Source organism: Rhinolophus ferrumequinum, chromosome 6 (genome assembly GCF_004115265.2).
Source record: "Rhinolophus ferrumequinum isolate MPI-CBG mRhiFer1 chromosome 6, mRhiFer1_v1.p, whole genome shotgun sequence".
NCBI lineage: Eukaryota > Metazoa > Chordata > Mammalia > Chiroptera > Rhinolophidae > Rhinolophus > Rhinolophus ferrumequinum.
In genome coordinates this window covers 38,252,257-38,828,972 of record NC_046289.1, presented here as the reverse complement: position 1 = coordinate 38,828,972, position 576,716 = coordinate 38,252,257, and the positions used below count along the sequence as shown (strand labels likewise).

The 576,716-nt window shown below is 40.2% G+C and overlaps 8 protein-coding genes and 1 pseudogene across 19 annotated transcripts; 5 read left to right on the top strand and 4 right to left on the bottom strand.

The window, feature by feature from the left end:
• Positions 1-57,862: 57,862 nt before the first annotated feature.
• LOC117023683 (40S ribosomal protein S4, X isoform-like) lies at positions 57,863-58,648 on the top strand (annotated as a pseudogene).
• A 22,957-nt stretch (positions 58,649-81,605) lies between these two features.
• Positions 81,606-96,097, top strand: CDKN3 (cyclin dependent kinase inhibitor 3). Of its 3 annotated transcripts, none has more exons than XM_033106869.1 (8): positions 81,606-81,727; positions 83,882-83,964; positions 85,277-85,332; positions 85,847-85,891; positions 88,287-88,509; positions 91,855-91,886; positions 93,531-93,634; positions 95,524-95,755. In XM_033106869.1, the coding sequence occupies exons 1-8, from the start codon at positions 81,719-81,721 to the stop codon at positions 95,608-95,610; spliced, it is 639 nt and encodes a 212-aa protein (XP_032962760.1). In that variant the 5' UTR covers positions 81,606-81,718; the 3' UTR covers positions 95,611-95,755. The 3 variants fall into 3 exon arrangements, with proteins under 3 accessions (XP_032962760.1, XP_032962762.1, XP_032962761.1); XM_033106871.1 differs by having other exon boundaries at positions 81,632-81,727; positions 93,567-93,634; positions 95,524-96,097; XM_033106870.1 differs by having other exon boundaries at positions 81,632-81,727; positions 93,534-93,634; positions 95,524-96,097.
• A 4,730-nt stretch (positions 96,098-100,827) lies between these two features.
• Positions 100,828-114,821, bottom strand: CNIH1 (cornichon family AMPA receptor auxiliary protein 1). The gene is made up of 5 exons (XM_033108662.1): positions 114,608-114,821; positions 110,245-110,313; positions 105,019-105,131; positions 103,795-103,938; positions 100,828-101,736 (listed from the first exon to the last, which is right to left on the bottom strand). The coding sequence occupies exons 1-5, from the start codon at positions 114,686-114,688 to the stop codon at positions 101,709-101,711; spliced, it is 435 nt and encodes a 144-aa protein (XP_032964553.1). The 5' UTR covers positions 114,689-114,821; the 3' UTR covers positions 100,828-101,708.
• A 9,209-nt stretch (positions 114,822-124,030) lies between these two features.
• On the bottom strand, positions 124,031-139,923 carry GMFB (glia maturation factor beta). 2 transcript variants are annotated; one of them, XM_033108768.1, is made up of 7 exons: positions 139,791-139,923; positions 133,909-134,005; positions 132,466-132,515; positions 131,743-131,792; positions 131,170-131,255; positions 130,117-130,190; positions 124,031-127,728 (listed from the first exon to the last, which is right to left on the bottom strand). In XM_033108768.1, the coding sequence occupies exons 1-7, from the start codon at positions 139,791-139,793 to the stop codon at positions 127,657-127,659; spliced, it is 432 nt and encodes a 143-aa protein (XP_032964659.1). In that variant the 5' UTR covers positions 139,794-139,923; the 3' UTR covers positions 124,031-127,656. The 2 variants fall into 2 exon arrangements, with proteins under 2 accessions (XP_032964659.1, XP_032964660.1); XM_033108769.1 differs by having other exon boundaries at positions 131,170-131,252.
• A 6,465-nt stretch (positions 139,924-146,388) lies between these two features.
• On the top strand, positions 146,389-178,570 carry CGRRF1 (cell growth regulator with ring finger domain 1). 2 transcript variants are annotated; one of them, XM_033109584.1, is made up of 6 exons: positions 146,389-146,432; positions 162,461-162,600; positions 167,833-168,010; positions 168,168-168,315; positions 176,729-176,836; positions 177,055-178,570. In XM_033109584.1, the coding sequence occupies exons 1-6, from the start codon at positions 146,419-146,421 to the stop codon at positions 177,373-177,375; spliced, it is 909 nt and encodes a 302-aa protein (XP_032965475.1). In that variant the 5' UTR covers positions 146,389-146,418; the 3' UTR covers positions 177,376-178,570. The 2 variants fall into 2 exon arrangements, with proteins under 2 accessions (XP_032965475.1, XP_032965474.1); XM_033109583.1 differs by lacking the exon at positions 146,389-146,432 and adding an exon at positions 147,205-147,428.
• A 14,987-nt stretch (positions 178,571-193,557) lies between these two features.
• SAMD4A (sterile alpha motif domain containing 4A) lies at positions 193,558-412,561 on the top strand. Of its 2 annotated transcripts, XM_033107809.1 has the most exons (13): positions 193,558-193,762; positions 193,903-194,527; positions 327,491-328,009; positions 360,408-360,671; positions 372,286-372,395; positions 374,652-374,738; positions 381,269-381,602; positions 383,881-383,966; positions 389,010-389,128; positions 393,448-393,649; positions 394,968-395,094; positions 403,051-403,134; positions 408,139-412,561. In XM_033107809.1, exons 2-13 carry the CDS (start codon positions 194,332-194,334, stop codon positions 408,165-408,167), a joined length of 2,157 nt encoding a protein of 718 aa, XP_032963700.1. In that variant the 5' UTR covers positions 193,558-193,762; positions 193,903-194,331; the 3' UTR covers positions 408,168-412,561. The 2 variants fall into 2 exon arrangements, with proteins under 2 accessions (XP_032963700.1, XP_032963701.1); XM_033107810.1 differs by lacking the exons at positions 193,558-193,762; positions 360,408-360,671 and having other exon boundaries at positions 194,023-194,527; positions 408,139-408,350.
• A 39,506-nt stretch (positions 412,562-452,067) lies between these two features.
• On the bottom strand, positions 452,068-488,965 carry GCH1 (GTP cyclohydrolase 1). 2 transcript variants are annotated; one of them, XM_033108284.1, is made up of 6 exons: positions 488,465-488,965; positions 468,896-469,005; positions 464,367-464,449; positions 454,383-454,414; positions 453,344-453,428; positions 452,068-452,406 (listed from the first exon to the last, which is right to left on the bottom strand). In XM_033108284.1, the coding sequence occupies exons 1-6, from the start codon at positions 488,802-488,804 to the stop codon at positions 452,280-452,282; spliced, it is 777 nt and encodes a 258-aa protein (XP_032964175.1). In that variant the 5' UTR covers positions 488,805-488,965; the 3' UTR covers positions 452,068-452,279. The 2 variants fall into 2 exon arrangements, with proteins under 2 accessions (XP_032964175.1, XP_032964176.1); XM_033108285.1 differs by having other exon boundaries at positions 464,367-464,422; positions 488,465-488,954.
• Positions 488,966-506,055: 17,090 nt separating this feature from the next.
• Positions 506,056-556,476, bottom strand: WDHD1 (WD repeat and HMG-box DNA binding protein 1). 6 transcript variants are annotated; one of them, XM_033109444.1, is made up of 26 exons: positions 556,346-556,476; positions 556,030-556,122; positions 548,576-548,687; positions 543,617-543,768; positions 542,815-542,926; positions 542,591-542,641; positions 541,615-541,710; positions 539,002-539,094; positions 538,114-538,220; positions 537,751-537,892; positions 534,343-534,547; positions 531,848-532,035; positions 530,221-530,405; positions 527,886-528,127; positions 525,704-525,841; positions 523,979-524,135; positions 523,653-523,767; positions 522,902-523,033; positions 519,984-520,204; positions 519,766-519,884; positions 518,406-518,462; positions 516,429-516,469; positions 515,863-516,027; positions 515,146-515,276; positions 513,351-513,489; positions 506,056-511,510 (listed from the first exon to the last, which is right to left on the bottom strand). In XM_033109444.1, the coding sequence occupies exons 2-26, from the start codon at positions 556,104-556,106 to the stop codon at positions 511,310-511,312; spliced, it is 3,378 nt and encodes a 1,125-aa protein (XP_032965335.1). In that variant the 5' UTR covers positions 556,107-556,122; positions 556,346-556,476; the 3' UTR covers positions 506,056-511,309. The 6 variants fall into 6 exon arrangements, with proteins under 6 accessions (XP_032965335.1, XP_032965336.1, XP_032965337.1 ...); XM_033109445.1 differs by having other exon boundaries at positions 516,429-516,466; XM_033109446.1 differs by having other exon boundaries at positions 516,429-516,472; positions 519,775-519,884.
• Positions 556,477-556,522: 46 nt separating this feature from the next.
• SOCS4 (suppressor of cytokine signaling 4) lies at positions 556,523-575,673 on the top strand. Its single transcript, XM_033108495.1, is given in 4 exon segments — positions 556,523-556,799; positions 566,165-566,230; positions 569,841-570,051; positions 570,053-575,673. Coding segments are annotated over 2 exon segments (1,323 nt in total). The 5' UTR covers positions 556,523-556,799; positions 566,165-566,230; positions 569,841-569,931; the 3' UTR covers positions 571,256-575,673.
• The last annotated feature ends 1,043 nt before the right edge of the window (positions 575,674-576,716 follow it).

Genomic DNA, 576,716 nt, shown 5'->3' with positions numbered 1-576,716 from the left:
AGATCATTAACTATAATAGCATAAACCGAGGCACAGAATTTTCACGTTGTCTCCATTTTGTTTTTGTCAGCAGGATTTCCAGGCCCAGAATCTGGTTGCAGCTCATGAGCTGTGCCCAAATGTGTGAGGCAACTTGAGGGCAAGAGGACAGCCCAGAGAAAATGACTCCGGACAAACAGAGTTTTCAGGTGCAGGATATTCTGTGATGTTTCAATTCAGGAATGATCACAGGAGTCTCAGCATGGAGAACATATCATCTGGGCTAGAAGCCTAAGTCCCTATCAGCCACTCATCTCAAATGACCAATCTCTCCTTGCTCCAGGTATGACTTTTCTGATATAAAGAAGCAACTTAGAGCAACAAGCTAGGTAGCTTATAGATTGGAACTACCCTCTGCCAGCTTTCAGTTCTGGCTCTTGTGCTCTCCTACAAGGAGATCAATTCACTAACTTTATCTCTAGTGCTTAGAACAGTGCCTGACACATACCCTGTTTCCCCGAAAATAAGACCTAGCTGGACATTCAGCTCTAATGCATCTTTTGGAACAAAAATTAATATGACCTGGTCTTATATTATATAATATAGACTCGGTCTTTTATATTACATTATATTATATCATATCATATCATATCATATTATATAAGATCGGGTCTTTATAGCAAAATAAGACCGGGTCTTATATTAATTTTTGCTCCAAAAGACGCATTAGAGCTGATTGTTCTGGTAGGTCTTATTTTCAGGGAAACACAGTAGTAAATGCCCAATATATATTTGGTGTTGCATGCATAGCTGGATGGATCAGCAAGCTAATGAAGGAATTAAACAAATCTCTATCGGCCTCAGGTTTCTCATCTGTGAAATGAGGCGGGTCAACAAGATCAGTGGTACTCAGCTCTGGTTGCACATTGGAATAAACTCGAACCACTTTACAAAAATACTAATACCCAGATCCTACTAAGTACCAAATAAGTCAGAATCTCTAGACATGGGGCTTGGGCATCAATAGTTTGAAAAACTCCTTAAGTGGTTCTAATGTACGCTAGATAATTCTAAACTTCCTTTCTGTGTTTAAAACTCTGTGGATTTTAACGAATTTGGGTCATGAAATTCAAGGCCTATAATTGGTCCTTCCCCAGCTCAGAGGGATAAAATGAGAGGAAGTCAAATGACATCAAGAAATTATATTTAGGAAAGAACGACCATTCATTGGACTTCTTAGCATCGAGCACTGTACACTGCATCTATTGGCTCCAATTCCTCTGACAGGTGGCATTATCCCATTATCCCTGTTTTTCCGAGGAGGAAGCTGGGGCTCAGAGAAGTTAAGTTATCCAAGGGATAGGAAATTACCCAGGGAAAGGCAGGACTCCTGAGCGCCATCGGATGCTGTTGGTCAACTCCTTTTCAGAACTAAATGGTGTTCAGCATCAGGCCAGGATTTTATGTTCAGACAGAGTGGAGCAAGAGAGAGAAGTGAGATCTTCAAGACACCACACAAAACTGTGAGATTTGGGGAGGAGGAATTCCCTCCCACCCTGCTCCTCTTCAACTTGAAAAAGGACAATCCTGCCTCTCCCCCAGGCCTGGGCCAGCTGTCAGAGATGAGCTCTGATAAAGACCCTGGGCCTCCTCCTTGAATTCCTTTGTTCCAGAACCCATCCCATTAGAAAAAGGTCACACATCTTTGGCCCCTTTTAATTTCAGGGGTGGAGAGGTAAAAGCCCAGTCAGGGAAACATGTGCAATTATGAGCAATTACTTAAACGGCTTTCAGACAAGCCTTGGCCCTCCACCAGCAGGCAGAGGGGCCGGCGTCTGGGTTTTGTAGGCGAGAAGGAGAGAGGGTGGGAAGGTGGGGGGGGGGGGGGGGGGGAGGGGAGACAGCAAAGCCTTTTGTCGCTGGGCTACAAAAAAAAAAAAAAAAACACCAAAAAAAAAAAAAAAACATCGGTATTTCCTGCCACTGGACTAGCTGACACTAACCAGCCCCACGCAGGGGAACTATTCACTTAAAAGTCATCGTTTCCTTTACTTATCTGCCTCTAAAGAAACAAATCTATTAGCAGCAAGAAATCACTCCAGCAGCTTTAACTAAGTGCTTCTCCTGCTGAAAATGCCAAAGCCTTGCCTTCAGCTCCCGCCCACCTTCCCCTGGCCTCACTCCTCTGGGCAGCAGCTCTGCGCTGGCCCGTGTCAGGGTGTCTCTGGCCACTACAGATAACAAGGGCCATTGCATTCCAAATCCTTCCCCAACCTCCTCCCCTCCCTTCCGCCAAAATCCCAAACCCAATTTCTCCTTGGCAGATCAAAGGCTGCCCAAGCTACAGGAGAGTTCACTCGATCAATAAACTCTTGACACGGGGATAAACAGAACAATCCAATATTTTCCTTCAGGATTTATTTGGCCCATGGAATAGCTGTGCATTGCGATGCCCTCCCTGTTGAGAACCATGGAAATGTGGTGTGGAGTTCAAAACAGTTTGATCTCTGAATTAAAAAACCAAAATGCCCAAATAGCCCCAAGAACACTTTTCTAGTCTTTGTCGGTCTTAAACACACAAACCATGTGGTGGTACAGTTGGATTTTTTGGATCTTCCAAAAGCAACTTTTCTTCCACTCCAACTAAGTTTGCAAGAGTTACTGAAGAGCTCCCGAAGCAAGTTGATGTAATTCTAAGAATTAACTTTGCAATTTAGGAAGTATAATAAAAATTAATAGGCTTCTCTTACCGTTTATCCTAAAGAATTCCAGAAGTATTTCACAGACAACGATTTGAAACTATGGATCAAAAAGTACAACAAACAAAAATAAAGTTAAATCCAGGAGGCTGTGAATTTGGGACATATCAGTTGTTTTTAAACCCACAAGAATAGTCATTTTAAAAATCAATTCTATTGATTCCTATATCACTGTCCTCTGATTGTGTCTTTGATTCCTAAATTTTTAATCCTTGAAATTGGGAGAGAAAGAGTACGGAGAGCTGAATTGCTAAAATAGTCCATGGGACACATTTGGAATAGAGCCATCTAGATTACCCCATTAACTACATACAATGTTAGCGTTACTTACACATGTCTTCATGTATATCACATATATATTACAATTTTAGCAACAAAGTCGTGCATCTTCCTCCTTAATAATATATATAAACATATATTTAGATCAATACGAGCTTTTCATTAGTAAGTATGCGAAATGCTTGACAAAGATCACTGAAGCATATTAAACTCCTCTGATTTAGGATCCAGATAAAAGAAAGCAAAATAGATCAATGACATAGGTCAGAAAATGAGGATGGTGTTCTTGTGAGACAATGAGAGTTATAGCTCAAGCCCAGAATATATACTACAGGAAGAATACAGACTCCTTGCCGAGCTCTCTGTATATTTTCTTCTAAAGCATGACTTAATATTGATAACTACCCTTTATTGAGAACTCACATTTACCAGGCATCGAGCAAAGCCCTTGACAAGCTTTACATTATTTCCTTTAGTTCTCACAACGGTCCCTATGAAATAGGTACCATTTAACAGATGAGGTAAGTGGTCCTAAAGCGGTTAATTGTCTTCCTCAAGGTCACATGGGAGTAATTGGAAATGCTGGGATTTGAACAGAGGCATCTGACTTCAGAGCCAGCCAAACTGAGACAAAAATGTCTGCAACTTCCCTACTAGCCCACCACTTAATTTCAACCAAGAGACAATAGACTCTCTTCTATAACATCTTTCCCCAGTCTTCTCCATCCACACTTTCATATGGCTTTAGCAATGTTTGTTTTATTCATGAGTATGTTTAAGTTGCCTAGCTTCAATTTTATTATTTTTCAAACACTTTCCCCTCATTCTTTTGCATTCTGTTAAGCCAGGAGAAAAATCAATATTTCGTAGAGGAGAACATGGACCACAAAGTGCATTGGTGGGGACTTAGAAACAGGTCCAAAAATTTGTGTGCCTTCCCACCTGAGTCTTGTGACCTTCAGGAAATACATCTTTTACGTTAATTTTCTTAGTGTTCAAGTGCAACAGTTTAAAGAAGGCGGCAGGATTTATTGACATCTGTGCCCCAGCAGGAATATATCCATTTTACTCATTTTCCTCTTCCTCCTCTTAGCACAGTGATTGGTGCTAATCCTTTAGTGGGGTGATGGGGAGGCTTTTTGTCCCATTATGGTAATGCGCAACTGTCTTCAGACCTTGTGTTTAATAACCACTTTGCCAGCCCTCTCAAGTAGTTCACCATGAAAGTCCAGGTTCAAACATCTGGATGCACATAGGTCATACCCTCAGCAAACTCACCTGGAATGGCCTACCTGCCTGAAGACGGAATTGGGCATCTTTGGCCTGAGATTGATCAGCAGCTCTGGTCCACCTTGTGGGAAAAAGCTCTCTGAGCCAAACTGCACAAAGCCAAAGTGGTGGAGGGAGAAAAGTCCAAAGGAGCTAAAAAGCAATTTTTTTCTCTGTATCAAGAAAATCAGCCAGGTGGGGCAGAAGTGAGGCCGTGGGGTAGGGGCAGGCAGCTCCAGTGGCAACCATGGTGAGTAATGGCTTCATGGTGCCTCTCATTGTGATGAGATGAGCGTGTTCTGGGTCTTCTCCTTGGTGCCCTGGTTCATCCCTAAGGAGTGACCATCACCATGTTAGTGATATGTTCAGTTTGCTCCTACTCTTTTGACTGATTGAAATTCTGGCCCAAGTCAACCCTCTCTTTGGACCACAGTTGAAAAATGAAACCATGTGGGGCCGGCCCGGTGGCTCAGGTGGTTAGAGCTCCGTGCTCCTAACTCCGAAGGCTGCCAGTTCGATTCCCACATGGGCCAGTGGGCTCTCAACCACAAGGTTGCCAGTTCAATTCCTCGAGCCCCGCAAAGGATAGTGGGCAACGCCCCCTGAAACTAAAATTGAACAGGGCACCTTGAGCTGAACTGCCGCTGAGCTCCCGGATGGCTCAGTTGGTTGGAGCGTGTCCTCTCAACCACAAGGTTGCCGGTTTGACTCCCTCAAGGGATGGCGGGCTGTGCCCCCTGCAACTAGAAAATGGCAACTGGACCTGGAGCTGAGCTGCGCCCTCCACAACTAAGACTGAAAGGGCAACAACTTGAAGCTGAACGGCGCCCTCCACAACTAAGACTGAAAGGACAACAACTTGACTTGGAAAATGGGCCTGGAAGTACACACTGTTCCCCAATAAAGTCCTGTTCCTCTTCCCCCAATTAAAAAAAAGAAAAATGAAACCATGTGAATTTCAAGCATCATTGGCCTTGAGGAAGAAGACCTGCTCACCCATGATCAGTCATTCAGGTCATGAACAGAATTCCTCTAGATGCACAATCACCTCCGTACCCCGACCACTTTCCTTGACCCACCTATTTCAGCCAGCAGCCGCCTTAAACATTCATACCACATGTAATTATCTATTCTATAATGCAGTATTCTTTCCCTATCACCTTTTTTACACTTTGATAAGTTATGGGCCTACTCAACCTAAACTGTGCCAACTCCATAAGATGCTTATGCACTCTTCTGAGACAGAAGATGCTATTCCTGTGAGAAATGTTCCTCTGTCCTTGGAATCTAGGGATTTGAGCTCGTGTCTACTCAGAACATGGGAATCAGCGAAGTGTTTAAAAACTGCTGCAAGACAAATTAAGACTTCAGTCGGATAGTCAATAGGAAAACACATTCAGAGGGGAGATCTGACACAACAGAATTACACCAAAGTATATTTTCAGGATGAATTTCTTATTTCTGCCATCTTTGGAACAAATTATTTGTCTGCTTTCTACGGAAAACAAACAAGAAAAGAGAAAATTAGTTCCCTCCCCTCAATAGTATATAACTTGAAGAAGGGCCAGTAATGTGCAGAGACTTATGTTAATAAGTAATCTAAATTGTTGAACAGAGTCAAGGAAATGGTAAATGAACAGAAGTGACTTAACAAACAGAGGGAGAACTAACTTGCCCAATGAGTGAGCGTCCATGAAGAGTAACATTTCCTAGAATATGCCTTTCCATGGCATTTCTCAAATATCAGAGGATTTTGTTGGCAAAGGAGAAGACTCACCTCAAAGTGTCCTTGTGGAGGCCACAGTGAGGCAATTCCCTGCTCTCCACAGGCCTGTGGCCACAATAAATCTGCCCCATCCACTCACACGCTGTCACCTGGGCTCCACGTGGCCAAAGGTACATGCGCCTAAACTGGCTAAATGAATTCTTGGCTTTGTAACAAAACAAGGATAACCAACCACTGGTGTTTGACCCCATGACCTTGCCTCATTAGCACCATGCCTTCTCCAACAGAGTTAAGGAGCTGTACGCGATGTGGTCATGTCACCTAGCGTGAACCCATCAAGCAGATGAGCCCTGGCTAGGCAGGAAAAGTCTGGGGAAATCAAGCCTGAAATACTGTCTACACATCTATTTCTAGGAAGTAGTATACTACATATGACACGTTCCTATTTTCAAAAATATCAGAATTGCTACAGAATAAAAATGGTAGCTTTTGAGCCTTTAATAGAAATGTAAGACTATACAAATAATAGATAGGTAGGTGGATATTTTAAATATACACATAATATATTATACATTATATTTATGTGTTAAATTATATATACATAATATAGAAATATATATTATAACATACTACAACATATAAAATATTATAACATATAACATATCCTAACATATAAAATATTAGAACCTTCTTGAGGAGAAATTGAAATTATATGTTTCAGAAGCTTTCCAGGGACTCCATCTCACTCAGGCCTACCAGGAAGACTAGAGAAATAAGGATTATTTTTTGTTTTCCAAAGTAAAATTACAACCAAAATTCTATGTTCCTTTCCCTGGCAAGTCCCCTTTTTACTTAACGTCCCAGTCTTTCTCTTTGTTGGGTGTCTTAGGGGCAAAGGGTCGGCCTACAGTGGAAGCCTCCACGGTGGGGACTTAAGTGGAGTCCAATTTTGGAGCATTCCTGCAGTGAACCCTCTTCCCCTTTCTAATCCTTTTACCCTTGTCTCTGTCTTCTACTGAGACCTCAGCTGGCACCTCTCTCCCTCTCCCTCACCATGTTCCCCACACGATGGCCTTCATTCACAAACACACCAAGCTCCCTCCTGCCCACAGGTGCTTACATTTGCTGTTTACTCTACTTGGAAGACTCTTGCCTGTGTCCTTCTCAGCTTTCATTTCCTACCTCAACAATCACCTGCTCAGAGACACTTCCTTGACCTCCCTACCTGAATCAGTGCTCCACCTCTCCCCAGGTACTCTCCCTTACAGCCCCCTGAGACTCTTCTTTGGAGTACTTCTCATCAAGAAATCTGTGTTTATTTATTTATTCATTGTTAGCTTTCGCCTCCTTCTAGTATATAAGTTCCATAAAATGGAAACTTCACCTATTTTTTGCACTCTCAAACACCAGGCACATAATAGGAGCTAAAGAAACAATCGATGAAGGAATGAGTGAATTGTCCAATGCTTCTCAGAGGAAAGCCACAGCTTCTCTAGAGAGACTGTTGAATACTGAATATCTTATTATATTTAGAGAGATCGAAGAGCATTAACAACTTCAAACACCCTGACACTCTGCTTAGTGTCCAGGTGCTGTGAGAACCTGCCTGAATTTGGAGAGAGCCTCCAGTTTCCAAACACAAAATTGCCTCCATATTAAAGTGCTTAGATATATTTAACATCTAGATAACAATAATAGTTACCATGTAGTGAGTGCCTTCCCTGCCAGGAATGTGTATAACACATTCTCTCATTAGTCTGCACCGCAACCCTATGAGGTGGGGGTATTATCTCTACTTTACAGATGAGGAGATTGAGTCTCAAGTGATTTGCAAAAACACATGGAAGAAATAAGTATTTAGAACTGGTATTTGAACCTTGTCTATCTCATCCATCTTGAAGGCTCATGCTTTTAACCACTTCTTTGTGTTGAGAAGCCAAAAACAGCAGTATAGTACACATACATATGGTATCTTTGCAAGGTTGGAAAGCATTTGTGTAATGTTATTTGTAGTAATAATTTTCCAACCCCTTCATACCCATTCCAGTCAAGAGCTTATTTGCAAGATAAGAGTACAAGTACTTCCGGTATTTTGTGAGTTTTTCTGCGTTTTCAAATACTGCTCCTGTCAACTCCAAAGAAAGAAAGCAGAATTACTTGAGGTTTAGCACCTGTAGGTACTGCTGCTCTTTGTTCCAAGTGACAAGCATCTTACATGTATAGAAGACATAAGCTGAATTCCTCCTTCTTTAGTAGTAAACGTCTACCAAAAGTAATGAGCAGGGCTGAAAAACTAATATTCCTAAGAATAAAATATACAGTTCCTGATTTTTCTATAATAGCTATATCATCAACACCATTCAGACAAAACTACAAAAACATTAGGATAATATTTCAGAAAACAACAGAGAATGAAATAATTTACTCTTCCAACCCTGTTATTTTTCTTTCATCCTGATACTTGAGTTTTCTTTCTTAATCTGTCCATTGCATAGATCATTCTCTCTGAATCTCTTTTTTTCTTTCTTCTTTCCTAGAGTTCATCACAAGAGTATCCTCCTATTAAGCTCTTCTCCCTTCCACCTGCCTTTTAATCTCCCCAATTCCTACATGAACTTTACCAACTCCTCCCTTAATTTTTTTCTTCTGTGAGATAAGCTTCCAAGTTCTTAGTCCTTTCTGCTTGACTTTGTATGAAAAGTCAAGTGTTCAAGATTTACAACTCTGCTTAGCAGGCTCTCTTGCTATCTATTCTGGGGATTGACTACTGAGCTAAAAAAATCTCCCCGCTGAAACAGCGACAGATGGAGGGTTTTGAAGACATATCCAAATTTCCCAGTTAACCAAACAAGTAACAGCTTTCAAACTTGTTACATTATCATGTGGAAGGAGTTTCCACAGTCTGGCCCATCTTTTTAAAAGGGTACTTCCAGCTGCCTCCATGGTGTACTTATTAGCCAAATGACTGAACTTTTTCACAATAGAGAGAGCGTATGTGTATGTGGACCTTCTCTCTCAGGCTATTTTAGACTAGCAAGTGTCCATGGCACAGGACATCTCCCCACCCCTGGGTTATAGAGCTAAGGGGTTAAAAAAAAAAAAAAAAAGGTCAGAGAAAATGGGAGAGCAGTGGGAAGTGGTATGGCGTGGTGGTTAAAAGCAAAGTACTTGGGATCCCGGTTTGGGCACAGAACAGTTTACCTGATCTTGGGCAAATTAACTTTTCTAAGCCTCATCTGTAAAATCGGGCTATTTGTAGTACCTAATTTGTCATTTTGCTGTGACAAGATAGTCATAATTTGACAAAAAGCACTTAATGCTCTTATGGTACCATGCTTGATAAGTGGTTCCTATCACTACTGTTATTTTCATTTGCTATAACATCATTGGACCAGGCAGTTTCTCATGATAACAAAGAAATTTAGGCCAACAGGTACATTGTCAGGTTCCCTCCTAGATAACCCAAATTTATACAGATTGAATTAAGTAGAAAAAAATAAACAAAGGCCCTTTTAAATGTGTTTCCAATATAAATGGTCTAGAAGCAAAAAAAGAGAAAATAAAAGGAAAAGGACAGACAAAACAGATAAAGCTTGCATCTCTCCCATAAACCATCATTTCAACATAAACCGTCATGGATTTGGAAAAGACCCATCCATTAGTTCCTCAAAGTTCTTTTCTCAAGAGAGAAGCATCTCCCCCAGAGAAGAAAGATGAGGACTAGCCTCACAAAACCAAGAGAAAGTTCACAACTCTGACCTTCGCACTGAGGTAGCCATGTCCAGCTCAGGGGCGTTTGGCCTGTCTGCCGAGTTCCTGCTAGTGGAGCCACAGAAAAAGGGACTCGGATGGGCCCACATACTTGCTTTCCATCCTGAATGTCTTCACATTGCAGGGAATGCACTAGAGAAGGGTGCCAACTTCATCTTCATTAGAAGTACCACCAACTTCATTAGAAGTACCACCAAACTGGTACTTCTAATGGCTGATACTCTGACTATCTGGCCACCAGCTGTCATAAGAGGGATGTCTCCGTTTCGGAGACTCAGAGTAACCTCACCAAAAGGTTGTTCAAAAGGCGTGCCGTTCAGAGCAGACAAAACAAATTCAGATGTGCAGTAGAACGGGGCCAATTCTGATGCTGAGACCAGAGTTAGGCAGCCTGCCACTTTGCTTATTTTAAACCTAGTTTATTGGGGCCAGAAAACTCAGCAGCTTCCACATCCTAAATCACAAGATGCCAGCAGTGTCCGATGTTCCTTAAAAGAGGCTTTTGTGTTGATTGTTTTTAGCTGGGGCTGAAAGGAGACGGTTGGACCCATGTAGGAATTGTCAGTGGTTCAAGTAGTAGGTAAATATTTCCTTAGAGTGCACTTTAAAATTTCACCTGTTTGAAAAAGGACACCAGCCTCATTTACCTAAAATGTGCCTCATTTACCTAAAATGCAAGCATTCTTCTCCCTACAGAAATTTAATTATTCTGCTTTATGACTAAATATGACTGTTTTATTTTTGTGGAGTATCTTTTTCACCAACAGTGATTTTCAAAGGCTTCAAAGATCTGAAATCATTGTCAGAGGTAAAAGTCTGATTTCACTGCTTTCCCCGACCCCCCCCCCCCCCTTTATAAAATAGCTACTTAAAAATACTAACAGAGTCCGAGCTCATTTACATTGCAAACAACATGAAACAAGTTCCTTGCTTCTTTCCCTCGCCTCATCGAGAGACCTGGTGCCTGGCAAACGTTTCTCCTTTTATAACTACTTGAGCGTGGCAGGCTCTTCCTATTAGCTACATTACATCATCATTATCAAAGACGAAAGGAAATTAATTTTGTTTTTCAAGGTCTTGGCAATAAGTCGGTTCTTTACTTCATCAGACATCTGCTGTTTTTCTACGTGTGTCATTTGCGAAGTTGAATTTTCCTTATGACTTTATTCTCATAACAATTTATCACGCAACCGTGTTTACCAGAGAGCTTGTGCCGACGGATTTTTCTCTCTCCAGGCAAAAAGTGTAACATGGACTTAAAGCCAATATCATCATCTATATTTCATTCTCAAATAGTTTTCTGGGCTTAAAAAAAATAAAAGCCAACAAGACTGTCAAGAAAAAATAACCACTTACGGTCTCTGGCTGAAATGTATTGCCAATGCAACTCCACTTTGTTTTAACAGATGGGCCTTTATCAGCTAATTATGTGGGCAGTTCACCAACTTCCCTTAGGAATGGAGGAGTGCTTCCATTTACTTGGGCTCTTATCTGTTCACTTAAAGCCACATTTGACCACAAAATTTTAGGTATTTTTTTTTCATATATTGATACAAAGGATAAACTACAGAGAATCTTCTGTTCTCCAATCATTAGTCATTCCTGGGCTGATTTGTAGGTCCTTAGCCTTATTTCACATTGGTGAAAGAAGAAAAAAAAAAAAAAGGTAGTTCACATAGACACCCTGGCTTCCCTAACATGCTCTGTGCTTATTCCTTTGCCTTGTGTAATAATGCCCTCTGAAAAAGCTCTTCACAATATTTATTTTGATGAATACTCTGCTGGGGGTTGACTCATTTTTCTTTTCTTTCTCCAATCTCTCACTATTTCTCTCACTTTCTCCAGCTACTGACTAACTCTGGTAGCCTTTACTCTGCTGGTAACCACAGGAGCAAAATTCACGTGAGGCTGTTGTTTCCAACAAGAGTCCACAGCTCTAGAATGGGGGGCCGGCGGGGCGGGGGGAGCGGGGGACAGAGAATCTGAAAACCGACTCTGAGGAATATGAGAGAAAACCTCTATTGGCCACATGCTTCATATATAGACCAGTGTTGTTCTGTTTATATTTTTTAAGGAGATTTGTGCCAAAATAAAAGATGAATGATGACTCTTAAAATTTTATTTTACCCTGAAATTACTTTCACCTTTCCTTGTTGCAATTTGCCATAATCATTTCCACAAGAATCAAATCCCTAGGCCTCAGTTTCTCTAAACCTATAAATTGAGAGGTTTGAACTAGACCCAAAGTTGAGTACTCATGAGAAACACCTGGGGAGCTAGTTTGATGTGCAGATTCCTGAGCGCCACTCCCAGCAATTCTGATTCAGGAGTGTTGAAGTGGGACCCGGGAATATTCCATTTTCAAGAGAGTCTAATGCAGAAGGTCCATGGACCATGCTTTGAGAATACTGCTCTGATGAATTCAGGTGCTTCCTCTTCCAATAGTCTGTAACTCGATTAAAAAAACCCCGATGGGACATGAGCTGAGTATCTGGGCAAATCCTACATTTTGTGACAAAACTATTTCCATTGGGCCCCTGCCTCGTTAGCATCTCTACTCCCTGTGTCTACTTTGCGAGCAGGGCAAGCCCAGCTTCAGCGTGGGTTTGAAGCTGAGCTGGGTGCAGGTGGCAGCCCTGCCCTCCAAGAACCGAGCCCATCAGCCCAGCCCAGCCCAGCCCAGCCCTGAGGGCTCCCCCCAGCCTCGGAGACACAGGGCTCTTCAAAATGCTACATCCCTTCCGTGTTCAAAGGGAGTTCAAAACAGCAGACACTTCCATTTTCAAGGTTAAGTGCAGAAACCTTTCATTTTAAAGGCAAGTAGTGACTTGGGGATCACCCATGATTTTTTATTGTATGACGTCTTCTCCATTAGCACAATGAGAGAATGTTGTCGAGATGAAGTTGGAAAACCGATTACGACCCACATGACAAATGAACCACAACTGAGTGTGGAACTTTTCAAAACCACTCATCTTAGTCTCAGGCCTCATAAATGAAAACCAGAGAAAGTGCATGGCTGGTATGACCCAGAGGCCCAGTGCTCCCACGCGCTGACAGCATTTCCAGGGTGCTCTGTGGAGAAGAGTCCAGCTTAGGAGCACATTGAAGTCAGAGACCAAGGCTTGATCACAACTCCCTTACTAACCATCGTGTGAGCGTGGCCACGTTACTTCACTTCTCTGAGCCTCAGCTTCCTGATGTATAAAATGGGGCCCACAGTTATAGTTGTTCTTCTCCCCTTAACCACAATTTCATTTTCCGTGGCTTTATTTTCTAGCAGGAAGCCTTGCTTGGAAAATATTTACTGGATAATTCCAGAAATAAAATATTCATAACTTTTAAATGGTGTACCATTTTGAGGAGGATGATGAAATCTCATGCTGTCCCACTCTGTCCCACCTACGACATGGATCACCCCTTATTCCAGCACACCCATGTGTTAGTATGCTACCCACGCATTAGGCATTTAGTAGCCACGTCAGTTACCAGATCAACCGTTTTGGTATTGCAGTGCTTGAGTTCAAGTAGCCCTTATTTTACTTAATCATGGCTCCAAAGCACAAGAGTAGTGAGGCTGGCAATTCAGATATGGAAAAGAGAAAACGTAAAGTGCTTCCTTTAAGTGAAAAGGTGAGTACACTACAATAAGGTATTTTGAGAGAGAGAGAGAGAGAGAGAGAGAGAGAGAGAGAGAGAGAGAAAGATCACATTCACATAACTTTTATTACAGTGTATTGTTATAATTGTTCTATTTTATTATTAATTATTCTTGTTAATCTCCTACTGTGTCTGATTTATAAATTAAACTTTATCATGGGTATGTGTGGATGACTAAGAAAAAACATAGTATATATAGAGTTCAGTATTATCTGTGGTTTCAGGAATCCACTGGGGATCTTAGAATGTATCACCCACAGATAAGTGGGGACTACTGTACCCAACAAATCTTTTCTAAATGGCTGGAATGGGCCAGTAACTATATAGTAAGATCAAGCAGTGAACAAAGCAGGCAAAAATCCCTGCCCTCAGGAGGAACACAGACAAAAGACAAAGAAATAAAAACCGCAGTGTTAGACAGTGGTCATTGATCCACGCTATCGTGAAAACAAAAGCAGGGTAAGGAGTTAGAGAGTAATGGACCATTTCAGATAAGGTGCTCAGGGAAGGCCTCTCTGAGGAGCAGGCATTTAAACAGAGGCCAGAAGAAAGTGAGGAAGGAGCCGTGTAATGTCTGGGCAAAGGCCACCATGGCAGAAGCCAGGGCAGATGCAAAGGCCTTGAGACCGGAGCATTTGAGGAATGGTCAGTGACAACAAAGAGGACAGTGTGGCTTAAGGAAAGGGAGAGGACAGTGGGAGGAAATGCCGTCAGAGAGGGGGCCCCATCAACAGCAGCCTGAAAGAGGGCACTTTTGGTCTCATTCCAGGTCGACGAGGAGTCATTAGATGTTCTGAGCAGCATAGACTGATTTATGTTTGAAAGGATCATTCCAGCTGCTGTTTGAAAATGTAACGGTAGTGGTGGTGGTGGTGGTGGTGGGGGGGGGTACAGCAGTCAGCATAGGCTAGATCATTCTTTCTGTTGTAATTTGACATAATCATTTCTATATGAATCAAATGCCCAGGCCTCCGTTTCTCTAAACTTATAAAATAAGAAGATAAACAACCACAAAATCTCAGTGGCTTATCAAAGCAAAGGTTACTTCTCAATCGCACTCCATGTCCACTGTACGCTAGCTGGGGTTCTGCTCCGCCTCTCCTGACTCTGGGACCTAGAGATGGAACAGCTTCTATTTGAATCACTGCAGATCATCGTGACAGAAGGAAAAGGGAGCATGACAACTCATGCACAAGCTCTCAAGCATCAACCTGGAAGTGACATACATCACTCCCACTCGTATGTCATTGGCCAGATTGTTTGATCACATCTAACTTCAAAGGCGGTGGCTACATACAATCCTACCATGTGCCTGCAAGATGGAATATTGGGTAAACAACACTACGAATACCACACAGCCCAGAAGGAAGCAAAGAGACCAATTAGGAGGCTCTATTACAGTAATCCAGGCAAGAAAGGAGAACAGCTCAGACCAGGCAGCTGCAAGAGAGGCGTTAAGAAACAGAGGCAGAAGATATTTTGAAGACAGAGATGACAAGAGTTGCTGATGGATGGATGTGGAATAATCATAACCACCTCGCAGTGAATTTATTTTGGTGCTGATTAAATGAGAGGATGCATATGGAGTTCTTGCACAGAGCTAGACACACTATAAGCTTCAACAATGGTGGCTATTATCGTTGTAGTTCTAGACTGAAGAGGTGCTTATGATAACAGAAGAGTTTAATTTTGGACCATCCTATTTTCGAAGACATATAGTTGCTTTACTCTCAAACACTACACTACACCACACACACACACACACACACACACACACACACACACACACAGAGTTTCCAAAAATAATATAGTAATTATCAACTTGACCTGAAATTTTCTAATAATTAATTGATTTTCCTAGTAACTGCAGAGAAGCTTTCACTCCTGTGGAGACATGTTTGGGACGCAGAAAGTAGCCTGCATAAAAGTCAGGAAGCCCTCAGTCTTTCTGCTCAGATGTTGTAGATTAATAGTCATTTGATTTGGGAATGTGAAATGAACTGATAAGAAAAGCTGTACGTACCAATGACATTCAGGAATGAAAACTGACAGATCACCTGCTTTAGAAGATTTGATTCTACAGATTTCACGAGGGGGGGTGGGGAAAGACCTTTAGTGACATTCGCTCTCTTATGGCTTACATTAAACAATTTAATATATAACATGAAGGAGAGAACATGATATAAACAATATATCCAGGAGGAAAAATAAATGATCTCAGTCCCAAGAGGCACCGCTATGCACTGGTACTATTCATGTACATTAGAAGGAATGATGTATCAGTTTTACTTCTAATCAGTATCTAAATATATCACCGTCGGTTCCTGGAGTGCATTACACTATCTCACAATGCATGCTCACATTTTACATTAATGTGGAAAGTATCCATCCGTTATCAGGCAGAACTTAATTCTATACTGAAAAATGAGGTGTCTGCTTGGTACACTTCTATTTTAAGGTTTAAAGTCATTGAGAAACCAAATCTAAAATAGAACTTTGGAACTAAACTATGCTGGTTTTTATGGCACAGATGTTGAGAGATCATGGTTTGTTGGGCCTCTGAGTCAGAAGCATCACCTGTGTCTTGGATGCCTCTGGTTTCCAACCCTGTTTGGGGGCATCTATCCCAATGGCACAGTGAAATTCTTAAAATATTATTAGAAGAGATTTTTAAATAAACATATAACACATGTGACTACTCCTGAGTGAATTGTCCCCATAAACAAGCAAAACATTCCAGAAAATGCCACAATTTTAGCCACATGCCCAGGCCTTTGTGGATGTTCCATAAAGTGGATCTGATAGATTTACTGCGCATCTTCTATGCGCCTAGGACATAAGTGCCATGTGAAATAACAAAATATGTGCACGTATCTCTGGTCTCAAACTTCTCAAAACAATTGAGGATTCAGTTGACCTCTGACCGGTACAAATGATGGAAACACAACTTGATCTAGCATAACGAAAACAGAAAAAGTGGAGGGAGGTAGAAATTGATTGGCTCACCCAACTAAACCATGGGGCAAATATAGATCTGTCCTTAGGGATGGAGGAATAAAATGATCAAGTGCTTTATTTCTATGTCTCGCTCCTGTGTATCTCTCTGTGCGTCAGCATCATTCTCTCACACTGGATTTTCCAGAAAACGCAACTCTGGCACCTCCAGATTCACATCTTTTACTTTTTTAATTGGGGAAGGGGAACAGGACTATATTGGGGAACAGTGTGTACTTCCAGGCCTTTTTTCCAAGTCAAGTTGTTGTCCTTTCAGTCTTAGTTGTGGAGGGCACAGCTCAGCTCCAGGTCCAGTTGCTGTTTTCTAGTTGCAGGGGGCGGAGCCCACCATCCCTTGTGGGACTCAAGGAGTTGAACCGGCAACCTTGTGGTTGAGAGCCCACTGGCCCATGTCGGAATCGAACCGGCAGCCTTCGGAGTTAGGAGCATGGAGCTCTAACCACCTGAGTCACCGGGCAGGCCCTCCAGATTCACATCTTGACAACTTAAGCACCAGAAAGAGAAAGAGCCTCCCCAGTGGTACAAGAAAGTGGTGCCGATTTCCATGGTGTAAGTACTCCCACCCTAGCCAATTTCAACCTACCACCCTGAGGTCGCTGAATGGGGAGTAAGAAAGAGATGCATAAAAAGGGCTGTCCTGAGCCTGGCTGAGCAGGTGCAAGGCGGCTCCAGCACACCACTGAGTGCGCTATACAGCATACCCTTCCACACACACCTACAAAACCTCAATTATACCTCTGCTTTCAAGGGATATTTCAGAGGAGACAGAGAAGGAAATAAATAATTACAACGCGGTGCGCTAGCTGCTATAATTCAGGCACACACAGAGGTGGCCCAAAGGTGGAGGCGATCCCCTTTGCCTGCGGTGGAGTTGGGTCCTTGGAGAAGGCTTTATAGAAGAGATGTCTTTATGCTTGAAAACATGTTCACCAGCCTTATACGTGCAGTGGGGGAAGGGCATGCAGAGGAAACACCATGCACAAAGACCCACAGGAATGCTGCAGGAGGACGCAAGGGTGAAAGAACTGTGAGGATGGCTGGAAGGAAGGTACAAGAAGCTGAGGGACACATGTGAGGCTTGGAGCTTAACTGGAGAGAGGTCATGAGGACTTAGGACGCCTTCTAAGCAATTTGGATTTTTAGCCTAGCAGCAAGGGGTTTTCAACCTGTTTTTAGTAGGAGGAACCCTTGGATTATGAAATGTCAGGTATGAGCTCAATTTAAAAAACAAATACACATCTTATGTCATTAGTGCCTACACACTGTATTAAAAATAAGGATGACTGTGTTACATTTGATGAGAACATGAGTTTGTGAGCTGGTGGTGTCCTGAGTGTTAAAACTTGGTGCATAGCACGTTGTATCACATATTCACAATGCTAGTTCTTAAATGATGTTTTTCTGAAATAATTTCAAACTTAAAGTTGCCCGCATAGTATATAGTACACGCATAGATACTGTACCCAGATTTGCCTAGTAGTAATATTTTGCTCTGTTTCCTTTATCATATGTTTTCTCATTCTTGTTCTTAAAAATATATATGCACATATGAATATATGTTTGTTTACAGAACTTGTTTTTCTGAACCATTTGAGAGTAAGTTACATACATCATAGCCATTTACCCCTAAACACCTCAGTGTATATTTCCTACGAATAGAAATATCCTTTCCTATAACTACAGTATAGTGATCAGTTTCAGTAAATCTAACATTTACAAAATACTTTACTTTTCCACTCTAATTCCAGTTTTGTCAATTATCCCAGAACTGTCATTTCTAGCATTCCCCTGTCCCCACCCTAGTCTAGGACCACATATTATATTTATTTGTGTTTTATCTACTCTTCTTAATCTAAAGCAGTTCCTTAGCCTTTCTTTGGCTTTTATAACATTGACATTTTTTGAATAATAGTCTGCTCACACTTTTTTATTTAATATAATGTTGCTCATTTTGGGTTGTCTGATGTTTCCTATTGATTAGATTCAGGTTATGCTTTCCCAGCAGGGATGATACACAAGTGACCCTGTGTCCTTCTCATATGTTCCGCTCTGGAAGTACACAATGTCCTTGTCTCCCTCTTTTGTGATATTAATTCTGATCTCCACTCAAAGTGTTTTCAATTTCTCCATTCTATGTAGTTGTTATTTTTTACTTGCTATTGATAAGCAATTTGAAAGGAGAAGTTTTAAGATCAGGTAAATATCCTGTTTGTCCTCAAAATTTCTCTCCTGGAGTTAGCATCTATTGATGATTCTTAACCTGAAGCAATTTTACTGTGACGTTTGCAAAATGATGATTTGCCAGCTTTAGCACTCCTTCCACATTTTGCAGCAGGAACTTGGCATTCCATTACAAGCAAGAGTCCTCCCTTCTCCTCCATTGATGTCTTTATTCATCTCCTTATTGGTATGGACTCATGGATTCTTTTTTCTTCAATGCTTTATACTTCATTGCTGCCTTTAATTTTAATGGTCAAGTCATTTCTGATTTTACTATTGAGAATCCCTTCAAACTGGCTTCTGTGCCTTATTGATATACCCCTTGGCTTTGTTTTGTTTTGTTTTTTAGCACTTTCTTACCTTCTGACATAAAAAGATATCCCAGGTTCATCTCATACAGACCTTGTCTTAGCCCTGGAATCAGCCACTTCTCCCAGGAGCCCTGGTTCCTTCTATTGGGGAATGGTGTTGGAGACCAACATCTCGGCTCTAGGTGTGCTCATTACTACTGGGGTGCCATTGCTTCTTGGCCTTTTCTGTGGACAAAGCCAGGAAACTACAATACCAGGGGTGCCAAAAAAATGTATACACATGACTTGTAGGCATCTTCTGTTATCAGTATATACTGAGCATTACAATTTTAATGCAGTTTTTTTCCTTTCTTAAAATGTGTATAATTTTTGGGGCACCCTCTGTATATGTATCCACACACAACACACACATACACACACACACACACACACACACACACACACACACACACTTCTACAATTCTGAGTCCACACCAATAGCTCTAATTCGAATCATCCATCCTCACAGGGTCCTTTCTTGACTTCCCTATTCCACATTTGTACCTCTCTTATTCTACTGTGACAACTCTTGTTTAGAAGGGCTTCTCCCAAAAGCAAACCTACTAGAAGGAATTCAATACTTGTTTGCTGTTCTCCCAATTCCCCAGCCTGCCAAGACTGTGTGTATATAGTCCAATACCATGTTCATAAATTACTCCGATCGGTTATTTCCCCCTTTCGTTGTGGTAATGTTATTCATTGAAATACAGCTGGGTTCATTTGCTTCAGTTTTCTTCTAATTTTAGGATGCTTTTTTACCTTCCCTCATTGCCGATTTTATTTCATTTTTTAAATATGTAGAATATTAATGTTTCTAAAAGTCAAAATGCTATTGAAAGGCATACTCACAGAAGTTTGCACTGTTTCATTCCTATCTTTAAATAAGTAGCATTTTTATTTTCTGTCATGAAATCATCAAATGGAGGAAAGAAGGAGAGAACGAATGCAACAGTCTAACGGTCATAGGGAACAGACAGGAGGAGGAGTTCCTGTAATTAGGAGTTGGTGCTAAACCAAACTCTATCATCACACAGTGGGGGAATAAGGATGTGGAAAAGGTGGGGCCAAGTCCCAGTTTTCAGGCTGGAGTTCCTGGTGGGATGAAGGTACAACTCTGCAGGACACAGCTCAGAGGGGAAGAAAATGGTTTGGACAGAAGACAATGAATTCTCTTTTCGACGTGTACTGCATTCTGGCCCAGCTTATCTTCTGGAAAGCCAGAAGAAGCAGGACTCAATGGGAGGGAAAAGGGAAAATAAAGCCTCAGGAAATTTGGGAAGGGCCAATGAAAGCTACACGGCAATGAACACTTGGGATTTGTCCTAAAACGATTTTGAAATTGCTTGCCTTTATTGACTCGTCCGTTACCATAGGCACAAACACACCATCCGCCCAAAGCCTGTGGTCCTTCCTCTTCATCAGCTCCTAGTAGGTCCTTTGCAGGAGCACAAGGCTTAGTGGCTTTGAAATCAGATATTACCCCAAATTCTAGCTCCACACCTTCATTGCTGGGTGACCTTGTACATATCAGCTCATCTTTCTAAGCCTCAGTTCCTCTTCTGTAAGATGGAGAGAATGACATGGCACCTACCTTGTAGTGCTGTTGTGGGGATTATGGGATAATATAAGGCAAGTACCCAGCACAATACCTGACTCAAAGAAGTCATTTTATCATTTGTCTGTTAACCTCAGGTAATCAAGACTCTGTCCCCTCACACTCTAACATAAGCTATACAATACCACAGCAGCTCTCAACATTGGCTACACTGACAATCACCCGTGGAGCTTTTAAAAAATACCAAGACTCAGGCCTCACTGCCCAGAGAGTCAGACTTCATTGGTCTGGGGTAAAACATTGGTATGTTTTTTTTTAAAAGCGCCAAGGTGATTTTAAGCAGAGTTCAGCACCGCTGCTCTCTTCACACACTAAATCTGTACAAGCCCTCCTAGGCTGTACTCCCTCTTGACCCTTCTGACAGCACTTCAGAGGAGAAATAGATTGCTTAAATTGGTCTTTTTATCCCAAACGTCCAAAGCATATAGCAATATGTTATTCTCCAGGAACATCTTTTCTGAGAAATATAAATACCACCTTCCCCACAGGAAGAAAGGAATGTTCCTCCCCACCCAAAAGAAACCTGCTCCTTTCTCACTCACCCTGGCAGGCTAAAAAGCAAAACAATTGGAGCTTGGTCAGCGCAAACTCAGCCCAGTGGAGTGGAGCCAATAAGGAGCGAGTCTTTCCGTGGGCACAATCCAAGCAATCTCAACCAGCTTAGGGACTCAGAAGTTGGGGGGCTTCCAGAGGGTGGCACCATTATTTGTTCATTGGACAAATCATATTTAATGGGTGTGGGTACTTTCTCAGGGAGCACATGAATGGCTACCCAGCACCAATACCACCCACAGCCACCAAACCAATGTGTCCACGTGCAAAAAGTCAATTCCTCAATCTACTCAGGGTCACTTCTAAAACTCTGGTCTGCCAGAGAAAAAAGAACAAGTTTCCATAAGCAAAAGTAGAATACTAACGAATGAGGGGAGTCTAAGAGCTGGGCCGGATGAACACTGTAGAGGAGGGGCTAAGTCGTTGCCTATCACCAGTTGCTTCCTTCAAAACCAGAAACCTTTCTGAGAACAAGGGGTAGCTTTCAGGTCAATTTATCTTGTCTTTTTTAATATCTAAACTAAAATGTTGGATTTCCATTGTTTACCAGTTTAGGAGTATTTTGATAAGGGGGGGGTTCTAGGATATACCTTCCCTGGGGCCTGAAATTCCATCTAGTAATGAGGTTTGCTACCTTAGGTCACCCAACTGCCCTCCAGCGACCCTGAAGCCTGTAGATCTTCAATATGAAACAGGCTGATGCATCTGCAATGGTGCTGGGCAGGACACCTCAAAAGACAGTGTTTAGAATATAGGTACCAATGCTATCCTTGGTTTTGAACTATACATTTTTTTTTTTAAATGATGGACTTTTGAGTTAGGGTAGCCCAGCCTCAGAGTGTCAAACCATTCTCAATGTGCTAGGCAGACTGGTCCAAATGTATCTCACAAAGGCAGGGGCCCACTGGCCAGATGTCCAACACAGATTGAGCCTTGAAACACCCACCGAGTTTGAGCCATGACTGCTGCACCTGGGCAACCTCCCGCAGTCATGGACCCAAACAGACCCCTTAGCAATCCAACGGAGGTTGGAACCTTTCCACCATCTCAACTCCTCCCTCCATTCTTCACCTCTTTTTCTAAACCCTGCTTGGACTGTTAGGAAACTATAATCTTTGGCTAAAGAACAATCTTTTATTCCCATCAGGTGTCAAAAAGACCCCAAGGCATTAAATGGAGAATGAGAGAGCAAGAAATAAATAAACATAAAAAAATGAACAGGAGACTAGTAGGTTCATGTCCATCCACATGAACAAGAAATGAAAGCCTTCCTGCAAACCTACCCTTATTTACCCTTGAGTACATTCTGCTTTAAGATACTTCAGCACATGCAAAGGGACAGTGTTTGGGTGTCTTGGTTTAAGCCAAAAGTCTGGGGCTGGACTGCCCAAGCTCAAGAAAGCATTTGACTCAAGAATGCACAAACCTGTAGTGGTTGGCTGGAATTCTTTTCAGGAAACCCATACTCCAGAGGCAGCTACTACAAATGCTTCAAATTTGTATCTCAATCAAATTCAAGGCTTTCAAATTAACATAATCAATGTCAGACCTGGGTTGTTGTTGCTTTTTTAAAACAAAAGTAGCAGTTTATTTACTAGGATAACAACTGTTAGAAATAGGTTCTCACTGGTGAATTTAGAAATATTTAGCATATGTGTATTGATGACAAATGTTATAAACACTTTCCACCCTTTCCTGAATTAGGTCTAAGATTACATGTCCAATCCACAGGAGAGGAGATTACACAAGGGTATAAATACCAGGGAGGGGGGCATCATTGGAGACCATGGCAAAGGCTGGCTGCCTTCTGTTTTTAGCTATGGATCCTGAAGGAGTCCGGATTCCCGACGCCAGTTATAAAGGTAAAGAAATCCTTCTTCTAGATTCTTGCCATTTGCCTCAAGTAACATTTCATGTAAGATGGTGGGCAGAGTGCCCTCCATAGAACGTCACCTAATCCTGAACCCCTTGGTCAGCTCCCCTTCTCCAGAATGTTCCTCTCTTCTCCAATATAAATGAACCAAGCCTGTGCCCTGGATCCTCAAACTCTTGATTATATTTGGCAAACGCACTTGACCTGAGGTATTCGTGTTAATGAGGCTTACAACACTATCCTTCACAGGAAACACATTTATATTTTAACTGAGGCCTCCAGTGATAGCACCTCCCCGGGAAGTTGTTTGGAAGACACTTTGGAACCCAGAACATTCATGCTGAAAAGGACCTTAAAGATCCCAGAGTCCAGTATCCTTGTTTTATATCAGAGAGGACAACCTAGGCCCAAGAGGGACGTGTGACCACAAACAGACCTTCCCAAGTTCACATAGCCAGATTTGCAGGGATATTTACAATCTTTCTCTCCCGTTCTCTCTCTCAAAATGAATAAAAGGAAGGCTTTTTGTCTCCCCAAACATGACTCTAAGGGTGGCAGTGTTAGAAAGGGGGGTCTTCAGCAGGAGACCCAGGGCTTAATGCTAATTACACGTTTGTTGGTTTGTCTTTCAACACCTACAGTCTTTCAGCATATTCTGGTAGTTCCAAAAGTTCCAAAGCCTGCAGCCACCTAACTCTTTTCTGTTCTCCTCCCCCACCACTGCATTCACTCTCTCCCCTTATGCCCCAGCCCACAGCAGTGCAAAGGGAGAGGCCACCACCACACCTACCCTAACAATGGCTGTCCTCTGAGGATAACATCCAGGGCTGAGAATGAGACCTGAGCACCGAGAGCCAGGGTGACCAACTATCTGGGACTGGCTCCACAAGATGCTGTGAATCAGACCACCCTTGGAAAGCAGGCTTCATCCCTTGACTTCACCTCTGTGTAAATGTCGTCATCGTTACTTGACATTTGGGCAAAACACAGGGACTCACATTATACAAGCTGATTAAGCAGCTTCATCATTAGAAAGAAACGAATCCCCAAGAGACCCCAGCAGAGGGCTTCGGTTCCATTGGAAAGCTAGTTCACCACTACTCAACGCGAGTGTAAAGAACTCACTTGTGGGCCTGTGTCCCACAAGACTTCTTGGTCTGTTTCACCAGGGCCAAGGGAAGTGCAGCTATCTTTAGAGACAAAGGAGTCACATCTTTGGAAATCTGGTTTCAAAAGGCACACATTTCTTGATATTGGACTGTTTGTTGAATTTGAGTTGTATAGTGTTTGGAGCCTTTGAAAAGGAAGCAAAATCCAACCTTTATGAATAGGACTGGGTCTACGTGTGAATGAATTTATGTTTGCACGTTCACCACCTGCAATCCTCTAATGGAAAATGACTTCAACAAGGCTTTTATGCGGCTTAACCCAGCTCTCAAACACTTGACACTTTTGGCTTCCTGACCAACGGTTTGACTAGAGGGTGCCTCAGACTGAAAGGAACTCCACCTCGGCTCAAGTTGGGGTGCTCTGCGTTGCTGCTAGCTCAGATCTGCCTCTCTTTGCAAGTCTGTATGCATGCCCCATCACACCTCTTGGAAGATGTCTGGCAGACTGAAAGTCAGTTGGCATGAACCAGTTCACAGTACCTTTTAATTTCCCTTTTGTGTTACCCAACAAGATGAGGTATTTCCTGCCTTGCCACAAGCCGTGCCCCTTGTAGGTCAAACATCTCTCACTCACACTTTACTCATCAAAGACCAAGAGAAAATGATTGGGTAGCATTTAGAGGTGACATCAAAGATACAGCTGAACTGGCCTAATGAAGGGCTCCAGGCACTGTGGAATAGAGGAAGAGCCCCAACAGGGAGGGCACCCTAAACCTGGGCTGCTCTCCCGCTACAAACGAGGAGTACCAACCATTGGCACAGGTGCCCCTAAGCCAGGTGGCGCACAGGAGACAGGGGCTCCCCTCCTAATGGTCTGACACAACAGTTTAGATAAGGAAAATCTCTGATAATAGAAATTTACCTAGAAAGCCTTCGGAACTTCCCTGGCATTTTTACAAACTAGCCTACCTGTCCCATGTAAAAGCTATGACCCAGTCTTCATTTAGTCAACAAATATTTATGAGTGCCAGATATAAGAAAACACCGAGTATTACGTAAGTATTATTTCACCTGTAGATAAACCACAGTGTAGACGTCAATCCAGGGATTATATGATAATGGTGATCATGGCGCAGAGCTATTAATACATTTTCCTTTTTTGTAAACTTTTCATTGAAGCTCAACATACAGTTCTAAAAGGGCACAAATCCTATATACGCAGCTTGAGGAATTTTCATAAACTCAATAGTTCCATGCAACCAACACTCAGATCAAGAAACAACACGTTACCAGCACCCCCAAAAACTGACTTTGCATATACCCCCTAGTCACTGCCCTTCATCAGAGATAGCCACTGTCCTGACTTCTAACATCATAGAGAAGTTTGCCTGTTTTCAAACATTATGTCAATGGAATCAGTGTATGCACTCTTTTGCATCTGACTTCCTGCATTAATATTTTCTTGGTGAGAGCCAACCGTGTTGTTTCATGTAGGTATGGTTTGCTCATTTTCGTTACTGTACATCCCACTATGTGATTATACCACTGCGTATTTATCCATCCTGCTGTTGTTGAGTATGTCCAGTGGGGGCTATCACCTATCATGCTGCTTTGGACATTCTTTTGTGCGTCTTCTGGGGAACACGTATATTCATCTTGGCCATATAGCTAGGAGGGGTGATATGTCCTTTTAAATAATAAGATCTGAAAAGGTTTTCAGAAGTACAATGTAAATCTGACTCTTGCTGCTGGTGGTACAAATGGCTCCACCTAGATCCAACCAATTTCTTCTCATCTCTTCCTTTCTAATTGTGTAACGTGATCTGCTTCTGGTACCTGGAGCAAGTTTGGGTGGTGACTTTTGTCCTGGCAGGGAAACTCACTCAAGATTCAGGCTGTGGCCAAAGTTCCTGAGCTGATCAGCAGCAGCAGGCAGCCTGGGAACCACAACATGCCCTGCGGCAAAGCTGACAGGTCTGCACAGGAAAGCAAGAAGCCATTCAATAGGGGCTTCTGAAATCACCGGCTAGGCACTCCAGACTGTCTCCAGGGCTGCCTGCTTTCTCTGATTTCAGACCCTCTTTGTGCCAGGGGTAAGTGTCTGGCTTGCTCTGGAAAGGCTGCCAGTGCTTTGTCGTGAGCCCCCGAGACCAACCACTGGCATCCTAAGCCAACCACTGGCACCACTGCTGCTTGGATGGCAGGATTCACCTGATGCCAATGGGCTGGGCCCAACACGGGCTTGGCATGTTCCAAAGGGTGAGGTCAACATGGTCACTCTGCCAGGACTCAGGCTGGCTCCCCACGCACCCCAGCCCCAGCACCACCTAGTAAGGTTTGGGATTTCTTGCACAGAATTGGGCAGAACTTCCAATAATTGAGCTCTCCTAAAGTTGTAGCCTCTGGATAGGTTTTTCCACTTGTGTTGTCTGGTCAAATAGTCACCTCCACTTCCTCTGCCTCAGTGTGGTAGGTATGATTCTAATTTACACGTGAGGAGATTGGAGGTTGCCGGAGGTTACACAATTGCCCAGTGTCATAAATCTAGAACACAGTAGAGCAAGGATTTCAACCTAGATGCAAACCTAGCTGTTTTTCCAGTACAACTAGAATCATATATGACTAAATGAAAGATAATCAGAAAATCAGGAAGGATAGTTAGTGAAAAGAACATGCAAATAAGAATTGGGAGATCTGGATACAAACTTCCATTTCAGTTTACCACCACCTAATTGGGTGATCCCAGGATGGTCAGGTACTTTCAGAGTAAGTGTCTTTAACTGAAAAGGAAAGCATTGTGCATTAATCACAGACCATACTTCTAAGAGGGCAGAGATCATGTCTTACTCTCCTTATTGCAATGTCCCCAGCACCTACCACAGTGCCTGGCCCATAGTACGTATTCAATAAATGTTTAATGAATGGAGGAATAAATGCACGGGACTATGTATCAGAATCTCTTAGAAGCTTTTCCAAAATAGACATGCCAAGGCGTCATCCCATAAACCCTGGTAGGTGGGGCTCAATCACATAAATTTTAAAAAAGAAAAATAAAACACCTCTGTAGGCAGTTCTGATTTACACATTTAGTATGAAATTACTTATAGCTGGTAAAAAGAAAAAAAAGTTACTTATAGCTCTAAAATTCTATTATTCTATTAAATTAGCTGTGTAAATAATCCACTAAACTCAACCACTAAACTCAACATAAATTTATTTATTCAATTTTATATAGTTCCCTCTTAATTATGATGAAAGGTAATATGTGCTCTAGATTCCTTCAAATCACTGAGAAGTTGGTCTAATTGCTTTCCCTATCTTCAGCTAACACAATCTTTTTTTTCCCTTCCCTGATATATTCTTCTCCCCATTATTTTTCAAAGTCTATTATTTTCCTTGAATTATACCAGTTGGATTAAGACCATAAAATCTAAAGATACAATCTCCAAATAAATTAGAAACCAAATAATTTCTTATTTTGATAGAATTCCTATGTGCTAGTCCACAAGTTATTTTTCTCATGCCTTCATCTAAAGTTCAGTTGGAAGGAATAACTGAGAAATTTGTTTTTCTTCAGCACTCAGTAGGTATGTCACATAAAAAAGAGGAAAAGGGAAGAAAAGCAAAATCGAATCAACCTCACAAAGAAGTCAGATAACCCAGAAGCCTACAAATAAATATTGCTGCCTCATTTTTGTCTTAGGAAGGATAAAGCTAACTAATACTAGTTTTCTTAAGTATTTTGCCCATATTCGCATTACTCTACCCAAGCACTATTTGCCAATAGGCTGGTGACACTGCAATAAGGAGAAAAAGCCATGGCCCCTGCCCTCTTAGAAAACATACTCACTTTAAATATGGACATGTTCAAATATCCACTGAACTTCTTTTTCAGACCTGCAGCTTAAGAAACTTCCCTCTCCTGCTTACCTGACAAACGTTGGCCACCCCTATTACAATGGGGGCCTACAATCCTGTAGCCTCATTGTCTGTTTTCTACACAAGTGCAAGCTACTCAGTTTTCTCCCTCGCCCTCCCTAGTCCGTGAGTCCTGTGTGGCTTTTCCACTTGGGTGTTATTAAAAAAGTGAAGAGGGCAAGAGAGAGAAAGTGTTTGCTGGCTCTTTTGCCAACCAGGCCCTTTCTTCCAAGTCCACATGGCTCTAGTTTCTTTGTTTCCTCTTATGTTTAATTTTCTTTGGCCCAGGCTTTCCTCAATAGTTTTCTTTTCGCATTTTATCACCATAAATTAATTAAAATGTTTCTGGCACTGCATTCACATCTGATCATCTTGGCAGGATCCCCTTACACAGATGGCGAGTAGATAAAGGGCGATCCAAGCATCCAAGTACAAGAACAGCCCACATAGGGAGCCGGCCTGAGAGACTGAGAGGAGAGGCCAGTGAAAAACAAATTGCCACCAGGCTGAATCTGCAAGTTGGACAGGGGGAGTGGAAGGCATAGGTTGGGGGGTGAGCATAGGATCTCTTAGAACTTCTTGTATTCCTCCATTCCTTCCCCAACTCCCTCTCCCCCCACCACTACCACCACCACACACACACACACACACACACACACACACACACACACACACACACACACACACCGGAAGAGAGCTTGTTACCCTAGTGGAAGAACTAGGTGTGGTTGTTCTATCTCTACTTCCTCTTCACCCTTCAAATTTGAGTGCTTCAGGTGGGCTACACAGGTGTTGGAAGATGGGGGTGGCACTTCAGAGGTTAAATGTGGCTACAAGGTCTGGGAAGAAGCCATGATCAACCTTGACTGAGAACCTAGTATAGGTCAGACCATGCTACACCCACACAGGCCATCTCCAGCTCTAGCTCCACCTGTAGCATCCCTCACTTTCCAGCCATCACTGGGGCATTTTTTCTTGACCACCTCAAAGGTTCTTCAGCATTTGCACACATGCATTCACGTTATCACAATGCTTCTCTGTCCACCTCCTCCTGTTGTCACCATTTACTGTGTGTCCAGGCCCTCCACCGACCTCTACCGCAAATACCTCTGACAAGACTGTCAGCTTCTTAGAAATGAGAACTGAGTTGTGTACTTATTTTTTTCTAGGCTCTTAGTAGGTGCTGGATACACACAGTAAGTTGAATTTTTAAATTACACCAAATAAATATCTCATTTCCAAATTGTCACACATTAACTGTTAAAGCATGATATTTTTTTAACCATCTAAATTTTATCTTGCAGATTTATTTTAGAAATCTTCAAAGAATGAGGGAGGAAGAGAGGTGGGAATGGGGAAGAAAGTCCTTAAATCCACTATTGTTCTTTACTAATATTTTCTTTATGATTCTAATGTGATAGCAAACTCTATCAGCGACTAATATAAGGTAAGTAAATATACATATGTTATATTTTATACACACACTGATTTCTTTGAAAAATTTTTCTGGATGAATTTTTTTCAAGAGTATAATGAGATACATTCTGAAAGGAGAACAAAAAATATTTAAAAAATTTAATGTTGCCAAGCATTCCTTGTTTTTCTGTTCTTTGTTTAAGTTCCTAGAGTCCTGTACCCTGCTCTCCCAGCATCACTGAATTCAGAGAAATACAAAACAGATTACACCATGAAACAACACATTAGAGAGCTCTGAGGCCCTGGAAACCTCAAAGATACAGGGTCAGGGGAGTGCTATTATTGTTATATTAGTTTACAAGTGTCTCTGATTTTGAAATAATTCTTAATGTTTTTGTCTTGTCCTTGCACTTGCACTTGGTCTCATGTGCAAGGCGCGGCTACAGTTACAAAGCAGAACCGGAGGGAGTTCTCGGTCAGAGACGTGGGGCCTGAGAAAAGGCCAGGTCTGGGAATCACTTATCTGGTGACACTGGCCTGGAGGTAGATTGAAACCCTTAGGGAAATTGGACTTTCACCTCTGACATTTGGGTCTAAGGAGAGCTCCTTCAAAACAGCGTGGAGCTCTGTGCTGGTAAAAGAACATTTTGCAGACACAGCTAACACTGCCCATCGACCGAGCGGGAGGTTAAATTGTGTACCTTTCTGATCATCAGCCTCAGGCACTCACTCTGGGTTTAGCGCCTTCTCTCCCATATGTCGCATTTCTTGTGTTTGACGGTTCAGGAAGTAAGATAAGAATGGGGCATGAAAAGATCTAGTTTAAAATAGATTTAAGTAAAAGCAACTTTAGTGTAAGATAATTAGCCATGCTGTTTCATTTAGGCATCACAAGAATCCTACAGGGTAAGCAATTAGTATTCTCTTGTGTAAATTAGGAAAAGGAAGCACAGGCAAGTTCATGATCTTGCCTTTAGTTTCCTGGACTGTTTACAGTTATAGCTTTGAACTTAGGCTGTACAACTCCCAAGCTAGCAAGATTTCCACTCTAACACACACCCGCTGCTTGAAGTATATACACCCAGACAAAATCTCAGTTTTAAAATGGGCAGGAAAGCTAAAGAGACTCATCCACAGCTTGTGAATATATGTTTAAAGAACGCAAGAAAAACTCAGAGTCCAAACCCAGGCCTGTCGAGTCTCCTTCTCCTCTCGACTCTCTCCCTGAGTATAGGCCCATCCTTTGTTTCATTAGACTCCATCCCAAATGCACAACGGATGTTCAAGTCATTTCAGACAACTCAACATCAAATTTCTTATCAAGGAGAAGAATATCAAGCAAGCCTGCATAGGAAATGAAACTCTACCAGGTAGTCATTTTCATTTTTTAATTTTGCTATAAATCTGGAGGCCATAATCCACTGTTGTTAAATTCTGCTGTGAGCCTGTGCTGGTTCTTTGCACTAAGTGAAGACAGAAAACTATCTTGCCACAGTTTATATAGAATAGTAGACATCTCTATTTCACACAAACAAAATTCTCTTTGGATGCAGTCCCCATCTGATGACATCAGATACATGCCAGGATCACTCCAGCAACTTATTTCCTCTCAAAAAAAAAAAAAAAAAAAAAAAAAACAATTTTTTTTTTTTTGTTCTCGTTAGGCAGATGGGGGTGAAAGGAGAATAGAAAACCAAACTACCAGTTCACATCTGGAAGCCAGGCCCCTGAACCAATTCAGCGCAGATAACTTGTCAACCGGTCCTAGTCTATGAGGTCAGAAACAATACCTTTCAACTAAAATATTTTTCTCAGGGTAAATTCTCGTGACAGTCCAAAGATATTGGAGTCAGGTTTGCAGTTGTAGTTAGGAAGAGAAGTATTAAAGCCGCCCATCTCCACTTCTCAGGGTCATGTGCCAGAAACAGTGTCTGGCATTTGCTCTGTGTACACTGATAAACATTAGTGACACCCCACTTTGGCTGGTGAGCCCTGCAGCCTCCCCATCAGGGAAGAGGCGGGCGTGGGGAAGCTCCTGCTCTTTGCAGTGTCCTGACAAAGTGCACGCTTCCCCCTCACCCAACAATAATGCACTTCCTCCCTGTGCCTCCCAAAAGAAAGGACAGGTCTCAGAACTTTGGATGCCCCACTTAACTGAAGTTCTGTAAGAGACGGGCTTCTACTCTGTACATCCACAGTGACCTGGGAACTGGGCACGAAGCCACTTGAAGGGGTAAAGAAAACACCTCCCCTCCACTCCCCATAAAGCTGTTTATAAAGAAAACAGAAGTAATTATGGGAAAAAATGCTTAAAAACCTAGAGGGCTCTATTAAAATGAACCTCACATGGATTCTAGTTTAAGTTTCCAAGATTCGGGCAAGAAATATTCATGTTTAAAGCCTTCCTTATCCAAAATACTTGGTATTGCCAGTATGGTTGTCCAGAAGCCTAAACAAGCTTCTCTAGATGACTAGTGGCTTCTCTTTATCTTTAATTTATTGCAAAAAAACGGCCTCAAAATAGCAACAAAGGAAATTAGAAGAGAGAAAAGTTCCCTCACTCCCACCGCAAACCATGAACTCGCTTTTAATCTCATCTTCCCCTTTCTATTCCTTGTCCACGGGCCAACATGATTTTTACATAGTAAATAAATATCCCTCTAATCTCATTGTTAAAAAATATTTTCCAAGTAACTTTGAATATATTAAAATATCACCGTAATCAATCTAGTCACATTTGAGCCACATCCCCTCCTGCCCCCTGCCAGTTAGATCTGTACTGAGCCAGTCGGTTTTTAGGCCTAAGGATTCCGTATTTGTGCTAATGCAAACCACTTCCAAGTAGGTGTGAATAGAATCCAATCTCCAATAAGATAGAGCTAGACCCTTAACCGCCCCCATCACAAACACCAGCCTTGCTGGGTGTCTGCCATTTGCCCCTCCAGACCCACCCTCCTCCACTCTGCTCTGCAGAGTGGCTGACCCATGTGGACTTGGCCTTGGGCTGCCTTGCCCTCTGGCTTCTAGTTGAGGTCAGCAATGAGAGGCACCAGCAGGAGATCAGAAGGCAAGAGGAGAGTGAGGTCAGGGTATTTATTCCCCCAGCTACTTTCTTGCTGGGTCTCCATGGATTGGCCATGTCCTTTACCTGAAGGCCACAGCTCCTGTCTACAGCGCAGCACTCCAGTTACATCTACACCTCTCAGGGCTCAGTAATGGCTCCCTCCTCTGGCTCCTGCAGGCTAAGGGTGGGTAGTAAGATTTCCCACTATTGCTGGTTCCCTTAACTGTACCGTAATTGCACCCAGAACTTTGTATTTGTCCCTTCTCTTGGGTCACCCTCTTGCGTGTGCCATTGGTCTCTACTGGGACTCTCACTAATACACCAGGCAATGCAGGAGGTGATTGGCTGAACACCAAGTCATGTTCCCATTTCGTCCTGTGTCTAAAGCCAGTGGAAGAGCAAAGAGCATCCTGTAATCCTACAGCAGGAGAACTAAGAACTCTGCTATACCCTGGACCTCAAGGCCACCCAGAGATGCCATGGGGCCACCCCTAGATTGAGGCATGACTGTCAGATATCTCTGTGCTCCACCTCAGGTCTTTTCAGCCCACCTTTCACTCCAGCTATTGCTGCAGCAACCAGCGGCACACAGGTGCCCCAGCAGCAACCTGGCCTCCAGTGCACCCAGGACCTCTCACATTCTGCCAGGGCTTCTCTGGCACCGTGGCAGCATGGGACACCTTGGCACTCACATGTGCACAAACCAGAAGTGTGTGGAAGTTAATCCCATCAGGAAACCCTTGATCTATGGAACACGGAAGCCAGTGGACAAATGCTCCCCTCTTCTGTCCCTTGGGCGGATAATTCTGAGATGTATTTTCCATGGCTCCTCCGAGGGTTCCTAGTGGGACTGAGTCCCAGTTGCCCATGTTGGTGACCAGTTCAATGATGCAACTTTCCCTTTTCCCTGGTTTCACTAGTCCCAGCACCCCCTACACATACACACACACACACACACACACACACCCCTATTCTTTTGGGATACGTCATGAAATAAACTACCTGTACACAATCCCTTCTCTCTGGCTCTGCTGGAGAAACCCTTAGCTAAGATAGGCAGTGAGAACCCTTCCTTGCTCCGTAACAGAAGAAAAGCTCAGAAAGAGGAGAAAAAACAATGAGGAAAACGCCTCCTTCTTATGTCTGTTTGAAACTCACCCCCAGGTGCTCAATGACCTGACCAGCAAATCCCAGGCTCTTCAAAACTTTCCCCAACCACATAAAAATGTGTCCAGGCAGAACCACACTCCATACCAGCTACAAAGTAGTTCTAGATGACCCAATACTTTACATTAGTCCCATATCTGCTCTCTGTCGGCAGGGAAAATAAACCAAGAGTGGACATACTAGGAAGTACCAAATCCCACCTCCCCGAGTGTGAAGGCAGTGTACCTCCAATGTCTTGAGGAAATGCATAAAACTTGATTTCTACAATTTATCTTCTGACTGCTCTATTTGCCTGATCCAGAAAGAATCATTTCCTCACACTTCAATTTTATTTTTTTTTAAGTTATCTATCAAGCCTGTTTCCAGAAATTCCCTCCAGTACAAATAATCTTTTTAAAAGAATGCTTTCTTTTTCCAAAAAGTCAAGAAATGACTCCTCCAGTAGCGTTTGGCTATGAAAGAAAATATATTGGTTTCTTATATCATTAGTCCAGGGTGGCAGGGGGAGGAGTGGAAACACTTGATGGAAACAGGTGAATTGGGGGAGTAAGACAAGTAGGGGAAAGTGCAGTGTAGTGGTGAGTGCTAAGGAAAAGGCTCCAGCACTCAGGAAGCTCTATTTCTAGAGACGTCAAATGGAATAACTTGAAGCAAGTCACTTCACATTCCTTTAAGTCGGTAAGGTTCTTTTCAGTTCATTCATCTGTTAAAATGAGAACAAATTCCACTTATCTGGGACAAAGATCAATGCCAGAAGACTTCACATATATGAAGATTCCCGGGACCACAAAAATGAAGCTAGAAATTCTGATCAGATGTTCTAGCAGCGGGATCTCACTAACCTAACATCTAGCTTCGAATTAAAGTATGCCGTTCGTTAGGGAGTTTTACAAATAAATGCCTGATAGAGGAGGTATGTATGGAGTTCAAATTCCTAATAATGCTCGTAGGTTATAATGAACAGAATTGCCACTTCTCGCGCATTGTCTTCTTTAATTTTTTAAGTCAGCCCCCCCGGGCATGCACGCAGTTCCCCCGTCTCCCCGCCTTTGTTACTTTATCCAGCAATAAAGCCCCATGCCCAGGGCCACACATGGGGCTGAGATGAACATCACAGGCCCTAACTCTGTGGAAAATGGTCTTTCAGCAGCAGCATCTGGCTTCTTGGCATGTTCCCCCAGCTGTTGCGCTGACAGCTCTGAAGTTGCTTTTTACTTTGTCATATGGTTTGGCTGCTAATGGGCTGTCTCTTCTTGCTTGTCCTCCTCTGGGTCATTTTTCCTTTCAAACTCACATTGAGTTCCAAGAAAATTGCACACCATGACTCCTCTACAGGAAAGCCGCCATCCCTAGTTGCCGTGGCATTCGGAGGGCTGGGCGTCCCCAGTGGGAGTAAGCAGTCCCAGTGCTTGAAGGGGAAACATCTCATTACACTGCCGGGTACATTTATTCCATGAGAAAGAGGCCAACGAAGGGGAGATTAGGTAATTTGACAGGCACAGGTGGTAGACTAATATAAAGCGTTATTTGTCTTTGTGTTTACACAGGACCGATCGCCATAGTACCCAGGGCTTTAAAAACGCACATAATTTTGACAAAAAGGCCACAACTACTCATAATTGGCAATGCTGTTGGATTCCAAGTATTTTCTCCTCTTGGTGCCAACCTGAATACCCAAATGTAAAATTTAGCACCTGCATGTGATTTCTTGGGCTCCTAGGTCTCACATCAGCAGTCTGTGGAGACTGCTTGGGCAGTAACAGACCAGACAAGGGCTGGATGTCCAAACACCAGCCTGCTTTCCTGAAACTCTATGAGTGGCTGAAGAAATCAGCATGCAATTAGCTTCCCATTCAACCCTTCTGGAGATACTCAGGGTCCAGATGCACCCACAATGACTTTCAAAATGACTGGAAATCAGCCAAATGTGCACCTGACTTTCATGGGTCCACAGGCAGGGCTGCCACATACTGTTGAGCAGGGTGAGCACTGCTCAACTCCAGAGAACGCCATCCATGCAGAATACTGGTGTCGTGGCCCTGGTGTTGTGTCACACAATGGCTCTGCCCCCGGTGAAGAGATAACTAGAGAATATAGGACAAGGACAGAAAAAGAAATACAAATTTAAATTGCCCGTAAATGACGACAGAAAGCTGTAAGAATATTTTAGAACATATAAAACACAAATCCCTGAAATAAGTACAAAGGAGTTTCTGGAGTGATAGAAGGAGTTGATTTAATCCTAAAAGGTGGAACAGTTTCTGGTAAAGTGAAAGAGAGTGACAAGAAAATGATTTGATGAAGAAGAAAGAGAAGACAATGAGACATGTTAGCAGCAAAGTAAAGCCTAAGGAAGAATTATGTAGGTGATGTTGAAGCTATTTCTTCAGAAGAAATTTGAGAGGCAGCTGAAGCATTGATTACGTGGCTAGAACCCAATTTTCTCTCAGCTACCTCATTCATCCATCTGTGACCTTCCAACCCCATTCATTCCTTCAGTGAATATTTGCGTTTCCCAGCTAGGCCCTAAGGAGAACTGAAATGTGAAAAAGACAAGATCCTTGTCTTCAGGAAATCAAAGTCTAATGAAGAAGTTAAAACAAATATATATGAAAGCAGAAGGCAACATGGGACCACTGCCTTACGTTGTATAAAATGCCACCAGCATCCTAAGTAAAGAGGTCCCTTCCAACAGGGGTGACCTATTGTTTTAGGTCAGTTTCAGGTGTCACCTCTTCCCTGAAACTGACCTAAAACAATAGTTAGGATGTCAGCAGGTATAAGGGATGGAGAGCACATTTCAGACAAATGTAAGACACAAATAAAGGCGCAGAGGTAAACGATAAGGCAACAGGAAGAGTTTGCTTGGAATACAGGATATGAGGAGGCAAAAAGGGATATGGAAAGTTGGGCGGAGAAATATCATTGAATGCTTTGAACGACAAACTATGGAGGCTGAATATTCTCTTGAGTCCATAGGAAGAAATCCATTGTTATAGTAAATGTTGAGCAGAGAGTGATGTAATCAGAGCTGGGCTTTAAAAGAGGCTTTACCTGACAGCAGAGTTTTCATCAATTGGAGATGGTGGAGACTAGTAGCCCAGGACAAATTAGCCAGTGAGAGGCAGCATGGTGCTGGACTGCAGCCATGGCAAGAGGGACGGAAAGTTTGGGTCAGATGCCAACAAGGCCAGGAAGCCTTCTGGATGTGATGAGCAAGAAGTGGGAATAAAAAAGAATAAGCTGAGGTTTTCAGCTTGAGAGAAGAGAAACTGGGATACTCACCGGAGCAGACAGAAGAGGCATGAATTTTACTTTTGTACATTAAATGTGAGGTGCTGGTAGGATATCCAGCTAGAGACGGCCAGTTGGAAGTTGGGAGAGTTCTGGCACTGGTGTGAGATTTTGGATTGGAACCCTGGCTCTACCTCTAGCATGTTCTATGTATGTGTTTTTGGGACAGGTTAGTAACCTCTCTAAGTCTCAGTTGTCTCATCTGTAAAGTGGGATAACAACAGTATTAACATCGCCAGCATTGTGGTGAAGATTAAATGAAAAAATAGATGTTAGCACAGTGCTGAGAACACAGTAAGCCTTCAATAAATACTGTCTATTGTTATTTTTCCTAGGGAGCCATTTCCTTCATTTCAATGATCAACACAGTTCTTAATACTGTACTACAAGTGTCCTCCTACTCTTTTGTCACTTGAGGCCCTTGTGTGGGTTGGTGTGTAGCCCTGTGCTTCACAGTTCCCTGGGGTCTGGGCCACCCTGGTTCTTTTTTGATCCACCCAACTCATGAGTCCCTAACACTTCCCTCCGATGTGCTCGAGCTTTGATCAATGCCATGTCCCCTAAATGTGACTTCCGTTACAGATCCTCACCCTGAATTCACCATCCACTGCTGCCCAACGTCCTGGTGGGATGATTTGTTTTCCAGTCTGCAGTCAAAATGCAGGGAAATGGGCCCGCATCTCAGCCAGAAGGATTTGACTTCAAGTCTTAGACAATGTATTTCCTTACTATAAAAGTTGTAAAACATTAGGATAATATTACGGTTTTACTACCCCTCCTTTGTGCTCCCATAGCACTCTGTCCATCTCTTAGTGACAGAATTTATCACATTGTGTTCGAGTTGGTTATGTGACTGTCTCCCCTGCTGGGCCATGGGCTCCTCCAGGGCACCGACCAAACCTTATTTGTCTTTGTTTCCCCAAGCCTCCCATAGGTGTTCAATGAACACTGAAACAGAGTTAACAACAGCTTATCTTTGTATAGGTCATTATGTTTTGCAAAGGCTACTGAGGGAGATGGTGGAATCTGGCTCTAGAGTGCTAAGCTTTCATTTTGCTTTTGTTCAATGCACCTTGAGTAAGTACAGCCATCAAAGTGGGAAGAATAACAGGACCATGTGCCATTTTTTAAAAGCAGCAATTCTAAGACTTTTGGATTTCACTAATCAGTTTTTTAAACAACCATTTAATTGGGGGTTAGAAACATGGTGTTTCCAACTACTTACTTTGCCAAGTAGGTACATTAAAGGAAAATCATCACCGTCAACTGCTACTCTCTTTGTTTCACAAACCAATTTTAAGCTCCCCAACTAAAAAAAAAAAAAAAAAAAGTGGCATACACATAAGCCTAGAATAAAGGAAAAGCTTTTAAATGGATAAACATAACTTTATGAAAACCTAGCACAATAGCCTGGCTTTTCCTCGTTTCACCAAGGACAGTGAACTGGCCCCAGGGCCCCAATTCAAGTTGGTCAACCATGGTCCAGAACGGTGTTTCTCAGACTGCAGTATTCTTGGGTGTCTGAAATTGCTCTGTTAGAATTTTTTAAGTGTAAAATATACATAACATAAAGTTTATCATTTTAGCTATTGCTTTCTTCTTTTTATTTTTTAATTCCATTTTAGCCATTGTAAGTGTATAGTTCAGTGGCATTAAGTATTATGTACATTCACATTGTTGCACAATCATCACCACCGCCCATCTCCAGAACTCTTTTCATCTTGCAAAACTGAAATTCTCTACCCATTAAACACTAACTTCTCATTCCTCTCTCCTTCCAACGCCTGGCAATCATCATTATACTTTCTGTCTCTATGAACTTGACTTTTCTAGGTACCTTATATAAGTGAAATCATACAGTATTTGTCCTTTTGTGACTGGCTTGTTTCACTTAGCATGATGTCTTCAAGGCTCGTCCATGTTGTAGCATGTGTCAGAATTTCCTTCCTTCTGAAAGCTGAACATATATACCACATTTTATTTATCCCTTCATCCATTGATGACACATGGGTTGTTTCCACCTTTTGGTTATGGTGCTCTATTAGAATGTTTAAATTCTTTCTTTCACATGATAATAGTCTCCAATATATAACATAAGCACATTCTGAATCACCTTGTGTGCCTTACAAGTGAACCCTGCTCTTTGATGACTAAGCCTGCTTCTGCCTTTCTACAGTATGCGATCCACAGGGGACAGTCTCGTGGTACTTCACATATAAAAATACTGGTGGAGGACCTGAGTCACCACAAGGCGCAGAGTAATATAGGCATATGATGCTCAAAGAACCTTTACATTAAGTCTGTATTCTGTTTATAATGTGAGCTAATGTGTTGGGTGGCCCCTTCCTTTACATCTGACTATTTCACCAGTTTGTTACCATAAGTATAGCCAATAACCAACAAAGAATATTTCCAGTTCCAATTCCAACAGTCACTGAATCAGACAGCCATTTGATACAAATTTCAATACACTGTAATGCGAATCTTACATTCTAGGGCAAAAAAATACCTTCACACAATTAACTGATGCCTCATTCAAATTGGAATTTGAAATTGATTTTCAGCAAGTCTTAGATTTAATATGAGATCTCACTTTCCTAAACCAACAAACAAAGCCAGAAGTTATTATTAATCTTTTGCCTCCAACTCACTTGTGTAGAAATCCTCTGAACTAGCACTACGGAAATTAAAAATACAAATTAAATATAGGACTGGATCTCAAGTTTGTGTTTCTACTATGAATCAGGGATTTGGGCTTTAGCAAAACGACACCATCCCCTCTTTTTGATTAATAGTACTGATATTTTGAATAGTATTGGTCTTGTAAGCATAAGGAACGTGTGTCCGACTTTATGTGTGTATTAAGTAGAACAATAAAAAGGACGTAAGTCAACATCAGGGGTGCATGCAGGCAATGTGGTCCCTTTAAAAGAAGTCTGTACATTTCTCAAGTTTGAGAGGCACAAGTTTCAAGCTCTATTCCTGGAATGTTCCCCTTCTTGTAAGAAGCAGTGGGGCAGGTCAAACCAATTAAGTGTTCCTAAAAACAGAGCTCACCAAATGCGTGGCTGCAGAATAACAACACCAAAAGCCAGCCAGCAGTTTAGAGTGGTGCACAGAGAGGAATGACCCTGGGGGACACCAAGTTAAAAGCTCGTATTTCACTTCCCTTATGCAGCACTTTCCTTTCAAGCTGCGACCTCTATCGCAGCCATTGAGAACCACATCGTTTCCCTGCTCCCTAGGAGGAGAACTCTCCTCCAGCTTCTGAACCATATTGCAGCCAAATGACCTGTCAGGCACTCCTGGGGGATAGTCAGACATTTGCCCTGGGATCTATAATACAATTTGACCTTCTTTATGCTGAGGTAAACACACCACCTGTCACCTCTGGAAACTCAGCCTTAGCGTCAAGCACATCTGGAATCTGCCTATAAACGTAGCCCCCAGATTAATGTTGAACAAGAAGGAAGGCTAAGGTATTCTGCCACTGATTTCCACTTACTGACAATTCCCACTCAGCAGCAATGTTCAGCTTCCACATGTGGACACCTGAACACCTCCCAGGCAGCAATGCTATGCTCAGATTGGCCAAAACCAAGCTTCGGAACACCTTGAAATACATCTCAGCTTCATTTGAATCCCCAGAATTTGGTTTCTCGTATCAGTGCCCTCCGTGGGCACAATCAGAAGTGAGAAAGCAGAGTCTCAACTGTTGGGCTGCACAGTGTGACAAGGTTCACTCACAGGACTGCCTCGGGCACATCTGGAGACTCTCCAATTTTCACCTCTTATCAATTATGGCCACGGTAGGAATTGGGGCCATAAACCGAAACCCTAGAAACTCATAAAGGCACAGGAAATGTTCAAAGTTGCCATCTTCCCCAGAAAGGTCACTTCCAACGAACCAAAAGGAGAAAGAGAAGAATGGAAACGTCTTATCTGGAAGCTCACTGAAGTATGTCTGTGTTTGATGAAAGGGTAAGGAATGCCATGTACAAACCCCTTTACAACAATGATCTACCTATCACCATATGGAAAGGAGCCTCACATGTTTGAGTCTTGAGTGCAAAATATGATTACCCGTCACTCTAGTTACACAGCTAATCTGTAGCTCAGGGGCGCTGACTACCCAAGTCAGATGTCCTGTAGAGTATGAGGAAGGCTGCTTCTCCTTAAACGAAATGTGTGTCATTTTGTGCCTACGCAGAATTTTGTAGGCCCCACATTTGCTGGATTATTTAAATACTGCCTGTTAGTCACGGCTCTTGTGCTGTGTGCCAGGATTTAGCGGCACAATGCGATTGTATGATAAACACTCTGACCCTCCTCACTTTACCCCTGAAACCCACTTTGGTGACTGACACTGCTTTTTTTGCAGCCTTATCGGCCTCTTCTCCCCTTCCGATGGTGGCTCTGATCTCCTTCCCAACATTCCTGTGCTGCTGTCTGGCTGAGGGCATTTCCCCTCCCTGCTTAACAAACAGGTTTCCGCAGCCTTTAGGCTTGTTTTCTGTTTGTTTCCAACACAAGTGCACCACTTTCTGGGAGGTTCTTAGTTGTTTCAGGGAGTTAAGCTTCCCGGTTTTTTTTCTAGGTAAGTGCTCCAAAGTTAATGTGAGATCAGCTGAATCATAAAAACAATTCCGCCTCCCTAGAGACACTGACTTTCAAAGAAAATTTTATTGCTTGCCTGTACATTTGATAAGAGTGAACAGGAAAGGAAAAACAAGTCCTCTGAGTCTTCTTCGTGCCATTTTTCATATTCTTGTTCCAACTTCAATCCATCAAAAGTAGTGCCAGTTAGTCTTCCATTAGCTGGCTCTTACTAATGTGCTCTTTTCACTAACAACTGTTAGAACTTCATTTACCTCAGTACCTGTAACTGAATATAAGATAGCAATCAGTCTTCCTATTGTAAGGGTTTTCTATTTTATTCTTTCCCTTTGGTCTTTACTCTTACACATGGAATTTTAATACGTGAACACAGATCCCTACACACCTCCCAAAGCCAGCTTTGCTTTATCATCTTCCTCCAAGAAGTGGAACGCTGTATTCCAGAAACAGGGCTGGTAAGGGCATATCTGAGCCAACCCTTTCTTTGGCTGCCTTTCAAAAAGTTGTTTAAAACAAGATATGCTCTTGAGTTGGAAAAAGGAATTACACATGATAACCTTAGACAGCAGCTACTTGCTTTGCCCAGCTAATATTACTGCACAACACTATGACTTCGTGTGGCGTGTTGTCTACAATTCCGGCCAGAACCATGCCACCAAAATGGCTGCATTGAGATGAAATTAATTTCAATGGGACATGACCGTATTGAAATGTCATACTGTATATCACTATATCGTTGGTATAATTATCGTATACTTAATAAGCGTAGGATGATTAGGAAAAAGATAAAGCAAAACTCTGTATTCTATGAAATGACAAGTGATTCCAGTTATTGGTCCTTAATCTCACCAACCGACTTCTAACAGTAGCACCTGCTCTGGGAACACCTTTCCAGTCTTAGTAAATGAACTGCCTTGACTCACTCACACCATTCATCCACTCCCCAGAACACTGACCATCTTTGTAAGAGAGTAGCCTGCACAATTGAAATATGTATTTTTCTCTAGGCAAAGCTAATTAGAACCATTAACCACTGACACCATAACACCAGATACCTAGCTAAAGCAGCTCAATCAGATTCTACCCCATCCCCCTCAACAAGCAGATGAAACCTACTCTACTTTCACAACCTGTTAAAACAGGCACATAAGCAAGTCCAGAATCAAGCCGATGGGAGAAAATATAGTCTGGGCCCCAATGGAGCAGGTCCACCCTGCCTAAGAGAAGATCAACACGACTCAAAGAACACATGCTGTATTTTGCCGTGTATAAGGCACGCCCATGTATAAAGCGCGCCCACATTTTTGGCCCTAACTTTCAGGGGGGAAAAGATCTTTTGTTTTAATTTTGTAATTCAAATTTTTATTTGTTTACATTTAGGTACTTGTTTTTTGTACTATAAAGGAATTTTAGCATTTATTTTTTAACATATTATGGGACAAGAAATTTTATGTAACAAATAAGTACAAAACACAAGAACAGATACAAGGTACAAGAAATGTTAGGGGTGGCTGGTTAGCTCAGTTGGTAGAGCGAGGTGCTGTTAACAACAAGGTTGCCGGTTCGATTCCCACATGGGCCACATGAGCTGCGCCCTCCGTAACTAGATTGAAACAACTACTTGACTCAGAGCTAATGGGTCCTGGAAAAACACACTTAAAATAAATAAAAGTTTTAAGAAAAAGACATTTTATGTACTGGTAACAAATTTATGATATTTACGCATCATAGAAGGCCAAGAATTCTTCATCGTTGCAAATTCAAGAAAACCGATTATCATGTTCCAGAGTATTATTTTGCATACAGATATTGTTATTGATTTCTAGACACTTTCTACTCACAAGCATAAATAAAAGAATCAAAAACATATAGATTTGGAATTATTACTACCCATGTATAATGCGCATCCTTATTTTTCCCTCACAAATTTGGTCAAAAACTGCACATTATACATGGCAAAATACGGTACTTCAAGAATTTCGTGAGCTGAAGTTTTTTAAGCTAACTACAAGGCTGCCAAAGGCTGTTATAGCAGAATTCATCTACTAGGAGTGTGGTGTTAACGTTACTGTGGAATCTAGGAGGGATGGATTCTGTTAACTACCCCCTCAAGCACTCCCACCATCACCAGATGTTAAGATAATGATCAGCACATCTTGTTCTCCAAGGCATAAGCCCCACCAAGATCAGAAAGAGGTTTCTCCCTTTTTCAAATGTGTTCAAATAGCATCATCAGAGAGGGGTTACCTGCTTTCTTCAGCCATTGTTGGTACACGTGCCTTCGTGGTGAGAAGTAACTGTGGTCTGAGGCTACAGTGAAAACTTGGCTCAGAGGAATTTCCCTGAGTAAAAGTGACTCTTCCTGTTATGGTTGCTCCTTGCCCAGTACCCCAGGTACTTGCAGCACCTTTTCTAATTCAGCTATCACCATGGACCCACCCTCTAACTGACACAAAACACTTGATTGCCTTGTGCCTATGTTCCCCACGTGCAATGTGCAGTAATGGTAATCCTTTCCAACTTTCCAGAACAAAGAAGAGCTACAGGCTATCTTTTTTCATAACAGAGTAATTATTTCAGTAATAAGGATTTCTCTTTTACTTTCATGTTTTTAAGTCATGAAACTCAAAATGCATAATGTACTTGAAATTAATAAATCCCCCAATATCTTTGGGAGACACAGAATTATTGTTCCATATAATTGGATGTTTATCTAGAAGAGAAGTAATTTATTCCATGACATGCAATGAAGCCATGGGGAACAACTTAAAATCTCTTTACCATTCATTTCTATCCTCCTTTCTAAGTATAGAATACCCACTGAGTTGAACAGGCAAGCATTTACTCCAGTGTTAGTCCTCTCCCTTATGAGTCTTCCACAAGTTTATCATAAAGAAACAAATTCCCAAAGCATGATTTGTATGCAGGTAGACTCAAACCCGAACTCCAAAACTGAAAATTTGTCTGATAGCCAAAAATCAAATTCAGTTTTATTTTTTTTTAAGACCTGCAAAATCGTCTTCCCCCTCCCTTAAGAAATTCAGTACCCAGTGCTTCCCTATAAATAGTTGTCAATAAACACAACTGCTGCAAATGTATTCAGTAAATGTTAAGGTCAAAGGCCTTCACTGTTTATTGCCTTGTAAACTCAAAGACAAGTGAATTTATTGCTTGAATGAGTTTCAGGGTATTGGCCTTCATAAAAGTTCTGAATCCCAGGTACAAAATGCTCCATCAACTCACACCAAAGCTATTCTGCACAGAACTTAAGAGACCGCCCACCATTGGATTCATAATTCAAACATGTCTTGGAAAGTGTATTGTTTGCCATGTTGCATAGATCCCCATGGATTAGTGCTGAACTGCGCCTGTCATTATTACAAGAACTTGCTTCAACCAAACTATAAATTGCTACTGCTTCTAAAACAATATCACATATTAGTCTGCCATTGTAAACTCTCCACAATATAATAGAAAAGATGTCAAGAATAGAAGAGTTTATAATTTTTCTCTAATCACATAAGGAAGACATCTATAATCTCCTTGATATAAAATTTGTCAAATTTAAAAGAAAAAAAACACATTTCACATCAGATCACATAGGAAAGTATGGACTACTTCAGATAATTAAATTTTTGTATTATTCAAAACCTAATTTTTCTATACTTTCTACCTGTGATTTGGCAACTTTACAAATCAATATGTCTAGTAGAGATAGCAAAAGAAGAGATCATAAGACAATTATTAAATATTGTCATTTTTAGAAATTTCTATAAAAGTGATGAGAGTTTACATTTATATTTTTAAGACAGTTGTATAATTATTTGTACATTTCACTGGTCTTTGTTAATATTTTCATTATGATATAGATATTTTAAAGTTAAATTTATTTCTATAAATAAAGCCAGAATCTGGGCTCCAGGACCACTGGGCTAACCATGTTGAGTACAAAAGCAATGAAATATACAAAGTCTGTGGTATTAATATCAGAAATGCAATATCCATCATGAAGTTGAATATAAAATATCAAACTTAAACCACTGATGGTAAAATAAAATTATCCTAGACTTCTGATACTCTTTCTCCCATGATGGCAATAGCCTCCAAAGAATGTTGCTAAAATCATACCTTGTATAAACCCAAATTAAAATAACAAATATCTTCCAACTCTCAAAATGTAGAGTATTTAAAAAATGTCACATATGTACTAATCCCACTACAAAATGCAGGTTTGGGCTTCACGTTGGATTACATCATTTTTTTTGACGTTACTCAGGGAAGAGCTGAATTCTTAATCTCTTTCCTCTCATGTGAAATGCTGGATTATATCACTTTTATCCTTAATAAATTCCTTTCATCCTAACAAACATTAAACCACTCTCCAATTTTCTCCAAATCATGGTGTTAATCGGGAGTTTCTTCTCTACGTAAGATCATAACAGCATAATTGGAAGATATTAAGGTACATTTTTGCTGTTTTTATCAAAATAGCTCTATGAAAATAAAACATATTAGATGACTTACAAACTGTCTTATGTAAAAAAAGAAATGCATTCTTTAAGGAACATTAATTAAATATCTACCCTGCCTTACTGAGATGATTAAGATAGAAGCCCAGCAGTCAAGGAATTGAGAGACCACCAGGGTGGGGAGTCTGGTGTGTAAACAGATGATTACAATGTAATATGGCAACAATAGAGATACTTCAAATGACTGGAAAATTTAGACGTGGGCAGGCAAAGCAGGAAGTGATAACTCTGCCTGTACATACTTTTTGGTTTGTTTTTTTTAAGTACTTATACTTCATCGCCCCATGAAATAGTCATATAATGAACTGAAATTCAAATTATTTTCATGCTGAAAGACTCTCTATTTATCTAGAGCAAGATGAAAATAATATATATGTCTACAAGACATGTTGACAAGTCTGGAGTCTCTACGCAAGCTGAAATGGATCATCTTTTAGAAGAATATATCTTTTGGAAGGCAGCATAAAAATTCTACGACTCTTATTACTCTTTAAAAAGTTATATGTAACGTAATCAATAATGTTGTAAAGTTTTTGTAGGGTATCCGATGGACACATGTCCCATTTGGGAGACCACCTCAGGGAAGACGTAGATGCCTGATCACTGCACTGTACACCAGAAGCTGATCAATAATGAATGCCAACTATAATATTATATATATGTATATCTATGTATGTATACACTTACAAGAGGCGGAGTACAGCATTAGGAATAGAGACAGTGGAAATGGGATGGCTTGGTGCGATGTCAGAGAGATAGTGGATGGGGGGAGGGGGGTCCACAGTGTGAGGGATACAAATGATAAACGTCTAAGTATTACTTTGTCTTGTGCACCTGAAACTAATTAAAAATATATATATTAAAATAATAATAATAATAATAATAATAATTAAGATGAGGGGAAAAAAAAGTTATATGTGTTGGGCATTTATTCCAGAAATACACAAACTTATCTTCACACAAAATCTGTTCATAGACTCTTTATCCAAAATAATCCCAAAACTAGAAATAACATAGGTGTCCTTCAAAGAGTGAATGCGTAAACAAACTGTGGTTCATGCATACCATGGAATACGACTCAGCAATAAAAAGAGATGAACTACTGAAACACACAACAACTCGAATAAATATCTAGGGAATTATGCTGAGTGGAAAAAAGCCATCATAAAAAGTGACATACTACTACATGATTCCATTTATTTAATATTTTTGAAATGACCAAATTTTAGAAATGGAGGACAGATTAGTGGTTGCCAGAGGCGGGAGGTGGGTGGTGTGGCTATATAAGAGTGACATGAGGATTCTCTTGGTGATGGAACTGTTCAGTGTCTTGATTGTGGTGCTGGATACTGAACCGACACAAGTAATATAACTGTACAGAACTAAATACATGCACACAAATGAGTACAAGCAAAACTAGGGAAATCTGAAAGAGATGGGTGGATTGTATCAATGTCAATATCCCGGTTGTGATATTAGGTTGGTGCAAAAGTAATTGCGGGTTTTGCAATTATTTTTAACCTTTTAAACCACAATGACTTCTGTACCAACTTAATATTACACTAGGGTTTTGCAAAAGGTTACATTGGGGGAAACTGCAAGGATCTCTCTGTACTATTTTTTACCACTTCATGTGAATGTACAATTATCTCAATAAAAACTTGGAACATTTTTAAATTTTTAAATTTTAAATTAAATGTCATGTTTGTGATATATTATCAAATGATATGGGCATGACGTGAGAGAATTCACTATCATGCACAGCGCTAACATAAACAGAAAAACATCAACTAAGATCTCTCTCATCTCCTCCAACACACCTTGCAGAAAGCTAAACTATTCAAGGGTACAAGAACCCTACCTTACGGTGCTCACAGACTATATCTGAATACCACTGGTAAATTGGATGATTTTTTTAAGCAGCCGCTGAAGGACTAGTCCTCATTCATGAGTCTTGCTGGAGGGTAAGGAAGATAAATTTAACTTTCAATCCATAGATAAAGAATCCTCATTAACTAATTTACTGCCTGGTACATTCTAGCTTTCAATTTTCAACATGACACTAAACCTAAGATATAGGCCTCAATTGAACTAAAGTGACCTGCATCTAGAAATATGTTAATTATCTGATGCTGAAAACACAAAAGGGATTAGAGGAATTCTGAGGCAGTTTCCTAAAACCTTCCTTCATGCCTAGTCCATGAAGGGGCAGAGCTCCTGATCACATTCTGACACAAACGAGTCAAGGCCTTCTCTCTCATCCCCTCAGGCTCTTAGGATCTAAGGCACTTTTGATAAAGATTGTCCGTATGATCAAGGCATTGATTACACCTGTGTCTTTCAGCACAGGTCGGAATGTATTTCAGATAAGACAATTCCACGTTTGAAAAGTGACCCATAGTCTTTCAAGTAAAAAATGTTTCTACAGAAACAATCTTTGGAATAAAGCACCCTAAGAAGTGGAAAGGCTTTTAAGGTATAGAGCCCCTTATTCAGCCTAAGTCCATGAGAACTCATGCTATGCTGACCATGTATTGACATAACCAAAAAGAGGTAGGTTTGTCTATGAACCCAAGGAGGAAAGATGGAACAAAAAAAAACAGCCATGAATAAAAGGCTACAATTCTAGTCTCACTACCATGACCTACGAGATGAACAATCCTTTGTTTGTATGTAGTGTGTGAGGAAGGGAAAAGCACAGTTTATAACCAGGGGAGTAAGTGGATTTGGGAGCATGACTCAACCTGAACTTGTTTCCTAAGCATCAAAATGGAAGTCACGATTCCTCCTTTACCAAATTCACCAGACTGTTAAAAAGAGAATCCAATGAAAAATATACACAAATACTTTATAGTTTTAAAGCACTATACAAAGTTAAGGGATTATTAGTAGTAATCTAAAGAGGAGTCTACCATTAAAAAGTCAGCAGAGAATACTCCCTAACTTAAATTCTGAAGGGTGCTTCTAAATCAAATCATTATCTGAATATTTGTTGATAAGAAGAAAAAAAAATGCAGAAAGACTATTTAACTGTTGAACCAATTTTCTTTGAGAATTCCTGATTAATCTAAAATTCTACCATGTACAATAGGTGATGGGGAGGGGGGAACTAGAATAACCGTGATATAAATTGATCTAATGAAAGTTAATAGCCAAAGTGAGATTTCTGAGAGGGTACCTTTATAATTCATTGATCAGCTTGTTCTTATCTGAGTGTATAGAAATCCCACCATTTGCTTTATTGTTTTAATTAAACTATGCAGTTGAGAGGGCTGATGGTCCCATTTTACATTTAAGAAAAGTGAAGACCAAAGGGAATGAAGTCCCACCACTTTAATACATACAGGCTGATTTCACATAATTAATGCCAGCACACCTGATGCGAGGAAACACCCAGCAGGGATGGCATATCCATGGGCAACCAGAGATCTTTGCCCAATTCGAAAAGAGGCAGACATAAATGCACTTCTTCGGGCTCATTTGAATTCCCTGCCAATTCAGGCCAAATCTTCAGATCCATCCAAACGGCTCTGCTGAACACAGTGACTAGGCAACACTGCCTTCCAGTGGCAACACTATGTTTTGAGAATCAAAAACCATAGAGTGTGTATAGTATGTCAGCTAGGTAGTGTCTGTTTGCCCTTAGGCTCAAGGAAACACAGAAAGATTATTTTCAAAGCTGTAGTGTAGTTACTAATTAAAATTCCACTATTAGTAAAACTCTTTCTCAGTACTTGTTGAAAAAATTCAGAGCAATAACCTCCCTTTTGTAGATAGGAATCCCACTCAGAGCAATTATGTTATTCAAATAACGTCACAGGATAACTCTGAACTGACTTCAGTGCCATAAACCTGCAACTCATCATCAAATGCATACTCGGTAGCCAATGGTTCCAGAGAAGGTAAAAACAAATTAGTGCTTTGCAAAGTGATTGTTCTTTGCAAACGTTGTTCTTATGATCTTATGAAAATTCTCACTTTTCCCTAATTAAAACCTATCCACGAATTCCTTTCTTATATTTCTCTTAAGTTTTCCAAAATGCCTTACCCAGTATTAAGAATATTCTGGATACCTGAGAAATAATTATTGTGTTGCATTTTTTTTTAACGTCTATGTTAAGTAGGAAATGTCATTCTCACCTTAACTCTCTTAGCCCAAAAATATCTTCTCTAGTTATCCTTCACTCTGAATTCTCCATTCCTGCTGGCCTGTCTGAAACCTCTCAGTGAGATGATAGGATTTATCCTCATTATTTTTATCTATGGCTTAATTGTCACCTTCCCGTCTGTCTCATGGCTTCATCTCTAGTGCTAGCATTCATTCTTCTTGAGCTGCTGTTGCCACAAAAACACCTTCAGAATTTGTTTCTAAGGGGTCTGAGCAAGTTATACCAAAAGAAAGTGGGACATCTCCCCAAAGGCCTGCTTGGTTGGGGGTAATTAGAATAGCGATGCCAATATTGGAAGGGTCTCATATATCTGAAGCTGTCAAGCACTTCTTGAAAGTTTTCTCACGGATAATCCCAACATCCTTGAGAAAGAGTTGAACAACCTAACGTCATATCAACTAGAGGGGACAACCAAGACATACAGAAGCCCCAGAAATGTCTCTTAGTAGGGGATTGGTCAGATGCAGTAACAAATCATTCTGTGGCATACTATGCAACCATTAAAATAATGGTTTGGATAAACGTTTATTGAGATAGAAAAATAGCAGCAATATATCATTAAGGAGACAAAAGGGCAAGTTACCAGACTCAACATACAATATGATGTTTTAGCAAATGTGTGTGTGTATGTGTGTGTACAGAGGCACCACCAATCTAAACCTACCCCACATGCACAAATAATACCTATGAATCTTGTCCCTCTCCTACGTCAGCTACTCCCAAATAAACAAAAAAATATATAAGTTAAATCAGTTTGGGGATTTTATTTTTTTAAAAGGATTTTATTTTATTTTTTTTTTTTTGTCCTCCCCCCACCCTCCCGCCCTCCCCGCTCTTTTAAAAGGATTTTAGACAAACTCTAACAACTGGTTCTTCAGAAGGAAAGGCCTGATTTGTGGCACTTGCCAATTTTCATAGTGAAAATACTCTCAACATAATCAGTTTTAAGCTACCAACTTGATGTTACCAAACATGGTGTTGGGAAGAGATGCTCACAATTGTCTCCACTGCTCTTGAAAACCCACGTGAACGAGCCTCAGCCTCCAACTGCCCAGCCCCCACCTGCAAACGCATTGGAATCTGTAGGCCACTCTTATATAGAATAAACAATAGAATGTATGTTCTAGGTGATTTTTATTTCTTTCATTTTGTTGATCTCTGTATCTAAGTTTCTACATTTTCAACATAAAACCATATGTGTCCTGCATTGTTTTTTACTTATTTAAATTTTAAAAGAAATTTTGTTTCTTTTATTACCTTGAAGTGGAGATCTTGGTAAGTGTGACACAAAACCTAGAAGCCATAAATCAATTTGATAAATTGAACAACATAAAAATTAAACTTTCTATGTGGCAAAAAAAAAAGTTCTCATAAGCAAAAGTGAAAAAAATATTACAAACTGGAGAAAAATGTGCAGTTTGTTTCTCAGAAACATCATCTACCCTAATATATAATTATTTCCCAACTGACAACCTGATAGAAAAATAAGTAATGACTTGAACAGACAGTTCAAAAAGGAAAGTAAAAAAGAGAAAGCTCAGAGATAGATCCCACTCACCCGTATAAGAGACATGTAACTTAAAATTTAACGTGGAGATACCATTTACCTAATCTATTAGATTGGTAAAGCTTCAAAAAATGTGAATGTACATTCTGTGAGTGAGGCTGTGATGAGAATTTAAATTGGTACAAATTCTCTGAATGTGGTAGTCTAAATAATGACCCCGCAAAGATGTCCACATGCTAACCAGGAACCTGTGAATCTGCAAAAGGGACTTTGCACATGTGATTAAAGTTATAGATCTTGAAATAGGGAGATTATCCTGAATTATCTGGGTGGGCTCTATATGATTCACAAAGGTCCTTATAAAAGGGAGGCAGGAGTGTCAGAGTCAGAGAAAATGTGATGATGGAAGCAGAGGCCACAGAGAGATTTAAAGATGCTTCTACTCTTGGCCTTAAAGATGGAGGAAGGGGTCACAAGCCAAGGAATACAGGCAGCCTCTAGAAGCTGGAAAAGGAAAGGGGTGGATTCTTCCATAGAGCCTCTAGAAGGAATGCAGCCCTGCCAATACCCAGATTTTAAGACTTCTCACCTCCAAAACTATAAGATAAATTTGTGTTGTTTTAAGTCACTAAGTTTGTGGTAATTTGTTACAGCAGCCATAGGAAACTAATAGAGAGAGCAATCAGGCTAACTATAAATGCATATACTCTTTGGCCCCAAAACTCCATATCTAGGAATTTAACCGAAGATATATTCACATACATGAAAAATTATGCATGTAATAGCAAACAATTGGAACCCATGTAAATAGCCATCAAAAAGAGGCTGATTAAATAATGATACATTCACATAATGTAATATTATGCAGCCATAAAAAAAAGTGAATATGAAAGTTCTTTAGGTCATGACATGACAAGATCGCCTAAAGTAAATGAAAAAAGGAAGATGTTTTTAGTATAAGTACAATGGACACAGTATGCTAAAAATTATATAAAAATGAGCAGGAGAGAAAACATGTGCAGTATATATTCATGTATATATGTGTAAATATCTCTGGAAGAATAAATAAACTAAAAGTATTTATTGCCTATGGGGAAGGGAATTGGATGGCTGGACACAAGGAAGGAAAGGCAGACTCCCTATACGATACCTCTTATATTTTGCTGAAATCAGTATATGTAATATGAATAGATTACCTATTCAAAAATTTAAATTAAAAAAAAAAAGATTATAAACTAAACGACAAAGAGATTACGCAGTCTGACTGGCGTCACCCAAGTCAGTAAAAATGCCGTCACCATCAGTCGGTCTCCACAGAACATTTCTTTTTTTGAGGTAGGCAGTGCCATAAATTCCAACCATTCTAGAACCATGGTGGTGAATTCATGGCATTCTACGTGACCTAAGGAGCAGAATGAAGGAGTGATTTCATAGTCAGGTGGGTTGTGAATGGAGGTGTGTGGTCAGCTAGATGAGAACTAACCTTACATTGTCTCCAAGTGAGAATTTATACTTGCTTTAAGTCACGGTGAGGATTCTTTAGAAGTCCTTGCAGAAACCTTGTCTAGTCTCAGACACCCCGTAAGTAGAATTGCCAGATTCAACAAATAAAACTACAGGATGCCCAGTTTAAATTTGAATTTCAGGTAAACAATGAATAATTAAAAATTAAGAAGTTTATAAACACAGCAAATGCTTTTCCATTATTTGTCACTTACGTGAAATTGAAAATTAACTGGGCATCCTGTATTTTATTTAACAACCCTACTTCTAAAGAACTCCCTAGAGGTCACGTGGCAGCTATGGAGCAGCAGGTGAGGACAGACGGGCCCATGCAGACCTGAGTGTGCCTCCACTCTCAGCCACCATCACTCTCCCTTTCATAAACACTGAACATACCCTTCTGACAGGAAAGACTAGAAAGCTGGACAGGTTTGCATGGCAAGGCACGACGCTGCCCAGGCAGCATCACTAGCCAAAGACAAAGATACATGGCTCTAAGTTAAAGTAACTCTCCAAGCTCACTTCTAGCCCTAGAGTTTCTCCTGTAGGTAATGTGTGGAATGCTTTAGAAGAATTTGGAATGGGGGTGGGAACTGTCGGGCAACCCAGAGAAATGTTCTCCCAACCCAGGTAATAAACGTATTCCTTTCCCTAAATACCGTTAAAGATTTTTTTTTTTTTAAATCTTAAAAAAAAAACCCTTTAAGCTGACCTCCTGCCAAAGTACACATCAATTATACAGCTTCAGTCAGGCGGATGCTCGAGGAAAGGGGGATAATGTTACACCCAGCTGGGCACTTTGTAGTTAGCACAAATGTAATATAAAGCACAGCAGAGTTCGTCAAGTGTCTGTCTGGATTTTCAGTTTTCATTAGCGCTATAATTAAAACCACATTTTCAGCTCTATTACCTGTAACAAGAAAGGAATGAGAAATGAGGTTGTCAAGGTCAGGCTTTTCCAGCTATTTATACTGAGTATCTGCAGGCCACAAGTTGTTGAATTTGGTGTAAACCAGAGCGATGGCTGAATGTCGCACAAGGACCCATCCTGTGTGGCTTGAAAGGCACACCTATGAGGTCACTTCCTTTGAATAGCCACTGGGCCATGTATGTCTACAGCACATGAGGACCAGGAAGGCAGGCAGTTGGGTAAATCTCCTCTCAGCTACAGTGACTGGTCCCAGGAGGAGCTTCTCTCCCATTACGACCAAGCTTGTCATACACCCTAAAACAGTCCCAAAGGCTGTCCTCAGATACACTTGTTGAGGACAAGAATCCTAAAAACCTAAAGGCCATCTTCTTCCTACCTTGACTGTAAATGTGCAGGAGAGGGCTGGCAGGGGATGTAAATGTCAAATCCCCCTGCAGCACTGCCTCACCCGCTCACACACTCCACAGAGGGCTCACTATGTGTGGCAAATCATGGGGGTCTGGCCTTCCAACCTAGAACTCCGCCACTTCTCACCACCATCTCGCTCCTGAATTCTGACAAGTCTCCTGGCTTCTACCTCATACTCCCTGCTCTAATCTGAATGGTAGTGTCCCCACAAAATTCGTATGTTGAAATGTTAACCCCCAATGTGATGATATTAGCAGGTGGAGATTTTGGGAGGTAATTAGGACCTGAGGGTGGAGCCTCATGAATGGGGTCAATGCCTTTAGAAAAGGGACCCCAGAGCGCTCCTTTGCCCCTTCCCCATGTGAAAATACAGTGAGAGGATGGCCGTCTATGAACCAGGAAGTGGGCCCTCACCGGACACCAAATCACCTGGTACCTTGAGCTTGGATTTCCCCACCTCCAGAACTGTGAGAAATACATTTCTGTTCTTTATCAGCCACCCAGCCTATGGTATTTTGGTACAGCATCCAAATGGACTAAGACACTCCTGCTCCAACACCCCTCACCCCCACCACACACACACACCCTAGTCTATTCTCAACAGTGCAGCCAGATCATGTCACCACTTCTCTATGCAAAGCATTCTGGTGGCTTCCAACTCTCTCAGAGTACAAGCAGGAGCCCTCACAACTCCTTCTAGCCTCACGGTACTTCTCTCATTGCACCTGCCACTATTCTCCGCCCACCTCTCTCCACTCCAGGCACACTCCTTGCTCAGGGACTTTGCACTTGCTGTCCCCTCTGCCTGGAGTTCTCTTTCTCCTGTCGTCTGCATGACTGGCTCTTCAAAAGGCACTTTTTTTTTTCCAGTAAGGCCTTCCCTGAGCGCTGTACTTCATAATGCAAACCATCAGCACCTCACCCATGCTGCCAACCATGGCATTCCCTATTTCCTTTCTCACTTATCACCATCTGCTCTATGATATAGCACTTACTTATTTATTTTCTTTACATGTCTGTCTCTCTTCACTTCCCATAATATAAGTTTCTTGAGAAAAGTACTTTTGTCAGTGTCTGTTCACTGTACTTATCCCTAGTATTTAGAAAGAGCCTGGCACATAATAGACATTCAACAAATATTGGTTGAATGAATGAATGAATGAAATCCAGAGATGGCTCAAGCCAGCATCAAGTGGGCCCTCTTTGAGCAAGTGATGACTAGGTCCCTGTGGCTCACCCAGCTGGAAAGTGCAGGAACCATCTGTTTAAGGACCTCCAACCCAAAGATGGGTCTCAGGCAAGTACTTGTTCTCTGGGCAAACTTCAAAGTAGCTGAGACACATCCTTACCCACAAGGACTGTCCTTGGAGAGCCGACTGATAGTACCGTGTTTCCCCGAAAATAAGACCTAAACGGACCATCAGCTCTAATGTGTCTTTTGGAGCAAAAATTAATATAAGACCCAGTCTTATTTTACTATACTATAAGACCTGGTCTTATATAATATAACATAACATAACATAATATAATATAATATAATATAATATAATATAATACCAGGTCTTATATTAATTTTTGCTCCAAAAGATGCATTAGAGCTGATGATCCGGCTAGGTCTTATTTTCGGGGAAACACAGTACCTCACAGTGGACTCCCCTCACCATGTGGGAGGTCGAACGTTCTCCAACAATACTGGCCCCCTTGCATTTCAGCCCAGGCCTTGGGCAGACTGAACCCAAGCACCAAGCACTTGGCTTTGATGGTTAATTTTATGTGACAATTTGGCTGGGCCACGGGGCTCAGGTATGTGGTCAGATATTATTCTGGATATTTCTGTGAGGGTATTTTGGGATGAGATTAACATTTAAATTGCTAGACTTTAGTAAAGCAGATTTCCCTCCCTAATGTAGGTGGGCCTCATTCAATCAGTTGAAGACCTGACTAGAACAAAAGACTGACCTACTCTGAGCAAGAGGAAATTTTGCAGCAGATAGCCTTTGAACCTGAACTGTAGCATTGCCTCTTGGCTAGGTCTCCAGCCTGTGAGCACCCCCTGAAGATTTTTGACTTGCCGGCCTTCCATAATCACATAAGTCAATTCCTTAAAATAAATATCTTTATATAGAGGTAGACATTGATATAGACATAGATAGTTATTACCTATTGGTCCTGTGTCTCTGGCGAACCCTAACTAATACATGACCTAAACCATTCAGAGGCAAGAAAATAACCTTCTTCCAAGTACCAACTGCTCTAGAAGTTTGAGCTTCTGTCACTGACAGGAATTCTTCCCTCCATCCATGCACAAATGATTACAAAGCCTCTAGGCATTCCAAAGGACACTAGCTGGACACTTCCCAAAGGGCAGCAGAGAATCCCATATTACAACGACTGATATTCTGGGGCTATACTAAAAACTGCCAGGAATATTTTTTTATTTATGTCATTGTTGTGAACAATTCTAACAGGTGCAATAATATTAATTCATATACTGCATGCAGACATTACAGCAGCACTTAGAACAAACATGTGGCTAAAACTAAGAAGCCAAATAAAAAATAGAGTGGTTAAGAAAATGGGCCCAAGGATTCTAGTCCCTACTCTACCACAAACTAGCTGAATAAAATGTGTCTGTTCCCTAAGCCTCAGTGCTCTCATCTCATGGGGTGATAATAGTAGGACCTATCTCACAAGGTTGTAATAAGACCTTGTAGTAAGTAAAAAAAAAAAATGCAAGTAACAAACACACATTCCCATGCCTTGCACATGGCCCATGTTCCATAAATGTTATTATTATTGCTACAGCATGATCCCAGCCCTAAAGAATCTTCTAGAAGCCCAATGCAGCACTTTGGTGCATGGGATTAAATCACTAAGCAAGTGAAGAACAGAAAATACATGGAGAAGACCTGGAATCCCAAAGAGCTGTTGCTGGAAATGTAATGAATGGGAAGCTGCTGCACTTGAATGTAGAAGCCTTGAATTGGAAGAGCTCTTAGAGGTCATCTTGCCCATAGAGGAGTCTCTGCTACAATAGTCTCTAAAGTGGTCACACCACCACATTGGTTCACTCCACAGTGACAGTGAGAGGCTGAGCTTGCTGCATTGCTAGGCAGATGGAACTGAGAAGAAACTCTAGCTCTTTCTGTGCCCAGTGCAGCCATGGCTTGTGGTCCCAAGAAGCATCTCAAGCACGTAGCAGCTACAAAGCATTAGATGCTGGATAAACTGAACAGTGTGTTTGCTCCTCGTCCATCTACCAGTCCCCATAAGCTGAGGGAATGTCTCCCTCTCATCACCTTCCTAAGGAACAGACTGAAGCCCTAATAAAAGATAAAGAAGATCTGCATGCAGCAGTTCATTAAGATTGATGGAAAGGTTCAAATTGATATAACCTCCCCTGCTGGTTTGAGGGATGTCATCAGTATTGGCAAGACCAGAGAGAATTTCCATCTGATCTACAATACCAAGGGTCGCTTTGCTGTTCATCGTATTACTCCTGAGAAGGCCAAGTACAAGTTGTGCAAAATGAGAAAGATCTCTGTGGGCACAAAAGGAATCCCTCATCTGGTCACCCATGATGCTCATACCATCCGCTACCATGATATCCTTATCAAGGTGAACAACACCATTCAAGTTGATTTAGAGACTGGCAAAATTACTGATTTCATCAAGTTTGACACTAGCAACCTGTGCATAGTGACTGGAGGTGCCAACCTGGGAAGAATTGGTGTGATTACCAACAGAGAGAGATACCCTGGTTCTTTTGTGTAGTTCATGTGCAAGATGCCAATGGCAACAACTTTGCCACCTGGCTCTCGAACATTTTTGTTATTGGCAAAAGCAACAAAACATGGATTTCTTTTCCCCATGTAAAGGGTATCTGCCTCACCATTGCTGAAGAGAGAAACAAGAGTACTTGCAGCCAAACAGAAGTGGGTAAAATGATCTCTAGGTGACATGATTGGAAGTCTTCATCCCTAATTAAAGATAATATAGTAAAAAGAAAGAAAGAAAGAAAGAGAGAGAGAGAGAGAGAGAGAGAGAGAGAGAGAGAGAGAGAGAGAGAGAGAGAGAGAGAGAAAGAAAGAAAGAAAGAAAGGAAGGAAGGAAGGAAGAAAGAAGGAAAAAAGAAAAGAAAAGAAAAGAAAAGAGAAGAAAAGAAAAGAAAAGAAAGAAAGGAAGAAAAGAAACTCTACAAGTTATTTAATAGAATAAATGTTGAAGTAAACACACAAATGCATATGTACCAGGAAGGAAATAAACAGGGTGCTTTAGTGGTTCAAAAGAGGTGGGTCTAAAACGTCCAGAATAGGTAAATCTATAGAGACCAAAGGTAGATCAGAGGATGCCACAGGCTGGGGAAAAATGAGGGGTGGAGAGTAACTTTTTAATGGTATGGGGTTTTTGGGGGGGGGGTTATGGAAATGTTCTGAAGTTAGGTAATGGTGATAATTGTACAATCTTGTCAATATATTAAAACCTACTGAACTGTACACTTTAAAATAGTGAATTCTATGCTATGTAAAATGTGAATCATAATGCAATTTAAATTTTTCTAATAAAAAAAAAAGCTGGGGTGGAGAGACCTGATTTAGCTATGGTAGACAAAGGAGAAAGCCACTCTGAGGAATTTATATGAGGCAAGGGACTTAGAAATGTGAAGGAGCCACCATGGGAAGATGCATGGACAGGCTTACCGAGTGATGGAGGGGAAAAATGCAGAGGGCACTGAATATGGACCAGCTCTGCACACTAGATAAACTATCCCAGATTTGGCTGGGTGGCAGGGAAGGAAGGGAGAAAAAGAAAGACAAAGAGAGACAAGTTTCCCAGGTCAAAGAGCCTATATCGTACAAGGCGTTGGTAGACACAGTAAGAAGGGGGGTGTTCATCCTAAATGAGGTCAAAACCCACCGAAGGTATGTAAGGGGCCATTTTCTAAATGGCCTTGCTCCGATTGCCATTTCAGAAGAATCACTTACAGCTCCCTGCACACAAAGCATCAGTTATCCAGTGGCAGGACCCACACAAGGTATAAAACATTAAAGAGGTTAATTCTCCCTGAGTGGGGCTTGCATACTTTTAATAAAAACGGTACCAAAGGAGGATTTCCTGTCAAGATGGTGGAGTAGGTAAATTCTGTGCTTACCTCCACTCAAGACCACATCAAAATTATACCTAAACTACAGAATAACCATCATTGAAAATCACCTGAAGTCTAGTTGAACTGAAGCCCTACAACTAAGGATATACAGAAACCACTTTGAGACTAGAAGGAGGGGAAGAGATGCAGAACAGGCTGGTCCCCCACCCGCATGTGACCATTAAAAACCAGGAGGAATATCATGGCTTTGGAGGATCCCCCTTAGAGGAGTGAGGGGGTCCAGGCCCCCACCAGACTCTCCAGCCCAGGATTCCAGTGCAGGGGAGAGAAGTCCCCATAACTTTTGGCTGTGAAAACCAGTGGAGATTGTGTCTGAGTGAGACGGAGGGCAGCTGCAATCCCAGGAACCCCTCTTAAAAGGCCCAAACAGAGATTTACTTGCTGACAGATTCACTCATTCTGAGCTCCAGCGCTGGGGCAGCAGCTCCAAAGGCCCAAGGGACATACGGGGAGGAACTAAGTTGTCTGGCTGCAGGACGAGGGCTAGAAGGGCAGCTTTATCCCAAACGGAGAAGCTGGAGGAAACCATTGTTTCTTGTTGAGCCCTGCCCCTTCCCCACGTGCAGACGCAGGTGGCCACCATTTCTCAGCCACCATCAACCCAGCTAACACCATTAGTCCTGCCCTGGAGATTCACAAAATCCAAACAAGCAGCATCTGGCTACAGCAAGCTCCATACCTCTGGCGGAGAAGCCCTAAGCCCAGTATTAGTGACAGCTGACCTCAGTTTGTGGCTTGGCCTCTTGAAGCACCTCCAAGCCTAGTGCAAGCGGCAGCCACCTGTGGATTGCTTTGTGGCTCATGCCAGGTGGTCCCCAGCAGAGAACAGACTGCAGCTGAATTTAGCCTGCAGTGGGTCCCCTCCCTGGAGGCCACCAAGCCAGCTTCTGACCAAGCAGGAGAATCACCCAGCCACCTCCAAGGACGACACACCCAAAGGGCAGACTGGGCAAGCACCAGAGCCCTGCTAAAGTGAACCCCGCTCTGTAGGGTCAGCTCCTGCACCACAGCTCCTCCACTGTAGTCATGGCCAGTCTTTACAACCAATCAGCCTCAAGGTCAATCCCTCCCACTGATGTTTAAACAGCAATCATGGCTCAACTACAACAGGAGGGTACACAAAACCCACACAAGGGACACACCTAGAACAATTAGCTCTGGTGACCAGAAAGACTGTGCCACTGATCCCACAGGACACCTATTATATAAGGCCATTTTACTAAGAGTGGAAATCAAAGCAGCCCTATCCAATACATAGAAACAAACACAGCAAGACAGCCAAAATTAGGACACAAAGAAACATGTCTCAAATGAAAGAACAGAACAAAGCTCCAGAAAAAGAACTAAACAAAATACAGACAACCAATCTACCAGACCCGAAGTTCAACACACTGGTTATAAGGATGCTCAGTGATCTCAGCGAGAACTTCAACAAAGAGACAGGAAACATAAAAATGGAGATAGAAAACATAAAAAAGAACCAGTCAGAAATAAAGAATACAATAACTGAAATGAAGACTACATTAGAGGGAATACAGTAAATTAGATGAAGCAGAGGACTGAATCGGCAATTTAGAAGATAAGGTAGCAGAAAACACCCAAGTAGAACAGCAAAAAGAATCCAAAACAATGAGGAGAGTTTAAGGGACAACATCAAGCATACCAACATTCGCATCATAGGGGTACCAGAAGGAAAAGAGAGAGAAAAAGAAATTGAAAACCTATTTGAAGAAATAATGATGGGAAACATCACTAAACTGGCGAAGGAAATAGACATACAAGCTCAGGAAGTGCAGAGAGTCCCAACCAAGATGAACCCAAAGAGGCCCACACATGGATACATCATAAGTAAAATGCTACAGGTTAAAGAAAAAGAAAGAATCTTAAAAGCAGCAAGAGAAAGGCAGTTCGTTACCTACAAGGGAGCTTCCACAAGACTGTCAGCTGATTTCTCAACAGAAACTTTGCAGGCCGGAAGGGATTGGCAGAAAATACTCAAGGTGATGTAGTCAAACAAAGACCTACAACCAATATGACTCTACCCAGCAAGGTTATCATTTAAAATCAAAGGACAGATAAAGAGCTTCCCAGACAAGAGAAATCTAAAGGAATTCATCACCACCACACCAGTATTACAAGGAATCTTAAAGGGACTTCTTTAAGATGGAAAAAAAGTTAAAAAAATGAACAATAAAATGTCAATAATTACATATCTATCAACGATTACTTTAAATGTAAATGGATTAAATGCTCCAATCAAAAGACATAGGGTGGCTGAATGGATAAGAAAACAAGACCCTTACCTATGCTACCTACAAGAGACTCACTTCAGATAAAAAAGACACACATAGACTATAAGTAAAAGATATTTCATGAAAATGGAAATGAAAAAAAAAAAGCTGTGTAGCAATATTTATACCAGATAAAATATTTGGTATATTTTATCAAATATTATTATAGCCTATAATAATATTTACTATAATAAGAGACAAAAAAGGACCCAGTAATCCCACTTCTGGATATTTATCCTAAGAAACTTAAAACACTACTTCAAGGGGACATGTGCATCTATATATTCACTGCAGCATGTTTACAATGGCCAATATGTGGAGGCAGCCTGGGTGTCTGTCAATGGATGAATGGATAAAGAGGAGGTGGTACATATACACAATGGAATATTGCTCAGCCATGGAAGGAAATGGGTTCTTGCCATCTGTTGTGGCATGGATGGACCTGGAGGGTGTGGTGCTGAGTGGAGTATGTCAGGCAAAGAAAGACAGATGCAATGTGATTTTTGCTTATATGTGGAATCTAAGGAATAAAATAAACAAAACAGAAACAAACTCATAGATATAGAGAATATTTTGATGATTGCCAGATGGGAGGAGGGTTAGGGGTGAGTGAAAAAGAGGAAGGGATAAAGAAGTACAAATTGGTTGTTGCACAGTAGTCATGGGGATGTAGGGTATAGCCTAAGGAATACAGTCAATAATATTGTAATAACTATGTATGGTGTCAGATGGGTACTAGATTTATCAGAGTGACAACTGGGAGGGGGTTGGGGACAGAATGAAATAGGTGATGGGATTAAGAAGTACAAATTGGTAGTTATAAGACAATCATGGGGATATAAAGTAAAGCATAGGGAATATAGTCAATAATATGGTAATAACTATGTATAGTAACAGGTGGGTGCCAGACTAGTCAGGAGGATCACTTCTTAAATTATACAAATGTCTAATCACTATGCTGTACACCTGACATTAATATAAAATAATATAGAATGTCCACTGTAATTGAAAGATTTAAAAAAGGGGGGAAAGGTGAAGGGGAATAAGAGGTTCAAATTTCCAAATATAAAACAAGTAAGTCATGGGGCTGTAATATACAGCAAAGGGAATATAGTCAATAATATTGTGATAGCACAGTACGGTGTCAGACGGTTGCTGGACTTATCATGGTGATCACTTCTTTAGGTATATAGATGTTGAATAACTATGGTGTATACCTGAAGCTAATATAATATTGTATGTTAACTGTATTTTAATAAAAATCTTTTTAAAAATGAACCAAAGGATACAAATTAGAAGATGAGTTTATTCATAAAAAACCATTATAAAAGGTAATATGAAAACAGTATGGATTTAGTGTCTATCCCAAAATACACTCTATCTCCTTTCCTATAAAATATCTAGTAATAAAAGGATACTTACTCTCGCTCCACTACCTGGCTTCTTTTTCTAGTGACAAGGCAATGCTATTATTAAGACACGAGTGCCCTCTACAGTTATGAGCCTAGATTGCGTCTTATTATTGAACCAAGTAAGCCTGGAAAAATGTCTACTTTTATTAATAGTATGAATGAAAATTACCATTCCCCCAAGCCCATGCCACCCATGAAAATCCACCTCCTACAAAACTTTCCTGAAAACCAGAGAAAAATATAAAAATGAAGTGAAATAGGCAGCTTTCTTGGACTATTGTAATGTAAACACCAAAATTCATGTTTTCCCTTTTGAGTAATATGCCCCCTCCATAGACCAAAAAGAAAGACCGTGTGTGTGTGCGTGTGCGTGTGTGTTGTGTGTGTACACATATATTCTCACTACTAACCAATATTCTATTTCATTGTATAATTCTAAGGATAGAACATGTATTTCAATGATCATCTCATGTACATCAAAATATTTGGTATCAAGTCAATGAAATGCATTTGCTATAAATTAATAGAGCAACGAGGTAAGGGACTGGCTTCCCCTGGCAAGTGACAGTGGCAGGAAGCCAGGTGGAGAACTGGAAACCACCAACTGAAAGACAATATTGACATGTTTGAAAATGTAATGAATGTATGGAAAGGTGGTCTTGAGTGAAAAAGTAAGGAGATGAATGGAAACATGAAAACCTGATGTGAGGTTGTGAAAAATAAGAACATACAAGGGAAAGACCAAAAGAGAATATCCAGAGAGAGGCACCTATGCCACAGATGGAACAGGGATATAGGAAGGCTATTTATTTGTCCATGAGATGAATGCTCTTCAGCCAGAGCCGAGCAGCCTGAAAAATGGGAAATCATAACTTGTCAAATGCTTTTATTGTTCCCTCCATGGTCTACTCCTCGCTCGCAATATTCTTAGGCAAAGTTTATTTGGAAAGGAGAGACAAAGGGGAAATGGACTGGGCATCTAAACCCAGCATTCAGGTTCAGAACCAGTCTCACTGTAAAACTTCCAGGCTACCTTAAGAACGGGGAAATGTCCCTGAGTGTCTCAAGAGGCATGGGGGAGGTAGTAGAAAAACAGATTCCATCCTGCAGTTCTGCTTTCCACTGACTAACACAGCCATTAAAAACTGAAATCTGTTCGCTAGACAAAATATGGTCAAACATTCCTGCGCGCTCCATCCTTTAAATGGATTTAAATATTGGCCTGTCTTCTCCGTGTTTGTTTTGGTTCCCTCGGCCCACATTGGAGTCCATGGGCTCTTTCACTCACTCATCATCTCGCCTCCCGCTGCTTCAGCCGAGAATGAAGTAATAATTCAGCAAGCTGTTCAGGGCTTCCCAAATCAGCTCGACTGCGAAGAGCCGTGTTTTCACAGCTCAGGCATTCCAGTGGCGGTGAACTCCACGGCCCAGCCAGCCACGGGTGGGACCCTGCTCACGTTGGCTCTCCTGCCTATATATGAAAGCAATATGGGAAGCAAAGTGAGGAAAGCACTAAAAATCACATTAATTTCTCCTCGTTGGTTCTCACATTTTCTTATGAAGCTGGACTGTTTGCAGCCATCACTTCAATTGCAGAGTGATGAGAGGTTTAGAAGTAGCTGAAAAGAAAAAGTGCAATTATATCTCAATAAAGCTGGGCGGAACGGGGTGGGGGTAGAAAAAGTGACTATCATGTAGAGGCTGGTTAATAGATTGCTGAAAAATAAATTACAGCTTCTCTTTTCCCTGAAAGCAAGCTTCTGTGGCCTTTGGAAAGCTTCTTTTGTGTCCTTGCTCTTCTTCCGTCTGAGCTAAAAGAGCCTGCTGGCGTCCCACTGTTTGTTTTATTACCTGGCTCATCCTTCTCCCTGGGAGGACAATTGAGGTGGCAGCCTGGTATTAATGCACACTGTAGGATGTGTTTGTACCCAGAGCTCTCCAGAATAAAAAGGTTTCCAAGTGCTTCACTACAATGATTCAGTCACCGACGAATTTTAGCATTTTTTTTTTAAATGAAGTTTTGGAAGAAAAAGCAATCTTTTCCCCCCTATTACAACAGAAAGAAGCTCTAGAAGATACTATCCCAAATCAAGGAAATACCATCTTAATAAGGGTCCAAAACAAGCTCAGTGGGGGCCCCAGACCTAGAGATTCCTGAAAAAGACTTGATATCAGAGAAAAAGATTTTCTCCCAATGTGATGTGGATTTTTAAAATGGACTTTATAGGTTTACTGTGTATTTGGCTTTGGTGCCAGAAAGTCAGACCAGGCACACAGCTCTTTTTACAGGACTAAGTTTTGAACTTTTGCATCATGAGTGCAAAATAAAAGAACCAGGACTGCTGAAAATGGTGACTAGGTTGATTCAGGTGCAGGGCTGCGGCCAGCAATCAGGAAGGTGGCCAATTTTCTGGAAAAGAATCCAACAATAACCAACAGGCTGAAAGCCAATAGTACAAGATTACAATAGACATCGATAGACACTAACCAGTAGTACAGAATGGTGAACGATGAACAAAAATAATATGGTTAACAAGCCTAAAACTGTTAGGATGAGCAAAGTAAGAATGAGCAAAGAAGCCACAAGGAAAACTACATCACGTATGTTATTTTGACTACTAATTCCTAGCAGTAACACGTATAATGATATGCTATTATCAAACTAACCAATACATCTTTTAAACTACTGAAGTATTGCACAGAAAATAATTTTATGTGTAATATATATAGAGAGAAACAGAGAGCACTCTGGGTAAATAGATAGAGCTAAGCCCATGAAGTTGAGGGCAAGATCCAAATAACTCCCTGGGAGCAGAGATCCTAAAAGCCATGCCTGAAATACCCAGGCAGCCTTATTGTTGTCATCTTAATTCACTTAGCATGCAGTCAATATTTATTGATATTTCAGCTCTAGAAACAACAGTAGAGATGGTCAGAAGTTTGATTATGTCTTAAATGGAAAGCCCCAGGGGCAGGAACTCTGGTTTCCTGGTTTACTTGTCCAATAGCAAAGAACCACAGCAGATAAGGTTTTCAAGCAATGTCTTTATTTTCCTATCACTTTCTGTTTTCAATTTGTTTGCTTGTGGTTTGTGTGCATGTATTTTGCAGATAGTGAGAGTTAACATTTAGTAACTGTTTGTTTTGTGCCAGGCACTGTCATAAATGCTGCGCACGTTAATTCATTTAACCTTTACACTTGCCCTATGAGGAGGTACTGAGGTTGCCCCCTCTTTGCCAGATGAAAAGACTGAGGCATAGAGAGGCTAGTAAGTCTACTATTCATATTCTTTATCTCAAGCTCCAATTCCACCTGCTGGCAGAAATTACACTCCAAGCTAATTCTAGGTATATTTAGTTATTTCTATTTTAAAACCAATTCTGGAGTTTTGGATCCGCTCTTCTTTCCCTGGGTGTTTTTCAAGCTGTTGGGGCTCATGCAGCCTCATGACATCTGGAGAAAGCTCCTTGTCCCTTGTTGCCATCATCTGCCCTACACTGGCTTCTGCTGAGATGTTCAGCCCCGTTTGGTTCTCAGCTCTGATGGATGACCCTCCAGGCCAGTATTTTCTGAGAGGGCGGGATTCACATCTTGTTCCTAGCCAGCCACTCAGTACCTACTCTCACCACAGATGGTCTCCCTACCAAACGACCCTTCAGGACCCACTGCTCTGGCTCTGCCTCTTGGCTAACTTCCAAGCACTGCGCGAGTGATGTGAAACCATTTAAGCTCTCCCAAGGTCAGCTCCTCCAGGAAACCAGGCGGGCTGTTGAGGCCCTCGCAGCACTGACAGAATCCGTTGCCTTACCTACACTTTTTCAGAGACACCAGTGAGGGCAGTAGGGAAGCTCCAGCATCTGCCTCGCTTTCCCAGACCCTCTCCCGGACATAATTACAAGCTCCCTTTGTCCTTATATCCCCCTGCCGATCTGAATGTCCTTGCATGCTGCCCCTGCCCCAATACTTGGTCTTCAGGAAGCAGGCGGGAGCAACAGCTGCTGCTTTCTCCGACAACACAGAAGCACCTCGTACTCTTACTTCTGTCTCTATCTCACCTCTGTAGCCCATAGTTTTTCTCTTCTGTGGCTCCTGGGGGTAAAAACTTGAGTCCTTACATATTCTTCACAAATCTTACTTACACCCATAAAATGGCTTTTGAATTTAAAGGGAAGAGTCAGACATTGTATTCTCTGATTTCACACCAACAACCTTTCCCTAAAGCGATGATGACTAATGTCACGTACCCAGGCTCTGGAAAGGGCCTCAAAGTAAAAAGGAGGAAGTTCAACAATGCACAGGGGAGAAGGATACACACAAGCTATGGCCCTAAAATATCATCCCCTCGCAGAATCATTAGGAAAAATGTTTAATAGTGACAGGGACCTTGGAAGGCACCATAAACTCTAAAAGCAAAGATCAAAACATGTCATTGGACTCAAAAGGCTACAGACTATATGATTTCATTTGTATGACATTCTTATAAAGGCAAAACTATAGAGACAAAAAGAGATCATATCCATACAATGGAATAGTACTCAGTCATAAAAAGGAATGAAGTACTAATACATGCTACAAACGGGATAAACCCCCAAAACATTTTGCGAAGTGAAATAAGCCAGACACAAAAAATCACATAATTATTGTATGATTCCATTTATGTGAAATATCTAGAACAGATAAATCCATAGAAACAGAATGTAGACTTGTAGGTGCCATGGGCTTGAGGGAGACGAGAATGGGAGAGAAAGCTATAAGGAGCTTTGCTTTGAAGTAATGGAAATGTTTTGGAACTAGACAGAGGTGGTGGCTGTGAATGTACTAAATGCCAATGAATTGTTCACTTTAAAATTATTACTTTTATGTTATATGAATTTCACTTTAATAAATTATTTTTAAAAAATATTGGTCAAGAAGGAGCCTTGACTACAAAGGGGCACAGGGGTATTTTGGGGGTGATGGAATTGTTCTGTGTCTTGAATGTGTTGGTAGTTACACAGCTGTCTATATTCGTCAAAACTTGCAGAACTATATACTAAAAAGGGTGAGTTGTACTGTATATAAATTATAGCATAATTATAAAATGGCTGAAAGAGAACTATCCAACATACAGGAGCTAAATGAATGTTATTGACTAAAACCTGCCATCGAGTATTATGACAGAATAACTGCTACATAGAAAGGACAATAGAAAATCTTTTCTACAACTTCATTCTAATGAAATGAAAAATGCACTGGCTATTAGAAGGTGGAATTTATACTGACAATTTTTCATCAAATTATTCACTGTGTAAGGATTTGATGCGTATGAACCTGTTAGAGAACTTAACTAAGATTTTTTGATAAAAATGAAAATGTGTCAGTAGCACATAACTCTAAATGAAGGAAATTGAACATTTAAAAACTCCCATTGCAGCGTGAGGTCAAGTAGGTTATTTGTGAAATAATGTAGCACAGAACTCCAAGGTCAATTATAGCAAGATAGTTTAAATTATTCTTTTTTTGACACTCAATATTATTTTATATTAGTTTCAGGTTAAACTATTCTTGACATAATAATTTCAAGCATAATATTTTATTCACTTCCAAGGTATTCTGGCTATCCATTGCTGCATAACAAAACTAATTAAATTAAAACTAATTAAATTAAAGGGTAATTTTATTATTATCCCAGTTTTGTGGCTTGAATGGGCTCAGCCAGATGATTTTCACTGGGCGTGTCAGGCAGTTGAAGTGCAAAGTTGGCTATGGTTTCAATCTGAAGGCTCAGTTGGACTGAATGTCCAATATGCCCCTCTTCCATGCTGGCAGTTGATGTTAGCTATTGGCTAGGAGCCCAGCAGGGGTCTATAAGTGGCCTACATGTGGTCTCTTCATGTGACTTGAGCTCCACAGAGCCTAGCAGCTGGGTTTTCAAGGTGTCCCAAGAGCAAGTATCCCAAGGAATTCAGGCAGAAGTGGTAAGACCTCTTATGACCCAGTCTTGTAAGTCATACAGTGTCCCTTCCACCTCATTTTTTGGTCAAAAAGCAAGTCTTAGGGCCAGCTCAGATTCTAGGGAAGGAGACCACACAAGAGTATGAATACTAGGAGGCATGATTCATTGAGGGCCATCTTCAGAGACTAGCTTCCAAAGGAGGCATCAATTTTTATTAGGATTTTGGAATGACATTAAGTTTTCAACTATAAAATAACATTTTGGTATTTTTGATAAATTTAAAGGGTCAATTTTAGAAAGTATACATCTTGGCAACTAACTGCTGTGTAGTTTATTCATTTCACAAATATTTATTAAGTGCCTACTATTTGCCAATCACTGTGATTGGCCCTGAGGATGCATGGATAAATTAGACATGGGACCTGTCCCCTTGGAGCTTAAAGTATAGCGATTGCATCATGGAAACAAATAAAAAAACAAAACAAAAAAATTCCATACAACCTATTGGAATGCAAATGTAGAAGAGTTGGGTCTTCCTAAAGTGGGGTGAAGGAATGTCAGGAAATACTTCAGAGAGAAAGGACTTATGAGGGGAGTTTTGACAAATAAGGATAAATTCCAAATTCTTTACCATTTATTTGGGGAAAGAGTGGGGGTGTGGTAGGAGGAGTGTGAAGAGAAAAGAGGGCATTCCAGAGTAAGACAGCAAAAACAAAGGTGCAGAGGCGTGCCACACGTTTGGGAACTGGAAGCCGTTCCATGTGGCTATAATGCAGAACTCCGGGGAAGCTGGTAGATACAGGCATCAATCCTGCACAATCTTACACAGATGTGTTTAATTTGGTCCACAGAGCATGGGTTTGTTTTCCTTTTCCACTTTCATAATGAACTACCACACAATGTTTTTTAATTTTTAAATTAGTTTCCAATATTTAATAAACAGAACTTTAACATAAAAAACCAGCTTCTCATGAAAAAAAAAATATATGGTTAATTTGGCTGTAGTACTGAGCCCAAATTCCCACCCAGCCAAAGAATGTCCCCTTTAGATGGGGTTATGAACTCTCCAATTCACAACCCCTTCTCCTGGTCTCCACTGTTCCCTCTGCTGTAGGCCTTTGAGTCTGAGTCCTCCAAGAAAGGAAGCAGGTGGAAAACTCAATATTCATGACGAGAATGAATAATGTCTGATCTGGAGCAGCGGCAGTGGAGATTAAGAGAAGGGGTCAAAAAAGTTTTTAAAAGTTAAAAAAGGCAATACTTAGTCACCAATTAAATTTGTGGGGGGTGCGACAGGAAGATACAGGATAACCCTCAGGTGTGGGGCTACAGTGATATGGAGGAAAAGCAAGTTTTAGGAGGGGATCATAATTCCAGCCTTGTACGTGTTGAGCTTTATTGCCTGAGGGCCATCAAGGTGGGAGACAGTTGTATGCATAGGTTTGGAACTCAAAAGAGAGATAAGAGCCAGAGGTGGAGATTAGGAATTCACCTACTTATTGGCGGTTGAAGCCACAAAATCAGTAAGACAGCCAAGGAAGAGTATGGGAAGTTAGAAGAGAGCCAAGGATTGTAATAACTATGTATGGTGTCAGATGGGTACTAGATTTATTGGTGCTATCACTTTATAAGTTATATAAATGTCTCATCACTATGCTGTACACCTAAAACTAATATAATATTGTATGGCAACTGTAATTAAAAAAATTAAAAACTTATTTTAAAAAAAGAGAGAGCCAAGGAAAGAACCCCAAGGAATGCCAAGTTTCCTGGACAGTCAGAGGAGGAGAATCGGACAACTACCGTGTTTCCCCGAAAATAAGACCTAGCCAGACAATCAGCTCTAATACATCTTTTGGAGCAAAAATTAATATAAGACCCAGTATTGTATTATATTATATTATATTATATTATATTATATTATATTATATTATATTATATTATATTATATTATGCCCAGTCATATTTTAGTAAAATAAAATAAAACGGGGTCCTATATTAATTTTTGCTTCAAAAGATGCATTAGAGCTGATTGTCCTGCTAGGCCTTATTTTCGGGGAAACAGTAGGAGAGCTCACTCCTTGAGAACTAAAGGAAGAGGGAATTTCAAGAAGGGCTCAGTCATCAAAATCAAGGATCCCAGAAATGTCACCTAAGATGTCCACTGCATGTGACAGGAGGATATCAGTAGAAGGTGACCTTTACAGAGCGTATAAAGAATACAGAGGAATTGCAGCAAAAAGAATAAAATACCTAGGAATAAACTTAACCAAGGATGTAAAAGACCTATATGCTGAAAACTATAAGGCATTTTTAAAAGAAATTGAAGAAGACACAAACATAATGGAAAGACATTCCATACTCATGGGATGGAAGAATCAACACAGTTAAAATGGCCATATTACCCAAAGCAATATACAAATGTAATACAATCCCCATCAAAATCCCACTGGCATTTTTTAAAGAAATAGAACAAAAAATCATCAGATTTGTTTGGAACCACAAAAGACCCCGAATAGCCAAAGCAATACTAAGAAAAAAGAACAATGCTGGAGGTATCACACTCCCTGACTTTAGCTTGTACCACAGAGCAACAATAATCAAAACAGCATGGTATTGGCAGAAAAACAGACACATAGACCAATGGAATAGAATTGAGAACCCAGAAATAAACCCACATAAATATGGACAGATAATTTTTGACAAAGAAGCGAAAAACATATGGAGAAAAACAATGGAGAAAAGACAGCCTCTTCAATAAATGGTGCTGGCAGAATTGGAAAGCCATGTGCAAAAGAATGAAACTGGACTGCTATCTGTCAACATTTACCAAAATTAATTCAAAATGGGTCAAAGACTTAAGCATAAGACCTGAAACAATAAACTGCATAGAAGAAAACATAGGTACTAAACTTACAGACCTTGGGTTCAAAGAGCCTTTTATGAATTTGACTCCAAAGGCAAGGGAAGTAAAAGCTGAAATAAATGAATGGGACTATATCAAACTTAAAAGCTTCTGCACAGCAAAAGAAACCATCAACAAAATAAAAAGGCAACCAACTGAATGGGAGAAGGTTTTTGCAAACAGTGCCTCCAATAAGGGGCTAATATCCAAAATATACAAAGAACTCATGCAACTCAACAACAAAAAAACAAAACAACCCAATTGAAAAATGGGCAGAGGACCGGAAGAGACATTTCTCCAAAGAGGACATACAAATGGCAAATAGACATATGAAAAAATGCTCAACATCTCTAATCATCAGAGAAATGCAAATAAAAACCACAATGAGATATCACCTCACCCCAGTTGGAATGGCTATCATCAATAAGACAAATAATAACAAAGTGTTGGAGAGGTTGTGGAGAAAAAGGAACCCTCATACACTGTTGGTGGGAATGCAGACTGGTGCAGCCGCTATGGAAGGCAGTGTGGAGGTTCCTCAAAAAAATTACGAATAGAATTACCATATGACTCAGCAATCCCTCTCCTGGGTATCTACCCAAAAAATCTAAAAACATTTATCCATAAAGACACGTGTGCTCCAATGTTCATTGCAGCTTTATTTACGGTGGCCAAGACATGGAAACAACCAAAATGTCCTTCGATAGATGGATGTCCTGCTGGTTCATTTACATCAACTGGTTCAATTTAAGAACCATCATTTATTTCACCTCGTCAGTCCATCAACCTTAAAACAAACTCCAGTATAAGGGGTCCAAATGAGGATTTCCTCTTGGATTATAAACAATTTTTACGATAAAAGATTGTTCTTGTAGTTTTCTCCTTTGTTGTCGAGATTTCACCAACAGAAAGTTCCATGATAAACTGCAATTTGATTTGGGATTTATGCTCTTATCCTAAGATATCTAGCTAGCAGAGAAGAAAAAAATCTATTCCTATTCTTAAAGGAGAGACAATTTCTGTTTTCATATTTTCCTTCTGAAAGAACTTTTTTCTTTTTGTAATTTTGCAAAGGATAACAGGATTAACAAGAAGTGAGAAAGTAGAATACAGACCTTCCTATTGAAAAACTAGGCTCTGAGGGTAAAAGTGAGATCTGGTTACTCTGGGGACGGGGGTTGCCTTCATACTGGAGAGACTTGAGCTCTTCTATGAGCTGTGAAGAAGCCAATAGTGAGGAGAAGGCAAAAAACAAACGAAAAAATTGATGCTACAAGATTCCACAGAAGGGAAGGAAACTGTCTTGTATAGAAGGGATGCTTCATTCCAACTAGAGGTAGAGAGGTGAGCATTGCTGTGGCCACATAATGTTATAGGTACAGACAAATTTTTCTCTATGAGGCAGGCCTGGCTAGGCCACAGGCTGAGCGAGGGGAAAGGAGACTACTTCTTGAGGAGAGTGGTGACGGTTAGGGGAGGAAGAAAGGCAGGAATAAGTGAAAAAGATTGACAAGTACACACAAGGCCCCCGTGAAAGCAGCCAAATGTACTTTCCATTTGCCCCATTCAGTAAAGAAATGCTTTTAACTGCATTCTGTCTAATTGAATAAAAACAAAGGGAGAAAAATAAAAGAGAGTAAGGAATGGACAAGATGATATTTATTGTGCAATTAAGAAGGGGTGGGCTTATAATTATTCATTCACTGATTTATTCATTCCACAAACACTTCGTGAGTGGCTATTATGGGCCAGATGCTTGTCTATATACTGTTAACAGTCACTAACAAGACAGACAAAAAGTCCTGCCTCATAGAGCACAAGTTCTCGTCCTCTCTGTACATGCCAAGATAGTCCTTGCTCATGTTCCCACAGTGTCTGGGTGTTTTTTTTTTTCTTTCTGCAGCTTCCCCTGCCATCCAGGACGTGCCAAAGCAACAGTCTCTCTTCCTAACAAAGGGCTGAAGCAAAAAGAACAAGTGTGAATCAGCTACATTTGAGGACAGGTTGGTTAATACCCATTCAAATGAAACTGGAAGGACATTTCAGAAAGAGAATGCCATAACTAAGTTTGGGATTTGGCCAGGTCTCCAGATTTAACAGTCTCTGAAAGGATCAGTGTTTTCTAATAATCCATCTGACATGTTATGTTCAGAATGTGATTTTCTGATTAAGGCACTAGGTGCGAAACTACTTCTTGACTAAGCGGCAGACAGACGCTGTAAAATCCATGCAAGGTCACCCAAGTGTTTGCTGCGGAAGCTGAAAGGGGCAAGGGATGTGGCCATATCCTTTCTGGTCACGTTTCAGAATAAACAGATTTAAAGGACAGAACTGCAACCAGGATTTGGCCACCCTGGGAAGGAACGCGGTGTTTGAAAAACATCCTTCCCAGACTGAAAGCCACTCAGACATGGGATCGTCATTCCAGGCATTTGGCACACTGGTTTACACTAGCGGCCAAGTGCATAATTGCCAGGAACTGGCCAAATCCACGGAGACATCAGTCACTTCTGAATGCTGAAAAATGTTTGTAATATACCGTAATAAATGTAAGCCTGACTCATTTAATCAGATCTGAGTCCCACACTGGGGATTTCTGCACAGGAGGGAGATGTTTACGGAATTACTACGTTTCTCCGCTGCCATCTCCCATTTCAGGAAGAACAGAACTATTATCTGGTTGGCCTTGCCAATTTCTGTTCTATATTTTAGGTCATTAATATGGATGCTTAGAACATACATGTTTCCAACTCATTCTGAATTCACTCCAGTACGAAGTGATGAAAATAGTGCTCTTTTTCCTTATTTTAGATTGAAAATGAGCTAAGTAATCCTGAAAGACAGAGATGTAAGAGTATCAGACTCTCCTCCATTCCCGACAAATTTCATAAATTGGTTTCTCCAAAACCAATGAGATGAGATGGGGAAAAGGTCTAGTTACACTTCCCTGTAAGAAGCTGTCTGGGGCTGCAGCAACTTGGATAGGCGAGTAGCCCAGCTTCAGGAGCTGGCCAAGCTTTCTCCTCACATGAAGGTAGAAAATCAAGCCAGCAGTTAAAGGCTCTGTTCCCCAGCTTCTTTGAAATATAATAGAACCTTGATTCCTCAAGTTCAGAAATCTCATTTTCCCAAAGATTGATCCAGCCGCAGGTCAATGATTCATAGCAAACAAACTCACTTGAAAATTCTCTGAGCTTAGAAGTCAGAGTCTTTTGACTTCAATCAGGTCTTTCGACTTCAATGCCCCTGCCTTTTCTGATGGGGTACCTCACCTTCCTAGTGGGAAACCACACGCAAGTGTAAGAAGAGGTTACAAATGCACTGATGGGGGCAGCAGGGCGGGCACCAGGGTGGGACAGGCTGCATGGAGCAAGCTGGCAGTGGACAGTAAGACCCATGTGACTGAGGCTCAGGAGCCAGCATCCAGCTCCAGGGCAGGCCAGGGATGGGGGAATGGCAAGAGATAATGAGGGCCCCACTGAAAACCAACATATGAATGAAACAGAAACTGCCTCAGTAAAACAGCAAAAGCCAGATTAGGAAAACCTGGGGCACAGGGCATGCCAGGGGGGCCCACCAGAAGCATTACCCTCCAAATGAGTTTCATAGCAGTCTATTCCAGCTATTTCCATCTAGACCAGAGCAGAGAAGAGCCTGTAGGTGGAGCCAAGCGGTTGCCAGCCTTGGGGCTAAGAGGAAACGCGGGGGCAGCGAACTAGGCAGGTCACTGCAATGCCAACACCAGATTTCAGAGTTCAAAATTCTTTTCTACATATTCTTTCTTGACTGTTCTAAAATGTGCTGTTGATTCTGTTCTACCTCTGGAAAACTTTCCTAGAGATGGCATGAGAGACGGTGGCCATATATCATTTACCAGCCAAACCTGGAAACTTGAAAGCAACAGAGCTGTTAATAATTATGCCAGTAGAACAGTCATAAACCAGGACTAACCCGGGCCAACCCAGACATGCAGTCACCCTCGCCTGAGACCAAGCACTCAGGACTCAGACATGCCTGTTTACAGCTTGTAGAGGGTGAGATAATCTTGCTAGGGTTGTTTACAGGATAGGCTAGGGGACTCCTGGGAAGGAACTCACCCTAAGGGAAAAGTCAAAGTACACAAACTGGATTCAGTGACATCAAGACAGAGCCAGAGGGGAGGGATGGTGTTGCCCAGTGTTGGCTGTACCCTACATCCTGTGACCCAGGTTCCATGGCTTTAAAAAGTCAGTGAAACTAAAAAGAGCTGTTTTATTAAAATTTCCGTGGGACATTGAAGATTTAAGAGTTAGCAAAATCCTGTGACAGCAATTTCAGCAGCCACAGAGAAGGTGCAGTTGGCACAGCAGTTGGGTGGGAAGTCAGTGGGTAGTCAGCTTGGCTGTTGTCAGGCGTGGGCAGTGATCTGTGACATTATTCCAGCAAGTGAGAGCTGGAGAGCCAAAGACAGTGGGTGCCTTTCTCTTGTATCATGGTCATCTGTGAGGACCCACTGAACTATTATAAAGAATAGAGAGGGGCTACAGTTCACATAGTGGACAGAGGAAGAACCAGGGAAATATCATTTCAAAGTATGGTTATTTTGACTTTAATTTTAGCCCCAAGCTGGTGATGACTGGGAAAGTTAAGAAATATTTCTTCCATCACAGTGTGAGGTTCACTGATGTTGTCTAAGTTTGGGAACCTTCTTAATTTGGGGCCCCTCAGTTCATATCAGTAGTTTTATGGTCTGCAGAAGGTATGAACCCTCAAAATATATACAGTCTATGATACTTGCATTTCAAAAATAATGTAGAAAAAATACTGACACATGATAATTAATACATAATATAGAAATATTTTCTAAAAATTCCTAAAAATTATAAACCTTTGCTACCTCTTAAAGAATGGCATCTACTGATTCTCTCTGATATCCAACTGATTAGTATTAGTCATTAACAATTTGAAATTAGATGCTACTTTGAAATAAAACGACTTACTCACCGAATGGCTAAAATGTAAAAGTCAGGCAATCTCAAATGTTGGCAAAGATGTTGGGCTAGAATTCTAACACAGTGCCAGTGGAAGTGTGAATTGCTATAACCTCTTTGGAAGACTGTCTGGCAGTATCTACTAAGGATGAACATATCTACTTCTTCTCTAGTATATACCCAACAGCAATGTATACATATGTTTACCAAAAGACATGGACAAGAATGTATAGTAGCACTATTCATAATAGCCAACACTGGAAACTACCCAATGTTTATCAACAGCAGATTGGAACAAAGTATAGTATATTCAAACAATGGAATACTGCCATGAGAATAAACAAACACAACTATACACAACAACAAGAATGAATCTCACAAACATAAAGCTGAGCTAAAGAAGCCAGACACGAAAGATTCCTTTTATATACAATTCCCAAACAAGCAAAATTAAGCTATGGTTTCAGAAGTCAAAACGAAGGTAACCTTGGGTCAGAATAGCAAATGGGAACACAAAGGAGACTTCTGGGAGCTGGGAATGTTCCATTTCTTGATCTGGTTGCTGGTTACATGGGTATGAAATTTTATCGAGCTTCTCATTTGTCACTTCTCCTACATCAAGCTAGACAGTAAGTCCAACTCATATTCAAGAGAAGTATTATGCTGCACCTTGTGATGGAGCCTGGCAAAGTCACATTGCAGAAAAACATGTGGGAGGAGTGAAATTGTTATAGAAAATACAACCTATTCCAGTGATAAAATGCAATGGCATTTTAAATTTTAAGTGATATTTTAAATAAACTTTACAATCAACTCCAATTATCCAGGGAAAATCAGAACTCAGCATCATTCTGGGATAAAGCAGAAATCTTAGGAAGGTAAAGAAGGAAATAAGAGCACCAGCAATCAAAGCATACAAGACCAGGAAGTATGCTCCAGTTTGGATCACATGTATTCCCTGGACTAATAAGTGTGACGGAAGGAATAGGTACATGTATGGGTGAGTCCCAGTCACACGCCTAACAAGACCACATGAAATGGGAAAGGGGAAATTCACCAAAGAGAGAAAAAATGGGAAAATAACACATGTCTACTGCAAATGTCATATACTATATCTGATGGTCATCCCAAGAGAAATTCTTAAACTTGTCAAGAATGAGGAAGTACATTCTTTCCAAGTTGTATTTAACTCTAAGATTCCAGTGTTCTCTCCCTAACACACATGTCAAGTCCATTAGTATTAATATTAAAATATTTTTAAAATACGGATCTAGTTGTAAAACATACATCAAGTGTAACTACAGATGGCAATCATGTTTCATTTCTCTTTGAGCATCTCTCAAAACACTCATCTGTCTATGAACATGTGTTAACACTTTTCTCTCTGGATAAATCTTCCACACTGTTTTGACCACATACATTTCTGTTAACAGCCATGAGTCACACACCAAAAAATTAACTGAAGACCACAGGTGTGGCAGGTTGAACTTAAGCCCCGACTCTTCCTCTCAGGGAAGAATCTTGGGAATTAGAGCGAAACCAAGTTATTATGATGCCACTTAACCAGCTGTCTCAGTCAGAAGCTTTGTCAGTTTATGTGGAACCCTCCATCATGAAGAAAGCAAGCCAAGCAGAGGAAAACATTTTAGCATGGTAAAGCCAGGAGTCTTAGTTTCCAAGAAGTAGACTTAAAGTCATGTTATTAGAAGAAATACATATTTCTCTCATTGACTATGTACCAGAGGTGGGCAAACTTTTTCTGTAAAGGGCCAGACAGTAAATATTTTAGGCTTTGCAGGCCATATGGACCCATTGCAACAATTCAACTCTACGTTAAAGCTCAGAAGCAGCCATAGACAATACTTAAACACATGAGTGTGGTTGTATTCCAATAAAACTTCACAAAAACAGGCCTGTGGGATTTGGTCCATAGGTCAAAGTTTGCCTGACCTAGACCAAAACAAACAAACAAACAAACAAAAACAAAACAAAAAACAAACAAAAAAAACACCTACAGAGGTGAGATGTGTTTGTCTTTGGCTAGTTAAAAAGAAAGCCTGGGCACAGCCCTGCTGGTGGAGGAAACAAACAGAAATTGAAATGCTCCAGTTTACCCTAGCCTTCCACTGCCTTCCTACCATAGGAACTCATCCTCTCCTCTCTGCAGAAACAGCAGGGCTAGAACAGGTTGAGACTGTGTTCATGTTCATTGGAGGCCAGAGGTGGCAGAAGTTGCACAACACAGAGGCTGGTTCTTCACTAACTCTGAGGGGGAAGGTATGTTCTGAGGAAATGGAAGGGAAGATTAAAGGGATCTGTGGAGACAACACGGGGAGAAGTGGCAAGAAGGCAAAAGTTAGGAAGTGAGGGAGTATCAACATTCTGAAGCCCACTCAGAGAGGACTTGTTCCCCTGTAATTCATAGAGATATGAATTACCTTACCCAGAGCCCAGGAACTAATCTTTCTTTGGAACCTCTCTAGAATCCTTCAGAAAAGAAGCTCTTACGCCTCCCACAAGGCACTGCTTCATTTCCTACCACTCTCCATCTCACTCAGTCAGCTTCTCCCACACTGGCCTCCTTGAGGTTCCATGAACACACCTAGTACATTCCCACCTCAGGGCCTTTGCACCTCCTTACTCTTCAGACAGATTGAAAGCTCTTCCCCTAAATATTCAAATGCTTCACTCTCTTCATTCTGGTGTTTCTCAAATGACGTCTCCTCAAAGATGCCTTCCTTGACTTTTCTGTCTAGAATAGCATCCTCATTAGGCTCCACTTGTTTTAATTTTTCTTCACAGCACAAATCACTATCTATCTCCCGCAACAGCATGTGAGTCTCATAAAGGCAGGGACTTTGTTTAGTTCATTCCAGTATTCCAAGCACTTTGAATAGTACCTAGGACACAGACAGTGCTCAATAAATATTTAGTGAATGAATGGATGAATCAAGTCCAGTGTGTCTATTATAGCTAATTTTATGTGACAACTTGGCTGGGCTATGGTGCCCAGATATTTTGTCAAACATTATTCTGGATGTTTCTCTGAGGGTGTTTTTGGATGGGATTAATATTTAAATTGGTGGACTTTGAGTAAAGTTGACTCCCCTCTACAATGTGGCTAAGCCTCATCCAATCAGTTGAAGGCCTGACTAGGACAAAAAGACAAGAGGGCATTTTGCATCAGACAGCCTTTGGACTTCATATGCAACATCAACCAGTCCTAGTTCTACTGCAGACTGCCTTTGAACTCCAACTGAAACTCTTTCCTGAGTCTTAAGCCCTCCAGCCTGCCTCATAGGATTTTGGACTCGCCACGCTTCCACAACTGTGGGAGTCAATTCCTTAAAATAAATCTCTTTATGTATCTATCCTATTGCTATCTTCCTTACTAAGGAATTATTCCTAATAGCTCTATTTTCACAATGTGAGTCAGGGAGCTGAAACTTCTGCATACTTTTGTCTGATCTGCAGGTAACATTGCACCAAGTGACTTCCTTCCCCACAGCCAGAGAAATGGGGACTGGAAAATAGGGAAGAAAATAATCAAACACATATTTTGAAGATTATAGCCAATTATGTAAGAAACACTGGCACTTGGAACCATCTGGACACTCTATCTTCCCTTCATACAATATTATTTCATTCATACTTGGTGAAGAGGAATGTTGATCTATACCTTAATCTGTCTAGATCCTGGAATGGTAAAGAACATAAACTATCAAATATACGAGGTAGATTTGTATTCTAGACTTTAGCCATTTCCATAGTATTTGTATGATTAGATATGACCATAATTATAAAGCCTATGGGATGTGGTGTGTTTTCATAAGATGCTCTTGGACAGTTCTCCTCCACCTCCTATCCACCATGCCCTCAAAACAAAACAAAAAATTTTAAAGAAAACAGACAGAATCCCCTACTCTGATGCCACTTGGAAGTCCTGCCATGAGGAAGCACCCCTTTCCAGCATCCGCAAAGCGCTGCGGCTGCGCTTAGACACTTTCGCTCCGCCCCGCTCCCCGCCCCCTCCACGATTCCAACTGGCGTGAGTTGGACGCCCTCTCGGCCAATCAAAATTCAACGGGGTTCTCCTCCCGCGCGTCTTTCAAAAGCCACCTAGGAACCAATGAGGGGTTAGAGGCCGAGCCAGGGCCTCCCGGGGCGGAGCACGAAACGGGGAGAGGGTGTGATTGGTTCCTAGAAGACGCCGCGCTCCACCTCACAGAGGGATGTGCCAATGAGCTGAGCCGAGGGACGGGCTCGGCGCGGGGCAGCTGAGACGGGGGTGCTGCCCCAGGGAGGCGGTGGCCGGTCGCGACGTGGGGAAACCAGCGATGAAGCCGGTGAGTTGGGTCGAGGCTTGGAGGAGAGAAGCTTCAGGGACGCGAGAGGTCCTAAGGCCATTTCTTGGGCCCGGGGACACAGGCCGGGCTTAGTCGCGGAATGCCTCTCTGAACAACCGTCTTGGCTAGGGGAGGTGGCGCTTCCTAGGACTGGAGAGAGCGATGGCTGTGAAAAAACGGGGTCGGTGGCGGACGAGGGGAAGATGGACATTTGCTGTGCGCCTGTTTTGGGCTATGTGCTGTCGCCTGCGGGGTCTCCTAAGCCTCACGACAGCCCTGCCAGTGAGGGCTGAGCCCCGTTTTACAGAGGAAACTGAGGCTTAGAGAGTTTGTTTCTGTGTATCAGTCTGCCTGATATCACAGCCTCAAAGGTTGTCCAGGGCTGCCCAGTGGACCCTGGGGAGGAGTCCTCACCATGGACGAGGAAAAATTCATGAAAGACGATTGCCAACCCCCGCTTATAGGTGTTGTCACCACTGTCATCCCCCCGCCCCCCAGGGCCAGAGGGCACTGTGCGCCTTTCCCTGGGGTTCAGAATCCCTGAACCCGGGAAAGCGAAAACGTCCAACTTAGGATTTGTAAACCTGGCTAAAACAGCCTGAGTGAGTGGGCCACACAAGTTGAAAATCTCGAATCATCAAAACTGCTTTAAAGAGAAAGAGAAAAAGAAAAAACAGATGCAAGGAGCTGAAATCCTACCTGACTCACATCACCCATCACCAAGGTTGACAACCTTATTGAAGGGCCTTCATTTGAGTTGAGTTAATAATAATAATACAGAGAGATCCAAAGCAACTCAAATCCGTAGCCTAATTTGGCTCTGTAATATGATCTTGTAATAACAAACAAAACAATTATAGAATATAGCTTCAGAACTAGAAGGGACATTAGGTGGTTACAATGAACTAATCCCCATGTTATCACATGGAGGGACACCAGTTGTTTTTCCCTCCTGACCTCTTTCTCTATTTGTACCCAGAAAGGGAAAAGTGAGTGATCTGATCCTCAAGTTTGGGAGGAGCTGAACACAAGTAGCTCCACCCTTTTTTCCCTGGTCTCTCTACATAGAGAGTACTTTCTGGAGTGCTCTCTGCCACACTGAGCTCTGGGTTGTCATTGGCTGCCTCTTAGTGGGTGGATAAATCCAATTCTAGAGTGACGAATTGAAAAGCCCACCGGACCACAGCTTTAAAGCCAGATCCTCCATTTGATACTCAGTAATAAAACTAATATATTGATCTCCGTTCGCATCTCTGGCATCTTATGTCTGTTGGTTCCAACTAGGGAGTAGAAGATGTGTTTTTTATTGCCTGCAGGATTGAGTTCCAACTCCTTAGATCAGCATAGAGTCCATCTCAATCTCTCTAATCCAATGATTCACAAAGTTGGGGCCAGGTTATTCCACCTATACTCCTTCCCTCCCCCAGCCAAACTATTAGGCTGTATGGGGCCATGTTTTGAGAAATGGGGTAGGCAAAACTACATCTCTAGCTTCATCTCTGCTCTAACACAGTTCCCAAATACACAAGCCCTTTCTCATTTTGCCTTAATTGCCTTAACTTCTTCCCTATCTGCCTAAAACCTCCTGCTTATTCTTCAAAACCCGGCGAATGCATCTTCTCCGTAAAGCTTTCTCTAGCACCCTTAGTCATTCCCTTTTCTGCTCAAAAATACATAGATTATGCTTCCATTTTAGCTCTTACAACTTTCTTCTTCAATCTGTGCACACATCTGTGTCTCCAACTATATGGAAGGTAGGCTATTTATTTTATGAATCTTCGCTCTCCAGACCTTGACAAATGAAGGTGTCCAAGAAATGTTTGTGAATGAATGAATAAACCTCCTCACTTTATAGTTGTGTACAACTGAGATCCAGACGAACTGCCATTGTTTGTTCAAGATTATACAGTAAGTGGCAGAACCAAGACCAGAAGCCCGGTTTCTTGATTTCCAATCCAACTCTCTTTCCACTATATAGTGCTGTAAGGTGGCAAATAGCAATAATTTACTATTGATATTGCTGATGTCTCTGATATTCCAGATTGAATAAATTGCAAATATGCATTTAGTGTGTGTGTAAGCAGAGATCAGCTATAATTAGACTATATGTAAATATTCTTTACATTTATTTAACATAACTGATTTCTTTTGAAGCCTGGTTCATTGCAAACAAGTGAGTTTGACTCCTCAGATGAAGAGCCTATTGAAGATGAGCAGACTCCAATTCAGATATCATGGTATGTTAACATTTCTGATCTTTGTAGTCCACATATTGAAAATATTTCATGATTTTCTTCCACTGATTGTATAATTCTAATCTTAAAGGATTATCTAACTCCATGATTTATTTACTATGTATGATAGAATTAGGCTTTTTGGAGGATGGGTCCTTCTTTATGCCCTGAGAAAACCATAGTAGAAACAAGTAAGGAGCTGAGATAGGAATGTAATGATCTCCCATTTAGTACCAAAACCTACTTATTCTTTTATGACAAAAGAATAGTGTATCAAACCTAGGATGAGATATTTAATTGTTTATCATTTAGTCAAATCTTAGAACTTGCCATAGTAATGTATTTATCAGCAGACACTGTTTAAGATAAAAGCCACATACCATAGATACAATAACAAAAACTAATGTTTCTATATAAAATTGGCTTCCAAATCTTGGCAGTGACTTATGGTTGGTTATACAAGAATCTCTACAACCAACAATCAAATGCTTTCTCTCATCCCTGTAAATGTAATAATCTAAGAAAGCACCGTTCCCTACTATAGGAAGAGAAAAAGAGTGTAAGTGTTGTTCCTGAAGGTTTTTGTTTTGCTATTAAATAACAATTATCTTTCATTGCCCTTTCTAACTCCCCTTTTAAACTCAAAACTCGTCTGACTTTCAAATTCTGGTGATATTTATATGCTGCCCCCTGTTTTCCTCTAAACTCATCTTCTGTCTTGCAGACAAGGTGAGCCTCTGCCTGCTTTGTCCCTGAGTACTGAAAACTGGGAATATGATTTCTTTAAATTATTTCATTTTTATTCAAATCCATTACAACAAAGATGGGTGGCCTGTGGTTTTTATCATATGAAATTATATCTGTTTAAGGAAGTTCTACAAAGAAATCTTAAAATAGTAATGTGGAATGAATGCTTGGGATGAAATTGTCATATGGTCATTTTCCAGTTCATTTCCTAAGGTTACTAAGACAAAAAAACCTCAGGTAACATTCCACAGGGTAACTTAAGTACACTGTATAATAGCTATAGGCAATCTAGGCATTATTATTTTTAAGGTAAATTTAAATTAACCTGCCACTTTTAAGACTTAAATTATAACACAGCAAATGATATGTCTGTTTCAAAACTTTCAGTCTTTTTAGGCCTTTTTGTAACCAACACATTGATATTTAACTATGAATCTTTGTTTTGTCACTACTATAAAACTTTAAAACACCCATGTTCAGTGGTAAGCAGACATATTTGTTAAATTGAATTTCCATTTATAACCTTTTAAAAACTGAACTAAACTTGATAAAGTTTTATTCTTTTCAGGCTACCCCTGTCACGAGTGAATTGTTCTCAGTTTCTCGGTTTATGTGCTCTTCCAGGTGGGTAACACTACAGTTGGCTTCTTATTAATGTATTTAAAGGTTTTGTAGTTGTTGTTTTGTCAGTTAACACATCATTCTGAGCAATAGGAGAATTTTCACAGACCATCAGCATGGGAAGCCCTCATGGTGGGTCATAGATAAAGGGAACTTAGATCAACTCTTCAAGCCTTCCAGATCCACATTCACAGTTCTACATTTCTGATTTACCTATCTTAATAAAATGTAAACACTGGGGTACAATGTGATGCTGAGGACTATAGCTGGGTAATTATTACAGAAAGGACACAGAATAAAAAAATCCTTGCATTAGGAGTTCCTTCAACTGGGATCTATAAATCCCTGGATTATATTCCTAAGAATATAAGAAATTGAAATTCACATTCAAAATGGAATTTAATCATATAAGTGATCATGTGGAATGACTTTCTAAAGTAGCTATATATGTATTTAGATATACTTGTTATATATGACCTAAAACTATCTTTTTCACTTTTCTTATTACTACTTATAGGTTGTAAATTTAAAGATATTAGAAGAAATAGCCAAAAAGATACAGGTAAGTATAGTATGAAACAACCGTATTAATAGGTTTTTTTTAATAACACTGAAAATCTCTGTCAAAAAGAACAAATTATAGTCTCTTCTCAATATACCAAATACATGTTTGATATTTTGTAAAATTTCAAACTATAGACTTGTTCTAATATGTGAAGAGGTATTTGTGAAGGGCACAGAGAACTCACCATTTACTAAACATGATGCTGCTTTTTGCTGATTGTTGTAGTTACATATAGAAACTGCATATGAGTTTAGAATGTATAAGTTGCAGAGAGAAAAGTTTGTAAATAGAAAACTTGTAAATAGACATTGCACTCCCCAAATCTTTGAACATGCTGTTCTTTACAGACTCGACTGTGGTAGCAGAAATTAAGCCTGAGCTGGGAACCCAGAGGTGGTAATGAAATTGTCCATCCTGGAGAGAAAAATTCCCCACCAGCATCTAGGTGGGGAAGACGGAGCGCTGTCTGATCTTTTCATGTCCAAGGGCATACCACTACAGCCTCAAGTCTAATAATTCCCAGAAACATCCTGATAATCTATCCCAATTTGGAATTTACATATTGCATGATACTAAAAAACTTGAATTTTCAAAATAGTTTATTCTGATTTGCCTGGAATATCTCAAAGCTAGTAGTCCTACCAATGTCCTTATAAAACATCAAGTAAAAATGTATATATTGCTTGATTCTGACTGGTATAAATTTTGTAAATCTTAAAATGTTTTCCTGGTTGTTTATGAATACCTATTTGCTGATGTACTTTCTCTAAAGTATTCCCTACCTAGCAACAAAGACTCAAAGAGGCTAATAGATGAGTTGACCCTTGTAGTATTTGTAAAGATTTTGTTATTTAGAGACACGTACCATGGAAGGAAATTTCCATGAGGAGAACATTTAAGTCATACACAAAATCTAATGCAAATCATTGGTTCAAAAACCAAGCTTGCACATTTTGGAAAGCCCTGTTCATTTAGTACCTTCTATAAAAGGGGTTTCCAATATTTTACGAAACCTCTTATTTTCCAATGAAATCTTAAATGGAATCCAATTCATAAAACAGGTGACAATGTTTGATGGACGAGACATGGAATCACCCTGAGCAGTTCCTGTGGTCCCTCTTCAGAGTCCTTTCTAGGGAAGTTTGAAAACTACTGTATAATAGAAATGATTCAACGTGTACAAGAGGCAAATAGAAAATTACCTGCTCTTCAAAACGGTTACGAATGTTAACAACAGGTCAAATCCTTTTAGAAATCCAAAAATATAATAGTATTATCTAGAGCAACACTGTCCAACAGAAATATAATGGGAGCCACTAATAGAAGCCATATGTATAACTTTACATTTTCTAGTTGCCACATAAAAAAAGTAAAAACAGGTGAAATTCATATTTTTTATTTAACCTAATATAGCCTAAAGACTATCATTTCAATGGGTTTTGATTAGAAAACAAGTTATTAATGAGATAGGGGATTTTTTTGTACTTAATCCTTGAAATCAGATATATATTTTATACTTAGAAAACATCTCAATTTGGCCTAGCCACATTTCAAGTGCAAATCTAGAGGTTCATGATCAAAGGCACTTTGTACTTAAATAGCTAATTGTCCTTGTGTTTAGGAGGCGGGGAGGGAAGAGGAGGCTCAGATCAACCAGAATTAGTTATTCATATGGACCAAATGCTCTGTAGTGAATATTGCCATGAGAAAGTTCCGGTGTATAGAATGGCCTATGGTACTATTGCTTGGTTCATATTCATTGTAGTGAAAGTAGCTCAGTTGCATAGCTCTAATACAATTAATGTTTTCCTTGAGACCTAGTACATAAATATGTGATGGTGTGGTATGGTAACAAATATAAGAGAGAATACAAGAGCTCTGATGGCCATGCTGGCAATGTTATATATTAATACAATGCTTAAGGTAAAACAAAACAACAGGGTGATGAAAGTAGCAAACATGGTTGATTATGTGAGAAGAAAACAGAAACAAAAAGTGATATCCCTCCTTAAGAGTTTATTCTGAAATATTAAATGTTTTCACATTTATTTTAAAGCAGCACTGTAAACATTTTTTTCCAAGAACAGCAATATAATTGACTCATCTTAAAATTCAGTATGAAGAATTTTGATTATAAAGTCAGGTTTAATTTTAATCACCTTTCAGTTCAGATGTTTCTAAATCCTATTTTGTGCTTAGTGACTTGGTTTTTACCCTAGTTTGAAGACAGATCAATATTTTTTTAGATTATCAATAAACACTCCAAATTTATAGATTATCATTTGTTACTTAGTATAGCTAAAGAAATTTAACTCCATGTTCTCCCTCTTGACCATATTTAAATTTGTGATGTTTTGTACATGTATGTCTGTGTATCTTGGTCTATTGGCAGAAGAACTAAAGAGCTATGGTATACAAGACATATTTGTTTTCTGCACCAGAGGGGAACTGTCAAAATATAGAGTCCCAAACCTTTTGACTCTCTACCAGCAGTATGGAATTATCACTCATCATTATCCAATCCCAGACGGAGGAACTCCTGACATAGCCAGCTGCTGTGAAATAATGGAAGAGCTTGCAATCTGCCTTAAAAATAATCGAAAAACCTTAATACAGTAAGTTCTCCTTTTTTCCTTATATTACATGAGAAATGTCCCAGTCAGAATGATTTCTCAAATTATTGCATCCTTATTCAATTATTACTTAGCTTATAGTTTGTTGCCAGGATTAAAAATAGATAATGCATGAAAAGTATTAGCACGATGCCTAGTACAGAGCAGGCACTCAGATATTTGCTGTTATTACTTTTGGAGAGTAAGGATAATAAATGAGTAGATTTGGAAATTTTTAGAATAGGATTACAGACTTTCATTTCTTTCCTTTTGTCTTAGACTTTTAGTTATAATTTTGGGACACCCCGTCCCCAAAAAAGGTGGGATATTATTCTCATGTTAACCTTACTTACTGGTCAGCCTTTCAGTTGCTTCCCACAGCAAGAAAGTCAATTTTTTAAACATTAGCAGTGAAGAAATCATCCCTGAGTAATAGAAATCTTAAAAATATGACTTGAAAATTACATTGGATGATATGAATTTGCTACCAGAATGAAAGAAGGACTCATCGTTTGTCAGTGGCAATACAGAAGCTGCTGGTAGGAAAGTTTAAAACAAAATAAAATGGGTTAAAAAAAAAATGAGGAGAGAAGAAAAATGTAGCTTGGAGAAAAGGAGAGTAACAACCAGTAGCAGAGAGTAGCAATGCAAAGACGAGAAATGTGCTGTGAGAAAGAACAACAGATGCTCTGCCAGAAGTAAGACACAGAGCAGAGGGCCAGCACAGGTAGCAAACTAGTCCTTCTCTGGGCTGATTGTACTTTTTGTATCCTAATAAGCTGCTTAGTCCTTTCTGGAACAAGATACAGTTCCTGGAACTAAATAGTTTGATACCTCAAAAGCCCTGAAGTCCCTGAAGTCATTGCGTTCAGCTAGAAAGTATGCAACTATACCAAATAACCAAGTCATCTGAGGGGTAAGGAAAGGGCACACCTAGTCAACTTCTCTCCTTCGAGCTAGAGCCCAGGGGCCTCGTGCTAATAGCTCCTATTCTGAAGGCAAACCAACCACCTGTTTGTGGCCAAACTCAACTCTGATATACAGAAAACTATAGCCTACAGAGTTGGGAATAAAGAACTACTGTGTTTCCCTGAAAATAAGACCTAACCGGAAAATAAGCCGTAGCATGCTTTTCCAGGATGCTGGTAATATAAAATAAGCCCAAATGCGTCTTTTGGAACAAAAAGTAATATAAGACCCGGTCTTATTTTCGGGGAAATATGGTCGGGCTTATTTTATATTACAAGAATCCTATATTACAAGCATGCTAGGGCTTATTTTCCAGTTAGGTCTCATTTTCAGGGAAACATGGCAGAAGCCATTCTACAGTCTACAGTTTCCAAACTTTCTCTAGAGAAAAGCAGTCTCTCACTGTAAGCAACTACTAATTGCTTTACTGATTGTAAAAGCCAAATTTTAGAATAAATAATTGTCTACTAAATGTTCTTATAAGTTTAAGTAAAATAGATAAAATTAAGATAATTAGATGTAGCTAGTGAAAAATATTTTCCAATTTTTGAACCCATTTTTCTAACCAGTTCTGTCTTTTCTGTGTGCAAGTGCTGTCTCTCACCGGTTCTCCCTGGACATTTTCTTTCCTTTATAAAAATCAGTGAACAGTTCTTACCTAATATATTACACCATTTCCTAGGGCTGTTGTAACAAAGCACCACATACTGGGTAGCATAAACAACAGAAATATATTTTCTCCCAGTTCTGGAAGCTAGAAACTCAAAATCAAAACCAACGGCCACACTCCCTCTGAGACTCTAGCCTGAGTATTTCCCTGCCTCTCCCCAGCTTGTCGTGGTGGTAGTAGATCCTTGGTGTTCCTTGGCTTGCAGCTGCATCATCCCAGTCTCTGCTTCTGTCAAAACATGATTCTCCCCATGTGTTTGTGTCTTCATGTGGTATTTCCTCTTATAAGGACACCTGTCATATTAGATTACGGCCCACCCTAATGACCTCATCTTAACTTGTTACATCTGCAAAGACTCTATTTCCGAATCAGGTCACATTCACAGTACCTGGGATTAGGATTCAACATTATCTTTTGGGGGACACAATTCAACCCGTAACACCTACTGTGTCCCAAACTGAGTACGAAACACACACACTGGGGCACAGCCCCCACCCTCTAACAACACTGCCACGTAAGTGCAATACTTGTACAAGGTGTGTTTAAGATGCAGCACACAGGATAGCGATGGCTTCTGTGCCGGCACAAAGGCATTTCCGTGAATGAAATTTGAGCTGGATTTTGAAGGAGGAGTAAGAATCAATCAAACAGACAGAGTAGGAAAAATAAGAGGTATATAGTATTAACCTTGCAGAAAGCCACTACAGTGCTTTCTCTCTACCTTTCTAAGGTAGGGCCTCATCTCTGAAACAGGTCCACATCTGGGACACTATACAGAAAGCAAGATCATGAATCTCGAGGTCATACCTGTTTGGTCCTCTGTCTCACATCCTATCACGAGACCTGTATTTACAGCTTCATCTACAGTCCGCTACAGTGACTGACGTTCATGTTAAGTCTTCAGCACCCCGTTAGGTTCAGTATACCCTCTGAGAACGTTAGCAAGTGCGTGATACATTGTTTAGGATCTTTGAAAATGATTAAAATGAATGGTTTTGTTGCTTTAGGGGTTAATCTTCATTTTTCTGAAAAACTCAGTTATGCAGAACTACTAATATCTTCACAATGCTAACATTCATTTGCTTCTTACTCTACGCCAAAGGTATCTAAGCCCTTTGCAAATGTTACCTCATTCAGTCCTCAGTATGGTCTAGGTACTATTGCTGTCAACATTTTATAGGTGAAAAGGCCGAGACCCAGAAGAGCGAAATACTTTCCTTAGGTGCACGCATCTAATGAGTGACAAATCCAGGATTCAGCCGGCCGTGGGTTGCTGGAGCCCATGCTCTAAATTTCTGTGACACGCTCCCTCTGTGCTCTTTAGATAAATGAAGAGTTACTATACGGACAGTACTTGGTCATAACCACTATTTCCGTTGTTCAGACAGAGGGAAATAATCCAAGGGGCAGTTTGTAAAATAGTCTGATTTCTACTTAGTAACACGTTCCACTGCTCAGCTGTGGGTCCCGGAGTTTAAAGAAGTCGCTAAAAGGGCCCTGCCTACCTTGACCCTTAGAGGGGCTCAGAACCTTAAATAAATAAGCACACTTTGCTCTTGACTAATTCAAAACTACTTAATAATCTCAGTGTGCAAGTCACTGTACGAGGTATTAGAGTTAGAAATAGAGGCAAAAAGAACAAGTCTTCAGTTGTAATTGTTGGGATGGAGTGAAAATGTACAAATTTCAAACCTATACTTCCCTTTCAGCTGTTACGGAGGAGTTGGGAGATCTTGTCTTGGTAAGAAGTATATTTTCATTATTCAGTTTTGTTTTGTTTTTTTAACTTCAAAGTAGGCCAACTCCCGTTTCTGGTCCATACACTCACTGTATGAAAATGAAGCAAAACACAGTAAGTCTGCTAAGACCCGAGGGATTATTTCAGTCCCTAAATTTGGTGTTCCTAGGAAGCTTGGGAGAGCAGTGGGTGGTGTTTTCAGCATTGTTTCTGAGGATTCTGCACAACAATTTACAAGTCTTAGCACCTGCATTCTTGTGTTTTGTTTTGTTTTCTACTGTTCTCCCTGTGCAGGTGTTATAATACTGACAGTAACTTCTACATAATATCCACAGGTAACATAAGTATGAAAACCAAAGTTAATTACAATATGTTAACTTTAGATTTTTAAAAATGTGTTAGGGGAAAAAAAAAGTTAATGAAATGCCACACTGGAATAAGTTACTCCTTTTAGTGTTGGACAGTATGGAAATTGGAAATTAAAAACTTTTGTGTTTCAAGGAACACTATCAGAATCAAAAGACAACCCACAGAATGGGGGAAATATTTGCAAATCATGTATCTGATAAGGAACTCACCTAGAATATATAAAGAACTCTTACAACTCAATAAGAAAGACAACCCAGTTTTTAAAAATGGGCAAATGATATGAATAGATATTTCTCCAAACAAAATATACGGATGACCAATAAGCACATGAAAAGATGCTCAACATCATTAGTCATCAGGGAAATGCAAAACAAAGCCACAGTGTGATACCACGTAACACCCATTAGGATAGCTATTATGCAAAAAATGGAAAACAAGCATTTGAGAGGATGTGGAGAAATTGGAACCTTTATATACTGCTGGTTAAACATAGAGTTACCATATGACCCAGCAATTCCACTCCTAGGTATATACCCAAAATAAATCACAACATATGTCCACACAAAAACTTGTAGATGAACATTTATACCAGCATTATTCATAATAGCCAAAAAATGGAAACAATCTAAATGTTCATCGGTTGACAAATAGGTGAACAAAATGTTAACATCCATACAATGGTGTATCATTCATCCATAAAAGGGAATGAAGTACTGATCCATGCCACAATATGTATGTATGTACGAATCTTGAACCCATTATGCTAAGTGAAAGAAGCGTGTCACCAAGACCACATGTGATTCTATTTGCATGAAATGTCTAGCATAGGCCAATCCATAGACAGAAAGGAGGTTACTGGCTGCTCAGAGCAGGGTGATAGGGTGCCGCGGGACGACAGCAAAAGGGTCCAGGGTTTCTTTTTGAGGTGATGAAAATGTTCTACAATTGACCGTGGTGAGGGCTGCACATATCTCTGAATACACTAAAATCCACTGAGTTGTATACTTGGAATGAATTCTATGGTATATGAATTATAACTCAATAAAGCTATGTAAAAAAAAAAAAAAAATGAAGCCAGTGTTAAAACTTTAATTCGACCAGTCATTTAAAATCATAATTTAACTGTCAAAAACACATACTAAGGCCTCAGTCTTTTAATTCATTTCAGTTACACTAAACTCAGTCTTCTGTACCAACCTAAGTCTAATTAAATACAAGATGTTCTACCCTATCATTAATTATTTAATAATATGCGATTTTTCCATCATGTTCTGTTAGTAGCCGCTTGTCTCCTATTATATCTGTCTGACACAGTGTCACCACAGCAAGCCATAGACAGCCTGAGAGACCTCAGAGGATCTGGAGCGATACAAACCATAAAGGTGAGGAGGCTGACTTCTCATGTGGGTGTGGTTACGGGGCAGACCGTTATAAATACTGTGTGAAGTCATCATTGTGGGGAGAGGGAAGAATCTTCCCCTTCCCTCCTCTGGTTCCTTTTGCCTGGTTGAATAATCAAATCAACATGAGACAGACTGACAAGGGAATATCAAATTTAATTTCTTGCGCTTGGGAACCCCACATACAGGCGAGTCAGAGACCCCGTATGCACAAGAGGTTCAGAGACAGGGAAAGTGGGTATATAAGACATTCTGAGCTAGGGATGAGGAAATGCAGCTTCAGGTCATTGCAGGGAGAGCGCGTATTAAGTAATCAGTAGTTTGCGCCGCCATATAGGTAGGTTACCTCTGGTCATCGTTTATTATGGGCAAAGGCTCCTGACTTAAATTCCTAGATAGTTTGAACTTCCCAGTTTACTCCTCCAGGATCTACAACTTCAGTTTTTGCCCATTTAATTCTGGAGTAGATCCTCTTACTTGGAAAAATGAGATAGTTACTATAAACTTGGTAGTTTCTTGGGCAGATTTTTGGCCAAAAAGATCTAATGAACATCCTACTACATAACCAAAACTCTTACTATTAGTAAGATGAATGACTATAATACAAAAAATGTAAAGTAATGCTAATTAACCTTCAGTGTGGATAACCAAAGGTGACATCTCCAACATTTCCTTTCCCCTTCACACTTCAAAAACACTGCAGTAGCAATGCCCAGGATATTATGTATTAATCATGTGAATGACAAGATTCCACAGATTCACTTTATTTGTAGCTCTATAGAGCTAACTTGCCTTCCTTTCCCAAGCACCTGGCCTCAGCTTTAGAAATCAGGATCGAGCATTAAAGAATCCTGGCCTTAGGCAGCTCCCTGAGCTGGAGAGTCCATCTTCCCGGGGTTTGGGTCTAACCAAGTGTCATGAATGTGAATGATTTTAACTGATAAAACTCACCAAGTAGACTGTTCTCAGTGTTCAAATAGGTCATTCAAAAAATAATCCATACAGGATCTGCTTTGCTGAACAGGTTCTGAAAACAGAGCTCCCCTTATTATCTATCAAAATCAAATGATGCTTCAAATTTAAGATGTTCTCAAGTCTCTCTTTGAAGCAAAATCCATGGTCAAGCACATGTGCATATGCATGTTTTAATATTGGAGACAATTAAGCCCACATTAATAAGAGCTGTCAGTTTCTCACCTCAGCATTCTGTGGCAAAACAGGCTTTTCCTCTCTGCTGATGTAAGTTTGTAAGGTTTCAACTCCTCAGTAATGAGATGAGATGGGATTATTGGCAGAGTAAGAATATCTTCGAGGAAGCTATTAAAACTCAAAATAAATTATTTAAAGCTTTTTTTCATTTTGCTTATGTTTAGATTTTACTTTTAATATTGTCTAGTATGAAAATTATGCCAATGGATATGTCACCACAAAAAGCAGAAAACTAGGGCTTCTAAATTAAGAAATAGATTTTCTTGAATAGACTGCTGTTAATTGCTGCACAAAGTGCCTTGTCCTTACTTACCTAGCAAGGGAAAATTCATTAGTAAAAAAAAGAATGCCTTCATGTGCTATTTTTAATTTTATTTGTTCCTGCCAGTAAAGGAAAAAAGGATTTTTACAGATTTATAAAACATTCATCTGTATTTCATGCTATCTTCTGACTTCTAGATTTTTTAAAGCAATAGTTTTTCACACTATATGCAGCTTTATTGAACGATACAGCTTCCCCATGATACAAATGCTTCCCTACCCAAGAGGATGTAGAATTGTTCTTAGCCGATTATTTCTGATTCCTGATTCCTACTAGTATTGTGACTACTCCAGTAACTAGTTTTGTACAATGTATTTCAATAGATCTTTACTTTTTTCAGCAATATAATTATCTTCATGAGTTCCGGGACAAACTAGCTGCACATCTATCATCAAGAGATTCACTATCAAGATCTGTATCTAGATAAAAAAAAAAAAATTTCAAACAGCATATATATATGACCATGTCAGAAATTTAAGAGCTCTCTAACATAATCTTTATTAAACTTCTAGTGTTATCAACTCGAATGTAAGTGTCTATGTGCAGATATTCCTAAAGCTTTTATTGACAAATTTGTGTCTTTTTCATCTCTTATAAGAGATAGAAAAATTGCTACGTAATTTTCCTTTTTAGAAATGCACTGGCTGCTCTGGTGTATTGTATCTGGAGATAATGCTGAAGAAGCATATGGAAAAATAGTTGACTGCATTTATTTACCACACTTTTACCTCATTTTACTATTTGTAACTTTGGGTGATATACAACATAGTAATAAGTATGAAAATTTGTGTAAGCACCCAAGCTAAAATTATTTCAATAACCTTCCGCCTTTATTTCTCCCAAAATCTCTCCCATTGCTTTTTCTACTTCATAGACATACAAAATCGTAAGGAATAATATGATTTATCTAATCACCTATCGGATCATCCCCAGCAGGTGTTTATCCAGCATTAGTTCAGACAGCTGTTCTGTTTTCAGAGCATTTGTTTTTTTTCACTCTAGAAACTACACGAAATGTTTAATCCCCTTTTCACTTTTATAAAATACGTACGTATATCTACAGATTAACCATCTCCGATTCTCTCCTTCACCTTACCTTATGCTATTGAACATGTCTTTTTGTCTTTAAATTCAATGCTGAGCTACCAAAAGCAGTCATTTGGATTATAGACAGGATTCTACAATGAGTCAAAGCCACCTGTTTTAACAGACATCGGTGGTTTCAGCGTCACATAAGGTAGGTCCATGGCTCACTTGGCTACTGGTAATCACAAAAGAGAACCAGTGGTCATAGACACTTACACATAAGACAAAGTAAATTTCACTGCATCAACAATTTTTAAATACTCATATAATTACCAAAAATCTTATTTTGTCTCACACTCTTCTTAGTGCTCCTGAAGTACTTTAATTTCATTAGAGAATACTTTAAAACAATTACTAGTGTTGTTTGAGAACTTCAGACCAGAGGACCAGTATGTACCATAATATAAAATCGGCATTTTAATATTGCTTCTAGAACTTCAGATTTTCTTAGAATACTAAGGAAGATGGGAGAATCACACGTCCCGCCAGTATATGAATGTTTAAAGTAGGGATTTTTAAATTTAACATAATAAATGCCAAAATTTACAGCAAGAAAGTTTTTTTTTTTTAAAGTACAGTGGTGCAATCATGGACTGACCCTCCTCATGATTTTGACAACCAAATACAATTTTAAAATCATAATATTCAATTAAACTTTAGGAAGCCACTAAAATTGACCTGACCAAATCAAAACTTATCATTAGCTTTCTCCTAATATAAATATACTTATTCATGAATACTTACTTCATGAATAGCTTATTCATGAATACTTACGCAATGGAGGGAAAATATTGGCATGGATTTATCAAATCCTTCAATAATTGAATTTTCAAAGTGCATGCATGTCTCAATTTCCACTGTAAGTGCTAGCGAAGCCTTCTACATTTAAAATGCTTAACTAAACTACTTTAATACCGAGTATAAGGACAAACACCCAATTATTCCATAACAGAGAAACGTGGGATGGCACTGCTCAAATATAATGATCCAATTAAGTTGAATAATATGTAACTCCCACATTCCTCAGAAGTGTCCTCTCTGTCTAACCTATGGGAAAGCGCCTCAAAACAGTGGGGAGGGGAGGCAGAGAGAAAACCTAAGAGCCCGGGTCATCCTCGAGCCTGTTGGCTGCTGAAACTGAATTAACACACAGATTCAACCATTATTCATCAACTACACAAGGAAACATTTGAGACATTTTTTATTAAATATACAAAAGCAAAATAAATCAAGCAAACTCTAAGAAGGTAGGACTACTTCAGGGCATTTTCTTTGGACAGTGGTACAGCACCGTTAAGGTTAACTTCAATTTGAACAAACCATGAACACAGATGGCTAACTACATTCTGTTTTCCTTAGCAGTTTTAGGGTCTGCCCAGTCTCTCCCATCTATTATTCATGACATTTTTCTTCTCCAGAATACATTTACATGGTGACCAAAGAAACGTAAATATTTAGAAAAAGCATTGTACAATAAAATTAACTTATTCTTTTCCATGTCAAGATGTTCAGTACATCTTCACTTCCACAATGTACATTAATAAATTAATGTATGATAAAACCTTCACTCCAATCCCACAATCAGTCACTTCATGTGGTTAATACTACTTTCCAAAACCAAGCAGAACAAGCAGCAGAGCTGTTGACTCCTTTTAGACATTTAGCTTTAGAATGCTCAATTTTAAGTAAAATTGTCCTAAGAAAGCTATTCAACATATTCAGAAACAGAAGTTTTTTCTCTTGGTGTCACTCTGGAGTATTAGTTGAGAACCATCTTCTAAGCTATAATACTGGTACCAGAAACTCATTAGCTGCTTGCTGGTCTAACTGCAGATCAATGATTGGTTTAAGCAAAAGAGCTTAAATTATTTGAGATTAACATTATTATTAGTTTCCCAAAATGATGAATATGAATACTTTTATGAACAATGCTAGACATGGTGTCAACTTTTTTATGTTTCCCCTTTGAAAAGAAGGTTGCTTTAAAGTATTTTTGCTGTCAGAATTTCTGATTTACAATTATACTGTACAACTCATTAATGAGAGATGTACATTTGTGGGTGTTAAATTATGTAAGTCGGTAAACTAGATGTATACTTTTAAATACAGATTACTTGAATGGGCTTAGTATATCACAAAGCTATGATGTAGCCACAACTAAAATAAAAGCCCACCCCCCTGCAGTATATAAGAGATACATTATTTGCACCATGGCAATAACATTCCATGAACACTAATCATAAACATGTAACTAGAGGAAAAGAGAACTGTTGTACCAAGGAAAATACTTGGCTAGTTTCCAAGTATATCTACATCTCGACTTCTTTTCTATGTAAGTATCTGACATATTTTCAAAATATGTTGATTTGGGGAGCAAAGAACTCTTATGGGAGCTATTAGCATGAGTGGTCCTCAAGCTGAAAACTACTGAACAGGCTTTAAAAGAAACATACTGCAAGCTGCCATGTACTTTGTTGCTTTGTGAAAGACCATTAACTGGGTAGACCATTAACTGCCAGAACTTAACTGGTAGGTCTGGCAGTTCATTGTGTAACCCATGAGGTTCCTCAAATTCTTTAGTAATATCTAATACATGTCAAAAGTAGATTGTCTGGTCATGTCCTATCACTCCACCTTCCCATGGAAAATAATGCAAATTTCAAACAAATTAGCAGTTTGTCTATAGCCTAGGACTCAACTCTCTTCTACCCTGGGGTAGTGGGTGGGGAAATCAATTAAGCAGTATGAAAACATCACACGTCAATAAAATGCAGGTATCAGCATTCAAATAAGTTGCTATCCCTCCACCTCGTTAGTAGTAATGGGACATATTGCCATGATATAGTGTTCTGACTCAATAGAGTAACTGCTAAATAGACTACATTTGTTATATAAGATTTTTTAACTCAGGAGAATCTATAGTACCCATGACAAAGAGTTGTTAGTATAAATACAAACCAGTGTACTAATTACACTAATGGTTTCTGAGTTGGAAAGCTCTTAAAGATAAATCAAAGCACGTAATATCAAAAGTAATTGTAACAAGGGAAGGAAAAAAGAGTACCTAAATGAAACAGCTGTCGCTGCATAGGGAGCAGTTTAATATAAGCTAGAAAGGATTTCAAACCCAGGCTAACTATGCCTCAGCTAGACCTGCAGGAATAATATAAGAACACCCAAAAACAGATTAATGAGTGGGGGGGACAAATTAAATTCAGAGCAAGGAAAAGTTAATGGGATATTGTCAAATATGAGTATTTTGTTTCTGCTTTCTCTTGTTAGGGATTTAATTTCATAAAACACTAGAAAAGGTAAAGATGGGTCGATTATTAGGAGATCATCCAGGTACTCAATCTTCTAATCACTTACATGCCTGGGACCTACCAACCTACTACCAAGATGGGTGAACCTCACTGTCAGTCATCTTTGAGGAATCAGCTGAGGACTACATATCTAATTTTTGAAGCATGAAAAGGTGGCTTCCACAAATTGCAACGAGTAAACCTTACATTAACCCCGGAGAATATCCTAGAATACATGATTAAAAAGATGTTTTTAAAAACGTATACAGGAGTATTTGCTAAAAGACAGCAAGGGCTCATGAAAATACTTTGACAGGAATACAAAACAGCCCCAGGGAACCCATCTGGAGGACCGAAGGCTTGGGCAGGTCTCTCATGATCAAAAGTACTTGTGAACAAGAAAGTAAAATGAGGAGTGGGTGCTGATAGAATTAGGTGGATCAGAAACTGAATGATCGCTCATACTCAAGAGCATGAAACTTCAGTGCCCAGCAAGTGCTCAACAAATAATTTACCGACCCAGGGTCAGATCCCTCAAGGTGTTCTCCAGACTATAAAATACAGTCTTTAACGCTTCTTTCATTCTGAAATGGTTTGACTCCTCTCTCCTCTGGTTCTACATCCTCTTCAACATACTCATCAACCCAGTACCCAATCCCAAAACAGGAACAGCTATTCTCCCAAATGTGAGGAAGCCTTTCTCACTATTAGAGAGTAAAACAGCATCAGTTTCAAGGGGTTCTTAGAGTAAGACTGCCACAAAGACAGCTCTCAACTCCCTTGATCATTATGTGGAATTCTTATATATTGGTTTTCCTTTAAGAAACTTCTGAACCACGTACACTATTTTCAGTTGCCTTAACTTCTTCCTCATTACAAATAAAGCACAAAAATCCTTATGAAAACATGCAAGCCATAATTTACCTGCCTTGCAAGAAGTAGCAAAAACTCAAATTTATAAGTCATTTTACTTATTTCAAAAAGGTAAAAGAAAATTAAAATATTTGAAGTGTCACAATAACTTTTTAAATTGGTAAGAAAAATGATGTGCCATCAATGAATCCTGTCAAGTGACAACAGAGGGTCATGTGCTTAGCCATTTAAAAATCCTTTTTAGATCCAGAAATGGTATTAAAAACAAAATACAATGTAATACTCTAGTTTTTTAAAAAAGTGACAGTAATATGTCTTTATTATGGATTAAGCAAGTTTATGAAATAGCTATTTGTAATCTTTAAAACAATGCACTGAAAATAAGTCTTAATTTCAGAGTTTTATTGTATTGCACTAAAGGAACAGCAGGATGGTTATACAATGTTCTTGTTCATTCAGTTTTGTAAATCTAAAGTACTTGCAAATTCTTAAGAATACCTTTACCACCAAATTAGAACAGTAAATATAATAATTTCTTAATAAGTAATGTCTTACAAATTAAAACACATTTAAAATAGCTTTAAATGCATTCTTCATAAGTAATTCAGCATATGTTTTTATATCATGTTCACTTATGCTTAAGAATTAAAGCAAGTATATTATTCTGATGGAAATACGGGCAATCTCTCATTCATGCAATATACAGGGATAATATTCAAGTCAAAGAAAAACATCCCATTCTTATTTTTTTTAGTGTATCCATATATATAATCATCTACATGATAGATGAGGAAACCCATGAAGTTTCCCACAGGTCAGATATATATTTTCAGTTCATCAGAAGCACCTGATATCTACAGCTAATTTATAATTCGATGGCATTTCAGTAAAACCAAATGGCCCTACAAGTTCCTACAAACAAAAACTTCCAATGGACTAAGGTCAGTCAATAATTAATGCAATCATTCAAGGGATTATGGCTGTTCCTTAAGGAGTGCAAGTTCAAACCTGTCAACACCAGAGGTAATCATTTTATATTAATTTATACATAATTCCATTTAAATTCTTTATCCGAGTATAACATATGAAAAGTCTTTCCACAAGCAAAAAATGTGGAAACATTTAAAAAATAAGGAGTCATTTTGTAAAGTAACTGATCAGATTCCATAGGCTACTCTTGGAAACAGGATCTTGCTGGATAGAATCCCTTCGTTTGGCGGCTTTTTGCATGCACTTGACTGGACCAATTCTTCTGTGTGTAGTTCTAAGAGCTCACCAAAACATAGATCATGCTGGAAAGAAGAAAAGGCTGTTAATCCAAATATTCCTAGTTATAAAAACTAAAACCACCAAAACCTGGAGTCTGCTTTATACGGCAGATGGCTTTGTAGTATCACACCATCACAGGAAATGAAAAGACAAGTTCACAAGATGGTTTTAATTTGCATTTATGGACTTTTGCCTAAGGTAGGACTTGGCTCAGTGCGTGTGCTATAGTTGTCCTCTACTTGCTTTCCAATTTTAGCAAGTAGAACACAGCTGAAAGCTTAATGTGGGATCAGAGCTTAGGGGGGAAGGAACAGCCAAAACAGCACACTGCTGCGGGGTTGAGTCTAATACAGGAGCGGGCATCTCCGAGGGCTCACTTCATGCCAGGCCCTCTGTTAGGTCTTTTCCATACAAGCCCTCGCTGAACCTTCCGAGCAGTCCTAGGAGGTGACTGTTATTATTATCCCCATTGTACAGAGAGGAATGGTCAATTAAGGCACTTGCCCATGAGAGAAAGGCTCTAGGCAACAGCAGCAGGTTAAAAAAGGGGACAAACCAGCAAAATAAAAAGCAATAAATATTTAATTTAGGCTTAAGGGCTGCCAGACAATTCTATAGAGTGAAGTGGGACAGGTGTGCTTCAAAAACATGTATCTCTAAATGGAATACAAAGCAAGGAAGTGCGCCAACTCAATAGACACTTTAAAACAGAAATGAATGTCTTCGTGCTACCGTCTCCTGATGAGCATTTTCCCACAACTATGCATCTCTAATTTTATACATTATCAAATCATTAATTTCTTTCTGTCAACAAATACGTTTTAAGTGCCTACTATATGCCAGCACTGTTCCAGACATTTGTCACAAAAACTTAAAAATGAATACAGGAAATTAGAATGACACATGTAATTTCACTTTTCAGAACTTAGTATCTTTGTTTCATATATGAATGACAGCTGTACATGCTAAAGGATACTCATTTTCACAATTATAACCTCAAAAAGCATAAAAATAACTTTTCCCTAAATTCCAGTCTAGCACTTAATGCACACTTTTCTACAATGGAAATTTATATGCTGTAAAGTGAACTATGAATGTAAGCCTACCATATAATACTTAGGAAGTTTTCAAGTAACAAACAGAAGAAATGGAAGCTAATTATAACAAGTTCATCTCTTACAGCTAATTTCCTACATAATTTGAAAATCAGATGGAAAGCCCTCTCTAGTTGAATATATATCAACAAAAGATTAGAAAGGCCTATTTACGTAGCTTAAAGAAAAATTATAATTCCACATCTGTCAGTGTCCTTTTCTAGTTTTAATAAGCAGCCATTTATTTCACATACAGCACACTTAGCACTTGGTTCTCAAGCAGGGCCAATTTTGCCCCACAGGAGACATTTTTGGTTACTACAACTGGGGCAGGGGGTGCTACTGGCATGTTGTGGGTAGAGGACACAGATGCTGCTCCCCACAACCAACATTTATCCAGCCCAAAATGTCAACAGTGCCGAGGTGAGAAATCCTGGCCTAGAGGAACGACCTGAGTCCATCACAGTAGAAACAGCGAAAAATTGGTCATTGCACCATCCTGTGACAGAGAACTGTTTCTTTCATTCATCTCATTTCGATCAAGCAAACCAGAAGATAAAGGGCAGAGGATGTAGCTTACGAAGAATGATAAAGAAAAAATGAAACACAATCTTGAGACTGAAGTCAAGCAAACATTTCTGTGTAAACTCACCAAGCCATATCCTGCCAATGCCATCATCACTTTGCAATGGAGAATGAGGATTGTCCTTCACTCACTGAATGAGTCTGAGAACTTAAGAAGCAGCACCCGTGATCAAACTGTCTGCCTCTGACAGCACAGCGGTGGACTGCCTCGATAAGTACCAGTGTATTCATATTCACTGTGTGTGAATTTGTTGGTGTGCTCTGTGTCATTACCAGTTATGACCACCCTTCAAGACACTGAGTTATCCTTCAAGTAGATTCTAAGGTATTAAGATACTAATGCCTGCAAACTTTTTGGGTGGCAAACTGAAACCGTATTTTCATTTATTTTTTTAAACTTACCCGTATAGGTAGTAAAAAAACGCTAGAAGATAAAAAGCTAATTTGCACCATCCTTCTTTCTGACAATATGCTAGAATATCTGCATTCATGATGGTTGTAGGGTCATAGAGTCCTGGTCCACTCATCACTGGTCTACTCATATACCTGTAATAAACATAGTCTATTAGCCACTCAGAAAGGGAGCAAACCTTCAGGATGGGAAGGATGGTTTTTCCTAATATTTGTTACAATGAGAGGTGGTCCACATAGGAAAGCATATTTTTAGTTATAGAAGGAGTTCTTTCCTTTTTTGAAACTAGAGGCCCTAAATGAGCAGAACAGGACAGCTAAACAAGTCACATCTGATCTACTCTATACTTTTATCAAAAATCCAAGAAAAATAGGAATAACTATAAAAAGGAAACAAGATTTTTTTAACACAATTTTAGACTTATAGAAAAGGTACAAGAACACTTCAACTCAGACGTTCCAAATGTTCACTTACCACACTTCTTCATTTTTCTCTTTCTCATTCTATCTAACTATGCATACATTTTGTTAAATCATTTCAGAGTCAGCTACAGACATGATACCACTTTACTCCTAAACACTTCTTCAATACGTATTTCCTAAAATCGAGGGCACTGAGATTTTTACATGCCTATTTAAAACAAAAAACTAACTGTATAGATCAGATAGAACTTTTAGAAGGTATGAAATACGAATATCTTTTACAAATAACCACATTTAAAGTCATACGGTAAACATGGAGAAAGAAGTTACACACTGTACATACTGATTTATACTGAAGTTCAAAGACAAGCAAAATTAATCTAAGTTTTTAGAGGTCAGCGGTTTTCCTTGGGACGTACAGGGGTAATTGGCTGGGATGGGGGCACAAGGTAGTCTTCTGGGGGGCTGGAACGGTTGTATGTCTCGATCTGGTGGTGGTTTGACGGGTGTATACATATGTACAAATTCATTGAGCTGCATGTACACTTTAGACTTACACACATTATTGTATGTAAGTTATATGTCATTTTTTTAAAAACCTCTTTAAAGAATAATAATGTAAGCTCCATAAGAGATTATTAAAACCGTTATTTGTTCATCCACTTGATTTTTAAAATAAATACCAACTAATTTTCAGTCGTCATTTTGGTGACTAGCATGTAAGATAACCACATCAACCAGTATAATTAAAATTTAATTAGGAAAAGTATTAGAAATGTATCTAAATATTACCTCCAAATATGATATGCCAAGAGGGGCATATTAAGAGCCAGTGTAAGCCACTCTGCTGCACAAAGAAACATGACACAGAAGAAAGCATGGATGAGGTACTCTGGAAGTACAAGCTGGAAGAAAAATACAAGCCAGTTATCAAAATGCCTGGGCATTTAAGTCAATTGCTAATTTGGAAAGCAGGTGGCAACCAAATTTCCATTAAAACAAAACAAAAAAACACACTGTTTTCTTGGAATCACAGTAAAGATGCTAGTGACTTTTTAATCCCGTATTTAACTTTTACCAAAAGCAGGATTACAAGAAAACCGAGCAGAGGCTGTATAGCTTGCACTAAAATAAGATAAAACAAAATTCAAATTCTTAGAGTAACAAGTTATTTTATACAAAGTTACAGCCCAGATTGTTCAAACAGAGTTAATTTGCTTATCAGTTGGAGTACTTTTTCCTTCCATTATTCAACAATGATAAAAATACAAAAATGATACATCTGATCACATGCAACATGAGACTAAAAAATCCACAAGAACAAAACTTCCCTTTAGAAGTTTACACATTAGTTTTTAAGTCTTTAACAGAACCAGGAATGCCACACATACATTATTTAGCAAACCACATCACATCAGCACGAAAGTAATTTTTTGATGGAAAGCCAACAGCCAATAATCTCAGCACAGTCAGGGAGGAAAGAACGCTAATATGCACAAATGCAAACTATGTGCTTTCTGCAATGTAGGAGGGAAAAGACTAAGTTCTGATCCATGAAATTGGAATCGTCCCAAGTTGCTGAGCTTCCATTACTTACATAGCCTTCCTGTTTCTTTAAGCCTGCTTTCCAGTGAAATGTTACAGACAGAGCAGCCCAGTAGAAGCTCAGAACTCAAGAATAAAATCTTTTGATAGTAGGTAGTATTAAGGGAGGAAAAATTAATCAAGCAAAATGCTTTTTATAAAACGACCAGAAGTTTTATTTTAAATTATCTTTCCCATCCTAAAGATTTCAGCCTAATGACTTGGTTAAAATAAAAATATCAACACCTTTCATTACAAGTTTCAGCCAAAAGACTTCCTACAAGTCACAGCTGCAAAGGCAGCTTCTCAAATGTCTGCATCATGCCAAATTAAAATTATACGACTCTTCAATATTATCACATCTTTCCTGAGGAGAAACTATAGCTGTAAAAGTAATATAGTTATACTCCGTATTCAAGCCCATTTTCTAATACTCCTAAATTACTTTTTCCAATATAAAGGTGTAGAGGGAAGTTTTTAATGAATATTACTTTAAATGAAATCCCAGTATAACCAACTAATCTACACCACTAACCAGATATTTTCTACAAACTTAAGCACTATAATAACAAAAGATGAGTTCTGCATATGTATAAAAACTTGTAAATAACATGAACCTTTCAGCCAGCGTTTATCTAACATCACAGTTAAAACACCTACACTAAATAACAAAATGTCCATAGGGAATCTTTGAAACTCAATGACTACAACCAGGACAAACAAAGAAAAATAGAGATTTTATTAGGACTTCACTAGAGTGGCTGTTTACAATCGTAGTTTAAATTATGGGATTTTTCTTTATAATAAGCCTATTTCAGCCCTCTAAAAGCCAACTGATATTTAACAATACAAATTGTCCAAGTTTTCATCCTACACTTACAAGCTGAGGTATAGGGAGAGAATGATTTTCAAAGCATGATCCCTACTGCTCTTAAACAATATACCTTGATAAGAGTGAAAATAAAGATAACCTGTTAACTCCACCCATTCTAAAATATGAAACAAATACCACACTGCCCCTTCTCCTCAAAAAAAAAGCCCAGAAACTTTTATTATGCAACCATCACAAAAACCAAGGCTATCCAATCATTCTTCAATGATGAAATTTTCCCACCACAAAAATTATCCCATTTAGGAACCAATATTTACACAAAAACTAGCATCCAAAAAAAAAAAAAATACCTTATGTGAATATGGCTGAAATGATAGTACTTAAACATGCAAATCATAATATTCTGTAGTTAAGGTTCACGTTTTTAAAAATAATTATATTTGTCTTCCCCCATACTTTGGCAGAATTGTCAAAACAAATTTTTAATAGGGAAAACTGTCAGATGCACTGCTATTAAGCCAATTATCGGTGCCCCATTCAAAAGACAACTTGTACTTGTATAAAAACTTCCTTCCAACCTATTGCAGCGTCAGGATATCCTAAGCACATGTCTTTTCTAAGTTGAGAATTTCTTTCCATTAAGAAAAGGCAGAAATCACACGTTATATATTAAAATGAAATCAGTCCCTCTTAAATTTATAATAAATTAGGAAAATACAAAGGCTTGAGCTTAAAAAAATCAGGCTATCTGGGTTCACATTCTGGCTCTACTTTAGCTGTGTGACCTTGGGCTAAGTGCTTTAATATCGCTAAGCCTCAGTGTACTACTCTCCTTTTCATGAAAATAACAATACATCTACCTCAGGATTGTCATGAGAATGGAATGAAAAAAACCAGATATAGATGCTTTGCACCAAGCCTAGGACCCAGGAAAGCCCTCATCTAATTTCAGCTATTATTATCCTCATCATCATTTGGGCTTTTTGTAGTAATGAAAAGCCAAAGAAGATAGAATACTATTATTAAACAGATGCCAAAAAGAGACATTTCAATTTCTAAACTTCTTGGTAACAATTACTTTCAAAAGTAGGTTAACATGTTTTCCAATGAACATTATTATTTTCCAACGAGAAGGCAGATTCATCTCATTTTGTTTCATAAGAGCATAGAAAGAGCTAGTAAGTTAATACTTTTAAATGTACAAAGTGTGATCATACGGTGAATATTTAAATAAAAAAATTTATTACAGTAAACGACACACTGCCATTAATCCCCTTCAAAATACTCCCCCTCGCTTCGAACACACTTATCCCATCGTTCTTGCCACTTTCTGAAGCAGTTCTGGAAGTCTTCTTTTGTGAGTGTCTTTAGTAACGCTGTCATGGCTACTTCGATGTCCTGAATCATTTTGACTTTGGTGAAGAGCCAGAAGTCCCATGGTGCCAGATCTGGTGAATAAGGTGGATAAGGACACACCATAATATTTTTATCTGACAGAAATTGCTGTACCAGCACGATGTGTGACACAGAGCGTTGCCATGATGGAGGATGATTAATGGCACACTTCAGAACACACTTTCTCTCAACTGTAGTTTACACCCAACTGACTGCACTGAACAAGTTGAAACTTGTCACACACACTGTTACTAAGGTTCGATGTGCCACTTCCTTTATTGAAGATCCCTGCCTTTCCATGGGATGAAAGCAGCTTTCATCGTATTTTGTGATCACAACGGAAAGGCTCCGTGTCACACATCACTTGTGGTACAGCAATTTCTTTCAAAAACATTAGTATGTCCTCATCCACCTTGTTCACCAGATCTGGCACCGTGTGACTTCTGGCTCTTCCCCAAAGTCAAAATAACCACGAAAGGTAAATGTTTTGATTCGATTCAGGACATCGGGGCAGCCACGACAGCGCAACTAGACACTCATGAAAGAGGACTTCCAGAACTGCTTCAGAAAGTGGCAAGAACAATGGGAAAAGTGTGTTCAAAGGGAGAGTATTTTGAGGGGGATTAATAGCAATGTGTCATTTACTGTAATAATTTTTTTAAATTTAAACATTCATCATATTTGTTGATCACATCTCGTACCTATATCAAGTCTGTGACAGTTCTTTAAAGACACTAGAAATCTATTCCATCATTTTATATTTATCTAGAAAACAATGATAAAGCAGCAAGTTAACTTTATAGACCCTTTTCCAAATAAAATCCCTCTAGCATACTAGCGCATTATGGCTTTACACAACTGATGTCTACTCAAGTTCTCGTCTTCATTATTTTTAAAGATGAATTATTGTACTCTATTTCTTAAAGACATACCCACTGCTTTCTTACAATCTTTCAGTTTCTGATCAATTAGGTAAAATCAAACCTACAAGCTAAAGGAGAATCTTCTGAAATGAAGTCACAAATACAGTGGGTGCCAAAAAAATGTGTACACATTTTAAGAAAGGAAAAAACTGTATTAAAATTGTAATATTCAATATATACCGATAACAAAAGATGAATACAAGTCACATCTGACTTCTGCAATTACAAGAGATGCTCAAAGTGGTTACCATCAGCGTCCAGACACTTCTGATTATGGCGAACTACTGCTTGAGCAACATTGACCAAAGTGTCCACTTGTGTACATTTTTTTGTTTGGCACCCCCGGTATATATAATCTCCTAAGCACAATGGAGCCACATTATAATTAAATCCATCAGACCTCAGAACTTAGTGTAAGACAGGTCTGTTTTAGAAATTTAGAGTGGATATATATTAGAAATAACTATGTAGATATTTGTTTACAAATTGTTATCTACAAAATTCTGGCAGCGAGAGTCCAGCGGTCAGCATTAGGACAGGATTCCAGAGCCTAAGAAAGAACAGGCTCCAACAAAAAGGCTCTAAAGAAACATCAGCTGAAAGAATGAATGAATGAATTCCAGTATAGATATAATAAAAGATAAACTAGATAGAGTACTAAAGACTCCATTTGCTGACTACCTCACAGTAAGTCACAACAGCAGAATAAATCTCATCTATTAAGGTCATTCTATGTTAACCAACTATCAAACACTACAACAAATAATTTAACCTTTTTAAAAAAAATGCATAAGCATTTAACAGCTTTCCCTACTTGACTGAGCCAGCAAGCAAACATTTGCATAAAATATGAGATTTCATGAAATCATAAACCTCAACAGGCATATGAACGAACACACTGAACAAAACATTTTACAAATACAAATGCCCTAACCCTCCCCATGAAATGAATATAGCATTAAAACATTAAACTAAAAGCAGTACACACCTTTAATGCAATTTTGACTCTTTTAATCTTTTTGACCTTTTCAACTGTCTTTGGCCGACAATGTAAAAAGCAGATTGAAAGAATGTTAGTATGACAGCTGACAAGATCACCAGCAGATTAATAATAGTCAGAATAGTCAAGCAGGACAGGAAAAAGAATCTATTTTTTAAATTCTGCTTTCTTCAAAAAGTACAAATATATCATGCTACTGAGAATATTGGCCATTTTCAAATTATATCAAGTTAAAGGCAGAAACGGTTTAAAAACCTAAAGAAAAATCTGTTATTATAACTTACAGGATTCAGGGTATTACACTGGTCTATAGGATTCTTGTAATCAGTCTTCAGCTCATCAAATGCTATAATCTAAAATAAAATTAAAATAGTTAGGACCTCTCACTTTAACAAAAAGCAGCAACAAACCTTCCACATCATCAAATAATAATTGAATAAAGTTAATAAAACAAAAGCAAAAGTGTACCAACATTACATGGACCAACTTATAGTAAACTCAGTATGTGCTAATAACTAGAAACAGATTTAAAGAACTGAAAACTTTTATATTATCACTAAAATGATCTGATACCACTGTGATAAAGATCTTCAATTTTCAATTTTTTCAAAGCTTCTTTCAAGTTTTCTCAACTTGAAATTACCCCTCCCCCACCCACAACGATTTATCAAAACTCCCCTTTATCCTAAAACAACCTTCTTCATGTCAACTCCTCCCTGTAGGTTTCCCTGATCGTTGGGCAGAAATAAGTGACTGTCTGCCTAATCCCCACATAGCACAGGGCTTTATAACGCTGCCAATATGGATTTCTCACAGTGGAGTAGAGCATTTACGTACAGGTTTGTGCCCCCACGAGACTGTGCCCCTCAGGGCGAAGTATTTTTAATCATCTGTGCATGCCGCTCTCTTGTCACAGTGTTCAGTGGGGCACTAGAGATGGACTCGTACGCTTCAATTTGTTCCCATTTGTGCCTGCTTCAATCTGGCAATGCAAGAAATGGTCTCAGAATAAACACTAGGGCTTATTCAACATCATGGCCAGGATAGCTGCATACAGTAGGGCAGCTTCTGCACAGGACACAAGGCGTGGTAGGGGCTCCTAACCAGCCCCTGCTCCTGCTGCCAACCACCCTGGCATCAGGTTCTGTACCCAGGGACTGTGTCAGTTCAGGAGGGAGGATTCTTCTGCCCCAAGAAGCATCTTGTTCCAATTCACCTAATGGTACCACATAGGCAAGAGCAGAGCCCTGTTCAAGGCCACTGCAAAAGTGATCCATCTGACCTCCTTTTACGGCTATGCATACACGTATTCCTACCGCATGCGGATCATTTCATCTGATCATCAAACTAAAGACTGAACAAGGGTAAGCCCAGGGAAGGCCAGCTTCCCACAGTGTGATGAGTCAAACAGTTGTAAATGTGGTAAGGGGAGAAAATACATGGCAAACATGCTTTCGTCCACTCTGAAGAAATGTTACTTTAACATTTAGGGTCACTAAACACAGAACTTGAAAATCAAAATGTACTAAAAAATCAAAAGAGGGGCAACACACCACTTTGTGGTGTTAAGTCAGGTGTCAAGAAGCCAAAGGCACCAAGTTTATGGGGGAACTATTTATTTTAGTTGCTGCCACTGATCACACAGGGGACAGAGAACTTAATCTGCCCTTCCTCTGGTGGGTTACAAGTAGTATTTTTATATGTGTGACAGTGTTACTCAATATTAGTAGTAATCCATGGAGTCACATATTTCTAGCTTTTGAAATGCTGGTTTATTTCCGTTAAAATTCTTGGCTTCATTAAAAAATGTGTTTTTTTTTTTAATGTATAGAATTTTATAAAATTTACCAACCTGACCAAATAAAAACTCTACAATAGGAATAGAAAGAAAACAATTAAACATTAAAATGTAAACTCCAGGAGAGCAAAGAGTTTTGCTGTGTTCACTGCTATGTCCCAGGACCTAAAATAGTGCCTGGCACATACATAAGTGTTCAATCAATATTTATTGAATGGAGAAAAAAAGAAAAAAGAGAAAAAATTAGCCCTATGCTTAAAAAAAGTACAAAACTCACTCAAAAGGTTTATTACCTTTATAAATAATCCCTAACACAGAGAAATGTTAAATATATATATATAAACATACAATTATAAGATACTAATTTCTGATTACTTATGGACATTATTACTCAATTAACTGATTAGTTGTGGTATATCCCCAATGCATTTTAGTAATAAAGTTCAAGACAAGGATCATGATCGAAAATACAATTACTTGCCTATAACAAGATCCAGTTTAATAGCAGAGTATAGAACTTATGTTTTAAAACTAATCTTTCTTTGACTTGACATTTTTTTCAGGTGATTTCAGGGTATCTTTTCATGAATATGTTGCTTAATGGTTTGAGTGCTATGATCTACTTTTCAAACTCTTCTGAAAAGATTCTTAAACGAGTGGTTCTCAAATCTTTTGCGACTATGCATCTGGATAAATGTTCACAAAATTTTCCACAGAAGTGCAAAAACAATAAAACAGATAAATCCCTAAAGATACCACATTACACAATTTCAGGATACCTTCAAATTTGATGCACGTCTTTAGGGAACGACTTCTGCATTTTTAGCATTCAAATAAATCTATGCTCCCAACTCTATTCTCCACAGAGCATCAATCAATGAATTAGGACTAAGCTGACCGATGGAACCATCAGCATAAAAAACATCGTCCATACAATGATTAATGTAAACAGAATTTTTAAAATGTATACTTGAAATTTCCATCGAGTCTTCTGACAAGTATTTAAACTACCTAAGAAAATAAACTGAAGGTTATGTAGTTGATAGAAATATTAAAACTATTTATTTACTTAGAATTTTCCATTTGTTCCCAAAGGATGTATAAACCTCTGAACTACTTAAAAAAAAAAAAAAAAAAAAAAACCTAAGGATCAAAGCTCTCCACTAATCTGTGGCATACAAACTTTTTTTAAATTCTCTAAATAGGACTTAAAATTATCTACTTGACTGGACATAGATTCCTTTCAAAGCTGAAACTAAATTACCCATTTTTTAAAAGGGCAGTTCAGGTTTTCCTTCAGCCAAACACAATGTGGTTCAAAATGTAAAAAGGCTACCCACAGCTCTCTTCTATGAAGCCTCATCATCACACAAAACAAAGAGCACCCATCAAGCAGGAAGTGACTTAAATCCACATCTAGAGATGGAAGGGAACCACACATTTCAGTTTCATCAGAGGCTTACTAAAACAGAGGCTAGTCTGCACCCCAAATTGTCGTTATTTATTGTTCTTCCACTCAAGACCCTACAACGCCCTTCAAGTTATCAGTTCCTACTGACCAGAATTTTGAATGAGCAGTTACTTAACAGCCTACATAAGCATTCCCCTCTACACAACCAGTTGTGTTCTAAAACAATTACAACCATAATCACATTCTTTAGCAAAAGGGAATGGATTAGTGACAGCACTCTAACTTTGGAGATTTCTTTTTGCATAAGACATTGCTGCCATTTAAATGACTGTTAAAAAACAAATCCTTGTTATGGGCATAAAACCTGACAAAATTTACATGAGAGTGAACACACCCAATCATTCAAATTACGACCAATAATTCAGAAGATACTAGACTATGGAAGGGGCGGGAGCAGAAGTAAATATAAGACAAATTTTTAGTGAATGCTGATTTCCAGAAGGCTGCTACTAATTTTGTGCTACAGAAACAGGACTCTGAAAAATCTCTTGTAGAACACTCACAGGGAACTTACTTGTTCCTTACACGGACCAGTAAGGATGTGTTTCTATCCTGCAGCACGATGTTAGTAAAGGGAAAAAAGAAATGCCCTAGAAAAGCTTAAGGTTTCTGAGCATTTTAAAAATCAAATTAAAACTACCTTTACTAAATCAAACTACCCTAAATACAGAGGTGGCTAGGAAGACTGTCTCTTGAGAAACTCTGGCGGTCAAAGTATGATTTAGGAGGAAAGTTCGGAGATGAGATAAACAATCAATCTAGTCTGCATCAAAGTTCACAGGGAAACAAGAATCCGAAAAAAGCGATTTTATTTGAGGAGCACCCAACAAGTGCTGGAAAGCAGAGTTGGAAATTCATCTATCAAGTGGGCTTTAACTCTTTTGGGTTATACCCCTGCGGAAACCCGAAAAGAAAGGCAATCTGTATTAAATAATAATTCGGAAAACCTCATTTCCGTTAAGTACGACGTAGAAAGCATCTCGGCGCCCTTGACATCCTCCTCGGGGGTGTGGGGATACAGGGACGAGGGGATGCGGAGCGGTGGGCCAGCCCAGGGTCCGCGCCAGCACAGCGCTGTCCCGCAGGCCGGTCAGGACCTCCGCCACCCCACCCGGCACGCGAGGAGCAGCGGCGCGCGAGGCCTGTGTCGGGACACAGCGGGCGGATCCATCCCGCCACCGCACGCCTCGGCTCCTCCACGACTTGCAGCCCCCGGGGGGCTGAGGGCGCAGACCCTTCGCCGCGCGGCCTGCGCCGCCCCCGCCCCATCCCCGGGCGCGGGGACCTCCGGGAGCCGTCGCCACACCGACCGCGGGCCGGGGGCGAGAAGAGGCTGCGCCACCGCCTCCTCCTCCCTCACCCGGCGCCAGCTACTTACGTGCCAGATGGCGAAGAAGATGAGGGCGGCGGTGAGCAGCAGCGCCAGCATGTAGCAGAAGGCCGCGAACGTGAACGCCATGGCTGGGGAGGAGGAGCAGGGAGCAGCGCCGGTGCCAGCGGAGAAAAGCGGCGCAGGGCCCTCTGGGTAAAACCATTCACTTCCCCTGGCCACAACCAAGACCAACGCCGCCACTGCCGCCGCCGCCGCCGCGGCGCCCTCCCTCCCAGCGCGCCTGCGCACTGGCCCAGGTGCTCCGGCGCCCTCTGATGGCTGGAGTCTGCGCCGCACTTATATTATCCGCACCGCTAATTTCTTTTCTTTCCTTCCCTTGTTAATTCTGTGAACAAATATTTACTGAATGAGTGCCTAGCATGTCTCAGGTACTGTTCTTCTCCTTTGAGATACAAAGATAAGTAAGATACTACTTGCATAAACGAACACCTAAATAAATCATTTTACATTATAACCCTGTTAATCTTCCATTAACAGGGAAGTATGCGGCATGTTATGAAAGGTCAGAGAAGGGCACGCAGCCCGCACTTGAGCGTTCAAATCAGGATTCCTGGAGCAGACGTTTCCTAAGCTGAGGCTTACAGGATGAGTAGAAGTTGTCCATGCAAGCAAAGGCACAGAGGTGAAAGAAAGAAAAAAGCTCAGTGTCTTAGGTGAATTTACCAGCAGTTCTAAATTAGTGGAACATAGAGCGAGACAGTGCTGAAAGTTAGAAAGGGGTTAGCCAGAGTTCACATCACAAAGGGTCTTACATGCCTGGTTAAGGAGCTCAGACTTCATGAAATTCCATAAGCCCAAGTTTTTCAAACTCTTTTGCTCACCACACACAATTAGACTTTTTCATTGCAACCCAGCTGAATATCACATAGACATTGAGTTATAGAGAGATGGACATCGGGATATAGAGACAAAGAAATATAGATATAGCTGAAACAAAAATTTCACAAAACAATACTAAGGATCCATGAGTGCTTTCCTTTGTATTCTTTTATGGTGTTTTGTTTTTAATGCTGGTTGTGACACACAAAAGTGTCACAACTGCTAACTAATCATTGCTTATGCAAGTGGAAATCATTGAAGGCTTTTAAGCAAGAGAGGGACATGTTTAGATTTGCATTAGAGATCACTCAAACTAGCAAATTATATAGCAAATGGTTTAGAAGCACAGTCTATCCAGCACTGTGCAACAGACTTTCTGTACTGGTGGAACTTTGCTTTTTCTGCACCATCCAAGACAGTAGCCACGAGCACATGTGGCTATTGAGCACTTGCAATGTAGCAAGTATGACTGGGGAATTGAACTTTAAATTTTACTTATTTTAATTAAATAAAATTTAAATAGCCACATGTGGCTAGTGGCTACTGGCTAGGACAGTGCAGGTCTATGCCACCAGGATCATGTGGCAGGCACCCTTGTGCAAATTACAAAGATACTCTCTCCAGACACATAGAGGTCCACACCAGGGTACAGGAATGCGGGCTCTATTCTTCAGCCGTACTAACCTCCTTGACCAGCCACCTGTGTGCAGTATACAAACTGTCCAACTGTGCACAATGATCCTGATTAAAGGAGTGTAGAATTGAAACAAGGAGCTCACAGTGGTGGTCCAGGCAAAGGGGCTGTGGCTCTGACTAAAGCAGTGGAAGCTGGGAGAGAAAGGGGAACATATTTGATAGTATTTGGAAGAAAAGCTCAGCAGGAGTTGATTGATTGGGCACAATGGCGAGAGACAGGAAGGCATCAAAGAAGACTTATTCAGTACTACAGGCCAGAGAAGCATAGCAAAACACAGCATTGGGCAATATTTGTCTAGGAGAATTCATAAACTAACGAGGGGCAGATGCAGTCTCCTGGTCTCAGGGCAAACAGAGTTTTCGGGGAGTTGTTCAAGTCAAAACATAAGATTCAGTCCCCTTCTTATAAATGTATCCCATCTATACTACATATTGAGGACAGGGTAGCTGGACAAAGCTCTACATAAACAGGACAACACGCCCCTACTAGCCGCATAGATTCTTTGTCTCTCTGGGAGTTTGAATATGAAATATACAAGGACAGTCGACAATGGAGGGCAAGGCCACAAGTGGGGAGACACTAAAGAGAAATCAGTCAACAGAACCCAGGAGTAAGTGGAATCCCAGAACAAGTTGGAACCATAAATAACACATGTTGTGAGTAGTTCAAAACCATGCCTAAGCAGAAGTAAAGTAGCTATAGCTATTTTCCCCACAGGAGCCTGCTTCTTTTCTTAAACAAGAATCGGTAGTTATTAAAAATCAATAATCATCGAAAGTTTAATATATTCACTGCTTGGTTGCTATTTGTATCTGCTGTTCATGTCATTTTAGGCCAACCTCATTAGACCCTGAAACATCAGAAAACCTGACATTGGGAGTCTAATAACTCCACTGGCTCAGAACACATGATAAAAAGAGCAAATTTTTGCAGATGTAACATACAAGTCCTAGAGAACTGGAGGTGTTACTCAGCTAGCACAGAGTACCATTCTCTGTGCTTCTACATGTGGTAATTAGCTTAGATAGTGAGTGCATGGCTGTTTTATCATTTGTTAATCTTTGAATTTTACACTCTTTTATGCTTAATCTTTAAATTGTACACTGAAAATTTTATACACTATTAGAAACATTTTGTAATTCTTTTAAAGTAAAAAGTTTACAATTTTAAAAGAACCCACTTCCCTGCAGTCCTATTGGACTAGCTCCGTTATTGGACTAGCTCTGTTCTGTTTCTCAGAGGGGCTGAAGGCTAGGAGAACAGCAATGAGATTCTACCTCTCACCTCCAATGTTACAAGGACTCTCACCTTTGGATGCTGGGTGTGTCCTGGCCTGTCGTAGGGCAGGTGCCAGTCCAGCCGTGCATCACGTTGCAATGCACTGGACTGTATGCAATAGTGTGGGCAGGGCTGAAGGAAACTAACAAAGGAAGGTACAGTACTCTGTGGCCAGCAATAGCCAGGAGCCATTACCACCCACAGGCCTAAAAAGTTGTAAAGAGAACTAAATCTGAATTCATAATATGAGAGTAGCTATGAGGCAGGAAGAGCTAAGCTAGGCCATGGGTGATGGGAAGTCAAATTGGTTTTGAGTAAGCCAAAGCAGTGAGAATGAGAAAAGATTAACAAGTAGATGGCCAGGTGGTTCAACGGCAGGGACATGGAGCCAGACAGGAAGATGCTGTATTACCCTGATGGCCAAGGATCAACAAACTTCTGCATTTGGTGTGAAAACCAGAAAATTGTCAATGCAGCTAGAGCTAGGTGCTCCAGTTCCTGAGCCGTATTCCAGTCTCAGTGAGGCACAACTGTACAGCCATCCCTGGGTCAATCTCCTCATTATCATGAATAATCTCACAACTCAAGCCCGATTACAAGGAATACCCAGAAACTTCCACAAGGAATTTGTGCTATCAATATGAAAAAAATTATACCACCTCACTAAGAAAAAATATAAAAAGTCTAAATAAGAGATTTTCCTTGATTGAAGTTTAAAGAGATGTCAATCTCTCCCAAATTAATTTATATTACCACAATTGTAACCAAAATCCCAAAGAGATTTGGAACAAAATTATTTTAATGTTCACCTTAAAGAATAAACACACGAAAATACCAAATAAATATTTGAAAACAAAGAAAGGTGGAAAGAAATTAACCTTATGAGATTTGAAAACATTTTATAAAGCTGCAATAGTTATAAGTATGATTGAGACACAAAAATCGACAAACACATCAATGTGTTAGGATAACTATTCTAGAAAAAGACCCAATTCCATATAAGAATTAAATACTCTTTAAAGGAGACATCCCAAATTATAGGGAAAAAATATTTTTGATGATGTTAAAATCTTTGTTTAGGTACATTAATAATTTAAATACTCTCTTTATATCATAAAATTAGGTAAATCGAAGGCTAGCCATAAAATAAGAGAACACATAGTGTTGTCAAATCTCTGGGCATGGATATACTTTCTAAACCAAAAATCAGTGATTTACACACACACACACACACACACACACACACACACACACATACATTCACAATCAACAGATCAGTTATGCAAATAAATAAGTAAAAATTTTTAAAGGGAAAAAATTACCAGAATAAAAAAGGAAACTAAAATATTCCCATCAAAAAGACGAGAGATTAATAAGTATATTGAAAACTCACTAAAATCAATTCTAAAAGCCCACTTAATGAATGGACAAAGGATAGGATTACACAATTTAAGTTGCAGTTGATTAACAACATATGAGAAAATCGCCAACTCTCTCCAGTAATCAAAGAAAAGCAAATTTAAAAATAAAGATAACCATTTTGGTAAATCAAATTAGGCAATACTGTAAATAAATGAAAGTATTCAATGTTGGCAAGCCTCCCTTGTCCACAGCTTCTGGGAGTCCCGCACAGTATAATAATCTTGAAAATAATCCAAAACATGGAAAAAGCCTTTTGCACGAAAAACATATCTAGCAATAGTTTTAGAAACCACCAAAATATCAAACAATAAGGAAATTGTTAAGTAAACCATGATATATGCACTCAGAAAAATTGTGAAGTTCTTTTTTTAACGGAGAATGCATATATTCTGTTACTTGTGAAATTGGATATATACCATAGACAAATATCTTTTTTAAATACATGTGAAAAGATTGAAAGGAAACCAATGTATATTAAAATGTTTTTTTCCAGCTTTATCGAGATGTCGACATACAAGTTCGGACACATAAGTTCACGAACTCATCCTAGAGAAAGTGCTACTTACCTCATTGCTGAATATCACTACGGTCACCTTCTAAGTACTCCCCTTGGGAAGCTATGCACCGATGCCAGTGCCTAGTCCACCTTTCAAAGCAATTTTGGAACTCTTTTTCTGCAATGGCCATCAGAACTATCGTCGTATTACCCTTGATGTCCTGAATGTCATCAAAATGTCTTCCTTTCAATATTTCCTTTATCTTCAGGTAAAGAAAGAAGTCATTGGGGACCAGATCAGGTGAGTAGGGAGGGTGTTCCAATACAGTTATCTGTTTACTGGCTAAAAACTCCCTCACAGACAGTGCCGTGTGAACTGGTGCATTGTCATGATGCAAGAGCCATGAATTGTTGGCAAAAAGTTCAGGTCATCTAACTTTTTCACGCAGCCTTTTCAGCAATTCCAAATAGTAAACTTGGTTAACTGTCCATTTGGTACAGATTCATAATGACTAATCCCTCTGATATCAAAAATAGTTAGCAACATTGCTGCAATATGTCCGCGAACTTAATTGTCAGACCTTGTATAACATATAAATTTAGGGTGTACAACATGATAACACAGATAACATCCTGGGCTTGCAATTGGCACCTTAAGTGGAGAGCAATCCTGTGGGACTTAGCCCTTACTCTGTAGGATCTTATGCGATTTCTGGGTAGATAGTGTCAGAATTGAGTTCACTTGTAGACATCCAGCTTGTATTCAAAAATTGTTGATGTGGGGAGACCCCCCAAAAACACACGGTGAGGAGGTTATCGTGTAAATAATGGAAAATTTTTTTCTTGAACTTAAGGATGTGAATCTCCAGATTCAAATGGTCCATCAAATATCTAAGCACAATCAATGAAACCAGATCCACACCAGGGTTTATCAGCAACATCTCACAATACCAGAAATAAGGTGAAGATCCCAAAAGCTTCCAGAGAGAAGAAAAAATGTAATTCACAAAAGAATTGAAGTCAGACTGGCATCAGACATCTTGACAGCATACTGAAGTTAGAAGGAGGAGAAGCAGGCCCTTAAAATTCTGAGGGAAATGATTTTCACCCTAGAATTGGATATCCAGGAAAGAGATGGCACTCTAGGAAATCTGAGAATGATTTGATAAAGGGCTGTTACTAAAGAGTGGAAAAGCATAGTCCTCAAAGCTCTGCTGTTCCCATCACTAAGCCCAGGTAAGGAGATGAGGTAGCACTTACTAGGATTCAGAAGGAGCAGGTCATGTGGAGAGGGCTGTCTTGAGTGAGTGACTTTCAATAGAAGCCCTCATGAAGTGATTTAGGGAGTAAATACCCTGTCCTCACGCTCCATCTTCCCTAGAGATTGGCTAAACTGAAGCAGAAACCGGAGAGCAAGGAGCCAGGTGGTGTAGTTCCTAAAGTTGAACCTCCTGGGGGAGATCTGGGTAGAGAAGGGAGGGCAGTGGTTCTGGAGAGACAAACCAAAAATATCTGGTGCACCAGCTGAACCACCGATCAACTGTAAGGACGAAAAACATTTTCAGAAATACAAGAGCTCTCCTTCATGTACCATGAGCTTCCGCAAAATGAGTTAACAAGATGGAGAATACATGGGACCCAACAAGGGGCTCTAACTAACAAGCAAGCAAGGGAAGCTTCAGGATGACAGCTGTAGCTCACGCCTGTAGAGCATCTGGTACAGATTTTAGGGGGAGAATGGACTGCAGGGAAGGGGAGCTCCAAGGAGAAAAAAGGAACTGACAGATTTTCTTATGTGTTGAAGCATTTGGCAAAATCACTAGACATTTGACTGATCTATTGGGGTATGTAGGGAAAAAAATAGCAATGAATACACTGAAAACAAAGCAAATGGGGGAAAATGATCACTAATCTAAGTGAAACAAAAGTTGTAGAAGGAGTAATCTTGAAGACATCCTGAAAAGCCATCAAAGATCCAAAAGATGACTCTTAAGAAAGAACCATCATTTGAATACCTGCCCCACTCTTGGAACTCACAACCAGTCAGTGTTAAATAGAGAAACAATAACATCCAAAAGAATAGCGACCTACTTACCAGCAACACGTGCAAATGTACAAAGAAATCGATGGAGCACACAGTCACCCCGCCGTGGGCAGTCACAGAAGCTAACATCTTTTCTGTCTCCTTCCTCCCCTCCCCAACACCAGGGGAGAGTGACAGTGCAAGAGAGTAGGACATGAGGACAGGCGTCCCTGCACCATCCTTGTTCCAGAGCCACAGGCTTAGCTTGTACCAAGGGGGAGAAGAAGCTGGAAGCAAATATGAGATTGAATTTTAAAACGAACAGAAAAGGCACTTTTAACAACCAAGCCACTGAAACATTGTGGAAATACTATATCATCAAGGAAGCTTCCTAACCAGAATAAAAAAGAAAGGTTTATCAGGGAATGGAGGTTTTTGAAAAACACCACCAAAGTTGTTGTTACATTATTCCATTTGAGAGTCCTCCATCAGAGCAGTTACATAAATTAGAAAAGTATCAGATGGTGGCAAGTGCTGTGCAGAGAAATAAAATAGAGGTGATGTGATGGTGAGTATGTAGCTACCTTAGGATGGATGAAAGGGAAAGCCTCTGTGAGAGGCAACAGTTAAGCTCACTTCAGAATGAAGGAGCCAGCCAGAAAATGGGGAGCAGGGGGGAGTGAGCTATCTTCCCCGGGGAAGCTACAGCTAGTGAGAAGGCCTGAGCTTGGTGTGTTTGAGGAACAAAGATAAGCCACAAGTGTAGTGAGCTAAGAGAATAGGATACAATGAGGTCAGAGGTAGGCAGAAGCCAGAGCTGAGAGCTGACCCTGACAAACAGGGAGCCAGCATGCTTCCTGTGGGCCAGGTATGGACCCTGCTTAAGATGCCAGTCTGGAGAAGCAAGGTGACGATAACAGAGAGCTGACTACTAGAAGCCAAGAGCTGGGAGGGGCAGTGGTAAAGCCATTGGAGGTATAGCCCAAGTCAAGGGACCCGTAGCCAAAGTCCCCAGTGGGGTAATGGGTAAGCATAGAGATACTGAGGCAACCAGGAAGAGCTGAGCCACCAGACCTCAGAAAGATGGGACCTTAAAGAGTGGCCTCAGATGAAAGAAGGCTCTAGGAACCTGAAAGGCAGGAGTGTGTCTCTTCAATTGGGGGCTCCCCGATTCAGTTACTCTCTGCTTGCCTGTCTCATTCTACACTGCCCTCGCTGGCATCATCTTTCCCTCTGCTCTGTAGGTTGCACATGGCCTCTTCTACATCTAATGGCATTCTTCCAAGTTCAGCTCCCACTGCTGACCGCCTCGTTCAAGAGAATGAGGTCATTTTCCCAATGTCAGGCATGAACTATGAAGGTATTGTATAGATTGGCCCAGCTCCTTGTTGGGTATCAGTCAGGCAACATCATACAGGCTGCCTGACACTGTTCAACAGGCAAGGGCTGGAATCAAGAGATCATGTGTGTATTGAGGGTGGGAGAGAGTTGAGGACAGGAAGGTACATCCATTTGGGACCAATCACAGCTACCTAAAGGCTTGCCCCTTCAGCAAGCAGCAGTAGCTGGGGCATTTCTATCTAACAAAGGGCTATGGCATATTTGGGCGTGGCTTGTCCATTACGCGGAAGGAATGGGCCAAAATATGGAGAACCTTAAATTCCAGGGTAAAGGAATCTGTACGTAATTGTGTACGTACACACAGCCTTCCCCTGCTTTGGGCACTACAGGGTGGCTTTTGGATGCAACCTAGGCACTCTTTTTTCCCCTATAATTGGAAAAGAGGGAGCTTTTATGTAGCCCAGGAGCATATCTCAAGTAAAGGATGAGAGTTTTGTGTGACAACTCTGATGCTTAGCAATAAGATCTTTAATCTAATTGGTGCCCCAACATAGCTAAAAATATACTGTACAAGGATACAATATCCACTCAGGCTGTGTCCTCATGCAAACGAGAGTGAGCCCATGCCATAAGTTAAGTGGTTACAAATATGTTTTGCTGCGCTGAAAAGTGAAAAGGACAAAAAGACAAGGAAGGTGAAGAAAGTTAGGGGCTGGCCAAGTAGCTAAATGGCCAAATTAGAGAAGTAAGGAAGACATGCTTCCCTCACTCTGGCCAATTCTCCTAGTAAAATTCTTAAAGATAGGAAGGCATAAACTATTCCTTTGACAACCATAAACAAACTGTGACTACTACCACATACTCAATCACAAGAAGTATATGGCAAAAACTATGTATTAGTAAGTTGTATTCATTCAATAGATAAATGAATTCACCATGTTGAACAGTCTATAATAAAGGCAAGATGGGTCTTCAATGGATGTTTAATAAACAGTGATAAACTATATTCAGTAAAAGAACCTATAATTTGATTTCTTAGCATGTACACAGCACCTCTAATGTCTAGTTTCCCTTTGAAATCAAGAGTTCATTATTTGAAATGTCCTCTACTGCTACAAGTAATTTTAGCCTCGGACCAAGTTTTAGAAAGCTTTATGAACTCAATTTGTTCTCCCTCCCCCAACCCTCCACTGCCAAGTGATTCCCGTTTATTTTGCCTCTCAGTTTTGCCAGATAAAACTGTGTGGCTTGCACAAATGTCACAAGTGAGCCAGGCAGGTGATAGGAATTCCAATGGGGAGAGGAGGTGAGTAAAAAATGAAAAGCTAGAAGTGATTTCATGTTAACATTTTATTTAAACCAGTACAAGCAACATGCTTAACAGAAGACTGTCCAAAATAAACATGCAATATGAACTAGCAGAGACTGAAACCACCGCTTAAGTAGTGCCAGTTGTTGACTTTGTTAAACGATGACAGGGAACTGTTAAAATTCACAAGACTAAACCATTAATGTTTCAAGCCTCCTGAATGAGATTCTATTGGACCATCTAAATCAGTGGGAACTACCCTGGCATGTTAGTGATCTCAAATAGTATTCAAGTAATTATATGTGTATGGACTCTATTCCAAAAAGCAAGAAAACAGTTTCTATCACAATCTTAATGTACTTGTTTTAAACGTTACTAGAATATGACCAGTGATTTGAAATGTCAAATGGCATGATAGGAAACAAATCTCTCAAGAATATTCAACTTGGGACCATTGGTGTTAAGTGGCCTAGAAGGTTTGTTTACATTCTTCCAGAAATATAAAATAAGATTTGTCCAGAAATGTTTGAGTCACTTCTTCACATACATCGTAAAGGCTCAAACTCTGTAGATTCCAGTATCATCAGTCTATTGAACAAATGGGGAAAGCAACCGTACAAAGAATATATGAATTGATAGAATACAAGTTACTCTCTACTTCCACCAAATATCAGCATTTAAACTCTTATGAAAATATCTATTCATCATTAGTCCACATTATGGATTAATGACATTGCGCGGATTTTAAAGTAGTTCAAACTTTTTTTAAGTACACCTTCCTTACTATCTATACCGGTGGGGAATAAAGACAGCCAAATTTAATTTGGCAATAAACTCCTCTAACTGAAAATTTTTAGTTAAAATAAAGTGTCAGACCAGGATACAATTTATGGCTCCATTTGACTCCTGAAAATAGGAGATAAAAAGGGAGAGAAAAGTGCTGACAGACATTTTGCTACAAAGATTATTTACTAATGACAATAAAAAATTTAGCAACACCCTCTTAAACAAGAGTATGTTTAACTGCACTACGCATTTAGTAAACTTCAGAAATAGACAATTTGAACATTTATTTTAGCAGTCAATTAAACAAAAACAGTCAGTCAACCAACTTTTTTTCCTAACATAATTGATTCAATACCAGAACAAAGTGAATGCTATTCAAAACTGCCATTTTGGAATTTCAGCATAGTAACCTGAGAACAGTTTCTTCATATGTCATTTACGTTGCCACAAAAACCATACTAAAAACATGCTGTGATTACTAGTTGGTCCTATTTTGACAACATTAGACGCAATGCAGAACTTAGGCAAGGCCAACAATTTCAAAACTAATGCTGATTTAGAAGACCATGAAGGAGGTTCCCAGGAAAAAAAACGGTTGCCGAAAAGGAAAGATTAAAATTCAAGGCTGAATAGGAATGGTTGTACCAGAAAGTTATAGAATATAAAAACTGGAATTATGAAATCTGGAGTTGCTATTTGAGAGAAGGCAGAAGAGATCAAATAAGGAATGTACTTGAAAAGAACAATGCAAAATTTGGTTAGATGGAAAGGAAATTTAAATAAAAAAGTCTGAGAACACTCTAGAGCATGGGATTTGTAAATCTCCCTGTAGGACAGAGGAAGTAAAAAAGGTTCTATTGATCCTCTAACCTCAATCTATTGTCTTGCAAAATACGTTTTCCATAAGAAGCAGACAAGCTCAAAAAAGCATGGTTTATCACAGTTCTTTGCCCCTGTTAGAGAACAAGGGAACTAAAAGTTCTATATGGAGGTTAACATTACCTTACATTATGGAGGACTTTAAAATTAAAAAAACAAAACAAAAAACCTAAAATGTGCAAGACAAAATAAGGAACCGCAATAAAAAATACATTCTTGCAGCACTAGTTTCTCTTATTGCTGCAGACCAGATGAAACAAAATCTCATTTCCTTCATTCAAAACATTAAAAAACACTCTCCATTCACTTGGATTACACTTGCATTTCTGCAGAATTATAAGCATTATTGTCCAAAATCAAAATAGCTGTTTAAAGAATTCTTAAACTTTCTGGGTGAAGTTTTCTCTCTCTCTCTGGAAACTGGAATAAAGAATCCTTCCCATTCATTAACCAAAACTCTAGCACTTCCTCATCTCCAACTAACTTCCTATTGCTTCCTGTTTCTAGATTAGTGAAGTCAAACAGTGTTGGAAACAGATGATGCTCTATTCAATATTGTGAAAATTCCAACTATTTTTACCTTTGTTAAAGTTGGCACAGAAACCTCAAAAAAATGTGAAGAACATATGAATGGAAAATAATGTCAACATAAAAAAACGCCTTTGCTAGTTTTGAAATGACTAAGATATTCTTAATATAAAAATTCGGCAAATTTGGTTAGTCTTTAGAGTCTTAAGACCTTTTTTGTCAAATTAATGTTAAACAGTTACTTATATGTTTGTTTTTAAAGTACACTACATATTAGAATCCTTGCCAAGGATACCATCATCTGACAAGACAGGTGTCCAATTTAGAATAGCTTCTGAAATTTAGGGTGTAAGATATAATTTCTATTGATGTGTTAATGCTATTAACTATAGCTAAGGTTTTAAGGTAAGAAACTTTTTCCTATGGCACAAAACTAATCACAAATATGCCCCAAATTATAACTCTCAACTGCCATATATCCACCAGTGCAAGCAGATCGTTGGAATTTTTAAAATATGAAGTCGATTTTATTACAAATTTCAGATACACATATTAGAAAATTGTTTTACTTGGACCCTTTACAAAAGTATTAATTTCACCAAATCTGGAATACTGGCAGTGTAAAAGTCTTAAACTAACTTTAAAGCTAATAAATCAAAGGCACAGTATTAACACATTTAAAATAACTAATTTTCACAGGACATTAAGAAGTGCTTTATAAATAAAGTGTTATTGACCTAGATTCAAAACTATCCAGAAATGACATACCCAGGAATGAAGCCCTTGATTAGCTACAACCCATCCATTCATCAGATGCTATTTTCCATTACGAATAGTCATGACTATTATAAAATCTAACTCCCAGACCTTAAGAATGAGTGATTGAGGAACAAAGCTTCTGGACTTGATTAAAAAGATACAGGAAACCAAAGAAGAGATAGAATTGATGAAAAATGTACTTGTTATGCAAGTTATACTATAGTAAATTATTATTCATGGCTGAAAATTGCGTCACTCAAGTCTTTTATCTCAAATTAATTTCAAAGATTTGACAAATGATAATATGCCATTTCCATATATAAACCGCTAATATCCAGTATTTGTCAAAAGGAGGCAACTGTTACCTATCATAATCTAATACCCACTTTCCAATGGTGTCTGTAAATAGTAACAAATTCTGAACCATAAGTTATAGAAATTAGTCACAAGAGTGCAAAAAGTCCCTGGAGAAAAGTAGTCCACCTAACAATTACAAATATAAGGAAACACTTTACAAAGTTTCGTTACTATGAAGATGATTTCTTCTTTGTTCAAACTTTGAACAAACGAAGAATTTTTCTTTACTGCAGGAAACAAACTGTAAGTAACAGTGCATTTTTAGGCATAAATAAGTATTTATGTCTGCTTCCAGTATGGTCAGGTTAATACATAAATACTTTAGAAACAGAACTTCACATTAGTGGAAAAATCCAAGTTTTTCACGTAACCATTCTTCAGTTAGGTCTTCAGTATTTCTGATTTCAAATACCTTAAGAAAAAAAACTCAGGTTATACTGATACTCTCAACAACAACAAAAAATCAAACACATTATATATTTGAGTATTAAATACCAAATTCTTTTTTGCATATTGGTCATAACTTAATCTATGTAAATTAGATATACCATTTGGGAGGTACTTTTTTTTAAAAAAAATACTAAATACTCAGTTACCAAAATTTAGCAATTAAGATGGCATTAAAAAAAACCTCTTAAAAGTGCAAATCTATAAATATCTTAAATGAGCACTTCTGTAAACCTCCACGCTGAAAGAAGACAACCCAAGCAAATCAATCTAGTTAGTTAAGAGCAGGAAGAACATATGCTGGTCCTCCTTAATTGGAGGAAATACCAGCTGTAGATTGTTTTGATAAAGATGGACTAGAGGTCCAAGGCTACAAATCTCCAGCAAGAATTTGAACACACAGGCCCAGAAAGTATAATGGCTACAGAGAGAAAATGTAATCCGGCAGAGAGGATGGGATTTGAGGCCAGGTATGAGTTTGAATCCTAGTTCTGTCGTTTATTATTATGCAACTCTGGGCAAGTCATTCATCCTCTGAAGCTCAGTTTTCCCATCTACAGCACAGGAATAGCCCCTCACAGGATTGTGGTGAGGATTCAATGGGATTATTTGTAAAAGTAGTTTGTAAATTGCCATGCCTTAATTCCATCGCTTTAGGTTATGCCCAAGATTAGAATAGATCTGAGGCAGTTAACAGAGCTCGTTTTTAACCACCCAGCCCATTAGAGCAATTCCAGGGAATTCCTAAGGTATAAATGAGAAAAAGTAGTGTGTGTAAATTGATGGTATCAGTGACAATCATATAGCTAAAAGGGAAAAGCAGAGGGCACTTAAAGACATCCCCCAGGATTGATGGTAAGTACCCGAGGGGAAAACACTGATGTTGTCCTTACAATAAAACCTGAAAGAAGTATTATTTAATACCATTTCAGTGATGTGATATTCTTTTTCAAAACCTTAAATGTATATACTTTTTCAACTCAAACTAATATGAGGAAGTTAAAGTTTAAGAGCAAGTATGCCTCTTACCGTTAACCTTCAAAAATGCCATAAAACGGCGACATGTTAAATCAAAAAGCAAATGTCTCATATAAAACAGAAAGTTCTAGCTTAATAAAGCTACTAATAAGTATTCTTAACAATTTAATTTTAGATTTGGAAGCAATACAGTCAATTGCATAATATGGAATTCCTGCACAGAATTTGGCTCATTCAGTCTATGGTAAAGGCTCAGAGAAGCTTTAATGCTGACTTTTATCTATTAAAAATTACATTATGGAAGGTAAAGAACTCTCAATATATTGAATAGTTATAGTGGATTTTCTAAACCTACTTACTTTTTTTTTTTAACTTTTATTTATTTTAAGTGTGTTTTTCCAGGACCCATCAGCTCCAAGTCAAGTAGTTGTTACAATCTAATTGTGGAGGGCGCAGCTCACATTGGCCCATGTGGGGATTGAACCAGCAACCCTATTGTTAAGAACACTGCGCTGTAACCAACTGAGCTACCCGGCTGCCCAAAGGGGCCTACATTTTTAATGTGATTTCTTCTAATTATAATCAACTTATAATTCCCATTCAAACAACACACTTTTGGTTAAAGACTTCTACTATTCTATTTCCAATTAATAAAAAGCTTTGACTAATTTACTGCTCTGTTCTAAATAATATTCACCTGCATAAAAAAATACAGATTATTTTAGCTCTTACTCTGACAGTAGTCCCCCTTTATCCTCAGGGGACTGAGGATATTCCAAGGCCCCCCCATGGATACCTGCAACTTTGGATAGTACAGACACCTATACATACCATGTTTTTTCCTATACATACGTGTCTTTTCACTTAAAGGAAGCAGTTTACGGCTTCTCTTTGGCATATTTGATTTGCAAGCACTGCTGCTCTTACGATTTGGGGCCATTATTAAGTAAAATAAGGGTAACCAGAACACAAGCATGTGATACCTTGACAGCAATCTGATAACTGAGACAGCTATACTAAGTGACTAACAGGTGGGTAGCATAACAACGTGGCCATGTACTATACACTGTGTACACATACATTGGACAAAGGGATGATTCATGTCCTGGGCAGGACTGAGATTTTATCAAGCTACTCAGAATGGTGCGTAATTTAAAACGTATGAATTGTTTATTTCTGGACTTTTCTATTTAGTATTTGCAGACCATGTTTGACCACCAGTAACTGAAACCGTGGAAAGTGAAACTGCGGATAAGAGTGGGGGGACTGTATAGTATAGTACTGTATAGTACTATATAGTAAGGGAACTGTATAGTAAGTACTGTATAGTAAGGGAAAAGACTGTCTCAACAAGCAAGTCAAATATAAATACCACCTTGGTTAGTTCAGCTGTTTGGACTAGCTTATTCTTGCTCCCAGCATACATCATCTGTTGTTCAGGCTTACATCCTGGAAGAGAGATTAGTGTAGAAATGAGACTTAGATTTTGAAAACGTCATGGGTTTTCATTTACTTTTCAAAACTGACACATTTAGGATTTCCTGTGCTTTAGAGTTTACAAAAACTTCAGTCTAAATGCGTATGGGTTGTATTTTGAGTCTTACATTGCACACTGCCTATACAGAGACATAGCTAAATTACAAACAAGCCCCAGATCAGCAAAAATAAATGAGGCTAGACCACTGTAGATCTTGACTTTTAGAGCCGTGCAAACACTTAAAAACTTTTCAATATTTTCTTAATTTTGACTTTCAATATCAAGATCAATTTTATGGACGCCTAAGACAGATAAGGTTTGGGGATGGTGGTGGGTCAGTGGGGCAGGGAGATAGGCCCTGAAAAAAAGTCAGTCTGATTACATATTAAGTTAATACACTGCGGTATATTTTAAGTGCTAAAAATACAAATAATAACGTTTAGAGAAGAGTTCATTAAGTAGAGACTTCACTGTCTGAATGGTGGTGGTGATGGTAGTAGTCCTGGTAATACATACCTTAAATATCAATAAGGCATTTTAATACCAATGTAAGGAACTCTGGGACTATTCTTAAGATCACAGGCATATAATGGGTAGCTACTATTTTAAAGATAAACTCAAATATATATCATGATTGTCCACGAAGTTCACATACTTATTAAAAAATTAAAATATAGGAGAAAATATACTTTTGTTATTTTAAAATGTCACTGCATTTCAAATTCCTTAAAATGTGTGTATGAAATGCCCTAACAACTACACATCTAGGAATTTATCCTAATAAGCAAGTTCTAAGAGCTGATGCTTTATAGTAACTTATTTCTAGGAATCCATTCACGAGTATATGTGTGCACACACACCTCATCTTTAAAACAAGCATAAAATTTGTTTAGTATGATTTTATTAATTAGATCAGAAACAAACCTGCACTATTTAAAGAAATTCACTTACCAACAGGACTGGAGAAAATAAAACACAGAGGATATGAAACTCTTCCATCGTCATGTTGATATTTATAACTATACACAATGAAGGTTTTTCTCAAGTTAAAGAAACTAAAATTACTGTTCTATTTGACACAAGTACTTACAATAATGTTTTGAAACACATACCTAGGAAGCTACTGAGTGGTACATTTCTAACCTGCCCATTTAGGCCACACCTTCATTATTCATTATCTTTCCATCAATTTATAAATGGGCCCCAAACATAAGTTATAAAATCAAATAATCTCTCAAAAATAAATCTACTTAAAAGTATGGATTGAACATGGCTTTTTCATCTTTAGCATTTTTATTGTAAACACATAATTAATGGAATCGTGTAAAGGAAATAATGCGTCCCACTAATACAAGTTTTCATTTTCTAATCCAACATGTGCATACATATTTTAAATTTGGTTGTGATCATGGTATAGAAGAATATTTTGTAAAATATATGTCTTTTAAAAGTTGAGCAAATAAACTTCATGAATTCTGACCATTAAAGAAAACAAATCTTTTTAAAGCACTAAGAAAAGGATATCGAGGTTGTCGTTCAGGTAGTTCATCTTTAAGTTCATCTGGTGAAATGCCCTGGCACCATAAAGAAAAACAACTTTTAAGTTTTTTTTCCAACCCATATCCTTAAGAGATGTACCAAGTACCCATTCTACTAATAGGTATAAATTCATAACCATACACAACATAAAATTTTATTTTATTTGATTGTACACAAGCCGAGGTTACTAAACCCTTCCCTCAATCTAATGGAAGTCCACTCCAGCCCACTCAGTTTCATTCCGCTTATTATGGGGCTGAGAGGTACAGTAGTCCAATTGTCAGTAAACACTGAAATAAGCCAACCCCAAAGAAGAAACAACAATGTCTGATTTAGGGGGAAAATAAGTTAATTATTTTCACTCTAAATTGCTTAATTCGACAAACTAAATTCTTAGGTTATAGAATTTTAGTACTTAATTATCGGCCAAGTAATTTAGAAGCAAATGATAAAGTTGACTCAGTATTTACTGGACATAGGGCCCTACCTTCCACTACTTACTACACTGGATTTCATTATTGTTTTTAAAGAAGGTGATTAATTAGCAAGACAATGCACTACACAAAAATTAGCAAGTGCTTTTCATGCATAATGAACATGTATTTAAAGGTTTAGAACTCATTTTGGAAGTATATATAACTAATATAGCGACTTTTGGGCAATAATAATTTCTTAACTATAAAACTGTATTTAGTTGACCAAACAAACCTCAAGCTCTTCATCCAGTACCACCAGACGTTTATCCTTATCAATCTTCACTAAAATAAAAACATAGTATGAGTAAATTGTGATTCTAATGTGACCTTGATCTACCCAACCCACAGAGTCTCAGCCCTTTTTTTGGCATATAAAATTAAAACATCAAGAAACACAAGCATAAAACTCATTCAGTTTTAGATTATGGTCTATCAGCTAGCTTTGCTTTCAAAGAGTCAGCATTTAAAAAGCTTTTACCCACAATTCTCAGCACTTAATTTGCTTATTTAGAACTTTATGTCCATTCCTTAGATTTCCTGAGTATATGGAGAACTTTGTAATTCAAATGCAACTTCCTAGATAATAAGGTCTGAAAGGGTCGCTGATTGAGATTGGTCTATGTAACACGATTAGAGCTCAAGGGGAAAGTGTACCAGGAGTCAGGATAGAACCACCACCAGATTCTGAGCTTCTCCATAGTTAGGATTTCATGGTACAGTATGAGTATTCTGAGGAAGTGACTTATAAATAGCAGTGATACCGATATTCAAATGTATGTAACATAAATCAAAGTCAAATTAAATGTGTTCAAAAATAATCTATGCCTCTATTTTTTCCCATCACCCTGAAAAGTTGGCCATTTTTGGTTTTGCACTAGTTTCATAGTAAATCCTGAGACACAATATGTTCTCAAATAGCTTTCACTTTTATGGCAAAATGGCACTGACACACATTTTCACTTTTAAGAACTGTACTCCTATATTGTAGTATTTATTTGTAATAGAACCAGAATTCATGACAAGTTGTCACCACCTCATTAATTCACATCTGCTAGCTCCATCTCTGCTAAGCATAGGCTATAGACTTACATTTTCAGCCCTTCACCCTTCCTTTATCTTTCTAAATCACTACCCACATATTAACTATTACCTAATATAAAATAAATCTAGATGCCGTTAGATACAGCACACAGTGGGAGAGACAATATTCAAACCATTCTTTCCATTGTCAGAAGTCAGTGACACTTAAATGTATTCTCCATGAAACTAGAATTTGAGTCTAGAATTGAAATAAGGCCCCAAATCACTTTAAACACAATGCTGACCTTTACCATTTTAGTTGTAGGCAAAGGTTTCTCTTAGAGGATGAATGGCCAGGCTATTTTTAGTTCCCTGAGAAGTTAAAGGATGGAGTTAGATGGGTCATCACTACAAATGATCAAGTGACCAAAAAGATCATCTCCTCCAGCTCTGTGTAGGCCGCTAAGGGGGAGGTAGGACATTCTCACTGTTCTGTGATATTAGCGGTCATTTATTTTTTAAAGTGATCTGTAAGGAGGGTGAGACTTAAAACAGGAGGAGGTAAATTACTTTCTAAAGGTTCAGTTTATTCAATGTAGCTATAAGATAAAAACAAACTAACACCATGTAACAGAGGCAATCACTTTTAGCTTACTTATAATGGCAGCATTGTTTGTTTCTTTGCGAAAACGAAACTTTCTCAGCTTTTCCACTAAATCTTCAGCAACATCACAAACCACCAAAGACTCACTCTAGAAAAGAAAACAATAACGTTTAAAATGCCATAACTTCGATATATACATGTTAAAGTTATAAAACCTAATACCTTTATAAGGTACATGTATACTGACATCTACAAATGTCACAATTATGTGACAGTATTAACATGAAACACATGAACACTTAAAGAGCTTTTAAAACTAACAACCCTTGTATCTACATTATTTAATCACACACATTTGTTCATCTTATATGTAGGGTATACTTTCACTTTCTCTTTGGTTAATAAATATCTCAAAGAACTAGACACATAATACTGTGATATTTTCTTAGCAAGAGGGGAAGGGAAGAATGTGGGAAAAGTCGAGGATCACTGCCGGCTGGTAGAAAGTACGTATGTTGGCACTACGCAGGAAGAACAGAATAGTCATCTTACTGTACTTAGAATTAAGACCTTGATTCATTTTTGGGTCTCAACTGTGAAAAAAAATACAAATACAAAAAAGTATGAAAAATAAACCCTAAGAGTAAAGACCAATAATATTTCTGTATTAATTAAATCACTATGGGCACTTAAAAAAGGAGCTATCAAGAATTATGAAAGCAAAACCAGATGAAACAAATATAAAAACTAAAAGAAATTTTTACAAATTATGAAAAAATATTAGAGACTCTTTTCCAGAAATTTGGCAAGGAAATGATGAAAAGCACTCTTTTTTACTGGTGCAAATGTATTAATGATTGCAAACACAAGAATGGAATACTTTCCTTTTTAACGTGTAAAACTTTGAACACATAGAGAATAGTATAGTGAAACCCTATGCACTTATCACTCAGCTTTACATATCAACACATAGCCAAACTTATTTCACCGAACACCATCAATACTGTCCAACAGCAAAGTCCACAAACCATTTCAACTGTAAATATTTCTCTATGTATTATTACAATGACAGCATATGCCATTAGAAATATAAGGACAATAGCGTTATCTCACCTAAAAAATACTAACAATAACTACAGTCTCAAACACTCAGATAGTTCAAATTTCCCTCAGTTTTAAGATTTTTTTTTTCTTTTTATGTTGGGTTTTGAGTCAGGTTCCAAAGAAGGTCCACATACTTTGGTCTCTTTTCATATATGGGTTCCTCCATCCTTCTTCAAGAAAATTAGAACAGTTCTGAGATCAATGCTAAATACATGTCTCATAACCCAAAAGGTTAAGCCTTCCAATTTTAAGTTAAAATAAAAAGTTAATAAAAGCCTGCTTTTTTGACCCCGTGTTGGGTAAATTAAAGCATATGTTAAAACAGGAAGTGGCTATCAACTTTAAATTGCCTTTTTTTTTTTTTTTTTTTTTTTTTTATTGGGGAAGGGGAACAGGACTTTATTGGGGAACAGTGTGTACTTCCAGGACTTTTTTCCAAGTCAAGTTGTTGTCCTTTCAGTCTTAGTTGTGGAGGGCGCAGCTCAGCTCCTGGTCCAGTTGCCTTCGCTAGTTGCAGGGGGCGCAGCCCACCATCCCTTGCGGGAGTCGAACTGGCAACCTTGTGGTTGAGAGGACGCGCTCCAACCAACTGAGCCATCCAGGAGCTCAGCGGCAGCTCAGCTCAACGTGCCGTGTTCAATCTTAGTTGCAGGGGGCGCTGCCCACCATCCCTTATGGGACTCAAGGAATTGTACTGGCAACCTTGTGGTTGAGAGCCCACTGGCTCATGTGGGAATCGAACTGGCAGCCTTCAGAGTTAGGAGCATGGAGCTCTAACCACCTGAGCCACCGGGCCGGCCATTTAAATTGTCTTTTAAATTCAGAACACTGGTAATGTAAGGTGTGATATACCATTGGATATGCTATCATACAGTTAAAGTACATCCCACCCATACTTATCTGTTGGAAAGTACTATCCAACAGATAAGGCTCCTGTAGTTGTCATGTCCATTCATCCTTTTAGTTCTTTTTAGAGAAGGTGATGCTAAGTCATATGGAGCTTCCTGAAGGTAGTATTCAACCTTAGTCTATTTTTTCCTACCTTCCAAGAATGATATAAAAGTCAGAAAATTACAATTTTCATTCTCTCTTTAATGAAAGGTAGAACCCATTAATGAAACTAATAATATTTTAGATTTTTATTTAGGCAAAGACCAATTTATCATGAAAGTCTTATTTTCCAGCTCTGATTCTCAGAGCTGCTTGTGCAATCCTGATATATTAAGGATCAGAAACCAAGTGGGAAAAAAAATGCTTTGATTTACTTTATATAGTTTTTTTTTTTTTTTAACATTTCACCCCTCCCAATACCATAATAAAGCCAAAAATTCCTTCCTACAAGAAAACAGATCCAGGCTCAGCGAATTCTAATTGCTTACAGTTCGTAGAAGCCTTTAAGAATCAATATTAATACCCTGAAAAAAAGTTTATATGGTAAATATTAACACATAAAGTTAAGTGGAGAGTTGAGCTCAAGTGTGCATTTATTGGTTTATCCATACAACGAACATTTAATTAGTGTCAGCACCATGCTAAATGGTAGGGATACAATCATATAAAAAAAATAACAGTCGCACCACATAATGACATTCGGTCAATGGACTGCAAGTGATGGTGGTCCCATAAGATTATAATAGAGCTGAAAAATTCCTATTGCCCAGTGACGTCTTAGCTGTAGCACAATGCATTAGCCACGTGTTTGTGGTAATACTGGTGTAAACAAACCTACTGCTTTGCCAGTCATATACAAGTATAACACATACAGTTACGTACAGTATATAATACTTGATAATGATAAAACGACTATGTTACTACTTTATGTATTTACTATGCTTTTTATCATTATTTTATAGTGTACTCTTCCTACTTTCAAAAAAAGTTTGCTGTAAAACAGTATGCTGTTTTATGCTGACAGCAGCCTCGTACATCTCATGTTTTCGGTTCAAAGGTAGAACCCATTAGTGAAACTAATAAATATTTCAGTTTTTTTGTTTAGGCAAAGACCAATTTATCACGGAAGTCTTATCTTCCAGCTCTGATACGCAGAGCTTCTTGTACAATCCTGACATTCTAAGGATCAGAAACCAAGTGGAAAAAAAATGCTGTGATTTAATTTATATAGCGCTTTTTTTTTGTATCTCGATTGTATAATTTTCTCGTGCTTTATTAATCTTGTGTTGTTTTATAAATTTATCATGCCCTAAATGTAGTGTTTATAAAGTCCACATTATCATACAGTAGGGTCCTAGGGCTTCACACTCACTCACTCACAGACCTACCCAGAGCAACCCCCATTTATGGTAAGTGCCCTGTACAGGTGTACCGTTTCATCTTTTATACCATATTTGTACTGTACCTTTTCTGTGTTTAGGTATGTTTAGATACACAAATACTTACCACTGTGTTACAATTGCCAAGTATTCAGCACAGTAACACGCTGTGCTGGTTTGTAGCCTAGGAGCAACAGGTTCCCTATACCATATAGCCTAGGTGTGTGTACCTGGCCATACCACCTAGGTTTGTGTAAGTGCCCTCTATATTCACACAATGACTCCGAACGATGCATTTCTTAGAATGGACCATTAAGCGCCACATGACTGTAAATAAAAAATATGGGCCTGCCCTCAAGGGGCTTATAGTTTAATAGAGAATAGACCTACATCAAAAGGATCAGGCAAAAAAATGTACACTTGTTTGTACCTGTGATAAGAGCCAGGAAGCAGAGACACAGGATGCTGTGAGAACTTATGACCAGTGAAGAACAGCATGGTCACAGGAGGCTTACCTGAAAAAGGCATCTGAAGGACTATAACTGCCAATGAAAAGACCCTGTGATTAAAATGAGTATGGCACATCTAAGATAATGAAAGGCCTATGTGACTCAAGCACAGATAATGAGCAAACATGGTACGACAGAAGATTGGTATGGGCCGGACTACATAGGGCGGGTCATATTAAGTATTTTGGTCTCTATCCTATGAGCAAAGGGAAGCCACTAAGGTGTTTTAAGCCAGGTGGTAACGGAAAACATGATCAGATTTGCATGCAAGAAACAGGCAGAGAGCCAGGAGGAACAGTGCAAGACTAGTTAACTGACTAGCTCAGGTGAGAGATGAAAAGTAACTCAAATTGGCTGATAAGGGTACATAGAAGTAGGTGAATACTGCTAATGATAGTTAACACGTGTTAGACACTATGAAAGAAGCACTGTGCTATGTTCCTTAATGCTCAAAACAATCCCATGAAATGGGTATTATCCCCATTTTCCAAGAAACTAAGGCTTAGAGAGGTGAAGTATCTTCCCCAAAGTTATGCAACTAGTGGAGCCAGGATTCACCCCAGGCAGCCTGACCTTTAGCCCACTCACTCTCTGAACCACTTAAAAGGAGCTGGTGACAGATTGAATACTGGGAGCGGTGGGTTAGGAAAAAGGGTTACCAAGATGACTCCTCAACTTCTCGGTTGTGGAACAGAACTAAATAGTGCTGCTTTTCACTAAGGAACACTAAGAAGACCAGGTTTGAGGGGAAAGAGCATAAGTTTTATTTTGGACAGACTGACGTGGCTTTGAAGAACCCCCACTGGGGAAAAGCTTTCCAGATGTTAACTAAATCATGGGATACACAGGTCTGGACTGGATCTGGATCTCAGGTGGTCTGAGATACAATTTCACAAATCATCTGCGTATAGGTAGGTGGTAGCTGAAGCTGTGGGTGCAGGTAAGAAGGAATACAGAATGGAAACTGAAGCATTAGGATAGAACCTAGGACTCCTATGTGTGATGTCCAGGGAAGAACAGTCTGCATGGGACACAGATGGACCAACAGAAGTAGGAGAAAAACCAGGAGTTCTGTATCCCAGAAGCCAAGGGGGAAGCATGAGGGGAGAGAATGCCTCAGAAAGGAGAGCATGGTCAACGGCCTGGAATGCAGCTGAAAGGTCAGGAAAGACAAGAAGTTGAAGAGTCCCTTGGATTTAAGTGACCATAACAAGATCTATTCGATGGAGGCGGGTTGAGAAATGAGTGGGAGGTCAGAGATTGGCTAGTGGGGGATTTTGTGTTTGGTTGGTTTTGAATGAAAGAAATGAGTATATTTAAAAACCCGATAGGAAAAGTCCAGAGGCTCCTTATTGGGCAACTGATTTAATTCTCCACTTATTTTTGAGCATGGGGTCCAACTCATACCAGAATGGAAGCCAGAGCCCCTAGACCCAGCAAAACTAAAGCTTTTGACAGTCACTTTAATGCCAAGAGGCAAAACCTTGGGTCAAAAGGTTTCCAACCGCCGTAACTCAAAGGAAGCAGATAGGGAGAAATCTTGAGAGGCAGGCCGGGGGAGGAGGCAAGCTAAGGTGAGGCCGCGAGAATGGAATCAGAATTCGAGCTGGCCCTCCCGGCGAAGGCCGCCAGGCCGAAGGTGCTCGGCGCCTGCCCGCCCCTGGCAGAGAAATTGGCGTTTGGGGGAGCCCTTCGCTGGGCCAGACCCCGGACCCCTCCGACCCTTCAGCTCAGGAGCTGGAACCCTCCATCTAGAAGGACCGGGCGAGGGTGACCCACGCCTCCTGGCCGCAGCTTAGTCCCAGAGCCCGTTTGGGGAGGGGGGGGTCGTTGGGGGATCAACACCAGGCCCAGCTGGAGGATGCTGCGCTTAGGCGGGGCGGCGGGGGGGGGGGGGGTTGAGGCCAAGTCTGGCTGTGGGCAGCAGCCTGGGCGGAAGCGGCCGCCGACCCACCCCGGACGCTGCCCGCCGAGACCGGCTCCGGCAGAAAGAAAAGCCCAGCTCGCTGACCCAGCCCTGTGGCCCCCACCCTCCCCGGAGGCAACTCACCATTTTCCTTCCGGCCGTCAGCACTCTCTCGCCTTTCCTCTGGCCCCTTTAAGAATGGCACCGTGGCCGCCTCCCTTCCTGCCCCCGCGCAAGGCAGAGCCACCCCCAGCATCAGCGCGGCCGCGGCGGCCGACACGTGACCGCGGACGGTGGGAGGCGCGGCTCAAAATTAGCCGGATCGCGGGGACATTTGTGTGTGTCTAAGCCTTCTAAGAGGGGATGGTCTGTTTAACTGGCAGTGGGCAACTATGCCAACATGTACTCTTAAAATTCAAGACCCAATAGACTTTTCAGTATTAGGGTTTCTCGACTTCAGCAATGCTGACATCTGGAGTCCAACAATTCTTTGTTGTGGGTGGACTGTGCTGTACACGTAAGATGTTTCGCAACATCCCTGGCCTCTGCCCACTAGAGTCCAGTAGCACCTTCCCAGTTGTGACAACCAAAAAGTGACCAGACCTTGTCAGGTGTTGCCAGGAGGGGGTGGTGGGGTGGTGGGAAATCACCGCCAGTTGAGAAGCACTGTCATAGGATAGATGACTGTCCTAAGCGTTGGGCCACAGACTACCATGTGAATCACCAGTGTCAGCTTAGTTGGAGCAGGCTTCGGGTATCCTCAAGCCACTTAGTGTATATAGATGACAGAAACCCAACACCTAAGACCACCAGAGCTTTTCACTACAGGGACTTGGAAGTTCAACAGATTCAAAGGGTTAGGTTCTGCTTAGGTATTATACGATTTTTCAGTTCCTGTCATCTATGGGAGTCTACTCAAACTGCACATTCATTCATTTCTGTCGTGCAGTGAGTGACTGCCTCAAAATTTGAAACTCAAAGTTATTATGTTCCTATTGGTGTCTCCAAAACAGAAATAAATTTGCCCTTATAGGAAATAATCTGGGCTATAGAGGTCATATAAAATGAACGAAAGGGTTGGCAGCTCCAAGAAAAACATATAATGGAGGTAATAAATTTTGAAAACATAGTAATGATGCTTGCATTTCTCTTATGAAGCCCTCTCCTTGGTTGGCCAGAAGCATCTATCAGCCTCAAAGGAGAAATAGAGCTGTGATGTTGGGAAAGCACAACAAAAACAGCATCTTTAACTACCAAAAGAAGATTTTTGAGTCCCAAGAAACACAGTAGTCTCGAAAAAGCCAGACGTTACTATGAGAGAAAGGTTTTATAAAATTTTAAAGCCCCATTACCATTTCAAATCCTAGACGTTGACAAAATTACAAGTGGCATTTAGTAGATACCATATGGTAGAGAAAACAGAGACTATGACATAAGGAAAGTGCCTGCTGAGTGGGAAGGAGGGAAAGCCTTTCCGTGCTGGTCTGGTAAAGGCTGGGATGGAGACAGGGCTTGAGTAAATGCAGCAGGCAGTCATACCCAACCCGTTTTGGCTGAAGTCTCAGAATGGGGGAGGGGTGAGCAGGGAGGGTTTGTATTGACCTTTTCACTGCGTTGATTTCAAGTTTGTTCTCCAAAATGTGTCAGAAATCCACAGAAAATAATTACAGTATTTATATTTTTAAGTAAATACAGTTAAGGTGCTATATTTTATTAAAATAAATGATTACTGTATAAAAATTTTCCTATTATTATTCATTCTTGAAAAACACAAAAATATAGAAAAATGTACATCTGCTTTCCTAAACTTCCTTTCTGGAACACTGAGCTCGTGGGGTAAAGTCGAATGCCACAGTCAGCGGCATGGAGATATCATTCACCTATAGATGACTGTCACAGCAAAAAGGTTAAAGCACCCAAATGGATGTGGTATTGGAGAACCCGAAGAAATAGGAATTGGTAGTCCACTCCTTTAAGAAAGGAGGAGAGGCCTTGCATTTGGCTCTACTCCTCTGAACGTGACTCAGGAACAATAGAGTTCAATGGCAGAGGTGGCCTTGTTTGGTATCCTGAGATAACAGCTGGTTCTCAGTGGCCTGCAGGTGACACATGGGAAAAACAACATATTCGTACATTCCCTCAGGAAGTAACATTGGAGATGGTGAGCAGTATGGTGAACCAGTGGAGCTAAGAGGTCATAGTGCATGAGGACTTTATAACCAGAGGTAAATGACTAGAACCCTGGATTTCAGGAGTGGTTGCCAGCCAGTGACATAAAACGCCAGATGAAACCTGCTTTACCTTATTGAGGACTCGTTTTCCCAACCCTACTATGAGATCATGTGAATACCCAGTACAGATGGTATCAGAGAGAAGCAAGAGAACAGGGAGGAGTGAGAAGAGAAAGGAAGAATTTTCCTGAAAGAGACCAGCTGCCCAAACGGGCAGTTAAACTGGAAGAGATACTTTTAATTTGACACACTTAAGTTCCCATTGTCCTGTCTCTTTTTTTCTCTTTTACCACTCAGTGGGGTGAGGATTCAAGAGCAAAACAAAATCAGCTATAGATAACAAAGAAAAACCATTCTTTCTGTTCATCTGAGACTTATATAGATATTTTGTGCTGCCAAGTTATTTTATGGAGAACTCCCTCCCTTCCTTCCCTCCGTTCCTTCCATAAACACCTGTAGAACAAGACATGTTAGGTACTGTTGGCACACACATCAACTAGGTGCCATTACTGAACTTAGGGAGCTGGGGACCCAGCAGGCTAGTGAGCAGATGTTTTCACCAGGGTCAGAGGGCTCCATATAGATCCACAGTGGGTGCTATGGGAGAGGCATCTCCCCAAGGGTTTGAAAGCGTCCAGGAAGGTTTCTGGAGAAGGGAGCTTGAGAGCTGAGTCTTAAGGATAACTAGCAGTTTGCCAGGAGAAGGAGGAGGAAAGGGCTTTCCAGGTGTAGGGAAGAACATATGCACCTAGCTGTGATGATCAGTTTTGTGTCAACTTTTCCATGGGGTGTTCAGGTTAAATTATCTAGAGTGTGTCTGTGAGGGTATTTCTGGATGAGATTAGCATTGAATCAGTGCCCTTGGCAAAACAGATTGCCCTCCATGTGGGTGGGCATCGGCCTATCCAATAAGGGCCTGAATAGAACAAAAGGCAGAGGAAAGTGGAATTTGTCCCCCCACCCCCACCCCACCCCCGCCTTCTTCTTCCTGCCTATTCAGCTGGAACATTGGTCTTCTCATGCCCTTGGACTGCGATCCACGCTATTGACTCCCCGCATTGTCAGGCCTTTAGACTTGAACTGGAATTACACCACCACCTTCATGGATCTCCAGCTTGGAGATGGGAGACTGTGGGACTTCTCAGCCTCCATTATCATGGGAACCAATTCCTCACAATAAATCAAACTCTCTCATCCAATCTCTTTTTCCCCCCACCCTCTCTGGAGAACCCTAATACAATGGCCAGTTCGGAAATCTACAAACAGCTTATTTCACTGATTTTAAGATTCATTCCTCCCAACCCCCAATTTTAACTTCTCTGAAATCAGGAGGCACCTAACGACCCAGGGTATCTTACAATTTTGTTTTTGGTGACAAAGGTGAGGCTTAAAGCACACTAAAGTGAATGCAAGTTACATTCTGGGCCCCCTCATTGGCATGGGCCCCTTCTAAGCCCTATTATTTAATTTGTATTTGTAATTTTGTGTTCACTCTCTTAGAACGGGTCCTTCAAATGGTATGAACTTCAGGCCTTACCTACCTGCATCCATCTTTAATGCATTTTAGAAGATTGGTAATTCAGTAGGTCTATGATTAGTATTTATAGGGGAGGGAGAAGGGATGAGGGAAGGGGAACAGGAATGAGTGGTGAGAGATTGGAGATTTAGGAACTAATTTCAGTGAATGACAGCTACATCCATTCATCTGGTAGACGAAGCCAGAAACCAACTCCTGCCTCTCTCTCATGCCCCATGTCCAACCCATCATTAGGTCCACTATACCTCTCCTATGACAGAGACTCCTAATTCTCCTTCAAACTCTGGTTTCTCCTTCTGTAAGTAATAGAACTCTCTAGTTTTAGCCGGGCACATGGCCACTCTGAACAAAGACTATGTTCCAGCCTCCGTTCTGGTTCAATGTGAACATGAGGCTGAGTTTTGGCCAAGGGAATGTGTGCTATATCCTCAGGGTTTCCTTAAATTGAAGTGGTGTCTTATTTTTCCTCTCTTTCCTCCCTCCTCCTAGCAGGAATATGGACATGATGGCTGGAGCTGCAGCAGGCATCTTGGACCACAACACGACTTTAGGAAATGGGCCTACACATGGTGGAGCAACATAGAAGCCAGGGTCCCTTGCAGTGTGGAGCACTGTATCAGTCCTGCGTTGCCTACCTCTGGACTTTCACTTGAGAGGAAAATAAACTATCTCAAATAAGATACTGTTATTAATTTTTGTCACTCACAGTCAAAATAATTTCCAACAAATAATCCATTTTACTGCAAGTCTTCATCACTACCCTGATCAGTTGCCAATATTTCTTGCCTGGAATTTTGTAAGACTCTATTAATTGATATCCCCATGTTTACTCATCCATCCCAGCTTCCTTCCAGTGAGTTTTCTACACAATAGCCAAAGTGACTGATTCAAAATGCAAACAGAATGTCACTCCCTGTATTAGTCTCCCTGGGTTGCCATAATAGAATAGCACAAACTGGGAGGCTAGAACAAAATAATTTTCTCACAGATCTGGAGGCTGGAAGTCCAAATCAGGGTGCCAACATGTTCCTTGGTTTGCAGACAGCCACCTATCACTGTGTCCTCACATGGCCTTTTCTTTGTGTGCATAGGCACAGAGAGTAATGTCTCTTCCTTTTCTTTCTCTTTTTTTTTAATAAGGACATCAGTCCTATTGAATTAGGATCCCACCCTTTTGACTTCACTTAAAAGTCCCGTATCCAAATACAAACACATTGGGAGTTAGAGTTTCAACATGTAAATTTTGGGGTACACAATCAGTCCATAACACTCCCCTTCTTCAATCATACCCATAGCTTCTCATTGCTCTTAGGATAAAGTTGAGTAGTTAAAATGGCAAGACTCCTATATGGTCTGGGACTCACCTCTCTCCATTTTCATCTCATAGCATGCTCTTCTTCACTCTCCATGTTTTAGTAACACTGGCCCTTCCTTTTCTCAGGTATGCTATGATTTCTCCCAGCTCGGAGCCTCTGCACGTGCTGTAGCTTCTGTCCTAAATGCTCTTTCTCCCCGCATGTCCCTTTGCATGGTAAACCTCTCTCCATCAGCTCTCGGATCATCATCCATTCTTCAGGAAATCCTTCCCTGGTCTTCCTTATATTTCTCCATTCCCCCATTGTATGCTCCATGTACCTCTTTTAATAGCATTTATCATAATTTTGATTTTATATTTTGCCCAAGATTCTTTGGCTTTTCCATTAGATGACAAACTCCAGGAGAACAGAGGTATGTCATTTCTGGCTTATTAATGTATCCCTAATGCCTTCTACAGTGTCTGGAACATATCTGACACTCAAGAAACAGTTTCTGAATAAGTAAAAGGTGAGTGGGAGTCAGGTCATGTAGAGGTGGGTATGCCAAATAAGGAACTTGGGACTTCATGTCAAGCGTATATATCAAGGCAATCAAGGATTTTCAGTGGTGGAGTGAAATAAGATATGTGTTTAAAAGAATCTATGTTGGAAGTAAAGTGACAGGTTTCAATGGTGGTAGCAGATATCAAAGTGGGAAATAAGGGCTAGAATTAAATTTGTGGTAGTTCCTGTTCTTTTTCCGAGTTCTTCAGTGTAAATCAGGGTGGGTCTCAGTTTTCCCCACCGCTGGTTTGGGATTTGGCTTTCATGGTCTGGTTAGTGAATTATCTTTGTTCATCTGTGTTCCATCTTCCAATATGTTGCTGCTATTATTTTACTTCCTGTTCTTGTCTTTATTGATTTATTTTTAAAATCACTTTACTGTAGTTTTAGTGGAGTTTTGGAACAGAGCAAAATTATAGGCATGTTTAATATACTACTTGGAACTCCTACATTTTTGTTTTCATTATGAAAATTCTTTATTGTAAGAAAATTGCCTTTCATATTGGCCAAGATTTTTGTTAAGGGATGCTATCAAATGATGTCAAAACTGAGGATGAAAGAATGGGAGTGTAAATTGGTACATTTCTGGAGAGCAGTGTTTCTCCAAAGGCTTAAAATGTACATACTTTTTGTATGGAAAGTTCCACCTTTAGGTATTTATCCCAAAGAAACGATTTAGTTTAAGAATGTTCATTGCAGTGTTATTTACAATAAAAAATTGTCCGACAACTGAGGGCTGATTAAATAAACGATATACTTTCACAAATCATTTGTGCAGCCACTAAAAATTATGTTGGTTCATGCTTCTCACACAGCACACTACTCCAAAGAATTCGCAAGACATGGTTATTTGCCAAGGGATATGTGAAGCCATAGAACAAAATTAGCTCATCTTCCTCCAGCACTAATTTTATTGGTGGTTTGGGAGTGTGGAGGGACCACTAGTTATCCATCCCGAGGTCCTTTGTCCCTCTCGCCCATTAGTAGCAGGGATGTTGCTGCTCAGAATAAAAGACTACATTTCCCCATCTCGGTGGTAGCTAGGTGTCGCTTTAGGACTAATCGCAAACCAATGAGATGTCAGTGGAAGTCTGGAAGTGTGAGACATCCAGGGATGCAAACTTGATGGAGCTGACCGAGCGGGAATGAAGAGAAAGGGGTGAGCATTTCGCGTTCTTGTACTTAAGTTTCTGCTCGGTTTAAAAGAAAACAGTATATATAAAGACACAAACATACACATGATACATGTTTTAAATTATTAACGTGAAAATTAACACCAAAAAATTCAAATATCAATTTAATTTGAGGGGTGTAGGGGGAGGAGAAAAAAGGAGATAGTAAAGACATTTGATTTATTTCTGTGAGCACATCCATACGCTAATTCTCTTCTATCATTAAATCCAACCTGAAAAGTCCGACTAGGCTCGTATAAACTGCCTTGTGAGACTCCTTTTGGTGTTTCGTACAGTGCCTAATTGTAAGTTTCCTAGATAAAACAAGAGCAGGTATGGCCTTATTTCACTTTATAGAATCCAAGAGGCCGCCCTTCCTTCTCCTCCCAAATTTGCCTCCGATCTGATATGCAGGATTTCAGGATTTAGGCTCTGTGACGTGGATTTCGGACTGTGAATCTTCCCTCTGGCATCAGAAAACCTTACCTGAGTCTTGGACGCAGTTGACCCCAATATCTACTTAGAATTTACCGCATGAAAGCGGGAACCGCTAGGACAGACGGACGGAGAAGACGCTCGCTGACTACCAATCCCCTGAGTCGAGGCGGTGCAAGCCCGGGCCCCGCCCCTCCGTGAAGCCAATAGCTCGGGACGGGAGCAGGAGGGGCGGGGCGAGCCCTGCTGGCGACGTCGTGATTGGCACGCCGGCTCCTGCATCGCGGGAGGCTGCCCCGACGTCCAGTTTACAATAACACCAGGCGAGTGCGGATCTATGAAGTTTGGCCACTGCGGGGCACCGTAGTGGCTTTTACCCCGGCTCAGGGGCTGGACTGGGATGGGCGGCTGGAGCCCAGCTGGGCTGCAGTGTCGGAGACCCTGATGGCTGCGGTGTTTCTAGTGACCCTCTATGAGTACTCGCCGCTGTTCTACATCGCGGTGGTCTTTACCTGCTTCATCGTGACCACCGGCCTGGTGTTGGGATGGTAAGTGCCTCAGGGCGAGGGGCAAGGGACTGAGGCGCGGACAGCCGGGGAGTGGGGTCGCAGTGAGGAGCAGGGGCATCGGAGCTGCAGGCTGGAGCGCCTGGGAATGGCGGGGAGCCGGAGCCGAGGGCTTCAACTGGCTGCGCGAGGAAAACTAGGTAGACACCGCACCTGCATCAGTGCCGCGTATTACCGCCCTGTCGCAGTCCCTGTGGGCATACGGAGGGGGTGTCGGATTGAAGTATTTTACCCAGCTTTGTTTCTGGGTAATAAAGCATCCAGTAAGGGCCTGCTCTGGGTGTTGGAATAGAGTGCTTGTCCAACGGGCTTCTTCTGACCCGGATTGAGGCCTACTGTGTGCTCAGAGTGCCCCGTCACCTGCGGGACGGTGCAGGGACATGGACAGTACAGAAGGTTGATTGTTGTACTTCTGAACTCAGTACTTGGCTTCAGCTCTTTCAGCATAATTTGTAACTGAACTCCATTGCGTCATGTTTAGAGAAGCCTTATAAATACAACTAGTTAAAAACTGTCTTACCTTGTCCACCCATGGAGGAGACATGAGCTAGATTTTGAAAGCTAAATGGAGTAAAGTGTGTATAGTAGGTATTTCAGAGAATACAATAGAAGGTATAGATTTTGAAAGATAAACGGAGTAAAGTGTGTATAGAAGGTATTTCAGAGAATACAATATGAGCAGAAGGGCCGAGGAGACATGTTAGTGAATAGAGCAAGCTGCGTAAACTGAGTTTAAAAATACTCTTTGACCACATATATGTGGTGATTACTTTAAAGAAAGGCCATAAGGCCTTGTTATTTTCTTTAAATATAAGCCAACTCTAGGAACTAAGTTTTAACATTTTTACACTACTCGTCACACTGTAAGCAGTAGAACAGAGAACTGCTTGTTTGTAGGTGGGGGAAAGATAAAGACCAATTTTACACAATTTGTTATGCTTGACACATCAGGTTTTATTGCTCTTGTTATTCAGGAAAGTTTGTGATTGGAATTAGGAAGCTGTTGTCCAAGTGAGAAAAGCAGTCTTAACACAGGTTAGATAACTGTAATGTTAGTGTTATTCTCTTAAAGAAATGTTATTTTTCTCCACTAAGGAAAATAATAGGTCACTAGTTGATAATTGCATTATATCCTTAAATTTTAATTTTCAATAGGCCAACTAATTAGATAGCTTAGATACCTATCTTTGGTAGTGGGAAGAGGAAAATGAGTGAAGGCTGTATTGATAATGACGGGAGCATCTCTGTGTGTGAAAGGTGGTCAGGAACCTCATGTTTCTAGTGGGGAAGCGACAGACATGGGTATCAAACAGACCTATGTTCAAATCCGGGCTCAGCCCGGTTTAAGACTTGGTTTGAAAACTTAATGATTGCCTAACCGTTCCATTTAGGTATGGCTTTTACAAGAGTGGAAGCCTACGTAATTACAGAACTTTTGGAAGTCTGGGCTAAGCACTGTTGAGGGCAGAAGACCGTGTCAGTCAGTGCCAGCTTCTTCCATCCTGATTTGGGTCTGATCAGTCGTCTTGAGCCTAACTCAACTATTCGCTCTGTCTGGGTTAGCTTTGCCCATGTAAATAAACTTTTTACTAGTGTTTGTTTGCTAACCTAAGCCGAGGTCACAGATTCATTGAGTAGAAACAGTGAAAGTCATCTAGCTCTCATGGATCTCATGAAAGCAACTTTCTAATTGTAACCCAGGCAGAAAGTAATTCCGTTAATCCACTATGCTCTTCCCTCGTGTAATTTTGTTTTAACCTCCCAAAATATAATCCCTATTGGTCATCTGTCTTTGCTCTCATGGTTCTTACCTAAGTACTGTTCCAAGTTTCTCTCCCATTGCTCTTGCCACTGTTTTCCTTGTCTAGCTGTACTGTGTGGGAGTGGAGAAAGAACAGGAACATCTGATTATTGGGGTCCCAATAGCAATAGCAAAGAATCATGCCACTGGCAGTATGGTATTTCTGTGTAATTGTGTGGTGGTTTCTGCTTTGTGAATCTGGGGCAGAGGCTCCAAACCACATTTCTATGCTAGCTGGCTGCCCATGAGGCTTTGCCAATAGGGGAGGGATAGTGGAAAACTAGAGGAGGACAAAAGAACTTGCTGCTTCCTGTTTGATTCTTTTTATCTGTCTGAATACAGCGAGAGTGCCTCACTCTGGCATTAATAGTTGGTCCGAGTTTATGGTTTTCCACTCTCTTAGAACCAGCTTCATTGCACCCCTTCAAAGACATTAATACCCTTTCCTCAGATCTTAGTCCCAGCTCTGACGGGGATCCTTCCTTCAAATTTCTAAGTTGTAGTGACTCTCTTTCCTTGTCCTAGTAGTGATAGTTGCTTCCTAGTGTTACTACTTTTTTGATACTCAGTGTCCCCCTTTTGCCTTCTCAGTTCTTTAACATCTGATTAACATTTTTTATATTAAATTATCTCTATTAAAATAATTGGTGTGGTTTTGGTCTCCTGACTGGAATGACAAGGATAGGAGAAAGAAATTGTTACTAAGAATGAAATCCGGGGGCGATGGTTGGGGACTCTCAAAGATAGAATTTGGGGATTGGTTTGGTCGTTTCTTCAGCTCCTTGCAAATGGGAAATATGATGCTAGCAATCCGTGGCATGCATTGGCATCACAGTTAATCAAATCACTACCTTTGGTTGATTGTGATAAAATGATTTCTGAAGCAAGTGCCTTAAGGGACCAAGTGGCGAAAGCACTTGACCATTATGTAGTAATGATGGCTATAGGAAGTAAGGGATGGTGGCATGGTTGCTTCTGAGATCACTGGAGCACTTACAGAAAGAAAATGACAAGCTCAAGTCTTTTAACTCTCAGATCAAGTCTTAGAGAATCAGAGAGTTTCCATGGTTCTGAAGCACTTTATTTCATGTAGCCACAGAGCTGAAAATTGATCAGAGCTTTAATTGTGCTGGTACTAGAATTACACAGCCTCGATGTCTCATTTAGTACATTGATTGGAAAGAAGTGGAGCCCTGAGACTCCACTTGGGAACGTCTAAATAGACTTGGACAAAGCTGACAATCTCGAAACCCGTCACTCTGAGCCTCCCTTTTTGGTGGGAGCAGCCTGCTTTCCATGCCTGAGAACACTAGCCTTCCCTTGCTTAAAAATTTTGTAATAACCTCACCCAGGGCAGTTGCTTTGCAAGGGTGTCTACACTTAAGGTGTACCTCTATTAGTGACAAAAATCTGACCTGGTTGGAAATAGCCTCTAAAACAATTGCAAAATTTTGCAAATTGTATCATTACAAATTTAGGGAACATGTGTTAAGAATGGATTGTAAGTAGGGTAGGCCAAGGAGGATAGAATATAGTACTAGATCGGATCAAATTTATTGATCTGGGTCTATTCTCAAGAAATTCGGAATCTAAAGTGTTAAACTCATACTTGGTTGACTGAAACTTGGACTCAGAGGTGGCCTACATTTAGTAAGATTGAGATGCTAGAACTTTCCTCACATAATGAGGAAGGAATCTAGAGGCTTAGGAAGATAGGAATATTGGACTGGATTTATTATGTGCAACTTCCATACCCATCCCCCTAGCATCTTTCAAGAGGGCACAGAAGACACTCTTTCCATGAAGGCACTGAGAAATATTACTGAGAGGAGATTGATATCCTTGAAAATCTCTGGTGCCTGTCTTCTATAGGCTATTTATGATGGTGGGAGATGCTACCATTAGGGTAGAGTTCCCGACGTGAAGTCCAGTGGCAACACATAATTACAGGAGTCACTGTGGGTATATGTTCCATAATGTGCAGTGGAGGGCAAAAGAGAATGTTTTGGCCTGCAGGGATCTTTGGTGATGGCTAATGGATTACAATGTACCTAGTAATAAAATGGATGGGTGGCCTACCGAATGCAACGTGAACTGCATATAAGGAAAACTTCCAAGTCTAGAGCCAGAAACATGACAAGAGTCACAACAGTGGAGAGTTGTGACCTTTCACCCAGTTTCCAGATCTAAACCAATCCATAGACAGGGAACCTCTGATTGAAGGGGAGGTCAGGTCCCCTGGGGAAGGACCCTATATTCTGTAGTATTGCCACAAGGACAGACTGTAAATCATCCTCCAAATCTTTCTCAAAGGCTATTTTCTCAGCTGCAAACATGCTCTTCTACTGTGCTTTGTGATACTGAGGGTGGGACTTTGCAAACCACATATGTCTTGTGCTAGTTCACACTATATCAGGCCAGTAGGAATTGCTAGATTGAGACTGGAAGGCTGGAGGAAGAAGAAGGAACTTCCTCTTAACAGTTTGCTTCCTTTTCCTGGTCTATGTTTCTGCAACATTGACCTACACCCTGGCAGTTGGCCCAAGTTACAGCAGTTTTAGTTTATAATTTTTCCTCATATCTAGAACCAGCCTTATGACACTCCTTCAGAGGTACTAGCACCAGCTGAGCAGCACTCCTACCTAAAAGATCTGGGTCCTAGCCCTGGGGGATCCCTTCTCCAAGTTTCTAACTTGTAACAATCCCCACTCTTCCCTTTGTTTCCCCAGTCCTAGGAGTGATAACTACTTCTTGCTAGGATACTTTAATGTCCCTTTCTTGCTTCTTTAGTCCTCCAGTAGTTGGTTAACAGTTCTTTATTTTAAATTCTTGATGTTTAAATAACTGATAGGGTGTTTGTCTCCTGCCAACCCTGCCTGATACACTGACCTTGACTATTTCTTGTCTCCCTTGTCGAATGCAGTAGGTTTGTATGTGACAAGGTTGGTGATGAGATACCGATACCTTCATAGGAAAAGAATATGCCTTTAGTTTGTATTTGCTTAGGGTACAAAATATATGATGCATTGGCAAGAATTATCTTGGAATATTTTAAAAGAAAACACAAAACTGTTTGAAATGGCATTTCAAAGCCTTAAGATGACTTCTAACCTTTCTTTTTATAATTAAAGGCACAGAATTTTAGAGATTGGGTCATTTTCTCAACAGTCATATCTTTAGCACAGCAGTTCCCTCAGAGGCAACCCTCCTCCTCTACCATGGTATATAAATGCTAATCCAGTCTCAGTATCCAACTAGCCAAGTGAGACCATTTTCAGGAGATTGCACAGGAGAGGAGGCTCCACAAACTGCCTCTATGTTTTCTGATCGGTTTTAGAACTCAAGGCCGAAGGGGAGAGAAAAATTGTTTATGGCTGAGCTTGAAACATTAGCCTTAAAGTAACCTTTATTCATGAGGGACTCCATAATACTCCAGGGACAAGGAAAGGAGGTCAGTCCTACTGTTTTTGCTACTGACAAGATGCTTAGGAGGTGTGTGCAAGGTAACATATTGTATAGGCAATATGAAAAAATGTGGGCAGAATTGGAAGTCCACAGGTTATTGCTGTGCTGGAAATTTAAGCATTATGAACAAATGTAAAAAGCAGTTTATAAATGGGAAAAAAACAGAAGTATAGAAAAATCCAGGAGGATTAAGTATAAAATTATAACAGTAAAGAAAAGAGAATGGGAAATTCTCTTTATGGAAAAAAAGGAGGACTAAGTTTATATAAAAGAGAAAGTAATGAATTTTAAGAAATATTTATTTAGTTGGTATTCCATTACTAATGGTTTCCAAAATGACTGAGTGGAAAAAGATAAAGATGGAATTTGATTGAAAACAAAAATTGGTTTACTTTCTATTTTACCATTCTTTCTAATGTCATATCGGCCATGATCTGATACACAGGGCATCAATATCTTTATTCAAATTTTTGATTAAAATTGAAAAGGCTAGGAGAGATCCAAGATGGCGGAGTAGATAAACGCTGTACTTGCCTCCTCCCATGAACACACTAAAAATGCAGCTAAATTATAGAACAAGCAACCTGGAGAGCTATCTGAAGTCTAACTGAACAGAAGTTTTATACTAAGGATATAAAAAAGAAGCCATGTGAAGACTGGTAGGAGGGGTGGAGATGCAGAACACACCAGTGTCAAACCTCCACGTGGCAGTTGAGAATTGGGAGGGTTATCTCAGCCTCGGAGATATCCACCAGAGGAGCAAGGGACCCCGCCCCCCCACTGGGCTCCCCAGCCCAGAGTACTGGCTCAGGGAAAGGAGCCCCCACAACCAACATCTACCTGTGAAAAACAGTGGGACAGAAAGCTGTGGGAAACCCAGACATCCTGTTAAGGAGCCCACACACAGACTCATTCACCCACCGACACTCACGCTGGGCTCTGGTGGAAGGACAGTGACTCGGGGCATCGGAGACATACAGGGAGAGACTGAATTGTGTGGCTTTGGAGCAATGACTGGAGGAACAGTTGTCATTTTCCCTGTGTGGGGTTCTCCCATTCAGCCAGCAGGCAGGCAGTGTTGAGCCCTCCCTCCACACTCATGGCCAAATCTGAACCTGAATTGGTCTGGTGAGCTCCACTCGCTCTACCTTGGTAACTCCCTGGGATCCCACCCTACCCAACTCATCCAACATTGGAGGCACTTTCTTGGTGAGCAGCCATACCTGCCCGCATTGCACTCTTTCTTGGACAACTATCGGGGGTCTTTGGGCCCCAGGTGGGAGGTGACTCATCTCGGTGTTCTCTGAGACTTTTGCTGAGGAGCTCCAGGCTCAGCACTGGCACCAAACCAGAATCTACATTAACCTGGTGAACACAGCTCGTCCCACCCTTGTGATTCCCTGTGACCCTGCCTCACCCAGCTCGTATACTGCATGAGGCTTTATCAGCAGCTGAACCTTAAGGGAGCCAGCAGGTGGCAGCAGACCTCGGGGTGTCCTGGCTTTTTCAGAGCTACTATAGACACTGTTATGGTGGCAGCCATCCTTGGTTTGCAGTGTGGTCTCTCCAACACACTTCCAGGTTCAGCAGAGGCAGCGACCAACCATGGTTCACTTTATAGCTCCTACCAGGTTGTCCCTTGCTGGTCCCAGGCAATGGGTGGCCTGGGTCTGCACTGAAGACCCTCCCAAGAAGCCCCAGAACCAACATACATGGAAGTCAGCTTCGGACCATAGCAGAGCACCGCCCAATTAGCCACACAAGCGGCACTCACAAAGGGCAGCCTCAACAGACACCAGAGCCTGATGGGGCGAATCCAGCTCAGTGAGGTAAGCCCCCCGGGTAGCAGCCCGTAACCTACTGATGTGGCCAGAGCCCACAGCCAGTCAGCCTGAGGGCCAGTCCCACCCAGTAACGTGCCAATAGCTATTAAGTCTCAACTATAATAGGAGGGCACACACAACCCACATAAGGGACACTCCTGGAGCACCTGGCCCAGGTTACCAGGGATACTGTGCCACTGGGCCGCACAGGACATGTACTACATAAGGTCACCCGACCAAGAATGGGAGGTGTACCGGATCTACCTAATACATAGAAACAAACACAGAGAGGCAGGCAAAATGAGGAAACAAAGAAATATATCCCAAATGAAAGAACAGGAGAAAACTCCAGAAAAAGAACTAAACAGAATGGAGGCAAACAATCTACCAGGTACAGAGTTCAAAACAATAGTTATAAGGATGCTCAATGACTTTAGTGAGAACTTCAACAAAGACAGAGCAAGTGTAAAAAAGGACATAGAAACCATTAAAAAGAAACAGTCAGAAGTGAAGAATACAATAATTGAAATGGCAAGGGATTGAGAACCTATTGAAGAAATAATCACTGAAAACTTTCCTAACCTCGTGAAGGAAGTAGACATACAAGTCCAGGAAGTGCAGAAAGTCCCAAACAAGATGAACTCAAACAGGTCACACCAAGACACATTATAATTAAAATGGCAAAGGTTAAATTCAAAGAGAGAATCCTAAAAGCAACAAGACGAAGGCAACTAGTAACTTATAAGGGAGCCCCTGTAAGATTTCTCAACAGAAACTTTGCAGGCCAGAAGAGATTGTCATGAAATATACAAAGTGATGAAAAGTAAGAACCTACAACCAAGATTACTCCACCCAACAAGGCTATCTTTTAAAATTGAAGGACAAATAAAAAGCTTCTCAGACAAGAAAAAGCTAAAGGAGTTCATCACCACCAAAACAGTATTACAAGGAGTGTTAGAGGGACTTCCAAGAAACCTACTTCAGATTAGAAGACACACAGAGACTGAAAGTAAAGGATGGAAAAAGTTTTTCGTTATTTTTAAGGAGGGTGCAGCTCCCATGTTGGGATCGAACTGGTAACCTTGGTGTTATTAGCACCATGCTCTAACCAACTGAGCTAACCAGCCACCCTGGAAAAAGTTATTTGATGAACATGGAAACAAACAAACAAACAAAAAAAGCTGGAGTAGCAATACTTATACCAGACAAAATAGACTTTAAAATAAAAGCTATAACAAGAGACACAGAAAGACCCTGTAAACCCAATCCTGGGTTTCATCCGAAGAAACCCAGAACACTACTTTGAGCGGACATGTGTATCTGTATGTTCATTGCAGCATTGTTTACAATGGCCAAGAGGTGGAGGCAACCTGGGTGTTTGTCAATGGATGAATGGATAAAGAGGAGTTGGTACATCTATACAATGGAATATTGCTCAGCCCTGGCAGGGAATGGGTTCTTGCCATCTGTGGCAATATGGATAGATCTGGAGGGTATTGTGCTGCATGGAGTATGTCAGACAGAGAAAGACAGATGCAATGTGGTTTTGCTTACGTGTGCAATCTAAAGAACAAAATAAACAGGATGGAAGCAAACTCATAGACGCAGAGAACATTTTGATGGTTTCTGGGTGGGGGGGTTTGGGGGTTGGGGACTAAGAAGTATAAATTGGTTGTTGCAGAGTAGTCATGGGGATGTGAGGTATAGCATAAGGAATACAGTCAATAATGTGTAATGACTGTGGTGTTGGATGAGTGCTAGATTTATCAGGGTGATAGATGAGAGGCAAGTTGGGGGGCATGGTGAAAAAGGTGAAGGGATTAAGAAGTACAAATTGGTAGTTACAAAAGTAGTCGTGGGGATGTAAAGTAAAGCATAGGGAATATATGAGTAGTAAATAATATGGTAATTACGTATAGTGCTGAGTGGGTAGTAGACTAGTCAGGGGGATCACTTCTTAAGTTATATAAATGTCTAACCACTATGCTGTATACCTGAAATTAATATAAAATAATATTGAATGTCAGCTGTAATTGAAAGATTGAAAAAGGTGGGGAAAGGTGAAGGGGAATAAGTCATGGGGATATAATATGCAGCAAAGGGAATATAGTCGATAATATTGTGATAGCATAGTATGGTGTCAGATGGTTGCTGGACTTATGGCGATCACTTCTTTAGGTGTATAAATGTTGAATAACTATGGTGTATCCCTGAAACTAATATAATATTGTGTGTTAGCTATATTTTTTATAAAAATGTTTTTAAAAATGTGGAAAAGGCCAGATGTAAGGATGGTGGCCAGAAATATGTCACTGGGTCTATTTACCAGTATTTTACAGAATCATTTCCTAGCACCTATTATGGATTGCTATTTAACCAGTCTCCAAATTTTGACCTCATTCCAAAGCAATTCTGCACATTTGCTTTTGAGTAATACATTAAAGATAGAAATATTGGCCCGCATCAGTCTGTGAAAGTTGTGGATTTTTGTGCAAAATAAGCAAGTTCATGCTGGAATGTGAAAAGGTTTAGGATTATACTAAGCTGAAAGCTCAACATGAGTCATCAATGTGTCAGCTGCCCAAAAAACAATGTGCGTGATCTTAGAGTCCATTAAGCATAATGTTTAGGACAAGAGGTGTGATCAGACTACGATGCCACTCTATTACACAGTGAATTCTGCCCTCTGCCCCTCTTTTCCCCTCCAAGACATGAGGATGTCAGGGGGACAGGGCTGGCAAGGTCAAATGTGGACTTTGACAAGGGCTGACTGCCCTGGCCATGCTTGGCTCACTCCTCTGAGAGGATGGGAATACAGAATGTCTGAGATTATAATTCAGAATGGAGCAGTGTTGGAACATAATTCAGATAAGGCCGTAATAAAAAGCCAAGGAGCAAAAAGCATTAACCTTAAAAGAAGAGGTTAATAACTTTGTGTTAAAATTAAGAGCTTTGTTCATCAAAAGATACCATTATGAACTTGAAAAGGCAAGATGTAGAAGGGCTCAAGATAAATCCAACAAAGGGCTCATATTCAGAGCATATAAAGAATTTCTATGAATAAGAAAAAGACCTGTAGAAAAACAAGGAAAGGCCTTGACAAGGGCATTCACAAAAGAAGATATTCAGTAGCAATAAACATAAGAAAATGTGCTCAACCTTATTAGTCAGCAGGGAAATAGAAATTAAAACCGTAATGCAGTGCCACCACACCTAACAGGATGACCAATAATGTTTTGGCAAGGATACGGAACAAGGGGAGAATTCATTCATTGCTGATGGGAGTGTAAATTGATACTACCACATAGAACAGTTGTTCGCATTATCCACTCAAGTTGAAGAAGCACAGACTTAGGGCTGAGATATTCCATTCCCAGTGTATACCTAACAAATCCATGTCTGTGCACTGAGAGCCTTGTATGAAAATGTTCACGTATGCAGTGTTCATAGTGGCCAAAATGTGAAGACAACTTAAATGTCCGTGAAGAGTAGAATGAGTAAGCAAATTATGGCATATTTATGCAATAGAATACAGGTACAAAAAATGCACTGAATATAGCTACATGGACGAATCTTTAAGCATGTTGTAAAGTAGGAAGTAAAAGTATCTACAGCATACTTCCATTTATATAAAAATTCAAAAACAGCATAGTAAATTATGGTAATTGAAGTCAAGGTAGTGGAGAAGAAAGGGGTATTGCATGGGAGGTGACACAAGGAGAGTTTCTGAGGACATTTTCTGGTTCTTAACCTGAATAACAATTACTTTGTAATCACTATCCTTTGTGTACTTTTCTATATGTATTTTATCCTTCATAGTAAAAAGGTTGTATTTTTTTAAAAAGGTTACCTTCACAGATAAAAAGCCCAAGATCCAGCATGATTCATAATACCAATTTGAAAAGATGTATATATGTCAAATCAAGGACCTTAAGATAGTAGAAAATGTAGACCCATGATTAAGGATGAAGCAGAGAAATAAAAAGATCTGGAGCGGTGTATTTCTTTTAATAATAACTGTGTTTTGTCCACTCTTGTGATGCTGAGCCAAGCAGCCTTGGATACCTGTGCTTAAAGTGAAGCAACATTTTCCATCTGAAATTACTTGTTTCATTTCGAGATGTATACAAAGCCAGAGACCAGATATGGTATAACTTCCTGCAACATTGATTTTTATGTATAGATTTGGAGAACTATTTTTTTATATTAAAACCATGATATACCATGGAGAATATAAAGCACACTATAAAGGAATTTTCATGCTCACCGTGTGCAGCTTCCAGTTATTTCCCCAAAGCCCTGCCTTTTGCAGTTTCTGGCTCTTTACATCTCTAAAGATTCTTTAATTGAAATTTCTAGGTACAGCATGGTAAAGTACCTGAAATACAGTGCTTGAACTTACAGTAGACGCGAACACTATGAGATCTGAATGCTAGCTTTTACTGCTAGTAGTGTGGCTGTAAGGAGCCAGGTAGTGGAGGTAAAGAAAAAAAAAAAACGGTGGGGAGAATGGGGAGGGGAATGATGAGGAAAGGGCCAGGGAATATAATGAGTATGTATAGAGTGGTTTTCTTCTTGTGCTTTTTTCACTCCAAGGAATGAAGGAAAGAAGGGGCAGGTGTTATCTTACGGTTGTCATAGGAAGGTGCTATCTGGTGTCCTACCACTCCACCTACCCGACTGAACCTCTAAAAGGCACTGGGGCAGGGCTGAGCTATGGAGACAGAACCTGTGGGGTAATTGAATCTGAGGCTGGAAGAGGGGAAGCTACTGGATTTGTTTTTACTCTAGCCCTTCTGCGAACTCCTGTCTACTTCATCATCATCACTATCATGGCTTGTCCTTACATAGTGCCACGCCCTCTTACTAACATTTGCAGGTGGGGGAATAGTTACAGAGGTTGAGTCATTGCTTAAGGACACGTAGCTATTACGTGGTTTGTTCCTGCTTTAGGAGTAAAGCAGTTTTTCAAGTATGATGTTAGCTGTACATTTTTCTTTTTCTGTCCTTTATTAGGTTGAGTAAGTTCCTTTACATTCCTAGTGTTCTGATGGTTTTTATCCGGAATAGACATTGGATTGTAGCTAGTGCTTTTACTGCATGTATTGAGATGATCGTATGTTTTTTTTTTAAGTCTGTTAATATGGTGAATTATATTAAAATTTTAATGTTATGTTAAGCCAACCTTGCATTCCTGAGTTCGACCTCACTAGGTCATGATGTATGAATCTCTATATATTGTTGGATTTAATTTCCTAAACTTTGTTAAGAATTTTTGCATCTGTGTTCCTGAGTGATATTTGTCTGTAGTTTTCTTGTATTGTCTGCCCCTCCTCTGCAGTCTTCTGTTATACATTAGACTGCTTGGAGTTGTCCCTCAGCTCACTGGTGTTTTGTTTTGTTTTGTTCAGCCTTTTTTCCTGTCTGTGTTTCATATTGGATATTTTCTGTTGCTAGGTCTTCAAATTTACTAATCTTTTGTTCTGTAATGTCTGATTTGCTGTTAATCCTAGTCATTGTATTTTTCATCTCAAACATTGTATTTTTTATCTACAGAAATGGATTTGAGTCTTTTTTTATATCTTCCATGTCTCTGTATAATATGCTCAATCTTTACTTACCTTCTTGAAAAAGTATAGTTATAACAATTGTTTTGATGTCCTTATCTACTAATTCTAGTACCTATATCATTTCTGGGGTCTATTTCCATTGATTAGTTTCTCTCCTCTTTGTGGGTCATATTTCCCTGATTCTTTGCATGCCTGTTTTTTTGTTGTTGTTGTTGTTTTTTTTTTTTTTTTTTAATTGAACCCTAAACATTGTGAATTTTACCTTATCTGGTGCTGGATGTTTTTATAGTCATGTAAATATTCTTGAGCTTTGTTTTGGGATGCAGTTAACTTACTTGGAAACACTTAACACTTGATCTGCTAGAGGCTTCCTTTTCAGCTTTTTTAGGCAGGACAAGAACAGCCTTATCCAACTGTTCTATAAAATTAAATTCATCTAGAGTGAAATTTTATTCCATTTGTTAATTTTATTGGCATTCTCTTGGCATAAATTTATTCATGTGCTTTGAAATTTTAGTTTGCAACCTAAATTTTAGTGGAGGCTCCCCCGACCCCCACTTTGTCCTCATCCTTTCTGTTTAACCATTTTACAATTGCCTCTGCCCAGATTTGTAGAACACCCCCCGACCCGCCATAAAGGACCATGTCTTATAATGACAGTTCTGTCCCATAGTGATATTGGCCTAACCCAACTCCTAGATTCCAGTTGTGAACCTGGCTCTGGCCCTTGTCTTGAGTAACAACCTATAAGTCCCTCTTACTCTGTGAAGGCTTAGTTGCCACTGCCTGCTGCCAGACTCAGAACCCATCAAACCATGGCATCAACCTTACTCACTACTTTGTAGTTTTTCCTTTTTGAGATCCATAAAGTTTTGTCTTTGAACCCAGCTATGTCTCTTTTTCCAGCATTTTATTATTAAAATTTTCAAACTTACAGAAAACTTGAAAGAATTACACAGAAGACACACGTATGCTCATCATTTAGTTTCTAAATGAACATTTTGCTATAATGTCTTTATTACATATCTATCCTGATCCATCCATCCCTCTCTCCACCCTTCAGTCCATCTTATTTCTTGATCACTTCAAAGTAACTTGTATTCTTCACCCAGAAGTACTAAAGCATTGCATATTATTAGCTAGAGTACAGTATTTGTTTTTGTTTATAATTCTTTTTTCTTTTGAAGTAATATTTACATGCAATGCAATGTACAGATCTTAAGCGTTATCAAACGCATCATGTATACAACTCAAACCTATATCAAGATACAGTCTATTACCAGAGAAAGTTTCCTATGCCCTTTCCAGTCAGTCCATCCTCCTACACCCCCAGAAGCAACCTCGTTCTGTTTTTTTATTTGTACCATAGATTACTTTTGCCTGCTCTAGAATTTCATGTTACGGAATCATATAGCATGTACTCTTTCATGTTAGGCTTGTTTTGCACAGCATGTTATTTTTGAGATTTATCTGTGTGGTCGTAGAAACAATTTATTCCTTTTCATTGCTGAGTACTTCTATTCCTTTGTTTTAACACACCACAGTTTGTGTACTCATTTCAGCAGGGTCTTTTTTGATTTCTCTTTTTATTTTTTATCTATCACTACTAAGTGTTTGAAGAGAAGAGAGTACATCAAAGTATGAACCTAACTGCCAGCTTAACCTAAGTCCACTGGTATAACTAATGTGTTTTCATTTAAAGTTATTTTATTTAAATTGAGTAAATTTAGCCGCTTTCTAATTTAAAAAGAATTGAACTTCATCCCTTTCATTTTCCGTCTAAGTCTGTTCAGTATGCATCATCACACTTTTACATGAAATTTAAAAGGAGATAATATGTTATATGAATGAAAGGCTCTCTGCAGTGTTTACCAGCGTTGGCTAGTCCTTCGTTCCTGATACCCTGCTCCCTTCTCTTCTATGAACATTCTTGTCTAGTCTAGTGATTTGGTGTTTAAAAGTGTTATAAATAATATCAAATAGTCTGTATATGAAATATGTATTTGTTTTCCATATCATTAAAAATTTAATAATTCTATTAATATCATGTTTTTGCTGTTACATTAGGTACAATTTATAATCACTATACTCCTTTGTTAACAATAGTATTAACAATAGAGCTCTTTGTTTTCAAGAGTATATCGATTCAGCCAGCTGAACAATATATTGCAATTCTATGAAACCTCTACTCTCTCTTAATTCTAGATTAATTCTACAATAGAATGTAAACTGAGGAACTTTATCTCTTTTTCTGATACTTATGTCAAAAAGAATATCGAATAAAGCATAACATACTCTACGTATAACATAAAGTTTCATTTGTTAAAATTATGTATTATTTTTACCTTTCTTCAGGTTTGGTTGGGATGTTCCAGTAATTCTGAGAAATTCAGAAGAGACCCAGTTCCATACAAGAGTTTTCAAAAAGCAAATGAGACAAGTCAAGAATCCTTTTGGCTTAGAGATCACTAATCCATCTTCAGCTTCAATTACAAGTTGGTAGCCATTTTCCAAAGATTTTTCCCTCTTTCCATGCCCCTTTTTTAGCCCTTTAATTTTGTTTCTTTATTGCTTTCTCTTCATTAGACTTGACAAACATGTATTGAGCACCTGTTTTGTTCCAGGAGCTGTATTACATACTACAGATACAAAGACTAATAATTCACAAACCTTGCTCTAAAGGAATTTATCAACTAGTAAACTGAGGCATTTGTCTGAGAAAAATAAAGTATCACACGTGTTCATAAGTCTGTTAGGACACTGTACCATTTCACTGGTCTTCAGTGCAGTGAGAAATGTAAGAATGGTGTAGTATAAGCACAGTTAACATCAAGTTGCTAACCTTCTGAAGAACAGCTGTCTTTTAATCTGAAATTATAATATTTTGGTATAAATTATTTTGGTATAAAATGTTATTTTGGTAGATGGTAATCGTAGATGATAGTTGTTTGTTTATATCCTTAACTTGGGGGAAAATATTGCCTGCAAGACTATTTAGGAACCAGTGGAATGAAAGAGAAGGGAAGGTGCTGGGGACAGATAAGAGAGGAGTGAGAGAGACTCAGATTCTTTGTTTGGATCCTCCATCGAGAGGTCCTTTTACTGAGATGTAGAATAAGGGAGGAACAATAGGTTTTGGAAGAAAGGTAATGAATTCAATTGTGAACTTCTGGACTATGAAATGCCTTTGTGACAGTAAGGTAGAGATACGGACTAGGCAGTTCTAGATACAGTTTTGTAGCTCTACAAAGATTTCTGGGCTGAGACCCTATCATCTTTTACACTTGCCCACATTTCCAGTATCTAAAAAACAAACAACCCCAAACTTTCTCACCGTTTCATCTTATTCTAGCTATTGTCCTATTTTTCTTCTCCCCTTCAAGCCAGGCTTCTTAAAAGCAGTTTGCATTTGCCTTCTCCTCGTAGCCTGCTTCTCTTTTACTCCTTACAGCAATGTAATCTGATTTTCACCTGTACCCCTTTATTGAAATGGCTTTCTCCAAGGTCAATAATTTCCACTTCTGCCCCCGCCTCCGACCCCCAGCAGTCTTAAAATCCGGTGGATACTTTTCAGGCCTGAGTTAGGGCTCTCTCTGCAATGTTTACCAGCGTTAGCTAGTCCTTCCTTGCTGACACCCTGCTCCCTTGTCTTCTATGAACATTCTTGTCTAGTCATCTTCCTGCCTGTAATTTTCAGAACTGCTTGTCAGAAATTAGTGTACTTAGTCGATAGGCATTATCAACCTTAAGTAAACCTTGATTTACAATGAAAAGGTATAAAATGTCTTATTCTTCTTCCTTAGCTGTAAATGATATATCTATCGATAGATTTATAGATATAGTATAACCCTTATGAATTGAAGGGAACTAAGGACTATTTTTTTCCCCCTCTAATTGTAGACAAATGGTTCATTCTGACACTTTTCACTTGGGAAAACCAAATTTCAAGATATGACAGAGAAAACTAACTTATTTAGAAAACATGCCTGAATAAAATGTGCAGAATAGTGAGGGTTTGGTGATCTCTGACCTTTGTGGCCATGCACTGGGACCTGTTATAATGTCACATGTGGCTCTTAAGCAGGACTACCCGTAAAAAAAAACCAACTACCATTACAAAGTGGTGCTTCCTGCAGCACAGCTCCACAAGCCTGGAAACACTGAAAAAATAACTGATACATTGTGAGCAAATAAACACAGGACACTTATGAGCTAGAAAGTGTCAGAAAATCCATCAGTCTGCCTTTAAGACAGAAAGTCTCAAATAGAGGCTGCCCTGTAAATGTTAGAAGCAAATGAAAAGATATCCACTAAGTAGAATACTGCTCTGCCCAACACACTAGGTGCTAACCAACAGTAAGGTATAATAGCTTTATTGAAGTACATGAAAAAAATTTTCAAAGTATGGGCTTAAATAGCGTGTTTTTTGAAATATTTTAATTTTTATAATAGCAATACATATCATTCATTATCTGTCTTCTATGGGGAAATAAGGAGAAGGATTTTGGTGGGAATTGTACTCAGCAGAATAAAATTCATTTGTTAAAATTGTGGAACAGTGGTTGTCATTAAAGATGCCTAACCAGGATATTGAAATAATATTCTAAGCAATAATTGTGACATTTTAAAAGGTTATTTCATTTGATGTGTAGATAGTTTAAAAGTCCAGGTCTTTTTTTTTACCACTGTATATAAGATGCCTGACACACAGAGGAGGAAGGAGGAACATCTGGAGACCTAGTATACTTGAAAATAAACCAGAGAATCAGTTTTAATCTTACTCATTTAGTTCTCTTTATTAGGTTTTTTGGGGGCAGGGTTTGTTGTTGTTGTTGTTATGTAACGATACTATATTTGGATTTATGATGTTTCCATCTTCCCAGCGTAGAGGCCTTAATGAAATTGAAAGTAGTATTAATTTGGATCAGGAATTCTGCGGTCCTGTTTTGTAAACAGTTTCTTTGTATTTTGAGCTTTTCTCCCTGAGAGACATAAAGCAAAAGGGTTCAGCAAAAGGATACACATAGCATTTTTGGAGGATTTGTGAACCTCTGATCCTTACAACCTAAAATTTTCATTTCCCAGTATTCTCGTTTTATTATCCTCATGGGTGGTCTCCTTGTATATTAATTCTTCTCTCACAGGTCTTCTTCTGCAAGAAGGTTTGTGGCTTTCCTCCTGCATGTTTCTCCTTTTTTAATGACTCAGCTCATTTGACTATCATCCCTATTTTTTTGCACGACTGTCTCTTACATTGTCTCTTACCCTTTATTTGGCTGTTACAGCTAGGCAGGAAGGGCAGGTGGAAAGAGATCACACCCATGCTGCTTCACTTCATGTGGATTCTGAATTGTCTGGTTTATGTCTATATCCTGATTCTGTTAATGTTATTGATCTAAACTGACATTGGGTGTGCACTGAATTTTAGAAGACTAAGAAAATATAAGAATAGGAATTGAATATAAGGATCTTTGTGGAAGAAGTGATAAAAACTAAAGGGAGAATAGTTTTGCGTAGGGGTATTTGAACTATTATCAGTTAGTGTAAATCAATATATTTTTCTCTCAGTCTATGTAGTGGACAAGTTTATGAAAGACTGTGGAGTGTTTTATAGATTCTGTAGTTCTTCTCATTTACTTATAATACTGATTTCAGAGACATTATAGTAAAGTCTGATTAATATTTAATTATCATTAGTCTCTGACACTCTCCTCATTTTAGTCAAGTATACAAAGTCTGTAAACAAGTTTTATGCAGCTTTGAATCTCTGGAAACTGATTTTTTTAACAAATAAATGGGTAGTTTTATATGTTCTGTAAGTTGAGTTTTTATTTTAAGGTTTATCCTTCCATTGTTCTTTTTTAGTATAAACAAATGCATATACATGTATATCCTCTCCTATGAGATAAACAGTACCATACTATGTTTACTTTTCTCCACCTTTTTCCATTTAACAGTATATTCTAAAGCTCATTCCACAGTAGTACTATATAGAGATATTTTGATATGCCTCAATTCTTTTTTAAGAGCTGAATAATACTTCTTCATTGGAGAGTATTCTATATTTTATGCATTTAATCCCCTATTGATGGATATTGGGATGGATTCCAGCATTTTGATATAATTGGTCCTACAATGAATAGCCTTATACATACTTTTTTTTCATTTTTGCCAATAACACAGTAATATTAAGTATTCAATTTCTATGTTCCTTTTTCCTTTTTCCACTTTTTTTGTATGCTTTAAAATTTTTTCCCTTTCCTATCTACTTCCAACTTTTTTTCTTGCGTCGTGTTGTTCTGAAGTGACAGAGAAAATTACACGTGATTTTAAATATATATATATATATATATATATATATATTAAATTTGTATTAAAGGAGTGTTTTTCTTCAGTTATTTAAAAACTAATTGAAAAAATAGCTAATTGAAATTTTCATTCTTTAATTAATACCTGATGATTGGAATTACAAAAATTTGAAATCAAATTCTGTTCTAATTGTATATGCAAAGTTCCTGCCAATTACAATTTTTGCTGAACTATGATTAGAAAGTGCTCTCTGTCACTGCTATTATACATACTCAGAATCTGAGACTGTGTACCTACTACTAAATACTGAGAAAAAAAGTGGAAACAATCAATATTTGGTATCCTGTAGATCATCTGGTTATGTTCGTGTATCTCCTTCCAACACATACTCTTGATCACCTTTAAAAGAAATAGGTAATGTGTCAGTCAGAATTCCTATTAGCAAGCAACAGAAATGACTCCAATGAAAGGATATTGGATGGCTTACAGACTTTCCAGAAGGTTTGGAGAGCCAGAATCAGAGACCAAGTCTGGTCAGCCAGGAACAATGACCAAAAACGTGCCCTTTTGGTTTAGTAAGTACACAACTGCCGCTGAGCACTACATGTTGCAGCTTACACCGCCAGCTGTATGAGACACGGGATGTTGCTGCCCTTGAACTTGATATTGCTACAATGGCTACAAACAAGGGAAAAAATCATATAGGTGGCACATAGTAAATCCTAATTAAGTGTTGAGTAAGTAGGTAAAACTATATAATATAATTTGTATGTCCACTTAGTCAGGTCTTCTCAAATTGTAATATCTTTTACTATGCTGAAAGTGAGGACATCACCATGTTTTGGAATCCCCACTCTTTCCTCGGGATATTTTGCATATTACATGGGACATTAACTGTGTGACAAGAATGTATGTTAATGATGTATATTAATGTTGTCAATGTATATATTAATATTAGTAAAGCTCAATTTCTTTTTAATATTTTTCCTACTCCAGTGATCGTCTTGTGGACCCGTGGGTGGTGTGTATCCACTTTCAGAGACAGCTCTGCTGTTCCTTGTAGTTGGGATATAGACACTACTAGAGGGGTAGGTTAACAATAGTGAACTATACTTCAGTGTTTAAAATCTATGTGGGGAAAGCCTTGGAGTCACCAAAAAAAATTTAATTGATAATTTCCAAGCATAAATGTATAAATAATAAGTTTACTGATAGCACTTCAAAATTGTGTAGACATTGAGGTTTTGATCTATCTTGTTTTGGAGACCAGTTCCTTCATTTATAGGCACATACCCTTTAATGCGTTCCTTTACCTGCCAGCAGCCTGGCCAGCTTCTAAAAGGAAGCTTTTGTGACTTGCTCTGTATGATTGTATTAGAAATGACGTTAGGTAATTGTCTTTGCTTTGTCTTCTACAGCTGGCATAACTTTGACAACAGATTGCCTTGAAGATAGCCTCCTTACATGCTACTGGGGGTGCAGTGTTCAGAAATTATACGAGGCTCTGCAGAAGCACTTTTATTGCTTCCGAATAAGCACTCCGCAAGCATTGGAAGATGCTCTGTATAGCGAATATCTCTATCAAGAACAATATTTGTATCCTTTTATCTGATATATCCATTAGTTCCTGAAAACTGTAGACATTAGACTTGTTATGGATAAAATAAACTGTTGCTAAGGTACTGTTGATCACCTTTGGTATATTATTATATTTTTGGTTATAGTGTTAATTTACCTTTACATCTTCAACAAGTATTAAAAAGGACAGCAAAGAAGAAATATATTGCCAGTTACCAAAAGATACTAAAATCGAAGACTTTGGTATAGTGCCCAGATCTCGCTATCCGTTGGTAGCCCTGTTGACCCTAGCTGATGAGGATGACCGAGAAATTTATGATATTGTAAGTAATTTTAAAGTTCTGGAAGCATTACTTTGAAGTGATTTGGATAATGGGTCTTTATTATTTGGTGACATAGAAAAAGTTTTAACTCATTTTTCTTCAAAAAATGCATACATGGGAAATACACCTGTATGATATTTTTATGTTTTAACAGGACCTTCAGAGTATGACTTTTTTTCCCCATATGGGTTGCAAGAATATGATATTATTTAGAAAATAAAAGATATATTTGAATTAGATTAATTTCATCATTCTGTATTCTGTCATGTTTCTTACTTAGAAAAAATCTGTTGGGAAGCATGTTTATTATTAATATTTTTAGTGCCGAATAAATAAGCATTGTAGTGATCTACAAGTGCTCAATTTTAAGACAGTATCCATTCTTTTCTTTGCATGTTTATAGTGATCTTGTTTCCATCAGAGTCCCTGCTGCACCTCCATCTTATATATGTTTGGTCCCTATATTTTCAGTAATTATTATTCTCATTATACGCTAATTATTTCTTTAGTCTGATAGTTTATCCCTATTAGGAAGGTGAAAGCATCTTAGAGATCTAAGAGGACCTGAGCCATGACAATCCTCTAAGTAAGGTAGAAGCTTATACATAAAATAAACTTTTGGTGAAATCATATCATGGTAAGAATGCCCTTATACACAATTTACTACCTTTTTTTTTTAAAATTAAAGTTTATTGGGGTTACAATTGTTAGTAAAGTTACATAGATTTCAGGTGTACAATTCTGTAATACATCATCTATATCTCACATGGTGTGTTCACTACTCAGAGTCAGTTCTCTTTCTATCACCATATATTAGACCCCGTTTACTCTCTTCCCCTCCCCCCTTACCTTCTGGTAAACCCCTAAACTATTGTCTGTGTCTATGAGTTTTTGTTCCTTTATTTGTTTGTCTTGTTCTTTTGTTGTTTTCAGTGTTATATACCACACATCAGTAAAATCATATGGTTCTCTACTTTTTCTGTCTGACTTACTTCGCTTAGCGTTATAATCTCAAGATCCTTCCATGTTGTCACAAATGGTACTATTTCATCTTTTCTTACCGCCGAATAGTATGCCATTGTGTATATATACCACAACTTCTTTATCCATTCATCTATCGAAGGACATTTTGGTTGTTTCCATGTCTTGGCCACCGTAAACAAAGCTGCAATGAACATTGGAGCACACGTGTCTTTATGGGTAAATATTTTTAGATATTTTGGGTAGATACCCAGGAGAAGGATTACTGGGTCATATGATAATTCTATTCTTAATTTTTTGAGGAACCTCCACACTGCCTTCCACAGCAACTGCACCAATCGGCATTCCCACCAACAGTGTATGAGGGTTCCTTTTTCTCCACAGCCTCTCTAACACATGTTACTATTTGTCTTGTTGATGATATAGCCATTCTAACTGGGGTGAGGTGATATCTCATTGTGGTTTTTATTTGCATTTCTCTGATGATTAGTGATGTTGAACATTTTTTCATATGTCTATTTGTCATTTGTATGTCCTCTTGGAGAAATGTCTCTTCAGGTCCTCTGCCCATTTTTCAATTGTGTTGTTTGTTTTTTTGTTGTTGAATTGTATGTGTTCCTTGTATATTTTGGATATTAGCCCCTTATCAGAGGCACTGTTTGCAAAAATCTTCTTCCACTCAGTTGGTTGCCTCTTTATTTTGTCGATGGTTTCTTTTGCTGTGCAGAAGCTTTTAAGTTGGATATAATCCCAATCATTTATTTTAGCTTTTACTTCCCTTGCGTTTGGAGTCAAATTCATAAAATGCTCTTTGAACCCAAGATCCATAAGTTTAGTACCTATGTTTTCTTCTTTGCAGTTTATTGTGTCAGGTCTTGTGCTTAGGTCTTTGATCCACTTTGAATTAATTTTGGTACATGGTGACATATAGCAGTCCAGTTTCATTCTTTTGCACATGACTTTCCAATTCTCCCAGCACCATTTATTGAAGAGGCTGTCTTTTCTCCATTTTATGTTTTTTGCTTCTTTGCCAAAAATTATCTGTCCATATTTATGTGGGTTTATTTCTGGGTTCTCAATTCTATTCCATTGGTCTGTGTGTCTGTTTTTTTGCCAATACCATACCGTTTTGATTATTGTTGCCCTGTAGTACAAGCTAAAGTCAGGGAGTGTGAAACCTCCAGCATTGTTCTTTTTTCTTAGTATTGCTTTGGCTATTCGGGGTCTTTTGTGGTTCCAAACAAATCTGATGATTTTTTTGTTCTATTTCTTTAAAAAATGCCATTGGGATTTTGATGGGGATTACATTAAATCTATATATTGCTTTGGGTAATATGGCCATTTTAACTATGTTGATTCTTCCAATCCATGAGCACGGAATGTCTTTCCATGTCTTTGTGTCTTCTTCAATTTCTTTTAAAAATGTTTTATAGTTTTCAGCATATAGGTCTTTCACATCCTTGGTTAAGTTTATACCTAGGTATTTTATTCTTTTTGTTGCAATTGCAAAAGGAATTGTTTGTTTTTTTTTCCTGAGATTTCACTGTTGGTGTATAGGAATGCAATAGACTTTTGTACATTGATTTTGTAGCTGGCAACTTTACTGTATTTGTTTATTGTTTCTAATAGCTTTTTGGTGGAGTCTTTAGGGTTTTCTATATATTAGCATCATGTCGTCTGCAAAGAATGATAATTTAACTTCTTCATTCCCAATGTGGATGCCTTTTATTTCCTTCTCTTGCCTGATTGCTCTGGCAAGGACTTCCAACACTATGTTGAAAAGCAGGGGTGATAGGGAACAGCCCTGTCATGTTCCTGAACTTAGAGCAAAGGGCTTCAGTTTTTCACTGTTAATTATGATATTAGCTGAGGGTTTGTCATATATGGCCTTTATTATGTTAAGGTATTTTCCTTCTATACCTATTTTATTAAGTGTTTTAATCATAAATCGATATTGTATCTTGTCAAATGCTTTTTCTGCATCAATTAATATAATCATATGATTTTTGTCCTTTATTTTGTTTATGTGATGTATCACATTGATGGATTTGCGGATGGTGAACCATCCTTCTGCCCCTGGGATGAACCCTACTTGGTTGTGATGAATAATCTTTTTAATGAATTGTTGCATTCGATTTGCTAGAATTTTGTTTAGGATTTTTGTATCTGTATTCATCAGAGATATTGGTCTATAGTTTTCTTTTTTCGTGTTGTCCTTACCAGGTTTTGGTATAAGGGTAATGTTGGCCTCATAAAATGAGTTAAGGAGTACTGTCTCTTCTTCAATTTTTTTGGAAGAGTTTGAGCAGGATTGGTATTAGATCTTTGAAGGTTTGGTAGAATTCACTAGTGAAGCCATCTGGTCCCGGACTTTTGCTTTTGGGAAGGTTTTGGATGACTGATTCAATTTCCTTACTGGTGATCGGTCTATTTAGATTTTCCAATTCTTCATGACTCAGCCTAGGAAGGCTATATGTTTCTAAGAACTTGTCTATTTCTTCTAGGTTACTGAATTTGGTGGCATATAGTCCTTCATGGTATTCTTGGATGACAATTTACTACTTTTCTGAAGCGCATGATATAGATATGTTCATTAATAAAGATATGGTAACATTTTTGTGATACTTTGTAATATACAAAGTACATTCACTAACATTAACTTATTTATTCCTTCCAACAACCTTGTGTGTTAGAGCAAAATCCTTCTTATAAAGACTGAAGCAATCCAAAGGAAATCCCAGTCATTGAGGAGATAAGAGATGGGCTGCACCCTGAACCTTAGTAGTCCTGGGCCAGTACTCCCCCCCACCTTTTTTTTAACAGGACTATCTTTCCAAAACAAGCATTCGTTGAGCTTTGGAAGGTGTAGACCCTTACTGGGAAATCGAGACGCTGCTCATATGCAGTTAAGTCTCTCTAGGTTTGGGGGTTTTTAATCTTATCAAATTGAAGTTCCATTGAGCCGAAGTCAACTTGTTTTTTCCAAATAAAAGACATACCAACAGCAGTGTATTTTCAGAATCTAGCACAGTGCATGGAACACAGTAGGTGTTCAGTAAATTTTGTTAGTGAAAAAAGTCATACCAAGCAGTTAGTGAGCCTCGTAGAGCTGGACAGCAAACTCCTTACTTGCATGTACATGAGATAGTGTATAGGAGAAATCTTCTGGTTTCTTCCCCCTTCCCTTCTTTTTCAATTAAAGATAAATAAGATCTGTTAGTTATGGTGTTTCATAACCCTGCCTACCCAGGCTATGCAACCCTTCTCTCACCATGGACATGTCCTCCACCTCTTCTTCGCTCCCCTACTTTCTTTTTATTTCAAACAAAAAGGTCACCTTCCTCCTACCGCCCCCTTTTGGTTCCTTTTCCCCTCACTGCTGGTGCTTTCTGTCTACTTGAGGTACTCAAAGGCAGTCTTCTTTGTTTTCTAATTTTCTTCTTCTATCTAAACAGAAGGAGTTGGTGTGTACATAGTAAAATTTATATAACAAAATTTGCCATTTTAACCACTTTTCAATGACATTATAAACAGGGAAAGATTTGCTATCGGGTCCCTGATCCAACTGGAAGGAAGACTCCATGGCCCTGTGGTAGTTGTGGGAGGCTTATTCCTACAGGGCAGCCGGTGCCTGGCTCTCAAGGGTTAACAGTCATTTCCTTTGTATATAGTAGGTCTCCCTGCCTGAGCCTTTTATTCTTATCAGCGGGCTCCCCTTTTTTTTTTCCCTGTTAATCCTTGCTTCTCCATCTTTTATCTCTCAGATTGGGCCTAATATTAGAACTAAAGCATATTTGTTAGTATATTAATGTTCTCTGTTCTTAATTTTAAAGCAAACTGAGCATTTCACAATTATTTTTCATATGTGATTTTTCAGTATTTTATCTGGGAGTCAGAGACTCTAAATCAAAAAAAAAGTAAACTCTTTTATTCCTATTGTAACAGTAAAAAATTACGTTTAGATAGTGCAATTAGGAACCAGTTTATTATTTTAGGCAGATAAAGGAAAACAGCGATTGTTATTGCAAGATTTTCCCTTTAAAATTTTACTTTCACTTAATTACATTAGTTGGTTTTCTGTATTACTCAAACAATACATGTTTATGGCAGGAAATAAAATTAGAAAATCTAGATAAGCCAAAAGGAAAAAAGTATAATCACTTTTATTCTATCATCCAAAGATAACTACTGTGAATATTTGTCTATATCTTTCCAGACCTTTATTTATGTAATTTTTAAATGAAAATGGGATCAACTTGTACAGACTATTTTGTGACCTGCTTTCATTTAATAGTATATTTTAACATCTTTTCCATACAAAATATATATATGCAACTATATATATATTTCAAACTAGCATTATAGTAGATTCAGAAGCGTTTAATATTAAATCAAATGACAGTATTGTTAGTAGGAGATGATAACATTAGTACCTTCTACCAATCACGAATTCAAAATTGATTTATATTAAAAGCCTTAAAAGCCATTGCCAAATTAATAAATCCTTATAAGACTGTGAGTAATATTGTATGTTTTTAACCATAGTAGGGTTTTTAAAAAACTTTTTATTTGGACATAATTTCAAAAATTTGCAAATAAAAAAGTGGAAGAACAGCCATATGTCCTTTACCCAGATCTATTATTAATTGTTAATATTGCACATTTGCATTATTATTTGCCCGTGTGTGTGTGTGTGTGTGTGTGTGTGTGTGTGTGTGTTTTAATGGATAATTTGAGAGTAATCATGTATGCATGATGATTCTTTACACCTAAATACTTCAGTATGTATTTCTTAATAATGGTGATGGTCTCTTGTATAACCACAGTATAGTTATCAACTTTGTAAATCTAACATTGATATAATATTTTGTCCAATCTATTATCTATATTCCAATTGTCAGTTGATCGAACAGTATTCTTTATAACATATTTTCCCCTGCAGTACAAATTCTAGTCTAGAGTCAGATACTGTATTTGTCGTGTATCATTAGCCTCCTTTAATCTGGAATATTTCCATAGCCTTTCTTTGTCTTTTATGACAACATTTTTGAAAAATACAGTTACATACACACACCCTTTTGTAAACTAGAACATTCCTCATTTTGTTTTTCTGATGTTTCATCATGATTAGAGTAAAATTACTCATTTTCAGCCAGTATACTGTACAGGTGATAATGTATGTTTTCAGGGCATCACCTTTAGAGGTATTCGAGGTTCTTTTCTGTCATTGGTGATGTTAATTTTGATCTCTCAGTCAAGGTGTTACCTAATTTCTCCACTGTTCCATTTTTTCCCTCCTCTGCAAATAATCAGCAGTCTGTGGGGAGACAACTTCAAGATCCTGCAAATATCCTGCTCTTTGTCAACATTTCCCCGGGGATTTAGTATCCATTGTTGATTCTTACCACATTTTATCTTTCCCATGATGGTTGCAAAAATGATTATTTTCCAACTTTTGCCCTCCAGTCAGCCCTCAGTATTCTACTATAAGCAAGAGACTGCCCATTTATTTTTTATTTATCTATTTCCCAGTGGTTTATAATTCATTACTGAATTTGATTTTTTTGTACTTCCAGCCAAAGAGTGAAATACTATATCCATAAATTACTTGAATTAGTTCTCCCCAAAGTCAGAAAACTATATTAAGATGTATGCTCACTCCAACGTTGCTCTCCTCCGTATACCCTGCTCCCAGGCTCACACGTCCCAGCCCTTGTCGATAACCAAGTTCCTTGTTTTCTGGTTTATCCTTCCTATGTTTCTTATTGTAATAATAAGAAGAGATATGTGTAATACATCTCTCCTTATTATATATAATTTTACTTTATATTTTTATATTATATATATTTTTATATTTTATATATTTATTTTATTTATTATATATCATTATTATGTATAATCTATCCTTATATATATATGTATATAATTTTCCCTTCTTTCTTACACTGAAGGTAGCACACTATATATACTATATGTGTTCTTCCTTTTTTTTTTTCCTTCATAACATCTCCTGGAAATCACTCTAGACCAGTTCATGGAATTCTTCCTTGCTTATTATTATTATTATTTATAGCTGCATAGCACTCCATTGAATGTAGGGTGTATAGGTACCATAATTATTTAGTCAATCGCTGATTGGACATTCAGCTAGTTTCCAGTATTCTGCAATCATAAATAACCTTGCACTGAATAACCAGTGTATATGTATTTTAATATTGTTGAGGTTGTATGATTGAAGGGTAAATACATGTCATTTGTTATATATCGCCAAATTTCCTTCTATTGGGGTTGTGCCTTTGGAGTGGAACCTTTTTTTTTCTTTATGCATTTCCACCAGCAATATATGAGAGTGACTATTTCTTCATAAAGTGCATTGACAAGCTTTTGAATTTTTCTTAATCTGATGAGTGAGAAATGATATCTCAGTGAATTTTTAATTTGCATTTACGATGTTTTGAGTAAAATTAAACATCTTTTCACATGGCTAAGGACCATGTTTATATCTTTTGTGAATTGTTCATGTCTTTTGCCCTTTTTTTTAAATAGGATTTTTGGACACTTTTTTTCAGTTTTTTAAAGATTTTCATAAATTAGGGATATTAACCCTTAGTCTGTGATAATACATTATGAATATTTTATTCCAGTTTGTCATATGTCTTTGCTTATGGAGCTTTTTGCCATGCAAGTTTTAAATTTTTGTGTAATCAAATTTGTCTCATTTATCTGCCTCTGGGTTTGAGTTATAGTTAGAAAGTCTTCCCCTACACTGAGACTAAAAAGGAATTCACATGTTTTCTTCTAGTGCTTGTATATATTTTTTATATTTTACAATTAGATCTCTCATGCTTTTGGAGTTTATTCTTATGTATGGTATGAGGAATGCATGTACCTTTTTATTTTTCCAAGTAACTATCCAGTTGTCCCAATATTTTTCATTAAAAAGACTCTCTTTGCTCAGTGATTTGAGATGCCACCTTTATCATATTTGTATATGTAATTGGGTCTGTTTCTGGACTGTTTATTCTGTTCCAGCCATCTGTCTATTTATGTGCCAGTACCACAGTTTTAATTTTAGAGGCTTTGTAGTATATTTTAATATCTGACTGGACTTAGCCCTCCTCATAGTTTTCTCTTCAGTATTTTCCTAGCTATTCTTATGTGTTATTTTTTTATATGAGAATTTTAGAGTCAGCTATAAAAAGCTTAATGATATTTTTGTTGGGATCACAATAAATTTGTAAATTTGAGTATAATTAAAATAACTCTAGCAAAAATATGTCAATAACTTGTTCCTCTTTAGTGACTGTGATTTAAATAATTTGTAAGTTTTCTAATTTATCAACTTCTTATTTTTATTTGAGACACATTTTTCACATATCTGTGACATGATATTAAGAGGTTAAGTGCTGACCAGTGTCAATTTTTATTTTAGATTTCCATGGTGTCAGTAATTCATATTCCTGATCAGAATTATAAACTTTCCTGTAGAATATTATATCAATATTTACTCCTGGCTCAAGGTCAATTTCATGATCTTAAGGTAAGTTGTTCCCTATGGTCTTGTCTCTTTTGCTTGCAGAATTTTGAAGAATGAACATGTATAAAGGGATAATATTTTTCAGTTAGTTTTTATAGAAGTTCATTATTATTTGCTATTGGATTTGTTAGCTCATAAATTTTGAGCAGCTCTTATGACCCCAGGTTTCAAGAGTAGTTGTCATTTGTAATTATCTTTAAACTTGTTTCTTTGATTTGCAGCAACTTTTCATGTCCGCAAATAATAACTCCACTCCCTCCAACAATTCCTCTCCAGAAGAACAAAGCACAGACCAAAGTTTGTTGGAAAAGGCCGGACTCTCTGAAAGTGAAGTAGACCCTCCAGAGGAGAATAGCAAAGACTGTGTTGTTTGCCAGAATGGGACTGTGAACTGGGTGCTCCTGCCGTGTAGACACACGTGCTTGTGTGATGGCTGTGTGAAGTATTTTCAGCAGTGCCCGATGTGCAGGCAGTTTGTTCAGGAATCTTTTGCACTTTGCAGTCAAAAGGAGCAAGATAAAGACAAACTGAAAACTCTTTGAGGATGTTGTTACAACTGAAAATTACACGTTCCACTGAAGATGCAGAAATTTGTGTTTTGGGAATTAATCATAACATGGAATCTACAGTGTTGACTGTCAATGAAAATTGTATTTTAACTTCATATTTGTACGGTTCCTGGATGAGGAAATTAATTATTTCTTCCTGTTCAGTGTGGTAAATACTGGAATACCGTCGTATTAATACATACAAATTCATCCAGGTCTTGAGAGGAATGTAAACATTTGGCCTTTTGTCAGCTAGAGGATTTCATATAATGTCGATTAGAAAAATTCCAGAAAGCAATCCATCTAAAATTTGAGCAAGTAAAAGTCTTAAGATGTCTGAATGTTTCTCCTTTGACATAATCTGGAATGCAGTTGGGAAAAAATTAAATTCTTCTTAAAACAATTGTGTGTTCCCCAGTTTACAAAGGAGTTGGAAAGGGCTTCTGACTTTAAGTCCTTTCCTGAAATACCAGGTTTTATAAATATCCATCTGTTTGGTTTCTAATTTCCTTATAATTATAGCCACATAAACACATCTTAATTTTTAAATATAGCTTCTTAAATCATAAATGCAGGATACAATTCTTGACTGTTCTCAGTGTATCATAGATTTAAATGATACTCATTTATAGGAAGCAGATATATGAAACAAGATATAATAAAATTTCTTGGATAAGTAAATTTATTGTCAAATATTATTAGATTAGCATACTGTGATCTACCAGGAAAGATTTGTGAGACTCTTAATGCCTTATCTTAGATTTCCTCCTGCACAACAAATCCATCCAAAACTGGAGGGGTTTGGAGCAAGAAAAATCACTAAAAGAAACAAATGACTATTTTTTTCTGGTGTGTTTTTATTCCAACTGAACCCCATATCCTTCTGAATAGTAAATTAATGTGTTCATCCCTTGTTATATCCCAGTAAGAGTTGAGGAACCTGATAGACAAAATAGCCCCATCCCCCACTCCTCACAAGATGACTAAGAAGAAAATGGTAAATCAGAGCTTCCTGTGTCATCAGTGGAAATTACTTTCACCTCACCAAGAATTTAGATCACAGCAAACAAACTACGACATTCAGGGAGATTTTCAAGACTTTTTTGTCCTGTTTATATTAAGAGTAATGCCTTATCTCTGTATCAATGTTTTTACATAATTCTAATCAAATATACCACTCTCAAAAAGACATTACCTATTCTCCATTTTATCAACTGAATCAAACTTCCATCTATGTTCAACTGCTATGTAATAAATACCTTCTAAGAGTCAGGCTTTCAGGAGTCTAGGCTACAGAGAATCAGGCAAGGCTCCTGACCTCTATCTGAGTAACTATTTGTGCTTCAGAGGAGCACTGGTGTCTTATTAGAAGCACATCCCTACCTCAGAAATGCCTGAGGCCCTGTTCTAACGTTGCCCCTGGGAGCAGGGCTGTCAAAAGTTACAGTCCCTGCTGAGCTTAGCTACTATTGTAACAATTCATCTGAGAAACTCACTTTGTGGTGTAAATTGGAGGAATACTATGAGATCATTTCGCCCATTCCAGCCATCCTATTTCCCTCTATTTACAGCTCTGCTTGTATCCAAACTGTCTAGACACATAGTTGCTTTCTCATCTGAGATAGAGTCCACCTACAGTCTTACTCCACTTTCATAAATTTTTATTGTAGTAAAATGTACATAACATAGAATTTACCATTTTAACCATTCTTAAGTGTACGATTCAGTGGCATTAAGTACATTCACAGTGTTATACATCCATCACCAGTATCCACCTTCATCATCCCAAACTGAAGCTCTATGTCCATCAAATAACTCCCCATTCCCTTTCAGCCCCTGGTAACCACCATTATACTTTTTGTATCAATGAATATGACTATTCTAGGTACTTCATACCTATGGAATCATACATTATTTGTCCTTTCAATTGTTACTTCGATGAGTATAATATTTTCAAGGTTCATCTATGTTGTAGTGTGTATCAGATTTTTTTTTTAAGGCTGAATAATATTCCATTGTATATACGAGGTCTGGCAATTAAGGTGGTGAACTTGTTGCAACGCTGTTGCTAACCTTCTGTGATAGCAGAGGGATTATTCATTATGAATTTGGACAGTTAACCAAGTTTACTATTTGGAAGTGCTGAAAAGGATGCATGAAAAAATTTGACAACCTCAACTTTTTGCCAGCAACTCATGGCTTTTGCATCCCGACAATGCACCAGTTCACACGGCACTGTCTATGAGGGAGATTTTAGCCACTAAACAAACAACTGTATTGGAACACCCTCCCTACTCACCTGATCTGGCTTCCAATGACTTCTTTCTTTACCTGAAAATAAAGGAAATATTGAAAGGAAGACATTTTGATGACATTCAGGACATCAAGGGTAATACGACGACAGCTCTGATGGCCACTCCAGAAAAAGAGTTCCCAAATTGCTTTGAAGGGTGGACTAGGCGCTGGCATCGGTGCACAGCTTCCCAAGGGGAGTACTTAGAAGGTGACCATAGTGATATTCAGCAATGAGGTATGGAGCACTTTTTCTAGGATGAGTTCGCGAACTTAATTGTCAGACGTCGTATATACCACATTTATTCACTCACCCATCATTTTTCATACGTCTTAAAGACGATTTGACCTTAGCTCCTCTTGCTGCAGTTAAAGTAATTGTTTTTCCTGCCCTCAGTGGTAGTAAATATGAGGAATTTGCTAGGTAATCAAGTGAAAACAAGTGCACTGATTCCTAGAGGCTTATGGCAGAATTTACCAACAGCAGTGAATAGTGATATTTTGTGAGAATGTCTACAAAAGCATTTTATTTGAGTGGATTATTAGATAAAATATTTAGTTTATATATATATTAGTTGCTACTTTCCAAAAATCCATGCAGGGATGTCAAACAGGTGGATATAGTGCTCTGAAGTTCAGGGGCGAGGTCTGGCTGAAGTTATAAATTTGGGGGTCATCGATGTGGTATTTGCACCATAAGTCGGTGTAAGATCACCCAGAGAGTGAGCATAGGAATAGAAGTGGTCCACGGACTGAGAGAAGCTCCACCATTCAGAGATTAGGGAGTAACCAGTGGATGGAGAAAGAGAAGACAGGTAGGAGGAAAACCAGAAGAATGATCTTTACAAGCCATCCCCAAACAGAGTGGTATAAAGCAACCACCATGTTACTATGCTCACCGGTTCTGTGGTCAGACACTGGGACAGATATGTCAGGCATGGGCCTGCCTGGGGCCTTAGTTGGGAAAACGCTGATGACGGGGAGTGAGTCAAAGGCTAAAATCATCTGAAGGCTTCTTCACTCATGTATTTGGTATCTGGGCTGTAATGACTCAAGAGCTGGGCTGAGTGAGCTAGGACAACACATGGCCCTCTCTATGTGGCTTGGGCATTGTCACAGCCTGGTGGTCTCAGGGTAGTCAGTTTCTTAAATGGGGCCCAGGATTCCAAGAGCAAGTTCCTAGTGAACAAGAAAAAAGCTGCATGGCCTTTTTTTGTTTGGTCTTTTTTCCTTTTAACAACTTAATGGAGATATAGTTTGCATACCATACAATTTTCCCATTCAAAATGTACCTTTCAGTAGTTTCAATGTACTCAGAGTTTTTCAACCACCACTACAGTCAACTTCAGAACATTTTAATTGCCCCCAAAAGAAACTCTGCACATTAGCATGTTCCCCCCCAACCCTAGACAACCACCAGTCTACTTTCTGTCTCTATATAGATTTGCCTGTTTTGGACATTTCATGGAATGGAATCACATGTAAAAATCACAAATGGGATCACACAATAGATGGCCTTTTTTGACTGACCACAAACATCATTTAGCGTAATGTTTTTTAAGCTTCGTCCATGTTAATAGCATGAATCAGTATTTTACTCCTTTTTATTGCCAAACAATATTCCATTGTATAGATACACCACATTGTGTTTACACATTCATCAGGTGATGGACATTTGGATTTTTCTACTTTTTGGCTATTATGAATCATGCTGCTGTGAACATTGGTTACAAGAATTCAGTTTTCGGCATTTTAAGTTTGAGATGCCCTGTGAAGCCTACCTTGTTTATTTTATTTAATAGTTGAACCTTCAGACATTTAATCATTTTTGTCTTTTTCATAGCAAGGTCCTACAGAAATTCTACAAATGTGTACCAAGCATAGGACTGAGTCAATTTAGGTGTGGAGGAGGAAGAATAGCTATCACAACTGTTCTATGCTCTAAGCGCTTTGTATGCATGCCAGCTTGCCTCTTAGCTCCGAACCCATCCTTCTGTACTCTGTGGTGCTGGGGTCGGACTCTGCAAACCACATTTATGCTTTGCCAAGTGTGCTCCCTACGAGGCTTTGCAAATCAGAGCACTATCAGGAGATGGGAGGACAGGAGGAAGAAAGGATTTGCTCCTTCCTGTCTCCTGTGGGTTTCCTGTTCCTGTGAACGTCACACCAACCTTGCCTCTTTACCTTGGCGATGGAGGTTGATTCCAGGAGCAACAGATAGGAACCTGCTTCCTCACCCTCCTCCGTCCACAGGACACCAGCCCCAGCCCAGCAGCACCCGCCCTCGGAGGTCTGAGTGTTTCAGCTCTGTGGGGCTCCTCCTCCAAACTTCTAAATCTTTATAATTTCAGCTTCTTTACATTGTTTCCTCAGCCCTGTGGATGGTAGCTGCTTCCTGCAATTGCTACCTCTGATATACCTTCATGTTCTTCTTTCCACTTTTTAGTTAACAACTCTTTATGTTAATAATCTCTGATAAAATAATTGTCTTTTCTGTCTCCTGGTTATCCTAATTGATAACATTAGATATTATCTCTTCTAATCCTGGCTCAATTTACTAAGGGTGACAGAAAACTGAGGCCAACTAAAGTTAAATAGCCCATATTACACAGCTACTAGGGGAAGAGTTGGGATTTGAAAACAGTTTTGCTTTGTTTTGACTAAAGCTTGTGCTCTTACGCGCTAGTCACCTTCCTACCAAAAAGCGCGGGTTTTCAACATCAAACTGTAGGTACAATTTTAAAATTCCTTCATCTGTATTGCTTCTCCTGAGCCTTTTATCAGACCCAGCATTTCCCAAAATATTCCCAGGCAACACTATATTCCAAGACCTGTGAAGAATGGATTCTGGACTCAAGTTTTAGAGACTGCCATATACTGTACTCTCCTGAAGAGGCACAATCAATTTTAGTATAATAAAGGCTCTGAGAAATCTTGCAATAAAATTTAAATACATAACCAGGCAGCTTCTCATGAATTTTTTGACTGGGAACGTTCCAAGGAAGTAGAAAATGTGGGATTAATCAATGTCTAATCTAACGTATCCTGTGCAGCAGCAGTGTCTGGTTAGGAGAAAGTTGTTGGTGCCAGCCATTGTGGGACCCTCTCATCATACAGGGGTGGCTTCAAACAATATTGGGGAAGGCAATGCTGATCTTTGTTTATTTAGGTTGTTGAAATATGACCTTAGATTTGTACATTTACAAATTTCAACAGTTTAAACCTGTGAACACATTTCAATTCTCAAATCAATAACCAAGATTGGAATAAAGATTTGATGACTTCCAGAACAAGTAATTTTTCACTTTTTTTCTCTCATGCCAATCTAGGTCAAGCTATCCCTCCAAAAGGCCTATCCCTCCAAAAGGTCCCACTTTTGTAATCCTGACCCATGTAAATCATGTAACTAGAAGTAGTTTTGCAATGCTTCCATTTACTTCTGACTGAATTTACTTGAAAATTTATCTCTGACACCTTATGAGATGTTTTACTGTATAAAACTATAATTAATACTTCACACGTTTATTTTTAAGAAGTGTGAACCCATCTGCATTTGTGTTTGAAATTGTGGTTTATTTGCTTGTGTTTATATTACATTTAAATAACTGTATCAGTTCATTGGCTTGGATTGTACTGTTTAGAAATCAGTCAAAAAGACGGTGTACCTAAGTGTTCTAGAAATTGGAGTTAACCCTCATCTGACTCCCCTCTCGAGAAAGCTGTCTCAAAAGCTTTCCTCGTGGAATCTTCATCCTTAAAAAGGAAGGAAATTCCAACACATGCCACAACATGGATGAACCTTGAAAACATTATGCTAAGTGAAAGAAGCCAGACACAAACAGACAATATTATGATTCTCTTATATGAGGTACCTAGACTAGGCAAATTCATGGAGACAGAGAGGAGAAGGGTGGTGAGCAGGGACTGGAGAGAGAGAGAAGGGGAGTTGTTGTTTAATGGATACAGAGCTTCAGTTTGGGATGATGAGAAAATTCTGGGAATGCCGGAGGTTGCAGAATGTGAGTGTACTTAATGCCACTAAGTTTTGTTAAAGGGTAAGTTTAGTGTTAATTACGTATATTTTCCCACAATAAAAAGATCCATTTTCTTCATGGATTCAACCCACTTGTCCAATTCACATTCCAGTTTGACTCCTGAAAAACAACTAATTATAACAACTCATGGCTTTGGCCAGTGGCGTTCTATTTACCTAAAACTGGGTTTAAGAAGTCTTTTTTCCTGGAAGAATTCTCTAAACTGAGGAACTGAAGGAAATCTGAAAACTATCGTGAGAGTGGTAAGAACTTTAGTGAAAAGTGAGAGCAGTTCTTCAAGAGTCCTACTGCTCTACCTGAGGCTCGCCTGGCTGGTTTACCTGGCACCAGCTTTTCACTTTGATTCCGCCACGATCCGGTCAGTGTAAAAATGTGCTAAGGATAGAGGAAATTGGCGCAGGCAATTAATTACCGCTCTGCCCTGGCTAATAGAACACCATCTTTCTCTCTGAATGTGCGCCCCTGCCAACACAGATATTTCTGAGCTGCTTCTCATGAGATCTGAACTCAAGTTTAGTCTCCGTAAGCCGTGGCTTCTGGGCCTTACCCAGCTTGCCTTTCTCTGTTGCTATCTTAGCAGACCTGACTCCTGATTTAGCCTTCCCACATTCCATCTGTCACCAGTTCTGCAGTTCCTTCCTTCACATCTCCCTCTTCATCCCCTCAGATCCTGATTGAAGCCCTGGCAATCCTGTCCGAGGCCTTATTACAAGGCTTTTGAGAGAGCATCTTTGAAGAGTGAATAAAGCATGTTTCTATGTGAGGCAGACCCAAGATATAAATTAGCCAAATTAACACACTCTAATCTGTGCATGAAAAGAAGGAAGATTAATATTTACCGAGTACTTACTATGTGCCAAGAAATGTGCCAGTTATTTTCAGACTTCCTAACAAGCTATGAGAGCCAGCGTTACAATTATTTTTAAATAATATTTTTAATACAGAACCTACTTTACCATAGCTGTGCCTACTCTTCAGGAAGCACACTAGATCCTAGTGGCAAATATAGAGTTCTATCTGATGCAGATGCCAAGTTGGCTCACTTTAAGTCAGTCTTCACATTTCCTCAGCCCTGGGCACTTCTCTTCAGTCACCCAAGTCTAATCTTTTAATAGTCAATTCCTTCTCTACAACTTGACCTGAAGAGCCTGCACACGCCTGCATGCACGTCAGTGGTACAGAGTACAGACAAGCACCTGAGCTGGTCACCTTCAAACAAGAAGTGGTCTCCCTGCCTGCCAGCCATGTTTGTAGCTGACCTAAATCCTATTTCTCCCAAGTTACCATCGAATCATCTGCTCTTTGGAAGTTAGAATTTGCACTGAAAATCATTTTATGTTAGATTGTCTGATATTACAGATTGATAAGCCTAGGAGACCTTCAGGTCCTTTAAAACATGCAACTTTCAAAAAGTTTATGCTTTTGTTCACCTTTTCCTTGAACTTATCAAATACTTTTTCAGAGATCAGCACAGCTTTTGAGCAGACATTTCAGCTTTCTCACAGTGGTGATGGAAGGGGGACAGGTTAATACCATTTATTGAGTGTCAGGCATTGTAAGGCACTTCACATGTTATTCCCTCAAGTCTCACAATAACCCTATGAGATGAGTAGTATTATCTCCTTTTTATAGATGGTGAACTAGATTAAATAACCTATGCATGGTTGCACAGCTGCTCAGACCACATTTGGAATCCCCTGTCAAATTCCCAGTGTCACTTTAAGCCAGTGGATAGTATGTCTGTTCAGGAAGGTCCTCCAAGAACAGATGCCAATACAAGATTAGATGTGCAAGCCATTCATTGGGGGAAATGCCTGTGAAGGTTAAACAGGAAGGGAGTAGAACCAGGCAGGGGGAGGCTTCAGACGAGGACTGTGAAAGGACAGAGGGAAGGAGGATTGGGTAAGAAGACCTTCAGACCACAGCATAGTTTGGAGAAAGTCTCTACTAAGTGGACGACGTGTCCCTGAGCAAAGAGGCAGTAGCTGGAGGTGGCAAACCCTGCAGTAGACTCTAGAAGAGAGCTGATCGATGCACTTCCGTGGCTGCCATGGGTGGAAGTTTCAGAGGGATAGACCAAAGATTTTTTAAAGAAAACACATTTTAATAATCTGTGCCAATCAGGGAGGCAATGACCACTCTAGCACCATCTAAACAGCCACTTAGAGGGATGGATGTGACCTGTGACTTCCAGACTTAGGCATTTCGTGGGGCAGAAAGCCAGGAGACTAACTAATGTTGTCAAGCTTTTATTTTTAGTTTTTCCAAATAAGGATATTAATAGCCAAATAGCACTTAACTACCACCGTAATTTAAGAGAGATACTTTAATACCCCAAAACAGGAAGAGCACAATTTCAGAATGAAGTCCTTTTAAGTTGAATAAGTTTAGTGCAATAAAAAAAGCACTGTTCTTGCTAGTCTTGTTTTACTGCAGTTTAGGTAAACACACTCATGGACTGGGCAGCAGTCCATGGACTGGGTCTCAAAATAATGTAAAGAGGGTATTTGAGTACAGGATGGAGGACTGGACTTGAGGTACCTCCCACCCCTGAGACTCGTTCATCAACTCACAAATGTTTACTGTGCACTTCTGTGTGGCAGGTCCTATGAAGATATGGAGGGTCCCAAGGGTGAATAAGGCAGACCCGGTCCCCGCACTTGTAGAGGTTAAAATCTGGGGAGGGGAGAGAGAGAATAAAGAGGTAAACAAATGGATAAGCAATAGAATTTCTGTTTGTGATGACGCCACCTTAAGGAACGGGTCATTACGTCAGATAGTGAAGTCTAAAAAGGCATCTCTAAGGTGATGGTGACATTTGAGCTAAGACCTAAAGGAGGAGTCAGCCTTTTGAAGCGCTGGATGAGGAGCCAGAAAGATAATTCTCCAGGAATAGTAAGTGTAAAGGCCTCGAGAAGGGAAATGAGCTTGGTGAAGCTGAGAAACTGGACCGCAGGCCAAGGGGACTGCAGCTTGCTAATGAGGGGCCACAGGTGAGGTCAGGCAGGGCGTATGTCCAGTGTGTCCCGCTGAGAGCCCACTATCCCTCTACAACAACCTTATTTCAGTGACAGATACTCCTCTTAATCTAAAGAGGTTGTCTGGGTATTTCCCCCAGAAACATCCAAAGGGACATACTTTCCTTAGCAAATTCACCAGGGCTCTCCTGTTTGCAGGCTAAAGAAAAAAGAATTGGTCCATCTTTCAGGGGTTGACATATATTCAGCAAGCTTGTGAGATTTTTTTGCATACATCCAGCATGACAAGAGTATTCATTTGCAGTGAGAACTCTAACTTCCCAGGGCACGGAAACCCTGCACACTCCTGCCAGTGCATTTTCATCTGTAAGGACTCCACGTGGGAAGAGGTGCCTCCCACCCCTTGTCGTCCCGTCAGATTCTGGGACTGGAATGTGGGGCCTAGGACACTTAGAGATGTACCTGAGTGCCACAACGAAGAGAAAGGTGCTCTCTTTCATCTAGAGACAGCTTGCATGGGCGCTCTCCTTTTACTGTCTAATTATTTACTACCTAATATTGCCTAATGTCAGCTAATTTCCAGTCTATTTTCAAAATTTCCCCAATTGTCCCCAAATGTCTTTTATAGCTATGGTTTTTTCAAACCTGGATACAATCAAGGATAACACATTGCATGTGGTTGTTATGTGCCTTTTTGTCTCTTTTAATCTAGAACAGTTGTTCCATCATTTTTTCTAGGCGAGTAGTCTTGAAGAATGTCCCCTTTTGGATTTGTCTCATTGTTTCCTGATAGAGTTGTACTAAACATTCAAACAAACAAATAAACATTCTCACACAAATATATATGTGTGTATTTGTATTTATAGTATATTTATAGAGACACAGATTTGTTTCCTCTGTCCCATCCACATAATCTTTTTCCCTCTCAAACAATCACGTTAAATAACATTTATTGAACACTTACCATATGCTTGGCACTGTTTTAAGTTTAAATGTATTAACTTATTTACTCCTCATAACAACAGTGAGGTATGTTTGTTACCAATGAAACTGAAGCACAGAGTGGGAAGTGACTTGAAAAGGTCAAAGGGCTTGTAAATGATGGGGCTGGTTTCCCAAATTCAGAACTCTTGCTCTAGAGCTGGCTTTCTTAAGCACAAAAATGGAATCGCAGAATAGACATTATTCTACGACTCTTTAGAAAAAACTTATATTTCTAGGCCAATACATATAAATTTGACTCATCCTTTTTATCGCCAACAATGTATTACAAACTTCAACATATTATGAACTTCAAAAAAATTTAGAAGACTTGAGTGGTGAACTCCTCTATACTCACCATCTAGATTACACCTTAATATTTTGCCATATTTATTTTATCACATATTAATTTACTTATGTAACCCTCTATCCATCCATCAATCTATCATATTTCTAATGTACTTTTCCAAGTATAACTAACTCATTTTGAAAAAGAGGTGCGTAAGATTTGTAGTATGGAACTTTCATGATTTATTCATGCATTCCGCTACAGATAAGTATTCTAGTGTTTTGCTATTACAGACAATGCTGAAATTAACGTTCTTGTATTTATACTTATACTTTAGTAGACTTTACAGTAATGATGCTTTTACTTCAGTAGGATAGATCCCTAAAAATGGGATTGCCAGCTTAAAGGCCTAGTTTAGTAGATACTGTTGGATATCTGTCTGCTAGTATATTGCTACCAGCAAAATCTGGGAAGGCCTGTGTTTCTTCTCCTTGTTTTCTCCCACTACTGCTAGAAGAAACATGGACAGAAAATATACAAACATGGAGTGCTCAGGATGCTTGATTGATGCAAACATCTGTATATCCTGGCCCTCACTGGATGCTAGCCGTGTTTAAAACTTTGCTCATCTCTGTTGAAACTGTTCCTCCAGTGAGCACCAACACAAAAGGCACCAGATGCACAATATCTTTCTGAATTTTCTGGCAAAATTTCTGCCTCCTCTGGTCTTTCTCAACATTGTGTATAGCCTCCCCCTAGACTCACTGCTTATTGTACCTTTTAGTGAAGTGTGTGTGTGTGTGTGTGTGTGTGTGAGAGAGAGAGAGATATGCATACCTTGCGTTCTCCACTAGAGGTTAAAGAGACTATACCTCCTTTTCTACCTTTGTATACTCTATTTGCTTAGCACAGTGATTTATGCCCAGGAGATACTTCTTGTTGAATGAATTAGTGAATGAAGTGTAGGAGAGAAGTCTAGAGCAGCAGACAGTTTGTATTTCAGGCCAAAGAGCCTGGAAAGTATTCAATGTCCAGTCAGAAACCACAGAAAGTGTCTGAGCTATGGAGTGGTCAGACTAGAGCTGAGGCAGGGAGACACACTAATGAGGCTAGGACAAGACCCAGATAGGAAGCAAAACAGACCCATAAGCAATCCTTGGGAGTTGAAAACCTAAGTTTTACAGTGCAGTTTCTTTAGGATACTTTCCAAATTTAATTTTAGTCAGCGGTCCTGAGCTCATGCAGTGTTTTAAGTTTTCTTAATTTTGGTAGAAAAATTAGAAAACATAGAGAAACAAGATAATAATCCTCAGTAATTCTACCATACATGGAAAAATCATTAGTAGTTATCATTTCTCCATTTTGGTGTAAATCTTTTCACACCTTTGCCTATACACACACACACACACACACACACACACATAAATATATAATGAATATATGAAATTTTATTTGTAACTTTTATTTTATATATTACATTTAATATAAATACACATAGGCTTTTATGTTAGATAGAAAACACCATGCATCTTCAATATTGTATCTTGAGGACATGACACAGAATAAATGCTTAATATATATTTATTGAATGACTGAATGAATGATAATTATTAAATGTCATTTAGCTTTATGTGGAGATTTTAATACTTTTAATACTTCTGATAATTCATACAGCAAATAACTAAAGATAACCTGCTCCAATGTCTCTACAACCACTGCATTTCTTTTTCTTGTTTTATCTTATTATGGCTAGAAGAGATATGAATTTAAAATACACACACCTGGACACTCAAGATGTCTTATTGATACAAGCAGTACCTAGACATCTTCTTAAGCTGTGCTTTATAAACACGGCACTGATCTTTCTGGAGTTGTCATCTTTGAAACATTTGAACATTGAGTTGTTTGCCCAAAGTATTATTCACTGAGAAACACCAATATTTTTCCTTTCTAGTTTCTAGGGAGGAGAAAAGCATGATAATGTTGAGAATGTTAATTCGTTTGATAATCTGATCTTTTATCATACAAAGAATCTTTTGGTTGGTACACCATTCCACAATGAATTACACTCAGTACTTGTACTCAGTGTACGCACTGCCTAACTCAGTGCCTGGCACAAAGTAAGTGAATAATAGGTATTTTTTAAGTGAGTAAATGGGAATATAGTGGAGAGACATATCAATAATCTCCTTTATCCCACATTTTCATTTCTTTTCCAATTGATGTGGATGTATAGTACTTGTTAGCCACTTTTTAATTATCCATAAAAATGGGGTACAGGTTCACATACGAAATATCCACATTTAATACAAAAACATATATTTAGCTGATAGTATTTCTTTCCTTCTGACTTCATTCTCTGTGAAGAAAAGTGAAAGCATCACTGGGTTTTATCTCCACTCCCTTTTCCATCAGGGAGAAGACCAAGAGGCAAGGGAAATCCCGAGTATTGTGAGCCCACAAAACAAGGGCGACTGGGAATTCATTGTCAGGCTCATGTTTGTATTTCTCAAAAATAGCTCAAAAATTAGCTAAACCAAGATCTTTTCCTAGGTGAAAGGCTGCTGTAAGGACTACACTTTTCCAGTAGGTGGCAGTATTTTCTTTTTCCAGCATAAGTAGAATTCTTGATTTGCCTCAAGGTTTGTTGTATTATTTTTTTTTTTTAGCTTTACTATTCGTTTAGTAAACTGCAGGTGACAATAAATAGGTTAATCAAAACTGATGTCTCTTTCACTTCTAAACAAATCACTTGTGGGGGCTTCCCAAAGCCCCAGATGGGGAACTTCTGTTTTGGCTGCAGTTGATAGCAAGATACCCAGTGCTCTAACCGTCCTCCCAATCTCCTGACAGAAATTATACTAAAGACTAGCTAACTGATAGCAATGGCTTGGAGAAAATATGTCAAGATTTTATGCCTCTATAATAATGACACAAAACAAAAACAAAACACTGACTGTAGAATTTTTGTTTTTAGGGCAAAATATTCATTACATTATGCAGATACCTTTCCTAGTTGGTTAATAATGAACTTTAAAAAATTATTCACACACCTTATTTTAACGGTAACACCTAAATTTTTGCAGCTCCACAAGACCTTTCAACATCCAACAGATGGTTAGGTACTGTCACATGTCTCATGTGAACTTAACGGTGCAGAAACTAGGTTTGGAAAGGAAAGGATCGAAATTCCAGGGACATGTGCTGGAGTTGAAAGACTAAAGTGTTAATTAGTGTAATGCTATCTCAGATACTTTATCTTCAAAAATACTGTATTAGAGAGAGTAGGGAAGGCTGGGTCTGAAGCATATGTTTCACTGATTTCTCAGAAGTACTTTGTTTTCATAAAGAAAGCCTCAAGTTGCTGGAGAAAATGTTCGAGGGCTCGGTATTTTTACTGTAAATGAGATAGTTCAGATTTAGTGATCAAGTCCACCTATGAATATCCAACTCACATTAGAAGGTACCGCGACTTTTAGGTTTTAGGGTATTTTTAACCAATTCTCTACTGTCGAGACGAGGCGGGGACACTTTCCCAGGCCACCATGTGGTGCGGGGTCCCTACGCCGCACTCTCCTACCCTCTTCCGCGCCGCGAATACCTCTGAAGCCCCAGCCTGGTCTCGGCCTCACGCACTCTCCAGGTCCAGGTAAAGGCTGCCCAATCCAGCGACTCAGACGCCCTGACAGGTGGCCTCGCCCGTCTCCCTGCCTCCCAGGGCGACACTCGACTCCGCTCCAGGCCCGCAGCTGTAGCCCGCGCCCCAGGCATAGTTCCCAGGCTGGCCCCTGAAGTCGGTGGCTTCCCTAAGGGAGCGCAAGGCCGGAGAGGGGCTCGGAGCCCAACGCGGGGCCGCCGACAGGAGCAGCAAGCATCCAAGGCCGGACCCCGGGGTGATCAGAGCAGGCAATTCTCGCTCTCCTGGGATTAGGGCCCCACACAGCCCAGCACCCAGGCACATCCAGCTCTGCGCACCGCCCCTTGGCCTCCTCCGCCCTTGGCGTCCGCGACGCCCCCGAACCCGTCCACGCCCCGGCGGCCGTGGCCCCAAGTCTCTGCCGCCGCCCGGCCCGGGTCAGGCCGACGGGTCACCGGAGTCGGCGAACCACATTCTCAAGGACTAGCAGCCGGTGGCAGCACCGCCTCCGCTCCAGCGCCCTCCCGGTCCCCTCCAGCCCTCTCTCGGGGGACTCGTAGCGCCCTGGCCCCTCTAGAACATGCAGGCTGCAGCGTGGAGGAATTCACTCGGATCCCTCCCCTTCCCCAAACTTCTTCCCTCCGCCCTGCGGTTCCTCCAACCCGACCCCTCTGCGCCATCTGGCTCCTCCCTCTCGGCTTCCCTCCCCTTTTCTGGTCCCCACTGAGGAATCCGCTCCCTCCCACCCCCAGCCACCGGCCGGGTCCGGGGATCCTCCCCCCCGCTCCCCCCGCGTGCCGCCGCCGCCGCCGCCCGGGTTCCTCTCCCCCCGCTCGGGCGCTCCCTGCCAAGCCCATGATGTAATGGTGTATGTTAATCAGTAGCATGTGGGGAGCTCCGGCTCCGGCGGCTCAGTCCTCCGCGAGCCGACACTGGAGGCAGCAGCAGCGGCGGCGGCAGCAGCCCTGACCCGCAGCGCCGCACTCTCCCAGCGCCGCCCGCCCCGACGGCATGGCCCGCGGCCCGCGCTCCGGGCGCCCCCAACCTCGCTGAGAGCCGCCGCGGGCCCGGACCCGCGCGTGGGGCCCCGAGCCGCCGGTATGAGCCGCGCCGAGGTGAGCGCCCCTTTCCTTCCGCCCGCGGCAGGGGACCCGCTGGCCACTGGGTCCCCTCCCCGGGGGATTTCTTTCTCTGCTCGAGAAGTTCTGGGAGCAGGGTAGCGGGATGCTGGAATCGAGCCGCCCCATCGAGGGCTGAGCCTCTGGGCTCCCTACTTTGCGGGCGGCGGCCACCCCGACAGGGACAGGACTCGGAGAGACCCCAAAGCTGAACTTTCTTCTTGGCGGTCGTTGGGGGGCGTGTGCCGGCGGCGCGGAGACGCAGTCCCGGCGGAGCCGCCCTGCCTGCCGGGGGAAGTAGTAGTGCGGGGTCGGGTTGTCTCCGCGCTCGGCGTGCGCCTGGGGCCGTGCGGCTTTTGGCCTGGGAGGCGCGGACCAGGCGCTGGGCCGGACAGACCCGTCCGTTGGCGGCGGCAGAGGGGGCAGGATGCCTAAAGCACACACGCCCGTACACACACATAAGCACACGCACGCACACTTCTGATCGCTCAGGGCGAAGCAGGCCCTTGGAGACCTCCCGGGTGGGCTGGAGCGGTGCGGTGCGGGGGATCAGGGGCTCCCGGCTGCGCCTCCGCCCGCTGGGCGCGGAGCTTTGGGTGTGGAGAGTTTATTTTTGTCTCGAGCTGCTGCCGCGGCTGCTCACGGCCTAAATCCAGAGGGGCGCCTGGCGGTGGAGATGCTGGCTGTTGCTGTAGATGGAGCTGCAGCCGCTCGGCTGCTTCTCTGGGAGGAGGAGCAGGAGCAGGAGGAGGAGGAAGGAACTCCGGCTCCTGCTGCCTCCGCCTCTGCTTTGCATTAGCCCCCACCCCCATCCCCGAGCCCCTTCGCAGCCGCATTGCAAGTTTTCTGCGCGAGGAAAATCTGTTGCTGGTGTTCGCAGACACAGCCTCCGAGGCCACCCCGGGTGGGGTGTGTGGGGAGCACCAGCAGCTCTCAACGGCAGCAACAGGAAGCCGTGGGGTCTCCTCCAGCACCTGGGTAGAGGCTCCTTGCCATTCCCGTAACAGGAATAGCTGATCTCCGGCATCCGGGTGCGGAGGGATCGGACAGAATTTGGGGGACTGAGACCCCCGCGGGGCGCCCCCCTACCCCGCCCCCTTTCATGCACTCGTTTCCCGGGCGCGCTCCCTCGCTGGCCGAGGTCTCACTGCAGCCCTTTCTCTCCTTCCAGTGGTGATCGCCGCTCGGGAATGCGGGTGTAAAGGGTCCGAGCTGCCGCCCAGCGGGAAAGAGACCCCGGGACGCCGGAAATCACCATCCCAAAGCTGTGAGAAGGGTGGGGAAAGAGAGCATTCTTCATTCAGTTTGTGTGCCTTGTAGGGATTTTTTTTTAATCGTTATTTTTTTAAAAAGAAACATTTCCGTGCTACTGTCTGTCATCATCTCTGGGGAAATCAGCCAGAACCACCGGAACGTAACTGAAACCAGACAAGAGAGGCAAGAGCCGAGGCTATACCTGCAGCGTCCGGGCACCAGAGCCACCTTGGAACCGGAACGCGTCTCCGGCGGCCGCGGGGCTGCGGCTCCGCCAAACTTTGGGGCGGGCGGGGCGGGCTGGGGCTCCAAGGGGGCTCTGTAGACCGAGGGCCGCCCCCTAACCATGATGTTTCGCGACCAGGTCGGGGTGCTGGCGGGCTGGTTTAAGGGCTGGAACGAGTGCGAGCAGACTGTTGCGCTGCTGTCGCTGCTCAAGCGCGTGAGCCAGACCCAGGCCCGCTTCCTCCAGCTCTGCCTGGAGCACTCGCTGGCCGACTGCGCGGAGCTGCACGTCCTCGAAGGCGAGGCCAACACCCCCGGTAAGTGCGCGGCCGCCGTCCCGCCTCCCCCCCCCCCCCCCCGCACACCCATTCCCAGCCTCGGGCCCAGGCTCCGGCCACTGTTCCGCGGGGACACGGACCGCTCTGGCCCCCGGGGCTCTTGGCCTCTCAGCCTCTTCCCTACCCAAGCCTCTGCCGCCCACCTACCTCCACTGGCCGCTTTGGGGTTTTGCCCACTGTCAACTCCTTCAGTCCGTTCGGTGTGGTAGCTACGGTAGCATGAATGATTGATTTTTCTCTCATGCAGTTTCCTGGGAAATAAGTAAGTCAGGTCACGTAGAGTCTGGATTTTCTGGGCTTTTTTTCTTCTTCTTTTGGGCAACGTAGCTCTGGATTTCAGCAACACACGAAGGAGCCCAGGACTGCCCTTCGGAAACCAAGCTTCGATTAGGCTGTATGAGCAATGTAGGAAAGTCCAATTTTATTATTAGGTTTTCCCCTACGGATATTCCAGTTTTAGAGTTCTGTCTTCTGAATAATATGTAGGTGATGCTACAGACGATGAAAATATTTGCAGTTCATATACTATTTGGATGTACTTATCTATCGTGACGTTATTCACGTTGGTAGGGATCTTGTAGAAAGGGTCTCACAGATAGCAGGCATGAATCAAAGTCCGTGATGCTTTTTTTAAGGAAACTTTACCGAATGTAACAATTGTTTATACGACCCTGCTAGTATTTTTAGACACTTCAACTAGTATAGAAAGTGAATGAATATACGCGAAAGGTCCAGCAGTTTGCTATTTGCTAGCATGGGTGGTGACAGACTGAAATTATATCCTGGGGTGAGGGGGGTGAGGATGGGGGATGGGGAAAAGGTCTGTTGGTTGTAATTCTGGATAGGGGAAATTCTTTAGTTCGTGCTGCAGCAGGAGGGTGAACAGAGCCCCCAGTGTTTATGCAGAGAAAAGAATGCAGGGTCCTCTTCCAGCTGTTCCATGTTAGAGTGGCTAGCCTGCAAGACTCAGTAGAGGTCTGGGCTGCCATTTGATGACAAGGTCCAGTCCAGGACAGCAGGGCCTGGGGGACACTAAAGTGAGTATGTCATCAGGGCAGCAAGAGGGGAGCTAGCCTCCTCCTCACTCCTCCTCCCTGGTGTGGTGCTCATGATGCTGAACACGCCAGGATGGGATGTTTCCATATATAGAATCATAGGCTGGAAGTGACCGCTGGAAATCCTCACAGCCCTTTTCCTGAGCAGGCAGGACTGGACCCAGAGGATCCTGTGCTGCCAAGTATGGAGGGCCATATTGAGGGAGACCCACAGGCCCCCCCTGGGATTTGGCTGGAGGCTTACAGCCCACCCCATTCCTCACAAGGGTGGCAGTGGCAGCGTCCCTTTCCTTCAGTTCCACATTTATAGATAGCTGAAGGGCCAGCCTCCTTCATAAGGGAGTGGAAGCATAACTAGGATAATTGATGTCTACTCTTTACTTCTGTCCTTAATGTAACAGGGTGGCCTGGTTTACCTGCTTGATTTTGCTTTCTCGGGTTTGACAAACAAGGTTATATAAACTTTTGCATTTGGGGGGATGCAGAAGATTTAAGTACAGTCATTTATGTTGAATGCTTGACTTCAGTGCCTGTAGGGACTGTTTAAAATAATGATAATTAATCTTTAGGTTACTCAAATGTTAGAACATTTTTTACCTTTGAGTAAAGCAGACTTTTTCCAACAGTGTAGCAGTTTAGTAAGTGAAGTAATTAAATGTATGGTATTAAAAAGAAGTGCTTTCTTTACAAATTTTGTAATTAAGTAAACCAAGACTATTATGCCATTTCATAATTTTTCCCTCAAAAATTTTTTTCCATACTTATTTGTGTAAGACACCTGCTGGTAAATGCTGTAGATGTACGCATCTAGAACCATTATGTAAGATAGGGACCATTTTCCCATTTCTGGATTAATCTTTCAACGTGGACCGACTTTCTTGGAAACCTTTGCACTTGTTTTGTTGTGTGGCCAGGACAGATATTCATTAGTGAGGTTGTGTGATGGTTTGCTGTACTGCAGCATGGGGACCACAAAGAGCATCAAGAAGTGTCATAGCATACCTGGGTCTGGATTGTGGCCCTCTTACGGACCCGGAACCTGGCTAAGCACTAGGAAAGGGGCAAAAATGCCCACTCAGCCACCAGAATCGATGTCATAAAGTCCAAGAGAATACTTCAGACCCTCTCTTGGAGCATACTTACTCTTATTTTAGACAATAATCCTAACTTTTTTTTAAATTTGAAAACTCATCCATTGCAGATTAGAGGTAGCTCATTTAGAACGGGGTGAGCAGCTGCTGTAACCAAGAGTGAAAAGTGATCTGGGACAGCTTGACAACCAAAAAAGAGACAGAAAAATTATAACTTTAGACACAGAATTGGGAGCAAAAGCCCTGAAGGTTTGGGAATGTTAGGGGAGGAATCCCTGTACATTCAATTGGCCCTGTAGGCATTACTCTATAATAACAAAATCACTAATTGCTATTTATGATTAAGCTACCAAAAAAAATACATTTTAAAATACGTTCTTTGAGAAGAGAGGTAAATCGACCATGAACTTTGGACATATTGACACTCAAGATAATTGCCCTCCAAAGCTGTTTCAGTCTGTAACGCTCTTACCCATTCAGAAAACTAGGCTGTGTAGAATGACTCATTCATTGGCTGGCTGAAGTTTCCTATACCAAAATCACCATGTATTCCTTTGTTTCGCAATTATCAACTAAACAAACACACATATTTCTTTGGGTGTTGGGAGATTTTAAAACTTGGTGAATGGGAACCAAATTATTATCTGGCGCTTGATCTCAGTATAGTACAAAAGTGTTTGTAATAGTATGAACTTGGCTCTGTTACATCCTCCAGGCCTGACTTTAGAGAGAGAACCCTTCACATTAAAGCTGGTTTATTTGAGATCCATGGGATATATTTTGATACTAACTTTTCATTCTCTTAAATTAAGCATTTATTGAGAATCTAGTGGTTCGCTGGTTCATCCTTTGTCTCAGGTTCATAGTCATCTGAGATAAAAAAAAAAAAATTGGTTGAGTCAGTTCCTATGGGTATGGGGATGTGTGTGTGTCAGTGTGTCACCAGATTTGGTCAGTGGGTATCGGTCATGATCAGCTCTTTAAGTAGAGGCTTGTTTCCAGAATGCTCGTAATCTTAGATAAGTACCCTTCAGCCACCAGCCCAGGTTAACATTGAGACTTCTCACCAGTCTCAGAGTCTCAGTTTGTAAATGACTGTTTCTGGGGCGAATAGGTCATTCGATACCTAAAAATGGCAAAGATGGAACCCACTGACTATACCTGCAGTCTCCCAAAGAAAAATAGGTTCTGTGGCATTGTTTGTTTATGATTTTTGTCATTTGGACTTGAAATATACTTTCCAATGGAAACAGTGTTTGAAATGGAGATTCATAAGTGAAACCACAACGACTTAGTAACTCACAAACAGTGCATATTTTGTGGAGAAATGGTATATGTATGTAGTAAATGAATGGCAAAAAGATGATTGTTTTACTTATAATGAAATACAAGAGAATGAAATTATCTGAAATGGTGGTGCTTGAGACAAAACTAACTGTGAAAATTATAAAGTGAGGGTATTTACTCTCATTAGAGGGTGAAAATGTTGGCTCCATGATTTGTATAGTTTTGGGTTTCCATTGTGTAGGTATGCCATACTCTTGAGTTGCTTTTTTAGATCACAAATGGAATAAAAAGAAAACAGAAGAATAGAGGTTTTCCTGGTGACACTGGATAAAATCTTGTTTATAGTGCTTTTTTTCACTTATTCATTCCATATACATTTTCTGACTGCCCACTATTTTCCTGGAGTTGTGTTATGCAGTAGGAATATGAAGGTAACTTACTATCATCCAAATGTGTGCTGGGTACACAGATATTCTGTGTTGAGTAAATGACTAACACAATGTCATGGGTGCTCAAGCATAGATGTGGATGGGAAGCATTGTGAACCTAGCAGCTAATTGCTCGGGGGAGTCAGGGAAGACTTCACTAAAGAAGAGATAGGTTTGGATTGAGTTTTGAAGGCTGAATAGGAGTTGTAAAAGTGAGTTGTAATATGCAAAAAGAATTGTAGAGAATAGGAATGAAGGTGTTTTCTAAGCAGAAAGGATAATATCGATAAAAATGTTGTCTTGTGAAAAGGCCTAGTTGTGTGCAGGAAATAGTGAGTTCAGAGTGGCTAGAAGAGTGTAGAATGTCAAGTTCTAAGAGGCAGAAGTTAAAACAGAAGCTATGGGTGTGCAGGACTGTATCAGCTAAGGTATTTGGACTTAACCCTGCAGAGATGATAGAAAACCCAAGAAGACTTTTAGGAAAAGAGTTAAAAAAGAAAGGTGTGTGTGTACACTTTTGGGAAAGAGCTTTTTAGCATATACATGATCCTCTGAGAGGCAACAAATGGGAGAATAAGGCAAAGTTTGCTTCAGACGGTTTCCATTTTGGCCACCTAGTGGCATCATCCCCTCAGAGCAGCTATCAGCATTGTTACATGGAGGAGAAGAAAGGACTGAGATGGAGAGGAAAAGAAAATGTTGTCCGGGTGGCCATTTATTTGTTATATCCATGGGAGGGCATACATTGTAGAAGGTTCTTAGAGTATAGATTTTGAAATCAGTCAGACTGGTTTAGTCAATTAATTTCTGAGCCTCAGTTTTCTCATCTGTAAAATGGAGCTAATAAAACTTTGTTATTGTCCAGAAGTTAGTTGTTAATAATCCAGTGAGGACCTATTCTATGTTTAAATTTACCTCTAATTAATATAGAATTTATATAAATAATGTTTGCTTAAATGATAGGAACTCTTTTTATTTAAAAGATTACAGAGGAGATTGGAGATGGCGTGGAACTCTGAAGATGTGAACCTAATTTGCTCCACCTTCTACATTTTAGCTTTCTTATTCTCTATCACATTGGGTCCTCAAAAAATGCAGCACTGACCCAGTTTTCCCAAATAACCTGTCAACATTTTTTTTCCTTCACTTGGTGAATGTGAAAAGAAGGTATCATTTTGTTGAAAGAAATATATAGGAGCTTTATATCTGAAACACTTTTCTTGAAGGATGTTGTAATGTTCTTTGGGTTGGTCATACACATCTGTACTCTGTTGTGAATAACTTGGATTTGGTTGTTTAGCTTGGGTTGCTCAAGGGCTTCAGCACCTGAGCGTTATAAACAGGTCCCATCAAAGCAAGTAAAAGGCAGACAAACTTAACAGCAGTCAAATTGGTTTGTTTAAATGAACAAATGAAGGTGAAATGAGGGTTAGAAGGGCTGAGAAATCACTGAAACTCACCAGCGTATCTCACAGAAATGTAATTTTAAAGAGAATTGACACCAGAGAAGAGAAAATACTGTTCCTCCTTGACCCGAGCAGAAATTGGAAGGGTCTCATCCATGAGCGAAGTCTCTTGTGTAATTCATTTTCTAGGAAAGATGTGGTGCTCATATAAATCTTTTTTATTGTCTACTTAAAATATAATTACTACTCTAAGTTTTTAGCCTGTTCTTTCCTTTCCATCCCTTTTAATCATTCCCAGGCCTGAGTTCATCCAATTCACATAGATCAAGATGCAGAATCAGATGTCCCCTCTGAGCTATTTTTTTTTTTACTCCTGAGGAAGCCTCCAGAGGCAAGACTCTCCTAAAGAAAGCAGAACTTTCAGAACAGGAGCCAAGCTTTCTCTCTCGGTTAGCTAGTCAAGACTTGGGTCTTGCTCTGAAGTTTGCACCCCAAAAGCCAACATGGAGTTTGGAGGAACCAGCCTGTTTTTATGTGGGGGCATGTCACTCCTTGGGATTCATAAGCTGGTTCTAGGGTTTTGTTCCCACTTTACATATCAACATTTTTATACAGTGTTCCTTGTCTTGGTTTACTAGGGAAAAAAATCAATTGAATGATTTGATGGTTTCTTTTACACAATAGAGAATACATACCATTTACCTGTATCTGGCAAAGAGTATCTCATAAGAAACTGTGGGACCAAGTTCCTCAGTACATATTCACCAAGTACACCCAGAAGAGAGCTGGGTGCTGTGTCAAAAGATGAAGTAGGTGTAAGGATTCCTCTCAAGGAGCTTACATTTGAGGTAAAACAAACATATGACATATATACAGAAGGTGGCAATAAAATATATACATATTTCAAGAAAGGAAAAAACTGTATTAAAATTGTAATACTCAACATATACCAATAACAAAAGATGAATACAAGTCACATTTGACTTCTGCAATTACAAGAGGTGCTCAAAGTGGTTACCATCAGTGTAATTTTAATAGGTTTTTCCTTTCTTAAAATGTGTATACAATTTTTGGCACCCTCTGTATGTATACCTGTGAGTGTGTGAGTGTGTGTGTGTGTGTGTGTGTGTATTATGATTAGACCATATATAGTTGCTAAATGCTATGGTTCTGATGAGAGAACAAAAGTGGAATTGAGTGAAGGGGAGAGAAGAGCCTGGGCTGGGTAATGAATGAGAGAAGTAAACCTGAGTGTGCCATTTGAAACAAATGCTTTAGGTCTCACAAGATCTTGCCTTTTTAGTACCTTTAACGAGAGTTTCATTAAGGAGACCACACAAATAGGGGAACGCCGTGCGTGGGCCATGTTAGGGTAAGGCTTCACGGGCCTTTGGAGGGTGTATGAGTATGTTAGAGAGAGGGGAGCTTGATGCATTTTGTCCATCAGGAATGATTTCTTGAATGGAAGAAGGAACAATTTAAACACTCCTCTGATTTCCAACGTGTTTAAAGGTAACAAGACAAAATACCTGCTTACTCAACGTATTTAAAGGTAAGAAGACAAAAGACCTTCTTAAGTATCCATAAAATTATGAGACTTAGTGTCGTGCGGGGTGTCAGGCGGGGTCTCTGCTCCCGCTCCCCACATAAGAACGCAGGATATGGTGAGGCCAAAAAGGAACACCCACGGAGCCATAGGTAGGGGAGTCATACCACTATGGTCTCACTGGAGGCTGGTTCACACGACCTGCGACCTGCTGTCCGCTTTGCTGCCAACTGACCGACTCTCCTCGACCACTCTCCTCGGCTTCCCTCTGGAGCCGCGGCAGTTATATTAGTGGCCAATGGCTCAATGGTTACAGCTGACGGCCAACCAGCCACAGCTGACGGCCATCTACTACCTGAGCCAGCACCTTTCCACATGAGGCCGAGAGCCTGGAAACTGCTCTCTGGGGCTCTGTCCCCACACTTAGTAATAGTTCTTTTAGCTCCTCCCAGTAGAATGCTTTTGTATTTAGAACTAAGGTTAAGCAGAAACATTTAAAACCCTTAGGAAAAGATAAAAGTGTCGTAGATTAGTTCTCAACATGTAATGAATATACAAATCACATGGGGATCTTGTTAAACCTAAAACTCCTACAGAGGTGGCCTGGGTGTGTGTGTGTGTGGGGGGTGGAAAACGGTGGGGGGGGACTGATTTCCTGCATTTCTAATAAAATCACAGGTGATGCTGCTGCCACAGGTGTAGACCACCTTTCAGTAGAAAGATCATAGACTGTTAGACGTGGAAGGTAAATGAAAGGTAACTGCATTGGCTTTAAGTTTTATGGATGTGTATCAGAAAATTTTCCTTTGCAAGTGAAAACTTACATGAAAGCTTATGGGAAGTAGATGGAAGCCCCCACCCCTCCATCTCCACCCCCCCCAACCCTAACTCCATGGGGAGCAGTTTGAAAATCTCTGGTCAAGCACTGGGATTCCCCCAGGCTCAGAGACATTCGAACTGTCTCTCACAGTCCGAACTGAGTCTGGGTTTGAGGAAGGCAGAGCTGGCCTCTGTTGTAGCATTTCCCCGAGGTTTTTGGAGGTGCCTTTGCTGTAATTTCCAGGCATTCTAACGAACAGCGTCCCACGGAAAATGAGGCTTCAGGAAAGATTCATTTTTGCTGATGCTATGCACTGTAAAGTTGAGCTGGAAAGAGCAGGAATGTTAATTCCAGAGACCGGATGGGAGAGATCTCTTCTTACTTCCCCAGCACACTCCCGTAAAGCTCAAACGTCAGAATTTCTTAAGTGGCTTATCCTGATCTTTCAGTAGAATTCAAGTGTTTGTGTGTGCAGCATAAATACATATGGAACATTGATTTTCTTTGTATATACTTTCATCTGTGCGAGGATGTGTGCCAAATACGTGATATGAATGTGTGGCTAAAATGGCAATGCAGAACCCCGTTTGAATTTCTGAAGTCAAAGGACGAGGGGAATCACCTGAAGCCTCCATAAATAACATTGTCTCAGTTTGAAAAAGAAAAAAGGAGGGTGGTAGGTTCTGGACCTTGTAGAGATCTGTGTGGTGAACATTGATCCTGTGTAAAAGACCAGAAGAGTATTTCAAACTTGATTTGCAAGTATTTGGATGAGGCAATAGGAAGCAGCCTGGTTTTCCTAAGAATGGGTCATGGAGAACTAATATCATTTATTTTTTTGATGGGGGAGTGGGAAAGGAAGGGAATAGCATTTACAGAGAGATTTCTGATACAGCAATTCTGATAGGCATCCCATATCTAGGATTCAGCCTTGTCTTTGACAAAGCCCCTTATTTCTTGATGAATAAAATGGAGATGCGGGGCGGCTGGCTGACAGTCTAGTTGTGTGGCGTTGGAGTGGCTTCAGTGACTAACAGGCTTGTCTGTGGCCGCAGCCAGCCTCAAGGAAGGTCTTGGGTGCTGTGTCTTGGGGCTCACGTGTTCTGTATCATTGTTGTGTTGATGTATGACTTAGCCTGGGGTCTCCAAGAAAGCAGAACCTGAGGCAAGGGCTGTTGTGTAGGTAGTTTTATTTTGGGCACTAATGCCAGGGAACAGGAAAGAGGCTGGAAGGAGAGAAACAGGGAAGGAAGGAAAGCCAACAATAAGCCTGTGTAATCAAGCTAAGCCCTGCTTTGGGCAACTGAGGCTCAGTCCCATGGGACCCTCTGAGGAGCCGTGTGGACTGTGCCTCAGAAGGGATCGAGTGGCTCCCCTCTCACCTTGGTCAAGGGTGTTCCGTGGTGCTAAGTCCATGTACTTCCAGGTGTGCACATGTGGGAGCTGGAGCCTTTCCACTGTGGCCCAGGCTGTGGTGTCAGAGAAGCCCCAAGGCAGAAAGCTAGAGAGAAGTGGGACAATCGAGGCAAGATGCTGTAAGGTTATACCCGCCTGAAGCTGGTGGGTAAGAGCTGCAGTGTGCGCTGGGCTGAGAAGGTGTACTGATCAAGTCTATGGATGAACCTAGAGGGATAGTTGCTAAGGGCTTGATGACTGAATCGTGATCCAAACAGTGTTTGAATATAACAAGATGACTATGAAGCCACTGAACGCATAGCCCATACATTTGCACCCCCTGGACCTAACTCAGAGGCGGCGTGGTTCAGCAGTAGTGTGCATGAAAAGAACATCTGGCTTTTAGTAGACTTACAGCTTAGTATGAATAATATAATGTGGTTGCCCTCAAAGCCACTAAACCTTTAATAATATCTAATAATCACATTAGATATATGATACAGTATATGATTCAAGAAGACCTGTTCTGAATATAATACAATATAAGGTCTGGCCAGGCCAGACGGTCCCTTGAGTCTGAGTACATCATTTGAGGGAGATGGACAAGTCAGGTTGTGGCTAGAGAAAGAGCATGGCGGGGCACTTGGGAACCAGGGGAACATTTAGGTTGGAGAAAAAGGTGGGCAGAGAACGTGACAACTATCACTGGTTCTTTGAAAAGTTGGCTTGGTGTTGAGGGGTTCTATTCTATATCCAAGTAGAGGGTAGTATGTGGAAGCTACAGTTCATTTAGCTCAAAGTAAAGAAAAACTATAATGATTAGAGCTTCCAAACAATGGCATACACAGTTTTGGAGGCAGTGGCTGGGGTTTCACCAGAGGTGGACAAGCATTTAGCATTGTGCAGGGCACAGAATAATACTTCTAAATAGACTTGTTCCTATTCATTGATTGCTTGCTTTGTGCCAGACACCTTAGTGAATGCATTAGCTCGTTTAGTATTTATCCCAACCACCCTATGAGATGATGTAGGAACTGTCGTGATTCCGTTGGTCAGGGAGGAAACAAGCAATCTGACTTCAGCACCATTCCACATGCCTCTTCAATGAAGGACCTCAGTATGAGTTTCTTTAGAAAAGAAGTTGTGACCCCTTGGATGACCTCCAACATAACCTCCTAACCTGAAGATTCTATGACTTCTGTGAATCAGGAATAAAGATAAGAAAATAAAACTGTGGGAGCAGAGAAGAAAAAGAGAGGCAATATGAGTGAGTGAATAAAGCATGAATGAATAAAGGTCTTCAAAGTCTTCTTCAAATTATTTCCAGTGTATTCCTCCTGTACTTCTTGGCCTGTTTGGGTCACAGATTTGTGGCTTTTGTTTAAGACATGCACCTATAGAGTAATTTTATGTTTCTGTTTTGAGGTAGGCAGTGAGGTGAGGCTAGGTCGCTATGATGAGCAGGGCCACCACGTTTAAGAAAAGATGTAATGAACTGAATTCTATCTTGCTTCTTTCAGGCCACCCAACAGCAGTGATAAGCCCCGAGTGTCAATCATTTGTTAGCAAAGGTAACTCATAATTGCAGTCTCTGCTTGTGAATCTTCTTGTTCTTTCCATGTAGTTCTAAAAGTGACCATAGGACATTCTTTGTATGGTAGCAGGTACCTTTTCCTTCTTTTTCTTTTTTCTTCCTTTTTTTCCCTTTAGCACTTTCTAAGTGTCAGGCACTGTGTACCTACACACACTCATAACCACTGTCTCTAGTTATTGAACAGGTGAATGATACAAAGAAGCAGAACTAATGGTTGTGAAAATTAAAAGCAATGTATTGCAATAATTAGATAATATGCTTATTACTATCCAGAGTCTTAACCAAAGCAAATGCTTAATAACTGGTTTCTAAATTATATAAATCCCACAAAGTCGCTATTAACTCCATTTTACAGATGAGCAGACTTAGGTTGAAAGTGGTTGGAAATGTGCTAAGCTCACCAAGGAGCTTCTGATCCAAAAGCCTGTGTTGAATCCTCAGCACTATAGGAATGTTGCAGAGCAATTCCAGTTCTTAGGTAAATAAAAATGTTGACATTTAAAAGAAAAGTCCTTAAGGATATTTAATGGTAGTTTTAATATATTTCACTCTAACATTTTATAAACTTGATCTTGGAAGAATTATTTTCAGCTTCTCCATTTGAATGTACCTCTTATTTATCAGCTTTTAATCCTCCGGAGCTTGATAGGGCTTGGCTTCTTTTTTACACTGGCATTTTTAAAAAATTACTCGTAAGTGAAGTCATTGATTCAAATGTTTCCCTTCCTATGAGGGAGACTCAAGGAATGGAGGCTTCAACTGCCTCTGCATGAATGGGCAGGACTGGGGGAAAGAAACAGGCAGTACAAGCTGCAGAGAGGAAAGAATGAGGAATGTGTTATCTAATAGCTGATGGTATCCTTACGTTGACACACGAGCAATTGATGAGCTGGGTTAGGATCTCCTTAGGATCTGGAATCGGGCAGAGCACCAACTGAGGGCTGTAAATTAAAACAAGCTTTCCCATTGTTTGTACATGGAGCAAAATTTCTGAAGATTAGTTTAGGAAAACATGTTACAACTGGTGTGAGAGTGAATTCTACTCATTTCATTTTCTACCAGCATAAAATTAAGGAGGTGGAAGAGATCTTATCTACTCCAGCTCCTCTGTGGAAGATTTGAGAAGACTGAGGTCAGGTAGCAGCTAGTAGGGTAAGGGCTGGCATTACACTCAGTCACTTCCCCCCCGTCTGTGACCTGCTATCTCATAACTTTGCCACGGTTGAATCAGCCATCAAGGTCACCACATTGAAGGACTATTTGTGCTGGGCTTGAGCGATGCTTTCTTTACCTGAGTGTCAGAGTGTTCATCAGGATGGTCTCTTTGAAGTGGTTTCCAGATTACCACCCCCTTCTTTTCTTGTTTCTTCACTCACAATAAAGCACAGATTTGTGTTGCTGGAAGATGATTACCACTCACATACATTTTTTTTTTTAAGAAATTGTTTTTTAACTTTTATTTTTCAAGTGTGTTTTTCCAGGGCCCATCATCTCCAAGACAAGTAATTGTTTCAATCTGGTTGTGGAGGGCGCAGCTCACAGTGGCCCATGTGGGGATCGAACCAGCAACCTTGTTGTTAAGAGCACCATGCTCTAATCAACTGAGCTACCCGGCCACCCCACCTCTCATATGTTGAAATTGCAGTATAGTGTAGGAAGATTTGACTTGATTTTTAAAAAGATTTTTATTAAAATATAGCTAACATACAATATTACATTAGTTTCAGGTGTACACCTTAGTTATTCAACATCCATATACCTAAAGAAATGATCACCATGATGAGTCCAGCAACCATCTGACACTGTATCATTCTATCACAATATTACTGACTATATTCCCTAAGCTGTATATTACATCCCTGTGACTTATTTGTTTTATACCTGGAAATTTGGACCTTTTATTCCCCTTCACCTCCCCCCCGTTTTAAAAATTTTCAATTACAGTTGACATTCAATATTATTTTATATTAATTTCAGATATACAGCATAGTGGTTAGACATTTATATAATTAAGAAGTGATCCCCCTGACTAGTCTAGTACCCACCTGGAACTATACATAGTTATTAGCATATCATTGACTATATTCCCTGCTTTACTTTACATCCCCATGACAATTTTGTAACAACCAATTTGTACTTCTTAATCCCTTTACCTTTTTCACCCTGGCCCCCAACCACACTCTCGTCTATCACCCTGATAAATCTAGTACCCATCTGATACCATACACAGTCATTACAACATTATTGACCATATTCCTTATGCTGTACCCTACATCCCCATGACTACTCTGCAACAATCAATTTGTACTTCTTAATCCCCTTCCCCTTACCCCCAATCCCCTCCCATCTGGCAACCATCAAAATGTTCCCTGCATCTATGAGTTTGCTTCTATCCTGTTTGTTTGTTTGTTTTGTTAATTAGATTCCATTTATAAGTGAAATCACGTCACTTGTCATTCTCTGTCTGACGTACTACACTGAACACAATACCTTCTAGGTCCATCCATGTTGTTGCAGGTGATGAGATTCCATTCTTCTTTATGGTTGAGTAATATTCCATTGTGTACATGTACCATCTCTTCTTTATCCATTCATCCATTCAGGGGCACCCAGGTTGCCTTCATATCTTGGCTGTTGTAGATAATGCTGCAAGGAACATATGCATGCACATGTCCCCTCAAAGTAGTGTTTTGGGTTTCTTCGGTTAAATACTTAGAAGTGGGATTATTAAGTCCTTTTTTGTCTCTTGTTATATAGACTTTGTTTTATATTGTATATTTTAACTGGTATAAGTATTGCTATCCCAGCTTATTTTTTCATTTCCATTTTCATGAAATATCGTTTTCCAACCCTTTATTTTCAGTCTGTGTGTGTCTTTCAATATGAAGTGATTCTCTTGTAGGTAGCGTATGTAAAGGTCTTGTTTTCTTATCCATTCAGCCACCTTATCTTTTGATTGGAGCATTTAATCCATTTACATTTAAAGTAATTGTTGATAGGTATGTAGCTATTGCCATTTTATTATTCATTTTTTTTATCTTTTCTATTTAAATATCTTTTTTTTTTTTTTTTTTTTTTTTTTTTTTTTACATTGGGGAATATCGGGAAACAGTGTGTTTTTCCAGCATGTCATAATCGTTTTTCAATCTAGTTGGGGGGGGAGAGGGAAGGCAGCTCAGCTCCAAGTCCAGCCATTGTTTTCAATCTAGTTGTGGAGGGCACAGCTCACTGGCCCATGTGGGACTCAAACCGGTGACCTTGGTATTATGAGCACTGTGCTCTAACTACTGAGCTATCCAGCCACCCACCAGTGGCTCAGCCCCAAGCTCAAGCCATTGTCTCTCACTGGCCCATGTGGGAATCGAACCGGCCACCTTGGTATTACGAGCACCGGGCTTTAACCAACTGAGCGATCCGGCCATCCCTGATCTTTTTTTTTCTCCCATCTTAAAGAAGGCCCTTTAACATTCCTTGTAATAGTACTGGTTTGGTAAAGTACTGTAATAGTACTTTAGCTTTTTCTTGGCTGGGAAGCTCTTTATCTGCCCTTCTATTCTAAGTGATAACTGCTGGGTAGTGTCGTCTTGGTTGTAGGTCCTTGTTTTTTAATCACTTTGAGTATTTCCTGCCAATCCCTTCCGGCCTGCAAAGTTTCTGTTGAGAAATCAGCTGACAGTCTTATGGAAGCTCCCTTGTAGGTAACGAACTGCTTTTTTCTTGGTGCTTTTAAGATTCTCTGTTTGTCTTTAACCTTTGGCATTTTAATTATGTTCCGTTTTGGTGTGGGGCTCTTTGGGTTCATCTTGTTTGGGACTCTCCTCACTTCCTGGGCTTGTATGTCTGTTTTGTTTGCCATGGTAGGGAAATTCCCTACCATGTTATTATTTGTTATTTCCTACCGTTTATTATTATTATACCATGTTATTTCCTACCATTTATTATACTATTTATTATACCATGTTATTTCCTACCAGTTACTATTTCTTCAAATAGTTTTTCAATTTCCTTCTCTCTCCTCCTTCTGGTACCCCATGAGGTGAACGTTGGTACACTTGATGTTGTCCCAGAGGCCCCTTACACTGTCCTCATTTTTTGGGATTATTTTTGCTGTTCTGCTTGGGTGTTTTCAGCTACTTTATCTTCTAAATCGCTGATTTGATCCTCTGCTTTATCTAATCTGTTGATTCCCTCTAATGCATGTTTTATTTCAGTTATTGTATTCTTCATTTCTGACTTTTCTTTTTAATGTTTTCTATCTCCATTTTTGTTTCCTATCTCTTTGTTGACGTTCTCACTGAGATCACTGAATATCCTTATAACCAGTGTTTGGAACTGTGCATCTGGTAGATTGGTTGTCTCCATTTTGTTTAGTTCTTTTTCTGGATCTTTGTTCTGTTCTTGTATGTGGGACATGTTTCTTTGTCTCTCCATTTTGGCTGGCTCACTATTTGTTTCTATGTATTAGGTAGGGCTGCTGTGTTTCCCAGTCTTAGTAGAGTGGCCTTATGTAGTAGGCGTCCTGTATGGCCCAGTGGCACAGTCTCCCTGGTCATTAGAGCCAGATGCTCCAGGTGTGTCCCTTGTGTGGGTTGTGCATGCCCTCCTGTTGTAGTCGAGCCTTGTCTGTTGTTTGCACATTAATGGGAGGGATTCACCCCCAGGCTCATTAGTTGTGAGGACTGGCTGTGACTACAGTGGAGGAGCTGTGGTGCAGGGGCTGACCCTACAGAGCAGGATTCAGTTTAACAGGGATCTGGTGCCTGCCCAGTCTGCACTTTGGGTGTGTCGTCCTTGGAGGTTGCCGGGTGATGCTCTGGCTCGGTCCAAAGATGGCCACTGAGTGTGCCAGCCCCAGGGTCTCCTGGGAGGGGACCCGCTGCAAGCCAGGTTCAGTTGCAGGCTGAGCTCTGCCCAGGGCTGCCTGGCATGAGCCACAAAGCAATCCACAGATGGCCACTGCCCCTGCTATGCTAGGAGGTGCCTCAAGAGGCCAAGCTGAGAACCAAGACTGATTGTCATTAGCGCTGGGCTTAGGGCTGCTCAGCCAGAGGTATGGGACATACTGAAGCCAGATGCTGCTTGTTTGGGTTTTGTGAACCTCTGAGAGATTTTAGGAAAGTCTGCAGCATGCGCCAAGGCAAGCCATTTGTACAGAAAAGCCAGTGGAAGGAGCTTGGGTGTGCCTGAAAGTTGTGTGGGGTGTGGTCTCAGGGAATCACTAGGGCAGGGCAAATGAACGGTGTTAGCCAATTTAATGGAGACTCAGATATGGCGTCTGCCTTTGTCTGCATGCAGGGACTGGGAGGGCTCAACAAAGAAGCAATGGTTTCCGTCAGCTCTTCTGGCTGTGAGAAAGCTGCCCCTCCAGCCCTCAGCCTGTAGCCAGACAATTTAGTTCCTCCTTATATGTCCTTGGTGCCTTTTGAGCTGCTGCCTCAGCTCTGGAGCTCAGAGTAAGTGAGTCTGTCAATGTCAGCGAGTAAGTCTCTGTGTGGACTGTTTAAAAGGAGCACCTGGGACTGCAGCTGCCCTTGTCTCATGCAGCCATAATCTCTGATGGTTTTCATAGCCAAAAGTTATGGGGACTTATTACCCAGCGCTGGAACTCTGGCCTGGGAAGCCTGGTATGCGGTTGGGACCCCGTGCTCCTCTAGGAGTGGGGTGGGAACCTCCACAGCTGAGATATCCCTCTCCTTTTTAATGGTCACATGTGGATGTGGGACCAGCCCATTCTGTGTCTCTGCCCCTCCTACCAGTCTTGAGGTGGCTTCTTCTGTATGTCCTTAGTAGTAAGGCTTTGGTTCAGCTAGACTTCAGGTGATTCTCAATGATGGTTGTTCTGTGGTTTAGTTGTAATTTTGTTGTGGTCATGACAGGAGGTAAATACAGTATTTACCTACTCTGCCATCTTGACCAGAAGATCTAAGTTTGGCTTAATTTTAGCATGTTTTAATCACAGTTCCAGTAATGTCCTCTTGGTTTATGTAGAATCTGACTCAGCCACTCTGAAGTTACCCTAAATCCCAGAGGAGAGCTGGCAGTCATTCATGACTGCCCCACTGCCTGTGGGAGGGATTTCACTCACTGGCTGGTGAAGTGGTTCCTTTCTGGGTGTTCATTTGCATGGTGTGGTGGACCAATTGCAATTCCTCCTGAGAGTGTCCTGACCCCTAAGGGCTCGATGGTGCCCTGCAGGTACAATCACAGTGCCAGGTATTGTCATCATCTGCCTTTCAGACTAGCCTGTGCCGCTTTTGTCCTTCAGCACCTAATATTATGCCTGGCACATAGGTGGTCTCAGTATGTTTTATTGAAAGAATGGATGAATGAATACAGAGAAATTTAGCTCATAGCCCTAGTCCAAAAGGGGTTTACATCTTGGTTGTGAGAAAAAACTAAGTGCATAAAGATTTAATAAGAAAACAGGACAAGATGATGATCCTAGTGCTATTACCAAGAGGTGTGTGATAAAGGCCAGATGCAAGAAATAGATGCTGTTACTTTTCAGTCTCTTTCGAAAGACGTGGGGTGGGGGTCTTGGCATGATCATTTATAAGTGTGTCACCTTGTAAGAATTATTTAAACTTGCAGAGCCTCAGATTCCTCATTTGTGAAATGGAGTTACCCCTACGAAAGTTACAGGATGATGTGTGTGTTCAGTACTTTGTGAGCTGCATCATGTTATATAAATGCAGGGTGACATTATTCTCAAATGACCAACTGAAACAACAGGATAAAAAAATTGGAATTTTTTTAAATTGGAATGTGAGTGTTTACAAGGTCCGAGAAAATAACTATGAGTTCTTTTTCAGAGTTTTTGCTCATTAGCAAGAGCTGAAATACCGTGTTTCCCCCAAAATAAGACCTAGCCGGACAATCAGCTCTAATGCGTCTGTTGGAGCAAAAATTAATATAAGACCCGGTCTTATTTTACTATAATATAAGATCGGGTCTTATATAATATAATATAATATAATACCCGGTCTGATATTAATTTTTGCTCCAAAAGATGCATTAGAGCTGATTGTCCGGCTAGCTCTTATTTTCAGGGAAACACGGTAAGCACATGGTTCTCCTGATGAACACCAGCCACCTCTGGGCCTGCACCAAGGCCTGGGTCTGAGGAGTCAATTGGGACTCGCAGCTGTATGGCCCAGTGTCCCCATAGGCTGCCCTGCCTGTAATTTGTCTAAGGTCAGTTTGTGTCCACTTTCATCCTTTTAATTGATTAGATCATTGAGTGCACTCTCTTGGAGTATGAAGGAATTAGACGTCAATGCTAAAGATTTCTTTGGGGAAAATTGCATAAAATGCTGTGTTGTGACCACTGTACCACTGCCTGCAAATTCTCTAGTATGAGTTCTCAAGGAGCCAGTGAAAGCATGCCATAGTGATTCTGTCCATAAATTGGCAGATCTGGATTCTTTAAAAATTTGTGATAATTAAGTTTTTTTAAAGTTTTATTATTAAAAAGATAACTTCATAAAAGTTATTATTCAACTCAAAATAATTCAGTGGGAAACCTTTGAGTTATTTTGCATACCTCAGCTAAACTAGAAAATAATTATGTTTTGCTTTTTATTCTTTAATATTGTTTCCACCTTTACCTTTCATTGAACAAGTGTCCGTTGGAAAAGGAGAATGGTTTATTGTCATTGTTCCTGTTTGTTTGTTTTTAACGAACCTCCCTATTCTCCCATTTTCTTTTTGTGGCATAAGGAGCTGTGTTAGCAAATTTTCCAGATTATTGTGGTCTTTGCAGATGATCTGAGCACAGTTAAAATATTGAAATTGTGAGCTGGAAGGTCAAACTTGAACTTTGTGTGTGATTCTGATATTAAGCTGCCGGGTGGTTACATGGAAGTAACTGTGGTGCGTATATGTTTAGTTTGCAGTATTTTAAATAGGAATAATGAGGACAGAATTGCTGCTGCTGGTTTTCTTGAAGACTTCCCCCACTTCTCATTGAGAGAGGGGAAAGACTCCCAGAGTTAAAACAGGAAATGCTTGGGTATTTTGTTGAACTCCTCAATGGTAAGTGGTGTTCATCTGCTGGTGTTCAGTCCTTGGATAGAAGACAAGAAAGGAGGTGCCTCACCATCCGTAGTGCTCCCACATCCCCTCTACACGCCACCAGCTCTGCACTTAGCACACTGGATTGCAATTACCATGCTAGCTGAGGAACTGTTCCGGAATAAAAGAAATTACAGAGAGGTAACCACTTAATGCAAAATGGGGTTCTGGACTGGATCCTGGGTTGGGAAAAAAACATTTCCATAAAGGACAGTATTGGGACAACTGGTGAAATGTAAATGTGGACTCTATCCATTATAGGGGATCATATGATAATAATTTTAAATTTCCTTAATATTATAATTATACCTTGGTCACATTAGAAAAATGGCAGTATTGAGACACGCATAGTGGTCTTACGGGTTGAAGAGACATGATGGTGCCTGCAGCTTACTCTCAAATAGTAATATGTAAGGTGACAAAGATTAAGAATTGGTGAAATGTAGGTGAGAGTACATTTTTAAAAATAAAAAGTTCAAAATGTCTACGTTTTTATACCGATATCCTGCATTGGAATGTTGGCTTCTGGAGGGACGGGCTTTATCCCCCTTGCGTAGGTTGCCAGTTAAAATACAGGACACCCAGTTAACTTTGAATTGCAGATACACTATGAATAATGGGGCATACTTGTATCACTTATACTAAAAACTATTTGTGGTGCATCAGCAATTCAGAGTTTACTGGGGGTCCTGTATTTTTGTTTGCAGTATCTGGCAACCCTGCTTTGAATCAGCCAGTGCCCCTTATACCAGCAGATTGAGTGACATCTAGGAGATGTTCCTGTGTTATGGGCAATGAATGGCTTTTCAGAATTCTGTTTTGCAGCTCCTATTAGTAAAACCCACTGTGTCTGAGCACAGACCTGGGACTTCCTTGTTTTTGGACATGATCTCTTCCTTGTCCTTCCCCCTTTGATTGATCCTTTCTTATTGAGCTTATTCCAGCTTTCTCCATTTCTCTGTAGTTGTTGGAGTCAGCTGGGTTACATTTTATACTAAGTTACGCACATCCTGACACTCCTGACAGTTTTAAGATCTTCTTCTGACACATTTGAGTAAAATGGATACTGGAATCTATTTTGACAGCTGTTGAAAATCTATGCTGTTGCTACAGAAGGTAAAGAGGTTATTTGTAGCACTGGTATTATTCAATGAACCCTTTGAAAAGATGTGCACACTGTGCCATCAAATAGTATTTTATAGAATTTAAATGATTTTGGTGTCCACGGCTAAATTATCAAATATAATGCTCTTATTGGATATACACTTAGTAATAGTTTCCATTAATTCCATCCCCCCAATGTAGTAATAATAGTACGTTACAATAGTCTCAATTACCAGTGCCTTTTAAAATGCAGGTGTAGAGTCTTTAAATGCAGCTAGTCTGTTACCAGCTGTCCCATTGATAACCTTCCCTTTAAAAGTGACCTTTGAGCAATTTCATAAAAAATGAATATTTATACTGTTTTGTTGCTGAGCTGCTAAAAGAGGGGTCTGTGCAAGTAACAGGTGGCTTCAGTTGGCCTGCTTTCACTGAAATTGATTCAAATAAAGCATTGCATTATTTTACCATTGGAATTGTGACTATGTGCTAGACTGACTTCATTTTGGAATTGCATTTCAGTGTTGAGGTTTGCGTTTAGGATGGGGGTGTCTTGCATGTACATGAGTTGGAGAGCTTACAGATAAGACATGGCAGCTGAAGGATAAAACATCCAGGGTCGTCTTTATGCAGCAGAGGAATTTTTACCAGAGGAGCTGGTGTTCTACTGGGCTTTAGGTTTAGAGGCCACTGTTGAGATTCACTCTTTAGACTTGAATTTTTTCTTTTATCTCAGCTCCAAAGCATTGAAGAGGGGCCGTGTCAAATTAATTATCAGTACAGTGCTTAGCACGTAGTAGGCACTCCAAGTAAAATTTGTTTAATGGAATGAACTAGATAATTATGTTTGGATTATTATTTCACTTTTAATATGATTTAATTACTTGAAATAGAAGATCTTTCAGTTACTGCCTTTTTCTGATTGCTTGGCAACACAATTGTTAACATATTTTATGATTAAAATAAATGTTCCAATCTAAGTTTACACCAGATAAGATTATAATATAAAGAATTAGGAGCATTAAATGGGTGAAATGGAATTAGACACAAAAGCTGTTTCTGAGAAGTCTATTTTATTAAGTATACTTTCTTCTGTGTCTGAAAAGATTTGTCAAATTGTGCAAATCAGGTCCTGGCAAATTGGGTGGAAAAATTTTTAAAAAGATAAAATTCTTATAAGAAGAATTACATTTCTACTGCGGAAAAATTGAAAGAGAGAAAATCACATAAATAACACCTATCATTCTATTTCTTATTTTATTGACTATATTTATAGTCTTCTTTCCTCCATAAATACATGAACAATTTTTTTACACAAATACACAAATTATGACCATATAAACATACTGTACAGTGGTATATATGTTTATGTATTGTTCTGTGAAAAAATATATTTAACTGCCTTTTTAAATTTAGTATGTCATTCATATTTCAGTGCATCGCCATTCATTCTCTTACAGCAGTATTTTTAATATATTACATTTATAGTATGGCTGTGCCATAATTTATTAAACCAAACCCTTACACTTGGCCATGTAGGTTATTTCCAGTTTCTAATAATGCTGTGCTAAATAGCCTTTAAAGCCTGATTGTTACTTAGAGAATCTATGCCTGTAAGTACAATTTTTGGATCATACATCCTTAAAATTTTGCAACAAGTATGTTAACCATATTGTCCTGAAAGGTTGGACCAATGAATGTTCCTGTGCACCTTTAAGTATGTTACTTCTTGTATACTCTTTTCTACATTGGACTTTAAAAACAAACAAAGGAAACCTTTCGGTTCTTTTTATTTTCAGGTACATTTCTTTGATGATATTTTTCCCTATATTTACGGTACTGCTATTGTTTTATCCTTTTCTTCTGTCTCCTTTTCTGTTAGGGTATTTGTTTTTACTTACTGATCTATGAGCACTAATTTATGGAAATATATATGTTTCCATTTTTGTACGGTGTGATTTGATGTCTAGAAGTTTTAAATTTTGATGTAGTCTATTGGTAGGAAAAGGATTTTTGAGAGCAAGTGTTACTTCTATTAAAAGCCTCTTGTCTCTCCCCGTGTGATAACATTCAGTGTTTCAGAAAGAAGAGGTCACTGCTCAGTTTAACCTAATCATCTCAGAAGTGTTTTAAGTTATTAAAACTTATACAACTTCTATATTAAGAATCAAGACATCTCTGTACTTGCATTGTTTGAACAGTATGTCAAAGAGCTTGGATTAATACTTTTATCTTAGAAAAGTCTCATTTTGAGTTTGGTCTATTTTATACCAACTAAGACACATTAGAGGTGGGACAAGAGTTAAAATAGATAAATGATTCATTGTGTGTGAAATTTTCTAAAGATGGTGTAATTTACATAGTCATCTATCAGAAACGCCTAGGGGTGGGGACGGAAACAATGACTGATATAGGTCTATTAAGTTATAGCTGTTGGTTTTTCGATTCATAGACACCTACTGGGTCAAACAGCTGCATGTTTTCACTCTAATGTGTTGAAATTTCATGGCCATACCTGGTGTGAATACTTTAGTTGGAGTTTCCATGTTGATATTTTTCTGGTCCATTCTGCATCAAATTTATGTCACCAATATAAGTAGCAAGACTCAATTCTAAGCAAAGCTATTTAAGAAGCCAAGTGATATTAATATCAGTTAGAGCCAGTGATTCTCAATGTGGGGAGGACATATGTCCTTCCAGGAAGTAATAAGGTGGCTTGCGTCATTCATTCATTCACTAATTTTTATTTTGTGCCTACTCAGAACCATGTTTGTGTAAGAGGGAACACATACCATGTTAGAAGTTGAAAATCCAGCTGTATACAAAACATAGCCTCTTCCTTAATTTGAGAGCAATGTCCATTGCTTTGGTTTGTTTTAATCATACCTTAACTTTAATTTTCCAACAAGGCAGGAGTACTCTTTAAATTGACTGCTCTTTCTCTCAATGGCTCACTTCTTCACATTCCTCAGGTCTCTGCTCGTACATCTCCTTCTCAGAGAAACCTTCCCAACCACCTTATCTACATCTCTTACCCTGATTATTTTATTTTATTTTATTCATAGTGTTCATCACCATATGACACAATATATAACCTGTTTGTCATTCGAATCCCCTCACGAAAATATAACCTGTTTGTCATTCGAATCCCCTCACGAAAATATAAGGTCCATGAAAGAAGGATGTTGCCAGTGTTGTGGATTGTTCCACTTCCCCTTATGAAACAGAACGTGGAATATAGCAGGAATGCAATAAGTATTTGTTGAATGAATTAATTCATTGAACATTTGCATGCCTATGGTGTGGCTGGCACTGTAGGTGGGGATAAGTGCTGTGAAGAAAAATAAAGCAGGTTAAGGAGATAGAGTTCTGAAAAATAACCATCTTAAAAGGGCCTGAGTTATAAAGGGTGGGAAGACATTGATTAGGCAGCCTCATCTTCCTTTTTCTCTCTCCTGAGTGTCTTCGAGTCCTTCCCTCTCCTTTCTTTTCTAGCTGTGTTGTAGCCACTCTGTCAGTTGTGCTGAGTCTTTATAATGAGTGACATTACATTCTTTTCATGCCTTAATGCCAACAAGTTGGCCTTCCCCCTTGAGTGGCATGAAAACCCAACTGTGGTCAGCTCTTGAGCTTTGTATTTCACAGACTCCCAGGTAACATGCTTTGTAGAAGCTTGCTCTTTCCTGAAGTAGCCAAAGGCTGCCTTAGGGTTTGAGAGATGGTCTAAGCTTAGTAAGTGTTCAAGGGTGCTTTTATTATAGTTTTCATTTTCTGCTTTAATACTCAACGATTCTGAGCTTAAGTTCTTTGAGAGATGCATCAGAAAGAGATTTAAACGTTTTAAAAATTAAAGGTCCTTATCTCAGACCTTTTCTTTCCCTCAATAGCTTTGGTAGCTTGCCATTCAAACCTTCCAAGTGTCTCTCAAAGGTGGTGTGGTAGTGCCCAAAGAGGATGGATGAGGAGCTGTTTTTTTGGTTATTACCATGACTGGACTTCAGCATCCATTGATAGGGGAACCCAGCATCGTGCAATACAGGAGACAGTCTGCCCAAGATAAATAATCCTGTCGTGAATGGCGGTCGTGCTCCCAGCAAGAAACGCTGATTCTGTCCTAGTCGTTCTCAGCAAGAATCGTTGTGGCCTCTAGGGGGTACTTTAGAAATTTGTGGCATATTGTCGGTTTCACACCATTAAGGGGTGATTTGCTACTGGCATTTAGTAGGTGGAGCCAAGGATGCTTCAAGTCCTGCAATGCACCTGGCAGTTGCTCACCATGGAGAATTGCCCCACATCCTACTTGACTTTCAAATGTCCACCAAGCAACAGGGAAGTGAAAAACCCTAATGATAATTATCAGAGCCTACAACCAGTTCTATAGAATATAGTTATGTTATAAATATTTATATGTAACATAACTTAAGGAAAGCAAAAGGTGTTTTTTGCACAATTTAGATGGATGGAGGTCACATTTTGTCTTCTTTGGGACTTAACTAGAAGTCACTTACCACATTGTCAACATTACTTGTGGTTTGTAACTGGCATATCAGTCAGCATGGATACCTGTTGCATTCATAGTAACTGAAGTATAAGGGCCAGAATCTGACCACTTCATTATGTCTCCTGCAGATCTTGTGTCTGAAAATGTACATATTGTAATGTATATTATACCATTATAAATTATTCTCCTTTTATTTCTCCTTTATATCACAGCTAGGTTGTAATATTGATTGCGTAGAATTATATGTAAACTAGGTTATATTATTTGTAATTTTCATTACAGAATTGTAAAGGGGGCATGGAGTCTGATGAGGTTGAAAATCTTTAACCTAACCTGACAGCCATATTTCTCACCAATTTTCTCCATGAACTGCTTTTCAATCAGTGATTTTTCTCTGTCTCACATTTTCTTTTCCTCCAAGTATGCCTTAAACGCAAACTACCCCTCCTCTTGCAATTTCCTTCCGTCTCTCCCTCTACAAATCCCACCCATCCTTCAGAGCCCAGTTTCTCTGGCAGCCTTGTGAGGTCAACATTCCTCCACTACCGCAGCTCTGTGACTTTCTTTCTCTCTTTCTCTCTTTCTCTCTTTCTTTCTTTCTCTTTCTTTCCATTTGTAAGAACTCATTCAACACCTGTCTACAGCCTGGTAGCATTAGGTATCTTTTTGTGTTAAAGTTATCTCTTCAAATAGCTTGTAAGCTCCTTTCAGATGGTCAGCTTGATCTAGTCTTCTTCCCCACCCCCTTAACACCCCCCATGCCGTGTCTAACAATGCTTTGTGAATAATAGCCAGGTCACTCTCATGGGCTAGGAGACTTTGTCTTCTTTTCTTTTCCAGATAGGAATTCTTTTCTGTATATCATGTTGCTAACTACAAAAGTAAACCATATTCATTGTTAAGACATTTTTAGATATAGAAAAGTATAAGAAGAATATAATCATCATCATTGATCTGCCACGCAGAGCCACTCATTTCTTATCATTTTAGAGCATTTCCTTCCAGGCTATCTTCTCTGTGTACGTGGATGATTTTAATAAAATTTGAATCATGTACTTTGTATAGTTTGTATTTTGCTCCCCCCACCACATTTCATTGAATGTTATACTATGAGTAGATTCTTGTGTCACTAGTCTTAGAAAATATTTGTATATAACATAACTTATGGAAAGTTTTAGACATGCAAAAAATAGAGTAATACAATAATTTCCTAGATACTCAACATTTAGCTTCAATAATTATCAGTATTCTGTCATTCTGAATATGTGGTTTGTAATGGATGCATACCATTCTGTTCTTTGGATGATACATAATTTATTTAACAATTTCTCTGTTATTGAAAATTTAGATGATTTCTAGTTTTCTATAATTATAGATGCCGATGTTTTTGTCCTTCTGGTCATAATTATTATTCTTGCTTCTTGGAGAACCTAATGAATTTCTTCATGATTAAGTAATTCTAATTATTATTAGTTTTGTATTCTGGGATTTTTATTGTATTTCATATCTATGATTGGTTTCATTGCCATTTTTCTTTTCTCCATTCATCAATTATTTGTTGTAGTAGACAGAATGGGTCTCAAATGAATTTAATAACGGGTCATGTTTTTCTATTCATTTTGTAGAAAAATTAACCAACTCCTGAAAACTGGCAATGTAAGGGGATGGTATTTATTTTATAGATAATTAAGGGGCAAGCACAAGAAGGAAAGAGAAAATGGTTTCATAGAAACAATATCTGATAAATTATAATCTTTTCCAACGGAAAATTAATTTTGATTGGAAAATGGCCTCCACTTGAAGACAGAACTAGTGACCATCTAAACTAAGGTGCACTTGAACCACCAATATGTTCCAATGTTCTTTTCCAGTTGATTTGAATTTATATTTTAACAAGTATATTGGTATTTTAAAAAACCCAGCTTCTTTAAATGCAGAGGTCCGGCAGGCAGCTTCTCTTTTTAAGAGGTACGTTCTCAGGCAGTGGCAAGAGATATTTTCCTTAGATTTGGCCCATTGTGAGCCATGGGAGGATGAGTGACTGGGGGAGAATCAGATGCGTGATGGGATTACGGGTCCCCTGTGAAAGTGAGGGAAGCATAGCTGTTGCCCTAGTTCTGATGGGATTCCTTCTGCAGTATCCGCTGAAATTTTTAGACCAGATCATATACAGGAAGATGACTCATGCGCCTACCTACTCTAAGAATATGTCTGTTTTTTCTATTACAAAGTAAAATATGGTTGCTGTGAAAAAAAAACATAAATTTTTCAGAGATTTATAACAGAGATGTGTAATATGGAAAGTAAAAGTTTCCTATAACCCACAACCCTCCCGTCTAGATGACCACAGTAAGCAGTGCTATATATGCTTACCTTGATTTCCTCTATGCCGATATTAACATATATTATCTGCATAATGCACAGAAAAAAATGCTACCTTTTAAAATGGTAGGATAATCAGTGACTGTTCAGACCTTTAAAGTATAGAGGCCATGTACAGTTTGTCCTGGTTAGAGGTAAGATGATAAATACAAATAACAGGACAGAACTGGTTAGGTATGGAAAATTGTAATAGAAAGGAAAGATTCAGAAAAGGAGGGAGTAAGCTCAAACTTTTATTATTATTCAGAGGTTAGATTTTTATCGCTGAATCACATTTAATTGGTGGTTGTACTTTTTCCCTTGGGAACACATTAAAATAGTCACTATGACAAGATGACTGAATCATGAATGAATTTAAAATATTAAACTAGTCTCAGCCATTCTAACATATCAGCAACTTGTTGGAACTTAATTTTTGCATTGGAATTTAAGTGACAGGAATGTGCATTGCTAACGTTAGGACTTTTTTCTTTTAATTTTGGGAACACTACAAATAATGCATTTCACAAGCTCTATTTCCAATTTAGGGTGAACCCTGAATGATTAGTTATATTGCTACTATAACAGGTGTTTAAATAATGAAGATGGTAGGATTTTTACATGTGAAATCCCACTTTGTTCATTCATTAAAAACACCTCCTCTTTGGCATGACCTATATTCAGTATTCGAGACACAAACTTGTAAAACTTGCCCCTGTCACTCTTTGGTGTATTGTAGCTGCTTTCCCACCCTTCTGGAGTACCTTCCTCTCTTCCATCCGACAACATCTCTCTCATCCTTCATGTCTAACACAAAGGTCACTTCTGATGTCCAGCGTTTTTAGCTCTGTAGACTGACAGCAGATCCCTCATTTATGTTCTTCTCACATTTGAACACATGTCCATTAAAGCGTTATCTCATTGTCTTATAAGTACATAATAACAGAGACCAATGTTGAGTTCCTTGAGTTCAGGCTCCTCATATCTTCATAGCTCCAGAGTCAAAATGGGGACATAGTTCATACTAAATATATGTAGAGAGATAGATGAATATTTGCTGAATAAATGATTACGTGAATTAACAAATCTAGTAAAGTTGACTAAAATCTTTACATTCCTAAGTATAATACAAGGAGTCAAGGAACAGCCTTAAGAAGAGTAAAAGGATAGTCTAATGTCCCTCTTATTGTGTCCCTTTTAGTGTCTGATACCTAGATATTTAGTTAATTGGATTAAGCAGGGCACCTGAAAGTGTTTAATGGGGTTAAATGAGAGGAAAGGTTTCAATATAACACCTTAATGGCACATCTCATTCAAAATTATTTAAAAATTGTGAACTGTCTGATGTAGGCATTTCAGGAAAATATCTTATAAAGAAAAATATCTTTTTCTTAAAAGATCTCTGCTCCATGGAGCTTTCATGATTTGCAAATTGTAGTTTTAGTGGGAGGATACTTTTTTTTGCCTTCCATGTTAACTGTTCCAGAGTGGAACTGTTAATCTAAGGATTTTAGTCACTCAGAACTATGATTTAGAAATTAGAATTCATGTAAGGCTCAAGAAATAGTATCTTTTCAACCTAGAAGAAATAGAGTCAAGGTAGCCTTACCTAGTGGATCTCTTTCCTCTATGGAATTAGATTTCCAGGTCTGGAAGCGGGGGATCTTGATGTTTTCTGTTTAGCATCACAACTAGATCATGGTATGTGACATGGGAAGATGTATCAGTCAGGTCCTGGCAGGAAAGAGAAGGTTCCCTCTAAAGGGGTAATGGAAGAAATAAAAGAACCCCTAACACAGATGTAGGCAGGGGTCAGGGAAATCAACAAGACTTGGCAAAGCATCCTAGAGTAACCATTATCTCTCCTTAGTCCTAAGGACACAAGGAAAGGGAGAATCTCCTGGAACCTTGTAAGTTTAGCTGTAGGGAGGGGCCGCCTGACAGGAGCCTTGGCCAGCCATTGGGGGAAGATTGCAGTCACTGCCAAAGCAGCCTGGTAGGGCAGGAGCCAAGGGGATAAATACCCCAGCCTCTCTCTCTTTCCTCCCCTCAGTTTCCTGCAGGCCATCCTATTGGACCCCAGTGGACCCCATTGGACCCCAATGAACCCCAGAATGCCAGGAGATGTTGTCTGAGAAGGGTAGCCTCCTGGGGCACAGAGCAGGGTGAGGAGGGGGCAGAGTGGATCTGGTGGGGGGGAGGGGAGGCGCAAATGGAGAATATCCAGCTAGGAGGGAAACATCTTCAAGTGAGGAAAAGTAGCCTCCCTGTTCATAACATTCCTGTATTCATTTGAGGGGTTAACTGGTGTGCCTCATTTGTTAGGATTTTATTGCTTATAGACTGACATCTAAATTAGATGTCATGAAAGGGAGCCCCATGCGTGTTTTGTTTGGCTCACGCAGCATTTTCTTAAAACCAACCAACCACCAACAACAGAAAAGCCTATATTGTGTTTTGGGAGATTCACATCAAAATCTGAGTTTCATATTTCTTTTGACAAATGGAAAATTTGGCAGCCCTGAACATGTATTCCTATGTGGGAACAATTTGCTAAATTCAGTAGGAGCTGCCCCTTTAGACAGATAAGGACTCTTCAATTTGTCTCAACCCCACCATTCCCTATTGTAGTCCTAAAACCACATTGCCTTTGCCTGGTCCCTTTAAACATTCAAGTCTGTGGCCTTAACAAAGCATGTTAGAGAAGGAAGGACAGATGAGTCACACTTAACCTAGAAAGAGAGTGAGTTCTGACTTGGAAGATGCATTTCTCAACCAAAGAGACGGTGTCCCGAGGCACATGGTCTGAGTGTGTTTGTTAGACTAATTAGAAGGTTTTGAAGGAGAAGAATCAGTTTGATTCTTTAGGTCAGTCTCTAAGTTTACCTTTAAACTTTTAATTCTTTTCTATAGATCAAAGATTGTTGAATGGAATATGTTCCCAGCTTATTCCTTATTTCAGTGCAAGGGCATGCTAGGGAATGAGAAAGGCTGAAATGGACCAGAGGGGACATTGAACAAGAGGGGGGATGAGGAGACTGGAGAGGAGCCTTTTCGCTCATTGGTCGCCTCTTTCTTTTAGGAGAGGGCAGTCTCTAAATTGCTGCCTTGTCCCTTCCTGAGAGCTGGGTACCTGCTGGGGCCTGAAGGAGTAGCCTCAGACTTCTGTCATTAAGTCTAAAGGTCCGGCTGTAAGTTATATTTTTTACATGGTGGTAAATATACATAACATTAAGTTTCCCATCTTAACCATTTTTAAGTGTATAGTTCAGTGTCATTACGTGCATTCACATTGTTGTGTGACTACTACTACCTTCCATCTCCAGATCTTTTTTTTATCTTCCCAACGTGAAACTCTGAATGCAATAAGCACTAACTCCCCATTCGCCCCAGCCCCCAGCCCCCAGCCCCAGGCAACCAGCATTGTTCTTTCTGTCTCTATGAATTTGACCACTCTAGGTACCTCATGTAAGTGGAATCATACAATATTTGTTCTTTTGTGCTTGGCTTATTTCATTTGGCATAATGTTTTCTAGGTGTATCCATGTTGTAGCATGTATCAGGATTTCCTTCCTTTTTAAGACTGAATAATATTCCATTGTATGTATGTACCAGTTTGTTTATCCATTCATCTGTCAGACATTTGGATGGTTTCTACCTTTTGGCAGTTGTGAGTAATGCTACTTGTTAGTTCCCTGAATGTTAGGGACTTCATGTTAGGTCTCTAAATGTTAGGTCTCAGAGACCTTGACTTAGAGACAGAACCATTTCTGCAAGAAAACAACAAAATGTCTGTTGGCCTGCACCTGCAGACAGAGCCAAACTTGGTGATAAGAGAAAACACCACAAAACAGCTACTGGCTTACAGGCAGTCAGCACTTTCTATTTCAAACAATGCTACCCTGTCAGCACAGCCCCTATAAAACCCTCCTCACCCCCTCCCTTGGGGCTGCAAGTCTTCTTTAAAAAAGAAGCCATCTTTTGCTCAGCCCGATGAACTTTTCTCTTACAATAAAAACTTTCTTAACTTTGCCTGACCATGCACGTTCCTTTACCGGCCGACCTATCACTACTATGAACACAGGTATACAAATATCTGTTCAGGTTTCTGCTATCAGTTATTTCAAAATATTTCATAAGTAATCCCACACAAACTGTAGAAAACTTGGAAGACATAGATTAAAAAACAAAGAAGCCATGGATAACCATAGCATCAAAGACGATGATGACGACAGTGGCACGTGTGTGGCCCTCACTGTGTGCCATATACTAGGTTAAGTGCTTTGCATGTTTAGTCCTCATAATAGCCCCACGCAGTAGGTACTTTTGTTCTTCCCATCACAACTGAGAAAAGTGAAGTGCAAACAAGGTGAAAATGCGTTAAGTTTATACAGCTAGAAAATGCCACAATCAGGATTTGAACTCAGACAGTCTGGTTCCGGAGTGCTTGCCTAACTTAACTGTTAAGTTATCCTGTCCCCCAAGGCTAACTCCAACACAGCCATAGCCTTCTGAAGCTTTTTCCTCTGCAAATAGAGGTATACGTATAGTTATATGTGTACACACAATGAGGTAATGCTACATACATCCTATTTTAGAATTGGTTTTCTTTATTTAGTAATAACAGTTTAAATAACTATGTAGCGGTCAATCTTATGAAGATATCATCATTGATAAATATTGTTATGATAGAAAAAAAATTTACTTTTCTCCGTGTTTTTCACTATTATAAAATACCGTGATATACCTCTTTTACATACATATTTTAAAATACTCATCTGAATCTGTTTCTTAGGAAAAATAGATTTTCAAAAGTTATTCTTCCTCTCTCTCACTACCTTTATTAAAAATTGCTTTGTTTTCTGATTTTAAAAGAAACACAAGCTCATGGCAAAACAAACAAAAACAAAGTAGAGAAGAAAGTAGACAACCTATAGTTTATTAATATAAACAATACTATCAGGGACATCCTGTTATTTACATTTTTCTGCACTTGTCCTGATTCCTTTAGCATAAATTTCTAGAAGAGGAATTGCTGAGGCGTAATGCACATTTACATTTTTGACACACATTCCCAAATAGTATACCTGTTTTTAAGATCTTTAATTCCTGTTGTCAAATTGCCCGATATATTTGGAGTAATAGCTACCGTGTTTCCCCGAAAATAAGACCTAGCCGGACCATCAGCTCTAATGCATCTTTTGGAGCAAAAATTAATATAAGACCCAGTATTATATTATATTATATTATATTATATTATATTATATTATATTATACCGAGTATTATATTATATTAGACCGGGTTTTATATAAGATAATAGACCGGGTCTTATATTAATTTTTGCTCCAAAAAACTCATTAGAGTTGATGGTCTGGCAAGGTCTTAAGGTCTTATTTTCTGGGAAACATGGTACTTATTGAAGAAGTAAGAATAAAAATAAGGACAAATATAACTCAACATAAAGGCAACTTGTTTGTGATAGAAAGAGACTGCATTTTTATCTGCTAGTGCCATCCATTACAAGTAATCTCAGCACTTTGTTTTTTTTAACTACAAGTAGTATAGCTAGAACCCACAAATTTTGTAAGAAAAATGTTTGTACTATGAGAAAATTTTTAAAAAATATTGTACTTCTTGGACTGTATCAAGAGAAATGAGCTATAATCTCTAAGATAAAAGAATTAGAGTTCTAATTCTAAGCATTAAGTTCTAATTCTGGCTCAGATGTTTCTCTGTCTATATGATCTAGGACAGGTTTCTTGGCTTGTCTTAATCTTCTCATCTATTCAGTGGGGAAAATATCATAATTGACTCACAGTATTACTGTAAAAATTAAATGAAATAACTTCATACCTGTTAGAATGGCTGTTATCAAAAAGAAAAGAAATAAGTGTTGGGAGAGGATGTGGAGAAAAGAACCTTTGAGTACTGTTGGTGAGATTGTAAGTTGGTGCAGCCATTATGGAAAACAATATGGTGATTCCTTAAAAAATTAAGACTGGCATTACCATATGATCCAGCAATTCCTCTTCTGGGGAATCTATCAAAGAATATGAAAACACTAACTCAAGAAGATATATATATATATACATATATATATTAAGATATTTGGAAGACAGTTGCCAGGGGTTTGTTGTTGTTACTGGTTTTGTTTTTCTTTTATGTTTGTTCCTAAATGATCTTTATATGTATATGTATACATACATATATATATATATATATATATCTGTTCAGTGCAACATTATTTACAATAGTCAAGATACAGAAACAACCTGTATCTGATGGATAAATGAATAAAGAAGATGACACACACACACAAACACACACACACTCACACACACACACACACACAGGAATACTACTCAGACATAAAAAGATGAACTACTGCCATTTGTGACCACATGGATGGATCTTGAGGGTATTATACTAAGTGAAATAAGTCAGATAAGAAAGGACAAAAACTGTGATTCCGTCCATATATGGAATATAAAACAAAAAGTCACAAATTAACTAACAAAACAAAAAGAAACTCATAGATGCAGACCACAGAATAGTGGTTACCTCAGGAAAGGGGGATGGAACGAGGGCAAATTAGGTAAAAGGGGTCAAATATACAGTAATGGAAGAAAACTAGACTTTTGGTGGTGAGCACACAACAGATACCGAGTTATAATGTTGTACACCTGAACTTTTATATAATGTTATTAACCAATGTTACCTCAATAAATAAATAAAAGAATCAAATGAGATAATACCATAGGTGAAAATACACTTTGTAAAGTACAAAGCAATATATAAATATGCTATCATTAATAACAATAGTAATCCTAATCATAAAATTTTCAGGTATATTTCCTTCTTGCTGTTCCCCAAATTACAGATCAATTACTCAGGTGGACATACCCTTAAAACTCTGTGTCCCTTTTCTTCTTAAAACACTGGGAGTTCTCTATCTGAAATAAAAAGTTCAGGAGAATTTATGTACTTGTAGTCTTAGATCTTGGAGAGGAGAGGTACATATTCCTGCATACTCCCAGATCATTAATCTACTATTAATTCTACTCCAAACCTTGTACCACATCGTTTCCTAATGCCAGACTGGAGTGAGTAATAACCTTTTGGCAGATCAAATTTCAGTTTTAAAATCCAGGAAGCAAAGCTGTGTCCTGGCTTTTCTTCTTTTAAAATTATAGCTAAAATCCTGTTTCTGTTTTTAAGGCAAGTTAGATGCCTGGTTTCTGCCAGGTTCCTCGTCTGCGTATATCACTGTCATAAACCCAGGCAGTCTGGTTAGGCAGCTCCTTATGAAATCGTATTTCAGCATTAAATGCTCCACACCTGAAATTAAGATATTTGGAAGACAGTTGCCAGGGGTTTGTTGTTGTTACTGGTTTTGTTTTTCTTTTATGTTTGTTCCTAAATGATCTTTATTAAGTTTATCCAGTACTTCCATTGACCCAGCTGCTTGGAATCTGGTGAACTGTCAACAGGATATAATTTCTCTCAGAATTTGTTATTCTGCTGGAACCATGCTGTGATGTTTTTGTGATTGAGTTAGCCACCAGATAACCCTACCCGTAACTTTCTAGGCTAAAATTGTTTCTCAGTGTTGTCCAGAACTTTGGGTTGGTATCTCTCAAGTAACTGTTTAGCATGGAAAGCTTATTAAAAGTTTGCTACTGAAAAACAATATGGGTCTTGCCTGGAGGAGCCATTGTAGGGATTTTCTGGTAAGATTTCAAGGCAGGGTCCTTCATGTTACTAACAGAATGTCACCCCGTAGTACCTACATTCTGTGCTGAAAATGCCCAACCTTCATCTTTCCTTAAGGAAGACAATTTGCAGGGCAGGTTAGTCATCAGTTACTCCAGGTTCTCTAATATGTACCATGTCATCATACTAGCACCAGAAACCAGCTTGCTCGGACTCCGTTCACTACGCTGTGCACAGATGCGCCTTTCCTGAGCTGCATTTCAACGTCTGGGCTTCAGCTTCTACCAAAACTTAAAGGAAGAAATGGTCACCTGACTTCAGCTGAAATCACGATTTCTTATTTCTCAGTTTATTTTATGGAGGGACTATGCTATAAATTCCTCTTTGAGCTCAGCAGTAGAAAATGGACAGTTTCTCCTGACAAATCCATCAGCTTCCACATTTACGAAATTGAGAATTCCTAACCTATCGTGTTTCCTTTCTAGCGTTGGCTTCCTAAGCTCAGAGCCAAAATTGGTGCTTCGTTACAATAACTCTCATCTCTATTTCCTGGTAGTTATCTCCCCTTCCTTCCATGTGGATTAGCTCTTCTTTTCTTTATTGCAATGATCCTGTACCTATGTTTATTTTAAGCCATTTTAAACCCTTTGTGGAAGTAGATGGAGTTCAGATTATAAATAAAATGGTATCGCTTGTATTATTGGCAGTCACATTATTGATTCACCTTTGGTGTTAGTTTCCTGCTTCTGTCTGAATTTCTCCTTTATCCTTTTTGATTCATTCATATTTTCCTGGGGATGAAAAACAGGAATGTGAGCAAAAAAGGAATATGGTCCTCACCAGAAACCTGGCAACACTTTTATAGTTTAAAGTGCAAATTAATAAAGCCTGCTGTACAAATGCATTCATTTTCTTGTAAATCAAAGAGCTGTCACTTGTCTTAGACACAGTATAATTACGGTTAGAATAATTGGTTAGTTGACGTGGTTGAGGTTGAATGGACCTCATGGCCACGGGTTCCACTGGAGGCTTCAGTGTTAGAATTTATAAAGCACTTTTTAGTTGAATCTCATGTCTGGGCATAGAGTTGCTGTTCTAGGCAGAAACCAAGGCTGATGACTTGGAGAAAAGACTGACCTCTTGGACACTCTTACGTCACTATCCATAAGAACTGATATGGATCCTGGGGTTGTAAAGCCACTCTTGGGCTAGAGTAACTTAAAGGCTTTAGGATAAGAGGATGATCGTGGGGCACTGGAGAAAACAGAAAACACCGAGGGCATCTGGCAATAATGGAGAGAATATTGAGGAAAATAATGGAAACAGGGGAAAGCAAGACAAGAGACAGGAGGATCCTGGGACCCAGGTGGTACTAGAGACTTCCTCTGTTCTTCTCTTACCAGAGAGGGCTTGTGCTTAGAAGGGGGTGTGGGACTGGTGGCAATAGCTTAGGTAAGCATGAACTCTGTCCTCCCTTTATTTACACCATCTATCCATATCCAGGTCTGGATTAAGTGGAAAAATCACTGTTCAAAGGGGAAGCATATCCTCTTGCTGCTGCTTTATTTTAAACCTAGAGTAATGCATTTGCCTGTTGCTAGAAGACTACCCTCCCCACTTTCTAAACCAGAATGGCACAGACAGTGGCTTTCAGAGATAAAGGTACTTCCCTTTATGTCCTAGTCAAGCCTGTCCTGGTTTCATGGAACAGAAACCAGCACTACCTCGCTTGAGGAAACGGGTTTATTGTAAGAATACAAATATGTTCTTGTGGGCATGACGTGGGACTCCCATGGACAGGAATCTTCCCAGCCCCTAGGAGCTCGATTGGGACAGTTTAGGGACTCAAGACAGACACTTTCTCACTTTATCTCAGTTCATTGTTATCTGTCAGGCTGAGTCTCTAGGTCCTTGTTACTTCAAGTGCGCCCTGGGGACCAGTAGCATGGACTTCACTTTTAATCTTGTTAGAAATGCAGAATCTCAGCCCTTCCCCCCATCTGAATCTGCATTTTAACAAGACAACCTGGTGATTCATTTGCACATTGGAGTTTTGGGAACACTGATGTAGGTCCCTGGTTACTTACAGAGTATTCCCCTCACTCAGGTGCCCACCCCATGTCATCACTCGGGATGAGGGGGTAGGAAGGGCCCTGTGACAAGAACAAACACTGCTGGGGCTATGGGAGGGAGAGGTCAGACCAGTCACACCTTATATGGTGTTTAAGACTGTTGGGTTTTCCTTTAACTTGTAGAATCTCTCTCACGGCTGTGTTGGCTCCCAATTGCTAAGAGAAAGTTGATAGAGAAATCTAGTGATTTATTTAAAAATAAATGAAATTGGTTGTGGTGACATCACTACTTATTATTTTTTATTATGCCATTTAAAAAAATTTTTTTATCTTTCAATTACAGTTGATAACCAATATTACATGAGTTTCAAGTGTACAGCATAGTGGTTAGACATTTATATAACTTAGAAAGTGATCCCCCCAATAAGCCCATCTAGTACCCATCTGACACCATATATAGTTATTACAATATTATTGACTATCTTCCCTATTCTGTACTTTATATCCCCATGACTTTGTAACTGCCAATTTTTGCTTCTTAATCCCTTCACCTTTTTCACCCCGTCCCCCAAACCGTCTCTCATCTGGCAACCATCAGTTTGTTCTCTGTATGTTTGTTTCTGTTTTGTTTCTGTTTTGTTCATTCATTTATTTTGTTTTTTTAATATTTCATGTATAAGTGAAATCATATGGTATCCATCTTTGTCAGACTTATTTCACTTAGAATAATACCCTCTAGGTTCATCCATGTTGTAGCAAATGGTAAAATTTCCTTTTTATGGCTGAGTAGTATACCACTGTATTTATGTACCACATCTTCTTTATCCAGTCATTTATCGATGGACACTTAGGTTGCTTCCATATCTTGGCTATTGTAAATAATGCTGCAATGAACATAAGAACTATCTTTTTGAAAAGTTTTTGCACAGCAAAGGAAACCATCAACAAAAAGAAAAGGCAGCCTACTGAGTGGGAGAAAATATTTGCTAATGATACATCCGATAAGGGGTTAATATCCAAAATATATAAAGAACTCATACAACTTAACACCAAAAAACATATCCAATTAAAAAATGGGTAGAGGACGTGCATAGATATTTCTCCAAAGAGGACATCCAGATGGCTAATAGACATATGAGAAAAGATGCTCAATGTCACTAACCATCAGAGAAATACAAATTAAAACCACAGTGAGATAATCACCTCGCACCTGTCGGAATGGCTATCATCAATAAATCAACGAGTGCTGGATGTGGAGAAAAGGGCACTGTTGGTGGGATTGCAAACTGGCACAGCCGGTACGGAAAATAGTACGGGGGTTCCTCAAAAAATTAAAAATAGAACTACTAATATGACCTAACAAATACCACTTCTGGGTATTTATCAGATTAAGTGCCTTTACTATTTCATTGTTTTATTTGTATCTTACTTTTTATTAGCCCAAAGATAATGAAACCTGAAAACACTGCAGAATATATACAATTTAGGCAGTTGTATATGAGTATGAGTTTTTAACTCTGACATAAATGAGCTCTCTGGTGATTTAGCAATAGCTACCTCTTGTTTCAAGCTAGCAGAGACTGATCAGTGCTAGTGTTTACAAAGCTTATGGTGCCCAGCTCTTTCTGGGGTTCAACGTGCATAGCTCTGGCTCCCATCATGCCCATTAGCCTGTGAAATTGATTTGTTTTTAATGGTTGTACAGGCATTTGGCCTATAGCCAACGGTATGATTGAGCAGTGAGCCCTGTTTTCACTACTATTCTATGAGCAAGCAGTTAGACCATTCAAGGATTGGTGTGTGTGGATCAGCTATTCCCAGGGACCCTTACTTTTTTTTTTTTTTTTTTTTTAAATAATTTGCTACATTCTACATCCCAGAAGACGTTTTGTTTTAAGGGAGAACTGTTTTACTTTCATTTTATTTTAGTTAAAGAAAATTTTGTTTCATTTTTTTAAAATTAATTTTTATTTTTTATTAAGACAATTTTTTTAGAGCAGTTTAGGTTCATAGGCAAATTGAGGAGAAGGTACAAAGACTTCCAATATACCCTCGCCCCCCCCTCCCCACACTGTTATTTTATTTGAATGCTTCATTCCTGAACTGGCCCTTGCTGACCATTCTTGTTTAAGGTATGATTAGATGTTTGCTCTTTGCTTGGCTATTCCAGTTTTTGGTGTTCCAGGGTGCTGATTTCTTCTATTCCAGCAAGAATGGTGGATTTCCACTATGCCTTTTCTTTTTTTACTTATTTAATTTTTTAAAATTAAAGTATAGTTGACATACAATACTATATTAGTTTCAGGTGTACAACATAGTGATTTGACATTTATATACCTAACGAGGTGATCACCACACTAAGTCTAGTACCCATCTGTCACCATGCCCAAATTATTACAGGATTATTGACTAGATTCCCTGTGCTGTACACTGCATCTTCACTGCTTATTTATTTTACAACTGGAGGTTTGTACCTCTTATTTCCCTTCATCTTTTTCATCCATACCCACAACCCTCCCCTCTGGAAACCATCAGTTTGTTCTCTTTTCCTATAAGTTTGTTTTTGTTTGGTTTGGTTTGGTTGGTTCTTAGATTTCACAAATGAAATCATACGGTATTTGTCTTTCTCTGTCTAACTTATTTCACTTAGCATGATACCTTCTAAGTCCATGTTCTTGCAAATGGCAAGATTTCATTCTTTTTTTAACGGCTAAGTAATATCCCATTATATATATCTACCACCTCTTCTTAATCCATTCATTTGTTGATGGACACCTAGGTTGCTTCCATATCTTGGCTATTGTAAATAATGCTGCAATGAATGTAGAGGCGCATGTATCTTTTCAAATTAGAGTTTTCGATTTCTTTGGATAACACATTCCTTCTAAACAGAGTATGTCTCTTTAAGGCACATTGTACGTTTCTCTCTGAATTTATTGAAGACACACAAATTAAATCTGCATCTTTATTGCAGCAATTTAGGTGATAAGAAGGAGGCTCTTGAATCAAGAGGGAAAGGAAGAACCTGGGTGATGTCAAATACAGAGAGACTTAGGGCTGCTCTTCCGACATTTAAAATGAGCTTCCAGTGCTAAGAAAACTTCCAGCTCTGAATAAGGAGTTGATGGTTGTCCTGCAAGATGAAATTTTATATCTGGGACACATTAGAAACCCATTATATTAAATGGTTTTCAATCTTTTGTAGTCTGAAGTTTTATGAACTCTTATAGACGTTATTTATAAAGCCTGAATGAGGAGAAAAAGGGCTCCCCGTTTTAAATTTACGTTCTATCTAATATGCACTTTTAAAGTTTGAGTTCCTATTGCACTTCTGATCTGTTTTGAAGTTATGGAATCTATCACACATACAAAAGAGTACATCACACTTTATGTACCATTGAAGATGAATAAGATGGATGCCCCTCTGCCTACCACCCAGCCTGAGACATAGAACAGTACCAGTGTCTTTGAAGCTGTCTCTGTGAATGTGCATTTCTAGACTGCTTTAAAGTATTAGATGTATGCACTGCAGTGTTTTATTTGTGAGCACTAATATCGGTGAGTACCAAGTGAGAGTGGCACAGCCATTTTATCTCGTGTCCCAACTCTTTTTACATTTCCAGTTTCTCTGATACTGGGCTTAAGAACAGTTAAATTTTACCACTTAAAAACTGATCTAGGGGCCGGCCCGGTGGCTCAGGCGGTTGGAGCTCCGTGCTCCTAACTCTGAAGGCTGCCAGTTCGATTCCCACATGGGCCAGTGGGCTCTCAACCACAAGGTTGCCGGTTCAACTCCTCGAGTCCCGCAAGGGATGGTGGGCAGCGCCCCCTGCAACTAAGATTGAACACAGGCACCTTGAGCTAAGCTGCCGCGGAGCTCCTGGATGGCTCAGTTTGTTGGAGCACCAGCTCTCCACCACAAAGTTGCCAGTTCGACTCCCGCAAGGGGTGGTGGACTGCGCCCCCTGCAACTAGCGAAGGCAACTGGACCTGGAGCTGAGCTGTGCCCTCCACGACTAAGAGTGAAAGGACAACAACTTGAAGTTGAACGGCACCCTCCACAACTAAGATTAAAAGGACAACAACTTGACTTAGAAAAAAGTCCTGGAAGTACACACTGTTCCCCAATAAAGTCCTGTTCCCCTTCCCCAATAAAATCTTTACAAAAAAAGAAAACTGATCTAACAAGGTAATTATCCTGCTTAAAGATAATAGCATTGTTCATAATTTCAACTTTCCCCTTCACATGACAGTTACAGAAGTGGTAGCTTCCCTGAGCACAGGATGAGTATCTGTCAGCTTGAGCTTCTGTGGTAGAGAAGGCAAGGTGCCTGTAAGCCGAAAATCCACCTGCCCTGGAGAAAGCAAAAGACCGGCAGAGCATAACTAATGGAAACTATCTTTAAATCGTCAATATTAAATCAGATAAGGTGGCGTTATTTCCTAGGTGCATGAGAGGGGCACTGAAATGAAAGTTCTATCCTTTCATTTCTACATGGATTTTTTTTTTTCTTGCCATCTACAATTCCAAGAACCCAAATTAGATGCATGCATTTAAAAAATACGTGCTTTGGTGAAAATCAGAGCTTTGTAGAAGTGAGATGAAGGACACTGCGTAGCCATTAAATTGCATCATTTTAAAATGGGCTGGGCACCTCACGGTGATGCAGACGCCTAACATGACAATTCTCATCCTGCTGAAGGTTTGGGCTCATGGCCAGAGATACTGGTTCTGTTTTAGAAATGACAAGAGCTCACATGAAGTGAGTGCTTACTGTGTGCCTGGCATTGTGTTAAGCACTTTATTTACATGTATCGTCTCACAACAACACTATTGAGTAGGTACTATTATAAATGAGAAAACTGAGGCCCAGAGAAGCTCTGGCACCTGCCAGGGTTGCATTAGTTTAATCACTATCTCTGCTAGAGTCTCTTTAAGAGAGCATCCATCGCACAGCGGTTGAGAGGTGAGCTCTGGGGCAGACCATTTGAGTTCACGTTGCACTCAGCCACTTACTAGCTCTGTGACCTTGGGCAAGTTCACTTAACCTCTGTGTGCGAATTTCCTTATCTATAAAACAAGGATAATAGCATTGCCTTCCTCTTACGGTGGTGTTTAGGATTAAGAAGTGACAAACCGTTGGTCCAGTCTCTGGCATGTAGTAAATGCTTAGGGAAATCTAGCTGACGTGCAGGAAGTGGAGAGTCAGTGCTGATGATTTCTCTTAGTCTGGGACTACTCAAATATTTTAACATTTTAGAAAATAATTCAGTGTTTTTTGTAAAAGCAATAATGTTTGTTATAGATCAGCTAGAAAATTTATAGAAATAAAATGGGAAAAATCTTTATCCCGCTATCCAAACATAATTTCTATTAATATTTTGCTCTGTTTTCTTCTGTGCTGTTTTTAATATCATTGTGATCCTAATTATACTTTATAAACAATTTTACAACTTTTTACACTTAAATGATCATATAATGATTATATATTATTATTGTAATATCTTCATAAATATCATTTTAATGGCTATAATAATTTCTGTATTGTTCCATTATTTGGTATTTCGCTATTATAATTAATGTTTTCATAAACATCTTTGTGAATAAACTATATTTTCTTAGAATAGGTAAGTACACACATATATATGTAACTATAAAAAACTATTTTACAGAAGAATCACTTTCCGCTATAACTAACTTGACATTTACAGACTTTGTAAGGACTCCCTGTCTTTACAACACCTTGTGAAATAGCTAAAAGCAAATTATCCTCATTCCTCCAACCACTCTGGTGGAGGAAGATGAGAGCTTAATTTAGAATAAAACAATAATGAACTCATTTCACTAGCATTTATTAGGTGCCCATTTTTACCTTAGGACTGTTCTAAGTACTAGGACGGTGAGGAAATTGTAAAAATAGTTAAAGGATCAGCCCCATCTTTTTAGGAAACATGAACCATATCCTTTCTGTCGTAAGGAAAAGAGCTCAAACTTCTATATGCCTTAATTGTGTGTGTGTGTGTGTGTGTGTGTGTGTGTGTGTGCCTGTGTGCCTGTGTGCCTGTGTGTGTTCATTCGTGAATGCTTTTGCTGTTTCCAGGCCATGCTCTCACGTCATGTGGTGTCCAATAGTGAGAGTTCAAGATTGGAGAGCACCTTGCCATCCTGATTGGTCATCACAGATTTGTACGACATGGATGTTTACAAGCTGTTTGTGAAATGTTGCTTGGTGCTGCTTAATCTGTGGCATGTGCTTGCTTCCAACACGTCTCTTTGTGAGAAGCAGAGCTGAGCCGGGGGAGGGACTGTGTCCTGCACAGTCAGGCCGGGCATGAGACAGGCACAGTAACCTCAAAAGATGAAGGGCACAGGCCTTGTTTGGTCTCGCAGAAATCATCACTAGGCTGTCAGCATTTACTCAGCACATTTCTTTGGAGTTTTCTGTGAAATGTCTTTTGATAATGTCTGTTTTAAAGGTTTAGCTTTCAAAGTCCAGAGAGATTCAGTGGCTCAGAAAGTTCTTAATTCAACAAGCTGCATGGTACTTGGCACCATGGTTTTGATACCCCCTCGTTTAGTCCTTTAGTTTGGTGGCTGAAGAGAATCTGTGGCTTGGCTATTTTCTCACTTGTGGAAATGTTGCGGAAGGTGCATGGGTGGCCAGCACACCTTCACATGTTTGCCAACACGGTCTTTAGTGCCTTCCGAGAAGACAGAGGACCTGGGTCTACTTTAGAAGGAAATTCCTCTTTGGGGTGTGTAATCCTTCTTGCCTGGTGAAGAGGCAGAGGTGGGCTGGTGAGGACAGGGTGTAGCCTGGCCAGTGAGATTCCAGAAGGGATATGAGCAGCCTCTAGAAGCTGGAAAAGGCGTGGAATGAGATTCTCCCCTAGAGCCTCCAGAAGGAATGCAGCCCTGCTGACACCATGATTTTAGACCAGTGAGGCCTATTTCGGACTTAGACCTCCAGAACTATAAAATAATAAATGTGTGTTGTTTTCAACCACTAAGTTTATGGTAATTTGTTACAGCAGGCAAGAGGAAACTAACCCAGTTCCAATATGGTCACCAAAGGTAGGCTCTGTCTACTCCTGACAGTTCACCCTGGGAGAACAATGTACATTTTGGCATCTGAATGCTTTTCTAGAGGGTTAATTTAGGCATCTGGAAAGGAAGGTATTAATAGGACTCAGGTTTGAAAGAAAGCTGTCATTGACTAGTTCATCATTACGGGTTCCTTTTGACCACCCTGCACTTCTTGTCTGTGACACATGATTATTCTGAGTAGACCCTTCTTGACTATCAAAGAAAGTGAAGTTAGTTAAGTCCTTCCTGAGTCAGAGTGACAGCAATAGTTAACAAAATCAGTCAGAATAACTTGGAGTGTTTAAACTTGTTTGCAAGATCTAAGGCATTATTTAATCTTTGAAATAAAAGTAAAATCACCATCTTTTTGTGGTTTTCTTTTTCCAGTAAAGAATTTATTTGTTCTCTGAAAAATGGGGTCCATGATGATTTTGGAGGGTTCTCCTTTTGTTGGCCCTACTAATATTAAGTTGGAGTATTTCAGGTGATTCCACTATACATGCTGTGTTTCTAACTTTCAACTAGTTAGTGAATTCTTTTTGTCTTTTGGTCTTTCTGCAACTTGGTTTCCGTATTTAACTATAAACGTGACTGATCCCTTCCAGAACTAGATCACTTTCATTTTGTTCTGAATATTTAATAAGAATTTCAAAAGGAAACAAGAGTTTTTATAGCATTTTCTTGTCCAAGCAACCAAGGGCTCATTTCTTCAAATTGGAATGAAACGGAAATGTGGCCGAATCAGCATCTTCATTTGAAATGACGAGAATGTATTTCTACAAAAATATAAACTGAACTTTACAATGTAAAGAAGGAACAAAGTCATCTATAGAAAAGCAAGTCCAGGCCCCAGAGCTCACAGAGTATCCATTATAGTCATCCCAGAAAAGCGTTTTCTTTACCGGAGAACTTACCAGCTAGCTCAGCCTGGCACTGCAGTGGGCTGACACTAGCTCTTACTATTCTCTCTACTCTGCGTTTGAAAAGTATTTATTTCTTAGCACATTTTTCTGATCTTTGGTTCTGTGCCTCTACAGCTGGATATTGCTTGCAGCTAAATATTTTCTGTGATAAGGTTAATTTCTGAAACTTTCGATTTTTTTGGAGCCAAGTAGCATGTAATACTCAGTCACTGTTGATAAAGTCTTACTACTATAAAAGTCCATTCTGATTTTGTAAAAAGTCAGACAGTTCAATTCTCCCGTGAAATAGCTGATAGTCAGTGATATAATAGTTTGACTCTGACACAATCTTACAATAGCTCAGCTCCAGTACATTTTTTAAGGGTGAGTATGGAAAAAATAAGCCATGAAAAGTACTTGTAGCCAAGTGGAAAAAGAGAAAGTTTTGGCTCTCTCTCTCTCCTCCCCCGCTCTCACTTTCTCTCTCTCTCTCTCTCTCTCTCTCTCTCTCTCTCTCTCTCTCTCTCTCTCTCTCTCTCTCTCTCTCTTTCTCTCTCTTTCCCCTCCACCACCTTGAAGCAGATATGTCCCAAACCATAGAATTAAAATAAGAATCTGTTAGGGTCCATGATAAGTTTAAATTTTTTTCTAAGTTTTCACCTAATAATAATGATTAAAAGCCAGCATAATGATAACTAGAATTTATAGCACATTTAATTTGTGCATTAAAAATCATATTAATTATGATTACTCAAAGCTGTATATAATAATGGCATAGAACTATAGTACGCTTTAGTTGATAAAAGAATGCCTTTGACTCTTAGCTAGGCATATGGGTCTTAAAGAAAAAAAAAACCTGAAAAATTCAAAGAAGAATGAATGTTAATAATGTCATAGCTCATGTCCCTTTTTATCCACAAAGCCCCATTAATTAATAGTAACAGCATCAACAATAATGAGCATATTCCTTCTTTACCCGACAAGGGGCCTTCGAGGTTTCACAGAGCTGTCTGTTCTGCTTGGTGAATGAGCAATGCTCAGCATACGAAGGCAACCACTTGATGACCCTGTACAAAGAAATCATACCTTAGAAAAAGCATTTGAGGAAACCCTTTCTTATGCTAGCCTTTGCCCCGCTGGTTTTGACCTCTGGGTTATTGTGAGGTTAAAAAGAGACAGGTTGATGGGAAATAAAGCAGCAAAAACTGTTGTCGTGGCTAATGATAGTGGAGACAGATCTACTCCATCTGTGGACAGAGACCCTCAGATCAGACTTCCTTTGGTTGCCCGGACATGCAGACCCCTCTGCTGAGGTGAGCTGGGTGGATGGCAGGGGGGATTTTGCATCACTGGAGCAGTGTTTTGATTGGTTTCCAAGTTGCATTTCTGAATGACACAGGATTTAAATTATTAATTTAAAAGTTGGTTATTTATGTTTGGAAAATAATAGCTAAAATTTACCTGGAAAAAAGATTCTTTTCAAGGAGAAGCCTTTCCATTTTGGATTAGGTTGCATATAGTTAGCCGGTTTCTTCTAATTTTTCTATTTCTTTTAGCCTATCACTTAATGTCCATATTTTCATGATAGGATACTATCATGTTTGTATTCACTTCAATATGGTGGCCTAATCTGCATGTCTTTAAGTCTTCTCTGAGTCATTAGAAGCTCTTTCCTGCTCAACAGAGTCTGGGCTGCTATTAATTTTCACCTCTAATTTAAAAATCTTACCGTTCTTTGAATGTGAGTGTCTTCATTTCTCCTCATGCCTATTCAATAGTCAACTCTAATTGCTGTTTCTTCAGTCTAGGGGCATCTTCATTAGTTGAGTTACTGTGGGAGCCTGTTTCCTAAATGTGCTAATGGCATGGAAATGACTTATTTCCATGTTCTCTGTCGTGCTATGCTACAAGACAGACAGAAAGAAAAATTTATACAAGACAGAAAAACCTCCGTTTTCTCCAATGGCCCATTCAAGGGAGCAGCTCCTATCCTCCTCTACCTGGGTGTCAGGACCTGAGTGTGAGGGGCTAAAACAGGCACAGAGGGTGGAGTGGGGAGGGTGCTACCTGAGGCAAAAAGTACCATACTCTTCATAAAGAGTTTTAAAAGCCAAGGAAAGCAAATCTACTCACCAATTCTAACACCGAGAGCGGGGACACATACAGGAGCAGAAGGTCTGGGTCAGGAGCTGGGTGGAGAGCCGGGGGAGGTGGGAGCATATCAGGATGAAATGAAGCAGGTAGCAGGCATCGCCATGATCAAAACTGGGTGTTCCTGTTTGTCTCTGTTGGGAGGTCGGCTCATGAAGTGTGCATGCTAGGCTGGTTTAAAGGGCCACGGCTGCTTGTGATCAGTCATGATATAACAAAAATGTCTTTACAGTGTACCCAAGGTTCTCACATATTGTTGAGAAAGTCACCCCGTCTGAGGTATTTGGACCATTATGATGCAACTAGTCTTGCTAGGCTTCAACGGGGGCCATCTCTGGGTGCTCCTGCCTCACAGTGCCTGATTGCTAGTTCCCATGTCCCAATGAAAATGGATGGACCATGGGATGATGAATGGTTAGTTTGCACTTGATCTTTCTTCCACTCCTTTGTAAGGTTACTTCACCCTGTTCCTTCAGTTTCACATCGTAGTATCTCCCTCACTCTAGCAATTATACATCATAAGACAGTTTGTATCTTTAAAACAGAGGTTCTCAAAGTGTGATCTGGCCAACCCAAAGTTCCCTAAGACCCTTACAGATGATCTGCAAGGTCAAACCTATTTTCACAATAATATTAAGACGTCGTTTGCCTTTTTTGCTCTCATTATCTCAGGACTGCACAGAGTGCAAGTTCGTCAACAAGGATTCAGATTCCATGTCGTAATAACCTTTAAAGAAACAACCAGGTGTCAAGTTTTAGTGTATATAAAAGAATATCACAGTTATCTGAAAAGGCTCCTTGCTTTTCCAGCTACATTTCTGTGAGGCTCGATTTTCTTCATATATTTTAACTGAAAACATATCACAACAGATTGAATACAGAAGGAAATAGGAAAATCTAGCTGACCTCAATTAAGACAGACATTAAAGAAGTATGCAAAAATGTAAAAACTGTGGCTCTTCTCACTAACATTATTTTTCTGGAAAATAGTTATTTTTCATAAAAATATATATTTATGTTAACATATGAGTTTATTGTTATTTGAAAAAATAAATATTTTAAAATTTTCTTTAATTTATAACATGTTTAATCTGGATAGATATACTCCACATAAACAAAAGTTCTCAATGATTTTTAAGAGTGGAAATGGATCCTAAGACTAAAAATTTTGAGACCCACAGCTTTAAAGCAAGCATTTGTTTGGGTAATGCAAAAATTCAGTTTTTTAATGACATAAATGTATCCCATAAAGTCAGATATTATTTACAAAAGTGGTTTTTATAAAGCACTTGTTCTGGGTGTCTCCTGTCTTCTGTACCTGCAGTCAGTACATTTCCTTTTTTCTTCCTCTTACATACCAGTCAAATACCCATAACTTTAAAACCTGTTGTAAGCCTCACATAAATATATGAGAAACCTTTCGTTACTATTCATTCTCTTTTGATAAAATGTTTCAAATGTTAATAAAAGCAAGCAGTTTTGCCCTTTTTGCCTAACAGACACAAGGCTTTACAGAAAAACTTTGTTGATTCTCAGGTATTTATCCATTAAAATAAAAGCCAAAGAACAGCCTCTTAAGAGGAAGATTTGAGAAGCCATAGTATTTTCTCCCAATTTAAAGAGAGCGAGCTTGTGAAATGGAAAGTGGCTGTGTGATTTTCTAATAAAGTCCCAGTATCCGAGGTGAGGTCAGGGTTGGGACCTGGTTCTCTTGAGGTCAGTTCAGGCATCTAAAAATGTACCATTATTACTGTCACCTTACGTTGGTACTCTGCCCAGTACTCTGCCCAGTGTGTGTTGGATAAATTACCAAAAGAGTACGTTAGATACCACATCTAGTGCAAAGGGAGATGGACTACAAGTCAAGGGCCCTGACTTTTTCTCTTAGCTTCTCACAAGCTTGCCTTGCAACTTTGGACAAGTCACCCAACCTCCCCATTACTTCTGGGTCATCTGTCACATGAAGACTTATCCACCTGGAGAGGAGTGAGGCACCTTTATAGTTTATATTGTAATTGATTTGTACTCTATCCCTGTATCGTATTTAATGCTCAGAGTAAACCTCTGAAGTAACTACGGCAGGTATCATACTTCCATTCTGCTGTTGAGGAAATGCCTGAGATTATGTGATTACTGAATGATGACACTTAATTCTATTCCTTTCCCAACAATACAAAACCTCTGCCAAGGTTTACATGAACCAGTCTCTTGGCCCTTGAGAAATACCCGTTCAGAGCACAGGAGATGTATTTGACTTCACAAGTTGGAACTCTGAATTATTTCATATAGAAATATTATTACCTGTGGGTCTTTAAGACTGGATACTGTAAGTGCTACCTTTTTAGGAACATCGTGGGCGAAGTAGGTATCTGTGGGTTGACTTAGGCCCCTAATCAACTCTTAGAGCATTATTTCTTGAAAAAGGTGTTCCAAGGCCCACACAACTCATTTATAAATGAGCTTGCAGAACATAAAGCATTCTATAATTGGGTACTGTCTGTACTCTATTTTAATTTATCATTTTTTATTTTGTGACTTATTTGAAATCACAATATGGTATTATTAATAAGTCAGAATATTTTACCTGAAAGTGATAGTTTTAAAGATATAATATTTTTAAAAGCTTTATTCCATCATTTTATTACATAGAGGGATCCTCCCATATCTGCCTCCCATAAAAGGCAGATTTAATTATACAATAGAAGTGAGAGCAAAAATTCTCTTACCAGAAACTTCCTATATAAGAGTAAAATTTTGTTGTGCTCCATCCTCTTTTAAATAAAGCTTATTTGTATTTATTAGTGGTTCTGCAATTTGTGGTATATCCCATGTAACTGTATAAAACCATACACTATTTCCAGAGATGATAACCACAGGCAAATAGCTAGCGGCCTCTGTTTACGTGTATCTCATATAGAGAATGAAAATGTAAACCTTCCTTTAGGAAAGATGACAAATTGCCTTAATCCCTCTGATCATGCACATCTTATATCTCTCTTTATTATTCTCTTTAAAACTATTCAGAGCTGCTCCCTGCTTTATGTTCTGGGGAAAAAAATATCTCCGTAACTCTCCATTGAATTATGTGGTAATGCCTGTTTTCGTTTTGATTCTTTAGAGTTTCTTAAGTCTTTCAGGAAGGAGCATATCTGCAAAAGAGGTCACATACTAGTATATCACTCTTATTTGCTTTTATTATTACATTAGAAGCCTCTTCTGCCAGTTAGGGCTTCGTGTCATTGTTTGAAGCTGCGTATGTCTTGGTGGTTGTGTCAATACTCTTTAAAGCACAGGATCTGAGCATAGGAAGGCTCCCTCCTGGTTGAGGCCCCAGGCTTCTGGCAAGGTGATACCCCAAATCATCCAAAACAAATTGGTCTGTCTTTAGATAACCAGATATAGTCAACATAATCTCTTTTATTGGCTCATTCCAGAATTTAATAATATGAAACTTGACTGTTATGAATTCCTTTGGTTAAGCTTTTACACCGTTAAACTTACTATCATTGATTTATTATTGCTAAATTGATGTAATTATTTTGTTTTAACAAATCCAGAGCCTTTAAATGCCTATTTGGTCACCAACCATGTAGTTGTTTATGTTTCAAGAATTCTGAATTTTCAAAAAAATGTAAACTTTCATTTTATAAGGTAGCGCTAGAAAAATAATCTCCTTCAATTGCAAAAGGAGAATTTTTAATGTGAGCTCATGAAAGCTGAAGCCAGAACTGGAATTAGTTTCCAGTTAATTCACCTTCGAGTAAAATTTATCCTTGTTTTACTTGTGTGCCAAACAATTTATTCAGCACCCTGATGAGTAGCAAATACATATTTACAAACCAAAGGATTTTTAAAGGTACTGAAATTAAATACTTAATAAATGTGGAGCTGTTTAGATATGATACTATTCTTTGCAATTTTATGAGCATAAGGGAAGGAAGATGAAAGGACCATTCATTTTTTTGAGATAACATATTCCAAAGGGTATATGGGGTATTTCTTTCTCAACTATACATAAAGAGATTGTGGCTCCCCAAACGCAATGGGCTCTTTCAACAAAAAATAAATACAACTTTGCTGTTTTAAATAAGTGATCAATAAGTTACAGTATAAGAACATGCAAATGTGAATTAGTATGTTAGTAATTTCACTGAAAGCACTAACCCACCATCTTCATTACAATGGTTTGTTAAAATTATGTGAGGAGGAACCTGTCAATTCACAGCAAAGTGGTGTAGGATGATATTTCAGGTATAGCCCGTTCCCTAGTGGCTTCACATTTTGTCTTCTTTGAAGCTGAGAAAATTAACAAATGTCTGGTAGTCCATGGACTCATACTGCATGGAGGCATTCTGATGAGTTGTTAGGTTTCATGATTAATTTTAAGAAGTCATGCAACCACTTTTTCTATCGGAGATCTGACTACCACTACTCGCACATCATCCACAGAATTAATAGTCAGGCCCTACTGATGACAACTTGAAGGTGGACTTGGATTGCCATTCAACAAGTGTACCCAAGACAGTTCTTTTTTCTGCAAGTCATGATTTATGCCCAGCTTACAAATATCTTGAAAGTTGGGTAACTGATTTTAACCACTATAGGAATCATGTTTTCACAAGTTTATTGACGACTACATTGTGTGGGGAAGACGTAAAGCCTTTCTGACATTAAGATGGATGATACCTGTTAGGCCTGGCCCTGACTTATTGGAGATTAGGATGATAGGATTTGTTCTTTAAGAAGCCCTTCCATTCGTTACCCTGTTTTGTCTTCAAGGGGTTTGCAATTGACTGTGCCCAAACATTATTAGTCTTTTGCTGACAAACATTGTAAGAATAAAAAATTAAATGCTTTCAACTTAGATGAGGTGGTTTCTGGTGCAACTCAGATTAAAATTGGCCTAGAGCTATATGGTATTGCTGATGTAGTACTTTATTTCCAGTGGTGTGCTGGACCCAGCTCACACCAGCTCTCAAGAGCCAATTGTCCACAGCTCTTTCTTTCCAACTACACTTTCAATGACTTCACCTAGGTAGTCTGAAATCAGCCATGTTGGGTGTATTTACACCAAGGAAATTGGCTCATGCTACAAATCCTCCCCTCCACAACCCCTCTGCCCAACAAGAACCGATTGTTAATGTATGTACCAACACATTACTGCTTCAAAACCAAGAAATACTACATTTCCAATTTTGAGATTAAAATTTCTTTTTTAAACTATAGTTGGCATTCAATATTTTGTTAGTTTCAGGTATATAGCGTAGTGATTAGACATTTAAATAACTTACAAAGTGATTCCCCCCACAAGTCTAGTACCCACCTGGTACCATACATAGTTATTACAATATTATTGGCTATGTTCCCTATGCTGTACTTTATGTCCCTGTGACTATTTTGTAACTGCTGAAGTTTTAAGATCTTAACAAGTATCTACCAAGGATCGATCACAAAAGAAATATCAAATAAGGCTTTTAACACTGAGAAATCACAGGTTTAGCCAAACTACCTCCACTCTAGTATTTATCAAACTTACTCCCGTCACACCTGAAAATGAACAAGAGAATTTAAGCGTTGATTAGAATAGATAAATATGTCTTCCAATATATTTTTAAATGTTTGTGTGATTTAGTAGAGCCTTCATTGGGCAGGCCTTCTTCCAGTTTGGAGAGAGCCAACTACAGTCATAAGGTATATTACCTCAGGGATGCTTGTCTTACCTGGTGCTCAGAGAAGTGGGCCAATCACTGATATGATACTTTTCTTTCCTTTTTTCCTCCTTTTGTTTGTTTTATTTTTAAACTAACACTTGTCCTTGGAAAATTACTTAAAGATATCTTGGGGAGGAAAGAAAAATATTTTACTGCACTATTTATTGGATCTCTGTAAAGCTCTGTACTTTTTCCTAAGGCTAGCTGTATAATAGGGCCAGCATCCTATAAAAAAGTCATGTCTTTGAAAAAATATGTAGTTCTCATAGAGAAAGATAAGAAAGAACCCCTTTATGGATCAATATGTCTCTCTAAATATGTTTTGAGAGTAGATTTGTAGCGTCATTTACAACATGAATACAACTGCCATCTAGTACGTGCTTAACGGTGATTTAAAACAGAATGAATTATAAATGGAAAAACTGCAAAGAATGATAATCCACTTATTGGTATAATTAATAGATATTTATTTCAAGTCAAAATGTTAATTAGCCAAGATGGGTTTCTGGTATTCAGATACAGTTCTTATCAAGGTTTTGAAATTGATAACTTTCTTCTCACCAAGTTCTAAATTGTATTGAAAATTCTTTGATCCTTGTGGGGCAGGAGGAGTAATCTTGAACCCCTGCCTTCTCATTTACATTTTTCTTTTCTGGCTATGTCTGGAAGACCTATTTTAGCACTCAGTGCATTTTACATAACAGGTGTTCTTTCCCTATGTAACATACGTATATGTGGAGAAATGATTGGAACAGATTTCATACAGAACACTTTAAGAAATGAGGAAAGGGATCATGCTTATGGTTAGGGATAACCTTTTTTATTCTAGCTGGAATATAAAAACAAAGCAGACAAGTCAACTAAGTTTTAAAAATATTGTTCTCCTTTGGACTTGGGAGATGTTTTTATTTTTTGATTGATCTGAGGAGAACTTCTATCCTCTGAATGACCTTAAATTTAGCCACACTAACCACGGCCAGCATCTCCTTAATTCAGCCTCAACTGTGATGTGAGGTGATGATGAGCCATGAGAGTGTGGTAAGCAGCTCTTGGACCAGGCATTCAACTGGCAACTACCCTTTGGTGGGCATTGCATATATGCCTGGCTGTGTGGAGAGCCTTGCTCTATCATCTCATGAGGTTGGCATTATCATACATAGTCCTCATTTTTCAGATGTTGAAATGAAGGGTTTGGTAGTTACTAACTTGCCCTAGGTCTCATAGTTAGCAGCTGTAGAGCCAAAACTCATCTACCAAGGGACCTAATTGAGGACCCATTCCATAGGGCTGTTCTGAAGATTAAAAGAATTAGCAGATGGAAACCGCCTAGAACAGTGACTAACACAAAAATGGACATGGGGTAATTCTTAGCCGCCGCCGCCACCACCATCATCATCAAAACTAGGTCGATATGATCCCCAAATCAGTGCGAAGAGCCCTGCCTAAAATGCCAGGTGAATAGCGTAGTAGTGACATTCTATCCCCTTCACATGAGTGTGGTCTACCCAGAGGGTCCCCAAATGAGGGAACTGATGATAAATGGTGTAGATGTATATGGCACTGGCCCTACCTCCCGAGTTTAGAAACAGCTTCTCTCAGTTTACGGCAGAGTGATGTTGACTGTTTTTAGGTCTGAGCTCTTTTTCTTTAAACTGGAATTAAACCAGGTAGGAAAGAAGTCTTAACCTTTTCGCTGCGATGGTCATCTATAGTCGAATGATGTTTCCATGCCGCTGACTGTGGTGTTCGACTTTACCCCCCGAACTCAGTGTTCCAGAAAGGAAGTTTAAGAAAGGAGATGTACATTTTTCTACATTTTTATGTTTTTCAAGAATGAATAACAATAGGGAATTTTTATACTTTACAGTAATCATTTATTTTAATGAAATGTAGCACCTTACCTGTATTTACTTAAAAGTAATAAATACTGTAATTATCTTTGACACATTTTGGAGAACAAACTTGAAATCAATTAACGCAGTGAAAAAGTTAAGGACTATGTGCCAAAGCTGTGGTGTTTTCTGAGCAAACTTAGGTATCATTTTAAAATTGAACCTGGAAAAAAATCATTGTTCCATTTCTTTTCCCTTATGTGTAACTGACGTTTCATATCAGATCAGGAGACAAAAGGAGAAAGAAAGAGCTGACATGTGAGAGCTGTTTTGAGGGTGTGACCTCTAGGTGAAGGTTTGGGGCATTTCAACTCCCAGATTTTCTGTTTGAATTTTTAAAATAGCACCTCTTGAATTCCAGCAGCAAATCACAGAATAGCCTTCCCTTGCTCGCACTCACTACAGAGAGCCCAAGAAGGCCATCGCGAAGCAAGAGACACATGGTTAAAAATGCCTGAAGACTGTTCACTTTGTGTTTATTTTCAGGATGTCTTTTTGAAGTACATAAGCATTCTTAGGCGCTTGACCAAATAGATCCTTTCTTTCTAGTCTCTACCCAAAGAAAACAAATCTAACTTCTAAAATTTTCAGGACATTGATGCTTTCTAAGGCATTGTCGAAGAGAAGAAGAGAGAAATCTTCTGATTTTGAAAGTGTACCATATGTCAATGAAGCAGAGGAGAACAGTTATTTGGGGGGAGGGGAGCAATCGATCTTTTAAAAATGATTTTTTAAATTTATTTTTCAATTATAGTTGACATACATTGCATCAGTTTCAGGTGTACAACATAGTGATTAGACATTTATATACCTTATGATGTGATCACCCTGATAAACCTAGTGCCCACCTGGCACCATACATAGTTGTTATAATATTAGTGACTATATTTCCTGTCCTGTACTTTTTACATTCCCATGACTACTAAAAATGGTTTTTATTCATTTGGTTCTTTTTTGTGTTACTCATAATATATGAAATTTAGGATAGAGTAATAAGTATTTCTTTTATAAGAATTTTTCTCTGGAGGAAGGGAAGGATTTCATTGATTTTTCTTATATAAAAATGTGCTCAACGCACAATCTGTGATTTTGACTTAAAAAACTCATTTTCTTGAATGAATAGTTTTGTGGTAGTGACATTAGGCAATGGCTTGTTAATGGGGACAGTTTTTTTCTTTATAGTGTGTTTTTTGCTTAAATTAGAAATGAATCATTTAGGGTTTATTTTGTTACATCAATTTTGATGTTTCACTGCAAAAGCAATCGTTCTACGGTCTCTTTTCCATTTTGCATTCTCATTATCTAGTTCTCAGAGAAAATTCTCCTCAAGTAGCGAGGCGACTAGTGGAGGCACTGTTCAGGGCCTGTCGGGGAGGTGGGACGTAGGATCATGATGGTCCTTGGAAGTACGCTTGTGATGTTACCTTCAAATGTGCTTGTGTATAAAGCTGTACTTTGTGTTCAAGTCCCTGGCTTAATATATGTAAACACTTAAACGATGCCACAGTTTGGGTGATTCTGCCTTGCTAATGAGGAACTTCAAAAAATGGAAGTAGCTCCGTCCTCTGCAGACAGGGCTTTGTTGAGAGCTAAGGACAGTGATTTGGGCTGAGGGAAGACCCCTGAGCCTGGAAAGGCTTCTAGGTCAGTGCGTCTCAGCCCTGGCTGCCCATGGGATCAGCCCGCAGCTTGAAGCATTACTGGTTCCTGGTCTCAGCCCCTGAGGCTCTGATTTCATTGGCCTATCGTGTTGCCTGAGTACTGGGATTTTTGCTCCTCAGAGTGTTTCATGGGTCAGCAGCATCTGCGTCACTTGGGAGTTTGTTACAAATCAGGAGCTCAAGCCTCACTCCAGACCTACTGAATTGGAGTCTGCATTTCAACAAGTGCTCCAATGTCAAAACAAGCCATGGAGAATTTACAGTGAGAAACATGACTGCGACAGGGTAGGGCCTTCAGACCTGCATGCAAGCGTAGATGAAAAGGAGACTCATAACCAGGAGGTCTTTGGTGAGTATGGGGTCAGAATGAGGGAGTTGGGTGGATGGAAAGGGTTGTTTGTGTTCCAGGTTTGGTTGTTTTCTCTTCTCCCCTAGACTATCAGCACTCTGAGGACAGAAACATGTTCTGTTCACTGCCCTTCTCCTAGCTCCCGAGAGTGCACTGGGCAGGAAAGGCTTTGCACAGCTTCTCCCAACGCTTCCCTAGTGACTTTTCTTGCTCTCTGTCCCCATGGAGGGCCAGCTTCTTCTTTTTTGAGGTCCTGATGGCCTGGTTGCTTTTTAGTCCCAGTACGCGTCTTTGCTGGTCTGAGTACCTATCCCAAGTATCACTCGTTTTCTCTCTCACAGGGCCTTCTTGCTTCTGTTTCTATCTCCTCAGCAGGATCTCATTGTAGTCCTTGCATACTTTCCAAATTGTTTTTAGTATCATAAAGTCCATTTCCAGTTTTTAAAGATCTTGAGTAGGTGGGAGAGCATTTATATCCACAGCTAAGGTTAGTCCATTATCAGTAAAGTTTGGAATATGAGTAAGGGACCCAAATCTGTTCATGACATAACAGATAAGTATGATGACAGCTCTGTTAAGAAATAGTCTGGATGTTAGTGAAACAGGAGGATATGTGTAAAAGATGATTCCAAAGTATTAATCCTTGGCCACTGGCAAAATGATAAATAATTCTGTTGGTGGAAATAAAGAAACCAAGGTAGGGACCTGTGTTTTCAGTTGTGGTGGTGGGGTAAGTTGAGCTTGATTTGGACTTGCTGAATTTAAGGTAAGGGTGGGTATCAATGTAGAAATGTTCTGAACGCAGTTGGGGACTATAACATGGGACATCCTGATTATTACTGCGTAATCTCCTTTAGAATCTCTCGACCTGGAATGTTCTCATTCTTTCCGCGCTCTCTGAAACGTTAGAAGGGAGTGGACTATGGCTGCCCAGGGCCCTTCTTCTCTAACTTAACAACCAGGAAGAAAATGAGAATGTTTCACCAAGTTGTCATCAGAAGTTGCTGTGAGGAAACAGTCTAATGGATGGTATTGAGAGGAACTGGTTTGATTTCAGCCGCTCTTGTTTAATTTCCATCGTGTCGTTTCCAATCACGTGCTAACTTCCTTGTCCGTGTGTGATGCGGGAAGGTAAAAGGCATCAAACATTACTGAATGACCCTACACTTCTCTTCTGGAACTATTTCCATTGACTCTTATTACACAAGCCCTCACTGAGCCAGGGAGCCCAAGCATTTCTGATCTAAGACCTTTTGGAGGCCACCTGCTTTGACATTTATTTCAGTGCCAGCAGGAAGTTTCAGAAAAAGAGCTGTTTAATGGAGAGCAAATGAAGTGATCATCGAGGTTTCAGAAGCCTACCGTTGAGACCCAGAAAGTCAATGCTCTCTTCTTCTGAGTCACGTGTGACTTTTCATAGATTGCAAACTGAAAGAACTGCCAAGAAAGCAAATAGTTTTATTCATATGGCAACACAGTTATTCTCAATTAATAAGTTCAATTGATGAGCACCACAATTACTTTGTAATATACAGGGCAAACATGGGAAAAGAGATTTTTTTGGTGGGCAAAAGTGACCATAGATGACTAAAACATGAAAGATACAACAAAGATGCAGTAATTTGTAAAACAGTATCAGAAAAATAAATACAGCCTTTCAGGGTGCTTTCCAAATGTAAGGATTTTGTTGGCTAATAAAAGTCGTTGGAACACATATGTGGAGTTGACAGCAATAGTCAGTCCATTTGTTTCTTAGGATGAATTACGACATGGGTTTGGTGTCCCATGCTTTCTCTAAACACTACACTAGTGTGGCAAAAAGCCCAATCATGTCTTTTTTCACACTTAGCATTTTTTGGTGACTGGCTTCCCTTGTCCCTCCTTTTTTTAGCCACCACCCCCAACAAAAAAGGCTTTCAGGAAATTAGGCAACCCAAAGAAACTGCCAATGATAGTGTTTTGTTAATTCTATAAATATTTGTGTAAACTTAACTCCACTGAGACATAATTTCTGCAATTGGAGTAATGGGCTTTCCTGCTGTTGCATACATCCAGATTGCAGCACTCCGACTGGTGGAGCAAATTACTCCCCCGTTTCTGCCTCGAGACACTGTCATTAGTTTTCCGTACATAGGTGTGAGATTGTAGGGAACATAACGTAAACATTGCCATTCTGAAATTGGCTGCCCCAAAGTTCAGCAGTGAAAATAGCAAGGAAACGTTTCCTTCCAGAACCTGGAAAAGCCATTTTGAGTTGTTTGTGAACCCAGGTGGGGCTTGTTTATTGACAACTGTTATTCTTCTGATCACCAGGTGATGTTTACACAAGGAGATGTTAAATCCCTTCATACCTCTTTAAAAATCTGTTCCCATGTTTGCAAGTCTTCTTGGAGAAAGAGCCCCATAGTTAAGCCGTTGCCAGTTAGAAACATAAAGTACGCAGGAAGTACCTAAGGAATAGAACTTTGTAAATACAAGAATTTTAAAAAACGAAATTCTCTGAATCCCCCAGTGCAGTTTTGTTCACTGGGCATATGCAGCTCACAACAAAGGGTCTCCTTTGCCTTTCATTCCCAACTTTCTTCCCTGCTTCATCCCTCCATACATGGCACCTCTAATGAGTCCCGCTAAAATTGGATAGCTCTCTGACTTCTACTTAAAAACGTCTTGCTGTTTCTGAAGCATGCTAAGCAAAGTCCGTGTTTGGCACCTGACCAAGGTTTCGTATTGCCTTTGTGTCATACTGGATAGCAGGTGTGTGTGTTTGTCTGAGTTACCTTGTCCTTTTAGACCCTAGGTTCCAGAAGGTCAGGAAAGGTAAAAGCTCTACTTAACATCCCGTTTTAGCACCTGATACAGGATCATTCACACACTGAATGTTAGATGTTAGAATTTATCTCCTTTCCATCAGAATTTCACTTTCCACAGGATACTGTATTTCTTTAATGCTAATTTATATTTTAACAACCTCTAAATTGTCAATTGAGAGGGTAATTAGTCCTAATTTAGTGTTAATGCTCTGAACAAAGAGTAAGAAGCTAATTGACATGGCATGCTACCAACTAGAATTTTATGAACTAAAACTTTGTATCTCTTCGCACAACAGTGAGTGATCTCATTATGGAGGTGCCATTTAGGAAGAAGAACGGCTTTGCCTGCGGGTGTTCTGTACCTTGTAGATGCATCACTGATTGCTTGGTGATGGCCAACTGCTTTGATTACTCAAGTCTGACAGCTCTCCCTTAAACCTACTTTTAGGAAATTGGTCTAAAACTATGCATATTTGGTTAGCACATTTTTGTTTTTTTCAATTGCATTTTTTTTCCTACGGGATATGAGGAGCTCCTGTGTAGGCTGAAGGATATACAAAGCAGGGGAACATCTATTCCCTAGACTCAACAAATCTAGATTTTATTAATAGCGGAAATAGCAGTATATTCACTGAGCAGTACTTAACAGTTTATAAAAGGCTATCTCGTGTGTATGTCTTCATATACGTACAATAGTTGAAGTCAGGGCTGGTATTATTATACCCATTTATAGCTGAAGCAACCGAAATTTAGGGCGTTTAAATGACTTGTCTGTGATCGTGTGGCTGGTTTAAGTGGTAGAGCCAGACGGAGGACTTGAACCTTCTGATTCCTGCTCCAGAGTTGTTTTTTCCCTGATCACACCACACTTCTCTGACCCGTTTGTCAAAATTCAGTTTATATTCTTATTGTGTCATTCTAAGCAATTGCTATTCCTTTAAAAATTCAGAAAAGTGACATCATCATAAGGCAACTAACTCATCAGCTTTTTACCTCTCCACCCCTAGATCCTCGAGTTAACAAATTCTCCTCCAGTATTGAATCTTGTCCTCACTCAAGCTCAGAAAAACTGTCTTGGAAAAAGAGGTGAAAAGGCTAGAAAGTAAAGAGAATCAGGCTGAAGGTGCTTCCGGCCTTTGTTTTTTTCTTCTAAAAACCTTTCAACTCTTGCCCTAAGATATCAGTTCTCAGTTTAATCTAGAGTAGGTTTTCAAAGACGAAACCTGTCAGTTATACCTGTTGCCTGGTCGTATCCTGAGCTAGCCTACCAGAACTTTCTTGGGTCCATTTTAGATTATTTAGTGCCTGCGTATCTGGCACAGAATCTTAACCCCTGCTTTGTGTTCGTGTGTTTGGCTACGATTTACCTTTTAGATAATTCGCTATTCCTCAGAAATTCCTTCTGAGGAATAGTGAATTATCTATTCGCTAACACAGATGTGAAACTCTGCTGTGCTGTGTGGATCAGCCCCGTTACGCTGTGGGCAGCTCTGTTATAGTAGTCACTGTGGAAGGTGAGGGTTACGGAGGCAGGCCTTTCGTCTTTCTCTGCCCTCCACTGGCTTCTCTAAATCACTGGGAGATGAGACGGCCGAAGTTCTATTTGTGTCCCTCTGTTAGTTTATTTGTAAACTGCAGGTCAAAAAGTAATATTATGTATAAAATCCAGACTGGACAATTGCTCGTTTCATGCAGAGAGAGAGCAAGAGAGCGAGAGCTTTAAAGGAAATCAGCTGACTTCCTGACTTGCTGAATGAAGTGTGAGTTTTAGTTTCTATCCTGTTAGGAAATGACATGTGAATAGAAGAATACTTGTACAAGCAGGCTTTTATTTTTGTCAATGGTTAGAAACTTGTCAAAAAGAGAAGAGGGGTCTGTTTATTATAGCATATCAAGATTCATTTCTGTGAAACAAAGGCAGAAATGGGTGTTTCTGAATCCTTTGGTGGTCTTCGTGCTGAAATTCCATTTCTTCTGTCCTTCTGCCCAGAGTTGTTAGGTTGCCATAGCATCATGACTCCTCCCCCACAACCCTGTAAGATTAACTGGATATAGATTTAGCAGCAAGTGAGGCCAAGATTAAAATCCAAATTTAGGGTGCTGATCACAGAAAGTGGGAGGCCTGAGGCCGTGGCCTGCCCTGTATCCCTCCGTGGGCCGCACATGAAGTGATAGGCATTTGCCCGCTGGTTTAGGTGGCGTTGCTCTGAGACCCAGTTAGCCATCAAGAGATTGACTGCTGTACTGCAGATGAGACTGTACCCAGGAGGTGACTGGATAATTCCATGGATGAAGAATATTTAGTGCAGCAGTGTAACCCTACAGTGGATGAAATTGCTGGTGCTGTGAAAGTCAAGCAGGAGACTCGTGAGTAAGGACTATAAAGAAAGGCATCGAGTGGGCGTTGCCAAAAGAAACGCTCTCTGTCCCCAAGAATGCTTTCTAGGGGAGCCTTAGGGATCCTGTAAATGGCGATAATCAACATAATCTCACATGTTGATTGAGCAGTTACTATGCGCTAAGCATTTTGTAACTCATTTAATCCTCATAACAATAACGTGATCCTCATCCTGTGAGCTAGGTGCTATTGTTTTAAAGATAAAGAAAACTGAGGCAAGAAGAAGGAAATGAACTTGTCCAAGGTTATGTAACTTGTAAGTGGCTGACTAGCATTTAAACCTTTTCAGTGTGACTCCTGGCTCCAGGCCTTTAATTCTCACAATACTGCCTCTCAAGGATCTTTCCTTATCCTCTAAAGGGCTCCTGAGTAGAGTGTTCAGGGAACTTTAATTTTTTTTTAATATGAATAAATATTTCTTTCGTTGAATTGTGTCCCCTCCAAAATGTTGAAGTCCTAACCCCTAGAGGCTATGAATGTGACCTTATTTGGAAATAGGATCTTTGCAGATGTAATCAAGTTAAGCTGAAATCGTTAAGGTGGGCCCTAATCTAATATGTCTGGTGTTCTTATAAAAAGAAGAAAATGCCAAGACACACATAGCAAGAAAACATGCGATGACAGAGGCAGAGATTGGAGAGATGAAGCTGTAAACCGAGGAATGCCATGCAAGAATTGAAGGCTTCCGCTCAGTCTCAGAGGCAGTGTGGCTCTGCTGTCACCTGATTTCATTTCCAGCCTCCAGAACTGGGAGAGAATAAATTTCTTTTGTTTAAGCCACTCAGTTTTTGGTACTTTGTTACAGCCGCCCTAGGAAGGAAATAGAAATACGTTCTTATTGTACTGGATTCAGTCAATACAGAGGCAAACAGACATATATGAACGCTCCCATTCTGTTGATCTCCCCTGTCCCGTCGTACTGGTAACTGCTAGTGACAACTTGTCTCCTTCCCATGCATGTGTATTTGCATTAGTTTTTACATAATGGGCTTATAGTATATGCATTTTGTTGCAACATCTTCTTAAAGCTTGCTTGGGTATCTTGGAGATCTCTAAGTCTCTAACTTTGTTTTTAAATTGTAAAATACATGTAGCATAAAATTTACCCTTTTAACTATTTTTTTTTACGTTTTTTGATCATATTTTGTGTTTTTAGAATTAGTCTCAGGTGTACAAAACAATATAATAGACATTTATCATTTATATCCCTCACACAGTGACAACCCCCCCCATCTCCTACCCCTCTGACATCGCACACAGCTGTTGTATTTCCACTGCCTCTATTCCTAATGCTGTACTCCACTTCTTGTAACTAGAGATAGATATAAAATTGCAGTTGACATTCATTACTGTTCAGCTTCAGCTTCAGGTGTACAGTGCAGTGATCAGCCATCTACATCATCCCTGAGATGCTCTCCCTAATGGGACAAGCACAATCGGTAACCACAAGATTGCCACGGGGATACGAAAGCCAATTTGGGGAATGTAATCAATAATGTTGTAAAGATTTTGTAGGGTAGCCGATGGACACTTGTCCCATTTTAACCATTTTTAAATTTACAGTTCAGTGGTATTAAGTACGTTCATATTGTTGTGTAACCATCACCATCCATCCATCTGCAGAACTCTTTTTATCTATAAAACTAAAACTCCATATATATTAACCCAAACTCCCTATTCCCCCCTTTCCCTAGCCCTGGGCAACTATCATTTGGATTTCTGTATCTATGAATTTTAACTACTATTAGGTATTTTGTGTAAGTGGAATCATACAATATTTGTCTTTTCCTGACTGGCTTATTTCACTTAACATGTCCTCAAGGTTCATCCATGTGTAGTATCTGTCAGAATTTCCTTCCGTTTTAAGGCTGAATAATACTCCATTGTATGTATATACCATATTTTCTTTATCCATCTGTTGATGGACACTGGGTTGCTTCTATGAATAATGCTGCTGTGAACCTGGGTGTACAAATATCTCTTCAAGGTCCTGCTTTCAGTTCTTTTGGATATAAACCCAGAAATGGAATTGCTAGATCATATGTTAATTCTATTTTTAATTTTTTTGAAGACTTGCCATACTATTTTCCATGGCAGCTGCATCATTTCACATTCCCACCAGAAGTCTACAGGATTTCAGTATCTTCTCATCCTTGCAAACACTCGTTGTTTTTTTAATAGTGGCCATCTTAATGGGTATCAGATAATGTCTCATTGTGGTTTTGATTTGCATGTCCCTAAATATTAGTAATGTTGAGCATATTTTCATGTATTAGCCATTTGTATGTCTTCTCTGGAGAAATGTCTATTCGAGTCCTTTGACCATTTTTGTAATTGAGTTGCTGTTTTGTTGTTGAGTTATAGTTTTTTATATATTCTGGTTATCAATTCTATATCAGGTATATGTGTATAAGTCTTTAGCTTTTAAACTCCTCTCTCCACTGGCTGAGAATACACTCATGCATTCTCATGAATGGGGTGTGTGTTGGGGGAAACATTGTATTCCCATCTCAGGCTTTTAGTGATAGGTGGTACCAAGCAAGAGGTATTTCACTCTGGCAAGTTTCCTAACAGAGGAAGCAGCATGTATTAGCCAGGCTTATCCAGAAACAGGATACACACACACACACACACACACACACATATATTTATATTTATATTTACATTTATATATGTATTTATCTATGCTGGGGTGCCAAAAAATGTATACAAGTAGACACTTCGGTCACCGTTGCTCAAGCAGTAGTTTGCCATAATTAGAAGTGTCTGGACACTGATGGTAACCACTTTGAATACCTCTTGTAATTGCAGAAGTCAAACTCACTTGTATTGAGCATTACGATTTTAATACAGTTTTCCTTTCTTAAAATGTGTATACATTTTTTGGCACCCTGTGTGTGTGTGTGTGTGTGTGTGTGTGTGTGTGTGCATGTGCGTGTGTGTGTGTGTATAATACAATATATTTATTATAAAGAATTGGTTAACATAATTATGGAGGCCAACGAGTCCCAAGATCTGCAGGATGAGTCAACAAGCTTGAGATCCAAGAGAGCCAATGATTTAGTTCCAGCCCAGGGCCAAAGGCCTGAGAACCAGGAGAACTGATGTTTCAGTTTGAGCCCAAAGATAGGATAAAGCTGATGTTCCAGCTCAAAGACAGTCAGGCAGGAGGAATCTCTCATACTCAGGGAAAGGTCACCTTTTTGTTCGAGTCAGGCCTTCAATTGATTGGATGTGGCCCACCCACATAAGGGAGAGCAATCTGCTTTACACAGTCTACTGACTTAAATGTTAGTCTCATCCAGAAATACCCTCATGGACCACTCAGAATAATGTTTGACCAAATATCTGAGTACCCCGTGATCCAGTCAAGTTGACACATAAAATTAACCATCTCATCGCACTAATAAATGATCCTCTCCTCCTCTGCCTTGTTAATTAGTTTAAAAGTAAAGAACATTCTCATCTTCTTCCTGTAGGTTTTTTGGTTTGGGTCTGTTACTGGGCTTATTCCTTTGCACATGACAATATAACCAGATAGGGCATCTCTGAAGGGCTCTTGGAGGCTGTTTCTAGGGAAGATGTTCTCCTTAGCATTGTACATCTTTGAAAACTCAAAATGGAAATGTCCTTTACTTAATCAACAATAATTTTTATGACCCCAAATTAAATAATGACTGAAACTTTGTAGATGTCTGTAGGGCTTCTCTAAATTATTCTTGTTTTTTAAGGCTTGAGCTATGTTTTTTCCTTTCATAACCTCGCCACTTCTTGCTCACTATCAGCATTTTCTCACTCTGTATTAGCCCAAGTGAAATCCCACGAGACCTAGGACTTATTTTGCGAGTACTACTTACGTAGAATCTCTACATTGAGTGTTAATAATATAATAGATTCTTTGAGGATCTTAGTTTTTCATACTTACTTGCTGATCTAAAGCCCTAAAAACTTGTACATTTTTGGTAAAGAAGGTTCTTATTATTTGGACTCTGATTATCTAAGCCCTGGATTCTGGGGCACTAATTACCAGTCATTCATCTGGAGTTACTATATGTGAGGTAGTATACTAAATGTTGGCGCTGGCACTCAACTTTCCATGCACAGTCCCTGCCTTCATGGAGTTTACATTTTAGTGGCGTCTAGTGAGCTTCCCCTTGGGAAGCTATGCACCAATACCAGGGCCTAGACCATCCTTCAAGGCAATTTTGGAACTCTTTTTCTGGAATGGCCATCAGAGCTGTCATCGTATTACCCTTGATGTCCTGAATGTCATCAAAATGTCTTCTTTTCAGTATTTCCTTTATCTTTGGGTAAAGAAATAAGTCATTGGGGGCCAGATCAGGTGAGTAAACAAACAATACAGTTATTTGTTTACTGGCTAAAAACTCCCTCATAGACAGTGCCTTTGTGAGCGGGTGCATTGTCATGATGCAAGAGCCATCAATTGTTGGCAATAAGTTCAGGTCGTTCTCGTCTTTTTCATGCAGATTTTTCAGCACTTTCAAATAATAAACTTGGTTAACTTTTTGTCCAGTTGGTACAAATTCATAATGAATAATCTCTCTACTATCAAAAAAGGTTAGGAACATTGTTTTCACTCTTGATTTGGACTGATGGAGCTGTTTCGGTTGTGGAGAATTGACTGACTTCCATTGTGCTCTTTGACACTTTGTTTCCGGGTCGTATTGGTACACCCATGTTTCATCACCAGTGGTAACACGGCTCAAAACATCATCTTGCCTCTCCAAAGGTCTTGGCAAACTTTGACTCTACTTTGCTTTTGTTCATCGGGGAGCTCCTTCGGGACCATTTTTGCACACACCTTTCTCATGCCAGGATTTTCAGTTAAGATTTTCCTGTTTCTCTATTGATGTTTACTTGGTCTTCTATGCTTCTCACAGTTAGCCAACAATTTTGATGCACAATTCGATGAATTTTTGCAATGTTTTCATCAGTTCCGCTCATTACTGGTCGCCCTGACCTCTCTTCATCAGTGATGCATTCTCTCCCCTCAGAAAATATTTAATCCATTTGTACACTGCCATTTTCTTCATGGCATTATCCCCATAAACTTGGTCTAACATGACCCTGATTTCTCTTCCACTCTTGCCAAGTTTAACAAGAAATCGAATGTTTGTTTGTTGCTTTAATTCAAGCTCAGACATTCTTGTGACGTCGCACAAAAACACACAAACAACAATAACAAACGCCACTCAGCAAGACACCAGCACACATCCACATGAACAGAGCTGTGAGACACTGATATATCAAGGTTCTGAAATCTTACCAAGCTGTTTGTACAGTGCTGCCAATGTAAGCACATGGCAAGTTTGCAAACTTAATTGTCAGACCTCATACTTAGATCGTAAGATTGTTGTTAAGTACCTGATGCATTTTATATATTATTTTGAATCACAATTTAAGGAGCTCCAATTGATGACAATTAGATTGTTGTCAGCATTTTGCTCTTAGAAGCAACACAGCAATAAATAATCCTGTGATATATATCATTTCACATATGTACAAGTTTATATTTAGAATGAATTCTTAGAAGTAGAATTGCTGGGTCATGTTTTGATGGATACTGCCAACTGGCTGTCTGAAGAGGTTTTCCTAATCTATAGTCCTAACTAGAGTGTATAAGGGTGGGTATATGGGATAGAATCAGGATTTACCTTAACATAGGTGGTCAAGGAAGGTCACTCTATAGACATGACATTGAAATTAAACCCAAGATGATGAGACAGAGCCAGCCATGTAAGATCTGGGGTCGCAACAGTTGAGGCTGAGCTACAAAGCAGAGGTGGCCCCTGTTCAAAGCCCTTAAAGCAGACCAGTGTGGCTGAAGACTGGCAGGTGAGGAGGGGGTGCCAGTCTAAGCTGGACAGGAAAGCAGGGTTTGTACAGACTCGACTTAGGAGTGTGTTTTAAGTGCAGTGGAAGCCATTAGAAGGTCTAAAGTTTGGTTTTATAAGATAAATCTGGTGGTAGAATAAAGAGTAGACTGTCGGGGGAAAGTGGAAGGAGGCAGGGGATTAGTTAGGAGCTACTGCAGTGACCCGTGCCAGAGAAAGCATAGTGCTTGGGTGGCTTGGGTGGTAGTAAGATGAGGAAGTGGGGCCTGCAGGCTTTGCGGATGGCAGCGTGGAGTAGGAGAGGAGAGGAAGACAGAGAGAGAGGACTCAAGGGTGATGATGCCCCCTTGGTCTGTCACTCACTAGAGGTATGACCTCGGGCAATAATCGCACTTCTCTCTGCTTCACTGTCCTTTATAAAATGAGGAGAGTGATCTCACCATTCTCATATGGTGGTTATGAATGAATGACTTAATATGTGTAAAGAGCTTTCTATTTGGGACATGTCGAATTTGAGATGTTTAGTATATCTCCAAGTCCAATAATGAATAAGCAGTTGGACTTACAAGTCTAGAATTCGAAAGAATGATCAAAATTTGGGAGTTTTCTGCATTACATACCATCCATACAGAATGAGACTGTATGGGATCACCAAGGGAGTGAGGGTAGTTAGAGAAGAGACAAAGAGTCAACTGAGTCATTTCAGCATCAAGAGTCTGGGAGAAGTGTAGCAACTAGGAAAAGAGGATGAATAGGAGCCACCATGAGGTTGGCTGAAAGTCAGGAGTGTGAAGCCCTTGAAGCCAAGTGAAGAAGGATCATCAGGGAGGAGAAAATGATGGACAGTGTCCCAAGCTGCTGATAGGTCAAGTAAGAGTGTCCCCCTCCTTTCACGTGGAGACGAGATGTAGCAGTCAGCCCTGGGTGTCAGCACAGAAGAAGAAGACTAGAGGTAAAGAAGCCTAGTGAACATAGAGCTGTCAACAGCATCCTCAGAAGAAAAGGGAAGCCTCTTCCTCCATCAGTTCTGACTTCTCAAGAAGGAGAGAGATGAGTAGGGACAGAAGGTAGTTTTGTATGTGACACAGTGATATACTTCTTGACCCTTTTTTGACACTGGTTATATTTTGTTGGTTCTAAATGGCTTTTTAGGATCCCCAGCAGATGACATTTCTTTCCTTTTTGGTTGATGTGCCACTCAGGAGCTCTTGAATTCTTGAAAGTTTTATTAAGAATTCCTCATACACTTACAAACAATGCCCACATTCCAGAGCCTCTCTGCTAACACGTTGCTCTTATGTTTAAGGAAAGTCTCAGGCAACAAAACCAGTCAGTTATTGCACTAAGACCCATCCTCGGTAGTTCTTTGCCAAATGGTCGCCGTCCGTACATCCTTCCTTCCTGGAAGTGATATAAATCCCCGAGGCTATTTTTGCTATGAGGAGATTATGGCACAACATATGGAGTCTTCACGCTCCAGGAGAAGAAAAGTCTTGTCTTTGTGGAAGCCAGCCACTTGCTGAATGCCACAGGCTTAGGGCAAGTGTGATTCACGGTGACTGTACCAGGGAGCAGCAGCGCAGAGCAGCTGATCTTAGGAGTGTACTAACCTGATGTCTCCCGTAATGTGGTGTGTGGAATTTGCTCCACTTATCATGCTGAGTTGGCTCTGTTAATCTTATACAAACCTTTGTGTACATTAATATTTTACCTCGAACCAAGGGAATAGATTTCTAAAATAGGGCATTTTGAGGGTAAATAGTTAGTGATATTATAATCCTTTAGGATTATAGATATTCTCTGTCTTAACCAGAATAAGCGTGAAAGAAGAAGGGGTGTTAGAGGAAATTACCAATGAGGCTGTTTGTTAAATTCCCTGATTTAAAAACATATTCATCTATGGGTTCTTGTTAAACGCAGATTCGTCTATAAGTAGAACAGTTTCCATTACTATTCTTTGAGCAACAAGAGAGGTTTCTCTAGGCGATTAAGCCAGTCACTTATTGTGTTGTTTCAGGATAGATTATACTCTGAGTTATAATAGAATCCTGAAATTAATTTGTATTATCGTGAAAGTATTTATAATAATTTCTAGCCAGGCTAGAAATTGAAAATTTAGTTTTGTTACCTGGGTCTAGTGTCTACTGATGTTCTAGGAAAGTGGATGTGTGGCAGTTGTACTTTAAATGCTATTGTTGAAAAATTATCCCTCCCGAAATTAAACAGGGTTGATTTTGTCTTATGGAATTTTTTAAAAATCAGATTAAATTTAGGTTTATTAACTTTAGGGCACAGCATCCCCTTTGTCTCTCAATGGTTGAGTAAGGTTGGCATGCTAGAGGGAGAGGACATTGTTTAGCAGATCTGTGGGCCATGCCACTTGCTACTTATTGACCTCAGCAAATTATTTTAATCTCTCTACGCCTCTGTTTCTTCATCTCTATTATGGGGGAAATAACCTGTATCACAGAGTTATTGTGAACATTAATAACATTTTATTTAAAGTTCTTAGCACAGTGATGCATGGGGACATGGAGTAAGTGGCGGCTATTATTATTGTCGTTATTGCTGCAGTGATTTCCTCTAGCCTGTAGTCTTGAAGCTACAAGAAAAGAAACATGGTGTTAAGCCTTGGTGAGAGATCTCAGCATCTTTGCTTCTCACGTGCGTGTTGCGTCCTTATCTAAAACATCTTGCCCTCATCTAACTCTACCTTGTATTTCAGCTGAAGCATCAGGATTAGGGATGAGGGAATGGAGGAGGAGGTTGGGGGGGTAGCCAGCCTCATCAGTGCAGCCGTGCCTCATAGCCACCACCGATTGGGCCACAGGAAGTAGGGCAGCCCAGGGGGCCTGTTGGGGTTGGGGGGGGGGATAGTAGGTCCCCTCCCATCAGGGCTCCTCTCACACTCAGTCCTCAGCACTTTTATGCAGACCTGCTATCCCATGTCCATCGCTGGGGTTTTTTCGTTGTTTTTCCTTTGTGTTGGGGTTTCAAACAGGCCAGCTCATATAACACTGCTTCCATTTGCTCTGGATGCTAGTGGTGCCTGCTACTTGCCTACTTGATTAGATGTTTTGAGTGTCAAATATTATAAACACACACACACACACACACACACACACACACACACACACACACACACATTTCCATGCTACCAGTTACTACTTATAATACATCTGGCTCAGTGACAAGGATATAAAGAGGTCTAACATTGTGCAGTTGATAAACTACTCTCTTATAAAATGCCAAATCCTTACAATTCTGTTTCTTTTCAATAGGATCTGTTTGGCCAAAAAGTCTACATGAATTGGCCAATTAAAGCAAAATATTTGTGTTTGATAAAAAAATAACTTCGGTATTTTGTTTTTCTGTATGCCTACAAATCACCATATACAAGGCTGTTACCCCAAGTAAGTCAAGGAAGAGACTGACTTCTGTTGGTCTTTCCCCCAATTAAACAAAAAAAATAGAACCACTGCATAACTCTTTCCTTGGGAATGTTTTCTCTTTCCATCTCTCCCTTTCTCGCTCCCTCCCTCTCCACTTTTCTCTGCCTCTTTGTGTCTTTTTCTCTTTCTTTCTTATAACAGTACCTGGCAGTTTTTGTGCCATGTGATCACGCCGTTCCCCTTTGGTTTTGTAAATTTGTTTTATAACCATAAAGATCTATAGCTAATCTCTGAAATCTCTTAACTGTGTTTGGGATGTAAGAGGTCCCCATTGACATAGAATCAATTATTTATTGATTTAGAAGAAGAAAAATACAGAATGGCAGAGACATTGTCAAGCTTTACATATCTCATTTTGGTTGTTTCTCAAACAAGCCTGTTTTGGGACTTACCACTGAAGAAACCTATTTCCAGTGGAAGCGGCTCCTTTTCCAAATTTATACTATTCTGGGTGGTCGTTTAATTGTGAAGAAGCTGGCAGTTTTGTTTGCAGACTTGCAGGTTTTCATTAGTAGTCTGGTGGTGACAGCTAGCTTTAGCTGTTTCCTCCCGTCATTGCTCTCAGGAATGGTGCTGAATACTCAGAGGTGGCACGAAGCTTTGGGGATGGCAGCAGCTTTATCAGCATGCCCTCACTCCAGCCCTCAATTGTCACAGCAGCAGGTCGTGCCTCTGAGAACGAGAACATTGCTGATTAGTGTGTCTGGTGCATGGGGCAGTCAGTGGGGAAAATGCCATGGTATGATCTCTGTTGATTTCCCAACAATTCCATTCTCCTTGCTTCCTATTGGCCTTCCCCTTACACACAAGGAGGTTTTGTCTTCCGTTACAAAGAATGTCCTTTTGGTCTTTCCCACTAGGATTCTTGCAGGTTTCTTCTCAGTGTCAATAACTTCATTCCACCCCTGCTCTTGAGCTTCACCTCTCTCAGCTTCACCCTTTCAGTCCTGCTGAATCAAAGCTTGGCTTTTACTTCCTGATGCTTTTCTCCTCTCATTCAACAGCCTATTTTAAAGAAAAGTACATGTTTGGAGGGAATTGTATTTAATGATGAATTAAACTCTCTGGGCCTTCGTTTGTTTTCTTATCTGTCAAATGGGGATAATAGTATTACCTCGTAGGGTGATTGTCAGGTTGAACAAGATAAAACATACAAAGTGCTCAGAATAGCACCAGGTATATGGTCATCACTCAATAAAGGCAGCAGCAGCAGCAGCTCCTTCAGCAGCAGCGTTCTAGGAATACACTGGGTCTATAAGCAGGGACTACTTGTAATTTTCATGCTATGATTATTTGTTAGGCCCTACAGATCACAACCCAAGTCACCTCTAAACTCATTTCGTGTTGTACCAATTGTCCCTTCTATCTTATATTCTGGATTTTCAAGGAGCAGTCTTTTTATCCCTTTCTGTACTGTTTCACTCCTTTTACTACATTAGATTTGGCTTAAGATAACCAGCCAATAGGAGGCAGACCCAAGACTCAAATCCAAGTCTTCTGACACCAAGTCCAGTGTAGTTTCCACATAGAGCCACTTTGTGTGTGTGGAGGAGCAATGACATTTAATTTTCTGTATGGGTTTTCATCAGAAAGTCAATACATTTTAAGCTTTTGGAATGTAGATGTTAGTTCTAAGTTTCTCTCTAAAATGTACCTATCGTCTTCTCCCAGCACTATGGCTTGGAATTATTTATCAGATTTCTTTCCTGACACCCCATTGAGGGCAGAGGACTAAAATCATGATAATATGGATGAGGCTTTATCTAGGCTGGAAAAGTAGTCATAGGGGACTCCATTCAATGAAGTGGTCACCAGGTATACTCAGGGAATTGGAAATGGGTAGGGGAGACATAAAAGCAAGAGCTGATTTTGCAAACCTGACATACGTTGTTGTCCTCAAATTGGTCTGACATTGCCTATCTGTAAAAGAATCTTTTTGAATACATCTGGCCCTGACTCTGGCCCCAAATCTATGCAAATCTTTGTTCTATTACCTGGGTAGAGTAGCAATGCGTACCAGGTTCCTTCGTTTGTACTTTCATTCATTCATTCACTCAGCAGGTACTCACTCAGTATCAGCTGTGTGCCTAGTGCTGTGTTAGTCATTGAAATGTCAGCGATGGGTCACTGGTTGCCCCAATGAGACAAGAGTGTTCCAATGAAACCATCCTGGAAGAGCAATAAAAAGAATTCCATGGAGAGACGTCATCAAACTGGCGGCGTGAGGTGAGCCTCTGTAAATCTCTCCTGGAATTTACAACTAATCAAACAACTGTAACTCCACAAAGGACTCCCTGCACAGCAGACAGGCAAGATGAAGAGGCCCACTACTGAATTCACCTAAAGGTGGGCGAATCGTGCAGGGGGGGAAGGGGGAAGAGGGAAGGGAGAAGTGCGGAGACGGAGCCGTGCGGGCGCAGGACACAGACCTAGCTCAGTGCTAAGAGCTCCCTGCATCCCGGAACTACTGCAGCTGCGGGAGAGGGAAGAACTCAGAGTGGTAGGGCTCTGTTTATGGCCCACAGGTCTGAGAGGACAGCATATAACATGGCAGAACTCAACGCTCATGGCAGAGACCTCGGAGAAAAGACTGAGGGAAGAAGGCTGAAAACGGTGGTTTAAGACCACACTGCTGAGCAGAGAACGGAAGCCTTAGGACTGAAACTAGCCGCTCCCTCCTTACCCTCCCAAAGCTCGCCCCGCCCCGACTTGCCCGGTGCTAGAAGCGGAACAGTAGCAGTGTCAGATCAACAGAACAGAATATTTGCTGTTCTGAGAACTATGGACCGCAGACACAGATTCGCAGCCCAACTAGTTCCAGTAAAGGGGAGGGAGCTGTGGAAGCAGGACTGGCTGTGGTGGTGGTAGCCGCCATTGCTCTGGGCCACCTCTCACAACTCATCCTGCCCCTGCTGGCCCCACCTATCTGGGCGGATACCTGCAGGAGTAAATAAAACTGCTGAAACATATGGGCTCTGAATCTTTTGAACTTCAAAAGCTCTCTGCATACCCACACGGACACTGCACCCTGTGATCCAGGCGAACTATTAACAGAGGAGAAGACTGTCTCCCAGGGAATCCCCCCATTTTGTGAGAAGCTGGAATAGTGCAGAGAAAACATAGCACTACCGTGTGAGAGAAAAAAAGAAAGGCTGCAGTCGGAGAGAAAATAAAACATTCTACCAACAAGTACTGGAAAACAAAAGAAAGACCTCTTCCTAACAACCTGTTGCAGAAGTCACTCCTGTAGATGTCTAGGATGAGAAATAATAAATCAGTAATTGCCATGAATAACCAAGGCAACAAGACAGCTCAGAAAGAAAGTGAAAAGTCTCCAGAAAAGGAACTTAAAGATATGGAAATATGTGACTTAAATGACAGAGAATTCAAGATTGCAGTTCTGAAAAAACTCAACAAGATGCAAGAAAACATAGAAAGGCAGTTTAATGAACTCAGAAACACAATCAAAGAACAACATGAGCATTTTACGAAAGAGATTGAAATTTTAAAAAAAGAACCAAATAGAATTTCTGGAGATTAAGAACTCAGTAGAAGAAATTAAGAATGAAATAGCCAGCTTAGGTAGTAGAGTTGACCAGATAGAGGAAAGAATCAGTGACATCGAAGATAGAAACCTGGAAATGACATGGATGGAAGAAGAAAGAGACTTGAGACTTAAAAGAAATGCAAGAACTCTACAAGAACTTTCTGACTCCATCAGAAAGAGCAATATAAGAATAATGGGCACACCAGAAGAAGAAGAAAGAGAGAAGGGAACAGAGAATATATTCAAACAAATTGTGGATGAGAACTTCCCAAACTTGTGGACAGAACTGGATCCTCGAATCCAAGAAGCAAATAGAACACCTAATTACCTCAATCCCAACAGGCCTTCTCCAAGGCACATTGTATTGAAGCTGTCTAAAATCAATGACAAAGAAAGAATCCTTAAGGCAGCCAGGGAAAAAAAGACGGTAACCTACAAAGGAAAGCCCATTAGATTATCATCAGATTTTTCAGCAGAAACTCTACAAGCCAGGAGGGAGTGGAAACAAATATTCAAACTATTGAAAGAGAGAAATTATAAGCCCAGAATAATATATCCAGCAAAGATATCCTTTAGATATGAAGGAGGAATAAAGACCTTACCAGACATACAGAAGCTGAGGGAATTTTCTAATACACGACCTGCACTATAAGAAATACTAAAGGAGGCTATTTGACCACCATCAACAGGGACAATTTGTGGCAACCAAAACATAAAAAGGGGGAGAGTAAAGGCCTGAACCGGAATATGGGAATGGAGAAAGTAAGCATGCTGAAGAAAATGGAATACTCCAAATATCAAACTTTCTTTTGCATAAACTTAAGGGTAACCACTCAAAAAAAAAATCCAGAACTCAAATATATACTGTAATAAAAGAAGAAACAGAGGGAAACATCATAGAATACCACCACACAGAAATAATAGAGAACAACAAAAAGGCAAAGAAACAATGGAGACACAGCCTTACCAGAAAACTAAAGATAGAATGACAGGAAATCCTCACATACCAATAATCACCCTAAATGTAAATGGACTGAATTCACCAATAAAAAGGCACAGAGTAGCAGACTGGATCAAAAAACTAAACCCAACCATATGCTGTCTCCAAGAGACACATCTCAGCTACAAGGACAAGCATAGACTCAAAGTGAAAGGGTGGAAATTGACACTCCAAGCAAATGGTATTCAGAGAAAATCAGGTGTATCCATACTGATATCAGACGAAACAGACTTTAGGGTGAAAAAGGTAACAAGAGACAAAGATGGACATTTCATAATGTTAAATGGGACTATACAACAAGAAGACATAATAGTCATCAATATTTATGCCCCCAGTCAGGGAGCACCAAAATATACCAAGCAACTACTAACAGAACTAAAGGGAGAAATTGACCAAAACACAATTATACTAGGGGACTTAAATACATCATTGACAGCTATGGATAGATCATTCAAATAGAAAATAAATAACGAAATAGCAGCCTTAAATGACACATTAGATGAAATGGACATAATTGACATAAATAGAGCACTTCATCATAAAACATCAGACTATACGTTTTTTTCTAGTGTACATGGAACATTCTCAAGATAGACCATATATTGGGACATAAAATCAGACTCAGCAAATTTAAGAAGATTGAAATCATACCAAGCATATTCTCTTTGAATTTGGATATCAACAAGGCTTTGAAATTGGATATCAACTGCAAAAAGAAAGCAGGAAAAAACACAAATACATGGAGATTAAACAACATACTTTTAAAGAACGACCGGGTCAAAGAAGAAATTAGAGGAGAGATCAAAAGATACATAGAAACAAATGACAATGAAAATGCATCCTACCAAAATTTTTGGGATGCAGCGAAAGCAGTTTTAAGAGGGAAATTTATATCATTACAGGCCTATCTCAAGAAACAAGAAAAATCCCAAATAAATAACCTCACGTTACACCTTAAAGAACTAGAAAAAGTAGAACAAGTGAAACCCAAGGTCAGCAGAAGAAAGGAAATAACAAAAATCAGAGCAGAACTAAATGAAATAGAGAACAAAAAGACAATAGAAAAAATTAATGTGACAAAGAGCTTGTTCTTTGAAAAGATAAACAAAATTGATGAACCCTTGGCTAGACTCACTAAGATAAAAAGAGAGAAGACACTAATTAACAAAATCAGAAATGAAAAAGGGGAAGTTATCACGGACACCATAGAAATACAAAGGATCATCCAGGAATACTATGAAGGACTATATGGCACCAAATTCAATAACCTAGAAGATATGGACAAGTTCTTAGAAACATATAGCCTTCCTAGGCTGAACCATGAAGAACTGGGAAATCTAAACAGATCGATCACCAGTAACGAAATTGAGTCAGTCATCCAAAATCTTCCCAAAAGCAAAAGTCTTGGACCAGATGGCTTCATTAGTGAATTCTACCAAACCTTCAAAGAGGATCTAATATCAATCCTGCTCAAACTCTTCCAAAATATTGAAGAAGAGACAGTACTCCCTAACTCATTTTATGAGGCCAACATTACTCTGATACCAAAACCTGGTAAGGACAACACAAAAAAAGAAAACTACAGACCAATATCTCTGATGAATACAGATGCAAAAATCCTAAACAAAATTCTAGCAAATCGAATACAACAATGCATTAAAAAGATTATTCATCACGACCAAGTGGGGTTCATCCCAGGGGCACAAGGATGGTTCAACATCCGCAAATCCATCAATGTGATACATCACATAAACAAAATAAAAGACAAGAATCAAATGATTGTATCAATTGATGCAGAAAAAGCATTTGACAAAATACAACATCCATTTATGATTAGAACACTTAATAAAATAGGTACAGAAGGAAAATACCTTAACATAATAAAGGCCATATATGACAAATCCTCAGCTAATCTCATAATTAATGGTGAAAAATTGAAGCCCTTTGCTCTATGTTCAGGAACCTGACAGGGCTGTCCCCTCTGACCTCTGCTTTTCAACATAGTGTTAGAAGTCCTTGCCAGAGCAATCAGGCAAAAGAAAGAAATAAAAGGCATCCAAATTGGGAATGAAGAAGTTAAATTGTCACTCTTTGCAGATGACATGATGCTATATATAGAAAACCCTAAAGACTCTACCAAAAAGCTATTAGAAACAATCAACGAATACAGTAAAGTTGCTGGCTACAAAATCAACGTACAAAACTCCATTGCATTCCTATATACTAACAATGAAATCTCAGAAAAAGAAATACAAAAAAAATTCCTTTTGCAATTGCAACAAAAAGAATTAAATACCTAGGAATAAACTTAACCAAGGATGTGAAAGACCTATATGCTGAAAACTATAGGACATTTTTAAAAGAAATTGAAGAAGACACAAAGAAATGGAAAGACATTCCATGCTCATGGATTGGAAGAATCAACATAGTTAAAATGGCCATATTACCCAAAGCAATATACAGATTTAATGCAATCCCCATCAAAATCCCAATGGCATTTTTTAAAGAAATAGAACAAAAAATCATCAGATTTCTTTGGAACCATAAAAGACCCCGAATAGCCAAAGCAATTTTAAGAAAAAAGAACAATACTGGAGGTATCACACTCCCCGACTTTAGCTTGTACTACAGGGCTATAATAATCAAAACAGCATGGCATTGACAGTAAAACAGATACATAGACCAATGGAATAGAATTGAGAACCCAGAAATAAAACCAAATAAATATGGACAGATAATTTTTGACAAAGAAGCAAAAAACATACAATGGAGAAAAGACAGCCTCTTCAATAAATAGTGCTGGGAGAATTGGATAGCCACGTGCAAAAAAATGAAACTGGACTGCTATCTGTCACCATGTACCAAAATTAATTCAAAATGAATCAAAGACTTAAGCATAAGACCTGCCACAGTAAACTGCGTAGAAGAAAACATAGGTACTAAACTTATAGACCTTGGGTTCAAAGAGCATTTTATGAATTTGACTCCAAAGGCAAGGGAAGTAAAAGCTAAAATAAACGAATGGGACTATATGAAACTTAAAAGCTTCTGCACAGCAAAAGAAACCATTGACAAAATAAAGAGGCAACCAACTGACTGGGAGAAGAGTTTTGCAAACAGTGCCTCCAATAAGGGGCTAATATCCAAAATATACAAGGAACTCATGAAACTCAACAACAAAAAAACAAACAATCCAATTGAAAAATGGGCAGAGGACCTGATGAGACATTTCTCCAAAGAGGACATACAAATGGCAAATAGACATATGAAAAAATGCTCAACATCACTAATCATCAGAGAAATGCAAATAAAAACCACAATGAACTATCATCTCACCCCAGTCAGAATGGCTGTCATCAACAAGACAAATAGTAACAAGTGTTGGAAAGGCTGTGGAGAAAAAGGAACACTCATACACTGTTGGTGGGAATACAAACTGGTGCAGCCGTTATGGAAGGCATTGTGGAAGTTCCTCAAAAAATTACGAATAGAATTGCTATATGACCCAGCAATCCCTCTCCTGGGTATCTACCCAAAAAATCTGAAAACATTTATACATAAAGACACGTGTGCTCCAATGTTCATTGCAGCTTTACTTACGGTGGCCAAGACATGGAAACAACCAAAATGTCCTTCGATAGAGGAATGGATAAAGAAGTTGTGGTATATATACACAATGGTATATTATTCGGTGGTAAGAAAAGATGATATAGGAACATTTGTAACAACATGGATGGAACTTGAGGGCATTATGCTAAGCGAAATAAGTCAGACAGAGAAAGACAAATACTGTATGATCTCACTTATATGTGGAATCTAAAAAAAACTGAACACATAGATACAGAGAACAGATTAGTGGTTGCTCGAGGTGGGAGGTGGGGGAAGTGGGATACATGGGTGAAGGTGGTCAAAAGGTACAAACTCTCAGTTATTTGATAAATACTGTATTTTGCCGTGTATAATGTGCCGCTGTGTTTAGTGCCCACCCATGTTTTTGGCCCAAATTTGCATGAGAAAAAAATTTTCATTTAAATTTTTTAATTCAAATTTTTATTTGTTTACATTTAGGTACTTGTTTTTTGTATTATAAAGGAATTTTAGCATTTATTTTTTTAACATATTATGGTACAAGAAATTTTATGTAACAAATAATTACAAAACACAAGAACAGATACAAGGTACAAGAAATTTTATGTACCGGTAACAAATTTACGGTATTTACGCATCATAGAAAGCCAAGAACTCTTCATCATTGCAAGTTCATCATAACTTCAACCAAACCGATTATCATATCCCAGGGTATTATTTTGTATACGGATATCGTTACTGATTTCTGGAGTTACACTTTTAACTCATAAGCATAAATAAAAGAATTAAAAATGTTTATATAGATATGGAATTAGTACTCCCCATGTATAATGTGCATCCTTATTTTTCCCTCACAAATTTGGCCAAAAACTGCATTATACACAGCAAAATACGGTAAGTCCTTCTTAGGGATTCAATGGGGATGTAATGTACAGCATGACTTAGTTAGCAATATTGTATCATATATTGGAAAGCTGCTAAAAGAGTAGATCTTAAAAATTCTCAAAATAAAAAAATTGTAAGTATGTGTGCTGATGGATTTTAACTAAACTTACTGTGGGGATCTCTTCACAGTATACACATATATCAAATCATTATGCTGTATACCTAAAACTAATTAAATGTTGTCTGTCCACTGAATCTCAATTGTTTTAAAAAAAGAAACCCATCCCCTGCTCTGTCCCCTTTACTTCTGCTCCCCCTCAGCAGATCTCATTTTGTAAAAGAAGAACTATAGGAAAGGGAAAAAAAGAATACGGTCTTTAGAATTGTTTGCCCTAATTGTGAAACTCACTGAGTAAGCTCATTGTTGGTCTTAACTCCATGCAAATGCATTGACTGTGAACCTTCTCAACCGGATGGTTGGTAACAGCAAGTGCAGGCTTCACACTCTTGATTGTTTGGTTTCAAAATCCAAAGCTGTTCTTTTGCCTTTGTCATTGAACCAGACATTGGCAAATGTCTGCCCTTTTATGGAAGTACCAGCCTGGAGCTAGAAATCTCCTAGGCCCAAAGATTTACAGCATGAGCTCTCGATAGATTATTGTCGTTTCCAATAAGCATCTGAAAATATCCTCAAAACTGCCTTGACAATGGGTTTAGATAGTTTAATTTCCACTTAAGCCGGTAGGCAGGGGTTGGTATGCTGTTTGAAGCTTTGTGGTATTATAAGACATTCTAGAAATATGTGTGGGGAAGTATTCCAGGTATGTGTAAATTGTCAGTTATTGCTTATTCTGTTGTGCTTTCAAAGAATGTTTTTGTTAAGGTGGTCACAGGGATCTGCCTGACTTCTTTATCTTTCACTGAAGAAAATCATGGAAAACTACCTTTTCCAGAGTTGAAAGGAAATTAGTCACAGGGTTTGGTTTTGTTTTGCACTTTTAGCGTAAAGAAGAGAGGCCTCTCCACTGGTGGAAAGGAGAAAAGAGGGGCTCTAATGGAGGGGCAGTCCCAGGGAAGGGGCTTCACCCTGGGCTGGGAAGGCAGGCAAGCCTGGGAGGGACCCATTAGAACAAGTTCTCATTGTGGGCAGCTAGCTGGGGGAGCATTCAAAGGTCATTTGGGTAATCCAGAGATTTGAGAACAAATGACTACCAGCCATGATTCAGGGTAAGCTACAAACAAAGTCTATCTCTTGTTTGGGAAACTTTGCCATTCTCCAGTGTTTCTCACACACATTTATTTAATCCTAGCTTTTCAGCCCTTACTGCTGGGGAGAATGAGGCAAGGAGGTGTGTCTTTTCTAAGGTTACTAACTTGTGCTAAACGCAGATCTTCTCAAAGGCGAGCACTTAGAATCAAATTTAGGGGAGGAGACCACGGTTGTAATACGTTAAAAACAGCCTGGCATTAGTGAAAAAGGTTCTGAATTGTAGTTTTTTAATTTAAATTTTGATTGGTAATAGCTCACTTTTATTGACCACTTACTATGCACCAGACATTTGGCTACTATGTATTTAACATGAATTATTTCATTTAATCTTCACAGTTCTATTAAGTAGATAGATATGGTTTTTAATTATGATATTACAGATGAGAAAAAGAAGGCATAAAGAGGTTACATGCAATTTGCCACACAAATTAATAAATGGAGGAGTCAAATTCAGGACGAAAACTGCCTAATCCCTGATCTTAAGCCCTCCCGTCTCTCTTCCTCCATACAGGTCCTTTGCAAGGACCACCATTAAGTGCAGGGTTTAATTATAGTGATCAACTTTAGTTCCAGTGGAGTTACGTTTTTGTAACACTGTAGTAACTTCATGATTATGATTTAGATCTTAGATTAAACCATCAGTGGTGTTATAGAACATGTGATGGGCAAAATGGTGTGATTTAAAAATACAGTGGTACCTCGGTTTTTTAACGGACTCCACGAGTTCTGAAACGTTTGAAAACAGCCGACAGCTAGGCCTGAGGATCTTGCACTCAGCCGAAGCCATGTGACATGTTCGACTTCTGAGTCGTGTTCGAAAACCAAAGCATTTACTTCTGGGTTTACAGCGTTCCTAAACCAAAATGTTCGTCAACAGTGACGTTCGAAAACCGAGGTACCACTGTAAAAGCATAAACCAAGAAGCCCAGGGACTTAGGGGGAGCCTTGCCTCTGGTATGAGTGAGTTTGAGGATGTGGATAAATCCTTTCGCCTCTCTGGGCTTCACTTTCTTCATTTGCAGTTTGACTGAGTTGTACAGGATGAACACCTCCTGTCATCTGGTGATAGCATTATCAAATTGTAGGAAACTGCTGCCTAAAGTTTTTAAATGACGTTCGAGGAAATGGATACCAAAGGTAAATGGTCCAGTAAATGGATTTATTATTTTTAAGTTAACTTTTTATTTCTAACTAGTCCAATAAAAAGAATTATACAAAATAGATACCAAAAAATAAATTTAAATAAGACTCAAGGATTTAAGTCCACTGCCACCAGTCCCACTGCCCAAACATAACCACCGTTAAGTTTTCTCCTTTCAGTACAAAATATACGAGTACAACTATGCAAAACATCTTTGAACTTGTGAGTTCAAAGACTCAGTTTATTTAAATTATCTTAAGTACAAAATAATATGTGACTATATGCACCTTGTGAAAAAATATTCAAACAAACTCTGTTTTTAAAAAAGCACAAGACTTTAAATTTATGCATACTGAATTTTATTTCCTTCCACTGAAAAATGAATAAAGCACTCTGCTGGAGAATATATTTAAATTGGGAAAATATAACTGTCAACATTATGGAAGCATCAAAATATTAAAATAAGCTTTCATTTTTGGTTGTAGATCTTTTAAAAATGACAACAGAAGTATTTAAGGCATTCTTGCATAAAAGTATTTTCACATGATGAATCAAGTTTTGAGATCCAGAATACTTCTTCATTTCCTTCCAAATGAGTTTTGACTGTCGAGTTTTGACTGTCAAGTTTTGAAAAACCTCTGAAAAGCGTTTCTTGTATCTTTCCTTTTTGTTTGTTTTTCATGTAGTTGGTGGGATTTTGTTATATAATTCTCTGACTCTTTTGTTTCCCAAAATGAATTTTAAAAAGAAGTGTTAGGGGTTTTCCTCAAGTAGCCACAATACTTTATCCTTTGTGTTGTTACTCTGTCTCATTGTAGATTAGTAACTCTTCCTATAAAGGCCAAGTAAATTGAACTGTGTGATTTAGGGCAATATGATTTTGACTCCATTCTACGAGAGAGACAAAATACGTGCTTCCATGGTTAGCTTCCTTCACATGACCCAGTTGGTTGGTGCCGTAGAGTCACAAGGGTCTCCTCCTCCTGGACTCTGCTTAGCAAATTATTAATGATTCCATTAATTTTCACATCAGAGAATCAAGTCCTGGTGAGGGCAGTGGAATCCATATCATGCGTCCATACAGGTGAGAGCCAGTAGAAGACATTATCCATAGTAACCGTCCAAGAGGAGATCTAATGGCTTCTATGCTGGAGCTGCCCCAAGTAGAGAGCCGAAGTGCAGCCCAGACTCTGGCCCTACAAACATCTGGAGAGCTTGCACAAGCACACATAGGTGGGCCACAGCCCCAGAGTTTCTGATGTAGTAGGTCCAGGGGGTGGGGCCCAAGAATATGCAAGTTCCCAGGTGATGCTGCCGTTATATATAGTTCAAGGCACACACTTTGAGAAACACTAGCCTCGCGCCTTCAGAAGCCATAGCAAGAGGTGAATGGACGACTTGTTTGGCAGAATTAATGCACTGGCTTTGGCTATTGAGTGCACACAGCTACCTCTGAATTCCAGCTAGCTCCTGAAGGCTGGGAGAGATACGTCGTGCTCTGAATGTGTGGAATGCATGCACCCATTTTATTTGTTCACTGGACTAGATGATGGACCTTTAAACCCTCAATGCAAAATAATGTCCACATGTGCTTTGAATTATAAGTCTTTCTTCTCTCTATTATTGTTTTGTTTTTCAGATTTTTTAAAAGACGAGTATCATTAGTTATATCCTGCCCATTTAACCACTTTCCACATTTCACTTTTAAAATGAAATCATCCTTTTTGCACTTAACTAATGGAAAGTTGTTCAACTTGCCAAGCAAGGTTCCACCGTCCCTGAAATAAATTTTCCAAAGAACTGGAAATGCTATGCAGTTTTTATACAAGAAGCAGAATGGAAATGTTCAAATTTATGTTATCCTGATACATATTTTCCACAGTTTGATATTTAAATAATAGCTATCACAGTGTATCTAAAGACATTCATTTGACTCTGTAAGACAAGCAATTGCATTTGGGATTTCTTTTTCACCTTACTTTTAACCTCCTCAAGTATTCTTTAAATGTATTTTATTTACAGGTATTTAAATTAGTTGGTATGATCATTAGCAGTTGATATTAAATGACTGGTCATCGTGTATCAATTATCACTAAGAGATTTACAGGTCTGATCTCATTTAATTATCACAACAGCCCTGTAAGGAAGACAGTTATCATTTTCTCTGTTCTACAGATGCTTAAAATGAGAATGATGAGGGATTAAATAACTTGCCCAAGGTCCCTGGCTAGAAAGTGGCAGAACAAGAATTCAGATGCAGGGTAATTTCGATGCCTGAGTGCTTTCCCACTGTGCTATCATCCTTATTAAAACGTGCTATTAAAGAGCTCTCTGTGCTTGGCATCATTAAATATTGGCCCTGCCCCCGAGAGCATTCAGTCTAAAATAGTTTACCTTATTGAGCAGATAGTAAAGGCATAAAAGCTGAGCAAGCATTGAAAAAGATATAAATTGAATATTAATATGTAAATATTTCCACAGAAAAGAAGTTTTATAAAAGGAAAGTTATGTTTATGTGAGTGAGGGTGCAGGGTATGTATGTAATTTGTCTTTCTCTTAAAATTAAGGTAGCTCTCAGGGAAGAATGTTTCAGGAGCTCCCTAATATTGAAGCGTGAGGTCTTGGTAAAAATTGGGTTGAAAGAGCTTGTTGAGCATGGGAATTTATTCTCACAGAAGACTTTGTTGAGTGAATTTTCCAGAGAGGATAGGTTCCAGCACTGCCCAGTGAACTTTCTGTGATGGTGGAAATGTTCTATAGCTGTGCCGTTCAATCCAGTTACGTGTGACCATTGAACACTTAAAATGTGGCCAGTGCAGCAGAGGAACTGAATTTTTAGTTTTATTACATTTTAATTAATTGAAATTTAGCTACAGGTGGCTAGTGGCTAGCGTGTTAGACAGCATAGGGACAGTAGAAGGTAACAGAAGGATTAAGGAGTAGGAGGCAGGAGGCTGACATGTGTGGACCTGAACTTGGGTGTAGAAAGAAGCCCTTGTCAGCCCTCTGAAAGGACACTTGTTCCAGCAATATGAGGAAGCAGGGGACAACTGGAGGAGGTGTGGGATTTCAGACATGAGATGAGCAGGACAAACACAAGACTTTGAATTGAGGGAAGAAGAGGAAAGGGCAATCTAAGGCTTCTGTGCTAGGGAACGTGGCAGGATTTGGCAGCTCACGGATTGTGGGTTGAAGTACAGTGGAGGTTGGCAGCTACTTCAAGGCTTCCAGCCTGGTGATGGGAAAATAGCTCCTTTTTGCAGTGTCTAATTTGTGTTGGCATAGGGACATCTAACTTGAGATGCCTCGTAGACAGAGTGTGTATCCTGAGGCTGTATCAGAGAAGCAGATTGGTAGATGGATAAATAGATTTCACATTTGCATAGAGATAATCTTTAATCCATGAGCACAGAGAATAGTCAGAGTTGTTGTGTGTTTAAAAAATAGTAGGAAAGTCAGTGAGGCTGGAATGGGGTAAGGCAAAGTGTGGCAGGAAATGATGGTGGAGAGTAGCTTTGTAGGCTGTGGGGCTATCGGGCTCTGTACGTCCATGTCAAACTTTGGATTATATTTGATTTGTGATGGGAAGCCTTTGGAAAGTTGGAGAAGGAGAATGAGTTTAATTGGACTTTGTAAACAACCACTGTGAATGCAGAGAATAGACTTTAGTGAAAGAGTAAGAGCGTGAGCCGGGAGCTGTTAGGTGACTCCAGTATCCCAGGTGAGGCATGGTAATGGCTTGGACCAGTGTAGCAATGGTGGCTGTGGAGACAGGTGGTTGGATTCCACAGATATATCGTCAAGGCCGAGTCAACAGAATTTGTTGTTGGATGAAATGTGTGGTATGAGAGAGAGAGAGGAGTCAGGGATGACTCCAAGCTTTTGCCTTAAACAACTGAGTGGTATTGTTTATTGAAATGAGGAACACTGAAGGAGTACCAGGTTTCAACCAAAATCAAGAATTCCATTTTGGACATATTAAGCTAGAGATGCCTATTAGACATCCTATGGGGGCTGTCAAGTAGGCATTTGAACATGTGATCCTGGAATTGTCTCATGATTTAATGAGTTGTGGTTGATTAAGGTTTTTAGTTGAAGGGAGGAGCCAGAAGACAAAGAGAAGCTGAGGGACAAGAGTATTAAAGAGTAGGTCAGGGATTTTAGGAAATGGGAAGTCTCGGGATCCTGGTTGGGAAAGGAGGCGTTGACCCAGGGGAGGAACATGGCATTCTGGTTATGGTGTTGCTGAAACAGAAAAGGTGTTTTTTGAATAGACTAGTGTAGTGTGGTGGTGATCACCGGGAGGAAAGCTCACCCTGGGAGCCCTTGGTCTAGTTGCAAAGAAGGGAGAAGGTAGGGTGAGGAAGAGTGGGTGATATAGCCCTGGAGGTTTAGTAGGGTGCCAGCGCAGAAACTGGTAGGAGTCCAACTACAGCATGCCTTTGCTGTGGTCTGTCAGTTGTTGCCTGCTCTTTGTGCATAAGAGTACTTTTAGACTATTTAATCAAAATTTTATGCCTCAGAGTTGGATAACAGAGTGGGAAGTGTTGACTTAAATTGTTTTTTCAAGCAAGCACACATGTCAGAATTTATGAGAATTGTATGCTGAGAAAAAATTAGTTTATTTTAGAAGGGGGAACATTTTTTCTACTTTTTCTCATTTGCCTATGAGTATTTGTCACACATAATCATCTTGCTTGCTTTTACAAATGTAGGATTTCCATTTACATGAAAATGTGAGTTATATATTTTTTCCCGTTAAAATGGCCAGTGTTGACGTATTCAGTATTCATTTCCTGTCTATTTAGACTTAACCATTATAATGTTTACTATTAAAAAAAAAACAACACCCAAGATTTTCTATTACTGACTTATAATGTGTGAATAGGGCAATGGAGGGGGTTATTGAAAACTCTTACTTAGGAGATGATTATTCCGGAGAGAAGTCTTGTCTTCCCACTTACCTCACCTGACAACGTCAACAGAAGGAAATGAAAGTGAATTCAATCAAACTCACAATTTTTATCAGAGAAAAGAGTTGGAATAGAAGGTTTACATATTGTTGATAGATAAGCCTTTACATCATTATTGATTCACCAGTCCATCCTGTTCCTGAACCTGTATAAGGAATTAATAGTTGCTTAAACAGATAAAATTAGAATTCCTTCCATGAGTCCTGTTTATAGATGAGGATCCCCATGTTCTTGGCTGGTGTTTTTTTCCCCTTATTGCATTTGTTGGAATAATCCCATTGTCAAATATCTAGGGGCAATAATTGGCAGTGACTCAATCTTCTTCCCCTTTGTCTCATTATAGTAACTCCTGTGACTGGATTACAGATATACCTTGTGAGTTAGCAGTAGGGAAGAGAACTTCCTTCCTACACTCGTGCTCAAGCAGCTGTTTCTCCTTCTTCAAAAACACCAGTTTCCCCAGCCCCCAGCTGGTTCCTCCCTGCTGAGAAGCCAAAATATGCCAAAGTCACTGCTAGACCAAGTTCATCCTATGACAGTGCAAACAACTCCAAATCCTTTTCCTCCCCCCAAGCTTTTCCCAACATAAGCTTTTATCCTCTTTGTCAAAGAGCTTATTTTGTCATCTTGCTTCCCTTCTCCTATAAATAATCCATTTCCCCCCACCAGACACACAGACCAGAGGCGTGCCCCATGTCACATGCCTGCACTGAGTATTCTTTCAGTGTTTTTCGCTTGCTTGACCCTTTTCTCTTCTTTCATCCCTATCAGGATCTCTAAACTGAGGTCATGGAAGGTCAGAGTTAAAAATGACAGAAAACCGAACATCACACTTTCCGGAGATTCGCAGAAGTTTTACCCTGTTTGCAGTGACCCTTGCCACACTTTTGCTTCTCTATTTTCATTTCAAGGTTTAGAGGCCCTGGTGATAGGGAGGAACTATAAATAAGAACAAGCCGAGAGTGATAGGATGAGCTCAGATGATCCTTCACTTTTTGGCCTTTCTCTTGGTTTAGAATTCCTCAAGACCTATTATAGTGACTTATTTCACTTGACTCAGAATACCAGGGGTCTGGAGCTCCTTAAATCACTTATAGAAAGGATTCGTGGTTATGGTGTCTGTCAACTTGCTGTGTATTGAAATACCTTTTATTATAGTGCTCAAAGTAAAGAGGGGCGGAAGTGGCCACTAACTTAATGACATTTTACAAACAGACTTAATTGCACGTAGGGAATTCAGCGTTACGTGAGTTGTAACATAACATGACTAAATTCTCTACTTCTGTTTCGTTTGACAAGTTCAGTTTGTCATTTAACAGATTTTCTTCATGGGAGGTAAGCTTATGGTTTCTAAGGATGAATGAATGCCTTGAAGCTATTGGTTGGTATGTTGGAATTTAAGCATATTAAAGAGTTAATTATTTTTAAAAATCTACTAGTAAGTATGTACTACCCACAATAAGATCTTGAGAATAATCTCTTCTGAATGATTGATATGTACATGTAGTCATGCTATTTTATTTTGAGAGTTCGATGATAAAAATATTGATGCAGTCTCCTTTAATAAGGAATACTATATATATAATATACATGTATAATACATATATGATATATAATATGTATATAATATATATAATATGTATATAATATATATTATATGTATATAATATATATGTATTTATATATGTATACACACACACACACACACACACACACACACACTAAAGTGCTAACATATTCATCATAGAGTAATTCTGCTTAATCTTTATTTGCCCCCTGAAGGCGTCCCAAGTTTGTAGGACTATTGATATTTCCTCATAAACAGACTCCTAGGCCTTGGCTCTTCATAAACATCCAAGGAAATGCCATAGCAACCTTTGTATGCTCACTGTAGTAATTGTACTCACCATCCAGAACATTATTCCTTATGTCTAATTCATCTTGTTCCTCTCTGCCTCCCTTTTCCTTGTGAGGGTTTAGAAGATAAATTACACTCAATTGTTAGAGTTCCTCCACGAGGTCACACCACACATTGTAGAAAGAAAACCAGAAATTTGCACTTCTTCCTTTCATCTCAGTTCCCAGCCTGTGCTGAACCTCTTAGAATCTATATCCATCTTGTACGATGGGTCAGAATTCTCCCTTCTTCAGTGGACCAGAGAGAACTGTGGCAGTTCTAAATCCATTTGCCTGTTTCCTGGCCATATAGTAAAAATGGTAAAAGAATGAAACGGTCAGATCCCTAACCTTTCCATTTCTTTGCTTTGTAAGTGAATAATAGTGATCTACAAGTGAAAGAATGTAGCTAACCAGTGTCATTTGGGATCTTCTAAAGGAGTACGGAAACTCTGCATTCTTCAGACCAACTTGTGGCATGCCAGCACATTCCTCTCCGATGAGGTGGAGGAATACTGGTGGCCGGGCTGGGATTTGTAGGGCTGGGGTGGGGAGCTGCTGTTTAAAAATACATTTAATTATATTCCTTCTCTGCAGTAATATTGATACCATTTTTAGCCCATTACAAATACTGTGATTTTCATTTAAATCACGTCCATTATCTTATTGACCTAGTTTTTATTTTGTAATCAAAATGTTCTATTTCTGGATAGCTTAGCTCAGAATCTTTTTTTAAGAGGTTATGGACCCTTTGTGGAGTTTTTTTTTTTTCCTTCCATATCTGCATACAGATGGGCTATCTCTGTGTTCACTGTGTCATAGAAAATGGTACTATATTGTTCTTTTTAAGCTTTTGTCTGATTTGGCGGGATGCCATGGGACCTCACATCTGGAACTTTTTTGGTGAATGGATGGTGGGAGAATTAAGAAATTCTATTTCTATTTAAAATGAGAGTTAGAGGTCTTGAATCTCTTTATCCCCCCTTATTTCTTTGTTCTTTCTCTGTACTTCTACCCTTTCCCTCTTTTCAGCTTTCTCTTCTTTCCTCCCTACCACTCTCTCATACTCTATAAACCTAATGCAGAGTTGTACTCATTCATTTTGTTACTCGTAGGATCCCGCTCATATTAGGCCTTTGCGTTTTCTATGCTTATTTCCCGCCTGTTTTCTTCCTTGCTCTCAGCAAGATACGCCCACGTCTTCATTTCCTCACTATGGCTGGAAGCTCGCTCTGGGGAGAAGCCCACTGGAGATGTTCCTGGGGCTCTGATCCATCAGCTCGTCCTTCATCAGTGTCTAATCAGTACCTTGAGACCCCTGAGGAACTTTCCACTTCTCCTTCAAGGTTTCCTTTCAGTATATTTCCTCACCATCCTTCTGGACACACTGCCCTTGCCCTTTTCTTCAGACAATGAATAGAATCAGAGAATTTTAGGATTTAAAGGGACTAGCCATCTTTTTTGCATGTAAGCAAGTAGAAAACCTGAGAGTGATTTCTCCTGAGATTCTAAAGCAATTTAGTGGCAGAATAAGTCACCTACCCCATTTCCTGGCTCCTGTTTCGGAGCTCTCTTCTCTTTACCCTCGTTCTTAGCCAGGATGTCATGTAGATGTGGTTCCTTTCAACACTCATTTCTCTCACATTAGCCTTCTCGAATATTGTTCGGTTTAAATGTATTTTAGAGTAACTGAGTCTTAAGTGTGACACTTAATTGTTAAAAGAAGGTGCAGAAGATGAAGTGCAGTGACAAGAGTCTTGCTGAGTTGTTGGGGATTTTTTCAGGAATGGTATTTTGCCCCAGGTCCTTTCTGTTGATATATTCAATTCCTAAGAACTGGTAGATGGCTGGGACATGTAGTATGCAAGCTTCAACTCCTTCCTGCCTCGCTGGGGTCTCTCTGTTAATCAGGAAACCACACTTAAAGCTGTGTCCTGAACTCTGCCCAGCATGTCAGCTTGGCCAGGAAGGATAGGGAATTCCTACTGGGAGCAGCTACTGGAGACTAAGGGAGTAACTAGAGGTCAGATAGGAGCTTAGCAAGGAGGAAATGAGCAGCACAGGGTATATTTCAGCCAATGGGATTGTCTCTTTGGTTTCTAACTTCCCTTTGTGGTTGAGGTCAGGCAAAACCCAGGATGTCAGCCCCCTGGGCCAGTGACTGTACACTTTGGGATTTCATGACCTAACAGCAATTTTTTAAATTGTGGAGGCTCAACATAGAATTGTTAGCTTTTATCTTGAGAAGTAAGGATGTTAAAAACAGCAATAGTAAAATTGTCATATGATGTTACAATCCTTTCATAAAAGAAAAGACATTTCAACACCAGAAGTAGGAAGAATATAATCTCCGAATAAAGGATAGACCTGTATACTACACACATATAGTTTCCAGAAAAACTCGTATTGTCTTGTACAGATTTTCCTTATTTAGCCACAGGCCAACATAAATTTTGTCCCAGAAGCAGTGTTGATCTGTGATACTTGGGAAGCACCAGCCTTCACTCCATGGCTGGTAAGTCCCTGCCCCTCTTTCCAAGGAGAGCACAGAGGATGCCTGAAGAAGATGGTCTATAGAGCAGCTCATCAGTGTCTGGTGCATCCATTGTAAATGCTCAGTAAATTATGTTGATTTTTATTCTGTCTTGGAAAATGAATTTGGCTGGGTGATTATTTGAGGTTGGGCTTCAAAGGATACTTTTCTTCTTTGATTTTTTTCCATTGTAGACTAGGGTCTGATCTTCAGCTTTGCAGATCTGACGTTTGATTGCATCAGCTATTTCATGGATGGTCTGGAAAAACTTAACACTTTCCAAGCTCCCAGGAGGATAATTCATAAACAAAAATGCCAGCTCATTGTGTCATAGATATAAGATAGGCTTTATCAGAGACCATATCAATGGATCTGCCCAAATCCCATGTCCTCCTCACAGTGGGGGAGAGGTGGGATGGATGCTGGGGCAGCAGTCATGGTGTAGACTTTCCTTGGGGAAAACAGAATCAGAGCAGTAGGAATTGGTTGACTGAATTTATTCCAGCAAGCTTAAGGAAGAGCCCATTTTATTTCACTGGCATTGTTTCTCTAACTCTTTCCTTTGGACATTCCTCTTCATTGAGAGACAGTAAAGCATAGTGTTTAAAAGCAGAAGCTCTGGAGCCAAAATGTCCAAGTGTGAATCTAGGCTTTGCCTCTTAGTAGGTGTGTGAAACTGGGCAATTTATTTGACCTCTCTGTGCTTCAATGTTGTCATCTGTAGAATAGAGATAACAATACTGTAGAATTTGCCACAAAGGCTTGTTTTTGATAAGGAAAGGAGTTGAGACATGTAGAGTGCTTACGAGTGTTTGGCATATAATAAATGTTCAACAAATATTTATTATGATTATTATTACTATTAATATTGAGGAAGCTAGTTTTGTGGTGGACATGGAAAAATGAATAAAAATCAGATGGACGGAACTGGTTAGATTCTTACCCTTGAACTTTCCTTACTGTAGAATTCAGCTCTCCAGTATCCTTTTGTTTCTGTTTTTACTCTTCATCATTTCAGTAGATTTTCATATCGTGTTTCTCTGTCTACATTGTTTTTCATTGATTATACTTTTGGTTGATTATTTTCTGTTGACATCTGGAGAGATACTTTGATCTGAAGCTGTCAAAGGCTTCCTTCCCAAAGTGCGCCTTTGGAGAGGTTTCCGTTCTTGGTCCCCATCAGTGTCTCTTCCCCAGGTCACCCCTTCCCCCACTTACCCCTTGACCTTGGACTTGCCTTATTTGGTGATGGTAGGAGAAGCCCCTTAGCTTTTGATATACTAAGCACGAACCTGTCTGCTAAGATACCAAGAGATGCCGAGATACTTACCCAGGTGTCCTTTCAAATAAGTAGCAAGAATAATAGTAAAGCTGATTCTGTGACTACCTTTTTACTTGCTTTTTCCTATTTTGTCAAGCCTATAAGGCAAGGTGACAGATAATCTGATTCTTTTTTTCCATTTCTTCATCTCCTGGAGAAACTTAGCAACTACTTTCCAGGGAAGCCAAAGCCAAATGGACTGGTGTTCAGGATGCCTTTTATCAGCATGCATGCCTTCCGTCTGATCGGCAGAAGTGTCTAACACATGTAGTGTGATCATTTTTCAATTTCCTCACTAAACTTGCATTGTGATAAATGACACTTAATATTCGTCATTAAAATATTTTACTATAAAATATTCCAGATATATTGGCTACTGAAGCAAATTAATCCACCCACCACCTATCTGTGGGTTACCGAGAAACTGAAACTGACACTCAGCTAAAACTTTCCTTCTGTAAGTAACACTATCAGTTCATGTTTTAGAGACTTTTTCTTGCTGCTCTGTTGTGCTCCATTCCTTTAAGTGCAGGTGTTGTCCCTGACTTCTTTTTCCCTTTCCAAAGGCAGTTAGAATGAACCGTGTGATTGGGCTGTTGGTCTTGCTTCTTCTTTGCCAGTCGAGAAGTCAGAGAGATGCTAAGTTTTCGGAGGAGAAGAGGAGAGGTTGAGTAAAAATGCTGACTGTTTCTAGCTTTGTAGTCAAGGTTTTCTGCTGAGAGGGTTGCATCCAGTTATCAAAGTTGTATTGTGTTCTCTGCTCCATTTTCGTACCTATAAATTGGGAAAGCCTTGCTCACCAGGTGCTTGTGAAGGCCTGATATCATACATGAGGAATCAGGCAAGGAAATAAGTGACCCTTGGGATCCAAGTATCGATTTTATCTCTGGCTCTCTGTAATATGGAGAGGAGATGTTTGGGATTGCAGTTTCACATTTCTGTGGCTGTTTCTTGGTCCCTTACATCCCAGGCATGTGGAGAAAGTGCTACCGGTAACATTTGTTCTGCATATCTGGTCACCCAGCTACCCTGGGTCATGCCCGAGGGCTGAGGACATCAATATCTCCACAGGCCTGTGATGCATTCAAGACTAGTCATGGTTGGGAACTCAGTCTCACAGTTCACAAGAGACCTGCCGTCTTCCCTGGTGGTCTCCCTTCTTATCAGGGCTATTTAAAATAACTTTTCTAGGGGGTGGTACAGAGGGAGAGTGCATTTGTCTCTTTTATAGCCCTTCCTTTATCTGGACCATGAATAATCACTATCCCTGTTCTCATTCTTCAGCAAACATTTCCTGGGGATGGTCTACTTAGAGCTTTGGGGAAACAAAGATGGATGGACATCCTCCTCCCCCTAACCTCAGAGTCGAGAGAGGTCATGAGGTAGAACATGACACCTAAAAACAAACAGTCAGAGAGCCCAGCTGTTAGAGTACTGGCTGACTCTGGACTCTGGAAATGTCCTTTGGAAACTACCTGTGCTTGTGTCATTGCCTGGTGTTACACTTTGGGTCACCTCAGAGCCCTGTGTAACAGAACACACTGGGACAGAGTTTAGATGGCCTAGAGTCATCACAGGGGTATGCGTTATGCTGGGAGGAAGAAGTGGAGAAGTGAGCCAGGCCCAGTCTAGAGGACCCCTGTCATCTCACTCCCCTTGTCCCCGGGTGTTGGCGAATCTGATTTCCCCAAATTCACTGACATCTAAGCTCTTCTTTGTATGTTGCTGTGCTGTTCTCTCACATTCAGCTTATTTCCTTTTACCCTGTAGGGCCATGGGAGTAGACATTATTTTTATTTTCCCCATATTTTAATGGAGGAAACCAACAATCTTCTGAAAAACTCAATAACTTGTTCTAAGAATTGATGGGCCAGGGACATAAGCCCAGGCAGTTGTCACTTGATCATCCACTTTTCTCTAAGTACATTTGCCCCAGCACAAATTTTTCCACAAGTGTCTTCTGTTTGCAAAGAACCAGAGAAAGTTCTTCCGACTGCTGCGGAGTGTTCCTAGAGAGTTTGTGGGAGCAGGAGCCCAGGAGGCTGTGAGTCTCCTGGCCTGCAGTAGTAGTGCCCAGGAGGATGGCAGCTCAGCAAGGGCAGGAGAGAGACCACGTTGTGACTGCCAGTGGTAGAAAGCAGTCTAGTCGTCACAACTCACTTTCCAGCTGAGCTAAGTTAGACAGTTGGTGTGTTTTGGATGGAACGACTGCATAAAACATTAACTTTAACTTAAGAGTTTTTTTAAAAAGTTTCGAATCTCGTGATGTCTTTCCACAGCACCTCTTTGAACCACATTTATATAGCCATTTTATAAAGTGAGATGCATGCAACAATTCTTCACCAGTGATTCTGAATGGCTTATATTAGACTTGAAATCCAAGCATATACCTCCAGTGCTTTTACCTACAGAATCGTTTGCCTATTAAAATCTGAATTTTTGTGGGCAGACATTGGGAGCTCAGGTAAGCCAGTCATTGACACACTATTCATATGTTTTTATAGTTCTCTGAAGGGTCTTTCCTTCAGTGGATTTAATCAGCAAGTTCCTGTCTCCTGAATGGTGGGAACGTGGTAGAGCAAAAGGCATAGCTGACTTTGAGGCAAAACACCAGAGTTCTGGACTTCAGTCAAATTGCTTTTTTTCTTCCTGAGACTCAGTTTCCTCATGAGTCAAGCAAGGTTGTAATAATGCTACCACACTAGAGTAGCATTTGGAAGTGCTTTGTAAATAGAAAAATGTGATTCAAATCTTATCTCTTGGTCTACATGCATTTTTATACCTAAGACAAGGATATGCATTTACTTTCCTTCACATATTAGATTTTAAAAATATAGAATAAAAATTCTTTTTCATACCTATACTTCAGATAACTAAACGTGGAGTCCATAGATTTCTTTGTTGCTATTTTATTCCTGAAGATTTCAAAGCCCTGCCCCTGGTGTTTGTGCATATTTACAAACCTGTGATTGGTTAGTCAGGTGGCAAGAACAGAGCGTTAATTGGGAGATAAAAGCAGACCACTGAGATAGACCCCTGGGGGAGCTAGTCCAGCGTTTCCTATTCTGTGATGACAGCTCCCATCCTAGTCAAGGTCAGTATTAGATCTTCTGTCTATGCATTGACCTCAGTCCTTAGAGAATCTATTAGTGTGGGCCATGGATTCATTCGTTCTACTTGCCACTTAGCTTCCCACAGCCGCAGACTGCACCCAAAGGTTCAGCCAGCTTTTCATAGATGTCTGCTATTGGTTGCAAAAAGGTTGGTGGGAGAGTGTGTATGAAGCACCCCAGCTCTGTCCCCACTAATGGAAAAACATCTCTGTTCTGTCTGAGGATGGTCCCTCATGTTAACAACTGTGTACCAGGTGCTGAATGCAATTTATCCTCCCAGAGAGCAGAATTACCAGAAGTACAGGGTAGCTAACAGGAGAATATGGTTTAATGCAGTGCTTTATCCACTATCTGGGAAAAGTAATAGTCATTGAGCTAGGCAGCCACCATTCCCACAAGGAAAAGCCAAGAGCAAAGGGTTGGGAGCATAAGAAGGTGGTCAGATTCAGCCGATAGGAGCTACTCTCGGGCACAAACAAGGACCATAGGGGCTTTGCTGAAACCACATGTGGCAGCCTTCACCCTGAGGCTCATTAAGCATGCCTCTGACCACTGTTTTCATCACTAAGGTACAGATGGAAAAACCAAGCATGGGAAAGTTTGGTGACCTATTCAGCCCAGAGGGATCAATGGCAGATTGAAATCAGACCTGTGGATACTTTGCTCCATTTATATAATTAGAGACTTGTCAGGGGTGGGGGATCCATGGGAGCCGAGGTCAAAGCTTTTCTCTTGTTTCACACAAAAGAGCATGTAATTATTGACCATATTGGTGGAGACCCCTACTGCATAGGACACTTATTGATGCCCTACACTCTCACCAGGGAGGGTCCTTGAGACCACTCTTCAGCTCCCTCGGCATGGGGTGTGGAGCTGCTGAGAACCTTGTGGGTCTCCACACCTACGCCATTCCCTGGAGAGGTCTTGGACACCGAAGGGGATGCCCTGGGAAGTTCTGCCAGGATTTCCTGTGCTGCTGGGGCAGCTCCCTGCACCGGAGAGCAAACCAAAGGTCACAGTCTCTGCAAAGGCACCGCCTCCGTTGCTCAGTGGAATGCCTGGACTACAGGAGTCCGAGTTAATTGATCACACTGGGAAAACTACTCGATTGAAGTTGGACGTAGCAGGATGAGGGAGAAGTGACTGAACTGATTAAAAATGGGCTGAAGTGAAGAGCTAAGCTGCCTCAAATCCTTCATGGAAATCAGCAGGATGTACATAATCAGTCATAAATAAATAAAACTCAAGAGCTGAATAAAGGCCCTTTAAATATACCATCCCTCACAGTTGCCAAGTGGAATCAGCCAGTACAATTATGGGCTTTCACTCCTGACACTGAGACTGGACTCGGCCTCAGACACTTTCCATCCAAAAGATTTGTATCCAAACCCTATATAGTAGCAATGATGAGTAAAATGGCGGACTGAGGTCTATAGCCCTGAACCAAGGCAACTAAGCCGATTTTTCAATCCAGCTGGAATTTTAGGGATTAAAGTTTTTAGTCAAAGGATCTTAAACTACAATGTGAACCTCCACACCTCATGAAGCACCATCAGATATGTATACACACGTACACACACACACACACACAAACACACACTTTATAAGTGAAGTATATGTATATACACTGATATACCGAGGGTACCAAAAAAATGTATACACATTTTAAGGGATGTTAACACTTTGGTCAACGTTTCTCAAGCAGTAGTTTGCTGTAATTAGAAGTGTCTGGATGCTGATGGCAACCACTTTGAGCACCTCTTGTAATTGCAGAAGTCAAACGTGACTTGTATTCATCTTTTGTTATCGGTATATATTAATACAGTTTTTTCCTTTCTTAAAATGTCTATACATTTTTTGGGCACCCTCTGTATATGCCTATATATGCACATATATATTTATCTATAAAACTAAATATAGTTTTATAGGTAAGTATTTTATAAATATATATATGCACATATATACTTATCTATAAAACTATTATATACATATTATAATATGTATAATATATATACATATTATATATAATATGTATACCTTAAAATATATATAATGTATGAAACTATATATTAAAATATATAATGTATACTTTGATAAGATATATTTACATATAGTTATATAATATATACTTCTATATGCTTATATAATCTATATTCTGTCTTTTAGTTTTTCCCTCTGTTCAGCCAAAAGCATGACTACTTTTTCTTTCTGTCCTGTCTACAGCCATATTACTTAATGGATCTTATGAGGAGGTTTATCCAATAGTCTGTAAGACAAAAACTGAGCAGACAAAATTATCCTTCAAAGCCTTAGAAAGGCCTCAGGTTAGAGACCAACCATAGGTCCCTCCATAGGTCCAACCTGGTCACGACCCTCCTCCTGCCCTGCTCCTGCCCCCGCCCAGCATTGGACTAGATCAGTAGCTATTTCTTTGGATGGGCCTCAGATGAGGTGCAAAGGAGCTCATTGGATCCACTCACCAATCAAGTGTGCCCTATTCCTTATGGCAAGTAGACCAGATGTCTACGGCATGCTGCTCTCTAGTGGGCCCTTCCCCTCCCCCAGTCGGTTCAGTTGGGAGCCAACTGAGAGTTGTTTGTTCCCAAACCTGTTTATGCTGGTTGTACTTTTTCCACTTGAGGCATGTAACTAAATGTTATATAAACAGATGATATTTGAGTGTGAAAAGGAGAGGTGTTTCTATTAAAACTATGCTGTTGCCTTGGAAAGACTTGTCAATGATGAATTTGCTTAAAAAAACAAAAAGTGCGGCTAAGTTGACTATAAACAAGATAACTCTAAAAGATTGGTGGTAAATTCGTAAAAAATCTAGGCAAATTCCATAGTCCCATTGATTTTTGCCTGTCTCTGGGTTTTCTTCTCCTTAAGAAAGCTGAACCTGAAAATTATAGCAGATTTCTGGTATATACAGGGAAGACAATTGAGAATACCAGACAGAGGGCCCCTCTTCAAAGACAAAGCTTTGCTCCTGTACCAAGCTTGTGAACAAGTGTACACTCATATATTTAAATATTTATGAACATATGTAATAAATATCAGTTAATGTATATGATAAGTATCGTTTTTATGATTTTATGCTGGAACCAGTTACATTTTTTAGGTTAACTAACTGTCAGTCCAGTTATCTTGGATTAGAGAGGGTTGTTTGTAGTGACGGCATGTTGTGTAAAATATACATGATGCCTACTGAGCATGTCAAGATGCTTATGCTATGTAAGTTACCAGAGAACTGAACCAGGCTGAGGAGACAGCAGACGCACGTCTCCCTTATCCTGCTCACCAAGCACACATGCTGGTTGTGGGACACTGGGGCGGAACCATCCGTGCAAACTCTCGTGAGTGCACTCACTTTGTCTCTCTCCCACCCTCTCTCCCCACTCTTCCTCCTCCCTCTCTTCCTCTCTCCCCTGTCTCCCACCTCTCTTTGTCTTTCTATGTCTCTCACCTTCTCTCTCTTTAAATAATGTAGTGTAGTTCAAAGAACTCTGAAATAAATAAGGGAGCATTTGGAGTTGAACAACAGTATATTTCAAAGTGCTTATTCCAAGAACGATAGGATCTTTGGCTTTAAAAGTTTTGAAATATATGTCTGTTTATGTGACCCCACAGAGAGAGAGAGAGAGAGAGAGAGAGAGAGAGAGAGAGAGAGAGAGAGAGAATGTGAATATTCCTTTAAATAATGAACTTAGATTTATTAAAATGTGACTTACATTAGGTAACTCAGGAACATACCTGTTTCTAATGAAGTGAGACTAAGATCTAGTGAAAGAAAACTTATTTGAACTGTCTTAAAATCCAGCATGTTTTAGGTCATCTTTTATTCTCTTTGGTCTAAAAACACTTTGGGAAGACCTTCCTCTATTTCTGTGCTGTCTGGACTCTCTAGCAGAGCACAAACAACTGCAGGAAAAACGTGGAAATGCCTTCAGATACTGGGACACGTAAATACAGATGTATTTGAGAATACTCAGGAAGAATGATGTTTTACAGAGATTGTTGTCGTTAACAATAAAAGCCATATGAATGTGCTTTAATTTATGCTAATGTGGAATGCTTAAAATCATAAAATAGGTGTGAGTATTGGATTCTGATTCACCCAGAGAATGCAGAGCCCAAAGATAAGAATGCCAGAACATTCATGCTTCGTGGGAAAGCATGAATCCACCCACCTCCAACAAATAAGAAACTGTTCCTCCTTTCATTAATAGTTCTTAAGTGTTTAATTTTGACAGATTGTGAGATATTTTATTCTAGAGCACAAACCAGATGCTTCTCTCGAGTTAATGGGAAACAACTGATGGCTGTCAGATTAACTAGAAAAGGAATGTTTCTGTCTGCAGTTCTGAACAATAACACAATTTAATGGCATTTCACCTGAGTGGACTTTTAAGATAGATAGATTTGTCTTTTGCCTCTCAGGACATCGGTCCAAGTTTGGAGCAGATTGTGGAAAAGATGGATGACCACAGAGATCTCCCGGTGAAATTGGTTAAATTTCCTCAATCCTTATTAATTCCTGGTTGATCATTATACATCTCCATCTCTGTGACCCTACCTACGGAACCCTGATTTCTGAGGATTTTCTGGGTCTCGAATAACCAAGATGTGCTGACTGAACTCTGAACACATTGAAAGAATTACCTGATATTTTTGGAAGGCTTTTGGAAGAAAGGAGCTCTCTCAACCTGAAATCTTGTTTTCCTTATTTTGAGTAATAGTGGATTTTGTTTCCTAGCAATAAGGAGACATGACTGGGCAGAGTGTGAACTCAAAAGCTCAAGAAGTGATTTTAAGAGACAAATTGCTTCCACTCTTGTTCAGGTAAAACCTAGTAAAAGAGCGACTTTGGTTCTTAGATTAAGTCTGATGAGGGAACTAGAAACCACCCATGACTAAGCAAGACTGACAGTTAGGAGTCACCCCAGCTGTGGAATAAGGCATAAGAAGAAGCAGATGATTATGGGAAAAACCCAGAAGCATTGTTCCGGGCCACTGAGGTGAAGAGGGGACCCCCAATATCAATGGAAGAAGGGACCCATGGAAAGAACGAGAAACAGCAACATTTTGTGGATTTCATTAAAACAATGCCTATGTGAGCTTCTTGCTCAATGGCCTGATAATCTCATTTACTTCCACATTAAGGTAGGCTTATTGACATAACTGTTTTTGCTCATACCCGGAGACTCTTCCTGCTAAACAATTTGTATTATTATTTTCGCTGTAATTGTGTTAGCCCCCATTCTGAGCCAGATTCCTTTGTTTATAAATAGCACATATTGTTGGAAACACTTAACTAAAAAGACAAATGATTCCCATTTAAAATGGGAATTTATGTGTTATTGACAGTAAGTATTAACCTTCTAGTTGCCATAGGCCTGCAGGCACAATGTGCCCCCACATGTTGGAGGAATGGAACCTTCCACTAAACTAAAAACTGGCTAATCACAGGTGCGTAAGACCTTGGAAAAAAGTGCCCAGGAGGTATATACACTTAGTTTTAAGAAAAGCTAAATAAGTGTGACATTTGTGATGGCCCTTTTTTTCACTTGAGCAGAATGACAATATTTTACAATCAACCAAGAGATAGGTCAAGATTTAAATCAATTTCTCACCTTTCATGCAAAGCTTAACCTTAGTCGTTATTAAAAATAAATGGGACTAAAATAGATGTAGAAGCACCTATTTTATTTCCAATTTCACACTCTTGTGTTTTGCAGTGCAGTTTGTGAAGGCTGATTGGGGTGAGAACAGCCCTGCGAGACAGCTGGGAGAGGAACAGGTTTTCAAGTCCAAGACAAAATCCTAGGCTCTGGGTTCAGCTGTTACCAACACACCAGTGACCTCAGCCCAAACTCCTCGCCTTAAAAATGGAAACGAGAATGCTGATTGTCTTTCTCCGGGATGCAGTGATACTATAATATGATCAGCAGCATTGGCAGCTTTGGGCTGACAGTCTGAGAGTTCCATTCCGGGATGGTACCGGCTTTATTCTCTCTCTCGTTTACACCTTTGTTAAACATGGTGCTGCAGTGCCCAGCTACCCCAGTTCTGATTGAATAGTCAAGGAGAGGCTCATGCCATTCCTCTGCATCCCGAAATTCTCCTGGATTCTCCCTCGTTGCAGTCTTCTAACCTGCCCCAAGGGCCGGTGACTCGGGGGAAGTCTCCATGGCCCCCGCCCTGTCTGGCTGTCACCTGCTATTGTTTCACCAATAACTGACTCCCAGGTGAATAGTCATTCTTCATTCACAATGTTGCTCACATCCATTATTACTTGATTTCCTAGTAATGTGTCCTAGTAGTGTTTACTGAGTCCTTACCATGTGTCAGGCACTGTGCAAACACTTTACTATGTGATCCTCTTGTTAACTTGAGAGAACTGTGGGTAAGAGAGGTTAAGAGAGCTCCCAGACCAGACAGCTGTTCCATGGTGGGGCCCGCTTCCCTCCCTCCCGAGCCTGCAGACTCCCCCTCACGCTCTGTGTCTTCATGCCTTCCTTGTGCAGTTGTCTTCCAACTGTTCTCTCTCCATCCGGGTCCCCCCTGCAGGCCACCACCAAATGTATGTCCTCATACCGCCATTCTGATATTATTTCCTCCTCAGAAACCTTTTTTTTTTTTAAATTGAGGTGTAATTTATATAACAGTATGTTAGTTTCAGTACAGTACAATGTGATGATTTGATATTTGTACATATTTACTATAGCTTTTTACTTTCTGTTCTTCCTTGGAGGGCAAGGACTGTATCCTGTCTGTATTTGAAGTTCATGTAGCATGCAGTGTAGAGTCTTCTGTCTAGTGGACATTCAAGAAATATTTGTTGAAAGAAAGCAAAGAAGATAGAAAGCAATAAGTAATGTTAATTATAGCTAACACATGGCACTTCTGTTTTAATTTAATCCCCTTGCTAGTTTACTTCCTATAACATCCCTGTGAGATAGGTACTATTATTTATCGGCCCCATTTTACAGGTGAGGCGACAGAGGCAAGAGAGGTTAAGTAACTTGCCCAAGGTCACAGAGCTGTTAAGTGACAATCAGGACCTGAACCCCGGGAGTCTGGCTCTCAAGGCTGTGCTCTTCTTCTACCATGTTATACCACGGGGTCAGACAGGGAAAGCTACAGAAAAAAAGAATGAACTTCAGATCAGTGCCTAAGACAACAGAGCAGAGGAAACTTAGATTAGGCTGCCGTGTTTTGTCTTCTTTTAATTCAAATTGAGAACTACCACTGATAAGCTGGAGCAGTGGCCAGGCTGCTGAGTTTGTGGCGACTGCCTGGATTATTATTGTAATCAAGACTCATTACTATAAAGCTCCCTGAATATGTGCCCATGTTTTCTTCCTTATGTTCTATGTATTATAGGAGACTTGGCCTGGGGACAGTGGAATAGTCCACATGCCCCCAACTCAGAGTCCCTTAGAGAGGGGAAGGTTACTCCTTTCTCCTCGGAAGTGCCCAGAACACGTGCTTTCTATGGAATGCTCACTTAAAGGAAAAAGTCATGGACTTGAAATCACTGTGACTAGAAATAAGTAGCAAAAGTGTCAAGTTTGACTAAAACAAGCTGATAAAGAATATTTAATGTGGTATTTCTGTTTAGAAGCACAAGTCTCTTATTTAGTCCACTATGAATGTGGTTGGTGTTTAACTGGGCACCCAGCAGCTACTGGTGTTTCTGCTTATGATAACATCACTTTTTTCTTTCACGCAGAGAAGTCTATCTTAAGTGCATTGTGAGCTTTAGAGCATGTCAGAGGAAGTGGTCTCTCATTTAGGAACAAGGAAAGATGACTTTGCCATCATTTAAGGAACACTTTGCACCAGAATCCTAGAATAAATGGAATACAATTCCAGATTCGATGAATCAGAGCTGAATCATATTTTAAGTGTGTGCTGCATTTTGAGGGATTCCCTCTGCCCCCGACCCCTGTGGAGTGAAAAGCGCCGCTTTTCTTGTGCAAAGAAAAACCGTTGTTTCCACCCAGACCACTAAAATGTCTTTGTGGTGGTATTGTGAACTCATTGAGTGTTTGTTGTGGCCCAACTAAGACAAGTTTATAGATTAATGAAAAGTGATTTATTCTTTCTAATAAACAGAACATTTAGTTCTGTCTCTGTCTCCTGGCATCCAAGCAAATCTGTCCGGCCCCATCCCTTGCCCCCCAGCCCTCTCTGCACCACCGTCTGGTAGGTCTCATGGTACATTTTTGTCCTGTTATCCTGTCTGTTCCTAGTAATTAAGGATTCTGAGCAATGTGAAAGTAGGTTACTCTTCATCTAAAAGACTAAACCACAGAGAGAGTCCAGGAAGTAGAGAATGAAAGGGCCAAGTGACTTGCTTTTCTTACTTCCAAGGGAATGTAGGTACTACTGTGTAGTGCATGGAGCCCAGACCAGCCCCAAGCAAAGCAGAACTGGGTTCTCACCTCCATGCTATGTTTTACCACCTTGTGACCTTGGTCAAATGAATTAGACTTTCTGAATCTTCTCGGTTCCCATCTATAAAACAAGGATGATAAGGCCTAGCTTGTAGGGTTATTGAAAAGATTGCAAACACTGGATATAAAGTGCCTAACGCTGGTATATAATAATTTTGATAGTAGTTTTTGTTGGTGTTACTGCTATTGCTGTCACTGTCATTACTACTACCTCTACAAGTCGGTCTTGGACATGAGAAGAACAAAGGGAACTTGACTGCTGTTGCCTCCCATGCACATAGGACACAACTTTCATCTTCAAGCCTTTCTTACTATAGCAGCTAAAATTGCTCTTAAAACAGTAAAAGTAAACATAAAAATCACAGTCGCATGGGGATGAAAACAAAGAATGAGGTGTTTCCTCCACTCTAACAGGAGATCCCTGACCTGAGGAGGTTCTTTCTCCCTTCCTTGTTGGCTTCCTTCTGCCTATACATATTGACCCGCACGGGGGTCAATATGCCGGGCTCAGGGGTGAGCCTTAGGGGTCAAAAGTGAATCAGACATGGATTCTGACCTCAAGGAGCTGACCATCGACCAGGAAAGAGGAAAGGCCCATAAGCACCTCGAAAATTAGGTAGAAAATGGTAGGACCAAAGAGAGATACCACTAAAGGACTATGGAATTTAGGAGGAATTTTAGCTGGAAACGGAGCGTGCAGGTTTTATGAAATAGGCAGGCTAGCATCATCGGTAAGAACGCAGATTCTGGGGTTCAACCGCCAATTGTGAACCTTGGCCTTGCTACTTACTCGTTGCGGCTCCTTGAGCAGGCCAGACCCCATCTCTGTGTCTCTACTTCCTCATCTTAAAAATGGGGATAATAATAGTACCTACCTTTCAGGATTGTTGTAAAGATTAAGTGAGATATGTAAAGTGCCTAGAACAACGTCTGGCACACAGTGAGTGCTTGTTAATGTTTGTTAAATGAATTTTTCTGAAGGATAGGTATGGACTTACCCTTCAAGTGAAAGTGGCAGTGTTTTGCAGATGGAGGGGAGCAAGAGCGAAAGCAGAGTCTGCACGAAGCATAGGCTTGAGGAAGGTGACGGGGGGAAGGCGGCTTGGGACGAGATGGTGGAGGGTCTAGAGCAGGGGTGTCCAAACTGCAGCCCGCAATCCATTGTTAATTGGCCCGCTGCAAATTCCAAAAATATATTTAGTTTACTTAAATAAACCAGGTGAGGCAATACGTACTTCACCTCGAGTGCGCGGCCCGGCTGTTTGTGTATTTTACTGCATATGGCCCGTGGTGAAAAACGTTGAAAACCGTTTGGACACCCCTGGTCTAGAGTGTCAGGCCAAGAATCTTAGACTTGACCGAAATGTGGAATGAACTCAGTCTTCTAGAATTCCTCAGTCAATGTGTGTGCAGCCAGAATCTGAACCTCTCTCAGGGTAGGTGGCTACATCTCAGTACCAGTGAACATGAAAATGTTGAGGGTAGAGTCAGCTGCTTAGCTTTCTTTTTGGTTTGTTTCTTTTGAGCCTCAGGATGTGTGCCATCATCTTAACTCTGCACTAGGGTGGTGGGGAGATGGGGATGATTAAAACCGACCATAGAAAACTTTGTTTTCAGTCATCTATAGACGCGAGGCTTTGTTGGGATGTGAACTCTGTTGCTCTCTGCCTCTTTCCCTACACACCTATAGCTGGATTCAGAAAGACTGCAGAGAGGGCCGCACAGTTCACAGGGCCCCTGTGATTTGTTTCTAAATGAAAAATTGGAGGGTTGGAATGCCTTAGGTTTGATTTGCTTTCAAGTTTCGCTGTGTAAAGGCTACCTTTGATTTAAAAAAAAAAATCATCCAAGTTATTATGAGAGGATAATATTGTTTTATAAGTCTTATGGGGGTGTGGGGGCAGTTCCTAAGATCACATGTTAGGCATTGGAAATTCTTTTTGGAACAGGGTAGCACACGGTAAATCTATATATGTACCAAATCAAGGCCAATTACCATAAAATGTCTGTCTGTAACATGGGAACAATGAAATGATAAAGTGCAACTATACTGTAATTTGTTACTCTGAAAGCTGCTATGCATCTGCCCATGGAGGGACTGAGAGTGAAATATCACCATATTAACAGCTGGAAGAGTGATCTGGCCCAAGCTGCATTTCTCCCGCAATGAGGCTCACCTGAAGGGATCTTGAATGATCTCCAGAGAGGTGCCTGGGGCCCTTTCTCAAAGGTTATCTTGCCAGCCAGGATGGTAGACGAGCACATTTATAAATGATGGAAAGTATTTGCTGCTTTGAGCTTTAAAGGCACTATTCTCATACTCCTCCAGTGGCTTTTTATCAGAGCATGATATTCTGGTCTTGGAAACCATGACACATCCATCACATCCTTGCTGAAGAGTGAAGTTTGCCCCCACCTGTCTGACAGCCAAGTCGCACCAACTTCAATGGGAGTGGCACATGTTTGTCCAGAGGCAGAATTTGGCTCTTTCAAACTTAGGCCGAAAGGGTCTGTTTAATATATTATGTAAGAAAGAGTGAGGTCATATAAACAGTTATGGCTTCTACCTTGAATCAAAACTCGTCCTTATTTGGTGCTTCCAAAGTTAGAAAACAATACAAGCAACAGAAGCTCTCTCGGGATCAGTGAAGAAATAATGGCTGCCTTGTTCTCCACCATGGGTTTTGTGATGGTGTCAGCAAAGCAGGCTGCCTGCTGCTTTTAGCACTTGAAGCTTGTATTGGTTTCTTTTATCCTCTCACGCTGCTTAGACGGAACATTTTGGAAGTCCACTGAATCCCCACCTGCTTTCAGGATGCCCAGGCATCCTTGGGGGTAGCTGTCCACCAGGGCCCTGGGCCCCGGGGTAGGGGTAGTGGGCTCTGCAGCCCTCAGGAAGGCCCTTCGGCAGCTGAGTCTCAGAAGAAATAGCAGAACACTTTTCTCCGATCATCATTTTGGCTAAGCTAAAGGTAGATCAAATTTCACCCTTAAATAACTGTCTTCTGTCTGTGTAAACAGACATGGCCATTAGTCTTAAACTTCAAACCTCAGCCCATGGATCTTGATTGGTTTCTTTTTCAGACCTTAACTCTGGGGGCCACTCTTCCCTGCTTTCTGACGCCTCTATTTGAGCATGCAGCCTACTTTCTGAGTCTTAAAAAGCCATGCTTGGGAGCACATACAATTAAGAGGGAGGAGGAATAAAGAAAATTCATTTACTTCTCCCCTTGGGCCCTTAATCCATTTTAGCATCCCACTTGCATCAAAGCAGAAATGCCAAAACATTAAAACATGGCGTTCTCATTCTTTTCAATGGGGAAAAGAGGTTATGCAAAGGAGGCCTGCATCCCTGCAGAGTGGGTGAGAAGCCTGGCCAGAGGTTTGTCTCATTTAAGACATCAGTATATTCAGTGGCAGCAAAGATACCGCCAAGTAAATTTATTCCAACTTTAGGGACAGAAGGGCAGGAGTTTTGCTGCTCCTTTAAGTTGCTTGTTGGATAGAAATTTCTGCATGAAGTTGTCTGAAGTAAGAACGCAACAACAGCTTATGTAGAACTTGACCTCTTCAGCATGCCCAAGAATTTGAAAAACAAAAGAGAATGTAGTGGATAATTGATCCACTGCTCCCCATCCTGACACTGAATGGATCCTGGCTTGGTTTCTACCATACAGGTGTTTAGTCTCTGCCAGCAGGAGGACACAGATGGAGTCTGACTTTCTGCAGATGTCTTTAAATGTCAAAAACATGAGAAAGAAATCCAATGACACTCTTGTCATTGTGACAATGCAATATATACTCTCGCATTGATGTGGCCGTGCCTCAAATGACACTCAAATCAGTGGGATGGAGAGAGATTTTTAACAGAAGGCAGAGAATCCCATGTCTTGAAGAGCAGCCAATTTAATAGCCAGGAAGCCTTAGAATCTTTCTGAAATTTTTGCTTGAGGGCTAAACTTTAAACTTACGCTTTAGCCCTGCATTAGGTCTGACTAAGGAACAGTGTAAGAAGATGAGAATCCGTGTTTCTACAGGGGAGAGCTTCGAAGTCTTTAGTGTGTTTCTAAATGTAAGATTTAGGAACTCTGTGATTTAATCAAAGGGATTGCTTCTGGTAGCAATTCAATGGAGTTGTATCAAATTAAGTTTTATCAAGTTTTGTCTGATAGGGATATTTATCAGACTGGTTCCCAACACAGAGTGTGCTCCCTGCATTTATGAAAGTGAGGTTGGAGTCACCCTATAATATAAATGAGGTCACCTTAATTGGCCTGTTTTAATGCTCTGTGGCTGTGGGGACATCAGAGCCCCAGTGAACAAGCGAGTAGCTTGTTAGGAGGAAGATCTCATGGTAGAAATTCCTTGCTTGCAAGGTTTAGAAAATTCAGTTCTTCTAACAACTATGCTGTGTACTGGTAAGATAATGTTGAATGTCAACTGTAATTAAAACGTAAAATTTCTTTTTTATAATTTTAGAAAAGAAAATTCAGTTGTGTAGTAAGTATCTTGTGCAGACACAAACCTTAACCTAAATATAGAAGCTGAAAAAGAACCCTTCCCTGGTAGGGCTCCCTTAAGTTAATCTATTCGTCTGTGTGTGCTGACTCATGCCTAAATATTGGCGGCTAAATCCAAAAACAGAAAAAGCAAGCCCATAGCTCAATCCTAGGAAATATGTAAGACAACTGAGTGTAACCCTGGACAAAGAAGCCGCTGACCACCATGGCAGGTCGTCATGAGATACGCTGGCTCCTTCATCACCCTGATTAATTAACGTCATATTTTGGCTTTACAGGTGCCTTTGGCATATTCAGGTTTCTCCATTTATCGTGATCCTTCTCAGTTTTCAAATTATTTTACGGTCTGGGCTTCAAACTCAAATCAGAACAGAAGATCTGAAAAGATGTTAGCCGTTGATGTTTTTTAGTTCTTTCAATATTTCTACCTTGCCAGGCTTCCCAAAATAGGCTCAGATGAAAAAAAAAAATGTAATAGATGGCCAGGATGACAGTGTTCTAGGCCTTCATCTCTTAAACGTAGGAAGCAATTCTCAAGAAAGAGGAAGGCTGAAGAGATTTGGACTCCAATTTCCATAACTAGAATGATGAAAGGGTACATGACAGGACGCAGAAAAGGTCCCCACAGTCTAGAGCCTTGCACTGTGCCCTTTGCTTGCCACCCAAGCCAGAGATCCATTTGTACAGTCACCTTTGGTGTCCCTGCTGAAACACTGCACATGCTCTGCTTGACTTCTGGCCACGCATTTACCTCAATTTGTAATCAAACGTGTTACCTATGGTGGCGTCCCATTTCTCTGTGAAAGCCAACTAGCAGAAGACTCCTGAAGATGAAAGTCAGTACAGGGTATTTGGAAGTGGCCCAAAGGGAGTGAGTGAGTGCTCTGTGTTAAAGGAGCTATGCAATCATCCTTGAAAAGCTCTCTTTGATTCTAGCAGTTTTACCACACGATGTAGTGTTTGGGTCACATATTTGGTCATAGAATCCTTATAATTGGATGGATCTATATGCATTTTGCGATATTCAGAGAAACGAATGTTATGAATGTTTCTATTTAAAAAGAACAAAACAACAAAAACCCCTCCAATTCCCATTACCCTACCTCCTCCACACACATAGTATTCTAATGTAGTTTATTCCTGAAACTGACTCATTCAGCTTTTCTCCTGGAAGTTGTCAGTATGGAGGCCTGGTTAATGGAGAAAATCAGCGCAGTGCCCAGGCACAATGCCATGACTCATTCCTGGCATTTCAGGGGCTTTGTAATGGAAATGATAGTTCTAAGCTACAGTTCTTACCAAGTGGATATGTGAATATTAATGAAACAAGGCAGAGTTCTACACAGCTCCTGTATAACTTTCACCATAGATTCAGTGTCTGCTTATGAAGTCATAACCCACGCATGCTGGAATACCACAATATTGTTTTAATTAGTCTTTTAAAGCACAGTAAAATATTTGGCTTTGGTGAAAGTAGAAAATTCTCGCATATGTTGGAACTGCTTGGTTAAAAGGGCATTTTTGTCTACTGGATTAGTCTCCTGGGGTTTGTACTAGTATCTGAATGCTTTTTAAATGACCTGCAGCCAATTCTCCTTCATTCATTCGTTCCCATTCTCTTTCTTTCTCCCTTTCTCCTTCTCTCCACTTCTCCTCCCTGCCTCCCTCCCTATCTATAATTGTATTCATGTGCGTACAGTGTGTGCATGTATTGTGTGTATACACAATCCCAACCTTTTATTTTACCTTCTGCTTGATCCAGTCTTGTCCCCAAACTTCTTTCAAGAGTCATTCCCATTTCTTAGTACTATGTTAGAATTAAAAGTAGTACAAGTACTATGTTAGAATTAAAAGTAGTACAACAGCCAAGAAATCAACATCAGGAAGAAGTGGGGAAAACAAAGAAGACAGATATTTCAAACCCTTATTTTTATTGACTCAGGTTTGAATTTTGTGTTTGACAGATTGCTTGGATTTTGTGGAAACTCCCAGATGAGCAAGTTTCTCATCATTCTTGGAGACTGGGACAGAAGGTCAAATATTTAGTTGGTTTTTGGTGATTCTTATATGTCTACAGTCCATTGGACCAGGAATTTTTTGGAGCTGCTAATTGGAAAGTAGACAATTAGAAGATATTTTTAGCAAAAGAAGAGAATGAGCAATATACCTTATCACTCAGCTATTTTATTCTGATCCTGTCTTCTCTAACAATAGCTTCCTGCTACCTGCTCTTAAAACACAAGTGCTAATATTATGAGAAATGAATTACATGAAAAACAGTCTAATCTTTTCTAAAAGTGCTAAAAATACCAATGTGCAACTAAGAATATTTAAACTTTCTTCCCTTTCCAGATGATGCAGGATTCTAGGCAGACTGGATTTCAGAAGACACCCTGAGGCCTGGGCAGGGAGGTTTTAGCTTATAGGAGTAAAGATGTTTAGACAACGACATTCAAAATGCGGGCCTTATCATTACACTAGTGTTGAGTCTTTAGATGCACAAACCATTTTTTTCTATGTTATTCTGTGGAAATGGAAGGGTATTATGTTTATTTTTATTCACATGAGGAAACTGAGGCACAGGAGATTACATTCCCAGACTTAGAACCTAGTGCTATGTTCCTGAGGTCCTGTCTGCACTTGGGAGACAACTCTGAACCAAACCGTTTTTTGCATGGCTGGTTTCTGCATGGTAACTCTTCCACGTTCTTATCTTTAGCAGGTCCATCTCTCAGAATACGTGAAGGGAAATACTTCTGTTTGAGAGCCTTCAAGATTTGACTAGAAGATCTTACGTGGGACCTGAGATAGAGAGGACAGATGGGATAGTGACCTGGAGTGTTTGGAGGCAAAATGGATGGGACGTTGTGTGTGTGTGTGTGTGTGTGTGTGTGTGTGTGTGTGTGTCCAGAGAAGATGGAGCCTGTGTGTTCAGAGTTCCACAGGAGCCATACTCCCTTATCATCGGATCATGGATGACTCTTGCCCAGTGCTCTGCCATCATTCATTTCCATGTTGTATCTGCTAGGAAAACTCACAAGTATGTCTGAAGTCACTGTGTATTTTTTATACAGAAATCTTTTCTTAAGCTTCATATAGTTGCTGAGCAAGAACTATGCAAGTGACAAGTAACAGTGTTGGTCTTTATACAACTGCTAGATTTTCTGTTTGAAAAAAAGATGCTTCTCAGAAAATAAAAGTTAATAAGACAATGTACGGAGAATTGGGCATTAAATAATTGTCACTCATTTTTTAATGCATCGGTCATGGAGTTGCTTCTTGCCAGCGGGGAGTAGTTTTCAGGTCTGTAGCTGAGATAGTCCCTTGGATTGTCTCTGGACTATGAGCAGAGATAATGTTTAGGGCTGTAATGTGGGTATTGAGGCCTTTGAAGTGTATAGTTAATTTTTGATATGGTTATTTTAAGGGGAAATTACCTAAACTTACTTACATTTAGCACATTTGTTAACTCTTCATTTGCAGAAAACTGAAAAATGATTCCGTTGAAACAAGATCCAGAAACCTCCATTTCAGTCTATTCTTCAGTTCAAAATGTTAAGGTTTAAGGAAAACTTCAAGTAACCAGCATCACTGAGACCAATGAAGCAGTTTATATTTTTACTCTATATTTTTTTAACTTTAGAAGCTCATTGCCGTGTAGAGTAAAAGAAACCTCATGCTTTTAATCTTTTCAGTTGACATTGCCAGTGAGAGTGTTATTATTGTTAGATAATCATAATGGTATGTTCTGGAGGCTCTTTTCCCCTCACCCGACACACCCAATTCCCTCACACCCCGCCAGCGGAGCCAAAGAAAGAAGAATAAAGCAATTCTTATTTGCTTTCAGAATTTGATTCTCTCTTGCTTTGGAGACATGCTGAGATGTGCTCTTCAACTATTATTAAATTTCTAATGTCCATCCAGGTTTAGATTAATTTGTAAGACCCAAAAAAACATAAGTGAACCGGTCAGGCGCGTTGTGCAGAACTTTCTTCCAGGGAGCCTTAGCCTCAGAACGGGAGTTAGGGCCGCATAGAGGGCCTCGGCATATCACTTCATCTCCACCAGCCTCGGTCTCCTCACCACCCGCCCAGTCATGCTCGTTTTCACAATCAGAGAGGATCATGTTTAGAAAGAGATTTTTGCACACTTAAAAAAAAAATGCTTCACAGATGTTAGATATTAATACATTCGACACTACATCATAGTTTAAGTAAGTAAATGTAATTCTATGTGTGTATTGATCATTATGTGTAGGGTACACCAGTAATTCTGGAAAAACTTTTAGTCACTTCTTGATAGGGCCCCAAGGGAAAAATATGCAGGGAGACCAGTCCAGCAGTTTCGTTAAGTTTAAACAAAGTGAGAATTTGGAAATCTCCCAAAAGACAAGCAGTAGAAGGAAGCTGTGACAGATCGCCGCTCCAGATGATGGAAAGATTTATGACTGACACAACGCCCTGATAGAAGGAAAAACACAGAGCTATTGAAGACAGCTGTCCTAACACACAATGTGTGGTTATAGAACTGGCCTAACAGGGAGTGGAGGGGTGAATCTGATGGACACACCTAAGAGGGGTATTCCATTAGAAGGGCGTGTGGGTCAGGAATCCCTGGATGGAGAAGGAGCCCTGTTCTCATCCCACAATATGGCCTTTAATGTTCTGGGTCGTGGGGATTCTGCCGACACTTGGAAGTACTTTGAGTTATGAGTTATGAGTCCATAAGTTGTAGATTCTCAGAACTCAGAAAGTAGCAGAAGTAGGTGGGGCTTGCTCAGTTCCTGTCGGCCTTCTGTCTCTGTTTCATGCCACTTGCTCTCCCCTGTGGCATCTCCATCTCCCCAAGCCTGGACAGGAAGGAGTCACAGACATGTGAAATAAGGTGGTTTCCGAGGGGCTGTTGAGTGCTGGTGCCAATGGTCGCCAAGTGACAAACATACTATATCTGGGTCCCTAACTCTCAGCCAGCACCCCTCTCAGCACACATCGCATCGAAGGCTCATCTTGTGACTGTCTCTGACATATCCCAATTCCTGGCAACCCTCCTTATATTAGTGCTTACTGATCATCAGTTATATTTTAAGCATTTACTCTTGTTCCAAAAAGTATTTAAGATGGAGTTTCTCAACACATAAGCAAGTTCCCAAGATGTTTTGCTCTGGGTTTGTACTCTGACTGTGGCTGCATTCTTAAAAGGATAAGTAGAAAAGATAATGCAATGGACAATGAACACGTGCCAAATTAAAGCATAAAAGGAAATACACTAAGACCAGATTCCCACTACACTAACAATACAGACCAGCCCTGTTTTTCAGATATTCAGTGACTTCTGTTTAAGCACTGCTGCCTTATATGTAGGCCTGTTGGAAAGGAAGGAAATGAATGAAGAAGGAAAAACACTGTTTTTAAAGTGGCTAGCTACCTGGATAACCAATGCTGTGTTCTTGGCAGCCATCGTATTGTTTGTTCCCTGTTGCCAGCTGCCGTGCAGTGCTGTTCAAAGGGGGGCTCTTCCCAGAAAAGCTGTGTACACAGCGAGCACTCTACCTGGTTCTCGAGGGCCGGAAGTATGTGCTGATACTCTGGCCCTTCACAGGCTCAGGCTCTAGAACGCTAAGAGAGGGCTGTCATCTCTTAGAGTCACAGAGTCATCTTCCTTCCAGGGTAACCCTGATGGAGATGGCATCTGATTTCGGGATGTCTGGGAAGGGTGGCCGAAAACCCAAGCAGAAGTGGCTGAGAGGTAGGACAGAGTCCGTGAGACACAGGACCATGTGCAGCGTTCGGGGAAAGCCAGGGAAACTCCCATTTCTGTTTGGGAGACCCACCTGGGTGGTGGTGATGCCTGAGCCCCACGCCGTCACATATGTTCTAAGTCACCTAGGTTCTCGTTCTAGGAGAGGTTGAGAAGAGTGCTAGAGGGAGGCTGAGCATGTGGTTGGGAATGCAGAGTGAAACTTTTCTCTATCAAATTCATAAACTTCCATGATTTTTGCATTGACAGTCACTTCTCAGCTTGAATTATTCCTACTTCAGAGCCCACCGCACATACAAACTCATCTTCTTCCCAACGGAGCTCTGCAAAAACACTCATCTATCTGCATATTTTTTAATCAGAAATTTTAGATTACTTCCTGCAGATTGCCTGTTTCATGAAGGAGGCGGAAAAGATGGGACAGGAGTCTTTTTGAAAGGAGTGTTTAAGTGATCGTTTGAGCCAAAAAGAAATCACCTTTTTATTCTTCCAAACAAAAGGCTTTTTCAAGCCAGCTGATGGAAGTCTAAATTGTTCCACATAGGAAAATGGGAGGCATGTCTCCAGGTACATCCAGGTGGGCACAGTCTTTTAGGGAGTGGTGGATGTATGAGATCTTCTGTGTGGAATCCCTGAGGCTCACAGAGAAGGGATTTTTCAAATCCTGTCATTTCAAACTCCAGGCAAAATATTGGCATAGAAAACAGTTTTCCAAAGTCAACCCATCATTGGCTCAGATATTATTAGAAAAATCAGTCAAGAAAAGTCAGAAGGTAGAGATTTTAAATTCAGTCCTGGTTTTAATTTGTGTGGTTATTCTAACTAGTCAGAGAAGCACCCCCACCCACCCAATACCCCGTTCATAGGCATAAATTGCTCACCTGTTAAGAGAGGAATTAACTTTTTAAGGGTGCCACCTTAAAGGTCACTAATTTAGTAAATTGACTGACATTCCTAGAAAAGCTCCACGGCTTGTGCCAGTAAATATTTACCCAGTTGGTGACACTTCAATGATACCCCTAAGTTGTTGGTCCACTTCCAAAGGGTGAGGAGTTCCCTTTCAGGAAATGCATTACGCACTTGTGGGATCACACCAACACCCAGGCTGCAAAGTTCCAACATACTTTAAAATGCAAAAGAGAACTTTGCTGCCTCGAACTTTCAAACCTTTTCCAGATGGACCAAGAGGGGCAAGTGGGTTGAGCCCAGCAGGGCCAGTTCAGCCTGTGTTGCTAAGCACCATGATGGTGGCTATAGGCTGGTGGGGCGTGGCTGATAAGAGACATCCCCAAGTGCCTGGAGAGAGATGCTTCCTGTGCCCACCCTATTTCCATTGGCCAAACACCCACGAGAAATGAGGGAAATCTGAGGAAAAGGCCAGACTGTGGTCAGCTGAGATGCTGCCCCCGCCCCCAACAGTTGCCTCTGCTGTCTTCACTTCTCAGCTGCAGCTGCCCACAGCTGTCTGGGAAATGGATCTGGGCCTGAGGAAGCAGCATTGGGGAGTGGGAGTGGAATACAGCATGTTTTTTGAACCTAGACCTTTCGCCCTAGTAGTCAAAACAGGCAGTCAGTAGGCCCACTCGGTGCAGCTTCTGACGGGGTTCAGCTGGGGGCTTCAGAGGGAGACACTGGGGAGCAGGTGTCTGAGCACAGTCTGCTGTTCAGTTCTGGGCACTAAGCTTCAAAGAGGCATTGAGTGGACGCAGGGGAGGGTGGCCAGGAGGCTGTGAGGGTGCACAAACCATCTTATCCAAAGATTATTAGAAGGAACTGGGGACTGTTAGCCTGAGAAAGAAAATGTAGGGGGATGGTTAATCTTGCGATAGAGGAGGTAGAGTTTTTTTTTTTTTTTGGTATTTTTTATTGTTGTAAAATATGCATAAAATTTGACATTTTAATCATTTTTAAGTGTATGGTTGTTACATTAATTATATTCACAATGTTGTGCTACCATCACCACTATCCATTTCCAGAATTTTTTCATCATCCCAAATAGAAACTCTTTATACATGAAACAATAACTCCCCCTCCCCCAGCCTCTGACAACCTCTAATCTACCTTCTATCTCCATAAATTTGCTTATTCTAGGTACCTCATTCGAGTATACGTGACATCATACAAATTTGTTCTTCTGTGTCTGGCTTGTTTCACTTAGCATAATGTTTTCAAGGTTCATCCATGTTGTAGCATTTGTCAGAATTTCATTCCTTTTAAAGGCTGAATAATATTCCGTTGTATGTATATACCATATTTTATTTATCCATTCATCTGTTGATGGACATTTGGGTTGCCTTTGGTTACTGTGAATAATGTTGCTATGAAGGTGTGTTCAAGTATTTGTAGATTTATTCTTTGTGGTTTCAGAAAAACTGAACTTTGTTGAATGGGAGGAAGGCAGAGAGGCTGATTATGGCTTCTGAAATCGTAGCTCTCTGATAGTGGAAGTGGGCTCCCTAGGGCTAGTGAGTAGCTCAGCCCTGGTGGCCATCAGGAAGGAATCATGTGGTGGGACCCCCGCAACTAGTAAAGGAAGTGCCAGAAAGACTCTGAGGTCCCTTCCATCTGCAGAATTCTGTGATTCTCAGGCTAATGGAGTGTGCATCCAAAGGGAACCATCTGGAGAAAAAGAAAGTGGCGTCTGGTCAACTTTCTCCTAAGGAGAAAAATGGGAAGTGGGACGGTAAATTATCTACCAGTCTGGAGAAGTGACTTACTAAACTATCTCTGGCCTGGACTTGGGATCAGAGTCTCATGATGCTGTGAAGCTCTTACAAAGGTCTGTCTAGTTTTGGGGAAACCTTCTCAGAGCTCCTTAGAAAGCTTTCTTGCACACTGCCACCCTGGAATGGGGATGGTAGGGGTGAGATCCATGGTCCTCAGCACAATCCCCTGATGTCTGCCGGGAAAGGAGTGCTGCCCCCTGGGAGACCTGTCTGAGCCCCATCTCAGTGTAAGTTATGCTGAGTCCAGGTCGGGGTGAGGGAAGGTGGAGATTGTTGGATTGAAGCATGTTCAGAAGTGAATGCCAGCTGAGGTGGGGATGCCCTGGGATCCAGCACAATTAGCTTCAATCGGTTACAGTTGGGGGTTTTCTTATCATTAGCTGGGGAGGCCGAGCCAGAGAATTCCAGTATTCCAGAGTGAGTTTAATTGTGGGTGATTTCATTCTGCCCTTTTTATGTCGAAGCCAGGGGCTTGCGTCATATAACAGTGAATTCAGGGAGATTTTTATTTGCATGTGAATCATAGCTTTTCCAGCTGAATGTCACTTACTTGGAATTTTCGTCTGATTTTGTTTTTGTTTTTGTCTCTTGGTGTTTTTCCATCAGGCTCTTTGGCTAACCAGAGGAAAAAAAAAATAGAGGAAGGGCTCAATCTGACTGGAGCAGGGTTTGAGTTGGCAACTCAAAAAGGAGAGTATTATGAATGTGAAAAAAAGAAAACGGATGCTTTATTTTGCTTTGAGGGAGGGACTGAGGCCAAGTCAAATTGAGAGCTCTAATTTGGGAATGGTGTTATTACAGGTCATTGGGAGTTGGTTACGCTCTAAATTGGGAGGCCAGTCACATGAGGAGGCAGCAAAGGCGGATCACATGGGGGACAGTCGGGGCTCTTTTACAATGAAGTTTTATCTTATTTACTACACGATTGAACTATACGTCTGTCATGTTGAGAAACCAAGGTACCTTATTGGCTGAAGAACGCTCCCTGCCTTGGCCCATCGGTTGTTTTATAAATGAGCCAGTTCTTCAAATATGTGTGCTTTCCGGGGCTTTATTTAGGTACTGGAACTGTTCAGTGATTAGTGAAGCAAGCCATGTGCTAAAGGTTATATATCTGTTCTTCACCTTCACCTTCAGTTCTTATGCTGAGGGGCTGCTTCCCTTTTTTCTGAAGGCTCTATCCATTTTAGGTCTCAAGGTCAAGACCTTCTGATAACTTTAAAAATATATATATGTTTATATATATAACATATTTAAATATGTATTCAAAAGTGATGATCTCAATTTATTAGATTTCACTTTCTCAGCACTGTGACTGTCAGCTTGCAAAATGAAAACAAAAAGACATGGGTCCTGCCCCACCACAGGCAGTTGAGAACAAAGTATCCTTCCCACCCCCAAACTGCAGACTCTTGAAGTTCTTGTCATCTTGGGGAGGGCCAGGGAGGGTTGTGTGTGGTAAGCTGCTGATTTATCTTGGAGGATCAAAGTTGGTTTTTGTTGATGCATAAAGCCCTGATTAGTTAGCTGTGTTTGAAATAAACACAAAGCAGCCCAAGAAGAATATCTAGAATTCAGTGTCCGGTGCAAACAAGTTGTACTCATGGTCCTAAATGGGGCATGTTACTAAGTCTGTGACACAGAAGTTCTGCGGTGCCTCCGAAGCATGTGGACCGGCAATGCTTGTGATCGAGGTTAGGAATAGAAGGTGTGTGGAAACTTTCTATAAAAGGCAGCTGGGGCCCCTGGACTGGGGTGATCACGTGGTCAGGAAGCTGTGGCACTGGTCACGGCTGTACCGGGGTATTGCCGTGTGACCTTGGGCGAGTTTCTCTGTGCCTCAGTTTCTCTGAAGTACCATATTGGTTTTGGGAGGGGAGGGTAAAGTCTTCCAAAGATGGATGAGATGTGATATGTTATCAGGTAAATGGAGGGTGGGTGGTGTCAAATCAGGGCCCTGTGCCTCCAGACAAGGCTGGACTGCTCGTCTCTCCTCAGGCATCGTCCACTGTTGGTGATGCCTCTGACATCACAATACCCAGCGGGACACTCAATAATGATGAGCTGTGCCCAGTGGACACCAGAGCAGGCAAGAAAAGGAGGAGGACAAAGTGGAGAGGGAGGAGATGGAGCAATCCCTTATGTGATAATTCCACCAACTCACAGCTTTTTCACCTAACATCTGGTTCCATTGTAATGTGTTCAGCTCCATATAACCTGTACGGCGTCTGTGCCCTCCCCGCCACAAACTCAACAAAATATTATGGTCCTCTAATCGAGAGAATTTTGCTCCTGTTGGCTGCATGTCTCGTGGTTCATCGTCACACCCGTGAGTTGATACTTCCCCAAACGGCTCTCCAGAGTAACCGTTCAAAGGTAATGCCATGGCTCTGTGCTCCAGGCTCCTTGGTGCCTACTGCGGACCCATCTCCACCCTTTTCCTTGGAGCCGCACGGCACTCTAGAGACCATGCAGGGGTGGTTCGTGAGGGTGTGAGTCTATGGTAAAGCAGCTTTAAAATGGAAAGTCTCATCTTCATTTTATTCTTGAGCTCCCTCAGGGCTAGTCAGACTTTATTACTCTGAGAGCAAGACCCGAGTGGGTCATATTGTGGCTCCCCTGTCTAGCTTCAGAAGGTGTTATCACTCCTTTTAACATTGCTTTCAAGGAAAACTTGAGAGATCAGCCCTGTTATAGAAATATGACCTTTTGCTTGCTTATGTGTTGGTTATTATTTTTCTTAATCCAACATTTTCTCTTAAAAAATAGGTCCCTACCACTCTTTGAATTGATGCCTCTTAGCCTTTCTCCTGGTAGGAATTGTTTTTCCCACCTGGTTTTCATATCAGCCTTAACCTGCCCGTCCTCCAAAAGCTGGACACTGTGGAGACCATGATTTTTTCTTTGTTCCTTGGACTAGGGGTTCTCAAATTTAAGCCTGGTTCTGAATCATCTGAAGAGGTTTTGAACACACATAGAGTTTCTGATTCAGTAAATGTAGGATGGAATCCTAGCATTTGCATTTCTAACAGGTTTCCAGGTGTGTGACTCTCTTTACACTTTGAAACCAGTGCCTTAGACTTTTTTGGCTGCCCTATTCTCCCCTCCTTCCCCTTCTTCTGCATGTAGGAGAGGGTACCATGGAGCATCATCAGTTCCCTTAGATGTTGGTGACTGTCACAATTATATAGTATTCACCATGGGCCAGACAATGGTCCCTATCCGTCAGACAGATCAAATAATCCAAATATCACAACAATCCTTTGAAATATCCCATTTTCCAGATGAGGCAACTGAAGTGTAGAGTGGTTAAGTAAATTGCCCAAGGACACACTGTTAACTAAATGGATTATTAGGATTTAAACCCAGACAGTACAGCTAGAATCTGCGCTCTCAATCACTAGGCGTTATTATCTTTCTTTTCCTTTTCCTCAAGTCACTTAGAGCACTTGATACTCCTACAGTTCTTGGAAGTGTATCTCAGAAAGGAGCCCCAAGACGACCGAGCCCAGCTTAGGTATTTGTAACTTGCATCTTAGACTCTGAGTCTCCGGGTGGCTGGGCTTCCGGTATGATGATGATGATGATGATGATGATGTGTGTGTGTGTGTGTGTGTGTGTGTGTGTGTGTGTGTGCGAGAGAGAGAGAGAGAAAGAGAGAGAGAGAGAGAGAGAGAGAGAGAGAGAGAGAGAGAGAGAGAGAGAGAGAGGCTCTTAGAAAGCAAACAGCCTCGGGAGGGCCACAGAAGGGGGCTAATATAAAGACACTGGGGAGCATCCATCTGTGAAGAGAGGCCATTGCTCCCCTTCTGTCAAGTCCCAGTGTCTCTCATTATTCTGTCCTGGTCCAGGGTTTCCGCTGTTGACACTAGCACCCTAACCAGAGAGAGATGAAGCTGAGAAGGAACAGATGTGCTGTGTATCGGCCATGATAGAAAAGTGCACGTATCTTTTGTTCAGTCTGGTCTAGCAAACCTAAGTGGCCAAGCAAGAGAGTAAGGAACACTTAAGTACAGACACTGCCCCTGCCCTTAAAGGGGGTCTAATTGAGGAGAAAGTGTTGTACAAGCATGTACGTCATATTGAGCTAAATTGTGGTAGAGAGAAGACAATGAGAGCCAGAGGAGATCAATAGGATCTGAGGAGGAAGAAGATGCTTGAGTCATGTCATGGGTGATAATGTAGGGTCGGAAGGAGAGGGTTTGGATGTTTATGGTGTATATCTACAGCAGAGAATATTTATTAATAAACAATGGTCTCCTTTAAGATTTAAACAGTCAAAGGTTAAGTCTCCATTGGTATAGTGATAATCAACTAAGCTCCTTGTGTTTTTCCAGTAAATAAAGTGTTGGAGGCTGGCTGGAAATCTACTGTAGGTTCTGGGGTTACTTTAGAGAATGGATTCTACTCCTTACAGAGTTGCCTATTGGTTCTATAAATGGAGACCTTCTTAAAGTATTTCTCTACTCCTCTGGTCTGATTTGCTCCAAATTCTTTGTATCGCAGACATTTCTTTGGGGGTACAAAACTTTTCCCATAGCTATTTCTGACCCTTCACACCCCATCGAAAAGAACAGGTCCTAGCAACAGGCCATATACATTAATAAGGGACCAAAGATAAATATCTAATGGATGAATAAATACATTCACCTCCAAAGGTGGTAGTGTAAAGCTAGATTAAAGCAAAACAGTCCACTGCTGTCACTCAGGCTCTGGACCTGTGTGGCCTAAATCCTCTTGCTGTTTTTGTGTCTTCAGTTTAGAATTCTAGCTGGTACGTCTGAGACTCAGAAAAGCTGAGTGAGAGGCCCTTTCCACAGACATAACTATGGGCTCTGAGCTTTTGTGTCCCCCTGCAACATTCCCACAAAGTCTGCTGAAGCAAAGGGTCCTCATTTGGCCAGTCCTTCTAATTCTGGCCTAGCCACTGACCGCTGGGTCTATTTAATTTCATAGTGGGATGCCCAGAAGGAGGGAAGTGGCCTCAGCCATTCTCTTTCCTGATTAGAGAAGTTTATCCTTTACCATTGTCCTTTCTAACTTTTCTCCTTCTTACCCCACTACCCCAGAGGACTTCAGCTATTAAAAAGTATCCCCCCTTCCTTCTCAAAAAATTTGAAAAATCTTATACTAATGGCGTCAACAGACCTACTAACCTGAAAACAAGTTTGGTACACAAGTAACAGGTGAAAATAAGCAGCTTTTCTGCTTATCGTTGCATAAATTCCTGGAGTTGGCTGATAGCTCAAGAGAACCAGAAAGGGAGGTGTGCCTCTAACTCCCTCTACAGGGCTATGCCTAATGAGGGTGACAGCGGGATTGGCTGTGTCCTCGGGCAGGTCACCAAACTCTGTTGACTAGGCCCTTCTTTTCAAATACAGTAACAGTTGATTTGTGACCATGAATTTGAGTATCCTGCCTCCACAAAACTGTTCATTCTCTCCTCCATAGAGAATTGCAGATTTCATACCTAAATGAGTGATACATAAATTTTACTATCAACTTTTCTAACATGCGTATTTTGGGAATATATATGTACCATTCCTTGGTGACAATACTTACATAGTTACACACGTCACAGGGCTCTTACATTCACATTTATATTTTGAGAGTCCTATCCCTCAAGATAGGAGATCTCGTCTATAAGTTGTTGAGCAATTTCCTCATTATTTTAGAAAGTGTGCGGTCCAGTGACTTAAAACCCCTACTCATTTAAAGACATAGAATGGCTCCCTGTTGTCAGAGGTAAAACGTGTTCACTCTGGCCCTTCCCATACTTCGTGAGGTTTATGAGCTTATTGTGTAAAATGGCTGTTGTTCAATTTGGTCTGTTGGGCCAAGCACAAATTATTCTTTTGTGATTTGACCTGTTTATATTCCTCCCAGGAGGCTCCTTTGTTGACTCTGTCTGGACATTGCCAAGGATTTTGGTCTTGGTAGCCTAATTATTGCAATTAGGCTACGTGCACCATGGCGTGCGTCTTTCAAGGCTCTTATTTCTACTGCTTTTCATGGAGCAAGGCCTGAATCTAAGTGTACAGCAGGTCCTCGAATAATGTCATTTTGTTCAACAATATTTTGTTATAATGTTACTGGGGGAAAAAAAATCGATTCCCAGCTGAGACCACTGCCTGTGTAGAGTTTGCATGTTCTCCCCATTTCTGTGTGGGTTTTCTCCAGGGACTCCGGTTTCCTCCTACATCCCAAAGATGTGCCCGTGAGGTGAATTGGGATCTGCATTGTCCCAATCTCAGTGTGGGTGTTTGTGTGTAAGTGGCCCTGTGATGGGGGGTGTCCTGTCCAGGATGGGTCCCGCCTTGTGCCCTGAGCTACCAGGAGAGACTATGGCCGACCGAACCCTGAACTGGAATAAGCGGGTTGGAAAAGAATTATCTTACTTTCATTAATCTTTCTTAAATGTATGAATAGCTTACATTTACTTCAGTGTTTAATATGAGCAGTGTTTTGGGTCTTTATTTAGAAGTTTAGTGATATATTGGTGACCAGAAATATGCAGTAGGAACTTAACTCTTGTTTATATCAGTTAGCCTGTGGTAAAAATTGGTTTTGTTATACATCATTTTGATTAAAATAGCAGTTTCCAAGATCCGATCTAGAGCCTTAAGTGAGGACTTACTACAGTAACACAAAGCATGTTTTTATCCTTCGCAAGGTCGGCAAGAGGATTGCTAATTCATTATTTTGAAATACTATTGAAGAGTCATTTTGTGGTATGTGGGGTTTTGTCAGTGGTGGTCTGGGAGTGCAAGAGTGGCACTGAAGATTAGTGAATGGGAAAGCTTCTTGCTTTTAGAACATTTATAGCTTCTCCCCTGAGGGGTTTTGATATATATATATATAAAAAAAAAACTACCCAAATGTGGTTGCAAGGATTTGTCTTGCATTTGTCAAGAGTAAGGTAACATTTTCTTTATCTGTAATTTATCTGACCCTTAGGAGACCCGTTCCTGTGAGATTTTATTAGAACATAATCACTTATCGCTAAAAACACTTGGGCATACAACTGTCTTAACATACTCTTACTGTATTGGCATCAGTTTTCCTTCTTTCATCAACAGATGCTTGCAAAAGAGTGTATTAAATACATTTAATTCTTCTGTCTCAGCCTCTCAAATCTTTATCATGAAGATTACTTTAATTGGTGGCAGTTACAATCAGGAAAAGCACCCATTATGCTTTTGTTTCCTAGCATGTGGGGAAATTTTCCATCCTAAACAGAATATTGAGAAGGGGAGTGTAGTCAAGATTTTGGAAATTGAGCTAATCGTTTTATTTTCTACTTTTATATGTTCCTGTTTTTATTTGATGTTATAGCTAAAAGTAATCAGAATTCTGCAGAGTTAAATTACAGTTGACTGAACAGTTTTGGGGTGACGGTTAATACTCACTTTTATTTGCAGGTCACCCCAGTCCATCAGTCTTTATTTGAAGAAAATTTCTAGGAAGTGCTTAAGATTTAGAGTAAGAAATCCCAAAGTCTAATAAAACACTATCAAACAAAATGCCTGGGCACGATTTTATATAACCACTAAAAAATGTGGTTAATAAGGAAATGTTAAAGCATGCAAAAATGTAGACAATACCACTATCCTCATAGTGCTTACAGTGTAGTAGAGAAAGACAGAAAATAAGTATAGTACACATCAGATCACGTGATTAGTGCTATTGAGAAAAATAAAGCAGGGCAGGGGGTATAAGGGAGTGTAGGGTGAAGGGGTGACGTGAGCATTTTAAAATAATGTGGACAGAGGAGGTCTCACCAAGAACGTAACCTCTTAGCAGACAGAACTGAGAGAGGCTAAATGTCGGTCTAGGAGAAATGCGTTTCAGCCGGAGGAAACAGCAAGTGCAAAGGTTGGGAAGTAGGCACATGTCTAGTATGTTAAAGGAACAGCAAGGAAGCCAGGATAAACTGAAATGAATGAGAGACAGCAGCAAGGATGGGGTCTAGATCATAGAGGGACTGATAGGCCATCGCATGGCTCTTACTCAGCTTGAGATGGAAACATTGGAATGTTTGATCAGAGAGGTGACATGACTTATCTTCTAGTATAAAAAGATCATCTGGTTCTTATGTTAATAATAGACTGTTGGGGGTGGGTGGAATGCAGAAGCTTGGTAAGAGGCAGTCAGATTCTGGATATATTTTGGGGATTCGGAGGACAGGATTTGCTGACAGATTAAATATGGGATGTGAGAGAAAGAAGTCAGGGATACGCTAAGGTTTCCACTTGAACTACTGGAAAGATGGAGAAGCCATTTGCTGAGATAGAGAAGAAGACCAAAGGAACAGATCTAATGAGTAAGTGCATCAGTTCAGTTTTGGACACGTTAACTTTGAGATTATCTGAGTAGAGATGTAAAGGATGCAGTTGGGCTGTATGAGTTTGAAGCTCAGAGACAGACCTGGGCTGAGGTACAAATGTGGGCGTTGTCTGCATCCTGGCAAAGCCAGAGGTCAGAACTGAGGCAGGTGGTTGAGGGAGCTGGCCTGTTTTATGTGCCTGCAGCCTCCGACCTACAAGAGTTGGTCATAGCCAGGAGAAGTTCAGAAGCCTGAAAGTGAATCCCAAACCTGACTTAAGCCCTTAGCTGAGATCTCAGGACTAGATCACTGCTGGTCTGTGGTCTGTCAGGAGCAAAGGAGCCCTGCCTGAGCACCCAGCCGTGCCAGTACTACTACCCAGGGGAAAAAGTGACTAACATGGAAAGTCCTCATTGAAGAGATGACCACATCACTCTGGGGCAGTAAGTAGGTTACTGTAGGTGTCTGTTAGGATCAGAGTTGCCTGGTTCTTGCCCTTTGAGGATGGTCAGTTGGCTATGAAAGACGAGTACCTAATGACCTTCTCAAAGAAAGCTCTAGTGGTTAGAGTGGACCATGGAGTCCATGACATAGATCCCTGCCTTTTCTAGTGAATTCAAGAGACACTAGAATTTTTGAGTGATTTTTACCAAGTAACACAAAGCTCCATGTATTAGTTAACTATTGCTGTGTAACAAATCATCCCCCAAACTTAATGGCTTCACATAATAATATTTATCATAGTTTTTTGAGGGTCAGAAATTTGGGACAGCCTAGCTGGGTAGTTCTGGCTTAAGGTCTCCCACAAGGGTGTAGTCAAGATAGTGACTAGAGCTGGAGAATCCACTTCTGAGGTGGCTCACTCACTGGCAGTTGGTACTGGCCGTTAGTAGCAGGCCTGAGTTCCTCCCAACATGGGCCTCTACCGGAATGTCTTCATAATTGGTAAGGCTAGCTTTCCCCAGAGCAAATGAACCAAGAGAACAAGATGGAAGCTGCAATGCCTTTTATGACCTAATCTCAGAACACCTCTGCCACACTCTATTGGTTACATAGACCTGCTCAGATTCATTTTGGGAGGAGAGTACACAAGGGCATGAATACCAAGAGATGAGGAGCCATAGGGGCCATCTTGGAAGCCAGCAGTCACCCTCCTTGAAAATAGGGAGAAGGTTTCTTATCTTCTCAATCCTTTGTGTCTGCTCAAAGGAGCTCAGTAACTCTATATTATTAGCTTGGTGCAAAAGTAATTGCAGTTTAAAAGGTTAAAAAGAATTGCAAAAACCGCAATTACCTTTGCAGCAATCTAGTATATGTGTCTCCCATTACAACTGGTCTAATCCACATCTTTTGCAGGACTCCAACAAGTTATGGAGCTGTTTTTCTAGCTATCTCTGGTTCAAGAGGGTACCCTGGGAGACAATAGGCAAGTGCAGGTGCCAACACAAGAATCCCACTGTTTGTCATGGATATTTTCCATTTTTCCCTCTGATTTTTCAGGTGCCCTGTCAGCTCACATCCCTACCCAATGCATAGTGTGTGGTGTTACCACTGACATAGTGTGTGGTGTTACCATCTTTGAGTTGTGCAGAGTTGCACTACGTTTAGAAGCCTTTATTCCATGATGTGTCTAGGCCTGAGTTTGTAATACGAATTCTTCCAAGGAACATTTGACCATTTAAGACCCACCCGTATTCCCTCCTTTTGGAGCATTTATTTAACAGGTACTTCTTATATGTGTGCACTTACTATCCAGACATTTCTCACATGAGCAAATTGCCTAAATACACTTGTGAGAAACCCTTTTATGGTAAATGTTATTAATCTGAAAACAAGGGTATAATAACGTAGCAATTTAAGGGTAATTCACTAACAACTGGAGCCCTTAAACATTGACATACCATTGTGTAGGAGTACCACTGTGTAATAAAAATACCAGACTTGGTATTTAAACATACTCTTTGTCACTCCAATAATTATTGGGACAGTTTCCTAATTCTCATGGTCTTTAATTATAGCTCTTCTAAGATTTTTTTTTTTTAATACTCCTGTATCACTGGTTTATAAATTATAAATCATTAACTTGTACCCTCATAAAACATCCAGCAAACTCTTACATCTCTGCTCCTTATCCAGAGAAATAATAAAGTATTCAGAGAAAGTAATAGAGGTAACTTGGCATCGTTGAACCTTGCTCTTCTTGGACTTCCATTTTTCCAGACTGTCTACAGAATAGAAAGATATTGGGGTGGATAATAATAGAAACTGCCTCACAGCAGCGATTGATTAATTAAAATTTTGAGGATTCCTGGGTCTTTTCCAGTAAGGAAAACCCATTGAATACACATCTCGGTAAAGGCTCCTTTCTTTCTGGAAGGTGATGCTGATGCCACAAAGAAGGCCAGTGGGCAGCTGGGCAGGACCGAGCCATCGTGTACCAAGTCCCCACTTGTAAGACCTGGCTTCTGTTTGAAGGTGGAGATACTCTCATCAGTGCCCTGGGCACGCGGACTCTGAGACTGACTTAGTACTAAATAGAAAGCAGGGACATAGAACCTGCAATGTTGGCTTCTTAATTTGCTAGGAGGAGCCATCATCAGAGGGATCCGATGTACTCAAAGTCCATATAATCAACACAGGAAGGCCTCCACAGGAAGCCAACTCATAATCAGAAACCATTTATTAAGTTGCCCTGAAAATCATCATCACAGAATGTCGAAATACCTCAAGTCTGTATGATCAGTTCATTCTCTCCCTGAAGGTATCGGGTGAGCTAAATCATAGTCCAAAGATTTTTTGGTGAGTAGATAATCAAAATGAGGAAGGCTAAGTGAGGTGAATGTTTAGTGGCAACAGGTTAGCCTTATGAGTTCATCTCAGAGTGGGAATGATTTTGCCTGAAGGACTGAACTACTCAAAGCCAAATGACTAAAACTTCCTTTTTTCTACAGGGGCACTTGGATAGGTGTATTAGCTATCTTTGGCCACATAATAAATCACCCAAAATTTAGCAGCTTAAAACAACAATAAACATGTTATCACACACATTTTTGTGTCAAGAGTGGTTCTGGCTCATGGTCCCTCAAAATGTTGTCTGGGATGCAGTCATCTGAAGGCTTAACCGGGGCTGGGAGTTCAGCTTCCAAGATGGTTCCCTCACATGGCTGGCAAATTGGTGTTGGCTGTTGGCAGGAGACCTCAGTTCCTTACTACCAAGACCTCTCTCCCTACTGGGTTGCTTGAGTGTCCTCACAACATGGTAGCTGGCTTCCCACAGAGTGAGTAACCCAAGAGACAGCAAGACAAATGCTGCAATGCCTTTTATTAACTAATCCATGAAGTCACACACTGTCATTTACGCTACTTTCTGTTTGCTAGAAACCACTCACTAGGTCCAGCCATCACTCAAAAGGAAGGGAATTAATTAGGCTCCACCTTTTGGGGAGGAGTGTCAAAGAAATTGTGGATATATTTTAAAACCACAATAGTTATCACCTACATTGTCTCTGTAACTCCTTTTTTTCTGCACTTCCATAGCTGACCAATTATTCTGCTGATCCATGTACTCTATTAATGTATTATTATATTTATAAATATAATTTACATATACTCATTTTATATATAATTATATATGTGTGTGATTATATATGTCATGTATTATATAATTGTATATTATATATTATAAATACCAATGTGTTTAGCTTATGTCCAAGCTCTTCTAGTAGGATAACCATTATGTATCTATGCTAATTTGCATATTCCCATTCAGCCACCTCACTAGCCAGGGGACCTGGGGCAAGTTACTTGACCTCTCTGTGTCTCTCTGTGTCCTCATCTGTAAAATAAGGCTGTAATAAGACCTACCTCATAAGCTTCTTGTGAGGATTAAATGAGTAATTATATGACAGCACTTAGAAGAGTACCTGGCACATAGAAAACATTCAATACTGTTAGCTGTCAGTGTGGCAGCTGTAGCAGTAGCGGAAACAGTTTGATCCAGTGGGTGTAGCTAGCCCTCAGAAGGCAATCTTATGTCCATGTTCCCAGTGGTAGTAAACAAAAGTCTTAGTTGTCTTCCTGGCCACGCCACAACCCCATACCATCCAAGCCCTGTCCCAACGATAGAGAAAGAACCGTTTCAGCCCTGGCAGGGTCCAGGGCCAGTGGCCTCACATTTCCGTTTCCTCTTCACTGTGCTCGTTCCTCCTCTGGACCCCAGGTTAATCCCTGGCAGGGAGGGCTTGCGTGGAGATAATGTGTTTAGTTTGCACTCTGAGTCCTGTTTATGTTTTGGTTTTGTTCCTGATTTTTTTTTAGGCTGACCTTTTGCGGAAGGGTACAATATCCAAACAGGGAAGTGACCTAGCAGAAAGCTAGAGAGTTCCTCAGCCTCGTGAATGTTTATTCAAGGTTGTTCCCAAATTTTATTTTTAAACGTACGTTTTCTTCCTAGGTGTACACTAGCCACTTCTGATCGGTGGTGTCATTACACAGATTCATCTTCCTCTCAGACCCTTTGGCTTCTTGCCAGTACCTCTTTAGCTCCATGGACTTAATGAATAGATTTTATCTTCATCCCAAGCATAACAAACTGGTGTTTGCTGAAAATGTATTGATGAGAAAGTTAGAAGTGGTACTTTCTTCATCTCTGGGAGCTACTTCAAAGGGGAGGCTATACCTAGTAGAATGCATGAGGGTTGTCTTGTGTCAGGTGGCAGTTAGCTAAATATAGAGTCAGGGAGCTGCAAGGGACCTGCTGAGGTCATCTGTGCCCTCCCACCTGCCTTCCCCATCTGAATGTCTGTGGAACTGTGCTAGCCAATTCAGTAGCCACCAGCCACACGTGGCTTCTGAGCACTTCTGCGGTGGCTAGTCCACATTGAGATGTGCTTTCGGTGGTAAAATACACCCTAGATTTCAAAGACTTAATACAAAGCAAAGAATATAAACTGTTTCACCTGTAAAAAAATTAATTTTAGCTCCTTCTTTTTACTTTTCTTTTAGTACTAGAAAATTTTAAATTCCTTCTGTGGAATACCATCTTTCATCATTGTATTTCTATCCAACAATGCTTCCGGAGACCATCTAGTTCTATTTTTCCTGCCCCCAGGACAGATTGTAGAGCCTTTCTGGGTGACTCCTCTGAGTCTTTTGTCATTCTGGCACTTCAGTTCTTCTCCACGCCCCATCTTAATCTCTCCTGCTTCAATCTGAAGACTTCTACTTCAGCCTGTTGACTGTTCATCTCCTTATGAGATCGCCACTTGAAAGGAGTCAAACATCTTTCCGTATTTTTCAATTGTAAGCTCAATAACCCCATTTTCTTTCACCTTTTGACTTTCTACGTCTTTTCCAACTCCGATGATTTTTAGTGACCTTCCCTGGGTGGTGTTTGGTCTCTGTGATTTTTAAAACTTGGTATCCAAAACCACCCAACATCACTCTAATGTGGGCCTGACTAATGCAGAGACAAGTAAGAGGAATTATTTCCACCATTAAGTAGTTGAATGGTCCTTTTGATACATCATCTCATTTAACTCAAGGAGGGCAGGTGCTCTTGGTAACACTCTTGACTAATTAGGGAATTGAGGTTCAGAGATGTTCAGTAACTGACCAAGGTTCCACTGCAAATTAAGGGGCAGGTCTGGGATTTGTGCCCAGGTTTGCCTGACTCCAAAGCCCACATTGTTTTTCATTACATATCTTGCCCGATACTTTTCTTTGAACACACCCCTGTTAGTCTTGAGAGTACGTGGTTGATGCATTTGTAACTTATGGTCAGTGATGACTGTTGAGCTTGCCTTGATGTATGTGTGCCTTGCTAGAATTGTGAAGCCCTTTTGCTAAGTTCCAGAAACCTTTCAACTCTGCCGATACTGTGTGAAAGCCAGCGGGACTAGCTGTCCCTGTAGGGTCATCAAAATTGAGGTCTCCAGGTGTCAGGAATGTCTTTTCTAGAAGAGAGCTTTCTTTCCTGTTACCCTAGGTCCTAACTGTCAGTCTCCAGAACAAGCTACTTCTCAGAGGCCAGTCATGGTGAAGTGTATTGTTTACCCATGTTTACCTAAAGGCAACAAGTTTGTGTTTTGATCAAAAGGGTCAGGAAGGGATCCTTGTGAGTGTGTTAAAACAGATCTTCACATGGATGGACCTTGAAGACATTATGCTGAGTGAAATCAACCATTCACATAAGGGTATTCCACTTGTATGAGGTACCTAGAGTAGTCAAAGTCACAGAGACAGAAAGTAGAATAGTGGTTGCCAGGGGCTGGGGAGAGGCGGGTGTGGGGAGTTATTGTTTATGAGTACAGCGTTTCGGTTTGGGAACATGAAAAAGGTCTGGACATGGATGATAGTGATGGTTGCACAACCTTGTGAATGTACTTTTAATGCCACTGACCTGTACACTTAAAATGGTTAAATGGTAAATGTTATGTTAAATATATTTTACCACAATAAAAATAGCTAAACAGATCTTCCATACAGAGAGAAAAATAGCTTGCTTACATGTGTGATGAGAAGTGCTCCTGGAGCTTGGGTCCATCGCTCATTTGAGCTCACAGTTGTTTTCTGAGTCAGCTTCTCAGGAGCAAGGTACAGGCTTACTTCCTTAGGAGGGGCGTCCTTTTTTTTTCTTGACTGATTTCTCCATCTAGGAAGTTTATCAACTCCACACAAATGCCTTTACCAGGCTTTAAAGCACTTTGCCACAGGTGTCTGGAGGTGGGGTGTGGAGGTGGGAAGCAGCCTTATCCCCAAGACTCCAGTATATGGACCCTTGATTCCACTAGCTTTTCTGTGGAGATTTTCTTATTCCTTATTTTCCTGTCTATCTGAGGATGTGGCTAGACTTTTCTAAGAAAAAAAGGGGGGAGCGGGAGGCTGGAATTCTATTTGGCTGTACCAAAGTAGTTGTGGCCTCTTTGGAGACCTGAATGAGAATGAGATTGAGGACCCAAACATTTAAAAACGTTTCTTTTGTGTTTTACTGAAGTCACTTTCCCCTGACAACCAGAAGTTAGTTATCTAATCTGATTCATGGGCTGTTTTGAGAAAATTTAGCCAGGGTCCATAGATGGGGACGCTAAACCACAGGAATTCCCTTTCCAGTGTGGTGTTTTGTGTCATTGGGGCTGTATTTGCTTATTTGCCCTGTATATTTTCCTTTTCAGGAATCATTAACCAATGGCAACAGGAATCCAAGGATAAAGTGATTTCCCTCCTGTTAACTCACCTGCCTTTGCTGAAGCCAGGAAACCTCGATGCAAAAGTGGAGTATATGAAACTGCTGCCACAAATCCTGGCGCACTCTATTGAACACAATCAGCACATAGAGGAGAGCCGGCAGCTGTTGTCCTACGCCTTGATACATCCGGCCACTTCGCTGGAAGACCGCAGTGCTTTAGCCATGTGGCTGAATCACTTGGAGGACCGCACGTCGACCAGCTTTGGTGGCCAGAACCGAGGCCGCTCGGACTCTGTGGATTATGGACAGACGCACTACTATCACCAAAGACAGAACTCCGACGACAAGCTCAATGGGTGGCAGAACTCTCGGGATTCTGGGATTTGCATCAATGCCTCCAACTGGCAGGACAAAAGTCTGGGGTGTGAGAACGGCCACGTGCCCCTCTACTCCTCCTCATCCGTCCCCACCACAATCAATACGATCGGAACCAGCACAAGTACAAGTAAGTGCCCTGGAAGCCCTTTAGCGCAGTCTGGTTTGGCGACTTGCTGTGTGTGGCATGTCCGGCTGGGAATGTCTGCTCCGAGCACCCGTAACCCTGGGAGAGAAGGGCTGGTTTGAATTGGCTGTGGGAAAGGGATCTTCGGACCCCAGCTTTGTTCCTCTTTGGTTTCTGGAAGGATAAAAATCTTGGGCAGGTAAAAGTGACTGATGGTCCAAATTTGGGTGACGAATAGACTAAAAAACAATTTTTTAAATAAGAGAGAGAGAATGAGTGGTGAAAGAAGGAAACCAACTGTTTCCACAAATAGAAATGCCTTTCATTCTCATGTCTTTCACCCTGGGGTCTTTGGGTTTGCCGAGATGCTGAGTTACGTGTGATTTTCTAAACCTGCTTCTAACCCAGGGTTAACCAGACAGCCTCATGGGCTTTGTGCATTTTCTCTTTTATTTTTTCCTTTTCCTTTCTTTTTTCTTCTTCTTTTTTTTTTCAATTTCACCCTGGAATGTTCCCTCCCTCGCATTTCCTGGTTTTGTCCCCAGTTGTTGGGGCACTTTTGCTCCTGACCAGGGGGAGCGGGTTTGCTGACTGAGAGTGCTGCTCTGTCCTGTGGCCTGATGCGAATGCGGTGGCCTTCTTTGGCGCAGTGTACACCCTTAGGAGACGCAGGTCAGGACCTGCTTTGCAGGGGGTGAGAGCGGAGGACAGCCTGCTGCTCTTTCAACCACTAAAGCAAAGTACCCTACCCACAGCTGGAACTAGGGCCAGAGTCCTCTCTGTAGCTTCCCACTTAGACTGAGCAAAATGACAAAATGCCATTGGTGCTTCTGTAGTGTAGCAATGTGGGAGAGTGGGCCGTCTTTAAACAGAATTCCTTGATGCTAGTTTGCATGTGTCTGTGAATAGTGTCAGTGCCAAGGTAACTTTCTTCGGGAAAAGCTTTGGTCAACATGCAGGAACCCCCAGTTAAAAGATATGAGAGCATTAAGAATTGACAGTGATGGCTTCTTGGCCTCTACTTCCACTTGGATCTTTTGCCTAAGGGGCCTTTTAAAATGGTTTTCTTGAATCTGGAGGAGTATTGAATTATAACTACATTAATTGAAACAGTATCTTAGTGGAATAACCAAGGAAATACTTAAGATACTGCACTGAAAATGCTACCACATGAGATTTTAAATTCTTTTTTTTTTTAATTTTACATTTAGATATCAGTAACTTGCACATTTTGAGAATTAGGTGATTATTGCATCATTAATTTATTATGTAAGAGGCTCTGGTGACAGTCAGTCTCTTTCACAGACTACTAATCCAGGGGATGGTTTAACTAGCCTCTGTGTGACAGAAAATCATGGCTAGGACTGTTACAACAGACAATGCAGGCTGGGGTGACAGAGCTTCTTGGCCCAAGTTTCCTGGGTCTGCAACAGAACCTGGTAATTACTAAAAAACTTTGTGATAGCCGAGAGAGATTCAACCGCCAAGCCACTTTCCCTCTCAAAACTTGGTCTTTTGTATTTTAAGGGGTTGAGTTTTATGTCATTTGTCTTGAAATTAGTCTTGGGTCATCACATTTCTATTGCTACTGATTTATATATTCAGAGTCCGATGTTGACAAGATTGGTACATTCAAGATGGTTATCAAGTTGTAGTCAACAGGTGCTTTCATTTTTTACTGTGTCCACCCAGACCTGCAGAGGGAGGAAATGCTGAGATGACAGTCATGGCCTCCCAGATCTTTGGGTTCCTTTATAGAATGTGAACAGAAAAGGACTTGAAGATTTAACAAGATAGCTAGATTATATATCTCAGGAAGAAGAATGGGGTTGGAGCCCTGTTCCAGAGAAGATAAGAGCTCAGATCTCTCCTCCATAAAGTTTCATTCAAACGCTTAGGCCATGGCAACATTTGTATTTCAATAATACCTCTTTTAAAAAAAAAAAAAACATTAATGTCATTGCTTTTCTCCTCTTCATTGCATACAGAGATTAAATTGTGTTTGGATCATTCATTCCCTCATGCCTCTATCAAATATATCCTGAGCACCTGGGAGGCAACTTGACACAGTGGAAAGAAAAAGGTCCAAATCTCAGATCTACAATTTGCTAACTACAAGTTGGCCACGTTATTTAACCTCTCGGAGCAAGGTCCCCACTTGTAAAGTGGGAATATTCATGGTATCTACCTTTGAGGGCTGTGGTGAGGTTGAATGAGATTGTGCATGCTAAATGCCCAGCCCTGGCCAGAGCTGGCAGCAGCTGGCACTCAGTAAGGTCTACTGAGTGAATAAATGGGATGGACTAGGAAAGGCAGGGAGGATCAAAGTGCAAACACAGATACCCAGAGACTGTGCCCTCCTTTGCATCTTCTGATGGTCACCTGACAAAAGAACCTTTCCTGAGCCCCAGCCATACGGAGTGAAATGGGGGCCTCGGATATGCTACGACTTTGGCCATTTCACTGCAGTAGAAAATGGGTTAGACTGACCTCTTCTACTGCACTGAAGAGCTGCATTTCTTACTTCATTCAAAGTGGGAAAAAATATCTGCACCAAACAACCTGATTATAAGGAAAGAACTATGATCAATTAGTGCTTCATATTTTCAGATTATGAACCACATTAATGACAGTTAATGAAAAGAAAATAACTAGAAGACCACTTCCCTTACACAGTTTGTTTTTAACCTTGGTTAATTCCACTAATATTTTATTCCTTTGGTCACTGTGCTCCAGCAAAGTGCCTTAGCATTCGTGGCTTCCTCCCTGTGTGAATTCTAAATCATTTAACTATCCCACAAACACTTACTGCCTACCTACTGGATGCTTAGCACCGGATTCAAGTCCATGGGAATATAAGGAAGCTTAAAGAAAAGTGTTTCCCCCTTCAGGGAACCTATAATACAAGTGGAAAGGGAAGATATAGCCTCACAATTGAAAATTAAATCTTTTCCCCAGACTTATCCAAAGAAATTTTATATAGCAATCCATGAGTTATATAATAATGCAGTTAAAAAAGAAAATCTCTAAGAGCTGCCAGAGGCAATATAAGATTTTTTTCAGCTGAATGGGGTCGGGGGCGGAGGAGTCCGTACTATAAGCACTGTGAACGTAGGGAATGGAGAAATTCCTGTGAACTGGAGAGTCAAGAAAGCCTTCACAGAGGAAATGGGAAGTACTAGGATGGACATTTAGAGAGAAGGAGACGGGAGAGCACTGAAGGTAGGACTACGCGTTGTGACAAAGGCATGCAGGTTGTAGTGTGCAGGCAGGGTTGGAGGACAGTGAGGAAAAAGGAGAGATTCATGAAGGAAAGGGCAGTGAGGGGAGGCGATGAAAGCAGACTAAGGAAGGACTCTGAGAGCCCTACAGAGGCCAAGCATGACCCCATGAGCGTGGGGGTGACATTGGCAATGGTGTACAGGTACTGGTCTGCTGGTAGACTCCTTCGATAGCAAGTGATGAGTGCAGAGTCGGTGAGTTTCAGAACCTCAGTGTTGAGGTAATTCAAGTATCATTAGGCATGGAGCAGAGGAATGGATACTAGAAATGTCCCTAGGTGGAATTATTAGGATTAGGATTCAATACTGACTTGGACTTGCATTATTGATTCACTTATTTGTTTATTCATTCACTTAGAAAATGTTTATTAAGCACCAGTAGGTGCCTAGCCTACTCAAGACACTCAGAGCATGTCAGTGGGACATGCCCTCCCTCGTGGAGTTTGCAGTCGAGTGTATATAAATTATAGGACGTAAGTGAATTGTATAGTGTGCTAGAGATTGACAAGTGACGTGGAAAGAAGAAAAAGAGCAGGGTCAGGAGGATCGGACCTAGGTAGTGCGGTGGTTATAGTATTAACTAGTGTGGTCAGGGTTAGACCTGATGGAGAAGGTGACGTACAAACAAAAACAAAGGCGGTGAGGTGTTATTAGCCAAGTGGGTGTGTAGGGAAAGAGTAGTCAAGGCAGTGAAAAGGCTAGAGCAAGGATCCCAAGATAGAGAAGATAGAGAAGATAGAGGGGTGCCAGCTTATTTGGGGAAAAGCAAGAAGGCCAGTGGCTGAAAGAGAGTAAATGAGGTGAGTAGCGGTGGGGGTTACAGAGTAAAGGGACAGATCCTACAGGGCATTGTAAGTGCACGGACTTGGATGTTTTCTCTCAATAAACCAGGAAGCCATTGGAGGATTTGGGGCAGATGAGTGACGTGATCAGACTCACATTTTAGAGGGATCACTTTGGCTGCTGTATTAAGAATAGATTGTACTACGGCAGGGGCAGAAACACAAAGACCAGTTAAGAGGCTATTGCAGCAATTCAGGCAAGACACTGATGACTCAAAGCAGGACGGCCACAGTAGCAAGGGTGGGGGGAGATGTGGTCTGAGCCTAAGTATATATATATATTTTTTTATTATTATTAGTTTCAGGTGCACAGGACAAAGTAATACTTAGGCGTTTATCATTTATATCCCTCACACTGTGGACCCCCCGCCCCCCATCCACTATCTCTCTGACATCGCACCGAGCCATCCCATTTCCACTGTCTCCACTCCCAATGCTGTACTCCGCCTCTTGTAAGTGTATACATACATATACATACATATACATATATATATAATATTATAGTTGGCATTCATTATTGTTCAGCTTCAGGTGTACAGTACAGTGATCAGGCATCTACATCTTCCCTGAGGTGCTCTCCCAAATGGGACTGAGCCTAATTAAGTATATTTTGAAAGTACAGCCAACAGGATTTCCTGACAATGAATGAGGGGTGTGAGGGAGAGAACTCAAGAATGACTCCAGGGTTTTTTGCTTATACAACTGTAAGGATGGCATTGCCATTAGTTGAGATGGGGACAGTGTCTATTTATTGAGTATGTTTCAGGGTCAGATTGGGAGTTCAGTGTCATGTTTGATGAGTTTGCATGTCTGTTAGACAATCTGAGATGTCTAGTAGGCAGTTGGATATATGAACATGTCGTTTGTGAGAGAGGACTGATCCGAGATAGGCATTTAGGAGTTACCAGCAAGTGGGTGGTATTTAAAGCTATGAAACTAATTGAGATTACCAAGACTGAGATGTAGACAGAGAACGAAGGACCAACCTTGGGTACTTTAACATAAAGACTGGAAAAAGAGCGGGGAGCAGCAAAAGACACAAAGGAAAAACCATTGAAGTTGGAAAAAAAAAAGTCAAGTGTGTGTGTGTTGCAAGGCAAATGAAGCAAATATTTCAAGGAGGAAAAAGTGATCAACTGAGAAAAATTCTACTAATAGGTCCCGTGAGATGAAGACCAATAATTAATAACTGGATTTATCACAGAGGCATATTAGAGATACACTGGGAGTTCCTCACACATGATAGGCATTTAAGCGATGAAGAAAGTTAAGTTAGTGATTCCAAAGAGGTAAGAGGCAAGACAGGGAGAGAAACTACAAGCTTGAGTTTGGATGTATATTGACTTTGAGAAGGTGCTGGAACATTGAGATGGAGAAAAATGATGTTTAGAAGGCATTAAAAATAAATGGTGGCGCCACGTAGAGTTTTTGAAGGAGGGGATTAGTATGCGGCTAAGAGCAGGGGGCACAAACTAAGCCCCTAATATAACAAGAATCAACCTATTTTCATCCATTTAGACAGACGTTAAATCAAGTGAGATCCAATAGGACCTTCGAGCTGGGCCTTTTCTTCCATGAGATAAGAGAAGAATGGGTTGGGACAGGTTGAGAAGTCTATTATGCAACATATTGGATAGCGTCAAGGTTCTTTAGAAGAGAGGGAAGACTATATTTTCTGTGCTTCACTCTCCTTGTAAGGCTACTCGGGTGTCTGATGACTTAGAGCAAGAATGTGCAGATTCTTCATCATAAGCCTGTGGGATCAGAAAGGACCAAAGTACTGGCTGTCACAAACCGTACATAAGTCTTGGTCAACTTTCATCACAAGCAATTCCAAACATAAAGTGCGTAGAACCTGGCTTAGCATCTCTGGGTTTGCTTCCTGTCTAAAGTCTGCTACAGAAGAAGTAAACCATCCAGGAAAAGAATAAGACTCTCGGTTTTCTTAAGGGCCGGCAGCTTTCCCTTGTGTGGAGGTCAGTGCCACCTCCCTTGCCCCACACTGCTTTTCAAACCATTGTCTACTCTTCACTGGCAGATTTGGACCTGGAAATAAACTTTGTGCAGCAGTTACAAATGAAAGGAACTTGTTTCTGTTCAAATCTTGCAGTGCTTGATTTTTTTTTTTTTTCACATTCTTTACATGTGGATTTGAAAACCTGCTAACTTTTGCGAGCCTAGTATGAGGCAAGGACTCAGAAACTTTGGGTAACAGAGATTATTCCAAAATGCTCTATTTGAACTGCTCCTTTCTACAGTCTTATGGTATAGCTTGGAACCTTAGTATGTCTTTTATTAATCTTGATTGACTTTTCTGATGATAAAAACAATACATTAAAAAAATTTGGTACCACAGATCATAAAAAGGAAATTAACAGTGATAACATACAACTACATAGTGTTTACTACGTGCTGGCTACTGTTCAAAACCCTTTACATAAATATTAATTAATTTAATCCTCATAACCCCACGAGGCAGGTATTATTGTTATTCCCATTTGGCAGATGAGCAAACTGAGGCGCAGAGACGCTAAGTAACATGACAGATTAAGAGAGCAGATGAACTGGGGTTTAAACCTAGGCAGTCTGGCTCCAGAGTCTGACTCTGAACTCAAGGTTCCTTGCCTCTCCCTCCTAATACATTGTCAGAGATTGACTCACTTAGTAGCTAGTAGACCCTTGTTTTTCTCTGATCCTGAAATTGTCCCCACGTAGACCAGCCACCCGATAGCATCAGTATTCCCCACAGCATACAGATCCAAGACCCTGCCCAATTGCTGCTACTGTGTGACTCCCTGTGTTTGCTTTGCACTGATTCATATACTTTGATGTCAGCCCTTAGCAATCTGTGTCACAGGTTTTGGTCAACATGTTCACCTCCCCTTCCTGATTACAAACTCCTTGGGACAGCAGCAGTTGTATCTTTATCCTTCTTAGAACATGGTGTGGCTCAGAAAGTCATAGAAGCTTTGGAGATGGCAAATTCCTGGCACGCATTCAGCAGCCACTCTCCTGTGGCAGAGCATGTCTGTTAGATAATGGCTGTGTCTTGCTAAGGCCAGATGTGGCCTCCCAATCCTCTTCAATGCGCCCCTCGAGGCAGGCACCATGATTCAATAAGAGATGGCATGTGAGCTAAAGCCTGCCTGCCCACCCTGCCATAAATGTTTACTGAACAGTAAGGACTTAATAAATTCCTGGGCTCTCTAGGCAGATGTTCATGAAGTTAATGAATTTCCAAAATAAACGAGAAAAATGTCCTTGGGAATTCATTAAATATTTGGCGATAATGTGGGTCACTTAGCCTTCTGTCATGATCCTCCTAGTGACATTTATTGTTACTCTTGCTTTTTTTGTGACTTACTCTACCAATTCGGTCTCAATACTAACAAACTTAATAGCATACTATGATCTTGATTGTGGAGGTAGTTATATGAATTTATACATGTGGTAAAATGCCATAGACTTATACACAAATTCATACCAAACAAAATTACTGTGTATTAAAATTGCAGAGCTCTGAGTAAGGTCAATCATCTTGTCTAATTGTAATGCTCTATAGACATGCAAAATGTCCCCTTGGGGGAAGCTGGGTGATGGATACATGAGACCTCTCTGTGTAGTATTTTTGCAATTCCTTATAAATCTGTAATTATTTCAAACGTGAAAGTTAAAAAACAAAAACTTTGGGAACATCCAGTGCCTGAACATTTCTTGGGCCTTGGTCTTTGTTTCTTGGCCTTTCTGGGTGTGGAGGGTCTGTCCATTTATGGAAAGGATGGCTGCTTGGCTCCAGGGAGCCAACACCTGAAACAACAAGACTTCAGCAGGCAAGGTGAGAAGTGGGAGCCACATGGAGCTCAGGGAAAGTGGCTCCTTTGGGAACCCCTGATCTCCAACTGGAAAAAACCTTCCCCTGAGGTAGCCAGGGCCAGTTCTTTCAGATACCTGGTTGGCTCAAGAAGTCCTTCCTTTTCCCTCTACCCTTCACATTTTCTATAAGGCCAACAGCCACTTTAAGCTCATTCCAGTCAGCATGCAAAAAACCATCAGAACACAGATATTCAAGGGAAGGCCATACAGCTTTAGGCAGACCTGATAGGAAAAGAGGTCTTTGCAAGTGGCTTCTTAAAAACTGAAAAGGAAGGACACAGTCTGGAGACTGTTTCTGTCTTGCAGACTGCAGGTCATCCTTGTCCCAAGCCTTTGGAGCCACTGGTATTGTTTGGAGTTCCTTTTAAATTTTCATGGAATTATTTTGTCTCTTACCGACAGAGTTTCTCAGTGGAAAATTTCTTCCTACCAAAAATCTAGCCAACCTGACATGTAACTGAAAAATTCCATTATTTCCTTAACCCCTCATTTGTTCTTCAAAGAGGTAACCCTAGTTGCTTTGCTTCCTTTGAGAAACATTTATAACAGCTGGCATGATATATTTTTAGCTTCAGCTTGCTTCCCCTTTGGGGGAAACTTTTATAAGTATGGCACTGGCCTTCCTGATGCTCCATTGTGGAGATGGCTCAGCGGTGTCTCGGAGGACCCAATACGGACGCTGCCTAATCCTCCTCCCGTTTCCCAAGTCCCCCGGTTTTACAGGACTGTGCTGTTCCTCACCATGCCTAGTGTTTGTTTTCTGGGGCTTGGGGAAGAACAATCAGAAAAACACTAGAGTAAGCAAGAAGCTGGCTACTTTATTGTGAGTCGGAGATCCTACTGCTTGGGAAAAGTCAAAGACCTGCATGGGCTGCATGCGTCCTGGGTCATGAGGCAGGGCCATCTGTCTCCAATCCACGAGGATTTTTTTAGACTCTAATGACAGTGAGGGTTATTAAACACGAGATGAGTTGCAGAGGAAGGCAGTAATGTCTCCAATTCTCCACTGTACTTCAAAAATAGAGTAGATTCTGGCTGGAATAAATGGCTTAAATTGGACTAGCCTGGAAGAGGGGAGGAATAAGGAGATGAATAAGATGGCTTTTGAAGACTTTGAGCTCTGTAGTCCTATAATTTCTATTATTTCACAAGACTTAGAGTCACAGTCTATCAATGGCTACTCCACGAACAGTTGGACAAGGAATGATTTAATCTTGCATCGACTTATGTTTTTCTTTTCTCACTTTTAAGATTTCCGGGGACAAACTCATGTTTACACTGAGGAAAGATGTATTATGAATGTAGCAATATATATATTTATCTTTGATGTCTTTAATATGAAGTAAATTAAGCCCTAAATTTCATGGTTTCAAGTGAGGGTAAATCTTAGTGGCAGCAATTACTATCAATTTGGGGTATGTTTTCTAACTCTTAAACACGGTACATGTCATTCCTGCCATTCCACTAACCCCACCCTAGTCCTCAACACTCTATTTGGTAAAATATACTATTAGGAAATCCCAGGTGTAAGTCAAGTAAGACAGGGGTAAGGAGATGGAGAAGCAAGGTAGTCAGGGGGTTCCAAAATCTGGAAAATGCTATGAAGGACTTTTGTGGACTGGAGAAAGGCTAAAATTCCCAACATACTCTGGGGTAATCATTCTTCGCCAAAAATTTGGACTGTTTCCATAGACAAATTCCGTGGCTAGAATTAGAGAGTAGAGCCAATGAGAACACTGGGTTTGCTTTAGAGACTTGTTTCACAGCCAGCCTTGCTAAGATGCATTCTTTTGGAAAAGTCCAGCAAAACCCATATGGATCTAAAAGATTTATAACAGGTTATTTTATACTTTAGTTTCCTCCTTGACACAGTAAGACGTTGCAAAGCAAAGGAAATTAGAAGGCTAAAGTGGTGTTTTAGATATTCAAGTTTGAGGTATAAATGATGAGGCAGTCTTGATCAAGATCAAGAACATGGCTTTGAAGTCAGATGACTTGGTTTTAAATTCCAGCTCCACCAATAACAACCAGATGTGTGACCGGGGACAAATTACTTAACCTCTAAACCTCCTTCCCTCATCTATAGAATAAGAACTAATTTCAGTAAAAGGCCTCTCAATTGACTTGATCAGGATGGGTAGTTGATGTATTAATCACAATAGCCATTTAAAGCAGGGAATTATAAAAATTTTTAAAAAGGCATAAGACCGTAACCATATTATTTTAACTTAAAGCATAAATATATGCATTCATGTGCCATCTTTTGTATAGAACGATAGCCCTTTCTCTGATGGCAGGGCTCCTGTCTTGGGCTGTTCTTTGTCTTTCCTACATCAGTCACACCCTTGGTGCATTATTGTGATTTCTTTAAAATGAAGCAGGAGTTTGAAGACATTTGCAAAAAAATCAGAGTACAGAATCTTTCTAGATTGATTTTTTTTCTTTTTATAATTTAGCTTAATAGTTTTCTCACCCTGAATTCAACAATAGATTGCCAAGCAAAACAATGAATGTTTCTAAAGCATGTAACAAAGTTTTTGTACAATTAACTTATAATTCACATATCATTGTTGCTGTTGTACTTTTTAATATTATATATTTATCACAATAAGTGCAAGTGGTATAGTCAGGTTTGGGGACAAATTCCACTGACTGTTGGTACACCTACAAGTCAGCTGGTGGGAACAGAAGCACACAAATAAATTACAGTCCTTGAGGAGTCAATGAGCCATGGTCACCAGTAAGGAATCTAAAGGGAAGCGAGAGTTCTAGTTGGTCCAGCAAGTTGGTGAAGTGAAGATGCGTTAAGAGAGCTAGTTCTAAGGGTTGTTGTGGGGATTAAATGAGAAATGTGTGTAAAGCACTTGTCAGTAGGAAATGCAAAACAAATGATAGTCCTTACCATTATTAGTCCTGCATTGGTTGTTAACGCTGATACAGTAAGCGGTGCTTCTTCCACTGGCCCAGGCTCTGCAGTAAACTAGGGTGTAATAGGTTCCCTGGGGCAGCCCTATGACAAAGCTCTTATAATGTACTAAACTGAAATCAAGACACTTTGACTAGCTCTACAATGAACCAAAGAGCTGGCCTTCCACAAATACCAGTACCCCCCAAGGATTGTTCTAGTGATGCGTCTTACTGAACACCTTTAAATGGACTAGAAAGAAAAAAGAAAAAAGGAAGAGTAAGGTAAAAATTTGTTGATGTTGCTTCTTGGGGATCCATTGCTAACAAAAGTAAATTTTTAAAAAAAATTAGTAGTAAAAAAAAAATAGTAGTAAGTGTTAAGGATATTATTTGAATTCATAAAAATGATCCTTAAGTAACAGAATAGGATTTAATGCAGATAAATGATGTAAAGGTAAATTTACAGTGTAAAGGACAATGGATTAGGAAAGTCACTCCACCTACAACTCAGCACATGATCTTACACTCTCAGGGACTCCCACTTCTTTATGAAGGCATGATGTTAGATGACCCCTAGGACTCTTTCTCGTGCTTTCATTCTTTCCTCCCTAGGTAGAAAAATCTCCAACTCACAGAGCGCTGATAATGAGTATTCAGTGCTGTTATATTGGGGTGAGACGGGGGAGGAAAATGAAATGCCAACCAATGTGCTCGGCTAGTCTAAGGAAACTGGCACCTGCCAAAGCCAGGAAGCGATCCCCCTGCTATATTCAGCATTAATTACATGCTCAGTGAGAATCTGATATGATTTTGGTCCCCCTCATATTAAAAAGAATGGAAACACCAGTAACTACTACCTAAAATTCGGATCTGGGAAGTCTGGCAGACAGAGTTGCGGGGGGCGGGGGGGGGTACTCTACTGTTTGAAGTAAGTACCATGCTAGTGCCATGTACTACCTATTAAAGTAAAAATATAGAGAGAGAATGGAAAAGATATGAAGATGTTAGTGAGGAAAGAGAGGGAAAAAAGATATTCTAAAAGAAAAGACAGGGTTATATAACCTGGAGTAATAATGCTAAGTAAGAAGTGATTTGATAATTTAGAAACATATTAACATTTATTAATAGGAAGAGCACTATCATGAGTTCCTTAGTCTGTGCCACATAGAAAGACAAGAAAATTGGCAAAAATTACGGGTGAGGATCTTAGTAATGATGAAACTCCAGGGTGTGTAGAATCCAAATGTGGATTCTCTGTCCTTTCCGAGCTTAAAGAAAAAAAAAAAAAAAAAAAAAGAGGCTCACCAGGTTCAATTGCCTGGCACCTAGATTGCAGGCCACCCGAAAACCACTCTTGTTCTGTGATTGTAGCATCATCGTGATGGGATTCTTTTGGAAGAAAAGGGGACTGTTTGAAGGTTCTTTGTTTCAAGAGAGCTGACAACCATTTGTCATGTTACTGGTTTTATTCCAGTGCCACTAAGTCAAACCTTTCCTCAGTGGGAGCAGGGACATGGAGCTTTGGGGCTCTGTCTCAAAAACTATTACCCATTTTGGATTTCAAAAACACACACAACTTTTGCTGTACCTAAGTTAAAATAAAATTAGAAGTGGATCCCTTTGTCCCAGTTTCCAGAGAGGCAGTCTAGTCTCTGAGTAGCATCGATGGATAACTGCTGCACCTGACACTATCTTACAGAGTCTGGAAATTCAGCTTCCTCAGTGGAAGAGGTGTGACAGTGGCAAGTACTAAGAAACTGAGCATACTCGCCTGATCTGTCATTAGTATTAAGGTAAAGATCTGGAAGAGAACGTATACTATAGACAAGTCTCCTTTAACACAGTGGGTATATTCTTAAAATGTTGCCTGAAATGACCGTTTTTTTGCATCCTATCAGTTTTCCGTTGACTAAAGCTATGATTTGGGGTATAACTTGTCTCAGTTTCAAATTAATCTTCATTGGCAGGAACTCTTAAAACAGGTTAAGGGCCTCAGTTCCTGAGATTCTCTATCAAAGTTAATCATCTATAAAGTATTTTAAAATAAATATTGGAAGGATTTCATCAGGTAATTTTTTTTTCAATGTGTACAATAGTTCTCTGATTGGTAAATTGGAATTCTTTGGGTGATTTTTTGTTTTTGGGGGGGGTTGGTTTGCTGTTTTTAACAAGTCACGTTTATGCGGCATCGGATGGGCAAGAGGGCAGGTGGTGGCTCTAATTCCCACCTCAGGCTGAGCTTCTAAATGCAGAGTGAAGTCTTCCTGAGTTCTTTTAGGAGCTGGAGAGAGAACCTGCTGAGGAGAAGTGTTGACGTGAGGGCTTGGCTAAAGTAATGTCTGGGTCTGCATCCACTGGGTACATTGGGAGAAGGCTCAAGTCTGCAGCGTGCTTGGAAGAATTTCGGAGTCGTCATTAGGCCTCGGGGAGACAGGGTGTGAGAAGGGAGTTATTCACATATGTTCGTTTTTATCCAAGAAATTATTTTGTGCCTGTGATACTGTTATTAATTCTGCTAGGTTTAGAGTAATTTTAATATCCCAACTGAATGTACTTGTATCCCACTACAAGTACAGTAATGGCATCTTTGGGTGAAAATGAACATTTGTATGTTTGCTTACTTTTGGCAACGTAGCTCCAAATTCACCTGGAACCTCAAAGCATTGTGTGCGCCACTTCAAAGTCTGAGAATTTTTGATTCCCAACAGTGTTTCTACTTTGCTTATGAGGCCGACAGTGTGGTTGAGACCAGCCAGTCTCTAAATCTGAATCTGAGCTGCAGATCCAAAAATTCAAGGTAAGCCTTGTTACATAGCTCACTGCTGTTCAGGAATGAGTATTGTCAATACTCAGAGAAAGTAGATGTCCTGCAAGCAAATGATGTGTTGCTCGAAGCTTGCTTTTCAATCGTGACATTTGTGAAATGAAATTTAAAGTTTTGTGTGGTCACAGTTCTTTCCCTATTTTTCTGTTGGTGATCTTCTCTTCTCTTGCGAGAGACAGCTGCATCAGTTTTATTTGCTTCTAGAGTCATTCTCTTGCTCCTCTTCCCCAGCCACTCCATCTGTATGCCGCTCAGAGAGCAGGCTAATTATGGGGTACTGGAGAAGCAGTTGCTCAGAGATAAGCTCTTTAAGCTCTCGACTGGGATAGCTCAATGCCAGGGTCACACTCGTGACCATCTCCTCGTTCACAACCACATGTCTGCGTGTGAGCTGTCTTCCATCCTTTTGCAGTTGCATGAACAAACCCTCTAGAAAGGTCAACACAAGAAATAAGTGCTTTTTCTTAAAGGACAGAGCAGGTAAAGGATTTCATGTTTACTTCTTGAAAAATCGCCACAAAGTGGCCAAGAAAAAAGATATGTTCCTATCCTTCATCAAGGCTGTTTCATTTTTGGCTGCCCCTGCGATGGCTTAGGAGCAAGACGCTTTATACACTCAGAGGTCAAACTCGCAAACTGGTGTGACTCAGGCAACAGGGCTGCTGAAATTCCTTGACCCCGGAGATTGCTTTTGCCTGCATGTCAGTTTTTCCCACTCTACTTCATCATATTGGGTAAATGGTTTACTTCCGGGATATGTTAACCCTATGACACTACTGTGCCTCCCTCAATGGCGTGGACTGAGAAAGGAAGATTTACTAGGGTAGTTCCCTTAAGAATCCAGACTTTGGGAAAGGAGGGTGCAGAGAGACACCTTCCCTTTCTGCCTCTCACTCTTTTTAATCTGGCAGCGTAGACTCAGACCCTTGGAATCAGCAGACTGGCCAAGATGTGAATGGGCCCTTGGCTGAGCTGTTGGAACTCTAGAGGAAACCTGCTTGATACCCAGATTTACCTTCAATCTAAAGAATCCATGGAATCCCAATGCCAGGTCTATCCAGTTGGAACTTGGGTGACATTTCTACCTCAGACAAGTGGGATGGTCCTGAGCATCCCACTGGGAATCCGATCTCTAAGCCCATCACAGAGTGGAGTTGGGGGGTCTTCCCTTTGGTGCTGGAGAAGTTTGCTTTTCCTCAAGTCCTATAGTTCAAAGAATGAATCTGACTTTCCAGAAGTGCCCCAACTTAGATCCACCTCCCAAAGCTACCAATCAATGGAGGCAGCCTAGTTTTTAAAACTGAAGAAAGAGTTGGAGCAAATGACCCCACACGTCTCAACGTTCCCTCCTTTGTTATACTCTGGCTAATTCAAGAACGTGTGCTGGTAGCACAGATCTGGCAGGGTCATTAATGTACACCTGATGCCAGAATCAGAGTCTAGAAAGGTCTCAGGCAATATCAGATTATGGTTCAGAGCTTTGGAGTCATACTGATCTAGGTTTGAGTCCCACTGATTACTGGCTGTGTGACCTTGGAGAAATGCCTTAACCTCTCTTGGCCTTGATTTTCTCATATTAAAAAGGAAGTAATAATCACCACCCATGAGTGACTGTGAAAGTCTTCCTTGGTCTAAGTACGATCTTTTCTTGAAGACATCCTTCCTGGATCCTTCTATTCTCCTACTCCAGTCTGTTCCCGTTACCCTCAGGCTAGCCCTCCTACTTTAAAAACGTGTGTGCTCCTCCAGGTCTAGGCAATTTTATCAAATTTTAAAAATAATTTCCACTCATTAATTTTCTGTTTTTTCTCTTCCAGGGACTCCTTTTCATCACATAATAAATATTCTCTACTGATTCTCTAATTTCCTTAACTTTTCCTCTCCTACGTCCAGTCTTTTTGTTCTACTTTCTGGGTGATTTCTGTAACTTTATCTTCCAAACCTACTATGTAATCTTTAATCTCTGCTATCATACTTTCAAATTGCAACAGTTTTTCTCTTGTTCTCTGAGTGCTTCTTTTTGTATTGCATTCTGTTCTTGTTTGATAGGTGCAAATTTTTTTCTAATATCTCTGAAGATATTACAGTTGATTTTTGGAGTCATTCTGCTCCCAACATTGTCTGTGCTTCCTTGGAGTTTCTTTTCCTTTTTGTTTTGGACCCTGTATCTCAAGCAAGAGTTTTTTCATTTAAGAGGGAGGCACTAGAAGCTTATGTGTGTGAATTTCACCACAGAGAGATCAGTCAGGGACCTGGCCTGGCTGTTGGAACTCATACATATCACCAACTGTAATTCTTTTTTCGTAAAGCAGTGCATTTGCCCTAGAGGAATCCTTGTCTTCTGAAAGATATAGGGCTGGCTGCCAGGGTTCTAGGGGCTGTTAGGAGAAAGTGCTAAGATGACAGTCACTTGGTTTTGTGGGGTAAGAGGGGAGAATCTAAGGCTCACCCTGTACCTTAGACATACTGTCTACCAAACCTCCTATTTTCTGCCCTTCTGCACCTCTGCCTTCGGAGAGAGGCACCTGCTCTCCGAGTTCTGAACATCTTGGGAGTTCTGCCTTGTGAACTGTCATAATTCCCCTTGCTGTGGACATACATGTTGCCTTTCTTTGTTCTACTTAGTCGGTTACCCCATGTCCTTCTATTTTGCAGCTTCCAAAATTGTGTTGACTTCAGTAGTCTACTGATACCCACTGTCATTTCCTGTTATCTCTCTCCTGCGTCCTTTTCCTAGTGGGTTTATGCCTTTGTTGTCATTTTAGTGAGTTTCCTAACAAAAGAGAATAACATCTGCATAAATTGCAAATCTATTTTAATTTATTTCCTTATTATCTAATCTCCCTGCTTGAATATAAGTCCCAAGAGGACCAGGACCTGGTCTTGCTCACTGCAGTCTCCCCATTGCCCAAACACTGCCAGATGTATCTTTAGATGTTGAATAAATGTTTGTTGCACGAATAAATGAATGAACGACATGTAATGTAGATCGCTTTGTACAATGCCTATAGCCCAATAAATAATAACTATATTATCTTAATTATCTCGATCTTTGAGGATTAGGTAGTGAAATCAAATTTTATGCTACTCATAGCTGTTGATTTTAAATGGGAATAAATTTGGTTCTTAAACTAAAATCTTTAATGGGGAATGTCTGAAATATGTTTACCTCCCCTATAACTCCCTCTTCAAGATTGAAGTTTTCCTGATAGTTGCACTGTTTACACTGTTGTACAAATCTATAGGCCTCAACATGTAGGTCCTGCAATGTAATAACACTAATGAGGGATTATCTGTTTCAGATCACGGATCTATTATGCTATTCCTCTCTATCAATGACATTGATATGAAGACTAGTGACCATTCATAAAATATGATTGAGGAAGACAGAAAACACTGAGACTCTAGTCTTAGCTACAATATCAATTTCATTGAGTAATCTTGGGAAATTGGTATGTCTCTCTAGGCCTCTGATTCCTTAACTGATAAAATGACAGGGAGTGGGGTGGGTTAGATGATTCCTAAATCATATTTTTAAAGTTCCTTCCTGCTTTAAATTTCTGGAATTCTGAGATAATTATGGAGTAAATAAATGAGGGAAATAAATTGCAGTGCTACACCTTCTGGTCTTTTGAAAATAATGTTTTGGGAGAAGGGCCCAAAAATGTATCACCATCATTAAAATTCCATGAGGACCAACTCCTTTGGGCACCTAAACCCCACCAACATCTATGTACTTTTCAATAAAACGTTGGCATTTCTCTCTACCAATTCTCTTGAGGGCTTGACTCCGGAATGAAAAGCTCAATACCCATCCCACTGAGCACCTGGTGAGTCAGTGTTCATTTTGGGGAGAGCCATTCTCAAAGCACAGCTTTTCGTTTAGGGTAACATTGTGGTTATCTTCCATCTTTGAAGGAAAAAAAAAAAAAAGCTAGATTGTTTCTCTTAAGTCTGCTGCCCCTCCTGCATTTAATTTAAAATGAAAAGATCGTGGTTTGGCTTTTTATGCAGATGCTTGCCTGATTCTGCCCTCAGAACACCCACACGAGACCAAAACCATAAGCTTTGTGAGCCATTTGGAAAAAGCCCAAATGGAAAAGAGATGCTTTTCCTGCAGTTGAGCAGGTGATCTCTAATTCAGTTCTAGGGAATCTTCATGCTACTCAAAGCCATGGGTCTTAAATTCTTGCGTGGAATAGCCAACTTGCAAGGAAACAACCTGCATATTTACCATAGAAGCAAGATAGAAGAGTTTTTTGACTTTGATATGTTTCCCCTGATACTGTCATCCTAAGATGGAGAGCCAGTCTTCAGAGGCATCTTGGTCCTGTTACATTACCATCCCCTCAGAAACTCTCATTAGTCCTTGAGACACTGTGACAAATTAATTGAAATTGAAATCACCTAAAAATTTTACTTCCTTCAGCAATTCTTCACCTTTAGTAAAGTGTTACTTAGAATATTAACACTGCCTTACAGCTCCTAGCTGCTGTGTGCTTCTACATGATAGAAGGTGATGACTTAATAAATGACGGAAGCTACTGTCTGCGTCTTCAGTCCTGTCTTTTATTGTACTCTTCTTGGCATCTGTAGCCCTAGTGACTAGCACAATACCCTGTGCACAGAGAGGCTCACTAGTTGTTGAAGGAGTGAATGAATAAGGAGGTTAGCTTAAGCTCTTTCTCTAGGAAGGTAACAGCTCATATCTTTTATTTCAAAAGTATCTTTCATACATCATCTTAGTGGGCCTTCATCATCCTTCCTCGTGCTCAGCGTGTGCCCAGCAGAGGGCAGATGCTCAGCAAATAATTTACTGGAAGGGAAGGGAAGGGAAGGGAAAGGAGAGAAGGAGGAAGGAACGTAGGAATAAGCAGGCAGCATGTGATGCCACAGAAACCCTGGGAGGCCGGTAGAGCTACCGTTGTGGTAACTGTTTTCCAGACCAGTATACTGAGACCCTGAGGAGCCAACGGACATGCTCAGGGTTTTGACACTGAGTTTTCAGTGTCAGGGCCGAGAGTCTAAGCCCAGATTTCTCTTGGCCGTGAGAAGCCATGTTGGGCTTAAGAATGCAGGCCTGCAAGTCAGAGAACCTTACTTAGACTTTGAATCTGGCTCTTGCCCCTTCCTAGCTCTCTTATCTTTGACAAGTCCCTCATCCTCTGCACCTCAGCTTCCTATCTGTGAAACGTGGATGGGGCGGAGGGGAAAGAGGGTGTAATGACAGACCCTACCTCATAAAACATTAAGTGAGGATTATATAGAACAATATGGATGCATATTCTGCTAAGTACCCGACACCCTGTTTCCCCAAAAATAAGACCTAGCTAGACAATCAGCTCTAATGCGTCTTTTGGAACAAAAATTAATATAAGACCCGGTCTTATATTATATTATTATATTATATTATATTATATTATATTATATTATATTATATTATATTATATTATATTATACATGGTCTTATATTATATTATATTATGTTATGTTATATTATATAAGACCAGGTCTTATATTATAGTAAAATAAGACCGGGTCTTATATTAATTTTTGCTCCAAAAGACGCATTAGAGCTGATTGTCCGGCTAGGTCTTATTTTTGGGGAAACATGGTACTCGGTACTGGCAAATGGTAGCTAGGGCTGCTATGCTCAGTCTTACCTGGCCTCCTCTTCAGAGGATGAAGGATCAGGAAAGGTAGTCCTTAAGGATGAGTCTTTTGGGTTACATTTGGGGAAATGACAGTGTAGTGTCCCCAGCTCCGGACAGGTAAAAAGGAAACAGAGTAAGGAAACAGAGCACTCAGTCATTCAGTCACCCTTCCATTAGAGCTTAAAATGTGAAGGAGAAATGAGAGCACTGGGCTGAGCCAGGAAGGGGGAGGAATGATCTAGTGCCTTCCCTTTTCCAAAACCTAGCCTGTGGTGAGCAGCTGGCAGTTCCTTTACCCTGCCACCCTGGCTAGCTATTCTATTGGTGTTACAAGCCAGACTTTTAAAAAAATATGGAGAAATAAATAATATGGGGAAAATATCTTGTCCAAATGAGAACGACACTGCATAAATATGTTATTAAATAGCATCATAGAAGATTGGCTCAGGAAAGAGCTGAAAGATCATCCACTGGGCTGTAATAGCTTTTTTAACATTGTGCCCTCAGCTTTTAGAGCTTGGCACATGATAGGCACTCTACAAGTGTCTGGTGAATAAATGACTTCATCTAGTCCACCTCTTTGCTTTGCATATGAAGAACCAATGTCACCCAGCCACGTAATAAGTTCTTAGCTTGAATGTCTAAATATAATAGAGGTACTTAGAATCTTCAATAAGAACTTTGGGCAGTCAAAGACAAGGTCTCATGAGAAGTTCTGGACACTGAAATTTAATGGAAAAAAAGGTGATTCACATGCCCTGAATTTCAAGAAAATGGAATTGAAATGTGAACACAAAATGTGTGGGAGAAGAAGAGACACCAAGCTGAGTCTGAATCAAAGGAAGATCACTCTGGTTGAGGCAGAGGAAAGTTTGTCAGGATAGATAAGAATTCTGAAATAGCATGGAAGGTACTCTCTTTGGTATGACAGACCATGGTGGAAAGTTTGTCTCTTGTAAGTGTGTGAAACACTGTCAAGTAAGCAGACATATTTTTCATACCACACGTAATATGCTGAAAATGCTCCATGAATGTCCTCAGATTGGCTAGTACTTTGAGTTGATTTTTCCATCAGCAGTGTTGGTTTATATTGGGTTATTCTTACTCTGACAACTGACTCATATTTCTTTAGCACTTTACAGTTTGCAAAACGTTTTCATATACATTAAATGATTTGATATTTTCTGAAATCCTGTTATGTATCCTTTGATATGTACTAATGGGGAAAACTGAGGCACAGGAAGGTTATATGACTTCCAACCCAAATCTCAAATTCTTCTCACTTCATCGGGCTGCTTTTGTTCTGGTTGATGCCTAGCCCATCGTCAAGAGAAAAAGTGTCCAGCCAGCAAGTCAGAGCTGGGTGTGTGGCCAGTGCATCTTAACCTTGGATGTGTACACAAATCTTCTGAGATCTTAAAATGCAGATCCTGATTCAGTAGGTCTGGGATGAGGCCTGAGAGGCCAGTCTTTCTAACAAGCTCCTGGATGATGTCAGTGCTACTGGCCCATGGATCTAGAGCACAAGAATTGCTCTTTGTAAACCAGTTATACTCTCAACAAGCGAGTTTCCCAACTAAGAGAAAATGTGCTCGGAGCTTTCTGAAGCTGGTTCACGGTCAGAGAGGGCCTGAACTGACCCCTGACTCACTCTTCCTGCTGAGCAAGGGTGAAATGGCTGCAGCAAGAGGCAGGAACTATTGCCCCAAAGTCAAAACATTTGTCTAGGGAGTCTTTAGAAATTTCTGCCCAGGTATTGTTAGGGTTGTAATTCTGATACTGAAATGTAATTTATTTTACCTGGAGGACAGGTCAAGAGTGATAAAATACTGGGCTAAAGACAGAGCAGAATTCTGCATGTGAACCCAAAGCAAACAAGATATTGGTGGGAGAAGCAGTGATTTGTATGTTGTCTTTTAAAAACCACTTGCCAAGGAAACAAGATGCCTAATCTTTTGGGGCATGTTATCAAGACCAGACAGAAGTAACAGCCAACCTGAGGAGGAAGGACAAAGTTGAGAGGAAGGAACACTGAGGCAAGAAGATAGCCCAGCACGGTGGTTCTCAGCCCTGGCTAGCCATTAAAACTACCCAGGTGCATCTAAAATTACAGATACTCAGCCCCACTACAGGGATTTCCAGTTACTTGATCCACGATGGTGCCTGGGCATCAGGATTTTTTAAAAGTCTCTAAGGGGGTTGAGCATGCAGCAAAAGTTGGAAACCAGTAGCCTAAGACAAAAATGTGGCAAGTGTGACAAAATGTCCCAGGATGGGAGGTGGAATGGAGAGTTTGTATCAATGTGCAGAAGGTGCCAAAAAAAGAAAAATGTATGCACATTTTAAGAAAGGAAAAAACTGTATCAAAATTGTACTACAGGAATGACGCTAGCATTCATTTGATTAACGCCACCTTTTGAGCGAATGTCATACTGTTGTATATTGCTACCGTAATTCAACTCGACTTCAAAAAGTAATACATAGATAACATCTCTTAAAATGTGTACATTTTTTTGGCACACCTGGTGTACATTTGGTCGATTCTCATTATTTGCAGTAATTACATTCTGTAAAGTCACTATGAACACTGAATTGGCAAATACTGAACCATTGCTCCGAGGGGCAACACAGGATTAGGGTCCTGCAAGCCTCACATTTTCTTCCGATCAATGCATAACTTTGTTTTATGTGTGTTTTTGTTCAAAGACACTTTAGTATATATTGTGGATGCATTAACACTGACCTCAGGGCCAACAGCACTATAACTCATACCTGAACCAAGCTTATGTAACACGCCCATTTTTTTTCTCTGTAACGCACATCACAGCCTTTTTGCACATAGGAACACTGGCCAGCACCTCAGCACTATGCCATTTTAAACAGCAAAATCACCAACCAAAACCACCAAAGTCAGAAAAACGGAGCACGAAAAAGACCTCAAATGGACCCTTGTTTATAGGATGAGGTTGAAATAGGAAGGCCGACCAGCATCTCTGTTCGACCTCAGCGAGGAACATGTACATCGGGGACTTAAATTTTTTGCCACTCTGAGTATGTCCATGAAAATGAATGACCATGAAATACTGCAAGTATTGATTTTGGAGTTACAAATACATTTTAACAAGTAGGTGAATTTGCAAATGCAGAATCTGTGAATAATGAGAATCAAGGGTATATAAGACATGTAATAGAGGAACACACATGCACAATTTGTATGGCAGGGGAAGGAGGACCCAGAAATAGACGAGGAGCAAAGGGAGGCAACCTGTGGATGTGAGGTGGACACGTGGGTGCAGCCCAGCCCTCCTGGTAGCCTGGTGACCCCGTTCTCTTTGCTGCTGAGCTCCGAAGTCTCCAGACCGCTCTGCCATCTCATATTCAATAAGAAACGAATGCTGTTCAAGTCTGTTCTTAGACTAGAACAATCCTGGGGCCTGAATTATGCCAGGAACCTCATGCTTGCAGTGTCTCTGGAAGTCTTTTATTGCAGGACTGATTTATAATACCCAAGTAGATGAGTTGAGAGCAATTACGTAAACACTGTTTCTCTGGGGTAGGGAAGAACAGTATGGTTTAAATGAAAAATGCAGTGCCAAGTCAAACATTCAAATCGTTATGTGTAATTACAGACCACAGTAAATCAATTTTACAAACACAGTACCAATATCACCGTGTTCCAACACCCACAGGGTCAGGTTGTGACAGTTTAGAATTTGAGAAGAGGCTGAAGGTGAAGTGAAAGCAGGAATTGGGGTGTGTGAAGCCTCAATAGCTTGTTATAAATCATATGGTGATTTAATCAAATATAACTGAGAAGTCAGGAGACCCCCAAACCATCCAATTTCTCTTAATTAACAAAAAATCATACAATTAGCAATGTAAGCTCAAATTGTTGTTTTTTGAATGGTCATTTGTGGGTATTGTTACATTTGACATTCAGATTGAATGCTTTAATGAAAACAAGAACCCGTTCCCTAATAAGTAAATTGCCCTGCCAGCCGCAGTGCTGAGAATCTCCAGTTCTCATTCTTCTATGAAGGAACTAAGTTAAGAATTAGTCAAGACTACATAATACATTTCTAATTCGTTACAACCCTTCTCCTAACACTAGAAAGAAAAGAAAAAAAGAACGTTGCTTGATTGAGGCAAAGGTTCAGAGTTTCACGCTTAGAGAAATCCTGGCACCAGTCATGCATTTGGCTGGTGCTGAGTTGAGACCCCAATGGCAGTAGGATTCAGGAATCTTCTAATGATGCCAGTCCTTGCCTGCTCAGTGCTGTGACATTTAAGAGCCACTTTGCCGTCTTATCTGGGAGCTTTTAAGCTCCAACAGCCCTGAAGACTTTGCCTGGAGTTCAGCTCAAACATAAGTTAGTAGACAAGGTTTTCAAGTAGCCATTGTTAGCCCCTTTCACATGATTGACCTGCTTCTCTCTGGACAAGTGTTACTAGTGGTGTCAAGATGTAAAGGGATACCCTGATGATTTGTTCAGCGACTCTGGCCATGCTCTTGGGACCGATACTCTGGAGGTGAGGGTGGGGGTGGCATGTGTGGGTTGGTTGCTCAATCTTGAAACCCTGGCTATATGCAGTTCCAAACCAGGATTGCTTTGCTGGTACCCATGCTCAGTTAGCAGCCTGGGAGCTGTTAGGCACAGGATGGGCTTTGCGTTTTGTAAACCTACGAAGTACTTCCTGGATAGATATGTGAGCTGAGGTGGCAACAGTTACAATTTGAGAGTTAATCTTTTTCTAAAGGGATAGGAGGGAAGTTTTGTCATTAAACATCTATCTTTCTGAGTTTCTCCACCATCTCTCTCTCTCTTAAACACAGCGACTGGAGCATTTTTACAGATACATTGGGAAAGGAAAAATCTGCTTAAATCCACTCCTGGCCACGTGCTTAACACAATTGTTTTCTTTACTTGGTATCATAAACAAAATGATTCAAATTCTGCAGCTCTGGCTAAGCTCATTTCTGGACATCTGTTCACTCTGAGTAGAAATTCCGTGGACAAATCGAAGGGTTAAGTAGATATAGATATAACTTATAGATATGAAAAGAAACAATGCAAGAGAGTAAATCCAATACATAGGGACTTTAGAAATGACTGGGTTGATCTGGTGGTTCCTTGAATTAACTTAAACATCTGCTTCAGTGGTATCGAATTACTTCCATAGTTGATGTCATTGGTTTTGATAGAAAGGAATGAGAGGATTTGGGCAGTTTCCTTTTAGGACTGCCTAATTTGAAGTTAAACTTGTGAGTAAGATTCTGCTGTTTTCTATAAAATGTATATATTGGCTTCTTGTCTAACTTATTTCATAAATAATGACAATGTAAAGTCAAACAGCAGTTATCTAAAATAGATTTTCTACTGGATGACACCCAGTTTTGCCATTATAGAAACTGACAAAAGAGGACAAATGAAATGTACCAAAGATTAATGCAGCTATAAAAGTCTGCCAGAAACATTCTAATTTGCTTCTTAAAAGCCCGCATGTTTAAGTGATAATGTGAAGGCAGAAACATACATCTTTGCTCTGCCCAAAGGCTGCGCCATCTGTAGAGTAATAAGAGCTGACACCAGTGACAGGGACTCACATTATTGGAAAAGCCTCTCAGGTACCTTTCCCTGCATCAGAATGCTGTCACGTCAATACTATATGGAGATGAGATTTAGTGAGGACAAAGAGATTTAGCCACGTGTATTTGTTAACCTCGCTGTGATGTTCTTTGTGGCGTTCTCTTCTTCTAGAGTCTCCATTTGTTTTGCTTTGTTGCATAGGCAAGCGTACACTTTCTCTTCCCAGAGAGCGTGTGGCTTCCTCTTGGGCTTGTCGGGAACACTCCGTCCACCAACCACATCTTGGCTTTGAAGCATGTTCTGTCTTCTTCCCCCAGAATGAGGTGGAGTCTGAAGGGAGTGTGAGGGAATCATCTTCTGGTGTCCAGATGTTGGGAGCCCTGGTTTTCCAAACCTTTGGACAAGAAGCAGAGAGCAAGCATGCAGAGTTGAGGCATATAACCTTCCAGATTTGCTTTTAATCTATCCCCTGAAGCACTGAGGGCAGAGCATGTTAATTTTAACCTTAGTAATTAATACCCTCCTTCTTCCCACCGCCCTTCACAAATCTGTACTTGGCCATAAATGTGACTGGTGTTATTTTGTCTTTTTTTTGCATGATGTCACTGATCAAATACTCTGTTTTTGTTTTTTTGTTTTTTGTTTTTTAATGTATTCTTGCACTACTATTAATCTTTTCTTCCCCCAAAATTCCCACCACAGGGCCTCAGATTACTGGTTGTGGTACCACAAAACCAACTAAAGAAGAGGGATCCAGGGTCTAATGTTGTTTCACCACTGAGCCTTGCTAAAATGTTGGCTTTTTTTTTTTTAAGCAAAAACCTAGAATTATTCATACAAGTGGTGTTAGCAGAACTCTTTGAAAATGGACAACTTTTAGTAGCAGTTCCTTAGAAGCTCTGAAATCCGTGCTCTCAGAAGACTTTCTTGGGATGCCACCTGAAAGATGCTTGATAAGCAGGCCTACCTCTAAGGGAATGAACAGAAACACTCCCCTAGTAACTTTGAAACAATTTTGTAGCTGGAAATGGGTTGAGTTTTTTCTCCTTTAAACTTGACAAGTATCAAGCCATATCCTGCAGCAAAACTTAAGAATTATATATTGTGAGCCCTTAAATTGATGTATTTGGCAAAGTTTTACTGACACTTCTCAATTTCTTTTAGGAGGAGGTCTAGAAGATGTCGTTAAAATACACCATTAACATCATTTAAGTAGAATATTCCCTGTGTTTGTTCTTAGTAGGTTAACACACACAGCATATATCACCAGAGTAGAGAATTGACCAGGACCTTTTAATTCAGGAAAGAAATTCTAAGGTAATATTTTAAAACTATGTGCTAATGCTTAGTCTCCTCATTCTACTTTTTAAAATCCCTAAATTAGAATGAGTTATTTTTGAAAAGTTTAGTTGTGTTAGCAGTTGGATGGAGTTCCATCCTATGAGCATCTAGAATTTGAAAAATTAACAAAGCGTAAGTTTTTCTGTGAGGAGGACAGCTTTTCGAATTATAAGTGAAGAGACTGGCTTGGGAAGAAAAAGATTAAAATTGCAAATCATGTCTATGTGGCTGAACTCATAAGGTCCCGATGAGGATGTAGTGTCCAACCTTGGGTTGAAAAGACAGGTTATTTGGTTTGGTGAAAGAGGATGACATTAGGAGCATGAGAATATTTAGTGTCCTTTAAAAAAAAAAAAAGCATTAGCAGTCTAGATTCTAGAACAAAATGCTAAGCCTGGAAATAGATGGAAACACAGTGGAAGCAATGAGAAGTAATGGTTGACTGAATTTGAGGGAACAGGCTACCTCTGAAAGGCATGCACAGAGGACTTTAAGCCCACGAGGTCCTGAGGGCACCTGTGTTGCCTATGGAAGGCTCCTCAACAGAGACAGCAGAGAGGATCAGCCATCTCTATTGTTTATTGAGTTCATGACTCAATTTCTAACAAATAAAACAACTGGAGTCTTCGTAAAACAATATTTGTGCTTTGAATCTGCTGATCAAAAAAAGTGACAAAAAGAGGTATGAATTCAGCAACATTTAACTTTTACATTTTATTCATTCTAACACTTTTTATATACATATCAAAACCATTCATAGAACAGTATTTCATCTGCTGACAAGGCTGGGTCCTCATCGGGATTCTCAGGTTCTTACTACCCAGGGGACCAGAACTCACAACTTGGGAATGATTGAATTCTGTTGTCTTTCAGGGGGCTTCAGCTCTAAAATGTTATGAATCTATGCTCATAACAATAATTTTTAAGGCATAAGTTGCAGCCAATGTATAAATTTAAAGAGAGCAGAGAAGTGTGTAATGTATCTTTAAAAAATCTCCACTAAAGTTTGTTAGAACAAAGTTTGGCGTAAGAATCAAGCTCCAGTTCTCTGGACTATTTGCCTATGGGGATTACTTGCCTCCTTGACAGTGATAATAGTACCCAACCTGACAGTGAACTAAGGAGATAGTTCAGAGAACGGGCCACTATCCGAAACCTTTCTCTTTCCACAAGCCCGATTATTTGTCATCTTAGAAGGCAAAAAAAGTAATTGTACCTCATTTTCTTAAAAGAGCACAAAATATCCTGAAAAGCCTTTTTCTGAATCTTATTTCAACAATTAAAAATTGAGACGGAAGTCAAGGTTGGTCAAAGGAAATAGGAAATAAATCGATTTCCAGGCTTTCAAGAAAACACTTAAAAGAGCAGAGCTCCAAGCCAGATATTATATTTTCCCCTAAAAGGGCATTGAAAGGAGTCACATTAAAGATGCTTGGAGATGAAAAAGAAATCATAAGGTTTGGTGAGGTCAGAGAAGTTGGCTGGCCCTGATAGCATGACAGAGTTTATTGCCAGGTTATAAGAGCCTCTGTACCTGTATCACAGTACTCGACTGCTGTGGCAAGATTATTTTTAGCTGCTTTTTCCATATTTCCACTAGACTTACTCAATATTTATTATTTATTTTTGGTTTACTTGAATTTATGTGTCCCCAAAATTATAGTATTCTATTGACGTATGTATGCATATACAAGGTTAGACAATTAAGTTTGCGAACTCATCCTAGAAAAAGTGCTACGTACTTCATTGCTGAATATCACTACAGTCACCTTTTTAAGTACTCCCCTTGGGAAGCTATGCACTGACGCCAGCACCTAGTCCACCCTTCAAAGCAATTTTGGAACTTTTTTTCTGAATGGCCATCAGAGCTGTTGTTGTATTATTGCCCTCGATTGTCCTGAATGTCATCAAAATGTCTTCCTTTCAATATTTCCTTTATCTTCGGGTAAAGAAAGAAGTCATTGGGGGCCAGATCAGGTGAGTAGGGAGGGTGTTCCAACACAGTTATTTGTTTACTGGCTAAAAACTCCCTCACAGACAATGTCATGTGAGCTGGTGCATTGTCGTGATGCAAGAGCCATGGATTGTTGGCGAAAACTTCAGGCCGTCTAACTTTTTCATGCAGCCTTTTCAGCACTTCCAAATAGTAAGCCTGGTTAACTGTTTGTCCAGTTAGTACAAATTCGTAATGAATAATCCCTCTGATATCAAAATAGTTAGCAGCATCGTTGAAACAAGTTTGCAAACTTAATTGTCAGACCTCATATATATATACCTCATATATATATGTACGTGTATATATACACACATACATACACACATACCTATGTGTACATACCTGAAATTTCTAAAAGTATAAGCAATATTGACTGTATCCTGCACACAGTATTACGTTTTAGCTTCAGTTTTTCCAGAGCTGAAGAGGCATGTGTGATCTTGCTCCCTTGGGTAATTTTTAGTTGAATTTTCAATATAATGAATCTACCCTGACACATGCTGGCCCTACGCTCTCAGTATTATAAAGTCACAAATGCAATGTGAATTTAGGACCTTAGTTTTCCTGGAACTTGCCAATTACTAATCTATATTGAGGGTTTTTTCAAGGTGTACTTAATTCTGCATCATTTGAATAGGATTTGGGAGCAGCATAAATCAGAATGAAGCATTAGCTGTTGTCGCCTGCACAGCAGTCAGCAAGCGTGGACATTCAAAAGGTCTGCCTCAACCTAGGGTCCTTCTGGGGCAGCTAACGCAGCGCTGAGAAGCTTCTCAGGAGTGTCTTTTCACTGCTCTCTCCTCCCTAGGAAAAGGAATTTATTTACCTATTTATTTATTTATTTATTTAATTTTGCCTGAATATCCATTCTCCCTCTATTTATCCCCACTTCATATGAATTCTTTTGTTTAAAAAAACAAAAACAAAAAATGGAGGGGTGGCCAGTTAGCTCAGGTGGTTAGAGTGTGGTGCTGATAACACCAAGGTTGCCGGTTCGATCCCCACATAGGCCATCATGAGCTATGCCCTTCTTAAAAAAAAAAAAGAAGCAATGGGGCAACGATCAATCCTCTACCGCTGGCCACCTTGTCAATCCCAAGACTGTGTGGCCTGTTTTCTGGAATTCTTCCTTCTCGTGGCATTTGTCCTCTGCCACTTTATGCCAAACAGAGTACTCCAGCACACAAAGTAACACCAAAATCAGCTTTGAGGTCACTATTACCTCTCCCTGAAGATTTGTCTTCACCCAAAGTGGCACTGTTGGCAGGTCACCGGCCCCTGCTTCAGTCTCCTTCCTGCAGGAAGGAGAAGACAAGCCTGTATTCTCTTTGGAGAAATGAGGCATTTGTCCAGCACGACTTTGCTTTGATTTGGGTGTCGTGTCCAGCCTGGCTCTAAACCCCATGGCCTTCTCTGCAGATCAGAAGTTTAGTGGGAGACAGTTTGCTTGGTTGCTATGGCAGGTCGATCCTAAGGAGACATTCTCTGGTTTGGTGCCAGTTGTGGGAAGTCTATATGACGTAGACGAGGAGAGCATTTAGTATTGGGAAAAAGCCCTGGGACCTTAGGTATAAGTGATGTCTTATTCGAGGCAGAGGCCAAGTTCATGCCCTGTGACTTCAGTCAAGGAGTGTATGAGGAAATAGGTGTAGGTTTCTGTGAATAAATACTTATAAGTCCCATTATGTTAGGGAAACATTTAGTTCTATTCTCAGTAGCCAGCGAATTCCTTGGAGAGTGCCAGCCTCCCCACGGATGCCAATCAGTAGGAGGTGGCATGGATGGTAAGACAACTTTAGGTGGAAAGAAGCAAGCAGGCTCCACCCGATAATGGAATTCAGCTGCTACATATGTGTGGTATTGTTCATAGCATCCAAAGAAGGGGATCTTAGCAGAGTTACCACCCATGGGTATGGATTCAGTGATCGCCTCTAACCAGGGTCGGTGCTAAGGGTTTTCTGCCAGCTCCCAGCTGTGTCTCTCATTTTGATAAGGCCAGTTTATATGGTTTCAGTCTCACTCTAATCCTGCCTGTAAAAAGGAGCCCCCATGTCCATTTGGGGCACAACTGGCTGGCACCATTCAGAGCAAGAACCAGATATTCTGAAATGGTTGCAGAGGTGGCAGAAAGCAAAGGCATCTATGCTGAAATGTCCCAGCACTCGGGCAGCCCTAAAAAAGTCTACCCAATTTTATACAAATACTTAGACAGGCATGAAATGGATTTTCTGGATGTCTGGCTTTTCTTCCTATTGGCTTCTCTCTTCATTTTTGCTGCTGCTTCCTTTTTATTTATTTTGTTCTTTTTCTGCTTTTTATTTTTTCTTTTCTTTTTCTCTTGCTAATTCTGATCCAACCAGGTAGCAATGCATTTTCCAGGGAGCCTTTTTAAATAGTTTCTTTCCAAGTCTATTTAGTGTAAAGGCAAGCTGTTTCAGCCTATTAGGGTTGGAAAAAAAAATTTTTTTTAATGTTCCCTCTGCATATTTTTAAGTTATGTGATAATTCCTTGCATTTGATAGAATCAACCCAAACTAGAAATTTCTCAGATTACAAATACTAAACTCGGCAGCTGCCTTTTTTCATCCCTTTATTGTTAATAAGGAAGTTTCTAGCCCTTTTCATTATCCCCCTTTCATACACAAGGCTGCCCTTCTGGCCACATGAAGCCAAACAGAAACACTGACAATAAAGGTGTGAGCCCCCTTGCCCCAGGGCCTGGTTAATGTCAGCTGACCACAAGCAGCCAACCCGCACCGCTTCTGCCCCAAACACACCTTCTGGAAACATGCAGCCTTTTGGGTCTGGTGTTTACCTTTTTAAGTGGGGGGCAAGGTAAACTGCCACTCAGGCCTTTATGTGGGTGCTGCCCCACCAGAAATCCAGTTTAACGCAAAGCAGAACTTCCTACATTGAGATGTCAGGTCTGCTTCCAAAAAAACACAGAAAGATCCACACCGGCAAAGAAGTGCTAGTTAGGACTTGGGAGAGCCAATACCTCATTGGAGGGAATAGAGCCTAAGATGGAACTTAATGGCTTCCCTGAAAAATGTTTAAAAATGCATGTGGCTCCACTCCATGTTATTACTGCCGCAGTCAGAATAAACTGGACCTGTCAGGAACCAGTGCTGAGAGAATGTTATGAATAGACTTCTTTTGTAAAGTTGTCACTATATACGCCCAGAAAAACCAACCAAGGGTAACGTCGGCTCCCTCGGCGTTAATTTTGGTTAAATACCTCCCTTGAATGACCTCAATTTAATTTGGCTAGTTTTGTGAATTTTGTTGCTTTTTCCCAGTTTTCTGGAAAAGAAATTAAAAATGGGGGCTGCACAGATGTTGCCCACTATGCGGAAGGGTTGAACATGCTAGTGAAAACCATTCCCGGCTTACTAAGAGCACCCCACTGGCTTCTGAATGAAAGCCTTGTTACCTGGAAGTGTTTTCAATATAAAGCTTGGCAGTAACCTGTGAAGCCAAGGGAAAGAATCGACCCTTTCACACACAGCCGCCGGTGTTCCATTCCCCGAGATCTGTGTTAGTGTTGGGACCCTTGCTGAGCCTGCACCCCCTTCAGAGGTGATAGCTCCCCTGATTCGTGGTTGGAAGGACTAGTCTACCTTCTTCTAGTTCAGCCCAGCAAAGATCCCTGCTGGTCAGGAAGTCCGCCCTAACCACATGGCTAATGTCATTTTTTGTGTCTTTAAAAAAATTGTCCAGCACATGTTCTTTTCACTCTTGGCAGATAGCCACTTTGCCAGGCTGTCAAGTCTCCCCTGATTTATGGGTGTGCTGCTGTGAATCCTGATTTCTATTTAGAGCTAAAACTAGATGCCATCCCACAAAGGCTAAGGTCAGATGTGTGGGCACTATAGGTGTGTAGCCTCCTTGGAGAAACCCAACCCACCAAGATGTAGACAGCATCCTTTTCAGCCACCCTGAAGGGAAGGACCAGGCAAGGCCTGTATTCATCCTCTATGACCACCGATGGAGTTGTGAGACAGCTAGTGGCCTCTCTCAGGGGTATTATGGGTTCTTCTGTGGCCCAGGCTAAAGGGGGGGGAATAACCTATTTCATTTTATTTTTTTTTCCAGTTCTCTCAGGCCAGGCACACCACAGCCCTTTGAAACGATCTGTGTCCCTTACCCCACCCATGAATGTGCCAAACCAGCCTCTAGGACATGGATGGATGTCTCATGAGGACTTGCGAGCTAGAGGACCCCAGTGCCTCCCATCCGATCATGCCCCCCTGTCTCCACAAAGCAGTGTAGCCTCTTCAGGAAGTGGTGGGAGTGAACACTTAGAAGATCAGACCACTGCTCGTAACACATTCCAAGAAGAAGGTAGTGGTATGAAAGGTGAGTGACTCAACGAGAAACCACTGGGAATAGAGTCCCTCCCTTTATTTGGAGTCAGAATGGTAAACAGAGAGGGAGTCAGTAGGAGAGAAGGAGCCCCTCCACCTCCCCAGGCTTATGCATTGGATCCATCCCTTGCAGAGCTCCAGGGTTGACCAAGGAGGAAAGGGCTGGGATTTCCCTTCCAGGGCTTCTTGCCAAAACCTGGGAAGCAAGACCTAGAGCAAGAGAGGTCAACGCCCTCTTTATTTTTTTTTTTTAATGCAATGACTTGGCAGACAAATGAGTCACAGCCAACGCTGATAGGATCTGCTGTTTGCACGAACTTTCCTCAGTCTGCCCTGTTTGTAAAGACAGAGCTGCTCCAGCCTTCTACCTTGTGGGTCATGTGTTGCTATGGCCAGGGAACCGTCAATAATTCAGCAAAACAAACCACAGGATCTTTTATTAAACCTCTCTTAATGCAGAACTGTAGTAGTGCTTTCTTTCTTTCGCTCCCCTTTCCTTTTATATCCAAAGAAACCTTTCAACCTTTTTCTCTGCATCTGTATAAGGGACCTGAAAATACCACTGAGACTCTCTGACAGTGTTTTAAGCCTGATAATAGATTTGCATATAGGTGATAAAGGCCTTCTGTGCAGCATAAATAAGTGTTCCTGTATTGCCCTGTCAATCTACCCTCTTCTAAAGATACTTATAGAGAGATAGACATTTGCAAATTACCCATGATAGGTTCGAGGAGGATACATGTGTTCTTGTATTTTTAGACACCAGTTATTCAAGAGCTAGGAAGTCCTTAGAGAAAGGTGCTTATCAGAGACACACTAATGACAATTTTTCGATGAAAAAACAATAACGAGTCGTGCTTCTGGGACTCTAATGCTGAGGGGAGGCTCTGAGAGCACTCCCTTTGCTGGCATTAATTGTCCTGAGGATGTGCTGTTTCTGATCTTTTCCTTGAAAAGGATCAATGTTGACATCGGAGGTTCTGTACCAATTCCCCTCCCTGCCGTGGAATCCTGGCGCAGAGATACCCACAGCTGCCCAGAAAGGTGCCAATTATAAGAGAGCACCAGGTTGAAAACTGGAACGTGTCAGCTAAGGGGAATGAAGCTGACATGAAGCTGCTTCCCTCTGCATCCCTTCCGGTCAGGCTGCTTAGACCTGCGTCCTCCCCTTCCTTCCTTCTTTCCTCTCTTCCTTCCACCCCATCCCGTGATGGAGCCTGTGCTGAGTGCCCAGAGCGAGTGGGATATGTCCTGATGTCGTCCTCTGGTGATACAAATGGGTCTTTAAAGGTTCTTAAAAGGCAACAAAAAACAATGGTTTATTTTGGCATGGAGGGGGATATGTGTTCTCTTCCACAGCTTTCAGGAAAATATGTCATAATTTTGGAGACCTAGCAAAACCCATTTCTGAGTTGATGCTGCATGGTTATGTGCTCAGGCTGCTGAGCCCCCAGTGATGGGTAGCAAGCAGATGAGGCTCAGCCATGCTTTAGGTAAGCCGTCAGGGCATCTGTCACTGGGGCATCAAAGTACCTGAGGGACCAGGACAGGCAGAGACAGCCATTGCTCTGGACTAGGTTCTTTCCAGGTGAAGTGGAGTGTCTGGATGGCGTGTTTCCAAGAAAGTGTATGTGTGGTTCTAACTGGTAGCTGGGGGAAGGAGGCCTTGGGCTTCACATTGAAGGGTAAGGAGGGTCCTTCGGGAAGGCTGTTCACCAGGATACAGCTCTCTCTCAGAGAGGGATGCTGGTTCCATGGACTGGTTATGGGAAGTTTGTTTCCTTTTCTTTCTTTCTTCCTTTTACTCCCTTTCTTTTTTCTTTTCCGTTATTTATTTGATCCTCCCTCTCTCTCTTCCTCCCTCCTCCTTCCCTCCCTTCCTTCCTGTTTTCCTTCCTTCCTTCTTTCCTCTCTTCCTTCCTTCCTTCCGTTTTGGGGGACCTTCTGCACACCTTAGGCATTCTCTCAAAGTAGGCAAAGGTGTGCTGATGGCATGCTGGCATTCTGAGGTGAGAACTGAGTAAAGAGTACATGTTTTAAAAGAGAAATGAATGAGATAAAAATTTAATAAATGTCCTATATTCCAAAGTTCAAAAGATATCCAATAGACTGTATAAGCTTCTTCGATTCCTTCCTTTAGAATTGATGAGAATTGTCTCCTCGGAACTTCTTCAGTCAGAAAATGACCCAGACAAGATCTAATGTCCAAGATTTTCTTGATTGGCCTAAGGGTCGTGGTCATAAAATGGGCTCTTTGGTGACTGGACGACTCTCTTCTATGTGTATCCACCTTTTGCTGACCTATTGAACTGTACTTCCCTCAAAGAGTTGTATTAGTGTTTAGAGTATAAAGCCCTTAGCAAATTAAAGGGCAACACATACTTGAAGGAAGGAACACGAGAGACAATAAAGGATTCTATTTATGGGAAAAGTATATTTGCAGTTCAGCCAATACATGTAAGTCATGCAGTAGAAATGTCCACACCTGAAAACAGCATTCCAGAGTCAGGGGCCAGTGTTTGTGAAACCCGAGTGCCCCTCCCCCAGCCCTGCCTTAATACGTCTTCATAGGGTGGCCACTGCTCAGGCCGCCACCATCAAAGATTGTGCAAGATGGCCTTCCAGGAGAGTGCCAGAGAGCAGCCGTTAACAAGCCTGTCCCGAGTGTGTCATTTGATTCCCTGGTCCAAGAGCAGATGCCGGTTTGAACTTCCAAATTAATTCATACTTTCTGAGAAATGAAATATGACGTCCAATGAAGTGCTTTTAAAAAGAGCCAGCTCTTCCTCTCGGATCCATATCCCTTTCTTTCTTGTGACCAGGCGCTTTGGCAGGAGTGTCAGCCCTTTTTACACTGTGTGCTGGTCCACCTCAGGATGCCATCATCTAATTGCTATTTTTCTAATTTTTAAATGGCCCGTTTACTAGAACAACAAGGAATCTGTAGTAGAAATTGGAGGAGTTCCAAATCTCCAGGGGATGCATGTCAGTACTCAACCTACACCTTGCGAAAAGAATAAAAAGTCACCATAATTGAGTTTAATTTAGTGTGAATTCATCGTTCTTGCCAACAGCTGTGCATACCGTGCTGAAACACTGCGTTCATCCATTCCTTCCTTTTCATCTAGACAGAGGAGCCAGGTTTGGCTATGAATTGTCCCTCAGAAATGTGCCTCTTGGGTCAAAAGTGTGAAATAAAGCTCACGGCCCAGCATTCTTGCTCTTTTTATGCTTTCACAAATACCGATCTCAACCCCTTTTTGTCTTGGTGGCAGCACTCCCTGCCAAGGATAGTCACTAAGTTCTCTCCCAAGTAGACCAACTCCTGCTCTCAGAGGATTAACATCATCTGCCTGCTTTGCGTGGTTTTTCCTTTTATAGTAAACACGTATCCTAAAGTTTTAAGTCAGCTCTGAAGCACAGATTGCCTGTCCCTTGGGGCAGGGGTCTCAGATGAATATTTCAGGCCAAGGAGAGAATGGGATCGGCTACTCCACTAGAACTTAATGCACAGAAGTGAGAATCTGAATGGGAATATGAAAGTTTCCCCCTTTAACATTGCCTGTGGTGGCTCCTGGTTATACATGTTTGGACTAAATATACTGGTTGTGGTTTCTAAATTCGTTTGTCCTTGTGCTTTGCAAAAACTTCACTGTGACTTATCCCAGGGGAAGGATGCTTGAGTCTGAGTCAGTACTCACTTATAATATCCTCCTGTCCCTCAGCATCACGTGGGTGGAATGTTCTCTCCTACCTCTTCTCTCACACAAAGCCTTTGGGTGGCCAAGAGGGAAAAAAAAAGACATTCGGCTAAATTCCTAGAAAGAAGAGAAAATCTGGAGGCGAAGTCCGTTGGTAGAATAGGCACATTTACCATCATATTAGCATCACGTCCTCTGAAATGCAGAAGCCTAACAACTGGAGACTTATCAAAAGGCCAGGGCTGTGGATGGATGATCTGGCCATGTGATATGGGAGCAGAAAGAAGGGAAGAAAGGTGGATGAACGGGTTTCCTTTTTGTCCTCGTTGAAATCAGTTGACTTTTTTGAGCACCTGTTGAGAGAGGGTTTGCTTGGACTAGCTGTTGGGGAGACAGAGGTGAAAAATATTGTTCCTGCCTTGAGGGACTCACAATCACATGAGCAACAAACAGGTACCTGATGCAGGTGCTCAGCTATGAAAACACCTTGTCTTGGAGACTTGCCCTAGTTAGGGGCCGGCACCAAGGCAAGTTCCCAGAGGGGGAGCGGCCTGGAGCTGAGTCCCAGGGTATGACTACAGGTTAGTCAAATACATAAGGTGAGGGAAGGGCATTCTGTGCAGAGGGAACAGCATGTGTGAAAGCACAGTGATGAGACAGCTGGACCAAGTAGGTCCTATGGCTTGAGTGTTAAGGGCACATGAGAAAGCAGTCTGGAGAGGGAAAAGCCAGATGCTAGGCTTTGCGGAGGGTTTTGGCTTGTATCCTGATGTTGGTAGAAGCTATTGAAAGAATTTCAGCAGTAGAATGGCCTGCTCAGATTTGCATGCCAGAAATAGGACCCTAACAGCAATGTGGAAGATAAATCAAAGTGAGGAAGGGACAGGGGATCCGGGATTGGAAGGCCAGCTGAAAGGTAGAAGATTTCAGTAATTGAGGAGGAAAATGAAATTGGACCAAGGCAATCGGCAGTGAGAATGGAGACCATAGTGTGCTTGTGGGATCTTGGTCAGATAGAATGGAGACTGCCTTGAGCTAAATGCATACTAACGGAATGTAGACAGTGACGGAGTGGGAGGAATTTAGGATGATGCCCAGGTTTCTGCCTGGGATAGCTGCATAGCTCATGGTGTCATCTATAGCGAAGAGTATAGAGGAGAAGAACTGACTAGGCGGACAGCATGGGGGAGGGTGAGTGAGTGTGGGGACCTGCAGAACATTCCCGTGGAGGCGTGCCAGCCAGGACACAGTGCACTGTGTGTGCTTTGCTCTGGCCCAGTCTTTCTAAGAGCCCTGGCTCCTCTCTTCGCCAGCACCGTCTAAGCATTATGCTTACCTGTAGTGAAGTTCATGTGGGAGACTCCACTCCAGATTTCTGGTAGCAAAGCCCATAGCGTTGGGCTCCTAAGAGTGTGAAGGTCCACGACTTTCTCATCGCAGTTATCAGTGCGAGAGGAATAGAAATTGGGGGGTCAGTTTCTCTTGATACGAGCTTCAGCCTTACCATTACAAATGGACATTCACTGGGTATCCTTATGACGTGTGGCGTTATGTTAGTACAAAAATACAGAGGTAACTGAAGCTGTTTATAGTTTGCGTACAGATATGATGGAGGTAAAAAGGAAGCCTTTGGCTCTAGTAACCTTGATAGAAACATTGCAATTAAGAGAGAAGGAGACCAGTGACTAAGAAAATATGCTCAGTTTGCCTTTTCTAAGGAGTCTTTCTTAGATGAAACTTATGTAAATGTTTTTTTGTCCATAGCAAAGGAAACGTATTGCCTACTCTGAAATAGCCAGTTTGGTGTTTTGAGTTGTTTTAGAAATGTAGACCTTTAAATCTTTGCCTGTCCCAGAATGAGATTAGAAAAGTTATTGAGGATTGTGATCTTTTTTAGGAGAAAAGAACCCATCGGAAGCCTTTGTATTCTTGAAAGGTTGTGAATATAGGGTCATACAGGGGAGTGGGAGTGACACATCTCCCTGTGTGGCTGGGACACTTCAGCATGGCTGACATGGGAACGAGTCACTGTTTTCTAATGTTGGCTTTCTAGGCACTGTCTTGAATTCCTCTAACTTAACGGCCAAGATTTAGTAAATTTTCTTTACTTTCTTTATTCCCAAATGCCAACATATGACCTGCACAGATAGTTCCTAATAGGCTCAGACTGACACTATCTCTTCTCAGATAGGCTGAGAGTCGTGATGTCTTTGAAAAGCAAATCCCTAAGATTCCTCCAACTCCTAAAGATCCTGAGACTTGTAGCCACCATTCCTTGCCAAGCGTGTGACGTGCTTTAACGACTGCCGGCACACAGAGGGCAGCTTTTGATGTGGAACCCAGACACTATTTAACAATGCAAAGCAGGCTGCGTTTAGAACATCACTTAGGAATGTCATAGCTAATGGAAAATACCAGGAAAAATGTAGTCCCTCTGTTTGTATCTAATCCTCCTAAGTGGGTATTTTACCCCAAAGTAGGCGATCTCTGTGCCTCCTGCGACCTACACATGCTCCCCACAAGCATGTACCCCCTCCCAGAGGCTACCGTGGACACATCCCAGGATGCAGGAGCACGCTTATAGCTCCACAGGGACCAGAGATCAAGATGTCTTCTTTCCTTTGCTCAGAGGCTGGAACAGAATTGGGCTTCCCGTTCTGGCCGAAAATAAAGACAGTCTTCAGTAATCTTGATGGTGTTGCTAGACTTCTGCTCTTCATTTTTTGAAAGGAATGTTTTCAACACTGAAGAGTTAGTCCCTTCTTACCCCTCAGTTGGCTTTCCTCTTCTCTCCCCCAAAGACGAAGGATGCGGTCTTATCTTGAAGAGTTGTCTGAGATTAGCCTTGTTTTCTGTGGTGAATGAGAGTTTCTCTTCCAGCTGCAGGTACCAGGACCACCGCAGCTGACCACCACCTCTTTTCTTGTGGAAAATGAGGCTGTTCATGTTTCTCTCTTCCAGGGATGCCTTTTTGTTATTTCCCATATTGGACCCTTCAACAATATTGGTCCCAGTATTCTCACTTGGGGGGGCCTCCTTGTTGGTGGGGCAGGTGCTGTATGGTCTGTTGATCTGACTGGTATTCACAGCCATTCCCACAGCAGGCATTTGAGGAAAGCAGCCTGAGTTCTAATTGCAGCCCAGCTTCTGTGTGAGCTGTTGTATGCACCACAAAGCTTCTCTGTGGCTGATTCATCCAAACTCTAAAAGGGAAATAGAAGTCAGCATAATTGGAAACTTGATCGCATTGGTAAAGACCAAAAGGTAAATATAGACCATATAAAAGATGGGTGTAACACTACTATAAAAAAATGGCCATGAGAAGATAAACCATTGTGGACTGCAAAAAGATCTAGAAGGAACTTGGTAGACCCCTGTGGCATGGCGGCCCATGAATGGTGGTGCGTTCTCTCAGAAACCTCCCACCCTTTGACCTTGTCTTCTCGGTTTTCTTCATGGGCTCCTCTTCTCACACCTTCCCCTAAAAGCCTGGCACTCCTAGGGCTCTACTCTGGCTCTCCCCTATTCTCGCTCCATCTCTTTCCCTGAGTGCTCTTACCCACTTCATGGCTAAAACAACCACCATGTGCTACTGAGGAGGAGACTGGTTCTTTGATTCAGACCTCTCTTCAAAGACCCTGAGCTGTTGACTTCTCCACCTGGATGACCGAAGACAGTGACATCCAACTGATCTAAAGTGGAGCTCACCATCTCTCACTTCTCACCCTAAACCTGCTGCTCCCCTGCCTTTTCTGTCTCAGCAAACCTGAGGAGCCATCCTCAAATCAGAGGAGCCATCCTAATTGGTCTCCTTCTCTCTCTTACTCCCTATCTTCCCTGATTTTCAAATACTGTCAATTTACATCCTTTCCTTCTCTGCCCTGCCATCTCCAAGGGCTTGGAATTTCATCTGCTGACCACACTCTCACCGTCGTCCAGTCCAGCCTTTCCATTGACAGTCACCGTCTTTCTTACATACTCACCTGACTGTGCCTCTACTGCTCAGATTTCAACAGCTTCTCAAAACCCACAAGACGAAGTCCACTCTCTTTGTTTCAACGTTGCAGATCTCAGTCCCCCTGACCCCTGCCTGTTTGCCCCTACCTTGTGTCTAGCCATTGTCTATCTTTTACGCAAGTATTTGCTCAACCACGAATGCTCTCTTGGCTGTGTGCTTTGTTTACATGCTGTTCCTGCTTCCTGGAATGGCTTCCTCAATATGGTCTGCCCAGTGGCTCCAGGATTGCTGCTACTGTGAAGTCATCCCTCATTCCCAAGGCAAACCAAAATGCTCATTGTTCCATGCCCATTAGAACTTTGAATACTTAGCACTTGTCCTGCACTATTATAATTTTTCTTTGGGGGGAGGGGGTCAGCCAGTCTCTCCAGATTAAAAGTTCCTTGATGGCAGGGACATGACTTCACAGAGCTTGGCCCCCATAGTAGGCAGTCAGTAAATGTTGAGTGAGCAAATATCAATATGCCCACACTTGGCAAGAAAGTCACCCCAGCTTATTAGCACAATATCTTTATCTCTCCCGCTGATAAGAGAGTGACTTTCTAGTCTGGGAGCTCCACTGGCTTGTCTGTCAGAAGCAACCCTGATGAAGCTAAACAGCTGTGTGCCAGTCAGAGGTGGGAGCTCAGGAGCCATATATGTCTTCGACCACATATCAGTTCCTCCAGGAAATACCTCTGCTTCTCCCCTGCTTTTTTGTGTCTTCCAACCATAGCCACAGTTTTGCAGAATGAAAACAGAAGGTCTGAGGTTATACTGTGTTTCCCTGAAAATACGACCAGGTCTTAAATATTGAGTTGTGCTCCAAAAGACGCATTAGGGCTTATATTTAGGGTTCATCCTTAAAAATCATGCTAGGGCTTATTTCCAGTTGTTATTTTCGGGAAAAACACGGTATGTTAGGTGGTACTCAGCTTTGTATCCAACCATGTGGCATCTGGACCATGCGAGAGGACCTGAGCTTTTAGGTAAAATTCATCCCTGGCCAACGATCTACAGAATCTAGTATCCAAGTCATTGGAATTCCCCACATGGGAGGAGTCCAATAGTGAAGGTGCTCAGTTCTCTGGTTTGTTTTACTTTTAATGGTGTTGTGTTTTAATCCTTGACAAAGTAAGGTGCCTCACTGCCAACCAGGGAGGAAAGGTTAGTAGGCTACGTTCTTAAGAACTGGAATTTCCTCTTCTTTGTTCATCAGTTCACGTTGCAGGATGGATAGCTCTTTAGGCAGACAGCACTGAGCTAGACACTGAGATTTGGCCGTACAAGTGGAGTCAACATGTGCCTGCTTCAAAGAACATAGAGCCAACAGGAGCTTGCATTTCCCAGGAACATATCCGGAAATAGCACTCCAGAAAGGCCGAACTCACCATGCTCTGAAGTTGTGTAGGAACCTTTTCAGGAAAACAGCTCCCAATGGCCTGCATTTTGACTATATGAATGAGGCAGGTTCTTCCATTCCCCTAACCAGGGGAGTACTGGTTGTCAAATACTTTTATAGAAAGAAACTAGCACTGATTGAACTGAAACTTGCCAAGCCAAGACTTGCACCCCACTCTCCCCAACACTTAAAGCACCATGTTGTCACCTTGGTTTATAAAGCACCCAGTTTGCAACGTGATTTAGTAGCTCAGGATTCTGTTTGTTTAATAATCAATGGGTTTTGCATGATTAAGCTGTAGGGCACCCGTGAAAATTTGGCCCATGAGGTTACTCCATACTCTTCTGTGATGAATTGTGCCCAAGTGTGGCATTGGGTTACCCAGACTTCTCTGAGTCATGATCATTGAGTTTTCAGAGCGACTTGGGGCTTTTCAAAGATGTAAACAGCGAACAGGAAACCTGGTGTCAAAGCGGTAATATGTCATTGGCCTGAAAGCCGGAGCTGTAGTTATTTGCTGCTCACTCTGTAGAAGTATGAGCACTGTTTTAACAACAACAAAAAACATGGTGGAAAATAAAGTCCGGTAAAATAGCTCCAGGATGTCACAGGAGGAAGCACCTCTTAAGCTGGCATGTCCTGGACTCTTAACCAATCGCATTTTGCAGTGAGGAGGCTGTAGGAGGTTGGTACTATGTGCCTGGGGAAGCCCTGCCTCTTTGTGGTGAATGGTCCCAGAGGGACTCGCCACTTGTCGCAGTAGAATGAAGGGCTCCAAGCACAGAACCAAGTAATTTCTTGCCTGAGATGCCTGAATCTGTTCTTAAAATGCTATTGGATAGCCAATTCTATTTCTCCAGAAATTCTCCTTCTTTGGCCTTCCTGTTACTGCAAATCAAGAAGTAACCTTACCAGACCTATCCTCCCCTCCTATATCTTTTGAGTTTCAAGAGATCATCCCCATACCCACATTCCCTAAGGCTAGGTTTGGTTCACCCACAGGCAGGGCCTGATTTCAGAGAAGGCCAGGCCTCTTGAATAAATCCCAGGTAACTACTCTAGACACTGAAGAACTGGAAGGTTTCCACTTATTTTGGAGTTTTGTGGTCTCTGTCAGTGCCTCAGAATAAAGCACGTAGTGATAGTATCTTGGTATCTTGTGATCATCATGGTTAATAATGGCTAATACTTTATAGAAAACATGAATAACATTTGCCCAATGCTTCAGCATTTCAAAGTACTTTGCAGTCGCTGTTTATGTAGCCCTCCCACTGCTGGGCTGTTTTGTCCTTATTTTTCAAGAAGTTGATACAATGTAAGTAAAAGCTGGAAATCAGGAGACCTGGTTCTAGTCCCCATTTTACCACATCCTTACTCTGTGATCTAGAATTAATGATCTAATTTTGCCATCTGTAGAAGGAATCAGGAGTGGGAGAAGGTGATTCTAGAGACTTTTCAAAGATCCATCCTATCAGCTCAAAATCTCTGACTTAAAAGACTATGGGCAAGTGCTTTCTTTTGGTTGTACTTAGCAAGGTAATAATTCTCCCGTGGATTTTCAATGCAGTTACTATTGTTTAATTTTCCTAACTCTAGAATCCCAAACTTGGGGCTTATTTCGGATGCGTTTGGAATTTCCATTACCCTATGGTTTAGCCAATCTTTGGATTTTTCAAGTCCTGGTATATTTGTGGTTGACATTCAAGGAAAATGTCAGAGACACATCCAGATACATTATATAGCTTGGGGAAATGGTCAGCAGGCACACACACACACACACACACACACACACACACACTCACTCACACTCTCACACACGCATGCACGTGATAGTTTTAGAGTCCTGGATGCCCTATTTCCTCTGGAGTACAGGAAGGCAGAAGAAAGACGTCAGGCTAAGAATGACGGCGACTCCACCCATGGGGACCTGTAGCTGCCTGGTTTTCCTGTCACTGTGGAAGTGGCAGAAACAGCATGTGGAGATCTGCACTGAACCTAGAAAGAAATTATCTTGAGGATGAAGAGCTATTATATGCAGTTTTAAAATTCTAAGTCAGTACTTTCCAAATCAGTAATGCAGTCAGTCGTCTGGCTACTGCAGTGGTTCCATGCCACTTTTTTGTTCATGAACCCTTTTGGGAATCTTACAGAAGCTACGGATGTTTCTCTGCCAGAAAACTATCCATATATTCACCAATTGGGGTATAATTTTAGGGAATTCCTATATACCCTGAAGCCCATGGACCCAAAGGTAGCACCTCCCTGGTCTAATGTGCTATAAGGGAGCCCAACAGGGCTAAATCAAGAATCTCAGGGCTAGGCTAAGACGTCTAAGTCCATAATTTGCTGCCAAAATTAAACAAGTAGTAACATAAAGGTTTATTTTTGTTCTTTTTTTTCCCTTTGACCATCCGCTCTTTTTCTTTCTCTGTTCCCACATCTTTTGTCATCTGTTCCCGTTCCCTCTCACTTTCTCTCCCCATCTCTCGCATACCTTGCACCGCAGATGTTCCAGCCTGGTTAAAAAGCCTCCGCCTGCACAAGTACGCTGCGCTGTTCTCCCAGATGACCTATGAGGAAATGATGGCCCTCACTGAGTGCCAGCTGGAGGCTCAGGTATGTGCTTCAGCGGTCTATTCACTAAGAAGTTGCCCCAGGTGGAACCTGAAGTTCAAGTCCAAGGCAGACCTTGTTTGGACCCATACCTATGCCCTCCCAGTAGCTTGCCTTCTTTGAGGAATTGCCAGGTGCATTGATTCCATGGTGAGTATGGCTCGGTTCTTGCCTTCAGGGTCCAGTAGGAGATGGAAGGCAAGCAGATAATCAATCACAAGGGCAAATAGGAATGAGATAGACTCTTATGAAAAAAGCATAACCGAGGTACACTCACTCACTAAGTTCAAGGGTGCTAGGGAGAAATCGGTGTCATCTCCTAGAAGAGGTAACATTTGACCAAGGCCTCAAAGAGCCTGTGTTCTGCTTTTGCTTTTCCTTCCCTCCTCCCTCCCTCTGTGTGACCGGGGCTTGTTTGGGGAATGACAGCTCAATTGGTAATCTATTGTCCAGTCTGGTTACAAATCAGCCAAGGTCTAGTAATTATTGAGTAGAAGCACCAGGTCATGGCTCAGACCTTTCCCAACACTTGTACAAAAACATGTTGAGACAGACTGGTCTTAGTTGCGGCTGGAGTAAGTTGTACTATATTTTTTTTTCTTCTAACCACCTCAGTAACATGGGACAATCATTGCGAATGGTCTCAGATTTCATTTCCCTTCTGCGTACCATGAAGGGTGAAGTTCCTCCTTCCTTCTCAGCCATCTTTCCCCAAGTGTGAATGCCAAAGGCCAGGCCAGTCAACAGAACCCCTGAAACTAAGCATGTTTCTTTCCTACCATGCTGTGCTGGAGTAAATAGATTTGACCGATGTCTTTGTTTCCCTTGTTTAAAAGGCTATTTGCATGTTTCAAACTGACCTCAGTTTCCTTTGAGCAGTGATTTAAAAGAATTAATGGTCTGAACAAGCTAATAGTATTTCCCTTGCAGGAAGAGGAGATTGTATCCTTTGGGGCATAGCTGGTCTGGCTGCTTACCTCCCAGCAGATCACTGTATTCCCATTGCACTTTCAGTACCCTCAGTTAACCTCTACGGGCCTGGCCAAATACCAGTATTGAGATGCAAGACAAAACCCAACGTCACTGCATAGTCTCAGAGAATGAAAGGCACTAATTTCAACTTCCTAACACTTTTCCCACTGCTTTTTTCATCTCAGTTGCTCCTTGAGATCCCAGGGATTGATGAAAACTGCTTCTCAGAGCATTTTTGTGTTTGGGTCAGAGTTTAGGAAAAAAAATCTAAATCATCAGTTGTTTAACTTGAGAAAAAAAAAAAAACAAGAAATAATTGACACAGAAGGCAAAGCCAGAGGCCAGCACAAACTTTTCAGAGTAATTTTATTCACTTGAACTCAAAGTCAAGGCTAAACAGAAATATGCCCCCAGTGCGTCATCTTGAGAGTGAGTTTAGTTGTCACTTGACCAGTTAATTTTTCTAAGTAAAGGAGATGTCATTGGTGTTCCAATTTTTTTCCTTTTTTTAAGAGGAATTCTATGAATAGTTGCCAGAAGTCACCAGAAGTGTGTACGAGAGACCTGATTTGAGAAAGGACCTCATATTTGGAAATTTGCAGTTATCTTTAGTCAACAAGTATTAAACTAGATCCTTAGGCTCATCATGGCTATAAAGTTAAGAAGATAAAATCCACAACTCTAAATGTGAATCCTAGTTATTTACCTGAAATGACAAGTGAATTATAGGTTTACGTTTTCCTTATGAAAACCAAAGAGTGGCTGTGAACTGACAAAAACTGCCTGTGTGGCATCACACCAGCTGAGACCTATACTGGACTTCACTTCTTTTCAAGATAGGAAACACAAGAAAGGTTTGAGAAAGCCAAGAATATCTATGTATGGGGTTGGAAACTTCAGGGAATCTGGGAGGCACTGAAATGATAAACCTGGACAAGAGAAGTGTGTGACATAAAAATGATTTTTTAAGACCATGAAGAAATTTCATGCTGGGTGGACTATTGGTGGTTCTAGAGCGTACGCTCGCTCTCTCTCTTTCTCTCTCTACCTCTCTCCTAAAGGTCACAGTTAAAGATACAAGCACATGTGTACTATAGCCAGATAGTGTTAAAATATTTAGGAAGAAGATGTTTATGACAACAGGTACTAAAGAGAAAGACAAATGGGCATTTACTAGTCCACAAACATGTAGGAACAAAGCAGACAGTAAAGTACTTAAATAGCCTCCGAGAGTCTCTAAGCTGATTCTTACACATGTTTTTAAATATAACTTTTATTTAATTACAGAATGTTACCAAAGGTGCAAGACACAAAATTGTCATCAGTATTCAGAAGCTCAAAGAAAGACAAAACCTCCTGAAGTCTTTGGAAAGGGTAAGTTATCCCTGGGCAAGGGAGCATTTCCACCTTCACATCACAGGAAAATGGACCAAGGACACTTCTCAGTTGAAAGTGTCATTAGCAGACCTTATAGAGTATGTCACACTGTTTCCAGACCAAAGTCAGAAAAAAATGAAGTGATTCTGAAGTGGAGCTTCCCTGTTATTCATGTTTCTATGTAACCTGACTGCTGAAATGTACTTATTCCCTAGGTCCAGGCAGCCTGTCACTGGCCGTCCCAGACTGCTGAGGAAGTGCTGTCAAATGCATTCCCCTCTACCTTTTAGACATTTGTAGAGATTAGCAAGGGGTTCAGCCCACAATATGAGACTGAAATCTTGACCAAACAAGGCAGGGAATATGCAGACGTGCTTCATTCCTGCCGTCCACCCAAGGGAGGATCTGGTTTTGAGGAAAGCTGCCCGCAGAGTGTCAGACACCAACAGGTGTGCTCCAGGTTTTGACAAAAGGGGATCAAAATCGCTTGGCGGACGGATGTAGTTGGCTTTCCAGACAATAATTTCAGACTTTAACTTAACAACAGAATAGGTCCCCATGATTGTGATTGGAACTGTCTCAAAAATGCCAAATGCTGAAGAAGAGTTTATTCCAGTGTTTAACGCAGGTATCAGCTGCTGCTGTCCCCCTTTGTATGCTGCCTAAACACATTCTCGTCCTATCTTTGTATCCAAACATCGATCTGGTAACAGTGTCATTTTTAGGACTTGGTGACCTTTTGATTTCATCTAAGGTCTAAAGGAGAGCAGGCCTTGCTCCACACACACGGAGCCCGTGCTGCTCGTGCCCCAGAGTTGGGATTCTGTGCGCTGCTGTTGGGGAGTGGTGGGTGGGAAGTTCTGTAGTTACTTGCTGCCTGCATAGCTTGAGTGGTAACCTCTTCTAGTTATCCCAGCATGCCTTTGGAAGGGAACAAAGTATTGAGATAGGTAGGGCTCATGCAAGTTTTGTAAGCACATAAACGGTTTTAATGCAGTGGGAGGGTGTTTTTTTTTAACTTATTTGCAAAATGTGTGTCTAATTTTACATGCCATATCTAAAATTATATGTAATGCACAGTACGTCAAATATAAAGTAATACATATTGATAGAATATGCATATTACTTTATTATAAGGAAGGCTCCTTTTAAAACCTCTGGATGGATAGTGGTTGCTCACATACACACCTGTAATGAAAGGTCTGTTCATAATTAGTTTATCACAAAGGACAGTAACCTGCCCAACTGAACTCGAGGTTATTGTTGTTGTTCATAGTTTTATGCTAACTGCTTTACCAAGCAGCTTGTCTAACAGAGCGATTATTGCCATTTTTAATATAAGAAATCGTTCTCTTTCAGGGAACAGTCAAAAGGCCAGTTTTCTCCTTATCTGTTAGGAAAAACACAGGACATTTTGCATACGGGTTAGATTGCTAAGCAGTATGGTGCAAGCGTGATACCTCCCTCCCCTTATTTCGGGAGCGTCCTTCAGGAACTCAACTCATATCCTCTGTCACTGAGGAAGGGCACCCACCTGAGTGACAGAGATGCTGTATTCCCTGGAGCCTTGGGCCCAATCTGTGTGTGGAAACACAAGGGCAGCGAGGCAGCATGGGTGGCCCTGACATGCCCCTGACTTCCTGTGGAACCTGTGATAAGTCAGCGACATTTTCTGTGTCCCAGATTTCACACCTAGAATAATATTGACTTCACCAAAACACTTTCTCCCTGGTTCACTGGAATGGGAATGTTAAAAAGATGACAGGTGTAATACAAAGTCTGAGAGCAGCTAATGGGTAAGAGGAAAGTAATAATGAGTTTATTCGGGTTGACTTCTTTGAGGAGGAAAACGTGTGTCTGTCAAACTACCACGCTGAGCTTGTTTCAGAACCCAAGTTCAGGCACCTGTGTGCTTGTCCTTCAGGAGCTGATGGCCTGGGGGGGTGAGGGTGCATCTCTCCTTAGCATCCACCTAGGACTCAGTCCCCCGCTCTCTTCTCTCTTCTCTGGGACCTGGGTCCCTCTTGTTCTTGGAGGCAGGGGATTGTCCATCACCTGTTGCCACTTAGGCCACCAGTGACAGACTGAAATCAGCCATTACTCTGGCATTCCCAGACATCCTCAGCTGATTATGCTGTTGGAAATGCTGTCACCATGCTCCTGCCTCCTACAGCATTCTTACCTCACATAGAACCTAGAGATTTCTAAGGCGATGGCTGGGCCCCACCCGGAGCTAGCTCAAAGTAGTCGCTGCATCCAGAGTACTGCATCCACTCAGTTACTGAACACTTCCTAAGCAGCTGCCTTGCACTAGGTTACCCCGTCCACTGGAGGCTAACGGTGAGTGATACATGGTTCCTGCCTTCAGTAACTCGGGATGTGCATTGTGACAGGCAGACGTGTAGCCAGAGCTCTCACAACCTAGTGTGATCAATGTCATTACCAAGGACAGTGGGGGTGTCTTCCTGGGTTTAAACACTACTCTGCAGTGGTGAGGAAAGAAACCTGGACGGGCCTGTGCTGGCTAGAAGATGCGTTAGGAACCTATAGCCAGTCCCAGTCTTGGTGGGCCCTTGAGCCAAGGCAGGGGCCATGAGGCTGAAGGATAAGAGAAGACACTTAGCAGGAGTCCAGGCATTTGTAGGGGGCTTGGGCCTGGGTGCCATAGATGTATCACCTTTGAACACTGCCCCCTAGAACTGGCCATCAGGAGGTCACCGGAAGCCGTGATAAGAAGGGTTTCAGGGAGCTGGGAGGGGACCGAATCCAAAATCCATGAACCAGTGAGTTTTAGTGGGTGATGATGCCACGGGGTGGAGATGTGTAGACTTCTGAAGATATTTCGTAGTGAAGAAAAACGAACAGAATGGTCACTGGGGCAGATTTTTCAACATTTATCTTTAATAATGAAAATGTTTCCACATGCTCTCATTCCCCATTCTTTTTAACGTACTTCCAAACTATGAAGTTGAACCGTTCTCTGAGCCTGGGACGCTGGCATGGAGCAAAAAGTTACACACACTCCTGTGCTCCCACAGCTCCCTGTCCAGGCAGCACCCTCAGACCTCATGGGTCCCAGCAACCGGAAGCTTCTTCGGGCAAGGATTCTGTCATGTTTGTTTTTAGATCCCCCGTGCCTAACAGCGCCTGGCTCCTGGTACGGCCCAGCTGATGTTTGGTGAATGAAAGAAAGAGAGAGAATGGATTTAAATAATGCTGGCGTCCTATCTATTGCGTGAGAAATCAAATTCTTCTCACACAAAGAGAAGGATGGGACCACGGACAGTTGCCTACCGACAGTGCCGGGGTCGGTGGCTGCCAAAGCTCGCTCTCCCAGATGATTTCCACCTCACTGTTGTTACATGCCCCACGAAAGTCTCAACCAGTCTTCCAACAAGACCTAAAAAGCCAGGCTGAACGGCTGGGATGGTCCGAAAGTGGCACAGCTTCATTTTTGCCACTTTGTGTTTATAATGTAGGATTATATTTATGGTATGAGGATCAATAGAGACTTAGGTTGAGTCCCTATTTTTGTCAACATGGAGAATGAATTCCAACAGCTAGTCGAAGGCACTGAATTCAATCCCGTTTGGGCAGTTTCCTATCTTTCTCCTCAACTTGGGCACTTCAGTGTAGACTTCTGGAATTCATTTGGAAGAGTCAGGAATGTGAGCTGATGGTCTTGGTGCCACCCCATGGAAGCTGGCAGTTAAGTGAGACAGTGGCTTGAAGTCTATGGGGGGAAGCAAAGCAAAACTCTGCATGAGTCCTGTAAATTAGATTTTCAGAGAGTGTCCAACATTATTCATTATGTTTTTGGTTTCCATTTTGGTGTGGTTGTCCCCAACAGATCAGATTTGAACTTGGGGCAAGTGTTAGGGAAGTGTTTCCTGTTAGAAGGAAGTCAGCTCTTAGCATAACGAACATCTCCTTCCCCCATCACTAAGTAAGTACAGAAGCCTTCTTGCCACGTACCAAGAGCAGGTGAAGGTTCGGTGACAGTTGATGGTGTCACAGGCACACATTTGCTCACCCCTGTGGCAGCTGCCCTGTGGGATGGCATGGCAGGCTGCATGCAATCCCCCAGATAGGCTGCCAGCTCTGCCTTCATGGGGGCGCCTCACCCCTCTCTCTCCTTTCCCTTCCCCTCCTCGGTCAGGGGCTAGACAAGGAGGTCAGAACCTCCCACGCCCTAGTTGCTGGTTGGGTGGTTGGCAGGAACTGGAGAACCTCGAGGCAGGGATCCCCTGTTGACACATAGTTGGGTCAGAAAACGTGACAGGTGCTGTCCTGGCATGGGCCAGCTACCTTGTCTCCATGTGCCCTCCCTGATCAGAGCACCAGGTCCAAAGTCAAAGGACCAGTCACATGATGGCATCAGATTCTGAGAAAGGGCTGGTCTAGTCCAGGCAGCTGGAAAATTGGGAATGATCAGGAACGCTCGACTCACGCATCAGGCTTGTCAGGACAGGCTGCGGGCTGGTCTCCCCGTGGCCGTATCTGCCAGGTTAAGAAGGAGGGAGTAGCCTCTCTGAAGCCCTCCTCGTTAAAAGAACAGTGGACTCTCTCCCCTAGAGTGGGCTGGGCAGTGGCCCTGGCCAGGATTAAGACAATTCTGGTGGCTACTTAGCATTTGACTTCCCTCAGAAACCCTAGGTGCCAACTAGGCTAAGGCATAATTCACGCTCTGCTTCCAACCCTCTGAACAAAGCCGGTGCCTGCCAGCGATGGGGCTGGGCTCTTGGAGTTTCGCTGCCCAGAATTGAAACCCGCCTGTCCAAGGCTGCCATCCTCAGGTTTCCTCTTTCCGATTGATTGATTGGAAAGTCTGGGTGAATTGATCATGTTCCATGTGCTTGTCTTTCTTGACAACCTCAAGCAATTTTTCTTGGTAAGAGAGGATCCCAGGAATGGATTGGTACTCAGGCTTTAGGCTTTTAAAATTATGTCCGTGCTATTCTGGGCTCTCAGAAGATTAAATCTATGTTAGTAATGAGGACCCTGGTTGTCAATGTCCATCCGGGGTCCTGGGGAGAGGTTTGCTGCATCAGCCCTGGGCAGCACTGTGGCAGAAGGCGGAGCCCACCCACCACGCCAGGGCAGACCCCCAGGCCCTGACCTCCAGCCGCAAGTGTCTGAGCCTGTTCTGCCCCTCTGTGAGCATCTGGCACGTAGATAAATGTCTGTCTGGATCAACTGTCATTCCTTTTTCTAATACATAATGCCCAATATATCAAATTGTAGGTGCAGAAGGATCCAATTTATGAAGTTGTGTGTGTGTGTGTGTGTGTATGTGTATATATATACATAATGCAATGATATACATTACAGTATACTTACATATATATATACATATATATAATTACACATATATCTAGAATGATCCTTCTAAAACATGTTATGCTCCTGCTCCAAACCTTCCCTGATTTCCCATTCATTTAGAAGAAATTCTTCCGTCTCTGCCTCAGCCTGCAGGCCTGCACGCTCAGGCCCCTGTGGCTCCTTGGATCTCCTTTCCCACCCTTCTTCCCTCACCCCACCTGCTCTACCTCAGACCTCCCTGCTGTTCCTCACACACTAGAGGTCCCTCCCACCTCAGTGCCTTTGCTATGCTCTCTGCCTGGGGCACTCTCCCAGGATCCTCTTGCCCACACTCATTTGGGTTCCTGCTCCAATGTCACCCGCTCAGAGAGCCTCCCCTCACAGCAGCCCTGGCCTGCACCTCTGTCTCTAGCACGATGACTATTCATCTCATGGTAGGATATAAACTCCCTGAGGGAATCCTAAAGGCTGTTCCCACCATATCCCCATGCCTAGTCCAGTGCCTGGCACATGGGAGCACTCAACACATACTTATTAATTTAACAAAGAAGCACTGACATGGTAGTAGACACTGACCTGCAGCTTTACCAATATTAACATTACCACAACCATCTGATAGGGCAGGTGCAATGGGTATCTTCATTTTATACACAGAGAAACTGAAGCACAGAGAGGTGAAGTCATTTCCCCAAGGTCACACAGCAATGTCAGACTTCAAAGCCCAGTTTCCATCCTAGAGTCTGTGCTTTTAACAACTACCCTGTGTCTCCTGTGTCACGGACAGAACAAAGGTGTACATGATCAGGTTCCTTCATCCAAAACCAATCATACACAGGACAGGAAGCCACCGTATGACCCACTTTGTTATACAGCTTCTGAAGTGTGTGACTGTAAATGGTATAAATGCATTTTATAAAAAGGCACTGAGGAAGCCAGGGGAGGAAATGGGCCAAAATCATGTCCGTGAGCATCTCTAGTGGGATTTTTAGGTGATACATATTTACCTCACTATTCATATCTGTATTTTCCAAGTTTTCTTCCTGGGCTAATATTCGCTTGATAGAATGAAAATGTTTGCTTTTCCAAAGAACGTTCCGAAGGGGCCAGCAGCTGCGAGTCCTGCCTGGGAGCAGCTCGGGACGGGGCAGGGCCGGGTGGGGCCGGGCAGACACCCTAATGGAGGTCTTCTCCCTCTGACCGTCCAGGACATCATTGAGGGGGGCAGCCTGCGCATCCCACTGCAGGAACTGCACCAAATGATCCTGACTCCCATCAAGGCCTACAGCTCCCCGAGCACCGCCCCAGACGCTCGCCACCGGGAGCCCCAGGCCCTGCACCCGCCTTCACTGATGGGCCCCGAGAGCCAGAGCCCCGACTGCAAAGACAGCGCCGTGGCCCCTGGCACCACAGCCACCACCTCAGCCGGGGCCAGCGGCGGGCTCCAGCCACACCAGCTGAGCAGCTGTGACGGGGAGCTGGCTGTCGCCCCACTGCCGGAGGGAGATCTCCCTGGGCAGTTCACACGTGTCATGGGCAAAGGTAGGGCCTGATTTTGCCACCTCTCCCTTTTCTTCTCTCAACACCACTACCCAGAGCTACCAGTCCCCGAGGGCTGACCCCTGGGTGCTGGATAAACTGCCAGAGTCGATGTCATTCGTCCATTGTACAGATGAGGAAAGTGTGGATTTGAGAGTTTAAGGTATTTGGATCTGAACTCAGATCTCTCTGACCCCCCAGAGGCCTCTTCCTTAACCCTGTCTCCTTTCTCTCCCACTCCCTCAGACCAGGGCATGCTGGGCCCTCCTAGTCGAGGGCTCACTGGGCCTTGGACCCTCAGGCTAACGTCAGCTCTTTACCCCTGCCGTACAGCGTACCACAGCTATGCTGTGTGTGTCTGCAGGGCGGGATAGAATTCACACGAGGTCCTTTGGGTAAGAGCACCCTTTCTGCCTGGGTTGCCTTGTACCTTCCCTGTGGCGCAGACCCTTATGCACATATCCTGACAAGGTCGAGTGCTAGAATCATTTGTGCGTGATGGGTGTTTCACAAGAAATCTTGATTGTTTTAAAAATGCAGTGAATGTCTGTACTTTTCTTTTGGGAAAAGGAAACAATTTTTCTTCTTTATTGTTCAATATTTCAGACCATTTTAAAGAACCAGGTTTTTATCAAAAGAAATGGTCTTACGGTTGCAGTAAGAAACTCCCTGTGGTACACGTCCTAAAAAAGACTTAATCCCATGAAACTCTGGCTCAGAGAAGAGGACTTGTAGCATCCCTTGAAGCTGAAATGCCAGTAGCTTGATGGCCAGCGGGGGCCGTGGTCTCCTTCCCTCACCACCTTGCTCTGCCTCACCCAGAAGTGAGCACTGAGCTGTGTGGGATTAGACAGATGATGACCTCATGGGTGAAGACACATGTGGGGGTGGTTACCTGAGCGCACAGTACCTCACCCCACCTACCCTGTGGCGAGACCCATGGTGAGATATGCCCTCAGGAGACCTGCCCTCCTCTGGCACATCTTCTTTATAAAGTTCAAGTACTTTCAAATAAAGTAGAATATAAATTCATGCTCAACATAAAAATATAAAATTAAACAAAATGGTAGAAGGTGAAAAATAGCCCCCTACCCCACTCCTAGCCCTGCCATCTTCCTCCCCAGAGGTGACCACTATAAACAGGTTTGTAATAGCCCTTCCGAAACTTTATAATCATACACAAGCACGAGTGTCCTTTTTACACACGAACAGGTCTTGCTTACATGTTTTTCTACAGCTTTTTTTTTTTTTACATTATACACTTTTCATATTTCTATCAATGCAATAGCACCACCTCATTCTTTTTTAAAGATTGCATACTATCCTATCATATGCATAAACCATAATTTATTTAGCAGGGTCCCAATTAATGGACATTGAGATGGTTCCAAAGGTTTTGTTATTACAGACAATGCTGTAGTGAAAATCTGTGTGGCTTCAATGGGATTCTGTGACATACTGGTTATGCAGGATTAGGGAAGAGAAACACACCATGATGCCCTGGGTTCAACACGGATCTACTGAGTGCAAGGCATTTTTTACTTCTAATTGACATATTTTGTGCAGCCATCTCCATTGTGGCCTTCTAAACATTCCCATGAAGATCAGAGCATCAGGACCTTTAGGATGAGAGCAGAATGGCCATGACAAACCCAGCGGTGTGTGAACACCACCCGCAGACTAACTCTGCTCTACTCTATTGCACTTACCTGAATGCGTAGGCGAACCTGGATATGTATAAATTCCCGTATCACTTTGAAAAAATAACCCTCCAGTGCCTGAGTAGTAGGCTTCCTGCTCACGGTCACACCCCACATGCCTCACGTCCTAAAAGATGTGCCAGCTTGATTCTTCCAAATGAGGTGCACCGTTCATTCATAAAATCACGGAGACTGCTCTCTGAGAAGGTCGATGGTCTTTGATGCCTTTGAACTCCCTCTCAAAAGGAGCCTCTTTCAAAGAGCTTGGGACACTGCTGTGTTCTTCCTCTTCCAGAGTGTCAGCCTCGCCTGAGTTGCAGAAGGCTTAATATAGAATGGTATGCCTGGAATTCAGCAAAGGGGCTTCTCGAGGGGAGGGCGCTCCTGGTGACCGAGCCTGTGACTTCAGTGGAATGAGGAGCCTCCTGGCCGTTTTTGTAAACCTTACGTAAAGCTACAGGCACACACACCTCTCAAAATATTGGTCCTGAAAGGAAATCAGAGGCAGACCGCGAGGGTAGAATGGGTGTGCATTTTCTAATTCATCTTCCTTTTTTTTTTTTTTTTTTTTTAATTCACAGTGTGCACACAGCTCTTGGTCTCCAGACCTGATGAGGAAAATATAAGTTCCTATTTACAGCTCATAGACAAGTGTCTAATTCATGAGGTGAGTAGTGACAAGTTTCACAAAGCTTAGTTCTCATTGCTTAGAAATGATTCTCAGAGTTTCTGTGATATGATCATTTGGGTCTCCAACAACTTGGTTTTGAGGGGTAGACGTCATTGATAATAGCTCGGGCAGAACTCAGCTGTGGTGGCTTCGAACCTAAACACAGCTTGTGTGTTAATTTGGTGCCCACAGATTCTTCTAGACTGACCTCTGGTGTGAGAGTAAATGCCTGAGAGAAATTTCTAACTGTGGAAGAATCTCTGAGTGACCAAGCCGGGGGTGGTTAACACACAGTCCTGCCCTTAACGTTTTCAGATCTTTAAAAAACTCTGTTTGGAGATAGTTTGCCTTTTGGCTCAAGGAAAATTGAGGGAGAGATGGAGAAAGAGTGCGCAGAAGAAATAATAGGTGTTTGGGTGTAAGCTGTGTGTGCTTCGGCGATCCTTCTGCTGTGTTTTGATTTGTGACTTTTATAGGAATTGTATTTAGCCTCAGGCTGGGCCTGTGCCTACTAGACTCTCAGACTAAGTACAGTCTTCACAACCAAGCGAAGCAGGTCCTGGGCACGGCTGCCCAAAGGGACATGTGGGAACAGGCAGTTGTGCCTCAAATCCAGGACACAACTGGCTTCTTGTAGATGGTGCCCCTCCGGAGTTACAGAGACAAGGTCTAGGCCGTAGAAAACTTCGGACTGCATAACCGTAGAGCGTGGAGGTCTTTTTGTGGCATTTTGACATGGGAATAAGATGGTAAGGGCATCCAAGTCTCCTCACCTTTGCCACGGTGGCAGCCAGACCCTGGGAGCCCAGTGGGCCCCAGTGATGGGAGATACTCAGTGCAGAGGTCTGGCCCCGCCCCCATCCTCCCAGCTGCCACACAGGCCCACCTGCTTTTGTGGTCACTTCGCTGGGCCCCCACCTCCGTGCTCCGACCCCTCCCATGCTCAGGTTCAGGCGTACAGTCTCCCTCTCTGGGTTTCCACCCCAGCCACTCCTCTCCCATGCCCTAAACCCTCATTTCTGCGATTTCCTCTCCCAGAAGCATGAATTCTTGTGTGTGCCATCCCCAACCCCCAGTTCACCCTTTTCTGTTTCCAGTTCTGACCCTGTACTTGTTTTGACCAGCAAATAGCAACAGAAAAAAAGAGAAGGCAAGAACACAATGATGAATTTTAGAACTCATTCATTCCATAGATATCTGTGAAGCACCTAGGTCCTGGCCCTGGCTAGACAGCTTATGGTGAGATGAAAGGAAAACAGGTCATCACATACTTGCTGATAAAGCCTTTGATGAGGCCCTCCCACGTGCCCGGGAGCCCAGATGAGGAGCAGCGGACACTTACCCAGACCCTACAAGCATTTCCTCAGAGGCACTGCCTCCAAGCTCGAACTGACAGGCAAGCAGAATCTCAGTGGCAAAGGCTCAGTTAGTCAGGAGGCAGAAGAGTAGGCTGAGAGAACAACATTTTGAGGGTGCTGTGTCTTGTTGGGGAGGACGACATTTGGGGTGGATTTCGAGAAGGACCAATAAAAAAAAAAAGGATGCTTTTTTTCTGGAAAAGCAATCAGGAACCTTGCTTCCTCTCCCATGCCCGCTCTCAGCATTGAGCTTTCAAGATACTGGAGGACAAGTTCCCTTCCACCTCGCATCAAGTCTCCTGAGCCCATGAGACAAAATAACAAGCCCTCTGCTGCCTCTGCTGGGTTGTGCACAGCTTCTGAATTGGTCTACACTTGCCCCAAAACCGGGGCCTGATGCTTCTCCCTTTCCTGCCTCATGCGAGCCCTCCCGGGGCGTCCTGGCCCTCCTTTCTGTTTCTTTCTCCTTTTTCTCCCCAACTGCACAAGCGATTCAGTCAAAGACGGTACCGTGTGGATTCATCTGCCAGCAAGAGGCCCCGATTGCCATAGAGGAGCCTCTCGGTATGGGAGTCCTGGGCAGAAGGAGCTCGTGCCGTGTCCGCTTGCCTGAGTGCATGTCAGGATGGAGGGGCCTGCACTCTGCTTTAGAAGGGAAAAGGTTGTCCAGGACTTTTTATTATTTCAGATCGAGAAACAGGAAACACATCGGCATGATGTTCCACACCCTCAGGTTCTTCTGTGTGTGCAGAACACACCCTCCCTGTGAGCCCCACGGAGGCACACACACAGCCTCCATCCTGGCTGAAGGTCAGCCTGGGCTCAAGGACAGGACTCCCTTTCACAGCTCGAATGTGCTGTTCTTTAAGCAACTGGAAGAATGCTGACACTTCCACGGCACCTGCCTTCCTCCCCAGGGATGAAGGGACCAATTCCCTAGAGTAGTAAAACGAAGGACAGAAAAGTTCTGACTTTTGTATCTGAGACCAGTCACTTCGTGTCGTGGATTATAATCCCAGGCTGCTTGCCTCCTCAGCGTCTTGAGAAAGTTGTGGGAAGATGATTTCTTGTCCCCTTTATGAGGCTTTTAATCCAGCCACCAAAGCTATAGGACACATCTTCCTCCAGACAGACTTATTAGTCTGGGCCTGACAGGGACAGAAGACTCGGAAGTGGCCGACTGGCTGTGTCTGGGCGATGTGTGGTGTGGAATCTTCCTTCCTCTCCAGCCCCTGAGGAAGCTGCTGCCAGCCCAACCCAGAGCTGCCAGTGGAGGGGACTGAGGGAGGTATCAGCCATTCTAGCCGATAGCAGAGGCGCACACGGGAACCAGCTCTCAGAAATCACTGTGAGCCACAGCCATGATGGAGCTTCTCTCCGTGCCTCCCGGCTGCAGCTTCCAGGACTGAGAAGAAGAGGCCACCACACTCCCTCAGCGTTGCTAAGGGGCTTGTTCGTGTCTGCCACCTGGAACTAAATAAGCCTGTTGCCCCGGTGTTGAGTGAATGAGCTGACCTCTCTGTGGGGATATCACATTTCCATCTTTTTGGATGCTCTTTGCCACCATGGAGATGTCATGTGTGAACTGGTTTCCTTGGAAGCACTTTGAATGCACATCCATAAAATGAGCTAGTTACTCCTTTGTCACTTGAAACTCCAGCCAGTTGTCCTTCGGACTGGCTCCAGTCCAGCTCAATATTGTAGTTTTGAGACCTTGAAGTCATATATTGGGGCTAAAGATGATTGTTGAATACTCAGCATGACGCACATTCTTATACCACCACCAAAGGGCTGGTCTGTGCAACTGACAAAATCTAGTTAGAGTACCTGTGAGCGGCACGTATTGAGTCATTGCTAAGAGCCAGGCATGTTCTAAGTATTCTAAATGCTTTTTATGTGTTACCTCGTTTAATCCTTACAGCTTCCCTTTGAGGGAAGAGTTAGTCTCCTTAGTGTTTAGAGAGCACTGAGTCTCGAGTAGAGGAACTCAGATAAGGGTGTGCAGGGATTCAGGCCCTGCCCATCTGCATCCAGAGCCTTCCTCTCCCCACTGGGCTCTCTCCTTCTCAAGTCCTCTGGACCAGCAGGCCTGCATCTTGTGTCCTCACTTAGCATTTAGCTGAACAAACCGGTCAAAAGCAAAATCTACCCATCCCTTAATTAGTCCTGCAGACATGCTCGCCTTTTACAATTTTCAGAGGTCTTCGTGTGTAGTTACCTGCTCACTGAGCATCACCAACAGATGAGAGGGACCCCGGAGGAGAACCACGTCCTCACCTTTTAGCCATGAGGCCATCCCACGCTCACCTTCAAGGGAGATCTGCACCTCTTTCTGTAATGGGGTGCTGGGTCCCTTGGTTGGTAACCCTCCTTGCTAAATATCCTTCATGGTGTCTGGCTAAGTTCACCCAGAAGGAAGGGCTTTGCGAGTTAGTAACTTTTCTACAAATGGACTAACATCTTTTTGCTTTTGGTCACATAGCTCCCCTGTGTTTAGGTTCTTAGACTGTCATCAGGAGAAAATTAAGCTGTCCTGTTTTCTCTATTTAAGGAATCTGTTTCTTTTATGGGAAATAGTGATGTAGTCTGTTACTCTTAAGTAATAGTTTATTGCTACTTAAAGGATTTCATGCCTTGTTGACAAAACTGCTTGGGCGTGTTATCTCCATGCTAATCAGTCAAATCTGGTGGATTTCCCACAGCGTGTAGACCACAGGTCTAGATACTTGACAGGAGATTCCTATATTACATGTGTGATCCTCACCATCTAGAACCCGCCCCATCCAAGTTCTAGCCAGGGCACTTGCTACAAACACAAACCCCCTGGATTCCCCTTTAGATCTATTAAGTCCGGCTTTGGCTGTGCGGGAGGGGGCCCAGGAATCTGCATTTTAATAGTCTCCTTGTGGGGAATCTAATAGATCATAAATTGGAGAGTCTGTGCCTTGGAGACTCATAGCCCCTGAAAGTCCTAACCTGGGCCGTGGTGTACACAAAAGGATGCGTAATACAGACGGCAGTGTGTTACAGGGCAGTAAGCAAAACATCTCCAAACACCAATTTTACTAGAAAAGACTTGAGAAGTCATCAGAAATACCCATTTTTCTTAACTTCAGACAAAGTTTAGGTTAGGATGGGTGCACTGGAGTTTTACAGGGCACAGGGCCCCTGAACTGGAGATTTTTCAGCTACGCCCTGAGACTTAGAGTCTATATGCCATTTTCTGAAGCCTGGCAGACCACTCCAGGGTGTCCACACACCATCAAGCAGATTGATTTTTGGAGTGGTTTAGCATTTCCATTGATGATGAAAATGCAGGGAGCCTGCAAAAGCCAGAGTATTCAACAAACAATTTTGCAATTTATTCTTGCTTAGTATACAGAGTCCAGAGTGGAGTCAGGAAGAAAGGGAAGATGGGTATGGATCCACCAGAAATGCAGCCAAAACCGAGGGTTATCCAAAGCTTAATGCATGAACCTTACCAGGCACCTCCAATGCCAAATAACTTGAATTTTCAGAACAGACAGCTCGCAACTAAAATTGACTCCTGTTTGGACCAGGTTGGAAACAGGTGAAAAAAAGGCAACTGAAAAGACGCCAGTGTTTCTTCCTATTAATTGTATGTTTCTCCCTCTAATACCAGGCTGCGTCACCTATTAAAAAGTCCTGTTTGTTTTTGCAGGCATTTACAGAGACGCAGAAAAAAAGATTGTTGTCATGGAAACAGCAGGTGCAGAAGCTTTTTCGGTCTTTCCCTCGGAAAACCCTTCTAGACATATCAGGATATCGACAGCAAAGAAAGTATGTTGGGATTTCATTTTTTGTAATGCACGGTGGTTCCCAGGTGCCTCATTGCCTGCCTGGGGTCCTGGGGCAGCAGAAGACAAGGCATCATTCCTTGTTCACCAGGATAACCTGTGGCAATGTTCAAATCACATTCCTTAAACAGGTGGGGTTGGGAAAAGGCTGTAATGAGAAAGAATTCCCCACGGAAGAGCTAAATGCAATCTTTTGTAACTCAGTTTACATTGTCAAAAGGACAGCATTAGTCCAGACGGGCATCAAGGGGAGAGTGGGTATGATTTAATGAACGCCTGCAGAATGCTTGGTGGTTTATCCCCAAAAGGGGGCTTTGAAAGGACAAAAATGAATTGTTCTGTCAGCACCTTAAGTGGTAGTATAATTTTTTTCTCCCTTCTAGCTGCAGACAAGCTAATTATAGTTGGTGGCAGGGTGAAGAGCCCAGTGCTGGTCTATTTTGGTCTGAGCTGCAATCTAAGAGTGGAGCAGTACCATTCTTGATTTTTCATAGTACTTCAGCTTCTCGGATGCAGTTAAAAATAAGCCTCAATGTACTTTAGAACCCATTACCTTAATCTGGCTTTAAATTGAGGAACCTACTTGCATGTTAGAGGTAAATTATAGTAACGATCTGGGAAAAGAGTTAAGAGGAGGGGTAGAGTTAAGCCTTGAACAATGACAGGGAATTTGGGGGAAATCGACATGGTACTTCACATTTTGAAACATGAGCAGATAAGAATTTTTTCCCTTGCACCTAAAAAGTTCTGAATTCATTTCTCAGTGCAGCTATAGAAGCTCTGTCTGTGTTGTTAAGATTTGGGGCATTTATTTGCATAAGTGTGCCTGAAAAATCACTGTCTTTATTTTATCTAAGTGAGATAAGGTCAGTTAGAATTTGTGAAAAGTCTTTTATTAAAGATTAATGTAAAAATTAAAGTGTTCCCGTCTTCCAGCATATACAACACGGTTATTTATTAAACAAACATTGAGCACTTACTATGCTCCCAATGACGGTATCCCAGCACTTTAAAAATACGAATACATTTAATCCTTACAGCAACCATAGGAGTAGAGGAGCGACTCTTCACCCCAATTTACAGTGAAGTTGGTAGGCAGTGGCCTCCAGGATTTGGAGCAGTCAGGCTGGCTCCAGCGTCAGGGCTCTTAACTGCTGCAGATGTATAGGCAGCTCTCTTGGTCTTTGGCTCATGTACTGAAAAGACGGGCAGGTTAAGCAGCTCTCTTTATCAGCAGCTCCCTGGCCCCAAGCCCTCTGCGGTTGGCCTCCCTGGTCGGTTAGCTGTACCACCTTTGCACCTGAGGATTCCTAGGGCCCCAGGTGAAAGGCCAGGCCTGCTCCTCAGCCCCCTGCCCTGGGGCTGTACCCCCGCTTCCCAGGCTCTCTCCTTTCTTGTAAGGGCAACAGCACTTCTCCCAAGTAAGAGGAGGAAGTTCCAGACCCCTCTTCTAACACCAGCTCCTTGGGAAACCAGTTCCAAGAGGAAGAAGGAATTTAGAGGTTGAAGATGAAGATGGAGTTTTTCAGCTTTTGCTGCTACTTGCAAACGTGCTGTCCCGTGCCCTGCCCTGCCCTTGGTTTGCATCGGAGTTCCCGTTAACCTTGACCTCTCTCATGTGTGATTAACTAAAGCTTGTATTGGGCTAACCCAGCATTTGCCAGATTGGAGTCCCGATGGAGCTCTTTTATTGATTAGATAAGGATGAATTCAATCATCGCTTGTAGACGTTCAACTGGAGTTTGCTACCTAAAGCTCTAGAAAATAATTTGTTCTGCTAAGTATTACCTCTGGGATCTTTTTATGCTATTAATTTGCTTTGAAGACCTGTTTCTCCCATAACACAAAGTTAACTGCAGCCCAGCCCCTACTTGAATCATCACAAATCCCAACTTAATTGGTTCTTATTCAGTCTTTTCACACATTTCAAGGTAATGAAATCAGTTGGTTCGATTTCGGAAGGCGGTGAGAGAGAGACAGAGATGGGCAGAGCAAGAGAATGAAAAATGACAACTTGCTTTTGTCACTTTGTTCTCTCCCCAGAAAGAATGATTATTTCATTCAGCCTAGTGATCTTAAGTAACCTAAGTGTTCCCGCTGGTGGCCAGCAGTGGCAACACTCAACAAGATGGGCTTTGTAATAAGGAACTAAGGATGCCGCAGTAGGGTCTCATTGTCGTTAGAAAGACGGCCTATCCAAATTCCCCTCCCCCACCCCCACCCACCCTACCATCCGGATGTTCTGGGCTCTGCCGCCACATACCCCCCAGGTCATGGGTCCTAACTTTAGGCCTAGAGCCCTCATTTCTCTAGTGACTAAATGTCCCATGACAGAACCCTCTGCCCACACTATATTGCTTAAGAATATAGCCTTGCCTTCCTGGAAGCACAAATCATTTTAGCATCACTCATTGACTACTGTATTTTGCATATGAAATAGCTTTTTAAAAATCCAACCGAAAAGGAAAATGAGCAAGAAAAAAAAAAGCCATCTGCACTAAATAAGGAAAAGTCTTAGCCGAATACTGAATCATCTGCCAGGTGGCCAAAATTCTGACTCCAACAGCCAAAGGCCTAGTGTTTGTAGTTTAAGAAAAAGCAGCTACTACTTCATCCTCGTCTCTCTACCTGCCACTCACTCAGCTTGTCCTTCCTCCGAAGAAGACCTCTTTGATCATGTGAAATTACTCCTACCCCTCCGGGCTCCAATTTCTTCTTTCAAATCAAACATTTTAAACCTTAGTAAACGAAGAAAGAGGAGAAGAAAAGGGAGAAAGGATGAAATAAAAAGAGAAACCTAGAACCCATGAGTGTCCCCCTTCTCACCCCATGTAGGTGAGCGTCTGACTGAATCAAGAACCCTTCCCTGGGCCACAAAGCCTGGAAGTGGAAAGACACACGTCCCGAAATCAGTTGCAGTCAACTCATAGTGAAATTCTCTTCCCTGCCCTCTCTCTGCCTAGGAAATTTAGGTATTCTGGGGAGAAGAGAAACATTTTCAGAGCTCAACTGTGCTGATGGCTTAGATGCCCCACCCCCGATGCACACACCACTCTCTCAGGAAATGACTGTTTTGCAGGGGCCCCCACCCCCACCCCCACCCCATCGTCCTCGACTAGTTAAACTACGTCAGCCCTGTCACCCGGAGTATCCTCACAGGTTTGGTAAAACCCTCCCCTGTGTGGCTGGGAAAGCAAGTCTGTTCCATCTGGTGGCCATTGGAGGTAAAGCACTTCGACTTAAACATCAGTGAATGACTAAAGCTGACTCTTCTTGGAAAGAATGTGCTGGTTCCTGAAACCCTGCTGGCTGCTGTGTGCCCTCCCAGAACCTGAGGCATGTTAGAAAGGACAAGTTCCTCGGCGATGAGGTCATAGGACTCCTGGGAGCACAGCGTCCGAGAGCAATGCCAGGGTCTGCCGCAACCTTCCTGCATGGACCCAGGGGAAACGCGGAATCTCTGGGCCTTTCTGCAGGGAGGGCTGTGCAGTGGGGGAGCAGTCGGCGTCCGAGGTCCAGAGCACTTGCATTCCTAGGTCCATCTCCATTCCCACAGCCCTCACTCTATACCCCGGAGGTAGAGGCCCAGACATGGGGTCAGCTCTTCCATTTGGAGAGGCAGCGTGGTGGCAGAGGCCCATTCATTCTTTCATTCATTCGACCTGCATTTACTGTGCCAGGTGATTCAGTCGTGGAGCATGCGCGACCATGAGGATAGACACTGTCCTTTTCCTCATGGAGCTTACATCCTGTGAGGCTCAGGCAACTTTCCCCAAGTCTGCCACACAGACAGACATCAGAAACAGACTGTGGTGATGGAAGGAGCACTGAGCTGGCTCTGCTGCCCTCTTGCTGTGTGGCCTCTTGACAGGCGTGTGAGTGCTCTGGGCCCTGTGACGCAGCTTGGAAGAAGGCCCAAGGGCTGCTGGTTAAACTTCTGGGCTGCCAGCTCTGCCCCCTGCTGGCCATGTGACCTTCGCGAACCGATTAAGCTTGTTTTACTTCTCCAGCTCTAGAGGTGGATAGAGGGCTACTTCACAGGGTTGTGGTGAAGAGTGGAGAATCAATGTAAAAGGGCCAGGATGCTACACAGGACATACACTGCGCGTGCTCTTTGCTCTCAGATGTTAGCTGTCGTTTTAATCATAGCCCTTCCCTGGCCCACACACCCTAGGCGCCCGTAGGCCTCACAACGGTCAAACTGGGAGCAGATCCCTAGTAGGCGTTCCCCTGGCAGCCTGGGGGTTGGGAAGGGCTGAGGGTGACATATGGGCTCTCATTCTCCTCTGTTCACTCTCACAGTCGCGGCTTTGGGCAGTCCAACTCCCTCCCGACGGCCAGCTCTGTGGGCGGAGGCATGGGCAGGCGGAACCCACGCCAGTACCAGATCCCCTCCAGGAATGTCCCCTCCGCCCGCCTTGGCCTCTTGGGCACCAGTGGGTTCGTCAGCTCCACCCAGCGCAACACTGCTGCCAACCCCACCATCATGAAACAAGGAAGACAGGTTTGTTCTGCCTCAGGAAGGAGGGTGGGCAGCCACGCTCAGGGCCTGAGGCTTCGGGGTGTGTGCCCCCAGATGACTCCAAGGTGAAGGGAGAGGCCCACGGAGGCTGCACAGAGGCAGTGTCCCTATGCTCAGCAGTAACGAGCGTTGTCTGCATTGTTCCTCAAGGCTGTGGCTGCACCTGGCCTCATGGGGTTTTGCTTAGGATGCCACTGGGACCACTTGAACCTTGGGGACCCTGCACAGAGGGGCCTTTGGGAAGAAATGCAAAATCTGTTTATTATGTGCTTCCATCCTTGACCTGCCCCCCGCTAACCTCACCACCTCCCAGATCTGGGTTCCGAGGAGATGCCAGAGCACCTAAGAAGCTTTCTTGGCCTTTTTATTTGTGGCAAATAGCTCCTTTGTCGTGGTGCCAGCTGTGGTGACGAATCCACAGGAAAGAGCCTGAGAGAGGCTATCAGAGGGAGCATTGAAACATTCTGTCAGTCAGGGCCAGGCTGCCCAGCGGTTCTCGCTGTGTGATTTAGAGCTGACCACAGCTCCTTACCCATCTAGCCCTGTTCCCCCACCCCACCCCAATGCTTTCCATCTGTGTGCCCCTAGCTTTGTGGGGCTTCTGGGCTAGGGCTGGGATGGGAGGGACACATGTGGGTCTCAAGTTCTGGATTGTCATGAGAAATTTATGGATGACAGCTTGGTTTAAAAACAAGAAAATAGCTCCCGCAAGACAGACGGGATCACTCCCGCAGGGGAAGCAGCACAGAATATTCGAAAGCCCCACTTTCTGACCATTGTGGGCAGCCCCCAGATAGGTTCAAGAGGAAGTCACCACTAGGACACCCACGTAATAAGAAACACACAAGCTCAGTTGTGCCAGCCCCTCACCAGCTGAGTTCTTTTCCCTCCCCCTTGCTTTGTAGTAAATTATAAGATTCTCAGAGAGAAAATCAAATGAGATCCCTGAAACAGTTGGTGCTCTTCGTCACAAACGTTTATAGAACTCCCCCCGTTTCCAAGCAAAGTGACAGGGAAAGCAAAGGCAACAAAAAGGATAAAAAGAGTTTGGAGATAGTGAGGGAAATAGGTGTCCAGATTAAACTGAGGGCTAGACAGGGGCCTGGGACTAAATGAAAGGGAATCTAAATTCCCTCTCTAAGTCAGCAGATGGATAGTGTTGGCCTACAAGCCCTTTTCTAGAAATTAGCAAAGAATTCTCCCCAGGGACTGGGTCCCAGCTGGGTGTCCTGTTCCCCACCCCCACCCCCACCTCCAGGGCGTCTGGACTAACATGTTTCCCCTTTGTGTTTCTCACTAGAACCTCTGGTTTGCCAACCCAGGGGGCAGCAACAGTATGCCAAGCCGCACCCACAGCTCAGTCCAAAGGACCCGCTCGCTGCCCGTGCACACTTCTCCACAGAATATGCTCATGTTCCAGCAGCCAGGTAGGCCCCGCACTTGGTCTGTCACTCTCCTCTCCCCTTGACACAGAGGGGAGGCCAGGATGCCAAAATAGATGCCCTGGTGAACCCAGCCGGAAAGTGCTTAGCCTCGACTGTCACCACGCATTCTTGTGAGGTTATAGAAGCATTTCCTTTTTTAAACTGTGCCTTGCCAGCATGAATAGCGGCTGCTTGGCTGGAAGCCAGCACAAGGAGCCCCAGAGCTGTTGCAATCTGACAGAGATATTTTTGATACTAGTCATATTTCTAAATTGATAAAACCAGAGATACCACTAGGGGCTTTGGCGGGGGGGAGGGGGGAAGTGGGAGGGATTCCATGTGTCATGGGAACGGGAGTATATTAATATAAAGAGTGAGACAGAGGAAGAGAAAACTTGACAGCGTTGACGCTAAGACCCACCCCTGGTTTGGCAGTGCCTTGCAAACATGACTGTTGGACCAGCCATCTTTCCTTTACTTGGTTAAAGAGTAGCTTGGTACACTTCAAGTCAATTTCACCTTTATCATGCCCCCTAAAACAGAGTAGCCAGAATTATGTGTAGCTAACAAATACTTGCACCCTTTCTCTATGCAGACAGTGACCTCTTAGACTCCACAAGTAACGCAAAGCCACACAAGCAATTAATTACTGCACCTACCTAGATGACCCTCTAGGTGGGCAAACCAGACGTGCGTGTACCTGTCGGAAAATGCCCATCCTAGGCGGTAGATGTACTCTGTGCAATAAGTCTTATAGGACTTTAAGGAGAGGAAGTGTCACTGTGGCCCGTGGTAGGCAAGGAAGCTTCTTGGAATTGGAGCTGAGCTTCAAGGGACAGAGGATGAAGAAGTGGAAAGAGTAGGGTGGGGTTGCAGGCAGAAGGAACAAGGGAGCAAGACTGCAGCAGCGGTACGGAGGGCCACGGTGAGTCCCGCGAGCCATGGCTGGGCCGAAATGTGGGCTGAAGTAGCAGCGGAGGGACCAAGGGACCTGAAAAGATTGTGGCCGGTGGTGGGGACTCTGAATCCAAGGCCGGGGAGCTCAGACCCTGGCCACTCTCACTGGAGAATCGATGGAAGATTTTGAGCAGGGGATTATGCAGGGGTGTGCATGGAGGAGTGCAGGGGAGGCAGGATGCAGGCTGGGAGGCCACTGAGGAGGAGGAAGGGGGAGGAGGAGGAGGAGGAGGATGGGGAGGAGCCACCATGGGGTCGTGTGTCAGGAAAAGAAGGGGCATCCACAAAGCCCAGATGCTCGTTTATAGTCGTTTCTTGACTTCTAGAACTCTGTATTTGCGCACTTTTGTTCTAAAGCTCCTTTTCTCCGTTTTGATATTTGTGTCTATTTTTCTTCCCAAGAAGAAATACTTGATCACATTTGGGGGCATGAAGGCCTTTTCCCTGAGTTATTTAGTCCCAGCCTCTGTCATCTTGTAGAATACTGTATAAACCATTCCCAGTAAGAGAGAATCTGAACAAGACTTGAAGACATCCTGGGTACACGGAGCTCTTTGACCTTGAATGAATACCCCACCCGGACCAGTCCTGGGACCGCAGCCCAGCCCCCTGGTTCCCTCGCAGGAGCCCTAGCTGACTAATACGCGTGGAGTACTAATACACTTCAGTACTAATACACGTGGAGCCTTCTCTGTTCTTTTGAACCTCTTGTTCCTCCCCTAAAGCTCTCTTCCAAGTCCTCAGTACTCTTCTTGGTTCCTGGCTTAACCGGGAAGACCAGGTGCCCCGGGAAGAGCTGGGCCATCCCTGAGAGGAGGACTACTTAGGTTCATGGATACAAATCCCCCATGGGGAGCTTTGTTCCCCCCACCCCACCCTCCGCCCTCGCCGTTGTACGGCAGTGCTCATGCTCAGGGCAACTCTGACCCGATCGTTTCCACCCTCTTCCCATGAAGCCTCTGTTCCCATAGTTAAAGAATCAAATACTACAGAAGAGCTTGTAAGGAAAAGGGACTGTCCTTGCCTCCCCCTCCCAGCCCGCAGGCTCATCTCCTAGAGGCAGCTACTTCTAACAGTTTTCAGTTTTCCTGGTAGTTGCCTGCGAGTCTCTAAATAATGTTCTTTGCACACTGGACTTAGAATCTGGAACCCTTGGGGTTTTATTATTTTTAATTAGCCTCTTGCCCAAGCATTAAAACCCCACTTCCAACAAAGCCCTAATGAATCATAGCATTTCTAGTAACGGCCAAGGCACATAGACAGTGCTACTCCATATTTCCCGACTGCAGATACACCGGTGAGCGCTTGGCAGGGGCCACTCCTAAGTCCTGCTCAGGACAGGCCCAGGCCGAGTGGCGTGTCCTGGAATGTGATCAGGAAGGGCGAGGCAGGGCACAGCCATGACCAGGATCCCTCGCTGATGGGAGCAGAGGCTGCAGAAAGTCCCTGCCGTGGACACAGGGATATTCCTCCCGGCCTCTGCCCAGGGTTCAGGTGCATCCCTGCCCTTGCAGGTCAGATCCTGGTTTTCAAGACCACAAGGCACTTCTTCCCAAGGAGGCATCCTCCTTCACATGGCAGCCCTCTAACTGCCACTGCCAGGCCCAGACCAAGGTTCATCCTCAAGAGACGAGGTCTCAGAGAGGGGCCAGACCCATCTCCTCTGCAGATGGGCCTTTCCCCTCAGGGCAGCACATCCTGGTTAATGAGTCAGGCATCTAGGGGTAGGTTAGGCTATAATAAGTGTCAAATCAGGCAGGCGGAGAGTAGCTTTTGTCTTTACACAAGCTGTAGTAATAGTGAACACAAAATGTGTGACCAACCCACAATTAAATACTCAGAGAACTGTGTTACAGTACAACATAGTGGTTTCCTCCTGGCCATGAGATGTCTTCAAAGCATCCATTTTAAACCATACGTGCAAATCTTGAAGACTGCAGTGCATTCTAAAGGAGCTCGTATTCTGTTAACTTAAAATAATTCTGTTAAGCTGATGGAAGACTTTAAGTATCTCCAAAGAATATAGAAAAGACTGGAGGCTAGAACCAGCCCTCAAGTTGTACATCAATTGATCAGTCACCTTGCTTGGATTTATAAGACGCTTTCCTCTCTTGGATCTACCAATTCTGTGGCCCCTTGGAGGCCATGTCAGGGGTGATTTTGTACTTTATTCCCACGTGGACAGGTTTTAGATGTCTCCTAGGACACGCCAGGAGAGCTATGTCTGATTGTTACCTCTCGCTGGCCTCTGGAGAGAGTAAGAAACTAAGCTGGTCCTCTATGAGCAAGGGTGACAGGCTCTGCTACACTCACCAGGGAGGTTACTTGAGCTCAAAACAAGTGTGGCTGCCGGTGAGAGTGGTCACATTTCTTGGAGAGGCAGGGTGCTTTCCCAACTGGAAAATTAGTTTGGAAACTGCTTGCAGAATACCACCTTATCTTGGAAGCAGAGCTATTCCTGCTGACCCGGGCTCAACCACCCTTGGGATCCAGTCAGAGAGGAAGTAAAAAGCAGTCCTGCAGCAACACTGGGAAGCCAGAGGCTCCTCGCCACCTGGAGGGCCTGACAGCGAAAGGGCAGAGGGGCCGGAAGCAGGCTTCAGAGGAAAAGCATGGGGTAGAGAAGGCTGGCAGCCTTTCAGAGCTGCATTCTGGAGATCTCATCCTTCCCTTGCACAAAACCATATGCAAACTGCCCTTGGTACGGGGCCACCCAGATGTGAGATGGATAAGGCAGTGCCTTCCACGGCAGCATTTCGTGGTGTGACATGCCTGTTCACAGCAAACATCCCCTGTACGCCAGCTCACGACTGGAATTCTTCCACCATTACAATGCTGCATAGCTGGGAGCACAGCGCTTGAGGCTGTTATCCTTCGTTTCCTCCCTAGTGTGAGTGAGTATCCCCCGATTCCTCTCAGAGAACTGCCTTTTGAGAGAGTGGGGAGAGGGAGCATGCCATCAGTGCATTGGGTCCATTAGGGCAATGGAAGGGGCTGCCGTGCAGAGGCAGAAACCAGAATAAGGACCCACTTAAAGTACTTGATAAACATTTGCTCCCTGCCTTCTAATAAGCAAGGCAAACAGCCCTGCTCGGGAAAGGCAGATAATGGGTAGGATGGTTAGTAAAGAAGTCAATTCTATCACAGCCAAGAGCCGAGCTGGGCCTGTGTGACCCCACCCCCACCCCCCCACCTTGCATCTGATAGTCAAATTCAGAGACGAACTTGGGGCAAGATGGTACGCTTTTGTCTTGTACCATGTTCTACTTATTTTTTCGTGAAAGTGGGAATCCCAGAGGATTTCCACAGCATTTATTTCTGCAGATTCAGGACTGAGGCCACCAGAGAAAAGCCTGGGTCCCCATAACGGACTCACGGGTGCGACTCATTCATTCCTCATGTCCCTCTGCCACCATCCATGACCTCTCTGTGATAATCAGCTTGCCTGCCACGTTGACCCGTTTCCCTGCCCACACTGATTGCACTTCCTTTTGTTACCATCCTCCCCCTTTCTTCTTGGTTCCCAGCTTTGCCTCCCCTTTCTTCCTTAGTCCCCTCATCATAGTGGTCCAGGTCCCACTTCCCATCCTCTGTCCGTTCCTCGTCAGCCTTGTCTTTCCTGATTTCTCCCCTTTCAGCAACGCCACTTCTCTCTTAACCAGACTTTCAAAGCCTTTCTAGTCGTTCATCAAAGTAGCCTCAGCCGTCATTGACAAAGTGAGATTCTAAAGGTTTTTTCCTAAAGTGCACAACTTGTCTCTTGTTCTAAAGTCCTAAAGAAATTCGCCTCCTACCTCAGCCTCAGAGAGAGGCATAATTGCACCTTGGGTGCCACAGACATGAAATTCAGCAGGAATGGCCTGTTTCTGCCAAGGAAAAGGCACGTGGGGCCCGCCAGGTGGACCCTGCAGCGGCACTTCATTAGGGCTGGACAGCCACTCCCTTCCAGAATCTTCATGACCCTGGGCCTGAACATGACTCCCTATACTTGTGGGAATTCTAAAAGGCACAAGTAAACAGCCTAGACGCTGGGCATCCTAGAACTGGGGAGCCTCACTAAATACTGGAGTGATCTGGTGGTGACAGGAAGAATTTCTAGTACTTAGAGATGGCATTGGAGCTGAAGAAACAGGCCTGCTTTGGGTAACAGCAGAGAAGGCTCAATTACAGAGCGTCTTTCCTTTTTGCCTTACTGAAGACTGGAAACTATGTCTGCCTGGTCCATTAGAGATGGTGGCCCAGGATAACTGCAATAAGTTCTTTGGGTTCACAGGAGCCATGGCAAGAGTTGGCCTGGTGGTTACTGTGGGCCCATGGGGCAGGTGCGGCCCGAATGCTCCTCTGGGGCTTTGAGAGCTCTGCCCACCAAGCCACACGTGGCTGAGGGCTCCCAGTCTGAGATGGAAACTGTTATCTACCAGCTAGTCTCCCTCTGTCTTGTATGTGCAGGGAGGTGCCACCGATCTGTTTTTATTAAATACACAATTAAATAGTCACACTATTAGGAAACTCGGGAGTATGAACATAGGGGTTTCTCCCGAGACTTAGAATTTTTCAGAGCCATTCTAAGAGTGGTGGGGGCATGATTCCCCAGAACGCCAGAAGAAAGATCTGGAGGATAAAAAGCAAGCATGCCAACTTATAACCTAAAAGAGCAGCCACTGAGGTTTGGAGATTCTGGAGCAAAGAGCCCCGCATTTCTCAGCCCCCTTTTTGGAACACGCAATCCCAAACTTGGAAAATGGCATTTTGCTGCGTGTTGGCAAGAAATCCTGCAGCTGAATCGCTTCTTTCCAAATGTCGAGCATCTTTATTTATCCAAATCTCTCCACAGTGTTTGTTTAAAGGGAAGTGCTAGAGAGTAAACTAAATTTTACAATGAGCATATGGATGGCTATAATTGCTGAGGGTTTTTTTTTTTTTTCATATTTGCTAACTGGCTATATATAAAATTGTGTTTCTCTTTTATAGATTTCACACCCTGAAGGCTGCTAATTTGTGCATGCATATGATTTTCACATGAATGGATGAAAATGCTAAAATACTCTTCCCTCTGGATTGTCTGATTGCCCCAACCCTACTCTGAGAGCAACCAGTGGGTGGGGGTAGGGTGACCCTTGCATTCTCCCTCTCAGCTTCCCCGAAAGCCCAGTTGGCCTCTGTCCACACATGATCTGCCACACTTGTCCTTCAGACCCATAGATGCTGGAACTTGTGTCAGAAACGCTATCTGCTCCTTAGTGCCTTTTATATTGATCCATTTTGCCCACCTTCTCTTTGAGAATTTTAAATAATGGAAACGATATCTGCCTCTGAATGAGCTGGTAATGGGGAACACAGATTGCAAAAAATGTTTAAATGTATAACTAGTCAAGGAAAACAAATACTTTGGTTGAGCCATTGGTTTCAACTTCCTATCCCACCAAACCACCAATCTCTTCGGTAATCCCCAACCCCCAGCCCCGAGCGCCCCCTGGTGGAGATGTGAAGGAGCAAGGAATGGCCTGAAGTTTGGGACACCAGATTCTTGACAGGTAGAATAGGGAAAGCAGGAAGAAGAGAACAGCTCCCAGGGTCACATATGGAAGCAGTGGCAGTGTTGAGACTTCCCAGTCACTCCCAGTGCTGATTCCTTTTCTGCCTCGCCTCCATAGGACTTCACAATTCTTAATGGTCAGAGTTTCCTTCTATTTCTTGCTCCATTTTTTATCACGCAGCAGACATGTCTGAGGTGTGCAGAAGGCCATGGTCGGGTATTATGGGAGATTCTGAGAAATACGAAAGCATTGTCACTATCTGCAAGGTGCTTCCAAGCTAGTCAAAGATGTTCAATAGCTCCGCAGAATGAGGGCCTGGGGGAGAGACTGACAGTGTGGACCCCGGTAGGACAGAGGAGGAGGCCCCAAGGGGCTGTCTCCCACTCAGAGGAGGAGGGACTAGAGCCTGGGGAGATAAGGAGGGTCCAAGTGGTAGCGGGGGCTTTGTGGTTAGAATGTAAACAGCATTGTCCTGGGCAGTGGGAACCCGCAGACTGGACATTTCAGTGCTTCCTTCTAAGTGCCTGAGGCTGAGTGTTGACGGGCACCCACAGCTGCTGCTATGTGCATGGGCTCGGGAGTCAGACCCATGCAGGTGGTTGTCCCAGCTCTGCGTTAGCTGGCTAACCTTGATGGGTCACTCAGCCTCTCTGAGCCCCACTTGGGAATCATGCTCCCGGCACAGTCTTGGACTCAGAAGAGGCACTCTTCATGCTGTGCTTTCTGTTTCCAGCTCCTTATAACGAGGCAGAAATGCACCAGGCCCAGTCTAGGTACCAGCAGCAGAGCCAAGTCCTACTCCAATGAAGCAAACATTCAACTGGGGGGAAGCAGCAAATAATATGTCAGATGTTATGACGGTTATGAAGAAAAATAAAGCAGAAGAAATGGATGGGGGCAGAAAAGATCTGTCATATATAATCAATAGGAAGTTCTTTCTAAGGAGACTGTAGAACCAGAAACAGAACAACAGAGAGAGGGGGTACCATAGAAATGTCCAGGGAGCAACATTCTGGGCAGAGGGAATGGCAGTGCAAAGGCCCTGGGGTAGAAGAGGACCTGGGGTGGACCAAAGGAGGGGAGAGTTGTACAAGGGCAGGGAGGTAACAAGGGGCCAGACTCTAAGGGGCCTTGTAGGCCATGGCAGGAGGTTGTCTTAACTCTGATGGGAAGGTACTGGATTGTTCTGAGCAGAGGTGGACATACTATTACGATGACCAGCTATTTTTAGCCACCAGCTTTCTTCCAGCCACTCATGTTCATAGTGGATTCTGTGAGTTTGACTCAGAGGTTGGTTGAACTGGTGTACATTGCCCTCCGTGCTGGCCCCGACAGTCTGCACAAGTCCTCCTAGGGAGGCCCAGCAGACCTTTACCGTGGTGGGTGGAGCCAGGTGGCACTGTGGATACTTTCTCTCTGTTTTTAGAATCCGTGTCACCAACATATAACCCTTTGTCCCCTGCAGAATTCCAGCTTCCCGTGACTGAACCTGACATCAACAACAGGCTGGAGTCCTTGTGCCTCAGTATGACCGAGCACGCCCTGGGAGGTGAGTGCTACCATCGTCGTATGTTGCTCCATGCCTGGAAGAGCTACCAGCCTTCTGCTTCCACACCCTGGCAGGAGCTTGGGGGGATAAGAAAAACACAGGAGGGGAAGGCAGAGGACAGGGAGCCACACCACACCAAGCATGCCCCAGCGCTCCACTCCTCCTCCTTTCCTGAGAGGTGAGTCAGGGAGACCTAAAGACGGAGGCTGCCCTCTTTCCCCAGAGGTTCCACCCGCTACCCCCAGTGCACACTGGAGTCTCACCACAGCAGTTGCCCCAGCAGAATACGGGAGCTGGAGGAGTCAGGAACACAAGACACGGATTAGAGTGGGAACATCCCCCACAGCATTGGATTCTTTCCTTCTCGGCACCAGATCCCCCAATCTGGGCCAAGCATATTCCCACTTGCTCTAAAAACAGAATTTTTGAAACAAAAATCCTGCTTGTTTTTATATTTCCCTGTTCTAAATGGCTTCCCCAATGCCTGGAGCCCCCAGCCATCTGAGGTGTCCTTTGCAGTGTGACAGGGACGGTCTAGTTGGATGGGCCTGTGCTGTGCAAAGCTGTGGCCCCGTGGAGCTCCCAGAAGCAGGCAGGTCGTCCCTTCAGACCATCTCTTTGGTCTGAAGCCCTGCATCGTCACAACAGCCCCAGGAGGCCTTCAGCGCCCTCCTTGTACTAAATGGGTGCCTTTCTCTTTCCTGGACCGGCCGCCAGCCCTGGGGACGTTTGGCAGGAGGAGAGATGGATGCTCCTTCCTGCCAATGTCCGGGGAGGCTCTGAGTCGTGGAAATCCAGAGAGGCCTCCTGTGATGCTTCCCAATAGCCCTCTCCAGTCTGGACACCCCAGAGATGGGCCAACAGCACACCTAGAGCCAAAAGCTATGCTATCTGGCAGCAGTGGGGAGAGAGGTGCCATCAGCTACCACTCCAGAGAGCACTGTCCTTCTGACCAGGGCTTTTTCAATTTTTAGTCTCTGCAAACACAATCGTATCATGAAACCAAATAATGAGGCAGATAACTGGTCTTCGTGGAGCAGAGTAGAGGGCGGGGATGGCACCCACCTGACCTGGCCTGTATGACACTCTCCACAGCCCGGAGGAAGCCTCCGCTCAGTACCGGAGGGAGGTACCTGCAGGCCTCTCAGGGCTGCTGCCCCAACAGCTCCTTCTGTGACCTCCCCGGGCTTCCAGGAACTCATTTGCAACCACTGCTGTCTTCCTTGACCATTCAGATCCTAGAAGCTTTGAAACATCATTGGTCTGTCCCTGGTACCTCTTCTTCTCCAGCTAACTGAGGAGATTGGGTCAGCACACCCATAGCCCTGATGTGTAATGAGAAACAACCCAAAGGGTGGTCAGCAGATGAATATGAATGAACAAAATGTAGTGTAGCCATACAGTGGAATATCATTCGGCCTTAAAAAGGAATGAAGTACTGACACATACAGCAGCACGGATAAACCTGGAAAACGTGATGCTGAGTAAAAGACACTGGACACAAAAGACCACACAGTATATGATTCCATTTGTGAATTGACGAAATTCCCAGGATAGGCAAATCTATAGTGACAGAAAGTACAGATTAGTGGTTGTCAGAGGCTGGAGGGAGGTGGGAGCGGAGAGGGAATGCTAAAAGGGTACCAGATTTCTTTTGGGGGTGATGAAAATATTCTGGAATTAGACCACGGTGATGGTTGCACAACTCTGTGATTATACTAAAAACCACTGAACTGTGCACTTTAAAAGGATAAAATGTGTGGTATGTGGATTTTATCTCAACTTTGTTCAAAAAGGGAAACCCCCCGAGACCCTGAGTCATCAGGCCACGCTCAGCCCAGTGCAGGCAGCTCCAGCGCCCTCCCACCTGACAGTGGCCGGCTAGGTGGGGAGCTCCATGCCTTTGAAAGTCAGCAGGGAGAACTGGCTTTTCCCCCCAGGGCTGGATATTTCTCAGATAATTGACATGTTGGAAGCTCTTCTCAAACAGCAAAGTACTAATATCATCCTCATTAGTACCATGAATGCCACACGCTGTCTATTAAAGGGAGGCTTCCCTTCAAAACACTTCAGTTTTTAACCCATTCTTCTATTTTTTACAGCAAACCTCTCTGAACAGATGTGTTTTCGCTAATGTTTTCATCTTACTAATCTCCTAAGCCTTTTAATTGCTGTGGGTTTTTTTCTCTCTCCATAATCCTCTCTGGTGGGAAGCGTCATAAGCAGTTTCCAGAGCAGAGAATGCAAATTAAGTGCAGGGTGGCCCCGCTGGGCACAGTGGTAGTGTGCCCTCCCAGGACAACAGCACCTCTCCGCGGGCTGACCCCTTCTAGCTGCCAGGGAAGATGACCTTGCTGGGGAGAGAATGCCAAAGGTGGGGGAGGATGTGTAAGTTCCTGTGACGCCACATCCCAGGGTGGCCATTCTAATGCAGCTGGTCCATGGGCCTCAGGCCTTGGGGGCCCTTCCTTTTGTGCTGACATCTCTGCTCTCTGTCTCCTCCACTAACTTCTGTCGACCTGGTGCCAGTCTTAAGCCACTTTTCTCTTTGTCCTTCCCTTTTCATCTCTTCTTTTCCCTTCCTCAGGCCCCTCCAACAGAACCCCTGAGGAAGCCCTGGGGGTGGGTTGCCTCTGCCAGCTTGGTTTGTGAGTCTTCATTTAAAGCTTTCATCTGGCTCTCTTGGGTTTGTTCCTGACTGGTGGCGCAGGGTGTTCAGGAAGACTGTGTGCCAAGCCTAGTCATTATTTTCCTCCTGCAGAGAGGTTATATGGGCAGGAATACTCACAGACACAGAAACGAGGCTCTTCCCAGCAGATTGGAGTCTGTAGTGAATCATACCATGAAGAGAAATGCACGGTTCACTCTCTGATGTTCCGGGGTTCGCACTTCACATGACTCCCTTGCTGTTCCTTCTCACTTTCTCTCCTTACTCCTTCTTGGGTCTGACAGCCCCACTTCTAGCTGATGTGGAGACTTTGTGCAAGTTAGAAAATGACTCCACTTTCTCTAGATGCTGTTCTGCCCCTTATTTGAAATTTGTCATAACTATAAAACTAATCATGATTACATGTGAAGGGCACCCCCTGGAGTTGTGCATTGCACAACTTGCACAACTGTAAATGAGTCTGGACTTTCCTGTCGGTCAATTCCCTGCAGGTGAATAGCATCACCCTTGGAGGAGGAGGTATAGGGTGGGAGCTCCATGAAAATGTGACTTGGAGCTGGGTTAGTTGAGATTTGCAGGTTTCTAGCTCCACATTTCCACAACTATGAGGGGTTGACATTAATGAGTGTGCACTGTACTTCTACAAATGAGGGGGTGACTGCTACACCCCCACCCATGCACACATGTGAGTGTGCACACATAGACACACTTACTGTGCTCCCTAACCAGTTATCACTGAGAGCCACCAGAAGAGGCTCAGGTTGACACCCTCAGAGGTTATTGATTAGAGGTTTATATCTGGAGGTCTCTAGGATTGATGATCTGATACCAAACCTTCCTCCTCCATGTCCCTGCTGGTGAGACGCCAGCCTGGCAGCACCCTTGAGGAGGTCAGGAGAGCCCTGCAGTGGTCTCAGCACTCCTGCATGTCACTTAGGTCCTTGCTTCCCTGGAGCCCTGGAGCACGCTGCCACGCCTCTCTCACACCTAAATCCTGCCTAGTAAATCTAGATGCTCCATCTGGTAGACCAGGTTTGTGACATCAAGGCTTAGATGGGACACATCTGCTGACTCAGATATCAGCAAGCCAGGCGGGCATCCTGCATCCCCCCATGGCCTTCATGCAGTGGTCACTGGACACTACATTTTTACCTCCTATGATGGCTAATCCATGCCTCTCTCTGCTCACTGATAAGCCCTTGTCAGCTCTAGTATGAACCATTGTAGGGGCCTCTTAACTGGTCTTCCTGCCATAAGCCTTGCCAGGAAAACTGTTCTAGAATCAGATCTGGTAACTCTATTGCTTATAATTCACTAGTTACCGATATCCAAACTCCTGTTCATAGTACACAAGACCTGATGGTCTGATTCTGGGGACTCTCCTATAATTCCCACATGTAAGCTGCCCCTGCTATTGTCACTCATGGCCTCTCCTCTCTGGCATACTCATCCCCCGCTTCCTTTATAGCCCAATTTTGCCAATTCTCCACTACATAGACATGGCATATCCTGGGTAGCCTCAGCACTCTCTCGTCCTATAGGATTTTTCGGTTCCCAGGCACAACGTCTAACTGTAGTGTCTCTGCCGCTGATCAGATTCTTGAGACGGAGAATCTGGATCCGTTTGTGTCAGATGCATCCCCCGTTCTGCTCTGGGTCAGTCACGACTGCCTCATCCCAGACTTTCAGCAGAGATTCAGGGAGGGAGGGAGATGCTCCCAAAAAAGCGATGTGAGTTAGACAGGTCCACCTGTATGTGTGTTGCAGCCCCTGCCTGCCTCTCTGGCCACATCCCCTGCTACTCCGCCGTTCCCCCATCCTTCATCCTAAACCTCCACGCTGCCCCCAGACTCCCCACTTGATGACCAACATCACACCTATACACCCTCCCCACCCTCATCCTCTCCTGCCTCCTCCTCTCTTCTCCTACCAGCACCATCTACAGTAGTCATTTTCTACCTCTGTGAAACTGTCCTTCATTTCCCAGGGTGACTTAAAACACTCCTTCCTCCATATTCCTGCTGTGCCTGCTACATACACCATTATAGCATTTATCACTCATACTTCATTGTGGGTTTTCTATGTCTTTGTTCTGACCAGATGTGAGCACCTAGCGGGTGAGGATTAGGTCTTTACATCTTGGTTCCCACACTCATTATGGCTCCTGGCAAAAAATATAGCCATTGCCCAGATGTTGAGTGGGTGGGTATATTAATTAATTAAGCCCTTATCTGTCCTCAGAGACTGGGAGGCCCAACATGCATGTTGTTGGCCTAGGTGGACATGAACAGAATTGTTTGCTCACCTGTGGCCACTGTTTACTCCTTTCTCTCCAGATGGGGTTGACCGGACCTCCACAATCTAGAAGCTGAAGATGAGAGCGACCGCGCTGGCCGTGAAATCGACTGCTGCGGGTCCAGAGTCAGCCATCTTCAGGGTTGCACAGAATCCTCCAAGATACTTTGCAGCCTTTTTATCCCCTGGTCCCTCTCCCATTTTGATTTTGTGAGAGCGTAGGTCGTCCTTGTAAACATATCAGTAGACCTGGGATTGGTTATTCTGTCATTTGTTACTGTCATGGGATGGCTTGGTGTGTGGGGTGGGGAGGGGTCTCTAGGGAAACATGAGACTGGGGGTGGATTGGAGGGAATGAATGCAAGTGGCTTCCTGGATGGAAAGGGTATTACAAAAAAAAAAAAAAAAAAAAAAAGTCCCGCCATGAAAGAGATATAAGAGACACGGGAGGGAGGCAGAAGGCCTGGGAGCCTTCTCCCAAAGCCTGCCTTCACAGTCCGGCCTCAGGAGAAAGTCATCGATACATGTGACCAAAGCAAGATGGCGGCTCGCGCGTTTCTGTCCCCCCCATTGGATTTCCCTGAGGCCCCTGCTTGGGATCGAGCCACAGGAAACGGCCACATGGCAACAGGGGCAAGAAGGGAGAGATTCCCTCCAACAAAATTTCAGATAAACTTTAAATTTGTGTATTGTTTACATAACAATTTTAAAGGGTACATAATGTGTAAAGAGTTTGGATAGAACTTCGCTTCATACTATGGTTTTTGTAAAGGATTTGTTGATATGGATTCATTTTTTTTCCCCCTCTATTTTTATAATAGCAGCAGGGTTGTCTTTTAAAAGGGCTGCCAAGCTCTGCTTCTTGGGCAGCGGGAGGCAGGCCGGAGTTGTCTGTCTCTCACCTGTGGGTGGAGGGAGCGTGTAGGTGGATTTGAAAGGCAAAATGCGGTTGGAATGGGCAGAGCACTCGGTAGGGCATAAGGAGGACGGCCCCATGTGATCCGTTAGGGTTTGCTCACTGGTCACCTGGAGATTCTAAAAGAATCCGGTGGCCCCTTTCTGTGCTGGATTTGCTTCTCACCCAGAGAGCTTTCCCCACCCTACCGTGGTGTTTCATCCTGTCACTCACTACACACACACACACACACACACACACACACACACACACAGTGCGAGTTCCACTGAAGGAGAAAAGGCAAGGATGGATATTTTTCCCTTGTGAGAGGCCTTAATACCTAGATAAGGAGCTCAAAACGCCACTTACAGTACACTTGCTCACAGGAACCCGAGCCTGGGGGCTGCATCCCCTTTGCTCGCTCACTGCTGAGGAGGAAGAGGAGAGCAAGGCCCAGCACGGTGTATAAATGGTCAGTCAGCAAGTAGCAGAGAGAGCTGTGGTGCGCTGTGCGGCTCATGGCCCGGGTCCATCCCAGGTGGGCAGTGGAAGAAGATGTGGGAAAGATGGGAACGACGGTGCGGTCCGCATGGCATTGGTTAGGGATTAGCTGTGGTGTTGGCTTATTTATCCATCCACACAGGAGAGACATAGAGCCACTCAGTGCATGGTGAGAGATTAACAAACTACGCTGCCACAAAGTAATAGCTCTATTTCTTAAGGGCAAGAAAGCGCATTTTGGAATTTGATGCAATGGAGGGTGTTAGAGGAAATCAAAGAGGAGTTGTGCTCTGCACTGGAAAATTGGGTTGTGTAAAGGATGGTATGGATGCTCAGCCAGAGGCGAGATCAGGGAGATGGGCTAAGGCCTGTTTATGAAATGGGTGAGCCTAGTGCCTCTTTTTTTTTTTTTTTTTTAGTGAAGTCAGAGTCGAAATTGAAAACATCAGACCATGAAAATCACTGCACTTGTTTATGGTTATTTAAAAAAAAAAAAGTTAATGAAGTAAATACAGATTTAAAAAGCCTTAATGAAATCCAAACAACTTTCTTTTACCTTCAACATTAAAAGTATACACCCAACGTGGCCTTGGGTGGCATTGGACCTTGGAATAAGGCTTTTCAAGTCCCTTTAAGGTCTAAAAAGCTGGGGACATTGTAACTAGGAGAGCCTTTAGGAAGCAAAGAAGGCTTGAACCTACCAAATCATACATTGCATTTTTTTACAAGTTCTCCTTGGGTGACTAAATTCTAAAGATGCAAATCCATGTGCAGAAAGAGGCAGCGTTTTTAGTTGATTTTTTTTTTAACGAAGTGCCATTAACATTCATCTGCCACACCCCTTTTCTAAATAAGCTTGGTGTTACTGGGCAATGTGTTGGGATGCACGATCACATGTAAGGCAGGCAGAATAGGTCAAAAATGTTGAAGGCCAAAGGTAAGACCAGAGGGTTTGCGAAGGTGATTTTTGAGTGCTAAGAACGTTAAAGAGGAGGAAGAAACAATGGTATTACACATCTCGTGGAGAAGTGAAAAAGCATTCAGATCTGCTGCAAAACACATATATCCATAAAGACTGGGGGTTGTTCGGAAAACAGATTGTGAACACAATCACATTAGCATGAATCCTTTAAAAGGAAGACCTTAAAGTATTTGCAAATCTGAATTTCTATTTATTCCTTCACTGAATATAGAAACAATGGTTATCTGATTATTAGAGATATTATTTTGGATATGTTACTTATTAACTTGCTATGGCTGGTAACCATGATAAAGTCTGTTATTAATAACAACATAATTCTTTTTTTAAAGAAAGAAAAGCTTATTTTTCATTGACTGTGTATAGATTTATCTACTTAGTTGTGTTTTGCTATTAGTGTTTTAATTTTTTTTTTTAAGTTGAGTGTTCTGATCAATTTTAGGAGCCTGCCCCCACCTTGTTTGTGTCCTGTGTTGACTGCAGGTATACAGCTCAATTTAAAAATCCTAAAGCAAAAGAATTTTATTTATAAAAGAAATGAACAGTTGCATGCATAAGGCTGTGAAGTCGGATATTTAGTAATAACGCGGCAGTGCCTTTTTTTGTATTTACCCATTGACCCCTAAATGCAACTGTTTTATATTCATAGTGAACATTAAAAATCTCAGAGTAAAATCTATTTCGCTACATGTTTTCCCCCTTGTTCTGATTTAATCAGTGTGTATTTGGCATCTCTACACTGTCCCAGGGACAGTGGTGTTCTACGATATTGTTATCATGTATGATGTTTTATTGGTGCTTTTTATTCATAGTGGTTTCTTACCAGAAACAATAGGAAGACACACATGAACTGTGTACAAGAAATGAAACATTGCTGCTGATATGTTTTGTTTTGTTTTTTTCCACATGTTTTTTGAGTTTCACTTTTTAAACGAGGGCCAGCAAGCAAAATAGACGCTGCTGGGTCTGCCTGCAGAGGGCGGCTGTTTGCACCAAGCTCTCAAATCCTGGGTATTAATCATCCCTTTTTGGTACTCAGGATTGGAGCGACAGCTGGGCCCCCATCTCCCATTTGTTTGAAGAGACACTGAGGGAAACAAGATTTTCTTTTGAGGTGTCATTGGTTGCCTTTTATGGAATGGGAGCCTTCTCTGGGTCTTGTGTTCTTCTGCACCTTTTGTAGCTACTGCCGGTGCAAAGGTTTGTAAATGTGCTCTCCCCAGCTAGAATTAAGATCTCACCAAGAGCCTGGGCTGGGGGACTGAGCTGGGCTGAATGCATAGTCATGCAATCAGAAGGGCAGCGAGGGGAGGAAAAACACGCCCCAGTCTCATGAGCCCTCTGGAGATGTCTGCAGCAGGCAGCTCCAGCGCGGGTGCAGAGAAACAGCCTGACCAAGGCACTTGGGTGTGCCTCTTACAAGAAGGACCTGCAGAAGGATAATTTGCACATGGGGCTGTGATAACACTAATGTTTTTTTTTTTGTTTTTTTTTTTACAAGTCATCTGAGATGTTTGCAAAGTGAGTTTTATTTTTTTGTATTTCCTTTATCTTTACTTAAAGGTGAATGTGTATTCCTCTGGGAGGAATAGGAAGAAAACAGGAATGTTAATAGTGTCAAACAGAAGACTTCCTCCCTTATTAATATATAACCCTCATGTATTTATGCCTAATGTAAGCTGATTTTTAAAAAGCTTTCTTCCGTTGCATGCCCCGTGCAGGCATCCCTATTGTACATGCATGCCTTTCGTCCTGTTTTCCTGTATAAAGTTAGTGAACAAAGAACTATTTTTGCCTAGTTCATGTTGCCAAGCAATGCATATTTTTTAAATTTGTCATATATGGAAATAGCATGTTTGTTACATGTAAAAGCTTTACTGATATACAGATATACTAATGTTTGAAGATGCTGTTCTTTGCAAGTGTACAGTTTTCAAATGTTGTTACCAGTGAAACACCCTTGTGGTTTAAACTTGCTACAATGTATTTATTACTCATTTCCTCCCATGTAACTAAGAATCATGGCTATATTTCATATCAACGTTATATTGAAAGTGAAGGGAAATGATTAATACAAGGTTTTGTAACATTGGTGTGTGTGTCGTTTTTTTCTTTTTGTCAGTATGATTGATTAGAAAACAGGAACTGAACCATAGAAATAAGCTACCAAGGAAGAACCAACATGACATCTCTGTAAACTATTCCCATCTGACCATTCTGCACAAACTATGTCTTCAACGATGAGCCACTTTTTTAAATAAAGAGGTAGGGAGAGAGGTATAAAAATTACGCAGTTTGGTCTGTGCCCAGAATAGCCAATAAATGCATCACCTGACTTAGAGGCATGTTTCTAAATACAAACTCTTAACCCTGCAGATGATATTGTTGATAACTTACTCTCCACGTCCAATGCCTTTGAAATCATATTTCACCCCTTGACCTCAGCATAAAGAAACAGCACGTCCTTGGAAGCTTGGGGTTTTAACAACACGTAGTATGAATCTCATTCTAATACTTCTAATTCCAGTATGATATATAATATATATTAATATAAATTCTAAATAATGTCAGGTAAGCATACAGCTAGAGAGACTAAACTGGGTGTGAATTCTGGCTCCAGCATTCCTTGGCTGTGTGATGTTGGGCAAGGTACTTAACCTCTCTGAGTCTGGTTTGTTTTTGGCCTCTGATACTCAAAGTTTATGTAATTAGACCTCTAATCCAAAAAAGAAAAGTTAAAACATAGGCTATCAAAGTTATTGCCACTAAAACCTAGTAACCCAGTAATGCAAGATTTCTCTGAGGCAACCACAGCTTGATATGGTGACAATGACCACATGGCATCTCCCTTTTCCCTAGGTTCAAGCTGCTCAAGAGACATGCAAAATCTAAAATGGTCCCTAGAAACACGAAGAGATGCCTTGTAAGCGGAGATGTTAAATTCTTCCTGAAGTTAAATTTTTATAACCCAAATGAGCTATATCTCACTGTATGACTCAGTATTCTAAAGGGAAGGGGGGGCAGTGTACAAGAGGAAAGTCCAGCCTCACTTTTGAAATGTGTGGAATGAGGGTAACTGTAAGCATTGTGAGATGAAAGGAGAGGGCACACAAAGGGCTCAGCCCGATGCCTGCAACCGGGGTAGAACACAGTTGTAGCTCTTCACCAACGGGTTCGCAGCAGAATGTTCAATCCTGGAGCAGAGGTTATTCATATAGTAAAGCTTTTAGGACCCCCTCTAACAGCCGCCTCCTCCCCAAGTGAGATTGAATTCTATTTATTAGAGGGGTAATTGACACCTACGTAGCATACCCGTTTGGAAGAGGCTGCAGTGGGTTTGACTCAGGAGCCCAGCAGGGGCACAGGTGGGTTCTACACGCTCATGCCCTCCACCCTAACGAGAAAGGTGCTGATCCACCAATACAAGGAGGAGAACCCAAACTCATGAAAGCACCTTGGCTTGCTCCCTTCAGCAGTCCCTCCATCTGTTGGTGGCCCTGACTCCCAATCTTTCCAAAATCTATCGTCACCAGAGTTTGAGGTGAGGGCAGTGAAAGTCTGTCTCACGCGTAACCAAAACCCAATCCTCCTCTAGAAAGATGTGGAGCTGGCCCACCCAGAGCACAGTGTGGCAGCCCATACTTTGTCCATTTCCCTTTTTCCGCTGGGCAACACTAGCATATATAACACGCTCCAGCACTGATCTCACAGATACCGTCCACTGGCTTCTACAAGCACTTCCATCCACATATCACCGTCCTTGAAAACCAGCCCTTCCCTGGGCACCTCAGCCTCTCAATCCTCAGTAGTAGCTCTAGGATGTCCCAGCACACTCAAGTGCTTCTCAAACCATTTGTGACTCTACTTATGGTGATGGCTGCTTATTTCCGATCCACATAGTCCAAATCTGTTGTAAAATACCGTAAAAGTAAAAGAAAAAATTATAAGCCCCCAGTAATGTACTAGATTCAATAGACAAAATCATTCTGTCAAATTGCTATAAAGTAGCTGTGTTCTAGTTCCCTAAACTCTAAAGTCAGCCTGCAAAATCAGTCTGGGAGACTACACTCAGATGAGACGATGCAAATCCTGCTGCCAGCATTTCCCCTCACCCAGGCCAGCAATGCCCACAACGTGGCAGAGAAGGGACCCTCTAGTCTGAGGAATGCTGAGAAGTTGGCCCAAGGATGGCAAGTGCTTTGTTCACTAGTCATTTCTAAGAGCTGAAAAGAGTTGAGAAAGAGAACATGTTGGAAGGAAGGAAGAGGAGGGTCCAGAAGGTAATGGGAGTGGTGGGGGGAGGTTAGAGCCTGAACCTAGTCTTTCAAAACGGGTCAAGCAAGAGTACTGTTCCCATAACAATCCTAAAACCATGGTCTTCACACTCCGCAGTCTCAGTTTCCGGCCCAGAAAGACAGAGAATGGAGGATGTTTCCTCTGTGTGTGTGTGTGTGTGTGTGTGTGTGTGTGTGTGTGTGTGTGAATGTGTCTACACATTTGGGACACAGGTACATGAAATAGGAAACGTGGGTGACTGGGAAAATGGGAACTTTGGCAAAACTGAAGCATGACGTCTGTCGTTACTGAGGAGCTCCACGGAAGCTGCTGACCTTCGACAGCTCCCTCCCAGGCGTCACCCTGGCTCAGTGGTTCCCTCCAGTGCGCCTTGACCCCCGGGGCTCTGGTGTACAGACACTGACTTCTCTGTGATGTAAACCTGGGGATTCAGTGTGAGAGAATCTCCTCCACAGAATATTTTTCACTCTTAAGTGGTTTCTACTTCAATTTTAAAACCGATGGAGAAACATTTTGGCAACCTTATAAAGCCCAGACTTTATAAAAAGACAGCGTTGTGTTTATGCTTGACTCAGAGTACATGTTTTTAAATAGTGTGTTCCACAGTTTTTTGAGGTTTTATTTTTTTAAGTCCAATCCAGGAGAAACAACGTCTGAGCTTTCATGAGTGCAATGGTCCCAGCAGAGCTGTTGGAACTCAAGATGGCCCAGAGGTTCCAGTTAAAACCCCCTGTGGGGACCACAATTGGGATTGGATGTCCCTATTTGCACCCACATCCTTGGGAAGTCGTTCCAGTTTTCCGTGTCATAAATTCTAACAGGCTCCAGAGTAAAGTCAGATGAACCTACAAAATCCCAAAATCAAATTTGTCCCATCGGTCCTCACCACTTTGCTTTCTGTTATGATTATCCCAGATCTGTTCCCTGGGCAAAGGCGAAACATGGATTTCCTGTGCCTGTACCTGTACTAGACTCCCTTTTGGTATGAACAACAACCCTCTTACTCATCCAAGATGAAATAGGTACAAAGACAGCAAATTGTGGATGAGAGAAACCAAGTGCATCCATGACAAATCATTTCGCTCATCCACTGCCAAATTCGAGAGCACACACCCTACTGCTTGCTTCCGTTCCTGTGCGTGGGGTCCAGATTGCTTCACTTCCTAACCTACTCCACTTTGCTCTCCTACGACAGAATCCAAGCTCTCATTCACCTGCAATTCACTGCATTTATCCACGGTGCTTCCACACCCATCTCCCCAGAGAAGACTCCAGGGCGAAGTCCCAGATTTGCTGTCTTCCTCATACAAAAGAATTTCCTGAGGACTGGGTGCTGACCAGCTCCATGTCTGGGGACAGAGGACACTTTCAAGACACGGTCCAGAGATGGCAGATAAAATCCAGTTATAGTGAGGCCTCTTCCCTATGGCCACCTGAGAAAACCTGAGATGCTTCAACAGGCTCCCAGCGGTGTCCTTTCACCCTGAATTACATGAGCCCATAGGTCAGGGTGTCCATAAGAGGGCAGGAGTGGGGGACTGCTTCATTCTTTCCTGGCACAGCCACCCAGGTCCCTTTGAAAAAAGGGAGCAACCCCGAGGACAAGCAGAAGCTCTTGGAGAGGGCCTCGGAGTCATTCCAGATTTACAGCGTGAGAGAGTCACGTAAGTTTGAGGAACAGAAGTGAGTAAATGTAGAACTGGGATGGAGAACACAGAGAATGGGGACCGGTGGGGGTTAGGCATGAGGACGGGCTGGAGGCAGTGGCAGGGTCATGAAGGACCACAGGGGCCCTTGTCTGCCAGCAGTAGGATCAGATGTTAGGGGTTTTGTTTTGTGAAACCAAAGGGCATATGGCAAAGTGTCCCCCTCCTGTCCTGTGACCAATCACCCAGTGCCCCTCTCTGGTGGCTTTCAGTGTTAGTTTCTGGTGCTCCCACCAAGAGATATTTCATACATTTACAAACACTGATATAGTTTTCTCCCTTTTTACCCACAAAAGTGTGCACACTGTTCTTCATTGTGTGGTAGTTTCCTTTTTTCACTTAAATCAGTTTTGGAAACCATTCTATACTATTACATTGGTGCAAAAGTGATTGCCGTTTCAAAGGTTAAAAATAATTGCAAAAACCACAGTCACTTTTGCACCCACCTAATACATGGCCTCATATGTTTTGATGGCTATGCAGGCCGCACTCTGTGAATTAACGCGGCTTCTTAACCAGCCCCTTACTGATGGACACTCTGGTGGCCTTCACTCTTTCTATTGCAAACACGACTCCAATGAAGTAAATTGTACATGGGTCATTTTACATGTGTGCAAGGGTGCCCATAATGAAAAAGTGGGATTGCTGGATCAAAGGGTATTATGTCAGTGTTCTCCAGAGAAACACCATTAAATACACATATATGAGAAAGAGAGACATTTTAAGGAATTACTTAATTGTGGAGGCTGGCAAGTCTGAAATCTGTAGGGCAGGCCAGCAGGCTGGAAACTCAAGCAGGAGTTGACGCGAAAGTCTTGAGGCAGAACTTCTCCTTCTCCCCAAAACTTCAGTTTTTGCTCTTAAGATCTTCAACTGATTGGATGAGGCCCACTACATCATCAAGGGTGATCCTTACGTAATGTCAACTGATTGTAAATGTTACCCACATCCGAAAAAGACTTTCACAGCAACACCTAGATTAATGTTTGGTTAGATAACTGAGTACTTAGCCTTGCCAAGTTAACAAATGAAACTAACCACCACAGGTATTATTCGTCATTTTGCCAGTTTTTTCTAAGTTGCCTTCCATAAATGTATACTTCCAGCAACAATAGATGACAGTGGGGTGTTTTTTTTTTTTTAACTTTTATTTATTTTAAGTGTGTTTTTCCAGGACCCATCAGTTCCAAGTAGTCGTTTCTATCTAGTTGTGGAGGGTGCAGCTCACACTGGCCCATGCGGGGATCGAACTGGCAACCCTGGTGTTACAAGCATTGTGCTCTAACCAACTGAGCTAACTGGCCACCCCTAGATGACAGTGTTTTATTTCCTACACCTCCAGCAATTCCTATATCACCAATTTGAAATATTTTCCAATCTAATAAGTGAAAAATAATGAATGTCCTTTTCATTTGCATTTCCCTTGTTTGAGTGAAGTTGAGCATATTTTTATATGCTTAATATAGTCATTTGTAATTTCCTTTGAACTGTCTGTTTGTATATTTGTCCACTTTACTATTGGGTTATTGACCTTTTTTCTAATAATTTATAGAAGCTCTTTTTGTATATTGTAGAAATTAACTTTTGCTCTGTGATACGAATTACGAGTATTTTTTCCAGTTTATCTTTTGGTTTTGCCTATGGTAGTCGTTGGCCATAGAGAGGTTTTTTTGTTAATGTAGTTGAATGTCTTGATCTTTTCTCTTTTGGCTTCTGGATTTTGAATCATATTTTAAAAGGCCCTTTCCACTCTGAGATATACTAGCTTTTTCTCTAATACTTTTATGGATTCACTCTTTTACATTTATATCTTTGAACCATTCCTTGTGCAAAGTATGAGGTATGGATCCAATTTTATTTCTATACAAAGATGGCTACCCGGTTGTACCTATGCTATTTATTGAATAATCTGTCTTTCCTCCACTGATTTGAAATGCCACTTCTGTAATATACCAGCTTCCTCCACCTATTTAGGTCTATTACTGGGCTTCCTGTTTTTCTTTCCGATGATATGTCTGTCTATTCAGCACCCCCATTGTGTTAATTATTTTAAGTTAAATTTTTGCTTTAAAATCTGGTAGGGAGATTCATATTTTAGAAAGATCACTCTGTCTCCATTTTGTGAAACGGATTAAAGGAGAGGCGAAGTGGAGCTGGGGAGGCAGGCCCCCCAGGGGCTGCTGCATTAGTTCAGACAATCTACAGATTTGAGGGAGTGACAGTAGGAATAGAGAGAACTGGCCAGATCTATGAGATTTTTAGGGGGCAGCATCATTATGATTAATGATGGACTGGACGTGGGGATTGAAGGAGAGACTGAAGAGTCCAGAATGCCTCCCGAGTTTCTGGCCTGGGCATTTGGGGAGCTGGGGTCCCATTTACCAGGGAAGGAGTGGGCTGGGGGTAATGGCAGCAGATGGAATTTTTATGCTACTTGACCTACTTCATCATCCAGCACAAGTCACTTGGGAGAAACAATAAGTAGCTAGCAGGGATGCAGATACATTGTGTTAAGCCAGTAAGGTTGGTATTAGATTATGCCCATTTTACAGATGGGGAAACTGAGGCTCAGAGATGTTAAGCAACTTGTCTAAGGTCACAGAACTGTTACAGAGAGGGGCAGGGTTCAAATTCAAGTCTGTCTACCCCAAAATCCTGCTAAAAGAGGACCGTGACTGGCTGTTTTAGGCTCCAAGACCCCCTGCCCCCCCATATGAGCACTCACACAAAGGAGACTGTGGTGAATCTCCAGGCCTTTTCTTTCCAACATCTGTTGCAGCCTGAAATACTAGGTTACATGCAGGCAGTAGAATTCTACAAAGAAGGACGGCCTCAAGACATTAGCTAATATACGTCCCTAGCTGAGGAAGAGGAATCCACATAGCTGTGGTTCGCAGCCTGGCTGCACACTGATCACATGGGGAGCTTTACGAGCTGCTGCCGCTGGCCCAACCCCAGAGACTGTAGGTTGGTCTGGGGCATTGCGTGAGCATGGGGATTATAATCACCCATTAGTCTTTGGGTGCCCTCCCTTCTGGGATCCCCTAAACCAGACTGAATAAGCAAGGGGTTTAAGCAGGCTCAGGGCCACTTCCCAAATCTCTCCCCCTGCTGGCTTGCAATGGTGCTTGCTATGCTTACCACAAAGATTCAATTTGGGAAATTATGTGTACTTTAATTAGGTTAATGAATTTTGTTCCTTGCCATGCCTAACACGTTAGCCAAGTAATCCATTAGCCAGAAGTCATCAATCTGATTATCCATGTATCTGTCAGCATAAGTAAGATTATGCTGCATTAGCAGACACCCTCAACATTTCAGTGACTTAAAACCACAGAGGCTTATTTCTCACTGGGTTGCATGTCCATCACAGGTCAACTGGGCCTCCGCTCTACATAGCTCATGGAACCCAGGCTGGCACAACTGCCACCAACTGGAGCACTAATGTTTGCCACGACAGAGGAAAAAAAGGATGTGGCTTCTTCCAGAAGTGAGCTCACATGTCATTAGCCAAAGCAAGTCACATGGCCACCTCTAACTTCAAGGGAGCTGGAAACTGCAATCCTACTCTGTGCCCAGGTGGATAAGGTCCTAGGTTGCTGGCTGACCAATGTCCGTCCCCACTGTTGGGGAAACTGGGCCCATTAAAAAGCAAACTCTGGTCATTTTATCTGGGTTCACTGCCTCTCTTCGGATCCTCAAAGTCTGGCGGAGATTGAAGTGGTGTCTCAGACAAGGTGGTGTCCTGGATGGCCAGGGGACCACCTGACCCACCCATGCATGCTATGGATTTGCTACAGTCTCAGAACCAGACCCAGCCTCATCTTGTCAGACTCTCCTCCTCTGCCGGCTCCCAGGAGACAGCGAGCAGGCCAATTTCTTTCATAATTCATCTCCAGCTGGGCTACAACCTGTGGATCGCTGCAGGTTCAAAGCCTCAGAAGCAGGGCAATTTACTGCTATGACAGGTGCTTTCATGAACAATGGTTCTCACCTTCAGGGCACGTTTGAGCTTGCTCTGACTCAGTCTCCCATTCAAAGGCTGGGTTCAGTGGAGAGCCAGCAGGAAGCCACAAAAACCTGACTATTTGAGGGACTGACTCAAAAAAATAAAATAAAATAAAGAGGAAGAGGTGCTAGAGCAGCAGAAGTGCCTGCGGTGGCTTCTCACCCACTTCCTTTGGATGTGCCTGAGCAAAGAAGCTTTAACTCAGCCTCTCCCTGTATCCAGTGGAGGCCCCAGAGGGACAAGCTACTTCCCCTCTCCTGCGGATGGTGGCATGGAAGGTGCCTGCTGCTTCCCGTGGTCTCAGATGCACCTTTAGAGAAAGTGCCCACAGAACCCTGGTTCCTGAGCAGGTCAGGGCCTTCTGCTCCCTGGATGGACCCCCAAGCCTACCTTGGGGACATAGTCACAGTCCTTTGCTTTTCAGGTTTATTCTAAATGGGGCTTTCCCTTCCTTGACCTGAAGAAGATCCTAGCAAACCAGAAGCTTTATGCTCATTTTCGAATCCAGTTTCCTACACCTTTAAAATGGAATTGCTCCCTATCTAGGTACCTTGAAGTGCTGCCAACCTGAACTGGCTTCAAACGCCTGAGGCTTCGGAGCCCCGTTTCCTGAGTCAGTTCCTGGTAATGCCATTTACCAGTATATTTCCTTGGGTAAATTCCTTTGCCTCTCTGTGCCTCAGTTTCCCCATCTATGAAGTAGGGGTAATACCTAGCGGGGTATTAAATACCCAATGAGGTATTTAGTCCTCTGTATTCCAAGGGTTAAATAAGCTGATGTACGCAAAGCACCTGGGAGAGTGCCTGACACACAGCACGCGCTCTTGGGTGATAGTGGCTATTGTTGGAGGCATCATTATTATAAACCCCAAGTGCCATCCAGTCTGCACCTCCTCAGCCAAAGTCAGCCGTCAGAAGCTATAAAGTCAGAACTCTCCCCGGCCTAGACACACCGGCAAACCCGGGCATCCTGCAGACAGACCATTTCTCCACTCCCCTTGGACTCCACAGCTTGGAGATTTGCTCTAAGAGTCAGGAGCCATGAGCTCCCGTGATGATGCCCCCGAGAGGCTGCTGAGAGAAAAGGTCCCTCAGCGCGTCTCTGTCTGCTGTGAGTGGGGAGGAGGAGGCAGAGGGCACCGACACAGCCTATTTGGTGCCCTGTCCAGCAGGGGCTGGGGGGTGTCATCCTGCAGGGAACAACATTTGAGGTGTGATAAACCTGGAACATGGAATTTTCTTAGGGATTCCTTCCTTCTCTTGTCTGGGGAGATGGTGTTAATAAAGCCACAGGGAGGTGAGAAATGTTGGAGGCACAGGACCAGTGAAGCGCAGTGCTCCAGGGTAGGATGGAGGAATTTGGGAATGTACAGCTCTCTGCAGATGTAAGGTACGGTCCTGTAGCCTGACTGCTCAGGACAGAGAAGCCTGGGGCAGCTAGATCCATTTCAGGGCAGTCACCCCCAAGCAGAGGCTAACTGACCTGCAACTCACAACCCAGGGTTCTGCACTCACACACACACACACACACACACACACACACACACGCACGCACACACACCACACATGCCCATGCATGTTCATGCACACCACACAACCCTGAATACACACTCATGTACATGTACGCACGCACACACACACACACCCATCCCCAGGGTTGTTACGCCAGTTTCTGCAGCACCTTTGGTGACTAGGAATCCTCTAGGCCTAACAGGAACCATTAAGCAATGTATTCAGTGTCCGTAGCAAGGAGGAAAAGGTCACCTTAAACATTTTCCCTGGCAAATCTCCTGTCACATTCTGGCAGCCCAAGAAGAGGCTCCAGAAATGAGAGGGGAAGCAGCTGACGCCCTCTGGTGGACAGTGTCGTCTCAGCTACTTGTACGTTTGCTCTAGGAGGTAGCCTGGAGCCTCACAATTCAAACCAGCGTAAGTTTGCTGGAGGGAGAGGCTGAAGAGGAAGAAGATGAGAAAGAGAACATCTTTGCCCGTGAGGCACTCCAGGTCTCCCAAATCACTGTCTCTTCTAGCCTGGGATTGTTCTCCCTGACCTGGCATCCAGAGGGTAACAAATTAAACATGATGATAAAAAATCATGGAAACTGCACTCGCTAAATCCCCCTTATGTCCACATCCTGCACAAGGCACTTCTTATTCATTAGTTCTCATCCTTCTTGTAACACTGTGACTTAAATCTAGATTCTGATTTCACAGATAAGGCTCAGAGCAAGTGACTTGCCCAAAGTCACACAGCCCATAAATACCAGAGATTTTATTTAAATTTACTTTACTTATTTTAAACACATACAAATGGTACAAAACTCAAGTTTTACAAAGGAGTTTACAGTAAAAACACATCTCCCTTCCACCACTGTCTCCCTAGGTCACTACTCCAAGGACAACCTAGATTTTTAGTTTCTTACAACTTGTCCATATATATTCTATGCATATAAATGGAGGGTGTTTTTTTTTTAAGCACACAGAGTAGCATACCAAAAGGTAGCGTATCTCAATCTTGCCTTTTTCACTCAATAATATCACTGAAGCTCTGCAGCAGTAAATGCATAGAGCTGCCTCATTCTTTTCAGGAGTCCATTGTACAGAATAACCACAGGTCATTTAACTTGCCCACTCCTGAGGCATTTAGATGTTGCCAATCTCCTGCTATTACAAATTCACTGCAGTGAGCCTCCTTGTACATATGTCCTTTTGCACAAGTGGAATTTCTGGGTTAAAGGATACGGACGGGTGTTTGTGATTTTGAGAGATGTCATCAAACTTCCATCTATTATGGTTGTACCAACTGCCCTTCCCCCCGCTGCTAACCCCCTGCATTGGCAGGGAAGGGAACCTGATGCCCCCTCATGCCAAAGGCAAGGCCATCTCCCGCACAGTGTGCACCTGCTGGGCAAACCCCCAGTCATGGCTAGGATTCACCAGGCAGGTACCAGACACCTTTACAGGAGCCACACCAGCAGGTTCTCAGGAACCACCTTGGGAGCATGGGGTCTGGGGAGGATGGGAGTCCTCCCAGCTCTAGGGGTAGAATGTCCTACCGGCCAGTAACCAGCAGCTCTGGGCAGACTAGGCCCTTCAGGAATGTACCCTAGCCTTGCCAGGCATCTAAAAGGAGGCAGTAAAGTGACTCTGTCCCCAGGACTTCAAAACTACTAGGCCATCCTAAGAGGGGAACACAATCAGGCTTTTGCTGAGAGGAAGAGACTCTATTATCAGGGAACCTTTGTGACTTTGCCCCACTGCCCTGGGTTCTACGTGGACGAGCCCATCTTGCTGGTCACTTACTACTGAGCAGCACTTGCCTCTCAGAGATGGCGAGAGAACAGCCTGCCGTCTTGCTGCCCCCTGTGCAGCCTCCTCCTCCAGTAAAGCTCTCTCTTCTTTCCCTGTCCCCCACTGGAGGCAAGGGACACCTGGTGAGCCAAGGCCAAAGCAGTCTTACTTCTGAGGGTACTGACATGTGTGGGCAACAGCACCTTCCCCAGCGAGGGACAAAAGCTAGTCAGCCAGGGAGATCCACACCACACACTATAGAGGGTTCCGGAAGGAGGGCAAGTAGGGCAAGGGTCCCAGCAGGGCCTGCACTGCCCAGCGGCCTCGGGCTCTGGGTGTCAGGGAAGCCCAGCTGGCTTCCCTGGAAGAAACAATGACTAGGGACCTGGAAGTGAAGGTGGGGCCTGTAAAGCTGTCTGGAAGTCTCCTGGTGGGCAGCGAGCACAGCCAGGTAAAGGAAGCCTCATGACCAGAACACCACACCTTCTCAGGACTCCAGCATGGGTACCAGGCACAGCATCTACTGTCATTATTTCAAGCAAACAACCCTACAAGCTGATTGGGACAGGGTTGTCATCTTTATAACACAGACAAGGAAACTACACAGCACGCAAACTATAAACCAAACCCAAGTTTTCTGACTGGACATTGGAAACCTAGGGTCTTGTCAGGGAGCTTACAGAGTGACATCATACTGGGAGCCCCAGGGAGTATTTCTAGGGAACCCAAAAGCGGCCTCCCACTTACCTTTAGTTAAAATTTAAAAATGGTCTGAAAAATAAATAGAAGGCTTCTACTATAAGATTCTCAGTTTCCTGAGCCTAAGCCCCAGAGACTCTTTGGCAATGCCAGTCGTCAGCCCAATTTTGTGTTGTTGTGTTTTTTTTTGTGAGTGTGACTTTTCAGAAGGAGAGCTCATGCCCAGTTTTCTTTAAAAATGAGCACTCTCCTCCAACCTGTGTCAGGTGTGGTTCCTGCTACCACAGGAGGTGACCGCTTAATTTGACAACAGAGCTTTGGACAGTGGTTCTCACATTTGACTGCCTGAGAAACACCCAGAAACCATTGCTCATTTTTTAGGTGGGATAATGATAGTGTGGTTATGTCTGAAAAAAAAAAAAAAATAAGCCCTTATTTCAGCCATACATACTAACTTGTCTATGGATGAAATAATATGATGTCTGGGGTTTGATTCAAAATAAAAGGGGGGCGGGACGTGAGTCAGGGTAGAGGTGACACAAAAGTGTCCATTTTGGTAACTGCTGAAGCTCGGCTGCAGTTACATAGGGTTCTTGATATTATTCTATCAACTTTTGTATATGTTTAAAATTTTCCATAATAAATAGGAGGAGGAGGAGGAGGAGGAGGAGGAGGAAGGAGCATGCAGAGAGCCTGGTGAAAACCCAGTTCCCCAGGCCCCTGCCCCAGAGAGCTGAGTGAAATTAGAAGACTTAGACATCTGCTTTCATCAGGCTCCCACAGGCCCACAGAGAAACCTCATTGTGGGGGCCCTGAGCCAGTTGGGACCGGGCGGCTGAGGGCAGGTGTGGGAGACCCACTGAGGGCAGGAGGTGCCCCTGAAGTACACCTACAGGGGCACCTCTGTCATCAGCCACCATTTAGGCTGCACTTGGCCTGTCGGTGCCAGGAATATGAATCTCCTCAGGCTCAGCCTTTTCATTTTCAACCTACATCACTGTCAAGATCACAATAAGAAGAGTGACAGAATCTACGCACGGCGCCAGTTCGATCTTTATTAAAATCTTTTTCACTCACAATGTTCCCAATTTGTTTCTTTGTTCCTGGTGTCTGGAGTTGCACAGCTTCTGATATTTGTCTTGGATGAAGCAAGTTTGACGGACATGCCATGGTGGTAGAATGGGAGTATCCATATCCTCAAAGACCTTTTCCATCCAGCAACAAACATCACCTCCCTGTCCAGGCTACTGTGTTTGGCCTGCTTGAGGGGCTCACGCTGGGCTACCAGCTGGACGGTCCTGCAGAAGGCTTTCAGCATGGCTGGCAGAGACGTGGGTGGCCAGGGTCCTGCACGGTATCACCACGCCTCTGGCAGGCCCAGAACTCAACTGAAAGTTAGAGCTGACTGAACCTGACTAGTGCTTGTAACCTACAGCAGGGACTTCACTCTGTGCTTCCCTGGGCCCTGGAGTGGGCAGAGGTGCCTCAGGGCTTCAGGCTCCACATACTCATTGACCCTTCGGCCAAAGCATCTGTCTCTCCATCTGCTTTATTTATGGGGAGTCTGGGCCTGACCTTTTACATTTTTTAAGGTCCTGCTTCTTAAAAAATACATATATTTTTTTCAAGTGTGAAAAGCACGGACTTGGACGTGTAGGGAAGAATAAAAAATGTACCTGGGGAGATTGTACAATTGGAACAGGTGAGAATATGAAACCGAGGCTCCTGATTTAATGTTTGATCTTGACTTAACATGTGGCCCCAGCATGGCCAGGATCTAATAATTATAAGGTATGTTAAGCTGAAGATAACATCATGCCCTAAGTGTTTCAGCACCTGAGCCCTAAAGCAGAATGACACCCTTGCCTAGGGACACTGAAGCTGACCTTAAGACCTGAAAGTATGATTTACTGTCCTTACCTCACTCTTGATCAATCAGTTTCACCCACGACCCCAAAACCCCTGACTTATGATGGCTTATGATTTTTGCTCTGTAAACCATCAGGGAGCTCGGGTTTTCTGGCACAAGCTGTCTGTTCTCCTGTGTGTAGCACCAAACAACAAACGCCACTCTCCTTCACTGCACCCTAGCGTCAGTGTAATTGGCATCTGCCGCACCACGTGGACAAACTCTTTGCTCGGTTACAAGGTAAGCTGGTACAACCACATTGGAAAACAGTTGGCAGTTTCCTAAAAAGTTAAACATACACCTACCATATAATCCTGCTGTTCTACTCCAAGGAATTTGCCCAGCGGAAGGAGTCAATGATGAAGAACATTTGAGTGCAGAGACCTCAAAAACCTTCAAAAGTCCTGATCATCTAATAGGAGCCACGAGCCATTCCCTGTTCCAGGGTCTACAGACACATGCAGGGGCAGGATGACTGGAATCCAGCCTTTGTGAAGCTAGGACATCTTCACATGGACAACCACCAAGCTCAGGGGGTTAGGTCAAGGTGGGGGGAGTCCTATGAGTATTAACATCTTTCAAGGTAAAACAAGCTCTGCTGTGAAAATAATCTGTTTCCTGAGTTGTAAATTGTGAGCTGTAGGGCGGTTTGTAATTATAAGCATTTATAATAAACGAATACAGGTAGGGTAATAAGCTTTTACTGAGCCCTCACCAGGTTCTAAGAACTCTCCAGATGTCCTCTGATTTAGTAATTCCAACAACCCTATAAAGTATTATTCTTTTTGTGGGGGTTCAGAATGAGCCACCCCAAGATGTGCCTCAGTGGTATGCAGATTACTTTGAGCTAAAGGCAATTTTAGCTTCAGGCTCAAGAGAAACTTCTGCCCCCTCCCTTTAAATTACCAAGAATCTGAACCAGGGGCCTTGCCCGTGATAAGTGATTATCCAAGATAACTTCCTTCGACCTATCTGTAAGGTAGGACAAACTTCTGTTTACTAAACGGCTGTTCTCATCATCCTGCAATGACCCTTTGAAGCCCCCAAGGTGCATTACGTCACCCCTAGCTCAGGATGTCTTACACACCTCAATCCCCCTTTCTATCTCTGAACTTCTCGTGTATGTAGGGGTCTCTGACTCTCTCATGTATGTGGGGGTTCCCATACATATGTATGTATTAAATTTGGTCATGTTCTCTTGCTAATCTGTCGATTATTAGAAGAAACTTGAGGGGAGAGAAACATTTGTTCCTCCCCCACACCATTTTACAAATGAAGAAAGTGAAGCTCAGAGGTGTTAAGTAATTGGCCCAAGGTTACACAGCTGATAAAGAGCAAGGCCAAGATTTAGAGGACAGCTTTCACTCTCAATTCTTGGGGTCCCATGTGAGAAGTCACTTCTCTGCTGCCTTCAATGTAGTTGAAAAGATTAATGAAATTTTCAATGTCAAGTTTCCCATTTTGACCTCTTATTTCATAAACTCACAGGTTATTTTTTCATCAGCCCCTTTCAGAAATAGACAGAACAATAACCTTTCCCCATTAAGCTCTTCACCATGACCCCAGCAAGGCCATGAAGATGGAGAATGGGGCTTTGCTGAAAACTTGCTGGGAGACAGGGAAACTGTCTAACCATCCTAGGCTGCCTCCATCTGTGAACTCTGATATTCATGGTTATTACTACCACGGTCATCATAATAGTTATTATGCACTGAGTGCTAACTCCCTATTCTAAATGCTCTCGTTTTTTAATATATTAACTCAATTAATATTCACACAATTCCTTGAGATAGATACTCTTATTATTTTATTGTACAAATAAGAACTAAAGCTTGGAGAGCTTAAATAACCTACCAAAAATCATGCAACAAAGATAACATCTGTCAGGTAAAAGGGCCTCCCACACAGATCCTGGGACATAAAACAAGGCCTTGATCGCTCCAAGGTGGAATGGGAGCTAAGCCTCCAATGGCGTCTACTGTGGTCTAACTCTGTGATCGTTGATCTGTCATATGCAGCCCATCATTGTCCCTACAGCGCCCCCATCAGGACTGGAGGTCATACCCAACTCCTCAAAGATGGGCTATACCACAGCTTGTAAAACACACTTAGCTTCTTCTACACACCTGTTATAAAACTGCCCCTTCTGTGAGGCTGAGCAATTGCTCAAATACTAAACTGAAAAATTGAAATTCGATAAACCTGAAGATCAAGTCGGATCTACAAGAAAGCACTATGAAAAACATGAAGCAGTTTCACTGTGATTAATAATAAATGCTGGCACACCACTACGTTCAACCAAATAAATGTCTCCAGATTCTTCCAAGAGGCAGTTCTCTCCATGGCAGCCAACTGTGTGTGTCACCAACCCCTCCCAAATCCTCTCCTCTGTGCACTCAACACCGAAAGACACCAAGTCCCTTCACAGTAAGAAGGGCTGACGTACATCCTGTCACGATGCTCTGATAGCCTTAGCCTCTAACTCTCAAAGAGATTCAGGGGGTACAGGGTTATCCCCTCAGAAGAGTTTAGAGCTCACCTATGCCAAACCTGTTTTTTCCACTGTAAACACCTTTATCCCTGTAGCATAATGTCCCTTCTCAGGGCCCTTTTAGTCAACTGACTACACTTAGCTTTGGCCAAGTTATTTCAGAGTCAAAACCCAAAGTGAAAGATGCAATTTGAATTCCTCACAGTTCCCAGAGCCTCAGAAACGGTAGACATTCGTGTTGAATTCTCCTGCCGGTTGTCTCTCTGAGCTTATTTATGACTATGTTGGATTCTGAAAACAGGAAATTATACATAAAACCTCTACTCTCTTTCCCACATTCCAGGTAACAATGCAATTTCTCTCACACCTTGGCAGCTCTTCTAGGAGCACCCGCCAGTTTGGGATGATGGAGGGGCCATTTTAGCCCAGCCTGCACAGAGGCAGCTCCGGATGGAAGGAAGCCAGATCCCCTCAGACTCCCCCTCCTGCCAGGCCTTCCTCACAGCCATTGCTTTTCTCCTCATAAACTCGGTTTTCGAAACTGGCAAAACTCCTCATGATTTTGTTTTCCAGATATATCCCTGGACTTTCTAACTGGAATGAGTTTCCACTAAAGTCATTATTGTATCATGAAAGGAGCACAGAGCATCACCTTTTCCTCAAAGCCCAGCCACAGCACCCCAGGATTGCTGGTCGTCCCCATACATTGTACGTTACATATAACAGATTATACAGATCGGATTCAGTGCATACCCTGTGCCTATAATGACCACCTCCCATATCTGGCTTGCCCACTCTGACCTCTCTCCTCACCTGGGTATGCGTGCTTGCATACCTAGAAACAACAGAAGTCTGGCATCCATACACAGCTGGTCCTAAACCTGGCAGATAATCCACCAACCTCAGACTCAAAATATCAACACTGGCGCCAAAATTTTAGTTACCCCATCATTTCAGGGAACAGACACCACAAAACACAGTGAAAGATATTTAATATATGATTATCTGCATGAATGAGGGGAAGAGAAGGGGGAAAGACTGAAAGTGTAGGAAATCAATCCATTAGTGAGCCAGGCACCCTTTCTGCATGAAGCCACCCCAGCCTCTTGTGTCCCAGGTCGTGCTCCATCCTGTCTGCCCTGCAGGAGGCCTGGAGGAGCGAGGTACCCTCAGATTAGCAGGCCTACTCAGGGATGATTGAAAACACTTAGGAAGATTGCCTTTAGGCTCTGAAGCCTAATAGGAAATACTTTAACTGCCCTCAGCTCCCTGGCAGCATGCCCCAATTTCATCGTCTTAAGTTATAACTAGCGACACTTAAATTCCATTGCCTGGAAGCAGGGAAGCACGATATCCCTGTCAGCCAATTAACCACAAGGAGAATGTTTAACCTCCCGTAATCCAAGATATTAAAATTAACAAGGAGATGCTCACTTTTCACCTATCAAATTGACAGATATCTTTTAAATCTGCAATGAAAGGCATTCATCCACAGCTGGTCAGAAATATGTACATGCTTTCAGGAAAATCATTTGACAGTATCAATCAAAGTCTTATAAAAATGTGCTAAACTTCGATATAAAGAGGAAACCTCAAGGATGTTCATTACAGCAATGAATGTAACGGAAAAAGAAAACTATTGGAGTCAACCTAAAGGAACGTCATAGGTGAACTAGTTAAATAAATTAGAATGTGTCCATTCATGAGTGATAGGCAATCAAATGATGATGGAGAATAATTTAAAGACACAAGGAAGGGTTTATAAAACAATCTCAAATGGGAAAAGCAACTTACGAAATAGTATGATCTTATTTTTAAAACTTATATGTGTATATACACATGTAAATATGCGTGTGTGTATAAAAATCTTGAAATAGATGTTTCAAACGGTTGGTAGTGGTTACCTATGGGTTAACAGTGGGTTCTTTTTAAATTTTCTTTATAGTGTTTTATCTTCTTTCTGGGAGATTTTTACCTTCTTTATAGTGTTTTTCTATATTCTCAGCATTTTCCATCATGAATCTACAATAGTGTATGATCAGAATTTTATTAAAAGGCTATCACTGTTAAAGGTGCACCACCATCTCTTACCAGTCTTCACTTTGAAGGAAAGGAAGGAAGGTGGGTACTCTAGACATGGCCGGGACATTTCAACAGTGGTAGAGACAGAAACAATTCTGAATGAAGTGGGACTGTGCCAAGAACACAAGGCTGCTCCCTTAACATTCCCCAGTTCTGAGGCGGGAGTGGTGCCTTCCACTTCCCCTTCCTCTGTCTCTATATCAGGCCAGGAAATTCAGCTGGAGCTGATGGTCTTGGAAATGGGCAAGTATCTAGACATACAGATATATGTACTTAGCAACTCACCAATCATCCAGAAGCTCAGCAAAGCCGTGAAGACACTCAGCTTGGAGCCAACTCATGCTTTGGAAATCTTCCCGGCAACAGGAGTCATAAAGGGACCATCCCAGGAAATGCACATATTCAACCAAGCAAGTGATGGCCCTTTGGAGAAATGAAATGAGCTCTATTTAAATATGGCCTTTCCTTCAGTGGAAATAGTGGGAGAGAGGATAGAAATCATGCTCTTGGTTTAACTTATTAAACAACACTTGGCAAAAATAGTTATTTGAACTCTAAGTGGTAAGACTCAAGAAGCATGGCACACTCACATGAAACATCACAGCTCATAGCTACACAAGGTTTTCAAAGCCCTACAAAATGGGGTGTATTGGTGGTTAATGATTGAATGTCAATATCTAAACTCAACTATTTGCTAAAACCAAAGAGTGGACTAAAATCTGACCCCTGTTAGTCAAGTGTTTCCTGGTGCTGTATATGAACATGATATATGGGGATGTCAGAAAACATAGCTAGACTGATGGCCAGCTCAGGTAGCCCACAGGTCAGTCTGGTTCTAGCGGAGCACAGCTCTTCCCCATGGAGATGGGCCCAGGCCTTTAGCAGACCAACAAAATGGAAAGAATGCACTCTTATGGAAAGTATGATCTGGAGACATCCCCAATCTAAAAGTCTTTGTCCCCTGTAGGCACAGCCTTGTCTCCTATCACAAAACAAATTCCAGAAGGAATTCTCTTCCACATTCTTCTGTGTAGTGAAAATCAGGACTGTATAGGCCAGGTTATCTAGAGCTACCAGAGAATGGAGCTCAGGCCTGACCTCAGACCTGGACAGGCCAAACACACCCACCATTGCTGCAGACATCTCCCTCTAGGTGGCCTATAAATTCCACACTCTTCTCACCACCCAGAAGTGATATGAGTCCCAACCTATCCAAATGAATCTTGAAAAACAATCCTCAGAATTGTGGAGAAGATATGATTCAAGATATTAATTAAAGAGGAGAGATTTCTCACACATATACACACACATACACCCTCCCAGGAGCCCAGATCAGAGAAGATAAGGGGCATCCTCTCAGAGAGGGGAGCTAGGGAGGACCCATGAGCTCCAGATGCCCCAACCCCTTGACCATATGGGCCAAACACATTGACCACGCTTCACCATCCAGCATAGCTACGGGGTTAGGAAGAGCTACACTGGGGTGATACACATACTAAGTCCCTACCTGAGACAACTATGACCTCACTCTCTGGAGCTTTGCACTCAAGTTCTAAACTTGGTGGGTTCATGAGGAGCCAAATCCTGGAGTGGACACAGATGGTCTGACTGGAGAGCAACGAGAAAAGGAAGTAAGTCCACACTCCAGTCTAGCTCAGCTACCAAGCATCCCATGGCCGGAAGCCCCAGTCGTGTTTTTAGGCCCCTGTTGTACAAAGAAAAAAGCCCCCTGAAGAAAAAACTTTCTTGAGGGAGAAATCACCAGGAATACCCCCACCCCCTAGGACCACATGGCCAGGCAGAGTGAAGCCAACAGTCATTTAGCAAATACCTCCTGAGGGCCAGGTGTGGGACACAGAGGTGGATTTGACCAGGCTCTCATGGCCTGGGGCAGAAAGAAAGGTCTAAGAGGGCAAGACAGCTGTCTCTTGTCATCCCTCCCTTCAGCTTTTATTGGCCACGAAACTGTAGATTTCCAAGATAGACCCATATGCATACATATGCACACACACACACACACACACACACACACACAAACACACACACTCACCCCTAGCATCTAGGAAGGGCAATTCTACCTCTTGTTATAACCAAGTTACCCCGTTTTCTGACATTAAAAAAGAACTGCGGGTTTCCTTTGAAGGTTTCAAACCTTATTAGCCACAGTGGGAAACGAGTCTTTAATGGGGCTCTGATGGGCTCAGCTTCAGGTGTCTGTGTACGCAGCCATATTACTTAGCAACACCATCGCCGTTTAGGTTTAATTTCCTAGCTTGCCTGATAAGGAGGCTGCAAATGTAATTTGTGATGCCGCAAGCTGGGCAAACACACGGGGCTATTAGATGAGTCACTGGGTGATCCAGGCCACAGTGCCGAGCTCTGCGGAAGAAGAGAAATGAACCCTGATCTGTGGGGCTGATACCACCTGGGCGGACACAATTTTCTAAATGTCTGGGAGCTGTGCTGCCTTCCCTCGTCCTTTCTGCTTTGGTGCCATCATTTATTAAGGGAAGCTTCACTCACCTCTCAACCTTTGTTAGAATCATCTTCCAGCTTTCTGAAATACGCATTGCAAGAGTTGCAAACTCAAAGATGATAATAACACAGCAATAATAGCAACATTTTTGAACTGTCAGTAGACACTATTCTAGTTGCTTTATATGAGTTATCTCTGTTAATTTTCCTAACAACCCCAAGAGACAGGCACTACTATTATTCCTATTTTCAAATGAGGACATGGGGCAGGGAAGGTAGGAAGGAGCAGCTTACGACAATAGGGAGTAAGGCTGTGACTGCCCTGCCAAAGAGGCTAGCTGTCATTCAGGGCCAATCAGCCGGTACCTAGGGGGCCAGATCTTCCACTTTTCTAAAAGAAGCAGGAAGTGGAGATTTTTATGTAAAATGCCATGAGTTTAAACATTTGCAACTAATTCAGCTGTTTAATACTGTGAAAACCAAACCAAGTATGTCGACCAGCCAGATTCAGCCCAGGGGTCACCGTTTGCAACCTCGTCTTCATTAGAACAAATAGGACTATTCACTAATTAATACACTCAAATTATTTATCTTTGCTTCCAGGAGCCATTGATGTCCCAGCCCTTTGGTCGTCCCCCAGCTGTATCCTTCCTAGAGCCTCAGTGGTAGCTCCATTCTTCCAATTGCTTGGTTCCTTCCTTAGAGTCATCCTTGGTTCCTTCCTTTCTTTCATATGCCACCTGTCAACAGATCCTGTCAGCTCTACTTTAAAATCTATAATCCCTCCACTTCTCACACTCCCACCATGAGCACCCTGGTCCCAGCCACCCTCATCTCTTACCTGGATATCATGGGTCAACTGCTCTACCTAGCTTCCCCCGTACTCCATTCTCACCAGAACAGCCTGCCTTAAGCCACATTCTGCCACTTCTCTGCTCAACCCCCCCCAATGGCTCCTATTTCGCTCGGTCAAAGTCAAGCCCTAACTGGTCCCACTTCCCACCTCTCTCTCCTGCACCCCCTGCACTGCAGACACAGTGCTTCCTCCTTGCTGTTGCACAAACACACCAAATGCTCTCCCACCTCAGGCCCTGGCACGCATGCTCCCTCGGAGTCTCTCTCCACCAGGTATCCTCTTGGCTCTCGCCCCACTTTGCTCTGTGCAGTTGCCACCTAGTTAGAAAGATCTTCCTGGACCACTTAACAAAAGCGGCAATCTCCCCATTATGCTCCCTCCCCTTACTTCTGCAACATGCGATATATGTTTATATTCTCTCTCTTCCCACTAGAATGCACCCACCATAGAAGTAGGAAATTTGTGGGGTTTTTTGGCTCTATCCCTGGTATCTAGAACCATGCCTGGTACATAGCAGAAATTCATTACATATTTGTTGAATGAATGAAGAAATGATGGGTCCACACAATAGGCCCCTGTGATAGACAGCTCCATTCTAAGATTGCTGCACACGCCTTGGCCTTGTCTTTACTCTTTATACACCCTGGGGACAGGAGGTCCCCCTCTAGCTACTATCACCTCCACCACCTCCCCATGGCAACTCCTTAACAATATGCGCTCAGTAAGATGCTCGATTGATTACTGGCCAAAAACGACAATGGGACAGTCATTGCTCTCACCCACCTGTTGTATGGAATAGAAACTTGTGGTTTGTGAGCATCCTGCCCTGGACAGAAAGAGCAACATCTTAGTCATGACGGAGATGAATTTGATAATTAGTCTTGATGAGACATGGCAGGTTTTGTGTGAGAGAAGAACATTTTTATCCTTAATTACAAGACTAGATAAATGCACTTTACTCATTTACTCGTATCTACAGAATTTGTTGGCCTTATTTTTATTTCTGTACTTATTTGAAAACCTATATGTCAGGAAGATAGATCTGATTCAATCCTTAATATTTCTTTCACACAGACAGGTACTGAAAAATATGGGCTGAAAATTCTAGCTCCATCCAGATCCTCCAGAAAATGTGGCCAGAACTGCAGTGGTTCATCCCAACTTCCCTCCATGGACCTCCGGGACCCAGGACATGATCAGCCAGCCCTCCGTGGGACCCAGACGTGCCTCCCTCCAGGGCAGGGCCTACCCTGATTAGCTACCCTGTGGCTAATCTTCCTTTCTTGGCCACTAAACACCCCAGCTCAACAACAAGGTAAGTCAGGATGCCAGGATGACCCTCCCCAAGGCTGAAGCATACTCAGGAAGGAGGCATAGCCAAGAAGCCAACAAGACATATATCTGCATGGGAGGCAAAAGCTTCATCTAGCAGTTCCAACATTAAAGTTGATGGCAAAGGATCTAGGAGGGTGTACAGAGGAATGGCCCAGTTCTAAGCCATGGGTGGGGGATGCATGGATCATTTGTCATTTGCTGAGGGACCCAGCACATGGCATCTCCATTTGATTCCCTTCTCTGTATCCCACAAAGTTTTGCTCTCTCAACATCTTTTCATCATTGTCTCAGCACACTCGGGTCAACGCGTTTCCTTGAATGTTTGTTTAAAAGTTCCCACTTGGGGCACACAGGCCCATCCATCATCACTATACCCAGAGCTACTCTTCTGAGGATGTGACAGGATAGTCTCATGGGAGTGTCCGCAGCTTTGCCTCCTCTGCCAGCCTGCTAAAGCCAACCCTGCAATTGCCGGGTGACTTCCCCTGTGCCTCCCTCACTCAAACAGGGAGGACCCTTTCTTTGGGGGAATGAGTGAGGGGGAGGGAGAGAGCGGCAGTATTGGGGACAGTTTGGATTTTCTGGGGCAGTTGGAGTATGGTGGAAATGGTAGAAGATGGCAAGAAGTTTTATCATTGTTTCTGTGATTTATGGAAGGGGATCCTCTTGACAGTTTTAAAGAAGGCTAAACAATAAACCTGAGCTGCTTTTAAATTGCCTTTTCTGGATCTTTTACCATATCACCTTCCAACTTTTGAAGGATTACAAGCAGATTTAGATCCTCATTCTGGAATGTTCAAGGAGAAAGGTTTGTCATCTACCCTGCAACTAACAGCTATGTGATGTGGGACAAGTCATTCTAGCTCCCCCAGTTTCTTCATCTATAAAATGAGTGACTTGGAGGGAATAAGCCCTGAGGTCATATCAGCCCTAAAACTTTAGGACATGTGAAAGTTCTGTTGTAGGCAGTTCAGGAATGATGGTGATAATCTAGCATTTACTGAACATGCATTATGTGCCAAAATCTTTAAAAGTACCATCTCAAGAAAAAAAGATCTAAAGTTTTTATTCTGGGTACCAGAACCACATGACAAGATGGAAGCCTCTAAGAGTGATGCCCAGCTCCTGGCACCGCGAATCAGACATCTGAGCAAGCACAAATGCGATTATTCGTTCCCAAATGATTGTCCTACCACGAGTTGAAGCCCAGAGACCCCCTCATCCCACAGAACCCCTAGGCAAGATAATACCCAGAGGGCTCGGAGTGGTGCCACAGCCCACTAGCTATTTGTTGCATGTTTTGATGCTGTTGGTCCAGGATGATTTGGGGGTTCTGCATTCAAGATTCTGTTCTTTTCCAGGGTGACTAATCTGGTTACTGTCCCTTGCTGCAGAAATGGCCATCCATACTGATAGTAGGTACTCGCCCTGGGCCCCTTCCATAGAGGGACTGCGACAAGAATAAGGCAACTGGGAAATCAAAGAGTCTACTCTTTGGGATGCGCAAGTAGGAGGGCGCAGACTCAGCTGGTATCCTCAAGTAAGAAGAGCATCCTTTTTTATTTAATCTTGGAAATGTTTGAAAGTTCACAAAAGTATTCAGAACCAGATCGTGAACTTCCCTTAGCCAGCTTCAATAATTATCAACAATTTGCTGATCTTGTTTCATCTCTCCCCACCCATTCCTCCTACTCCACCCCCACACCATCCCCAACAAAGAATTTCAAAGCAAATCCCAGACAGGAAGTCATCTCACCAGTGGGCACCCTGCTCCATCCTCTGCCCAGTCCCCACACCCACACATTATTGAATTTCTCTGCGTTCTTTCCATCCTCTTTCCCATATCCTGCCCACAAGTCATATCTAAAATGAGTTCTTAGACCCCACTTCTTTCCTTCTCATTGAGTCCCTGCTTTTCTTTAACATATGAACTTGGTCAAGGCTCTCCCACCTGAGAAAGGAATTCCCTCAGCTCTTCAGCCACTCTACATATGGCCTCCTTTGTCTCACTTTCCCTTTGTAGCCATCCCCTTCAAAGAGGACTCTAAATTTGCTGTTCCTACACCCTCTCTTCCCATTCATTCCTCAAGCAGCTTGGGCACCACCAGGCTAATGATGTCCCCATTACCTAATCCAATGGGCACTTCTCTACTGTGTTTCCCCAAAAATAAGACCTAGCCGGACAATCAGCTCTAATGCGCCTTTGGAGCAAAAATTAATATAAGACCCGGTATTATATTATTATATTACATTATATTATGTTACATTACGTTACGTTACATTACATTACATTACATTACATTACATTATATTATAGGATAGTATAAAGCCCCAGTCTTATACTATAGTAAAATAAGACTGGGTCTTATATTAATTTTTTTCCCCAAAAGATGCATTACAGCTGATTGTCCAGCTAGGTCTTATTTTCAGGGAAACAGGGTAGTATTGCCCTACTTCTCAGATGAGTTTACTTAGCAAGATAATGCAAGTTCATTGCACAGACTTTGGAAAAAAAAGAAGGCAAATAAGAAAATTGAAATTATAACTAAATAAATAACAAATGAATACTGAAATAATATTTTCTATTACTCAAAAGTTTAATGTATTTGCTGCCAATGCTTTTTATATATATAAATTGTTCATATTTTAACAACTGCGTGCTATTCTATCAGATGGTCATGACATGATTTAGTCCCTGTCATTGGATATTTATTTCAACCTTTTAATATTATGAACAACTTGAGAATAAACATTCTCACAGATACGTATTTGTACACACATCCACCTTGATTTTCTCACATTCTCTCTTTCTGGAAACCCCATCCTTGACATCAGGCACTTCCATCTCTCATGGTTCCCTGAGTCCTAATTGTCAGTAGTCTTTGGGGAGCTCTCGTTTCTCCAATCTCCTCACTCTGTACCCTCTCCCTGGCTGATTTCAGCTCCAAGAACAACTTGAGCAACAACTGGCCTGCACTTGACTTTCACATCTTTGCCTCCAGCCCAGACCACGCTCTTAAACTTTAATTACTCAATATCTGCACTTCAATGAACATGTCTAACTGAAGGCTCCACTGCCCACCCTTCCCCCGGCCCCAAAGACTCCAAATGCCCATTTCTTTTATCATTACCTCGGTGATCAGCACTGCTGTGATTCCCAGACACCAAAGCCCCCAAACTGGGGATTGTCCTACACTGACTGTCTTCAGCCATTCAGAGACGAACTTTTCAGGGTCTACTCCCTAAATCTCTCTGCTGTCCCCTCTTCTCAGCCCTCACTGCCACTGATCTAGTTTGGGCCTCATCATCCTCCCAGAATTTATGCCACAACCCTTTATGTTGTCCGTCCTCCAACTCTGATTACAACCCACACTTCACTGCTTGAAATCCTTCCACCAGCCACAGCTTCAGGATTAGTTCCTGGGCAGAGCACAGATAGAGCTATACACAAACTTTCCACTATGTGGGGTTGGCGCTTCTAAGCCTCCCCTCCCCAACATTGTTCAAGGTTCACCTGTAGTTGCAATGGTAACTGTGTGACCTGCCAAGCCCAAAATATTTACTATCGACCGTTTGCAGGAAAAGTTTGCCAACCCCTGATCTAGAACACCAGAAAGCCTATGAATTACAGAAAAATAAAGATGCGAAAATTCAGGATACATAAGGTTAGATGAGAGCAATGAGTCTTTTATTTCATCCAAGAATTCACATACTTCACTTTTATCCTTTTTTCCCCCAAAACATTACTTCAGTTTGTAACATTCAAGGAAACTTCAAATAGTCGTTACAGATACTATACTTACCCTTATTTTCTTGGCTCCATATGCGTAGATAAAAATATAGATATATTTTTAACTTTTAACAAAGTAAGTACAGGCACATAATATTTTTTTAAATTTAATAGTGACAGAAGGCTTATAATTTAAGCAAGAGTCCTCTACCACCTCCCCACTTAAGGAGACAACTCCTTAAAAGTCATTTAGCTATTTCTTCTTGTAGTTACTTAACTAAAAATTGTGCTTACTTGCTCTTTCTTGATTGATCAATTTAGATGTTATCTAAACTGTTCCTGACAGATGAGGATTTAACTCATAGTCCTTCCTCTCAAGATAGAGGTTATCTCACAATTTTTAGTTAACTCAGTGATCAGTGTTGAAATGATGACTATGTAAATATTTGTCACACAGACACAAGCAGTATTCCATGGTTCTGTTTCTACCTTATACTTCATTTCATTTTGTGCCGTGTATTTAAAAGCTAAGAAGGGGAACTCTGTGTCCCAGTAATGATCTTCCCCAAATCCAGTGCATTGCAAATTAGCAGAGCAATTACATATCTATAAAACAGATTATGAAACACAGATGTTGCTTTAAAAATAGTCTATTCAGAATTACAAGAACTCAGCTCTGAACCTCCCTTCCAAGTCATAATACCTCATGTGGCTTTTACATAAGGTAGAGTGTAGGCCTTTGGTTTTCAATTCTAAGGGAAAAGAGTACGAGAAAAAGGGTGAGGAGGACAGTTCTGCATCCCTCACCTCATCTAGAACATTTTATCAAATAACAAATTCCCCCAAATCTCCCTGCTCCAATCTCTAATATTTAAGAGAATCAAGAACGCCATGATTCCAAGTCCACAAGCACCTCTTAGAACGAGATACTAACCGACCTTTTGAAGGGTTCTCATCAAGAACCAAGTGTCCTGCCCAAATATAGAACTTTGTTTGGTGTGAGCCCAAGAGATAAACATGGATCATGCATCAGAATCTGATCTATCTCTGGGTGGAAGGACTATAAAAATCACAACCCAAATCACATGTGCTTATTTCACATACTTTGGGTTTAGAGCTGACTTATAAACAACAGCTTTCTTATTACAGACAATACTGCAATGAATAACCTTGTACACAAATGTCAGTTTCACATATATACAAATACACGTAGAAAGTAAATTCCCAAAAGTAGAATTGTTGGAGCAAAAGAAATATACATTTATCATTGTTTTAAATGAAAAAAATGTATCAGGTCTTTCAGAATCTGATATTCTTTGCTTATACTCCATAAATGACTTCTAGATCTAAAATGTTCATGACTTCACGGCTAAATTGTGTCTTCTCTGCATCATACATGTTAATTTTTCCAGGCTAATTGGGGAATGATTTATCACAAATTACATTTTTGGCCCAATAAATTCCCCATGCTATATTTGGACAGTCCCTTCTAATTCCACCTGTCATCTATCACTGTACTCCCCACACTCTTGTTTACATTCGCTCTATTCCAAGTTCATCCCTGTATTGTTGTTTATAGTCTCCTCAATTCCAAGTTCAGCAATGCTCTGCCTTTAGCAGAAAAGAGAGCTTATAAGAAAAGGTATATTCCCCACTGATTCACTGTGGACCAGTAAAGAGTTCCAACCCTACAAAAGGAGCCAGCATGCCAGGCCGACTTGGATTACCCTGACTAGTAATGAGCAGAAAGAGTATGCTCATTTCTCAGAGAGAGAGACTGAGAAGGCCCCTCTTCGAGAAATTACCCCCACTTGAAGAAAATAATTTTTCATTAAATTGGACTTAGAAAAGGTAAGTAGGTATCCTTTGATTCAGATCACATTCCTTTTAGAAATAATTTTAGCAAAAGTCTTCCAGGCTGCCCTGAGCCAGAAAACCCCATTAAGCAAAATATTATTGCCTCAACCCCATGGGTAGTATTTCTATAAAGTTAGTACCAGCTTTGTTAAAGGTAGAAGTCTGTATGCTTATTGGATTTGGTAGCTTCAGTGATTTGATTTTTTGCTGAAAACAGTGTTTTGAAGTATTGGACAGCTAGAGGAATGAAAGAAATGTCTGCCCCATATCCTCTAGGAGAGTATTTGCAATACTCTTTGAGACCCAATTTGATAATAAATGTATTAAAAGACGTTAGCATAGAGGTAAGATAGTGAAAATATTGTCTACCTAGTAATATATTACATTTTAAGAATGATACTCAATTCTGGTAATTCCTTGCCAGGAAGAAATTTGGAATATTTATCAAGAGTCTTTTTTCTTTTTAATGTGAAGAGCATGGCGTGTGATTTTAATAAGGCAATATGATGGACCCCTGTGGTGTTGGAACTGTCCAATTTTGACTGTGGTGGTAGACACACCAACCCACACAGGTAATAAAATTGTGTAAAATAACATACACACAACACACAAGTACAAGTAAAACTAGGGAAATCTGAATAAGATTAGTGAATTGTATCAATGTCAATATCCCGGTTGTGATATTTTATGATAGTTTTGTTAAATTTAGCATTGGGAGAAACCCAGCAAAGCATACAAGGAATCTCTGTGTAGTGTTTCTTACAACTGCGCATAAACCTAAAATAGTCACAGTAAAATTTTTGTTTTATTTTAAATTTTTAAAAATGTGCATGTGCCAAGATAAATGAGGTGCAAAGCTACACCTAGGTCAAAGAAGAAATTCATTTGTGTGCTATAAAACTTTTAGCTATTAGACAGTTACATATAAGAAGATATCTGTATATTGTAGGGGTTGGGGCGGGATGAATAGCTCATTTGAGACCATCCATTCTTGTTACTTAAGGAAGGGGAAGAAAGAAAAGGAGGTGTCCCAGTCAATCCACACCTAGAACCCCCTCCTTGGGAAACAGATACTTTTTACTGTAGAATTATTTATAATGATTAAAAAAATTGGAAAACACCCAAAAAGTCCATCATTATGAAAATGATCAATACAGTATGACATTTCTACCATGAAATGTCATGTAACCATTTAAACAAAGCTACAAGACCTACCAGTATAAGATACCAACATAAGAGAGGAAAAGGCTATGTGTACTTTACAGGATCCAAAGTGTTATAGATAGTTACGGGGGTAGGGGTAAGGAGGTGGCAAAGACTGACAGAGTATATATATATATCAAACTGTTAGTAATGAATTCTAAAAAGAAATTCAAGACATTCTGGGAAAAGGTCAATACAAAATGGGTGTGACATTAAGTAATCATTGTAGATTTTTTTGGATGTCATAGTGCGTGTGTGTATGTGTAAAATCTTCCTTACCCTTTAACTATTAGTGTTACACACTCAAGTAAATACAGATAAAATGGTATAATGTCTGGATGGATTTGCTTTAAATACTACTACACATTTGCTTTAAATATGTTTCTGTAGTATTTGTTTTATTTCCTTACTTTTTAAATTGTGCAAATAACATGCACAATTTAAAAAGTAAGTGAAATGAAACAAAGGTTAATAACAGTTATCTCTGGGATATGTAATTGTGGGTACCTAGTTTTTTTTTATGCATTACTGTATTTTTTGTTTTCTGTAATGAACAACTATAAAAATCAGGGGGGGAAATAGGATATGTTTAGAAAAATCAGAGCAGAAAACTAAGCTATTTATACACAGGTAATTGCAGCACTGATTATATTAATCTGGAGACAGTCCCTTTTAAGAGGCAATTTACCTTTAAACTTATCAACTGAGTGGTTGCAGATGCCCTTAACAGTGGATGGTGGAACCGATTGCTCACAGAGTGATGCATGCAGCTGTTGTCCTACCCAAATCGCCTGGGTTTGGGCCCAGTGGTTCCACGGGTCTGGATCGTTGTATCTCAGGCTAGTGGTTCTCCACTGGGGGAGCCCACCAGAAAAACCAAGGGAAGTTTTTTTCAAAATAAAATTACAGATTATGAATAGGTCTTCATAGAGTGTAGGCACACGCAATGTCTAAAAGTTCCCCAAGTGATTCTGATGAGCATACATGGTCAAGAATCCCTGATTTAAATAAGCAAACAGAAATAATTATATATAATATATTAACACTTTTGTGTGTATATGAATTTGCTTGTATATATTTTAAATATTGCTGGGAATATACATAAGAAGGTGGTAAAAAAAGAAAACAACAGTGAGTTTGGGGAGGGAAACTGGGTCACTGGAGACAGAGACTTTTCACTGTATATCCTTTCGTGCTTTTTACATTTTATACAAACGAATGCGCGCGTATTCAAAAAAGGTGAAAAGTGAAAGAAAACCAAAATTTAAAAGAATCTCTACTGTAGACAACTCAGCTCACCGGAAGCACTTTTCCTTTGCTAAAGTGGTCAAAGTTCTGTAATGGGAACACATTTTTTGGCAGAAGTTTTGCGAAGAAATTTTCTGAGACAGTATGTAACATTGACTTAAAAAGAACATTAGACATAATAATCATAATGGATCGTACAGTCTGAGAGTTACAGAAACTACTCACCACTTGAGAGCCACACGTTCTGCCGTTAAGAAGTACATACAGTCAGCCAGGATGGAGGAGAGGAGGGTTTTCATTTTGCAATTATAGTAAAGCATTTCATAAAATATCCCTGATGATACATACAGTTGCCTGGCTCTCTTGAGGGCACAGGTGGAGGTAAGCTTTTCCTTCACATCCTAGTGTGCTGTGAATTTTGTGCTAAGTACATGTATTACCAGTTTAAAAATTAATTTTTTTGTTTTAAGTGAGATATTCAGACTGTGTGACCAGATGGAATTACAGATGGCCAACTCACACTCCTATCTTAAAGTGACTCCCTGTAGCACTTTGGAGTTCAAAGGGCAAAGCTGATTGCACACATCTTCAAAAATCTGATTCCAATTTAAAAGAGCAGGGGCTCAGAGTTACAGAGGTCAACTGGAAGAGACTGACCAGCTGCGATGGTGAGCTAGAGGTGAGCTGACAGTCTGGGCCCAGTCAACAGAAAGACCAGCAGATGGAGAGTCAAAATAGGAACCTCCGCTCATTAACCCAGTGGCAGCGATGCAAGCCATTTAGTCCGCCCTGAGCCCCAACTTGTTCACTGAGAAAACAGAAATGTCCTTTACTTAAGAAAGCTGTTGAGAAAATAATACTTGTGGAAAGTACTATTAAAAGTTTAATATACTCCATAAAAAAGAAAAAAGTAGCACCTTGTAACAAGTTTTCCAGATTTGGGTACACACACGCACACACACACACACACGCACGCACACGTGCAAAAAAAAAAAAAATCATCTGAAAGATTTCTCTTCCATCCCAAAAAAACTAAAATGTAGGAAACATAAATTTTCAGTTCTCAGAATTCAGGGTTTCACCTTGATTTTAATCTTTTTTTACAGCGTTCTAGTTAAAAAGGCCATGAGAACTCATTGTTGACCTGTTTATTCCTCAAGTGTACAAGACACTTTTTATTTTATAATTATTTTTGAAATATTAAATTTCTATGGAAATTCTGTTAACAAAATATTCAAGCATTGACATGAGAAGTCTTTCTCCTCCTGCCCCCTCATTATGAGGTGATTCTGACAACTGCTAAGCAAGAGAAGGCCAGATAAGATTTGGAGAAAAACTTCACATGCTCCTTGTTCACAGGTGACTCAACTTTCAGAAATACCCAGAAATGAGAAGTGAGAAATTTTGCTGTGAGATTAGTTGTCCTAGGCTAAAGGTATTTTCCAAAAGACCAACATGAAATAATTCTGTGGACCCTGCTAGTTATTTTAAACTGATTTCTATTTACTAGCTTTTCTGTTTCCTATTCAATCTATCCCTTGTTTTGAGACGTGAAATGGCTCTGCAAAGAGAAAAATCTCCACAAAGTAATTTACCAGTCAAGATACAATATTACTGTAAATATTAGTATCATCAGCACACATATAATGGGAAATCCTACAAAAATACAAGTTGGAAAGGAAAATATCTCATTTGTCTATTTGTTTAGCATGTTTTCAAACATGAAAAGATCCAGAAACAGGAGGGAAGAGAAGAAACTGAAATCAGGAGAAAATCAACAGAGCTTAAGCGCGACAGCCTCAGAGGATGTTTTTATACACACCCAGGCATTTTGTCACAGGACTCCCTCAACACAGCCTTTTGAATGCTGACAAACAGTCAAACTACATCTCTCTGGGCAGCACAGCCAGTTCCAGAAGTTCAAGTATTTCTCAGAAGGTCAGAGTTGTGGACACATTGCTCAAACCAAACAGGAGAATGAAGAAATAACAGGAAAGATGGATGGACGTATTAGGGCTGGTGTAATGCATGTGCTAGGAGTTCTCCCAACAGGATTTGTAAACAGAAAGCTGCTTAAATACAGGACTTGTTGTGTCACTTCCCTCCCCAACCCAGGTGAGCCAGACTCTGGCTTTCTTACTCAGAGAGCCATGGAAATGGAACTGAAGAAGTCAGAAACCCAAGCACTTTTACTATCCAACCTAAACCTTAGAATTCCACAGGGACAGGCCCCCAAAGTGATGTCACGTCTTGTGTGATTCACAACTTCTAGTCCTATAATAACACTTCTACCTTAACCAAAATGTTGGCAGCTAAGGAACCCACCACACTGAAGCCAAGGAAGCCATGTGGCAGATGTTTGCAAACTGAAGCCAGCCCAGAAAGGACAGACCAGCACCCCCACAAAAAAGGAATGAACTCTGTTCCATACCTGGGAGGGTGACTCTGAGTTACAAAACAAAGAGCTGTGTCCAAGTGAAAGGCTGAGCAGTACCCGGTCAACCTGGGCTGCTTCAGGAGTAGGAGTTTAGGACATGGAGAAGTGTTGCAATAGAGGTTGACCTTTTTTTCCTCTGCTTAGCTGAAGTTTCCCCTCATTCAGATAGCCACAGACAGTCTGGTAGCTAACATCTCTTGGGGTAATCACAGGGCTTCTCCAAAAGCAAATGACCAAATAAATTGTAAAGAAGAAGTGGGGGAGAGGGAGAAAGTGGTGACTGCATAGCTTTAAAGAGATTTAGGAACCAGCGAACAGTCCAAAGAGGAAATTAAGAAAACAATTTCATTAACAATAGCACCAAAAAGAATAAAATAGTCGAGAACCATATGATTTCACTGATATGTGGGATATAAAACTGAAAACAACAAAGGAACAAGACAAACAAATAAACAAAAACTCATAGACATAGACAGTAGTTTAGTGGTTACCAGAGGGTAAGAAGGGGAGGGGGGTGGTAGATGAGGGTAAAAGGGATCAAATATATGGTGATGGAAGGAGAACTGACTCTGGGTGATGAACATACAATGTGATATATAGATGACGTATTACAGAATTGTACACCTGAAATCTATGTAACTTTACTAACCATTGTCACCCCAGTAAACTTTAATTTAAAAAATATGAAATAAAATAGGTGATGAATAGATGGAGCCCAGAGGACTTTCAGGGCAGGGAAACCACTCTGTATGACACTACAATGGTGGATACATGTCATGGTAACTTGGTCCAAATGCACTGAACATACACCACCAAGAGTGAACCCTAATATAAACTATGAACTTTGTGTAATTATGAAGTGTCAATGTAGGTTCATCAATTGTAAGAAATGTTCCACTCTGGTGGGGGTATTGATAATAAGGGAAGCAGTGCATGTGTAGGGGCAGGGGCTATATGGGGTATCTCTGTAACTTCCACTCAGTTTTTCTGTGAACCTAACACTTCTCTAAAAAAATTAGTCTATTTTTCTTAAAAAGAATGAGATATTTAGGAATAAACTTAACCAAGGAAGTGAAAGACTTGTGCACTGAAAACTACAAAACATTGTTACAAGAAATTAAAGACACAAATAAATGGAAAGATAGCCCACATTCATGTATTGGAAGACTTAATAGTGTTTCAATGTCCGTACTACCCAAAGTAATCTACATATTTAAGACAATCCCTATGAAGATCCCAATGGCATTGTCTGCAGAAACATTTAAAAAATCCTAAAATTCATATACATTCTCAAAGGACCCTGAACAGCCAAAACAATCTTGAGAAAGAAAAATGAAGCTGGAGGCCTCACACTTCCTAATTTCAAAACATACTATGAAGCTACAGTAATCAAAATAATGTAGTACTGGCATAAAGACAGATATATAGACCAATGGAACAAAATAGCCCAGAAATAAATCCTCATAGATATGGTCAAATCATCATTGACAAAGGTGCCAGGGTGACACAATGGGAAAAGGTAGTCTCTTCAGCAAATGGTGTTGGGAAAACTGGGTATACTCATGCAGAACAATGAAGCTGGACCCTTACTTTACACTATATATAAAAATTAACTCAACATGGATTAAAAACCTAAACGTAAAAACTGAAACTATAAAACTTCTAGGAGAACACATAGCGGGAAGCTTCATGATATTGGAACGGGCAATGATTCCCTGAATATGACATCAAAAATACAGGTAACAAAAGTGAAAATATACACATGGGATTACATCAGACTTAGAAACTTCTGTGCAGCCAAGGAAACAATCAACAGAGTGAAAAGGCAACCTACAAAATAGAAGGAAATATTTGCAAACTATTTATCTGCCAAGGAGTTAACCTATAAAGAACTCCTACAACTCAACAACAACAAAAAATAATAATAACCTGATTTAAGAATGAGCAAAGGATTTGCACAGACATTTATCCAAAGAAAATACACAAATGTTCAACATACGTATGAAAAACTGGTCAACATCACTAATCAGGGAAATGCAGATCAAAACCACAATGACATATTGCCTCATACCCCTCAGAAAGGCCACTATCAAAAAAACTGGATAATAAGCTTTGGTCAGAAAATGGAGAAATTGGAACCCTTGTGCACAATTAGTGGGAATGTAAAATGGTACAGCTACTATGGAAAACAGTATAGAGATTCCTCACAACATTTTTAAAAAGAACTGCCGTATGATCCAGCAATCCCTCTTCTGGATAAATGTCCAAAAGAATTGAAAACAGGATCTTCGGATATTTGCACACCTGTGTTCTTTGCATTATTATTATTCACGGTAGCCAAGAGGTAGAAGCAATCTAAATGTCCATCAATGAATGAATGGATAAGGAAAATATAGTATTTACAAACGCTGGAATATTATTCAACCTTTAAAAAGCAGCAAATTGTGTTGCATGCTATAATGTGGATGAACCTCGAGGACGTTATGCTAAGTGAAATAAGCCAGTCACAAAAAGACAAATACTGCATGATTCTACCTATCCGAGGTACCTAAAGTAGTAAAGTCTTAGACACAGAAAGTAGAACGGTTCTTACCAGGGGCTGGGAGGAGAGGACAAAGGAGAGTTGTTCAATGGTATAGGGTTTCAGCTTTTCAAGTTCTAGAGATCTGTTACCCAACAATGTGCATACAGCTACTACTGTACTGTACCCTTCAAAATGATTAAGACGGTAAACCTTTTGTAATCTATTTTTTACCACAATTGAAAAAACAAAACCCAGATCAATTAATTGTGATGTATGGACCTCATTTGTACCTTGATTCAAATAAACTATAAAAAAAAAGCATGAGACATTAGGGAAAAATTGAATGCTGACTGGATGTTTGAGATCAAAGCATTGATATTTTGTGTGATAAGGGATGGTATTTTTTTAAATGCTTCTTCTTCTTCTAGATAATCTGAAATGTTTACGGATGAAACATTTGCTTTGAAATAATCCAGTGGGGATATGCGGTGTGGCGGAATGAAGATGGCCGTGAGTTGAGACTCATTGAAGCTGGCTGGTAGGTACATGCAGGTTCATGTACTCATGTATGTCCACGGTGGTACGTGTTTCTTTTTTCCATAATGAAGATTAAAATCAACATAGAACAAGTGCCTCTGGGAGGGTTGGGGCTGTCGGGTATTGACACTTGCCTTGACTTCATCTGTTGAAACCCTCTCCTCGCCTTCAGCAGAAGGACCCAGGCCCATCACGGTGAATCCAGCTGTTCTGTGTTGACAGCCTTCTCTAAAACCTTTGCTGTCTGAAACTGCTCCTCTCCTAAGGGACAAAACAGGAAACTCAGCCTATCAAACTTGAGTGAATAAACTCAGGGGCAGCAACTTGGGCTTAGGTGAGCAGCTCATTGTTTTATTGACATCTGAGAGTTGTGGTTTTAGCAATGTTTTATTTTAGTAAGCATTCCTACTTTGGGTGATGAGACTTGCTACCCAACAGTCTACCGGGTCCTTCCAGGAGCAGCAGGCACTCCAGTGTCCCAGCCCTGGACACGCCACCCCCGACAGCCAGTGAGGGCAGGGGCCTGTCCCTGCCTGGGTGGAGCAGGGACCTGGGTGAAGGCCACCCAGAAAGAGGGTATGATGAGATCGCCAGGCACTGACAGGGAAGAGGCAGCAAAACCTTTGCACCTACTTGGAAGTGTTGCCCAGGATGGGCTCTTTCCTAGAAGAGGGAGGGAAACTTTCTTCCATTTCCTGCCTGGCTCCCTGCCACAGCCCATCCTTCCCCCGCTGCTCCCACACAGAAAGCAGGGCCAGTTCTCAGGAGGCTGCAGTTACCCTAAATTAGGCTTACGTAAACAGGGACGTGGGGGCCACTCCGACTCCTCCCTTTTATCCCAGATCTCCCCTTCCCATTACTACAGGACGGTGAGGACTGTAACTCCCAAACCAAACACCAAAGGGAAACGAAGAGCCTGCAGTAATTTGTACTGCCAGTGGGATTTATATTCTAATAGCTTGACAGCTGAAAGAAGCCCTTATGGAGGGTATTTTGCTACAACAGAATACCATGAAAATAATCAAATTAATTGCTCTATATATACTAGTGGTTCAAAAAAAAAAAACTACTTTCACAAGAACAAAGTTATAACACTTTAATAATTTAAATAGAATCAACTTCAGGAACATATACACACACATACATAAAATTCAAACAATTTAATTGAACAGTGTATTTAAATGCATCAAATTCTTAAAAATCCCCAAAATGTACTCCAGGTTATGAATATGAAAAAGTAACTTTGAAGTACTACTGACCAAAGAAAAACAGACAAGTTAATTACTTTGTATTTACCAGTAAGACGGCAGTCTGTGGGTACATTAGAACTCTATGAGAACACTTCTAGGAAATGTTAGAGCAAAGAATCATTAAAAAAGGAATACAATTGATCTCAGAAAGATAAATTTATAGCTAATAGTTTCTTTGGTCCTTCAAATCACATCTGTTTTTACTTTAAAATACCAAACATGAGTTGAGTGCTTAATTCTATCTCTACAGACATGTCTAAATATTAAGCAGGATAATGTTTCTATTAGCTTCAATTTTCAAAGGAACTCAAAATCATCCACCACTATACTTTAGAAACTCTAAATATAGAAAAATATAGGAAATAGAAGTAGGGAAGAATTTTTAAAAAGAAATACTGCCCCATCCTAAGTCAAACAGCATCAAAGTGGCAGAGATAGGACGACCAAAGATAAAGCAAGCACTGTAGTTAATTCTTCTTAAGGTAATGGGATAAATTGGAAGAGCACTATGTCAGCCAAATAAGAAACTTCTCCATGGAATAATTATGTTTGTGTTTTTGCAGGGGAGTTGAGGTGCTTGTTTGTTTGTTTGTTTGAATTTGGCCCACACTGCCCTGGTAGAGAACATTTTAATATAATCATTTAATAAGGCAACAGCTTCCTGGACTAACAGACCTAGACCACTGAACACTAAATACAAGACCCACATGGACCACAAGGGAAACCAGTCTGGGAGCTTCCGGTATTTTCCAGTAGTTCCAGAAAATGACGTGCATCTTCACAGACACCAACAAGACAATGTCGTTAGACATTGGACGTAGCTCGTAACGCAGTCCACGGTGAGTTCATTCTGCGTTCTTTCATGTTTATGGAAGCTATGGTTCTGTGGACCTGAAAGTAGTGGACACGCTCAAAAGTTTCTGGAATACTTAGAAAAAACATTTGATAAGATTTAAAAAAAAAAAAATGTTTTGAGGCATCGGCAAGGAACACACAAATTAAGCTCCCAGGAAGCTTCCAAAGGTAGAACTTTGAGGACAAGTTATGTGCAGTGTCAGTACTGAGTCTTATAAAATACTGGCATTTAAATAAAGGCAAAGGTATCTACACACTAAATGGTGTGCTATTCTCATCAAGGCACAGAGAGTTAAATGTCTAAATCCCTGTATGTTGACATGAGAATACACCGTAAACAACTCCAGGAACTAATTCCCTATACAGGAATTTTAAAAAGAATAGAAGATAGACATGTGCCTTTTTAACTCAAAGTAAAATCAAAAATATAGATATTTCACCACCTCCCCTTCGTGACTAACGTTACAACTAGACAGTTAAAAATTAAATATATAAAAAATAAAGTGTCACTGGCAGTGTAATAAACATGATTGAAGTGAAGCCTGTTGGACTTAGAATTTGCAGAGCAGTGCCGCATACTGGACAATAAATTATTTGAAGCACTACACCATTTTTGTTTAGGGAGTGGAAAACGCAGTACATTGGTCACAGTTTTCTCCCATTCCCAACTCCTGTGCATATGAACCAATTTAACATATTATTTAACAAAATACAGGAGTTCGTCTCCCTTCCCAGCACCCTCGGGGTATCTATGAATGGCAGTGATGTTGTGTGTATAACTTAACACTATTGGCAGTTTGCTTGAATGTTGCCACTAAACGGTGGCAAGAAGAAAGTAGAGGGCCCACCCCTTTATTAATTATTTTTATTTGACTTGCAATAAATAATTGTTAACACACAGTGACGAGGCATGTTTCACGTCTGTTACAACTGAGAATGGAATGTACAAACGACTAAAGCCAGACAAACAAGGCTACGAGAAGCGTGATCTGCACAGAACGGGGCACATGCTGACATTCAGCTCCTAATCAGAGTGAGAAACTCCTCCCGAGTCTTTGGATCTTCCCGGAACACGCCCAACATCGTGCTGGTCACAGTTTTGCTGTTCATTTTCTGTACCCCTCGCATCACCATACACATGTGTCTACAAAACAAGTGGGGTTGAGAGGACCAGACAGTGCTGATTTGGTTTTTAAAATAAAAAGCAGGCTGAAAAATTAAATCTGATTAAACTGAGTTCAGAATGACCAAGTTTGTCACTTCTTAGACAAATTTTATTTAGAAGGGTTTCTTAAGTTTCTCAGTCGTATAGCTTTTATTCTTATCAGTGCTCAAGTCCTTAATGCATCCAACAGGAGGGGGGCAAAATGGAATATTCTTCCTGGGTGAAAACGACACAAGGAGTCTACAGAGATAGAACAACTTCTAGATCAAAAGAAATCCAGAATTCTTCCTTGATCCATCTTTAGGACCAAGAGAGTACAACGCTAGCTGAGGTGTTCAGAGACGTATGGAAGTGTGCTGGTCTCACCAGGCAGAACCCAGAGGGCAGTGACCACAGCGAGTTTAACCCGTGGTGAAGCTGGGCAGCATACACATAGGGAGCCCATGCCACGCCAGGAGGATGCATGAGAACTTGGCCCACAAGATGTGTGCAATTCTCATAATGCATCCTCGTAACGTAAAGAAGTGTCTTCAGTTGCCCTTCATTCCCATTCTTAGCTCCCTCCATTTTTTAAACGTGTGACAAAATATTATTAAAACGCTGCTTTGGAGCAACTAAAAAAAGCTAAAGAAGAAATCAAGAGAAGACATAAAACGCTGCTGGTTGTGCAAATCACCACACCTAAGCTTATGACTCCCTACTCTTCTACAGCCCCCAACAAACAAACTAAAACAAAACCAGTCTCCCAGGTCCTGGTTCCCATGTTGACAACACTAAATGAAAGAGGTAAAAGGGCTCCGGGCACAGAGTAATGTGTGGCATCACTTCTGACTAGAAAAACCAAGCAGCTCTGCATGTCATTTTCATGCACCGTTACGCCGTGATTAAGGCAAACAATAGACTTGTATAGACTTACGTTGCTTCAACCACTACCCCAACTCCAGCAGGTCGTAAGGCTTCTGTGATTGCTATAGCAATTTGTTTCGTAAGGCGCTCTTGAACTGTGGATGGAACAAGGAGCTCAGTTGAAGAGTGTGACACAAACAACTGAAAGCTTTTGCTGCCTCTAGAATATATGAAATCTTAGAAAGCAGACTTCTGTGAGATTTAAAAGCCAAAACACACGAGGTTCCACCAGTTTGCTTTGTATGCTACCTGGGCCACGGGAGACCCCTGTTCAATTCCCTCCCCTGCAGTACAGGTGAAGAGAGCTCAGGAAGCCCTGGCGCCCTCCAGCTCCACTGCAGGGAAGGGATTAGAATGGCGACTGTCTCTCAGCTGTGCAGTAAGACCAACGGAATACTGATAACAAGCACCTCCACAGAGGTAGGGCAGAGCACAGGAATAAACAGCTCGCAGCAGGATTCTAAAGGAGCCTACAGTATGGTTATTGAATTGTACTTAGAGCAATGCTGAAAACCAACGATTTAACCTGAATAATGTAGTTCCAGTGCTGAATACACAACTAATCTTTGAAACCATACATTCACTGCAGCATTACATCTATTTGAAAGCTGACAAAATTCCCAAATGTCTAGCAGAGTAGGAATTGATTAAATCAAGCCCCAGCCCAGCCGTGCAATGGAATGCTAAACAGCCAGCAAAACGAATGAGATGATTACATGTATGTGGGGAAAAGGGTTTAAGACTTTTTAAGTAAAAAAATAGTGGGCGAAAAGATAAGTGAAGCCCATTACATGTAATACGGGCCCGTTTTTAAATGCAATAAAAATAAACTGATTTTAAAATGTTGGTATATGCATAAAAATGTGAAGGAATATACAAATACAACAATGATTTCTGGAGGCTTGAAATGCAGCAGACTTTTTGTTTTATATTCCTATGAGGTTTTAATTTTTATAACTCATGTATTACACTTATAACAACAACAAAAAGTACTTTTCCCTTAAGAAAAAAAACGTTTTTCTATTTAGAAAAAAAGTTTTAAAATTTACCTTGTAATCTTCTACTATAGATTTCTACAATCCTAAAAAAGAAAGAATTGTTTTAGTTAATCATAAATTATTTGAAGTGAAATTAGTAAGGCTTCCTCCTAAGACTAAAAGGTTTTATGGAAGCAATTGTAAGGTAGGGCAGAGGATTCATGCCTAGAGGAGGACAGAAAGATACAAAAACTGTGGTCTACAGGGGACCACAATTATGACACAGAGTGGTACTCCCCTCTGTCCCCAAAGACAGAGAGAATTAAGAGTATAGTTTGCTTAGGGAAAACATAGAGATAAGCAGTTTTAAAGCTCCCACGTCATCAATTTTGGGCCAAGTCTCAAGTGTTCTAATCAATTGTATTGTTTAATCAGAGCTTAAAGTTCAAGTTAAAAATAAAAAGACTATTTGTTAATTAATAGGCAGACCACTGTCCCTACTAAACCTATTATGATAATCCGATTAGAACTGAACAGACTTCTTCAGACATCTCTTTATAAGATAGGTCTATATAATAAGCACTCAATATGTTTAACCCCCCTAAAACAAAAGCCTCCTGATCTTAGCTTATAACACAATCTATCAAGTGACAATTTTCTCCTTTCAATATCTTTCACTGTAGCTGTGAAATGTAAAGCTGGCCACGTGAATCACCCACTTTAGAATAACAAATCACGTTCAAGATTTCTTCTTTAAAATTTGTCTGTTAGTCGTGAATTTGGACTCAATTTAAGGAATGCCTTCCCTATCAGGCATTTTAAGGCTCTTCCCCCCCAACATGACCCTCAAAGAGAACTGACAACCTGCTCCTTAGACCTCAGTTACAGCCAATAAAGTCAATAAACAGGACGCCACCCTATTCACCACTCAGCCAGAAGGCAGGAGCCACTCTGATTCTTCTCTGTGTTCCCAGTAGGTAAACAACATTGAAGGAACACAATTACACGTTTTTTTTTATTTTGAACAAAAACCTGAGAAAGGATGGTTCAAGCTCCTAGATAGAAAATATGTCTTATTCTTACTGGGTCAAATTTCTGTATATATGACTTGTGATCGTTTCCCAGGTGATTAATTTCTTATATAAGTAGGAGATGCCATCGCATTAAAAATTAGTAACAGCTTTCTTCTCATAGTTGTCATTTTTTTCTAGAGTAGCATTTCAGGTACAACATTAGACAATAATGGTTAATGTTGGGCTTCCATATTTTGCTCCACATTTTATTAGGAATGACTCTAACATTTTACTATCACCCACGGTGTCTGTTTCTGGTCGATAGCCGCTGTCATGCCAGAGGAAGGTCATTTATGCATACAGGGTGAGTGCCTACTAGGTATATGATTATGAACAGGGTCCCTATACTCAAAGAGTTTCTTTCTTATTCCTTGTTTATTCTTCATTGTTTTCAGTTAAGAAGTAAGTGCTGAATTTCTGTCTTCTCAGCATTAAAAAAATTCATATGGCTTCCCTGAATTAAATATATATATATATTTATTTATTAAATATATATATTTAATTAAATTTATATATATATTTATATTATATTATTTATATTATTAATATATATATTTAATTAAATTATATATTTAATTAAATTTTATTAAATATATATATATTTAATTCAGGGAAGCCATATGAATTTTATATATATATATGTATGTATGTATATATTGCTCTCATTCTTGAAGATAATTTGTTGAGAGGTATTTGTTGGAAAAAAATTTTAGTTTGACACTGATAGTTATCTGCCTTTCAATATTGCCACTTGTCGGTGTCTAATTTCTGTCACCTTGTAGGTAATAGTGTTCTCTGTGGCTGTTTTTATGATTTTTCAGTATGTGTACTCTACAGTTTTCCATATTACTTCTAGGTGGGAATTTAATTTCATTACTCCTTTTTGGAATTTATTAGGCTTCCTGAATCTGAAGACTGATATTTTGCATATGTTCTCGAAACATTTTCAGCAATTATCTTCTCTAATATTGCACCTACTCCATTGCCTCTGCCACCTCCCAGAATTTCAATTAAGGGCATATTAGACTATTTCGGTCTTCCAGGTCTCTTATATTCTCATTCATATTTTCCACGTGTCTCTCTGTGCTGCTTTCTGTGCAATTTCTTCAGACCTTTTCTTCCAGTTCACTGATTATTTTCAGCTGTGCCTACACTGCTATTTAACATGAGGGTATTTAGGCTTTGGATTCAATTATCACTCTTTTTTAAGAAGTTATATTGGTACTTTTTTCCAATCTGCCTGGCTAATTACTCCTTTGTCAAGCTTTCAGTACTCTTATTTTCTAACATACTTGCTGTATATTCTGTATCTGTTAACTCCAGAAACTGTCCTCATTAACCATATGTTTCAGCTGACTCTGACCCATAGTGGCTTGTTTTCTTTTACTTTTGGTGAACTCATGTTCCTTGGAACATCATTTGTGGGAATTCTTTGAAGCCTGTATAAAAGTGCATCAGAGAATGTGCGCTTGTTTCTGCTAGGTATTGGAAGGTTACCTCGTTGGTGACATTTTAAATCAAATTATTTGCTGGAGTTTTTTTGAGGACCACACAGGTCATGTGAATTCTGACCCCAAACCCCTGTGAATACATGTCTATTGGCTCTTTTTCCTGCCCTCCCCAGAATAAGACTAATAGGTTAAGTATCTCCCTGAATTTGGGGTAGATTAGGGAGGACAGAACCCTGACTTTGGCTCCAATGCTGGCTAATTCCTGTGGATTCTCACTGCAATTGCCTTATATTTCACCCAGTGTGTGACATGTTTATATACATTATATCTTAGTATGTTATACCAAGAGGGATATCATTACAGTCTTGTTTACCATACTCCCAGAGTCAGTAGTTCTCAATTTTAATCTAAACCATTTTGTATTCTTTGAGTAGACCTCCCTGGGTCATGATGAAAACAGTACTTATAGCCTGCTAAAGTATATATACCAGGGGTGCCAAAAAAATGTATACATATGACTTGTAGTCATCTTTTGTTATCGGTGTATATTGAGTATTACAATTTTAATAGTTTTTTCCTCTCTTAAAATGTGTATACTTTTTTTGGCACTGTGTGTGTTTGTGTGTGTGTGTGTGTGTGTGTGTGTGTGTGTGTGTGATTTTTACAACTACATTCATAAGTGAGATTAGTTTATAATTTTTTAAATGCTAATTTTATCAGGCTTTGTTATCAGGGATGGGCAGCTTCATCAAATTAATTGTAGAGCTTTTCAAGTTTTCCTATGCTCTTGAATTATTTATACCACATGGGAATTAGTGGTTATTTGGATGTTGGAAAGAATGCCTATTAAATTGACTGGGTCCAGCCCCTTCCACTCCCACCCCACCCCCAACATTAATTTGGGTTACTAGTTTTTCTAAAGGTTACTAGTTTATCGAGATTTTCTAACTCTTGATTTATTCCCTTCTCTCTCCGTCTTTGTTTTTAAAAAAACTTATTCTTAAATGTTCAAAGTTTTTGAAGCATATTTCAGTTACATAGCTTCTCATTCCAAGGTATAAGTATTTATTCTCTCAATCTGACTTCCAAGCAGTCTATGATACAAGATTTTCAACATTTGGATTTATGCTTTCTATTCTTTTTGAGTTTTCTAAATTAATTTTTTTTATTTTGTCTTCTTTCTTTCCTGTTTGTTCCACTAAGTTTGCTTTATAATTCTTTTTTTTTTAAAAAAAAAAAATTAAATTCTTAGTTTGTTGTCAGTATTTCTTATTTAATAATTAAAGCATTTGTGGCTATAAAATTAACTCCAAAGTGCTTTTTGAAAATGTCAGCTTTGAGGTATAATCGACATAAAAATTGTAAGATATTTAAAGTGTACATCATGGTGATTTGATATACATATACATTGTGAAAGGATTCCCCCCATCTAGTTAATTAACACAGCCACCACCTCATATATTGTGTGTGTGTGTGTGTGTGTGTGTGTGTGTGTGTGTGTGTGAGAGAGAGAGAGAGAGAGAGAGGGGGAGAGAGAAAGAGAGAGAGACAGAGAGAAATTGAGAACAATGAACTTGGGAGTACAGATATCTCTTCAATATCCTGTCTTCATTTCCTTTGGATATACACCCAGAAGTGAGATTGCAGAATCATATGGAAGTTCTATTTTAATTTTTTGAGGAATCTCCATCCTGTTTTCTATAGTGGCTGCACCAATTAACATTTCATTTCATTTACATTACATTTATAAACAGTGCACAAGGCTTCCCTTTTCTCCACAGCCTTACCCAACACTTATTATCTCTTGTCTCTTTTAACAATAGCTATTCTAACAGGTGTGAGGTGATAGCTCATTATGGTTTTGATTTGCATTTCCCTGATGATTAATGCTGAGCACCTTTTCATGTACGTATTGGCCATTTGTATATTTTCTTTCGAGAAATGTCTATTCAGTTCCTCTCCCCATTTTTCAGTTGGATTGTTTGCTTCTTTGCTATTGAGTTGTATGAGTTCTTTATATATTCTGGACATTAACCCTTATCAGATATATGATTTGAGAATATTTTCTCCCATTCTGTAGGTTGCGTTTTCATTTTGCTGATGGTTTCCCTTGCTGTGCACTAGTTTTTAGTTTGATGTAATCCTCCTTGTTTATTTTTGCTTCTGTTGCCTTTGCTTTTGGTGTCAAATCCAAAAAAATCTCCAAAAGACCAATGTCAAGGAGCTTACCTCTATGCTTTCTTCTAGGAATTTTATGGTATCGGGTCTTAATGTTCAAGTCTTCAATCCATTTTGAGCGAATTTTTTTAAATCATGAATGACGTTGCATTTTTCAAATGCTTGTCTACATCTAGTGAAATTATCATATGACTTTTATTCATTTTGTTAACATGGTGTATCACATTGATTGACTTGCCAATGTTGAACCATCTTTGCATCCCTGGAATAAATCCCAATTGATTGTGGCGTATGATCTTTTTAATGTATCGTTGAATTTGGCTTAATAGTTTGTTGAGAATTTTTGCATCTAGATTCATCAGGGATATTGGCCTGTAATTTTCTTTTCTTGTAGGGTCCTTGTCTGATTTGGTATCAGGGTAATGCTGGTCTCGAAAAATGAGTTTGTAAGTGTTCCCTCCTCTTCTACTTTTCGGAAGAGTTTGAGGAGGATTGGTATTAATTCCAAAATATAGCTTTGTACTTCAGATTTTATACATTGGTATACAGTGTTTACATCATTATGGCTTTCTATCATGTCAAAGGAATTTAAAAGAACTTCAGCCTCTAAATAAACTGGTTTTAAAACTAACTTTGTATTAATTTGTAATTTTCTTGTTACACCATCACATGTTCAAATTTTTTTAAAGTTTATGCTTGCCTTCTGGCCAAAATTCTATTACTCTGCTTTGTATATGCTTTTTATCTGTCTCAATCAAAGATTGAGAGGTAGTGTTCCCACCCACTTCTTTCAGGTTTGTCAGCTTCTTTATGCATTTCAGCTAGTTCCTGTTTTCTATTTTGAACCCATTTGACACAAAAGGATTCATGACCACTTTTATCATGAAATTTCATGAAAATAAGAAGACCCACTTTGTCCCCTTTGATAAATTTTGTCTTGATTTTATTTTGAACTTTTACGATTTTTTTAAAATAAATGTGACATAGTTGGGTACTGGATTTAACCCAATGGACATCTTACTTAAATAGCTCACTTACTGGTCATACAACCTCTGTGCTAGGTCCTCTCTTTTCTCTTTTGCATTATTCTTTCTTTCCTCTTCTTCCTCCTCTGGCAACTGGAAAGTAATCTGGTGACACTTTTGCAGGAAGAACGAATGGACAGTATAATTTAACCCTTGCAAATCTTAAGAGTATTTCTGATACCTTCATATGACTTGGCTTGACAAGCTTGACTTGACACCAGGCTACAAATGCGCAGGTGTGGCTAAAGCAAAGAGAAAAAGTGCAGCAGGAGATGGAGCTGGATCACTGTGGGACTTGTCAGCTAGAGTAAGGAGTCTGAACTTTACCTTAAAAGCTATAGGGAGCTATGAAGGAGCAGCAGCATCAAATCCACACTTTAGAAAGAACATCCTAGCACAAATGAGAGCAGATTTAAGGACCCTAAGAGATTAGAGGCAAAGAGGAGTTAGGAATTTAACTTATAATCCAGGAGGAACATAAGAAAAACCCAACAGAGTAGTAGCAAGGATAGTGAGAAGGCAGCATGGGAACAGGAGGGAAGAAGGGGTACGGCAGGAGGTCAGTGAGCACGTAACAGCAATGGATGGATTCCCGCTCACTCCTTGCCCCAAAATATATTCCGGATGGAACAAAGATTTAAATATAAAAATAACCCAGAAAACATGAGTTTATGACTACATAAACATTTTTAACTTCTTTATGGAAAAATAATACTATAAAACAAAATCAAAAGACAAATGACAAGACTGGAACACTTACTTGGAGCACCTGACCTAACTGCTTTAACATTCACAGAGCTCATACAAATCAGTAATAAAAAGGCAAGCAACCCAATGGAAAAATTAGCAAAGGCTAAGTGAGGAACTTTCTGAAAAGATTCCACCTCACTCTATTAAAGAAATACAAATTAAAACAATAGGTACCATGTTTCACTTACCAGTTTCGCAAAGATTGAAAAGTGTGATGAAACCCAGTGTTGGCAAAAGTGTGGAGAAACACACACCCTTTATCTATTATTAGAGTATAAATTGGTATAATCTTTTTTGGAGAGCAATTTGGTAATATCAAAAATTCAGCTACCCTTAACCCAGCAGTTTTACTCTAGTAATTTATCTTACAGGTAGACTCAAAGTATGCAAATACATAAAAATATGTTCACCAAAGCATTATTTTCCTTTCTTGACAACAGCGTCAAATAGACTATATTTATTTATGTCAAAGACTGGTTAAATGAATTATATTAATCAATCAAAGAAATACTATGTGGCTATTAAAAGGAACTTGGACTTTCTGGACTAAAACATGTCCAAGGGATTTCAATGTATTTTAAATTAAAAAAAAAAAAAAGTTGTACAGAATGTAGGGTATGATTTTTTGTTTTGTTTTGTTTCGTTTTGCTAGTTTTAAAGAGCTGTATGTTTGTGTTTGCACAGAAATTTTCCAGAAGGATAGTGAAAGAATATCGAGTTTTAACTCTGGGGAATGGAAATAGGAAAGAAAAGCTCTCCCTTTACTCACTTATTTGTATTTAAATGTAACTGGTAAGTGTGTTACTTTTATAATTGAGAAAGAGAAAAAAAAGAATGTTCACTTTGTAATCTGATGCCCACCCTACTTTTTTAACTCTCCTTCACCCCTGCCTAAATTACATTTCTATCAATCAAATTCACTCCCTACCCACTGGAATAAGCCTTGCTCCTGCCCTCCTATTTACCTTTGCTCATGTGTTCACTACACCTAGAGGAACTTCTCTTCCATTTAGAAGTCTGTTCAGCCCTCCACCTCTGGCTGTCTTCGTCCCCACCTGGACTCCTCTGAACTGAGTGCTCCGAACCAGGCATTTCTGTGGCACCTGTTGTCTCATACTCTTGCCCTCCTTAGGGCAGCAGCTCTGTCCTACTTCTTTCTAGCACAGTACCCTTTCACAGTAGGTGCTTAATAAATAGATTAACCAGGGTTACCCAAGGCACTACATTTGAAAGTCAAGATTTAATTATGTTCACTCAATTATTCTAAGGCAAGAAAATGAATATATGTTCAATGGATTTTCAGCAACAAAAGGAATTTCTATTCAAACCAAGTTTACTCTAGAATTCTATTAGAATTAAACCAGATGAACTCACTTCTGGTATTTTCTTGTTACTTAAGGCTTTACTGTTTGATATTTGACTTCTGTGGCACTGAAAGGTCATTCGTTTAAAGGCAAGCATATAACAAACTTCACATACAAGATTAAAATGAACGGTGAAGTTTTCCAAAGACATTAAGTTTGCTTTAGCTTCATGCCCTAAATATTCTTAGTTCTTATAGGGAGTAAGCAGTTGGATAAAATCTTAGTCTTCTTCTCTATTTAATGGACGCTTTATTCAAATTTTTTACAAAATATCTGAAAGTAACACACTCAGTTCTTTGGCTAAGTGTTCCATTTTTTTCTTAATTGTCAATCCTATTAGTGTAAGGACAAATCCCCAGGCTAATAATCAACTCTTTTGTATTGTTTCATAAAAGCTTAATTTTGGGGCATCTTTTCCTTTCCCTAGGAAAGGAAATAGTCAAAGATTATCCCCTCCTACCCCCAAGTTACCATTTACTCCAAGATCTCACTGGATTACTCTAGAATCCATTTCCATAAAGTGTTAACCATGGTCTACACAGTATGGTCTTGTAGAGAAGGCTCTTTACCTTAAGACCCAGGCTTAATGTGGTCTGCCAAGCATTCTTATAATATGAAAGCTATCTACTACACACCTTTCACAAATGGACAATCTGTTACAGGCATCGGCAGTACCAGAATTTCTATATGGGGAAAGTGTAGGGTTGGCAATAGAAATTACAGCAGCATTGATTTCCCCCATCACCACCAATACCCTTTTCGGCCACCCCTCGGCACTGCCACTGGGTACAGATCACTGAAAGGTGGCAAGATGTTTCTGGATTTGTGTTAAGAGCCTTATTGCAGTGAAGCAATTACAGGTATGATATAATAATATCCTTTCTGGTGGCAAGAGTGCTGACCAGGAATAAGGTCAGAAACGAGGGATGTTAAATTTTTTCTTCTACTTACTTTCTCCTTAATCCCTAGAGGAAATGAGTGAGAAAGTGGAAGTGAAAACAAAAGTAAAAAGAACAGCTGTGGAAAGCAGCTAACAGACTGCTGGATGGTTTCTACAGATTCCAACACAGAATTGAAAAAGATCTGGACCACCATTTCAGGATTGTGGTGAATCCCAGAGTCTAAGTGGAGAAGAAACAGGAACACATCAGAGTCACAGCATAGTCAGTTGGTCACAAAGATTCATTTACTTCAATTTTTGATGTGACCTCAATCAAGTTATCCAAAGTTAGCTTGGTTTATTTTAAAGAGGGGTCAGGGGTGGCACTTGACTGTATATTCATTACCTATTCCTTCATTTTGTTCTTAACTTCTCAACATACACACACACACACACACACACACACACACACACACACACACCCCTCCCATTATTTCCCCAGGTCTCACCAACTCTATACAAAAAAATTACAAAAGAAGATATTTAGGGGCATTAAAATTTTGGTCACTAGGCCTATCAGAGATATATGAACACTGATGCTCAAGTTGACTTCCGGTTAAACATAGATTACCATGCTTGTACATCACCATTCCTTCCTAAAACCCAAATAAAGATGGTAGCAAAGGAACTTTTTAAAAGGCATGAACCCACAGGATAAAGAATGGAAAAGAAGACTGTAGTAGAAAGGAGAGAAATGGGTGAGAGTAAGCATTGTCTTGGAAGAGAGCTGAGAAAGCCAAGGGAGACACAGTCTGGGGTCTGCAGAGGCAAAGAAACCGGAAGGGAACCGACTGAGAGATGCCTGGAGGTGTGCAGGAGGCAGGACAGAGGCTCCAAACAGTGGTTTGATTAAAATCTGAAAACAGTGCAGTGCAGTGAGACCCTTGCCCAGGTTTGTTCTCCCACCCCTCACTTTTAGCTAAACCACCCTTAAAGGAAAGGGACCAGACTGATTGCACCCTCGGCTCCTCTCCAGCCAGGGACCAGGGAAGGCTCTCCACAGAAAGGTGTGAGCTCAGACTTCAAATGGAAGTGGAAGAAGGGGTGGGAGGCGGGGGAGGAGGGTAGGCCATCGGGGAGTGAGAGGAAATGGGCATTTGTGTTTCAGGGCCTGTAAGTCCTCTAAGCCTGTCTCAGAGACTATCGAGTTTAAGTTGCAATGTGTCGTCCACATTAGAGCCACACTGGTCAAGAAAGAAAGCCCGATGAGATTCTCACCATGTAGGGGCAGATTCTATAAGCCTGTTTTCCTGTTCGTCACACAGTCATACTTACCTCGCAAGTTTGCTGAGGCCGAGGACCTGCTTATTAGGAAGATACCCGATGTGAACCTTCGGAGAGGAGACAGGAATCGTGAGCTAAGTGAAAACAGTGCTTTCTTGTGACAAAATAAGGAAATACAGGATACTTACTATGTAACTCAACACAATGAAACTGTATCTTTAAGACATCTAGAAGATTTAAGACTTAGAAAAATGAAGCGCTTATATAAGCATTTAAAAATTACATAAATGCAGTAAAACAGAAAATATACAATAATGACTTAATAAAATAACAACTGTGAAGTATAGTCACAGTATTTCCTGGTGACGTTAAATTCCCAATAACAATTCCTCAAGTCTTTCCTCTCCAGAGGGGAAACAGTCTCAAGAAAGTGCAAATTATCCTGTAGCAATATTTAAAGGTAGCCAGGAAAGCCTCCTTTATTTTATTTACTTATTTATTTTTTGAAAGTCTCCTTTAAATGGTTGAAACTGTAACTATAAATATGGCCATTCCACACATCACTGTGGCCTTAAAAGTTCCACCCTGTTGTGGAGTCCTGCTGCACAGAAAGAGGGGCTCCATGCCCTCTGTTGTGCATGGCTGCCCCATTTCTAAGCTACTGGAGAGTACCATCTTCCTGACAGGAGAAAAAGGACACTGATACAAATGTGACTCCACAAGAACCTGGATCCGGAGTTCTTATAGAACCTACTATAAGGCAAAAGCATTTCTATAATCTTAATAGGTGCTGATTAATATCTAATGTGTAAATGTTACCTCTCTTTGAGCGATGTATTAAGTATAAGAAAACATAATGCATAGTTCTCCAAAAAGGCTAATAAAGTAAATGGTCATTTGTGAGCAATCAATTAAGCTAATATAAAATTATACTCATTTGCGTCATGGTTTGGCAGCATTTGTTGCATGTTCAGCTAATATTTACTGTACACTTGAATAATTGATCTAGCAGTAATTAGTGATTTTTCATCTACTAGAGCTATGCTTGGGGAGTTTGAGAATACCAACTCATCTTCTTCCTGGCTGGCAGAAGAACAAAGAAAAGTAGCACCTGAATGTTAGGTATTTCAAAGAAAAATTAGAGAGTTAAAACTTTCCCATAGAACCAAGGCCTTCTGTACCACCTGAAATTTTTATACCTATAAGCAGAGTTATCCTTTGTGTATTCATTATACTATTTTTGGTCCTCCTAAAGATCCATTTAAGTCATTTAAATGTCCATTTCAGGAAATCGCCACTGAATAATATATTTAAAAACAGAGTTAGCTAGAACACAAACACAAAGGTGATCATAGCAGAAGGTAACAAGATATAGTGATGCAATACTGCAAATTATACTAAATACTATATATTTGGTCTTCATCCACAATTCCTGATTCACAGCTCCCCAAATCCTTGGAATCTCTCAAGTGCTGAGAATGGAAATGCAAATTCATGATGCTATTTTTGATTCTTGTTTAAATCAATAGTAAGACAGTTGACACAACTGGAAAAATGTAAATATGGGTTAGTTATAGGTGCTATTTAGGAATTACTGTTAATTTTGTTTATGGTAGTGCTAGTATGGATAAGCATGAAAATATTGTTTTATAGATATGTATTAATAATTAGTGATAAAAAGTCATGCTGTCAATACATACTCTATATTATACAGTATGTTGAAAATTTTACTGCTAATTTTTTTTAGGTTGATAATCAAATTGAACTTATGTTTCTAAAAAAATCTTTATCTTTTAGAGAGACATATTATAAGATACTATGGAAAAAATAATATAACATGTAGGATTTGCTTCAAAATAGTCCAGTGGGAACGTCCCCTATATATAACAAGACTGGTCCTTTACTGATAACTGTTGAAGTTGGATGATGGGAACACAGAACTTTATAATACTAGTCTTTCTATCCTGTATATGTTTAATATTTTCTATAATAAATGGTTTTTAAAAGAGAGAGAAACCACTACACACACATCAGAATGCTAAACTTAAAAAGACTTAAAGTGCCAAGTGTTGGCAAGGATAGGAAGTGACTGGGACTCACATGAAAGTATGTCAAGTGTAAATAGGTACAACACTAGTAAATAAGCAAGAGTACAACCTATGACCCTTCAATTCCACTTGTAAGTACATTTCTAATAGAAATGCATGCATATGTGTACCAAAAGAATGCTGGTAGCAGTTGAGGGAAGAGTTAAAATAGGGAAAATACAAAACGGAGTCATTTTAACCAAGTTGCTAAGTTATTAACATTATAAAGGTTATGATTATGAAGGCATGAGGAAACAATTCTTTTTCTCATCTTAACTAGCCTGGGCACTTAAAATTTTGAACTCTCCAGTCATGCATCAATACCAAGGTATACACCAGTTCACTGTGCGTCAATGCCCAAGCATACATCAAGCCTACAAACAACCCTCTGACTACCCCCTAAAGAACTCAGGATGTGATCGTTTTTCCTGGAATCCTGGTTCATTATCCAGACTGCCTGATATCTGACTGATAACTGTCCTGGACAAATCCAAGGGCTAAGAATTCAGGACTAAGAATTCAAGGATGTGACTTTTATTCTGAGTAAGAACTCTGAACTTTTCTTTCTTCTTCAGAACAAAAGTTCTGGGTTTTTGCCTGGCTGTGTTGCCAGTTTGCAAACTCTAAGACCCTTTGATAGATTTTTATCGTTTATTTCTAGTTAAAGACTCTTTGTGCTCAGTTGATACAATATTGTTTATAATAGCAAAACAAACACACACACACACACAAAGCAAGAAAAACAACACAAATGTCCACCAAGAACAGAATAGATGAATTAATTATAGTATGCATGTACAGTGGAATAATATTAATATATAGCAATGAAAATAAACAAAGCACAATGACTCTTACAATGTGGAGCAAAAGAAGCCAGACACAGAGTATATGCTGTCGATTCTTTCCATTTATATATATAGTCTGTGCTGCTTAACAAAGGGGATACATTCTGAGAAATGCATCATCAGGCAATGTTGTTATGTGAACATCAGAGTACCTTTACACAAACCTAGATGGTATATTCTACGATACACCAGGGCTATATGCTATAGCCTATTTCTCTGAAGGGGAGGAAAAATAAGATTTTCCTCTATCCTTCTGGGTTCTTGGCTGAGACATCCCTATAATAAAAGACAGATTGGCAGGAGAAAAACAAAAGTTTAATAACATGTCTATTTCCTGTATACATGGGAGAGACCCAGGAAAACAGAGTAGCTCAGCAAAATGGCCGAAGCCATCATCTTAAATATTATCTTCAGCTGAAGATGAAAGATGTTAGGGGTCAGAGAGTCAGTCAGGGAGGTGACCAGGAAAAGCACAGTGACAAGGGGAAGGTTGTTAAGCAGACTTAAGTCATTGCCTTCCACATGGATAAGAGCTTCTAGAGATAAGGTATCACTAAGTGAAAGGAATGTTTCAGCCCCATTATAATCTGATGTGAGCCTTAATTAACCAAAAAGTCCTTGTGCAGCAGATGACTGTAGTTGAAAAACAAGCACAACTAATCTACCTGTGGGGACAACAGATGGGTTAGGATTAGGAAGGGCCACAAGGTGAGCTTCCAGGCTACTCATAATGTTCTAGTTCTCGATCTATAAGGTAGTAAGGAATACCTGTATGATTTGTGCATTTTCTATGTTTCACTTCTACAAAATATTTAAAAATGAAATACTTTAACAAAAAAAATATGTGAAGCAAATGTTAACACATTTCAGGTGCTGGGTATATAGGTAGTCATAGCACTATTTCTTATAAATCTACTATTTGAAAATTATTAATAAAAAGTCAAAATAAAATAAAATTATAATGTGGGGGGAGGGGGAGAAAACAGACAACTCTTGGTCCTAAACCCACACATTCTCAAAAGTATGTTTAACACCAACAAGCTGGATAACATTATCTAGTTTGCATACATTAGATTCATTTTTCCTACCGTATTTCCCCGAAAATAAGACCTAGCCGGACAATCAGCTCTACTGCGTCTTTTGGAGCAAAAATTAATATAAGACCCGGTCTTATTTTAAAGACCCGGTCTTATTTTACTATACTATAAGACTGAGTCTTATATAATATAAGACTGGGTATAATATAACATAACACAACATAACATAACATATAATATAATATAACATAACATAATATAATTCCGGGTCTTATATTAATTTTTGCTCCAAAAGATGCATTAGAACTGATTGCCCAGCTAGGTCTTATTTTCGGGGAAACACGGTAGAGAAAAAGAGAAAACCTTAATCTCATTACTTTAACCTATTCACATCATATTTTCAATGAAATGCTTGCCCTGAGCGCCTTCTGCTACTTTGTTTTTGTTAACTTCAAGCTATTAGATTAGTCAGGTTGACAGAAATGTTTATATATAATTCTAAATATCAGGAATATTAAAAATTAGGTAACAATTTTGAATATAATTATCCTAATTTAAAATTTTTCATTGTGCTTTTTAAATTGGTAGGAAGCAACAGAGAAAAACCTTACCTTTCCAATAAATGGAACTAGATGATGTTCACACATGGAAAACATATCTATGTCCTTCACAATGACCATCTCATCATGATCTTCGTCAAATATCGCATCATTTAGGACATCTGAAATCAGAGGCTTGCTTTAGTAACATTTCCAATTTTACAGAAAGATACAGAGTAGAAAAACTAACAATCTCTATGGGTAAATATAAAATGACAGAAAGAATGTTAATTCTGATTAAAATATTAAGGAATGCAAATTAAAACTAGCTATTTTTCTCCCACCAAATTAGCAGTCTTTTCCTTTAAATGATGGGGGGAAAATCCCTATGCTATAGTATTACATAAAAAAAAAATAAAAAGGCAGGATTACGAATGTATTTGCAGCATGAGAGGGAAATGGAGAGGAAGAGAGAGTATGCAAAACAAAAGAGTGGCTATTTCTGTTGATAAAAATGGAATGCTTTCACTTTCTTCCTTACTTTTTCTTGTACTTAACACTTCCAGTATGATGGATGTGTAGAAAACCATATCTCAGGAAAAAAAAAAATTCTTAGCCCTCTGACTCCTGAGGCTAGATCCAGACACATGTAAACTTCACCTCTGTCATGAATCTCCAAATAATTTTCTACTCTTATAAAGTTTCTAGTTATTGTATGCAAGTGTCACCCTTATTCTAAACAGTTGCCTTCCTCCCTTCCTAAGGAAATAAATGCCACAGTTTTTATGTGTATGCCTGCCCAGGTTGGCTTTGGGTGATAAGCAGTGTCTTGTTTAACCAGTGGACTCCAGCATGTGTGGACAGGCATACGACATTTAGAAATGAAAAAGCCTTATTTTTAAAAAAACTGCACTGATATCTGAATAGCTTGGCCAACTAGATAGAATCAAAGCACCTCGCTGTAGTATTTCAAGGAATTGGGATACCCAATCTACAAAGTCTGATGAGACAGAGAAGGGAGGAGATGAGTAGAGCTTGGCACCCACCTACAGCTATTCCCCTCAGAAAGGCAGGCTGCGGAGTGAGTCAGTCACAGGGAAGATGTGCAAATGCCCACCCACACAGCCTGACCTTCAGTGGCTCCACTGCTACTAGAATAGAGGCTCCCAGATATTGAGTCATAATTTAACTACAGTTATCATCCCCTGAGTCAGGCTATTCTGAGACACGTTTGACTGTGTAGTAGAAAAGTCATTAGTGTAGTCAACAAAAAAGTGAACATATGGGATTTAGATACACACACAAACATGACACCCCGGTTAGGAGAGGCTGAGAAAATACAGCAAGGAGAAGGCTCAGTGCCCTTCTTTAAGTAAACACTCCTTCTCCAAAAGCAGTCTTCTATTCTGAATTCTCTGCTCTAACCTTCAGTCATATTTCTGAAAGAAGTCCAAAAATAGATCCTTAGCGCTCTCCAGAGTATCCTACATTTCTCCAAGATTTTAATATAACATTATTGCAATGAATAGCTTACTAAAATCTTAGCCACGCAAGGAATCTCCTGAAAGAAAAATTAAACAAAAAATATTTCTTAAAGAAAGAGCAAAAGAAAACGGTGAAATGTAGGAAGCAGTCATTTGTTTTCTCTGGCAAAGAATAAGAACATCCATTCTAAGCTCTGACAATGATCATATGGCCTATATTAAAAGCTGGCCCTTGAGTTAGGCTAAATTAGCACTCGGTTCCATCACTAACTAGCTGTTGGACCTTGGGCAAGGCACTTTGTGTCTCAGTCTTCTCACCTATATAATGGGAATGAAAAAAGTACCTACCTCACAGGGGTATCCTGAGGATTAAATGAGATAATCCACTTATGTTTAGAATTACGCAGGTGAAATAAGTGGCAGTTGTTATTATAATTATGATTGAGGGAGTTGCTAAATTATGTGTCCCATGCACACTAATCTACATCAGAATTTCAAAGGTAATAATGTGCTTCTAAGAGACAGACTACAGATAAGGAAAAAATAGTAATTTTACAATGGGCAAACCTGGCAGACATTCCCTTACTCAAGTGATCAAAGTTAACTCCACCAGTAATAAGACGTATTTGATGCTGTGCAGCTCCTGATAGAATATGAGAAGGGCACATCACCTCTGTGGTGTTCTTCCCCAAAATCTGTAACTGCAGCCTAATCACCAGACAGACTGAGCGACATCCTACACAACATCTAAGTACTGTGGTTCCCCCAAAATAAGACTTAGCCGGACAATCAGCCCTAATGCGTCTTTTGGAGCAAAAATTAATACAAGACCCAGTCTTATCTTACTATAATATATTTACTATACTATTACTATAATACAATATTTTACAATAAGACTGGGTCTTATATAAGACCGAGTATAATATAATATAGTGTAATATAATATAATATAATACCGGGTCTTATATTAATTTTTGCTCCAAAAGACGCATTAGAGCTGATTGTCCAGCTAGGTCTTATTTTTCGGGAAACACGGTAAGTACTCTTTAAAAAAAACATGGAAAGACTGAGGAGCTATCACAGATTAGAGAAGACTATAGAAACATGACAACTAAATCCACTGAAAAAACTAAAGTCTGTAGTTTAGGTAACAGTATTGTACCAATATTAGTTTTTTAAGTATTGATAACAGAGGAAGCTGGGAAAGAGTATATAGAAACTCTCTGTACTATCTTTGTAATTATTCTGTGAGTCTAAAATTATATCAAAATAAAAAAGTAAAAAAAGAAAGAAAGCAATAGGACAATGTCCATCAACTAGGACGTATAAACAATGGATCACTACCTAGCAATAAAATGGAATAACTACTAATACATGTACTAAGATGGCTGAATCCTCCAAAGAATTATACTAAGTGAAAGAAGTCACACACAAAATAACTACGTATGAGATCCCAGGAAAGGTAAATACAGTGATAGCAAGCAGACAGATGGTTTACCAGGGACCAGAAAGGTGGGTGAGAGAGGATTGGCTACAAAAGAAACTTTTTTGGGTGATGAAAACAGTCTATAAGTTCATTGCACTGGTGGCTATACAACCGTATGTATTTGTCAAAACTCAAATTGCACACATAAAGTTGGTGAATTTTATTGAATTTAAGTTATACCTTAACAGAGCTAACTTTTAAAAATAAAAATTTAAAAACCTGTAGTATAATATACAACCTTTGGTGTAAAGAAAGGGGGAGATGTGAACGTATGCGTACTGTGTTTCCCTGAAAATAAAACTGGGTCTTACATTAATTTTTGCTCCAAAAGATGCATTAGGGCTTATGTTCAGTGTATTTCATCCTGAAAAATCATTCTAGGGCTTATTTTCCAGTTAGGTCTTATTTTCGGGGAAACACGGTATATACATGTGGTTATCTTCAAAAAGAAACACTGAAAGAATAAATCAAAAAGCTAATAAAAATGATTACCCATAAAGAGAACAGGGGAGAAAAGATAGGGATAGAAGTGAGACACCTTTGAATATAATTTGTTATGCAGCTTTGACTTTGAAATCATGTAAATGTTTTACACACTCAAAATTAAACCAAAAAGAACAAAACTAGCGACCGTCATACTTAATACTTTGTGTGGTAATGGAACAGTAACGTGTTGCTTATAACCCACTTCATTAAAATGAACCCAGCCTATAAACTTGACCTAGCCAAATCATTTTTCTTCAATAACAAAGTTTCCCTGCTATATTTATTTATGTTTTGCTCCAACATATCTGAAAGCCACCATCTGTGGCTAATAAGAACAAAACACTATCACAGATTGTTTTAATTTCCTGCCTGTTATCAGTAGCAAGAAGGTAACCCTGGAAACAAGGATTTATGGCATTCTATTTCCTACTGTTGGTCATAACCAATAAAGAAAACCAAAGCAGCCTCCAAAAGTTAAAGTTTTGTCTACAACAACACTACATACAAAAAAGCATAAAAGCATACTTTTCTCCTGTCATTCATGACAATAAGTAACCCTGCTGGGCAGCCGTCTCTCAAGTATTTAGTGCCTGCCTAAAAGTACAGTAAGGCAGGCCCACTATATGAACCCCAGCCCTTATTTAAGTACGCTTTAAAGCAGGGGGTCTCAGACTCCCCAAATGGGCTTGTTAAAACACAAATCACTATACCCCACCCTCAGAGCTTCTGATTCAGGCCTGGGTGGGCCTGAGAATTTGCATTTCTTACAAGTTCCTAGAAGACGCTAATGCTCCTGGTCTGAGAACCACTTTGAGAGTCTCTGTTTTGACATCTTTCGTGTTTGGGGCTACAACATAGAATCAACACCTTCAAAAGGCTTCTACTCAAACAAAATATATATTAAAAAACAGGTTTCTGCTGGGGTAAATGGTAGGGGTGGGGGCAAAGGAAAAGGAAACTCCTGGGAGATATCCCCACAAAAGGAAATTTTTATGTAATGGAGTTTCTTTTGAATGAGTAATAACAGGAATTAGCACTATCTAGGGCAGGGGTGTCCAAACTTTTTTCAATGTTTTTCACCAAGCGCCATATGCAGTAAAATACACAAACAGCCGGGCCACTCACTCAAGGTGAAGTACATATTGCCTCACCTGGTTTATTTAAGTAAACTAAATATATTTTTGGAATTTGCTGCGGGCCAATTAACAATGGATTGTGGGCCACAGTTGGCCCGCGGGCCGTAGTTTTGACACCCCTGATCTAGGATGTTTCGTGATCAGCACCAAAAATTGGAGATCTCCGAGGCAGCCAGAATTTCACACCTGATGCATCTTCCGGGAGGACAGTGTTAAAAGACGATGGAGTGTAGTGTAGATGCCTGACCACTGCGCTGTACACCTGAGGCTGAAGCTGACTAACAATGAATGTCAACTATAATTTAATACATATATGGTCACAGTACAGCATAGGGAATAGAGTCAGTGGAACTGTAACAGCTGTATACGATGTCAGAGGGCTAGTAGACTGGGGGAGGGAGGTTATCACTGTGAGCGGTGTAAATGTCTATTACATTGTTTTGTACACCTGAAACTAATTTAAAAATATCTATATATAATGGAAGAAGGCAGACATCCATCCTAAGGGGTAGGAATGGAGTCTGCCCATTCATTTTAGAATTAAGAGAAGACACAGAAAGCAAGAGCTAAGCAGGCATCAAGCCTCTTTGCTCTTGGCTGAAATTAAAGCAATTCAAGGTGCTGCTAAAGATAAGCCCACCCTGATTCAGTGGAGAAAGGTCTGAATCACTGGCCCAAACCTGCCCAACCAAAGCTGCTTCTACCAGCACACAGCACTTATTTCATTCCACCTCCTGGTATTACTGTTATGTGTGCTAATTTCTCCCGACCTGGGAAGTAAGCGTTGTAGCTTAAGGCTTGGGAGTTTCCACACAGTGTCCTGTATGCCATGCACAGAGCCAGAGTTAAATATAGATCTTCCATTTTATCCAATTAATATGTCAGTCTGTATCCTGTGATTTACTTCCTTAAAATAGATTTAAAGAAGGGACGCCAAAGAAACTCGTGGAAACAGGAACATAACAATTCTTATTACAACAGTATTGGTAACAGCAAATATTAAGACTTTAAATGTGTATCAGAAAAAATTATTAGACAGTTTGGGTAGAGTCAAATAATAAAATATGGCCATGCAGTGAAAGAGAGTGAATCTGAGCTGCATTTATAATTTCCTGAAACAATGTCCAATTAAAAGAGCAAGTATCAGAAGCAGTAACAGATATATAAAGTATGTTCCATTTAGATGAAGTAGAAATGGTATTATGTGTTGTTTGTGGACATACAAATAAATGAAAATATTACAAAAGGCATGAGGGTTACAGATCAAATTCAGAATAGTGGTTAACTCAGTAGATGGAAGGTAACGATCAGAAAGAGATAACTATGAAGATTTATTTGTATTTTTTTAAAGCAAAATACTAAGATTTGTTGAAACTGGATGACTGTTGATTAAACTAGTTCTTTATACTTTTTCTTGTATATTTGAGACATTTCATTAATGAAAAAGAATTTTTTTTTTTTTTTTTTTTTTTAATTTGAGGTGGTCATACACATGCTGGTGTTCTGTTTTCTTCCTGGAAAAAAAAAAGCAAGAAACTGGGGTTACCTTTGCAGAGAAAGGCCTGGGGCTTCGGAGGAGCATGACACAGGAAAGACACAGCCTACTTCATGCAACCCTGCCAACTCCTTCAGAAACCTCCCTAAATCACAATCTGCAATTAGACAAAGCCTTCTGCCCTAAGGGTAGTGTTCAAACCTTTTGCTTTCTGCTTTCTGTTTGAAAAACGTGTCCTACGAGTTAGGAGCAACAACAGTGTTAAAACAAATTAAAAGAGGGAAGAAAATCATTATCTCTGCTTTCATTTCCATCATGAGGGTTCACCTTGTTAGCACTTCCAAGACTCACAGCTTTCTGCACAAGACAGAGCTAACATTTGTAAAACTTCGCCAAAATAAGCACGAACCCAAACATTCCACCGACTGACATAACGGCAGAAACTCAGATGCGTTTAGACAACCGTTCACACCATCTGCTGGCGTAGGCAGAGCTGCCGCACAGCTTTGATACCATCCGTGAACTTATTTCCTAAACTCCAAGCGTGTGAGCAGGAAAGATCCAATGCATCGCAAAGAAGGTAAAAGTTTGGTTATTTTGGAAATTTTCACTCCTGTCATCCTTAGCAGGTAATTTCCCATGTTGCTTTTAAACAATTAAAATACAGCTAACACAACATGGATGAACCTTGAGGGCATTACGCGAAGTGAAATGAGCCAGACAGAGAAAGACAAGTACTATATGGTATCACATATGTGGAATCTAAAAAAAACCAAACTCGTACAAACAGAGGAGAGCGGTTAGTTACAAGGGGCTGGGGGGGTAGGGGGGGACACATGGGGAGATGTTAGTCAAAGAATACAAACTTCCAGAGAGAAGATGAATAAATTCCAGGGATTTAATGCACAGCTTTTTTATTATAGTTAACAATACTGTATCACGTACTTGAAAGGTGCTAAGAGAGTAGATCTTAAGTGTTTTCATCACAAAAAATAAATGGTAATTATGTGAGGTGACAGAAGTGTTAGCTAATGCTATGGTGGTAATCATTTTGCGATATGTAAGTGTACCAGATCAACACATCATGCACCTTAAACTTACACGTTAGCAATGATATGCATGCTTCATTTAGCAAATATAGTACTGGTGAGCTATTCCCATCCTCTCATAAACGTGATGTCTATTGGTGAGGGGCAATTTTGTATACGAAGTTATATTTATTAAGTAAGACTTTTTTCTTGATTACAGCAGTAACGTTCATTGTAGTTTATTGGTAAGATACTGAAATACTGAAATGAAAAAATGGAAACACAATCTCTCTACCCAGACACAATTAATTAACTGGCTCTTAGGGAACCAGATGCACAATGGTTCAAGAAGTAGAATGGTAAAATAGAAAGAATGAATTAAGAGAGTCGCAAGACCTGAGGTCTCATTCAAGCTTTGTGAAGACTATGACCTGGGCTACAGGGTCCTCAAGGTAAGAGGATGGTTTTAGAGAAGGAATTTAACAGGCTCCCAGGTTCCTGGCTTGCACAGCTCTGGGGATGTTGAACTCAGTGATGAATTAGGACAGAGTTACCCACCCAGCCCCCGGTCAGTGTTTGAGATATGCATAGTGTCTACTAGCTTTCCATACTGAAGGAGGGGGAAGCACCTGTTTTAAACTATTCAAATGTATTGATGGATAAAACCGAAGGCTGCCAATCACACACATTATTAACACTCAAAGTTATCCAAGCCAAAGAACTCTCATTCTGGTCTCAGTTTACTACTCTGAAAATTTGTGGTAAACCAAAATTAGAATTTTAGAAGGCTATCTAAGGAAAGAAACAGACTGTGTTCAAGGAGTCATCAAAAAAAAAGAAAAAGAAAGAAAGAAAGAAAAAAGATGCACACTTGTCAAATTTAGTTTTTTAATTGGATAATTTTGTATAGCTTTCACAATCCAGCTGTTAAACTGAAAACGGAATTTACAAAACAGATGGTGGTAACAAGGTCTGTTCTAAAGAAAGAACACACCAATCTGATAAACTATCCATTTGCTTCAAAAGCCTTTAATGGGCTCAGCCCTTATCATCCTAACTTCACTTATGCCATGAGATTTCATATAGACTGATGTTATGGAACCATCTGTAATCCTATCCAATGAATAAGTACCAACAGGGTTTGCAAGCCACCATCATTAGTGACAAATGATAAGGGAGAAGGGATCATCTTTCCGAATAGTGACTCCCAGATATAGCCAATCCCACGGCACTTTGGCAAATACAGCTTCCCAAGTCACCCTGAGCAAGTCTGGTTCACTAGGTATGGGGGTGAGCTGAGGACTATGGCTTAAAAAACCCAAGTGATGCTGATGACCAGTCAGGCTGGGAGCATAGATTCTCTAGGGGTGGGAGAGGATGAGGATTGACAATGGACTACTGGCCCTAATTTGCTGTTTAGGAAGGCCAGACATTGGGTAATATAATTCCTCACCATAAATCCTCACTGCAGTCACCAAGTCAGGTGACAATTGCTGTGGAACACTGTGAGGTCTGCACACCAGCTGTAAAGGGAGGCTTAGAACAGAGACTGGTGGGGTAGGTGACAAGAGGGGGAGACAAGGGAAAGAAACTGGAGCCAACTTTATCTAGAGCAGGTAGCAGAAAGGACCCACCTGGTCCTGGGAAAAGAAAAGGAAGGAGGACCTTGCATAAGAAAGTTGTCCCCATATCCCTAGAAAAATATCAGCCACTTAAGAAACCGGTTGGGTTCTATGGCCAGCTCACTAGAAATCAGTTGATCAAGTTTGCACGGGCGGTCCTATACTAGTTTCTGAGCTGGACACAAATATATCAAACTGTGACCTCAAGAAACTTAACATCTGAGGAAATGAGAGGCCTATGCTTAAAAATATTTGGAGAATGACTAGAAACTAAACTACAAAAGCAATCGTTTACATAAAAAGTATGGGCTGAGAGAAATAATATGGCTATACTGAAGATAAAGATTTGACTCAGGCCTTAAGGATGGCTAGGAGGAAAGGAGAAGAGGGATTTCTAGAGCGGATAAGGAAGAGAGATACTATATGAGATGAAATACTGAAGTGAGATGAAATATTGAAGGAAACAACAAAAGGGTAAGTGGACTGCCTGAGTGGGTCTATGTATTGGGCAGAAAACATTTTCTCTTCTATTTTAGAGCACTTTTCAAATTAAATGTTACCTTTAGTTCATGACCTCAAGCCCCGCCACACTCTGCATTAGTCAAAACAGTTTTCATCCCCATTTTACAGATGAGGAAAGTGATGCTCTATTTGGAAACATTAAGTGCCTGCTGAGTGTGAGAGCTGGATTTTGACCCGTCCTTTGACTTCCAGATGAGAACCCTGATCACCAGCCACCAGAAGTCTGAACATGACCTACAAGAAGAATGGACTAAAGGGCTCGGAGAGGCCAGAGGGAAGAAACCCAAATCAGGAGTTGCTGCAGGTCACAGTCAACCATGAGGGGACAAGACCGACCTAAAGTAAATGACGGCAAAGGAAACAAAGAAAGTAAGTCTGATTTTTTTTAAAAGAAAAGTAAAATTAGTTATAAACATGGAGGTTAATTGAGGAGATGGTCAAGCTAACTGCTACCCAGGAGAGAAGATAGAAAGAGTGGCCTGATAGCCAACGAGTGCCAGAGCCCAGAGCTGGTGGACATCGTTCGCAAAAATACTATTTTATCAACTATTCCCTTGGTTTATACAAGGGAAACATCAGTAATTTAATGCTACTTTGACCTTTACTTTTGGAAATCAAACCGAAACAGTTTCAGGGGGAAAAAGAATCCCATTGAACCTTCAAACTAATAATAATAAAAAAAAAGGCCTTTAAAAAAAAAAGGAACTTCTCTATAGAAGTTTATCCTAGGAGACCAGTAAAGAATCACTTTTCAAACCAACCAGAGTCTTTAAATTTTCAAGACCAAACATTTTGTGTCTCCTGGTTGTGATACTGCATGAAGAAAACAGCATTTCTGCTACAAATGTTTCCCCTGAATTTAATCAAGTCTTTAGACCTGACTTCCAATTTCCAGGAATATGAGGGACAGAGAAACAAGTTAAATGGAAACAAGAAGAAAATCAGACAACTCCCAAAGGTGAATTATCTTAAAGGACAACCGACAATCTCTGCTAAATCAGTGTCATATAGGGTGCAGGGGATGGTGGGAGCAAAAGGTAGCAGAAACTCTTCTAGATTAAAACCTAGCAATCAAATGCAAATGCATGGATCTTGAGTGGGTCCTGGTTTGAACAAATCATGAGTAAAAGATATTTGGGACAACTGGGGATGTTTGAATATAGATTAGGTATTAAATATAAAAGAATTAATCATTTTACTAAGCATAGCATAAGTATCGAGGAAGAAAAAACTTTCTAGGGTGACATTTCACCTCTAAATACACATCTCTGATTTGCTCTCAGTAAAAGAATAAACCATGCCAAAATGGAAAAATGTTAATTTTGAATCTATGTAGTAAGCATATAGCTGTCCATTATATAATTTTGTCAATTTTTGTATTTGAAATTTTAAATAAAAAGTAAAAGTGAAATAAAATGTCATGATCCTAACAATGTTAGTTTTCTTGGTATTACTCTTCTACCAACTAATCCAACAGCTCCTCTTCTCGATGATGTGAAGCCGTATCAAAACCTCAAGTGCTAGGATGACTAGCAACTGCTTATCCTAGTCGAAGTCTACAATACTCCTGAGGGGAAAGTCTTTAAATAAAGCCTTTGTCTCACCTAAGGGGCTAGAGGTTAGAAGACCACAGACCCTAAAGGACATACAGATGAAGAACCTTTTCAAAAATCTGCGTCATAAGGAAAACAAGAGACCTGTTACCATGGAAACTATCTGAGCCGGCTTGAACGTTTCAAAGGAAAGCAGTGCCTCTGTCAAGAAAAGAAGTCTGAGTTCTTTCCTTGCTAGGACCTCACTGGTCAGCTGCTAAAAGTCAACAGCATGGACGATGAGACAATCCTGACATGCCCATAGTGTAGAGACCTCAGTGTAAGACTCTGACTCCTAGTTCCACTCCCTCCCACTGCAGGCCAGAGCCATAAAAGTCTTGAAGTGACTTGTCTAGGGTTTTACCAGTTAGTGGGGATGCTGTGACTGGTCCATACCAGTTCTTCCCATTATACCAGAATGAGTCCTTGTTGACACACTAAAATCGTTTAAGAAACACCAAATGGACCTAGGATTTTATCACTGAACAAAATTTCTAACACACTAAGTATGAAGCTGAAAGACTTGTGTCAGCCTCTTGTAAACTGCTGCACTTGTAAAGGACTCCACCCTCAAAATGCTCCGGGTATTGTGGTGGAGGGGGGAATAGAAACAGACGGATATTATCATGAAAGGGAAAAACAGCAGGGATAAGCATGGCCTCCCTTGAGGCAAATCCTGAAGGCAACACCAGCTGGAGGCTGTCAGCTAACCACTCCTTGAAGCTGAAAGGCAAATTGTTTCTGAGAGGTAATCAGAGTGCCACACCTCCAGGGTTGCCTGTACTCGAACAGAAACACTTGTATTTTCAAGGGGTGGTCAGTTAGAGAGGTGTGAACTACGGCAGCTCACCCTTAATCTGAAGTTCTACAAACTCCTCCCTGAGTTCACAGCCTCTCATTTGAACTCTAACACCTTCATCACCCAGCGCCTTCATCACCGCTTGTGAACATCTTATTACAAGTGCATAAACTATAAAATAGGTAGCATTGCATTTAAGCTATGTGAGGGAGAAATGCCTCGTGTGGGGTGTCTGGCTGTGGCCTCTGTTGAACTGGGCCTGGATTCCTACTTAGAACAAATTAAAACTAATACATGTACATAAAACATGTCATGCCTCACGGCAAGAACCATGTACTCTTAGCAAAGCGCTTCACTGAAATAGCATTGGGACCAACCGAACCTCAACAATATTCAACCCCGAACTCAGCAACAACCAACTTCCTTACCTAAACCTGGTTGCTTGTTCACAGAAGTCTAGATAGGCCATAGCTGTTGATAAAGTGGGTTCAGGGGATCCCTCAAGGTTAGCAACCAAAACCAAAAAAGACAGTCAAGAAAAATTAGAGGAAGAGAGCAGAACAAGCCTCATGTACGGCTTCTGTCTCGGTCTCCAGCTCCAGTATGGGAATGAGACAGAGCGGTTTTTCAAGACACACTATGTATGCGCCAAACTAAAATACCAAACTGCCCCTCATGAGGAGATGGGGATGGAAGATTAGAAAAAAATGCTGGCAAGAACCTCGAACACAACATTTCACAGCTATGGTGAGGAAAGACAAGATAAAAATCAAGTTTTCAGAAGGAAGAGACCTATTCGATTTTAGTAAAATTGCATTGGCACTAATGCGTTGGAGCAGGACAAGCTAGGAGGCAAGGCAGCCAGTTGCGAAGTTATTGTACTTCAGGTAAGAAATGACTAAGAGTCAGAACAAGAGAAGGTAAGACAGAAAGAAACTTGGAAGTACGAGTATCAGGATTTAGAGCAAGAGTAACCAAGGGAACAATGAAAAAGGAGAATCTCAGATAAAAACAAAGGACCAGATTATAATGGCTAGACAAACTAGCAATGTGTGTTCAAGTCAAGTTCCCTAGAAAGGCTGAATGGCCAGATGGACTTTAAAACATCAAAGGAAGGAGCCAGCCCTAATGCCTCCCATACTGATCTTTAAAGTTTAAAATAAACCTAATTGCTTTGAAAGCTTTGTTTAATTTTAACTCTATGGTACAGTCAACTATGACTATTAGTGTATTCTTTTTCTTCTACAACACTTAGACCATAATCTTCTCTAAACTAACATGGACTATTTCTGCTACAAAAAAAAAAAAAAAAGGAAAGAAAGAAAAGAATTTCCTTCTGACTTCAGCTCAAAAGTTACCTTGTCCATAGTCACTCGTGGTTTCAAGTCTCTCTGCCTGCCAGAAACACCTGCCCTCCTCTGACCAGGCTCTTCCCTTTGATACCTAAGGCTTTCATTCACCAGCACCTAGTCTGTTGCTGCCTTGATACACACACAGAGAAACTCACTTGATCCTGACAGTCAGGAAAAAATACCTCAAAAATTTTTAGTTTTCTATAATTTGTCAAATTTAGATTTCTATAATTTGTGAAATTATAGAAAAACCTAAAGTCCTACAATCTGACTTCTGACCACATTGAACTATTAAAACTACTAACATCACCTTCAAATCGAATCTCAGTACCATTGCTAACACATACAAAATTTCTATAGCACTTCATATATGCTGGGCATTTGTCTTAGCACTTTATGTGTACGAACTCATTTAATCCTCATACTAACTCTATAAGATGGGTGAGTACTATTAATAGCCCCATTTTACAGATGAAGCAATTGAGGCACAGCTGTTAACAGGATGTGAAGCCAGGCATTCTAGCTCAAGCCAATACTATGTCTCATGACCTCTTTGTTTTGTGCCTTGTTCCTTTTGAAACCGTTTTCTGCCAACAGTTACACTCTTGGATGTCCTGCCTCTGATACCACCCTTCTGAGCTATCTCTGCTGCTGCTCCTTTCACTTTTCTCACTATCTCAATGCAGACATCTCCTAAAGTTTAGGCCACTCATCTCCTCCTCTTATGCGCTGGAGGAGCTCAGGCACTCTTCTAGCTTCAACGGTCAGCCTTATACTGATAATCCACAAATGTAAATCTCTAGCCTTAAACCATCATGCCATCTCTCGGCCTGTTTAAGTCACTCTTTTCCTGTGCACAAATGCAAATTCTAACTACCCTTATCTCAAAATCTGTCTAGTTGCTTGTAGTGCATAACAGTCCAGAATTTAGAGGTGTACAACTATTTTATTATGTCCTTGGATTCTGTAGGCAGGAATTTAGACATGGTACAAACAATGTCTGGGGCCTCAATGGGGATGACTAGTCAGCTGAAGGCTGGAATCACCTAGAAGAGTTTTTACTCACATGTCTAGTGCTTGATTCAAGTTAGCTATTGGGACCTCAGCTAGAGCTATCAGCCAGAATACCCACATGCGGCAGAACTTCCTCACATGGTACGGCAGCCTCAGAGTAACTGGACTTTTTACATGGTGGCTCGGGGCTCCAGTGTCCCACATTCTTAAAGCACTTTCCAATTAATCCAATCCCACAATTCTTCCTCGCCACAAAGGAAAGAATATATTAAGCACCAGGTGCTTTTTACATACTTTCTTATTTCTTATAAGAGCCAAGGTAAAACAGGTATTACCACCCTTGACAAAAAGGGAAAGATGACAATTAAGTATAGAGACATGCCGGTAATTATACAGATAAATGATATGGTCACATTCAAACTCAGGTTCTTTCTATATGCAATAAAGATCACAATGAAGGTCAAGTTTGCAAATATACATATTACTATTTTTCTCTAATTTCAGGGTAAAAGTTTTCAGTAGCCAGATTTTTTTCTTGCTGGCTAGCCATTAGGAAGAGTTGTGTTTGTTTTACTCCTTGATTTAAGACAACTTTGTCACAATATGTTTAACTTATCTATTTGAAAATACATGCATATACTTCAAAAATAAACAAAACTGACAATACAGTGGAAGGTCTTGCTTCCACTCTTGTCTGCCATCTACCCCGTTCATATCCCTAATTAATATGTAACCACTTATGTATCCTCCAGTTCTTCATGCCAATATAAACAATTTTGTCCCCACCTCCTTATCTTTTTCCTACAAAATATGTACAACTCTTCTGTGTCATTATTCACGCTAAGGGACTAGACATTTAGGTTGCTTCCTTTCAAGGCTGCAGTAACTAACCTTGAACGTATATCATTTCCTGTATTCAAGTATCTATATAAGATAAATTTCCAGATCCAGGATTTTCAAGTAGGAAATACACATTTGTATTTGATCGATGTTGCCCTATTATCCTCCATAAGGATAGTTACACTCTAAAAAATAGTATTTGTTTCCCTATAACTTCAATAACAGTATCAAATTTCTGCATCACATCAAATAATGCAGTATCAAATTTCTGGACTTTTGTCAATCTAACAAGGAAAAAATGTAGCTTGGGGTGGTATGTGTGCATTTCTTGAGGGTGAGGTCAAGCAAGCATCTTTCCATGTGTCTCAGAGCCATTTGTATTTTTTTTCCTGTGAAGTGTTTACCTGTCTTGCCAAGTTTTCAACTGTGTTTTTGGCCTTTCTCTCACATTAATTTCTAGCATCTCTTTTTATATTAGTGTGATCATCCTGTTGTCTACAATATCAGGTGTTTGTATTTCTTCCGCTTGTCATTTGACTTCATTTGTGTTGGTATCTGAGATGTGAAAATTCTTTGTTTTTATATAGTGAAAGTTATAATTATTTTTTCATGGCTTCTAGATTGAATTAGGTGGATCTAAATGTAATTAGGTAGATCTAAACTGCAGAATTAAAGAAATGTATTAAGGACATTAACAACCTTACATATTTTCAGCTTTATTTTAAATACTTTTAAACTAAACCAATAATTACAAAGAAAACCTAGAGTTCCCATACACCTTCTTTAGAGAAGAACTCCAGTTAATAAATTCAGAAGAAATTAAAGAACCAAGCATCATTATTTTGCAGCTTCTAATAGACCCTGGATCTAGGCAATCACCAATGGCTACTAAAACCAGCAGGTAAAAGGCTGGTTAAAATGAAATGGGATAGCAATAGATTCAGATGAGCTCTAAATCTCATCTGAAGGCCACCCTGCGATGCTAGATTCAAAGGATAGCCAGTTCCTGGGAGAGGTGAGTGTCTCTTCCAGCCCTCCCTCCCAGCCCTGAAGCTACAGCCCAATGGTGGACAGTAACCAGGCAAGTTGTATACATCCATGATAAAGCACACAGTGGAAAGTAAGAGAAAGATGCACCAGGCACTTTTGAAGAGAAGCTACAGGGAAGGGGGAACTGACAAATTCCCCAAAACACCAGAAGTTAGTTTTCAATTTATTCAGGAAGAACTGAAAAAAAAATAATAATAATTTGGAAAATGTAAAATATCAACTTTTTTTTATATTTTACAACACTTATGTCAATACTATTAACCAAGAACTAATATACAAAGATGTAAAGTATCTTGTTTACAATCATAGAAAAATGATAGATTCAAAGAAGTTTGTTTCTGTTCAAAATAATCTAGTCATTGACATATGCTGTCTTCCAAAGAAATAAAAATTAGAGATTGTGCAGGATCGTTTTCTCTATTACTGTTCTATATTTTCTACAGATTTAAAGTATCCTTCCTTCTCTCTCCCACCCAGGTTGGTGCCAGGCCTGGACCACCACCATCTCAGGTTCAGTCCTTTAAGTTCAGCACCAGCTTTGGCATCCTTTCCTCTCCTCTCTTCTCTTTAACGATGTACCTCGAAGAAATGGATAGTAACTCCTTAAGTGTGATCCTCTAGATAGAGGCTTTCAAACTTTCCACCACAACCCACAGTAAGAAACACATTCTACATCGGGGGTCAGTACGCACCAGAAAAAGTCATACCTACAAAACCTACACAGACATTCCTCAAAACATGTACCCTTACTGTATGTGATAGACTGATCTTCTCCATTCTACTCCACCTTTTTTTTATGCTGGTGACCCAACTATTAGGTCACAATGCACAGTCTGAAAAGACTTAGATAAGATACACTGACATGAGGTGTGATCAAACAACACGGTGACTATTTACATTAAAAAAAAATTTATTACAGTAAAAGACACATTGCCATTAATCCCCCTCAATATAGTGATGTGTGACACGGAGCGTTGTCATGATGGACGATGATTTACGGCACACTTTAAAACACACCTTCTCTCAATCTTAGCTCACCAGACTGACTGCACCAAACAAGGTGAAACTTGTCACACACTGTTACTAAGGTTCGATGTGCCACTTCTTGTATTGAAGATCCCTGCCTTCCCGTAGGATGGCACTCGGGATCAGCATTGTATGTTGTGATCACAGTGGAAAGGCTCCGTGTCACACATCACTTCTGGTATGGCAATTTCTGTCAAATAAAAACATTACGGTATGTCCTCATCAACCTTATTTACCAGATTTGGTACTGTGAGACTTCTGGCTCTTCCCCAAAGTGAAAATGATTCAGGACATCGAGGCAACCATGACAGAGCAACTAAAGACACTGACGAAAAAAGACTTCTAGAACTGCTTCAGAATGTGGCAAGAATGATGGGATAAGTGTGTTCGAAGCAAGAGGGAGCATTTTGAGGGGGATTAATGGCAACGTGTCTTTTACGGTAATCATTTTTTTTATTTAAACATTTCCCATATTTGTTGATCACATCTGGTACATCTTTCTAAGTAGCAACATAAGGAAGTGGTTTTCAGGGTGGCTTGATTCAAACAGCTCTACCAGGAAGCTGTCAACCTCTCTGCCTCGGTTCTTTGTTATGGGGATAAAAGAACAGTATTACCTCAAAATGAACCATTAACCAAGATCATCCACACAAAGCACTTAAGAGCATAAAAAGTATTCAATTAATGGCTGTTAATAATTATTAAATGATCCGTGGACTTTTTTATTGTGATAAATATACATAAAATTCATCATTTTAACCATTTTAAAGTATACAACTCAATGGTATTTAGTACATTCACAATGTCGTGCAACAATCTTCACTCTTTAGTCCCCAAAAATTTTTACCCCAAAAGGAAACGCAGTACCCATTCCAACTTCCTCCCCAGGCCCTGGCAACCTCTAATCTGCTTTGTATCTCTAGGTCCACAGACTTTTTAAATAATAAAGTAACATTTGACTAGAGAAGTTTTCTAAGGTAGAATGAAGTGTTCTTTGGAGTGCTTAGTCCTGTGGCTCATAAGAAACTTCTGCTAACCATTTCTTAGGTAAACCTTGTGAGCCACTTATGGGAATTCTGTGACCTGTCTTGGGGGTCAGAAATCTGTCTCTCCTGTGAATTCTGTTAGGGCAAGATTCCCAAAGCCTGGCCAGTATGGCAAGGAGACCACTTTCAGTGTCCACAAGAGGCAGAATAAGCAAGCCTCATCTATGAAGATGTTTCTTCATTACCTCATGGAACATCACCAAATGACTGAATATTTACAAAATGAATGTTTATTCTTCTGTCTTCGCATTTTGAAATTCTGCTTTTGAAGCTCTAAACTTTTATCATCAAGGCATTAAAAAAATGAACATGGACACAATTCTTGGCTTTGGGGTGTAGTATCATTTCCTTTTTGGGCCCATCCCTCTCACACTGATTTCCCACCCTTCCGTTGGGGTGTGGAAGACTGGGCAAAAATAACTTTGTTCTTCCCAGGACCTATTCAGGAGTCGCCAGATACTCGACCAGGGAAATAACAGAGGCAGGGAGATTACCTTGAAAAGCAGCACTGTTATTCTTTGACAAATTGTTAAGGCAGAAGGCATCTTAGGCCAAAGAAATAAATGTCACTACGAAGCACAGAAGGTGTACCTGGAGCACATCCTTGGTCTCAGCTGCAGAAGCCAGAAGCTTTTCTTTTGTTGTTTCGTTTCGTTATGTTTGTTTTAAACTGAAGACCAACACCACTCACCCAGCTAGGAGGCATCAAAGTCCTCATTTTCCTCCTCTCCACCCACCCACCCTGCGTCCCCTGAGTCCTGGGTGAAAGGCAGACCCTGGGTGATAGCACTGGGCCAATCCAGTTAATTTGGAGTGTGTGTGGGGGGGAGGGGAAGGGGAGGAAAGCGGGTGGTGGAGGGACTGGACTCCAGGTTCCAGAGTCCAGCGAACATCCCTGACTCCCAGAGAGGCACTTTATTACTTTTGGGGTTTTCGAGTGGGAGAGAGAAGACAGCGAAGGCTTTAAGCAGCACACTCACTCAAGAAACCTCACGCCTCAAATTCTGGGGAACCCCGTGCCCAGAACTGTACCAAATTCTGGAAAAGTCCTGAGCTAGAGTGAATTTGATGTGGACAGAAGTGAATTACAACTTTCTGAGAGCAGAGTGCCCTGATAAGTCAGAGAGAGCGCAGGTCCCGGAGTCTGCGGTGAAGGATCACCCGAGCGCTCCCAGCACGCGAGGCCAAGGCTTCACCACAGACCTATCACAAATGAAACCGCAAGAAAAGGGATGACCTAGAAAGCTGTCACTTCCACAAGTGCCCAGGTAATCCTTATCGTGGGTCCAGCACGTGCTTCAAGCATCCTGCTCTGGGCAGCCCAGTGACCGCGGTCTCGCCAACCCGAGGCTGGAAGGGCTGAGTGCCTGCACCAAGCAGGAAGGACCCTGAGAGGGTGGCCGCAGCGGGTCCCCAGGTGGAGAGGCCGCTGCCTCCCGGGGGGGCCGGAAATGCGTCCCACGCAGGGTTCTCGCCTTGGCTGGCAGGGGGCCCGGCCGAGGGTGGGGTTCGGAAGATGATGGCACTCCGCTCCCTCTGCCAAGAGTGAGGCAACTCCGGAAAGTTCCCGGAGTCTGCCCGCGCTTTCCGCCACCACCTCCTCGGCGTCCCGCACGCGGGAGCAACCCGCACCCGCGCCCTCGCGATCGGCTGGCGCACTGACCTGAGATGGTCTCCTGGTAGCCCTTAGTGAAGAACTGCATGGCCGTGGCCGCCCTCCAGGGCGTCTTGAGCAGCCCCTGCCGCTGGGGGTTCTCGCCCAGCGAGCGCAGGATGGACGAGTAGGCGGCCGCCAGGTTAGGGAGGTTCAGCTCGTTATCCTCCTCGCTGCGAGGCCGCTCGCCCTTCCAGCCGTCCATCGCCTGGGCTCTCTTGGTCTCCGGCCGCGGCGGCTTCTCGGCGGGTCGGCTCGGCCCTGGCCGCGGCGGCTCTCCCTCAATGCACCCATTGCTGCACCTGGGGTCCCGCGACTTCGCCGGCTCTCGCACGGGGCCCTGCTCCATTTTCCCGCCGCTGCCGCTCGGGAGGAACCCAGGGACGCTTCAGAGGCTGCGACGAAACTTCGCCGGCTGCCGCGGTGGGCTGTGGTCGGAGTCACCTAAGGAAGGTAGGCGATCGGCCAGTGACACTGACAGGGACAGCCCTGGGCTCTTTTTTATGGGCTAGCTGCTCGGCCGGCGCCGCGGGGCGTTCTCATTGGTGGGTGCCGACTCGCGTCACGGCGCTCGCCCCGCCCCCAGCCCCGCCCCCAGCCCTCCGCCAGGCTCCCGGGAGCCGCGATGCTGCCGGAGGGGTTCGCGGCTGCGCTCCGCGGGGCGCAATTGGAAAAGGCAGCGAGTCACAGGCGGTGCAGCCGGAGGGTGCTCGAGGTCTTCCGGCGCCAGCCGGGAGAAGCGGGTCGGACTCCTGGGTTGTTGCGGGATGAACGGAATCCGAACGGTGACAGGTGGGCGCCTGGTCAGCCCTCTCCTCTTAGGTAAAGAGAACGCTGCAGCCGAAGTGCTCTGGTCCCTTCTTCCTGTGAAAAAATCAGCAAACAAGTGGCCTCGCGGGGGCAAGAGACTGGGTTAAGCTGTCAGTAAGAAAACCAATTCTTACGCTTTCAGGGCAGAGAATAGTATGACATGAAACTCTTGCGTTCGTTACCGTAAAATACGGGCAGCGCACCTGCCACCTAGGAGAATCCTCTGGTAGCTGTCAGGGACAGTGTTACACCAACTGGCACTTATGTGAGTCCCTATATCTAGGAAGATGGCATTTGTGGTGGCCAGAACTTTGACCCTGGAGAAATTGATTTGCAAACGAAGCTAAACTCCTTTCTCCTGATGTTGATACAAATTGTGAAACGTTATGGAGCAACTGGACTCTTAACCAGTGACATTTGCTTTGATTTTTAAGATTTAAAAAATGGACTTTTTCCTCACTTGAGGGATTATTTCATAATGCCAAAGGTGAGTTTTAAAACATGTATCGAATTATCTTATGATTTGCTCCAGAGAGTTCCTAATGCTGATTTTCTGACACATTAACAAGTATTAAAAGACTTTGGATCAGACATACCAGGAGGGAAGCCCCTGAAATTATTCTATACTAATAAAGTAGCTCAGTCATTATAATTAATAATTCGTATTTATTGGATGTCTGTTTCAGGCATAGTCCTGTTCTAAACATTAAGGAAAGCAATGTGGAAACTGGCCTACTAGGCACCTTTAGTCTAAAATAGAAGAAATATTCATGAATATGCGTTTCTAAAAGATAGTTATGTAATTTCTATATGCATTAACTATCAAAGTACATAAATCAAGAAATATGGACATCCTCTAGAAAGCCTCTTTGTCACTCTCCTAATATTTAGTCATTGGCAAAGTCCTGCAACGTTGTTTTCCTTTAACTGCACTTCCCGCTGTCCACTGTTTCAAGCATAGTTGGAGACGACATTAAAGGATGGCCTTATGTTTAACAAATGAAAAACAAAGATACCAAGTGAGGTACTTTAAAAACAGAGGGATGGAGATGCTGTCAATAATTTTTTTTTTTAGTGGCAATCTTCTTTTGCCTCCTTTTAAAAACATTTGTAAACATGATTACATTCCCCAAAGACAATTCCTAATGAGACTTTTACAATAAAAATTAACATTTTCTTATAAACACTGCCACTGAGGCATCAGCACATTTGTTGCCAATTATCAATACAAAATCTCTGGACTTGTTCTAGAACATATTTACTTGTAAAATGGAGGCAATGCTCTTTTAGCTCAAAGGTAATATAAGGAAGCTTAAAATTGCCAACGTTATTTAAACAGTTTAGCAGTGAAATGTAGGTAATTGGCAGGGGGTGGTTATAAATAGAAATGAGAAAAAGGAGGAAAAAACTAAAAGAGGAGGGATATGTTCCACAGAATTTATTAGCATAAAATGATTCAACAGAGTTCTCATGCAAGTAATTGTGTCAGCATCTATGTTTCTAACCCAGTACGTAACCCATTTTCACCTTGGACCCAACCTGGGACTTGCTTTCTATCAAGAAGTCAAGGAATTTTTTCCTTAATTCTCCCATGTCTAAGCTAGTAGCAGAACAGACAGGTGAGGGAGATACACATCAAAGATTGAATATTGCAGGGCTACAGAGATATAGAGTCACTTATAAAAGGTAACAGGTAAATTAACATTAGACATTTGGCAATGGTAATTGGAAAAAAACACATTTCTTTAAGTGCGCTTGAGGAACGTTGTATATTTGGAATTCAAACTTGGGAGGAGATTCTGGATCGAGGTGCAAAGGTACACGAGTTAAGTATCCTTATCCCACTCCTAACTTCCAGAAGCAGGATTATGGAGTCAATGGAATCCTGAAATGTCTCACTAAATTCCCCAAATATAGGGAGAAGCAAACTGAATGGGAGCCCTTACCTTTCTTTTCTTCTGAGAAGGAATGTAACAGATTTTGGAGAGAATATGAACACTGAGCTGACCCTCTGACACGGAAGGAAAGGCTCCAGGGCTCCACACTGAGTTAAGGAAACTATCCAAAGACCAAAATTACCTCACAAGGGAAGAACAGACATGTCGCATGTATTCACATGTCCCTGGTAGAGGATCTTTAGTGCCATCTCAGAGTAATGTGCAGATGCTAAGAAGGGACGCTAATGGAGAGTACACTCTTCCACAGCTGAATGCTGTCCCAACCTTCATAATCCCTCACAGAAGAAGGGATATAACACAAACTCCTCAAGCCACAAACTGTAGCAGAGTCAGGAAAACAAATGGGCTTCTGCTATAATGGGAAACAAAGAAGTCGGGCATGGACAGGAGGCCGAGAAACAGCCAAGCCAGCCTGGCAACTGTGCAAACATACGACAGCCAAACAAAACGAAATTAAACGAAGGGGCAAATAATACAGCATATAGAAGACATAAAGACAACGGATGCGATTGAGAAGAAAACAAAGTTCATGAAAGAGGAGAAAATTCCTCACAAATGCTTTATGCTGAAGAACAACTTAATAAAAACATGAATTCAATAAGACAAAAACTAAGATAATAAAATTTCAAAAGAAGTTGCAGATCTAAGGAAATAAGTCGAGGACCCTCACTATAATGGAATTAATTAGAAAGAACCATGTACAAAATAGACACTGTTGAAAAGTTAATTATTGACATGAAAAAAAGGCAAGATAATGAATAAAAGAGGGAGATGAAAGCTATTAGAGAAGACAAAATGACCTAGCATAGGAATGATAAGGGCTCCTGTGGTAGAGAAGTAAGCAAATGAGAGGATGTAGTCAAAGATATAAACGTATTTCTCTATCAGAAATAAGCCCTTATATTTATGTTCAATTGATTTTCAACAAAACTGCCAAGACAATTCAATGGGTTAAAGAAAAGTCTTTTCAGCAAATGAGACTAGGACAACTGGATACCTACATGCAAAAGAAAGAAGTTGGATCTCTACCTCACACCACATACAAAAATTAACTCAAAATAGATCAAAGATCTAAATGTAAGAGCAAAAATTACTAACCTCAGAAGAAAACATAGGCATAAATCTTCATGACCTTGGATTAGGCAATTAGATTTCTTAGAAATAACACCAAACTGGAAGCAACAAAAGAAAAAAAGAAAAAATTAGACTTCACCAAAATCAAAACCTTTTCTGCTTCATGGGACACCATCAAGAAGGGAAAAGACAACTCAGAATGGGAGAAAATATTTTCAAATCATATCTGATATGGGATTAGTATCTAGAATATATAAAGAACTCTTACAACTAAATAATTTAAAAACAAAACAATAACCTAATTTTAGAATGGGCAAAGGATTTGAATAGACCTTTCCCCAAAGAAATATACACGTAGCCAATAAGCACATGAAAAGATGCTCAACATCATTAGCTGTCAGGGAAATGCAAATCAGGGTGTGAGTGAATACTACCTTACACCCACTAGGATGGCTATATTCAAAAAGATAGATACTAACGTGTTTCTGAGGCTGTGAAGAAATTGCAATCCTCATACACTGCTGGTAGGAATATAAAATCATGCAGTTGCTTTAGAAAACAGTCCGGCAGTTCTTTAAAGGTTGAAACATAGAGTTCAATATATGATGCAGCAATTCCACACCAGGTGTAAATCCAAGAGTAATGAAAACATGTGTCCAAGCCAAGTAGGCGGGATTTAAAGTTGCATGTAATTGTTCAGATGTTTTCACTGTGAACTGATTCTCCCTAGGATTTGTCAATTCCTGAGTCGGGTGTATGTTTAGGGGACTCTTTTCAGTCTATAACCTACAATGTGCAAAAATATTTGTAGTTTTAGAGATAAACAAAAATTAAATTTGTAATCTGCTCTAGCAGAATAATACAATTCAGAGAGGAGTTCTGTTGCCATGGAGGAGAATTGACCCCATGATGCCATGAAGTTCAGATGTCATTCATTCATTCAACAAATATTTAGAGAACATCTACTATGTGCCAGGTTCTGTGGGAAGCACAGGGAATACAACAGTGAACAAAAGAAACAAAAACTGCCTGCCCTCAGGATGCTAAAATTCATTCATTCAACAAGTTATTTGATGTTGCTACCTCAAGGGCATATGTGCTTTTTATCCCCATTGATTTTAGAAAAATTCTAAAGATTTGTTGCCACTTAAAAAGCAAAACTATGTAAGCTCACAAATTAAAAAAATAAGGGCCATGTCATGTGGTAGTTAAGAAACAACCTATCCCGTGACTATACAGGTTATTTCTTAACTACCACACTATTGCATTGTTTTGTACACCTAAAACTAACAAAAAAAGAAAAAAAAAAGAAACAACCTGGGGTGTCACACTCTCTGGGTTCATGCTCTGGCCCATTAATTAAAAGCTTGGTGACCATGGGCAAGTTTCCTAACTTCTTTAAGCCTCAGTTTCCTCATCTGTAAAATAAGAATTATAATAATAGAATTATTTGTTCAGCTGGTGAGTAGTCTCCTGGGCTTGCTGTGAGGACTTGAGATAATCTATGTAGAGAGGTTTAGCAACTAGACACATAAAATTTATCAATATTAGCTGTTAATAATAGCAAAAGTGTTTATAATACAAAAAAAGTAGTACTAGAAAGATCACTTAGAAAAAAACAAATATTTCAATGCTGGTTTACTTAAGGGAACCTAAGTATAGACCAGAGAAACTTAAAGTGTTATCTCTTATCATTAACTGAAAATTAATCTGAAGTTGAAATAAAACATTTCTGAAATTATAATGTAAGTCAATATACGATTTGTTATAAATTTTTCAATACAGACAGTCCCCAACTTACAATGGTTCGACTTAACAATTTTCAACTTCATGATGGTGCAAAGCAACCATACTTCAGTAGAAACCGTACTTTAAATTTTGAATTTTGATGTAGTGAGATGTAGTACGATACTCTCTCATGATGCTGTGCCTGGGCAGGGAGCCGCAGCTCCCAGTGAGCCAACCAATGGCGACCGGTGCTCGACAGTGTCCTGTGTTGTCAGCGTTTTCTGGATGTTGTGCTCTGAGCAAGTTTAAGGGACGCTAGACTAAGCTATGAAGTTCAGTGGGTTAGGTGTATTAAATGTATTTCTGACGCATGATATTTCCAGCTCATGATGGGTTTATCGAGATGTAATCCCATCATAAGTTGAGGAGCATCTGTAATGGGTTAAGTGAGGTTGAACTGCATTGTAAATACTGTGAGTTTGGTGTTTTGGGGTTTTTTTTTTAAATGCACTTTGTGTAACCCCTGATTTTGGAAGTACAGAATTGTATCTCAGGTGATGCATTTTGCTGAACAACATTTCCTATTAAGTGCCCACACTTTTGAGTTCTTAACCAGGCATTGGGAAATAGCCCAATTCAACAAGCAAGGCTATCAAACTGGGATAACTATCAAACACTGGGATGGCACTTTGTTAGCTGAGACAAAGGTTATCTGGACACTGAGCAATGTATGTCTGCAAAGAGAGCCATCTCCAGCAGAGTCATGTCTGACCAGGCTGTTCACCCTATCCGCACAGTTCCGCTGCTCAGGCCTTCTCCCTGGTCTCCTCTCCAATTAGTGAGGTAGTTGTTTCTGGAGGAAGTCTAGTTTATCCTGAGTACTATAGAGGATTTGTTTTCTAGTCAGCAGATGCTTTCAAGTGATAATTTAACTGTCAATGAAACATAAATAAAAGGTGTTGCAAATTCTGTAAGATCTTAGCACTTCATGGAAGCTCTGTTGTGATTTGAATGTATCTCCTTCTCAGTTGCCTGGGGAACTGCATTTTAATGTTACCCATCAAGCAGTTCTTTCCTGAATGTAATTGTAGTTTTTCTGATGCCATGGTTAAAGCTGTTCAAATGTTTGGCTTCTGGCAAATATCTCCTAACATCATGCATGACAGTGACGGATTCTGAAACAATTTTAATACATTTTAAAATCCCACTATCTTGTTAAATAAGCAGAGAAAGAATCCTATATAAATGGAAAAATATCTTTCTTACCAGAAAAGGTGTCTGGGAAGATACATGTGTATCTGTAATGACCCGATGTTTCAAGACCATGGTTGGTCCTTTGCAGGATAATGCCTTAGAAGCCAGACAAGACCTCTCATCAGACAGGTGCCATATAGCTAAATGAAGCCTTGTACTGGATAGACCATTGGTCTCTGGCAGTTACTGCTAGATGCCTACCCAATATTCTTCCTCCCCTTCTTTTTTTACTGAACGATCTCCAATTTACTTCAGAGAGGCAATGTGCCTGGACTAGGCTAAAACATATTTTCCAAGCTCCCTACGGCTACAATGTTCACGTGACATAGTTCTAGCTAATGAGTTATCAATCACTGGGTGGCACTTCTGGGAAAGATCTTTAAAAGAGCGCATATAGGTGCTCATCTGATATGTGCCTTATGCCCTTCACCTTCTTTCTCTTGCCAGGAGTGCAAGAAGGCCATGCTAGACGTCAGTCAGCCACCTGGTGCCCAGGAGACCACAAACTCATGCTCAGGATGACTGAACAGAAAGATAAGAAGATCCTGAATCCCTGATGACACGGCAAAGCCTCCAATCCAGCCCTGGACCACCTCCCTCCAGGCTTCCCATTACTTGAGAAAAATGAAACAACTTAATTGAGCTACTAGTGTTTGAGTCCCTGTCATTAGAAGCCAAACACAATTCCTAACTAATACACAATTTGCCACCTGTAAGTGGAAAGCCGCAAGTAAAATGGGAAACTAAGTGTTTGGACAGAAGGCTTTAAAGGTCCACCAGTTGGAGGCTGGAAAGATAGTGGCCCCCGTTTTGGCGAGGCAGGGCATTTGGTCACACTGTTCTTTGCTGTACCTTAGTCATTACTGTGATGGCAGAGTAGGAAGAGAGATGGCACCTGGGTTGTTGATATTATCGTCAAGTCATTCTAGAACAGCTCTGCCCCCCTAAGACTTCTTACTGGGTTAGAAGAATTATCCTTTATATTTTCTTTGCCTTTTGCATTATAGAATACATTGTATTTAAGGCATATAGACAAGAGGAATAATTCCAAGTATCTTGCTTGATGGCTGGCATATAGAAGTTATTTAATAAGAACTTGTTAAATAACTATATGGGAAAATCTTAGCCTCTCTCACTTCAGAATGTAGATAAGCACCCTGCTTTTGTTGGTTTTATTATTACTTATCTGCCAATTATTATGCCTTGCTCCAAGAAAGTAAACACTTTACAGATTGATTAAATAATTAGGTTGAACTTTCTGATAGCTAGCCCTACACAAAACCGTAAGACAATCACGATAACAAAAGGTTATGATTGTAATGGTTCTGTAGGTAGGAAACTATTATAATACTTTGTAGGTGCAGAGAGCACGGATAGACTAGGCAACTTGTTCAAGATCACACAATTAGACCTAGTGAGTGGCAGAGCCAGGACTAATCCAGGTGTTGTAGCTCTTACTTAGCACTTTAATGTTGCTTTGACGTATTTTTCTTCACGTTCCTTCATCTTCCTCACTCCGACCTTTGGGACCTTCTGTGATAGGTGCCCTTGCCTGATGAATTTGGGTGTTTAAGTCTGCTTTGTCATGCTGTGTATTTCTTCTTTCTACCTGTGAGGAGGTGATTCTTGGGTTCAGGCCTCATGGTCCCATGGAAGCAGGCTCTCTATAGGAATGATTATATTTGATGCTTTTTAAAATAACAAAATTGTAACTTTTTTTATTAAAACAGTGAGTCATGAGCATTTGCTGATTGCTATATTGACCAGTATGGCAGAGAAGTCTAGATGTTCTTGCATCCATTTGTCCAACGGTAGGAGATAAGGATTGTTATTTCCATTTTACAGAGGAAGAAACTGGTTTTTACTTTCAGAATGTCAGGAATTTGTTCAGCTGGTGAGTAGCCCTAAAGTCTCAGCTAGACCAACCCAGCATCCAGCTGCCAAGGGAAAAAGGAAAGTCCAGTTACTAGCAATTTCTTTCGAAATGTAGCACCTGCCTCAGAAGGAAAAGAACGGAGGAGCGCCCTTCTGACCTCTGGTTGGCTCTGGAAGACCCAGAATTGACAACCAGGAGCCCAGAGGCTGACCTTGACCCTTTCTTTCACACACGATTTGTCTACTACCTGTCACCTTGCCTTAAGACCCCAGCATCAAGCCAAATTCCAGTGGGATTTCCATGCTGTCAGTGTCCACCAGCACTTTTGTTCATAGCAATGTGTGTGTGGCAGATCTCTGCCCCATCTCACCTTTCACAACTGCCCTACTCTGACTTTACAAAAGGAAGTATGTGTCCCCGGTATCCATGTTTTTCTGTAACTGCTCCAGGCACCCCGCAAAGGGGCAAATCAGCATGCTGGCATCTGTGTGGAGAGAATAAGTAACTCTAATGACCTTTGCAAGTTAAGTCGCTCTCAATTATTTGTTTGCATAAAAACTGAAGAAGCATCTAATCATGTTGTCAGTTAATAGATCACTTAAGATAATTTGTAATAGATCATTATGTAATTTTTCACGTATAACTTGGAGGGCTAGGTAAATAATTTCGAGTTGTTAAAACAAAACTCCTGCTATTCCCATCTATTCATTGCTTATGTCTCTCAAATCAAAAATCGGAATAGAATTCTGAATCTTGTCTCCGTCTAGCAATAAATGATATTCATCCACCGCTACATGAACTAATGAGGAGGGTGGGGGACCAGCACTCTCTTAAGAAATCGATTTCCAATAAAATTGTACTGTTAATACTTATCAAATTTTGTGACATCTATTTTGTTTTGATACATTATATAATGGAAAAATAACTCAGCCCAGAATAATTGAAAAACATTTAGGGCCTTATAATCATAGGAAATATTTTTAAAATTTAAATTTATACACAAATGCTTTTTCCAAAGAAAGAGTGCCACACCTTGACAAATAGGGGGTTGAAGTCAGGCTACATTTGATTTAGAAATGTGCCTCTTTCCTCTAGGATTGTGGAGTAAAATTCAGACCCCTTGAACCCCTGGCAACTTGGGTACCATGATCCCCATTTATAGATGAAGCTCGGAGAGCCTCAGGGACTCCCCAAGGTCATACAGCTAGCAATTGACACCTGGCTGACTCCAACCCTGGAAGCTCTGTTATTCCCATTTGCTCCCATTTTGCAGTAGGCATCACGGACACAACAGAGATGTGGTGGTACCCTCTACACACTTGCAATTTAATGGGGACCCAGAATGTTTTCCCCTAGTATGTATTAGGAAAACATCAGAAATTTTTTTCACTGACAAACATACATCCAATTCTATTCCCTCAAACAGAATCATGTCCAACATCCTTCTTGACCCACCCACAAGAAGTTTCTTGTTATTGCTTATTTTAATATTTCCCTCTGACTAGAAGAAAATGATCATTTGGCAGCTATGGTGAAGAGTCCAGGCTGAAATCTGACAGACCTGGATTCCAAATCCGGACTCTACCTTTTAATGTGTGGCATTGGGGAAATAACCTCTCTGGGCTGCAATTTCCTCACTTGCAAAAAAGGGAAAAACTGTCTTGAGAATCAGAAATTATGTATGCAAAGGATCTTATAAGTTTACCATAATAATGATTACAGAAAATAATCGTTCCTATTCCTCCTTTTCCTCAAAATCTTCCATCAGCTTTAATACAAAATAAGAGCAAGCCTTTCATCTTTCTAAGGGAAAAGACTAAATGGTGTTTGTGTCGCTGCACCTGTCTGTTCACTTAGTGTCACCTTTTCCTGGGAATCAATACGATTATTTGCCCCCGGACATAGTTTCCCAGCAACACACATCTTGAACCAATTCAAGTAAATTTCCTCTGTCATTTATGGTCACCTGACTTCTGCCTCAAGTGGCTCCTTGCAACATTCTATAAATATTAGGATTATGCTTGCTTAAGGGAAATGACCAAGTGTTATGTTTATACACCGTTTTTCTCTTGGGATTTTACAATACTGAGCAAACAGCCATCAGCTGAAGCCATCACAATCTCTTTGAAGGCAGTTGGGTGGATACTTTTGTGCAAACAGAGCAGAAAAGATTTATTCCCAGGGTTTTCTGACCCAAAGGAAAAGGAGTAATCTCTCAGTGAATCCTCAACAACTATTGTTGATGATCAGGAGAGACCCAGGAAATAATCTGATTTTTCCTGCACAAGGGTCTGACATTTTCTTTTCTTTCCACTGGGAGCAGGCTGGCAAGTGCTGTTAAGGCAAAACGGCAGTCAGATTATTGTGAAACCCCATAGCAAACACTATACAAAGTTTGCATGTTTTAAGTGTAAATATTCCTCACTTTAAATTCCCTTTATCCTTCTAAGTCTGATTATTTTAAAAAGTTTGTTTGAATCCCTGCAGGCAAGACAGTTACTCTGACAGTCATTAGATCGGTTTTGGATTGCTAAACACATGTTATTTTTAATAATGGTATAGTTTTTATTTTAAAAATAATGACAATTATTTTTGCTAGGATTAAAACCTCCCATAATCTTACCACAATGTTGTCAATTTGCTGTACTTCTTTTTAACAGTTTTCCTATGTACTGTTGAGAAAAGCACCATCCAAACCTGTAGTTTCTATAAGTTTATTTGAACCAAAACTGACAATTGCTGGGAAGGAAGATCTCAGATGCTTCAGAGAATGAGTTTTGCAGTTTCTTTTCCTTTCTTTCTTTCTTGCAGATTCTTATGCATTTGGAATTAAGGAGGGAATATAAGGAAGATTACATGAAGGGAGTGGGGAGAAAGCAAGGTACAGGACAGGACACAAGCTCATGTGCTCCCTGGAGGGCGGTTATACGCTCCTTACACAGTGTGTGGTCCGGATCAGCACAGCCGCAGTGGCAACACCTGGGAGCTTGGGAGAGCTGCAGAACCTCACGACCACCCTAGACCTGTTGAATCATAATCTGCAGTTTAATGAAATTTCTTGGTGATTCGTAGGCCCATAAAGAAAAGAACTGATCTAAACTACCGTTTCCCTGCCTTGCTTCATTGGGCATCTTTTTCTTGTGGTCTTCTAAATTTATTGAATTCTCTCACGCATGGATGTCCCCCACCCCTTTCGCTTCATTATCAATTTTGTAAACTTATTTAGTTTTTATTTTAATTTCTTTTCCATTATTTAGTAGGATCTCTAGAAGCCAAGGGAAAAAAATTGTGTGGTCAGTAATTCAGCAAGCAATTTGACAAGCTTTCCGACACAGGTCTTAGAACCCTTAGAAAATTCTGCCATGCCCTCTTTTTCTTTTGCTAGCTTTTTTATGTTTTACAGCTATCCTCTCAGTAACAGCACAGATGTGGGGGAAAATAACAGATGTTTATGATCTTGATGGAACAATTCTTCATGTGGGAGTCTCTTGATGTCCTCGGGTTGATTAGTTTATACCTGGGAAATGCAGAGATGCAGCTGCCTGTAACACTGGCAGCCACCATTCTGTCAGAAATACCAGCATTAAAACAGCAAATTGGAAAGTGCAATTGTGGGGGAGGAAGAAACTTTCCTTTACCTTCAAGGTTCTCTTAGCTGGTCTAATAATCAAATAAACATAAGACAGATTAGCAAGAGAAAACGACCAAATTTAATCCCATACATATGTATGGGGAACCTGAGTCAGAGACGCCACATACATAAGAGGTTCAAAGACAGAAAGGGAAAATAAGGGAAATACGACATTCTAAGCTAGGGATGAGGTAAGACTCCTTGGGGTCAGAAGATAACTGCAGGGAGAACACATGTTCAGTTATTAGCAGTTTGCGCTACCATATAGATAGGTTATTTGTAATAATACACTATTATGAGCAAGGTCTCCAATTCAAATTTCTCTAGGTCGTTAAGGCGGAGGCAGAAGTTTCTCTTGAGCCTGCAGGTTCTTGGTTGCCTTTAGCTCAAAATACTCCGCACACAACTGAGGTACATCTTGGAGTGCCTCATTCTAAAACTCTACACGATAAAGACAAAGGGAATGGAACAGCTTAACAGAGACATGCAAAACTATGTTTCTTTGTTGTTCTGGGCATATTTTGATTTTTAGCATCACAACTGCTACTGTACATTTGTCCCAGTCAGTCATCCAAGTATTTGTGGAAATTAACTGCAATTTTATGAATGTTTTACAGATGGGTGAACCAAAGCTGATGAGAAAACAAACTGGCTTCTGATCTCTTCACCATTTTGAAGATGAGTTTTATCTGGCTGAAAATAAACACGTTTTACATCAGAAACTGGATCATATAGAACTTTTTTTTTATTCTGCCAGAAACTGAATATCCAACTAAAAGTAGCGTGAACTGGTGGTTCTGAAAGTTGGCTGCACACTGAAATCGCCTGGGAAACCTGGCTCCTGCCTGGTGAGATCTGATTTCATTGGACTGGGGTGTGGCCTAGGCATTGAGAGTGATTCTCATGTGCAGCCAAGAGAACCATCGGTTGAAACAATGAAGTCACTTATTGTTTCACTTACCCTCAATTCTGGTGGTGGCATTGTACACATGGCTCGGGGACTCAGTAATGTCATCGAGGAAACAGGCTCTTCAACTTTCTCTTCAGTCACCCTCAGCATCAGTGTCTCCACTCTCAGACACAGATGGCTGTTGAAGCTCAAAGCACAAAGTGTTAAACACAGCAGAGAAAGGGAGGTCAAAATCACCTCCTCCACTTACTTGTCTTTATCAGCAAGAAAAACTTTCTAGGAAGCCCGCCCCACCCAAGGAAATTTCTCCTGTTTCGTTGGTTAGAACACATCCACCCATACGTAGATCAACTGCTGGCAAAGAAGAATGGCTTACATCAATTACATACCATGTTGCCCTTAACAAAAAAAATAAAAAATAAGGGTTCCATTAAACTAAGTAAAAGGAGGGGAATGGCTGTTAGGCGGGCAACCAACAGTGTATGTCTCCGTCACCTTGTTATCCTAAACTAATTAGCAATCACTCAGCATTAGTCACTTGTGATGTAGCTCCATCAGGCTCCATGGGACCCGATATCAGTATTTTATTCTTTTTCAAGCAGTTCTAACTATTTTTAAGGAGTAATACTTCGTGACTTTCATTCTTTCTTTTATCTTGATGATTAACTTATGGGTCCATTGACACGTTTATAAATCTAAGATATATTATGGAAGCTTATTGATCTTATTTTTCCTACTTTATGTTCTGCCATTACACCATTTAAGGAATTCTTGTATCATATCGTAAATGAAATCTCAGATGACAAGTTTGCAGATATTGTAGATGAATTTTCTCAATCAGTAAATGATCTCTACATTTCTAAGGACAAAAAGGAAATGTGGCGTTTTTCATCCAGTTGGTCATTCAACAGGAAGCACATCATCACCTAATATCTTGTGACAAGAAACTTGTCCGTTTTGTTTTGCTAAACGGATGTATTATGGTATTCTTTAATCATTTTTTGTTTGTGCACCAACATTTATTTGAAATGAAGGTTTGCTATGCTTAATCCACCAATATTTATTTAAAACAAAGGTTTGCTGTATTTAAATTCTTGTTTGCATTTAGAATAATTTTTTTTTTCTTACTAACCCTTTATTCTTTTGGCAATTCATCATAAAATAACTGCAAAATGCTGATGAATATTTTCCTTGGTATATTGACAGAGGTCACTCAGATGACCCAGCTGTGGGCTCAGAATCCTTTATCAGTGTCAACAAGAGAAACATATTGATTATCTACTTTAGGAGAGGCGCTGTGCCAGGCTCTGAAGATAAACGCACAAAAGAACAGGTCTGCTCTTGAGTTTACAACCCTGTTGAGAGTCAGGAATAGAAATTCTCTCCCATTCGCTACAAATGCCACATTAGAGTTTTTCCTTGCCATTTGTAGGATATCCGATTCCCCCCCACCCCCCAGCTTTCCCCAGTGTTAACACCTTACTCAATGGTAGTAGAATATCAAAACCAACAAATCGACATTGGAACAATCCAATCCATACAACTTATTCAGATTTTAACAGTACAGACTTATTTGTGCATTTAGTGTGTATAGATAGCTCTATGCAATTTTATCACTTGTAAAGCCTTGTGAAACCACCACCACAACCAACTGTACCGTCACCACGAGTATCTCACCCCTCTCTAGTCGTCTCCCTCCCCTCCCCATCTCTAACTCTGCCAACCACTAACCTGTTCCCCATCTCTATATTATTTCATGAATGTTATATAAATGGAACCATGCAGTGGAATGGAATCAAAATATCCTTTTGAGATTGGCTTTTTTCAATCAGCATAAGTTCCTTGAGGTTAATACAAATTGTTGCATTATCGGTAGTTTGTTCCTTTTTTATTGCTGAATAGTACACCATGGTGTAAATGTACCATAGTTTAACCATTTAGCTATTGAGGGACATTTGGGTAGTTTTCCATTTGGAGCTAGTAAGAATAAAGCTGCCATGAACAGTCATGTACAATTTCCTGTGTGAAAATAAGTTTTCATTTTTCTGGGATATGTGTCTAAGAGAACAATACAAAGTCAATTTGTATACAAAGTCAATTTCGTTTTTTGAAAAAAACTGCTAAACTGTTTTCTAGAGTGACTGTACCATTTTACATTTCCACCAGCAATTCATCCTTCTCATTATTTGCATTTGGTGTTACCACTATTTTTCATTTTAGCTATTCTGATAGATGTGTAGTGATATTGTAGTTTAATTTGCATTTTTCTAATGGCAAATGATACTGAACATCTTGTCATGTGTTCATCTCCCATCTGTATATCCTTCGTGAAATGTCTATGTCTTTTGCTCATTTTCTAATTGGATTTTTTTATTTTTAATGCTGAGCTTAAGAGTTCTTTATATATTCTAGATATACCCAGCTACTAGTTTTTTAAAAATTACAGTTGACATCCCCAGCTACTATTTTTAATCAGCTGTTATATTTAATTTGGGGGAGAAATGATGGCATGAAAAGTCTCTATCTCAATAAGCCACATTAATACTCCTCCCTCTTTAGCAAAACCATCGATATCAATTCCAATCCAGCTGTCTCCAGAGGAAGACTCTGTGGGGCCAGGTTCCAAATTTTAGGCAAAACATTTTATTTGCCAATGCTCCACACCATTCTTTATGAATTAGGGTGCCAGCTCTTCATCCTTTTTCTAGAGTTTTTGTTATCAGAGCCACAAAAGCAGTGGAGACAATGTTGATGTGACAATTTTTCTGTTTCTTTTTCATTTTTCCCCAACTTCTCCACTTTCCCTAGATGGGCTTCCTCTGCTCGATCACTTCTCTGCTTCCCCACAATTTCAGCTTTCCCCTGCTCCGGCCATGGCACTGCCCTCTACATGCCTATGTGCCTCAGTCCCTCAGATTAACTGATTCTGCTTCTGTGTCCAATTCCAAATTTCTGGGAGATTGGACCCCCAAATGTTGGGGTCAGTTGTGCACTTCTAGTGTAGCTGCAGTCTGGGGAAGTGATGGCAAGGGATATGTGGCTATCCTGGGGACGAGGATCTCTGAGGTTCTCTGAGAAGGGGACCTGAGCAGAAAATTACTTTTATCTTTATTACAAGGGCCATAGGGAACAGAAAATCGAGAGGTTAAGTGGTTCCCAGAGCCACAGCTCCAGTGGTAGAGGCAGGATATAAACCCTGAGCCTATCAAGCTCCAAAGCGTGTAGTGTATCGATTAGGCCAATCACCCCACCACATGGCTCCTGCCCTCGAAAACCTGCACCTCTCAGTGAGATCAAGCATCCACGATTACAAGAGACACATACATTGCAACAGAAAACCATACCAGGAGAAAACAGAAAACAAAGACCTAGTAAAGAAAATACAATTTACAATGAAAAGAACAGCATTATTCCCTTTTAACAAATTTTGCAGTAGTGTAACTTTATATTATTCTCCTCATAAAAATACTTGCGTGTTTATGAGCCCCGGGGTGACATCGTTCAGCGACAAAGTCAATTCCATAAAGTGATAGAAAAAAATAGAGTGGCACAAATCCCTTTGAACAAAATACATGCTTTTATGCAACACTTTAATTTTGTCCTTTAGTCAGCATTAACTGACTTTCTAATGTTGTATTCATTGGATTGAGTCAATGGGGTAACTAAATGGGGTAAAAAAAAGTATCTTTTTTTACACAAGGTTAGATCTGGCCTACTAAAATTTTACTTGGTTTTCATCTAGGTTCATGAGAGAGACTGGTTTAAATTTTCCTTCTTGAACTAACTCTAAAAGGTTTTGATATCAAGATTATGACAGCTGTTATACTCAATAATGTAAATAAAATTGGAATTTTTATTTGACTGTTGATAGAACTTAACTCTAAATTCATCTATCCTGGTGTTCTTTTTGAGAATTTTAAATGTAGACTAATTGTTTAAATTGATTATAGACTATTCAGATTTTCTATTTCTTTGAGTCAGTTTTATAACCACTTTAGAAAGACGTAATTCACAGACCATACATTTTTACCCACTTAAGAGTACAATTCAGTGGTTTTTAGTATATTCAGAGCTGTGCAACCTCCATCCCTATCTAATTCCAGAATATTTTCATCACTCCAAAAAGAAATCCTGGACCCATAAGCAGTCATTCACGCTTTCCTCTCAAACTCTAGCCCTAGGCAACCACCAATCTACTTTCTGTCTCTGTTTGCCTATTCTGGACATTTCACATAAACGGAATCATATAATATAGTTTTTTGTGACTGGCTTCTTTCACTTAGCACGTTTTCATGGTTCATCCATGTTGTAACATGTATCAGTACTTCATTTCTTTTTATTGCCAAATAATATTCCATTGTATGCATAGACCACTTTATCCATTCATCATTTTAACATTCGGGTAGTTTTTACTTTTTCGCTATTATACATAATGCACTGAACAGTCGTGTACAAGTTTCTGTGTGGACATGTTTTCATTACTCTTGGGTTTATACCTAATTGTGGAAATATTGGGTCATATAACTGTTTAACATTTGCCAAACCATGTTTACATTCCTCCCAGCAAAGTCTGAGGGTTCTAATTTCTCCACATCCTTACCAACATTTATTACTGTCCCTCCTTTCCATCACAGCCATCCCAGTGGGTGTAAAGTGTATCTCATAGTTTTGATTTACATTTTCCTGATGGCTAAAGATATTGAGCACCTTTTCATGTGTTATTGGCCATTTGTATATCGTGGAGAAATGCCCCTTCATCTGCCCATTATTAAATTGGGTTATTTGTTCTTTTACTATTGAGTTGTAAGAGTTGTTTATATATTCTAAATGATTTGCAAAATTTTTCCCTGTTTTGTGGCTTGTCTGTTTTCTTTTTTCCTTAACAGTATTTTTTGAAGCACAAAATTTTTAATTTTGATGATATTGGCTTTATTTTTTTGTTGTTGCTTGTTTTTCTGGTATTATCTCTAAGAAACCACTGCTTAATCTAAGGTCAAAAAGATTTATGCCTGTTGTCTTCTAAGAACCTTATAGTTTTAGCTCTTACATTTAGGTCTTGATCAACTTGGGATTAATTTTTTATATGATGTGATAGAGGTCCAACTTCATCCTTTTGCATGTATCTAGTTGTCCCAGCACCATATACAGAAAAGACTATCCTTTCTCCATTGAATTGTCCTTGCAACCTTGTCAAAAATCAGTTGACTGTAAATGTGTTTATTTCTGGACTCTCAGTTCCATTCCATTGATCTATAGGTGTATTCTCATGCCAGTACCACAAAGCGGTGATTATTATAGCTTCATAGTAAGTTCTGAAATTGGGAAGTGTGAATCCTCCAACTTGTTCTTTTTCAAGACTGCTTTGGCTATTCTGGGTCCCTTAAATTTCCATATGAATTTTAGGATCAGCTGTCATTTTCTGCAAAGCCAACTTGGGTTTTGATAAAGATCACACTAAATCTGTAGGTCAGTTTGGGGAGGACTACCATCTTAACAATATTAAGTCTTCTGGTCCACAAACACAGGATGTCTGCATTTGTTTAGGTCTTCTTTTATGTCTTTCGACATGTTTAGTAGTTCAAAGTATAAGTTTTGAACTTATTTGTTAAATATATTCCTAAGTATTTGTCTTTTTGATGTTTTGAGTCAGTTTTAATAAGCTCTGCTTTTGTAGGTACTTGTTCATTTCATCAAAATTTATTGTCATAAAGTTATTTAAAATAGTCTTGAATTAGTCAGGTTCAACCAAAGAAACAGAACTAGGAGGAAATATATACTAAAAGATTTATTGCAATAAATCTCTTGACTCACAATCGTGGAGGCTGGGAGGCAAGTCTAAAACCCTAAATCCACAGGGTAGACCTTCAGGAAGGGCAGGCTGGGAATCTCAGGCATGAGCTGAAGCTGGTTTCTACAGGTGTCATTTCTTCTCCCTCACAGAACCTTGTTCTGCTCTTAAGGGCTATCAACTGATTGAATCAGGCCCACACATATTATCTAGGATAATCTCACGTGAAGTCAACTGATTATGGATTTGAATACAATCTGTAAAATACCTTCATAGCAACACATTGGTTAGTGTTTGAACGAATAACTGGCAACTGTAGTCTAGCCCGCTGACACATAAAACTGATTACCATAAGCTTATCTTTTTAAAATCTGTACCATTTGTAGTTAATAAATTCCTCTGCATTCCTAATATCACTTATTTGTGTTTTGCTTTTTATTATGACTAATCTTGCCAGATATTTTTCTAATTTATTAGTCTTTCAAAGAACAAACTTTTGGCTTTCTGATCCATTGTTTAGTTTCCATTCTATCAGTTTTTTGCCCTTAACGACAGTTCCAAAGCAGGTAGGAATTGCTATCAGCCACAGGACCACTACCAGCAAAAGGCCACCGCACTTTAAATTTTAGGCTTGACTTGTTTTCTTTTTTAAACATCTCTATGGCGTATGAATTTGGACTGCACTTTCTTGTGTGGGGGGGAAAAAAAAGAACACATGCACAGAAAAAAACCTAATGACATACACCCAAATGTTAACAGTGGTTATATCTGGGTATTGGGATTAGGGGGATGCTCTCCCTCATTCTTTCCCGTATGAAAAAGTATGTACTTCTAATAATTAAGTGCAATGCAGGAATCTTGACTGATCCTACATTGGGTGTGGGGGGAAAGGCTAAAGGGCACTTTGGGAGAAATTTTAATATGAAATATGTTAGGCAATAATATTCTTGTGTTAAATTTCTTTGGTATAATAATGATATTGTAGTTATGTCAAAAAACGTCTTTCTTAGGGGATACATGCAATATTGAGGGAAGAAGTGCCATGATGCATATTTCAAATGATTCAGGAAAAACCATGTTTGTAAAGTATGTATGACAAAATGTCAACAAGTCAGTCTAGGTAAAGGTTATATGTATATTTACTGTACTATTTGAAATTTTCTGTAGGTTTGAAAATTTTCAAAAAAAAAAAAACTTGGGGAAAATGATATATTTCTATAATAAAACAGCTGGAAAACAAAACATGCCTATAAGACAACTAGTCAATGATTAAGATGCGTTCTTCATGGATGGGTTTCTCTCATCCTTTTGTCTAGGGGATGTGTTCCATGTCAGTGACACTGGCGCAGCACAGGCTAGAACACTGAGGTAAGAGGCTGTGGGGTACCTGTCCTCACAGCTGGCAGGCCTAATCCAGTGTTCATTCACTTGCTTTCTGGAATAACTGGATAATGACGCCTTTTGATAAATGTAAAGCTATAAAATATCCCCCTCTTTGAGAAGTTTTTGCCATTGAAGAATAAAATTAAGCACATGACAACTTTCTACAGTACCTAATAAGCTCAGAATAGGTAATATTGATCTCATGATGGTGGTTAATATATTAGTTTATTTCCATTTCCATTTTCCTAACATTAAGCCCCAATTCTCTGAAAAAACATTATTTTTAAAGAGGCTTAAAATCTTATATAGCAAAGGAATAAGGATAATGTTTCTTGGTTTCAATGTTCTGGTTTGTAAGTTAAACCAAGTCAATACAAAGACCTTCCTTCAACCAAATAAAAGGAGAGGACTAAAAAAACCTTTTGCAAATCCTTGAATGGTATTATCAGGTTTCATGGATCTGAAATAGAACATTTAAGGATTATATCCTTAAGTAGTATACACTATGTACAATAAGCAAATTGAGGAAATAAAATACATGTGTACAAACATGCTTTCCAAAGTATTATAAATAAACTTTTACTACAGGATCTTGAAATCAAAATTAATTCTCTCAGAATCAAACTAAATGGCAAAGAAAGGTGAAATAGCTAATAGCATAATAACAGATGACTTTTACATTAAACATCACTATGTGCCAGGAACTAAGTGCTTTTATCTCATTCAAACAACCCTATGAAGTAGATACTATTATTAAACCCATTTTATGGATGAGTGGACAGAGGTAAAACTTGCCCAAGGTTATTCAGCTGGTAGGTATTACAGGTCACCAGTTCCAAGTGGTTTGGTTTTGAAACCTGTGCTCCTAACCACTGTGCTATGATGTCTCTCAGTACCAGCTACTAATTAAAAAGTCTGACAAGTATTCCTTCTTAACCTTAATCATTGTGAGATAAAGAATATCCTTTGGCTCGTATACATTTAAATTTTCCACATATTTTGTTCCTTCCAACCTATCCTCAATTTAACCTGATTTTATTTTACTACTATCACACCCATCCCCACCCCTGGAAGTTGCCCTCATTAAGTGGCTGCATTTGTATTAAGCGCTGCTTAGAATAATAACCAAAAATGTATGAAATACTTAATCTTGCTTGCTCAAAATAAAAGGAGTTAAACACTTTTCCCTCTCCTTCTTTCTGATTCCCAGTCTGGCTTTATTTTGCGGTACAGAAATCATTCGGAGCCATTTTGAGACAGACATCACTGAAGCAGAGGCTCTGTCAAATCAATACTGCGTTGCAGCTTGGTCGGTTGAAGCCACACTTGGGATACAAAAGGCTTCTAATTTACCTGCTTTACTATGATAGCTTTCGTTCCCCTTCGCTCTCATCAATGTTATGAGGTTAAAACAATGCACACAGGCTTCCCCCAAAATGACTCTCCAAAGGCTGGGGCATGGTTAGAATTTCAGGCCCACATAAACCAAACTTGAGGCTGTGCTACATGTCACTGTCATCGTACTTGACAGGACACAAAATGGAAAGCTATGTTCCCTAACTCTTTAATTACTCTCTATTAAGGCTTCAAAAACTTGCTCAGTAAACTTCTATTGGTGCTGATAACAGAGTACCTTACCAGGAGCACACCATGCCCTGGGCTGCAATACTATCAAAACACTATCTTCAGTTCTTCGCCTCTGTGTGTATAATGTATGGCACGACGGGGATGGTGGAGGAAATTAAGGATAGAAATATAAAATATATTTTCTAGAAACATTTCCATTTCATGGAAATGCAATATTAAAGCCATATCAAGCAAAATATGGAAATGTGAAAGTTTATTTTTTAAAAACTAGGCTATACAGACGATTGAAAGTCATGTATGAAGAAATTTCTAAAACAAACAAAAGTCTCATCTACAAAACTATGTACATGTTTAGGGCCCATGTTAAAAACCATGGCCCCCTAGGTCCAGTATAGACACAGAAAGCAACCTATGGAAGCACTTGAGAAGAAAACTACTGTAGTACTTCCCAGGACATGACATAAACCAAAAGAGAAAATCTGTACAAGGTACTTGGATGCTCAGAGGTTTTAAGACCTTGCTTGGCTTGGATTATTTTGAAAGTAAGAAATAAAATCAAACTGCTTTTCACTGGGACATGCTAGTGGCTTCACGTCAGAGACCACCGTCACAGTGCTTCTGAACGGGCGGCCCCTCCATGTGCGGGCAAAGCAATCTGCAGAAATGAGTGTTTTAACACATTCCCTGCTACCAACACCAGTAGAATTACGACCTTGTCTTATAAAGACAAACAATTGTCTTTAAACTCCTAAAAATATATAGCGTTTCCTAAATATATATATATATTTTTAAAATCCAGATTCATCAAAGACGAGTGATAAAAATCCATTACTTTCCTAAGGTCACTTCCTTATTCTATTCCTGCTTAAATGCAAAAGCTGACAGTTTCTGATTTGTAGAAAGATCTAAAGGTTTATGCTTTTTAGGCAAATTCAGATTCTCCGTTGCTTTTTCTTTCTGGTCTTCAGTTTCATGACTTTCATCAACCACACATTTTCGCTTCTTTGCTTCAGCTCCATCACTTGCCATTCCTCCTTTGGCCTTAGTAGCCCAAGCCTTTGTAAAAATATTGGAGAAAATATTTTTATGCAATAACAAAGGAATAGGAAGAAAATGATTTCTTTACTTTTCCAGGTAACATTTCGTATATAAAGTAGCATAATTAGCACTTGAATTGTTACAATCATTAAACATTCTCATTGTTAAACTTATTACTTAATTGCAGAGCACATTAAAAATTTACATTCTCCCTCTGTAGTATTTCAATCTAAACTCTGCTTGTACTTAACCCTATTAAGTGCAAAATACTGTAACTGCAGGGACTGTTTTTACTGAAACTTTTCATTTTGAGAATGGAGATGCACATGCATTTGTAGGAAACAATACAGAAAGATCCTGTGTACCCTTTACCCAGTTTCCCCCAATGGTAGAATCCTGCAAAACCACAATATTGACACCGACACAATCCTTTTTACTTCTACTCATGTGTGTGTTTAATCCTATTGTAGGTTCGTGTTTTTACCACCACATTCAAAATACAGAACAGCCCATCCCCACAAGGGTCCCTCATGTTGCCCTCACTCCTCACCCAGGCCTCAGCTCCTGGCAATCAGGACTCAGTTCTTCATCCCTATCACTCTGTCATGTCAGGAATGTTATATACAACAGATATTGGCCTCTATTCACTACGCAAGAACCTAAAAAGCTTCATTCATCTGTCTCTTAAATCTCTCTAACTTTATAACAGTTCCTGCTACTACTACTTTATTTTCTTTCCCATTTATTTATTGTAGAAAAGGGACCCTTTGAGCTATAGAATTTCTCACATTAACAGACTGGATGTAAGTAAATGTCTAAGATTTATCTTTAAAATATTGATTACATTTCGAAGTATTCAAAAACACTATCACAACTTTTGCCAAGTTGCTTCCTGTTTTCCTGCATAAGGTCTGACTCAATCAGATTCCATTTTCCCTAATTCTTTAATTTTTCAGCCTTTTATAAACACTTACAAAAATGAAAAACACAAGGTTGCTGACGAGATTCTAAATGAGGCTAGAGGTGGTTAGACCAGTTTCAAACTTCCTTATTTTGCAATACCTTTATTCATAAAACCTAGTTTATCGAGGCAAGAATCTGTCACCAGGTGCCCCTGCAGCACAGGGAAGTGAAGTGTGAGGATTTAACTGATAACATCACACACATTCCTTCCCATTGCAACAGACACTGCTCCCAGCCTTCTTTCACATGGCAGAAATTTACTCAAGGAGCCAACAGGTAAAAGCCACCTGTTCTAATTTCCATGTGAAAGATTGGAACAGAACACCAGCTTTTCCCCACAAAAGCATTATTCTCATTTAGCACTCAGTATAAGTAAATAGTATTTTTTAAAATTCTGCTTACGAGGACCCTGAAGTACTAGTCCAAAAATGTGAATTAATTTCATTTTTACTCATTAATTTTATTTGCTTTTAATTTATAAGTGTTGCACTTTTTTTTTTTGTAACAGAGTGCTGGTTTTATTTATTTATTTATTTTTTAAGGCGGGAGCAGCTCACAGTGGCCCGTGTGGGGATCGAACCGGCAACTTGGTGTTATTAGCACCATGCCACCCCCCAAGTATTGCACTTTTTCTTGGCGTATTCCCTTAATTTATAATACGCAGGAACTTACAGAGATAGAAATAGTATACCTGCCCCCAAATAAACTTAGTACTAAATAATAACTATTACATATCCATATGTTCAGTGCTGACATTTCAGTTATTTAATTTCCTCTCCACCAAAAGTTTACCAGACTGTATTCAATTTTCAAAAACAGAAAAAGATATATTCTATAAGAATTTTTAAAACTTGGGAATTCATTAAGATCTCAATCTCAGCACAATTATCCTTACCTTCCTTTCTTCAGCTGACAATACTCTAAATTGAAGCATTCCTTTTTTAATTATGTCTGCTTCATCTGACAAGTCAGGATTGTCAGACAAAATATTACTTCTGTTTTCTTCCAGCCACATCTGGAACCCAGTCTTTTGCCTAAAATGGCACAATTATGTGAATAAATTTTATAGTTAAGACATCGTTAAAAGTACTTTATGATTTTTTTCAGGTTAGAGAGATACAATTAATTACATTTGTTAATATTCATATTACATGTTACTTAAAGTGCCTGGAGACTCCAAGAATAATGAACTGAGAAATTCTTTGTAAGGTCAATTCAAAGGCATTACTCACACTTGTATTTTCCATGTGCAGCAACTATGGATTCTGCACTTTCAATTGTTTTATGAATGTTGACAGGCTCAAGGTCTGCAATTTCACTTAGCCCCTCTGGCCCGTAAAATTCTCCCATGTAGCCTTGATAGGCTCTTTCTCCACTTCCCAAACCAGCTATTTAAAATCTTTAGGACTCTCTCAGGTTCCTTACTCATTCTCTTACCCTGGCTCTCACGGCTGACCTGGGAGTGTGGGTCCTTTCTTGCATCATTATATAAACATGGACATGGCACACTTGTCAATTAGATTTCACTTCTGACAAAAACTATCTTTAGGTCACAAGTGAAGGTTTAATACAAATATTTAATATTTATTGAGCACTCTTTTCCTGTATAGACAATTGATAATATAAAAATGGAATCTTCTTAAATAAAAATTTCACTGTTTAGTATCTAAATTAATTCAGAAAATAGGAAAAATGAAAACCATAGCTACCCCCTCAAATTAAACTGGTTAACGTGAGGTACTGATTAAATGATATATATAATGTTAAAAATGAAATGGTGACGTCTTCAATTTAACTGATGCATTTTAAGTAAATCTAGCATAACAGATCAAGAAATTTGGTAACATTCTGCAAAGTGGACAAATAGGATATGGACAAATGGAACTCTCATATTGCTGAGATGTATAAAATGATACAACATCAATACAGAACAATCTGGCAGTATCTATTAGAATTACAAGTACACATTAACTTAAACCATACAGGAATCCATAGCTACATGTATATGCGAGAAATTATATCCATATAAAGTTATTCACTGCAGTACTATTTGTACTAGCAAAATACCTTTTTCCACCAGTACAAAACTAAGTAAACTATAGTACATCCATTCAATGAATACAAAAAGATAAAAGAAACTCTTTATGAAGTTAATATGAAATGACCTGCAAAAGTTGCTGTTAAGTGGGAAAAAAACAAGGTATAAAACAACACGTACACTATCATTTTTATAAAACTAAAAAAAATAGACAAATATGAGTGTTTGGACATGCATAGATTAATTCTAGAAAGCTATATAAGAAACTTGTTGCAGTGATATTGTGGAGAGGAGAACAGGGTAGATAGGAAAGAGATTTATTTTTCATTACATACCTTTTGACTATGTTTCTCCCATGTAACTATAATATCTATTTTAACAAACGAACTAATTATAAAATACAGTATCCTAAAAAAAAGTACCTATAATTTAAAACATATATATAATTTACCAAGGCATACTTTAATAAGTAATGTAAATAGGCATTAATTAATATTTGTGGCTTCCTTAAAGTGTTCAGAATGGCCACTACCAATGCCAATATACTATTTATGATAATGAATAACAAAGTAGCATAATTTTGTATTGCTACTTCTGTATGCTGTTTTTTGGGATACTGCATCTTGAGAATATTAAATTTCTCTGTACTGACCTTTGATTTTCATTGTTTTCAGGACACAAAACTGGGGTTTCAGATGATGAATTTTTAGGGTTTTCTTCTTTTACTTCCTCAGTCTTATCAGCTTGGGAAGTTCTTTTCTGGAAATAGGATGCTGCAGATGCCTATAAAAACAAACATAATAAATACTGCAACAAAATCTAGTATGATTTTATACGTTATAAGTTTTGGGAAATGTGGAAATATATTTATAATTATTTAGAATTCTTGTATCAACATGTGAAGTCCTGAGGTTCTCGGTTGAAAATAAACATGCGTACACACACCAGACCCAAAAACACTGTACTTCAAATTCCATGAGATAAACAACAGACATATTTTAATGACAAATCTGAGATGAAATACCAAATCTGGGATAAAATATGGGAAGCAAAATCAGAATACAGAACAAGGACTGATTAGAGCCAGGTACTATACCAGTCATCATTAAATAGGGATATGCAACAGAACCATCTGGGAAATTTTTAAAAAAATACAGATACATGCCTCAGTCCCCAGGGCCTGGGTATATATATGTTCAAAAAAAGTGATTCTGAAGCAAAACCAGAATTGAGAACCAGTACCCTCATTGGACAATCAATTATAAACAATTAGAGCCTCCAGTCCCATACCTGAAGCAGTGAACAAAACTAAAGTTAGACAGACAGATCGCGTGCTGCTTATTGCAGACGTGGGTAGTTGAATTGGTACCTGCTTCGACTTTGGCTTTGGAACTAGAGGCTTTATAACCGGAGACTTTTCATTACTTGCAGCTCGATTAAGTGCAGATTTCTTGTTCGATTTGTTCATGTTATCTAAAATATTAGAACGTGCTGAATTCACTGACGTGGCTGACTCTTTCGAACTGGCTGATACCTACAGAGCAAACTCGTATTAGCATTTTGTGTTGACAGAAGAAAAAAAATCCCAAGAGATTTATTTTTCCTTTACACTTGTTGTTTGTACCGTAGTCTCATTTTGGAAACTGAATAGATTTGGTGCAATCCAAATTAAGATCAGTGCACATATTCTTTCTCAAATACAACATCTCCAAGAAAAACACGGAGTACCTTTCAAAACAATACGTACTTAGAAGATAAGTGAAAACATAACTCTTAGTGCAAGCGTGAACCAGTGCTGCTTTCGTCATTGTTGTTACAAGATCTGCTTTAACCTTTAATGCCTCCAAGTCTCAGGAGGGTCACTGGGGTGGTTTGAAAATATTTCTGTATGGAAATGTATTTAAATAATAGAAAATATCGCTGTAAAGAGTTTACCTTAAAGGGGTTTACTCGTCCTTGGTTGCTAGAGGTAACTGCACCTTTCAAAGGAAGAAACCCTCACTTAATAGTGGTAAAACATAGAAGACTTCTATAATAATACACAGAATATTTTAATCTCTATTATATGAAAATAAATGTACTTTGTAACTTTAAAACTATTAACAACTATATGTGACCTCCTCCCTATTTCCAAAACAAAATAAAAGCTTTTAGATGGTAACTATCCCAATTTGCCACTGTACACAGTATGGACAGACCTATCCTTTTCTCCTGTTTCCATGAAGAATGGTGCCTTGTTTTCGCTAAGGTTAGTAATTCCTCTCCTTGTGCTCTAAATCCCACCCCTTCCTGCTTTGTCAAGAAACTTGTCCTATCAATGGCTATAACACCTTTGACTTTTCCCTCTTTATTGGCTCCTCAACTTGAACAAACAAACAAACAAACAAACCCTCTCTACCCCACCTCCCCTCAGCCATTTTTTTCTCACCTCCCCTATATGGCCAAATTTCTCAAGAGCTGTCTACACGGCTATTCCCATTTCCTCACCTCCAATATAGTATGGCTTCCAGATCTACTACCGTACAGAAGCTGCTCTTGCTAAGAACCCAGTAAAACTCTGTGTGGCCAAACGTGGTGGATACTTTTCTGTTGTCACCTTATCTGGTCTCTCAACGGCAATCCACATAGCTGAGTGTTCCCTTCTTCTTATACTGTCTCCTTCCTTGTCTTCTGAGATACCACCTTACCCTGCCGTACCTCCTTCCGCACTGGTCTCATTCTCTTCCGATGGTTCCCCTTCCTCCTTCTCCACGACCTGATGTCTAAATGTTGGAGATACCTGAGGCCTAAGCTCATTTTTCTTCGCACTTTACATCCTCCCCTGGTGCTCCTTCACCCATGCCCATAATTTAAATTGCTGTACTTATTGCAATTTAAATTGCTAACGATTTTCATTTTATATTTCAATCCCAGACATACCACTTCCCTGAACTCCTGACCAAAAATCCAATTGTAATTCATCCTCCTTCTATCCACTCCTGCATTTCCCTAGTGTTTCCTGACTCAATAAATGGCACCATCATTCACTCAAGTACTAAGAGTCATTCCTCACACCTGAACTTCCACACTTTCCACATCATCTTCAGAAGCACCTCTTCAGTTCTTCCATTCTTTCTAGCATCACCACCACTAGTCCAAGCCGCTATTCGATCTCACTTGGACTGCCTCATCAGTTTCTTTATATGCATTCCTCCTCTGCAGTGTGCCATGCTATGCCCGCTTTTAAAACCTACAGCCTCCCAGCGACCTTAGAATAAAGATCAAAACGCTTACTATTGCCTACATGGATCTGCACGATTTGGCTCCTGTCCACTGCTCCAAAACCACTCAGCACCACTTTTTCTCTGTCCTGTGCTATTCACACCACTCTTACAGGTATCACACATGCTGCTCCTTAAGCCCACATGTCTTTCCTCTGCGTCTGCTCCCACCCACCTCTGCCTAGCCGACTTAGTCATCGTTCAGGTCTCTGCTTCAAACACTCCATGAGGCCTTCCTTGGGTACCAGACCCAAACCCTACCATTGAGTAAATTATAGCCACCTGTTACCTGCTCTTTTAATACTCTGTACACATTTTTAAAGATAATTTTTTAACAAAAGCAATATATGTACATAGTTTAAGAAGTCAATTGGTACTATAGGGTTTATACAGGGATCAACCATGCATGTCTGATTGACTTCAGAATCCCCCATCTAGTCAAATATCTGACACACAATAGGCATTTAATAAATATTTATTAAATGAACATAGTTTCACAAACAACATTTCTGATAAACAAAACAAAACAAAAAAATAGAACAATATCAAAAGAAACAGGCCGTAAAGGGTAAGGTGTATTTGAGCAGAGGTATTACTTTAAAGACTACTTATAAAATTTCCTTGATATTATGAAATCACAGATTTTTCTTACCCGACTTAACAGCTGGCACATCAGAAGAATTTGCACTTTTGGAAAATGGGTTCTGCCCTATAGAATAATTAAGATAATACAATGTAAATAGAAAGATAAAGTCATCCTCTATAATGAACAACCAGACAGCAAAGATGTCTTGAAAAAGTATGAGTACAGCAGTCCCCCTTTATCTATAAGGGATATGTTCTAAGACCCCCATGGATGCCCAAAAGGGAGGTAGTATCGAACTCTACATATACTATGTTTTCTCCTACACATACCATGGTGAAGTTTCATTTATAAATTAGGCACAGAAAGAGATTAGCAAGAATAACTAATAATAGAAGAATTACAACAATATACTGTAATAAAAGTTATGTGATGTGGTCATTCGTTTCAGGGGACCCTTGCTGAAGCCTCTAAAGGCTCCATGTTTTCTGGTGCAACACGTTGCCTCAATCCGAATACGTTCTCTGTTCACGTCTTTCACCCACAAATTTAATGCCTTTTCCATCTTAGCTAAGCACTTATCACACATTGTGGCTGTAATTTTTGCAGTTTGAGGTGCGACAACAACACTACCACGAATTTCTTTTTCCTTCATCACAATTTCAGATAGAAAATCCTTTCTTACTATGCCGTTTCCCCAAACATAAGACCTGGCCAGACAATCAGCTCTAATGCGTCTTTTGAAGCAAAAATTAATATAAGACCCCGTATGTTTATGTTTTATGTTATGTTATGTTACGTTATGTTATAAAGACCTGGTCTTATAGTAAAATAAGACCAGGTCTTATGTTAATTTTTGCTCCAAAAAATGCATTAGAGCTGATTGTCCAGCTAGGTCTTATTTTGGGGGAAACACGGTAGATTTTTAGCAACCTCAGCATACAATTTTTTTCTTTCTGTATGAAGTCGAGAACTTTACCTTTTCATTTAAAGGAAGCACTTTATGGATTCTCTTTGGCTTATCCGAATTGCCAGGATCACTACTCTTACGCTTTGGGGCCATTATTAAGTAAAACGAGGGTTACTTGAACACAGACACTGCACAGTTGATCTGATACCTGAGTGACTAAGTGACTACTAATACAGTGGACAAAGGGATGACTCATGTCCCAGGTGAGATGGATCAGGACAGCAGGAGATTTCATCACGCTACCCAGGACAACACAATTTAAAACTTATGAATTGTTTATTTCTGGAATTTTCCATTTAAAATTTCAGACCGTAACTGACTGCAGATCACTGAAACCGCAGAAAGCAATACCACGGATAAGGGAGGACGACTGCATTCCATTTTCCTAGCCAAGTAAATTGGGGAAAGCCCCACACATGACATTTCTCATCTTTAAATTGTCTCAAAAATGTATCCTACCATGCTTACGTATTTCTGATTTTTCTTCTATATCATCAGCTTCTCCAGTGTCCTCTGCTTCTTCTTCAACTTGATTTCTGTGCGTTGGCTGGCTCCACTCTGTAGCAGTATTACTGTAACTAAAAGATAATAGTATTATTTAATAAAGAACTACATGCAAAGAGCAAATTAATATTCAGAATGGAAAAGAAAAATTCAAACAACTCAATATTTCTTACCCAGCATTCAGCTTTTTCCTGAAATCTTCTTCTACTTCCTCCTCTTCCATCTGGGCTGTGGCCAATTCTGCTGCCTTCTCCACAGCCAGTTCACTAAGTCTTTCGGCCAATATTAATCTCCGAGAACGAGAAGCATATTTAATGGCTAGATTCACAGCATTTTGAGTCATTAGATCAGCAAGTTCCACACAACGAAATTCCCGCTCCAGTTTACAGGAAAGCTAACCCAAAAAGAAAAACAAAACAAAACAAAATTAAATCACGTGAAGTAAAACTTTTTTAAAATAAAGGAATGAAACTACTGGTAAAACTGAGAAAACAGTATTCTAGATACCATATCTCATTGATTATAAGATGCACATTTGTACACATTTTAACATCTCTGAAATTGGAAAGTGTCTTACAATGGATGGTGGGTCAGTTAATTGGGAACATTTTTTTTCTGTCTCATGGCTTAAATGAATAAAATAACGGTACATTTTACAATCAATAGTAGCTCAGATTCAATGAAATACAGCATATCATTTCAGGCTATTAGTTGCAAGGAAAGTAAGAGATTCCTTTAAAATTCAAATTTGTTTTCCCACCCTCGCCAAATAAGAGTAGCAAATTCAAAGAAGGCATGAATTGTAAATGATTTATTTATTACTTTACCTAGAATTGGCACACAAATGCTACTAAGTGAATTTGGGTGAGGGCAAATAGATTTATCTAGCATTTTTAAGTTTGATTGTCCATGATTTTCAACTACCAGAAAGAGTTATACAATTTTCAAGTTAACAAATAACTTCCTTTTTCTCAATTTTTTTATACTTAATAATATAAAATGAAGGGCATTCATTTAACATCTCTTAGAAAACACTGACTACTTTTCTTTTGGTATGAATTTTGACAACTCAAAGTGAGGCAACTCAAGTACAATATGAGGAAATTAAAACTCTGAAGACTACCAAGGGTCTCATAATTCATAGCGTAAAAGGATTATTTTGTTACTTAGGCATCCATGTCTGATCCATTAGCATAGAAGCTTTAGATATTCACCTGCATATTCTTCTCAAACTTTCTAGTAACACTTATCTATCAGCAATACTTCTCAATCAGGGTAGTACTCTGCCTCAGGGGGCATTTAGAAACGAAAAAGAGTATAGTAAGCCCTCACTTAATGTGGTTGATAGGCTCTAGGAAACTGTGACATTAAGCTAAAGGATGTATAACAAACCAATTTTACCATAAGTTCCTACCACGTATTTCTGGTCACAATAACATCACTAAACTTCTTATATTAAATTCTGAAATAAGTGCTATTGATACACTGGGGGTGCCAAAAAAATGCATCCACATGACTTGTATTCATCTTTTATCGGTACATATTATTACAATTTTAATAGTTATTTCCTTTCTTAAAATGTGTATACATGTTTTGGCACCCTCTGTATTTAAGAAATATAAATAAAAACGGTAATTACTTTCCAACCTACTTATTCCAGTTTAGGGTGGTGGATGGCCAGAGACTATTCTAGCAGCTCAGGGTACAAGGCGGGACCCCACCCTGGACAGGACACCCTTCCATCACAGGGCCACTCACACCCACACCCACTCACTGGGACTGGGCCAGTGTAGACACCCAATTCACCTCAAGTGCACATAGGAGGAAACTGGAGTCCCTGGAGAAAACCTACACAGACATGGGGAGAATGTCCAAACTCCACATGGATAGTGGCCTGGGCCAGGAATTGATCGTTTTTTCTTATCAGTTATAACATATTGACTTTGAATGAAATGATGTTACTTGAGAACCTGCTATAGTATGGTTCTCACAGTAAAGAAGCTGAACTACAGGCATTTCCCAGGGCGCCGAGAATGCTAAAGAAGACCAGCCCCCAAAGTTACTAGTACCCTGCTTCAGAGGAAAAGCTCCTCTAAGGCTAAATGGTAAATAAACATGTTCCCTTAAATGTGTCGTAGGAAGTAAAAAGGTTACCAGTTCCTAGACCACAAATGACACTTTATAAAAGGAACAAAACTTACTCTGCAATAAACTAATCAAATATCTTTAATACTAAACTCAAGGAAATGTTGCACAGAGGTGACAGCAGTAATTATGCCTTTTGTAGACTAGCTACAATTAGCTCTGTGGTGTTTGATATCACTTTTGCCTCAGAACCCTTTTCCTTCAACTTGAAAATTAAAAGTCTGGACCTTTGACTCTCTCAAGAAAAACTGAGGTTTACTATAAATTAGATACCACGTCAGTGCCTGACATGGCCACTGCCCTCGACGGGCTTCCAGTCAAGTGTAAGATGAGCAGAGAAGAAATTATATTATACTCTTGTCCGTAAACCAACCTGGACTGAGGGCACAAGTATGAACCTTAAGATTCAAACAGTTCATTTCTCTCCAAAGATAAAGGTACTTAAATATCCAAGGCACCAAACCTGGTCAGCGGCTATAGACAAACTTTTACCATATGCAGTTCCCTAAGAGGATGACAAAAGGCAGGCCTATCTAAAAGCCTTATGAAAGTTCTTCAGCCTGCCCACCTTTGGAGGTGTAAAAGCCTGGGAACTTTATTTGTTGCACGTGATAAGAGTGGGAGCTAGAGCTCCTGCTTCTTAAACTTTATTAAGTGTCAAAATGTTTTGGAGGTCCCATTAAAGCAGTGCAGTGGGCAAAACCAAAGGGGAGGTTGTACCAGGACAGTATATTACTACCCATGATCTTACATATAAGGTAATGTTTTAAATATTTTAAATGCAACATCAACTGGAAAACAGAACCTATAAGGTAGACAAACACCACCGGATACAAGTTAAGAAATTCTATGTTGTAGAACTCAGTGCCAATTCACATGCCTTTAAGAGATTCAAACTTAGAAAAGCATTTAACTTTAATTTTTTCAGTATATGTATTTTACTTACTGCAAACATTTTTATTAAAAGTTCCTGTTGTTGTTTTATTGCTTGATTTTTAGTATTCTCTTCATATTCATAATCATGGTTAGCTAAATAATCCAGGTGGTTGTGAAACATAACTGATCGCCAATACTGTTCCTACAGAAGTGGAAAAAAATGCTTAGTCAATTATCAGTGTGGTGACTGTGTCAAATATTTATCTTAAGATACCAGTTTCTGAATAAAATATTTTCTGAAATACTCCTTTCTATAGCTTATCTCACAATTCAAATTCTAATGTGATATTATGGCTTGACCTCAATTTCTATCCTTAAAAAATGGGGAGAAATACAGGCTTTTAAATCCTAGCTATTATAGTTAATGCTCAGAGAACTTGGAAAACTAGTTTTTTAGAAGCCAATTTGCTTCTTGTTTAGAATAACCAGTTGCAAGATTTCAAATGACTTTTGATGATGCAGGGCTGGGCCTAGGGTGAAGCAAGCCAGGTGCCTATGGCACAAAATTTATGGAAGCTGGCCCTCTCGGGACTGGCCCACCCCTAAAAGTGCTAGTGAGGCACCGCCGGTAATACCCACCCACTTCACAAACAGTCCCTGGAAGTGGTAGCAGTCAGGTGCTCTGGTGACCTTCCCTGCTGCCTCTCTCTAATTATAAAGTAATGAGTACTCAACACTGGTCATCAGGATAATTTTTAAATGTCCGTGTCACAGGTAGTGCATTATCCAATTTAGAGTGTCAAGGTAAGATTTTCACATACCTCCATTTGTCCTTTCTCTGTTGCAATCTGACAGTAAGGAAGCTTAAAGGATAATATAGCCACAGCAGGGCGTGGAAGGGTGGGAGGAAATCGAGAACCTTTACAAGGAATGCACCTGTCGGTAAAGAAAAGGTCTCACCATAAAAACTTATGGTTGTAATATTAAATTAAATTAAGAAGATAAGTTCTAAGTGAAGCAATTGGTTGAAAACTTCAAAGTGAATATAAACAAATTTCTGATTTAGTGAATATGGAAAGCAAGTAAATGAACTAAGGTGAAAGACAAATAAAAAATACACTTTAAAAAGCATTTTATAATAGCCTACCTCAGTTGCTGGGGATTTTCATGGATACCAACCACCCAGTAGTGATCAGACTTTCCTTTGCAGTGTTCTCTTGTATTACATACAGGAGTCCACGTATTACCAAGCCCTCTGTTAAGCATTCGAACAATGCCTTCTGAATCCACAAAACAGGGGGTTCCTAAACATCAACAGAAAAACAAACCACTTGGAGACAAAGCTATGTATTTGTTAAATAAATGCTATTTTAAAGATACATAACAATGATTCAACTTTCAATTCAAAAGCAAGAAACAAAACAAAACAAAAAGGCAAATAATCCCACTTAACGTCTTACAAAATTCCATTAACCACGTAGAGAAGACCTAACTGAAGAAAGGGGGGGGAAATGCCTAAGTTATGACTGAAATTTACCCAAATAAAGAGAAAAAAAGGATAGTTTCAGTGAAAACTATGCCACCTGCTGGAATACAGCAGTTTTTCAAAACCAATTTCAGTAAAAAAAAATTAAGCTTGAATCTGAAGCCTCCTGGGTGAAGAGAGACTTGGAAAAGTCCCAGAACCTCTCCAAGGTGAGGCTGTAGAGACGCGGTCTTTAATACTCTTCTTTCTCCCCTCTTTCTTGGCCTCTGTTCTGTCACCGGCCTGGCCCCCACTCCTAGGTAAGCAGTTCTTACCTAGGAAACAAGCAATCATCCCTGTTCCCAGCTTTCTCTGCTCCCATCTCGGGAAGTGCACAGCAAATTCCCTAATTACCCCTTTTCTTCTCTCTGACTTCATAGCCCTCTCACTCTGCAAAGAGTAGTTTCCTCAGAGTCTAGATCTAATTGGTAACTGGGAAAAAAAATAAAGCTAAATGAATGGAAGTTATTAATGGTCACATTACTTAAGTATAAATGACCAATAACATCCCAACAGAAAACAAATCCAGAAATGGTTGATGTTTTAAAGAGACAACTGGAGTTTCTAACGATGTAACCGAAGGTCATGAATCTCCAATAGAAATATTTAAGCCAGGAGACAGGGTTAACAGGCTCCTTCAAATAAGGTACTCCTCGGTGCCCTTCAAATCCTGTCATAAGTCACTATTACATGATTTTACAACAGCACTGTCCAACAGAAATATGTGAGCCACAAGTGTAATTTTTAATTTCCTAGTGCCACCTGAGAAAAGGGAGAAAAAAGTGAATTCTAGTAATACATTTTATTAAATCCAAAATATAATCATTTTAACATGTAATCAATGTAAAAGATTATTAATGAGATTATTTTATATTCTCTTTTTCATACTAAGGTGCTCAAAACTGGCAGAGTATTTTTATACTTACAGCACATCTCAATTCAGACTAGCCACATTTCAAGTGCTCAACAGCCACATGTGGCTAGCGGTTACTGTAGTAGACAGTGCAGCAACAGAAAATTCCTTATTTTTGTGCAGAATCTGCCAGAATAGACACAACTTTACCATTGATTTGTATCTCCTCCTTGCTAACTTAATAAACTTTCAGAAAAATATATTTCTTTTTAAGTTTTCTAATCAAAAAATTCTCATAAAAAAGAGACCTTGCGCATAAGACAATGGCTACCTTGCCTAACAATTCGTTTCTAGTTTTGTCAACGTATTAAAATAAAGAAATTTAAACATAAAATATAGATAACTTATCTATAAGGAAATTAATCAGGAAAAAGCAATGAAACAATTTTCTTCTTTAAAAATGTCTTTAATATAAATAAATGAATTTGTCTTGCCTTCAGCTGAAAATCCAACCCATACAAGGTAGGATTTCCTTGTAAGAGGAAGAGGATCTCCATGCAAAATTTGTTTCTTCTTTTTCCCCAGCTCTAGCAGTTGAACTCCAAGGCACTGATCCCCATCAAATCCTGTTCCTAGTAAAATAAAATGTAAATATAAATCAGGTATCAAAGGTTATTTAGCTATCACACAATGTAAATTAATTTCTGTGAATTGAATTGACTTTGTTTCTTAGGTTAACTAGCACTACTTTTTACTGATAACCCACCTAACTGAGGCACTATTCGGGTATCAGAACCAGAATACTATGTTACATGGACTATTTATATAAAGTGATTATTAAATGGTAATTCATCACTCAAGAAATATTTACAGCGAGTTCACTTTGTGCCAGGCACTGGGGCTACAATGGTTAACACGACAAAGCCACTGCTCTCATGAAATTCATATTCAGGTAGAAGACAAACGAATTAAGAAACAAATAAGAAAAAGAACAAAAAAATGCTAAGTTTCAGCAAAGAGTTAAAATAATCATGTGATACAGAGTGCCAGACTGAGTGGCTACTTTAGATTGGATAGTCAGAGGTGGCCTCCTTGAGAAAGCGAAATGTAAGCCGAGATGTTGCAAGTTGGAGCCAGCCATCCAAATGTTAGGAAGACAAAGGAAACAGCTAATGACAAGGTCCTAAGGTGAGAACAAGCTCGTGAGTTTGAAGAACACAAAGAAGCCAGTATGGCCAGAATGATAACAGGAGAAAAGTGGCAAAAGATGAAGTTGAAGAGGCAGGCATATGTCAAATCACGTAGAGAGCTCTGTCAGCTGTGATAAAAAGTTTAATTTTTATTCTAAAAGCAACAGGAAGTCATCAGAGGAATCTGAGAAGAGGTTGGTGTTTTTAACAGATCACCCAGGCTGCTATGTGGAGAACAGATTATAGAATGCAAGAATGAAAGACTAGTTAGGAGGCTGTTACAATAGCTCAAGGGATGACATCTGGGTTGGACTGGGGGTTTAGGGAAGAGATAAAGAGATAGATTTGGAATGTGCTATTCCAAAGAACTGACACGATGATATCATCTTACTGATGGAGTGGATATGTGGTGTGAGGGTAAGAGAAGACTAACTCTTACATTCCTGGCTTGAGCAGCTGGATTGACAGTATGCCATTTAATGAAATGGGGTAACTAAGTAAGAAGCAAGTTTGGAGGTAAAAAATATATCAAAGGTTTATTATGACCAAGTTAAATTTGAGATGTGTATCAAAACTCTACATAGAGATTTCAAGTGGGCAAGTCTGGAGACACAAGAAGAGAGTAGGGCTGGTGATATTAATTTAGAAATCATGAACACATAGATGTATTTAAAGCCATGGGCCATGATGAGATTCCCCAGGTTAGTTTCTCAAACTGCATTTCTTGGCCCATGAGTCATGAAATCAACCAGCATTGAAAGAAAAGTGAAATCAAAGAGTAAATATTGTCCATGACACTTTTTTTCAGTTACATTCGCAGGTATGTTCAGAAGAGCAACGTAGAATGTATTTACTATGGCTAAGCAGTCAAAAGACTGAAAGCGCGAGGTAAGAGGGGCTATGACTAAGTCCTGCAGCCTCCAGCTAAGAGGTTGGCATAGGAGGAGGGGCCAGCAAAGGAGCTAAAGGAGCTATAAACCAGGAAAGAATCGGGAGAGCAATGTCACAGGAGCCGAGAAGATAGCATTTCTGGTGGAAACACACATACACACACACACACACACACACACGCATAAATAGATCATTGGTAACCTTGATAAAAGCAGTCTAAGCATAGCGGTGAAGACTGAATACGAGGGGAGAAAAAGAAGGCAGCAATGTTTTAAAAAGTCAAAGTTGTTTTGGTCCTTCACATAGAGTTACTTTAGTTTTTAAGGCATTTAAATGCTGAAAATTCTTATAATTAACCAAACTGTACCTTGAAATTCTTTCTCTAATACAGTTCTTCTATAAATAAAATGTTTTCATTTTCATTGTTATTAGTGAATACAATAAAACTCTATACATTCAAATATTACTCTGATTCAATACTAAAATAAATGCAAAAGGAGATATATAATCCAAAACAAAAAGAAAAAGAAAGCTCAAGTAATTTCCATTTACTTCACATCATGGTAAAATTGTAAAAGACTGGAAAAAAATCTACCTCTGTGATAAACAACGAAAAGCTGCTCTCCGTGTCCTGCCATTGACACCACAGGCCCAGGAAGACTGAAGATCTCTTTCTGAACTCCTCCAATAGAAAACAATCGAAGGAGCAAGGCACTCGTGGCGGCAGCAGCCCATCCGTGACCAAGACATATGGCTTCAATATCCTCATTCTGAGGCATGTCTACGATCCACTCTTTGCTTGAATCCCAAGAACTAAAGTGCAGGCAGTGAAGCTTGCTAAAAATTAAAACAAGATCAAAACAATCAAACTTTCATATTTGATATAACTAATCATGATACCTAGTAACAAAACCAAACAGTTTTTCTGTTATACACAAACAGTGTAAGAAATGGCTTTAAGAAAGTAATTATGAAATACAATTAAAATGAACTATATTAAAACCATTAACAGTCATATTATTGAAGAACATTTAAAGATACAGGAAAATGCTCACAACATGATGTTAAATGAAAACACACAAAAATCACAAACAAATTTTAAAAAAGGAAGGAAGCTTCAAAATGTCAGGCAACCTAAAAAAAAGAAACAAACAAAAACAAAGAAAAAAAGAAAAAGAAACAAAAAATTAGGCAACAGTTCTCTTATTGCCCCCAAAAAAGAAAAATATGAGAGGACAAAATGAGAAAAAGAAGAAAAATCACACATAATTACCACTAGCAAGATTACTAGCCAATGCTTACAATTGGATGTGTTTCTACTCTTTTCCGTTGTATGTGTGTACATGTAAATTATTAAACCTAGGCTTCAGAATGTAGATTCCATAGTATTGGTAATCTGAAGCAGTACTAACTTTCTGAACAGTACTTTAAAAATTCCATTTTAAAATGAAAAGGTAATAGTGTACGTGGCTATGAATTTATATATCTAAGAATATATAGAGAAGTCAAACTTGTACATGGAAATCAAACTTCTAATTATGTAAGCTATTCTGAATTAGAGATACTAAGTCAACAGTGATTTATTTTAATAAACTGATTTAATTCAACGGTAAGTACTGAGTTGATTTTACAATGTATAAATTAGGAAAACAATTAAAATGTTAAAATGACTTGATAGACACCTGAAATTAATATAATATTGTATGTCAACTGTAACTGAAAAACAAAAAATTTATTTTTAAAAAATGATCTAATATAGTGTTTCCTCAGACTTTAATACATGCTCAATGACCTGAGTATCTTATCAAAATGCAGACTCTGATTCAGAAGATCTGGGGTGGGGTCTGAGATTCTGTGTTTTCAACAAGCTCTGAGGTGACCCATGTCCCACAGCTTGTGAACCAATATATCCAATCAGGAACTAATATATCCAATCAGAAGAATTTGAATTTCAAATCACCTGGGAGTTAGTAAAATCTATGATTACGTATATAAACATTATAATCAGGTGAAGAAAAGAGATCAGGAGAGAGCAATCTGGCTATAATATAAAAGGTTAATAAAATATTTGTTCTTCTTTAAAAAAAATATGGACTGTATTTACTGCTTTTCCATCATAATTTTTTGTCTATCTACCTACCAAAATATCTAAGTCTAAAATATATTAAGTAAAAAAAAAAAAAAAAAATCAGATGAATAGAACTGGTAACATTTTTTGGTGTGTTTTTCTTTTAAAGAGAAGTTTCAAATCTAATCTACAGTGACAAAAAACAAAAAACCCAAAACAACAACAAAAAGCCCAGATCAGTAACTGTTCAAAGCTGGGATTGGATTAACTGCAAAGGTGTATGAGGGAACATTTCTGAGTGATAAAAAAATATATTGTGATAATGGTTACCCGAGTATATATATACATATGTCAAACTTATCAAATTGTAAACCTAAAACATGTGTATTTTATTGTATATAAATCATACCTCGATAAGCAAATTTAAAAGGTGGGGATGGTTCATATAAATAGAAATCTAGAAGGATACATACACTGTTAACAGTAGTTATACCTAAGTAGAATTCTGGGGGTAACTTTCATTTTCTAAAAATTCTGCACTTGTTTGTTTAAAATTGTATTATTCTTATATTACTAATAAAAACACAATAACAATGTAAAAAATAGTCCCATTTGTTTTGCATTACAAATCACAGTCATGTCATTTTTACATAGAGAATGTTAACAAGGGGACAATTGTTAAGCAAAAACAGACACGTTCTGAGGTTTTATGAGTAGGCCAGTATTTGTACTAAACTCTTTTTTCTGAAATTCCACACTACAAAAAGTATCATTTTTTTAAATTAACTTTTTGTATTGAATTTCAACAATTATATCTAATAGTTCAACAGCTACAAATTCTTCCTACTAATCTCAAATTTACCTTGCTAGTTCATCAGTGCTTTCACATGCCAACAAAATAGCTTCATGGGAAAGATCTGCTACTGTATAATTCCAAGTGTTTGATAAGTGTGTTGCATGGTATATGGAGGTATCATGGAACTCCACATCTATGGCATTGTCTTGCTCATCATTATAGCAGCGAATAATTCCAATAGAGTTCCACACCTACAAACATGTAAGGTTAGATACAATCTAAGAAAAACTGAAGCCCCTAGAATCAGAAGGCTAAAGTGGTAGAAATCAACAAACATAATTCAGTCTGTATCAAGGTGTGACAGCTCATCTAACTCAAAATTGTTTCAGGTAACAGTAGTAATATCAGAGCTACAATAATTATTCTTTTCTTTGAATAATTGTAATGATTATCATTATAATGATTATCATTATCATTAAAAGAATAATTATCATTATAATAATTATCATTATAATTAAATATTATAATGATAATTATAATAATGAGAAGAAGATACATATATACTTATTAGGAAATGGAATATTTCATTTAATATTTTTAAATTATATGACTATCATTGAAAAAATACTTTATAATTGACCTTTGAACAATCAAACCATTAAATTCCTCAAAAGAAACAGTTCAAAACTTTATTTACTTACAAGTATGGATGTAAATGATAGCACATTTTTCTGTTACAAATAACTGGTTTATATTATAAGAATAAATACACACATTTTAAGGCAAAATAAATCGATACCATTTTGGAAAATATCTTCCCCTGATGTACACCATAGGCTCACACTAGGCCCTGGTGTTTCCTTTCCTTTACCACAAATATAACTTTATATAAATAAAACAGTTAACAATAACCAAAAAGACTTATTACTTGATGATGTTTACTGATGGCAAAGTTTTATTGAAATAAAACATCACCTTTAATATTTACATACAACTTATGCTAGGCCTATACTTTTCAAAAAGGACAAGCAAAGCCCTCAGTGGAAAACCTCAAATAACAAATAGAAATAAATAAACTTTCTTAGCTCTCAAACTTAAGACAAAAAGCTAATATAGTCATTCATCCACTCAGAAAACATAGATTTAATGCTTTTTGTGCCATATCTTCTTCTAAGTGGTATCAGTAAACCAAGCAGAAAATCTTTATTCTTGGGGAGCTTACATTCCAGTGGGGTGAGGTAGTGGAAAAGGGGCAGATAGTTTTTTTTTTCATTGCATGTAACACCTTCTAATATACTATCGGAGCTGCCTTCTAAAAAAACACTTTGTAAACTAGTATTTTGGAATCAGTATCATCTCCTATATAAAAACTCATATAATTTGAGAAATAAGGTTCAGAAGTATAGCCAAGAGATATTACAAGATACACAGTAACATTTACTTAGGTTCATTATATATCATTTTGCAAAGCAGAAATTTATTTAACACAATTTTCAATAATAATAAATAAGACTAAGGCTGTGAGTTAACCATAAAATAAATCAACCACAAAATTAAAATCAACTGAAGTGCTCCAGGCCAGTTAATCAAGTTTTTAAAAAATACTTTTTACCAAACAAATTAACTATAGTGAGATACAATGCTTAAAAGTGAGATACAACTAGTTAAAAGTTAAGTGTGGATCAAGGCTTACCATGAACCTGTGAGTCAGATGCAAGGGTGTAGAACCTGACTGAAAGGGCTTTTGCCGGGGGGTTGGCACAGGCCCATCATAAAATGGCCTTTGGGGTGTTACAAGTGGCAGATTGTGAATGCTGTCTGCCTCATCATCTTCCTCCTCCCCTTTGAGAAGACTAGAACCACTTTTTAGCATTGTAACACCTAAAGTACAAAAGATTATAATTAGAGAACCATAAATACCAATGACTTGGAAAAAGAAAAGCATTATGAAATCTAATAACCTTTTCCATTCATACTTAATAGTACTAAGATGCTACTTGCCTCTTTCACTGTATTAACATTTGCAGTGATGGTGCAAAAGCAATGAGGGGTAAAGCTGCTTGCGCCTCAGTATAAATCAAGGCAGGGGCACCAATCTGTATTAGCAGCCAGTGCATTGTTACCCACCACTCAACTGCAGTAAGAATATTACTTTTATTACATCTTGATCCTTGCATAGCTTTTTAAAAATGTTCTGTGCAAAAATCGGAAGTGTGCATCAAGAAGGATGATGGTTGTCTCAAAAAAAAACATTTGAGCAATGGAGTTATAAGCTGAACTGATTTTTTTTCATGAAACCATTTTCACTTGAAAGAATGCCAGATAAACTATGGTTATGCAGACTTGGGCATTCGGCAAACACTTTCTTGAAAATGAATTTAACTGACAATTTGTTGCCAATGATATTTGAGCTTTCAAGTGAAAATCAGAACATTGGAAAACTTGTATCTGCCACCATGAGCCTGACTGCTTCCTAATATTTAAAAACTTCTGATGAGATTGGTAATGATACTAACAAATATAATTTTGGATAATACATCAATGTTAGGAAGGTCTGCAAACCTTAGTGAACCAGTATTTTCCAAATTACCAATGCATGTTACAAAATCAAACACGGTAAAAGATCCATTTAAAGTTGAAGTTAGACCAATTGATTTTAATGTAATAAGAGTTGAAATGTTCATTGAAAACTTTTCAGATTTCATATTGCAAATAATCTTTAAGAAGCTTTCATTTGTTGAGTTTTGGTACCGCATCAAAGAACACCCACAATTATTTGAATAGGCTATTAAAATACTTTGTCCTCTTCAAAACTACATATTTGTCTGAGGCTGATTTTTCTTCATATACTTCCAGCAAAAACAGTGTATGGCAGTAGACGGACTCCAAGAGCAGATGCGAAAATCTAGCTGTCTCTACGCCAGACATGAAACAGATATGCAACTCAGATAAAGTAATGCCACTTTACTTACTTTGTTTTTCATAAAAAAATATCATTTCTTTACATGTGTTTACTAATACCATGTTAAACTAAATAAATATTTTTAAAATTTCTCAGTTTTCATTTCTAACATGGTAAATTACAATAGCTATAACTCCATAAACAAATGCTCTTTGGGGTCCTCAAAATCTTTTAAGAGTATAATGAGCTCTTAAGACCAAAACACTTGAGAACTGTTCTATAAACCCGGTATGTTTTAAATGCAGCACAATTTACAACAATACATTGGCATTTTACTTGTTAACATTCAAATGTGTTATTTCAGCATGTAAGTTCTTGTAACAGGTACTTTATTTGAAGGTGTTTAAGTACAATCTCAATTACTTTAACAGATACAGTACTATTCAGGTTATCTATTTCTTCTTGAGCTAGCTTGGTAGTTTGCGTCTGTCATTAATTTGTCCACTTCATCTAAGTTGTTGAATTTATGGGCACAAAGTTGCTCACAATATTCTCCTACTATCCTTATGATATTAATAGCAGTACTGTCTCACAGAAACACAATGTGAACTACCTAAGCAATTTTAAATTATCTAGTATCCATATTTTAAAACATAAAAAAACGGGTTATTAATTTTAATAATATATTGCACTGAAAACATAATTTCAGCATGTACTCAATGTAAAAAATGACTAGGGTATTTTATATTCTTTTTTTCATACTGTCTTCAAAAGTTGGTTGCATTTTACACTTAAATGACTTCTTAATTTGAACCAGTCACATTTCAAGTGCTCAATAACCACAGGAGGCTAGTGGCTACCGTATTGGATAGTGTAGATCTACAGGCTTTTTCATTACTTATATTAGTCATTTATGTTTTTCTATCTTGATCAGTCAGGATAGAGATTTATCAATTTTACTAATCTTTTTAAAGAAATACCTTTTGGTTTCATGGACTTTTTAAACAGTTTTACTGTTTTCAATTTCATTGAATTCTGGTCTTTATTATTTCCTTCCTTCTGCTTGCTTCGAGTTTAATTTCTTCTTTTTCTAGTTTGCTAAAGCACAAACTTAGCTCATTGATTTGAAACCTTTTCTAACATAAGTATTTAATGCTATAATCTCCCTCTACATACTGCTCCAGCTACATTCTACAAATTCAATAAATGACTTTAAATAAGCTTTCATAAAAAATTGAAAATATTAATTAACAAGATGGATCATCACATCCACAATCAATGCCTACCCACTGAGTTTTCATCGTCTTCTAGGAAGTGACTTCGCTGTCTAGGACGACCTGAAGCCAGCACGGTGTCATCATCATCATCATGCATAATGCCTTTCGGGAAAGAGGGGGTTTCGACTGCACTGTCATTCAGAAAATCACCAGCATTACTTGTATCGTCTCCATCAAAAAGGTCACTGTAATCTTTTTCCACTCTGCTAGATACCTTGAACAAATTAACACAAGTTAGAAAGTATTAGTGAACTATTTGCTCAATTACTCAAAAGGCAATCTTTTAACATGCACTATAAACTCTAAGCAAATGCCCTCAGAAGAATAATTTGTAAATGTATTTATGAGGGTTGTATTCACATTTATATAAGACCTATTACTTACTTTAAATGCTGATAGTCTACGGATGGGGCGGGAGTGTATGACAGACAGGTAAAGAAATACTATATATACCCAAATATAAAACAAAATTTTATTTCTCAAAAGTCATTCCCCAGAAAAGAATTCGTCTACAAGTCCCTAATCACAAAATATTCTCATTTACTTTTATTTTGAACAAAATACTACTTAAGTAAGATATATTTGCTTCAAATGATCTCAGTTAAAGCTAGTTTTATTTTTTGATACTTATACAAGTAAGCAAATAGAAAGAACCAACAGAAAAACAAAGAAGGCAAAGAAATTCAACACAGAGTTAATCATTGATTACCAGGTATATGAACATACCATTGCATGTACTGAATGTCACTATAGTTTGTGAGATAACTTTAAAAAGTGAAATAGTAAGCAGATACATTGTAGAGGTCACAAATTATTAATGTAAGATGAATGACAACTGTACAAATGTTAAGCCAATGGAAATTTATAGTTTGGTATAAAATTCTAATGAGAAAAACATCATTAATGGATTCAAAAGAGATTATCACAAAATCTTTTAGATGAACGTACATATGATTGTGTTCTGGAAAACTGATGTTTAACAAAATGAGTATAGAAAAAAATACTTCTAAATTCATATATTTAAACACATGATTTGACATGAGTAATTAAATTAATAACTACACACTATAAGAAGTTATAACTATTTCACTTATAGTCCTAAAAGTTTATGTACTCAAGCTGGTCAAGATTTTTTTTTGGGGGGGCGGGTAGGTTTATTATTGGAAAATGAGGGTTTTGCCTTACATATATGGTGAGGGCCATAAAAATGTTGTTGTGACAGAAATAAATACTGGGAGGAGTAAACACAGAAAGGAGAAAGTGGTTAATTCTGGGTAAAGGGTTAAATGTTTTATAAGAGGTGTCCTTTGAACTAAAAATTATTTCCCAATTTACCATTTGTTTTTATCAATGTTATACATGAATATAAATTAGTCAAACATTGTTACAACGTTTATTTAAAAATGAGAACAGTCCTCTGCAAAGCCTCTGCTCTTGTTTCTTTTGATGTTCTCCTCCACACTTGTAAATATTCTAGTGCTATTTTTTTATTTTAATCATTATTTACTTAATAGATCCTAATTTCCCTTTATTAGGGAAGATGAGGATTTGGTGCCATTTCCTAACCACTCCGACTCTCATGTATACATGCACACTATTCTCTTACCCCAATCTTCCCAATATAGATATATTCTCATTTTGGTTGGATCCATATACAGTATTTAGATTATTATGACCATGTATATGCTATTTATGGCCAAATAAAAATAATAGCAACACTTATGAAGTGCTATGCTAGAGACTTTCCTAATTTTTTATACATAATTCATTTATTCCTCACAGTAAATCTAGGTGGTAGGCATTCCTAACCTCATTTTACAGATGTAGTACTATACTCTTTTACATCTTTTGTTTACAACTTTTAGTTTATCCTGGAGTTAAGAACTTTCCCTCTCTTTAGGGTTTTTTTCCTTGGGGAAATTCCCCAAAGATGATTCTCCCAATCTCCTGTGTGAAAAGTGTAAGACTGGTTAACAATGCTGAGAGCCAAATATAGAAAGTGAGCTGGGAATTTCAACATTTAAGTATATACACTTTCATTTAATCCTTTTCAGTGCAATGCTTCTGCTTCACCCAACATCACTCAGCTGTACACAATGTCCCTGGACCAAAGACCTTCTCTATTTTACCTTTGTAAAGAAATCTCCAGGATTCTGCCATAATGTGTATGGGGGTGTGGGAGGGGAGTGTCCTAGCTCTGCATACTGATGTTGAGACTGGAGGGATTTACTTGCTTATTAAACCAACCCTCCTGTTTTCAGCCCCACTTCTAGAAGTACCAAGTGCCACCAAATTCTGAATCTTTGGCAAACTTAACTGCACCCCAGCTTTCCTCCATTGAGGTCTTAGCATTCAACTTTTTGAGATGCTAGTTTCCAATCATCCATCTATTTTCCAGCCTTCAAAATTTTGTTAGCCTTATGGGAATGTGCATTTTTAAAAATTCCCTTAGTGTAGCTTTAAGGGGGTTCAGGTATCTGAGCAGAAATAAATGCATATTGAAAGCCTGTGATCTTTAACTGGAAATCTAAACCAAGACTTGAAATATGAATGGGTATATGTGCCAGGCAGGGAGAATGACAAAAACCAGGAGGTATAAAACAAGGTGGCCTGTTTAAAGCAAGCCTTCAGTAAGGCTGCATGGCGAAGCCTAAGAGGTATATGGGTAGCTCTAAGAGTTAAAGTTAATTCAGAGCTGAAAAAGTTTATAGGCAAAACTAAGTTACAGTTATTAACTTTAATTTTTATCTATAAAACATTTATAGGCATACCTTGTTTTATTGTGCTTCATAGATATGGAGTTTTTTACAAATTGAAGGTAAAGACCCTCCATCAGCAAAAAGATTACGACTCACACGGAAGGATCAGGTGAAGGTTAGAATTTTTTAGCAATAAAGTAGTTTTAAGTAAAGTATGTACATTGTTTTTTTAGACATAATGCTATTGCACACTTAATAAACTACAGTATAGTGTAGTGTAACTTTTATATGCACTAGGAAACCAAAAAATTTGTGTGACTAACTTTCCTGTGAGCTTCACTTTATTGCAGTGGTCTGGAACTGAACCTGTAATATGTCTGAGGTATGCCTGTATTTAACTAACAATCTCCTGAACACCAGGATAGTAAAATAGTACTTCACAAAGGTACTCCTTGGAAAGTCAAGGAAAGTCCGTCAATAGGCATTATATGGAGGGAAAAAGTTTCTTAGCAAAATATATTTGTGAAACATTAGGTTAAACAAGTTTAAACTGTTTTCTTTACAAAAGGATCATTAATGAGCATCTAACATAGTAACATGAATTGTAATTTTCCAAGAAAATAATACAGTCTGTGATGTTTTCCAAATCCATATTTGAAGAAATTGTTCTACCATATTATTATATATGTTACAAATGTCCTACCGTATTACTTATTACCTTACTGCTTGGTATCTTTCTATTGGGGTTGCAAACATTCTCCAGGAGCCCTAGATTTCCTTCTGCATCAGTATAAGCTATACGACTACAAGTAGGATGCCAGGCCAGGCCACAAATTGCATAACCTTTCTCGTGTTTCACCCTAAAAATTAAAAAGCAAGTTCTTCAAACACTGTCTAGAAAAATATGAACATACATTTCTTTAGGTAAATTTTAGTCAGAAAAATTTAAATGACTTTTGACAAACGAATATGTATATGTTTGCATTTTGACAATCTAATCATTACAAATCTGAAATGTTTCATACGACAAACAAAAATTTAATTGAAATAATCAAAAAAGACAAGATATATTGAATCGTACCTTTCCATGCAATCTTTGGTTTCCACATTCCAAATTGTAATTAAACCATTAATACTTCCTGCAGCTAAATATTGCCCACAAGGAGACCAGGTTACTACATTAAGGGTCTATTAAGAAAAACAATTAATAAATAACAATTTTGTATAATTTGAAATAAATATTCACATTACCAAATTCAAACTTTTATAACCCTTATCCTATGTATTCCATGTAACTTTAACTTTGATGACATACAAATGGCAAGACAAAGTTTGCTTACTTCTTAACTATTTTTTTCAATAATTTTCAGCTATCACTAACAGCTATTACCTTATCATGAGAAAATTATACTGACACAATTTTAAAAGCAAAATCTAAAAAAATGTTATTATCCTGGAAAGAGAGATAACATAAGGTATCCTCTTGGCAGTCATCATCAAGATGAAGAGAACTAGTAAGTGTAGTGAACCTTAGTAAGCCATTGCTGACTTACTGGGCCCGTTTCCTTAAATGCAAAATGGATGTGAAAGAAAGAGAAAAAGAGAGAGAATATATAGACCAACAACCTTTTCTGCTCTAAAATTCTAGAGTCTATGATCACAAGTCTCAGTAAAACTCACTTAATAAAGGTTAATTACTGATAATGTAAGAATAACTTGTTCTAATACTATGCTATGGTTAAATTTGACCTCTTATAAATTAAAAGATTATCTTAATCAAATTTCACAAAGAAGGTCAGATAGGACCTAACAAAAACCTATCTATTGCTGAGAAGGCAGAAGGTGGACACACACAAATAGTCTAGAATTGTTCCCCATTTCCAACAATATTTAACTGCAACCATATTTAGGCAAAGTATGCATTAAACATTCCCTTTACCCTACTAAAAGTGTCATTTACAAAACCTACCTGAGAGATGAAATTATCTGAAAGATCAAATTGATTACTCCAAGTTTCTCTTCTATATAGCTTAACAGATTTTTCCACAGGAACTGCTAGTAACTATTAGGAAAAAGAAACAATTTACACAAAAGTTTATATTAAATTAAATTTAAAGAAAAAAAGCAAAAAAATTCATCTAAATAAGCTTATAAAAAAGAAGAGCAAATTTGTATTTTAACTGGCAACAAACAAGAGTCAAAAAATTACTTAAAATTCTGATAAGCAGAGAATGGGTAATGACCACTCTATTGCTTGCACTGAAAAACACAGTACTTGAAGTTACTAGTATTTTTATTATGACTTCTTAAGAAATCTAAGCCGTTTGAATCAGAAAATTCATCTAATTTACTGGAAGGAAACAAAAAGAGCCAGAATACTTTGAAAATCTAAAAAAAAGGAAATTTATCTTCCTATGTATTCTTCCAAAAAAACAGATTAGTAGAAAAAACAAAACGGTATATTCTTTCTGTTTTATTAAATATGGTTTATTAAAAAAAGTTTTATTTACATATAGGAAAACTATGTTCATTTTAAAATCACTCAGATTAATTAATGTTTTACAAGCAAAGAAATAATACATACTGGATTTCCCAACAATTACTTTAATGCAGAATGTACGAGTATACTCTAAAAGTTCACATGATATAAAAGGGCATATTTTAAAAAGAAAGTCTCCCTCCCATACCTAAATTCTGTACTTCCCAAAAGCAAATATAAGAAGAATAGACTATACAAGAATGGATACATACATATATATAAGCACACACATACACACAGACACAATTAATACACAGCATTCTTCTATACGTATTATTCTACAGCTTGACGGTTATTTAATGTATCTGAAGCTTATTCCATGTAAGGAAATACAGAACTATACCTCATTCTAACAGTTGTAGAGTGTTCCATTTTCAGGGATACCAGTTTATTTAACCAATTCCCTATTAATGAACATTTTGTATGTTTCCAATCTTTTGTTACTATAAACCATGGTGCAACATTTTCGTTATACATACCCTATAGTGCATATGTATAAATATGCTTATAGGATATATGCCTAGTAGTACTGTTGGTCTTTTATTTTGATAAGACTGACCACACCCTCTTCAACATAGTATATAATCAAACTTTTGATCTTTGACCATCTGATAAATGAAAAATAGACTATCACTATAGCTTCAATTGATATTTTTATAATAGTATGAAAGATAAATATATTTTCACATCTTAAAAGCCATCTGTATATCTTTCACTATATAGTGTCTGCTCATGTCCTTGTCCATTTTTCTATTGGGATCTGAATGATTTGTAAGAATTCTCTGTATATTAATGAAATTACTCTGTCATATTGCTTCAAACACTTGTCCCAGTTTGTCGTTTGCCCTGACTCTAAAATATTTTCTAACATACAAAATATTTACACTTATAGTGCTGAATTTATTCATCTTGTTTTCTGAAAAGTTTCACACATACAGAAAAGTTGAAAGAATATAGCAGGTATGTGAATCTTTATGGAGATCACCTTGTGGTAGGAAACCTCCCAAGATGGTTCTCAATGATTCTCATCTCCTAGTATTTATGCCCTTTGCCAACACATTTACTAAATCTGCCTCTCTCCACCTTTACCATCACTAAATTCCCATATATATTGGATCCATTTCTCTGTTTAATAGATAACTGTCTATTCATGTGTCAGTAACAAACTTTTAATTCCCATGATATCATAGTACTTTCTATCTGACTGGATTAGACTTCATCGCTTTGCTTTTTGAAGACTTAGTTTTCCAGGTAGACTTTACAATCAGCATTATTTGGTCTCCCCATACATCTTACTGATATTTTATATTTGAATGTTGTCAAAACTATGGATTGGGAGAACTAAATACTTATATCAAAGATTCCTTTCTAAGAAGGGGATATATTTTTCTATTTAACAATTCTCCTTTAACCCCTCTTGATAGCATATTAAAATTTTCTTTATATACATCTTTCATATTTCTTACTAAGTTATCCCTAGTTATTTTATCATCTTTTGATATAAATTTTTTTTGAAAATAACAGTATGTTATTTTCTCCCACCATATTTTCTAAATAGCTATTGTTTGTATATAGGATTGTTATTGGTTTCAAATATTAATTTTGTTTACAGCTACCTTACTGAACTTTCTAATTTTTCCTCCAGTTGACTTTCTTGGCATTTCCTCATAATAAGAATTTCATTTGTAAACGAGCATTCTCCTTTCTCCATTCAAACCTCTCATAACTTTCTATCATCTAACTGTATCAGCTAATACCTCAAAAATGTTGAATACACGTGATAAGATCAAACATAACAAAACTGTTTCCACGGTCGTTCCATTAAACATGAATGTAAAAAGAATAAAATTCATTCATGTAAAATGTACTTTTTAAAAGTTGAAATGTTTCTTAATGCATTCCAATATTAATTCGTTGGCTTGGGATTCTAAAACTTATAATCCAAATGAAAGAGTTACAATTTAAAAACTATTTTTACATTCAAAGTTGACAAGAACTAGAACAGGTAATTTTTAAAAAGGTTGAAAAATAAGAGTCACTTACCTTCCCACTTTTCGGCTGCCAAGCAAGTCTGCAGATTGATTTTGCATTTATCACATCATTGCATTTTTGTAGCAGTGGCCAACTAACAGAACATGTCTGATTTTTTAGAAAAGAAAATTTATTTCCCTTTATGAAAATTCCCCCCAAATGATATGCAGAACTGAATACATTTAATAGGTCGATTCTTCAAAAAAGCAACTTAATTTAATTTCATCTAATTATGATAATGTTTTATTTAGAGGTATAAAGAGCACAAGTTTTAAATAACTAAGAGTACTTCCTATGTAGAAAAGCAAACAATATACTCATTGACTAATCACACACAAAAAACCTCCAATATATTAAAACCTTTAAGTGTCTATGAAAATGAACTTCAGAGTTCTACTATAAAATGTTACGGTGTCAAAGTCAATCCTCCTAAATAGTTCAAGAATGAATGGAACAAATTGTGGCTGCTGAGGTACATTTGTGGGGATATTTTTCTCATCAGCCACATGTCTAGGAATGCCAAGGCCTCTCTGATTGCCTGAGGAAGAATTAATTGTTCCCTCAGCCAATCTGGACAATACCTTCTTCACATCTCCTTTAAAAATTTTATCAGGCTGGGTTAGAGTAAGTTGTTTATGTGACTCTCCAAGTCAAGTGTGGCCCATGCTTTATTTTATTTTCATATTCTCATCATCTAGGGTCCAACAGATGGTAGTTTGCAAATATATAAAGACTGAATATCCCCTATTGATTTACAAAACCTAAAAATGAAATACAAGTCTATTGTTTCCCTTGTGATTAAGTAAAGGAGCAAATAGCCTTCAACATATTTATTTTTGCATTAGAATCTTACGGAATTTGATTAAAAAAACAGTATTTAATGCTACTCAAAAGAAAAAGAATTAATTTGATCAAATACTACAATACATAACACTCAATATATGATGAAAATGGGCAAAAAGATTTAAATACAAATTGATGAGTTTACCTGATCTGAAATTTGCCAAACTCTGACAGATCCATCACAACTAGCTGAGGCCTGCAGGAATAAAACAATAGATTTCTCTATAGTTGCAGACATAAAACTATATGGAAACTAGTTCAATTAATAAATCAGTATCTTTTATCAACTGCGTGAAATTTTCTGCTAATTCTTTGACAATTTTAAGCATAGTCAAGAAAAATGCAAAAAGAGAGGGAAAAAATTATTACCAGAAAGATGTCCTTAGGATCAAAGGAAAGACTTAAAACAGGGGCATCATGTCCTCGAAATGTTTTCTGTTGACTGCAATCCATCACATCCACAACTTTGACTAGAAAGTCACTATGAACAATAAGAGTAATGTACACAAACAAATGCCAATACAAAAGACTCTCCTAAAAACTAGGGCCCAAATATTTCAAAGTCACAAGAATAAATGTCATACTTTCTTTATAGCAACTTGTTAAATTTGACACCCAAATTTAATGACTTACCCTTTTAGATTTGCTCTATAAAGACGCTAAAAACACAAGACTTCCTATTATGTTAAAACACAAATTTTCTAAATAGCTTCCTTAGTTACATCTAAAGCTTCTATTATTTGCTAATCTAATTACAGTCATAACCATTTTTAAAAGTACTGTACCTTTTACTCCCCCTCAGCAAATCACCAATTACATTTTTTTCTATGACAAATAAACATCAAGGGAAACAGTAAAAATCCTAATTGTACAGGCTAGGTTCTACCTGAAATAATTTTTAAAACTTTCTATCAAAGTATCATCTTTTCCCAGTTTTCTTCAGTATTTACTAAATAGGCTATCTGCAAAGCAATATACATTATCTCCATTCACATGAAACACAAGTCTGTCCTCAAAAACCTTACTAGTTAAAAAGACTTAATATAAAAATTAAGTGAACAGAAAAAAAGGAAAAGTAGAAGAGAGAGACCTGAAAATGTTACCCTGAAACCAATTAATGAGGCCATGCTGTTCTAACATTATTTCTTTTTCGGATATCAAACAGCCTTACGCAGATCCAGCAGCCACTTTTGTTCCATCCTTATTAAAGACCACATGGTTTGCATTTGTGGTGAAGCGAGTCAATATACCATCTGGAACTCCCTCAGGAAATGTGTGGACTTGAATAGTATTGTTGGATACTGCAGTGACCAATTTTCCATTCTAAAAGAAAAATAAAGGTAAGAAACATTGGCAAGAAACAAATCCAAACTGATTGGAAGTCTCTCCATAGTTAAAAATCCTTAAAAAAAAACACACAAAAAACCTTATACGTCACATCAAGAAATCACCAATATACAATATTCTTGAACTATATTATTAGAAAGAAAAATTTATTTGCTATACCTTTAGAAAACTTAATTCCCTCTTTACCAGCCAAATGTTTAGCCTCTGATTTTCCTTTTACTTCTGGAGAGAAATATTTAATTAGTAGTATTTTTATGGATTCCCAAGTGTCATTAATAAAGAGATGCAATAGAACTTTTAGAGAAAACATAGCTAGTCTCATTGAGGGAAGAGCACACTATAATTTCCACAACAAAATCATTACATGTCTTTTTGGAGTAAAGTCTAAATGCAGAATCCATGGCACCTTCTTAAAAACACTAAATTAACAGTTTTAGGCTCTGAAAATGATCAGCAGATACCACTGCTTTGCAGAGCTTTTAACTAAGAATCAAAAGGTCAATTCTCTGCCCTAGCACTTTAATTTTATTACTTCTCCAAGAGGAATTAGGTTCCAATAGACTAAATCATAGTCTACCAATCCCATACAAGCTTTACTAAATCATATGGTCAATTTATTAATTTAGATTAAATAACTGCCAAGAAAAACAAACAACTGAAGTTTGTTAATGAATACATTCTATCATATAGCAATAGGTCTCAGCCATATTTGTACACTTAGGACCCTCAGCCTACCTAGAGCACCTGCTTCCGCTCCAGTGGAAAAAGAACTTGGTGATAACAATGTTAGCATACAGCAAAATTTGGGAAGGTATGTACATCTGTTCAAATAACAGTACAAATGATTCAAATTTGAACTGTAATATACATTTATCTTCAATTACTAGAAGACTTGTGTAAAATAGTGTGTTGTGTATGTCTACACTGTGTAACTACTGTAATTAAACAATCCACAATAAACTAAATTCATAATGTGGAAGCTAACAATAATTTAAATGAGAAAACAAGAAGAGAATAAACAAAAAGCTATAACCAATTCAGGACAACAGTGATGATGCTAAGTGTTCACTGGCAAAACTACAGAAACACCAACTATTTATGTGTGTACATGTATAGGAACTTTGCAACCTGGCTGTGCTTTTCTTGCAAACAGTTTTCTTAGAATACTGACTAAGCATCCTCAGTTAGCTCTCGTAAAGCATTTACTAGTAATTCTTTAATGACATGTTAACTAGCCTTCTATTCATATTAAAGTATATAACTATACTAACTCATCCGAGAGACCTGGAAAAAAACTTGCTTTAAAGTCTTTTTCCAACAAATATACTGTGAAAACCAGTATCAGAACTTTGTCAGCTAGTAAAATTTTTTAAAAAAGAAACTGTTCAAAGGATCAGGGTTCTGGTCAAGATCTAGTCAACCATTCTCCTCCTTGGTGGGTTGGGAGGAATGGAACCCAGCCCAGGATGACCTGAGTTGCAGCCATTGTGCTCCTTACTGACTGTGCCATTTGACCTTCCTCTGAGCTTTGGTTTTCCCAATAAAACGGAGATAATTCCACATACCTCTCCGTACCTTTGTTAAAAAGTCTAGACAATGTAAAATAATATGCAAGCATTAACTATTACTACCCACAAACACAGAGGGTGCCAAAATAATGTATACATATTTTAAGAAAGGAAAAAACTGTATTAAAATTGCAATATTCAATACCATGTTTTCTCGAAAATAAGACCAAGTCTTATATTAATTTTTGCTCCAAAAGAAGCATTATGTTCAGGGGATGTCATCCTGAAAAATCATGCCAGGGCTTATTTTCTGGGTAGTACACGGTATGCACCGATAACAAAAGACGAATATAAGTCACATTCGATTTCTGCAATTATAAGAGGTGCTCAAAATGGTTACCATCAGCGTAATTTTAATAGTTTTTCACTTTCTTAAAATATGTATACATTTTTTTGGCATCCTCTGTATATTGATTCATCCCAGTTTCACTGTTTTGGAGGGTGATATTTTCTCTACTTCGTTTTCAAATAAAGCATCTAACTACACTTTCCTGCACTACTGAATCCAAAAACAGGAAGTGTTTACAAGGAATTATGTTTTAAATTAAATACATTGTAAAATTGTCAACTTTGCATGGCTATTTGGTAATGTCATTTTATTAAAGTCCCATAAACTCCATTCCTAAAGCCAAAGAAAATATTTTAGCACTGTGGGACTTGCAGTGGGTTGAATAGTGGCCCCCAGAAGACATGTGTACGAGTTAAGTCCTAAGCCCAGGTACCTGTCGATGTGACCTTATTTGAAAATAGTCTTTGCAGATATAACAAGGATATATAGGTGGCCTTATAAGAAAAAGGAGAGGGAGATTTGAGACACAAAGACATGGAAGAAAAAGCAATGTGTTCATTCTAATATTGATATGTAGTATCGGTTTACTCTAAAACATGTTCCAGCAACTGCGTATAATAATACTGTAAAATATAGAAAACATATATTGGTCTCTGCCCCTGGTTTCTGGCCCAGAGCTTCTAAAACTCTTGCAATTTTCTAAGTGACAAGAGCACTGGGGACATCTTCTGTTCTAATATTTGGTCTCTAACCCTGGTTTCTGACACAGAGCTCCTAAATCCCTTGGAATTTCCTGGGTTATAAAGGAGTGTCTTTTGTTCTAATGAGTTTGTGTTTGAATTATATGACTATCAGTGATTAAGTTAATTAACTGTTGTATTGCAACCACAATGTGGGCTTTATAATTGTAAAAGTAATTCGTTCTTGCTTGTATGTTTTTTTATTGTTAATGATAGTACATCCAAAATTCGGGAAGGATGATAAATGTCAATGAGAGCGGGGGTGGGGGGGACAATATTTTGTGTGTCCTGCAGGATTTAAATATGGGTTGACATTAATAAGAATATTCTAGAACAGGAAGCAAATTGTATAGTGTTGTGGTTAAGAGTTAAGTCTTTGGAGTCAGACATGTTTCAAAGTCTTACACTGCCCCTTTCTAACTATGTAACATGAAGCAGGTTATTTTTCATCTCCAAATTGCTCACTTGTAAAATGACAAATAAATAGTATCTACCTCAGAAAACAAAAACAAAAGGTGATTAATGGATATTAATGGTGAATCAATTAAAATATATGGGCTTCTGGATAGCTCAGGATGGGAGCAAGTCACCAGAAAAATGAAGCCACGATTAGAAGGCTGAAACATTCAGCCCTATCCCCCAACCTCCCTGAAGGGGAGAGGGGCTGGAAATGGGGCTAGTAATTGATCATGCCCATGTGATGAAGCCTCCATAAAAATCCTAATAGTATGGGGTCTGAGGAGCTTCCAGGATGGTGAACACGTCCATCTACTGGGAGGGTGGCTCATCCCAACTCCACAGGGACAGAAGCTCCTGCTTGGGACCCTCTCAGACCTCCCCTATGTATCTCTTCTGTACCCTTTATCATATCCTTTATTTATATAATAAACTGGTAAATATGTTTCCCTGAGTTCTGTGAGCTGTTGCAGAAAATGAAAGAATCCTAGGAGGGGGTCATGGGAACCTGCAATTTGTAGCCAAGTTGGACAGTAGTTGTGGGTCACTTGGGGACCTGTTACTTGTGATTGGTATCTGAAATGGGGAACAGTTTCGTGGGATTGAGCCCTTAATCTGTGGGGTCTACACTAATTCTGGTTAGTGTTTGAATTGAATTGAATTTTAGGACACCCAGCTGGAGTTGCAGAGAATTGCCCGGTGTGGGGAAAAACATCAACACATCTGGTGCAGAAGTGTTGTGAACATGGTAGTAGTGTGAGAGTAAAACAAAACAAAACAAAAAAACAGAAAACAAAACAAACAAAAAACAAACCACCAAATAAATACAAGAGGAGAGTGGTTTTCCTTTACTAACACTTCTCCAAGCCCTCACTATTGGGATTAGCAATCATTTTCATCCTTGCCCATCTTACAGGAAAAACAAAAAAAATCCAATTGTCTAATTCGAACTTCTTTGCTTATTAACGAGACTTAGCTTGAATTTAATGTTATGTCATTTATACTTCTGGTCAGTTTTTCTTTCGGGAATGTATTTTCCATTATACATGATCATTTAAAAAAGAGTATCTAAAGTATCTAAAAGACCATCTCATTTACCTTAATGGGCCTAAATTTGAAAAAAGTATAAATACTATAAAATGATTTTTTTTCCTACCCAAATATAATATACTCAATTAAAATTCATCACAAATAAAAAGCTTAGTTTTTAGACACTTGGTTTGCAAAGTCCTTCTGAAAACATGTCTTCATTCTCCAAGTAAACTATATCTCATTCCCATACATACCTTACATAAAGTATTAAAAAGGTGAAATATGTAAATATCCTGAAAAAGTTAATGAAGCATTCCTCTTTTCTAGAACAATTCCTCAAGTTATCTGAATTAGTGCACTAAAAAAGCCCGAAAATGCCACTGAGCTTTCCCACAAAGGAAAAAAAAGGGACATTTAAATCTCTTTCTTAAAAGAAAAAGTATATTTTCTTGCATATATTTTATTTGGTTCACTATTAATATCCATTAATCACCTTTAATAAACCATTCAGATTTTACATGTAAAAATTTGGGGCAAGTTACGGCATTACACATTTTTAAATATTATTTCCTAAGAGAAACAAAATGGTACATCGATACTCAAAACTTATAAAAATATTTTTCATCCAAGCATTAAAAAAAAAAAAAAATCACATGGCAGTACAATCTCACATCAGCTGCTATAATTGTTTTTAATACCTTCAAAGCACACGAATATGCCTTTTCTCCAACATTAATAGACTTAGGATCATCATCATCCAAGTCTTCCCAAATTCTCACATCACCATCACTTCCACAAGTCACAATACAACTGTGAAGGAAACATACTCATTAAAAAAGTCACCAAGCTTCAGGTCTATTAATGTTTTTGGAAAGAACCTAGTTGGGTTCTTTTTTCGTGTTGTTGTTGTTTTTTTTTTTAATAAAACCAAGGTATTAACCAACGTTTTCTCAATTTACATTCAAAAACATCAATAACAAAGACCACTAACCTCCTATGTTGTAACATACAAGATGAGTTTAATGTTTTCTACAGTTCCTCCGTGGCATAAGTCTTTATTTGTTATAATGTGAGTGTGTAATGTGAGTGTGTAATAGCAGGAACCACCACTGTGTCTCTAGCACAAAGCAGTCTCTGATATATAGAAGCCTTGATAAATGCTTGTTGAATGAATAAATGGATGGAAAGGAGAACTGAATTATCCAAAGCTAATTATGCAAATGGCTATCTATATCTCTCAAATCTTGTTTTAAACCTTGTCTCCAGAGTGCTTTTATTTGCTTGGTATGTGTCCTAGCTAGACACATACAAAAGCAAGTAAAATATAAAAATAACAAGGAAAATGGCAAAGAGAAGCCACAAAAACAAACAAACTGGATGTTCAGAATAAAAAGATTAAGTCCCAGCTGGAAAATTAGAAGGGTAGTATTTACATAGGGAAGTCAAAGGACAAGTAGGAATGGATATGCTGAGATTGGTGAAAAGGGCAGTTTCAGACAGATGAGACCACATGAACCAAAACATGTAGTAAAGCCTGGAGGAGTTTATCTGGAGTATACTGTCCAGGAAATTGAGACAGAAAATGTAGATTGGGGTCATTCTATTTAGAATGACCTAATACCAAACTAAGGAGCTTGGATGCACTTCTACAGGAAACAAATAGGACCGTAAGTCTCAGTTTGCTGAGGACATGCCTGTTTTATGCAACCAGTCGGTTTGGCGTTTGTCCTGAATTTTTCACTTTAGAACATTATTAGTATTAGTTGCATCAAAATTGGTTGGAATGGGTCTGACAGACCTCTTCCTTGCACTTCCAGTTTGTCATGATCTTGTTTAGTAGTGCAATGCATGCATTGAATAGAACTTTCACTTTAACGTGTAAGTAAATCTGAAAGACAATCAGTGATAACTCATCTCCCGCTTTTCAATCTTTTCTTGATGCAACATAACACCTCCTTCTTTCAAGGACAACAGGTGTTGTTAACTAATAAAAACCAAAGTGAAGTGAGACATGAGCCCCTAGGGAAAGCGATTTCTTTCAGTATCCAGAAGTGATAGGAGAAGTATTTCATACTGGGGTCCCTACCAAATATTTGGTGTATCGGCCAGGTACACCACAGGAGATGTATAAAGTTGCAGGTGCCAGTGGGAAATTATAGTGAAATACAGTGGAATGAATGAGAAATATATGCAGGAAATACTTAAGCAGTCCTTTGAAGAACTTTTATAGTATGTACATTTTTCCTAGTGTTTTTGTCATTGTAAGAAAAAAAAACTGCAAACTAATTTTATTATTCGCTGTATTTTTTAAATTTTGCAAAAACAAAAAGCAAACAAACAAAACTTATTCAGTAGCAATAAGTTGGAGAAAAATACATCAAGTACATGTTCAATAAAAAAATTAAATACTAAATTTTTGCTTCTCAAGCAGTTGATAATGAAAGTACAACTTGAACAAAATGTTAGGTGACATTTACCATGGGGTTATAGTGACAACACCAACCACAGAAAAGAAGACACTGAACTCCTGAAGAAGCATCAGCATCTACTCCATAAGTTAGTAGCTATCTTGAGATGGCCTGAAAGTCAGGTTTCCACAGATATAGTAGGTTGGTGCAAAAGTAATGGCGGTTTAAAAGGTTAAAACTTGAAAAAAACCGCAATTACTTGTGCACCAACCTAATATTATAGAAAGTGAATTTGAATCTTGTCAAGTTTGACTTTTCATAAAACTTCAGTGCTGTCCGATAGAACATTCTGAGATGATGGAAATGGTCTACATCTGGCTACCAAGCAATTGAAATGTGGTTAGTACAACTGAGGAAGTCAATTTTTTATTTTAATTAATTTAAATCCAAAGAGCCACACATGCTAATGGCTACTGTATTGGACACAACAGCATTAAAACAAATGACAGTTGTTCTAACTTGTGTTCATTTTTCATGCTAAGTTTTCTCATGCAAGTAAGAAATGTGAAGTAACTGCCGTTAATGTGTTGTTTCCATTAGTAAAAGAATTTTTCAAACAGTTAAATGATACTGCTTTTATATGTCATCAGAGGTTTACATAGAAAGTCACATTAATTCCAATAGTTTGGTTTTCCCTTCAGTTTATGGAAACAAAGTAAAGCTTCTGGAAGTTCATTCTGTTGAAAGTGAAACATCTGACATTATTGGGAATTCTAACTTCATTTGAAAAACTCAGTGCTGAAGATAAAATTCTTAATTTTTACAGTAATAACATACATTGTTGTAGAGCACAGCACTATAGTATAAACAATGTTCTTACTAATTTATAAAACACAAATGTACTTGGAATTGGAATTATAATTCATAATTGTGTCCAAATGAAGTGCAATAACATATCAATCGAAACAGAACCCACAGCTGTCAAATTTTTAGAGTTTATTTACATTCAGAATCAAAACTTTTGTAATTGATGTTAAATACACAAAAAGACTTCAACACTGCAGATGCTTTCTCTGCTACCTATCACCAATTATATTTAAAAATTTGAGCCTTTGAAGGGTGACTTTACAAAACCCGTGTCCTTTAGTAATGGTATTATTATTATTATTATTATTATTGGAAAAGTCTTCTAAATCCTAGTTGCATTTTGTTCAAAATCAGTTAGAAATCTTTCATTGAAGCATTCACCTTAAGCCTTTGAAACTTGTAGTAAAATGCAATTAATAAAAACAAAGCTTATATCCAGAAACACACTGAAATTTATCCCTACAAAAGCAAAAAGAATTGGACAAATTTTATATTAAAACCTGGAACAGCGAATGGTTTAATTTTCAAATTCTGTAACTGCAATTTGGAATATCTTGACTTGTGGGAAGAATCTTTTGATGGAGCTCTTCTTTTAATTTGTACAAATCTATGTGCTGTGCCAGAATAAAATGAAATTGAGTAGGCTTAAAAATTGTGAAACATTAAAGGAATCAGAGAGACAATTTACTTGATGAAATTTGTCCTTAAAATATTGAAGACTTCATTATTGAAAAAGAGGACTCTGAATGCAGGTAAAAAGACAGAACTTATAATGAAGTGGAAATATTTATACATTTCAATTAAGATAAATTTTTAAAAATTGAGACTCTTCCATTTAGTAGAAATTGCTCTGGGCTTACTAGTTGAGAACTTAGAAAGTATTTTCTTATTGAAAAATATTATGATCTAAAGAAAAGAATTAACTGAGTCTCACTTCAAATTTGTTAACCATAAAATGCAACTCTGAAGAAGACTGTATCCAATTTTATAAGAAAAATAAAAATAAGATTATGTTGAAAAAAATATATATTTTCAGAAAAACATCAGCAATATCATTTTAGAGACAGGCTAAAAAAACTGATTAAAGTACATGAATATGTACTATAAATGACTACTCTACTTATGTTAGTGTTTAGATTGTATGTTTAATGTTTAGATAATCAATGTAAAGAAAAAATTTTTAATGTTTAATGTCGTAAATATGCTTTTTTAGGAAAACTGTTTTGAAATAATTTTTTCAATAAGACCATGTTTTAGATCTACCAAAACAGAGTAATTTGCCAATCAACAGAAAATTTAAAAATGGTAATTTTAATTGTAATTCTCTGGAAATCCTTCTCTCCATCCTCAAAGGTGTACCAGTTTAGATGAAAAATTAAGAAATCTACTGTAAGTTTCTGAGCATAAGGACTAATTCTATCAATTCCTTTATCCTTTTTAGGCCATAACTACAAAAAGCCAATAATTCCATAGGCATCTCTCACATTTGGATTCTTCATCCTCACCAAGCAACGTTCCTTCCTTTACCAGACCACAGCTCCTCAATCTTTCCCCTGAGCCTCCTGAGACTCATGCTCAGGCACCAGCAAAATCTCTACATCCTCAGCTTTTTTTCCTGAACATTCCTCTGAGAACACTGCTTCCTCCTTAGCCCTCTTAAGTGATGGCTGACTTCTTTTCCGCATCCCTCAGGGGCCTAGAGGTGGGCCTTCCTTACTTCATTCAGTACCACCACTTCCATTCTATTGCCACACCCTCGTAAAAAAAAAAAAAGCTTAAAACTGCCATCAGACCACCTACAGATTCTTAAAGCGAAAGCTTCCCTGTTCCCTAAGGATTTTTGGCACAAGGCTCATTGTTATTCTCTAACAACATTATTCCTATTATACTTAGTGTTTTCAATATCCATGTAGCTGAAACCTTCTGATACTCAATCTCGCCCCTACCCCACCTCAGGCTCCCATGGTCATAGCCAAGATTTTGTCTTTACCAATATTGCAGCTGCTTCATGATCTCAACTTCAATCATCCTAATCACTTATCTTTTCACCTTATACCCTTAATACCCTAACTCCAACAATTTTTTAATTCCATTAGGATCTACAATCTATTGAAATTACCTTTTCACCGTCTCTCCCTTCAAGTTCTCACATCCCTCCTAATCTGGCTTAAATTTCATAGTCTGTCATTGAAATTACTCCTCTACCTTACCTTCAAACGCCGGGCCCCCTTTCATTTTGTCATACCTACCAGGCAAAACCCCAACCCTGGTTATATCCAACTCTGCCGATTGTTAAGTTTGCACTTGCAGAGCTAAAAATGGCTGGAAAAAACATATAACTGGGTTATGTCTCACTTTAAATTCAGGATTACTAACCTGAAGCAGACCTTTAGTGCTGCCCAGAAATCTGACTATATTCCCTAGTTCATTCAATTTTCCCTCTTCTAACCATCTTCTCATATCTCCTCCTGTTTCTTCAAACCTCCACTCCCTCCCCAGTCTCAACTAATGACTTTACTTCCTATTTCACTGAGAAAACAGAAGCAAGCTACAGAAATTATCCGTATGTTCTCCCCACCCCTTCTGGGTGCTCCATCCCTCCACTTATGAATTTGACCCCGCTCCTATCTTTGGCCAGTCTTTCCCTCTGGGGCTCTATATACCAGCCCCTCCCACCTACTCAAGGACAGCACTCCAGCAAGTCTCCCTCTTCCTACTGTAACATCAACTTGTTCCTCACTATTAGGTCAACTCCCCTAATATATATGCTGTAATCTCTCTCACCTTAAAACAAAACCTTTCCTGATCCCACATTCCTATCCAACTACCTTCATGCGTTGAGTGTCTTACTCACTAACTCCAATCCCTCCCTTTCCATTCTCTTGGATCCATAGCAACAAAGTTTTCATTCTTACCACTCCATAAAAAGCTCAAGATTACCCATAGCCTCCATATCACTAAAACTGATGAATTCTCAGTCCTCAACTTGACCCATCAGCAGCATTTGACATAGTTTATGACTTCCTCCTCAAAATGCTTACTTTGGTTTCTAGGTATCATTCTTGTAGTATTTTGATTTTCTACCTTATTAGCACTCCTTCTTAGTCTCCTTAATTGAACCCTCCTTCTATAACTTGATCTCTAAATATTTTGGATTGTCCCAGGGCTGAGCCCTTGAACCTTTTTTCTTAACTACATTCTCTCCCTAGGTGATTTCATTCAAGTTCATAGCATTAAATATCATTTCTATATGAACAACTCCCACATTTAGATTTCCAGTCAGGACCTCAATCCTCAATTCTAGGAGGCATCAAGTAAAGAAATTCACATTTCTTCTCTGTACTTTAGACCTGTTTATCCAGCTGTCTACACCTCTAGTTGGATACTCAAAGAAATCCTACACAAAACAATGTCCAAATGCAAATTCATAATCTCCACCCATGTTCTACCTCTGAAATATGTTCCTCTCCAAGTGTTTTGAATATCTGCAAATGGCACCATCATTTCCCCAAATATAACATCCAGAATCACAGTTGTTATCCTGGGCACCTTCCTCTCCTTCATCAATATCTGATCCATCCTGTTGATTTAACCTTTTAAATATTTCTTGAATGTATCTTCTCTTCTCCATACTCACATCTACTTTAGCCCAAGCTTCCATCACACTCAACCAGACTAATAGATACCTTCTAATAGTCTCTCTGCATCCACTCCTGTTCCTTTTCCAATTCATCCTTCATATACATCTTTTCAAAGACAAGAGACTGATCATATCTCCTCTCTGCTTCAAATCTTTAATACCTTCCTACTGCTTTTATTATAAAATCAAGGTTCCTTAATAAAGCCCAAAAGGTCTTGGATAGGATGCCCACTGCTACCTTCACAGATTCATTTCTTGTCAACCTCTGTACCACTCTGCGCATTTTAGTACCATTAGCTTTTTTTCAGTTCTTTGAGCGTACTACACTCCCTACTCCCACTGGGCCTTTGCACATGGTACTCCCTCTTCCTTGAATGCTGACACGATCACCCCACAGTCACCCCCACCTATCTCTTTATACTTCTTAATGCCTACTCAGTCTTCAGATCTCTTTTCAAGAAACACTTCCTCAAAGAAGCCTTCCTTGCCTCTTCAAACTTCCCCTCATATAGGCTTTATCACTTAATATTTCTAAGTGTAATTCTAAAAGTACGTTTTTGTGATTAATTTGTGCTCAATGTCTGTCAATCCAAAAGACCCTGAAATCAATGAAGGACAAGATTGTGATTTGTTTACACTATTGTAACTCTAGCCCTCAGCATAATAGACACGTGAATATTTTTCAATGAATGAATCAATACAGAAGTGACAGCGAAAGCCACACAGTGCTGGATAGGAATGGAATTTAGAAAGATAAAAGGGACCAGAATAACCCTGGGTAAATAGCATCATTTAGGAATCAAGCAGAGGAAATAAATTAGGGGGGGGGAAATCAGAAAGTTAAAGACAACAAAAATGGAATAGCATCATGAAAGCCAAGAGAGGATAAAATACCAAAAAGATAAAACAGGCTACTGAATTTGACAAACCTGGCAAACTAACAAAATAACTAATAATGGGAGATGCAGTGAGAAAGTGAACAAAGGGAAAATATAGGGGAAAACCCACATCTTTCCAACTCCCCTGTAAGTAAGATTTTTACAATGGTTAACTTTTTTGATATCCTTAAACTACCATAACAGTCGGAATCAAACATAAATCTAAGGAAATTATATGTGCCATTTTAAACTTTATTTTTCTTTATTTGTATGAGTCATTTTAGTCTACTTACATGACATATACTAAGAATAAGTGTTCTAATATTTACACCTGAAATGTTTTTCTTAAAGTACGTTACCTCCCCGAATCATCAAAACAGACATCTGTGTGTCCTTCTGTGTGTCCGTATCTCATCGGCTTCTGTGTGGCAGGCATCTTTTCCTTTACCTACCTGAAAATGTTTTATAAAAGCTAGTATTATTTTAAAGGAGAGGAACGCCCGGGGCTAAAGGGTAAGAACGGGGGTTAGTCTCCTCCCGGGCACGCTCTCTCGACAGCCCCTTTTCCTCCCACCCGAGTGGCACCAACAGAAAAAAGAAAAAGGGTCTGTCAGACAACAAGCAGGAAAGAGGACACGCTTCTCTTTGGCGCGAGCAGCGGGAGGAAGAACTCACCCGGGTGACCGACCCTCCGCGACTGAAGAAGGAGGCAAGCACCGGTGCAGGACCGCTTCCCGCGCTCAGGCGTGCTGGCCACACTACGCCTGCGCCGGCCCGCCCACACCAGGCGCAGGTCCCGACCGAGGTCGCGGGCTAATGACGTCAGTTTCGCGCCGGCTGCAAGGGAAAAAAAAGCCGGTTGCTGGGAGAGGGAGAAAGAAAGGGAGGAAGCGGAACACGGAAGTGGTGGGAACGCTAGGGGAGCAGGTGGAGGCGGTGACCGCGACGTCTGAGACGAAAGCCCAGCGTCGAGGGGTGGGAGCTTGCAGAAAGGCATCCGCCTTGTAGGACCTACATGAGGTGCAGGACTGGCTGGGCCTCCTTATTCACCTCAGCGAGCACCCAGACTGATGGCGATGGTGATGGCGGCAGTTACTCGGACAGCCCCAGTTAAACTGCGCTTAGAGAGGTGAGTGGGGGAAGGGTGGTTGCTGCCTGGCCTTGCCGATCGGGGTCCACTGCTACCTTCCAGGTCTCCGCACAAGCAACCCTATAGAGGTCCATGAACGGGTCCAGCCCCTCCTTGGGGCCGGGCTGGAGAGTGAGATCTTTGGGCATCTTTTCTAGAGAGGAGGAAGACGAGACCCTTCTCAAGCCTTTAATCTTGGCATCCTTTGCACCCTCTCCTCATTTCTATCGAGATAAAAAGGAGGGAAGACTTAATCTCGTTTTGCGGTCCTTGGAGGTATGGCGTGTACATTAATGCTTAATCTTTGGGACTCTACTTATATTCCTTAAGATAAAAGTAACTTGAGTTTTCCTGTTCAGACCCCACCTCAAGTTCACTGAAGTGCGTATTTGGATCAAAAAGAGGGGCTAGAACTAAACCATATATTGTTGAATACTTCGTTCGGTCCCTGTAATCTGTGGTAAGGTCTTGGCCATTAAGTTTATGCTTTGCTTGTGTCTTCATGTTCTCCATGTTGGTAGACCGGTCTCTGATGAAAACCTTCACAATGACTTGTGTGTGTGTGGGAGGGGTGTGGGGGTGGGAGTGGTATCCACCACCTCGTCTCAGTCATACCTAGTTTCTGACGTTAGTGAGACGTTTTTCTGTTGTCGAGATTTCCCCACTGTTTTTCAATCTCTTGCCATTGCGAAAGGTTGCATAGTTAGAACAACCGCGGTATTGTTCTTACCCTGCTGGCATTGTATAAAGGGTTGTTTTGAGTACTGGGACTCCAAATAGGCCTGTTAAACACTGAAGTTTGGTATATGAATAAAGAAGAGTGAATGGCTGAAAAAGAACTCGGGATTTGTGGGAAAATAACCAAGCTATTGCTAATTTTTTACTAGAGCAAAACATACCTGAGACAGTTCTTTCTGAGGGACTTGATGTTATTTGGAGATTATTCTTTTTTTAAATAGACTGATTTATATATATTTTTAATCCAAATAAATATCATTGGATAGACTGTAGAGTTCAAGCTGAACTGTAATAATATTCGTCTCTATATTGAATAAATCATGAGATTTCGGTGTAGAACTATTCAGAGCTCAGCATAAGAAGAATCTGCAAATTAGAACAAGAGTTTTAGCTATAAAATGCCCTAACTATATCTATAATACCATGTGACTTTAAAATTATTAATGGTGTTCACACTTCTGTCATTTCACTCTGCCTTAGAAATCAAACCATGTGATTCATAGGTTAAAGAAAATTTTCCTTTACAAATTTCACATGTATGGAAAGAGCTTGGACCTTAGAGTTGAGCAGCCCTAGTTTTTAATTTTGACTGACAGTTACTTGTGTGACCTTGAATATGCTTGTTTACTTTTTTACAGATATCTATAAAATGTAGATGATACCTACCTCCATCAAATTGCCCAAGTATATAGGAGATACTTATGGATGTATAAAACTAATTATTAGTAATGTCTCGTGTTATTAACAGAGTACTTTGGGTGAGCATTTAGTGGTTTCATTTAAAATGGCTTAAGTCATCATCCAGTAAAAATTTTCAAATATTAAAAAATGTAGTCTTGCTTTTGCTAGTATGTTTTCACAATTCCGTTTCTGTTTCAGTCAAAAGCCTGCAAGTTTTAATATCACTGGAGAGTTAGTTCATGGTCTTGTTGAGGAAAACACATTCAGATAATATGTACAAGATCATAGTGCAGTAATGAAAAGTATGTAACTTAAATGTTAGCAAATTTGTCTGGTTATTTAAGATTACATAGCTTAAAAAAAAAAAAACAATGTCTGTCAGTGATATGGCTGTCAAAATTTTCCAAATGGGTTTATTTATTATTAACAGTGCATGTCTCACAGGAGTGGGTAGCTGAATGAACTCACTGAAAATGATGCCAAGGTCACAGATTCAAGTGCAGTGAAGTTTAGTTAGCTTTGCTCCATTGTGACCACTCATAGTACCCTTAGGCTCACAGATATTGTTGGTCTCAAGAACAATAGGATGAGAGAACATGAATATATTACCGGTTTACTGATGGTGGTATTATCTAAATAAGTAATATTATATAATTTTAGTTTATCCAAGAGGCATATCAGTATTGCCTTATGGAAGGAATTTTTAAAATACCTTTTCAATAAGATGGTGTACTTAATACAAAAATCATTAATCCTGTGAAAGATAAGGTGGGAAGAGTGTAACAATAACAGAGGAGAACAGAGTATTAGAAAAATAACATTGAAAGCAGTTTAGAAACCTGAAGATTTTTTTATCTCTGAAAGTGTCCTGAAACTTGGCAGCCTTTTAAATTCATTTGTGAGGTAAATAATACTTGTACATGTGTAAACTCCCTAAGATATAAAAAGGAATATAGTAAAAGCCCTACTGCCAGTTACCTAGCTCCCCTACCTAAAAACAGCCAGTATTTGAGTCTTGTGTTATTACATTAACGCCGGATCTTTACCACAGAAGACAGACGTAATCGCTGTTTTATGTATGAAAAAGCTGAGATTCAGAAAGGTTGTGATTTGTCCGAGGTCACACTCCTACCAAATGTCAGAGCTGCAAATAGAAACCAGGTCTTTTACCTTCTAATCCAACATAGTGTTTTCACACTCTCTAAATCATAACTATTGCCATAAAACTAAGAATTTGGTAAAGCATAACAGGACATAAAAGTAATTTTATTTAAGTCTAGAGTCACCTTATACTATTAGGTTGGTGCAAAAGTAATTGCGGTTTTGCAATTTTTAACCTTTTAAACCGCAATTACTTTTACACCAACCTAATAGTTTGTAGGTAAAACTTGTTTCCAAACTTAAATGTAAGCATATGTAATTATTATAAAGTAATGAAAAGAATATAATCAGTTAAAAAATGTTTTGTCTACTGTTTCTGTTGAAATCTACTTCCTTACTAAGTAAGCTTGCAAAACTACAAATTTTTATAATTAAAGTTTGGTTATATACACCCATAATATTTTTAAAGAATTTAAAACTGTTTTTTTTAAATAAATTTTATTGGAAAATATTACGGGGCCAGTGTGTTTCTCCGGGGCCCATCAGCTCCAAGTCGTCCTTCAATCTAGTTGTGGAGGGACAGCTCAGCTCCAAGTTCAGTCGGCGTCAGGGGGGCGCAGCCCACCATCCCATATGGGAATTGAACCGCAACCCTGTTGTTCAGCGCTTACACTCTAACCAACTGAGCCATCTGGCCGACCAAGAATTTAAAACTTTTTTAAAAGAGCACATTTATTATCAAGAGTAATATGAAGTGCTTTGTGATATTTCAGAAATGCTGAAGCCTCTTTACCCTCAGTTTTTTGAAGTATGTTTTTGTGCAGATTTTCTAGCCTTGTATGTATCCTTTGTTTCATCTCTTTCCTTTTTAATCTTAATTTTGCCACTTTCCCACCTCTCATTTTTAGAAATCAGCTTCTACATGAAAAGTTATGAGTAGGCAGCTAGCTAATACGTATTTTCATTAAGCTCAGTGTATACTGTTTCCATACATTTTAATCCTGTCCGTAATACCATGAGGCAGTTGGCATTACCCAGATTTCACAATGGGAATACTGAAGCTAAATGAGATTTTTGTAACTCAAGTGACTAGTAAGTGTCAATGTCTTAATTTTATCCCATGTTTGATGATTTAGCAGCTCATGCTCTTTCATCTGTACCATGTTTCATTTTTAAATATGGTATAGTGAAAAACTGTAGATTGTCATTTTTTATGGATTTCTAAAACTTTAAAATTTTCTCATTAGACTAAATTGCTCTTATCGGGGGGGAAAAAAAGACTGCAAAGAGACACACCAAAATGTCTGAATTGATTGTCTAATGTAATTACAGTTGACCCTTGAACAACTGGGGGCTTAGGGGCCACAATCTCCCCCTCCCCTTCACAGACGAAAATCCGCATCTAACTTTGACTCCCTAAAATCTTAACTACTAATAACCTAATGTTGACGGTAAAGCCTACTGATAACGTAATCTATTAATACATGTTTTATATGTTATATATATACTATATACTTACCATAAAGTAACCTAGAAAACAATGTTACTAAGAAAATCAAGAGGAAGAGAAAATATATTTACAGTAGTGTCATATTTATTGGAAAATATCCACATATAAATGGATCCATGCAGTTCAAACATGTATTGCTCAAGCATCAACTATAATTTTTCTCTCCTTTAAACTTCTCGAATGTTCCATATATTTTATAATGAACAATATTGTTTTTATAATTAAAAATTACAGATTACAAGGAAAAATACATCTGTACAATCCAGTTTATTCCCTGAAGTGTTAACAATAGTATATCTTAAATATTTTGGTTTCTAAGGTTCTGTTAAGGTCCTTCCACTTTTAGAAGTCCATATACTGCCTGCTCTTAGTATTCTGCTCTCTCTTCGCTCTAGATTAACGTCCTTCAGTTACAGGTTACTGGACATTTTCTTTAGCTAGCATACTCAGGAAATGCACACTCATTTTAATATTAGCCCAAGTTAAATGTTTCCCCAAAATTTGTTCCACAAAAAGGATTTGTGGTAAGTTAAATATTGGAAACTATGGCTTAAGCAGATTTGTTAACTGAAGTACCTCTTGGAACATTTTGCTAAGTATGCATTGTAATCTTTCAGAGGGAAGCATTTCCCAAACTTGTTTGACAAGGAAACTCCTATTTCTCTAGAACATGTATTAACATCTTTTAGAACTAGTGTCCACAAGACTACAGTTTGGCGAACACTGGCATAAGCAAGCTATTATTAGGAAAGTAAGTGGAGAGAAGAAGGAAGGGTGCAGCAGTGCTAATGATTCTTTTTTTTTTTTTTTTCCACATACAGTTAATACCCATGAGCCCTGGTTTGGTAGCATGAAAAAAAGAGACCTTGAGCAACACGGGTTTGAACTGCACAGTTCCACTTACATGTGGATTTTTTGTGATAAATATGCTGGAAAATTTTTTTGAGATTTGTGACAATTTGAAGAAACTCACAGATGAACTGCATAGCCTAAAAATGTTGAAAAATTAAGAAAAAATTAGGGATATCATGAAAGTATATTAATCTATTTGGATAATTTACTACCATAAAATAAATACAAATCTATTATAAAAGTTAAAATTTATCAAAACTTAAAACACAGACCATACATGGCACCATACACAGTGGAGAAAAATGTACAAACCTAAAGATGCAGTATTAAGTTATAACTGCATAAAATTAACTTTAGTATATAGTATACTACTATAATAATTTTGTAGCCACTTCCTGTTGCTATTGAGGTAAACTTGTGTTAAAACACCCTGTGACACTAATTTCCATGTGAGTAATTCGTCTCTCCAGAAAATTGTGTATCACAGTAAAAAGTGACTTTGTGGTTCTTGCATACGTTTCATCACATTTAGTGCAATACCATAAACCTTACCTTAATGAAGTGCCTCTCGTGATCCTGGACATGCTCCCCAGAAGCAGAGAAAAGTCATGACATTACAAGAAAAGGTTAAATTGCTTGATAGGTACTGTAGATTGAGGTCTGCAGCTGTGGTTGCCCGTCATTTCAAGATAAATGAATCCAGTGTAAGAACCATTGTAAAAAAAGAAAAGGAAATTCATGAAGCCGTCACTGCTGCTACACCAGTGGGCACAAAAACTTTGCGCTTTTTACGAGATACCTTATTATCTCATTTTGAAAATGCAGCTTCTGTGTGGGTGCAGGATTGCTATATGTAGGATTGCTAAGCAGGATTGCTTAGGCAGGTATGCCTAAGAAAGGCATACCTATAGATGCTAATATGATTCAAGAAAAAGCGAAGTCATTATATGGCAATTTAAAGCAAAAGGAAGGTGATGGACCTAAAGCTAGAGAATTTTATGCCAGCAAAGAATGCTTTGGTAAGTTTAGGAAGAGGTTTGGCTTTAAAAATGTCAAGATAACAGGAAAAACAGCTTCTGCCGACCAAGAGGCAGCAGACAAGTTCCCAAGACACCATTAAGAACGTCATTGAAGAAAAAGGATATCTGCCTGAACAGATTTTTAATGCAGAGCTAATAGACACCACACCAGAGGAATTAACAGAAGACGACTTGATGGAGATGAGTGCTTCCAAACCAGTGCCAGAGGATGAGGAAGAAGACGTAGAAGAAACAGAGCCAAAAAACAAACTGACATTAGATAGAAGGGTTCCAATTATTCAAGGTGGCTTTTGACTTCTTTTACAACGTGGACCCTTCTATGGTGGACCCTTCTATGGTACGGGCACTAAACTAAAGCAAACAGTGGAAGAAGGATTGGCACCTTACAGATACATTTTAGAGAAATGAAAAGGCAAAAATATCAGCCAGAAATTACAATGTATTTTCGTAAAGTTACACCAGATGTGCCTGCGTCTCTCACCTCCCCTTCCACCTTCTCCACTTCTCCGGTCTCTGCCACCCCTGGAACAGCAAGACTGACCCCTCCTCTTCCTCTGCCTACTCAACATGAAAATGAGAAGGATGAAGACCTTTATGGTGATCCACTTCCACTTAATGAACAGTAAATAATCATCACGCCGTACAGTTAATAAACTTATCTGGTGTGTGTGTGTGTGTTTGTGTGTCTTGCTGTGAGAATCTAATAACTACAGCAAGAACTGTATGTTTTTTGTGTCATCATCATCATTGCCTATTTATTCATCATGTAGAAAACATCATGTACAAACCTTGTATTGTGAAGTGGATAGCTTATCCTTACATAGGCATAGGTAAGTGATATTTAATATAAAATTAATAACGTGTCAGTTTGTTCACTGTTTTATAACTTTGCTTTCAAAGAATTACATTACCATGCAGTATGCCTCTGTCATAATTGGAGAAACTGTTTATCAGCCTGTTATCACAGGTAGGTGGTTTTTAAAAAATACATGTTTCCAATACTGCATTATGAATCTGACCGTAATACTGCACACCATAAAAATTTTATAACAATTTATTCATCAGTGAATAGTCTAGGCTATTGTGACGCAATTGTATCAGTTACACGAGGCCACCACAAAGCAGTCATATTGCTGCTTCTATGTTATCAGTGCATTAATCATTATACCTGTAAATAAGTATGAATTTCTTTTACACATTATCTTTTCATTTTTGATGTCTAGTGTTAGTAATATACACATATTATGTAATATAACATCTACAGTGTTTTATTATATATAATATGAGATATAGGTACTAAGACAATTTATCTTGTAAACAGATGTAAGCTTAACAGTATCGGTAAGTACAGCACAGTACTATAAATGTATTTTCCTTATGCTCTTCTTAACATTTTCTCTTCTCTAGCTTACTTTGTTGTAGGAATACAGTATATAATACATATAACATACAAAATATGTATTAATTGTATGTTATCCATAAGGCTGCTAGTCAACAGTAGGCTATTAGTTAAGTTTCAGGGAGTCAGAAGTTATACACAAAATTTTCAACTGGAAGGGGGGGTTGATGCCCCTAACCCCCACATTGTTCAAGGGTCAAATGTATTTTAAAATATATACTGGAAAATGAACCTGTATTGCTTTTGTGATATGAAAAACAAATTTTTTTAGTTCTGAGATTTTTCTCATACAAACCAACCCATTTTTCATATTTTTTTTCTTTAACAATCCAAGGAATTTGTCTGTTATCTACTATCCAGAATATTCTGTTTGTGGAGCCTAAATGTTTCCACAGAATCCAACTCAAATATCAGGCTATGATCAAATAACAACTATGACCCACAGAATCCAACTCAAATATCACAGGCTATGATCAGAGTGCTTTCAGAGAGTTTGGGGACACATGACAGGTAAACTTTGGAATCATGGATTTGGTAAGGAAATACCAGGGCTGCATCACTACCAGAATAATTATTTATTCATGAATTCTTTATGTAGTATAGTAAAGTAGTCTTTATAGGATCAAATTTATTTTAATTTAGTAGTTACATGAATTTTTGTCCTAGATGTACATTACCATGGTAGATACAGTAGTTCAATGAATAACTAATAAATACAATAAGTTTCTATAGAGATCTTGATTTAAAATCACCTTCCAGGCCTTATTCAATAGAACTAATTAAATGTTATTCTTTTGTTAGTGTACAGTGGCCATGTTGGGTATTCATTCTATTATCACTGTCATTGCAATTGGTTGTAGAACCAAGGACCAAATGACTATGGACTCTAAGAACTTGCTTTTTTGAAAAAGGCTTTTATATAAACTTGCTTTTTAGACATATGCCTCTGGCTCACTAAGAAATAATATTTTTTAAAGATGTCATTGTACAGAGCAAAGTAACTTAACTGTCTTCATAAAATATTATTGAACCAAGAGCTAAAGCAACCTTCTCTCAAGTGATTCTTCCACCCTCTTAAAAAAAAAAGCTACTTTGCAGCTACCAAGAAAGATCTTTGATGTGTCAGCAGCTCCTTGCAATGTTTCTTCTCTGATTTCCATACTACATTAAAATTGGTAGTAAAGCCATTTTATCATTTTGCATTTCTTCTTCTACCTCATTTATATAAAGTATGTATAAAATTCAAATAATACTTGAAACTAATAATGTTGTATGTCAGTTAATGCTCAATTTAAGAAGAAAAAAAGAATTAATTATTGGCTATTTGGAAGGATTCATTTACATTCAGAACCCCACGGGTTTTTTTTTACATTCAGATTTTACATCTATAGGCAAGACAGCAGTGCACTTTTTTTTAAATTCATCTTTAGCCTTTAAACACATAACAATAAAAAATAGTTTGTTCTCACTAAAAATAATGTTATTTTTATTTAAAGCAATGTGATTGAACTTTTTAAAAGAATTTTGGTTTAATGAAACTTCTGGAAGAGATTAGAAAATTCTTCTGTGTATTTAAATGTAAATATGTGAGATTTATATACATGATGTTTATCCTCTTTTATAACAAAATTATGTAATAGTAAAGGAAATTCTGAATATCTTCTAAAAGGGTCTCTCCATAGCATAAGGTTTTTTAAAGCAGTTACTTTTTCAGTAATTGTTAAGATGTTAACCTATACCATGAAGTGAACAGTTTTGTTTGTTTTGCATTTATTTCTTAATGTATCTGCTAAGTAGCTTCTGAGAGCCACTTGTTATCCCAGTAAAGTTAATCAAATTTAGAACGCTTGTCATTTTGTAAAAGAAAAATACATAGCTCGTCTTAAAAGTTCCAACAACTTATTTAAATGTTTTACCATTCTATTTTCTTTCTTATATAATGTTTGAATTTTTGTGTCATCGATAATTACCCAATTCTTTTTCCATTGCCTTTTTATCTTCTCAATTGAATTTTCTAAAAGTCAGTTCTATTTTTTTCTTTAAGATCTTCTACCTTGGAACCTTGTGTCCTGTGTGGTTATAGGGACAAGTTGATCTCTAGCAGCTCCAGGTACCCTGTTGTCCAGAAACTTCTCTTCTTCATCAGCCCAGGAATTCACATTTCTTCTCTCCTATGTTAAATGTCTTGTTTCTTGTGTTGCATCTTTTGTTTTGGATTTATACTCTAAATTTAGAAGAGCCATCATCAATATGAGGTAAAATTGTTGATCCTTTGCCCATATGAAAATTTATTTATCCTCACATTTGATTGATAGTTTAGCTTGTTATCTCTTCAAGGTTAGAAACTAGCCTTTATCTTCCAATGTTACTGTTAAGAAACCAAGTGCCATTTTATTTACAGTCCTTTGATTGCGACTTTTTTCCTTCATGAAGATTTTGAATTTTATTTTATATTTTTGGCTTGGTCACTTTATTTACTTACTTTTATTTTATTATGGTAAAAACACAACATGAGATTTACCCTCTTAACAAATTTTTAAGCATGCAATACAGTATATAGCATATAAGATAGGAAAGCTTTAGTATCTGCTTCTCATCTCTGAAGTTCTAAAATTTGAGATTAATGTAACTTGATGTGTATTTTTACCCCCACATTGTGCTGGGTGCTCAGGGGGGCTCTTTCGATATAGAGGCTTATGTCCTTCCATTCTGGGAAATATTCTAATATAGTTTTTTTGATTATTTCTCCCCTCCATTTTGTTATTTTCTGTGAAATGTCTGTATTGATTCTCTAATTTTCTTACCTTTTCTGTCTAGTTAACCATTTTTTCCTAGTTCCTATTATTTCCTCAACTCATCTCTAACTTTCCTATTGAATATTTTATTTCTGCAATTGTGTTTTTAATTTCCATAACTTTCTTATTCTGTGGTTGTCCTCACCACCTCTTACTCATTCTTCTCTTAACTTTGAAGAAATCAATTTGATTTTCTGTTCTTTTCGTGGTTACTATTTTCTCCAAGTTCCATATGTTTTAGTCTGTCCTTTATGTCAGAAGCTTTCTTCAAAACTCTGATAACCTGTGAGTATTAATTCTTATTGTAGAGTGAATGAAGCACAGCAACGCTGCCTGAGAGCTGTATGTGAGTAGGTGGGGCATGTAGACTGGTGAGCTTCACTGCGTGGTTGACTGGCCTCCCAGCTTTTTATTGGAGGATTCCCAGAGAGCAGTATCTATAGGTCTTTTCTCTTTGGCCATTATATTTATCCAGCAAAGTACCTTCCAGTCTCCTATTAGAGGTATAAGTCTGGGAACTGGATGGAAGAAGGGAGCAGGGAACTTTCATTCCGATTTTAGTCCCAAGCTTCCCTTCTAACCTTGCTATGTCTAGTATCCAAAGTCCTGAGCCTCTCTGGTGCAGTTTCTCCAAATAAATGTCTCATCTGTGAGAGTAAGAACTGGAGGGATCTAACTGCTTTTATGCAGAGATTTTCAACCCACCTCTCCATTTTCCGCCCTGTCCTCCACCCACACTTTTTGTAGCATCTGGTGCCTCTGGGTCCTGGATTTGCCTGCTCTCGCTCATCCATGTCACCTCTGTGCCTGTGTCACCCACCTCTCCACTTCTGGGTCAGTTACTGCTCCTCCATTCCTTTTCTGTCCTGATGTTTTATAACTCAGGTTATAAAAACCTGTCAGTTTCATTAAAGATGAAGTTTGTGGGGTTTTTTTCCACTTTTTCTTGTTTTGGACTGAGAGGATGGAGCAAAAAGATTTTCACTTAACCATTTTTAAAACGGATAATTATTTCTTCCGTAATCAGAAAAAAACAGAAAGCTGTTTTCATTTTGAGGGGAAATCAAGTTACACTACTCATTAAGAAATTCAATAATGGGAAGCAGCAGTTATAACTACAGGAAGCATTAGAATCACTAAAAGATTTTATAGGAGACTTGGTTGTGTCAGAAGGCAGAGAGAAACTGAGAGGGAAAAATTGAAGTAGGCCTTGGTCAAGATGGGAAATGTTATCAAGAATAGAGGTAGAGAGCTTAGCTGAAATATAGAAATAAAGAAATAAATGACACTATACTAAAGTAGCAAGGAGGCCAGATGAGGGATCTCACACCCAGTGGAGTAAAATTGGGCATATAGCTAAAAAAAAAAAAAATTGATACATTTTTAAATACTATTTTGATACTTTTTTAGTAAGTAAAAGCACCGGGCATTTCAAATCTTAGATGATAATGTTTCTCACATTATCGAGCTGAATTCAAAATATTGAAATTATGCAGTATTCATAAAAAATATCTGCTTGGGACTCCTTTATTATATTTTTATCTTGAAAAATATATTAAAGTATAAGTTCTTAGGCAATAACAAGTAAGTGTCTCTTCTAATCAATGACTTCATTTTCTTCTGCCTCCTTTGTTGCTTCTGCTTCTTTATTTTTGTTCAGTGGAATTTAGTCAATGAACAACCAAAACATACTGCTGAGTATAATTTTGATGTACTTTAGTACATCATTATTTATAATGATGTTTCTTTCAAAATTAGATTTAAAAATATTTTTTCCTATGGCTTTTAAATAATTATATACCAGTGAGTTCACTGAATCAAAATAATAACTGTAATCACTAGATACTTTTCAATGTTAAGAAATGGAGTACTTTATATAGCAAGTCTGTATCTTTGGTTCACACTTTTAAGCATATGTGACAATCATATTTGCCACTGCAGATGCTTGTTTCAAACATTACTGTTTTTAAAATAGATTCAAGTGGCTCTAAACATTTACTTGACTATTGGGATTGTTAATGTTCCTCAAACATAATCAGAAACTTGTAATCAGCATGTTTAGTGCAATTGATGTTCTTAGTCACAAAATTCAACTTTAATTTCAAAATATTTGAAATTATAAGCCCCTTCCCCCAATTTTAGACTTAAATCTTATTCCACCTAAGAATAATTAACTAAATTCCATCTACAACCAATCATTACTATTAGTCTTAATAAAATTCAGTATCTTACATTGTAAATTTTAGTATGTCTAGCCAATTTCATAGGGAAGGCATTGCCCTGTAGAAATTTGCTTGCTTGCTTTTTAAAATTATCAATACAAGAAAGTGTGTGTGTAATACCAAATTTTTATCCAATTCCATATTTTATATAAACTGCCTAGACTGGTAGTGAAGTTGACCAGTTATTGAAATGAGTTGACAAAACTGTGTTGGAAATGCTTGCATGGCATTTGTACTGTTCAGTGGTGATTATTTATTTAATAAATTCTTAACAGTAGGAGTAAAAACAAGGAGAGGGAAGTGGAGGACCTCTATAGGGCGATGCTCCTCAAACACCGGCTGATAGATTTCTCACTGTCTGTTACAACGAATTTACTGGGCTGCTGTGAAATTTTAAAAAATAAGGGGAGAAAAGATTGCCACAAGATGTACTTCAAGACTAGGAATTATTCACATTTTGAACATATATTTTGGCTGAGGGGGCTTAGCTTTTACCGATCTACATTGAAAATTAGCTGTGGGAAAGGAACTCTGATTCTTGACTCTATGGCATTGTGAAAGTATTAGTTTATGGTTTATTTAAGTACTCTATCTTTTTCATGTACTAATTATGCTCTTTTTAATCTTGTATCTAAATTGAGGCTTAATATGTAAACTATACAATGTGAATGACAAATGATTAATGATTTTTCTCCCCCTTTAGGTACATCCAGGAAGTACCCAGAAGAAACTTCCTGCCAGAAAAACTGAAAAAATAGTATTTATAACACTGGAATTTATGGCTTATTGTTAAAATGGCAGAAAATAATGAAAATAATAGTAAAAATTTAGATGTAAGGCCCAAAACTAGTCGGAGTAGAAGTGCTGACAGAAAGGACGGTTATGTGTGGAGTGGAAAGAAGTTATCTTGGTCAAAAAAAGAGTGAAAGTTGTTCAGATGCTGAAACAGTGAATGCTGTAGAGAAAACTGAAGTTCCTTTAAGGAGCCAAGAAAGAAAGCACAGCTGTTCATCCATCGAATTGGATTTGGATCATTCCTGTGGGCATAGATTTTTAGGTCGGTCTCTTAAACAGAAACTGCAAGATGCTGTGGGGCAGTGTTTTCCAATAAAGAATTGTACTAGTCGGAACTCTTCAGGGCTTCCATCTAAAAGAAAAATTCATATCAGTGAACTCATGTTAGATAAGTGTCCTTTCCCACCTCGATCCGATTTAGCCTTTAGGTGGCATTTTATTAAACGACACACTGCTCCTATAAATCCCAAATCAGATGAATTGGTAAGCACAGACTTGTCTCAGAGTGAATTGAGGGATGGTCAGCTAAGACAAAGAAGAAATGTGGAAGAAGAGATGAACTGTTTCTCACATCCCACTGTTCAGCCCTGTGTCATAACCACCAACAATGCTTCATGTAGAGGTGGTCCTATGACTGGGTCTGTGATGAACCTGGTTTCAAATAACAGTATAGAAGATAGTGACATGGATTCAGATGATGAAATTATAACACTTTGCACAAGTTCCAGGAAAAGAAACAAACCCAAATGGGAAATGGATGAAGAAATTCTGCAGTTGGAGACACCTCCTAAGTACCACACCCAGATTGATTATGTCCACTGTCTTGTACCAGACCTCCTTCAGATCAATAACAATCCATGTTACTGGGGAGTTATGGATAAATATGCAGCTGAAGCTCTACTAGAAGGAAAACCAGAGGGTACCTTTCTACTTCGAGACTCAGCACAGGAAGACTATTTATTCTCTGTTAGTTTTAGACGCTATAGTCGTTCTCTTCATGCTAGAATTGAACAGTGGAATCACAACTTTAGCTTTGACGCACATGATCCTTGTGTCTTCCATTCTCCTGACATTACTGGGCTCCTAGAACATTATAAGGACCCAAGTGCCTGTATGTTCTTCGAACCACTTTTATCCACTCCTTTAATTCGGACTTTCCCCTTTTCCCTGCAGCATATATGCAGAACAGTTATTTGTAACTGTACAACTTACGATGGCATTGATGCCCTTCCAATTCCTTCTTCCATGAAATTATATCTGAAAGAATATCACTATAAATCTAAAGTTAGAGTACTCAGGATTGATGCACCAGAACAATGCTAGGTAAAGAGTAGGAACATGGGAATTTAGTATTTTTTTTCCTTATGCCATTTTGAATTTTTCTACCAGGGCAGTTAAGAGTCCAAAATAAACCTCTGCCCTAAATTTTGCTTCCAGATCAGTTTATTTTTCTTATGGTACGCTAATCGTTTAAGGATACACACTAGGGATTAATTGTTTAAGGTTACACACTAAGGATATTTGTGACCAGATGTTTGGTGTTTGTTTTTACCATGGTAGGGTGTATACGTAATGTTTTTTCTTAATTGTAATTTACATATGATCCAGGGATATTTGAATTTGGTAGGCATTGTACACACAAAGAATCTGTATTTCATACTTTCCTTTCGAAATAATCCCATGTCCCTTCCTACATGTAAGCCTTTCTTAGACTGTGCCCTTGGCATTCCTATACATAAAATACAGTTTTTCCATCCCCCTTTTCAGAGCTTTAAAATTCTTCAGTAAAGCTAAGTGTGTTGTAATTCACAATCCATACTAATGTAATTGACTTTTGTAATTTACTAATAGGGATGTTAAAGATAACAAAATGGCTTAAAATCAAACTTGATGTGTTTTCATTTTAAATATTAACTATAAAGCAGTATTGCTAAATTTGATCTTGTCAGTAAGAATCAAATGAGAACATTTTGGAGGTGAATTTATTCTACAAGTGGTGTGGTCATTTGTTATTCCTTAAATAGATCTTTCTCACATCCTGGAGGAGTTACCATCTTCAGAACATAAATATTGTTCCTTTCTCACTGGAAGCTTTAAAAATAATGAGAATACTAGTAGTTACTAAAGTACTAAAGTAACTATCGGGCTACTTTTCTGTATTTATTTATGAACTGTTGCTTTTACTTAGCCCATTTATAGAAACTCTGAGCCTATTATTTGGAGAGATGCCACAATTTATAAACAGACACAAATTTCCATTGGTAACCAAAGACTACCTAAGTCGTTTTTCATTATTTTAAATTGAGCGTGAATAAAGATTCAAAAAGTAAACTTAGTATTCAGAGCTTAGTGTTCAGAAAGCTTAATATTGTTTTTGACCTTCGAGGTTCCAATAATTATTCCTTATCTTCAGAATTAACATGTCTTTACTGTGGTTTCAGAAAAAGGAAAACATTTTGAGAGCCACATGGTTTATGCCATACTGAATAGTACTGGGAAGCAGGTCTAATGTTTTAAATTTATTATCCTGAGAACAGAAAAGCATTTTTAGAAACATTATTATCCCAGCATAATAGGTTAAATGGAGTGATACCCTATCCATCCCCTTTTTAAAAGAATCCATGAATAATAAATTTCCTAGACAGTTGTTTCTTCTGGTGAGCTGTTTACCCCTTTGTAAACTGGCATTTTTTAACATCTTAGTAATTGATTTCTTGATGCTAGTTTAGCTCTAATAGGATGCTTCTACCTGGGTTGAAAGAAATTTGACTCAAATTTCCCAGTTAGAACAAATATTTCTTAAGTATCATTGCTTTTATGTTGAAGAAGCATTTCCCTTTCATGGAGTTCTGCTGCTAACATAAAGATGGCATTTTTAAATAATGTTAAAATAAATTTTTAGCAATTATCGCAAAATTAAACCAAGGAAATCCGTTATCATTATCTTCTAGCATTTTTTTTCTCGGTGATCTCAAGATTGTCTTGGTTCCAATGAAGGATAGCTACTAAAATAGCACTTCTCTTAGCAATGATGAGGCTCAGGACATCATAACACCAATGTCAGGATAACATCTCTTCTGAAGATGATATTTCCCTTTTACGAAAGAAAAATCTCATACTACCTCATCTTTGTTGTGGCACTTTTGTAGATCACTGAGAAGCTTATCTTATTTACCAATATAACACTTCCTAAATATGCATCTTTGGTGAAAGAAAATTAATAGTATGGTAAGACTACCCATGATTATAATTTTTTATCAGAATTTGATAATGAGACTTTCTGTTTCTGTGAAACAATTATTATTTTAAATATTTTTCTTTTAAAAATAACTTTTTATCAGTACAGAAAACCTAAGGGATGACAAGCTAACAAATATTCTATTAAAAGGTAATTTTATAAAGAAAAATGAAGCATAATTATGTTATCTTTTATAATGGTAAAAATTAGTGTTTATATAAAAATCAAGATCGTAGCTTTTCATATAGTCACTCTGGTTGTGATATATTTTCTCTGGCTTATTTTTTCAACTTCAAGGTAGTGACAGCTGTTAACATTTTCAAAATACTGCCATACATATAGCCTTGAAGGAGATGATCTAGTAAATGAGAGCAGGGAAGAGACTCATTTACTCTGAAATGGTTCGTATTTTTCCTTTGATATTTGCTACAGTGAAAAGTAATCTGAAAAGTAGAAATATAAAGATTTGAGAAGGGAGTTGTTTACCATGAAGGAAGAAAGAAAAGAATAATAATAAATTTTTTAAAACATTAAGAGATTGGAATTTAGAAAAGTTAACCCTTTTTTTCTCAGTTACTTTGTGAGGACATATTTGGAAGCGCATTTGATATTCAGAAACTTTTAAAAATGTAATTATTGGAATATATAAATCAAATTAGTAAGTTTTGAGAGGAACAATGTGGGAAGACATATCTAAATATAAATTCTGTAACTCTAAGTTAGACGTTGTATTTGAAAAGTGTAAAGTCTAGAATTAAGAAAGCACTCAGCCTGATAGATATATGTAGAGCTCATTGGTAAGAGAGTAGGAGACTAAAAGAAACAAGATAAAATATTAAAATTAAGAATTTAGGCATTACCTCAGGGGAGAGCCTTGACAGTGAAAGGGAACTACTTACACTAATAGCTACTCTGGACCAAACACTTAGCTGTGCTTTGGGAATCATCCTGAACTAATCAGGAAATAAACTTGACTTTTCTGTTTCTCTCTGAAGCTTTTCAGGACATTAACTGCACTCTCCCTCCCCCCTTTTTAAGCTACAGCATCTACGTTCATACTGTAATTCCTGAAATATGCTGATAGATTTTTTTAGGTTCCTTGAGCATTTTTTGTGCAAATAATCATGTGATCTTTCTATCACCGTGCCATTCACTTAAATAATGCATGGAGGGAATGGTTTAATTTAAAGGAAGACCTAATAGGAAGAAGATTAAAGGAAGCTTTTAGCCTGTGGCTTGATTTATCGATTTGGTGATCAGACCTGTGTTCTTTCCTGAATTTCAGCTAATGGCAAACTGTGGTTAAAGAATGACTTTCAGTTAAAGTTTTGATTTACTATTATAAATAATATAAAGAATGTCTTAGTAATTAGAAATCTTTTTTAAAGTAGAACAAATGTGGCAGACAGGACTCATCATTATACAAATTCCATTTTTATAAGAAAAACAAACCATTATCATTTATTCATAAGCCAAAGCCATTAAGAAGATAAATCAAGTTACCAGCTTCCTGTCTCTGAAGTTTGGATCATTTTATAGATCAACATAATAGAGAACATCCTTCCTATGAAACAAAAACCTTGAGACCTAACTCAAATATACTCTTAGTTTTCATTTAAAATATTATTTGCCACTTTTAAGCTATTATCAGAGTCAAATCAGTTATGTATTGTTTTGATAGAGCAAATTTCACAGGAAAGTAGATTTAGAATAATTATAAGACATTCCTGGAGACAACACAAGGAAAACTGTTTAAATTTAAAATACCCTATGTGTTAGGTAATTTAATACCCAAATGAATAAAAGATTTTAAGTCAAGCAAATTATTGTTTCTACTTTGGAAAAAATTCTTTACAATTTTGGTTTTAATATAATGAGTTTTACATTCATTTTTATTTCTAAAAAATGAACAGAAAGCACAAAATGTTTTACTTTTTAATGGCCTACTAGAAATGAGCAACACTACAAGAGTCTGTCTATACTACTCTAATACATTAAGATATTAGACACTAAATGGAGGTAACTTTGAAATGGATTGGCTTCTAAGTTGAAATATAGATTAATGGATATAAGCCAATGGAAAGAGATTAGGGCACATGAATCTTATTTCAAATAAAGCCAGAGTCTGTTTTTCCTTAACTTTTAAATTTTGAATAGGATACTCAATCCTAAGTTTTTCTTTGCCTTCATTCCCTAGTATATAAAATGTAGATAATACTTGTCACTAGACTTCTGAAGGTTAATTCTTCAGTTAAGAGATGACCCTTGGAGCATACTTGAAAATAATTTCTGTATAGCTGTTAAGTACTAAGGTGACAATAGGTTTTCAGAGTATCCCCTTAGTAGACCCTGCAAATTCACATTCACTTATTTTAGTCTGTAATAGGCTTTCTTGTCTGGATATGACAATAAAGATAACAGTACAATTTGAATTTATGCTTTAGACTCAGTAACCGTATTTCCCTAAAAATTAGACCTAGCCGGACCATCCGCTCTGATGCATCTTTTGGAGCAAAAATTAATATAAGACCCAGTATTATATAGACCAGGTCTTATATTAACTTTTGCTCCAAAAGATGCATCAGAGCGGATGGTCCGGCTAGGTCTTATTTTCGGGGAAACACGGAATTAGATGAAAGAGTTGCAATTTCCTTCAGCTCTTAATAAGGTTTATATAAAATCGATGTTTGCCTAAGTTATTTTAAAAATTGATTACATTTGCAGGAAGTGACGATACAGGCATACCTCATTTTATTGTGCTTCACTTTATTGTACTTCGCAGATACTGGTTTTTTTAGAAATTGAAAGTTTGTGGCAACCCTGTGTTGAGCAAGTCTTTTGGCACCTTTTTTCCAACAGCCATTTGTTTATTTCGTGTCTGTCACATCTTGATGATTCTCACAATATTTTAAACTTTTTCACTATATTTGTTACAGTGATCTCTGATCAGTGATCTTTGTCAAGACTCAGATGATGGTTAACATTTTTTAGCAATAAAGTATTTTTTAATTAAGATATATACTTTTTTTAGACCTGGTGCACACTTAATAGACTACAGTATAGTGTAAACACAACTTTTATGTGACTGGGAACCCAAAAAAATATATGGTGACTTGCTTTATCGCAATATTTGCTTTGTTGCAGTGGTCTGGAACCAAACCTGCAACATCTCCGAGGTATGCCTGTAATCATTTTGCGGTGGTTATAATCAAATCTAAGCCTTCAGACTTGAGAGTGTAAAACTCAAGGAGATTTACTTAAATTGTGTTAACTTTGCTAGAATTGGATAAATTCTATATAAACCAAGTATAAACGTGATATATACTTGAATATACAGAGTTTAAGAGTAACTTCACAAAGCTATTAGTACCCTTGTCAATCAGGCTTGTATGATCCACCCCTTACCCAAAAAGAAGACTGTTTTCATTTTTATTTCTAATCTTGAAGTTGAGTGTTTCTTCTGGATGTGAGTTCAAATAAATTGATCTTAATAAATTTTCATTTCTTCTTAATTAAAACTTCATATATAAAATCCAAAGGCTTTGT

Coding starts and splice junctions, on each gene's coding strand:
- CDKN3 (XM_033106869.1), top strand. Junction 85,333..85,846: donor CGGTTTATGTGCTCTTCCAG/GTGGGTAACACT, acceptor TACTACTTATAG/GTTGTAAATTTAAAGATATT. Junction 91,887..93,530: donor AGTTGGGAGATCTTGTCTTG/GTAAGAAGTATA, acceptor ATGTTCTGTTAG/TAGCCGCTTGTCTCCTATTA.
- GCH1 (XM_033108284.1), bottom strand. CDS start 488,804: ATGGAGCAGGGCCCCGTGCGAGAGCCGGCGAAGTCGCGGGACCCCAGG. Junction 469,006..488,464: donor CTACCAGGAGACCATCTCAG/GTCAGTGCGCCA, acceptor CTCTGATTTCAG/ATGTCCTAAATGATGCGATA. Junction 453,429..454,382: donor CTATAGTAGAAGATTACAAG/GTAAATTTTAAA, acceptor TTCCATCCACAG/TTCAAGAGCGCCTTACGAAA.
- WDHD1 (XM_033109443.1), bottom strand. CDS start 556,106: ATGCCTGCCACACAGAAGCCGATGAGATACGGACACACAGAAGGACAC. Junction 541,711..542,590: donor TTTGGCAAATTTCAGATCAG/GTAAACTCATCA, acceptor CTAAAAAATCAG/ACATGTTCTGTTAGTTGGCC. Junction 520,205..522,901: donor TTTTAATAAAAATGTTTGCA/GTAAGTAAAATA, acceptor TTTTTGGGTTAG/CTTTCCTGTAAACTGGAGCG.
- CGRRF1 (XM_033109583.1), top strand. CDS start 147,325: ATGGCTGCGGTGTTTCTAGTGACCCTCTATGAGTACTCGCCGCTGTTC. Junction 162,601..167,832: donor ATCTTCAGCTTCAATTACAA/GTTGGTAGCCAT, acceptor TGTCTTCTACAG/CTGGCATAACTTTGACAACA. Junction 168,316..176,728: donor ACCGAGAAATTTATGATATT/GTAAGTAATTTT, acceptor TTTTTATTTTAG/ATTTCCATGGTGTCAGTAAT.
- SAMD4A (XM_033107809.1), top strand. CDS start 194,332: ATGATGTTTCGCGACCAGGTCGGGGTGCTGGCGGGCTGGTTTAAGGGC. Junction 360,672..372,285: donor AGAAGGTAGTGGTATGAAAG/GTGAGTGACTCA, acceptor CTTGCACCGCAG/ATGTTCCAGCCTGGTTAAAA. Junction 372,396..374,651: donor AGTGCCAGCTGGAGGCTCAG/GTATGTGCTTCA, acceptor ATTTAATTACAG/AATGTTACCAAAGGTGCAAG.
- CNIH1 (XM_033108662.1), bottom strand. CDS start 114,688: ATGGCGTTCACGTTCGCGGCCTTCTGCTACATGCTGGCGCTGCTGCTC. Junction 110,314..114,607: donor TCTTCTTCGCCATCTGGCAC/GTAAGTAGCTGG, acceptor ATTTTATTTTAG/ATTATAGCATTTGATGAGCT. Junction 105,132..110,244: donor AGTGTAATACCCTGAATCCT/GTAAGTTATAAT, acceptor TTTTTCTTCCAG/CTTGTACTTCCAGAGTACCT.
- GMFB (XM_033108768.1), bottom strand. Junction 130,191..131,169: donor TATTTTCTCCAGTCCTGTTG/GTAAGTGAATTT, acceptor TCTCTCTTCCAG/GATGTAAGCCTGAACAACAG. Junction 127,729..130,116: donor AAACAGCTGAACTAACCAAG/GTGGTATTTATA, acceptor TTTTTTCTTAAG/GTATTTGAAATCAGAAATAC.